A 576,716-nucleotide genomic window follows, 5' to 3' on the forward strand; every position below is an offset into this window, starting at 1 on the left:
TCTAAATGACGGTAAAGAAGTCAAATTGGCTAAACCTATCTTTGCATTTAGACGTAATGAAAATATTCGTCAAAACCTGGTTCACACCTACAGGGAGGAGACCCAAAATAATCAATTGACACTAAATGGCAGTAAAGCTGTGGGAAACCACAAATGCAGCAATTGCTCGATATGCGAAAATTGCATCGTAGGTAAATCACTGACCTATAACAACTATACCATAACTTCAAAAACCCTAAACAACTGTAGAAGTAGCAACCTTGTTTACATAATCCTGTGTCCCTGCAACCTAGCCTATGTAGGAGAGACTGGCAGGGAAATAAGATTGCGATTGCTGGAACACAGGTCCGCCCTGAAAACCAACAAAGAGAATGCCCCCATGGTTGATCATTTCAAACAACTACAACATAAACATACAGAGTTTTCATGGTTTGTCATTGAGAAAATAACTGTCTCTAAAAGAGGAGGCAATTTGGAGACAAAACGCAAAAACAGGGAGCAGTGGTATATCTCCACGTTAGACACGGTCAACCGGGGACTTAATACTAAAGAAGAATGGATGAGAATAGTGCCATAGATTTATTCGTCAACTACACCAATACCCAATAGAGAAACTTTAAGGTTATACCAGTATTGCAAATCATATAAACTTGACCCCCCATTAAAATTACAACATTAGAACTGCAAATAATGAAGCTTACAACACTATCCTTGTAACTATAAAGCCCTACATCCTCCACTCAAATGGCAATAAAAGCACTAAGATGAGGGCAATATGCAAATTATGCCCCCGTATTTATACCACCCGACTGGATGCATAGGAAATACATTCGCTCTAGAGAATTATATTCGCCTTCAGTTCGGAGCCTATTCCATACGTATATTTGAAGACAGAGAGAATTCCCGTCTAATAATCCAACAATACCTGTTGGGCTTTACAAAAAATATTCACATAATTCGGGAAACCCGGAAAATAATATTTAACAAGGGAATAATAAAGCTCTTTGAGCTTTTTAGCATAAAGTTTGCTCTCCGTGTTTTGGTATAAATTGAGCAACGGAATACGGAATAAATAACACGAGTATCGCTAGTCTCATAAGAGGGACAATAAAGCTTTCTCCGGACACTTTAAATATGAAAAAAACCCAGCAGGCCGTACTCGTTGCTAGGACGCTTCTATGAGTCTCGTGACTCTTTTAATAACCACGTGACCCTATGACGAGGCTTAAAAGCGACTACCGTAACGAGGGTAGTCGACATATTTACAAAAGAAGCGGTGATCGAGTAGACGCCACGCAGAGCAGCTCCGGGAAAACCAGCCGTGTGCCGACATTAGGTAAGATACCGACCACGGGAACTGCGTTTAGCACTACTATTGGAAGGCTTGGGTACTTTCTAACTAAGCCATTATCACGTAACTAATAGATTAACCAAATCCGGCAATATATATATAAAAAACCTAAGCCTCTGTGCTTTTGTATATTTCCTATGCAGCCACGTGTGTCAAATTACCCGGCTGCAATACAGAACCCCCTTCACGGAGACCGGATCCGTTTTTTTAGGTAAGAATCAACCACAAAACAAGGTTGAGGAACTATTGCCAGATTAGGTGTTTTTTCAACTAAGCTAAAACGCTGTTCTTCACAATATCTTTTGCAGTAACACAGAACTAAAAACAGAAGGGAAGCATTAAATCCAGCACGCCCACTGGTGCAAACAATAAGGTAATTCCCCTACGATATAAATTGAACAACATATCTAGGAGACCCCCGCTGCCATCGACCAACAATAATGCGATAGGCAAACAATTAATTGACTTTTTGTAATTTATGCAGGATTGTGTCAGGTCCGTTTTGGATTAATCTTCAAACAGACGAATTGGGAAATAAAAGCGCTTGACCAGATATTGAGGTAAATAAATATAGCGCGCAATAATAATAAAAATAATAAAATCTGAGCATACAATACCCAAATATTTAAGATTATACTCATCCTGATTACAGATAGGATGGTAGAAGCTTGATGACACTACAGGCGAAAACCAGTGGAATACTACATACTTGGTAGATCTCCACTAGCAACATAACCATCACGGTTAGTGCTCATATAGATTATATCGTATGAATGATATCTGTGTGGTGTGGATATATAAGATAAGAGAATGTGGACAACACTAACCAGAAGGCTATAATTTAGTAGAATGTTTTGAATAATTTAGTAAAATGTTTTGAATGTTTTGAATTATTAGAATGCAGTTTGAGAATACCTTGCAATGTATAGGTCCTTTTTTTAAACGCTGTAAGATTTATGTCAAGAACACTTGTGAAAATTATGTACTGTTTTTTTTAAAAAAGACACAATAACAAAAACATGCTATCTCTGTGTATTAGAACTTTTCCCAACGACTTATTAACAGAAAATGTGGGAAAACCAAATGACACCTAGAAAAAAGTTTGATCTCCTATGACTAGAAATAGACAGCCGTTGAGTTTTTACTAGCACAAACATGTGAGGAATACCAACAGATGACCTATGGGCACATAGAGTTGACTGTGTTGTTTGCATCCGCTTGGATGAATCTAGTACAATTTTTAGAAAGGAGGGCTAAACTGCTCAGGGTGAGGATAAGCAGCAGATAAAGAAATGCAAAATAATGTGTGATTCACATAAAACTACATGTCAATATAACAGTTGCATTGCATTGTATTTTTATGCATTAGGTTTAACACTTTTACGTGTGGAGAATAAAAATACAAATTGTCCTGAGGAAGGAAGCCTTTATCAGTTGATGCTTCCGAAACGCGTCGACGCCAATCCATAAGTCATATTTGGCGTTGCCAACAATGAATCCGGTCTAAAGGAATAATATTCCTCCTATTGTTGACAGACGAGGGTCCAAAATGAAATGATAAAGACAGATATGAGTGTCTTCTTAGATTAATTTCTCCACGTCCACATTAGGTGGTTCCAACTGTGTTTTTTATTTGTGTAGTTTTGTGCAATATATGTTTTTAACTGCTGATTCATTGATACCTTTTGTAACAGAAGTTTTTAATAAATTGTATACTTTTTTTAATTATAATTCGTTTGGGTATGTTCCTTCTTGGTAAGTGTTCTCCAGTTCCACAATATGAATGGTGTGATTGGTGTTTGTCAGTTTGAGTCCTGATCTAGGAGCAGGAAATAATACTCCCCATTGGGAAAATACTTTGTTTTACTTTACAGTATATTGGCGCTCCATTTCCCTTTGGGTTATTAAGAGCCCCTCTCTTTCCTTTATACTAATATACGATAAAAGACAACAATATCTCAAAAGGTATCACTAGGGGAGTCAGATATACTGGTATGTAGAATACATTACGAAGAGGGAAAAAACGGGAGACTCACGTAAAGTTTTTCAAAAGTGCACATGGCATCATATATTTAGAAAAAGGTTGGTACACTTGTAACAGCACTGTAAGCATGAAATGCATAGGCAGCCCAACTTGGGCTTGGTGAACAATTGTGCTCATGACATAAATACGTGGCGACGCAAGTGACAAGGTAAGAACAACGTAATGGCGCGTAGTGACAAGTGAGATAATATATACAAGTGACTGTGTGGTTCAGCAAGGTTTGATTCACAAAGCTTGCATAGGAATGGATGGGAGCGATTTAGCTGGAACCACACGAAGTAGAGGCACCGTCAATTGCGCTGTGGGGTCGACGACGATTCGATCCTATGAATTCAGGATCATCTTCAGGAAGGGGCTGCTGTTTACCAGTATATCTGACTCCCCTAGTGTTACCTTTTGAGATATTGTTGTCTTAAATATTAGGGGCCAGTGTCTCTGCCTCGTCATGGAGAGGTTGGATGTATGTCTAGAGGTCACGATAAAATGAGTATAGGGTGATACGCAAGCAGTGTGCACACATACATACCCATCTGAGAATGGGGGAACGCGAGATGTTACTTTTGACTGAAAAAACTAACAAGAATCTGATAAACTAAATCTAGTACCTTACATGTTTTTTGTTTTAAATATTGCACACTGGATAGATGTTTTACATGGCTGCTGAGTAAAAACGACTAATATACGTTTGTAATGTCCAGTGGTGTGAATCATTGTTCTGTTCCAGGTTCTTTCATCTGGAAGACAGGTCCTGGCCTGGACCCAGTTTTCTTGAGGCTTACTTCAATCCCCAACTATCTTGACCTGCTCCCAGGGCTGTTCATATTAATGTTTGTAAAAGAGCATAGGACAGGCTCTAACCACTGGTGCTCCCCGCGCCTGGACCTTAAACACAGGGATGAGGACTCCACATGGGTTGACAAGCGGGAGGCCTACCTAAGCCTGTTTGTTAAGTTTGTTTACTTCCATACCGCATCAGGGACCCCATTCCAGTGCCTGGAGCCACCGCCTTAGACAGCAGTGTTTGGCTGCAGGGCACGTGACTGCATTCAATGGAGATAGAAGTCTCGGGCCGCAGTGATGGGTGAGGGCATGAAGAAGGGTGAGAGTGGCTTGGTCTCTGCAGCCTCTTTGGGGCCCCTGGTCGAGTGTCCCCCATATCTGTAGAAATGACGTTACTGGGGCTGAGCAGCTAAGGTGGACGGGGGTGGTGTATGCCGGGGCACGCCTGCAGAAGTCGAACTCACAGATTTCAATATCACATTGTGGCAGAGTCCACTGTCCTAGTGTCAGAGTCCCCTCTTCTCCAGTTTGAGTCCCTCCTGTCCTTGTGTTAGAGTGCTACTGTCCCAGTGTCAGAGTCCCTTCTGTCCCAGTGTGCTGTCTTGCCCCCTTCTAGTGCTCTGTCCCAATGTCAGAGCCTCTCCTGTTCCAGTGTCTCTCCTGTCCCAGTGTCAGTTATCCTCCAGGGATGTTCTGTTTCTATATTTTATTATCCTCCAGGGATGTTCTGTTTCTATATTTTATTATCCTCCAGGTATGTTCTCTTTCTTTGTTTTATTATCCTCCAGGTATGTTCTCTTCCTATGTTTTATTATCCTCCAGGGATCTTCTCTCTCTATTTTATTATCCTCCATGTATGCTCCCTCTCTCTATTTTATTATCCTCCATGTATGCTCCCTCTCCATATTTTATTATCCTCCAGGGATCTTATCTTTCTATATATTTTTTATCCTCCTGGGATGTTCTCTTTCTATATTTTATTATCCTCCAGTAATTTTCCCTTTCTATATTTGATTATCCCCAGGTATGTTTTCTATATATATTTTATTACCCTCCAGGCATGCTCTCTCTATATATTTTATTATTCTTCAGGTATGTTCTCTTTCTCTGCTTTATTATCCTCCAGGTATGCTTTTTTTCTATATTTTATTATCCTCTTGGTATGTTCTCTTTCAAAGTTTTATTATCCTTCAGGTATGTTCTCTTTCTATATTTTATTATCCCCAGGTATGTTTTCTCTATATATTTTATTACCATCCAAGCATGCTCTCTCTATATGTTTTATTATTCTTCCGGTTTGTTCTCTTTCTATGCTTTATTATCCTCCAGGTATGTTTTTTTCAATATTTTATTAACCTCCTGGTATGTTCTCTTTCAATGTTTTATTATCCTTCAGGTATGTTCTCTTTCTATGTTTTATTATGCTTCAGGTATGTTATTTTTCTATGTTTTATTATCCTTCTGGTATGTTCTCTTTCAATGTTTTATTATCCTACGGGTATGTTCTCTTTCTATGTTTTATTATCCTACAGGCATGTTCTCTTTCTATATTTTATTATCCTTCAGGTATGTTCTCTTTCTATGTTTTATTATCCTCCAAGTATGTTCTCTTTCTATGTTTCATTATCCTCCAAGAAGGTTCTCTTTCTATATCTTATTATTCTTCAGGTACATTCTCTTTCTATGCATTATTATCTTCCAGGTATGTTTTTTTCTATATTTTATTATCCTCTTGATATGTTCTCTTTCAATGTTTTATTATCCTTCAGGTATGTTCTCTTTCTATATTTTATTATCCTTCGGGTATGTTCTCTTTCTATGTTTTATTATCCTTCTGGTATATTCTCTTTCAATGTTTTATTATCCTCCAGGTATGTTCTCTTTCTATGCTTTATTATCCTACAGGTATGTTCTCTGTCTATTTTTTATTATCCTTCAGGTATGTTCTCTTTCTATGTTTTATTATGCTTCAGGTATGTTATTTTTCTATGTTTTATTATCCTTCGGGTATGTTCTCTTTCAATGTTTTATTATCCTCCAGGTATGTTCTCTTTCTATGTTTCATTATCCTCCAAGAAGGTTCTCTTTTTATATCTTATTATTCTTCAGGTACATTCACTTTCTATGCATTATTATCCTCCAGGTATTTTTTTTCTATATTTTATTATCCTCTTGATATGTTCTCTTTCAATGTTTTATTATCCTTCAAGTATGTTCTCTTTCTATATTTTATTATCCTTCGGGTATGTTCTCTTTCTATGTTTTATTATCCTTCTGGTATATTCTCTTTCAATGTTTTATTATCCTCCAGGTATGTTCTCTTTCTATGTTTTATTATCCTACAGGTATGTTCTCTTTCTATTTTTTATTATCCTTCAGGTATGTTCTCTTTCTATATCTTATTATCCTTCAGGTATGTTCTCTTTCTATATCTTATTATCCTTCAGGTATGTTCTCTTTCTATATCTTATTATCCTTCAGGTATGTTCTCTTTCTATATCTTATTATCCTCCAGGTATGCTCTCTTTCAATATTTTATTATCCTCCAGGTATGTTCTCTTTCTATATTTTATTATCCTCCATGTATGTTCTCTATATATTTTTTACAAGCAGCCCGTCCCGACATTGTCCAGGTATGAATTGCTGCCGGCCAGTAGTATATTGTTTTGTAGGATTTCGTTTTGATAGCATTTCTTATCTGTGACAGACCTGTGAAACGCTCCGATTCACAGTGCACTGCTGATGCACTTAAGAGTGCGCGGTCAGTAGTGTGTGAACTCGAGTGTCCCTACTTTATTTTTCCTTGCAATATTATATAGCGCGAACTCGACAACATGGCATGAGCACAATTTACATTACAGAAGAACACATTCATTTATGTTAGGCATGGGGAGAAAAGCGATTTGCCTGGAATCACAGGATGTTGAGCTGATGCCGAGATTCACACGTAGCTCCCCAGCTCTAAAGTTCGCAATTCTAGAACTTCTTGCGGGAGGTGTGTCTAAAAGTGTATGTCGGTGCTGAGAGAGACCTGTGCATTTTTAAAATGGGTGGTGAGTATGTTGCTGGAGATGTTGGCCGCCATGCCACCAATCTACTTACCGGGGGAGGGATAGTCCCTTTCTTGCTATTTCCGTGGAGGCAGGCCTTGTGTCCGGATGTGCGTGGCACGAGGCCTATGCGCTACTGAAGTGGAAAATCTCCAGTATGCACTTCAGGCGTCACCGGAAGTTAAGGCGAGATTAGATATCCTGCACAATGGCCCCTGTTTGCGCTCCTTCCGGCCCTTGGGAATAGCACCATGCCTGACCTCCATACAGTAAAGCAGGTGCATGTCACTGGGAGCGCGGGGCAAGCACACCCGTAGCTGAAATGTACAGAACCTGGCCAGAAAAAACAATGAAATATTGGGCACAATGCTTGCTTTTTTTTTTTCGTAATCCCGCGGCCTGCACACGCCCATGCCCCCAGCACACGCCCACAGCACACACAGCACACCATATGAGACATGGCATGAAGGGCGGAACGTTCCACACGCCCCCAGCGCTTGTCACGCCCCTCAGCACATGCCCACAGCACAACGCAGACACGCCCACATGGGACTACTTTGCTGGCACGGTTCTTTTAACTTTTAAATGTATGTGGTTGACGTCTTCATAGCCTATGTCCTTCTGCTGCAACTGCCCTTTCCAACGCTGTATTGGGTGTTGTGATTGGTGCTGTGGTTCCTGAGATTACCCGCCTCAAAGGTTTCGGCTCTGTCTTTATTATATTAGTATAGAAGATTATTCTTCAGGTTTGTTCTCTTTCAATATTGTTTTATCCTTTAGGTATGTTCTCTTTTTATGTTTTATTATCCTCCAGGTATGTTCTCTTTCTATATTTTATTAACCTTCAGGTATGTTCTCTTTCTATATTTTATTATCCTCCAGATATGTTCTCTTTCTATAATTGATTATCCTTCTGGTATGTTCTCTTTCTATATTTTATTATCCTCCAGGTATGTTAGCTTTCTATGTTTTATTATCCTCCAAATATGTTCTCTTTCTATGTTTTATTATCCTTCAGTTATGTTCTCTCTATATATTTTATTATACTTCAGGTTTATTCTCTTTCTATATTTTTTTATCCTTTAGGTGTGTTCTCTTTCTATGTTTTATTATCCTCCAGGTATGTTCTCTCGATATATTTTATTAACCTTCAGGTATGGTCTATTTCTATATTTTATTATCCTCCAGATATGTTCTCTTTCTATATTTGATTATCCTTCGGGTATGTTCTCTTTCAATGTTTTATTATCCTACGGGTATGTTCTCTTTTTATGTTTTATTATGCTTCAGGTATGTTCTTTGTTTATGTTTTATTATCCTCCAGGTATGTTCTCTTTTTATATTTTACTGCAGCAGGTGGTTCTTAAAGACACAGAGCCTGATTACGAGTTTGGCAGTGTTGCAGAGGGATGCAACATCAGCGCCCCGCTGCAACACCACCAAACCCGTAGTCAGCCCACCCGCCGTAATCCGATTGCAATACTCTTAGGGTGGTCCTGCGGCGGCGGTCCCACGGCTCATAGGAGAACCTTAGAAATGCACTACTGTGGGAACGCTGCAGCCCGTTCCTGCATGGACCGAAATCACCATGGGCCCTCCTGCATGCACCCCCATGCACAGAGGCAATAGGGGGCTCAGTAGGGCCCGCTTACTTTCCTCACTGCCTCCATTTTCATGGCAAGCTCACCTCCGTGAAAAGGATCACAGTGAGGAGACTCGTAATATGCTTGGCAATGCCGCAGCGGCACATCCAGCAAATTACAGCCCCACACTGCTGCGACACCGCTTGCGGATCATGGATCCATGGCGGTTGCAGCAGTTCTGTGGCGGTCTCACCACCGTAGTTGTAATACGGCGGGTGTAGTGCATGTCTAGGGCCCGCCACCATGGGTTCAGCGGTCCCACGTCTGCCAAAATCGTAATTAGGCCACCAGTACTGTCCATAGAACGGTGTAGTGTACACGGTCGCTCTCTGAAGCCATATTTTACATACACAGTTAATGAGCTGTGGGGCACGTAATTAAGACAATACACTGCACATATCATTTTTTTTACACTGCATTGTTTAAACATTGCACATATTTTTAGTTTATGACACAAGGAGCTAGTTTTTGCTCATAATCCCTCAGTACATGGTCCCCGGATCCTATCTGCTTTCTGACACACACACAGTTTTTTTAAGATTATCGCAGCCGCACCCGAGTACTTCACAGGTCTTTAAAAGACCATTTACATATAAACGAGGCTTTGTTTATTCTTTCACCCTTCATCTCCACATGGCGAAATGCAACAAATCCTTTCTTTGACATGGGTAACCATTGCCTACTGCTCTGCTGTGCGGATATTTCTTTTTCTATGCAGCCAGGAGAAAAGAAGTTTGTTTATTCCTATTCACCTTTCCTGATCCCGCAGCTGCTTATCACACCAGGCTGCCTGTGACACAAAGTTTGACTAATGGAGTAGTAGTTAAGAGAATGTGTTACTATTTGTTTTTCTTTTAAAAATCTGCACAGGCCCAGCACCACACATACTTCATGTGTGCTTCATTTAAACAGTTTTTATCATTATCATGGCTGATGCAGGACAACAATTAGACAATACAAAATGCCCAGATAACGCTGGTGATTAATGATCCTGCTGGAGGGCAATCATTTCTCTGTTAGTAGTGTTTAAATGCAGATGAACTGTTTTTTATTTGGAAGCTCAGTGGGTTACTGCCTTTGTCACAGAGATCCTTGTGTTACTTGCAGTTCAGAAGTTACAATCCTAACATAGGACAGCGACCAATGAACTGTCACCAAAGAGCTGCATACAAACATGAATGGAATAGTTAGAACTTAGCTTTTTTGTTTTGTGATATACTTAGAACTTCCTCAGTCTTTCATTATTCTAATGTTGCTAAAATGAGTATGTTTGGGCACATATACATTTTTATCAGTAAAGCTGACCCCCATGGAATACTCTTTAAATCCTAAGGTAGTGTTTCCCAGAGCAAACCCTCTTAAAATATACTGCCCACCAGTATGAATGACGTGATTCCTACACCTTGCAATCCTCATTGGCTAATGTGACATTCCCTGTAGACTGATTTACATACTTGTATGATTCATTTTCTCTGTATAATGTGTGCGTGGTGTAAATATGCGTGGTGTAAATTACTGACACACACTACACTGATATGAGTAGCGCTGTACAACAAATGAAATGCATATGAGAGAGGGGGTACGTAAAGATGAGGGCACTGGAGGAGGGTTGCAGAGAGGGAATTAGAGGAGGAGGTCCACGGGGGGGGCTACGGAGAGATGAGGGGCGCTGGTGGAGGGTTGCAGTGAGGGAATCCGAGGAAGAGGTATTGGGAGGGGCTATGGAGCGATGAGGGACACTGTTGGAGGGTGGCAGTGAGGGAGTCTGAGGAGAAGGTCATGATGGGGAGGGGCTACAGAGAGATGAGGGGCACTGGTGGAGGGTGGTAGAGAGGGAGTCTGAGGGGGAGGGGCTAAAGAGAGATGAGGGCCACTGGTGGAGCGTGGCAGTGAGGGAATCCGAGGAGGAGGTCATAAGGAGAGGGGCTATGGGGAGGTGAGGGGCACTTGTGGCATGTGGCGTGGCAGTGAGGGAATCCGAGGGGGAGGTCAATAGGGGGATGAGTGGCATGTTGGAGGGTGGCAGTGAGGGAGTCTGAGGAGGAGATCATGAGGGGGAGGGGCTACAGAGAGATGAGGGGCACTGGCGGAGGGTGGCAGTGAGGGAATCCGAGGAGGAGGTCAATAGGGGGGCCATGGAGGGATGAGGGGCACTGTTGGAAGGTGGCAGTAAAGGTATTTATGGAGAAAGAGGTTATTGGTGCGGCACCAAAAAAGACTTTCGCATCAGCGCTGAAGCTGGCCCTGTCATGGCCTTTCTGTTTTTGTTTATTTAATTAGCAGTCAGGTCATAAGGGCTACTGTGAAACATACTTTAAAGTGCATGCTAATTATATTTACTGCTATATTCAATGTTTTAAGTTTGAAGGTGATTTTAATAATGTTTTTACCGGGAAAAATGAAAGTGGACCCAGATGGTGCCTGATATGGGGTTGGGGCCCAAGGTCAGCTGTGAGATAAGGTGCACTGGAGAGGGGTGGGTATAATCAAGCCTGTAAGGTAGTGCGTTGCAGAGTCCGTGGTCAGGTGGAGGTAGTAATGAGGAGGGATTCTCCCTGAAGGCTCCCACAGAGGAAGCTCGAGAAGTGTCACTTGCCTGATACTCCCACCTCAGAAACCTCCTCTTCCCATCAAAGGAACATTACCTGGAAAAAAACTTTTGAGAGTGATAATATTTAGACAGAGATTTGGAAAAGAGTGCGTTTTACTGGGCCTTGTAATACTAAGGAGCTAAAGGAGGGCCCTGAAGCAGGTCTGCCTAGAGATATATGCGACAAATCGAGCCCGCAGTGGCCCACCCAAATGCACCCTTGGCCCACCCAAACAAAAACTCCTGGAGCCGGGCCTGAGCCCCAGGGCAGGGTCGCTGTGCAGTGCTAGAGAGAGGTGGGTTTATAATGGTAAGATCTTTGGGAGCAAAGACTTCCTGCCCACCCAGGCTGCGGCACATGTCGGTCAGCTGTTCTTTTAAGCAGGTCCTTCATTGTCTCGGGCGTGCTTCAATGGGGGTTGGCAGAAAATGCTCCCTTTGCCTCAGGCATGGCATTGCTTTTCAGTGGAATGTGGGCTTGTTGCGGGCCGTTTGTTATTATTGGTTAGTTTTAGCAGGAGCTGCAGCAGGTTTCTTGCTGTGGTCAGATTAACTGAATGGGGGCTGCAGCAGGTTTCTTTCTATGGTCAGTTTAACTCCATGGGGTTGCAGCAGGCCTCTTGTTATTGTTGGTGCTTTTCAACGGGGGTTGCGCCAGGTCTTTAGTTATTGTTGGTGCTTTTCAACGGGGGTTGCGCCAGGTCTTTTGTTATTGTTGGTGCTTTTAAATGGGGGTTGCAGCAGGTCTTTTGTTATTGTTGGTGCTTTTCAACGGAGGTTGCGCCATGTCTTTTGTTATTGTTGGTGCTTTTCAACCGGGGTTGCGCCAGGTCTTTTGTTATTGTTGGTGCTTATCAAAGGGGGTTGCGCCAGGTCTTCTTTTATTGTTGGTGCTTTGCAACTGGGTTTGCGCCAGGTCTTTTGTTATTGTTGGTGCTTTTCAAACGGGGGTTGCGCCAGGTCTTTTGTTATTGTTGGTGCTTTTCAACAGTGGTTTCTCCAGGTCTTTTGTTATTGTTGGTGCTTTTCAACGGAGGTTGCGCCAGGTCTTTAGTTATTGTTGGTGCTTTTCAACGGGGGTTGCGCCAGGTCTTTTGTTATTGTTGGTGCTTTTCAACAGGGGTTGCGCCAGGTCTTTAGTTATTGTTGGTGCTTTTCAACGAGGGTTGCACCAGGTCTTTAGTTATTGTTGGTGCTTTTCAACGGGGGTTGCGCCAGGCCTCTTGTTATCGTTGGTGCTTTTCAACGGGGGTTGCGCCAGGTCTTTTTTTATTGTTGGTGCTTTTCAACGGAGGTTGCGCCATGTCTTTTGTTATTATTGGTGCTTTTCAACCGGGGTTGCACCAGGTCTTTTGTTATTGCTTTTCAAGGGGGTTGCGCCAGGTCTTTTGTTTTTGTTGGTGCTTTTCAACAGGGGTTGCGCCAGGTCTTTAGTTATTGTTGGTGCTTTTCAACAGGGGTTGCACCAGGTCTTTTGTTACTGTTGGTGCTTTTCAACGGGGGTTGCGCCAGATGTTTTGTTATTGTTGGTGCTTTTCAACCTGGGTTGCGCTAGGTCTTTTGTTATTGTTAGTGCTTCTCAACAGGGCTTGCTCCAGGCCTTTTGTTAATGTTGGTGCTTTTCAACGGTGGTTGTGCCAGCCCAGGTCTTTTGTTATTGTTGGTGCTTTTCAACGGAGGGTGCACCAGGTCTTTTGTTAATGTTGGTGCTTTTAAATGGGGGTTGCAGCAGGTCTTTTGTTATTGTTGGGGCTTTTCAACAGGGTTGCGCCAGGTCTTTTATTATGGTTGGTGCTTTTCAATGGAGGTTGCGCCACGTCTTTTGTTATTGTTGGTGCTTTTCAACCGGGGTTGTGCCAGGTCTTTTGTTATTGTTGGTGCTTTTCAAAGGGGGCTGCGCCAGGTCTTTTTTTATTGTTGGTGCTTTGCAACGGGGTTTGCGCCAGGTCTTTTGTTATTGTTGGTGCTTTTCAACGGGAGTTGCAGCAGGTCTTTTGTTATTGTTGGTGCTTTTCAAAAGGGGTTGCGCCAGGTCTTTTGTCATTGTTGGTGCTTTTCAACGGCGGTTGCGCCAGGTCTTTAGTTATTGTTGGTGCTTTTCAACGGGGGTTGCGCCAGGTCTTTTGTTATTGTTGGTACTTTTCAACAGGGGTTGCACCAGGTCTTTAGTTATTGTTGGTGCTTTTCAACGGGGGTTGCGCCAGGCCTCTTGTTATCGTTGGTGCTTTTCAACGGGGGTTGCGCCAGGTCTTTTTTTATTGTTGGTGCTTTTCAACGGAGGTTGCGCCATGTCTTTTGTTATTGTTGGTGCTTTTCAACCGGGGTTGCGCCAGGTCTTTTGTTATTTTGGTGCTTTTCAAAGGGGTTGCGCCAGGTCTTTTGTTATTGTTGGTGCTTTTCAACAGGGGTTGCACCAGGTCTTTTGTTATTGTTGGCGCTTTTCAACGGGGGTTGCGCCAGATGTTTTGTTATTGTTGGTGCTTTTCAACCTGGGTTGCGCTAGGTCTTTTGTTATTGTTAGTGCTTCTCAACAGGGCTTGCTCCAGGCCTTTTGTTATTGTTGGTGCTTTTCAACGGTGGTTGTGCCAGCCCAGGTCTTTTGTTATTGTTGGTGCTTTTCAATGGGGGTTGCGCCAGATCTTTTGTTATTGTTGGTGCTTTTCAACTGGGGTTGCGTTAGGTCTTTTGTTATTGTTGATGCTTTTCAACGGGGGTTGCACCAGGTCTTTTGTTATTGTTGATGCTTTCTTTTCATTGGGGGCTGCAGCAGGTCTCTAGCTATGGTCAGCCGATGGGAGTTTGCACAAGATCTCTTGCTATGGTCAGTTTAAACTGATGGGGGTCTACACCAGATCTCCTACACTGTCGCCTACCAGCTTACTCAATGCTGTCCAATGGGAAATGTGCTAAGTCCATTCCAGCTTCAAGGCTGCACATGCCCCTCTTTATAACCAGAGCGCTTCAGTTCTTTGCCTGCCTGGCCGGTCGGGATGGACTGTGGCTATGAGGGGCCGGGTCAGTGGTGATCTGCATAAGGCAGTCCTCGGTCTAGAGTTGAGCAGTGGGAGAAAAACGATGGATTGGAATGCTATCCTGGGCTACTGCCAATGATGTAGACTATTTGCAAGCATTCCTTCACCCGAGTTCCTTTTGTGAGTATTTAGTTTTACCCAAGACTACCTAGTTTTGATTCCACATCATACATTTTACTCCCACCACCTTCTCCTTTCTGTTTTTTTTATCTCAGTCATATAGATTATTTTTCATCCCCAGTTTGTGTCTTTGTTATTCTTTTCCTTCCTCCCTCTTGCTCAGACTGATACTGAAACAGAAGTCCCTGTACCCAACACGAGTGCCGGTTCTCAACACCTGCAACAATTAAGCACTGTCTATTTTAACCCAAAACCTGGGCAGTTTTTCCAAGAAGAGAGAGATGTTTTTGGCCGTCCTCAGCATCCTGATGTGAGCAGATGTGCCTGTAGATATGCAGTCCTTTAGGGGCAAGGTTAGGTGAGGGTAATAAGTGCTGTTCGCTCTGATCTGATTCTAACAGCGTTTGACTTAGAACATCTACATACAGCTAAAGATAACAAACTGGTTCCGGAGATGTAGCTGTCATTGGTGCAGCAAGTGCAGGTGCACCAGGGCTACAAGCCAGAAGGTGCCCACTGAACCCTGGTAATTCCTGTATTTTACTACCACAACAGCAGTCAAAGGGGCCATTTTCCTTGCTTGCACCAGGGTCAATGATATCTGTGCTAAGCAATTGGCATTTCTAAGTCTTGGGTTAGAATACATAAAAGGGGTAGATCTGGATTTAAAGAGCGCTGCCAGAGGAGGAACAGGTAATTTGGACTTTGCTTCTTCTGAAGATGGTCTGTTAGGGCCCGATTCACAGAACTAACTTAAGACAAAATCCTAAAGTTACTACTTTTGCTATTCACAGAAGTTAGGATTTTGTCTTAAATTTGTCTTAATACAGACTTAAGACAGACTTAAGACAAAATCCTAACTTCTGTGAATACCAAAAGTAGTAAGTTTAGGATTTTGTCTTAAGTTAGTTCTGTGAATCGGGCCCTTAGAGTACAAGAAAAACATCTGTAACACAAAAGTCAAGGATAGAGTTGTGTTGGGAGAAGATTCGTTTTTATGCTGGAATATGTGCAACTTCCTGGAAGCACAAGGATGTGACATACAGCTCCCAGGGGTTGTTTTAGTAGTGTGGGGTTCATGTGTCCTTCATGGAGATGCAGCCATATCCACTTAAGCTGTGGGCTCCCGGGCTAAAGGTTTGAAAGCAGGCTGGTGGGAGGGCCTGGGTAGACGGCCCCTTAGATGAGGGGGCACTGATAATTCCAAGTAGGGGAACCTTTATAAGACTACTCCCCACATTTACTGAAGCAGAAGTGGAGGACACTCCTTCTACCACATAGCAGAGAACACCTGTAGCAGCCTCTCCACGGACCTCCGGACCATCACCTCACTTCCGGACTTCCGAATAGCCCTCAAGACCTGGCTGTTTGAATAAGCCTCCGGGACCTGCAAGCCCCTGGATACCCTATTGCAGTGGTCTTCAAACGTTTTCATGGCGCCACCCCTCTCCTCCCGACCATGGTGAAAAAAAAGAATCATCTGGCCCCCCTCAAAATTTTTCACAATTATTTTATTAAATTGTATCTAATGAAAGTATCCACAGTGTGTGGTTGGGGGTTTTGAAGAATATTTGGAGTCCCGTCCTTTTGACACATACTCCCTGCCATGATATAAATGACAAGATATGTTAGCGATGGTCCATTGCAGAGCATAATGCTTCTTTTAGCCAGAGCCTGGAGCCCCCCACCAGGGACCACCTAAGGCCTCTCTCGGGGGGCCCGCCACCCAGGTTGAAGACCCCTGCCCTATTGGGTGATTAGCTGTGTTTTATAAATCCTGATTGGTTGATTGCAAAGGCAGGAGGGAGCATATGGTACAAAAAGGTGAAGTAATTGACTGATATATCCATAATGCCCATTTAGCTCGAATTACAAGTTTTAAACAAGAAAACTCTAGAGGCAGTTAGAATTAAAAGAGGAGACTGGCCGGCTCAGCAGGTGTTTCCATGACAATTGCTGCTCAGGAACAAAAAGTAAACACCTACAGGAAGGAATCGAGGCTGCTACCAGCACACAGCGAGGTGCTACATACGCGCAACAGCCAAGTAACTAAAATAGGTGCTTAATTTGAATAAATGTAAGATGCATAAGAAAGAGTTCAAGCATGTTCCCTGTTAGGGATGTCAAAGGAGCAGACAAGGCAAAACAAGCCAGCAATGTTGCGGAATGAGAAGTTAGGGACGGCTCCACCATTTACCAAAAGAAATTAGAAGGCGCTGATGACCGGCGAAAATTTCTCTTGAAAACCCAACTGAAAAAAAAAGAAAATCCAATGTTAAACATAAAAGTTTAATTAAAGTGGAACTCGCTTCCACCATACATCATAAAAATCTCCTCTACTCCTCTCTTCAAAAAGGAAGCAAAACTATTCTTGATTAACAAATTCCTTCCTTAAATCCGCACAATCACGGCACCAGCTCTACAACCTCCTAACTACCTCTACTTTCGGGTAACTAAGACCCGGACGAACTTGAACTTACTTTCTTATTCAGAACAATTCTCAATGCTGCTATTCTCTGTTAGTTTTATATTATGTTTTTTGTATGCAAAGTTCTCCATTAAATGTGTACACCCTGCACTTTATGTAAAGCGCTCTGATACCCTATCTTGGGTCTGGTTCGCACTATAGAAAACGCTAAAAATAAATAATAAATAAATAATTAAATCAAGTGAGAAGGATTCCATTAACAGGTTAATATGCAGAAATTATACATACATTAGGTCTTTCTCTAAATGAACCGCCTGATGTTTCTGCTCCTAGGACTTCAAACGTTGTTGTGAATGGACTATGAAAGTAGAGATGATTTTTAGCACTCCAGGCAAAGCTGCAGTTTACTTGCTGAAGTGCCCCCTATTACACTGAAACTATTCAATTTGTATGTTCCTTTGCAGTAAATTTACACTACCACTAGGTGGCGCACTGTGAATGTTGATTTATCTTTTATGGCTTTATATTAGTCCAGAGCAAATGTAGGGGGAGGGTGGACTGGATCCATGCCGGATTTTGAGGATGCCCACATTAGATACATTTATGTATAATGGAATTAAATGTAAATGGTTTAGCTGGCAATATTCTTGAAAATCGAACAAGTACTCAGACCTGGGCTGATAGTTGACACCTCTGATCTATGCGCATATTGTGGAAGTTTAACCCTTTAACTGCTGCTGCTTTCCTTGTGCTGATTTTTTATTAATGTTTGAGGCACTTTGCTCTTAAACCCTCATAACTTTTTGTCCACAAAATGGATCCAAGCCAAATTAGGGTCCTTTTTCCCCCATATATTGGAAAAATGAGCAAAAAGTGCTATACAAGTAAATGTATGATTTTTCTCCCTAAGATTATGTCAACAAAATACTTGCTGTGCTAAGATTGCCTCCTCAGCTTTCGGTAAAAAACAAAGATGTAACAAAAACACTTTTTTTACAACAGTGTTTGCATTTTTCTAAGTGACAGGCGATCTTTTCTACTTTTTGGGGTTCCTAGCTATTAGCACTTTGTGATGGAAATAAGTGTGAAACCCACGGTTAAACCTAGAAAGGTATGTATTTCTGAAAAGTAAACATTGGGAATTCAGCAACGGTTCAATTGTGTAGATCAGTTATGGTTTTCATAAAGATTTAAATCAAAATATAATTGAAATAAGTATGGAAAAATGGAAATAGATGACATTTTCATCTATAATGTTTTTACCTTGATGGTGATTTAAAAATATAATATACCATTATGTCCGTAGGACTTTTCTGGTTGCAGGCATGTATAGTGTTTATTGCATGTCTAAAAACACATGATAAATAGAGCTAACACGTTAACTTCAGCTTATTTATGATTTTTCATTGTGTTCCGACCGATTTTTAAATAGTAAAATCCAACTAATAAAAAATTGGTATAAAGGAAACCTTGCATTTTTTTAAATGTACCTTAGATACTGAATTTAGGAATAGTGGTTTTTATTGCAACTCTGAATTTGGGGTTAAACATACAATCATGTTCAGAGTGCATTTTGCAAAATGTGTTTTTTCTTGCACTCCGGCTGACATTTAAGCCACAAAATAGGAGAAAATTAATTGATAACTTCAAATGTTCTACTATTCTCTGTCCCCACACTGCTCGTGATAGAAATGGTACTCCAATTTTGTCATTGTGCCTGTTGCCCACGACAGGAACTGGTCAAAATTGGGGCTGTGTGAAGTAAATGTTCTTTCCATTAGCTATTCACATGCATGTAGCTTTGTTCTGTTCCAATGACATGCCTTAGGTCCACCCACATATGGGAGACAACATTTAATTGAAGTGTGGGAAAACAGGGTGATGAGAGTAAGACTTATGCCATTGTGCCTGAGATTTCTGTGACATGAATATAGGGAAACAAGTCTTTTTTGAGCCATGGTTTTGGCATCCTTGGTAAGTAAACCTGCTGGGATCCACGCAAGCTACACCACCATGGATTCCCCTGGTTCTCTAGGTTTCAGAAATGCCCAGGGTTAGTAAGGTTCCTGGGCTGCTGACTGACCCAGGGCCCAGATAGAACAGGTATTCACAGAAAATGCTGTGTTTGCAAGTAATGGCACAGAGTTGTGTGTGTATGTGTGGGTAAAAGAGGGCATAGCGAAGGGGAGTTGACTCAAATAAGTATGTGTGGAAAGACGGAAGGATGAAGTGGAAGATAACGTGAGATATATAGATGCAGGAATTCCGAAACATGTCGGGAGAAATAGTGTGTCCTGGTCTAATACAGTGTGAGGCTGCAGAGAAAAGTGGTGTGGAGAGGAGAATGGGGGGATTGAGAAAGTACAAAGACCGTTTATCTGATACAGCTTGCTAACAAGCACTGAGAAAGCCGATAGGTCTGGCTTTTTTTTAAGCATATTTTCTTTGTTGAGTGGTATGTCTTGATGCAATAACAGAAAACAGAGCGGCACTCAATTTCTGGTCAGGTAGCACACTGTTTGAAGAACAAGATTTGAGTTTGCATGTCTTCAGCCAGGTCCTTATCTACACAGGCCAGGCCTCTTAGAAAAGGTACCTAGTTACGCTTTTTCTCCCATGCCCCTTCCACACAATGTTTTACCCTTTTTATTCCACTTGGAGCAGTTTCATCAGTCACTCAGGTTGGTAGGCTGCCCAACACAGGTGGGCGAGTCACTGAAAACTGGAACCAAACTCGATCTAGACGCCAGGCTCTGGGGTAACTCAAGGTCCCCTTCATGCAGCTTCTGCCTGCCACCAATGCTCTCCACTCATTCATCAAGAAATAAAGAAAAACATATGCCTTTGAGATAAAAAAGGACAGAGATACCCACGGAGTAGCTGAATTGCACAATGTGAAACCAGAAAACCTGAGATCAATCCTGGCTTCCCTACTTGACAAAATTGTGTGATCCTAGGTCAATATTTCCTTCATTAGCGCATGAGCAAACCTTCAAGTACATGAACTCTGGATGTGTGCTGTACAAAAGCCTAGTGTTGGGTGTAATAGAGTATAATGTTGCTCTGTCCATCATAAGGGTGTAGGCCACATGTGGGATACACATGGCAACTGACTTGCATCTTAGTTCACTAATAGCATTGTTGTCGTGGTAGGGGCAGGGATGTTTCTAATGTCATGTTTAAACACTATGGGGCCGATTTACAGAACAATTCTGAGATAAAATCCTAAACTTACTACTTTTGGTATTCACAGAAGGCATTTAGTAGTAGTAAAGTTAGGACTCCTAACTTTACTACTACTACTAAACTGAGATAAAATCCTAAACTTACTACTTTTTGTATTCACAGAAGGCATTTAGTAGTAGTAAAGTTAGGACTCCTAACTTTACTACTACTACTAAACTGAGATAAAATCCTAAACTTACTACTTTTTGTATTCACAGAAAGCATTTAGTAGTAGTAAAGAAGTTAGGACTCCTAACTTTACTACGACTACTAAACTGAGATAAAATCCTAAACTTACTACTTTTTGTATTCACAGAAGGCATTTAGTAGTGGTAAAGTTAGGACTCCTAACTTTACTACTACTACTAAACTGAGATAAAATCCTAAACTTACTACTTTTTGTATTCACAGAAGGCATTTAGTAGTAGTAAAGTTAGGACTCCTAACTTTACTACTAATAAACTGAGATAAAATCCTAAACGTACTACTTTTGGTATTCACAGAAGGCATTTAGTAGTAGTAAAGTTAGGACTCCTAACTTTACTACTACTAAACTGAGATAAAATCCTAAACGTACTACTTTTGGTATTCACAGAAGGCATTTAGTAGTAGTAAAGTTAGGACTCCTAACTTTACTACTACTAAACTGAGATAAAATCCTAAACGTACTACTTTTGGTATTCACAGAAGGCATTTAGTAGTAGTAAAGTTAGGACTCTTAACTTTACTACTACTACTAAACTGAGATAAAATCCTAAACGTACTACTTTTTGTATTCACAGAAGGCATTTAGTAGTAGTAAAGTTAGGACTCCTAACTTTACTACTACTAAACTGAGATAAAATCCTAAACGTACTACTTTTGGTATTCACAGAAGGCATTTAGTAGTAGTAAAGTTAGGACTCCTACCTTTACTACTACTAAACTGAGATAAAATCCTAAACGTACTACTTTTGGTATTCACAGAAGGCATTTAGTAGTAGTAAAGTTAGGACTCCTAACTTTACTACTACTAAACTGAGATAAAATCCTAAACGTACTACTTTTGGTATTCACAGAAGGCATTTAGTAGTAGTAAAGTTAGGACTCTTAACTTTACTACTACTACTAAACTGAGATAAAATCCTAAACGTACTACTTTTTGTATTCACAGAAGGCATTTAGTAGTAGTAAAGTTAGGACTCCTAACTTTACTACTACTAAACTGAGATAAAATCCTAAACGTACTACTTTTGGTATTCACAGAAGGCATTTAGTAGTAGTAAAGTTAGGAGTCCTAACTTTACTACTGCTAAATGCCTTCTGTGAATACCAAAAGTAGTACGTTTAGGATTTTATCTCAGATTAGTTCTGTGAATCGGCCCCTATCAGTTTTAATAAATACCTCTCAATGCAGCGATACTTTCCGATGCACAATGCTGAAATGTGTCCTCATTTTGACATGATGTTTGTTGCATGATTTGCATGCCAAATATTTTCAAGGCTCATCTCGAGCACGTCAAATCGCCTCTGGCTCGACACTCCTTGTTAATTTGTTAGCTCACCTACCTCTACAGCTGTGACCTCTGACACTGAGTCAGTGAGCCATCACGGTGCTGCTCACCTAGGGACGTTCAGGGTAAAGCCAGCTGATACCGTCCCGCGGGGAGGGGCGGACGCGCGCGCGCATGCCTCCGCTTCTCCATCCACAGCTGAGCTCTGCCTTCACGCCTCACAGCCCACGCCCAACAATCAAGCTGCAGAAATGAAATCATATATGATACAAAAACAAGAGGCAAAAACAGAGGAGCAGTGGTACCTGCCTCTCTGAGAGGGGAGGGACAATTATCTCCAAAGGTGTAACGAAATGTGAGTGGCCCCCGTGCAAGGTACATGGAGGGGCCCCCCTCCGGACTCAATTAGGAGCTCTCAGGCCAGGTACTGTGCTGAGGCGGCTCCCTGCAGCTTGGGGGCCCCCCACCCTGCGGGGGCTGTGGGGGCCTGTGTTACACCACTGCTTATCTCCTGCTGGGGGTGGGGCCTTTGTTCCGAATAAACCAAAAACTTATAGCGGTGCCTTGGCCTTTCATGGGTTAACTCATCCAATGCATTTACAGACTGAAAAAGAGGTTTCAGGGAGTCTCTGGAGCAGGCATCCCATGGCCGATTCTCCAAAAGGATGACATGGAAAGATTTTGATTGAAGAATGCTTGGTCAAAGTAGAACATGATTCAGGCTGGACAGGCCTTTTATTCCACTGGGCATTTCCCCGGGGAGCCCGAGCCCTTAGAGGCTGGTTTTGAAAGCCCAGGACCATTCCTGCTGCCTATGTCACTTTGCACAGAGTGCTTCAAGAGAGAGAGAGAGAAAGAAAGGGAGGGAAGGGAAATGAAGAGAGAAAGTGATCAGAGAGGGAAACAAGAGAGACCGAGAGGAGAGAAGTAAAGAGAACGGGTGGATAGGATGAAACTGAGCGAGGAACATGAAGGGAAAGGGGCTGGTTTGAGCATTTTTGTCTGGGCTCCTTTCGTCCGGCCCTGAGATTGTCGGTGTGTACTATATTATGTGGTCATTTGTATGGCACTTTCAATACCCTTGCAATACCTAAGCACTTTTGGATCATTGAGTAAGTAGCAACTCAGTCTGCGTGATTTATAAAGTGTTTCCTTGCCCCGAGGAGCCACTGGAGCACTCAGACTTTTGTCGAGGTCCTGCATGGTTGAAAGGGTGTTGTTGCAATTAACCAGGTAGGGAAAGGGTATTACAGCGGAGGCGGTTTATAAGTAAGGTAGACATGATTGAGAGAGCATCATAGCACAGGAGCAGATGTGTTGCTAAACAGTGTAAGGACAGACTCAAATAATTATGTGGATACCTACTGCCTTTGGGCTCGATTCACGAATGCCACTTTAAAGTGCATAAAGTAATACTACTCACTTATGCAACATATGTATTCATAAACCTATGGCTGGACACCTCTGCATCCACCTCTTCTATCTTTTCTGTGCTGAGATCCCCGCCAATGCAGTGGAGATGTCAGCTTGCATAGGTATATGTTTTAGTAGTCATTGTGGGAGGAATAAGAGGGAGTATTGGGAAAATATGAAATAATTGCTACTAAATGGGAGGGATCTGGGACATTTTAAGCCAAAGTTAGGGAGGGATATGCTGATTTGCAAACACACACTCACAAAACCTTATGCCTTTTGTGTTGGAGTTGGCTAATTCTGCTGAGTCATTGCCTAACTTTTTGTCTTCACACTCCTGTTTTCTGAACTCATTTTTGTTGGCTTTTAGGACTAACTAGTGCTAAAGTGCTTGTGCTCTCTCCTTTCAACATCGTAAAAGTGGCTTACGCCTAATTGGCACATTTATTTTAGTTATATTCCCTAGTAAAGTGGTACTACAGGTACCCAGGGCCTGTAAATTAAATGCTACTAGAAGGCCTGCAACACTGATTGTGCCACCTACTTAAGTACATTGGGCCCGATTCACAGAACTGACTTAAGACAGAATCCTAAACTTACTACTAAGTTAGAATTTTGTCTTAAGTTTGTCTTAAGACAGACTTACGACAGACTTAAGTTAGGATGTTGTCTTAAGTCTGTCTTAAGTCTGTCTTAAGACAAACTTAAGACAAAATCCTAACTTCTGTGAATACCAAAAGTAGTAAGTTTAGGATTTTGTCTTAAGTTAGTTCTGTGAATCGGGCCCATTGTAGCCTGTGTGTGCAGTTTTAAAGTTCCATTTTGACCTGAACAAATACACCTTTTACCAGGCCTAAACTTTCCTTTTTAATACAACTAAGTCACCCCTCGACTGGGCACTAAACAACCCATAGGGCAGGCTGCAGGGTATTTGAAAAGTTGGACATGTTCTTTTATCTTTTACATGTCCTGGTAATGAAAACGTCTTACATTTGTTTTTTATTACTACAAGACCTACCTTGCCCATAGGATAACATTGGGTTACCTTCCTACATTTAATGAGTGATAACGTTTAATTGAAAGCAGGTTGGTATGTCGGTTTTGGTGTCTAAAGAATTGTAATTTAAAACCCTCTTTAATGGTAAAGCTGGATTTTCAGTCATAATTCAGAAATTGGCACTTTTAGAAAGTTGCCATTTTATTGTCTTTACCATAGAGGGGCCGATTCCTATCTGGGTCGGAAAGCACTCCGACCGAGCCGGATCCGGTGTGTTTTCCGACTGATCCGGACTCCTGCAGTCCGACCGAGTGAGTACGATGCGGCCATATGCTGTCGGACTCGTTTTGGTTGGACTCCCATGGAAGTCAATGGGAGCCGGTCGTACGACGCATACATGGGCTCCCATTGACTGAATGGGTACGTCATGGACAAGTGCGCCCTCTACAGTGGGTATGCATTGGTGCCATCTGCACCGTACATGCCTGTGTTGGGGAGACCCATGGGTCTCCCCCTGTGTCTGAGTCGTAAGGCTGCGGGTAACAGGGGGTCCGGAGCTGACCCCCGAAGTCCAACTCCGAGAGCTATTGCGAGCCGGATGCTCCGACTCCATCCGGCTGCCCAAATCGAGCATCATACTATCTCGGTCGTGAAACGTCTCCATTGCGCGCCACGTTTTGCTTGTGACTGAGTTGTACGGAGCGGTTCGGACCTGGAAATGATTCGGACGGAGATTTTGAGCTCATTCGCATCGTACTTTGACGTCCAGACTCTAGTACGACTCGGACGGAAATTCAGCTTCCGAATCTGATCGCGAATGCCGAATCCGATTCGGTGCCCTTCCGACCGAGATCGGAATCGGACCCTTAGGTCACAAGACTATCGTATAATACTCTTAGACAGTGTATCTCACTTGCACATCATAAAGACACTGTCTCAGCACACTCACAAATGGTTTCACACCAGTCTACTGTACCCACAAACAAGCTGGGGCCAGGACAGGGAGGCAGTTCATTCCAAACACTTCTAGGGATGAAGCCTCCAGAACCATCTCCTAACTGAAAGCTGGCACCAAGTATTAATATTGGACCCTCAGACCCAGGTGTTCTATACACTTCTGGACCTGTGCATACTACAGAAGGACCCCCTTCTGCTTGAGGCATGCCCTGCTTGCTGCGAAGGAAGACTAGACCTGCACCCTTCATCCCAAGAGTTAACTGACTTACCTCCTTTTCTGAGCTACAGTCACATACCAAGCTCCAGAAGCCTCTCTGTATCTGCCCAGATGACCTGCGGTCTGGACCTGCAACTGGGACTGCCTGAGTCCTGCTGGCCTCTGCTGGAGTGGGTTCCTGATCCCCAAGAGATTCCCCTCTGGTTCTGGACCCTTAGTGTAGCATCGGTTGAGCTCCGCCTTCAAGAAAAGAAGAAATCCTGAGGTTTTGGGCTCTCTGTGACCACAAATGGGCATGTTCATGCCAAAATGTTTTCTCCCATACCGCCCGCTAACGGGAGCTTTGGTGTATCTGACTCTTCGCGATAAAGGCAATGGCAAGTGACAACCAGCAACGTAAAATCTGCAGTGCACGCTACAGCATCGACAGCCTGGGGTGACTGCCAATTCAAATCTCCAACAATGACCCCCTGCGACACCAGTGAGGAACATCCGTGACATTATCCCTGCTCCTTGCGGCCCCTGCCACCAAGAACAGAACTCAACGCTGAACTTTAGAAAGAAACTTTTTCAGCAGGACTAACCTGGTCCCTGTATCTGGCCAGCACTCCACTGCAGCCGGTGTGAACTTGGGAATTTCAGCCGGTCTTGAGCGACTAGATAACCAGTGGAGCTTTGTGCTTTTTGGTGCTATGCTTATGTGAACTCTTTAAAATTGCATATCCCTAGTGCAACTGATTGCATGTTTGCTGTTTTGATCTCAAATAATTTACTGCATTTTCTAAACTTGTTTGATTTTTCTTGTGTTTTCACTTTATTACTGTTTATTACTGTTGAAATCAGGATCCCGACGGACCCCTGCCCTGCACGGGTGCTTGCTGGAGTTGCCGAAGTGGTGGGCCAAGAGATCTCGCATATCGTCAGCCTCTCATTTAGGTCAGCCACGGTGCCGGTTGAGTGGAAGCAGGCCAAGCTTCTGCCTCTGCTGAAAAAGGCCACCCCTGATCCAGCACGGCCTGCTAATTATCGGCAGATTTCACTACTCCCTGCTATGGCTAAAATTGGTGAAAAATGGCTTTTCGGCAATTGAACGCTTTTGTAGAATCATCGGGGGCTCTACACCCTGCCCAATCTGGTTTCCGTGCTGCGCATAGCACGGAATCTGCGTTGGTTGAAGTTTCCGAAGCCATCAGGGACTGTTTGGACAACTGCGGCAGAGCGGCTCTAATTTTATTGGACCTCTCTGCCTCATTCGATACGGTTCCCCATCAATGCCTTAGCTCCCGCCTTGCTGACATTGGCGTTACGGGCTTGGCCTTGGACTGGCTGGTTCCTTTCTTTCGGCTAGGTCCCAGCAGGTTTGGCTTCCCCCGTTTTCATCAACAGATAAACCACTCTTGACGGGGGTCCCTCAAGGATCAACGCTGAGCCGGCTGCTATTCAATGTGTATTTGACGCCCCTGATAAAGATGGCGGAACAACTGGGGGCCAAAATTATAGCCTACGCCGATGACACGCAATTGCTGTTTACGTGGCCCGGCGCTGACCTGGACACAGGCACGATTCGGTCCTGTCTATCCTCGGCCTTCAACTGGCTAGTTGCCGCCCAGCTGAAATGCAATGAGGATAAAACGGAAATCCTATTGTATGGTCAGTTTCCTCCTAGATTCAGAGAATCACTTTGGCCGGCTGGCTTCCCAATACCTTGCTCGGTTGATATCCCGTCTAAGAATTTGGGAGTCTGGTTCGGGGAAGATCTCTCGTTCGAGGCACATATTAAGAAACTGACGGGGGTTGCTTTGGCACCCTCAAAGCGATGCGGACGTTTTTTTCATATATCTTCCGTCTACAGCAAGAGAGACAGTTGCAAGAGCATTAATTCTTTCGCGTCTCGATTATGCCAACGCTTTGTTGGGTGGATCTCCGGCTTATCTGGTGGGGCGCCTCCAGATAATTCAAAATGCCACTGCCAGACTCTTAGGTAATATTTCCAGCCGCATGAGTGTCCGGAGCTATTTGCAGAGCTTACACTGGTTGCCAGTGCCGCAAAGGATCCTTTTCAAAATACTCACTCTGGCCCATAAGGCCATTAATGGCCATGGCCCTGCATACCTGATGAAACGGTTCTGTCGTTACTCTCCTAACAGGCCATTGCGCTCTGTTTCTCAACATATGCTGGAGGTCCCACGATTCCGGCGATCCCGGCTGGGTGGGCAGTCGATCGCGGTCAGAGCGGCGTCTGCTTGGAATGACCTTCCTCTGGTTCTCCGGTCTAATCCGAACTTTGGCTCATAAAAAAAGGCTCTGAAAACTCACTTGTTTAAAATGGCGTTTTAGGCTCCCCCCGTCGGCTCTATTTTCCTGTTTTCCTCTTTTTGGTCACTCCGCGCCAGGATACTCCGATAGTAGTTGAGCGTGTTATAAAACAGCATATAACATAAAAAACAGCATATATAACATAACATAGAGAGCTGCATACATACTTTACACATTGCCTATAAGTTAAGCCTGACTTCTTTTGTGCCAAGCTACCAGACGGTTAAGCACAGGTTAATTTGGGGTTGCTTATGATTCCATCCTGACAGGAGCTGTGGTTGCTGCTTGAGTAAGTTTTCTAGGCGGGGAATAAAAATATTACCAAAAGAAATTAATGTTAAATAAATAAATGTAGATAGTTGAATTACATTTAAAATGTAATTTATGTATATATATAGGTTTGCTCTGTGGGTTAATATGAACCTTGCACTTTGATGGTTATTGGCTTAAAATTTATGGAAGTAGTTGAAGCTTAATACATCGCTTCTGTAAGGATTCTTGTGTGTCGTCCTTTTGTTTGTCCTGGCTATGGAGTGTTGAAAGCAGGGTTGGTTTGAGAAGCTTTCTCACATAATTGAGATATATATATATATATATATATAATAAGCATTTGATTACGTAACATTGTTAATTTGAAATGTTATGTTATTATTTACTAAACATTTATTTTTTCTTTAAAAACCAAACAATGGGGAAAATGCATTAATTTAGATACTCATTGAGTTTCTGTTTGTGCTGAATCAAAGCGCTTTGCTTTTAAGAGATCTCCGTGTGATGTTTGTAAACACGGAGATCTTTCTTCCCTTTCCATGATAATGCAACAGTATATATACTGGAGTGAAAAAATGCAGGTCATGTGACCAAGAGCCTGTGAGCTCGAAACGCGTCGTTTATGCCCTAAATAAACAACCTTTGAAGTACCTGATGGTGTGGCTCGTCATCCTTGACCAATCGAGAGGATTTTGTGGATGTTCGTGAGCGGTGGCGCCCGCTCGAGTGACCAGCCCCGACCCGTTTGGAAGGGTGAGGAATAGCGCAAAACCTTCATTTTGACGTGAAGTCAATATCCTCGCCCGCCGACTGCACAGAGAACTGAAACCCGCTGGATGAAATCACAACGCGAGTATTTGCACTTTAGACGCCGGTGAGCCGCCGTGGTTAAGCGAAACCGCAGAGCCGTGGTGTCAATCACGCAGCGGATCGGATCGCACTGACTGCAGGAAGAGCGGAACGAGGCAAAGTGCAGAAAACACAGCGGAGAAGGCAGCCAGGGTAACGCGTGACAACGATTGTCGAACGCGCATTCAGGCACTGGAACGGTCAGAGGACCGAATTGCATTGTGGGCAATGGAGTACCTTAAGGGGCGGGAAGCCTCTGCTGAGAATGTTTTTAAAAAACAAAAGGGACCCGATGGAAATGCAACAGCCGGGTCAGCAGAAACCACTCCCCCTGGCGTGGTTACACTGAAACAGAAAGGATTTACTTTGGAACGTCTAAGAAAGAAGGAACTGAGCCGATGGTGGGAAGCCACATCCCTACAAAACTACATAGAAGTAGATCGTGTCCCCCGAGGCCTACGTATCTTTATTGTTCCTACCCTAAATAAACCCAAACCGGAAGTACTAAAAGCATGGCGAGAGAACACTAATGCCTGCTCGAAAACGATGATGCAGATCTTGGTGAAAAACGCTTGGGAGGAACATGAGGACTTGGTGAAAGAAATACAAGCACTCTTAGACGAGCTAGCCACTGAGAAGGAACAAACAGAGGTATCAAAGATTCTTAAAAATGTGGATGAAAAAATAAACAAATTTGAAAAGGATCTTATTGCAAGGAAGCAACGCAAATTTGAACGTGATGAGAGAGACTATAAGCTTGGAAGAATCTTAACATTCGCAAAGAAATTTGATAAAGCACGTTCCACCCTACTGAGGGACAAGGCATTGGGAATGGCGGATAAAGATCGATGGCAATCCGGGACCAGCCTTAGTTCCGAAGCAAGTTTAACTGATGTTAATACAGTGGAAAACCTAGGGGTAACGGTTTTTTCCGACGAACTGCTCCTGGTAACAGAGGCCAACGAACAATCGATACGGGGAAGAACCCGTTATCAAGGCCGAGGAGGCAAAGTAAAAGCAAAAAGCGGCGGCAACGACGCAACAACCTCAGGAACTACTGGAGTGGGAAACAAAGGCCAGACACAGAAGGGCAAATAATGGATGAACAAACTCCAGAACTTACGGTAATGAACCTGTCTAATAGACCTTTAACTGAAGACGAAGAAAAAGTTCTTAAACTTGGTTTAACATTTTGTCCTGATCTAAATTTTGATTATACCCAAACACGTATTGATATGTATATGTTTGTGAGAAAGCTCAAATTGCATAAAATACATACTCACAAAAATATCAATGCAGAATTGCCTAGCGTTACCACTGATTCTTCTTCTAATGTTACTAATTTGCATGATGCTTTAGTCTCCTTGCATGAAGAAGGTAGGGTTGATCTAACTCAGTCTCAGGTCCCGACCTCACAAGAGGCTGTAGATAGTATCCCCGTACCTATTGATACGTTCAGTGATATTGAACCTAATTCCTGCACTGTGACCACGCCCTTCAGACCCAAATCCAGATACAGACCCCAGCTACCGAGAGACAACATAGATGTATTCCATGATCTTGTAAACAACGACATGTTGAAACTATTGAATAGACCTCAGGAAAGACAGAACCTAACAGCGGGGATGAGGCTAGCACTCAATCAGCTTAAAGATGACGACTCGATCGTCATTAAACCCTCTGACAAGGGCGGGAACGTAGTTTTGTGGGACAAAAAACTGTATATCAGTGAAGCGATGAGACAATTGTCTGACACCACATGCTACACAAGGGTAGATCACTCCTATCTAGGCAAATTACTAAATAGGGTTCACCATAACATCCGTGAGTGGGAGAGAAGAAAGTTACTCAGCTGGGATGAGACCAAATTCCTCATTAATGAGAACCCCACCACCCCCACATTCTACCTACTCCCTAAAGTGCACAAAAATCAGACCCAACCCCCAGGAAGGCCGATTGTATCTTCTATAAACAGCCTTTTAGAAAACGTCTCGCACTATGTCGATCATTTCTTAAAAAACTATGTCAAAGACCTAACTTCACATCTAGAAGATACTAAAGACTTCTTGCAGAAAGTTGAAAACATAAATTGGGAGGCACATTTTTGGTTAGTATGCCTAGATGTTGAAAGTTTGTACACCTCTATCCGACACAGAGACGGTCTGAAGGCCTGTGAGTATTTTTTGAAGACTAGGAGCAGACATTTGGAAGATCATTCCAAAATGCTGCTTCAAATGATTGAACTGTGCCTAGATGAAAATGTCTTCCTGTTCAATGGATCTCTATATAAACAAACCCAGGGGACTTCTATGGGCACCTGCTTTGCCCCCAGCTACGCCAACCTCTTGGTGGGCTGGTGGGAGGAGCAGGTGCTCAGGAACGACGAACTGGAACATTGGACCAAATGCGTGAATGTCTGGCTCCGCTACATAGATGATGTCTTTTTTGTGTGGGAGGGGAGTGAGAAAGACTTAATTGACTTCGTAGGAGCACTGAATATGAACAACCTAAATCTAAGATTTACTATGCAGCACAGTCAACAGACGATCGATTTTCTTGATATTAGACTAGTGATCAAGAACAACAAGATCGAAACGGAGATCTTTAGAAAAACAACAGCAGGCAACTCTGTGCTCCACTCGAATAGCTGCCACCCTCCGAGCTTTAGGTGGGCAATTCCGTTTGGCGAGTTTTTACGCGCCAGGAGGAATTGCAGCACTGAAGAGAAATATCAGGAACACAAGAAAATAATGCATGACAGGTTCAAAGTGAGAGGTTACCACGCCAACATGTTGAAAAAAGGCGAAGACAGAGTAGCCCTCATCCAGAGAAACGAGGCATTATTTAAAGACTCCAGAGCCAGTCCCCAAAACCCAAAAGCCCCTATAAGACTAATAACAACCTACAACACCCAGTCCTCAGCCTTCAGCCAGATCATAAGGAAAAGATGGGATATCCTCTTACAAGACAAGGTACTGAAAGAAAGGCTAGATCCACATCCCTCTATCACCTATAGAAGAGGGAAGTCCATCAAAGATCTAATAGTACAAAGTCACCTAGAGAAGAAGAAGACCTGGCTGTCAGCTAGAGGCGGGTTCTTCAAGTGTGGGAAGTGCAAGGCCTGTAGCCACAGCTCTAATGTAAGGGAGGTCGAGCTTAAAAGAATAAAAAGGAAATGGAAAATAACTAAAAACATCCAGTGTACCACTGATCATGTCATTTATGTTGTGACTTGCCCTTGCGGCAAATGGTACATAGGCTCAACCACTTTCCCTGTAAAAAAGAGAATTTTGGAGCACTGGCGTGCTATTACAAACAAGGACTTTACATACAGTACGGCCAAGCACTTCCACCAATACCATGATGGAGATTGGACCAAGGCGAAATTTTTCGCACTGGATTCTATCCCCAAACATGTCAGAGGAGGGGATCGTCTTACAGCTTTACGCAGAGCAGAGTCCAAATTCATTTTACAAGCAGGGTGTATCTCTCCTTTTGGGATGAATATCGACGAAGAAATGTATGTACATTTATAAAAATACTTCTCGGGGGGCTTCCCAGCCTTCCTCTTAAGGTACTCTGATTTCATGACATATCTCTCCAAATATGTCTTTTTAACCGATATTATCTGTCTCTCAGTTTTGTTTGGTTCGTTGCTGAATATAAGTTTTATTGTCTGTATAATTCCAAACAGGTTGTAATTTCGGAAAGCTTTGACTTTGTGCAGTTAGCTATGTTTTCTCCTTTATGTAAATGTACAGTTGATAACAATGTACTAATATGTTCTGTTTTCACTTTTTCCTCTCCCTAGAGTATAAGACCTCGTCCAAAAATGAAGCGATAAACCACTAATAGAAAATATTGCTATGAGCACCACCGCCTCACTTGGATATATTATTACAACTATGAGCACGAGATCCGTCTCCTCTTTCTTTTTCTAGGGGAGGGCAGAGTTAAATCACCAATTTTTCACCAGCTGACAATGTTGACTAGACATAGAACATAGCTCCTTTCTTCACTTATGATAACATGTTTGAAATAAGATGGGTACACATGAGACATTGATACAGAGGGTACTACACCCGATTGATCTTGGTCAGTATAGATACGTTTATATCCCTTCTCTAAACTATATACTTCACCTCCTCTTGTGATAATCTCTCCTAGCTTTACAACCTGTTCTTCTTTCTAATCTTGGAAAATATACTATGGGTACTACACCCTGAATAAGCATTTGATTACGTAACATTGTTAATTTGAAATGTTATGTTATTATTTACTAAACATTTATTTTTTCTTTAAAAACCAAACAATGGGGAAAATGCATTAATTTAGATACTCATTGAGTTTCTGTTTGTGCTGAATCAAAGCGCTTTGCTTTTAAGAGATCTCCGTGTGATGTTTGTAAACACGGAGATCTTTCTTCCCTTTCCATGATAATGCAACAGTATATATACTGGAGTGAAAAAATGCAGGTCATGTGACCAAGAGCCTGTGAGCTCGAAACGCGTCGTTTATGCCCTAAATAAACAACCTTTGAAGTACCTGATGGTGTGGCTCGTCATCCTTGACCAATCGAGAGGATTTTGTGGATATATATATATATATATATATATATATATATATATTTCAATCAAACAAAGCACATGCACAACCCTCAGCAGCGTGAAACCGACCGCACGAGCGTACTTCCACATTTTTTATTCCAGGCAAAACAGCATGACGCGTTTCGAGATGAAACACCTCTTAATCATATGCACAGTTGCAAGGGTGGGTTCGTTAGCTATGTCAGACGTAACTTAAACATTGAAGAAGGACCAATATCCATTCACTTAAGGAGGCAGTCTGTTTTTTCGTTTTTAAATTATTATGTTCAGTTAAGGTTATGAGTACTCGCTTCATTCTTTTATTATGTTAATACGAAAGTCTCTTTTAATATGCTTTAAAGTTCACCTTAACTTCTGTGTTCTTACTTCTTTACTCCGTATTCGGACTCCAAGGCCCATAATGCCTCTTGTTGTTATTCCAACTTGAATTTTTTCTCCAATGTAGATCTTGGCAAACTTCCCAAATGTCACTCTCTACCAAATGCTTCCAAAGCCTTTACTCGGTCAAGTACTATACTACGGCTGTAATCGATGGCCGCGGTGACACTGGAGGATTTCACAACCACCCTGGTTTTAACTCGTTCTTACTTGCCTTTATGGAGCAAAGTTCATCTGAACGACGTGCTTCAGGGAAAACCCTTTTTGCAAACTTTGGCTAATTCAAAAGTTCACATCCTAGGTGAGGTGGGCCTCTCGACGTGGTCCTTCCATCCAGCCCTTTTCCTTGACAAGTGTTTCAGCCGGGTTGTTAGTCTGGACTTTTGTTGGCTGGATTAGGGATTAGGGAAGATTGCTAGTTCCTTTAGTGAAATTAGGGCCTCTGTTAATGCTTTACACTGAGGGAGTGATTGAAAAAGGATTTCAAAACCTTGCATTGAGAGGTTTAAGCAGCTCATTTGGAGTATGGCAGGTGATTTGACAAATTGCTGGAGTGTCAGAGACAGTGCAGTTTACTGTCCTGTGGTGAAACAGCACGCCACACTTGCTATTGCTGTTTTTTTTCATCAAAACGACTTCACCCCGAGTGGGCAGGGTATGCTCAGATGTGAGTCCCAGGCTCTCCACATCACTTGAGTCAAGCTATCCAGGCTGAAGAAGGCTGATAGCCAGAAACCGGTCCTTGGATGCTTGATTCCGGTCTAGGAAAGACATGGCTTGGTAGTTTGGGCTGGTCTGAAATTCACCCCCACCCAGAATGGCAGAGGCCTTGTTGGCAAAAATGCAATACCGGTTGGGCCGCCAGATCATCAATGTCTTGAATCATTGGGATTTGTCTCCAGCATGTGGCAGACATTTGTTAATGTATCTTCTTTGCAACCACCATGCCTTGCAATAGTAGTCACAGAAGGAAAGATCAGTGTCAGAATGCAAGTGTTAAGTAGGATGGGCTTTTTTAATGCTGAAGAAGCTGGTAGCCTTGTGGTGGATAAACAATCAGGTTTGGGATTCCCATGGTAGAGATGGCTTTTTGTGATTCTGTTGGAAACCCAGCTGTCCTAGCCGTCTGAATGGGCGGGGATCTACAGGTGTGGTGAAACGGAGAGCTGACAATTTAAATCAGTGTCCTGTTTCAGTGGCACACTAAATAAAGCCCTTTGGGTTCACTAAGTTGAGGCTTAAAGGGTTAGACAGTGGTCAGGCAGGGCCGCCATTTTTGAGTATGAGGTTTACACTCTCTTTGTAAGTAGCTCGATAGTCCTTCCGATACCTCTGCCCCATAGAGATACAGACACTGAGATTACCAACTACTCAAGGAGACAGAGTCGCTGGAGGATTACAAGAGGGTCCCCGAGGGTCTCATCTGAAATGATTACTTACCGGAGAATAGGTAATTTCAGGTCTTACTCCCTCAATGATTTCTCAGTTTTCCCTGAAGCTTCAACCAATGAGTTTGGTTGCTTTCAGCAGCTGAAATCTTTTGGCGAACAAAACAGATCCGAAGTGTTCCCATTGATCTCATAATTTGCAGTGAGGCTGGTAACTTTCCTTGCTATCTGTATCAGAATTAAGAGACCACTCATAATGAGAGCCTTATTCACTTGGTGATTGTGGGACCTGGCCCGCTCTGCAGGGTCACCCCCAAACCTTTTGCCATTACACTCCACTTTTTGCTGATTTTGTTTTTGTTGGCCTTCGGACTCTGTGCACTTTACCACTGCTAACCAGTGCTAAACATTGTGTGCTCTCTCCTTTAAACAGGGTAACTCTGGCTTACACCTGATTGGAATATTGGAATGTTCCCTTCTCAGAACATTTTCTTCAAAATTTCTACTAAGTCTGAAGGTAGGCGCTAACCGGGCCGAATCCACACCTTGTATCTGACCCATGCTCGTGGTAGGACTTATATTTGTTTACTTTGACCCAGTTTTCTGCAAATAGATGTCCATGGCTGGCACCTTGAGCTTTTAGTTACTATATATTTTGAAAAAATCATAAATTTGGTTCTACTGATTGGATTGTTGTCATTTTGGCACTTAACAATTTATTAAAATTCACTCTATTTTTCTAAATTGGTGTGGGATTTTTCTTGTGTTGTGTTTTCACATTATTACTGTTTACATGCTGCATAACTACTTTACACAGTGCCTCTAAGTTAAGCCTGACAGCTTTTGTGCTAAGCTACCAGAGAGGTAAGTACAGGTTAATTTAGTGAATTGTGTGGTTCAACCTGATGGGGTTTTTTGTTGTTGCTTGTACAGGGGTCAGTCTATTCAATCAACAACCCAATTTCTCGCAGAGATGTTGAATAGGAAGTAGATGCTTAGATGCCGATGGCAATTTTATTTAGCATAGTTGAGGAGGGAAACTGCTCTGATAATGCATCAAAGTAGCTTCTAATGTTAGTAACATTATAAGAGATGTAGGAGGCAGAGTCGGGGGCTGCGGGGGCTGTAAAGGGGAATTGAGTGAGTGAGAGGCAGAGTATGGAGAGAAGATTGCTAATTGCGCAAGCAAGGTGTTGAGGATGGGAACGTAAAGATGATATCAGGTTTTAAAAGTAGATGGCTTAATGCTATTGTAAACCGATTTAAGCTAGTTTCTGATCATCCAGATGTTGAATGAGAGGACCTCGAGGTAAAGGATTGATTGCGCTTGATTGTTTTGGTCAAGATCGAGGTAGCTTAGAATGATGCTCAAGGCATTCGGCGAAGATGCTAGCAAGGTCATCAAGAAAGAGACAACTCTCTAGGTGGATGATGTGAGAGTTGAAGGTAGTACTGGCTGTGATGGAGTAGTGTTTAAAAGTAGAAGGTGTAGGATCCACTGTGGGGTAGGTATGTTCATGATAGCCTTTTCCAGGAGGAGATCTACTCCTCCGCCTTTTCTGTGATCCTGGAGTGTTTGAGAAGGAGGTAAATTCCATATGTAGGGCTGATGGTGCGGCCTTGTCTATTGGCATCAATCCATGTCTCTGTAATCAATGCAGAGTGGGGAGGTTGATGGTGATCACTGAAGTGCTTGGTGATGTAAGTGCTTTTAGTGTATATGAAATGAGCATTTCATAGACAGGAGGAATACGTGAGAGGCATAACAGGGTGTTCTCTGAATGGAAGCATTTGAGGAACAAGGAGGGTCGATGAATTGAAGTTGACAACTTCAGACAGTCTTCGCATTTAAACCAATAATTTCTTGCATCCTCCGACTTGAAGTTTCTATTTCATCATACACAAAGGTTTATGAAGTCTACCATGCAAAGTGCTGTTGGCTGAAAGGCAATGATTTATCAGACATTCCTGATTCAAGGACACTGAGATTCTGGCCTGCTTCATTGTCTGCTGGCAGTGTTGTTCTGCCTTGTAGCCAGTGCCTGGGGCCCTTGCTTTTATTGACGGTGTAGTTCTGCCTTCTAGACGGTGCCTGGGGCCCTTGCTTTTATTGACGGTGTGGTTCTGCCTTCTAGCCAGTGCTTGGGGGCATTGCATTTAATTACTGTGTGGTTCTTCCCTGTAGCCAGTGCCTGGAGCCCTTGCTTTTAATGATGGTGCGGTTCCGCCCTGTGGCCAGTGCCTGGGGCCCTTTCTTTTAATGACGGTGTGGTTCTGCCCTGTGGCCAGTGCCTGGGGCCCTTTCTTTTAATGACGGTGTGGTTCTGCCCTGTGGCCAGTGCCTGGGGCCCTTTCTTTTAATGACGGTGTGGTTCTGCCTTCTAGACGGTGCCTGGGGCCATTGCTTTTAATGACTGTGTGGTACTTCCCTGTAGCCAGCGCCTGGGGCCCTTGCTTTTAATGAAGGTGTGGTTTTTCCCTGTAGCCAGTGCCCGGGGCTCTTGTTTTTAATGACGTTGTGGTTGTACCCTGCAGCCAGTGCCTGGGGCCCTTGCTTTTAATGACGGTGTGGTTCTTCCCTGTAGCCAGTGCCTGGGGCCCTTGCTTTTAATGACGATGTGGTTCTTCCCTGTATCCAGTGCCTGGGGCCCTTGCTTTTAATGATGGTGTGGTTCTGCCTTTTAGGCAGTGCCTAGGGCCCTTGCTTTTATTGAGAGTGTGTAACTGCACTGTAGCCAGTGTCTGGGGCCCTTGATTTTAATGACTGTGTGGTCCTGCCGGGCAGTCAGTGTCTTGGGACCTTGCTTTTAATGACGGTGTGGTTCTGCCCTGTGGCCAGTGCTTCAGGCCCTTGCTTTTAATTACGATGTGGTTCTGCCCTGTAGGCAGTGCCTTGGGCCCTTGCTTTTAATGACGGTGTGGTTCTGCCCTGTAGGCAGTGCCTGGGGCCCTTGCTTTTATTGACGGTGTGGTTCTGCCAGTTACCAGTGCCTGGGTCCCTTGCGTTTAATGACGGTGTGGTTCTGCCCTGTGGCCAGTGCCTGGGGCCCTTTCTTTTAATGACGGTGTGGTTCTGCCTTCTAGACGGTGCCTGGGGCCATTGCTTTTAATGACTGTGTGGTACTTCCCTGTAGCCAGCGCCTGGGGCCCTTGCTTTTAATGAAGGTGTGGTTTTTCCCTGTAGCCAGTGCCCGGGGCTCTTGTTTTTAATGACGTTGTGGTTGTACCCTGCAGCCAGTGCCTGGGGCCCTTGCTTTTAATGACGGTGTGGTTCTTCCCTGTAGCCAGTGCCTGGGGCCCTTGCTTTTAATGACGATGTGGTTCTTCCCTGTAGCCAGTGCCTGGGGCCCTTGCTTTTAATGATGGTGTGGTTCTGCCTTTTAGGCAGTGCCTAGTGCCCTTGCTTTTAATGAGAGTGTGTAACTGCACTGTAGCCAGTGTCTGGGGCCCTTGATTTTAATGACTGTGTGGTCCTGCCGGGCAGTCAGTGTCTTGGGACCTTGCTTTTAATGACGGTGTGGTTCTGCCCTGTGGCCAGTGCTCAGGCCCTTGCTTTTAATTACGATGTGGTTCTGCCCTGTAGGCAGTGCCTTGGGCCCTTGCTTTTAATGACGGTGTGGTTCTGCCCTGTAGGCAGTGCCTGGGGCCCTTGCTTTTATTGACGGTGTGGTTCTGCCAGTTACCAGTGCCTGGGTCCCTTGCGTTTAATGACGGTGTGGTTCTGCCCTGTGGCCAGTGCCTGTGGCCCTTGCTTTTAATGATGGTGTGGTCCTGCACTGTGGCCAGTGCCTGGGGCCCTTGCTTTTAATGATGGTGTGGTTCTGCCCTGTAACCAGTGCCTGGGGCCCTTGCTTTTAACGACGGTGTGGTTCTGCCCTGTAGTCAGTGCCTATGGCCCTTGCTTTTAATGATGGTGTGGTTCTGCCCTGTAACCAGTGCCTGGGGCCCTTGCTTTTAATGACGGTGTGGTTCTGCCCTGTAACCAGTGCCTGGGGCCCTTGCGTTTAATGACGGTGTGGTCCTGCACTGTGTCCAGTGCCTGGGGCCCTTGCTTTTAATGACGGTGTGGTTCTGCCCTGTGGCCAGTGCCTGGGGCCCTTGCTTTTAGAGATGGTGTGGTTCTGCCCTGTGGCCAGAGCCTGGGGTCCTTGCTTTTAATGATGGTGTGGTCCTGCCCTGTGGCCAGTGCCTGGGGCCCTTGCGTTTAATGACCGTGTGGTTCTGCCCTGTAGGCAGTGCCTGGGACCCTTGCTTTTAATGACGTTGTGGTTCTGCCCTGTAGGCAGTGCCTGGGGCCCTTGCTTTTAATGACAGTGTGGTTCTGCCCTGTAACCAGTGCCTGGGGCCCTTGCTTTTAATGATGGTGTGGTCCTGCCCTGTGGCCAGTGCCTGGGGCCCTTGCTTTTAATGATGGTGTGGTCCTGCCCTGTAACCAGTGCCTGGGGCCCTTGCTTTTAATGATGTTGTGGTTCTATCCTGTAACCAGTGCCTGGGGCCCTTGCGTTTAATGACGGTGTGGTTCTGCCCTGTAGCCAGTGCCTATGGCCCTTGCTTTTAATTACGGTGTGGTTCTGCCTTGTGGCAAGTGCCTGGGGCCCTTGCTTTTAATGACAGTGTGGTTCTGCCCTGTAGCCAGTGCCTGGAGCCCTTGCTTTTAATGACAGTGTGGTTCTGCCCTGTAGCCAGTGCCTGGAGCCCTTGCTTTTAATGATGGTGTGGTCCTGCACTGTGGCCAGTGCCTATGGCCCTTGCTTTTAATGACGGTGTGGTTCTGCCTTGTGGCAAGTGCCTGGGGCCCTTGCTTTTAATGACAGTGTGGTTCTGCACTGTGCCCAGTGCCTGGGGCCCTTGCTTTTAATGACGGTGTGGTTCTGCCCTGTAACAAGTGCCTGGGGCCCTTGCGTTTAATGACGGTGTGGTTCTGCCCTGTGGCCAGTGCCTGGGGCCCTTGCTTTTAATGACGGTGTGGTTCTGCCCTGTAACAAGTGCCTGGGGCCCTTGCGTTTAATGACGGTGTGGTTCTGCCCTGTGGCCAGTGCCTGGGGCCCTTGCTTTTAATGATGGTGTGGTCCTGCACTGTGGCCAGTGCCTGGGGCCCTTGCTTTTAATGACGGTGTGGTTCTGCCCTGTGGCCAGTGCCTGGGGCCCTTGCTTTTAATGATGGTGTGGTCCTGCACTGTGGCCAGTGCCTGGGGCCCTTGCTTTTAATGATGGTGTGGTTCTGCCCTGTGGCCAATGCCTGGGGACCTTGCATTTAATGACGATGTGGTTCTGCCCTGTAACCAGTGCCTGTGGCCCTTGCTTTTAATGACGGTGTGGTTCTGCCCTGTAACCAGTGCCTGGGGCCCTTGCTTTTATTGACTGTGTGGTTCTGCCCTGTAACCAGTGCCTGGGGCCCGTGCTTTTAATGATGGTGTGGTTCTGCCCTGTGGCCAGTGCCTGGGGCCCTTGCTTTTAATGATGGTGTGGTCCTGCCCTGTAACCAGTGCCTGGGGCCCTTGCTTTTAATGATGTTGTGGTCCTGCCCTGTGGCCAGTGCCTGGGGCCCTTGCTTTTAATGATGGTATGGTCCTGCCCTGTGGCCAGTGCCTGGGGCCCTTGCGTTTAATGACGATGTGGTTCTGCCCTGTAGCCAGTGCCTGGGGCCCTTGCTTTTAATGACAGTGTGGTTCTGCCCTGTAGCCAGTGCCTGGAGCCCTTGCTTTTAATGATGGTGCGGTTCCGCCCTGTGGCCAGTGCCTGGGGCCCTTGCTTTTAATGACGGTGTGGTTCTGCCCTGTGGCCAGTGCCTGGGGCCCTTGCTTTTAATGATGGTGTGGTTCTGCCCTGTAACCAGTGCCTGGGGCCCTTGCTTTTATTGACTGCGTGATTCTGCCCTGTAACCAGTGCCTGGGGCCCGTGCTTTTAATGATGGTGTGGTTCTTCCCTGTGGCCAGTGCCTGGGGACCTTGCGTTAAATGACGGCGTGGTTCTGCCCTGTAACCAGTGCCTGGGGCCCATGCTTTTAATGATGGTGTGGTTCTGCCCTGTAACCAGTGCCTGGGGCCCTTACTTTTATTGACTGCGTGGTTCTGCCCTGTAACCAGTGCCTGGGGCCCGTGCTTTTAATGATGGTGTGGTTCTGCCCTGTGGCCAGTGCCTGGGGCCCTTGTTTTTACTGATGGTGTGGTCCTGCACTGTGGCCAGTGCCTGGGGCCCTTGTTTTTACTGATGGTGTGGTCCTGCACTGTGGCCAGTGCCTGGGGCCCTTGCTTTTAATGGCGGTGTGGTTCTGCCCTGTAACCAGTGCCTGGGGCTCTTGTTTTTAATGACGGTGTGGTTCTGCCCTGTGACCAGTGCCTGGGGCTCTTGTTTTTAATGACAGTGTGGTTCTGCCCTGTGACCAGTGCCTGGGGCCCTTGCTTTTAATGACGGTGTGGTTCAGCCCTGTGGCCAGTGTCGGTTTGTGAGAGAAGCTCCTACACCAGACGGCCCCATAGTAGAAGCCCCCAGCCGCTTGCACCACAGGGAGGGGTCTAATGTCCCTGGCCACCAACCGGCATAAACACAGACCATTTCAACACTTTTCTTGTCTTTTCAATTTTGTATTAGCTCGTGCATTTTCAAAGTTTAATATGTTAAATTCATTTCTTCCTGGCAAATGTGTTAATGTATTCATTAATTCATGAACAATTACTCAAAGTTAATTTCTTCAAACTGTTCCACTTACCTGCAATCATAGATCACAAGCAATTACCTCCTGCCTGATGCATTTTCAGGGGTAAACCAAATACATTTGTAAATGTTGTTATGAACTTAGCGAACTGACAGCTAATTAATGAAAGCATTTGGCAATAAGAAGTTAATCTAAGGTATTATTTTCTACGTGTCATTTGATCACTGCTCCCATTGGCTGTCATTTTCTAGGTGTCCATCTGCTTAATTTTGAAACATGAATAAATCTGATATGAGGAAACAATACATGCACAATCTTAGCTGCAGCGAATACGCGTCTGCATCAGCTCCAGTTCAAGATGTTTGGAACTCCAGGAAACATGACATTTTGCCATTCAGCCACTCCCTTTTCCCTTAAGCAATAGGGTCTCCTTGAGGCCCTGTGTTGCAGTTTGGCACTCTCTTGGGATCATTAGTGAAGGTGTTATGAGGCAGATGCCAGCAGTGGCCCTAATGTACCACCTTTTTTATTTTTATTTTTTAGACAAAAAACAAGCAGAGGCGGACGAGTGCAGGTCTTCGTGCTATCGCCGGCGAGAATTTTTCGTCACCGATTTACTCTGAGCCCTTCATTGGACTTCTTGCAACAAATTAAATATCAGAATTCTCAAAGGAAATGGAGGAACCTTTAATGCAGTCTACTAAAGACCCCACGTATTGGTTCACGCCGCCAACTATTTACGCGACACTGCCTTCTGGACATGTATTACAACCACACCTTTGGAAATCACTGATTGTCAGCTACCTTCCCTCCATAGGGGCCCGATTCACAGAACTAACTTACAACAAAATCCTAAACTTACTACTTTTGGTATTCACAGAAGGCATTTAGTAGTCTTAATTTAGGATTTTGTCTTAAGTTCAACTTAAGTTTATCTAAAGTTTGTCTTAAGGTTCACTTAAGACAAAATGCTAGTTTAAGACAAAATCCTAATTTAAGACAAAATCCTAACTTAAGACAAAACCTTAAAACTACTAAATGCCTTCTGTGAATACCTAAAGTAGTAGGTTTAGGATTTTGTTGTAAGTTAGTTCTGTGAATCAGCTCATAGGTGCCTGGACGGGCCCTATGTGAGTATCCCTTGCTACCCTTCACTCCCACAGCTGATCCCCACACCACTGTCATTCACCCACAGGTACCCTACATTGATAGGTCCCGATGAGACCCCACATTGCTCGTTGGGGCGAAACACCATAGACAACTTGAAGTGAAGCAATTATCAGCCCGTACGAGGCTGCCAACATTGATTGTGTATCTACTGAATGGTCGTTTCTGTAAAAATATTGAAACCTTGTTTTTATGTCACTAAAAGTCACACTTCATACGTATAGGTTTCACTTTTCACTTGGGATTCTTCACACTGGGAATTTTTTGACAAATGTGAATTTATGATATAAAAGTACCTTGTTTCTCTACACACTCTGTGTTACATGTCATTTCTTTTTCTGACATCTATGTACCGCACTTTTACTGCGATTGCGCTGATATATATTGTAATATCAATCTTTGAGTGTCCACAGGAACCTCTGTTTTTTGTCTAAATTGTAAGTACCCTGGTTCCGTGTGAGTAGGGTGTCCCTTATTTCCTGATACACGACCTAATGTACCACCAGCCCTCAATTTCATACCTCATTTCCTGCCATGGGTAAGCACCTGTTTCTGGCTAAGAAGATCAGAGAAATAAAATCTAGATCAGAAGAAAAGGAGAAGACGTCATCAAAAATTGCCCTGATGTGGAAATCCTGACAGCCTAATAAGGCGAAATAACCCTGAAACTTGAAGATAAGCAGAATTGCCAAGAATGGGGCAACCTAAGGGACTTAACACGTAGAAATGTATTGTTGATGTGTTCACAAATATCTTGGGCAGGATGACGTTGCCAAGAAAGTTGCAGGGCCCATCAATAGTCTTTTTTTTGAGCCTTCTAGTGAAAGTCCAATATCTTCTGTATTCTGGCCTAATTTCCTCAATTTCTTTAGAAGCCACTCCTGGTAAGCACTGTTTTTTTGGTAAGACCCTATTTTTCTAACCCTACTGAAAATAGGTGCAGGAGACTGCATCAAATGCTTCAGCCTATCAAAAAGGGCAATGCAGCACTGTTCATTCAGGAGCCTATTCGTTAACTGAATTTCATCATCAATTGTGAGATAGTCAAAATAGAAAAAGAAATACAACTATGTGCAAGTATACTGGTATACTAGCATTATCACACAGTTCTTTTTTGAAGTATTAATGATAAACTTTTTAGAATTAGTCTTTGCCTAACTCGGCTGCACCATTATTGGTGGACATTATCTGGTGTTGAGATTATTATGCCGGGCGTCTAACTAGGTCTGAACATATTTAATAGTCCAGATAATGTTGGATGCTTGATTAATGTTTGCTCAAGCTTTTCACACTAATATTCATTCTGATATCAATGAGAGTTAGGTGGAAATGCTAGAAACATTTTTTTATTTTTTTTATTTTTTTTATTTTTAAATCAAAGGATATTCCAGCAGAGCCAGTTGGTAAATAATCCCTTTGCTCTAATTATTTTACAAACCTCGAAACATTCTGGATCTAAGGTCCTTATGTTTAATTGCTAAAAAGTATTTTTATTATATATTTAATTGTATTAATTTAAAATTTTAAATATTGCTAAACCTTTCCTCTACCTTTAACTTCAAAAATTAAACAGAAAGATTAAACACATTGCTAGAATTGAACGGCACTGAAAATGAACTCAGATGCCCCATGTTATAAGTAAATTGCTGTAATAACATCTGTTCACGGTGGCATCTGTTCACCAGATTGCATGGGCCGCTGCAGGAACACACACGCTATCCCTGCTAGAATTTCTCCTGACAATCAGCAAATCCTGAGTTACTGGACCGGCCTCTTGAATTTGTGCTAATGAACAGTTGGACAAACCAGCTTGCTCAAGGTATAAATTGGAACTGGATGAGAATGACCCCTGGGCTCCCAGTTTTCTGTTTTTATTGATTTTTACAGATAAATATAGACAAAATGCAATGTGTTTGCAGTCTGTATTTATTTTTAAAAGCGGAAAAATACTGAAAGTTTTGCTTTTTATGTAAGACTCTTCATGCTGTCTTTCTTGAATGCCAGGCAACTGCTGAGTGCATAGACAGACACGGAGTTTCAAAACAGGATCAGATTTCCTTAGATACAAGCATATATTAAATTGTATTAGTAGTATAAAGCTAATATGCACCTATGGGTGTAGTGTTTTGTTATATGTGCCTGCTTAATATGCTAAAACGCAGCAGTCTTCCACGTATGAGTACACGTCTAAGAGTTAAAGAAATGTGGAAATGTACCATTTTACAACTCCATTTTTTCTCCAAAAAAACCCCAAAATAGATAGATTCCAATAAGGTGGCCAAAAAATAAATATGGATAAATACAGATGGAAATAGTAAACAAATAAATACCATAAAACGGGGAGCCCAAACTGTCAAGCACACTTAAACGGCCTGTACTTGGCACCATTCCTATATTGTGCAGTCTCCAGAGACAACTATTAGAAGTTACCAATCCAAGATGGAGAATCTTACCACTTCCAGGTTCACAGATGATGTCAGCCTTTGCAGTGCATCAAGGAGAAAATGGGGGGGGGGGGGGGTTCATTATCTTGAAAACTTTCTGTAATTAAACTGGCAGCTCTGTTGCCTCATGCCTGTTTTCTTTCATTTTGCTGCTCCAGATATATTTTTTGTCTCTTTACTGGTTTATTCACAAGGTTTAAGTGCTTCAAGGTTAACTGTATGATAAAATAGGAGGGAAATTGTTAATAACCTGTTATTTTCTTACAGGGCTGTAGGTCTTTATTGGTTACCCTTTGTGTTCACATCCTCACTTGTGGTCGTGATGACTTTGCAGTCAGATTTGCCCGCAGCCTTTTCCCATTCAATATTTGGGTTACGCCATTGCATTGTGCTCTGCCCTTGGTGTCAGCCTTCCTGTGGGTCCTAAGTCTTTGACCACTATGGCATGGCGTGATGCTGGAAAGAGGGGTGGGCATCTGTGCATCAGGTCTTGGCACTGCCTGGTGCTATTACTGAGCTGCATTTAAAGGGCTAGCACATAACATAACATATAAATAAATATTAACATAACATGCCTTTACATCTGCATAGAAAACGTAACCTTTTTAGAGGATGTGGCCTAACGGCTAGAGGTTCGACCTCGAAGCTGGGGAACCGGGTTTGAGTCCCAGCAGGGATGGGGATTTTAGGCAAATCACTTAATCGCCCCGTGCCTACCAAAGAATGAATGTGTCCCTCTGTAATGCAAATGATGCTTGTGTAAAGCGCTCTGATACCGGCTTCGAGTCGACTTCGCCGTATATAAACTAAAAAAAATAGATTAAAAAAAAACTACAAGTATTTGGTTGAAATATCGAGACTTTCTCAAGGTCGCCATCTATTGGTATGGGTGTCTACTGAAAGTGTGTGGGATGCACTGTTAGTCCTCTATCACCCACATGCATCAATATCGGCATTTGCGAATTCTTATTTGCGAAAAATAGTGAATCGCAAATAAGAATTCGCAAAAGCCTACGCATCATTTTTCTCGCAAATTTTATGCGAATCGGTAAAAATTGCAATTTTTACCGATTCACATGAAATTTGCGATCTTTCAATTGCGAATTCGCAGTTCCCATTCATTCCTATGGGCTAAAAGGCCCATAGGAATCAATGGGAATTGCGAATTCGCAATTGAAAAATCGCAATTCATGAATGCATTTCAAGGGTGGAGAGGGGGGTCCAATGACCCCCCCCCTGCACCCATGAAATGTACTTTTCAGTACAAGTTACATACACACATGTCCTTAGGACATGTGTGTCTGTAATTGCACAGTTTAAAAAAGCATTTTAAGCATATTTAAACAATTTCGCAAATTACCACGAGGTTCAACCTCGTGGTAATTTGCACTTCCAGTTTCGAATATCGCAATTTTTAAAAAAATGATGCATTGCTTTTAAGGAATCGCAAATTTGCGATTCCTTAAGAGCAATCACATTTTTGGAATTCACTAAAAATAGCGAATTTTCCAAAAATGCATGATGCATACTAAAAAGGTATTTAGGAATCGCAAACGGACGATTTTAACGAATCGCACCGTTTGCGATTCCTAAATAGCTTGATGCATGTGCCTGTAAGTGAATGAATGGGAGTCCTCTCTCCTTCTGTTTCTCTTCTTCCTCCCATGTATATGTAATGCTCCATGTAAATATATATTTTTTTCAATAAAAAATTACTGAAATTAAAAAAGAAAAAAAAAAAAAGAAGAGACCATACATTTGTGTTTAAAATCAGTGCCGTTTTAGTGCAATTTTGTATGTAAATATATAATGCACCTGGATCTAACTCAATCAGTGATGCACTTAGAGAACAAATGATGTAAACGCCAACCAATTTCAAAACTATAAAAATAACTTTATTGCTGCTACACCTTGATCATTGTTAATCCAGCATACCCCCGAGAATACAATTGCTAGTTAAATAAGTAATTTTGTAAAAATGAGAGTGCTGAATTATATGCTATCTTTATTCAATAATTCAAAGAAATAAATTTCTTTTCGATGCTCGCTCTTCTATTTTCCTGATGCCATCACTTCTCAGACTAGTGCAAAGTGAACTAACTCCTTCATCCAATAACATTGATTAATCTAGCCTCTAGAAAACTATTTTATTCAATACTCCAACCCAGATACCAAAATCATAAGATTCAGCCCCCACTGAAATCCAATTTAGACTTATTGCTCTTAATAAGTTAAGAGTAAGAAGTCTGAATAGGACTTTGAACTAGTTAAGTTTCAAAGTAATTGTGCACCTGGAATAATGAATAACCTTTTGAAATTATTTATAATTGTACAAAGTACAGCTACCTCTGAAAGAGATTTCAAGGTCCTCTTCCTTGACTATGCATGCGTCGTCATTACCTTGAGTTATATTTCATCATATGGTTCCACCTCTTATAAACAGACTTGTAAGTTGCTACCTTCTTCCTATTATAATCCAGAAGTAGCTGTCTAATACAATTCTGTTTGATGCTACCACAAACGGTGCCTAATTTGTAACAAAAGAAGTGCCAGGGCTCTAGTCAGGAGGCCTCTGCAGCTTGCACTCCCCATTGCCCCTGCCAGAGCTGCCAATGACAGTACCAACACAATTACTAACCATCACACTCCTATACGTGTGACTTCAGACTATTCCAGGCACCCAGAGCTATAAGAATCGCTTGGGTATTTGCCATTTTTATTGCATATTGAATTAATAAACAACTGTTGTGCTTCCCTCTAAATTAGACAAACAGTGTCAGCATGCGGTAGACTTTCGTAAGTGCGACTGGAGATAATTAAGTGCTTGTGACAAGCCTGGAAACCACAGGCTCAAATTAAACACGAACCACAAGTTCCATTTTTAAATGATAGTTTGTGATCATTCAAACGAATCCAATAACATGTGCCTCATTTTATCATATACATCTTTATAGCATGCCAAGAGGATATTGTGGACTAACTTTCATCTGACAAAAATACTGTAGCCCAAATATCACTTCAAAGATAAGATTGGAGTTATAATATAAAAACCAATGGATGTATGTTATTACATCGTATACCAATACCAAGGCGTGCTATTACAACGTGGGCATTTCTACGCGATGTCAATGACAATGACATGCCTTACATCGCCAAATTTTACCATGACTATGCTTTTATCACGCATGCCATTACTATTAAGCATGGGCGGAATTCGCGAATTCGCGATATGCGAATTCGTGCAAATTCGTAATCGTGATTCGCAAAAATCCACCGAATTCCGCGAGCTTGCAAAATTGTTTTTTTGCGAGTTATGCGAGATTTATTTACCAGTTCGGGAACGAGAACTTGCGCTTGAAGTCGCAACGGTCGCGAACATGTTGTTTCCACCTAATCAGCCTGCTCGCGATGCCTTTTTCCTGTTTCGGGTCGCCATGACGTGTTCGCGTTTGCAATTTCATGTTTCGGGTAGAAGTGACGTGTTCGCGATCGCGGCGTCGCTCGGCCAGCTACCAAAATCTCGCATCGCACGTGAACAGGGAGGAAAACTCATCAGCGTACGCAGAATCATGGTAAGTCAATGCCGCGCGCGCGAGAATGTATTTTTACAGTGCGAACAAGAAAAAAGAAAAAAAAATCCGCCAACTCGCGAATTGCGGATTTTGGGGCAATTTCGCGCGATTCGCTGATCGCAAAATTGGCAAAAATTCACAAATTCCGCGAGCCAAACAAGTTTTCCGCCCATACTTAATTACAATGCAAAGGCAAAACTATGCACACTCCACGGGCGGTGCGGAGTTCTCCGCCCATGGTTAGTCATATCACGTTTGGTGGGCATGGGTGTCATACCTTCGAGGGGCCCATACACTCATTGAAGGTAAACATTCTACACCTCCAATCGCTAACAATTGGATAATTGCTTGGACTTGTCTTCTCGAGGTTTGGTAGCGCAGCATCTTTTTGGGTCCCTATCTTGATTTTATCATCATAAGTGAAGCAGATGACCCATTGTATCCCCTCCCCCCCCCCCCTATCCGCTCCTCCTCCTCTTCTACTCTTCCCCTCTCCCTTTTTTTCGTTTCCTCCCTCTTTGCTATAAACCTTATTTATCAAGGGATACCCACTCTACCACACATAATATTACTGTGTTATATGGTGGTCTTTGTTCTGACCCCATAACTTTGGGAGGATATTTATCATTTGGTGACTTTGAAACATTTGCTCTCAGTCAATATGTGCATGGTCATTTTCATATAATAGTTTTCTTTCATCATCCTAATACGAGTACTCTTTGTCATGTAACTTTTTTACCTTTTTCATGAATGCATCAATTTTGGTATTTATGTATCGCTGTTTACCTTGATTGTATTTCTTTTTCTCCAAACACAATAAAATATTTAAACACAAAAAAAGACTGTTGCATAATGTTGGATAAGTCCATGCCTCCTCTTGGGAAAGGTTATGACTCCTGTTCAGTTCTGTGAAGGATGAGATTCAGTTTGTCCTCTATGTACATTACTGACTTGTGACTGAGTTACCCTCTATCCAGGATTTCCAGGAGATGGATTTGTTGGGCACGCGTGTGAGGATTGCTTCTCAGAAGACCCTCAGATAAAGTAAATCAATTCACTGCAGTTCTTTTAACCCCTTCCAGGCTCATGACGAGCTGGGCTCGTCATGGTGTAGCCTCCTCGCACACTGATGACGAGCCCAGCTCGTCATGTAACATGGTTTTTTTTAAATCTCAGCATAGGTGCTGAATCCCACTAGCGCGCATGTGGTTAATTTCATATTGAAATAACTGTTTCATCTAAGCCAATGGTGATCATTTATAGGGTGATGAGTGACCCACCAGCCTACCAGGTCAGCAGAGGCTCTGGCCTCCTCTCCAGTGGCCGAAGACTGTATGTGACACTGACTGCATGGCAGGGGCTGTTGTTGAAATACAAAACACAAATGCCCCTGATGCATATGTCATTTTCTCTTGGTGCATCAGTGGTAGGTTTACATTTTATTTCCTGCATCACCGTGCATAGCTGTCTGGAAAGAAAACGGTATTCCAGGAAGTCAGTCGTAGTGTGTAGGCACATTTTTGGGTTGGGACTTTGTTTGCTTTCAGAAAATCCTGAACTGGTATTTTTAATATAGCTTGTTTTTCAAAGTCACCACCATTTGGTGTCTCACTAGTATTCATTTTGGATAAATATCTTACCTTGGGAATTGGGAATAGTCAACCACTCAAAAGTTGATGGGAGGAATGCTTGCAGTTTGTCTAACCACTGGCAATCCCTCAGGGAAGCATTCCATTCCATCGTTATTTTGTCTACCATACCTCCTCAAATCAGTGTTGACCCTGCTTCAATAAGAACAGTCCAACTTGAGTTACCAGGCCAGGCTCTCTGAACTAGAATGCAAGCCACCCAGGACCAGTTTTGCCCTGATTCTACCCCGGCTAGCCTGAAGGAGGCCGAAGTGTGCTGAGGTTGATGCCTCAAACCTCTTTTAGGCACCGGAAGGCTCTCAAAGGCGGACAAACACCTCTTGAGCGAGACCTAGTGAGGTCATAGCTCAGACCCCAGCTAGACGGGAACCCTGCGGGATGGTAAGAGATAAAGCACTTGGGAGGTTACTGCTCTGCCCGTGAAAGAATGATGAGTAGTGAATGATCTTTCAGGGTAAAAAAGAGTCAGGGGCATATTATCAAGGGGGTTTATCTCCGCTTTTTTGGCTTTAAAAGCCAAGAAAGCAGAGATAAAATTATCTCCCTATTACCTAGCTGTCGCTAACACCAGTTAGCGACAGCTAGTAGGAGATAGCGACCATCTTGGGCCCCACTTTGCATGTCAGAGAAATTTATCACTAATGAGATGCAAAGTGGGCGTGCCAAGATGTTTGCGACTGGAAACAGTCGCTAACATCGCTATCTCCTATTATCAACTTTTGGAGATATTTGCGCTAAGTGCGAATATCTCCAAAAGCTAACACCTGCCCTGAGCAGTTTTTAGCCATGTTATCCAATGGGAGGTGGATAACATGGCTAAGAGCATTTGCTCGGTAATGCATGAATATCGCGGACTTTTCAGCGATATTCATGCATTGCGGCCGAGTTTTATCGCATTTGCGATAAACCTTGGTAATACCAAGGTTTATCTGCGATAAAAATTGCCGCAGGTCAGCGATACATTTTTGTCTCTAACCAAGCAATAGCGATAATTATCACTATTGTTTGGTAATATGCCCCACAATGTGGTGAAAGGAGTCTTACTGAGCTTCCATTATTTTAGATGGGACAGTTTGGCACCATTTGGTAGTTCTCCATTTGTTCAATTTCGACCCAACTCTCCTCTGTCCAGTGACCCTTGTGAAAAACAGTTGATCTATATACCTTCAGGGCTTTAAGTGCGCCGGGTCTGGCTGGTGCTGAGCACCAGCAGATTTTTAAAGGGGGCCTCGAAATGGATCTCTATCGGGCTCTGTTTTGTGCCCTGGCACAGGTGGCCCATTTTTTTTCCGGACTGTAGTGACAACAGGCACATCATGTGCGCGTGAGCACACTGCTCACTTCTCACTAGTGAAGAAGTTACGGCATCATGTCAAGTGAGTGTTGTAGGGGAAGGGAAATCCTTTCAAGAGAGTCCTTTTCTCTCTGGACTTCTTTTCTCTTTTTGAAACCCAGGAGCAGCAACATTGTCGTGGTGTCACCAGGGCTTTCAGTGGAAGCTTTTCCAATATTATATACAGAGCACAGTTGCTGCTTATTTATCTTATGCAACTAACAACCATTGACAAAGCTAATAGTCCTGACTTGTTGTAGGTATGATGATACTTTTTGTATCATATATCTAGATGCAATGACAGGAACAGCAAAATACAAATCGGGCAACACACTATGTTAAGCACAGATTTTTAGCTGACGTGTTTTAAGCCACTCCCTTAATTACATTGGCCACGCCCCTTTGAGAGACCCCCTAGTTTTTTCATCCCACTTAAAGCCCTGTATACCTTCACAAGTAACCCTCCCTTCCGAGCTCCTTGGTCTGATCTGTTCCTGCTCTACCCCCCAAGCAAGAGGCATCTGAACTAAAACAATAGCAGCCAATTGATGTCATTTCCTGTTCTGCACAACTCTTAATTGAGACCCTCTGATTGGTGGCCTCAGACAGCAGAGCACGTTGATTGAGCCCATTGGATACTGCAGCTCTGGTCTGTTCTTGCAGAGCCTTTGCCTACCTTGTCCACTGAAGGACTTTGGTCTTGGGCCATATAGGCACGCTGCAGGGAATCCCAGACTACCCACTACTACTTTAAGGCTGGTGGCTATGTCTTGGGGTAGCCTCAATGATTCCTGGGCACTTGGCAACATCCTGCTGACCCCCCCGCATTGCATAGATATGACCCGCAATGTGCCTTTTCACTGGTAGAAGATACAAGTACGCTGGGCCCTGTCGCGAAAATCAAACTACCCCCTACTACACTAAGGTCGGTCGCAATGTCCCAGGCTTGGCTTGCTGTATCCCAGGCAATTGGTCCAATCCTGCTAACACGTCCCATTGCAAAGAAATGGCCTACAATCTGCCTTTATCGACACTAGAACATGAACGTATGCTGTGCCCTGCCTGCCAGGAAAAATCAAACCACCCCTACCGTATTAAGGTGGGTTGTGATGTCTCAGGCTAGCCTTGCTGATTCCTGGGCGCGTATGCCATGCTGTTCACCCTTCGCATTATGGGGATATGACCCTCAATCCGGTTTTATCAGCATTAGAAGATGCAAGTACGGATTGTAAAAAATAAAGAAGAAAACTTAGAAAAAAAACGATATTCAGTGCCTCTGTCGATCAAGGAAAGAGCCTCCCCAACGACGTGGCGTGTGCGTCATTATAGAAGTCCTATCTCTATTTTTCAAGACGTGTTTTGACGCTCGTTTCCGTGAAGGGCTGCTGGTGAAAGGCGTGGAGAAGTGAGATGAGAATCCAATGTTTATACTTAAAAAAAATAAAATTAAGCGAATTGTAAATTAAAAGAAAGTTAAAATGTAAGGTAATCTGTTGTATTTGTTTGTTATAAACATCGATATTTTGCTTTGTTCTGCAGTTTGGACAATTTTTTTTTAGCCTATCAGTATCATTATGTACGTTTCTAATGTACGTAAGGGTCGTAACGTAATTTTTGCGGAGTATAATCCAGCGTTATCAAATGCTGCGTGGTAAAGACACATGCGAAGTAAAATTCGCGTGGTAATGCCATGCGTGGTACTCGTTAGCATTGTATAATCATATAACCCCTTTTCACTGGTAGAAGATACAAGTACCCTGGGCCCTGTCGCGAAAATCAAACTACCCCCTACTACACTAAGGCGGGTCGCAATGTCCCAGGCTTGGCTTGCTGTATCCCAGGCAATTGGTCCAATCCTGCTAACACGTCCCATTGCGAAGAAATGGCCTGCAATCTGCCTTTATCGACACTAGAACATGAACGTATGCTGTGCCCTGCTTGCCAGGAAAAAGCAAACTACCCTTACCACATTAAGGTGGGTTGTGATGTCCCGGGCTAGCCTTGCTGATTCCTGGGCGCGTATGCCATGCTGTTCACCCTTCGCATTATGGGGATATGACCCTCAATCCGGTTTTATCAGCATTAGAAGATGCAAGTACAGTGAGCCTTGCAGGCACATCCTACCACAATATTGTGAAGATAACTGTGTACACAGGTAAGTATTGCTTCAATATTCTTAACGCCATCTTATATACTTTGAAGACATAAAAAGAGAAAAAGGAAAAACGGTGAGACAGAGGTTACCCCGATAGGGAAAAAATATAAAATAAAAATAAAATGGATGAAGGAGAGAGGGAACAACATGTGGGAAATTGAACTGTTCTAAAAGGAAGTTAAGATAAAAATGAGGGTAAAAAAATCGTAGTAAAGTAAAAAGGTGAAAACATATTTATGAGGTAAATTCCTTCAATAAATGAGAGACTATATGAATAAAGAACTAGAGACTGCCTATAAATACCGACTTAATATGGCCTCGCCGATCATTGGTGTACAATCACACATTCGTGATCTCATGTTTTTGAACACATTATGCCATACAATAATTCCTTTACAAATTGTTGCCTCTGCATTGCACGTTTCATAGCTGGGGCTGCCTGCACGGTTTCCGATCAGAGGGCTGGAAGGGGGAGGGGGTCGAGGGGAGAGGGTGGGCGAGGATGGGTGGGGGGCTCTCCTCAGAGACCCTTCTTTCTGCAGATGCTGCAAACATTTGAACCGTTTGAGCTAGAAAGAATTTTCTTTTTGTTAAAATCTGCAGATTATACCCCAGATGTTGGCTCATATGGCAAATGTAGCAAATCCATAACTAAGTGAAAAACACCATGGCCTCACAATCTCGTAAACCCAGTAGCCCTGAATGCGCGACCATCCTCATGTAGAAGAGCGCAACTGGTAAAGCTACTATCCAGTCGACGCCTTTCTCCCTACAGATCTTGGCAAGACGAATTTTCAGAGTCTGATTATGGCGTTCGACGAGACCTGCTGCCTCAGGGTGCCGGACACAGTGGAATTTCCACTGGTATCCTAACAGAAGTGTAACCTGTTTCACTAACTCGGATGAGAATGGCTGACCGTTATCTGAGTATATGATACGGGGCAAACCGTACCGTGGGAAAAATTCACGAACCAGCTGCTTGGCAGTGGTCGGAGCAGTATAATCTGGGACTGGATATGCTTCTGTCCAACGGGAAAGTGCACATACAATTACGAGGACATATTTGAATCCTCGACAACGTTCCATCTGGATATAATCCATCTGGAGGACTTCAAAAGGGTGATCGGGAGGATGAAATCCACCTTGCTCTACAGGAATGCTTTTACCTGGGTTGAACTGACAACAAATCATGCAAGTACGCACTTTCTGTTTGGCTGCTGTTCGTAAATGTTTATTAAACCAAAGGTTTTGAATACTGTCTAGCATAGCTTTTTCTCCTAGATGTGCTGGACTGTGTACTGTGTTGATGATGACTTGAACCATAGAGTCGGGGAGAAACCATGTAGATTTTCCCTTCGTCATCCATCCCTGATCCGTTTGGATCCCTCCTAGTTCAGTCCATTTCTTTATTTCATCTGGTGTAGCATGTGTCTGTATGTCAATTACATCTAAGGCGGGATCCTTCACTGTCATGCAGTGTGTCGGTGTCGGGACTATTGTCTTTGTCAAGTCAGTTGCATGAGTCTGATTCTGAGCTGTCTGCTTAGCTGTTCGGTCTGCCAGGTCGTTACCCTGGGAAATGATATCGGTGACCTTTGTATGTGCCTTGCACTTCATGATAGATATCGCAGTAGGCAGATGTATTGCATCTAACAGAGCTTGAATGAGGGGACCGTGTTGAATGTTGGCACCGTGAGAAGTCAAATAACCTCTCTCTCGCCATAGGACTCCGAAGTTGTGTACAACTCCGAATGCATAACGTGAATCTGTGTATATATTAACTCTCTTATCTTTGGCATGAATACAGGCTTGTGTCAGAGCGATGAGCTCTGCTGCTTGAGCTGACAGGGTGTCGATACAATTTGTTTCTATAACTTCGGTATCTGTCGTGACTGCGTAGGCGGCCACTAACTCTCCTGTACTTGTTCTCATGCATGAACCATCCACATAGAGTGTCAGGTCTGGATCTGGTAATGGAGTGTCTGTCAAGTCTTGTCTGGGTTTCGTCGTAATAGTAATGACTTCAATACAATCATGTGCTAATGGGTCTGTACCATTTAATGGCAAAAGTGTGGCAGGATTCAATGTGCTACAGCGTCTGATTTCTATGTGTGGCTGAAACAATGTCAATTCATAACCTGTCAGTCGTGCTATAGTCAAGTGCTGGGTCTGTGTTCGGTTTAAAAGAACTTCCACGGAATGTGGAACTTGCACTGTCAATTGATGTCCTAATACTATGGAATCGCTTTGTCGGATTGCTAGAGCTGTCGCTGCTACTGATTTCAAGCACGCAGGCAGGGCCTGTGCTACTGGATCTAATGTGCTAGAAAAGTAAGCACACGGTTTGTGTGAACCTGCTTGTTCCTGAGTGAGTACTGACAAGGCAGTACCTTCGCGTTCTGTGACAAAAAGTGTGAAAGGCTTACTGTAACATGGTGTTGCTAAAACAGGTGCTTGACATAAGGCTTTCTTTAAGTCTTCAAAAGCTTGTGTATGTTCCTGAGTCCAAGGGAGGACAGTCGATGTCGCTGCCTCCTGGGTTGTCAACTGAATGAGTGGCTTTGCTAGAAATGCGTATTGGGGAATCCATTGTCTGCAGTACGAAGTGAGGCCTATGAAGGCCCGCACCTCCTTCTGTGTCTTGGGGTGGTAACATGTTTACAATTAACTGGATGCGATCAGGTGTGAGCTGTCTCCCCCCTTTGGACAGCAAGTGCCCAAGGTACACAACTTGCTGAACACAGAATTGCAGCTTCGAAGGGGACACCTTGTGCCCCTTGTCGGCCAGAAAATGCAAAACCGTCAGTGATGCTTGTTCACATTCAGGTTCGCTTCGGGCGGTGATCAGAAGATCATCGACATACTGAAGCAGGGCAGTGTTAACAGGCATGTGAATACTGTCAAGTTGTCTTTTCAGTGCTTGGCTATAGATGCTGGGGCTTTCTGTGAATCCTTGAGGTGCACGTGCAAATTTGAAGCTTCGTCCATTTAAACAGAATCCGAACAAATATTGGCTTTCTGGATCGATTGGGACACTAAAGAAGGCGTTCTTGAGGTCAATTACGGTGAAGAACGTTGCTTCTGAATCAATAGCTGTCAATAATAAAGAGATATCTGGAACCACGGGATACTGTGGTACAATACATTTATTCAATTCTCGTAAATCGATAACTAATCGATAAACTGGAGGTGCATTTGGATCGGTGCGTTTAAGAATCGGAATGATAGGGGAATTACATACATTGGAGTCGGTTTCCACGACCACTCCTTGTGCAATGAGCTTGTCAATGATTTTCAGTAAAGCCACTACAGCATCTGGGGGTAACTTGTATTGTCGAATTCGTGGTAATACCACTCCTGGCTTGAGTGTGACTCGATATGGTGTAATGTGCATACAACCTACATCAGTGGGGCCTTGTGTCCATAAATGTGCAGGGACATTCTGTAACCGGTGATCCATATCTCTCAATACATAGTGACCTTTAAAGTCACGTAAAAACAATCATACTCCTTCCGGAGAACAGCATATTACAGCTCCGAGAGCTTTCAGTGTCTTTATACCTAACAAGATTTTGTAAGTAGTAGATCTGTGGTACGTGTCAACGGACCAATTGCAAGAGGAAGGGGTTGCGATACTTCATTAACAATAGGCTTTCCTGAAAATCCAAGGGAAACATTCTGTGAGCCTGAGAGGGGTGCCCCTGGAACCTCGTCGTGACTTATAGTTGTTCTGCTTGCCCCTGTATCAATTAGAAACTTTCTATCTTCCCCTAATACTTGACTAGGTACATAAGGACCCTCTTGATCTACAGGAACCTCAATAAGAGGCAAGCCAACCTCCCTCTCTAGGCTGTTTCATGTGTATCGTTGATAATCGCGATAATCATTTTGTGCATATTGGTACATCTGTTGTGTCGTGTTTTGTGTTGCGGCAATGGGCTGTGGCTGTGGTACTGCTACGGTCTGTTGTGAAGCTTGCATAGGCTGTGTATTCTGGGGTACTTGTTGTTGCACCTGGTCTTGTCTAGGGGGCCGCGGTCTCTCTTTAGTTTTACCCGTAGAAATATTGTGTTTCAGAACTGCACAATCATTTATATAGTGACCTGGCTGTTTACAGTAGTTGCATGTCCCTTTAACAGGAGCCGCTGAATTACTAGACTGTGTCATACCCTTCTTATGACCGTCAGCTGGAACTGACTGAGCAACTAGCATTTTCATTTTCGTGTCTTTCATACGTCTTTGTTCGTGTTCCTGTTCTTCTCTAATCCTATTCTGGTGGTACTGTAACATTTGTAACATTTGCGAAGGCGTATTAGCTTGCCATGTGCTCTCGACTTTCAGTACTCTGTTCTTAACCTGGGGCAGGGAATTCTCGACTAATTTTGTTACAAAAAGATGTGGATATGAATCGCTACTTGCTTTCAACCACTATTAATACCAAAACATTTCTCAAATCGGGAATAAAAATCACTAGTGTCTTCATCGGGTTTCTGTTTACAGGCTGAGATTGCACCCCAGTCTTCCTTTTTCGTTGTTAATAAACGTGGCAATACTTGTACTAACAATCCTGGTAAGGCCTTAGTTTTGTCCCCGAGCCCTAGGCCTGGGGTTCTAGTGTTTTCTTCATTTTCTAATACAGCCCAATCAATCTTTTGCTCTCCCACCTCCCATTCTTTTTCTTTGAGTTTCTCGTAAATACCGGCAGGCAGTAATACCTTTAATATTTTCATAATGTCAGGATATGTATAATCACCCATGAGTAACATGTCTTTTATTTCACGGTGAAAACCTGCTGGATCTTTGTCATGGCTAGGCACTAACTTCTTAATTTCCAATAGTTCTATTTTAGTTATGGGCGTGTACACAAACACGCGTCTAAAAGTATTATCTTCATTCCTAACTGGGTGCACTTCTCGTAAGGGATTCTGTCTGTCTATATAATACGATTTTCTTTCCATGGATGGAGCTGTATCAAACTGTGGACACAGGAAGGCACTATATCTGTGCCGATGTTCTAGAATTATTTTAATTAAATCAGTACCTAGGCCCCTCCATTTATTCATGAGTAGTTCTATTAATATATCAGGCAGGGGACCAGGATCGGAGGGTTGGCTTTTATACAATATAAGGAGGTGTTGTATCATGTACATACCAGCTAAACGCTGTTCGTCTGGGGAAAGATTCAAAAACGTTTGCGCTAACGCGTCATCACTATATTTATCAGAACTGTCAGCCCATTGTACTGCTGACCTGGCTAATTCTTGTTCATCCATAGAATCGAGTACATGGTACCCCATTCGTTCTCGAAGTATTTTGTCGGTAGCCTGAAATAAATGTTCAGGGGTCCTTGGGTTTGACATGGCTGCTTGAAAAATTCTCTTACTTTCTGGACGTACCGGACGCATTGAATTATTAAAGGATCTTCCCTTACCTACATAAGCTATCATTTCTCTAGCTGGTAACTGCAATGTTCCTGATGTCATTTCTGGTTGATCCTCATCCCCTGAGGATTCAAGTTTATCTGAATCTATTTCTCTTTCAGGCTGTCTTCTCTCATGTATTTTTATTACTGCGTTTCTGATCCTTCGATACATGTTTTCTATACAACTCTGTTTATCATGTTTTCCGTCTGCTATATTCTGACCCCATTTGTTAAGTGCTTTCATTTCTTCCTGGTCTACACCAGGCCTATCTTGGTTTCTTATCAAGCAGTTTATGAAAAAACGTAGTATCATCTTTTGAGTGTCAACTTTCTGGTATGCCATGGCGTTGCCTATACTTTCAGGACCTTCCCCTGTTTGGATGAAGTGGTATATTCTGTCTAGATGATCAATCATCTCTGGTAGTATCATTAAATAGTTTGCGACTCGTCTTAGTCGTACTGATGCTAGCATCATTCTGTCGTCTTTACCGGGTACTGGATCATATCTACAGTCTGTAAGAGGCTCATTGAGTATATCGTAATTCGCTGATTGGGGTGTATGTTGTTGCGCTAAATCCCTATAGGTCAATCGATGTGCTTGTGGTGGCGTTTGAAAACCTCCTGTCGCACCTCCTGAGGTGCCAGGTAAAAAAGGGTTTAGTGGGTTATAGCCAGGAAGAATAGGTGCCGGTAGAGTAGGTGCAGGAAGCAGTGGAGGAACAGGTGGAAGATGTGGAGCGGGAGGAGGAGTTTGATGTTGCAAAAGTGGTTGTTGATTGTCATGAGGTGGAGTGCCGTCAACGGGTGGTGTGCGGGCACGTGGATTTGTATATGTGGGGGCTACATCGTCTAAATAGGAAGAAAGGAAGATGTCTTCTGTGGTTTTGTGACGTACTTTAGTCGAGAGCAATGGGGGTGGCAAATCTTTCGGTACTTCCGGGGTCGCTTTGGGCAGGCCCTGGGCCAAAAGAGGATACATGCCATTCACAAGAGTGTTTCGTTGTCTGTCTACTTGTTCTGTTTTTACTCGTATACCTTCCTCAACTAATACATTTTCTCAGGCTTTGTCTGAATCCTCTCTACTTTTCTCTGCTTTTCTGAGTGCTTTCTCTGTGCGTCTATGCGATTCTTTACGCCATAATTCAATGGCATCTTTCTGTGACTGTCTGGCTTTCTTTTTCCATAGTGCTTCTTCTACTCTCATGATGCAATCTGCATCCCATGTCCCCGTAGCGGGCCATTTCTGATTCTCTTCTAAATCCTTAGTATAGTCCACCCACAAGTCAAGGAATAATACGGCATCTAGGCCATGTTTATGGTACATAAAATATCCGGGAGTGTCCCTAGGTGGGATGGGAACGGCTTCCTCGAGTATCCCTTTTCTAGTTCTTATCTGTCTTAATTTAGAGAATAAAGGCATCTTAAACCTTGCTACTTGATACTTACTCGAACTTGAACACAGTCAATACAATGAACACAGTAATGAAGATCGAACAATCACTCATACCACGACATTTAAAAACATACTAAAACATTTTAAAACGAACAACAATAATTAGAATAAAACTGGCTACTTGTATACTGGATATACTGCTAAACAGTACAGATACACCGCTAAAACAGTGCAGATCGGATATACTGCTAAACAGTACAGATACACCGCTAAAACAGTGCAGATCGGATCTGTGTACCCAAACCCGTCATGACCGGCACAATTTAATGCGCTCGTCTAGATGCATCCCCAGCAACGGTACTCACCGGGAAGCACGGAACGGAAGGCCTCGGAAACTCTGGACTGGACTGGACCGGACTGGACTGGACTCGACTTGTGACGTAGATACTTCGGAACTTCGGAACCTGGTGGGCCTCTGAATACCTCGGACCTTGCTCTCTCAGCTAGGCTCTGGTCGGGATCCTCCGCACTCCTCACCGCCTCGTCTGGGTGTCGATCGCAGCCTCAGTCACCTCCGTTGGCCTGAGGGAGGTACAGGAAATCCTGCGGGTACGCGTTGTTGTCCGTCACAGCTGTGGCAGGGGACCGGGCCTGCAACGCACCGCCGGCGCGTAAGGTGGGGGAGGGGTCCCTGTTCGGGCGCCAATTATGTGGTAAATTTAAATTACCTATACTTAATTTATGCGGTAAAGTTCAATAAGAATAACTCAGTCAAAATAAGAGACAAAGTCCGTGGTATCTGAGGTTTTAAAAGGGGTTTTATTCCTTAAAAAGGAATTGGTTCAAACCAGGCAAATCGTATTCCGTCACCACGAAGGTTCAGGAAGGGATAGACAATACTTTATTGACAGGTTATCATTTATATAGTCAATGCATTTTAGTGGTGATGAATTCAGAAGGCGTAACAGCTGAGAGGAGAGATAAGAACACACATACGTAATGAAAAAAGGCGTAACAGAAGGTGTGCACAAGGCGTATACTAGAAACGTCACATAATGGTGTCACAAGTAGGCGGATCTATAGGAGAATCCTGCAGTGTCAGCAGAAATACATGGCAGAGATGCGTGCGCAGCAGCATGACGTGTGATTGACGTGGAACTAGAGGGTGCAGGGGACTTGACATTTAGCCTCACATGAGGAGACAGAAGTCTGGGATGTCAGAACAACCTAATCCCAAATCGTATCTAATATCTTATGTTTGAGGAATTGTATTATCTGGAAGGAAAGGTCTCTCGGGCAGAGGCTATTCTATACTGGCTGCTAGTGCGTGTATATGCGTCTATGTGTCTAGGTGAGATGAGAGGGGGCATGGGCCTACCATGGTAACGGGAGCAATGAATTACTTGCATGGAGACAGAAAGGCCGGGCCCTTTGCTCTGCAGCTGGAAGGATGTTTACCTAAACTACTAGACAAGAATGTATTTTCGAGGAGCGGAGCAGATAACTTGAAGGCTGAATACAGTTTTTGGCAGGCAAGCAGGCCGAGCCAGGCAGCACCGCTAGCCACGCAGGAAGTAAGACAAAGTTCAGGGATACGGATGCAGGTCCAGGCTGTAGCATCCAGAGGCAGAAGGCAGGAAAAGGCTCGATGGCAGAAATCAGGGCCTAACTTGCCAGAGCTGAAAAACGTGAAAAGTGCATCATATAAAGACGGTGGCAAGGCATACTTAGGAACGGAATATTCGACCCATTCATGGTGGATCTGAAAGAGGACATGTTAACGTTGGACGCAAATGTATTTGCGTCTTTATAGCTAGTAGTGGAGGGAACATACATGTACTTGTAACACGTACATGGAGCCGTTGGGGTCTAAGATAGGGGACACAATTGATCATAAAAATTCATATTTCCTCACCACGACTGTCTTTACTATGCAACGCAAGTTTCATTCCTTCAAGTCTTTGTTCCATCGTCCTGCGTGTTCATCATTAAGTAAAAGGAAAAAATAAAAAAAGGGGGCTGGGGGGGATCTCCCCCCCAAAAGAAACAAGCGGATTGTAAAAAATAAAGAAGAAAACTTAGAAAAAAAACGATATTCAGTGCCTCTGTCGATCAAGGAAAGAGCCTCCCCAACGACGTGGCGTGTGTGTCATTATAGAAGTCCTATCTCTATTTTTCAAGACGTGTTTTGACGCTCGTTTCCGTGAAGGGCTGCTGGTGAAAGGCGTGGAGAAGTGAGATGAGAATCCAATGTTTATACTTAAAAAAAATAAAATTAAGCGAATTGTAAATTAAAAGAAAGTTAAAATGTAAGGTAATCTGTTGTATTTGTTTGTTATAAACATCGATATTTTGCTTTGTTCTGCAGTTTGGACAATTTTTTTTTAGCCTATCAGTATCATTATGTACGTTTCTAATGTACGTAAGGGTCGTAACGTAATTTTTGCGGAGTATAATCCAGCGTTATCAAATGCTGCGTGGTAAAGACACATGCGAAGTAAAATTCGCGTGGTAATGCCATGCGTGGTACTCGTTAGCATTGTATAATCATATAACCCCTTTTCACTGGTAGAAGATACAAGTACCCTGGGCCCTGTCGCGAAAATCAAACTACCCCCTACTACACTAAGGCGGGTCGCAATGTCCCAGGCTTGGCTTGCTGTATCCCAGGCAATTGGTCCAATCCTGCTAACACGTCCCATTGCGAAGAAATGGCCTGCAATCTGCCTTTATCGACACTAGAACATGAACGTATGCTGTGCCCTGCTTGCCAGGAAAAAGCAAACTACCCTTACCACATTAAGGTGGGTTGTGATGTCCCGGGCTAGCCTTGCTGATTCCTGGGCGCGTATGCCATGCTGTTCACCCTTCGCATTATGGGGATATGACCCTCAATCCGGTTTTATCAGCATTAGAAGATGCAAGTACAGTGAGCCTTGCAGGCACATCCTACCACAATATTGTGAAGATAACTGTGTACACAGGTAAGTATTGCTTCAATATTCTTAACGCCATCTTATATACTTTGAAGACATAAAAAGAGAAAAAGGAAAAATGGTGGTACAGAGGTTACCCCGATAAGGAAAAAACAAGGGAAATATAAAATTAAAATAAAATGGATGAAGGAGAGAGGGAACAACATGTGGGAAATTGAACTGTTTTAAAAGGAAGTAAAGATACAAATTAGGATAACAAATCGAAGTAAAGTAAAAAGGTGAAAAAATATTTATGAGGTAAATTCCTTCAATAAATGAGAGACTATGTGAATAAAGAACTAGAGACTGCATATAAATACAGACTTAATATGGCCTCGCCGATCATTGGTCTACAATCACACATTCGGGATCTTCTGTTTTTGAACACATTATGCCATACAATAATTCCTTTACAAATGGTATGCCTCTGCATTGCACGTTTCATAGCAGGGGCTGCCTGCAGGGATTCCGATCAGAGGGCTGGAAGGAGGGGGGGGGGGTCGAGGGGAGAGGGCGGGCGAGGGGGGCTCTCCTCGGAGACCCTTCTTTCTGCAGATGTTGCAGAAATCCAGAGTACCACATTTATGAATTCTGCACCGTATTCCTTAAAGCTCACATCCTGTTAGCACGTGCTATGGATTATGCATTGCACGTAAAACACTGACTACAATCCCTTTCCGGTGGCCTCGGCCTTTTCTGCACCCCCGCCCGCCCGCCCTTACCCTCCTCCCTCTGTGATGGACGCGGTCTGGACTGGACGGCATCGCTCTCCCTCATCATACTGTCCAAAGCATACAAATGCTGGCGGGATCGCTCAGTGAGCTGAATGTTCACCTTTATTGAATGTGCACTGGATTCCTGGCATTCACCTGATAGAGCGCGCAGTTCACCCGGGTCACCGTATTCACCAATTACCTACACGCACTGGGCCCTGGCGTGCATAAAGTTTTAATACACCATTGACATTTGGGTGAACTGAGTGATGGCTTCTGCTACACGCTTCTATGAGTAATTAGGGTTTGGGTTACACCTCTTCTTACCATGTACCTGACTTACCACAAGAACTACTTTCCGACGGACCTGGAGCTATAAGGGAAAATAGTAGACAGGGAACCTAAAAAGATATATTCTTTATACTTCAGTACATACTTATCCACAATTTCTGTAAAATGACCACAGACACCTGATGAAGTTAAACTTTATAAAACTTTATATAAAGGTTCAGAGAGAAGATGCCAAGACAATAAGCGATATGCAGAATAATATATCAAACATCAGAATCAACGCCAATAAGTAACTTTGTATTAAAATTATAACCATTAGAATATATGGGAAGACTAAAGGTAGGAATTTTAGAACAGGACTAGTCACTGCAACTTTATGCTAGGAACAATAGGACGGGGTTGGGACCTAGAACATGTATTTAACCTAAGCGCTTAAAATATTCTTACTAAATTCACTGCAATCAGCTAAAGGAAGGGGAAAATTGGAACATACTAATAAAATATAACAGTTTGGCAATTTTCTAAAGGTGGGGAGAGAAGTGGAACAATTCTACAACAATAGCATATAACTTGTTCTCAAGGTGATAGAGCAATATCAAAGGCAAGAGTACTTTTTTTTTAATCAGAGAGAGAGAGAGAGAGACGCAAAACCCACAGTTTAATATTTACCTAGGTCTGAGAGAAGACTAACCCTGGCCACGGGTCAGTTGGAAGGACGGGGACAAGGACCCTCAGAAAAGGAATACCAGAATGCGAACAGGTACAGCCGCGGACAGATCAGGACAGGATACCCCTCAGGTTCGGGTCAAAAGGACTGGGCCTCCCAGGGTACGACCAACACCCACAGCTTCGGACAGCAACGCCTGCGTTACCCCCTTCTGCAAGTAATCCGCCAGAAACCCCGATTGGATTTTCGAATTCCCCAGCAAAGTGCTTCGCCAGCACTTAGGATTTTCCACCCCTTAGGAGTTTGTGGAAAGTATGGACAGAGTGCTCCGCAGCACTTTCAGATTGAGCACCTATTGAGATCGTAGGGTCAGTGACAGGTCTGCTACTCGGACAAGTCGGACAATTTTCCTAAGCTAAACTAGGGTAGTTATACCATTTTGGGGTCCCTCAGACCACCCACTAATGTTGCAAGTGACAGTTTCCCACATTTTGATTGGTCAAGAGAGGTGGTGCGATCATTACCACCTCCTAGAATTCAACTTTTTCTTCTCAAATATTAAAATTTTCTACCCGCCCCTTGAGTTCACGTTCTCATGCATAGAATACATCAGTACAACAAGAGTTCACATTAGGTAGCAACAGAGTTGCATCGTCCAAGGTAAGACTCCGCTTTCCCAGGGAACTTCTCAGGCGCATTGTGCTTCAGGAGCCAGCTGGCTTGTTTCAGCTTCTGCGCAGTTAGGATTTTCCCCAGTCACATGACAAGGTTCAGAGGAGCCTCAGTATGGCGTTGCTCACGTATGCCCCATCCCACAAAGACGCGGTACATGAAAAGTAAGCGAGAACAAATTAAAATCACATATAAAATGATCACACTGTATACCATGATAAAATTTTAACCAACCCTTACTTCATAATGACTATAGCATTAATGTTTAGTGCGAAAAGACAGATAGGCTGAAGCAGCAGTAGCAAGCGGAGAGCGTGGTGAGAGTCAAGCGGCCATTTTTACAACAGTGCGCATGAGCACAAATTCCCTCCAGAATGCGAGTGCGTCACATCACATGGGTATGACCGACGCATGCGCAGACTGAATGGCATCAAAGCAGCCGATTCGTTAGTGCAAGCTTCGTTAATATAGAAAAGACATACGAGCAAGCATTCTGGGGACACCCGCGTGTATGGGAAAACGTATAATAAATGACAAACAATGATTTTAGTAGTATTATACATTGGGCGAGGTTCTTGCACTGGGCAAGGCGCTTTACGTGCGAATCCTTGCTCCATCAATCCCCTCTTTGATGATATTTACTATCATCACCACATAAAGGAAACAGATGCCAACTTTTCTCATTCATCCACATCACTCATTTCAATTTCAACAAATTTATTGTTGAGTTTCCTTTCAGCTTCTCTATGAGAGTGGTGATTTTTCGCCTTTTTGTAAATTGCACTCTTTAATTCTTCTAATTCTAGTTCATCAATGTTTCTTTTCACCCCCCTCTGATTCACTGTATATTTCTTTCTGCATTTCTGGCATTTGCAGCAGATAAAAATGATCAATACAATTATACCTATTACAACTATTGGCATCAGTATTTTCCACAAAATATTGCTACCTAGGTTAGTAAACCAACTACCTATAGAGGAGAGACCTCCCGTCAGTCTCGTCCAGGCACTGTCAACCTCCAATGGTTTGAGTTCTTTTTCCAAATTAGTTATGTTCTTCACATATTGTTTTAATTCGATACTTTTATATGGAATGTAAGTGCAACAATGTTGCGCTTTCAGCATTCTACAGACTCCGCCCTCTTTTGCTAATAGGATATCAAGGGCAAGACGGTTTTGTAAAACCATTGATCTGATCGCAACCATTTCGGTATTGACCATCAGGAATCCAGCAGCAGTGTCCGTTGATAACCGGTCCACTACTGTAGACAATTTGCAGATTCTATGGGTGTTCAGAACTACCCCCATTCCAGGTATCAGTGCACTAAAAATATCACCTATAATTTCACCTACACTTTCACGTTTACTACGCACTAAGCCATTAGTTTCTTCATCGCTTCCAGCTGCATTATTCACATGGTATATTTTCGGGAAAACAATGCCAAAGTAGCAGCTTCCATACCAATGATCCGGCAATTTGAAATAAGCCTTGTTCCCACATATATAATATATTCCGGGAAACACAGGTTCTGACCCATTTTTGAAACCCCAACCTCCAATTACCTTGTAATTATGTTCACACTCGCTGGAACCGATGAATACATTGTTATAGTACTCTGTCTTTTCCCTATGGATACAAAGTTTCCCCTTTCGTTCAAAATCCAGCAACAAGGCAGGACTAGCTTCGCTTTGCGAGGTGTTATCCATGTGCTCAGCCCACCTAGGGACTCTATCCTTTTCGTCATTTGCTTTCTTTTGAAACTTTTCTCTCCTTCTGTCTGCCATCTTAATGAACATCTTTTCCTGCTCATGTAGAGAACAGGTCAGATTAGATTGTCTAGCTTCATCTAAATCTATATTCCCTATAGTCAGAAAATATTCTCCCATATAACGGGTCACGTCACTAGTAGTATGTACACGGTTCAAATGTCCTCTAATGGGAAGTTCAGAAAATACTACGTCATCATTTGAATAATAGTACTGTAAAGTGCTTCTATAAAACAAGCTAGCTAAGATACTGCAGGAAATTCCATAGGTTAAAGGGAGATGATGATATGTCACGCCTTCAGCCACTGAGGTAGGTAGCTTCATGCAGACATAACAGTCTTCTATTTCCATAGCTTCTACGTAATGCACTAACAAGTTAGCAAAAACATTCAAATGTGTCCGGTTTTTCATTTTGTGGAAGTGTAGTCCATCCTCATCTGATGCTTCTAAATTAGATCGTGTGTGTGTCAAGCCTACTTGTTTGTCGCGTCTTTCTAAATTTCGTGGTGTTTCTACAGTCGGTACAACCCCTACGTCTACTGCTTCTGGTTCAGTAGGGGATAAATTTGGATTTTTGCTTATCATAAAAGGTAGAAAAACTGTTAGTGCTATCCACATTATTATTAGCATTGCTATACTACACAAGCATATTTTACAGCAAGTTTTAAGACACCCACATCGGGACCTCCCAGAGACACTCGGATCAGACATTTTTAGCTTACAGGTGGCTTTTGCTACCCCTCTTCGTTTCTTTGCACCAAAGGCTCACTTCAGGGCTCTCTCAAGGGGGGTCTTCGTCCGAACTCCGATCAGCAATGGATTCGTCGTCACTGTTGCCACTGTGGTGTGGTTCGTCTATTTCCTCCAACACAAAGTAAGTCCACTCAGGGCTCCGATACAGTCGGTTCTGTTTCTTTAGTCTGTCGCTTTTTCTCAGCGATTTTCCTTGGGCTGCCCTTCTTTCACTTTCAGCCCTTTTCCGGTCTTTCAGTTTCTCTTCAACTGTCTTTAGTCTGAGCCTTAGTCTTTTGACGTATCGGGGTGCACTTCTGCCTCCTTTCCTCCCAGTAGTTGAGGAAACTTGCCCTTCTTCGTGCACTCTCTTTACTTTTTGTTGTGGCACCTCTGTTTTCCTGCCTGTCTGACTAGTTCCAGGTCTTTCATCTACGTCTTCTGCCTGGTCCCTATTCTGACCCTGCTCAGATTCAAATCGCACTTGCTTTTTATTTCTGGTTACTGTCGTTTCCGTTGTCTGAGCACTTTGATCTAGTTCTATCTGTTCCTGTTCATGCTCTTCGATCTCTTCGCTTTCTTCTGCATGAACGTCAGCTCTAGTTTCTAACTGTCCCTCTCCACTTTCTGGAGTCTCAGGAGGAGTTTCGGTGTCCTTGTCTGACCCTACTTGGCCTAATTCCTGATCAGGTGTGATGTGATTCTCGTTGACCTGATCTGCTTCGTCTATTTCTAGCTCACCTGGACTATCCCACTCACTGTCTAAGTAGGAATATTTCCTGGTTCGTATTGGATCATGAACCTGGTCGTCGGCAGGGAACCACTCAATGTCTCGACTTGTGCTCGGCAGTTCGCTGTCAGCTAGTTCTGGACTCTCCTCCTCGGGAGCTTCCTCAGCTGTGCTGCCTTCAGCTTCAGTCGCGTTTTCTCCAGCTACCCGCTTGGTGTGGCTGGCGTGGATCCACTTCGGTACGCCCGCACACTTTACAGCAGTTGTAGTGACGAGGATCACTTGTCGTGGCTTTCCCCACCTGGGTTTCAGGCAACTGCTCCGGGTGTGTTTCTTTAACGCCACCCAATCTCCTGGTCGCAAGTTGTGTGCTGGAGTCTTTGGCCACTCGTCTTCTGTCTCTCCAATCTGCTGAGAGAGAGAACGCACTTGGTCACCCAGCTGCTGGCAGTATTCTAGTACCATATCATCAGAAATGCTTAGCAGTTTGTGTCCGGGTACCCATGCCTGTCGCATCACTCTTCCCATCAACACTTCATGGGGGCTCAGGCCAGTTTTTCTGTTCGGGATACTTCTCAAACTCATCAGCACAAGGGGTAAAGCCTCTATCCAGTTCATTTTTGTGGAATCACACATTTTTCCCAATCTGGATTTCAGGGTGCCGTTTATTTGTTCCACTACCCCAGAAGCCTCTGGACGGTAGGCACAATGCAGTCTTTGCTTCATTTTGAATGCTTTACAGAGTTCTTCTAGGACATCGTTGGCAAAATGCCCACCTTGGTCCGTTTCGATCGTCTCTGGGATTCCGAATCTAGGTATCAACTCCCTGAGCAATAATTTGGTAGTGGTTATGGCATCATTTTTCTTTGCGGGATAGGCCTCCACCCACCGGGAAAACAGACAGACTACGACCAGGATGTATCTATACCCTTTGCACCTAGGCATGGTTACAAAGTCTGCCTGCATTCTGACAAAGGGACCTATTGCCTTTCCAACCGTACTTTGTTCTACCACAGTCTTTTTCCCTGCATTGAACTGCTGACACACTAGGCACCTCTGGCAAAGCCTCTCCGCCTGGTTCCTGAATTTTGAATTACAGAACACCTTGTCAAACACTCGACACATCGCGTCTCTTCCCATATGTGTTTGTTCATGTATCATTCTGATCATGGGGTCGATCAAGCTATCAGGCAGTACAGGCACCCCAGTCGGATTTACCACCACACCATCATCTCTCAACTTGCACCCATTTGCGGCCCACCTTCCTTTCTCTTGTCTGTCTGTTGCCTGTTGCAAATCTTTTAATTCTTCCCACGTTGACACATTCTCAAACAACATAAGTTGGCAGCTGGTTCCACTCCACAACGCAATTTGGAGTGACATTTGGTGTCGGGCACAGAACTGGGCAATTTGGTCAGCGTACCTATTACCGGCAGTCACATCATCATTTCCAGATCTGTGAGCTGCGCACTTGACCACAGCCAATTCTTTGGGCAATTGGATAGCTTCCAGTAAGTTATGCACCACCTTTCCGTTTCTGATAGGGGTGCCTGAGGAAGTCATGAATTCTCTTTGCAACCACAATTGGCCGAAGTCATGAACAACCCCAAAACAATACTGGCTGTCTGTGTAAACAGTTATTCTCTTGTTCTTACCCCTCTTACATGCTCTAGTTAACGCGATGAGCTCTGCCACTTGTGCAGATTTCACCTCGCTCAGGTAAGATGCTTCTATGGTTTCTGTCAATGTAACCACAGCATAGGCAGCACTCAGGCCCCCACTCTCATGTCTTAAACACGAGCCATCCACGAACATTGTCTTATCCCCATCGAGTAGTGCTATTTCGCGAATGTCTGGACGGGGCTTTGTACTGAACTCAGTCAAATCGATGCAATTATGTTCCCCTTCCTCTTCTAGGTCTACATCCAGAGGGACAGGTAACAGTGTCGCTGGGTTTAGGACATTGCACCGAGAAATGGTTACATTTTCAGCACCAATCAAAATTCTTTCATACTTAGTCAGCCGACTAGGTGTGAGGTACTGGGTCTTGGTTCTAGTCAGCAGGATTACAACAGAATGAGGAACATATACAGTGACGTGATGTCCCATGACAATGTTCTCACTCTGTTCCAGACTGACGCACGTAGCAGCAACTGCTTTCAGACACCCCGGTAATCCAGCAGCCACCGGATCTAGGGTGGCTGAAAAATAGGCCACCGGTCTCCTAATTGATCCGTGCTCCTGGGTCAGGACTGAAAGAGCACAATTCTCTCTTGTGTCACAGAAAAGCTCAAAAGATTTAGAGTAATCAGGCATACCCAATGCAGGAGCAGTACATAGACAATTTCTCAATGTTACCCAAGCATTCATGCTTTCACTGTCCCAGCTGACGGGGTCTTCTACTCCTTTCTTGGTCATTTTTATCAGGGGTCTTGCTAGCGCGGCAAATCCTACAATCCATTGTCTGCAGTAACCCACAACTCCTAGGAACATTCTCACCTCTTTCTGAGTTCTGGGCAGTTCCATTGCTTTTATTATTTTGATTCTTTCTGTAGTAACTTTCCTGATTCCTTTTTCTATCTGATGCCCCAGATACTTCACTGAGTTTTTGCAAAATTGTAATTTGTCAGGTGACACTTTATGTCCTCCCTTTCCTAGGTGATTCAGTAACGCAATGGTGTCGGTGATACAGTCGGTCTGGGTTTTAGATGCCACCAATAGGTCATCTATGTACTGCACCAAAACAGACTCTCTCGGCAGCACTAGAGTTTCAAGGCACTTCTTTAGTATCTGGTTGAAAATCGATGGACTTTCAGTGTACCCCTGAGGGACACGATTCCAGACATAGATATGACTGTCAAATTCAAAACTGAAAAGAAACTTGCTTTCTGGATGCAATGGGATGGAAAAGAATGCATGACACAGGTCGATGACAGTGAACCATTCTGCATTCCAGGGAATCTGGTACAGTATTACAGCAGGGTTGGGCACAATAGGACAGCAAGGCACGACAATCTGGTTTACCTTACGCAAATCTTGCACTACCCGGTACTTTCCACTAGGCTTTTTGATCCCAATGATAGGCGAATTACAGGGGCTGCTCATCACTTCTTCTATTATTTCCGCTTCAAGCAGCCTGGTAATTTCAGTCGCTACTCCTGCTTTCACTTCTGCACTCATTTTGTACTGTCTGGTTTTGGGATATACAGCATTCGTTTTTATTGATATTTTAACTGGGTCTACATTCGCCATCAAGCCAACATCTTTTCCTGTGAAATCCCACACTTCTGGGACTACTCTTAACTGGAGTTCTTCAGGCAAATCCTCAACTGTTAACGGTTTGATATCAGCATCTTGTCTGACTAACATCAGCTTGTACAGGCCATCTTCATCGGGGGTCTGGATTTCGACGCCATTTGGTGTGCAGTAAATGGTACAACGCATCTTGCACAACAAATCTCGTCCTAGCAGATTCACAGGACTAGAATCACAGACCACAAATCTGTGCATTTCTTTGAAATTACCTATGGAAATTTCCATTGGTTCGGTTACGGGAGTACTTATTATTTTATTTGAGACGCCCACTACTTGGATCGCTTCTCCCGAGAGGGGTAGGTTAGGAACATCCACTGTCCTCACAGTAGATCTGGTAGCACCAGTGTCCAACAGAAAGGTGACGTCTTTTCCCTCAACCTTTCCTTCAATGTATGGTCCAGTCTGGTCTACCGGTAAGGAGGCGCCAAGCACGCACTCCTCATCCTCCCCTCTCAGGCCCCGTCAATCTTGATTTTCATAGAGGAAGGTGTCATTTAACAAGTACTGTGGAATGACTGCATCTCTTTCATTCTCGACTTCCCATACTTCCGCCCTCTCATTCTGCTGACCCTGATTCTTATAATTTTGTCTAGGAGCGCGAGGTACAGGAGGTAGCTTTACCTGTTGCTGGTTCTTCCTCGTCCCCTCTTTCTGCACCTGTGGGGTTAAACCATTTACAGGGGCATTACCGACCTGCAGGTGTGGACACTCGTCTCTCCAATGCCCTATCTGGCCACACCCGTGACAAGGGAATTTTTTCATAGCCTCTTCTCTACTCATTTTAGTTCGGGGCTTTCCTCCTCCTCCCCCACCAGTGGTATTCTGTGAGTTCTTATTAGAATTCAAGTTACTTAACTGCTGTTCTTGTTGTTCAGCCAACTTCACCTGTGCCCACATGACCTTTTCCTTGAGGGCCTTCCTTTTGTTTTCGATTTCATCTTCGCAGTATTTTGCATATTTCAGGACATCATCTATTGGTTTTCCCTGCCAACTGATTTTATTGTCTCTAATCCATTGGGAGATTTCGGGCCTTAATCCTAGCACAAATCTGTAACTGAAATGTGTCATGTCTTTCATGTCCACATTATCGATACCGCTGTATGTTTTAAACACTTGCAGTAGCCTTTCATAATAGGAGTGAACAGTTTCATCACGTTCTTGGGTGGTTCTATCTATTCGGGTCCAATCTGTTTCCTTCGCGGGAACCTTTTTCTTGAGATATTGTATGACTTGCTCATACTTCCTCATTACCTCAGGTGCAGGCGCTCCTGTTTTCTCATCCCTGGGGAATTCTTCACTGGGCCAATCAATTTCAATTTTACAGTCGGTCCACAGATCTACGGGGACCACAATGTCGAAAAACCCATCCAGGTCTTTCAGCAGACATTTCTGTACTTTTATGAAGCGTTCTACCTGCCTGTACCAATCAACAGGTTTTTCCCGTAATTTCGGGAAGTCATTTGTAAATGACACAATATCCTGTCTGGACCAAGGGACATGGACATATTTCCCTCCCGGGACCTCTCTCATGGGACACAATTTTTCTGCGGGAGTTACTTCTTTCAGCATATATTCTGACGCTTGTGATTTTGCTCTACTGTCTTCCTTTTTCTTTGCCCACCGGGTTCTCCATTTTCCCACCTCTCCCCATTTTTGCAAAAGCTTTAACAACTCCTTTACTTGGATCTGTTTTCCCATCACATTTAGGTTTTCTAAATCTTTGTCTGTAAAGTCTACTCTGTAGGGTTTCTGAAGAATTTTGGAGCAACTAACGTCAATTCCCATTTCTGTGGCTGTATCCATTATCCTTTCATGGAGCATTCTAGCATTTCGGGTAAGATTTTTGCTGATAAACAATAATTCTTCTTCATTGTAGGAGCTCAGGCGTTCCACCCCCACATTTCCAGCCATCATTTCTTCTATTTCTATTCTTAATTTATATATTTCTAATGCTTTGGGTTGGGGAGTGGTCTCTTTTTCCAGTTCCTTGGTCCATCTGTCTTAATCTTCTGGGGATACTACAGTAGCACTCCTAACCCCAGTTGCACCTTCAATCGACACCTCTTTGGATCTAGTCTGACTTTTTGCCCCCGCAGTACTAGCCCTAGGCTCTCTAATGGGCAAATCCATCAACACCACAGATTCACATTCACTTTCTTGATCTTCATCTATGAATACTTCTTTCCTCGGGGTAGGGACGCTAGGAGTAGGCAGCACTGGGGTGATAACAGGAGGACGGGGACTAGTCAGGTCATTTCTATACAGTGGAATAGCTGGGCCAATAGTTACTGGAATAGTCAGAGAATCAGGATGGGGATGTATCTGGGCAATAGTTCGAACCAAATCATCTCGCTGTCTAGCCAGAGCTTCCCTTTCTCTTTCTCTTAGAGCCTTTTCTGCCGAATTGTCGTGCAATACCTGAGGTACCAAGGAAGGGTAAATACTTGGAGCAGTCGGAGTGACCAATCGGGGTGGACCTTCTCCGAACGGCTGATAATTTGGGACCGCAGCTTTAGGTCTGCAAAACCCATCCCTGTCACTGGTTTTACTGTCTGTACCTGTTCCATCTGTATCACTATCCCTCCTACATCTGGGATATTTTGAAAAAGGGTTTGGAGAATGCACAGGTTCTGACTCTGCAACATAGGGAGGTGGATTTTTCATTAACAAATCTTCCAGGTGCTCATCCTCTGAGTCCCCTGCGGGCATTATGTGATGGGTCTTTTCTTTACATTTTCCTTTCTTTTCTTCTAATACCCCCATCATGGGAAATAATCCTTCAGTCAACATAGATTGCCTCCACTGTTTCATTTTCTGCTCTTTGGTTGGCGTTGGAAGCCTAGGATACCATTTACTCACTCCCTTATCCATTCGGGGTTTATCTCGCTCTGCAGCCTCAATTTCCCATTCCTCCAGAGCTTCGTACTGGGTCAGCCTAGGTCTAGGGTGTAATTTGTTCATGCGGGTCCTTAAGTTAAACAAAATCCGACCATTAAAGGTACCTTCAACAGGGAAGGCTAAGACTCCGTCCTCGGCAGTATACTTTGCCCAATTTTCTAACCAGACACAAGTGTGATACCCTTTATCAAACAACATGAAAGAAGCAGGGGTGTTTGGCGGGGGAATGAGAACGCCTTCCCTCGTTCTAATGGGCTTGTCGGTTTTGAAAAAATTCTTTACTTTGTCAGAAAATGACAATTTCCTCTTTACTCCATACATCATGTGCGGTCTACCTCGTATAAGCTGATCCTTATGAAATCCTAGGTACTTTGGGTTCGGTATGAAATCTGGATACCACATGCAACTTTCCAGACTCGCTTCTAGCTCGGCTTGATTAATTTTGTTTACTTTTGTGCTTCCAATGCTAGCGCGACTTATTTTTCGCACTACCCAATCAGGTCCGAGAATACAAAATCCTTAACCAATGGGTGCGCGGCCTTTTCGCGAGACAGAGTCTCACGCTTCGGCACTCACCCCTCCTTCACAAATTCAGCTCCGCTACACACCCGCTGTCTTGACCAATACCAGCGCGGCACGGAGTGACGTCAGAGCAGCTCTCCGACTGACTCCCTCCTTCACAAGGTAACGGAAACTTTTAACTTTTCCTAAAGTGCGAATATAAAACTTAGTTACTAACACACAACGTCTGCCACTATGTCTGAGCGTTCTAAAGAGATAGAAAAACTTTCTTTCACTGCAAGTAAACCACTTCTGTCTACTTCTCATTCACTCTGGATAGACTTCTTTGCCTAACCTCACACGCGAGTAATATAGAACCCGTTATTCTTCCGACTCATCCACTTTCGTCAGGGATATGTACTGAGCCGGGATTTCACCAGTGAACTATTTTACTTACCAGTCAAGCCTCGGAGACCCTACTACTCCTTCCGTATGCGACCCTTACTAGGTGATATCGCAATGAAAGTTTTATACCGGACTCGTAGCTATCATTTATTCAGATACAACAAAAGATCCTAATTAGTGCTTCCAGTTATTCCTAACCCTGCACTAATGACTCAAACCCTAGTGACTTCCACAGCTAACCGGATTCTGCTCACCGTTAGCCAAATACTTCCCCGGGGATTCGGACTACACTGAACACTTACAAACAGTTCTGGGTTAATTCAACATGTAATATCTATAGCAGCAATGCAAAATCATATACATTTACATATAAATCCTTAAACATCTCAAAACATTTAGACCAATATAGTAGAAAATCAGCAGCACACTTTTGTTTTCACGGTTTGTTTATCCTGTCTACCTAATCTAACTAGTCCAAACCATACTACTGCTACCAGAAAATTACTGATAGAGCGCGCAGTTCACCCGGGTCACCGTATTCACCAATTACCTACACGCACTGGGCCCTGGCGTGCATAAAGTTTTAATACACCATTGACATTTGGGTGAACTGAGTGATGGCTTCTGCTACACGCTTCTATGAGTAATTAGGGTTTGGGTTACACCTCTTCTTACCATGTACCTGACTTACCACAAGAACTACTTTCCGACGGACCTGGAGCTATAAGGGAAAATAGTAGACAGGGAACCTAAAAAGATATATTCTTTATACTTCAGTACATACTTATCCACAATTTCTGTAAAATGACCACAGACACCTGATGAAGTTAAACTTTATAAAACTTTATATAAAGGTTCAGAGAGAAGATGCCAAGACAATAAGCGATATGCAGAATAATATATCAAACATCAGAATCAACGCCAATAAGTAACTTTGTATTAAAATTATAACCATTAGAATATATGGGAAGACTAAAGGTAGGAATTTTAGAACAGGACTAGTCACTGCAACTTTATGCTAGGAACAATAGGACGGGGTTGGGACCTAGAACATGTATTTAACCTAAGCGCTTAAAATATTCTTACTAAATTCACTGCAATCAGCTAAAGGAAGGGGAAAATTGGAACATACTAATAAAATATAACAGTTTGGCAATTTTCTAAAGGTGGGGAGAGAAGTGGAACAATTCTACAACAATAGCATATAACTTGTTCTCAAGGTGATAGAGCAATATCAAAGGCAAGAGTACTTTTTTTTTAATCAGAGAGAGAGAGAGAGAGACGCAAAACCCACAGTTTAATATTTACCTAGGTCTGAGAGAAGACTAACCCTGGCCACGGGTCAGTTGGAAGGACGGGGACAAGGACCCTCAGAAAAGGAATACCAGAATGCGAACAGGTACAGCCCGCGGACAGATCAGGACAGGATACCCCTCAGGTTCGGGTCAAAAGGACTGGGCCTCCCAGGGTACGACCAACACCCACAGCTTCGGACAGCAACGCCTGCGTTACCCCCTTCTGCAAGTAATCCGCCAGAAACCCCGATTGGATTTTCGAATTCCCCAGCAAAGTGCTTCGCCAGCACTTAGGATTTTCCACCCCTTAGGAGTTTGTGGAAAGTATGGACAGAGTGCTCCGCAGCACTTTCAGATTGAGCACCTATTGAGATCGTAGGGTCAGTGACAGGTCTGCTACTCGGACAAGTCGGACAATTTTCCTAAGCTAAACTAGGGTAGTTATACCATTTTGGGGTCCCTCAGACCACCCACTAATGTTGCAAGTGACAGTTTCCCACATTTTGATTGGTCAAGAGAGGTGGTGCGATCATTACCACCTCCTAGAATTCAACTTTTTCTTCTCAAATATTAAAATTTTCTACCCGCCCCTTGAGTTCACGTTCTCATGCATAGAATACATCAGTACAACAAGAGTTCACATTAGGTAGCAACAGAGTTGCATCGTCCAAGGTAAGACTCCGCTTTCCCAGGGAACTTCTCAGGCGCATTGTGCTTCAGGAGCCAGCTGGCTTGTTTCAGCTTCTGCGCAGTTAGGATTTTCCCCAGTCACATGACAAGGTTCAGAGGAGCCTCAGTATGGCGTTGCTCACGTATGCCCCATCCCACAAAGACGCGGTACATGAAAAGTAAGCGAGAACAAATTAAAATCACATATAAAATGATCACACTGTATACCATGATAAAATTTTAACCAACCCTTACTTCATAATGACTATAGCATTAATGTTTAGTGCGAAAAGACAGATAGGCTGAAGCAGCAGTAGCAAGCGGAGAGCGTGGTGAGAGTCAAGCGGCCATTTTTACAACAGTGCGCATGAGCACAAATTCCCTCCAGAATGCGAGTGCGTCACATCACATGGGTATGACCGACGCATGCGCAGACTGAATGGCATCAAAGCAGCCGATTCGTTAGTGCAAGCTTCGTTAATATAGAAAAGACATACGAGCAAGCATCCTGGGGACACCCGCGTGTATGGGAAAACGTATAATAAATGACAAACAATGATTTTAGTAGTATTATACATTGGGCGAGGTTCTTGCACTGGGCAAGGCGCTTTACGTGCGAATCCTTGCTCCATCACACCCAGGTTAGTGAACTGGTACCATAAACTGGGCAGTAGTGACATCTGTTATTTATAGTGCTTAGAAATGCCAAGCATGTAGTAAGAAGAGCTATAAAAAGCAAGTTATTATTCGTTTTTTCTGTCTTCAACGGAGGGATTTATACCTGAGTGATGTGAATGGTGTCTGAGTAAATTCTCTCCCTGGTTCAGGTATTGGGGGCTACAGAGCAAGGATACCCAGGAAAGTTTAGGGACACGACTGCATCGTGTCCCCAACTTCTCGAAGAATCATTCCTGTTCCGGAAATGGTCAGATGTTCACTCATGCCCAGGGAAGGGCTGAATATTCGCCTCATGAGCAGGAGTCAATCCCTTTCCCGGGTGGCTATGGGGATGCAAACACCCCCAAAAATGGTTGGTGTGTAAGGGGAGGGGTTCCTCCAAAAGAAAAATATTTTCCTCATGGAGGAAAAAAAAAGGAAAAATTGCAATTACACCTGTGGAGGCATTTTTGCATGTGCAGGTCTACAGTCTGCAAATCTATATATGTGCAAAGCCCTGCTCTTGTACATATATAACAATTCCCAAACTCTTTTCAGGAGGTGCTCCTAGAAACCGTTGTGACTTCTAAAAATTCGTACATGTGGGTGTGGACTTTCAAATTGTATTTCGAAAAGGGCACAGTGTGCCAAATTTCCAATTAAGCATTGAACTGGAACTAATGATTTAATGTGTTAACTTTTGCATACAGGCAGAGCCACTGGAATTATGCGTCAGTGGAGGGCCACATTAGGTGGCAGTGTTGACTCAATTATGCGGCAAGAAAAAGCAAATTATGCGGCGTAATGCGGCACAATTTGTGATAGTATTACTTCATTATTTTATCATTTTATAATTGTTAACACTGTTTGGGCATTGGCTGCACCTCATTAGTACCAATTGAAAACTCAACTATAACAATAAGCAACAGAAAGGTGACCAGTCAGCCTCTGCAAAGGGCCTTTCACTGCGCAGCAACATGTGTCTCTGTGTTTTAATTAACCCTGGGCGTAATGTGCGCAGTCGCGCTATGTGTAGCTCCGCAAAGTGCACTTCGCACTACGCAAGCTACGCGAGCTCCGTAGTGCAGTAGGGAAAAGGCTGTTCGCACTGATTGCACAGTACTGGATGCTTGTCCGCACTGTGAAATCAATGCAAACGGCATCTTGCACAGTGCAAGCGGTCGTTTTCTGCCGCTCGAGTAGATTTGTACTTGAGCTGCAGTTTTCTCAACGCGGACTGGTAGTTTCTCATTGCGAGCGGTCGCAAGCATACGCGACCACTCGCAATGAGGAACCTGACCTCCCCGCGTTGAGAATCTCGCCGGGAGGTTTATTTTCCACGCTCGCAATTGGCAACTTGATTTTGCTGATCGCGAACGAGGAAAAAGTCTCGCCGGAATGTCATTTTGCTCGTTCGCGGTCGCCAACTTGACGTTGAGGACCGCGAGCAAGCAAAAAATGCCAGCTATGCTATGCATTTTTGCACTGTGCTATGTGCAATTCGCATAGCTCGTAGTTGCGCAAACTATGCGAGCATAGCGCAGTCCTACGCCCAGGGTTAGTTTTAATAACATTTGAACCGTTTGAGCTAGAATTTATTTTTTGTTAAAATCTGCAGATTATACCGCAGATGTTGGATTATGTGGCAAATGTAGCAAATCCATAACTAAGTGAAAAACGCCATGGCCTCACAATCTCATAAACCCAGTAGCCCTGAATATAGGACAACCTAGTTCGGTTTACCAGTGCTGTATACAGGCAGAAAAGGTACTGTTGGGACCTCGGAATGGTGGATGGTCCAGCACTACTTAAAACTGCATCCAGAGAAGACACATTTTAAATAAAACAGTTTATTGTACATTTGGTTGTCTGTCATGCAGGTACACTTGGAGGATCTCAGCCATGTGAGCTTGACCGAGTCCAGGCTAGTCATGCCAAATCTTTAGACATTAATCCAGACTTTGACTTTAACCTAAACTCACATGACCACTCAACATCCATCTAGAATTCAGAAAAGCAAAAACATCTGGCTTTCCCTAAAATCAAGGCCCATGTGGCTCTCAGGCTACAAATCTGGCGGGTTGTATACACTGCACGCCAAACTGAAGCTGCTTTTGGCTAAAAAGTCAAATGTGAGATGCCCCCAAATACCGTCATGCCGCATATGGAGCACACTCTCCTGGGTTCATCAAGGACTTATAAATACAATCAAATACCCTGCTCTCATCCATGCACTACAAAAGACAATGGGCCAGATGTATCAAGATACCCATTTGCGATTCTCAAATAGCGATTTTTAAGGAATTGCAAATGTGTATGCATGTACAAAATCGCATTTTTTTTTGCGATTCCTTAGAATGGCTTAATTGCGATTAGCAAATTGCGAATCGCAATTAAGGAATACTTTCCCATTCATTTCTATGGGCCAGGAGGCCCATAGGAATGAATGGGAAGTTATCCTCAATTTGCGATTCGCAATTTGCTAATCGCAAATTGAGAATAATTTCAAGGGTGCAGGGGTGTGCAAAGGACACCTTGTTGCACCCCTGAAACATGCATGGGTGCACATGTGGCGCACATACATGCCCTAAGGGCATGTATGTGCGTCACATGGCACTTTGAAAAATGCAAAAATTAGCATTTTTCAAGGAATTCGCAACTTACCACCAACTAGAAGTTGGTGGTAATTTGTGATTTCTTGAGGGCATTTTGCTATTTTTTTTGCTACATGCATTGCATTTAAGGAATCGCTAATTTGCGATTCCTTAAATGCAATTGCAAAATAAGGAATCGCAAATTTTGCGATTTCTTATTATGCACCAGTTGTGCATCATACATTCCATTTAGCAAATTCGCATTCGCAAACGACGAAATTCTGCGAATTTCGGCCTTTGCAATTGCAAATTTGCATGATACATATGGCCCTAACTACTTACACGATCATACTCAACAGTGCCCGGAAGCCTTAGGGTTAGACCAGGTATCCTTGGCTTGGCTTTCCCTTAACTTTTTGCTTTCAGATCTCCTGTTTTTGCTGACTTTGTTTTTGTTGGCCTTAGCACTCTGCACACTTTACCACTGCTAACCAGTGCTAAAGTGTGTGTACTCTCTTCTTAAAGCATATTGAATTGGCCTATACCCAATTGGCATATTTTATTTACTTGTAAGTCCTTAGTACAGTGGCACTACCTGTGCCAAGGGTCTGTAAATTAAATACTACTAATGGGCCTGCAGCACTGATGTTCCACACACTTAAGGAGCATTTTAAACATGTCTCAGGCCTGCCATAGCAGCCTGTGTATGTGCAGTTTTAAACTAACATTTCGCCTGGCAATTGACGCCATTGATTTGTTTTTTCTTTCCTTTTTTGGAACTATTTTCTTTTAACTTTTTCTAACTTTTGGGTTTTTCTTACTTTCTATCACCTTTGCCCTTCTCACTTTTGACCTACTAAGGGAACTAACACCACGCCCTCAATCTGGTCCGAGAACTTTTTTTTAAATAACTTCTATGCCATTTTAACCTCTTCCAATCCTAGAACTGAATATAAGCCGACCCTATTTAAACATTCATGGATGCTCTAAGTCCAGTGCCTTCATCATGCAAGTCTCCCTCTTCTCTACAAATGAGCTTTTATTCTATAAAACAAATCATTTCATTTTTAAAATTCTTAGATCCACTGCACCCCTTACATAAATCTAATATTCCATTACACAACTTCTGCAGTTCCATCTTGAACTGAAAATACTAAGCAGAGAAACAGGAGAGCTGAACAAGAGGGCAGAAAGGCCACTGTCCTCAGCAATCACCCACCACACTCACCCTATCTTGCACAGCATGGCCAGAATTCTAGGTACTAGAAGACACTAGTGGACCTCCATTACCAACAAAGCTAAAACAAAGTTCAGTTCTTGTTTGGGCTAGAAGCGTGTTCCTGCTCTTTGAACTTTTATCTTCATATTGTGCTCTCTTTCTCTCTCTCTCTATGATCATTTGAACACGTATTTAGGTAGAGAGTCTCTGTATTAAGGCAGGGCTCTCTCAAACTGCTAAGCAAGATCCCATGATAACGGTGGCCCAATCTGTTGTTTTTTTGCTCCCTGAACGAGTTACTGTTTTTTCTGTTTGGCCCCATTTGGACGAAAGCTGCCACTTAACACAATTAGACCAACTCAGACCCATACATCCTTTGGTTGAGCCCATCCCAGCTTGGTTGGTTAAGAGCGAGCTAGCGGATCTACCCTTTGATCCAGGCTCTTACCACCAAGTCTTTTATTGAAGGCCATGGAGTGGGGTCACTAAAAGAGACTATTGCCACCCAGTATTGAAAAGGGCTAGCTCGTATGCGTCGGTGCCCAGCGAAGCGAGACCCGTAACAGGGCGACCATGTCGGCTCAAAGAGGAAAATGCAAGCTGCGGGCTAATAGTGGTCAATCCTGGAGTCGCACTCTGCGTTCCCGGCATCAGTAGGGTTTAAGCCCAAAGCATGGGGCTGAGACGGCATTGGTGCTTTGTGTGGGCTCAGCCCTGATGACTGTTCTGGTCCATTCGATGGAGGGCGGGAAAAAAAATATATATATCCTCCAACCACACACCGATCCTCTTGCCTCTTTCAACAGCGAGACCTTGGCGGGGTGGCTAGTCCCTAATTTCTCCTCCACAGTCATTGAAACGCGTTGCGCCTTTTTTGCTGCTGGATTAAATTAATAAACACGCGGAAAAAATAAGAGCTCTGGGTGTCTCTCAAATCATTACGTGCACAACGTTGAAAGAGTGGCAGGAATATAAATATATATATATATATATATATATATATATATATATATATATATATATATATATATATATATATATATATATTTTTTTTTTTCCCGAAGGAGGTGGAGACGATCTAACTGCAAGAGCGGACACCACAGAGGACGATCCTTTTTTCGAGGAGTACGAAGTAATCAGAGGACTCAGACAGCGACCCGCAGCAACCACACACCCACCAAAAACACCAAAAGGAAAACGAGGAGGGGGAGGCGGGGGCGCCCAAGGAAGATCAACACCAGTAGTCACAAGGAGTACTCGAGGGAAGACCTGGATATAACCTTGATGGATCCGAAAGAAAATACAATAATCAATCTGTCAGACAGAGAACTAACCCCAAAGGAAGAAGAACTGCTAAAACTTGGTTTAACCTTCTGTCCAACTCCGGCATTTGATTACACGCAGACACGGATAGATCTCTTCCGATTTATTAGAAAGTTAAAACTACAGAAGATACATACTCTCAACCCCAAAGCTGAAGATGGAACCAATACTGAAGGAACTGATCCCTTAGCAGTAATAACAAGCAAAGATCTTCAGGCAATTGCGGTAGCACAAACAATGATTGGAACAAGCCACTCGCAAGATTGGGACATTCAACCCACACAGACTTTGGAAGATTGTGGAATTGCACAACAGGGCTGCAAAAGTGGAATGACCAGCAAATCGAAAACCAATCCAAGGACACCACATGATGGAATAGATACCTTCCAGGAAATAGTCATTGAAGAATTGAAACATCTCCAAATGGGAAGCTTTAATCGTAAGAGAAAAAATCTGAGTAAGGAGGAATGGGCTGTGATCCAAGACCTAAAAGAAGATGAGAATATCATCATAAAACCCAGTGACAAAGGGGGAAATATTGTCATCCTCAAACGCAGTCAGTATGAGGATGAGGCCCTGTCCCAACTGAACAATAAAGAACACTATATGGAGATCAAGAGGATTAAATATACAGAAAGTATTAAAGCCTTCAATGACCTGATTGAAAAATGGAAAGACAAAGGGATCCTTGATTTTAGAGATTGGAAAAACCTGAAGTGCGATTTCCCCCAAATTGCAACATTCTACCACCTACCAAAGGTGCACAAGAGTAAAATTTGGCCACCTGGGAGACCTATCGTGTCCGCTAAAGACAGCTTATTGGAGAAGACTTCAAGCTATATCGATAGCTTCATTGCCCCGTTCGTGAAGGACTTAAGTTCGTATCTTAAGGATACAAAGGACTTCTTGAGATTAATACAGGATGTGAAATGGGAAGAGGATATGATCCTAATAACATTGGACATAGCCAGCTTATACACATCTATTAAGCATGAAGACGGTCTCATGGCAATGAAAAGCTTCCTAGAACTTAGACCCATCAAGTACCAAAGCCATAATACAATGCTATTGGAACTCACAAACTTTTGTTTGAGAAATAACATTTTTCTATTTGCAGGTAAATTGTATTTACAACTGCAGGGGACTGCGATGGGCACGTGCTTCGCCCCCAGCTACGCAAATCTTTTCGTGGGCTGGTGGGAGAAGCACGTGGCCTGGGCGGGAACAAATGACCGGTGGATGGACAACATTGTACTGTGGACCCGCTACATCGATGATTTATTTCTGGTGTGGCGGGGACCACAGAAGGAGGCTGAGAAATACATCTCAGAATTAAATCAAAATAATTTGAATCTCAGCTTCACGAGCAATGTAAGTAGAAGTGAGGTATTCTACTTGGACCTTCGGGTCTATGTGGAAAATGGTAGAATCCAAACCGCTGTCTACAGAAAACCTACAGCGGGCAATACAATATTGCACTCACGCAGTTACCATCCCCGCAGTGCCATTAACAATATCCCCCTGGGAGAGTTTTTGCGAATAAAACGCAATTGCTCAACTCCACAGGAGTTTGAGAGAGCCAAGGAACAGTCCAAAAAGAGATTCTCTCAGAGAGGCTATGGAAGAGGAATTTTAAAACAAGCAGAATTGAGAAGTGATCGAGTAGAAAGGAAAGACCTGCTATTTGACAAACTCAGGCCCTCAGACACTAAGATTAGATTAATCACCGATTTTTCGGGAACATCTCCAGAAGTCTTCAACATAATGCGTAAGAACTGGAAGATTCTGAAATCAGATTCCGTAATCGGAAAGTCAATCTCTGATTATCCTTTAATCACCTATAGGAAGGGGAATTCTTTCAAAGATCACCTTGTAAATAGCCACTACGAAAAGAAGAGAAAGAGGAAGGCAACTGTTTCAGGCTTCTTCCCTTGCATGAAGTGCAAGGCCTGTAAAAATTCCCAAAAGGTCAAGGAATACTATATTCCAGGAAGGAAGAAGAAGGGCAAAATAACTAAGTTGGTAAATTGCAACTCGGACCACACTGTTTATTGTTTAACATGTCCCTGTGGGAAGAGATACATAGGGAGCACAGTGAAACCCACGAAACTTAGGGTCCTAGAACATATGAGGGCTATTTCCTCAAAGGATCCAAGTTACCCAGTAGCTCGTCATTTCGAGCAGGCACATGATAGCAACAGCAACTTACTGACTTACTTTATTTTGGATCAACTAGTCAGGACAGAAAGAGGGGGCAACTGGATAAAGAAACTAAGGACACTAGAATCAAGATTTATTATCCAGTTACAGACCAAGACCCCCGGAGGGATGAATAATGAAGAAGAGATGTGGACCCACATCTAACTAATCCCTTCCTGTCCCCCAATGCTCTTTCTGAACAACCTGGAATAATAGACATGTATATAGTTTCCCTTAAGTAGACAGAGAAGTCTGACCTGTCACCAGAAATGTAATTTCCATTACATATCATTATCCATGTTTTTTGTATTAATTAACCACAGTAATTATCTGAAACAATGATTTCTTTAGTAATTGAAAGCATATTACTTAGCCCATTCAGGGCTAGATTGTAAATACCTTATTTAACTGTGTTTTGGATTTTTGGTGACTTGCAATACTGTGAACACCCAGTGATTTTCACCAAGATTAAGTTGTGTAAATCACATACCAGGTACTTTCGGCATTGGTGTCATCTATACATATAGCAAAAGCATAGGACACTAGAAAAACTTAAGAAAATGAATTTTCATGTATGATTATGTTGAGAGGAGATAAAGGCTCTCCTAGAGTAACCTAGAATGTATATATTGAAATGAGCCGATTAGCCGTTCAAAGATGGCTGCCGTGAAAGTCATGAATGAGTTACCTCATGCACCGTTTTCTATGTCAATGTTTAATTCATTTTTGTTGAGGACACGTGACCTAAAAGTAATCATGGTTTCTGTTTTAAATGAAATTCAAAAACAGTGTCAATCTACACTGACGAAGGCGGCAACGCCGAAACGCGTTTGTGGATTGATTTGCTGAAGGTTTTGTTAATAAAAATCGTGACGAACCCACGCTGTATTGGTTTGGAGTGCTCTTATTGGGAAAACCCAGGATTTGGGGTTTTTGCGTTGTTTAATATATATATATATATATATATATATATATATATATATATATATATATATATATATATATATATATATATATATATATATATATATATATATATATATATATATGAGAAGTGTGGCTCAATGGTTAGAGTGGCAGACCCTGATGCAGAGGTCTAGCCCGGGACCAGGGTTCAATTCCCTGCCTTGGCGGGTCTTGGGCTCAAAATTCCACGGACCTGATGATTCTCGCCTCAGTGCCTATTCCAATCATGGAGTCCCACTCTGCAACTCTGGGCAATAGCTTGCTTAATCTCCACAACGGCCCCCACAACGCTAAGGATGCCTGGCCTCCACCTAGGGGGTGCCCAGGAGTCGACGCCTCACTAAGCATGAGCGGATTTTGCGGATTGGCAATCCGCGAATTTTGCGGATTTGCGGATTCGCAATCCGCAAAATCCGCGAATTCCCGCGAATTTGCGGATTTTTTTTTTTTTTGTGTTCGCCCGTGTTTCTGCCAGTTCGCGAGGGTTTTTACAATTTCGCAATTTGCGAACTTACCTGTCGGGTCGCAAGTTTTGCGAACTTGTTGTTTCTACGTGTCCAGCCTGTTTGGGACACTCTTCTTCATCACTGCCACTCTCTGTCACCACTGCCACTCTCTGACTACTCATGCCACCCTCTGGCCCACCCATGCCACCCTCTGTTTCATCACTACACCCTCTGGTTGTCCAGTGTACATTATTTTCGGCAAAGCAAAGCACACCTTCCCTGCCTCAAGTGACCTGAATTAATTTGGGGCTGATTAATGTGTCACAGAATATTTTTTTAGCTGGCACCTGCTTCCTTAGTGCGCCCTGATTAGTGATCTTTTGCACTTGCTAAGTGCTTTCATTGTTGCAAAATTAGTTACAACACCTGCCCTGCCCCAACTGACAATAATGAATTAGGGGCTGATTAATGGATTTTAACTTCCAGCCTGGCTCCTGCTTGTCTCCCTTAGCTGTAATTCAGGACCTTTGTGGCATATGTGTAACTATTCTGAGGTTCAGAGCAGGGTCACATAATAGTTTCAACTGGCAACTGAACTCTGGAGGGGCCCCTCAGGAAGCACTACAGGAAATGGCTACTAATGATGTGCCTGAACTTTTGAACCTGGTAAGTAGTTACTTTCAGTTTTGCCAAGATCGTATTTCTGCAATTTTGCACTTATTCGCGGGGCGCGAACTCACGCGAACAGTGCGAGCAGTGCGAGCAAAATCCGCTGCTCGCGGATTTGCGGATTTTGCGGGAAATTCGCAAATCTCGCGGATTGCGGATTTCCCGAAAATCCGCAAAATCCGCGAGCGGAACGGATTTTCCGCCCACGCCTACGCCTCACAGGGAAAGCCAGGATGGGTTCCACAGTGGTATTCGTACAAGCACCTTGAGACCCTTGCGGGTGAGTAGTGCGCTATACAAGAATCAATTTACATATTACATATAGTCAAAAGTCAATGGCTGTTCAAAATGGTGTATGACGATCTTTTTATACAATATTTTAATATTTTAATGTTAAATTAAAAAGAGTCAATACACACCTACAATAGAATAGCAAAACACATTCAAGATAACGGGATATATTTGTAACATATCATAGCAAGATAAAGTACTTAATCATCAATAACCTAACAACTGGTCTATGGCCCAAAGATTCTGATTTAGAGATTGGTGGACAGGTTACTCCGTCAAAAATTTGACGTCTCTGCCAAACCCTCAGTCTGCTCGCTCTATACCGTCTGCCAGTTTTTCAAGTGGTGGTGCCCCCACTGGCTATGCCATCAGGAAACGTACACTACCGGGCCTTCTGAGTAGGACATTCAACCACCGCCACTGTTTAGAGTGGAAGGCCTGATGTCACCCACAGGAGAAAAAAAAACTCCCCCCCCCCCCCCGCTACTCCTGCATACCGGCCACTCCTGCACGCTATAGTGTAATTACATGTTCATAACACACCATAGGGCAGAAAAAAAATGAATTCAGTAACTGCCTGGCTTCATTTTTATGGCCGCCTTGAAAATTGGCATTTCTAGGGTCATGACCTTGGAGAGAGTTGAAAGGAAAGCGTAGTGTCAGGAGCTGCTCTCTCTCTCCAGTGCCTGACACCTTAATGAAACTGCTCCCTGTGTTAGCTGTAAGCCATGGCAACGAGCCCTCCCTGGTGCCACTCCAGGCCTGTGTGTACGCCACCATGGTGTTGCATGTGGGGGCGACACGTCTTCCGCCCACTCTCAGCCTCCCCCAGAGATCAGCCCAGGGTCACACCCTTCCGCACTGAGGCTCGTTATCAGAACTTGCGAGATTTAGCTAAGAAAGACAGACATTTAGGTCTCACATTTCGACATTTTAACCTATGACTGTCGATCTCTCTATTTCTCTCTGCCCTTCTCTCGTCTCGCATTCTGAATTCTCACTGATTCTACTCCTCTTTCTGTAAGTGTACTGCGATTCTGATGAGAAGTGCTGGTACTCTTCCTTTAACACTATCAGACCTCCGATGTGATGTGCTGGTACTCCTCGTTTAAGAGTAGAACACCCCTGATGAGAAGCGCCAGCACTCTTTTATTAAGAGTCTCGCACCTCTGATGAGAAGTGTTGGTACTCTTTCTTTAATATTAGCGCATCTCTGATGAGAACTACTGGTACTCTTTCTTTAAGAGTATCGCCCCTCCGATGAGAACTGCTGGTACTCTTTCTTTAAGAGTATCAGAAGGTCCTGGTAATCTTTCTTTAAGAGTATCGCCCCTCCAATGAGAAGTGCTGGTACTCTTTCTTTAAGAGTATCGCCCCTCGATGTGAATTGCTGGTACGCTTTCCTTGAGAGTATTGCACCTCTGATGAGAAGTGCTGGTACTCTTCATTTAAGAGTATCAGAAGGTCCTGGTAATCTTTCTTTAAGAGTATCGCCCCTCCAAAGAGAAGTGCTGGTACTCTTTCTTTAAGAGTATCGCCCCTCGATGTGAATTGCTGGTACGCTTTCCTTGAGAGTATTGCACCTCTGATGAGAAGTGCTAGTACTCTTCATTTAAGAGTAGCACAACTCTAATGAGATTGCCAGCACTCTTTCTTTAAGAGTATCTCCCCTCCGATGAGAAGTGCTGGTACTCTTTCTATAAGAGTATCACCCCTCCAATGAGAAGTGCTGGTATTCTTTCATTAAGAGTATCGCACCTTCGATGAGAAGTGCTGTTCTCTTCCTTTAACACTATCACACCTCTGATGAGATGTACTGGTACTCTTTCTTTAAGAGTATTGCACCTTTGATGAGAAGTGCTGGTACTCATTCTTTAAAAGTACCGCCCCTCCGCTGAAAAGTGCTGGTACTTTTCCTTTAACACTATTCCATCTCTGAACAGAAGTGCTGACACTCTTTTTTTAAGAGGATTGCCCCTCCGATGAGAAGTGCTGGTACTCTTCCTTTAACACTATTGCATCTTCGATCACAAGTGCTGGTACTCTTTCTTTAAGAGTATCACCCCTCTGATGAGAAGTGCTGGTGCTCTTTTTTTAAGAGTATTGCACCTCTAATGAGAAGTGCTGGTACTATTCCTTTAACACTATCACTATCGCATCTCCGATGAGATGTGCTGGTACTCTTCCTTTAACACTATTGCATCTTCGATCACAAGTGCTGGTACTCTTTCTTTAAGAGTATCACCCCTCTGATGAGAAGTGCTGGTACTCTTTTTTTAAGAGTATTGCACCTCTAATGAGAAGTGCTGGTACTATTCCTTTAACACTATCGCATCTCCGATGAGATGTGCTGGTACTCTTTCTTTAAGAGTATCACCCCTCTGATGAGAAGTACAGCTACTCTTTCTTTAAGAATATCACACTTCCATTGAGAAGTGCTGTTACTCTGTCTTTAAGAGTATGACACCTCCGATGAGAAGTGCTGGTTACTATTCATTTGAGAGTAGCACACCTATGATGAGAAGTGCCTGCACACTTTCTTTAAGAGTATTGCACCTCCGATGAGAAGTGCTGGTACTCTTTCTTTAAGAGTATTGCCCCTCCAGTGAAAAGTGCTGGTACTCTTCTCTTCCTTTAAGTTTATCTCACTTCCAACGAGACGTAGTTGTATATGCAACTTCTCTCTGTTTAGGAGTACTGTATGTATCTCCAGTGAGAAACACTGTACTTTTCCTTTCAGAATGTCGCACCTCCAGTGGCGGTTCCTCCACTATGGCGGAGGAGCGTCGCCCCATTGCTTTTTAGCAGTGCAGAGTAAAGGAAACATTAAGTGACAATAAATTGGAGATATTATCATTTTATGTTTCAGTGCTGCTTTGAGGGCCTGCGGGTGGGCTGAGCTGTCCTGTTCTCGGAGCAGGGCAGGGGAGGAGTGCTTTGCCCACTCCTAAGTGCGCATGACTGTTTGGCCGGCCCTCTCAAGCCGCCCAAAACACTCATGCGCACTTTCCCTGTTCTCAATGCAGGGTGCATTACAGCCTGCGTGGAGAACATGCTCAGGCCCCCATTACCTGGATAAGCATCGAACCAGGAAACTCAGACCAATCACAGCGTTGCATTGCAGCATTGTGATTGGTCAGGGGAGCCCGGCTGTGTTTCCTGCTTTTCGAGTCTGACGAGGAGAGCAGGAGCAGAGACGCGGGACCCTGCGGCAAGGTAAGTGTTGTATAAAGCTGGTTCTCTCTCTTTAGGAGTACTGGACGCACCCAGTGCCCACCCCTGCCCTTCACCCCTGTGCCTTGCCGGCCGCCATTGCGTGCCTCCAATGACAAGTGCCAGTACTCTCCCTTTATGAGAATTGTACCTCCGATGAGAGGTGCTGGTACTCTTTCTTTAAGAGTATTGCACCTCTGAAGAGATGTGCACTGCTCTTTTCTTTTAGAGAACCACCCCTCCAGTGACAAGTGCTGATACTCTTCCTTTAAGGGTATTGCACCTACGATGAAAAGTGATGGCACATGCTGGTTCTTTCTTTTTAAGAGTACTGTACCCCCAGTGAGAAGGTCCGCTATTCTTCTTTTTAAGAGTATCGCACCTCCAATGAGAAGTGCCAGTGCTCTTCCTTTGAAACTATTGACCCTTCAATGAGAATTGCTGGTACTCTTCCTTTAAGGGTATCGCCTATAGTAAGAAGTCCCGGTATTCTTCCTTTAAGAGTATTGTCCCTCAAGTGAGAAGTGCTAATATTCTTCCTTTAAACGTATCCCCCTCCAGTGAGAAGTACTGATGCTCTTCGTTTGAAAATTTTAAGTGCTGACACTATTTCTTTAAGAGTATTTAAGAGTATTGCACCTGTGATGAAAACTGATGGTACATGCTGGTTCTCTCTCTTTAAGAGTACAGTACCTCCAATGAGAATGTCCGCTATTCTCCCTTTAAGAGCATTGCACTTTCGATGAGAACTGACAGTACTCTTCCTTTAAGAGCACCTCCAATGAGAAGGACTGGTACTCTTCCTTTGAAGAGTATTGCATCTCTGATGAGAAGTACTGGTAATCTTCCTTTAAGCGTACTGCGCTTCTGATGAGAAGCGCTGGTACTCTTCCTTTAAGAGAGTCACCCCACCAGTGAGAAGTGCTGATACTCCTCTTTTAAGTGTATAGTACCTCCAATGATGAGTGCTGATACTCCTTTTTTAAGTGTATAGTACCTCCAAAGAGGAGTGCTGATACTCCTTTTTTAAGTGCATAGTACCTCCAGTGAGAAGTGCTGATACTCCTATTTTAAGTGTATAGTACCTCCAATGAGAAGTGCTGATACTCCTCTTTCAAGTGTATAGTACCTCCAATGAGGAGTGCTGACACTCCTCTTTTAAGTGTATAGTACCTCCAATGAGAAGTGCTGATACTCCTCTTTTAGGTGTATAATACCTCCAATGAGGAGTGCTGGTACTCCTCTTTTAAGTGTATAGTACCTCCAATGAGAAGTGCTGGTACTCCTCTTTTAAGTGTATAGTACCTCCAATGAGAAGTGCTGATACTCCTCTTTTAAGTGTATAGTACCTCCAATGAGGAGCACTGATACTCCTCTTTTAAGTGTATCGTCCAATGAGGATTGTTGATACTCCTCTTTTAAGTGTATAGGACCTCCAATGAGGAGCGCTGATACTCCTCTTTTAAGTGTATAGTCCAATGAGGAGTGTTTATACTCCTCCTTTAAGTGTATAGTACCTCCAATGAGGAGTGGTGATACTCCTCTTTTAAGTGTATAGTACCTCCAATGAGAAGTGCTGGCACTACTCTTTTAAGTGTATAGTACCTCCAATGAGGAGTGCTGATACTCCTCTTTTAAGTGTATAGTACCTCCAATGAGGAGCGCTGATACTCCTCTTTTAAGTGTATAGTCCAATGAGGAGTGTTGATACTCCTCTTTTAAGTGTATAGGACCTCCAATGAGGAGCGCTGATACTCCTCTTTTAAGTGTATAGTCCAATGAGGAGTGTTGATACTCCTCTTTTAAGTGTATAGGACCTCCAATGAGGAGCGCTGATAATCCTCTTTTAAGTGTATAGTCCAATGAGGAGCGCTGATACTCCTCTTTTAAGTGTATAGTCCAATGAGGAGTGCTGATACTCCTCTTTTAAGTGTATAGTCCAATGAGGAGTGTTGATACTCCTCCTTTAAGTGTATAGTACCTCCAATGAGGAGTGTTGATACTCCTTTTTTAAGTGCATAGTACCTCCAGTGAGAAGTGCTGATACTCCTATTTTAAGTGTATAGTACCTCCAATGAGAAGTGCTGGTACTCCTCTTTTAAGTGTATAGTACCTCCAATGAGAAGTGCTGATACTCCTCTTTTAAGTGTATAGTACCTCCAATGAGGAGCGCTGATACTCCTCTTTTAAGTGTATAGTCCAATGAGGATTGTTGATACTCCTCTTTTAAGTGTATAGGCCCTCCAATGAGGAGCGCTGATACTCCTCTTTTAAGTGTATAGTCCAATGAGGAGTGTTTATACTCCTCCTTTAAGTGTATAGTACCTCCAATGAGGAGTGTTGATACTCCTCTTTTAAGTGTATAGTACCTCCAATGAGAAGTGCTGGCACTCCTCTTTTAAGTGTATAGTACCGCCAATGAGGAGTGCTGATACTCCTCTTTTAAGTGTATAGTACCTCCAATGAGGAGCGCTGATACTCCTCTTTTAAGTGTATAGTCCAATGAGGAGTGTTGATACTCCTCTTTTAAGTGTATAGGACCTCCAATGAGGAGCGCTGATACTCCTCTTTTAAGTGTATGGTCCAATGAGGAGTGTTGATACTCCTCTTTTAAGTGTATAGGACCTCCAATGAGGAGCGCTGATACTCCTCTTTTAAGTGTATAGTCAAATGAGGAGCGCTGATACTCCTCTTTTAAGTGTATAGTCCAATGAGGAGTGCTGATACTCCTCTTTTAAGTGTATAGTCCAATGAGGAGTGTTGATACTCCTCCTTTAAGTGTATAGTACCTCCAATGAGGAGTGTTGATACTCCTCTTTTAAGTGTATAGTACCTCCAATGAGAAGTGCTGGCACTCCTCTTTTAAGTGTATAGTACCTCCAATGAGGAGTGCTGATACTCCTCTTTTAAGTGTATAGTACCTCCAATGAGGAGTGCTGGCACTCCTGTTTTAAGTGTATAGTACCTCCAATGAGGAGCGCTGATACTCCTCTTTTAAGAGTATAGTACCTCCAATGAGGAGTGCTGATACTCCTCTTTTAAGTGTATAGTACCTCCAATGAGGAGTGCTGATACTCCTCTTTTAAGTGTATAGTACCTCCAATGAGAAGTGCTGGCACTCCTCTTTTAAGTGTATAGTACCTCCAATGAGGAGTGCTGATACTCCTCTTTTAAGTGTATAGTACCTCCAATGAGGAGTGCTGATACTCCTCTTTTAAGTGTATAGTACCTCCAATGAGGAGTGCTGGCACTCCTCTTTTAAGTGTATAGTACCTCCAATGAGGAGCGCTGATACTCCTCTTTTTAGAGTATAGTACCTCCAATGAGAAGCGCTGGTACTCCTCTTTTAAGAGTATAGGACCTCCAATGAGAAGTGCTGGTACTCCTCTTTTAAGAGTATCACCCGTTCAGTGAGAAGTGCTGATACTCGTTCTTTAAGATAAGAAGTGCTGGTACTCTCCTTTCAAATGAGACGTGTGCAGCCATTAGTACCTTCCGAATTTGCCTGTTTAAAGCAGCGTAGTAAGGGGTTTTTATCTGAGGTTTAGAGTTTTTGCGGGTGTCATGAGCTGGAGGGGGCGCCCTTCAAGGGGCTGAACTACAAAGAGTGTAAAGATTCGGCTCATTCCAAGTAAAGTCTCCAGCGTGGAGGATCTCCTCTTATCCGGGGCAGTGCATGAGGTGAGGAAGTGTATCTCGGTTTCTACATAGTCCAGGCTGCATCTCACTCACTCTGACTCTTTTATATCTCAGCCTTGTGTTTCTCCTCCCTGGTTTTCTTGCATTTCCTCTCTAACATTCCCCTGCCTGTTCCTCTTTCCCTCATGCTCTCTGAATGAGTCTTTACTTCCTGCTGCCTCCTTCCAGCTCTTGTTTCCTGTCTCTTGCTGCCTCGTCTTTCTCTCACTTTTACTTCATCAGTCTTTACTTCCGGCTGCCTCCTTCCCTTTCTTGTTTGCTCTACCCTGCCACCTCTCCTCTCTCTCTCTCCTTCTCTGCATCAGTCTTTACTCCATGTAGCTTCCTTCCTTCTCTTGTTTACTCTCCCCTGCTGCCTCCTCTCTCTCTCTCCTTCTCTGCATCAGTCTCTTTCCTTCTCATGTTTCCTCTCCTGCTGCCTCCTCTCTCTCTCCTTCTCTGCATCAGTCTCTTTCCTTCTCTTGTTTCCTCTCCTGCTGCCTCCTCTCTCTCTCCTTCTCTGCATCAGTCTTTTCTTCCTGGTGCCTCTTTCCTTCTCTTGTTTCCTCTCCTGCTGCCTCCTCTCTCTCTCCTTCTCTGCATCAGTCTTTACTTCCTGGTGCCTCCTTCCTGCTCGTTTCTTCTCCTGCTGCCTCCTCACTCCTTCTCTGCATCAGTCTCTTTCCTTCTCTTGTTTCCTCTCCTGCTGCCTCCTCTCTCTCTCCTTCTCTGCATCAGTCTTTACTTCCTGGTGCCTCTTTCCTTCTCTTGTTTCCTCTCCTGCTGCCTCCTCTCTCTCTCTCCTTCTCTGCATCAGTCTCCTTCCTGCTTGTTTCCTCTCCTGCTGCCTCCTCTCTCTCTCTCCTTCTCTGCATCAGTCTCCTTCCTGCTTGTTTCCTCTCCTGCTGCCTCCTCTCTCTCTCCTTCTCTGCATCAGTCTTTTCTTCCTGGTGCCTCTTTCCTTCTCTTGTTTCCTCTCCTGCTGCCTCCTCTCTCTCTCTCCTTCTCTGCATCAGTCTCTTTCCTTCTCATGTTTCCTCTCCTGCTGCCTCCTCTCTCTCTCCTTCTCTGCATCAGTCTTTTCTTCCTGGTGCCTCCTTCCTGCTCGTTTCTTCTCCTGCTGCCTCCTCACTCCTTCTCTGCATCAGTCTCTTTCCTTCTCTTGTTTCCTCTCCTGCTGCCTCCTCTCTCTCTCCTTCTCTGCCTCAGTCTTTTCTTCCTGGTGCCTCTTTCCTTCTCTTGTTTCCTCTCCTACTGCCTCCTCTCTCTCTCCTTCTCTGCATCAGTCTTTTCTTCCTGGTGCCTCTTTCCTTCTCTTGTTTCCTCTGCTGCTGCCTCCTCTCTCTCTCTCCTTCTCTGCATCAGTCTCTTTCCTTCTCTTATTTCCTCTCCTGCTGCCTCCTCTCTCTCTCCTTCTCTGCATCAGTCTTTTCTTCCTGGTGCCTCTTTCCTTCTCTTGTTTCCTCTGCTGCTGCCTCCTCTCTCTCTCTCCTTCTCTGCATCAGTCTCTTTCCTTCTCATGTTTCCTCTCCTGCTGCCTCCTCTCTCTCTCCTTCTCTGCATCAGTCTTTACTTCCTGGTGCCTCCTTCCTGCTCGTTTCTTCTCCTGCTGCCTCCTCACTCCTTCTCTGCATCAGTCTCTTTCCTTCTCTTATTTCCTCTCCTGCTGCCTCCTCTCTCTCTCCTTCTCTGCATCAGTCTTTTCTTCCTGGTGCCTCTTTCCTTCTCTTGTTTCCTCTGCTGCTGCCTCCTCTCTCTCTCTCCTTCTCTGCATCAGTCTCTTTCCTTCTCTTATTTCCTCTCCTGCTGCCTCCTCTCTCTCTCCTTCTCTGCATCAGTCTTTACTTCCTGGTGCCTCCTTCCTTCTCTTGTTTCCTCTCTTGCCTCCTCTCTCACTCCTTCTCTGCATCAGTCTTTTCTTCCTGGTGCCTCCTTCCTTCTCTTGTTTCCTCTCCTGCTGCCTCCTCTCTCTCTCTCCTTCTCTGCATCAGTCTCTTTCCTTCTCTTGTTTCCTCTCCTGCTGCCTCCTCTCTCTCTCCTTCTCTGCCTCAGTCTTTTCTTCCTGGTGCCTCTTTCCTTCTCTTGTTTCCTCTCCTGCTGCCTCCTCTCTCTCTCCTTCTCTGCATCAGTCTTTACTTCCTGGTGCCTCCTTCCTGCTCGTTTCTTCTCCTGCTGCCTCCTCACTCCTTCTCTGCATCAGTCTCTTTCCTTCTCTTGTTTCCTCTCCTGCTGCCTCCTCTCTCTCTCCTTCTCTGCATCAGTCTTTACTTCCTGGTGCCTCTTTCCTTCTCTTGTTTCCTCTCCTGCTGCCTCCCCTCTCTCTCTCCTTCTCTGCATCAGTCTCCTTCCTGCTTGTTTCCTCTCCTGCTGCCTCCTCTCTCTCTCCTTCTCTGCATCAGTCTTTACTTCCTGGTGCCTCTTTCCTTCTCATGTTTCCTCTCCTGCTGCCTCCTCTCTCTCTCCTTCTCTGCATCAGTCTTTTCTTCCTGGTGCCTCTTTCCTTCTCTTGTTTCCTCTCTTGCCTCCTCTCTCACTCCTTCTCTGCATCAGTCTTTACTTCCTCCTGGTGCCTCTTTCCTTCTCTTGTTTCCTCTCCTGCTGCCTCCTCTCTCTCTCCTTCTCTGCCTCAGTCTTTTCTTCCTGGTGCCTCTTTCCTTCTCATGTTTCCTCTCCTGCTGCCTCCTCTCTCTCTCCTTCTCTGCCTCAGTCTTTTCTTCCTGGTGCCTCTTTCCTTCTCTTGTTTCCTCTCCTGCTGCCTCCTCTCTCTCTCCTTCTCTGCCTCAGTCTTTTCTTCCTGGTGCCTCCTACCTTCTCTTGTTTCCTCTCCTGCTGCCTCCTCTCTCTCTCCTTCTCTGCATCAGTCTTTACTTCCTGGTGCCTCTTTCCTTCTCTTGTTTCCTCTCCTGCTGCCTCCTCTCTCTCTCCTTCTCTGCCTCAGTCTTTTCTTCCTGGTGCCTCCTACCTTCTCTTGTTTCCTCTCCTGCTGCCTCCTCTCTCTCTCCTTCTCTGCATCAGTCTTTACTTCCTGCTGCCTCCTTCCTGCTCGTTTCTTCTCCTGCTGCCTCCTCACTCCTTCTCTGCATCAGTCTTTTCTTCCTGGTGCCTCTTTCCTTCTCTTGTTTCCTCTCCTGCTGCCTCCTCTCTCTCTCCTTCTCTGCCTCAGTCTTTTCTTCCTGGTGCCTCTTTCCTTCTCTTGTTTCCTCTCCTGCTGCCTCCTCTCTCTCTCCTTCTCTGCCTCAGTCTTTTCTTCCTGGTGCCTCCTACCTTCTCTTGTTTCCTCTGCTGCTGCCTCCTCTCTCTCTCTCCTTCTCTGCATCAGTCTCTTTCCTTCTCTTGTTTCCTCTCCTGCTGCCTCCTCTCTCTCTCCTTCTCTGCATCAGTCTTTTCTTCCTGGTGCCTCCTTCCTGCTCGTTTCTTCTCCTGCTGCCTCCTCACTCCTTCTCTGCATCAGTCTCTTTCCTTCTCTTATTTCCTCTCCTGCTGCCTCCTCTCTCTCTCCTTCTCTGCATCAGTCTTTACTTCCTGGTGCCTCCTTCCTTCTCTTGTTTCCTCTCTTGCCTCCTCTCTCACTCCTTCTCTGCATCAGTCTTTACTTCCTCCTGGTGCCTCTTTCCTTCTCTTGTTTCCTCTCCTGCTGCCTCCTCTCTCTCTCCTTCTCTGCCTCAGTCTTTTCTTCCTGGTGCCTCTTTCCTTCTCTTGTTTCCTCTCCTGCTGCCTCCTCTCTCTCTCCTTCTCTGCCTCAGTCTTTTCTTCCTGGTGCCTCCTACCTTCTCTTGTTTCCTCTCCTGCTGCCTCCTCTCTCTCTCCTTCTCTGCATCAGTCTTTACTTCCTGGTGCCTCCTACCTTCTCTTGTTTCCTCTCCTGCTGCCTCCTCTCTCTCTCCTTCTCTGCCTCAGTCTTTTCTTCCTGGTGCCTCTTTCCTTCTCTTGTTTCCTCTCCTGCTGCCTCCTCTCTCTCTCTCCTTCTCTGCATCAGTCTCCTTCCTGCTTGTTTCCTCTCCTGCTGCCTCCTCTCTCTCTCCTTCTCTGCATCAGTCTTTACTTCCTGGTGCCTCTTTCCTTCTCATGTTTCCTCTCCTGCTGCCTCCTCTCTCTCTCCTTCTCTGCATCAGTCTTTTCTTCCTGGTGCCTCTTTCCTTCTCTTGTTTCCTCTCCTGCTGCCTCCTCTCTCTCTCCTTCTCTGCCTCAGTCTTTTCTTCCTGGTGCCTCTTTCCTTCTCTTGTTTCCTCTCCTGCTGCCTCCTCTCTCTCTCCTTCTCTGCCTCAGTCTTTTCTTCCTGGTGCCTCCTACCTTCTCTTGTTTCCTCTCCTGCTGCCTCCTCTCTCTCTCCTTCTCTGCATCAGTCTTTACTTCCTGGTGCCTCTTTCCTTCTCTTGTTTCCTCTCCTGCTGCCTCCTCTCTCTCTCCTTCTCTGCCTCAGTCTTTTCTTCCTGGTGCCTCTTTCCTTCTCTTGTTTCCTCTCCTGCTGCCTCCTCTCTCTCTCCTTCTCTGCCTCAGTCTTTTCTTCCTGGTGCCTCCTACCTTCTCTTGTTTCCTCTCCTGCTGCCTCCTCTCTCTCTCCTTCTCTGCATCAGTCTTTACTTCCTGGTGCCTCCTTCCTGCTCGTTTCTTCTCCTGCTGCCTCCTCACTCCTTCTCTGCATCAGTCTCTTTCCTTCTCTTGTTTCCTCTCCTACTGCCTCCTCTCTCTCTCCTTCTCTGCATCAGTCTCTTTCCTTCTCTTGTTTCCTCTCCTGCTGCCTCCTCTCTCTCTCCTTCTCTGCCTCAGTCTTTTCTTCCTGGTGCCTCCTACCTTCTCTTGTTTCCTCTCCTGCTGCCTCCTCTCTCTCTCTCCTTCTCTGCATCAGTCTCTTTCCTTCTCTTATTTCCTCTCCTGCTGCCTCCTCTCTCTCTCCTTCTCTGCATCAGTCTTTTCTTCCTGGTGCCTCCTTCCTGCTCGTTTCTTCTCCTGCTGCCTCCTCACTCCTTCTCTGCATCAGTCTCTTTCCTTCTCTTATTTCCTCTCCTGCTGCCTCCTCTCTCTCTCCTTCTCTGCATCAGTCTTTTCTTCCTGGTGCCTCTTTCCTTCTCTTGTTTCCTCTGCTGCTGCCTCCTCTCTCTCTCTCCTTCTCTGCATCAGTCTCTTTCCTTCTCTTATTTCCTCTCCTGCTGCCTCCTCTCTCTCTCCTTCTCTGCATCAGTCTTTACTTCCTGGTGCCTCCTTCCTTCTCTTGTTTCCTCTCTTGCCTCCTCTCTCTCTCCTTCTCTGCATCAGTCTTTACTTCCTGGTGCCTCCTTCCTTCTCTTGTTTCCTCTCTTGCCTCCTCTCTCTCTCTCCTTCTCTGCATCAGTCTCTTTCCTTCTCTTATTTCCTCTCCTGCTGCCTCCTCTCTCTCTCCTTCTCTGCCTCAGTCTTTTCTTCCTGGTGCCTCTTTCCTTCTCTTGTTTCCTCTCCTGCTGCCTCCTCTCTCTCTCCTTCTCTGCCTCAGTCTTTTCTTCCTGGTGCCTCTTTCCTTCTTGTAGTAAATCCAAATACACAGATGTAGGTTCCAAGAAGGTTTATTCCAGAGGAACAGCTTAACAACCACAGGTATGGAGATAGGTCTTAACAGCTTCAGCTCCACAGCAATCCAGTAGAAGTCAAGGCAAAACATTCTGAGAAACATAGAGTAGTTCCAAATGACATATGATAATTCCAAATGACATAGGTCATGGAATACCACACACCTCCCCCCTTTTAAAAAAAAAATGAAAAGAAAAACAAAAGGAAAAAAAAAAAACAATAAAAGTAACATATGAGCAATATTGGTTAATACTTAAGATCTAACATAATCCTTGAACTTGGAAGGAACACATTTGACACGCTCACTACGTCTTAAGGAAGTCTCCTCAAAGTCAGCATTCAGCGAAGAATTATCAATTTCTACAGAAGAACTAGGTAAAATGTCAGAATGAGTCCCTAGATTAGAACTATTTACAAATTTATTCTCTAAATTGTCATATACCTCATGTGTTCCAGGAAACCCATTTGAGCTATGGTCTAAGTGGAACTTCTCAGTAACAATAGATTTTTGAGTGGGAGGAACAAGTGTAGTACTGGTCTTGCATAAAGAGATTCGCCTCAAGTTCCATATTTTACCTCCTTCCACCCTGACAGCTTTGCTAAAAATCTCAATGACCTTGACAGGATCAGACCATTTACATACCCTCCTGTGTGGAAGTCCACCAGACTTTACTCGAACAAGGTCACCAATTTTGATACTACAAGAATTGTACTTTCTTTTTTCAGAATGTTGGATCATTCTTTCTTGGTACTTGCCAATTTTATCCTTCAATTCCTTAAAATCTACTTCGTAAGAAGAGTTACTTCTTAGCCACCAAGGTAAAAGCCTAGAACCTGGTTTCCTACCACGTAATAGTTCAAAAGGAGACAAACCAGTCACCGTATTGGGAGATAAGCGATAGGTCAACAAGGTCGCTTGAAGCGCTCTTCTCCACTTCAAGCCACTTTTCACAGCCAACTGGCAAGATTCCTTAATGACCCTGTTGAACCTTTCAACTTGGCCATTTGCCTGTGGAAAGTAATTTGAAGTTCTCTTGTGTTTGACACCACAATTACTTAGGAAATCTTCAAACTCCTTACTAATGAATTGTGGGCCATTGTCCGAAACAAGTTCTTCAGGTAGACCTTCTCTAGCAAAAATTTCATCAAGAAATTCAATGACATATTCTGAAGAAGTTCTCTCAACAATCTTCAATTCAGGCCATTTAGAGAAGTAATCAATAAGAACTAATGCAAACAACTCTTTTCCCGACTGGTAGCTAAAAGGTCCAATGATATCAATGGCTAATCTACGCCAAGGGCCATTGGCATATTCAATGGGAGTTGTGTCAACAGATACACTCTTAACAGACTTGTCGCTCAGAGAGCAGGGAGAACAATTCCTGACCCAATTATCCACCATGGCATCGACACCAGGCCACCAGTAATGTTCTCTGATCCTCCTTTTAGTAGTAGACATTCCCATGTGTCCCTCGTGTGCTAATTTGCAAATAGTCTCTCTTAGTTTCAAAGGAGGAACAATTTTATCAGATCTAACAATAATGTCTTGTGACAACATCAAATCATCCTTAACTTTGTAGAAGGATGCCAACTCACCAGAGAGTTTCCTCTCTTCAGGCCAACCTTTAATCAAGAAGTCCTTGACCTGAATTAAGACATGGTCATTCATCATAGCTTCAAACCAGTCTTTCTCAGAAAAACAGAAAGAACCTTCTTGATTCAAGATTACGTTGACATCAGCAAGTGAAAATGCAACATCGCAATCAACATTTTTACCAACAGTTACAGTTGCAGGAAAACGTGACATACAGTCTGCATGGACGTTCAGACGTCCTGGAACATACACGACCTCACAACGATATTCTTGTAGCTTGGCCGCTAACCTTGCTAAGCGAGCGGTAAGTACCCTACCACCACCAGCAGATAACATGGTGATCAGTGGTTTGTGATCAGTTCTTAGAGAGAATTTAGTTCCCCACAAGAATTGTCTAAAATGCTGGGATGCCCAAGTACAAGCTAGTAGTTCCCTCTCAATGGTTGAGTAATTTTTTTCAGCATCACGTAAAGCTCTAGAGGCATATGATACTACAAACTCACCAGATTTGTCTTTTTGCATTAATACAGCGCCTAAACCTACATTGCTAGCGTCAACATAGACGATACATTCCTTACCTACGGAATACGGTTTCAAAAATGGGGCCTCTACTATTTTGTGTTTCAGAATTTCAAAAGAATCTTGTTGTTCTTTTTTCCATTCAAACTTTGCATTCTTTTTCAGTAAAATCCTCAAAGGATGTACAATGTCTGAGTAGTTTTTTACAAACTTGCCATAGAATTCGGTGAGGCCCAAAAAGGAAAGGAGTTGCTCTTTAGATTGAGGTGCAGATGCATTCACAATACTCTGAACATGATTTACTTTTGGTTTGATGCCATTGCTCGAAATTTCATGGCCAAGGTACTCTACTTTATCCTGCCTAAACTTACATTTAGTGAACTTTAATGTGAGTCCCTTAGATTTGATTTTCTCCAAAACAGAAAATAAGTTCTTATCATGTTCAATGCAATCTTGCCCAAAAATCAAAATGTCGTCTTGGAAGGCTATGGCACCCTTGCATTCCATTAGTAATTCTTTCATTAGACGCTGAAATACAGAAGCTGCACTTGCCAAACCAAAAGGCATGCGAAGGTATTGGAACATACCTTCTGGAGTGACAAATGCAGTCAACTTCCTGGAGTCCTCATGTAACTCCACCTGATGGTAGGCACTGGCTAAATCAATGGAAGAAAACACAGTGGCACCAGAAAGCGCAGAAATAAGTTCATGTATGTTTGGTAAAGGGTGTTTATCTATCCATATTTCTTTGTTAAGACTGCGAAGATCCGCACATAAGCGCAATTCGCCTGTGCTTTTAAGAGAAATTACAATGGGCGAAACCCAAGGGGAGGATTCGATGGGTTCAATTATATTCCTTTTGACTAAGTCATCCAAAATTTCTTTCAATTTGGGTCTGTAGGCCAAAGGAACATTCCTCACTCTATGTCTTACAGGCAAAGCATTATCATTCAAGATGATTTTGTGTTTGAAGTCTGCATATTTTCCTAATTCATCACTAAAAATCTCAGGAAATTTCTCAAGTACTAATTTAGTGAAACTACTGTTGGATACATCTACTGTTAAGTTCACCATGGAATCAGTAATAGACTTTTGAAAACGAGGTTCATCAACATAGACTGGAGGATTAGCATTGGGATCTAATTTGATTCCTAGACAACGTTGATGAGGCCAACCAAGAATGGATACACCTTTAGTGGATACATAGACTTTTCCCATCATATCCCAATTCTTAAAGTATAGCTTAGCCCAGAAAAAACCTTCTAAGGAGATTCTTTGTCCCGTGTAACCACCAGGGTAAATGTCTGGACTTAATAATTCTCTATGACTCCACAATTGTTCAAAAATATTTTTGCCGATAATGGTGTACCAAGCACAAGAATCAGTAAAAATCTCTACAGGTTTACCATCCATAATAATAGTACAAGAGGGGAATTTTTGCTGAACACATTCATCGACAGAAAGTATACAGTTCAAACTGTTAAGAACCTCCTCTTCTTCAGGAGATATGTAGTTAATTCTCTGACCTGATCTGCATACATTACCAAAGTGCCCTTTTTTCTTACACTTTACACAAATTTTATCCCAGGCAGGACAGCCTTTGTAATTACCCACATGAGTGGAACTTCCACATCTGTAGCAGAGAATAGTATTCTTTTTGACAAAATTTCTATTGTCATAGGAATTTTTAACAAATTCTTTTTTAAAATTAGTTTTGTTACCAGAAAAACCTGAAATCGGCTGATTTTTGACAATGGCTACTTCAACATCAGGAATATTTGTTTTCTGATTTCTCCCTCTTATTTCGGATACGAATATTTCTGAATGTTCTATGCCTTTAGCTATGTTCACTACTGCAGATAATGTGGTTTCAGTCCCTAACCAAAGTCTCTCTTGGATCTTTTTGCTCTTAGTCTTCATCATTATTTGATCCCTAAGGACTTGTTCGTAAGATATAGTTTCGAATGCACAGGTGCAAGCAAGTGAACGTAATGCTGCCACGTAATCTTCAATTGTTTCATCAGGTTTCTGCTCTCGAGAATAGAATTTGAACCTTTCCATTACGGTGTTTATTCTTCTGCCGAATCGAATTTTCATTTGTTTGGCAGCTTTATCAAACACATCCATATCACCAGCATCATCTAAGGGTGGTAAGTTGTCGAATTCTTTAATTCCAGCACCCCCTAGACAATGTCTCAAGAGAGCGAGTTTTCTTTTAGCAGAACAACCATCTTTTTCTAATACTTCTACATATGCAATGAACATGGGATACCAAAGATCCCATTCTATTGAAGGATCACCTGCAACTTGAAGAAAATGAGGAGGAGCAGAAATATTAGACATTTGTAAATACAGATGAAAATAAACAATATAAGTAATTGAATTATCCTGAAACCTGAAAAATAAGAATATTAGTATAACTGGTGTGCAAATCACCGTAGTAATGGATTTGCTGAAAATGTCGTTTTTCTCTGTAAAATGAGGATTTGCTGAAAATGTCGTTTATTCTCTGTAAAATGACTGAAGTCTTTGCTGTTTATTCTATTGTAATTCAGAGTATATTTCCTTAAAGATCGCTTAAGAATGTGAGAAGAAGCAGGAATGAGTCTTGAGTAACTTTGAAATGTTACCGGTAATCGCGAGGAAATTACTTCAGCCCTTCACCAATATGGCCGCCAAGAGCGTCACGCATGCGCAATGACGTGCGCAATGACGCGTGTATCCCAGGATGCAACTGCGCGTCAATAACAATGGCAGGGCGAGGAGACTCGAAGAACGCCTCGTGAAAGAAACGAACTACGAGGTTCTCGAGGTGAGTCTCTTTAAAAATAAACAAGCAGGGAAACGCACTCCCGTGTAGGAAAATGAGAAAACGTGCAACAAGTATTTTCGGGTTTGTGATGCCTGGAACACACCGCTCGATAGGTGCGGTCGAAAAGGCAACAAATCGAAAGTTGGTAAAGTCAATGAAAAAAGAAAACTTACATTTGTTCACGTTTCTCGCGTTTTCATGAAACAGGTCTTCTGCACAATTGAAGTAAAAGTCTTGTCTCACGTTTCAAAATAAGCAGGTATCTCACACTGAGGATGTAGATTCTTTAGAGATTGAAAAGGATAAAAAAAAAAAATGACCAATCCAGGAGAAAAAGAAGTGAACGCTGTTTCCTTCTGAGAACTGGATCCCCAATCGTCGCCAGCAATTATGTAGTAAATCCAAATACACAGATGTAGGTTCCAAGAAGGTTTATTCCAGAGGAACAGCTTAACAACCACAGGTATGGAGATAGGTCTTAACAGCTTCAGCTCCACAGCAATCCAGTAGAAGTCAAGGTAAAACATTCTGAGAAACATAGAGTAGTTCCAAATGACATATGATAATTCCAAATGACATAGGTCATGGAATACCACACTTCTCTTGTTTCCTCTCCTGCTGCCTCCTCTCTCTCTCCTTCTCTGCATCAGTCTTTACTTCCTGGTGCCTCCTACCTTCTCTTGTTTCCTCTCCTGCTGCCTCCTCTCTCTCTCCTTCTCTGCCTCAGTCTTTTCTTCCTGGTGCCTCTTTCCTTCTCTTGTTTCCTCTCCTGCTGCCTTTCTTTCTCTCTCCTTCTCTGCATCAGTCTTTACTTCCTGCTGCCTCCTTCCTGCTCGTTTCTTCTCCTGCTGCCTCCTCACTCCTTCTCTGCATCAGTCTTTTCTTCCTGGTGCCTCTTTCCTTCTCTTGTTTCCTCTCCTGCTGCCTCCTCTCTCTCTCCTTCTCTGCCTCAGTCTTTTCTTCCTGGTGCCTCTTTCCTTCTCTTGTTTCCTCTCCTGCTGCCTCCTCTCTCTCTCCTTCTCTGCCTCAGTCTTTACTTCCTGGTGCCTCCTACCTTCTCTTGTTTCCTCTCCTGCTGCCTCCTCTCTCTCTCCTTCTCTGCCTCAGTCTTTACTTCCTGGTGCCTCCTACCTTCTCTTGTTTCCTCTCTTGCCACCTCCTCTCTCTCCTTCTCTGCATCCGTCTTTACTCCCTTCTCCTTCCTTCCAGCTGTGGTTTCCTCTCCCCTGCTGCCTGCTCTTTCTCTCTCTCTCCTTCCCTGCATCCGTCTTTACTCCCTTCTCCTTCCTTCCAGCTGTGGTTTCCTCTCCCCTGCTGCCTGCTCTTTCTCTCTCTCTCCTTCCCTGCATCCGTCTTTACTCCCTTCTCCTTCCTTCCAGCTGTGGTTTCCTCTCCCCTGCTGCCTGCTCTTTCTCTCTCTCTCCTTCCCTGCATCCGTCTTTACTCCCTTCTCCTTCCTTCCAGCTGTGGTTTCCTCTCCGCTGCTGCCTGCTCTTTCTCTCTCTCTCCTTCCCTGCATCCGTCTTTACTCCCTTCTCCTTCCTTCCTGCTCTTGTTTCCTCTCTTGCCACCTCCTCTCTCTCCTTCTCTGCATCCGTCTTTACTCCCTTCTTCTTCCTTCCTGCTCTTGTTTCCTCTCCACCGCCGCCTCCTCTTTCTCTGATGTCCTCCATTTCAATATTCATTTCCTGGCCGCCTCCACCTTCTCCTTGACATTTGCTCATTCAGTTTAACTCTGTAAAATTAAATCAAGCGTCATTGGGCATGAATGACAGAATACCAAGACCTCCCTTGCACTGATCGTTACAAAATTCCAGAGGGGACTTCAGGGCAGGCTCCCACCTTGTGCAGAATTAGTCCCAGCCATGAACGGTGATGGGTGTTTGCATCCTCGGTGTCTCCTGGTCTTTGGGTGTCCAATATTGTCCTTTGATCTTTGGGGGTTCTATTTGACGTGGTCCTTTCCTTACTCCTCTCGCTCCCCTCCATAGCACACCTCTCATTTATTCTGTCTGACTTCTTCATCTCTCTTGCTTCTTCTGGTAACCTGGTCCATTGTCTGTTTTCTGTTCCTTTTTCTCTTTTCCTTTATCTAGAACAATATTGCCTTCTTGTCTCCTACTCAGTGCCTCTTCACTGTCTTCCCTCTTTCACTTCCTCTTTCTCACTGTCAGTTCTTCAATGTCATCTAGCACTTCTGTTCTTGCGCACTTTGCACTTTAGGATAACCACGATTGCATTGCCAACAAAGAGAACCTGGAAGGCATTAGGTACACTTGTATTTGTGCCACATTTGTTTTTTTCACAATCTCTATGACTTTGATGATGTAACATTGATGGCAGCACCCCCACTCTGAAAATTGTTCCAGCACCTTTGAATAATCCTGGCCTTTTTAGGTCTCGCTGGAATAGCATCTGAAGGATGCGTCCAGCTGGAGACTTATAGCTGCCCGTCTCGGGGGAATTAGGGACAAGAGGGTGTTACGAGCTTTTCTGCCGGATTTGGGTGCGCGAAAGTGCACGTCGGCTCCGTCCACATTCTCAGCAACATGCGTGCGCATACACAGACAGACACTCGCTCGCTCACATGCGTGCGCAACACACACAGGCAGACACTCGCTCACACACCCCCCCCCCACAGTCATCGGCCTCTTTTAAACATACACACACGCATACACACAGACTTCAAGACACATACACACACGCACGCTCACACACATACAGAGCCCCCCGCCGCCGCACGCGCACACACACATGCCCCCCGCCCTCGCAGCTCAGCAACAAGGCGAAGCCCCACTCACCAGCTTCCTTGGTGCGGCGGCTCTCCTCTCATCGGCAGCTGCAGGGCTCCTCTATGCCGGTTACCACGGGCTCTCCCTCACTCCTGGGAGCCTCGTGGAAGGAGCCGGCAGCAGAACTCTTCCTCCCTCCATCTCAGGGCGAGTGCACCGGGGCGCAGGGTAGGCTCCTGCCTGCTCCGGTGCTCAAAACAGCCGCGGCTCTTCCGTGGGAGGCGGGGTAGGCTCCCGCCCTCCTACTTCCGGTTTCCGGTTGTCCCGCCCGGCCTGCCTGACTTCCTGGTCGCAGGCCGGCGGCGATGTTCGGTTTGTCCCGGGCTGCGGCGGTGATGCGGCAGGGCATTCCAAAATGCGGGTCCCTGTATTGAGAAACGCGACCCTCCAGTACGTTTACGTCTGAAATCCACAACCACCAATACATTCATGTGCATGGATCTTAATCATACAGCACACGTAGTGCCCTAATACACCAGAGGACGTGCAGAAGGGCAGAGTGTTCCCATCACATACAGCACACATGCTTCCCTGATACAGCAGAGGACGTGCAGGAAAGTTAGAGTGTTTCCATCACATGTAGCCCACGTAGTGCCCTGGTACACCAGAGGATGTGCCGAAGGGCAGAATACCCAATCACATACATGATGTACCCTGGTCGTCCTTTTATAGAGCAGGTTCTGCACTAGGGCAGCCGAGTGTTTCTGTAGCTACAGTGTAGGAAGGTGGCCCTTTTCGGTCACATAGGGGTTGCCCTGGTGTACCTGAGGTGCGCTCCCATCACATAGTGTGGACACCTTGGACCAGCGTAAGCTCTATAGAGGGTCTGAGTGGTCATGTCATAAGCAGTACAACCCCTGGACTAGTGTAGCGAGTGTCACCCTTACCTACAAGTGGGGTTTATGGAAAGGGGCGAGTGTCCACATGTCATATTTGAAATGCTAATATTAAGATGCTCTTCATGGAATTTAAATCACTGGCGTCAACATCAGTATATTAAAGTAAATAAATACACAGTAAAATCTAACAATAACAAAATGCAGCAATCACACATTTTGCGCAGAGTGCAGATTTCTAATTGGTTTCTAAACCCATAAAACATCCCAGGGAATGAAGAGGGGAGAAAAGACATGACGAGCCAAGCAACACTGGGATTTGAATACATTACAAGGCCAGGCTGCGGAAGTGTGTTTTCGACACTTTCTAAAGGTCATTTAGCTATGTGTGCACCTTAAGCTGCTCGAGGCTGCCATTACGCGGCCTGGCACACACAGGCATGGATGGCACGAGCGCGGTCTGCAGGAAGTGGCACCCAGGGACTGTAAAAGAAGAGCGTCTAACAGCAGCAGAAAGACTAGATTAAAACCCGGAGTTCATTAAAGCCACCCAACCCGAAGGGTGACCTTCAGGACAAAAATGTTTTGTGAAAAACCACTCAGCATTTACATCAGAATAGCGAAAAACACACGCCTTGCTTGCTGGCCTTATTAACTTTCCCTGGCTTTTTAAATGATGCCCTAAAGTCACAAAGGAATATTTTAGATTCCTCTCAGGTTTCAGAATAAATAGTGCTAAAGTGGGGCTCCCGATTCAGCACCACGGACAGCCAGGAACACTCTGCACCCAGGCCTTACGAGCCAGGTAAAAACACAACTGACTGCACAAACCTGGTCCTGAGACCCGTCTCAGCTTCACCCACAGCATATTCCACTGAACTTGACTTGAAAGTAACCGATTGTCCCCAATCCATTTCCCGTTGACTGCAAGGTTAAAGTTTCACAGGAGTAGAAGCAGCTGGCTGATGGCTTATGAGATAAGGTAGTCCGCCCCTTTGTGTTGCACTGCCCCCTGGTATCTGTAGTTCTTCATGAATCTTTAGTAGATCTCGTTGGGGTGAAAACAGTACAGTGGCAAACTTTGCTGGATGAAGCAACCCACTGTGGTTTACAAACTGTGTGAGGAGAACAAGCAGCGGCTTCTACTAAAGATTCACAAAGAACTACAGATACCAAAAAGAGAAATGCAAACTCCAAATGCAGAGCTGGTTTTCGGTGATTCCTTGCCAAGCACTAGGGGGCCAGACTAGAGACTTCAGAAGCCACTGAACTGACAATGTATAACATCGCACAATACAAAAATCAAAATGGTATCAAAGTAATGTGACAGTGACATCAGTCAATATGGTCATTTTGAAAGCCATTTCTGTGCCAATCCGCACAAAGTTGTAAACGTCTTCTTTCAGGTCACCGTTATTTATCTGACCTCTTATTTTTGTTAAAGCAAAGTTTCAATCAAATGAGGTGTTCTTATTAGTGCAGTCATCGATCTGTTCAATATTTCAGCTTTACTCTAGTGATTACTTGGCTATGGCTTGATTGATATGTTCAAGACAGTCCATCTTTAGCTTGGGTAAAATCAGTACTGGGTAAAATGTCTAATTCAATGTACTGAGTGAGTCTGAGCGGCATGAATACTTTTAGTGTGGCTAGAATTGTTTTACAATTGCTCGCACAACGCACTCTGTCTTTTCGCAGTGCCAGTTGAGGATGTGGGTGGAGCTAATAGAGGAAGTGGGTGGGCCAATTGAGGAAGTGGGTGGAGCCAGATAAAAGTAGGTGTGGCCTCTGACAAAGATTTGAGCACCTGCACTTAATATTTTACAAATTAAGCACTGGGCTCCCTCCAGAATTTAATTATAAAGCGAGGTGACACTCGCTACAAGTGGAAATATGCCGCAATTTGGGGCAAATGCCGGGTGGGCACCGGCTTGGGGCACCACGCGCTTCAACACAGCGCTCTCAAGCGCTAAGGAGGCAAATCCCGCGGCCAATGCCGGGTGGGCACCGGCCTCCTGCAACAAAGCGCTCCCAGGCGCTTCAGGGAAATGAAGCGCTCCCAAGCGCTAGGCAGGTGAATACAGCGCTCCCAAGCGCTATAAAACTTGTCGCTTCAGAGCCCCCCACATCCTAAAAATCTCACCACACACTGGAAGGGAGCAGGCTCTGGGGTCATCGGTCTAAAGCACTTTTCTAGTAAAAAGATTATTCCACACAAACTGTCATCCAAAGACCCAGTACCACTGGCACTCTCCTGCAGCACTCTCACCACAGTGAGACTCGTGTGAAACCAATGACGTGTCAGACGAAGAATGACACCAAAGGATGAAAGGCAGAGGCTGCCCAGCAGAGATGTGAACCTATAATCTGCAGAGAAACACACACACGCACACATACATCATCCATCATCCAGGAGATAAAGAACGGGGTGGCAATGGGGACTGCTATAACATCAGCACCTGAGATCGTGATTGACTGCTCCCTTGAAGTGTTCCCAGAGATGGATGCATTGATTCTGGAACAGCTGATGAGTAAAATTAAATCTGGTTCCCCAGCTGATCCATGCCCACCCGAAATCCTCCGTGTCGCGCGCCCCTTATTGGAGGAATGTATCATCTCCCTCCTCAATAGATCATTAGATACGGGGTACCTCCCGGTTGAGCTTAAGGAGGTGCGTGTAAGACCTCTACTGAAAAAATCTGGGTCGGATCCTGCGGTGCTAAAGAATTACAGACCCATTTCCCAGCTGCCTTTTCTCTCAAAAATTCTTGAGCAGCACGTATTAAAGTCCCTGTCCCTCTATCTGGAATCTCATCATCTACTCCATGAGCGACAGGCAGGTTTCCGAGCTCATCACAGCACCGAGTTGGTGATGCTCTCGGTGTTGGATGAACTAAGAGGCATGGCTGACTGCAAGAAACCGAGCGCCCTGATTTTGTTGGACCTATCAGCGGCGTTCGATACTGTCAGCCATGCCTTGCTTTTGGAAAGACTGAAGGACTTTGGGATTAAGGGCCTGGCCTTTCAATGGTTGCAATCATTCCTTATAGGAAGGACCCAAAAGATACAACTGGGGGACGAAACATCTGAGATGGGGATTTTAGAGTGCGGGGTGCCACAGGGGTCCACCCTGTCCCCGCTTCTATTTAATCTCTACTTGCAACCATTGATTGCTTCTCTGGCCACCATGGGCTGTAAAGTCTTTAACTACGTGGACGACACGCAATTGCTGTTAAGTGTCGATGACACTACGGCCGCACAACCCCAAGCTCAGAACATCTTGCGGTTTACAGTGCAATGGATGACGGATAACCTGTTAAAAATTAACCCAGACAAGACTGAGGCTTTAGTGATCTCATCCACTACCTCACCTTGGTGTGATCTCTATTGGCCCACAGAGTTAGGCCCTGCTCCAAAACCAAGCCCGTTTGTAAAGAGCTTGGGGATCAAGCTGGATGATGATCTGTCAATGGCCCCTCAGATCTCTGCGGTTGTGGGAAGTTGCACAAACATCATTCGGCAACTGCGGAAGTTAATTCCTGTCCTCTCACAGTCCATGATGCGATCAATAGTAGCGGCCACCATCATCTCCAGAATTGATTATGGTAATGTCCTTTACCTTGGCTTACCTAAAACTCTGACCAGTAGACTTCAGGTCACAATGAATGACGCTGCTCGGTTGATCTTCAGACTCCCGAGGAGATCTAAAGCCACTCCCCTACTACAAAGTTTGCATTGGCTCCCCATTAAAGAAAGAGTGGAATTTAAGAACTTATGCACGGCTCATAGGGCAATCTATGGCAAGGCTCCAGCCTACATCAAAGATCGTCTGCAGCTTTATTGCCCTATGAGAACACTCCGATCCTCAGACTCCCAACTACTGGTCTGCCCTCGCTACAGATTAGTGACTAAGGGAGGGAGAGCCTTTTCAGTGCTAGTTCCCCAGTTATGGAACAGGCTGCCTGAGGTGCTGCGCCGGGAAGGGAATCTATTACGATTCAGAAAGAGCCTAAAAACATTACTGTTCAGTAAAAGCATGAGCACAGTATAATCCAGCTATGACCTCAGTTTCCACCTAGCTAAGTTATTGTCTGTTACCATCTTTCCAAGCGCTTAGAGACCTGCAGGTGATTAGGCGCGATATAAAACCACACTAACAATAACAATAACAACAATAACATACATACACACACATACGCACACATACATACATACAAACACACACAAACAAACCCAAACACATAAACACACACGCACACACACATACATATATGCACATGCACGCATGCACACAAAGTCACTGAAAAAAAGGACAAATTAACACTAGGTATCAATTACATTAAACAATGTTCCATGTGTAGCGCTTAACACAAAAACAAATGAATAGCCCCTGACAACTATCCAACACTGCCAGCTCTTTCCTGTATACCCGACCATATTGTATAATGCTATTAAAACAGAGACTTTTTAGGTCTATCCTGAGCAGCGCATGTGCTGCTCTTCGAAGCACGCTGTATTCAGGTATGGACTTGCTAAGATAAGCTTGCAGTTTTGTCCTATCGCTAAAGGTTGGTAGGTTGGGGAAGAAGTGTCTGCAGCGTCCTTTAAACAAGCATTTGCAATGCAATAGGTCTCACTTTTGCGAGAGTTTAAGCTATTAGCATTGTAAATAACAATGCCTTTTATTTATGTTTTAAAAGCAAAAACATAAATAAAAGGCATTGCCATTTACAATGCCAATAGCTCTAACTTTAATAATGCAAGACCTATTGCATTGCAAATGCTTGTTTATACTAGTCTTTGGGGGAGAAGGAGGCATGGCATACTATGTATTGTCAGCAGAGAAGGCGATGGTGCTATTGTAGCAGAGACAAAGAAACCCCTCCACCTCCGTGAGATGGACTACGGCCAGGTTGTCTGATTCAGTGCTTAATTTGTAAAAGCATAAGTGCCGGGGCCCTTGTCAGGAGATCAGTGTAGCTTGGTAGTTTGTACCACCCATTGAGCCTGTCAGTGCTGCCAGTGACAATTGACAGTGACAATTCAGACTATTCCAGCCCCCAAAGCTGTAAGAATAGCAGGTATTAGTCATTTTTGCAGTATATTGAGTTAATAACAGCTGTTGTTTTCCTTATCTTCAAATTAGAGATTCAGCGCCACCATGTGGCAGACTGTCATGAGTGCCAGTGTTGACAATTAAATGCCGGTGCCAAGCACTGGAAACCACTGGCTTAAATTAAGTACTGGTCTTCTTTCTGACAGAACTAGAAAAGGTGCTCAAGAGAGAGATAGGCAAGCTCTAGGCTACAAGGGAGACACCTATATTGTTGCAGTTAAAAGTCATTATTCTCTCTCTTCTCAGTGTTAAAATGTGGGGGGGTGTGAAACGTTTTTGCCCCATGGAGCTTTTCTTCCATGCTCAACTTTTGGAAGGGAGTATATCTCAAGCAGATCCATTTTGTTAGCTGTAAAAAAAAGTTATGTGTAACACAAATTGTGGCAAAAGTCATGGTTTTGACGTTACTGTGTCAAAGCAAAAACTGTCCAAACTACATAATTGGGATTTTTTTCATTGATTTTAGCAAAGGCTGCTGAAAAACGTAGCAAATTAGCCACAATCAAATCTACAATCAAAGCATCAGCTCTATAATATGCACTCATTTGATAGACTGTACTACGGAATATCGAAACAAACAATATTGTGGCATACTAATATGGAAGACAGATTATGGAGGGACCAAATATCGAAAAGTAAGTGCATATGAGGACATATATATTTCCTATTCCTAACTCGTCATATACGTACCTTAAAGATATATCTACCATGTAGGTACATATATGTGGAGTAAAGTCTCTTACTTACCTGTTTATATTTTATTTTCGGCGTGTGTGTACACAGCGGTAATGCACTCACAAATATAATCTAGTCTCAATTATGCAAAAATACACTGATTGGTGTGCTGATTCTGAAGTGGATCTGCCTGGCCACAAATTCTAATAGAACAAAAAAACTAGGACTGGCTGTCCTAGACAGAATCTGCACTACCTTTGTTCACTCCTGCCAAGTGATAACTATTTAACCATGATCAGTTGAATCATCCAAACAAAATGTAACAAATTGCAAATCATGTAAAATACAAAACAATTTATATGAATAAACAATTCTTCCAATGTTTTGCGTAGCTTCTTTTATTCAAAAGCGCTGTTTTTTTATACGAAGAAATTCCCCAAATAGCATGAATAGACAGGCTTGTCAATGGCAAATCCCAATGCATTTCGGGTGCTGCTCGCACCCTTCTTCAGGGGAAATCTAAAGGAACAAGTGGCAAAATAAATAAGGATGCTCAATATCAATGAAAAGAGACTTAAGTATACATCCGGCAAGTTCATAGTGCATGCGAGGTCCATATCAGGTGTGGTTAAAGAGAATAAGAAAAACACACAAGATGATGGACGGAATGTTGCACAATGGCAAACATTCATCCCCAGTCACAGATCTGGGTTTAATCCATCGTTATTTTGCTCACCACACCACCACAGTTCAGACATGGCCATATGCAAATCAGTCTTGACCCTGTGCCTCATGGGAACAGTCCAGCCCGAACTGCCAAGCCAAGTCTTCCCTGGACCGGAACCAAGCATCCTAGGACCGGCAAGGATCATCAGGCTGGAAGATGGCTGTAAGTGAAGCAAAACGACAGAACAATTGTCTTTGCCAATGCTTATTTCTTTAGCCCATGCCTTATATATCTATCTCACTTCTACTAGTTCCATCCTTTTCTTACTACTTCCTCTTTCGTCTGCCTTCAGTCAGTGCTTCTTCTCTCACTCATGTCCCCTTTCTCTGCTCCTTTACCCCCTTACTTTCTTTCTCACTAGCCTGTCCCTCTGTTATCGACACTTAGGGCCCAATTACCTGCCTGGTGGTCTTAGGACCGCCAAACTCATAGTGACGCAGCAGTGGCAATCTGGTGACCACCACATTATGACGCTAGTGGTCGTGCCGCCCTGGGACCACCAACTCCGCAGGGAACCGCAGTTCCCTGGTGGTGGTGCGGCAGTCAAGAGGCATAAATCTGCCTGGTGGGATCGCCGTTGTCCCGCCCAGCATATTATGACTTTCATCACCACCACTCATTTCATGGAGGTGTTTCCCCCATGAAAACAGTGGCTGTGAGGAAAGAAAGGGGGCCATACAGGCCCCCCTTGTGCCTCAGCCTTGTGGATGCACACAGGGGGCACAACATGTGCTCCCCTTTGTGCATGCACAGAAGTTCCAGCATGGCATGGAATTTTCAGTTCATGAAGTCATGGAACTTCCTTCGACGTTCCCATTGTGGTGCCTATTTTATAGTCCTGCCGCTGCACCACCAAACTTGTAATTGGGTACTTAACCAGAACCATCTTCTCCCTATACACCCTATACACCTTATCTCAATCTTCACAGGGATGTTGATTCACCACAACGTTGTAAGTGGAAGTGACAGCTGTCACATGAGTGGCGGAAGAAACCGCACACACCTTGCGACCCTCAAATATATCGCGATACCCCCTCGTCCCAACTCGTTTGCTGCTCGAAAGCCTCCTACTTGCTGCGGAGGGACTAGTAAAAAGGCTAGGAGGTGAAAGGGCAGAAAGTAAGCCCTCGTGTTTTTTTGTTCCTGCTGCTAACTTCATAACTAATGAAAAGATCAGGGGTATGGAGGCAGTGCCAGTGTTATCAGAGGTAGCAGAACTCCCTTCCTCTCTCTCTCTTGCTCTCCCTCCACCTATCTCTCTCTCACCACTCTTTCCTCTCTCTCTCTCTTTTTCTCCCTCTCTCTTTCTCTCTCTCTCTCTCTCTCTGGTCCGGAGCAGTTTTCTTGCAGGAACATTACCACTTCGAAGGCCTCTTGCATTATTCATAGCTACAAATATTATATTTATGAAAATGCAGATAAAGTATTGCTGTATAATGCATGAATGCCTCACCCTCTCCTGCACTCTGATGCCTTACAAAGAGTATCCTGGGAGGGCGGGTTCTTCAATTCTGTCACCTGGTAGATTTACAGTGCCCAGCCCGACTGCACAGGTGTAAACTGCACCATTTTACTGGCATTTAGTACATGTACATCCAACATCAGTCAAGACAGTGAAGTGATGTTGGAGGGATGTTTGGACAAAACGTTGAGTTCAAAATATCGGAATAAATATTGGGAGTCAAAAATATCGTGGTATAGAATATCATTATCAAAAATATTGTTTTTTTTTCTAAATAGTGTTATTTGCAAGAATATCATTGTTTTTAATATAATTTTCAGTGATATAGTTGTGAAAAATCATTCTTTTTAAATATTTTAATTTGTTTTAGATAATATATTAATTTTATGTGTTAGTATTGTTGGTATAATTGTCATTTCCTAAAATATAGTTTGTAATTTTAAGTGATTTCATATTTTTTCTTCATTTTTATTAGTAATTTATAGTGTTGTAGCTGGTTGTTGGGTTTGTAGGGAAATAAGGTGGGATGTTATTTCAATGTGAAATATTTTATTTTAATATTAATTTGTTTTATATAGTTGATTATTTTGTATTGATTGTTAATTTCGCAATTTTCTTAAATGCTAGATTATATTTCGCATTTAAAATTGAACGTTTAATTTTTATTTTTGTTTTATTATTCGTAATAGTTATACTTTAGCAGCAGATTTTTGGGTTTGTAGGGGTATAAGGTGGGAAGTTAATGAAATAATAAATAAATAAAAAATATTGTTGATTAGTTTTCAATTGTTCATCAATCATTTCAATGAAAGTTAATTATACAAATTGTGTAATACTGAATTATTACGTTATATTTTATTGCAGGTTGCTGGATTTGTTGGGGAATAGGGTAGGAAAGGAAATAAAATTATATGTAATTTAATTTGATGCTATTATTTTAACACTTGATTATTATTTGATTACTAATTATGTAAATTACTTGATTTGTTGGGGAATAGGGTAGGAAATGAAATAAAAATGATATGCAATTTAATTTGATGCTATTATTTTAACACTTGATTATTATTTGATTGCTAATTATGTAAATTACTTAATTTATTAATGATTGTATGATTGTGTTACTGTTTTATTTATTTTCATATTCATTTTAATTTGTATAGGTTTATTTCACATGTATCTGTTAATGTTTTTTAGGTCAGTTTGTTGGCAAGAAAAAAAATCTATGATATGTTTTATATACATTAATATGCATATGTAATTTATTAATTGGCAATTAATTATGTACATTTTTGTATGTTAGTTATTTTGTTAACAGTTAATTTATTTAATAGTAAGTGCTTGTGAAATTTTGTTTGTGCAATTATATGTATTACTTAAATTGTATTTGTTTTTAATATTTTAATTGTAAATAAATAAATCTGTATTAATTTCGCAATTTTGTTATTTTTGGGAAGTTAGGGAAGTTTTGTATATATATCTTTATTTCTGTATACTGTAATTTAATAATATTTTATATTGTGTTTAAAACAATTACTAGATTAATAGGACTATTCATATATGTGATGCTTTTAAAGTCAAACACTTTCCCACTTTCCCTACTGCTGCTTAGACTTAAGCGGGATAGTTCATTTAACCTCTTCAAAGTCCAACACTTTCCATACTGTTACTGCTAGCCTTGAATGTGGGCAGAAGAAGGCTTTACGTGTGACCCTCCCAAAGCCTCCTAGACCCATTAACCTGAAAGCCTGCCTCATTAACTGCAGATCTCTGCCAAAACACGCCCTAGACATCAGTCTCTAGTAGATAACAACTAGGAACTTATGACACCTGGTGGCCCCCGGCCCTGGGCACCGCCCCCAAGCCAGCGACCATGCACGCAACCTGGGCTTCATCCTGGACTCCTCCCTCACGATGACCAAGCAAGTCAATGCCGTCTCGTCATCCTGCTTCAATACCCTGCGCATGCTCCGAAAGATATTCCGGTGGATCCCCACAGAAACCAGGAAGACGGTCACCCAGGCCCTCGTCACCAGCCGTCTGGACTACGGAAACACCCTCTACGCTGGAACCACAGCCAAACTCCAGAACAGACTCCAGTGCATACAGAACGCCTCGGCACGACTCATCCTGGACATCCCCAGTCACAGCCACATCTCCGCCCATCTAAAAGACCTGCACTGGCTCCCCGTCAGCAAGAGGATCACGTTCAGACTCCTCACCCACAGAAACACAAGGCTCTCCACGACATGGGCCCCAAATACCTCAACAACCGCCTCACATTCTACACACCCACCCGCCAGCTCCGCTCGGCCAGCCTCGCCCTCGCCTCCGTCCCACGAATTCGCAGAACCACCGCCGGAGGAAGATCCTTCTCCTACCTGGTGGCCAAGACATGGAACTCCCTCCCCACCCACCTACGGCTGACCCAGGACCACCTCTCCTTCAGGGAACAACTCAAGACCTGGATGTTCGATCAGTAGAGACTGCCCCCTCTCCCAGCGCCTTCAGACCCTGGCGGGTGAGTGGTGCACTTTACAAATTTGTATGATTGATTGATTGATATGTTCCTGACTGAGACATGGCTTCGGGAAGATTCAAACCCAACTTTAGCATTAGCTATTCCCCAGGGCTAATGCATAGTGTGCGCTGTTAGACAAAACAACAGACCAGGTGGGGGGTTAGCGATCATCCATAAAGTCACTTGGGAGATCGCTACTTCCAATTTTGAGCAGGTAGGCAGTATTGAAGGACTCCCCTTCTGTATTAAATTGTTCGCATCGGTCTCCTGCTCGGGACTCCTTCTCTATAGACCCCCAGATTGCTGTCATAGTTCTTCCCTCACCCTGGTGGATAAAATTGCCCAGGCTAGCATTCTCTATGCTAATTTTACGATTCTGGGCAATCTTAACCTTCATGGGCATGATTCGTCCTGCCACATAGCACAAATGATATTTCAGCACTTGCTGGTTACAATTTGATCCAACTAGTCTCTTCCCCAACCCATAAAGCTGGTCATATACTAGACTTGAGGCGGTCATTTGGTCGGACCATTTCTTGATCCCTTTCCAGGTACACCTGAAGGGTGGGCTAAGGATTACTTGCCTTCCGAAGGATTCAAGGAGGAATTGGAGTAGGGTATATTTTGAGTCCTTCACCCTACTCCTGAAGGAGTCTGAGCCTTCCCTCTCAAATAATCTCGATGACAGCATCATGAATCTTAATGCTTTGGTCAGTGACGCCCTTGATATAATTGCACCTCCCAGGCCTGTTACCTCTGCAAGAATTTCCCCCTCTGCCCCCTGGTTTTCAGCGAATATCAGAACCAAACAAAGTGAATGTAAGAGACTGGAGCACATATGGAGATTATCATATTCTCAGGAGGCCAAAATTGGTTATCGAGCAGCACTAAAAGAGTTTTGTAAACTTCTCATTGGGGCAAAAAGAGATTTCCTGGCTGAATGCACTGCCAGGACCAAGAACTCTTAAAGAGAGGTTTTTAAGATTGTGAAGTCCTTCACTAATCCTCCAGCACTCACACACTAGATTACCCTTGCACAGGAGTTTTGCAAGAGGATTTCGATTTTTTTTTTTAGGAATTCTTTTTACCCCCAGACATACGTGTCTTTCCCAGTAGTACCTTCACACTTAGAGGAGGACACATCTAGTAGCCCTTGTGACACCCAGTCAGTGTTTTCGGAATTGGCAACAATCTCTTTAGAGGCATCCTTGGCTGAACTTCAGATATGTAAATCCGGATCACCTGGTGGTCCTTGGCCAGCGAAACAATATTGCGCCCTGGCTCAGTGGCTCAATCCCCCTCTTAATGCTATCTGGAATTCCTTACTTAGACAGGGGATCCTTTCATCGGCCTGGAAACATGTGTTTCTTCTTCCTATACTGAAGAAAGTCAATGTTGACCCCCCAGTCACCAGTAATTACAGGCCCATTTCTCTGCTTCCTGCCCCGGCTAAAGTCATGGTTAAGCTAGCCCATCAGCAGCTGGCAGGTTTCATTGAGTATAATGGCATATTGCATGAGTCCCAATCCGGCTTCCACCCTGGCTTCAGTACCGAATCGGCACTGATTGAGATGGCAGATGCCATTCGCTGGGCGGTGGATGGCGGCTCTGCGCCTCGGTCATGTTGGTGCTTCTCGACCTGTCAGCGGCGTTTGATACGGTGTCCCATTCCATCTTACTGGATCGCCTTAAGCGGATTGGCATCCAGGGGACAGCGCTGGATTGGATCGTGTCTTACCTACATGGCTGAGAACAACAGGTCTCGACCCACCCTTTCACCTCCCCGTGAAACCATTAAAATGGGGGGTACCGCAGGGATCGGCCCTGAGCCCGCTACTTTTCAACATCTACTTGACACCGCCCACAGGGCTCATTGCCGATACTGGGATCAAGGTGATATCTAATGCCGATGACACTCAACTGATGTTTACCCTCAGTGGAGTGTTGGCATCCTCCTTTGACTCACTGAAAGACTGCCTTAAAAGCATTTCTGCCTGGAAGAGCACTAACTTCTTACAACTTTATGCTGACAAGACAGAGGTCCTGTTCATTCATCAAGCCGTACCAACTCCCTCAGCGTTATGGTGGCCAGCTGAATTAGGATCTCCCCCCACGCCTAAAGAGTCAATTAAGAATTTAGGAGTCAGGTGGGACAAAGACCTGTCCCTTGCTACCCATGTTCAACAGGTATAGGCGGCCTGCTTTGGCAAAATGAAAACCATTAGAAAATGTATTGACTTCTTGCCTGAGTCAGCTCGCAAAACCGTTGTCCATGCTTTAATCCCCTCCCATCTTGACTATGCTAATGGTGTCTACATGGGTCTGCCAATCAAATTGATCCGTAGGCTCCAGATAATACAGAATACAGTAGCTAGACTGGTCTGCAAGGTCCCTCTTCGTCTTCGCCAACGTATTTCTCCTCACCTGAGACATCTGCTTTTGCTACACGTAGCCAAGTGCATCGAATTCAAGGCCCTTACGTTTGCTTTTTGGGCATATCAAGGTAGAGGGCCCAGCTACTTCAGGAAGAGACTCCATCCTTACCAGCAGGACAGATCTCTTAGGTCTAACCACAAACGATACCTTACCACCCCCCGGTTCGCAAACGCCAGAATGGGGGGAAGGACATTCGAGGTGGGGACCACTAAATGCTGGAATAGCCTACCTGCTCACTTAAGCTCCTTGCAGTCCGAACAGGAATTTAGAAAGGCCTAGAAAACCTGGCATTTTAGTCACAATGACTAAGGGGGTCATTAGGATGGTGTGCGGACTTTGTCCGCCCGCCATCCTATCACGAAATGGGACCGCCCGCCATAAGGACAGGGGTCCAGTGGGGGCAATTGGGATGCGGGCACATCCTGCATTCCTGTCATTGTGGCGGGCGGTGCACTCAGCACTATTTAGGTATGGTATTTGGTAGGAGCTAGAGGTATTATTTAGGTAGGGTACTGTTAAGAGCTGGAGGTATTATTTCAGTGCAGATATTTTTAAAGGCTGAAGGTATTATTTAGGTGCAGGACCTCTGGTCTCTGTGCCACTCCCCCTGCCTGGCTCTTCAAGACTAGGACTCTGCTCCCAGTCTCGATTCTGTCATACACCCACTGCCCACTTACTGTAGTGGTAATTTAAGGTCTCTCCTGTCCTGGTGGGTTTAACTTTGTCATTTTATTTATTTTGAAATGTTACTTATTTTGGCATCTCTAAATGTAATTTAAGTCTTGTTTTAACTGCACCTGTGGTTGTACTAGTTGGATCCGGCTCGTCCAGACCAGCTGCCTTGCTGTTTTCCCCTGCTGTTTCCCATACTTCATGCCATTTTTGCCCTCCCCACCCACCTCCGGAACTACTTATGTAGAATGCTGCACGGCCACACCGCTGATGCGCCGAATATGTTCCAAAAGCAAGCCCACCTGCGTCTATCAGTGCCTGGACTGCACCCAGCACCGGGAACCCTACCCCTCCCACCATCCACCACTACACCGCAAAGGACTTCCTGGCGAGACCCTGGAACCTGGATGCAGCACCAACTGCTTCACGGCCTCAACCGTGATCCACCAAAGGACCCTTTACATGCCACCACAGCCGCTCCTCATGCTGCACAAGACCACCGGCCAGCACCAGAACTCATGCACACGAGGCTATGCACAACCCTGCATCACTCCAATGAACCCTGCTCAATGCCCGCTCCCTCTGCAAACAAGCCATAGAAATTGGGACACCATCACCACCATCTCCTCTGACGTCGCCTTCATCACCAAAACGTGGCTCAATTGCCCCTCGAACCCCGACATTGCCATCCCCACACCCATAGGCTATAAGATGATACACAGAGACCGCACAAACAGACACGGTTGAAGCATCGCCATAATCTTCAGGAAACCATCCGATGCACCATCACCATTGATGAACCCACATCTCTCTTGGAACACCGCAACTTCAGACTACAAATCGATGCCATGACCACGATAAGGGGCACCCTTGCTTACAACAACCAGGAACGTGACTAGCCATTTGCGACGCCATCTCTCACCTCATCGCCAATCTGGCCATTGACTTCCACCACTACGTCCTGCTTGGTGATCTCAATTTCCACATCAATAACACCAACAACACTAACACAGCCTCCCTCCTAGACAACCTCAACAACATCGGCATGACCCAACGAGTCACCATTTTCACCTCCAGTGACAGACTCAAATTCACCTGAATTACAGCGCTCACTTTGACCAACCAAGCCATTGTCCACTTTACGATTGCTGGCAGAGCTCAACATACAGCCACCAAGCACCACAGTGCCACCCACTGCAGTTGGGGAAAAGATACCAAGGGAAAAGATACCAATATGTTATGAACCCAATCCCCTAGCACCACACAACACGAAACCTCAGCAGATCTCAACCATGCCGTCCAGAATTTTGACACCGGAATCATCAAATGCTCTGACAAAGTCATCCCACCAAAACCAGTCAAAACCAACGAAGCTTCGAAACAAGCCAGCCGGTTCCCCCCAGACTCAGAACCACCAAGCGCCACTGCTATTGACTTGAGAACCGATGACAAGCTTCCAAGGACCCCTCCAACAGAGCGTCCCACAAAGCATTATTTAGTGAGTACCACCAGCATATCAAGGAAGCCAAGAGAGCAACCATCACCAACCGCACTGACACCAAGGCCAACCACACGAAGGAACTGTTTAAGATTGTTAAAGAATTCCCCAACACGCCAGCCATAGAGAAGACCATCCACCCCTCCCAAGAACTCTGTGACTGCCTCTTGGATTACTTCCACAGCAAGAAAGTCACAATCTACAACAACTTTGACTCCCCAACCCTCCACCCCCAGTCTTGACAACCTCAAGCCACCAGAAATTACCAGGGGAATGCTAACCACCAGGTCTCCACTCACTGCACAGACCACCTCTACTATCATATCATCCATCCACTCCTTGGTGTCCACCAACCCCTGTCCTCGCCATCTCTTCAACCTTGGAACCAACCCCATCAGCAAAGAGCTCACCAGCATCCTCCATCTCCACAGCAACCTTTCCTGATGGATGGAAACAAGTGGAGGTCAGACCCCACCTGAAAAAAGCCCTTGGCCGACCCCAGTGACCTCAAGAACTACTACTGATCATTAGATCCCATGTCTTCAACATAATCTCCTACACGGATGACATTCAACTCATCATCTTACTTACTGAGGACCCTTCCAATGCCAAAACCAACTTCCACAGCGCCATGATAAACGTAACCAAATGGATGAGAGACAACTGCTTGAAGCTCAACTCTGACAAAACAGAAGTATTGATCATTGGGAAGAACACCTCCGTATGAGATCACAGCTGGTCGCCAGCAGAACTTGGACAAATGCCCACACCGAGAAACCATGCATTCAACCTCAGCATCATCCTCAACAGTCAACTAACAATGAAATGACAAGTCAGCACAGTCGCCTCCTCGTGCTTCCACACCCTTCGCATGCTCCGCAGAAGCTTCAGATGGATCCCTATCAACCCCAGAAAGACCATCACGCAGGTCCTCATCACCAGCTGCCTAAACTATGGTAACGCTATCTATGCTAGAAGCTCCACCCAACTCTGCAAAAGACTCCAGACCATATGGAACACCGCAGCCAGACTCATACTTGGCCTCCCCAAACAGACCCATATCATCCCCCACCTTAGAGACCGCCACTGCCTCCTCATCCAGAAGAGATGCATGTTCGAAATCCTAACGCACAACTACAAAGCACTACACAATCAAGGACCACCCTACATCAAGCATCAAGACACCTGTGCTCCACCTCACTCACCACCCCAAACCCCCACCCCCCCATCTCCTGCAGCGGAGCTGCTCCTTCTCCTACATCTCCGCCAAAGCCTGGAACGCCCTACTCCTCCTCCGCCGAACAGCTCCCTCCCTGGTGGAGTTCAGAAAGAATCTCAAGATTAGGATTTTGGACAGAGTCGCAGCACCCCAGCACTCAGATAACTCTAGGGCTGACAGTGTGCGCTCCACAAATAATGACTGATTGATTGATTGATAAGAGCTAAAGGTATTATTTAGGTGGGGTTATTGGTAAGACCTGGATGTATTATTTGTGAGTATTGGTAGGGCCTGGAAGTATTATTTAGGTGGGATATTGGTAAGTTCTGGGGTATTATTTGTTTGTGAGTATTGATTAGAGCTGTAGGAACTATTTAGGTGGAGAATTGCTAAGAGCTGGAGGTATTATTTAGGTGGGACTATTGGTAAGAGTCAAAGGTATTATTTAGGTGTAAGTATTGATTAGAGCTGGAGGTACTATTTTGGCACAGATATTGATAAGTGCTGGAGGTATTATTTAGGTGGGGTATTGATAAGAGCTGGAGGTCTTATTTAGGTGGGGTATTGATAAGAGCTGGAGGTCTTATTTAGGTGGGGTATTGATAAGAGCTGGAGGTCTTATTTAGGTGGGGTATTGATAAGAGCTGGAGGTCTTATTTAGGTGGGGTAATTGGTAGAACCTGAAGGTATTATTTAGGTGTGAGTATTGATTAGTGCTGGAGGTACTATTTAGGTGGAGAATTGGTAATAGCTGGAGGTATTATTTAGGTGAGTTTATTGGTAGGAGCTGGAAGTATTATTTACGGGGGTATCGGTAAGATATGGGGGTATTATTTAGGTGTGAGTTGAAGATATTATTTATGTGCGGTTATTAGTAAGAGCTGGGGCTATTGTTTAGGTATGAGTATTGGTAGGAGCTTGAGGTATTATTTAGGTGGGGTTTTGGTAAGAACTGCGGTATTAGTTAGGTACGGAGATTAGAGCTGGTGGTACTATTTAGGTGTGAGTATGGATAAGAGCTTGGACATCCTTTCTTTCATTTTTCCTTCTTTCTTTTTTCTCACTTTCTTTTTCTCTTTCCTTCTCTTTCTCTCTCCTTTTTTCTCTTACCGTCTTTCATTCTTGCCTTCTTTTATTATTGTCATTATTTTTCCTTTCTCTTCACTTTTCTTTCTTTATTTCGTTTGTTATTGTCTGCATAAACCAAGCCCTTTTGATTTTATTAAACCTTTGCTTATAACATAGTAACTTATAGGGTTTTCATCCAGACGTCACCCAGTTTTGGGGTCATTCACTTTTTTTTTTCTTCCACCCACTCCAGCATGCATTAAGGAGCAATGTATCGGCCCACTTCAGCCATTGGCTGGCTTCATTACAACTCACAACATGCCGTCCTTTCACAACAAAACATCCACCTACAAAGCACAAAGTAGTTCCTCTTGTTTGGTGGTTTATTAGCACCAAACTAAAACATTTTTTGCCTATAGCAATTGTTTTTTTGTTTTAGATTGATGAGGGCCCAGCATAATCCCAAACAAAAACATTTTGCAAAACATATGACAAAACAAGAATGGCCCAAAGGCTGGAGGCCAATGCCAGGCCTATTGTTTTTGCCAATTATTGTTTATTTATGGGTATGAATAAGAGCTGGGATTATTATTCAGCTTTGGGTATGGATAAAAACTGGGGGTATTATTTAGGTGTGGGTATTAATAAAAGCTGGGCTGATTTTTGTCTGCGTGGGTATAGATAAGGCGCGACGGTAATGTGTAGGCGTGGATCTAGATAAGACGTGGGGGTAATATTTTGGTGTGGTGATTGATAACAGCTGTGGGAATATTTATAGGTGTATAGGTGGATAAGAGCTAGGGGAAGGCTAAAGAGACTATCATTCAAGTTTAGGCTCTTGAAATGTATATTTTGTAATCTCTATTATTTAGAAGGAATATTTTGCATATCACATGGGAAACTGATCAATCAGAACCGATAGCTCTGGAGACTAGCAATATTTAAAGTTCTAGGCTGGTAACTGTGAACAATGAGTCTTTTCCCCCTGAGATATCTATGTGACAGCACAGAAAACAAGAGCAGAACTGTCATTTTTTTTGTTACACTGACACATTAGGAAAGTAATCAGACAGAATGTTATTAATTTCTGGTGAAAATTGAATTACGCCAGGGTTATACTCGTTACGTAAAATTACTGAAGGGACGCCATGATGTAACTTCATGTAATTATGTGCCATTCGCTGTAAAAACGTACTACAAATGTGAACTATTGTTCACGGTGCTTTAGTTAAATGCGTCCTGGCTCCAAAAATTGATGTGAGGACACATTGGATTTCCCTTTAGTTTAGTTACACATAATTTGTTAACTTTTGGTGATATTTTGCATGAATATGGTAAACCAAATTACGTAAATTTTGCACACCACTATATTTCATACAGTTACTGCAGACTTCAAGGTAGTATGGGCCATATGTATCAGAAAAGAGTTTTGCGATTCTCAAATTGCGATTTTTAGCGAATCGCAGTTAGAGAATCGCTAAATGCACTGTATGTAGGATTTGGTAAAAAGTTTGCGAATCCTACATATTCCTTATTTGCGAATTGCAAATTGAGATTTGCAAATAAGGAATACCTTCCCATTCATTCCTATAGGCTAGGAGGCCTATAGGAATAAATAGAAAGACATTCTCAATTTACGATTACCAATTAGAGAATCGCAAATTGAGAATGCAATTTCAAGGTTGCAAGGGTGCAAAAGGACATCCTGTTGCACCCCTGAAATATGCATGTGTGTGCACATTGTGTGCACATACATGCCCTAAGGGCATGTATGTGCAACATATGGCACTTTTAAAAAATCAAAAAAGTGTTTTTTTTTAATGAAAATTGCAAATTACCACCAACTTGAAGTTGGTGGTAATTTGCAATTCCTTAAGGCCAAATAGCAAATTTCTGGTGCTTCCAGAATTTCATTTAAGGAATCACAACTTGCAATTCCTTAATTGCATTCGCAAAATAGAGAATCGCAAATGTTGCTATTCTCTATTTTGCGATGGCCTTTTGGGATGATACATCCCAAATGGCTTTTTCCAATTCGCATACGGGCCGATTCTGAGAATCTTCCTGTTTGCAAACGGGAAAAAGGCTTGATACATATGGCTCAAAATTCTTTCCCAGTCAATTGATAGAGTTTTATTTGAACTAATCCAATAGTAATTTACATAATCTGAAAGCACGCTATTTACCAAAAGGGGGCGGTGCAGTATAACTTGGAGTGTTAACTGATAGGTTCCAAGGTGTCTTTGGGTACCACTGCTCCTGAGACATACCACAGAGATTCATCTTGCAGTCTTTCCTATGCAGTGCTTGTCAGATAGAAGCCACGCCCAGACCTGCAGGATCACATTATCCTGTTAAGCCCTGATTTGATCTCCTTAACTGAGACCTCGATGCATCAAATCCCCAGGCACAGAAATTAATTAATTAATTTTCAGAAGGATGGAAAATAATCTTTGCAAATCTCTTGGCGAGGAAAGTTGCCGGCGTCGCTCAAACATATTGTTTGTTGAATGATGTACTGTCTACAACACCTTTCTGTATTTCCTTCAAGGAAGTCTACCATGGGTGGACATCGCTCTGCATTTTTGGTGCCAGCTTTGGAATGCCCCACTTGACCATTAATAAAAAAAAGTCATCCATGAGATATTTGAATTAATCTCAGCCACTTGTAACTACTCATTCCGGTCCATCATTTTCCCACTATTCCACTCCAGAGACCAGCCATTAACACTTCAGCATTGGTCATGCTCCAATTGGACCAGTAAGACCCACAATCCTAGGCCAGATCCAGTCTGAAGAAGAACACAGGCAACCCAGATAGGTTTTGAACAGTTTGGGCCTCACTTGTGAGGTGCGGCTTGACTCTAATGCCCTAGTGGTTGTGGGACCAATGCCTTGGCATACCTGCTGCACTAGGGCAGGTGATGACCCTGTGCTTGGGCACTGAGATCCCCCAATACAGGTTTGGGTATTCTGAAGTACACACTTGACTTTTGATGGTCCAGCCAGTAATATGGTACAATGTCAACCAATCAGGTGCCCAGCAGTGGCGGCTGCCAGGGAACGGGGGTGGCAGGAACAAAATATATAAAAATAAAACCACTTACCTCCTCACAGCCGCTGGCCGCTGACTCTCCTCCGTTGTTGCTTCGACCCGAAAGGAGGTAGCGCACAGGCTCCCCCAAGCCAATCACAATGCTCCAAAGCAACGTTGTGATTGGTCTGAGCGCAGTGCTTATTTTGTAAAATAATAAGTGCCAGGGATCTTACCAGGAGGCCACTGCAGCTTGCACCATCCATCGCCCATGTCATTGCTGCCAAAACAACTACTAACCATCTCAGTCGCATGTAAATGCACAGCGCTTAATTTGTTGAATATTAAGTGCCAGGGCTCTGACCAGGAGGCCACTGCAGCTTGCATCATCCATTGCCTATGTCATCGCTGCCAAAACAACTACTAACCATCTTTCTTGCATGTTAATGCGACAGTTCAGATTATTCCAGGTCCCCAAAGCTAAAGGAATGGCTGGGGCAGCAGGTATTAGCAATTTATTTTAATGTATATTGTTTTCCTAAACAATTGTTATACTGCTCATCTCTAAATTACAGGAGTAGTGCCACCATGTGGCAGACTGCCCTAAGTGTGGTGTTGACAATTTGGTGCCGGTGCCGAGCCCCGGAAAATAATTAATTGCGGGTGTGCAGCACAGGAAAGCACCGCCTCAACCCTGTTTCATACATTCCAGACCTGTGTGTTTGATATCCAGCTGCAGCTTTTTTGGCCAATTGTATCTGGAGTTCAGCCTTGATACTATTCAGTCGTTCTAAACTTAAACTGCCCTGACTCCCCTGACATACATCTTTCCTATGCTGTTCCTCTGCATCTGCCAGTTTACCCAATAGGCGTTCCCTCTCTATCTTAGCTCTCTTCCACATTTGACCAGTGTAGCTAATTGTCTCACCTCTCAAACCCGCTTTAAAACTATCCCAGACAACGTTGCGGGGAGCACTTTATCTATTAGCATCAAAAAATGACTGACACCAAGTTTTCAGATGTGAAATATAATTATTATCCATTAGGAGCTTCCTGTCGAAAGTCCAGGGTCTAACTTTTTTCCCTTGTTTACTAATAGCAATTGTTAACACAAGGGGATTATGATCCGATATTATCTTGGGTAACCTTACTATTTCCACATTAGGAAGATAATTAGCTGTTATCATAAAATAATCCAGTTTGGTATATTTATTAAAAGGATGTGAAAAATACGTGAACCCTGGATTGTCTCTCTTTAAACTTCCCCAAACATCTATCAAACCATGGGATTTAATAACAGAGGATAACGCTTTATATACCCGTGGCTTCCGACCTGTGTATACACTCCCATTTGTAAAATCTGCTGAGATGTTTAGATCTCCGCAGATTATTACAGGTGCTGACCAATTAGTTAACTCCTGCTCTAAATAATCCATCACTGCTGGATCATCGAGGTTAGACCCGTATATTGAGCATATAGTGAGACCTATATTCATTTCACATATAGCCCACCTTCCAGAAGTATCAGCCTAACATCTTTTAACCCCCCCCAGCCCTGTCCTTCCAATGATTGCTACCCCTTTTATCATAGATGTTTGTGAAGAACAGGATAAGATTTCATAGCCCCTTAGATTCAACCAATGTTTATTTTTCCACGGTAGATGAGTTTCTTGTAGGCAGAGAATATCGGCCCCTATTATTTTAATATACTCCTCCAACCTACCTCTTTTTTTCCAATTATTCAAACCACCTATGTTGAGACTTACTACATTTAACTTAGACATAATCCTGCAGAAGTCGTAACCATTGGTCTATCCGATCAATTATTCTCCTGAAAACTTCGAATGAATGAAGTAACATTAACATTAATGATCTTACATCTTCAACAATATACATCTTGACTGCGTGAACTTTCTTTTTTTTTGCTTTCACCCCCCCATGTCCCACCCCGTGACGCGACCCCCCCTGAACCCGCCCCTGACCCTGGCCCCCACCCTGAAGGAGCGCGCAGAATGAGTCTGTGCGTGTGATGGATACAGCGTGCAGTGGGCTCTTAATTCAAACATAGATACATATTATTTTGGAAACACCTTTCCCCTGAAATTTTCCCAAAGCAATCGAAGGTAGAAGCCAATTGATTACCTTATTTACCTTATTTTAACCCGTGAAAACAAACAAAAACACAAGCTCAAGCCTTTGAAAGTCATACATTGCCCTTAGTGACCCATATTAGCGCTATTATACCACCCTAGGACTAATCTAATTGAGGAATACTACTTAAGCATTAACCAAAACTATACTGAATTTAGAAAGTCCCGAGCTTTAATTTCTGAGGGAAAATAAATAGTCTTTCCCTGGTGAATAACTTTGAGTTGAGCAGGATTAATGAGATACACCTGTATCTTTTTGTCCTGAAAGGGCTTAATTAACTGTCTTAATCTCCATCGCCGTTCCACAGTTGTGTGGCAAAAATCTGGCCTTACGAAGAAAGAGCCTCCCTCGAAAGCCCTCTTAGAATCTGGTCTCGCTTTTTCTGCGATGGATTGGCGCAGCAGGAAGTTCCCTATGTATATCAAGATTGCTCTGGGCTTATCATCTGCTCTAGCATTCTGCCTTAGCCTGACTGGTGTTCGATGTGCTCTCTGGATTTCGGTAGTCCAATTCCACCCTGCAACATCTGGAAAAGCCTTCTCGAAAATTTTCACAATAAAGGCCTTAACATCTTGCCCTTCACATCCTTCCGGAATCCCTAGGACCCTAAGGTTGTTTCTTCTTAGCCTATTTTCCAAGTCCTCCAATTTCCACTGGACATCCTGTGCTTGTGTGTCTAGGGATTCCACTTTCCTTGTTGCAGTTGCCACCTCAGCTTCAGTAGTGACAATCCTCTCTTCCAGATTTAAAACCCTATCTCCCACGTTCTCACAAACTTTTGAAAGCTTCCTGACTACCCCTTTCATTTTCCTCATAGCAGCCTGGGCCTTGAGGCTATCAGATCTAGTTTCCTCGTGATGTGCTGTAATGCCTTGATGGATTGATTCCATCATTGACTTCATTGAGATCATTGAGAATTGTGTTGTGTCCTGTGTTACTGGTAAGGTAGCCTGATCCTGCACGAAATGTGCCGCCTGGTTTAAATTGCCCTGTAGCGAGGTAGTAGGGGAATGATCCCATGTTAAGTCATCTTGACCTTTTTGACTTTTATGAGAATGCACTGTTTTGACAGTCGACGGTGGTTCCCCTTCTGGGTCGCTTTCTGTTTCAACATTGCTACCGTCAATATCAGAGCTATGGAGCTCATCTTCCTCGTCGTCAGCTGACCAGTCGGCCTCCTCAGTCACTGAGAAAAAACACTCACTGGGGGTTTTCTCTTTCTCCTTCTCCTTATCCTTATCCCCCTCAGTTAACCCATTCTGCATATTGGTTTCACCTCTCTGAGCTTGATCTTGACCTGAGGTTTGACCTGAAGTTTGATCCCCCGGGGGCTAGCCACTGCATTCTCCGCCAGTGCGTCACCTGTGGCCAGAGGGGGATGCTCATCTGGACCCACTCGACACACACTCATGCTGATATCTGAGGGTTGTGAAGGGACTTCAGGCTCAAGCTCGAATGGCTGCTCCATATCCCCAACTGAAGCTATTATTGCCTTAGATGTATTGAGCGCTTTACCTGCTGCAGCACAAGTCAAGGGACTCTCTTCCCCTTGAGCCCTACTATCAACATCCGCTGCAACCAAGACAGCTACGTCCTGACAAGATTCTTCATCGACTCCCAAGTTCTCATCAATGGGTAGAGGTGTTAACCCTGCCGTGGTAGCCATCTCCATAGTTTTATTTTTCAGTTTTTTAACTTTCTTTTTCTCCTTGCGATTCATAAGTTCGACTACGCTAACCGTTGCTGTAGCGGCTGCTGTAGCAGCAGCCTGTCTTGTTCTAGCTGCTAGGGGCCTCATTCCCTTGGGAGTGCACACCACCGACGCCAGTTGTTTTTCCAGGGCTCTAAAAGATGACTCTGCTACGTTTTTTCAATATTTTCAGTATCTGTGTTTCTTTCTGCAGCGACAGCTATTATGGCACTTTTAGTCTCTGTGGAGCTTGTGGTCGTACTAACGTTAGCGTTTCTCCTCCTCTTGGACGCCGGCTTGCCTCCTGAATTCTCTGTGGCCATACGCGTTAGAGACTGCTGCTCCGCTCGTGCCTGCTGACAGCTCTGAAGACCCCGAAAGCTCTGCAGACTCTGTAAACCTTGTAGGCTGTCACCGCACCACCCGGCTTCCGCGCTGCTTTCCACACCTCTACCGCTGCTCCTACCACTGACGCTGCCCACCTCGCCGGTATTGGTGTTGGCACGCCCCCTGAGTCCGTGAGCTCTGCGAGCTCTACCGGCGTCTCTGCCAACGAGCCCGATCCTTAGGAGCAGTGCCGCGGCAGCCCTCAGCGTTCCGGGAGACAGTGCCTTGCGGTAAGACAAGATCAGAGACATCTAGTTTCTCCACTGTTTTGACTCTGTATGTAGCAGCGTAGAATAGTGTAGAGGGAAGCGGTATGGAATCTCGCTCATTCCTCTCCCCCTCCTTGACTCGTACACCTTTTTAGTTAACCGCTGATACTCGTACTCTCGAAGAAAGCCTCAGCTCGAGCAACATCGCTTTATCAAACTTGAGCGGGCTTGAGCACCTTAATTTCACGGGGTGTTTCCTAAGGTGAACCAGGTAGAGCCATCACTGCATCGCGCTGTAGCTCATCCGTAGGTCACGGCCGCCATCTTGCTGGGCTCCCTCTAAGCAAAGGAAAGTGCTGGTAAAGTTTTGGCACTGCGGATAAGGCAGGTTGCATCAAGGAACATCATAACTGAAATAAAGGAAGGAGATCAAATTTATAAAAAGTCAGATGAAATTCTCGATGTCTTCAGAAGATTTTACCAAGATGTATATAAGGAAGAGTCGGAAAATGATGATCCGGGTATAAATTGGCCGGAAATGGGTACCAAACTCACCCCTAGTCAGAGAGAAATATTGGAACGTAGTATAACCATAGATGAACTATCCGAGGCGTTACAGGATTTAGCAACTGGTAAGGCGGCAGGCCCTGACGCCATACCCTTGGAGGTATATAAATGTTTAAGGGAAGTAATAACACCCCTACTATTGGATCTATTTAATGGGGTTATTAATACCGGGGTTATCCCGGAATCCTGGACCGAAACAAATATTGTGGTCTTCCATAAGAAGGGGAAACCAAAAGAGAGCCCCGGTTCATACAGACCAATATCACTAATAAACAGTGATAATAAATTGTATGCTAAAATCATGGCGACACGGCTGGGCGGGATCATTGGGACCCTGGTCTCTCCCTGGCAGCACGGTTTTATTCCAGGCAGAGGCACGACCGACCATATAAGGAGAGCCATCACATTATTTGATATACATGCTGCTGATGGGGGGAGGTCCGTGATGACTTTACTTGACGCGGAAAAAGTTTTCGACCGCGTCAGGTGGAGCTTTCTGTGGAGGGTGATGAGAGACAGAGGTTTTGGCCCGAAATTCCTACAGGCAATTCGTGCTATGTATGCGAACCCAACGGCTAGTATTCATCTTATGGGCGAGCATTCGGGGAAGATCCATATATCAAGGGGCACGCGACAAGGGTGCCCGTGCTCACCCATTCTTTTTGCTCTGTATATAGATCCCCTAATAACTCTACTAATGAATAGTAAAATTAAGCCAGTTGTCACCAATGGATTCCAGACTAAAGTTCTCGCCTATGCGGACGATGTCGCTATTTTAACCACGGATCCTGATAGTGCCCTGAATGAAATAGTTAGAATTACTTCAGAATTTGGTAGATTATCTGGATATCGTCTTAATGTAGCTAAAACGCAGGTATTATGCACCAGTAATATAATTAAAACGGACAATAGATATCTGGACTCAGTAGTCTATTTAGGAATCGTAATCAATGCCCAGCCAAGGGACATCATCAAAGATAATTTTGAGTCACTACTGATCAAAATCAAACAGGATTTAAGGAGAATAGACAAACTTCATCTATCAGTTATAGGAAGGGTTAATGTCATTAAAATGTCTATCTTCCCTAAGATTTTATATAAATTTAGGTCCATCCCTTTCAGAATAGAAGATGCATTGATAAAGGAAATGGAGTCTATCTTCATGAACTTTGTATGGCAGTATGGCAAGGTTAGGAGATCTAATAGGCTTATGTCCCTTCCCCAAGAAAAGGGGGGGCTGGGAATACCCAATCTCAGGTTTTACAACTGGGCCTGCCTCCTTACAGGGATGTCTGTGCTATTCTTCCCAGAGGGTGCTAGATATAGCCAGGGAGACATCCCCACTATTTATCACCTGGCATTGGGGGGGGAAGTACACGGGATATTGTCGAGGAAACATGACAAACGTTTCTTTAAAGCATCTGGCTATAAGATACTTGGAGATATTTGGGGGATATGGTCCTCTATATGTAAAGATCAGGACATCCCAAGGTATAATCAGCATACCCTATTATGGAACTCAGATCTATTCCCGCATCTAAGTGACGATGGCCCATGGAAATATTGGGAAAGACAAGGGATTACCTCATTAGGCCAAGTAATGACTAAAGACGTTTGCAGGCCTCTTGAATTGTTGAGGACACGGTTTTCATTGCAAGGTGCACAAGAATTTAAGTATATGCAGCTGGTTAACATCATTAAGTCAAAAAGACTGGGTCTGAATATATCTAAAGGCTGTGCTCTATTAGATTATCTGAAAGGGGGAGGTCATAGAATCAAGGAATTGTACAGGATACTTATGGAGAGTCTCCCCGATGATTTGATCAAGGTGGAGGAGATCTGGGCCTCCAAATTGCAGGATCCAGACATTGATCTTGACAGAGCATTGGTAATGGACAAAAGGTTTCTGAGATCATCAAATTTAAGAGCACAGCACTTTAAGACTCTTTTTAACTTATACTATACACCAGCTAAATTGTTTAAATGGGGCAAGAGACTAGACCATAATTGTCCTAGGTGTGGTAATGGGCCAGCAGATGTATTGCATATGTACTGTAGCTGTGTAAACTTGGGACCGATTAAAAATGAAATTGAAAAGTTTTTGGAGGGGCTGCTAGCTGTTAAAATAGACCTATCCCCTACACTTTTAATATTTGGTTGTGATGCAAAGCTAGGTTTGAGCATAGAGACAGAGGCGCTGGTTTTTATATCGACAGCTGTTCTCAGGATATTAATTGCTGCTGCATGGAAGGATGTGGAGCCTCCAACTTTCCAAATGTGGATGTGTAGGTTGTTAAGGATCCACAATATTGAATCAGAACTTTATGCCCTCAAAGGAATTAAATCCAGAGAAATGAGGCTACGTGTATGGGCGCCAGTGGCTAGGTGGAGGAAGTCAAGGTGTGCGGTCCTATAGATTATATCGTGGGATGTCATGGTCAATGCTACGTATGATTGGTTTTACCTTGTTTTTTATCTTTGTCTCTCCTGTTAAATATTGCTCCTGGTTAATGCTGCTTCTATTGTATTTATATTACTGTATTTATTATATTATCAAGTGTATACATATATGTCTATATTTTACGTTGATATATCTATATATACTGATGATTTTAATGTACATTTTGCTGCTTTGTACTTTCAATAAAAATATTTAAAAAAAAAAAGGAAAGCACCGCCTCAAATTAAGCACTGTCTGAGCGGCATGGTTCGGCGCTCAGACGGAGACTGGGAGCATGTGCATGTTCCCCACCAGGCTGTGTATTACAGCCTGGTGGGGAACATGCAAAGTGTGCATGCCTGTTTGGCCAGCACAAGATGGTCGGCCATACCCTCATGAGACTTAGAGTGTGTAAACCACTCCTCCTAGGCTCTGGCACCAGCCCTGCCCTAACCCAGCCCTGTAGTTACTAAAAATGAAAGGATAATAACGATGATATAATTTTATTTTCCTGTTTTCCTGCTCTAAGAGCAGTAGGCCGACGCTCCTCTATCTTAGTGCAGGGGCCACCCCTGGTGCCCAGTACCTTTTGGAAGTGGCCCAGTATATTTTATGAGTTAGGAGGTGGGTTTGGAAAGGGATCAACCACAAAGAGGCATATTTTAAATTAAAAATCCAATGCCACTCAGCGAAGTTCATTTACTTTTTAAACCTCCCCAAACAAATTGATCCCACGAAGGGCAAATTTTTTTTGTCCCATGACTGTAACTCGTTACACTTACAAATACAGGTAACATAGTCTAGAGCATCATGGTTTGCAATGTAAATATATCTTTTGTGAGACAAAACTTCACTCTTTGACTGTTAGCCGCTGACTGCTTGATCACTCTCTTGTACTGACTAGTGGCTAATCTAAGTAATACTCTTTCAAGTTCTAGGGGTGGGCGGAATTTGCGTAGTCCCACTACGCAAAGCTCCACAAAACGGTAAGCATGCAGAGTACCGCAAACACGTGAAATTGCTTGTACAGCCCGTTCCCAATGCTTTTTTCCTGTTCACGAACGCTGTTTGGGTGCTCGGGGGGAAATATCTTGCGAACACACATTTTAAAAGTGCAAACAAGCAAAAAAATCCGCAAAGCTGCCTACTTTCAACTACTCTTCATTGTCGGCTTGCCATTCTATAGGGAAACCAAATTAGATACCCTTTTCAAATATAATGTCTACACTAAGGCAGTATTTTCAGTGTGATCTATCAAGCGATAAATACCTTTTCCATTTCTACTCTTCATTTTTAATTTCAAGGCAAAGTAAAACATTCCATCTTTTGAGAGCCTTGCGACGTGCCAAGAATAATAATATTGGGTGGGATTTTCATGAACTCCGACTGTTTTATTGAGACCCAGGGCGTGCATTGGTCACTTGATCTGTGGGGTCTGTGGCTCAGAGGAGGTTGGAAGAGCATGTGGTCCGACTGATCACTCTTTTTTCTCACACCCCTCTGAAACTCGGAACTTGGGACTTCTGTGACCTGGTGCCCTAGCTGTAGAGCCCTTTACCTAAGGACCTCTTAGAATACCGAGTTACTCAGGACTAAGGGCCAGATGTATGAAGACTATTACTAGTCGGTAACGGCCGAAATCGGCCGTTACCGACCGGTAATAGACTTTCCTATGTAGGAGGCACATTTACCGATTCGGCAAATAACGAATCGGTATTTACTGATTCGGTATTTACCGAATCATCATTTACCAATTAGATATTCACCGAATCGGTAAATGAAATGTAGGAAGCACTTCAAAGAGTGCTTCAGGGCTTTAAGGATTCGTTATTTACCACCAACTATTAGGTGGTGGTAAATAAGGAATTCCTATGTAAATGAAAATCTGTGCATTTACATCTGTGCCATGTGACAGACATACATGCCCTTAGGGCATGTATGTGTGCCACATGTGCACACAAGCACTAATCAGGGGTGCAACAGGGTGTCAAATAGACACCCTGCCACCTTTGACTTTTTCCCAATTTTACCGAATCGGTAATTACCGATTCGGTAATTGACATTCATTCCTATGGGCCTCCAGGCCCATAGGAATGAATGGCAAATACCGAATCGGTAACTACTGATTCGGTAAATACCGAATCTTAACAATTCGGTATTTTTTACCGAAAAATTATCTACATAGCATTTACCGATTCGAAAATACCTAATCGGTAAAATTCGTTATTTTCGAATCGGTAAATGTCAATTACCTACATCTAGCCCTAAATCCCTAAAATTGTGTTGGGGGTGGGAAAAGCTTCTGATTGTTACATCCTGCTGTGCTTTAAGGCACCTCTTCGTTCTGCTGAATGTTGATTTTGCTGTATTGTGTCATAACATGTAGCCGTACTATTTGAAAAGTGACTGGCCTATGGAGGAATCAGAAGGTGTATACACAGGAAGTGCCACCAAAAGGAAGATAGTTTGGTGGGAAAGTCACTCCAGTAGCATTATGAGCCACTGATTAGTGCAGCCCTGAAGCTTTTATTTTGCCTAAAAGTAGCTTGTGATGTAATGTGTATCCGGAAATTGCACATGAAATTGACCTCCTGATGAAGGGCATGGTTTATGCCCTAAAACACTCTGAGAAACATGTTGAATAATCATGTTGATTCTCACTGTCATAGTCATTTGAACATTCACTGCCGTGAATACCTGGATCTCAATGATGCTGAGTGGAAATGCTTCCAAGTGAGCGCCCTTATTGTGGATGGAGAAACAACCAGTTTTCCCCACATGTAGTAAGTCTCTCTGTGGTCCTGTTGTGTCCTAAAATGCTCTAAGGAAATATAGATGAACAGTGTGAAGAGCTATGCATTAATTGTGTGCATTCTCGCAGTCTGTTTACCTGGCTGGATAGCTGAGGCTTCCTTCTTTCAGTCACCCCTTAAAGATGACGAGTAAGAGACACAGGGAGACACGGACACTGGATACAAGATTAGAAGGAGGCAGGTCCGGATTAAAAATCTGGGAAAGACAGGGAAATGACAAGTAAGGGACACAGGAAGACGCAAGCATGGGGAAACACAGACATAGGAACAAAACTAGAAACTGGCTGGATGGTATCCGGAGCTCGCATGAGCATATTTGCCCGGCCAGCTTCAGCCCCCTGCCCACCACAGCCTGCCCCATGCACATGCTTCACTGGGTCTGTACCCCTAGTGTTCTTGTCTCTCTGGCTCTCTCACGTGTATTTCTTTCCTTGTCCTTGGAGTCCCCAGACGTTCCAACTCCCATGGTGCCACTGTGTGTCACAAGATACCTGCTCCTTTCATATGATCACCTGGTGAAGAGCCGATATGCCACCGTGAGTGAAAGGTGAGCTGGAAACCTCTGTTCAATCAATCTATCATACAATCAGGAAATGTGAAGAACGCACTACTCGCCAGCGAGGGTCTCAAGGCGCTGTGCTGCTGCACCTGCTCGAATAGCCAGGTCTTGAGTAGTCTCCTGAAGGTTAGTAGGTCTTGGGTCTGCCGTAGGAGGGTGGGATGGGTGTTCCAGGTCTTGGCGGCGAGGTCGGAGAACGATCTGCCGCCGGAGGTTTCAGAGTCGGTTTCCAGCTGGTGAATGGATGTCCCGTATGGATTTTGGAATGCTCTGAGGGCATCGATGCAGCCTCAGAAGCTCGGAATTGGCTGTTGGCGCCGTTTGTCAATCTCTTGCAGTGTCCGTGTCTCCCTTGGCCTCCATCTCCTTAAACCTCTTCTCTAAGCCTCTGTCTTCCTTCGTCCGTGCTTTCCTGCATTCATTTCTCTCCATATTTCCCCATATCAATGCCTCTTGTGCCTGAGCCTCCCTGCGCGCCTAGGCCATTATCTATCTGAATCCATACCCCTCGCTGTTAGTGTCTTCTGTGACATCACATCTATGCCCTCTCATTACGTTTGCTGGAGAGATCTGTGCTTTCTCTAGTCCCAGTTTTCAAGCAAAGTAGCATTGTGGGTTAATATGTCTCCAGCAAAGCACATCATCTAACATGCAGCTGACCGATTTTTCTATTTTATGTAGCTAGGTTAAGTGGATTACTGATTTTAACACAGAGATTATTTTGTTCCTTGCAGTTCATAAATTGCAATCCTTCTAATATAGCACAGTGAGCCATAAAGGACATGTAACTTCTACGCCTTGTAACCCTAACTGTCTTATGTAACACATCATGTACATTGATTTACAAATGTATACGATTTATTGTCAATATATAATGTGCATGTGTGATATAAAGTAATCTGACACTCTCCATTGGGATCATTAGTGTCTATAAAAAATAAAATAATGGTATTTAAAATGTTAATTGTGTAAATACTGGGACAGACCAGCACATTTGACATTCTTACAGCGCATGCATAGCTCTTATTTACAGGGATTAACAAGCATGTTTCTCTTAAGTAGTTGGGAAGAGGTAACAAGCTGTGTGCCTTTCTTTCCCCTCCTTTGCGTCTAGGCGTGACGGTCAGATCACCTCAAATTAGGATAGTGGACCAAAAGGAGTCCTGATGGCTACTTAAAATTGGCCTTTGTTATGGGCTCAACTGGAGTCTGAAATATTATAGCCCCTTCGCCGCCTGCATGTTACTGCTCTGAAAGAATTTTGTCCAAACAACGGTCCAGAGTGTCTCAAAAGTTACAAACCTATTTTACAATGAATAATCAAGTGCACACCAAAAAGAAAATACAAAGTTTGGCCCATATACAAAACATTGTTTAGAAAAACATACACAATTTATTCAGCATAAAATATATCACGAGGCTCAGACATATAAGCTGGTACATATAACAATTGATAAACATATACGACCAGACAAGTGGCATACAAAAAGAGGTTACATAAAGGAAGGAGTTCCAGAACGACACTGGAACTACAACAAACAAAACAATGTGTCCTCCATAAATTGCGCCCATAGTTGCTTCGACGACGTTTCGACCTTTGTGATTAGTACATGGTCATCTTCAGGACAGATATTTAACTGAGCATCCCACCTAACAATCTATAATGTACAAAAATATCATATAAATGATTCTTAAATGGGCCAAAGAATACTTTTTCTTATTATTAATAAAAAAATAATAGAAAGGAAATAAATCTGCCAAGATGAAATTAAAAGAAGAGAAGAAAGTACCTCACCTTACGAATGAGAACAGGCACAGTAATAATCAGTGCTTGTATGAATAAAATTCTAAAAGAGGGGGATGAATGAAAATGTATGAGTCCCCTACTCATGTAGAATATGAGAAAATAAGTGAAAATTAGTCCGCATAAAGGAACACAAACCCAACTACTTACATGTTTGTATAAAGACGAGGAGCACTTTACAACTCTGCTCCATTCATTTCATATCTTCTGTAACTGTAAAAAAGTTATGTATTTTGGTAAAAGGGTAGGTTTGTAACTTTTGAGACACTCTGAACCGTTGTTTGGACAAAACACTTATTGCCCCCGGTTCAGGTGGTTAGGGCTGCCCCTGTGGTGGTTTATCACTGCTCTGAAAGAAGGCAGGCAAGGTACTGGCATGCTGCTGAATGCGTCACCGTGCTTGAAAATGACATCGGGACAAGTTCAGCATATTTCAGTGGGGCCCACTTCTTGCAAGGTGGACGGCGTCCACCCTGTGAAAATAGTAGGTGGACGCCATCTACCCGCGTGTACCCCCGACTTGTGCCCTGCCCTTTATACTTAGACACACATGCAATGCCACAGTGTAAGCCATCACCTTGATCCCACTTCCCCCTATGCTGGTCAAACAATGGGCAAAATGATGGGTGTGGTGCAGAGAAGAGTGAAATAAATATATGGCAATTAAATCACATGACCTAATGAAAAGACTGACCTGATGCCAGCAGAGTTGCATCCTGGGAGGAGTACATAATGAGAATGATGCTGGTGTGACCTTTATTTTGGAATACTTACCAAAGTTGATGAATTCCACTTGAGGCCGGGGAGGTGCTGCTAGAGGGTCATTGTAACAAATAGTTTCAAAATTGGCCTTGTTATTATTAGAAAGAGAGCGCCCAAACGGCAAAATATCATTACAATGTAGCCAAGCTTGGGGCCAATGTGACTATTTTGTCTGCATTCTGCCTCAAGCCGCTAGTGGCGCCTATGCTCCATAGCGCCTTCAAGCTCTGTAAAGTTAACTGGCCTCAAAGCGCTAGCTTTCATAATGATATGAGTGGTTGTTCTTCTGATGGGTCCCAGGGATTTCTCTCTACCATGAGAAAGAATTTAGCGGCGTGACCTATTTCTTATTTGTGTGCCATCGCCAGGGGGCGCAGGCAGGGCTAGGCCCAGGCTGTGTGATTCAGATGAGAGGAGTCTCGGGGGTCCTCGTGTTCACTTTCATGTGCCCTGTGGATATGTCTGCCGCGCTCGCTGCGTCATGCGTCACTGCGTACACATTCACGCAGCTCTCTCTCACTGAGCCCCACCTGGAATTCACTCCAAATCAAAGCAGCCGCAGGCTAGACACGCCGCCGAGGGACGCCCGCGCGCCGGATCTTTCTGCTTTAATTACTTCTTGAAGTTGTTAATTGTGGCTGGAAGTGCAGACATTAAAAACAGGTCCTCTTTGCATTCTGGGAGCGCCCGAGCCTCTTGGCGCTGTACCAAACAAGGATTGAAGAGAGGAGAAACCCTGCGGCACTACAGACTGAGTGTCAGGATGAATGTATTGAACTCACTGTCAGAGCTGGGTCTTCCCGCCACTTTATTACATTGCCTTCTGAAGTATCTGGTTTTCACTGGCTGGTCCGTGACCCGGAGATCACACCGATTGGTTCAGGGCTACCACTTAGGCAGGTGCCACAGCATGCGGACATCCAGCAGGCCTTCCAAAAAGAAGTTGGATGAAGTTTGGCGTCCTTTTACCTCTGCTTGGGAATTCTCTCTGAGCATGAAAAGAAGGTCCAACAGGACTCTGGTCCAGCAGGATCCTGTCCCTTGCCCCTTTAGAGGCAAACTCTGCTTCACCAGATGATCACTGAGCTTCTCAAGCAGCTGAAGTCTGGAGCTGAGAGTCAAGTCTCTGAGGATGGGGCGTGGCTTTTGGATCTCCACGGCGAGGAGGTTTGCATCCTTGGTGGGCGAGCGCGTGCAGGGTAACCGCTGAGAGAGCATGAGCCTGGAACTGGAGGCTACCTGTTGCAAAGGGTAACTGGAGGGTAATCGTATCTGATTTTGAGTTGGTAGAACATAGTCACTACCGGAGAGGGGGTGGCACTGCCACCTTGGAGAATAAGTGAGGGTGTCTGGGCAATTCCCAAGAAAGGAGGAGATTTGAAAGTGGGGCCTCATGTTTGGGGCTTGAGGGGTTTACGGGAACACCCAGGCCACTTTTAGCCCAATAATAACTCAACATGGGATACCGGAGGCTTGTCTGGATAGAGGGAACTCTGAGCTCCCAATCTATTTTAAGAGTCACTGGGCACAGATAGAGGCCGGGGGACTTGTGTAGATTGCACTGCCTGATGAGGGGGACAAGCGCCATGCGTTGTTGGACAGTCATCATGAGTGCGTAAGCTGTGCTCTAAGTAGAACTGTTGGGCAGATTGAGATGAAAGTAACTTTTGTGGATTAGTCGGCGTGCCTGGAATGTCCGGAAAGGATGTGTACGGACCAACGGAGCAGCTCTTAACAGGTCCACTGCACCTACTGGGGTCCGCAACTGTTTAGAAAATTAAATGATATTAGCAGATTAATATGATGATGTCATCAGTGATGGCATCAGTGATGTCAAATGAGATGTCATCAGTGATGTCATTTGAGATGTCATCAGTGATGTCATCAGTGATGTCACTGACCATGGCATGAATGATGTTATATGTGACATCATCAGCAGTGGATTTCGGGTGCGCGAAATATAGTTAGTACAACTAACTATATAGAAGCAATTTCAATGGTTTTTAAAATGCTAATTCCTAACTATATATGGCCTGAAACCTATGGTTTTTTAAGTGAATTTGCAAGGTTTTTAAAATGCTAATTCCTAACTATATAAGGCCTGAAACCTATGGGTTTTTAAGTGAATTTGCAAGGTTTTTTAAATGCTAATTCCTAACTATAATACTATATAAGGCCTGAAACCTATGGTTTTTTTTAAGTGAATTTGCAAGGTTTTTTAAATGCTAATTCCTAACTATATAAGGCCTGAAACCTATGGTTTTTTCAGTGAATTTGCAAGGTTTTTTAAATGCTAATTCCTAACTATATCAGGCATGAAACCTATATTTTTTTTCAATAAATTTCAAAGGTTTTGTAAATGCTAATTCTATTAGCGGATAACGTTTATATATGTTATTATCCTTCTGGGACCACCTGAGCAGCCATCTTGTTTCTCAGGAGAAGTGAGGCACAAGAGAGCACAAAACAAGAGTGGAAAACGTGAAAAGGGGCAGGGTAGAGACCCCCTAACACCCTAGCCCTTCTCAGGGGGTCCCAGAAGGACCACCAAGTGCAAAAATTAATTTTTTTTTTTAAATTGTGGGTTACGCGCACGGTACGCATACCGTACGCGTACGGTGTGCGTACCCCTTGATTTTTTCGATTTTTTTCTTTTTTTTTGCCCTTGGGGGTCCTTTTGGGACCCCCTGAGAAGGGCTAGAGGGTTGGGGGGTCTCTACCCTGCCCCCTTTTCGTGTTTTCCACTCTTGTTTTGGGCTCTCTTGTGCCTCAGTTCTCCTGAAAAACAAGATGGTGGTCAACACTTCCTGGTTTGGACAGTTTGGAATGTTGACAGTCGACTGCCAGCCAATCAGAAACTTGCTCGCGCATGTAAGGGTACGCGCACATACGCATACGGTACGCGTACTGTACGCGTACGGTGCGCGTACGGTGAGCGCATATAGATATATAATTTGCTCAAATTCACTTTTCTCAACAACTACTGGAGGGATTTTCACCAAATATAGAAAAGGCACTACTGCATACCTGTACCTACCATTTTGCCAAGTTTGGTGTAATTCCGTTCAGCCGTTCGGGCTGTAGTCGTGTCTAAAGGTCCCTATGGAAATTAACATAGGGAAAACACGTTTTGGGACCCCCTTTCGGCCCCCGCTTGACGAATCCCCCCAAAACTTTTAGGGAAGGAGCTGAGCTGGCCAAAATTCTGGAAAATTACACGCAGATTCCTCAATCGGCGCCAAAGTTATTCCCAATAGAATGTTGAGCGCATATAGATATATAATTTGCTCAAATTCAATTTTCTCAACAACTACTGGAGGGATTTTCACCAAATAAAGAAAGGCACTACTGCATACCTGTCCCTACCATTTTGCCAAGTTTGGTGTAATTCCTTTCAGCCGTTCGGGCTGTAGCCGTGTCTAAAGGTCCCATAGAAAATGCCATTTGAAAAATTTCAAATTCAATTTTCTCAAGAACTACTGGAGGGATTTTCATCAAACATAGCAAAGGCACATCTGCATACCAGGCCCTAGCATTTTGCCAAGTTTGGTTTAATTCCATTCAGCCGTTCGGGCTGTAGCCCTATCTAAACGTCCCTATGGAAATTAACATGGGGAAAACACGTTTTGGGACCCCCCTTTTTTCTCGGATCCCGCTTGACGAATCCCCCCGAAACTTTCAGGGAAGGAGCGAAGCGTAGATGAGCAAATTTAAGGAAAATTACACGCAGATTCCTCAATCGGCGCCAACGTTATTCCTAATAGAATGTTGGGGATTTCCTATGGTAAGTAGGTCCTAACTATATATACCTACTGGCGATATATATATATATATATATATATATATATATATATATATATATATATATATATATATATATATAAGGCAAAACATAAAATTGAAAGTTAAAAATGATCCTGTAACTAGGAAAGAATCTGAACTTGCCGCCGGATGAAAGGGAAGTTGGTATCCTAGGCTTGATTGGTGGGAGCAGAAACGAATATAGTATAGACGATGGGTGGCCTCAATTGAAGTGCTGACAAAAGAGAGCATGAATTAGGAGCAAAAAAGACAAAGTGAAATGCCAGAGTCTACCATATCGCTTCGACTTTTGGAATTAAAAAATACATTAAGAAACCAAGTTTAGAAAAGCTCCAACCTTCCCATTAAAATTAAAAATGAGATTTTTCTGTATTTGTTTGTGAATTTAATGTTTAATAATGTATGCATGTGTTTAACGTATACTTCCTTCTACAGTTTTGTGTAGTATTTTGAGGTTCTGATTATAGAAATTCCTTTAGATGGGATCCCAGGCTTCCAGTAATGACTCAGTGTGGGCTCCCCAGGTTTCAGTAATGACTCACTGGGGGTCCCGGAAATCCAGTAATGATTCAGCAGTGGTCCACAGAAGTCAAAAGTTTCAAAACTAATGGATCGAAGATTTCAAAGAGAAAGCTGTTTGGAGCCACCTGTTTGGAGGATCGTATGGGCTGTATAGGAAGGCGGAATATAATGGACTGGGATGTTCTGGAGTTTGATGGTGTTTTTTATGCTCTAAGTATATTAGAATGGGGTAATTGGTTTTGGCCCAATGTGTGGATGGGAGGACTGTGTCCTGCTCATGTTTAAATAAGTGTGCCCCAAATAACACATATGGAATCTAGTAAACCAGGCCATAGAAGGATTTAATATAACATTGCAGCCTGCTACCAAGGCCTATCCTGGTGGTTAAAAGCATTTCTGGAGTTACAGACCTGAGCCTGAGTTGCAGACCATAGGAGCATTCCACCTACTGAGACTACAATGTTCTAAATTAACCCGTTTAACACAACGGGCATTCCGCTGCGGTGCGGGCGTTCCACGGAGTGGGCGGGGCTGCGTCGGCCAACGGTCGTGTGCCGCACCCGTAAGGTAGTGCTCACGACGGTCGTTGGCCGATGCGAGCAAGGAACGGGTTAGAGAGGGAGACACAGAAATAGAATCATAGGACATTTGGAGCAGAAGCTCTGTACGAGCCATTACGGGCCGAGTCGCTTCACTGTCTTCAATGGAGCTCTCTACATTCCAGTGTTCTAATTTATGTTACCGATGTTGAAATCCTTGCAGACGGGTCACCTGCAGACTTGGGTTCTGTTCCAAAGGCCACATCTCCACATTGATAACCCAGATGTGATGTGAGTTCATCTGTCACCACCAGGAGAGAACCAAGGTATGCTTCACACATTATGTGCGAGGTGCAAGATCTTTAAACTTTATAATCCTTTAGGGAGTGAGACGAGGGGTATTAGCAAGGTATTTAAGTACCTTAGGGGGAATAAGGACTGTGATAGAAGGGAGCATATCTACATGAAAACATGGGGTCGACTTTAGAGACATGGTTGGAAGAGGACCAGGGCAAGATAAGGTACTTTTTAATCGAAGGCAAAGTAGGTTCATTACATTTTGACTTAGCAGGAATTATGAGAGCCAAGACTAACAAAAAAAGTGAACTGGCTTTTGTATGAATGCTGGGGTAATTGTGTTTGTATTTATTCATTGACGAGCACTAGTATTTTTAAAAGAAACGCTGTGTCGAGGTTATGGTTTCTGTGTGTCTACTCAGGGGTCTCCAAACCGGTCCTGGAGGGCCGGATCCATGCCAGATTTTTTAAATAACTACATGTATCTCAGTGGGGATATCCAAAAAATCTGGCATGGATCCGGCCCTCCATGACCGGTTTGGAGACCCCTTGTCTACATAAACCCATGAGTCTTAGTGGATGGAGGATGATGAGGGGAGACTGGACAAAACAGGGCATACATTACTATGATGCAGGATTGCAGGGTGGGGAGGGGAAGGACAGACAGAGAACAGTTCTGTGATGAGGTGTCATGGTGGGCAAGCTACATTGTTTAGGGGGTTAGTGGGGAGCATGGATCTGAAGGGAGGTAGGGATGGTGGAGCGCGAAAGCATTCCAATGAAGTTGCACAAGAAGGTGGAAAGAGGGACAGAGGGATTGTGCACTGGGGATTTGAAACAGCAAGGAGGTAAGGGTTAGCAGATCACAGAGGTCAGGAGTTGAGTGGTGAGTGATCCAGACAGGTGTTGGTGGTATAGGACACAAATGGCAAAGGCCAGGATGAGGGGCTCATCTGGGCTTTTCCTCTTGCTGAAAGACAACCAATGGGTCCATGGTGGTGGAGGGCGAGACTGGCGGAGAAGGGAAGTGCACATGGATTGAAAAGTTCAGGATTTTGCCAAGTGGGTGTGATGCATACTTTGCAGCAGTTATGCCCAGGCTTGCAATCCACTAGTTTGCATTCAGCCTCGGCAGAACTTGTAGAATCTCACTCCGTGGAATCAGGCAAAGTTACATAAAAAGAGAAGATGTGGAATCAGCACCCATCAGAAAGTAGCATCCAAAATGTCTGTGATTCGTCAATCAGGATTAAAGTTGTTTCAAAATGAACAGGTCCGTACTTGAGTGTGGTTTGTTCTCAGTTCTTTATTCAATATTCAACAATAGATAAAATGTTGCAATATTACAGCCAATTTGTCTCTTTTTTTAGCCAACGCGTTTCGTCTCATAAAAACTCTGCAAGATTCCGTGGCGTTCCGTTATAGGGCAGAAAATGCATGTATCGCAACTCGCTCTCTTATTTTAGCGTTGGTATCACTATCTCTGCTGAAAGATCAGTGCGAATGGCACCATGCTATTTTACCGAATTGATTTTGGTGCTGCTCGAGTTGAAAGTCACCTGGCAGTGGCGGCTCGCACAGGTAACGCTGTGGGGCAGCGGGGCGGGGCTGGGTGGGGGGTAGTGGAGTGTGACATACGACGGGAAAGTGGAAAGTAAATAAATAAATATATACAAGCACTTACTTTGCGCTCGCAGAACTACTTCTGACCACAATCGCTCGCAACCACCTGTGTTCATAAAATCTCGCTGGAAGTCCTCCTAGTGACTGGAAATCATGCTAGGGGATGCCAAATCTCACGTGCCCTCGCCAGACTGCATTCCTGATCCTTGAGTTGTCCCCTTGCCATCCTGTTGCTCAAATGGGAAAATAATTCTGCAATATGGCCATGGGCAGAGTTTGGCAGAGAATCCACATTACTATAGTAAGATGGATTCTCCAATTACGCTCACAGAATTACAATTTCTCCTGTGCCTAGTTTGCATGTAAGAAGCGCGTTTAGGTGAAATTTATTATGTTTCTGTTTCAAGGTAGGGGCTCAGATTGTCAGCAGTAGGAATCTAGCTGCAACAGGATGTAATATGTTGAAATATCACATCACTATTTATGGCAAATGTGAAGGATGGAGGCAAGGACGGAAAAAGAGACAAGTCAAGGAAGAGAATGATGGGATAAACAAGGATATATTTGTGCGTAAACAAAAGTTGGAAAATTGTTTGATTCTATAGTACTGACAAAGTCAAAAAAATAACCAGTCTGATGGGTCTATAGGACCCGACCTGCTTTATTTGTTCGTCCTACTCTATAGCTTTACTTCCTTCCCCATCATCCAGCATCAGAACCACTATGTAGTGCCTCTTTTTTGTCCTGCTTCAAGATGCAGGAGTACCAATGTTGTATGCAAAGACCTTCTGCACACATGGAGAAACAATGTAAGGTAAGCATGTTCTTCTGTTTGAGCCTGTTGGGGCTAAGGAAGGGCCCGATTCACAGAACTAACTTAAGACAAGATCCTGAACTTACTACTTTTGGTATTCACAGAAGTTAGGATTGTGTTTTAAGACAGACTTAAGACAGACTTAAGACAGGCTTAAGTTAGGATTCTGTCTTAAGTCTGTTTTAAGTCTGTCTTAAGACAAAATCCTAACTTCTGTGAATACCAAAAGCAGTAAGTTTAGGATTTTGTCTTAAGTTAGTTCTGTGAATCAGCCCAGAAGTGTCTAGGTACCGAACAACTGTGCCAATCACCTCACAACTTAGCAGACATATTATGACTTCCAGTCCTATCACCCAGCACCATCACTATCATCTCACGCCCTTAAAAATGCCACACGCTCTACAGCATCCATACATGCCTAGTACCAGAGATCGCATATACATCCTTCTGACCACCATCAACAACAAAACCATCCCTGAGCAACTGAAGGCACTGTGACACATACATATGTCAGTTTGTGTGCTATACTAATTCCAAACAGCAATAAGGAAGATACCATCGAAAGCATCTCACACTTCGCAAAGATCAATGCTGGCCCTCCAGCACAAGGCACGGGGAACATCACTTACAACGCATTTTTTACAACGCACTACCATTACATCGCAACCATTACAACGCATACCATTACAACGCATTGCGCTGGGGGGCGCTCTAGGATAGGGAATATATTTAATTTACTATCCAACACCTTCCCTGCTTTCCACGGGGACTGGAGTTGGAATAGTAAATTAAATAATTCACTATCCAGCGCCTAAAAGCATTATGCGTTGTAATGGACTGCGTGGTAAAAACCGCGTTGTAAAGGCATGCGATGTAAAAGCATGCGTTGTAGTGACACCAATCCCAAGGCACAGATGACGTTTCTGGGGCTAATAAATCCATTTGGCCTTCATCACGAGTCCGGCGGATCGGAATTACCTCATGGAATTCTGCTCCACCTGATTCGAAGTGGGTCGGTTTTCCCACACCTGGTTTTTCTGGGTGTTGGAGAACCTGACCCAATTCTACCATGCGGTAGTTCTGCACTGTAGAATCACATGAGACTTTGGCAGCAGCAGCCAAGCCCCCTTCTCTTGTGTTTTGTCTGATGGGGGAGGGGGGCATACAATGCTCCCTTTGCCAGAAAACAACTTCACCTCCCCCCTCTCCCTCCCTCGCAGCCACCCACCCACCCAGAGGTCCCTTCGTACGTTTACCACCAGCTCAAATAAGCTGGTAAATGAATGTGATAAATGCCAAGGAACTGGGAATACCGCCGGGTTTCATGCAGTGACGTAATGAAACTTGAGGGGTCCCCCCTGCAAAGTACATGGAGGAGGCCCCCTTCGCGGCCAACCTCTACCACTTCTGCTGAGAAGTCCCCCCACACCGCGGGAGCTTTCATTATGCCACTTTTTTAGTTTATGCAGTAATTCCAATTCCATGGTGTTTCAATCAATCAATCAAGGCATTTGTATAGCGCGCTACTCACCCGGAGGGTCTCAAGGCGCTTGTTTAACTTGCAATTGCATGGTCCTGCGGCAGACTTATCACAAGGAAATGGTAAAATGACGTGCGATTTTACTGTGCCCCCGGCACAACGCATATCAGAATGAGGCGCTTAGTCAAGAGATGCTCTTCATCATGGAAGCATTGTCCTCCCCAACCTAAATGCACTTTCTTGTTGTCCTAGTCCATCCAGGGTACTCCATTGGTCACAGAGATGCTCCTCAGAATGGAGGGCTGACCTCACAGGCATTAATACCTAGACCTGGCTCTCCATGGCGCACACAACAGCCTGCATCAACTCTGTCACACTCTCCATCTGAGTGTTTTCATCATCAGTTGTACTGATTGTTACAGCCCAACTCATTTACAGAACTTCAGTAGCCAGTTCTACATTGCCCCCCAAAATCACCAATCGCATTTTCCTCCTCGCATTCAGCCTAGCGGAGGACAAAGCCACCAAAACCATAAAGGCAGCACTCAATGACCTGCCAGCCACTTCTGACATCACACAAAGCATCCCAGTGGCAGCTCAAAACAAGGACACCACTGTAGATCTGGTCTGCTCAAGCATGTTATCCTCCACCTGCTCCTGGACTGGCTGCCCCCTGTTGCTGTCCTGTGACCTTCAGCACCCAGACCCCACTACCACAGCCAGCATAAGCCTGCCAAGCAGCAACCCCGCCTGCTCAAAGACTTTACCACCAACACACTAGAGTAAGACCTGAAGACCCACACAGCACCCTTAGACCTGTCAATGAGGTCAACACCCAGGAAGAATGCTACACTTGCCTCTGTATCCCTCATCACACTCTGTACAACACACCCTAAACCTACATACATACATGCTTGCAAACCTAGCGGCTGAACCTCACACAAGGACACACCCACAACAACACTATAAGCAGCAATCAAACGTAGCCAACTCCCTTAAAACACAGAGGTCCCTAAAATTACTGCACTCCATAACTCTGCCAGTTATTGCTTTTTTTGTTTGTACTCTGCTGTTATGGTGTAAAAAAGGTTAATGCTACTTGGTACAGTAGTGCTATATAAAACTGTTTAAATAAAAACACTGCTTCGCATGAAGAACTTCTCCATGCAAACACTTACAATACATTTTACACAAATTCCAAACATACTTACTCAACCCCCACAAAAAATGCATAGGCAGAAATGACCAGCACTAAAATAGTGCGACACTCACACATAATCCTGCATGTAGAGATATGTACCACTACAAAAAAATCAGAACGCGCAATACCCAAAGACATACACCACACCACAAGAAACGTGCAAATCCTCGTGCATTCAATCCAAAAGCTTAACTCCTACTCATATGTACATAAGAGAACACAGGCACACCCCCACTACCATAACCTAATACACATCCCTTTAACATCCCATACACAATAACTGCTTACCTACACAATTTTAGAAGCACACACAAATGCAGATGCTCCCTACCCAACTGAATCAGTCAGATAGGCAACCTGCCATTCACACATGCAAGAACACACCGCTGTCCGCTTCTTCTTGGCTGAGTGTTGCATAGGCGTGTTACCTGTCCTATTCTGTCTCCTCCTCCTCTCGAGGCTCGAGCTAGCCTGGAGTTTCTTTGTGGCTCTTGCCTGTTATTAAAGACAGTGGTCCCTAGACAAATATATTTAAGGAACAACTAGTCAACATATGGTAGATAGGCACTATGGGCTAGATGTAGGTAAATAGTATTTACCGATTCTAAAATACCGAATTTTACCGATTCGGTATTTTAGAATCAATAAATGCTATGTAGCAAAAAATTTGGTAAAAATTACTGAACCGTTAAGATTTGGTAATTACCGAATCGGTATTTACCGATTCGTTAATTGCCATTCATTCCTATGGGCCTGGAGGCCCATAGGAATGAATGTCAATTACCGAATCAGTAAATACCGATTCGGTAAAAGGGGGGAAACAGTGAAGGGTGGCAGGGTGTCACTTTGACACCCTGTTGCACCCCTCAATTATGTATAGGTGCACATGTTGCAGACACACATTCCCTAAGGACATGTATGTCTGCAACATGGCACTGAGGCAATTTGCTTACAATTGCGTTTTGGGGTGTTTTCGTTATTTACCACCAACTTGTAGTTGGTGGTAAATAATGAATCCTAACATGGGATAAGCACTCATTTAGGGCTCCCTACATTAGGAATTCCGTAATTTACCGAATCGGTAAATTACTGAATCAGTAATTTACTGATTCGGTAAATTACTGATTCGGAAAATTCCGAATCCTTAATTTCGGCCCCCTACATCAGAAAAGCTTATTACCGGCGGGTAACGGCCGAAATTGTTAATTTCAGCCGTTACCGACCGGTAATAGCCTTCCTACATCTGGCCCTATGTTCTTTGTCCAGCCGGACAGTTTTTATTCAACAGTGGATATTTAAGCGAAACAATAAACAACACATGCAAGTGGGACGCAACCTGCATCCAACTCAAAAACAGACACGGGTGAGGGGGAAGAAAAAAGAAAGGGAGAGAAAAAATCCAGGCAAGAACATGAAGTCTGTGCTCAATATTGCTTTCCAGACTTAAATTACAAGAGAGTACCATTGCAAATTGAGATCCAAAATATTTAGAAACATATAGTACAAGTTGTGTCAAGGACGTTTTGATCCCTTAAGAGAGAATCATGGGATCATCCTCAGGACAATAAAAATAAACGTGCCTGTGTGCAAACATTTAATTACATGTTTGTCTATTACATGGAATCGGACGAGTGCAGGTTCTGTATTCATAGGCTCAATCTGCTAGCACGGGTGGAAGCTCCGTGGACTGGTTTAAGGATTTAGAAACCTCGATTCTACTGAATTAGCGGCTTCAGCAAGGCGTCCCTTCGGGCAATGAGCAGGACGTTCCCAATGCTGATCATTGTTGTCTGTGAGAAAATTTGTCACGATGGCGGACCGAGTGAATACTCGCTTGAGGTCCAGGTGCTGCAGATCCTTAAACCAGTCCACGGAGTTCCACCCGTGCTAGCAGATTGAGCCAACGATTGCAGAACCTGCACTCGTCCGATTTCATGTAATAGACAAACATGTAATTTAATGTTTGGACACAGGCACGTTTATTTTTACTGTCCTGAGGATGATCCCATGATTCTCTCTTGAGGGATCAAAACGTCGTCGACACCACTTGTACCATATGTTTCTAAATATTTTGGATCTCAATTTGCAATGGTACTCTCTTGTAATTTAAGTCTGGAAAGCAATATTGAACACAGACTTCATGTTCTTGCCTGAATTTTTTCCCTCCATTTCTTCTTTCTTCCCCCTCTCCCATGTATGTTTTTGAGTTGGATGCAGGTTGCGTCCCACTTGTATATGTTGTTTATTGCTTCGCTTAAATATCCAATGTTGAATAAATACTGTCCAGCTGGACAAATAAGATAGTGCTTATCTAGTATATGTTGACTAGTTGTTCCTTAAATTTATTTGTCTAGAGACCACTATCTTTAATACCATTCGATACACCCAAGGTCCCTACCATTTTGCCTTTGGGTTCACTTGTCTTCTTTCAATAAGTGGCTCTTGCCTTGGGCTCTGGCATGTCTCATTATCTGTGCTGAACCTCCATTTGCAGCCCTGCTAAGAACCACACATCAGGGGCTAGACTAACGCATTTTAGTGTGGGGGTCCGCATCACTGCACTCAAATGCATTGTCACGTAATTGGCATAACACACCGGCTGCCAAACTGTTAGCGCTTTTATGCTGACTAAACTATGCTGTAGTGGATGGCAGTATGCTGTGGCAGGCACACTGCTCCTGGCAGGCTTGGGGGCTGGCTGAGCTAGGAACTGCGGCTATCTCACTGGTTGCTACATTGTATCAGAAGGATAAGCCTCCCACCGTGGCCCGGATTCTGACTGACATCACGTTGAGGCAGTGCCCAATAGCTACTACCGAGACAGACATAAGCCAACTCTGGTTGAGAGACACAGGCAGACATAGGCACCGCTGAACGTTACGTCATGTTCTGCTGACGGTTGCAGTTAAGTTTGTGGGAGGCTGGAGGCTAGACTGCAGCAAATCACTGCTCCACGTACCGCCACATGGAGTAAACTAAAATTATTGATGGCAACCTCATGACCGCCGTACCCAACCCCATGGGACCGCGGTAGCCGCTGAAGCCCACTGCTGCAGCTGCACCTGCTGCGGTCGAGATTGAATGAGTCTGATGCCCGGCAGGGGCGGTGCACCATGTACGTTTGCGGAGGGAGTGAGTCGACGTGCAGTGGCTAGGAGCGTCTGAGGAGGCAGGCGACTGGCCGTAAATCGATGCTCACCTTGTAATTAAGTGTCACTGTGAGACAGTGCCAGCGGAGTGCAATATACCTTTGCTTTTTTGCTGCAGCACTGCGCGATCAGCAGCTGCGTGCCGAATGGTGTTACTGCAGTTCTGCCTGAAATACTTCACCCCCTCTGCCAGCCAACAGTAAAATGAATGATATCCAGCTCATGGCTGCCAAATGTGGTGTCATCTTCCTCATACTTCCACTCTAGACACAGTGAATAAGTAGAGAACAAATCACTTCATGAGAACCTCCACCCCGCAAGCTCCAACTGTTCTTTTAGGCAGCTCATCTGCGCCGTTGGCTGTGGGGCTGGGCAGGTAGTGGCACGCCGACCTGGGTAGACCGTTTTCGGGTCATTTGTATTAGGGTTGAGAGTCTAGTTTTTGAAAAATAACACTACAGCATCCTTACTGCCGGCTGAGACCTATGTGAGACTGTGTGCGCCTCAGCCCGAGGCTTGCCCAATGCCCAGTGCCTGTCAGCGAGTCAGCTGACTGTGTTGACTCTTAAATAATAGGCCTCTGACGATCCGTGTTGTTCAACTTGGGGCCTCACATTAGGTCATGTGCATTGTCCATACTGCTCAGTCTTTCCACCAGGGAGATCGAATGCTTCTTTCCCACTCATCATACCCCATCCCACCCCTTTACTTCATAAGTGCCCTTCCATTTCTGGTGCTTTGCAGCAGTTTTAAGACCTTCTTAGAGTTTCTCGTTGCTCAAATGGGTGCAATTCGTGATATTTATATGTTTCTCTCATCCTCGTTGCTTGATTTTGCTTGTGAGAAAGTGTCACTCATAGTCGTTGAAATGTCACACATAATTACACTGAAATTATGAAAATGTCACACATAAGCAATCTGAAACCTTGGCAGCTATGAGTTAGAATTACCACCACATCCCATATGGGCTCCTCAGAGCCCCACATCACCAGCTCAGTTATCATCACACACCTTTGGAGATATCTTCGTGGAGCGCTTCAGCCAGAAAGGCTGCTTCTGAAATCCCGCCCTTCCTGGAAACCCTCCAATCCGAGAGCAGTGTCTATTTTGGGACACAAAGCAACTCCGCCCAGTTCTTCGAAAGGAAACACTGAGGTCACTCGATCCCTTTGTGAAAGTAAACCACAGTCTGCTCGTGGGCAAGGAACTATTAACCTCTTCCGTGCTCATGACGAGCATGAGTCCCAGTGGAGCTGTGCTCATGACGAGCGGGTCTCGTCATAACTGCCTCGGTCCGCCCATGCGGGATTGTCTCCCCGCCTGTGCGGGTGAATTATTCAGTGGGCGGAGTCATGACGAGCCCAGCTCGTCATGATCACAGCTCCACTGTGACTCATGACGAGCTAGGCTTGTCACGAGCACCGCGGCACTGCGGTCCCCCCTTTCCCCCGCCACCGTGGGGGAATTACTCCCGCAGGGAAGGGGTTAAGGCCCCACCTTGCGCACTTCGAGCTGTGGGTCGCCACACTACTCCTGGACGCAGCAATGGTTGCTCACATTTCTACAGATGTAAAATGCCATTTCACCCAAATACGGTAATGAACATAGTGACCAGGGGAGTTTCGCCACCTACCATGGCGAGTGGGGTGCCATTTTGTGCCTTTTGTAGATTTGCACCTCGATCTTGGTGCTTTTTGTCCACCATGACCCCCCCAAACTACACACCCTTCGTCACATAAAATCACACGGATTGTTGTTGCTCAACTCATGTTTAATTTTCTTTTACTTTTGTACATTTTGGTTCACCTTTAGTTCCCAAGGCAGGCCTAGGGGGACATGAGATAAATGCATGGCAAAAAAAGGTTATAAACAAGTGTTCACATTTTTTTATACAAAACCAGAATTTTCGTGTATGACTGGGTTGAAGGTCTGTGTGTATCTGGAACAGTTTTCATGTTAGTTTTCTTTTCTCTAATTTGTCTCTTTCTCCTCTCATAATTGGTTGCTTTAGTATCTCCTCATTTCTTAAGGTCTTTGATTGACTCTGTAATTTTGCTTCTTCAATGCCCTCCAACCCCACCTCCACCCCTATTTCGATACCTCCTGAGACCGGTGGCTTCTCATTGTGTTGTCATCTTGTTCCTATTGTGATGTCACAACCTTATGCCAGCTTCCAATAGTGATGTCACAGTGCCATGCCAGCTTCTTACAGTGATGTCACAGCCCAAAGTCCTGGACTAATCTCATAGCACGCGCTCACACTGTCTGTACCAGATGGTGGATGCCCGTGGTGCACACCGCTACTTTCGCATGCCGCCGCCGCCTCATGTAGAGTGTGGTGAAAGGTGGTGTTATCAAGGGTGAGCCACCACTAGCTTTGCCACCAGGACATCAGTTTGCTGCTCCAGGTACAAATGAGTATTGGACAGGCCACCCAAATAAGCGTCACCCTTCCGACTTTGCTCATGGCGGTGACCCTTCTGTCCAGGATCACCATTGACAACGTGGCGGACCCAGACCGAATATCATTCAAAGGTGCCCAAGAGCAAATAAACCCCACTCCAATGTAATGGTGGGAGGGGCATTTGTTACTTGAATCTTGGAAATTGCCCATCATTTTGGGGGGTCTAGCCTCAGCAATCCACTAAGTGATGACAATACCACATGACACCATGCTAGCTTGGTATGGTGCACCTCCTACCACATTGTCCCCTCCAAGCAACACATCTGAGAGCTATTTTAGGTGAAAAACTCCACCCCGACAGTGGCCATCTCTACATTTATTTAACCTAGCGGTTGTCTGTGGGGGCTTATTCTATCTCTACCGCAACAGCAGTCTGGAAGCCAGATTACAAAAATACTAATGTCCCTCATAGTATTTTTATCTTCACTGTGTCTGTCGGGAGGTTGCTTCATGAACTCACTTGCCCTTCCAAGAAAATAAAAGCCTTCTGGAGTCTACACTTAAAATGCGCTATGTATTTATATAGCTCCTCCCCCTCTTAAACCCCGAGACCCCCCCTTTTCATTCTATTCTCCAAACTGTGGGGCCGAATCACAGAACTAACTTAAGACAAAATCCTAAACGTACTACTTTTGGTAATCACAGAAGTTAGGATTTTGTCTTAAGTTTGTCTTAAGACAGACTTAAGACAGACTTAAGTTAGGATTTTGTCTTGTCTGTCTTAAGTCTGACTTAAGACAAAATCCTAACTTCTGTGAATACCAAAAGTAGTACGTTTAGGATTTTGTCTTAATTTAGTACTGTGAATCGGGCCCTGAATGCCTGATTTAGATCTTGGCAGATGGGATATTCCGACACAAAGGTGATTGATATCTCGTCCTCTGTATTGCAAGTCCATTATATCCTATGACACTTGTAAACCGGCGTTCAAGGTCGCTCTCGAACGCTGATGGTCTGTTGTCGCATCAAAATAACCTCAGAAGTGCCTCCATTCTCCAACAGTTTCACCCACCTGGCACCCAGACCCCTCCTGGGTACCTTTCCTAATCCCTCTTGCCCCAGAACTTGCTTACAAGACTTAGAATTGCAGAAAAGAAAAGATTTAAAAACTATCTAATTAGACCACACCCATGCCTCTACCTTGATCTCACTCAAAAAAGAAAATAAGGTCTCCTAAGTAAAACATCCCCAAATGTATAAAATCTGATCATTTAAAAACTGAAGTGTGTGTATGAGTCCAGTCCAGGCATTATCATTCTTTGCGTGTTTGTATTGGTAACAGCGCCCTCCAAAGGCAAGGGTGCTGAACTGAGGGAGGATTCACAAACGTTTCACAGGCATAATTCACACATGCTTAATTTGTGCTAGATTCACAAAGGTAAGATTATGTAAATACGCACTTGTGAGAGTTACGGGTGCATTACGTAGGGCTAATTTCACCAGAAAACATCTGTAAGTAGGTGTGAGTAACCCTTGGCTTACATTTAAATTACTCATGATTTTCCAGCAGTATGTCATACCGAAGGAAAAGTTTCCGAAACGTATCGATAGTTTGGAAGCTAGATTTGACCAGTTGGCACCACCAACGAACGGACAAAGGGGTGTGCCCTCAAAAGGTCGAGGTAGGAATCTCAGTGGCACCAAATATTGCTGAAACAATGTCGAAGGAGAACATTTTAAAGGAAATTAAGTATAGATTTTCTATGGCTAACTCCACATATATGTAGATTGCGGGTGTATAATTCGCCAAGATGTATTGATGTGGAGTTAAGAATTGTAATTCTATACTGCCTCTGTACGCACTTATATTTTGATATCTTTGTCACTCGATCCTTTCTACTATATTAGTGTATATTGAGATTCCTAGCCTTGATGTTCTGTAATAAAATGGGAAGTCAAAAGACTCTGCATCAAGTTCGCTGAACAGAAACACCGCCAAAAACCTCCAAAACATGGAAGCAAATTTTAAATCTGTTGCGCATAAATTCCTGGATTTGTGAACCGCCCTCCCCGAAGAATTTAACACATATATTTACAGACCTAGACTTTGTGGGGTAAGGTCAGTTAGTAAACCCCTTACGCAAGGTGCAGTGGCGTGAAGGGTACCTTGTGCTAGCGTAAATGCACCGCTATCGACACCGTGGTCCATCACCAGTAGTTCGCTGATGAGGCAGGAAGAACTCGAGGACTGATCTGCAATAATATTGAGTGAAAGGGATTGACTACCACTGTGTCATAAAGGTATGTATATATAGATAAGTGTTTCCTATACTTAACTCCACATCTGATGATATATATACCTATACATATATGTGTGTGTGTGTGTGTATATATATATATATATATATATATATATATATATATATATATATATATATATATATATATATATATATAAAATCCACAGTTTGCTCGGAAACACCACGCGCACTCAGTAGTATGGATGCTTAAAATGTATTCTCAGAAAACGTTACACGTTTCGACACAGAATGAGTGCGCGTGGTGCTTCCAAGCAAACTGTGGATTTCATTAATCGTTCGGCATTTGGGTTCGCCGAAATACGAGCACCCTGACGAAGGGAGCAGGATCCCAGAAGGACCCTTCTTGCAGAAAACTTATATATATATATATAAATATTCTGGAATAAAAAAATCTAGTACACAACTGTGGAGTTATGAATAGTTAATCTAAGTTTATTTCTACCTACCTATATTTATGTACTTTGATGGTATAGTGGTAGTCGATATTCTAGACTAGATTTTGTTGCAATCAATATCCTGCATGTGATATTGAGGTAGAACACCTCAGGGTAGGCAGACAACACCAGGTCATACCATCCTCTTGAGTTAGGTAGAATGTGAATGGTGGGTGTAGTCTGTGGGCAGTTGGTGCATGAAGTATTGATGGCTGAGACTTATGTGTCCAACTTGAAGTTGATGTTGAACGTGACTCCTTGGAGTCTCACTGCACCTAGCGTGTTAGCGCATCGACTCCTGATAGTTGGTCAGTAGGAAGAGCACCGTAATTCAGTGCTGCTCCAGTAGGCCATGGTTCTCCGTGTCCAGTTAGTAAACCAAACGTCCCTCCTCTCCTCAAACCATGCATCGCCAGGGGACATAAGTGGTCCAGTTGTTCAGATATCTGTTGCCCTGGCAAAGTGTACATTAGGACTCATGATGTTTCTGTTCATTGGGGTGGACCCCGCTGCGTCCATTGTTAATTTCCGTGACTACTTAAAAATCTGCTACTTTTGTGCGTTCACGCTCGACTGTATGTAAGGTATGGTGGGTAGAGGGCGAGAGATAAGTCACTTGCGCACCCCCTTTTCCTCCCTTACAATTTGTAAAATGCCAGGGTAGTGTGAGGAGGAAGGTGATCTCTACCCTACAGGTGGCTCACACAGGCACTCAGTTTTGGGAATCCAAGGGTTAATTTTCCATCAGACTTCGACCGGGTCAAGGCCATGCCTCTCCAGTCACTTGCCTTTGGTGGGTGTCACACACCATGAGAGGCCTCCCACCCACCCCCCTGCCTCCCCCCCCCCCTGGCTAACTTGCTGCTAGGTGTTGCTGCTGGTGTCAAGGGTTCCTATACTGAATACAGAGCTCTGGCCACATTGCCACTTTTTTCCGAGTTGGATCAGTAACTAAAAAAACATACATTTTGTTTTAAAGCAAGCAGGTGGTGAATGAGGAAACAACATGGGGAGGGAGGGGATAGGCAAAGTAACACAGGTTGGTGAAAGACCAAGCAACCTAGAGTAAGATGGGGGTATCCAAAGCAACACAGGGGAGGGAGGAAGGGACAAGAAAGAAAGAGACGAGAACGAAACACAGAGAAAGTGGGTGGGGGAAGCGACATGGAGGGAATGGGGAAGCAACTGGGAAAAGCACCCAGGGGAGCTCAATAGGGTCAGGGCATGGAGAAGCTCTTACAAAGCAGAGAGCAACACCAAGTGCATGTGGGCAGAAGTACGCAAGGGAGAAGGCTAGAAAACACACACTTTCACTCAACACAAAAAAGTAGTGCTTAGAAAGCAAGCAGTCAAAGCAGAGATGCCAAACAGTCAAAGCATAGTAAAGAGTCAGTGCTTCAAGGGAGGAACAAGCACAAGATTGATAAGCTGGGACACAAATAAGAAGCAGGCAAATGAGAATGACAAAAAAAGCCAACCAATAGTAAGCAAAGGGTAGGCTCCAAGTTCCTCCATGTTCTCGGTAAGCCGCAATATGCCTCGCAATGGACCGCGCATGCACCCTCTAGTAGGTTCAACTTAAAAAGCAAGGGTGATAAGAAACTGCAAGAATGAGATGAAGAGACAGGAAGTATCGGATGGTAGAAAAAAGAAATATGAGGCAAAATCAATAATAGGCAGTCATGATATTTAGCAGCCTCCGGAATTTTCCAGGCGGGGCTCCTAAGTCAAATTTGGAGCTCCTGAATTTATTATTTATTTTTATTACAAATTAAACCCTGGTCATGGGGTTTGTAAGTGCAGTGTTTGTTTTGTAAAAGATAGGCGAGACAGTCACCTCAAACCCTGCAGCAAATGTCGGCTAATGGGGAGGACATCTTTGAAGGTGGTTTGCGGATGTGGGTCATCTGAATGGACATCAGCCACCAAGAGCCATTTGAAGCATCTGCCTTTGGTAGCCAGGCTCTGCTTTTGCCACCCTTGCCTTGGGTACCATTGAATCATAGGCAGGATAGGAAAGATACAGGGGTCTTGGAACCATGTTTTAATTGTTATGGTTTTCACTCACCTATCCCCCTTTCTCACCACTAGGTGGCAGGCGGTAGAGAAGGGCTCAACCCAGAGATGTCATTGAGGACTAAAGGTTGTGTGACATCACTTTCACCACCACTGGTATTTTCGTGGATTAATAATCGCGCCACCCCTAATAGCTATCCTCCAGACAATAGTCTGTGGGGTTGTTCTTTGCTTCTCTCATGAACACTCACACCAGGATACATTCCTGGATGCTGGCTTCAATTATGTATGCAAATAAAATAAAAAATGACCTTGTCTGTTGTATCCTCCAAGAGGAGGTCTCCACTCTCATAACATATCGGCGTGAGCCTCAATACTCCCTGATTTCACCCATGGCAGTTCTTGAAGGTAGAACACCCTACCTGTCAGAGGGAAACATGGCTGACAGACTGTCACACACCAGCTTATAGTAGTGAGACACTCTTTCCTGGGGCAGTTTCAACTTCTAGGCACACAAATGAAGATTTATCTCATTCCTTACCTGCTGTAAGATGTTTCTATTCCTAGGTTTGCAACATTTCAAAATGTACAAAATGACACTTAAGGGGACATTCACTTGCTTTAAAAGTATTTTGTTCACCTAGTTTTAACTTCTGTCAGATTTAAAGATGCAATACTATTCTCATCTATGTCAGTTTTTGACTTTTGCCAGCCATATTGCTCCACATAGGAAATGCCTTCGACTTTGGAAACCGGAAATGACGTCAGAGGAGACCGGAAATGCCGTCTGCTGCTTCCCAGGAGGTACAGAGCCTCTCAGTGGAGCGCCACACCTTAATGGCAGGCCACAAAATGAATGCAACAATAAGTACATTTATTTCAACAAAGTAACGAGTAAGATAGATGAATAGAGTTGCGAATTCTGGCAGAAGTTAAAACATCAGTAGTAAGGAACAACACATTTTATTTTTGTGAACAGTGTGTGTCTCCTTTAAAATATATTTTGCTTCACAACCCCTCACCCCACACCTTCCCAAATTGGAAAACCCCTGGCAGTGGAAGCTACATTGTGTAAACAATTGGGTCTGAAGCCCTCTTTGTATTTGTTCACGGACATTGTTGCCCTCCCACCCCCTAAAGGAAGCTCAAACACACAGCACCTGTTTTTTTTGTGTTCAGGTGGACTGAGACAGTTTTGCTTTGAAGACCGTAGAGGATTGTGGGAGCAGCGTCACGGGTCAGCCAAGGCGGGCCAGCATCAAGAGAATAGAGAGGCTTTCAGTGCAGGCTCACCTCAGCGGCTCCCCACCACCCTCCACGGCGCATGAAGCCCACCATTTGTAGGCACCACATTTGCTAGTGACCCATCAGAGGAAGATAGAAACACAAGGTTGGGCTTCCTCCTTTATGTAACAGTAGGGGTGTTGTTTGGTGCTTTGCCTCTTGGACAGGGCTCCATGCATGGGAAGACCATCTCTATATTATTTCTCACACCACAGACATTATACCAGTCACCACCGGCTTTCTTACACTACACATGCAAAATAACAGTTCTTTTTACAGACAGTCAAAGAATCTTGTGTCCGGCCCATAACCAGGCGTGTGCGTTGATGGGCCCCTCCTCTTTCAGGATAACGGGCACGTGTCTTTGAGCTTGGAGCCTCTTGAACCGCCAGGGTTTGCGCCGCTAGTACAAGGGCTGAGGAGGGCTCGGCTGACTGTTTTCCTCAGCAGAGCGTCCACCTTGGCGTATCAGCGTCCATTACGTTCTCCAAGCTTCTCTCGCCTCTCACAGTGACTGGTTGTTTGTTTTTTAACATTGTTATTGTTTGTTTTACGGGCGAGAAGAAGCTCGTTGGTGAATTTGACAGGAAATTAGAAAATGATGGCAGCTTTCGTGATGATTGTCATCACGGTTACTTATGGCCTGATGGCCTTGTCCAAGGAGGACCGGTTGAGTGTCAAGATAGAGGTTCTTTGAAGGGTACTTTGACAACGGCATCTTGTGTTCTTATTTCCAGGGAATACCTCTTCTTCGACCCTCTGTCCCAGTTCCTGCAAGAGCGAAACCAGGGCCGGGTTGAGAGGACTCAGGGTGAACGTTTTTTATCCCCGTAGCCTGATTTCCATTCTTCAAATAGTCTATTCTTTCAGCGCAGTCTCATTTGCAACCTGTGCCCTCGACCACTCCTCGGGTTTAGGACTACGTCCATGGAGTGCCCTGGTTTCAGCTTCAGGCAAAATGGCCTCCTACTCCTGTCCTGTTTCTTTATCTATTTGCTAATGGAAGAATCATGGTGGAATAAAAAAAACATTTACATTAGTTTGGGTGGAAGAGGAAGACACTGGATAGGGTGCCTAGTAGCCCCTCTCTGGATCTGCCCCATGCTGGGCCTGACTATATAACATTAACATGGATGCAGACAGCGGATTGTACCAAACTGCCACTGGGAAAGGGGTGTTTGAAAGAAAATAGGCCGGCTTCAAACCGGGGTTGTGCGTCTATTTACTGGGTTGTTCTGCAGCGACTCCTTGAGGTCTTTGGGCAGAGAATTGTGCACCTGGAGGAAGTTGTAGTCCCTCTCAGAGTTCAGCAGCATGCCCATGGTCACCTTCGAAGGATCTCTGGACAGGGTATACAAAGAGATGTCAGTGGAAGGTATGGCGCTAAAACCTTTGCTGACAGGGGACGCATCCCTGGAGCGGGGCTCTGTGGACCGGGAGCTGGAGCGCCGGCGGAAACGGTAGCGGTAGCTGGGGATGCGTGTGAAGGCTGACTTTTTGAAGAGGTCGGAGCTGGATTTGGCCCTTAGCTGCCGATGCTTCTCGATGAACATGTGGACAGCGATGACCCCCACCATCTCGGCAATGATGAACGAGAGGGCCCCAAAGTAGAACGACCAGCCGTAGGAGTAGTTGCTCTTTTTGGAGTCGCTCTGACTTGGATCGCCGGCGTTGGCTGAGATGTACACAATGATGCCTATGATGTTGCTTAACCCTGAAAGATAGAGGAGGAAAAGAACAGGTTAATTCCCCTTAGCCAGCTCTGATACAAATACAAATGATTTATCCAAGTTGAATCTCTGACAGGTGCGTGGGATAAAATATGTGATGACAAGTGCATTATGGTCACACATGAGACTCTTGTATGATTCAATGTTATAGCTTAAAGCAGTCACGGCAAGTGCAGGTAAGAGCATCGGGGCGAGGGAGCGGGCGGGAAGGGAGGAGTCGACAGATGAAGGAATAGATTTTAAAAAAATGTAATTTTACCTACTTCTCGTCTGTCAACTTCCATCCCTCCAACCCCAACCGCCCCGCACACCATGCTTACAAGTGCCGGCCGCCACTGGCTTAAAGTTATCAATATAACAATGGTCTTCTGGTAGATTTTAAATGTGTTTACATTACTACATCACAGAAGTTAATATTCTGAGCAAGGATAGGGTTCCATTCTTGGACTCTTGATGACGTGTGATACACCATGGAGACACCGGCTTTAAAAATATTCTATTGGAATGGGCTTTTCTTCGATAAAGATGGAAGAACATCTCAAATCAAGTATCGGGGAGGCATTTATCATCCAAAAGTAGAGAACTTTAACTACTAGGAGGCATCTTGCTTCACCACGAGAGGTCTTTTTTAATAGAAAAAGAACAGTTAATAATGAATGAATGAAACTTATATAGCGCACGACTTACCCTGGGGCATCTCCGCGCTTGCTTAGGGAACCCGTCCTGGTATTCCCCTGTGAGATAACCCTGGCAGGGTATCCACAAGGTGAAAGCCAGGCATCCCACCGCGAGGGGCCGTTGTGGAGATTAAGCAAGCTATTGCCCAGAGTCGCATAATAACATTTTTGGTCATATCCTGTGAACAAATATTGACCCTTTTTTCATATCTCTCACTCATCCTTACATGTCTGTGCTGGCATTGACATATGTGTCTCAATCGAAGGAGTGGATCAACCTGCCTGACTCTGATGTACAGCCGGGTTGGGTGCTTGTTTGAGGTAGCCGAAGCACAGCGTCGTAAACACGACAACAATCGACTTAAAGACATGTCAGTGCCTCCACCCAGTTCTTGCGATCCCTGGACAATGTATGAAGATATCCATGAAGATTCTCACACTGTAGAATTTGTTCCATAGTTGGGCTTTTATTGTGGAAGAAAATCCCTGGTGCAGATAGGCCAGAGTAAACTGCATCACTAGATGCAGGTAACAATCAATACATGTAGTCCGAGGGAAACGCTATAGCTATATGGATAGCCGGGCTAACCACATACATACAAAAGGAATCATACCTACTTCTCTCATCCTTTCTTTAGTGCCCCCTTTCCTCCACAATGAGAAGGCTGATCCTTTCATCCCTTTCCTTGGCACCTTGATCCTCATAACTGTACCGATGAGGCTCACTCGCCCTTCTCGGGCCGTGCTCAATACTCCATCTTAGCAATGATAGGTGCCACGAGTGGGTGCAGTTAACCCTCAAGTCCCTGTTGTAATCACCCCGGTTGATGCTTTCCAAGCAGTGAGCAATATATGATGAGGTCGTGCTCTCTGCAACATGGACAAGGTCTCATCTCCTACCTGCCTCACCCACATGGGCTAGTGGCCCTACCGTGGTCCTACCAAGGCGATCCGCTATATATCAACCAGACCAACTACTGCCTCAAATGAGTTGGCGGGATGTAGTCTGGATAAGGTAACTCTTCCTCCCTCCTGCTGAGAGTCACTGAGAGGGTCAAGAGACCCGACCGTCAAGTGCAAACTACCCTTTGCCATCCTGAGACTACTTACTACTGGCCCATCCTGACCTTCGGCCTACAAGGTTTTAGTCTAGTCTCTGTAAATGAGCCCTGTCTTGGACCGCAGAGGGGATCAGGATTCTCAGATCTGCTCACAAAAGGGTAGTGCTGAAGACAGGCCTAGAGTGCCCAACCTGCGATGACCCTTTTCTATTTTCGTTGACTCATCTCTATTTTTTTGCTGACATTATTTTTCTATAACATTCATTCTCCAGGGCCATATCATGGTCCTATAGGCACCCAACCAATCATCCTCCTGCATACATTGCCAGTCATACCAGGTTCTGCCCATGCAAACTGCATCGTTCAGCGAGTCAACAATGTGCCTCCCTCCTTCTGAGCGCATTGCTTGAGGGCCTGCAGGAACACCACACTCCTGGAGCCAGACACAAACACTCATACACTTTCTGGCAAGGGCGATATTCCTATACTTTCCATCTTTGAACCCATTTCTGGGCAAATCACTTAGGGCCAGATGTAGGAAGCCTAATACCGATCGGTAACGGACGAAATTACCGAATTTCGGCTGTTACCGACCGGTATTAGGCATTTGAGATGTAGATGGCTACATTTCAGATTCGGTAATTTACCGAATCAGCAATTTAAGGAATCGGTATATTACCGAATTCTTAAATACCGATTCGGTAAATTACCGAATCTGAAATGTAGGAAGCACTCAAGTGAGTGCTTTTCACCTATAAGGATTTGTTATTTACCACCACCTACAAGTTGGTGGTAAATAACAAAAACCGTTAAAAAAGCAATTTTGTGCTTTTTTAGCAGTGCCATGTGTTAGACATACATGCCCTAAGGGCATGCATGTGTGCCACATGTGCACCCATGCACTATTCAGGGGTGCAAGAGGGTGTCAATGTGACACCCTGCCACCCTTGTAGGTCTTCCCCCCTTACCGATTTGGTATTTACCGAATCGGTATTCCCCATTCATTCCTATGGGCCTGGAGGCCCATAGGAATGAATGTAGAATACCGAGTCGGTAAATACCGAATCGGTATTTACCGAATTTTACAGATTCGGTAAAAATTATCGAATGAATACCTACATACCATTTACCCATTCTAAAATACCGAATCGGTAAAGTTCGGTATTTTAGAATCGGTAAATGGTATTTACCTACATCTGGCCCTTAATCTCCCCGTGCCTAAAATGAATGTGTGTCCTCATGTAACGTAACTTGCGCTATGTAAAGCGCTCTGATACCCGATTCGGTTCCGGTCTAGTTTGCGCTATAAAAAACTCTGCAAAAAAAAAGGTTCTATCTGTCGCACATGCTGAATGACCAAAATATTGATGAAAAATATCACAGTGAAACAATATTGTGTCAAAGATATTCAGTCAAAAACATCAAGGGACAGATTATACAAGGTGAGAATATCGTTTTTATGTATATGATGATTTTTTTATAAATATTGTATATAATATTGTGTTCTTTAACATAGTTCTATTAAATATTTTTTGAAATTAATCTAATACATATTAGTTGCTATGTTGCTTTTAGGTAATACTATTATTATAGTAATTAAAATGTTTTACATGTATTTAGTAATTTATAGTTTAATAACAGGTTGCTGGGTTTGTAGGGGAGTAAAGTGGGAAGTTATTTAAAATGCAAATAGTTGTTTTTATTGTAAATTCTTTTTTGAGTTAATTAAAAATGCAATTTTAATTAATCGTACACATTATTTAATTGATTGTTCTTTTACTCATTTACCTGTGTTTTGTTATTTAATTTTTCTATAGTTTAATTATTAATCTAAAATGTAGTAGCAAATGTGTAGGAGTCTAGGACAGGAAGTTATTTAACTAAAATTATTGCTTTTATAAATTATTTTGTTAATGTTATGTTAATTAAATATTTAATTTGTAATTATTAAAGTGAATCATTTAAATGATTAACTGTTGTTTCAATTACTTGTAGTCTAATTAATGTTAATTCGTCCAACACTTCACTGCTGTGATTACATTACTGTCGGAATAGTAAACGTAACCCCTCCAAAGTACAATGCTGTCCCAAATATTGAATAGATTGCAGCAGGAATAGTAAATGAAGCCCCTGCAAACATCAACATTTTCCCCGCTATTGCATAGATTGGAGTGAGTATGGTAAAGCTGACCCCTCCATAGTCCAACACTTTTCCTACTGTTGCTTAGATGGGAGTGGGAATAGTAAATCTGACCCTTACAAAGTCCAGCTCTTTCTCTACTTTTGCTTAAAGGGTAGTTAGAATAGTAAATGTGACTCCTTTGGAGTCCAACACCTTTCTTAGTATTGTTTATTTTTGATTGTTGTTACTTTTTTTCAATATACTAAACCTTTTTTGGTCGATGTTTTGTTCCACAATATTTTTGACCCAATATTTTAGTAGTTTGCATACAAAGTATGTAAACTCAATATTTTTGAAGATGATATTTTTTACACAATAACTGTCCCTAAGTGATCCTACTAGCTACATATATAAGAGACCAGAGGTCAAACTACTGCCTTAAAGTGGAAGACGTAGCTGGCCATGAAGTTATGCATATACTCACCATCTATTACATTCATGCTATATATATCTGTATGCAATGTTTGGGCCAACTTACAGCCTTCTGGGATGTGCTAAGTCAATCCCATGCCAGTCATCGGACCTGAATCCCATGGCGACGCCTCAACCCATAACTTCTCAGCAGTATGCATCCAATCAAAGAAATCGGCTCTAGATACGAGCTCGATCTGGTACATTGGGGATAAAACGTCAATGTGAAACTATATCAGGATCGTCATAGAATTCCCAAAATAGGTTCACGGTTGAGTTAATAAAAGTAAATATATTACTTCCCTTCATGATATATTGGTCATTATGTTATTTCTGCAGGTCGATATTCAACCATGATATTGTGACTTATGACTGCGGTCACTCACCTTGCCGGACACATTAACAGACTCACATTGAAGCGAACACTCACAAGTCACCTCTTTTTTTAAGGTTCTCCAGCATGGCTCATCCAAACCCCACTACCTCTCCATAACTTCATAAATGTGTACTATATTTCACGTCATTGCTATCTAGCTGTTTGAGCTATATAAATACTAATACATATTTGCATGGATATGGCTGGCAGTCAAATTCAGTTTTTAAGCTCATTTTCAGTCCAGCTGCTGCCCAGCACTCTTGCCTTCTTTCCCTGCAGTATACCTACTACTGTGCCCACTTGGCTATTCACAAACTTTGTGGTACATACTGTTTGTCTGCAGTGAATGGTTTGAGTAGTCTACTGCTGTCTCAGATGAGGGATTTCTTCTCATTGTCCTCACAAGATGAATGCCATTGAGAACTCCTGCTTACCACTCCCAGGCATCTAGAAAAGTGCCTTGAGGTAGGCAGTGCATACTCACCCGCGGACACAAAGAAAATCCCAGCGCTTAGGATGACGTTGTGGCGGCTCTTGTAGAACTCACTGGCAGCAACACAAAGACCACCAAAGAAGAGGAGTCCCACACTCAGGATTGGAAAAATGCTGGAGGACCTCACAGCTCCTGCAGATGAAATGTGGAAAGATCAACAGTGAAATGACTTATCAGAGCCCCAGCAAAAGAAGTGTGGAAACACACATAGTGAAATGACATTGTAGCCTCAATGAAAGAAGTGTGGAAATGCTCGTAGTGAAATGGATTATAACAGCCCATGCAAATGAAGTGTATAATACACATAGCAAAATGACCTAAAATAGCCACTGTAAAAAGTGTGGAAATACACTTAGTGAAATTATGTATCAAGGTCCTAGCAAAGGAAGTGTGGAAAAACCCTCAGTAAAATTACTTGTAGCTCCCAATGTAAGAAGCATGGAAATAAATGTAGTGATATGATTTACCCTAGCACATGTAAATGACGTGCACATACACATAGTGAAATCATTCGTCTCATCCCCTGCAAATGCAGTATGTAAATACATATAGTGAAATGGCTTATCACAGCCACTGCAAAAAAAGTGTGTAAGTACACATATTGGAATGATGGATCAGGTGGCTTGCAAATGAGTGAAAGCACATGGTGGAATAACATATAACAGTCCTTGAGAATAAAGCTTGCAAAGGTACGCAGTAAACCATCTTATTAGCTTCACTCTCTCAGTTTTATCACAAGCCTCATATACATCTGTAGGGTGTGTGGCGTACATGGCAGGAGTAGGTAGTGAATACATGTAGTGGATGTTTATGGCACACGTTTAAGGTGGACGTGTATGGTGATTGTGAATTGTGGGTGTGCCTGAGGGTGATCATGATGCATGTAAGCAAAGTAGGTAAATATATAATTGTGGTGCCTGTCTCCATAAAGAGCTAGATTAGCATCCAGATTAGAATTGCCATTGGCATAAAGGCTTGTAGGGTGCCCTTCTCAAGCACTGCATAAAAAATGTTTGCTTGCGATGAAAAGTTAGATGTTCTTTGGGTGTCTGGGTCCTGCTGGTAGCACAGTTTGTGAACCCTGAACACGTCTATTTTATGTCTCTTGTCCACATGCCTATTACCTGTTGATCTGTGTGCAATCTGACTATCCACGTGCAGGTCCATTGCCCTCTGAACCTGTTCCGCCCTGAATATTACGCTCCTAGCACTCAGAAGTGACCAATAGAGGACATCATCGCTTTAAAAAAAACAATCACATATGTATATGAAAATACACTGCATTGTGATGTGCTCTTAAAAGTATAAGTTGCTGCCAGGGTGAGTCTCTGCCTCCTAGCCCCACCTGCAACAGTCTCTGATGTCACCACCTACAAAGGATGAGTCAGGTGGACGGCAGATGCCTACTACCGATTGTGATGAGATGGACATCAGGGCCACATTTTCCGCCTGCCCATCATTGTCTTCACCTTCTCTCTCCTGATGCTCACGCGACTGGCAGAGTAACTGCAGCTCACACGAACGCTCTGATCTTCGGCTTGCACCAATTCTCTCTGGTGGGTACTATTTACGTGTGATATTTGGCTTGTAGAATTAACATGAGAGTTTTTCATAATACTTGAGATACAAGTGGTGCTGCGGCAATGTCTGGTCCTAGAAGATCCATCTGAAGTGGCTTTTGCAATTTTTTCGGTGAGGGGTGGTCCCCTTAGATTAAAATTTTCGTTGATGTACATCCCATTTATTCTGGCTTGGGAGTCTTTCCAATGCGGATTAAGTATTTTTGGATTCCCATAAACCTTAGTTCCTGGTCCTCACCCTGCTCTTGCCACCTTGGGTGATGGATCTGATGCCAGCCATTCCTGCTGCCAGCCTTCATGCTCTTCATCATGGGGATCTGGAGGGGGGGGGAGGGGGTTGGCTGTACCTCCTGCACCAATTCTTTTTACTCTACTGAGACCCCCATGTTATTAGGAGAAGGGTCAATAATATCACCGCCATCATCCCTTGCAGGCAGATGAATGAGTTTGGCAGGGAGGGTTGGCTGCACAGATCTCCTGCTCATCCAGAGTACCCTCTGACCCCTAGTGATGTGATACGTCTGAGATGAACCTCAGCTGGGACAGCCTCTCCCTGCCCCCTAGCTGGCATGGGATGTGGTTTCTTGGACCACCTGGCACACTGGAGGAGAAGTGTGGCTCAATGGTTAGAGCGGCAGACCCTGATGCAGAGGTCTAACCCGGCACCAATGTTCAATTCCCCGCCTCGGCGGGTCTTGGGCTCAAAATTCCACGGACCTGATAATTCTCGCCTCGGTGCCTATTCCAATCATGGAGCCCCACTCTGCAACTCTGGGCAATAGCTTGCTTAATCTCCACAACGGCCCCCACAACGCTAAGGATGCCTGGCCTCCTCCTTGGGGGTGCCCAGGAGTGGACGCCTCACAGGGAAAGCCAGGATGGGTTCCACAGCGGTAGTCGTACAAGCACCTTGAGACCCTTGCGGGTGAGTAGTGCGCTATACAAGTATCAATGTATGTGTCCCTGGTATAGATACAAGCTCAAAGGACCTCACACACTTTCAGCCAGTGCCGTCATGTTGTACCTGCTCCATGAGGCATCATTGATGCTGATGCTGCGATCTCACTGGTAGCTAGTGATTCAGGTCGTGACCAGGACTGATGGCCGTAAACATTTTATGTGGTGCCTGCACCTACATCATCATATTGTTCAAAAAGTATTTCAAGAGCTGCAGCATCGAGCAGCTCTTCCATCATGGGCTCTGACCGGTGCTGGGCATATCAAGGTGCCAGCTATCCATCATGGGCATCACAGGAGAGTCTTCATGTGCAGTCAGCTGTCTTTTATCATAGGCAGTGCCAGGCGCTCTGCTTGGGTAGCGGCCATCTTTCCATCATAGGCACTACCAAAAGATCAGCATGTCCAGCTGGCAGCCTTCCACTTTGGGTACTGCCAGGGGCTCTGGTTGTTAAGCTACCAGCCTTCCATCATGGGATATACGGGAGACTTGTCACCTGCAGGCAGCTGCCCTACATCATGGGTATTGCCAGATGATCTGCCTGTCAAGCCATCCAACATACTCTACCCGGGGATCTACATGTCAAGCTACAAGTCATCCATCGCGGGCTCTACATGTCAAGCTACAAGTCATCCATCACGGGCTCTACATGTCAAGCTATAATAAGCCATCCATCATGGGCTCTACCGGATAATCTGCATATCAAGCTACAAGTCATCCATCATGGGCTCTACCCGGAGATCTACATGTCAAGCTACAAGTCATCCATCACGGGCTCTACATGTCAAGCTACAAGTCATTCATCATGGGCTCTACCCGGAGATTTACATGTCAAGCTACAAGTCATCCATCACGGGCTCTACATGTAAAGCTACAAGTCATCCATCATGGGCTCTACCCGGGGATCTACATGTCAAGCTACAAGCCATCCATCATGGGCTCTACCTGGGGATCTGCATGTCAAGCTACAAGTCATCCATCATGGGCTCTACCTGGGGATCTGCATGTCAAGCTACAAGCCATCCATCATGGGCTCTACCTGGGGATCTGCATGTCAAGCTACAAGTCATCCATCATGGGCTCTACCTGGGGATCTGCATGTCAGGCTACAAGCCATCCATCATGGGCTCTACCTGGGGATCTGCATGTCAAGCTACAAGCCATCCATCATGGGCTCTACCTGGGGATCTGCATGTCAAGCTACAAGTCATCCATCATGGGCTCTACCTGGGGATCTGCATGTCAAGCTACAAGCCATCCATCATGGGCTCTACCTGGGGATCTGCATGTCAAGCTACAAGTCATCCATCATGGGCTCTACATGTAAAGCTACAAGTCATCCATCATGGGCTCTACCCGGGGATCTACATGTCAAGCTACAAGCCATCCATCATGGGCTCTACCTGGGGATCTGCATGTCAAGCTACAAGTCATCCATCATGGGCTCTACCTGGGGATCTGCATGTCAAGCTACAAGCCATCCATCATGGGCTCTACCTGGGGATCTGCATGTCAAGCTACAAGTCATCCATCATGGGCTCTACCTGGGGATCTGCATGTCAAGCTACAAGCCATCCATCATGGGCTCTACCTGGGGATCTGCATGTCAAGCTACAAGTCATCCATCATGGGCTCTACCTGGGGATCTGCATGTCAAGCTACAAGCCATCCATCATGGGCTCTACCTGGGGATCTGCATGTCAAGCTACAAGTCATCCATCATGGGCTCTACCTGGGGATCTGCATGTCAAGCTACAAGCCATCCATCATGGGCTCTACCTGGGGATCTGCTTGTCAAGCTACAAGCCATCCATCATGGGCTCTACCTGGGGATCTGCATGTCAAGCTACAAGTCATCCATCATGGGCTCTACCTGGGGATCTGCATGTCAAGCTACAAACCATCCATCATGGGCTCTACCTGGGGATCTGCATGTCAAGCTACAAGTCATCCATCATGGGCTCTACCTGGGGATCTGCATGTCAAGCTACAAGCCATCCATCATGGGCTCTACCTGGGGATCTGCATGTCAAGCTACAAGTCATCCATCATGGGCTCTACCTGGGGATCTGCATGTCAAGCTACAATCCATCTATCATGGGCTCTACCAGATGACCTGCATGTCAAGCTACAAGCCATCCATCATGGGCTCTACCCGGGGATCTGCATGTCCACCTACCAACCGGTGACCTATGGGCATGCTGGAGTGAACATATGTAAATTGTCACTTGATACAGGTATCAGTGGTCACCCAGCCTCAGCACCAGGGAGTCTGCACAAAGATTTCCCTCCAGGGATGCAGGAAGACAACAGCATAGTTTAACTGAACATTAAATAGCTGATCCCGAGCAGCAGAAGTAAAATATGTGAGTGAGGTAAAGTCTCTGTGCACAAAGGTGCCTGTATTAACAATAGAGTGGTCGCTACAGGGGAAGCGCAGTCCTTGACTTCCCCGGCAATAGTATTACACCAGGGACAGAAGAGAAAACCTCTCAGATGAGCAAGTTTCAGTTACGCATTTAGTCATATACATCACTTTCATTGCGCCATCACCTTTTAGGAGCACCATGTGTCTAGAAAAGTATAAATACTGCGTTGCACTGTTAAAATTAATTGTTACATTTTGAAATGGTTTTTTTATAAATAAGTGCACTAAACACATAACTGAAACTTGCTCATCTGAGAGGATTTCTCTTCGATTCCTTATGTAATACTATTGCAGTGGAAGTCAAGGGCTACATTTCGCCTCTAGGGCCCACTTTATTCTTAATAATTGTCCAGCCCAGGTTCATGAGTTACTGGGTTGCCCCCATTAAAAAAAAAACACAAAGGTGCCTATAGGCATGTTAGAATAGACCCTGGAGAATAGGAAGAGACAAATCACCTCTGAGCCACAGCACAAGCACACAATAGTAGGTGCATAAGGAATTGATAGGAAAGACTAATTTCCTCCACCTTTGTTCTACTTCTTGTCTGTTGTCACTACATGCACCTAAGAGGTCAACTCTAGGTACACCTCACAGAACCTACACCGACACGAAGCACTTGTGGGTGGAAAAATCTTTTTTGTCTGTTGAAAGCAAGATGAGGGAACTACCACCTTCTTCCCAACGTAATAGAAACTTTACCAACCTGGTGGGGAGCTGTGAAGCCTCCACAGATTTCAAAAACCTATGCCTGTCGCATCCACCGTACTACATCTTCACCACTCCCATTGTAGATAGTTGGGATTATGCCAACACACGAGTCAGCTGTGGTACCGCTAAGACGATCTCTGTCTCTAGTGGCAAAGTGAGCAAAAGCAATGGACTGGAATGCATCCAGTGTGATCACTATTGGCTGAGATTAATTCAATCATTCGGTCTATTGCTTTTTTTTTTTACTCTTAAGTGGTGTGAGTGGGTCTGGACGTAGGTTGCATAGGCGGCTTAGCAGAAGGACTCACACTGCACCTCAATGATGCTGCCTTTCGAGGCTGAAACATGGCTGGGGTGCCTGCGTTTCCATAGAGCGAGAGGATGTGGTCAACGCGTTTCGGCTAAGTTGAGTCTTGGAGTTAGGGACCAAGGCTGATTGGCATATGGTTGGTTTCTGCCTCTAAAGACTGAGTGAGCAAGAAAGTGATGGACTTTATTGTGGTCCAGAGTAATTACTGGTGGCTGTTTCCACCCAGTACAATTGGTTCTTTGCAGTGAGCCTTCCTACGTGTGATTGGGTGCTCAGGCGTGGCTGGTAGGACCCAATCTGTACCTCAACCATGAAGCACACTAGATGACAACAGATCTGAGGGTGGTTTTGACTGGCATGTGGGCTATATTATCCCTTTTGGACTAAGGTCATGACTGCCCTACTAACACAAGGGTCTGGAATCCGGCCCGCGTGGTCACCTCACCCTTAGCTGAGATGAATTCAAGCTTTGCTTCCATCCATCATTTGTGCACTTCTCAAGCGGTGTCAGGTGAAACCACAGACAGGGCTGTCATTAGTGGCTGAGATCAATCTCAGCTTTGCACCCATCCCTTTTTAACCTTCTTGGGTGGTGCCAGATCAGCACACCTGGGCAGAGTGGCTTCAATGGCAGTGTTTTAGATTTAAAAATCTTTTCTTTGCTTTGAGATTTTTATATAGCTCCTCATACCGGTTCTGCAGCTTCCAAACACGTCCGCCTTTAGACAATCATCTTCTCTTGGCTGGCAGTATCTTTGTTTTCCCAAAATCTTCCCAAAATCTCTTCAGCATATCTCATAAGTGTGAGTGTGACAGAGTGTCTTCTCTCAAGCCTCTCACCCCTGAGGGTCTTAAGACTCCTTTGAGGGTCCCTGGACAGTGAGGGTCCTGAGGTGGTATTTTGAACGCCCACGGCCCATATGGTGATTTCTGACTGGGATGCAAGGTGTGTGTGAAATGAAAACACACATCCCTTGTCAGTGTGAAAGAGATTGATGTTGGTAGGGCTTCGAAAAGAGGTTAGGAGCTAAGGGGCACATGTATCAAAGCTTTTTGCGATCGCAAATGGTGCGATTAGCAAAAATCAGCAGTTTGCTATCGCAAATTGACCTTGGGAGATGCATGAAAGTGTTTCCTTTGCGCAATTTAAGAATTCGCAATTATTTGCGAATTCCTAAATTGCGATTGCATTTAAGGAATCAAACTTGTCTGTAAATTGCAAAAACTTTAAAAAATGCACTAAAATGCATTTTTTAAAGTTTTAGGTTACACACACACATGCCCTTGGAGGAGTCCCATTAAATCAACAAAGAATTGCTTAATAATTATTTTTGACACAGTAGAGCTAAAGGAAAAGAGTTACCTTTGCCTAAAGTGTTTATTTGGACTACCTCTGACTGTATCACCTGGAATTAATAGGTGAACACTAGTTGAAATACTTTTAGGGTATTGGCAACGGAAATTTCAGTTTATTGTTATCTGTGCATTTATAATTCTGTTTATTCATTTTGTGATATGTAATTGTGTATGTTTCTACATTGTTATTTTGTAATGTTTATAGATTGGTCACACTGTATATGTGTGTCATAAATTATCAGATTAGATTCTTCATAAGATTAAAAGATTGAAGGTAGGGTAATTAAACGTTCCCTATGCTGAAATAAAACGTAGATATTAATTCCTCCGTACCTATCCTTTTTGTACATGCTTGGGGCATGTGTGTGCGCAACATGGGTGCACATCACAATTTCAGAGGTGCAACAGGGTGTTATTTTGACACCCTTGCACCCTTGAAATTGCATGAGCAATGTGCAAATACCTACTGGTACTCGCAAATTGCGCATGCAATCTCCCATTCATTCCTATGGGCCTGTAGGCCCATAGGAATGAAGGGGAAGGCATTCCTTAATTGCAACTCGCAATTTGCGATTCCTACATGCATAGGCTTTTGCGATTCCTTAATTGCGATTCCTTAATAATCGCAATTAAGTAATCGTAAAAGCCTACCTTGATGCATGTGCCAGTAAACGTGCAAAATCAGTTTCTGCAGAGAGACTGCGTTGCTGTGTAAAGAACTTGCACGTGGAACCTGTGCAACCCACGAGGTTAGCTCTGCTGTCTAAAGCACGGCCCTGTGAAAGAAAGGTAATGTCGTGGTCCGTCTCCTGAGCATGTAAACTCGCTGAAACCAATAAGGTGGCGCGCTGCTGTGTAAAACATGATGCTATATGGCCCGTGTGACCTGAGGAAGGGTTCTCCTGTCCCGTACCTCATTTTGTAATAGCTGTGCACCTGAGGGATAGCTCTGCTGTCTCACCCACAACCTTGTGAAAGAAAGGTAACGTGATACTCTGAACCCTGAGCATGTAAACTCTTTGAAACCAATGAAGCACGTCTGCTGTCTGAAACATACCACTGTGTGATTCGTGTAACCATACATGTCAACAGGCCCGATTTAGGCGGAAGACTCTCGATTTTTGTAACCGAAATATTTTTTTTTTACCTGCCTTAGACCTAAAATTGCTCCTGTTTAATGTATATCAATGGGGGAAATGCAGTCCCACGATTTTTGTTTAAATCTTTCACTTTCCAGTTGTTGGCATGTATTGTAACCTGAGGGATAGCGCTGCTGTCTGGTCCCTAATCTTGTAATAGATGTGCACCTGTGGGATAGATCTGCCGTCTGTGGCCTGGCAGAGTAAGACCTGTGTGGCTGGGTAACGTGGGAGATAGCTCTGCTGTCCAAAACCTGACCCTTTTTGCATATAGTCAATTTTGGGATAGCTTGGCTTAGGTATGGTCTCAACCTGTAATTGCTGTGTAATCTGAGGGATAGCTGTGCTGTCTCACACATGACCCTGTTCACTATGTAGAACCGGAGAATAACTCTGACGTCTGAGTCTTTGCTTCCCAATAGCTGTGGTGCCCAAGCTGTGTTTTCCCTGTAGTAGCTATAAACTTGTGGGTCAGCTTTGTTGTTGCCTGTGTGCATGGGTCTGTGGGCTGTAAGTAAGGAGGGGCAGATCTCCAATGGAAAAATAAGCCCCCCCTCCCCATCTGAACCTTGGTTGAGGGCTCTGTGTGCCTTGTAACCTGGGGAGAGCCTCTCGCCGCCATGGCTCACACATGTAAGGTGTGCTTTACCTGTGGGGGGCTGGGCCAGTTGTAAGTGTGCCACTTTGGGATTAGATGTGCTGCTGAGGCTTGAGCCTGGAAGAGATAAGTGCTCCAAGGAAGGGCGCCACAGCCTAAAACATGGCTCAGTAAAATCCACGTAACTTGTGCAAGAGCTCTGCTGTCCAAAGCCACACCGCCTTTAGTAGCTGAGTAACAGGAGGGGTAGCTGTGCCGAGGCCTGGGCTTGTAATATGTCCTAAGTTCTCAACCTAACCTGAGGGATAGCTCTGCTTTTCTAAGGCTGGATTCTGTAATATTCGTGTACACTAGCATAACTTGAGAGATGGCCCTGCCGTCTGAGGCCTGTGACTGCACAGGGGGTGACACCTGGGGAGTAGCTCACGCCTGTGTTACTTGTGTACCATGCTGCCTAAGGTGTCAAGTTCTCACCAAAGAACCTCAGGGCCTGTGCGGCCCTGAATGCACACCTGTGCACACCTGTGCAGACACTAAGGGTAGGGTAGGTTCTTACGTAGTAAGTATTCCGCCGTGTCCTGTTCATAATCCGCATCTTCTGGGAAGTGATCAATTTTCTTGCAGACTCCTCGGAAATTTCCTGTAAGAGAGAAACAGATTTGTTTTTAAAGTTCAGGATTACACGAAGGGCTGTAGACCTGTTGTAAGAGGATGATAAAAGGTGTTCAATTGAAGTATTGTTGTGAGCAACAGGAGTACAACTACATGCCAAAGATCCGCGACCACCTCCTCAAGCTTTTCCAACCGCTCTTAGAGAAGCACGGCGACCCCCACACTTTAGCATTCAACCCCAACAACAATCCAACCCGGCACAGAGACAAATTGGTAAATACATAGAAGCCACACACTGTCATGCAACAAACCAGTACAGACCCCATTTAACTTGTGGACTCGTTACATGATGTATTTGTGGTAGTTAGCAGGTTACTTCTACACATTATCCCCGTCTATCAGTCGCCTACCAGTCTTACTTTCTTCCACAACCTTCTTCACCACCTTCACACCATCATTTACCGCAAGATTCAAACACAGCACCATCCTGCAGCATAACCTGTAACCCATCTACAGGTTTCGACCCTTCTACAGTTCACCCAGCATCGCTTAATCCATCAACCACCTCATCTTGTTCAACGGAACCTCAACACGTAGGTATTCTTCAAAAAGTCCAACACTTTCCACTCTTAGTCCACACAACATTTCTACCTACTGAATTCTCATTCACTGGGTCACCGAATCTTGACTTCAAATTTACACAAAATCAAGCCTCCCCTATCTTGATCACTTTTCCCACCACAAATGTCCTTTCCTTACCACAAGACGTGTGATGCTAAATCCCTTTGCGCTCATTTCACTCTTGTGATTCCTTCTTGAACATCCACACCTTCATCTGGTCTTCTTACCTCTCATAAACAGGCTTACACTAGTCACCAAACCATTTGAAATGTGATACAACCATCGTTCTTGCACACTACCTTGCTCAATTGCAACCTCGGCGCTATTGACAATGCAATACTTTCCTTCAACGAACGATTTAAACTCTCCACTTGTCCATTACTCTTTGGATTACACAGTGCTATTGTTATACCTATTGCAATGATGTCTCAGATACTGTTTTATTTTTTATATCAACATTCACACAGTGACCCATGTAGCTAAGTTGGTGGTGCTTAGTATGCCGAGAGATGCTATGCCATGCCAAAAGGAAAACAATTAAGTGATGGGTGGATACCTTGAATTAATTCCAGCTGCTGACAATTACTCTGGTCTGCAATCCATTCCATGGGTGGGAATGCTACTTAGGGCGATTGACAGTGGTTCAGACATTTTGCAAGCGTTACCTCGATCACCTTTTTGTGTTTGAAGTTACACCCTAAGTAGCCAAGAATCCCTTGCTCGTTCTGCCACAAGATCCAAGCTATACCTCACTGAGGAAGCCTAATAAGGCAAAAATCAAACTGGGGTTGCTCGAGCTCCCTTCCAAAGGAGACCTCACCTGGCGGTACAGGACGGATTATTCAGAGGGAGAAGCAGGGTCAGTAATGTGCATAAAGTGAGCTTCTGTCTAGCACAGAACAGTAGGTGAAAATTATGAGTTTGAGTGCTACCTAAAGAAACTGCCTGTTCTATAGACATTTTCAATCATTCCTCCCATCACATTTTGTGTGTTTGATGCTATGCCAAAAGGCATTATCTTGAATGGCTTAATCCTTCCAAGGCTATAGGAGCTGCAAAGTGGCTCAGCTAAGGATGATTTTATGCTGACCACAAACCAACTTAAAAAAATACCATTACCCCAAAAGCAAGGTAACTACTTTTGTTTGGTAAGCGACTTCCATTTCATTTACGGGCCCTGACATCCAGTTGAATCCATTTAGCAACTCTACTCAAGTATATCATATGCACACAATTTGCTCTACATCATCTTCACTCATCCCTCACTCTAATTGGAACCCTATCCTGCTTGATGGACCTGGCCATCTACCATAAGAAGCACAGGGTTCCCGGTATGTGAGTACTACTGTAACCTTCCAAACCGCCGGACACAGTACCACTACATCTTTATCATCACATTCCACCACACTTTATTCTAAATAGTCTGATCTTCCATCCTAATTCCTAGAGATATACAGCTTGATATTATTACATCTTCCTGCAACTTTGGCTTGCTGTTAACAATATCCTACCAACTATATTGCCTGGTACTCAACCCCCTAATAACCACATACAGTGATAATCGAACACTATCTTTTTCTCCAAGCATTGACTTGTGCACATTGTGTCTCATAAGTGTCACACCCACTACTGCCACTCTTTCCTCACTGTCTACACCACCCTTTTCATCTTAACTTTCTTTTTATCTCCTCCCACCCAAGTGAAATGCTGCTTACGTCCACACTTTGACCTCGCTTTACCTATTCCAGGGTATGTGGAGAAGTGTGGCTCACTGGTTAGAGCAGGCAGACCCTGAAGCAGAGTTCAGACCCGGGACCAGGGTTCAATTCCCGACGCGGCAGAGTCTTGAGCTCAAATGTCCATGGACTCGAAAATTCTCGCTTCGGTGCCTGACCTAATCATGGGTTCACACTCTGCAACTCTGGGCATTAAGCTTGCTTAATCTCCACAACGGCCCCCCCCCGCGGCGGGATGCCTGTCTTTCACCTTGGGGATGCCCTGTAGGGGCTATCTCACAGGTAAAGCCAGGACGGGTTCCCAAGGCAAGCGTGGAGATACCCCTTCGGGGGTTGATTCAGGCGCTATATAAGAAACATAATAATAATAATGTGTTGATTTAAAATGCATTAAAAGGCCACATCTGTAAAACCACAATCAATCTATCATTCATACAGTCCTCACCCAATCTATTGGAAAGAGTTCTGCAAACCTTACCCTTCCATTTAGCTTAACCTCTACCAACCACACCCACCCACTTGAAGGACTGCACACTTTACTGTTGGCAAGTATCTCATCCAGAGTGGCATATCCAATGACCTATAACCTTTTCAGTATCCTATGATTATTTATGTGTGCTATTATAGCATTAAAGCCCACTACTGAGGTCAACATCGATTGTTAAAAGCCCTGAACCTGAGTCATAGGACCGTGCTGCATGAAGGAAGGCTATAGGCTTTTAGGCTATCGGACCAACTGAGGGTAGCATGTTCTAAACTAAAAATGGAAAAAGAGAAAGACAAACATTGAAATGTGGGAGCAGAGGGCCTGTACCACCCATTATTCGCTCCGAGCCAGTCCAGTGTCTTCAGTGGATCAGTCGACATTCCATTGTTCTTATAACTTATAAAGTGTCATCTAGTAAGAATCTAAAATTCCACCCCAAATCTTAGCATTTTAATGACTCCACAAGTTTCCATCTCAATTTATGTCCCCCTGATCCAGTGTGTAATACTGTTGTCTCTCTAAAACCACACATATTTTAGGTTTAATACATACTTCCAACCTCCAAAGTTCTTCTTTAAATTCACCCAGCTCAGCCCCCTCTTTCTGCCATTATAACCAGAGAGGAACTAGGCTATTTGTGTTTGAACTCAGAATGGCAGACTGCAAGGTGGCCTACAAACATGTTGCAAACTCCTCTTTCCACCTCTCCCATGGCTCCGATGGATCACTCTTATACTGAACAAAATTATGCATGGATTGTGGGATTCTGGTTGCAAACACGGACAATCAAAGCTAGTAGTCATCAACAGATGGGCTCCGAATAATGTTGTTGTACACACAAATGGACATTAGGTTCTCATGACATGCTAGAGCAATTATTAAGCACGCGGGGGGCAAAGTATGTCATTCCCTAGTAAGACAACGTCTAAATACACTCTTTGGATATGGCCTTGCCCTCGTCTGAACATTTTCAGGTTATTATGTTAACTTTTTACATTAATTTTTAATCTACGGTATTGGCAGATCTTCCTTCTTTGACTGTGCATGTATTCAAAGAAAGTGTAAAGCAGTAGTACTTACCTTAGTCCACAAAAAATTAAAAAGATAAGATTCATTGTTTGAGTGGAATTTCAGAAATCAAGATTTTGATGAACGTTTTGGCCATGAGGTTCAGTTCAGGATCAAGTGTTTATTTCTGAAGATCATACTATATTTATCATGCCAAGACATAGGTAGATCATGGCCGAGCATCTTCTAGATGTCGTTCAGGATTTAACATCAATTGGCAGCTTCGAGATTCGGCCTAGTATTCTTGCGGAGAACACATTTGAAAAAACACTAAATTCACTTGCTCTGATATACAGAGGATCACAATTTGTATCTGTTAAACTTGAGAAATTTAAGTGCAGGCATAATTCAGGGCTATCCATTCTCCAATTGGTTGACCGACTTTGGAGCTGATTCCCATCACGATTAGAACTCATGCGCCTAAACCTGGGATTAGAATTGAGTGCACGCTTCTCCTCTTTGATGAGGACATGTTGATTCTGCTTATCCAGACACCAGCCAAATTGACTTCTCTGAAATAAATTGAGTATTTCAGATCCTTTGCAGGATACAGAAATAATTGTACTACGTGCGGGTTCATGGCTTTATTTGCGGGAACGTTAGGTGAAGATGGCCATCAATGTAAATTTGGAAAACTAGGTCTTGAATCAAGTAATTAGAAATGGTTTTTACAGGAATGCCTCTGCTTTAGGAAGGCTAATCTGGGGCCTGTCATGGATACGTCCAGTTGAATATTACCCATCAGACAAGCTAAATCTCCCTTAGCGCACAATTATAAATATTAACATGATTTTGCGTTCACAAATGAGACACAATTAGTTGCTAATGTGGAAGGATAATTTGGTCATTTAGTTAAATATCAATCAATCGGTTCTTGTATAGCGCAGCTTATCACGCGTGAGGGTATCCATGTGCCGGGCTGCGGGTCTCAGTCGAAGAGCCAGGTCTTGGGTCCCTTCCTGAAATCTGTCATTGATGGGGACGTTCAAAGGTAGAGAGGATGGGCGTTCCGGGATTTGGCGGCGTTTAAACAAATAAACAAGCATGATATCCTTCGCGGAGGGTCACCTTTTAGATAAATATATTACAGAGATAAAAAAAGAGCTGGGCATTTTAAAAAGAATATAACATACATTTACTGAAGTAGGATTATACAACAACTTTCTGAACATGAGATATGGTTTTTAATGAAAAGACTCTTCCAAAAGATTTAAAGCTGCCCTATTTATACCCCATGGATTTATCTCGATCCAATGATTTGCACAGAGGAGAAATACTACTGAGTGACAATGATTCTCTGGTACTTGCTAAATTGCTTAATAGCAGTAAATTTCCATTTTTGCAAATGAATAAACATCTCTGAATTACAGGATCTAATGCTGCTGTTAAGTAATACTGCAACTCGGTGTTAGAGTTGGCTTCTCAAACTCTTTGTAATGTCTTATTTACCGTGCAACCAATCAGAAGGGACCTGGTGTGATATACCACCCCTCTAGCTTCAGTCCTCATAATATGCTAGGCAGCCCAGGATATTGATAGCTCTTGATTACCTCTGTCACTTGATATCTTTCATTCACTATGGCCACAAAATAAAATGAGGTCTGGTGACCTCCATCATCACACTCTGCCTTAATTTTAAAATACATTTTCAAAAAGCTGCTCTTTCTAGCACATGTATTTGCTTTAAGAGCTTCTAATAAGCACACTCTGCACCATCCATTATTAACCGCTTCGCCGCGGCGGACATTCCACTGCGGTATGGGCGGATTTGACGCATGCGCCTGGCCGTCCGACGCACACCCCCACCGTGACGTCGGATGGCCGGGTGGGCATCCGACACATGAAAGGGGTTGAAGGCAAAATATTAACTTCATATACAGCCTTTGGGCAGGCAATATGTTGTTGCTCCAAACAGCATTACAATGCCCAAGGAAATTGAGAAAACTGAGGTTCAATGCTTCTTGGCATGCAGATTCCAATGTACAGTTTTGGTAAAGGTTTCACCTAGAGAATTATGTTTAATTTTTGCAGTTGCACTATTAAGAATAGAGGAGAAGTTTCAATGTTCCTCCTTCTGAGATCTGTAAGTGTTGTCTTGGGTGACTGTCCTTAAAGACCATGCAGAAGGGCGGGAGGTGTCTTTGCTGGAAATATCACAGAAGCTGACCGGAAGGCTTACCTCCGTGCCCATCGCTTGCTAGGGTTTCAAGTTTGATTTTCTCTTCTTCCCTATAGGATTTCCTTCTCTATTTTGTGGTCAGTAGCTAATATGTTTTCCTTTTACTTTGGAGCACACATTCCTAATTCTTTTAATTGTGTTGTATTGTATTGCAGCATTTATGTAGGGCTTTGTACCCTTATGTGGGGCGCTAAAGCGCTTGCCTCCACGGGTAGCACGCTACATTATGTATGATGGGTGGTTGGAAGTGTGTTGTCTTTGCTTTGATCCTATGTGGGAAGTGTTTCCATGTTGTGCGTAATGACCACAGAGGTGCAGTTTTCGTATTATGAGACACAGCGCTTAGCTGTGTGGTGGTTGATGATGCATGAGAGATAGACACGCAGTTTATGAATGAATGAATGAATGAGCTTATAGAGCTCTGGACGCACCCTCGAAGGGGCATCTCCACGCTGTGAACGGAGGTATGAAGGCTAGAAAAGGGAATCAATTGTTGAAGAGTTCAGCTTTCAAGAGTTTCTTGAACATAAGGAAATTAGAGCACTTACGTAAGCGGATAGGGAGTGAGTTCCAATATCGTGGCGCAAGGTAGGAGAAAGTTTTGCCACCAGAGCGGAGTTCGTCAACCCGAGGGACCATAAGAAGGGCATTCTCCCCAGAGCGCAGTCATCTGCTCAGTAGGTAGCGAGTGAGTTTTTTCGCCAGATAAATAGGACCTCTGTCATTGAGGGCCATATGTATCAAGATACCAATTAGCGATTCTGTAATAGCGATTTTGACAAAATCGCTATTTCAGAATCGCTAATTGGTATGTATCAAGAAAATCACAATTTTTTAGCAATTTCTTGATATTCCTTAATTGCGAATTCGCAAATTGTGAATTCGCAATTAAGGAATACTTTCCCATTCATTTCTATGGGCCTCCTGGCCCATAGGAAGGAATGGGAATTTATTCTCAATTTGCGATTCGCAATTTGCTAATCGCAAATTGAGAATAATTTCAAGGGTGCAGGGGTGTCTAGAGGACACCCTGTTGCACCCCTGAAATATGCATGGGTGCACATGTGGCGCACATTCATGCCCTAAGGGCATGTATGTGCGTCACATGGCACTTTGAAAAATGCTGAAATGTGCATTTTTCAAGGAAATCGCAACTTACCACCAACTACCACCAACTAGAAGTTGGTGGTTATTTGCGATTCCTTAAGGGCATTTTGGAATTTTTTTTTGCTTAATACATTGCATTTAAGGAATCGCAAAATTTGCGATTCCTTAAATGCAATCGTAAAATAAGGAATCGGAAATTTTGCGATTCCTTATTTTGCACCCAAATTCTTTCATACATACCATTTTGTGAAAATTAGTTCGCAAACGCCGAAATTCTGTGAATTTCGGCGTTTGCGAACCCATTTGGCCTTGATACATGTGGCCATAAGTGCTTTATAGACCAAGCAGCAGACTTTAAACGTAATTCTTTTACGAATGGGGAGTCAGTGGAGACGTCTCAACAACGGGAGAGAAGCTATTCTAGGGGGCATATTGAGGACCAGTCGCGCTGCCTTGTGCTGCACCACTTGCATCCTGTTCAGCACTGCTTCATTTGCTGCTGTTAGAAGGGCATTGCAGTAGTCAAGACGACTGATTACTATGGATTGAATCAGGGTCTTATGTACGGATTAAGGGAAGAGATGGAACACTCTCCGTAGGAGCCTCAGTGTGATATAGATGGACTCCCAAGTTCTTTGCCATCGTTGTAGGGATAGGGGCAAGGCCTAACTCTGACGTCCACCAATCAGGGGACCACAGTGTTTGTGAATTTCCGAACATTAAAATTTCGGTTTTATCGGCATTAAGCTGGAGACAATTTTTTATCAACCAGCCAGAAATTGCTTGCATACCTTCAGCAAATGATACTCACTGCGCTCTCCGCTTTGAGCAGCTCTGCATATGCTTTATGGAATTTCATATTGTCATAGTTCACGTACAGGCACATGCATCAAGGTAGGATTTTGCGAGTCCTTAATTGCGATAATTAAGGAATCGCAATTTAGGACTCGCAAAATCCTATGCATGTAGGAATCGCTGTAAAAATAGCGATTCCTACACATTCTTTTTTTGCGACTCGCAAATTGCGAGTCCCAAATAAGGAATGGCTTCCCATTCATTCCTATGGGCTTATAGGCCCATAGGAATGAATGGAAAATTGCATGCGCAATTTGCAAGTACCAATAGGTCCTCGCAAATTGCTCATTCAATTTTAGGGTGCAAGGGTGTCAAAAGGACACCCTGTTGCAACCCTAAAATTGATCTGTGCACATATGTTGCGCACCCTCATGCCCTAAAGGCATGTGTGTGCTCAACATGAAACTTTGAAAAATGCACAAAAGTGCATTTTTCTCAGTGTTTGCAAATTACCATGAAGTTCAACTTCACTGTAATTTGCTCCCCCTATTAGTGAAATCGCTATTTTTTTTACTTTAATGCATTGCATTTAAGGAATCTCAATTTGCGATTCCTTAAATGCAATCGCAATTTAAGTAATCACAATTTAGAGATTCCTTAAATTGCGATTTTTGCATTTGGGATGATGCATCCCAAATGCAAAAATACCGGTTGGAAAGGGGGCAGATTCTGAGAATCTGCCCGTTTGCGACCGGTTTTTCTTTTGATGCCTGTGCCTGTTACTTGGTTACTTCACTGGGGGTAACTGCTGGTTGATATTTGGTACCACCACACCACACCCTTCCCTCCAACCCAACTCTTCCTAAGATTAAACCTTGACACTGGCCAGATCCTGCAAAGAATGACAGAACGGTTCTTTAACCCCTCCCCTGCTGGTGACGGAACCACTCCGTCATCAGCCGCGGTCGCGCTTTGCTGATGACGGAGCGGTTCCGTCACGGCCCGCTCGGCACGCCTGCGGATTCCGCGCCTGCGCTGACATTCCATTGAGCGGTCGGGGCCGTGACGGAACCGCTCCGTCATGAGCACAGCGCGACCGCGGCTGTTGACTGAGCAGTTCCGTCAGCAGCATGGGCGTGCCGCGCAGCCCCCCGCCCCCTTAGCACTGCAGCGGAATAGCCGCCGCAGCGAAGGGGTTAAACAAATCTTTGGTTTGCCTTGAGGTGACTGATTGCCTTGACCAGCCTGTTGTGGGAGGTTAGCAGTAATAGCACATACAACTTCTCTTTCCATTCTCCCCGCTTCAGCCTGCCAGGTTGATTTTTTATACCCCCTCCTGCTACCTTTCTCCAAACCATTTCCTTTGCATCTCCTCCCACCAAAAACATGCATTGCAAGTTCTCCTCACAGCCTTGGGTAGCCTGTCATCCTTCCCGCATCGTTTGCTGCTGAAATACACACCTGCCACCGAATCCATCATTTGACAGAGATCTGCCCCTTTCAGCAAAATGCAAATGCGTTTCCATCACAAGTTGTTCAAAAGTTGAAAAATGCTCTTGATGAATCTCGCCTTTCAAAGTATCCATGTGAAAACTGAGATAAATGGGCCTGTCCTCGTGGGAAGCATCAGACAACACTCAGAGGCGTGGACAGTTTAAATCATCCCTGGAAGAAACACAAGACAGCAGCAGAGGGGGAGGGAATGTGATGTTATGTTGTTATTTTAGGCTGATTTGTAGTCCATACACGGCACATCCCATGGGCCTGGCTGGGCAGTGATACTGTTTCATTCTTCCATGCCCCTTTTAATTACCACACTAATCTGTTTTAAATAGTGTGCTACAACGCGCCTCTCGTGAATCTTTTCAAAGGGTTCCTGCGTAATTTGTTTGTTTAATAATTGATCCAGGTCACAAGCCTATCAGCCAGGACACAGTACAGCATTCCGGTCCTTGGTTTCATTTAAAACCTCATGCATTTTGGGGGATGTAGTCCTAGCTCACTTCTGTTTAACTAGCACTCCTGTCAGAATTGGACTAGAGCACTGCATCCAGTGGCGGCTGGCATCTATGCGAAGGGGGGCACACAAGTGAAAATAATATTAAAAAAACAATGTATCTGAAGACGATCACGACGTCCCCTGCTCCAGGCCTCTTCTTACAGGAACTGGGTGCTGCAACTCCCTTGACCAATCCTGGAGCAGCTCTCATGCAGCGTGAGAGCAGGGCCCTGATTGGATGGAGCTGCCTCACTCGTCACTCCACAGCGTCCTGGATGCCTACACTTGCCCTAGCCCAGCTGTCACAAGTGCAGATGTGTGGCTGGCTGTCGCAAAACAGCCGGCCAAAAAGACATGCAGGGCCCGATTCACAGAACTAACTTAAGACAAAATCCTAAACTTACTACTTTTGGTATTCACAGAAGTTAGGATTTTGTCTTAAGTTTGTCTTAAGACAGACTTAAGACAAACTTAAGTTAGGATTTTGTCTTAAGTCTGTCTTAAGACAAACTTAAGACAAAATCCTAATTTCTGTGAATACCAAAAGTAGTAAGTTTAGGATTTTGTCTTAAGTTAAGTTCTGTGATTCGGGTCCTCACACTTTAAACAGTGCATATACAGTTCACCTCCTCCCTGCTGCTGTAACTCAGCAGCTGGCTCAACCCCCGTCCTGATGATCTGTTTGGGACGGGAAATGAAAAACAAAATGGTAATAAATTACCTTTTTATTTATGAACCCTGCAGTTTTGGGGGGGTTTTAAGTGGTGCGACGCTCCTCCGCTTCAACGGAGGCACCACCCCTGACTGCATCATTGGTGACAAGGAGTCACGTGCCAACCATGTAAATGTTGCACCAATATTGATGATGCAAAAGGTGATCCATATAAAAGCCATCACCCAACGAGCCAATAGGCTGTCACCGAACTCAAGCATCTGTACTGGCACAGAATGATGCCAGGAGCTGCTTCGATCCCCAGAGGACTCGTCACTCAACTCAAACACTCTACTTGTGAATGACCTTGACTCAGCCCTACCAGACTTTCAGACACCAGCTAGACTTGAGGCTGATGCTGCCTCGGTCCTACGGGGCTTTGAGAGGTTTGTATGACTGCTCCTACCAGTGCTTAATTTGTGCTGGTGTTTTCAGGCACTCAGCACAGGCACTTATTTGTAAACACCAGCACATTTGTTTGAGAATACACCATATGGTGGCGCTGTGTGTGCACTTTTAAGGAAAGTTCATTAGGGGTGCATTTAACTTTTTAATATATCTAAAAAAAAGTGAAAGCACTCAGCCATAAACCTGAAGTTCGAAGTGACATTTGGGTTGTGTCATATGCAGTGGGCCTGTGTTAAATAATTTGGGCCCTGGAACTTACTGTTTTTTTTTTTTTTACAAATTAAGCACTGGGCCATCTACCCCTTTAATGCTTTTCATAGTTAAATATGACCTTTTATGGGTACAGAGGTGAGTCTAGCATGTAACTGATCCTGTCCAGCCATTACAAGGGCACTGGTTTGACATGTAACTGACTAAAAGCAAACCAGCCAACCTTCTGTAGGGATCCCAGCAGTGCCTCCATTAGCATCTCTTTCAGCTACCTCCCCTCACGCACTTCAGCGTGTGCCAGCCTACCGTTCAACTAAGAGGCTCATTATTGGAAGGGGTGTTTGCATGTTGTGATGGAAGCCACCCTGCTGGGTAGACATTGATGCGTTTTAGAAATTTAACACACACAGAATAAATGAAGCATTGCTTTGTGCTCCCTTCACAGGGGTTTCTTTTCAGAGGGGAGTGTTGAATAAACATTGGCTTTTCAGAGTGATGTTAACCCATGACTTGCCGGGAAGAACTTTCCTCTACAAATCATAGTAAGACAGAAAAAGACACAAAAACAAACAGGGACGTTGTAGGTAGGTGAAAATGTCAGTTAACCACATCCGTGCGGGTACGATTTACCGCCGGGTGCTGAGCCCTAACGAAAACGGGTGTGGTCATCACGGAACGGTTCCGTCATTAGCACAGCTCAACCGAAGCTCATGACGGAGCATCGAAAGGGCTAAAACATACCGTTGTAAACAACAACAAAAAACGGAAATTCACCAGTCATAGTTATCTGAATTAACTCCAACTCATATCCAGTATGTATGGTATGTGTAGCTGTACTAAATAAACATGAAAGAGAGCTTCCCCAAAGGATAAAGGACCAAGCAACGAAAATCAACCAAAAACACCCACAGAACAGCTGAAATATTTTAGAAAATGTATTTTCAGTCAATCGTTTTTGTTAAAATTATTTAGCCCAAGATTAATAAAGGTCAGCTTCTAATATACAAAAACTCATTGGATTATGAAATCATAAAGATAGCATCAGCCCAAGTACAATTAGAACAATAAAAACAAGACACACCGTTCATTCATCCTATCAATCATGCACACACTCTCTAACAGACAAACCATATATTCACACTCAATTAAAGCATCACAAACGGCATACAATAGGAGAAAAAGCGCTTTTTTCTCCTATTGTATGCCGTTTGTGATGTCAAAAACGATTGACTGAAAATACATTTTCTAAAATATTTCTGCTGTTCTGTGGGTGTTTTTGGTTGATTTTCATTGCATGGTCCTTTATCCTTTGGGGAAGCTCTCTTTCATGGGAGCTTCCTCATTTATAGTTATAGTTAGGATCTAGTTATCATAGGAAGACTGTTTTTTGGTTTGTTAACCCGTTTACAGCGACAGACATTCCGCCGCGGTGTGGGCATTTGACGCAATGCGTTGGCCGTTGGCCGTTGGTCGTGCGCAGCACCTGGGATGTAGTGTTCGCGTCGGCCAACGGCCAATGCAAGCACACAACGGGTTAATAACCTTGGTGCTGTTTGATGAATCCTAACGAAACTGTAGGTAGGTGAAAATGTCAGTTAACCACATCCGTGCGGGTACGATTTACCGCTGAGTGCTGAGCCCTAACGAAAACGGGTGTGGTCATCACGGAACGGTTCCGTCATTAGCACAGCTCAACCGATGCTCATGACGGAGCATCGAAAGGGCTAAAACATACCGTTGTAAACAACAACAGAAAACTGAAATTCACCAGTCATTGTATGTATGTATGGTATGTGTAGCTGTACTAAATAAACATGAAAGAGAGCTTCCCCAAAGGATAAAGGACCATGCAATGAAAATCAACCAAAAACACCCACAGAACAGCTGAAATATTTTAGAAAATGTATTTTCAGTCAATCGTTTTTGATAAAATTATTTAGACCAAGATTAATAAAGGTCAGCTTCTAATATACAAAAATTCATTGGATTATGAAATCATAAGATAGCATCAGCCCAAGTACAATTAGAACAATAAAAACAATACACACCGTTCATTCATTCTATCAATCATGCACACACTCTCTAACAGACAAACCATATATTCACACTCAATTAAAGCATCATAAACAGCATAAAATAGGAGAAAAAGCGCTTTTTTCTCCTATTGTAACACCGGGAGCCCTAGTTATGGTGTACTTGCGGGATCGGATTAGCTGAGGGTCTTTTTTACCCCATAGGCTGGATCATTCCTGAGGGAGAAAGAGGCTCCACGTAGTCCAACGGTAGGGCCTGCTGTGATTAGCTGGACGCCACATGAGGAGAAATATTGCTCCTGTCATTTCAGGACATGTGCACTCAGTCCCCAAGTCCAGAAAGTAACAAACAACAAAATATGGTATAAGGGGGCCAGGTAGGGCTAACTTTATCCTCTGGACTTTGTGTTGGGTCCCAGTGGGACCACCACCCGAGGGCCAAATACAAAAAATGGGTGTTCCGAAGATACTGCTGGACTTTTGCGAGAGCCAATGGGACACCCTTACTCCCATGGCAGTTTCACAGGAGCGCAGGGGGCACGCTGGCTCCAGTGAGAGTCCAGCGAGATCGGAAACCTTTAAGAAAGGGGGGAGGGGGCATTCGTGTCTGTTGTGGGTGAGCCACGTGAGGGCGGTTGGCCATGTCGTTAAGCCACCTCTCGCTCTGCGGGGGCTGTCTGAGTGTGAAGATTCATCCACCCTTCGGTCAACCCCTCACTGCTCACGTGGCAAGGCCATGCACGGCAGGGGGCTGCCAGCCGAAGGGGAGTTGGGCGCAGTGCCTGACCGGGTGGCAAACACCATGTTGGCATGAGCGAAATTCACTGGAAAAATAAAGTTAAAGCGAAGTTATAGTTTGGTGAAAATGTCAGTTCAGCCGTAACTTTGAAAAACTAAAAAAAAATTAAAAACTGAAATTCACCAGTTATAGTTATTTCAAATAATAAATAACTATCACTATATAATTCACGCCCTTGCCATTCTCTGCTTATGACCTCACATATGGCATGACTCATACTACTGTATTATTGATAACGTTAATACAACATCTAAAATCAGGCGCACAACACCCATTTGGCTCCAAGGGCTGCAGCCCCTCCGTCGTGTGTGTCAGCCCGGGCTGAGACAGTTTCCTGTGCTGACCCACAGATGGCTTCTGAGCTTATTGCAGCCACACCCGAGTACTTCACAGGTCTTTCAAAGACCCTTTACGTGTTAACGAGGCTTTGTTGTTTTTTTACCCCTTCGTCTGCACTCTGCCTATTGCTGGAAGAATTACCCCCGCCCCCTTGAAATTTTTAGTAGCCTCCCCGAAATTTGGCCCTAGTTGCGCCTCTGTCTGAAATTAAATGATTGGCAACGACACTGTACATGACTTGGCATGAGTCATAGTTACTTGAAATAACTATAACTGGTGAATTTCAGTGTTTTTTTATTCTAACATGTTATGTTTCAAGGGACATTTTCACCTAACTATAACGTCACTTTAACTGGGGTAGGGAAACTGTACAGGAACACACGTGCATGTTTCTCAATTCCAAATCCATTGTTTATTTTAGCAAGACGTGTTTCGGCTCGATTGCGTTTTATCATTGCTGCAAATCGCTTTTTCCAGTTTGACAACACTTGAAGTGTTCTTCTTTAAACATCATCCAGGTTGGTATTCCAAAAGGGTGGTAAACCAGCCATTTGATCGGGTTGTAGTGATTTACAAATTCCCTGTGTTAACCTGCCTCTCATTCCAGATGAGTCAACAGTGGTATCACGTATGACCATAACGTACTCTGTTTGGTCCCTCAAATCCTGTGTCAGTATTTTGATTGATGGCGACAGGATCCAAACAGCGGGGGATGGAGTATTTTGATAGGATGTTGACAGCATTCAAACTGCGGGGAGTGGAAATTACTAGATCTCCAGATCCAGGATCTTTGATCATGTGGCTTCCTCGCCAGTGTGACAACCTGGGTAAGACCCATGCAAGAGGAGGTGTAGACTGCCTGGAGAAATTAGGAACCACCAGTGAAGAGCGGGGATTCTTGTTCTGTATTCTCCAGAGTAGAAGCCTTCATTGTGGTGTCATCAGCCAAGATACCTGCTCACAAAGGAGATGAGAAAAGACTTGTGTTTCAATGCTGGAGAAGCTACATATGGCTTGAAGGAAGAGACCAAACTTAATGTGGAAATGGGGCTATATATGTGCATTATGGGAGAACACCATCTGAAAAACGAGGCCACCGCTGCCCAGGAATGACAAAGAACTGAGTTCACCAAGTGTAAGGGGAAGCCTGTAGACATGGTTCTCCAAAGTCCATCCTGGAGGGCTTGAACCATGTCAGATTCTTAAGATCGCTACATTTATCTAAACGGGGATATGCTAAAATTCAGGCATGGTTCCAACCCTCCAGGACCCTGGCCTAGTTAATAGTTGCTGATGGCCTGACCTCACCACCAGGAAGAGAACACATGTACCCAAGATTAGGAAGGTACCAGTTTAGAGCTTCCTGCTGGGATTGAACATCAGTAAGACCCTGGTATGCTTGACCTTGTCAAAGGATACAGAGTAGAAGGATTGCTAGGCAACCGAGGTACACCAGGATGAAGTCACAGACAACCTGCATCTCCTGGAGGGAACTATCTAGTCCAGCTGTGTTTTGCTTTTCTCTCGGGTGAGAGCCGTTTAGTAATGGTATTCTCTGGTCTGGCCAAATAATTGTCTGTCTCTCAAGTGGGGCACCATTTGTTAATGTTTAAATGCATTAAGTCTTTCAGAAGTTTATTTTGAAAGCAGAGGCCATTGGTTAACGTTTCAATTGTGTTAAAGCCTTTAGGTCTGGTTTAACAAATCTGAATACATTGTCTAAAGCAGTAATCCTATTGAATGTAATTATATTAACAAAGACGGTCGGCCTTACTGTGTTGATCATGCAGAGGTAATGTTAATGCAGTAGGCCTAGTTAGGGATAGTGTGGTCTTCTATGTCAGGGCCTGCAGGTGTGCAAGTTGCCACTAAGGGCCCGATGCACAAAGCATTTTTTCAGTTGCAAATGGCCCGATTCATACAATCAGGCCGTTTGTTATTGGAAAAATGCTTTTTCAAATATACAAAATGCAAAATGTAATTTGATATCTTAGTACTGAATTATATTTTGCATTTGCGATTTGGTATTTGGAAGGGGCGGTTTAGGGGGTCCCTTCCACATACTGAATTGGTATGGTATGTATTACTGTTTTGCGACCGAATTCCTGTTGCTAAACAGTAATACTTTACTACCAGTTTAAAACTGGTGGTAAACCATTCGTAAAGGGGAAGGGGTCCCAAAGGGACCCCTTCTCCTTTGAGAATGAAAATAACAATATTTTGGAAGAGTAGGCAGTGGTCACTGCCTGCTCTTAAAAAATGAAACTTCAAAGTTTCATTTTTTTTTTAAACCCCCCTTTTCCCTGTAAGGAACACAGGCTGCATTAAAAAAACAAATTTCTTTCTTAAAAAGCAATCCTAGACATGGTGGTCTGCTGACCTCAGTAGGATACCATCCCTGTGATGGCTGTGAATATTAATGGGTCACAAACTGAAATGAAATGAAAATTGTTCTTCTATAGCGCATGGCTACCCGGGAGCATCCAAGCGCTTGGAATCACGGAAAGGCAGAAAGTCTGAGATTGCTCTTGAGTGATCTTAATTATATAGTTTCCGGGAAAAGCCATGTTTTTAGTTTCTTGTGGAAAGTAAGGAGGTTGGGTTCCTGACGAAGGGGGAGAGGCAGAGAGTTCCACAGTTTTGATGCATTGTAAGAAAAGAGGCGACCTCCGGAGCGAGACTTACTAATTCTGGGAACTTCTGCCAGATTGAGGTCATTGGACCGCAAGTTTCTGGGCGTTTTATAGGGTCTGATGAGGTTGGCGAAAATTGGAGGACCTTTGCCGTGAAGATTTTTATGGGCGATACAGAGGGCCTTGAAATGTATCCGTTCTTTTATCGGTAGCCAGTGGAGAGATCTAGTCACATTAATATTCATTAGATAGGTCGATTTCAACCCGCAAGGAATCCCTAAATGAAATTCAATGAGCTTCATTCATTAGCAATACCGATTTCCTAATTGCGATTCTCTCCGAATCGCAATTTGAAAATTGGTATCCCTAATGTTTGTACATCTGGCTCTAGGTACCTTAGAGAAAACGTCGGCAGACTCGGTTTATGGGATTGATTCCTCCCCTGTGATACATCTTTAGGGCAGGTAAGTTGTAACCTGTTTATCCCTGAGTCACCTTCAGGAAGGGTTATAAAATGTTACTCCCACTGACTCCCACTGTATTTACTTCTTTGATATTCTGTTTTGCCAACTGTTGTTAGTAGTGTTTAGCTGTTTGGGCATTAAAGTACTTTTCTTTTTAAAACTGAAAACACTAACTGGCCATTGATTTATTGAGTGTTATTATGTGTGCTAATGAGTTCTGAGTTTCCATCCCTCGTTAGCTCCCTGGAGGAGCGTTGGGCTGTTCTGTTGTCACCACCTTGAGTGGCACGGGATAAGGGGTATTTTTGTTTTTCAATTTGCAGTAGTTCAGGAAATCTACACCTCGAAATGTTCAAAAGAAAAATAGTGTAAAGTTACACACAGTCGTATATATACACGTTAGTAGATATATATGCAAATATTTACCTTTGTCAATAGGACTGTTGCTGTTTTTTTTTTTTATCAAGCTGGCTACACTCTTGATGACTTCAGTAAGGCAGTGTCACTCGCTGCCCTGTTTAATTGGTGCATACTGCCTGTCACTCATCTAAACATGCCTCCTATTGGGTGAACAGCCATTAGTATGCAGCGGTTTGTACGCATGCCATTACTTCACAAGCGTTATTACACTTGCGATGTAACAACACATAATATTAGTACGCAGGCTGTTACATCGTGAGCGTTGTTACAACGCATGCGTAGTAATTGTATGTGCTATCGCCATCGTTATTTTTAAGGCGCATCTGTTTCCAGACGCATCCGTTTCCAGATGTGGCAGGAAGCCGGAGCAGCGAGGAACCACGCGAGATGAGAGGGACCACGAGGAGAGAGAGGTGAGTGGGGCTGTGTAGTTTTCAGGGTCGTGCAGTGTAGAGTACAGTAGTGTAATTGTGTTTAGGATAGTGTAGGGGGTTGTGAAGGGTAGTGTTTGTGAGTTCGTAGTGTACAGGAGTGGGGGTAGGGGCAGGGTCGTGCTTGGGGTATTGTTTTAGGGTAGTGTTGTAGTGTTGGTGTAGTGTAGGGTAGTGTTATAGGGTTTAGGGTAGTGTCAGGGGGTTGTGAAGGACAGTGGATCAGTGTAGGGGACAGACTGGGGGTAGGGTAGGGTCGTGCTGGGGGTAGTGTTTTAGGGTTTAGGGTAGTGTTGTAGTGTTTGTGTAGTGTAGGGTAGTGTTATAGGGTTTAGGGTAGTGTCAGGGGGTCATGCAGGGTAGAGTTTCAGTGTAGGGGACGGACAGGGGATAGGTGTAGGGTCATGCTGGGGGTAGTGTTTTAGGGTTTAGGGTAGTGTTGTAGTGTTTGTGTAGTGTAGGGTAGTGTTTTAGGGTTTAGGGTTGTTTTAGGGGGTCGTTTAGGGTGGTGTTTCAGTGTACGGGATGGACTTGAGGTAGGGGTAGGTCGTGTTGGGGGTAGTGTTTTAGGGTTTAGGGTAGTGTTGTAGTGTTTGTGTAGTGTAGTGTAGTGTTTTAGGGTTCAGGGAAGTGTCGGGGGTCATGCAGGGTAGTGTTCAGTGTAGGGGACGGACAGGGGGTAGGTGTAGGGTCATGCTGGGGTAGTGTTTTAGGGTTTATTTTAAAGTTGTAGTGTTTGTGTAGTGTAGGGTAGTGTTTTAGGGTTTAGGGTAGTGTTGGGGGGTTGTGCAGGGTAGTGGTTCAGTGTAGGGGACGGACAGGGGATAGGTGTAGGGTCATGCTGGGGGTAGTGTTTTAGGGTTTAGGGTAGTATTGTAGTGTTTGTGTAGTGTAGGGTAGTGTTTTAGGGTTTAGGGTTGTTTTAAGGGGTGAGAAGTGTGGCTCAATGGTTAGAGCGGCAGACCATGATGCAGAGGTCTAGCCCGGGACCAGGGTTCAATTCCCCGCCTCGGCGGGTCTTGGGATCAAAATTCCACGGACCTGATAATTCTCTTCTCAGTGCCTATTCAAATCATGGAGTCCTACTCTGCAACTCTGGGCAATAGCTTGCTTAATCTCCACAACGGCCCCCACAACGCTAAGGATGCCGGGCCTCCACCTTGAGGGTGCCCAGGAGTGGACACCTCACAGGGAAAGTCAGGATGGGTTCCACAGCGGTATTCGTTCAAGCGCCTTGAGACCCTTGCGGGTGAGTAGTGCGCTATACAAGTATCAATTTACAAGGGGTCGTTTAGGGTAGTGTTTCAGTGTATGGGATGGACAGGGGGTAGGGGTAGGGGTAGGGTCATGCTGGGGGTAGTGTTTGTGTAGTGTAGGGTAGTGTTTTAGGGTTTAGGGTAGTGCCAGGGGGTCGTGTAGGGAAGTGTTTGCATGTAGGGGAAGGACTGGGGTACAGGCTAGGGTCGTGCTGGGGTAGTGTTGAAGGGATTAGAGTAGTGTTATGAAGTTTGTCTTGTGTAGTGAAGTGTTTTAACATTTAGAATTTTGCGTAGTGTTGGGGTGTTTATTTATTTAATTTTATGTTTGTAAAATATTTTATTACGTTACAAAGTGTTGAGGTGTTTAAAAAAAGCAAAAAAGAGATGTTAAACTAGGTGGTGTATTTGATTCCATACACAAGTATTATTATTTAAAAAACATTTAAAATTACTACCACACCCAAAACCCCTATTTAAATTGAATCCCGTCCCAGGGAGTAGGTTACATAAAATTTTAAATACTAATAATTGAAAATGTTCACAAAGTAGTGGTTTGCGTAGAAAGGTTAGGCGAAGTGAAAGTAAATGATAAGCTTATCAATGCTTTTGCGAAGTAATTGAATGCGCATTAAAATTATGCAAAGTAAAGGCATTTGCGATGTAAAAACATCGCACTAAAAGCATGCGTAGTAATGGCATGCTAAGTATCGTCATATATTCCTCCTATTAGTTTGCAGCTGTGCTGCCTGCGATGGCTCAACAGGGGCAGGGCCTAAAATCAGTGAGAAAAACCAACTCAGACATAGCAGGTCTGACTCTTGGCCCCCAGACCCAACTACCAAGCCAAGAATGTATTTATTTGAGTGGGGCAACACCATCAAACACCCCCTGAAGCTACGCCCCTGGCTATAGCATTCCCCACAAGAATAAAGGCTCAATCATTTTCCAATCCAAAATATAACACTGGGACAATTGAGCACATCTATTCCAAATAATGTGTCCATATGTGGTAGTCTGTGAACTGCTTTGGGTAAAATCCTTTATGCGCCGCTAATGAATGTCAAACTCCTATATCTTCCACTACGTACGACTGCCAGACAAGCGCCAAGAAAGACAGCATCTAAAAGAAACAGACCTCTCCACTTGTTATATGAAGGAAAGTTTTACCTGTTTTGCAAGCTACTAATTTTTACAGAGGTACATTTTTGTGTGAAAAATAATATTAAGAATAATTTGTATTTGTAAAGCGCGAACATATCACCTCTCAAGGGTTTCAATGTGCTGTAGGCCGCCAGGGAGGTTAATTGGGCTATTGCTCACAGCCACATGATGTTGAGCTGAGCTGCCGCCAGCGGTCGAACCGCAGGCCCCACGTTCTAGTCAGCCACTCTGACTGCTGCGCCACACCTGTAAAGTTGCTCCCAGTAGTAGTTTTCACACCTCTCGTCCTCTCTTGCATGCAGCGGCTCCGGTGAATAGCGGAGTGTATCACGTGGTGAATAATGTTCCCTGCATCGGTCCTACATCATCCAATACTCATTTAGAATGAATGGACGTGACAACAGTGGCGGCCCGTACAGGTAAGCGCGGTGAGGCGGGGTGAGGGGATGAAAGTGACAAACGACAGAATTGGTAAAATAAAATAAATAAATAAAACCACTTACCGTTGTGCATGCGGCATCGCAGAGTTGGCAATGCCACCAGCTCAAGGTAAGTGGTTTTACTGATTGATTTATTTTATTTGACCTATTCCGTCGTTTGCCCTACCCTCGCCCCACCGCGCTTACCTGTACCGGCCACCACTGAGTGACAAACAGAATAGAAGGATTAATCCTTGTCAGTTGCTGTTAAAAATGTATGTGCCTTTCACACGCTGTAAAATGTAATCAGAATGAATGTAATAAACTTAGATTTATGTTTAGCTTTTTTATTGTTTTTACCGATCTTTAATTTCCCTTTCACACAATGTCAAATTCAGTTAGACTGCTCTTCCCTGAAAAAGAGCTCTTTCCATTACATTATGACTGATTGACGAAAGGACCAATCAGGTTTCTGAAAGCTGCGAAAGAGAGATTTGAGTAACTGTGTCATTGCACGTTTATTGTGTCTTTATTTGTAAAACAAAAACGGTGCTTTGTGTCCTGCTAACAAACCTGTTCCCCTAACTTGCTGAGAACCTTATAAAGACATAGGGTCCTTGCACTCAATGCATATAGAATAGTGAAGTAGTGTGGCTCACTGGTTAGAGGCGGCAGACCCGAGAGCAGAGGACGGCCCGGGACCAGGGTTCGATTCCCGACGCGGCAGGTTTCTGGACCAGGGTCAGCGGACTCGATAATTCTCTCGCCTCGGTGCCCACTCTGATCAGCAATCACACTCGGCAACTCTGGGCATTAGCTTGCCTCATCTTCACTAACGGCCCCACCAGACCGCCGGGGATGCCTGGTCTCACCCTGGAGGTACCCATTAAGGGACCATCTCTCAGGGAAGCCAGGAAGGGTTTCGCAGCGGTCGAAGCGCGGAGATACTCCTCCGGGAGTCGATCCTAGCGCTATATAAACTTGCAATTAATTAATTAATTAATTAATATGGTACCAATGAATAAAACCACAGTATGATATATCTGTTGAAATTCTACTTCCAAAATAATATTTTAAAGACAGAAATCAAGGTACATAAACATGTAAATCAAAAATGCTCAACCCTGCCTGGTGAATTCAAATTTCATGGTTTTAAACTTTCCATGCAAATCACGTAAATTGTGAGCACTGAATTCAAAAGTCGAGATTTATTATGCTAAAGACACCCCATTTTTAAAGAATTTTACTCATAAATACTGAAAGAAAACCTAAAAGTGAGTTAAGACCTTGTATTGGACTCCCAAAGGGAAGGCAGGATGCAGGCATGAACCATCTATGTGCCCAGCTGTTGGCTGATGTGTACAAAAGCTCCAGAAAGCCATAAGCAAATGTAAAGAAAATGTTTAACTGTTTTTTGCACAAAGACAGAAAGCAATCAATTTACCGGTCTGTATTAATTAACAAAAAAAGAGAAACAACACAAATTATGTCTTCCTTTGAGTGTCTCTAAACCGTGTTCATCTTTCCTAATGCATTGCTGCAGTACTACAACGGTAAGGCTTTTTTTTTTTAGATGAGTCTTTAAGTTAATTTCATTTTGGCTACATAGGGCCATATGTATGAAGGTACCCATTTGCGAATCTGAAATAGCGATTTTTAAGAAATCGCTATTTGAGATTCGCAAATTGGTGTGTATGTAGAAAATCAAATTTTTTTGCGATTTCTTAAATTTCCATAATTGCGATTAGCAAATTGCGAATCGCAATTATGGAATACTTTCCCATTCATTCCTATGGGCCGGGAGGCCCATAGGAAGGAATGGGAAGTTATTCTCAATTTGCGATTCGCCCTCTTGCACCCCTGAAATTAGCATGGGTGCACATGTGGTGCACATACATGCCCTAAGAGCATGTATGTGCTTCACAGTGCACTTTGAAAAATGAAAAAAAGTGCATTTTTAAAGGAATTCGCAAATTACCACCAACTTGAAGTTGGTGGTTATTTGTGATTCCTTAAGGTCAATTTGCAAATGTTTTTTGCTTAATACATTGCATTTAAGGAATCGCAAAATTTGCGATTCCTTAAATGCAATCATAAAATAAGGAATCACAAATTTTGCGATTCCTTATTTTGCACCCAAATTCTTTCATACATACCATTTAGCGAAAATGAGTCTGCAAACGCCGAAATTCTGTGAATTTCGGCATTTGCGAACCCATTTGAGCTTCATACATATGGCCATTAGCTCTTAATATACCGAAGTGGATCAATGTGCGAGTGAACATTCATCATTTAAATATTTTTGGGACTATTGTTGTTGGAACTTCATTTTTTCATCGGCCAAAAAACATAAATATGGCTAAATATTAGATGCGAAAAAAGGAAAAAATATAAATAGATATAGAAAAATCCTTAGAAAATACAATAAAATAGCGAACTCTAATTGTAAAATAATCAAACTGTATTTAAATGGATTCTTCCAGTTAACCCTGTCCATTTTCATCTTCCTCACACAGTTTACAAGTACTTTTATGAGGCAGTTCATTGCATATGCCCAAGAACAGAATGATTTCATTTATAATGATATATATTTACGCAAAGAGGTACCACAAGCATCGCCCCTAATGCTGCTAATGTACATGTAAATGGATTTCAAGAATCTGTTATCCAAGTGACAGGCAATCCATTCTTATCAAACAACACCAGCATAAAACCGTTCCATTGATGGTTTTGTAGAAGGAGTAAAAAAGAGAACATGTAATTACCTCTGAAGGAACCCATCAACATCTCTGCATTTTGAGCCTCATGACTCACAGTAACACGCCCTATAATATTCTGAATTTACATATCTTTGATGTCAGTGGTACACTGCATAGATATTTTCGCAGAAGTCACCCACTGCAAACCTCCCTTCCATTACTTGATGTAGCTTCTCCTAGATTTAAACTATAACCCCATTTGCTGGAGGTGTAATTGCATTTTGGAGAAGAAAATAAGAAACGCAGGCGATCAAAACAGACAATCAAAACAGGTTGTTACAAAGGAACGTCGAAGAATGGGGTATACATCTAGGATATCTTTATCTGTAACTAGAACTAAATTAATTTACATGTATGTTATATGTTGAAATGATTTTTATATATTTTTTGTATAAGATGATAAAGTTTAATAATTTTTCCTATATTTTCCAATAGTTAGACCTCTTTCACAATGGCGGAGACCACCACCTACATGTGCAAAGTTAGTATTAATAACTTTGCGCTCATAAATCCTGTTGCATGCGGCTCCGAGATCTGATTTGAGGGGGTGATGTAAATCTACATTTCAATGTAACTCTACACTCGGAAATGAGGAATGGCACAAAAAGAGCAGAGTTACAGCTATGTGTAGTAGTAAACATACACATGTGTAAATATACTCCTGTATATTTACCCAGGGTGGCTCCTCCACTAGGGCAGAGGAGCGTTGCCCCACTGCTTTCTCGCAATGAGCCTTTCCTCCCTTTGCGCGTTGCAGGACTGCTCCACTCTTTGAGCAGGGCAGGGGAGGAGTGGTTTGCCCACTCCTGAGTGCGACTCTGCCCTTCTCCATGCAGGCTGCATGGAGAACATGGCCACCCCATTAGCCCCTGGCTGAGAGGCGTCCCGACCAATCACAACACTTCTTGCAGCATTGTGATTGGCTTAGGGGTGGGAGCCTGTCTGCCTGTTTCCTGTTCCTGGCAGGAAAGTAGGAGCAGAAAATACGCAGAACCTGGCAGTAAGGTAAGTTTATTTTTTTGTTATTTCCCCGCGACACCCCGTAACACCCCTGTGACCCCTCACGCCCGCCCCAACCCGAGAGCAATGCTGGCTGCTACTGTATTTACCTTAGTGAATAGGCCCTAATGTGCTTTGAATTTTACAGATAAGCTTATTTTGGAGACGCGCATAAGAATGGACTTGGCCACTATTTCTTTGTATATAATTGTTAGAGAGAGTCTCTCAGTGCCTTACTAATCTGCAGATGGATAGGCCTTCACAGATGGACAGGCCTTCATAGGCTTCTGACCCACACACACTCACTTCTTAATGCATGGATGGGAGAGATCATGAACAGGCTTTACACATCCACATTTCACTTGGTAAGCAGCACAGGGTGGAGCCCATGGCCTTTGTCCCTGACTGTATTCCTTTATTTGCATGTGCAATAGACCGTGAGAAGTCTATTCAAAAGAGACACTTTATTACCAACTCTGCAGTATGAGAGAACATGATGACCTCGCAGGTTGCTACTGAAATTACTCAACACTGGTGACCAGTGGCAGCTCTTCCGCTGAGGCGGAGACACGTATCCCCACTGCTCTTTGAGCAGTGCAAAAATAAATAAATAATAATAACAAGACGTTATTATCATTTTATTTTTCTGTGCGGGAGTCGGAGCCAGGTCGAGGTGGGGTGGGATGGGCTGGCCATAGCAGAGGGAGGAGTGATTTGCACTCTCAAAGTGCGCATGACGGTTTAGCCGTCACTTAGCATGTTCTCCACCTTGCTGTGTTACACAGCTGGGTATAGAACATACCCAGGCTCCCAGGCACTGGCTGAGTGGCCAGACTGGCCGCTCAGATCAATCGCAATGCTGCTGGTGCACAATAGGCCCAAATATGCTTGGTGGTACCTCTGCGGCACCGCTAAGCATGTTACGAGTTGTCTGTCAGCCAACGTTTTCATGGCATTGAGACCATCATGATAAGGTTAGAGGAGAGTCCAACAAAGGTGGCTCTACAGGGCCCCTTGTTATCTCAGGCCCTTTTGGATGCATGCAGGGGGGCACAAGGTGTGGTCCCCATCTGCATGCACCCCCTGTTGAAGCACAGCATGGCTGTTCCACGGCGCTGCCTTTTTAAGGCTCTCCTATCAAAAAGGCTGCTCCGTGGGCCAACCGCTGCAGGACCGCTCGCCCAGATTACAACTTGCAATCCGACGGGTGGTCGGCAGTGGAGTTTGGTGGTGTGGGAGCAGGACAGTGGCGTGCCGCCTCGCTCCCACATGGCTAAACTCATAATCAGGCCCTATTTAGAGGAGTTGGCCTAACGGCTAGGGCGCTCGACCTCGGACCTGGGGATCTGGGTTCGAGTCTCGGTAACGACGCCAAAACCTCCTGTGATTCTGGGCAAATCACTTAGGGGCAGATGTATCAAGAAACCATTTTGCATTTCTCAAATAGCGATTGTTAAGGAATCGCTATTTGAGAAGTGCAAAATGGTATGTATGTAGAATTTCGCTATTTTTTAGCGATTCCTTAAAATTCCTTAATTGCGATTAGCAAATTGCTAATCGCAATTAAGGAATAATTTTCCCATTCATTTCTATGGGCCAGGAGGCCCATAGGAATGATTGTGCAGTAATTCTCAAATTGCGAATTCGCAATTTGCTAATCGCAATTCGAGAATTATTTCAAGGGTGCAGGGGTGTCTCATGGACACCCTGCTGCACCCCTGAAACTTACATGTGTGTGCATATGGCACACATACATGCCCTATGGGCATGTATGTGTGTCACATGCCACCTTCAAAATAGTCATATTTTGTTTTTTAAAAGGATTTCGCAAATTAACACGAACCTCAAATTGGTGTTAATTTGCGATTCCTTAACCAGAATTCGCAATTTAAAAAAGTTTCATACATGCCATTTAAGGAATCGCAATATTGCGATTCCTTAAATGCATAAGCAAAATAAGGAATCGCAATTTTTTGCGATTCCTTATTTTGCTAATGTGTGATACATCCCAAAAGATGCTAAATGTCCGTTTGCGATTCCTTAAGGCCGAAATTCGCGGAATTTCGGCCTTAAGGAATCGCAAAAGGCTTGATACATCTAGGCCCTAATCTCCCCGTGCCTAAAATGAATATGTTTCCTCATGTAACGTAACTGGTGATATGTAAAGCGCTCTGATACCTGATTCGGTTCGGGTCTAGCTCGCGCTATATAAAACTCTGCAAAAAAATAAATAAAAAAATTCCGGGTTGATTTCATATACAAAGGCAGACAACAAAATACAAGACTGAGCAAAGCACAGAAATGTGATCAGACCCAACATACTTTAACAGAGACACATATGCAGATTTTACACATACTTCCAATGCAATTAGATCTACAAACAGTTTAATGAAAGCTATTATTCTTTGAAAATAAAATAAATATATGAGGTTGAGAGTTGTATCATCTGTATTCTGCACATTCATTTTAATTACCATAAGCCAAAGTAAAAAAAAAAACTTGGAGGTTAAAAGTTGTTACAAGACAAGTAAAACAGAGGTAGAAAGTTCCCAAAGGAAAGAAAAACAAAATGCGGTGCCCAATGGAAGATGCACTCTACTGATGATATAATATCACGCGTATCAGAAAATTGTCAATTGTCCATGATCGCCTGCACAACTTATGCAAAATGTACCCATATAATGGTAATTACATCTCTGCCACCCAACCACAATTTTAGACACTCCCATCATGTACATTTTCAAAGAGCTAACTACATTAATTTTCACAGAAGCAGCTATATCCCTAGACAATGAAGACAGCTGAAGTTATACTGAAATCTCCTATCTTGGTAAATTAGGCTAATAACTCACTGACTGGGAGTTCCATCTTCAATTTCACAGAGTGGGAACTTTCCAAGCAACAATAACTACGAAGGCAGTGACAGTTGATAAAGGATCAGCTGTTTATAAGAAGCAGAATCACCACAAATATAGAATTTCCTAAGCTTTTGCACAATCTTAAGAAATTCAATATTTGTGGACAATGGCACAAGAAAATCACTTAATTTTATTTCATTGCTTCATGTCTTTAATATCATGGGATGAGATTGAGAGAATGAAAACTTAATCAAGGGCTACTTCACAAAGTATTGTTTATAGCAGGAAAACTGTCACGACATTATCAAAATAAGATAAGAGAAAATTCACATTGAAAAACTGTACATATCCTCCATAATATCTCCCATCATGTTTCAAAATATTACGAATTCCAATCTTAGTGAACCATTTTTCATCAAGCCATGGCAACAAGTACATTTAAAAGAAGAATTAAATTAACATTTACAAGATTTAACATATCCTTAAAAACTCCATTAAAACCACAGCAAGGAATAAAGAACATTTTTTATTATTTGAATTTTAAGAAAGGACAGAATGTGCCACAGACATCTGCCATTGATTATTTAATTTACACTTCTGTCCTGCAGTTTATTTTATTGTGTTTTATTCTAGTGAGATCATTAAAGGCAATGCCTGTAGGACACTTTGCGCAACACTTTGCACAAAACAGTCACTGTGGGCCATCACTACCAACAATGTGGTAGGTAGACAAATCTTTGTTACAATTCATTAGTTCACTCAAATTTGTTGAATTTATTGTAATTGTTACCTCTGCTTCCAGTCCCCCGATGTTACCGGAAAACACTATGGGGCCGATTAGGATGGCAGCCGGAAATCGTCCGGACCGCCATTCTCGCATGAAATGACCATCCGACCGCACTGTGGGGAAACGGGCGGTGCTATTAGGATTCCCCTCCAGCAAAACCCGACCGCAGTGGACAGATGTCTCCAAAGACCGCCGACCGTGGACGGAACCATAGAAATACCGTCCGCCGCGGACGGAATGGCAGCGGTAACAAGCCCAACCGCCGACAGCGCAGCGGAGTGACCGGCCGCACGATTAGGATAACACCGCCAGGGCAACGTAAAGAATCACCCTCCACGACCGTAGCAGAAAATATCATCGACAAATGTAAGTATCAGCGGAAGGGTCAAAGCTAATCCACTGCGGCGGTCAGACCGCAAAAAAAATGGCGGCCGCAAGGTACCATGCAATCCAGCAAATCAGGACCCAAACCTACCATGAACACACCCCTCCCCCAATAACCCACATCAAAAACTCACCCCCATGGTGGAAAACCTGACAGGCAAGGGTCCACACCCACTAGGGCTGGGTCCCTCTCTGTTGTGGTGCTTTCGCCGTCTATGAGATGGAGGTGTTTCCGCTGCGGTGTTCTGGTTTGTTTGCGACATCGTAATATTGCGGACGGTCGGGACGTCATTCGGCACGGCGGGGAGCCTGGATTGGCTCCGTCCGCTGTGGTGTCCTGTGAGTTCCTGCGGCGGTTCACGTTTTTACGCGGCGGACGGTAATTGTGCCCAGTTCCCCTTCCTAATATGGCGGACGGAAGGCCCGCTGCTGGCGGACGATGAGGTGCATTTTCCGCCGCCTCCAGCCCAGCGGTCATGCATCCGTCCGCCATCCTAATCGGCCCCATTGTTGTCCTATTCATTATCTCCCTTTTTCTATCTTACAAATCAAGAAAGTCTCCAGTTTGCCATCTAATTGAACATCTAACATACTTTGGTGTCCATATTTCTTTTACTACAAGTAGAAAGATACAGTCCTTTACTTGATGCTTTTAATAGATATTTCCAGTTTGACACAGGACACAGGGTGTGCCATCAGAAAATAATTGTAAACATGCAACAAAATAAAGATTTGGAGGTGATTAATGAAGTGTGTAATGGAATGTCAGTGTTCTAGTAATGCTCTTCAAACACTCTTCAGTTGATTTTCTCATTTCTGATGACACCAAATATACTTTGTTGGCATTATAGACCTGTGGTTCATGCCAAGCTGTAGATGTGGCTGCATTTAAAAGATGAAATACTTTGTCACAACGTTAAAAAAGGGTGTTGATTGTGGGACACATTTGTCTTTTTATTTCTATAGCACTTCCCTACTTCTTATGAGGCGCAAATTGCTTTTGCTTGGTTTTCTACACCAGTGTCACTGGTGTGACTGCAGTGTGTTTGAATTCCAGGAAGATTTATATTTAAAAAGATCTAGGATTCACTGGAGACCAGTGTTTAGTGTTTTAAGGTGAGTGTGAGAATAAGTGTTTTGTTGTTAGGAAGATTAATGATCATAGAGCACAGTAAATAAAACATTCGTGTGATCCTTTTCACATACATGGTCTTCAAAAATATTCTTTTCCAATAAATAACGTATGTTTATAGAAAAAGATGGATAGCTTTGTTTTTGAAGATTGTTGTAGAAAAGCACCCACATTTCACTATAAGGTTTATTTCTATTGTTAAGTAAGCAGTGGCCTGCCTTGTTTTTACTGTTATCTAAACTTCTTCTTTCTATTATCATTTGGGGTACACTTATTTTATTTAGTTGTTAGAGTGTGTGTTTGTATGGTAAATAATTGTAGTCGGGAATGTCGAATCCCAAATATCTACGGTACAATATATGGTTACCAAAATATCGAAAGGTAAGTGCACAGAAGTATGTAAGGATTCACTACTCTTAACACCATATCCAAGAACCTTCTTGAATATATATTTTTATATATTATATATATATATATATATATATATATATATATATATATATATATATATATATATATATATATATATATATATATATATATATTCACTGAAAAAACCATATGTTATAGACCATATATAGTTAGGGATTAGCATTTACAAAACCTTATTTTACTTGCACAAAACCATTGAAATTCGCATATATAGTTAGTTGCACTAACTATATATCGCGCACCAGCAATCCCCTGCTGATGATGTCACATATTACATCATTCATGACATGGTCAGTGACATCACTGATGACATCACTGTTGACAACTCAAATGACATCACTGACAATATCACAGATGACATCATTCATCTGTTAATACGATGAACCTCTACAGACTCTGATATAACCTTAGATACACTCAGTGAAAACAGACACTCACAGATTGTCACTCATCCATGGAGTTACTCATACACTTAGACAGTCATGCAAAGAATCAATCACACCTCCATTTCCTCAACTTTACAGTTATACACACCTTACCTATTCAAACATATTTTAACACATATTTACTCTCTTATACAATCACTGATACAAGTTCACAATGATCCATGCAGCCACTCACACATTCACTAGCTCTTATATACAGTAATTATTATATGTCAACTCTCGCATATACTGTGTTTTACATATGTACTTACTTTGACATGTAGCACTGAGAAACCAATCACTCACCAATACACTCATGAACACAGTCAACTACCCATAGAGCTGTTTCCACATGCAGTTTTGAACCCATACATCTAGTGAATCAACTGTTCACACATCTATGCACAGAGTCACACACCTCCCAGCCACCCATACACACACACTCAGTCTCCCATACAAATACTTGGGCAACCAATCAATAACCCATATAGTTACTCATATAGCTACTGATCAACACATGCAGCAGTTTACAGAACAACAGACATAATGATGTACAAATTAAGACAGTTTAGTTACTAACCCATGCACTCAGTGAGACACATCTAATCACTCACTCATACAATCAGTCATGCACCTACTAAATCCTTCATCCAGACACTTATACATCCACTCATTCCTCAATATGTAAGACATATTTTAACTCTACAGAAACATACAGTCACTGGATGTTGGCATCAGTGATGTCACTGACCATGTCATGAATGATGTAATATGTGACATCATCAGCAGTGGATTGCGGGTGCGCGATATATAGTTAGTGCAACTAACTATATATGCGAATTTCAATGGTTTTGTGCGAGTAAAATAAGGTTTTGTAAATGCTAATCCCTAACTATATATGGTCTATAACCTATGGTTTTTTCAGTGAATTTTTAAGGTTTTGTAAATGCTAATTCCTAACTATATATGGTCTATAACCTATTTTCAGTGAATTTCAATGGTTTTCTAATAGCAAATATCAAAAGCTGTAAAATGTATTCTTATTTTAATGCAAACATTTATTTTATATGTTTTTAATCAAAAAAATTTATGCATCTGCCAAACCCTGACCTCTTAATAGTGCACTGTGGTGGAAAGGATTTGGGCACTATGACTGGGGTTGGTCTGGAAAGGCTTTTAAAGAACACCTTTCATCAATTTATGACACTTTTCCCCCAAACTGCCTTGGTATATTCCAATATATGCCAAAGACAGAAATGGAAGTGGTCCAACCAATTTTTTCTACAATTTGAGAAAGCACGGAAACATGTGAATAAATCTGTTTCTGCTTACATGAGAGACTATGGAATGGGTTTAATATACAACAATAACTTGCGGCGTTACAACATTCAGGACATCTACAGAAGAGATGGTGTGCACTTCTCCGATGAAGGGAATAGAATATTCGTCCTTTATTTAAAACTGTGCATTGGAACCTACTTGTAGGTACCTAAATTAGCCACAGAACCCAATAGCTCTTTTCAGAGCAACCCTACCTCTGATCATTCAAAACGTTTATCTTTTTCAAACTTGTTTTTTTTTTTCCAACAAAGTACGCTCCCCGGTTCGCTTACCGGTGCGCGTACCGGGCGCTCCCCCTGCGAAATTTTCAAAATTTTTATTTTTTTATTTTTACATATATCAGCGTCCTAATCCCCCCTCAGAAAACCTAGAGGTTCACAAAGTGTCTACCGTGCCCCCTTCTACCCATTCCGAACATTGTTTGTCCTCCATCTTGTGTCTCAATTCTACCGATACTCAAAATGGAGGACTCCCGTAACGCTGCCGGTTCACGTACCGAGGAGCGCACCGGTAAGCGCTCAATAAAAAAAGGTGGGAAAGTAATTCACAGAAAAACCACTACAGACACTTTCATCAAATATAGAATAGGCTCTACTACATAGCAGTCCCTACCATTTCCCCAAATTTGATGGAATTCCATTGAGAAAATTATGCTGTAAGCCTAACTAAATATCCTGAGGTAAATTACCTAACAAAAACACTTATGAAGTGTTAGAATTGACAACCAATCAAAATGCTACTTTCAATATCTTCTATTATTTCATGACATTTGATTGGTTATGTACCTGAATATATATAAAGAAAGAGAGAGAAACACAGCCATTTTGACTACTACTTCTTGAAGTACATATCAAGTGCATTTCAACTGAGAGCTTAAACTTCTATTTGAAAGGTAAGATGTTATTTTAAAAACTGAAGTATGTTCTGTACTTTAAGTTAATTAGGAAAACATTTTCTGATAGTTATATACTATCCCTCTGTAATACTTATAGAATAAAATAGACTTATCTGTTTTAGTTATGGATGGAGTTAGGCTTGCTTGTATAATTAAGAATTGACTTAGACTTTTTCACATAAATTTTTTGATATTTCTATTTCCAGTCTGATACCATACACTGCCCAAAGAAAAAATCACTGTTTAAAAAACCAAACTACCTGTCTGTACTTAAACCCAACAGTGCCCTATCTGTACTGATATATTTTTTTAAAATTCATTTTACAGCACAGAAATGGAAGGAGAACAAAAAAATAACGTGGAAATTGTTGCAGAATGCAACCAAGATACAGATAATGAATCAGAATTCTTTGATGAATCAATGGACATAGAACTTCTGCAATGTGTTGAAGCTGTGGATTTCTTAATTGAAAATGAGACACAATCTGACCAAGAATTATTAGAAGTTCTTTTTAATTTTGAAAACAAATCAGAAAAATAAATTTATATTTAATCATTCAAAAATTGTTTGAGACATTATTCATTTTTATATGTATTTTTTAAACTAGTAGCAAATTGATTATAATGTTAAATTAGACTTTAAATATACTGTGCAACTTTAGGTTTGCTCATAGTTACTTCCTTTCTTCCACTATATCATCTCCAATGTGTATTTAACATCTCTTTATCATCTCCTGCCTCCATGGTGTTTCTGCTTTCCTGACAGACTACGCTATGAATTCCATATACCACAATAACTTCTGAAACAACCTGCAAGATATCTAAAAAGGAAACAATGTATTTTTTAATGCGACTCTGCAGTTGTACCTACATGTTGGTACTTAAATAAAAAAAAAATAATAATAATAACAATCAATAAACATAGAATATTTAATCATTCTTTCATCCTATTTTCCGAATATTACGCTTCCTGGACCGCTTCCCGGTGCGCGTACCGAGCGCTCCCCCCGCAAAAAAAACGATAATAATTTTATTTTTTTTGCCCCGCGGGCCCTTTTAAAGCCCCCTCATCAAACCTAGGGGGTCAGGGAGGATGTACTCTACCCCCTTATGCTCATTTCCCCCTTTGTTTTTGCCACATCTTGTGTCTCGATCCTACCGAGACACAAGATGACGGCCGCTCCGGACTGTTTCGAATGTTGACAGACACCTGACAACCAATCAGCTTCGCTTCGCAAAGTTCCGTTACGCGTCAGGTACGCGAACCGGAGCGCTAACCGGAGCGCTGTTACAGATATATCTGTTTTTTAAAACGGTAATTTCTCAAAATCCACTGGAGCACATATATTGAGACATAGCAAAGGCACGTCGGGCAAACCATATCTACAATTTTGCCAAGTTTCGTGTAAATCGATTCAGCCGTTCGAGCTAAAAGTGATTCCAACCGCCCTATGGAAAAATGAATGGGAAAAATGCGTTTTGGGACCCCCCTTGACAAAACCCCCCCAAATTTTCAGGGTCTGCTCAGAAACAAAATGTGCCATTTTCCTGAAAATTTCAGCCAATTCCGTCCACAAACGCCAAAGTTATTCGACATAGAATTTTCAGAAATCCCATAGGAAAAACATCCTAACTATATATACCTACTGGCGACCGCCAATAGGTTATAAATATATATATATATATCTATATATATATATATATATATATATATATATATATATATATATATATATATATATATATATATATATATATATATATATATATATATATATATATATTTGTTTCCTCCTTCTTCTACCGGCTGCCCTACCAGGTAGACATCAATGATAAATTAAATATCAATAATGTATGCTATAATGCTGCCTGATAACACAAGGTGCCATTGTTAACTTGTCTGCATTAAGTGATGGTTACTGTATACATTGCAAGACGCCCACCATGTGTCTGTATCGAGACAAATGTTTTATGTATACCCTTTTTAGTGTCGATACGTGTCTAACAACCAATGAATCGTACGTTTATTTAAACGCTGCAAGGTGCTTGGTCGCACTTACATTGAGAAAGGTGAATTTGCTGAAATGTGTCAGCTCATGTGTTACAGTGTTAGCAATAAATATATTGCAGTAACTGCCAAGAGTGCGCTTCAATCATTCCGACTGGGATTTGGTGTAGAATTCATACCACAAATCCAATCCCTGATGTCATGGCCCCGTGAGGCAAAAAAGAAGGAGAAGACAGGCCAACACTTACTACAGCATGCTCTTTAATTTATCTGCAATAAGGTAGTAAACCGCCCAATGTGTTTTGGGTCCATGACCAAGGAGCCATGGGCTCCAAAACGCATCAGGCTGGGTATTCCCTGATCCCGTAGACGATGTGGGGTCCCCACCGGGGACCAAAAATGTTTTGCTTTTTAATTGTTGTCACAAAATTACAGAGGATCAGTGACTCCAGGCAATTTAAAAAAAAAATCGGGCTTGATTTTTATTTGCCCCTCCCCCAGACGGGCCAGGTTTTGGGGGGAATTGTATTAATAAATTTGGGGGGAGGAGTGCATGTGGCCCCCTCCCCAGGCCACTTTCATCCCCAGGAACTACCACCCCCCAGTGCTCAGCCAATATATAGAAAGGAAGGGGTTCATGCAGCCTCCCTCCTAGGCCGATTTCAGCTGCGGGGACCACCAGCTCCCAGGGCCCGGGTGAACACAGAAAATGGGATGGGGGACGTGTGACCCACCTCCTGGACCGCAATCGGCTCCAGGGACCCCAGGGCCCAGCCCTACAATTGACTGGAAGGGGGGCCTCAGGGCCCCCTCCAGGAGCCATTACTGGCCCGGGGAATCCATCCCCCAAGGCCGGGCTCAGCTATGCCCAGGAATGATTTTGCTTGCTCACTTTGCCACTGGATTCAAGCAAGCCGGGCTGAAGACGGTTGGAATGCCAGAAACCGGTCCTCGGAAGCTTGTTTCCGGTCCAGGGAAGACATGGCTTGGCAGTTCGGGCTGGACTGTTCCCATGAGGCACAGGGTCAGAATGATTTGCATATAGCCATGTCTGAACTGGGGTGGCAGAGTGGGCTAAAGAACGCTAATGGATTGGACCCAGATCTTTTGACTGGGTGTGAGTGTTTGATTGATTCAGATGCTCCGTCCATCACCACCCCCTTTTGTGCCAGGAATGATTTTACAGCACGGGACAAACACCCAGCGCACAAAATCACTGTGAACGGCATGACCCTAATGCACTCTGCCGCTCGCAGAACTCCGCATTGCACGGCGGAATTTTTTTGTCACTTACTTCGCGAACTCTGCCCATGCTTAATTTTAAGGCAAAACAGAGTACATAAATTTGGAAACAAAAAATAAGTTGAAGACAGTGAAGTTATTGCAGGTTGAAGGACACAAAAGTAGGACGAAGAAGACAAAAATAGTTTATACAGAAGAATAAATTGGCTGAAAAAGTCACAATACATAGTTAGGTCTGGAGCCGAGCAAATGGAAAGGAACAGTGGATCAATAAAAAGAATAAATGAAAGAAAAGCAATTTCAGAAAAGATAAGAGAAAATTATCAATGGTGCTGTGTAATGGACGAGAGCGAATGGTAGAAGTGATTTGTTCAGAGTAAGTCAAGGATTATCAGGTTGTAGTGGCTGAAGAAATAAATGTAGTGGCAGAAACAGGAAGCGTCTGTGCTTGGAAAGAGATTGGGAAGAAAAGATTCCAGTTTCTTGGAAGATTATGGATGCAGAAAGCAGTGCTTAATTTGAACCAGTAGTTTCTGGTGCTCAGCACTGGCACTTAATTATCAATCAATCAATCAATCAATCAATCAATCAGAGTACTTGTAAAGTGCGCTACTTGCCCGTGAGGGTCTCAAAGCGCTGAGGGGAGGGGGTGCTGCTACTGCTCGAAGAGCCAGGTCTTGAGGAGTCTTCTGAAGGTGAGTAGGTCTTGGGTCTGCCCTAGGTGGGTAGGGATCGTGTTCAAGAATTGGCGGCGAGGTAGGGGAAAGATCTGCCACCGGAGGTTGTTCGTTAGATGCGGGGAACAGCGGAGAGGGCAAGGCTGGCGGAGCGGAGCTGGCGGGTGGGGGTGTAGAAGTTGAGTCTGCTGTTCAGGTAGGCTGGTCCGGCGTTGTGGAGTGCTTTGTGTACGTGGGTGAGGAGCTTGAAGGTGATCCTCTTGTCAACGGGGAGCCAGTGTAGGTCTCTCAGGTGGGGGTGATGTGGCTGCAGCAGGGGACGTTGACAATCAGTCGGGCCGAGGCGTTTTGGATGCGTTGTAGTCGTTGTAGATGTTTGGCTGGGATTCCTGCGTAGAGTGCGTTGCCGTAGTCCAGTCTGTTTCTGACGAGGGCCTGTGTCACTGTTCTTCTTTTTTCGGTCGGGATCCACTTGTAGATCCTGTGGAGCATGCGGAGGGTGTTGTAGCAGGAGGAGGAGGCGGCGTTGACCTGTTAAGACATGGAGAGGGTGGAGTCGAGGATGAATCTTAGGTTACGTGCATGGTCGGTGGGTGTTGGTGCTGTTCCCAGTGTGGTCGGCTACCAGGAGTCGTTCCAGGCTGAGGGGGTGGTTTTGAGGATGAATACCTCTGTCTTGTACTAGTTTAGCTTCAGACGGCTGTTGCTCATCCAGTCTGCGACGGCCTTCCTTCCCTTATGGAGATTGGTTTTGGTGGTGTGTGGGTCCTTGGTGAGGGAGAGTTTGAGCTGGGGGTCGTCGGCGTAGGAGATGATGTTGAGGTTGTGTTGGCGGGCCACTTTTGCGAGGGGGGCCATGTAGACGTTGAACAGAGGCGGGCTGAGGGATAAGCCCTGGGTTACACCTCAGATGATGTTGGTGACCTCACATCAGAAGCGGGAGGCAGACACTCTGGGTTCTGCTGGAGAGTAAGGACGTGGTCCAGTCGGCCTTCTCTTGGATTCCGGCTTCTCGGAGGCGTGTCTTTAGAGTGCGATGGCAGACCATGTTGAAGACGGCTGACAGGTCCAGGAGGATGAGGGCTGATGTTTCGCCGTTGTCTAGTTGTCGCCTGATGTCGTCTGTGGCGGCGATGATGGCTGTCTCGGTGCTGTGGTTTCGTCTGAACCCGGACTGTGAAGGGTCCAAGATGTTGTTGTCTTCCAGGTGGCAGGCCAGTTGCGTGTTGACAATTTTCTCGATGACCTTCGCCGGGAACGGGAGCAGGGAGATGGGCCGGAAGTTCTTAAGGTCCTTGGGATCCGCCTTGGGCCTCCTGAGGAGAGCGTTGATTTCGGCGTGTTTCCAGCTTTCCGGGAATGTCGCTGTTTCGGAGAAGATCAACACTGGCGCTTTTTATGGTAGGCATGAGGAGATTAAGGGCCAGATGTTCGACCCTTTTTTGCGGCCGTGAAAAATGGGTAACAGCGTGTACAAATTCTATTTTGCGAGTCATTTACTTGCAAAATAGCATTTGCGACTCTTGCAATTAGGAAGGGGCGTCCCTTCCTAATTGCGAGTCAACATGCTATGTATTAATATTTTGCGGCCGCAGTTGCAGCCACAAAACACTCGCAGTTTACCACCTACTTCAAGTAGGTGGTAAACCACTCGCAAAAGGGGCAAAAGGGGAAGGGGGCTCCAGGGGACCCTTCCCCTTAATGAGTATGTGGGGAAGTACTTTGGTACCAGAGGCCACTGCCTGACCCTAAAAAATGAAACTGAAAAGTTTCATTTTTCTATTTTTAAATGCATCCCGTTTTCCTTTAAGGAAATCAGGCTGTATTTTAAACAAAAACTGCTTCATTAAAAAAGCTGTCCCAGCTTGGTGGTCTGCTGACCCTAGCAGGCCACCATCCCTGGGAGTGCTGGCATTCCCTAATAGGCTCGCAAATTGCGAAAGGCTCATTAATACTAATGAGCCTCGCAATTTGCGACCCCATTGGGAATCGCAAAACAATGTAATAACACTGATGTACATTTCATTTAGCACCTCCCAATTTGCGACTCGCAATGAGTCGCAAATTGCGAGACGCCAAATGAAAGGGTCGTACATCTGGTCCTATGTGATTTGCTCAGAACCACAGGATGTTGAGCCAACGCTGAGAATCAAACCCGGTTCCCCAGCGCCGAAGTCAGCAGTTCTGGCCATTACACCACATCCTCTGCCCACTTTCATGATTATTAGTTAGTTCTGTTTTAGGCGGCACTAACACATGTGATGGGCTGGTGCAAGCTGCCTCCTGACGAGAGCCCCAGCACTTATTTGTTTACAAATTAACCACTGGTGTGAAGTCCAACACTGGTACAGGAGGGCCGCTCCAGGCCAGATTTTCAGGATAACACTTCACATATAAGTCAATTTATGTGGGCATCCTTCTGCCAATCATGCTTTTGGCCCCTTTGGCCATGTGTTGGACACATCCCCTGTCTCCCACCCGGAGTTCAAGGGCCCAGTGGCATGCTGGGAGGCAGGGGCGGGGCTCTCCAGGCATGTTCTATGTGCCTAGGTGATCCTACGTGCAACACACGGGGCTTCCAGTGAGCGCTCAGCCTCTTCATGATTGGATACAGCCTACGAGCTGCAATGTGGGCCACTGCACGGCCCGCGGCGGCGGCATGCCTGCTCATGTGTGATGCCATCAGCGGAAGGCAGCAGCTGAGCTCTGCCGCCGACTTTACATTTTAATTAAAACAACCTTATTCTCCTCCTAAAATCCGCCATTTCTATTATTTTAACTACTATTTATTTTACCTACTATTTTAGCCATAAATGTCATGGTTCTCACTTGTTTTCTTTACTAGTATATAATCCCCACGTCTGGAGCACCAGGGCCCAGATCACATTCTATTTTTGATGTTCCCAACACATAATGCACGTTACAAACACCTTTTACCACTCTCTATTTTGGAATCAGATTTGTGGAGGGGGTAAGGTGCCACCAGAATATTTGTGTATGTTCATTGTGTTGTCTTTTGCTGTGGGGCTGTAGTGTTGTTTTTTTGTACTAGTGTATTTTTGTGTTGCCTTGTTGCATTGTCTTGTTCTCTAGTACTGTGGTCCTTGTGTTACATTCTGTTTTGATTGCTGGTTTGTGTTGTGCCCTACGTTTGTATTGCGTTGTTATTTTGCTCGGCCTTATGTCACTTGAAAGATGTTATCACATGCAGCCAGGTTTTCAGGCGAAAATAACAGTTTTCTTTAAAGTCCCTGTGACAAACCACCACTCACATTACTTTCATATTTCACAATACCAACTCAACACTAATCCTTTATGAGTTCCGGAGTAGCGTGCTACTCGCCGAAAAAGTGCTTCGACGCCTCGTCAGGGGTAGTAAGCACTATATAAATGCAATTACAATACAATACAATACAAACAGCGACAGTTTAAGATGGTAAAATACAGCCCCTGAAACTTTTCAACTACTGAAGACACGTCACCCCAGACTGTTGTAGATGCACTGCCAATGCTCACTTAGGAATTAAGCAGTGGCGACTCTTCCACTCTGGCGGAGGAGCGTTGCCCCACCTGCCAGCAGCCAATAAAATGGAAAAATAAAACCTTGTTTCTTATACTTTTTTTTTCTCTCTGAATCAAGGCATGGGGGCGGGGTCAGGGTGATGACAGGCTGGTGGAGGAGTGTTTTGCTTTGCTATTCAGTGTGCATGACGGTCTGGCCAGCTGTCTCAAGGTGGTCAAACCGTCATGCGCACTGAAGCTCTCTCCAACCCGAGCTGCGTTGCCAGGCTGGAGAGAGCAGGTACAGGCTCCCAGTCTCAATGGGAGCACAAATCTTCGGCGCTCAGGCCAATCCTGACGTGGCTTTAAGCAGCATGAAAGCAGCATCAGGATTGGCTGTAGTGCACTCTGGAAGCCTGTGCCTGCAGAAGAGAAGGGAGCAATGCCGTGATGCGACAGGTAAGTGTTTTAATTTATTTTATGTGTGTCGGCCATCCATTCATGTGTCCCCCCATCCCAACCCTGCTTCCCCCCACCCCTTCACTCTATCCACGCACTGGCCGCTACTGGAATTATGCATCAACAAATTTTTTTCCCATAGACACAGAACAGGTAAAACCCTTTGACAGATCACACCAGTGGTTGAAGTGGGCGGGACCTTTTGGGAACAACGTTCCCAACCTTTTTTTAACTTTACACTAACAGTTCCAATATTAGCATGATCCCGCCCCAATCCTTCTCTAAAGAGCACAAGAGTACAAAGAAATGCAGCCTCAACATTATCCGGATAAGGGGGTGTTTCTGGACCAGTCAATATTTAGTTTATAAAAACATGCACCTACCATCTGAAAAGTGACAAGAGGATTCGGCCTGTGGGCTTTTGTTTCCAAAACTGGAATTCACACAATAGGAGCACATTTTTGCCCTGGTTGAAAAAAGGGACAATTACCTAGAGATATATTGGGTCCAAGCCAAAGACACTTTTTTATATTCTGAAGTAGAGGACATTTTGGGAAAGATGCATTTTTTTAATGCACATGTGAAAACTCACAAAATTAATTACTGCATGTGCAAAATGAGACATAGTTGTGCAAATTGCGCCGAAGATTTGTATCTGCTATCTTCTCCTCTAAATCTGCAGGTTTGGCTGGCGGGATGGTGGAAGGTAGGCTCTGAGATGCAAGCATCCGACACTTGCAGGGCACGTGCACACAGGGGAACTTTTAGACTTTTCCTGTGGGAGCCCTCACCTGACAAAAAAAGTCCTCCAGGAGAAGGTGCAAGGCAGGGAAGGGACATGCCTGTGCTGTGGTGCAGGCCGAAGGCACAAAGATAGGAACACTGAGGGGTAAACATCCTCACCGCCCCTTCCATCCCCACCCAGAGTTAGGGGTATGAATGCAACATGTTGTATACCCCTTTTAAGGCACTTACAAGTAAATGTTTGCCTTGACCAACATGGAATAAAGGGCTGCAAGCCTGCTGACTTCAGAAGATTTTGTCCCCCAGCCGAGGTGGCTCATGGGAGCCAATGAATAATGATTACTAGGTGTTTCACTGCAGCCTTTTAGGGGTGTGTGGAATTCATGTAAGTTACAAGGACATCCAGCATTTACCGCTATATTTTAGCATGAGATGGGTTCTGGCGTCCATTTTGGATGCAAGGGTGCATTTTTGCACTAAATAATAGTGCCAAAAACTCAAGTAACAATTTGAATGTAGCATGACTATGGAGTGTGACATACTGATGTAATTTTGGAAATTTCATGTAATGCAAAATTCCCAATATAATGTAAATTATTCCAGTGTAATTGACACTTCACCTGGTCCTGCATACTATTCACGAAGACGAGCCATGGAAAGGAACTTTAGCATATGCACTGTGGGCTTGAACAGGACTCGCCTTTATTAAATAATTATGACTTGAAGCTGGGCATGCTCATGTCATGATTTGGCCCCATAAACAAAGTTTGAGTTTGAATATGGGATATTTTTGATGCTCTGAATTTTACAGATTCTCAAAAAACAATGAAATGGCAAGGAAAATAACATATTCTCTAACAAAATGATGGTAATGTTTTGAATTCAATGAATAAATGGTCAGTTAGCTATATATTTCTATTTTGTTATTCACAAATTATATGAACATTAAGTGATTAAATAGAGTAAGTGAAATCGCCTTATAATAGGTCATAATTCAGTCAATCTCCTGGTGTCAATTACCTAAATTCTCAAATAGCCTCTAAAGTTAACTACATAACTTCTGACTTCTACGTTGATTACTAGAGAGTGTCTCATTATATTTAGTATTGGAATTATATTTTCTAAGAAGGTATTTTTATGGAATAACCTCATGTTTAAGATGAGAATTTCGATTTCGAGATGGGAAAAATGGATTGATGTTGGTATATTTTACGTTTCAAATATTTCCCACAGTAATATGTTTTTATCTTTTTCTGATTTACAAGCTAATTTCAGATTCCTGCTTTTGAATATCATTGATAGGTTACATTGTACAATGGGATTCTCAACGCGTATAACAATTCTATTCCAGTCCCTCGGTGTTTGGGTATGGAGTTGTTCTTTCGTTGTGCATAGATTATCTGGTGATATTGCTTCTAAAGCATATACATGGTTTATGTAAAATCAATCAATTTATCAAAATGTATTTTTAAAAAAAGTGAATTCTAGAATCCAATCTTAGATAATAACGAGTTTATACGAGTTTGGAAAAATCTGGTTGTCTAATATTTCAAATTAACTTCCATCCTCCATGTGTCAGACCAAATCATTTTATAGAATAATTGTTATTGGATGCCCATTAGGTTTTATAATGCAAAAGTAATTGATAAACCTGATTGTTGGAATTGTAAAGCTGAACTAGCCTCATTGAAACATATGATATTTCAGTGTCCAGTTATATGTAAATGTTGATATGGTGTATGCTGTAAAATCTCACACCTTTTTCATATCGATCATCCGCTTACATAAGAAATTATTAGTGGTACATCTTCACTCATTACAATTCAACTTTCGTATTCAGATGCTAAATTGCCTAATTTATTCATTTCTTCTGCTATCAAATCTATAACTATACATTGGAAATCTGCATATGGTATATCTTCAAATGTCTGGTGGTATTGGATATTATAGGTGAGAAATGGAATTGAATTCTCGTTTAATAGGAATAGGAAGCCACTCACTATCACATCATTAATTTGGAAGACTCTAACGTTTTTCTTAATGATAGCTAATTTATTAAATTAAATTCAACTGTGTTGGATAATATTATATAAGTAGCTGTATATATGTTTTCGTTAAGTATTATTTGATGTGTAAATGAATTCTACAATAGATAGACATGGTATTTACTATTGTTTCAGATATATTCGTAGATGGATGACTACTTTGTGGTTACTTTTTGTTTGTCCTCTTGTTATTGTATTATAAAACCCAATCAAATATTTCGAACAAAGACTGTTTCATTGCATATGAATTGGTTCTAATTCAAGTCACATTGACCTCCCATTGACAGAAAAGTTGATCCTTATCAATTATCATATTTACACTGAACATAAATTCGATCTTTTTAAAGCCGATGTCTACACCCTCCAGGTAAGGTGTTTAAACAGACAGTGACAGAGGACATTGTTGTCCAATATGATTATGCCCCATCATATCAGCTCTCTAGCTCATGTGATGTGGCACAGTTTTTAGAAAAGTGCTTGGCTTCAATGAACACAAAGTTAGTGGTGAGATGTTTCGGATCACTGCCACCCTTGCGCAGAGGGGCTTCAGTAGGATCTTTGCTTCAGTATTTGATGGGGCTGAGGAAGATTGCAGGGTAAGCCACACATCTCGTTTACATCACTAACTCCGCCCACTAACCCCTGGCATAGAATGGAGTTGGAGAAATGATGCCAGAGTGTTGTGTTTGCAAATTCCTTCAGTTCCATGATGGAAAACAAAAGACGCAAGTGGCAGCTGAGCGAAGGGAGCCCCAACATTATAAAAAAAAGTCTTGGGAAGATCTGTGTGGTAAGAAAGTTTCAGGGTGCAAAAAATGATCTAAGCTGAGGTCAATATATTGTTTGTGCCTTTCCTGGAGTCTCTATTTCTGTCTTTAGGTTGGGCATGTAAGACATCTGTGTGTATTTGCACACACTCATCTGTTGCTCTCTCTTGTCCTATTCCCCTTTCCCCAGATCTACCACAGACAAGCATAGATATTCTTTGCGTGATGGTCAGTGTGTTTTGGGAAGTGTGACCACCAGCATCACAACAACCTAGCAACCTTGACACAAGTTCCTTCCTTCTGGCTCTTTAGGAAGCACTGGAGCTGGTGCTCTCCTAGCAGCATCTCATGCCTCAGCAGCATCTTTCATTGATGCTGGGCACCTATTGAAGAACCTGCCCGCCCCCTCCTGTGAGTCCCAATCACTTGTATCCAAAACCCGCACAGCACTCGTAGCTTTACACCTCGGTTCACATTCGAGTCGCGTTCTTCTAAATGGTGATTGCGTATACAGCACTTCACATACTTGACACGGTGCGGGAGGGAATTAGTGGGTGGTGAGAATGCTACATCGTAGGCAGTGCTTGATTGGATGAGTGTTAGACATCAGTGTGGCCAATGAGGGAAGTGTTGTGCATGGTAACAAGAGAGATGCTTTTATACTGACATTGGTTGCTATTAGTGTGCAGTGGTGCAAAGATGAGTGAGGGATAGAACGCATGTGCTTTACATGAAGGTATGGATGTATCTAGATGGGAGGCTCTTTGGGTAATGAGCGACGCCTGTGAGGGTAGTGTTTTGGTATTGTATGTCAAGATTGGTCAGATGCAGCCTTGTCTTGCTGCAATGAAGCTTGGAAGGGGGATGAAATAAAGCGGGAGGTGCACATGGCCCTGCCTGTAATTCTAAGGAAGAGAGTGTGAGCGGCAGAGACGCAACCAACGACAATGCACTGGTTACAGGCAGCCGTTGAAAGGTTCTGTAATTCCACAGGAGAGTGACGTAGGTCCACCCTGTAGAGGCAGCGGGAACAGGGCTCTATGGAGTCCGTCGAGGAGCTATAGAAAGGCACCCGTGAGAAGCACAGGCAAAGGCAGGCAGTCTGCATTCTACTTTCCATCCAGAAGCAACAGAAGAACTACTAACAGGAGGGCCCTGGTTACAGGCAACTGTGTAAATGTTCTGTAATTCCACAGGAGAGTGACGTAGGAGCACTCTTTACAGGCAGCGGGAACAGGGCTCAATGGAGTCCATCGAGGAGCTATAGAAAGGCACCCTTGAGAAGCACAGGCTATAGCAGGCAGTGTGCACTCTACTGTCCATCTAGAAGCAACAGAGGGACTGCTAACAGGAGGGCCCTGGTTACAGGTACCCATGGTGCATGCCTTTTACAGTTCTTCCTGCAGTAACAGGGATAACCCTTAGGAATGCTCTTGTACAGACTTCAATTAAATAGTACTCTATAGAGCTCACCCAAGAGTGACAGAGGAGCAATCGACTGGAACACACTTGTTACCGACTGACTGAAGAAAGCTCTACTGATTGCACCCAAGAGTGACAGAGGAGCACCCCTGTATCCATCTGACAATCCCAACCCTGCCCCACTTTAGGTAAGAGCTGCAGTCACTCTCTTTAAAGGGATGTGTGTCGTTACAACGCATACTTTTACAACGCATACCTTTACAACGCATTTGTTACACCGCAACATCCATTACAACGCATTCCATTACAACTCATGCCATTACAACGAATTCATTGAAACTACCTTTACAACGCATTCCACTACAACACATACTACATTTACAACGCATACCATTACAGCGCATACCATTACATTGCATGTATGGTAAGTATTGGATAGCGTAGGGGTTAAAATTACTACTCTAACTCCAGGGGGTGCAACAGTAGGGTAAGTGTTGGATAGTGTAGGGGTTAAAATTACTATTCCAACTCCAGGGGGTGCAACAGTAGGGTAAGTGTTGGATAGTTTATGGGTAAAAATTACTATTCTAACTCCAAGGGGTGCAACAGTAGGGTAAGTATTGGATAGTGTAGGGGTTAAAATTACTATTCCAACTCCAGGGGGTGCAACAGTAGGATAAGTGTTGGATAGTGTAGGTATGCGTTGTAATGGTATGCGTTGTAATGACTGTGTTGTATTGACATGCGTTGTAGTGGTATGCGTTGTAGTGACATGCGTTGTAATGATTGCGTTGTAATGGCATGCGTTGCAATGGATGTTGCGTTGGTAAAGTTTCGTTGTAAAGGTAGTGCGTTGTAAAAGTTGCGTTATAAGTGTTGTTTCCCTCTTTAAAGAGCCCTAGACATGAGCCGACTCTCAACACCCAGGCACCCCTCCATTCACAGGGTGAATCTATCTTTACCTGTGACTCTACAGCAGTAAAAAGCCCAAATACATACATGCATATAAATACATTTTGGGTAGGGATGTACACAGTAAATAAATACAGTTTTTTTTCCTTAGGATTGACTCAGATGCTCAGTTATTTATTTAGGGAAACCTTTAAAGTATCAGTGGGACTTTCACATCAGCACCAAATGTTGCAATGTTTACTCGCTGGCTTCTGTAGACACTGCAAACACTGCTGTCCTCTCTGACCTTGGCTGTGAAATGTCACCAGCTGTTGCCATGGAAGGGAGTGAACTCCCAGCAGCTGGGAAGTTAAGCAGAGGGGCTCCTTCCTGCAAGCAATCACTTTTAGGGCACATTTTCAGCAGTGAATCTCCTGACACGAAAGGCTAGCTACACGGACTGAATTGTAAAAGCTGGGCTGAAATCTTATCTATATTCTGAGTCTGATTCAAAAATAGTAAGTAAAATCCTGTTCGGACAGATGGACGCCTAAGACCCGCATAGTCCTAAACATTGTTTCAGATTCCTAAAAATTGACAGCTCTAGGAAAGTTGAAACTAAGGCTGCCTTGTGACTTTCCCTAGATCCAGATGAACAGAGCAGCACCCTTGTTAATTAATGTACATTTTTAATTTTGTGTTCTTTTAATAAAATTGTAGGATGTTCTGCTCCAAAAAAAAAAAAAAAAATTAGCTTTTTGTGACAGTTTCTCACCAGCTTTTTAGACCACGTGCACTTGCTTGAAGTTGGCCTAACTTGAGAAGACAATCAACTGAGAAAATTCATTTGCTATTTTTATGATTATTCGCAAACTTACGACTTTGTCGATGTTCGCTATATTCGCAATGGCATCTTGTATTTTATTCGCAGGGGTCAACCACTTTTCTTTTCCCACACACACGTATGACAGATACAGCCATCATGGAGTCTTTGGTTAGCAGCGAGTGCAATCTGAAACCATAAAAATATCCAGCTCTTTATTGTTGGAACCATGATCTGTGATTTGCAGTCATATTTGCTTTCCGCACATAAGCTTGACGTACGCTCGCAAAATCTTTTGAGAATCTGCCCCTGTGTGTTTTTGTTTGCACTCCTTAATTTTCAGAAACCAGGTGATCACTGTAGTTTCTTTAATACCATTTTTAGAGGTTAGATGTCTTGCAGTGGTTAAGTCTCCAACCTCAAATCTAGGACTCCTGGGCTGTGATCATGGCTTCTCAGCTTGACAACACTGGGTGATCTGTGGCAAATTACTCCATTTCCTGTACTCAGGGCTGTTTAGATTGTGTGAGTTGGGCTCACGCCCAGGGTGCTGACCGCCAGAGATGTCCTGAAGCTCCCTGCAGCAGTCTCCATAGGGCTTACATCCGATGAAAAGGGTGTTTAAGCATTTTTTGAAGGCTGTGGGCATCCTTTTTTGCTTTTTGTGTTTTTGTGGCGTGGCCTATTATCTTCCTCCTACTTCTCCCACATGTTCAATACATGGACAATTAAATTGGACGTGTGGAAGGGGGAGCCAAATTTGGTTGCACCCGGTGTGCTTTCTGAGGAAAGACCACTCTGTTAGTATTTCAGATGCTGCATCTGTCAAAAGTAGACCTGGGCGGCGAACTCCGCTCTGTCCGCATGTTTGCCACACTCTGCTCTCTGCGGAGCACGCGGAGTTCTGAAAAACTCTGCCCTGCTTTCGCAGAGTGTGAGCGAGGAAAATCCAATGCTAGACAACCTCACAGTGAAATTTCTCAACTCAGGGGGTCACAGGTGGTCACTACGGCTCGCGTGAGAAAGCATCCGTTCGCGTTGAGAAAGCTGCAGCTCAAGTTGAAAGTATACACGGATGTATGACATTACAACGCAGGCTATTACAACGCCTGCCTTTACAACGCAGTTTTTACAGCGCATACCTTTACAACGCATAGCGCTTAGAGGTGCTGGATAGTGAAAAGTTTAATTTTCTATTCCAACTCCAGTCCCCGTGGACACTAGGGAAGGTGTTGGATAGAAAATTAAACTTATTCCCTATCCTAGAGCGCCCCCCAGCGCAATGCGTTGTAATGGTTTGCGTTGTAATGACCGCGTTGTAATGGTAGTGCGTTGTAAAAGTTTCGTTGTAAAGGTTGTTCACCGTATACACGAGCGGCAAAAAAAAGCACTGTCCTCTTCCGTTGCGCGTGGTACCGTTCACATTGATTTTCCAGCGCGGGACAAACGCTGAGAATCAACGCAAACTGGGCGAACTCCAAATAGCGCTGCAGAGTCCTTTGTGCGAACTGCTACCAGGCCTAGTCAAAAGTCAAAGTCTCAGAAAAAGCTAAATGCTGCCACAAGACATGAACTGCTGGACCAGGTACATATTAAATTAAAGCAACTACTTAATAAAATATGATTGTGCTTGCTTTCATGATGTATCAGGGAAGAACTCATTACCTTAGCTGCAAAACTAGACTTGTACAGTAAGTTGCAGGAAGCATAAGTTTCAAACCCAGCTTCTTGACTTAACCACAGTGTGTGATACTGAGAAAAGTGTGTCATGTATTTGTACCTCACTTTATACATCTGTCAAAATGTGTGCTTGGCAACTGGTGAAATACCAAAATGAAGCACTACACGAATGACTAGACCGAAGGGAATATTTAATATAGTTTATAGGATGAATGTATAAGTGAGTTTGGTCACACTGATCTGGCTTTGATGCATTCTTAGATTATCAAGATGGCAAATAAAAGGTGCAGGCGAAATAAGAGTTTTATCACTTTTTCAATAAAAACTATATCATTTTAAACTTACTTAAAGTAAATAACCTTTGGGATACATAGCCAAATAATTAGTGTACACACAAGCATAAGTCTAAATTCTGGATTCTATTATCTAGATGTGTAATTCGGCGTCTTTGTGAAGTGTGCTCTAAAAGTGTTATATCCAGTGCTTAGAAACCTCAAAACAGCAGTATTTACTTTCTATACAAAAACAAGTTATTATGTTAACTGCTATATTTTTTATTCTGTGTGTACATAAAAAAATATATATAGTGCATTTCTGCTCTACTGCTCTTACATTATACTGTTCTTTGCACACAAAAAACCATCACAATGCCTTAGACTAATGCATGGATGTAAAGGTGTTTGCAGAGCACAAACTTTGCTAGTGTGAAAGGGGGGCTGAGCGAGGCTGGACCCTTCATGCTACACTCAGGATCACTTACAACCAAGCGGAATATTTGTGGGAACTGATCAGTGGCGGCTCCTCCGCTAAGGGTGAGGTGCTTCGCCCCACAGAAAATATAAAATTGTAATAATACCATGTTATTAACATTAGATTTTTCCGTACTGCATCTGTTTAGGTGCGGGGTGGGGCAGGGCTGGGCTGCCCGCAGAGCAAGGGTAGGAGTGGTGGGTACTTTCTAAGTGTGCATGTCATGCGCAGTTAGCATGCTCTCCACCTGGCTGTTTTGCACATCTGGGTGGAGAACATGCACAACCTCCCATTCCCTGTGTGAGCGTTGAACCAGACCGCTCAGACCAAACACGAAACTCCCATGCTGGAGGTAGCAGCGTTGTGATTGTCTTAGGGGAGTCTGGGAGCTTGTGTGCTTCCTGTTGCCTGCGTCGACTGAAGTGGACGAACGAGAGGCAGTGGCCGGCAGGTAAGTGGATTTTTCTTTCTTTCCTTTTTTTTTTTCAGTTTAATAAAGTTTTTTTAAACCCCTCCTTCCCGCCCACCACTACTGCCCTATAGTAGCCACTACTGGTGCTGATTCCTAACAGGTACAGGCGTAATGTACTCTGACCAGAGATGTTCTCTAACACATAATCCAAAAAACACATCGCACACCTATCACTCTTTCCACACAAAATTTGACAAAAAAAGATATAAAGGTCCCGATCAAGAGTCCTAGTTAATTTCTGTGTTATTTTATAACCGGCTTACTGATGATATCCTCGAGATCTCCATTTATCGAATCTGAATAACGCGCTTCCTGTGAAAATGGGGCATAACAAAGAAAATGTTCTTTTTGCTGCACCAACATCTGCCTATACTGTTTTTTTTATCAAGCTCTTTTCATCAGGTAAATTTTTTCAGGTTTGACCTGCTGAAAAACACACCACTAACCATACTTGACAGAATAACTCCCAACAGGGGTTGGAATTTAACAAGACATACGCGCCTGAAAGCAACACACAAAGGTGATTGGTTATAAACACAAACCCAAAACACTCAGTGTTGTTGCTTGTATGGTTTGGCATCTTGTCCTTCTAAGGAACTGATGCCTTTTGATGGGGGGTGGGGCAGACAGTTTCTCAGTAGGGGAGGGGCTAATTGTGTCTAGTTCTATCCAGGCTGGATCCCACCTTGGGCGCTGAGTTTGTTCCTTGGGTATGATCTTGAAGACCGCCTCTGAAGACGATGCCAGGGCAAGAAAGGTTTCCTCAGCCTGGAAGGAAAATGGAGCCAGATCCTCATTAGTAAGGATTTCCCTTCCCCCGCTTGGTTTTTGATCTCAATCCCTGCCTCTCATAATGCTGTGGTACATCCATTGTGACAGCAGCGTGGAAGTACTCCGGTTTTCAACGTCTTCCTTGTCCCTTCGGGGGTGAGGAATAACCTCCCACCCTCATCCTCACGAAGATGACAAAGGAAGCCTCTCTCTCGCTCTAACTCTGTCTCTTGCGTTGTCTTTCTCTCTCTAACACACATGTCCTCCCCCACACCGGCGTCGACTCTATCCGCGCACACGCCCCACAGCTATTCTCCATGGCTTACGCATCTTATGCTTCACTTCCTCTTGAATCAGGAAGGAGAAACGCCTCCTCAGAGGGGTTGCCTGTGCTGACTGCTGACCGTGGTGGTCATGACGTTCTCAGAGTGACAGCCACGTCACAGCTCCGCTCGCACCCGCCAAGCATCATCTTTCAAAGCGAGGCTGTGTGTGGTCGCTGGAACGATTTGACAGTAAATCGACGCCCCTAGAAATATACATAAGCAAATCAGCTCTGAACAATGCAGATAGCATCTTACGCCTCAGCAGGGCATGGGCCCATGGATGCTAATTATGAATAGTCAAGTAGCAATGCACATAAACTGGAAACCGGCACGCATACAGTTAAAAAAACAATAATAAATATATAGAAAATACAGCTTGCTAAATAATATAAACCCCTTTCAATAGAGCCAAACAAGAATTATGACATTGAAAACACCTAGAGTTTTCCAGAGTGGGCGCCAAAGTCTTTACGTACTACAGAAATCTGTAAGATTACATGTAACAAAATACCTGTCTATAAGCTGTAACACAATGAGATAACAACCAACAACAACCATTGATTTCTATGGGAGGATATTGCAGTACCAGTGGTTGGCCATGCATGGTGCTGTAGTTACTTCAGCTTTGAGATGATGTCATTTACTGCTGTTTTAGGGCCCCTTTTGGCCGTGAAAACTTTAGAAGGGCAGTTTGTGAACAACAATGTGCTTACCCCGAGTAGCATTGACGTTCTATGACACTGTATCGTTTGCTTTCTAATGGGGATTGAGTTGTTATCCTTGCACTTGCCTTGTGTACCTTGTTGTGTATTTGCTGAGTCACCGAGCAAAGTTAATAAAAAGAATTTAAAAAAAACCCCAATGTGCCTACTCTTTTGTGGGTGTGTCCCTATCTAAATCCCTCGATTACCCTCTCCCAACCTAAACCACTCCATTACCCCCTTAACCCCGCCTTAATCCTACCTTATTCCCTCCACTCTTCCTCTCCCACATTTACTGATAAAATGTATACGTAGGTGTGCAGAGAAAACAATCGGGGAGGCAGAAACTCTGCACTTAGGTTTATGAATAGTATTTTGTAGAAGCTGCAGTACTACAAAAGATACTACAAAATGCAGTTTGTGAATAGGCCCCTGCTTTTGAAATGCTGTCACACCCGCAGATAATTTATTTATTTATTTATAAGGTTTTATATAGCGTGAAAGTGACCCACGAGGGTGTCAGAGCGCTTTACAGTAAATAGTTATAAAGACATAAGAAATTAGGTAGTATACACGCATTTGATATTCGTCATTACTTTTACGAGGTAAATAGTATAAGATAACATAGGTGACGAGTGGACAACACATGATGATGCCAGAGGGCAATAGAACATTACATCATATACAATTATTGAGCCTTAGGTCAGTATTGTGGAAATAAACAAACACATATTGTTCTCTTTCAATCCACAAGAGGTAGCCAGTGATATGAGGATTGTATCGCTGACTCTATGTCAGCACAGAATCAAGTCTTCGGACATGATTTTGTTCATTAAGAGTATTTTTACCTCTTTTTGAAGGTGGTAAAGGAAGAGATTCCCCGTACCACTCGAGGTAAGGAGTTCCAAATCTGTGAACAATTCCTGAAAAAGCTCTGCAACCAGTTCTCTTTTTATGAAAGGATTGTGGTTTCAGAAGTAAAGAACTCGTGCTTCGTAGATGTCTGGATCCTCCGGATTGTCCTAGCTTTAGAGCTAGGTAACTGGGTGAATTGTTATGTAGTGCTTTATGGGTCATGCAGGCAACGTTTAGTTATATTCTTGCCTCATAGGTAAGTATGGGCGAAATTTGCGAATTCGCGCTCCACGAATTCGCACAAAATCGAATTCGCAATCTGCAAAATCCGCGAATTCGTGCGAATTTGAGAATTTTTGGGTTTTTTGCGTGTTCGCTGGGTTTTTTGCATGTTCGCGGGTTTTTGTGTTTTGCGGGGCTTTTTGCGTGTTACCCATGCGGTCGTGTATTGGCACAGCACCCTCTGGTTCACCACTGCCACCCTCTGGTTCATCACTGCCACCCTCTGGTTCAGCACTGCCACTCTCTGGTTCACCCCTGCCACCTTCTGGATCAGCACTGTCACCCTCTGGTTCACCACTGCCACCCTCTGGTTCACGACTGCCACCCTCTGGTTCAACACAGCACCTCTGGTTCACCACTGCCACCCTCTGGTTAACCACTGTCACCCTCTGGTTCAGCACTGCCACCCTCTGGTTCACCACTGCCACCCTCTGGTTCACCCCTGCCACCCTCTGGTTCACCACTGCCATCCTCTGGTTCATCACAGCACCCTCTGGTTCACCCTTGCCACCCTGTGGTACAGCACTGTCACCCTCTGGTTCACCACTGCCACCCTGTGGTTCATGACTGCCACCCTCTGGTTCATCACAGCACCTCTGGTTCACCCCTGCCACCCTCAAGTACAACACTGTCACTCTCTGGTTCACCACTGCCACCCTCTGGTTCACGACTGCCACCCTCTGGTTCATCACTGCACCTCTGGTTCACCACTGCCACCCTCTGGTTAACCACTGTCACCCTCTGGTCCAGCACTGCCACCCTCTGGTTCACCACTGCCACTGCCACCCTGGAGAAGTGTGGCTCACTGGTTAGAACCAGCAGACCCTGAAGCAGAGGTCGGCTTGGGACCAGGGTTCAATTCCCGACGCGGCAGGGTCTTGGGTCAATGTCCGCGGACTCGATAATTCTCGCCTAGGTGCCTACGCTAACCATGGGTCCCACTCTGCAACTCTGGGCAATAGCTTGCTTAATCTCCACAACGGCCCTAGCTGCACTGGGGATGCCTGGCTTCACCTTGGGGGTGCCCTCTCACAGGGAAAGCCAGGACGGGTTCCCCAGCGGTATACACCGCCAGGATGCCACGTGATGGGGTAACAGTGCGCTTTACAAGTATACATACATTACATTACACCCTCTGGTTCACCCCTTCCACCCTCTGGTTCACCACTGCCACCCTCTGGTTCATCACAGCACCCTCTGGTTCACCCCTGCTACCCTCTGGTACAGCACTGTCACCCTCTGGTTCACCACTGCCACCCTCTGGTTCACGACTGCCACCCTCTGGTTCATCACAGCACCTCTGGTTCACCACTGCCACCCTCTGGTTAACCACTGTCACCCTCTGGTTCAGCACTGCCACCCTCTGGTTCACCACTGTGACTCTCTGGTTCACCACTGCCACCCTCTGGTTCACCCATGCCACCCTCTGGTTTACCCCTGCCACCCTCTGGTTCACCCCTGCCACCATCTGGTTCATCACTGCCACCCTCTGGTTCACCCCTGCCACCCTCTGGTTCAGCACTGCCACCCTCTGGTTCAGCACTGTCACCCTCTGGTTCACCCCTGCCACCCTCTGGTTCATCACTGTCACCCTCTGGTTCACCACTCCCACCCTCTACTGAGACCTTTTGTGACGCAGCGGCAGCACAAAAGATGCGCCATGGTGCTGGGTATTAACAACGTGACGCATCTGAGAGCACCACCACAGCACCACTCAGCATCACCACAGGACTACACAGCACCACCACAGCACCACTCAGCGCCACCCCAGCATCAACCTGCGCAACCATTCAACAACAACTGGTTCAAATATGTTCTCTCAATGTTTCAAACTTTATTACAAATGTCACAAAAAGATGTTAATATTTCACTTCTGTTCTTAGATTTTCGTCACAATAAAATACACTGAACATAATCTTCACAAAAGTTATTTACAAAAGTTTAAGCTATTGCCATTATAAATTAAAATCACTTTTATTTAAGTATTAATTATTTAAAAAAATTAAAAGCCATTGTAATTTGTAATATCAATACAGCTTATTCACGTAAATTCAAAACATGTTGCATTACAAATGCTATAGGTGTCACATTTGCGAAAGTTATAACTATTGGCATTGTAAATGACAAAGCTATTAATTTAGCTATTTTCAAAACCAACACATAAATTTAAAAAAATGTCATTTACAAGACCAATAGCTCAAACTTTCCTAATGCGAGACCTATTGCATCGCAAATGCTTGTTTTTATATCTGTCAGTGCTTCCTGTTGAGGTTTAATTTTCGTGACAGGCGCCTCATTGCCTACTTGTAACTATTCTCTGACCCTGCTTCAAGGGTCAGAGCAGGGTCAGAGAATAGTTGCAAGTAGGCAACGAGGCGCCAGGAAGCACTTACAGGCTTACAGCAGCAGGTGCCCAAGTTGAAGTTAATTTCTTTGTAACCCTTTTGTAAAAGGTTACAAAAAATTACCTTCAACTTTTGCACCTGCTGATGTAACCCTGTAAGTGCTTGGCTGAAAATTCGTCCCCGCTGATTCGCGGATTTTACCGCAATTTCGCAAGATTCGCTGATCGCGAAATCGCAGAAAATCCGCAAATTCCGCGAGCGGAACGAATTTTCAGCCCATGCTTACTCATAGGGCAGCCAGTTCAGTGCTTTCAAGGTTGGAGAAATGTGGCTATTTCTTTTAGATTCTGATACCAATCTTGCCGCAGCGTTAAGTGAAGCCCTCAGCGGAGTCAGCTTGTATTTGGGGAGACCACAAATAGTGGTGCTTCCATAATCTAATCTTGGTAGCCTTAAGGCTTGCACTGCCATTTTTAAGTCGGTCTGAAGGAGGAAGGGTTTACGTTTCCCTAGTAAACTCAGCTGGTGATTGGCTCGCTTGGTGGCATTAGTGATGTGTGACTGCATATTCAGGTGCTTGTCTATGGTGACTCCCAGGGATTTCGCAGAGTCAATGATGAGGGGGGCGCAGTCAAAGGAGGTTAGGTGTTTCGACCATTGCTCTACCTTTGGTGTGTGATTGGGTGGGGAGATGAGAATGAATTCCGTTTTTTTGTATTCATCATGAGGTGGTTGTTCGTGAGACAACTTTGCATGTTCTGTAAAATAGCTTTGCGGGAAAGTAAGTCTTCTGGAGTGGAGATTTTCAAATACAGTTGGGTGTCATCTGCATACAGGTGATATAGGATACTCGCTGATTTCAGTGCATTCGCCAGGGGTTCCATTAGTAGGTTGAAAAGAAAAGGTGATAGGGATGAGTCCTGGGGAACGCCTATGTTATCCACGGAAAGCTGAGAGAGTGAATTCTTCATCTTCATTCTTTGCGTTCTGTTATTAAGGAAGTAGGGGAACCATTGTAACACTGTGCCTGAGAGGCCCATCCTTCCTTCCAGTAGGGACAGCAGGCTGTCATGATTAGTTAATATTGTGTTTTTTCGCACAATAGAGATCTGGTCTTGCAAAGTATTTGAAGTCGTTTTCATTATTCGGGCCACCTTTTGCACAAAATAAATTCACCAGAAAAAAATCTGCAATAAAAAAGCTTTGCACATAGCTCAATGGACATCATATGACCAACTGCACATAGGACCAAAGCTCAGTAGATCAGTGGGAGGCGTTTCTAACCTCTCTAGCCCCTCACTCAAAGGTAATATTTCACCTTTTCTAAAAGTGTACAACGCTCAATGTATCCCCAGAGCAGTGTATGGGGCAGGGGTTTGGGGCTACCTGAGGTGGCTCCTCCACTAAGGTGGAAGAGCGTCCCCCCACTGCTTTAACGCAGTGTAAACGAAAAATAAAATAATAACGGAACGTTATCATTTTATGTTGAATATTGCAGTTGCACTGCAGCCAGGTTGTCAGGGTGGGACCGGGCCCCCTGACGTCGATGGAGGAGGTGTGGTGGCTGTCACTTTCAGTGCACAAGACGGTTTGGTCGGCTGTCTCGGGCCAGCCAAACCGTCATGCACACTTTGAGTGTTCTCTGAAAGCTGTATTGTACAACCTGGGTGGAGAACATGTCCAGCCTTCCAGTCCCTCTCTGAGCTACTGTGCACCGACTAATCACAATACTGCTGTAAGGCAGAGTTGTGATTCGTTAAGGGATTCTGGAAGGCTGAGTGCTTCTTGGTTCCTCCTGGAGAAGAGGCGGTGGCTGGCAATGGCGACCACCAGGTACGTTTTCTTTTTTGTTTTTCCTACCACCCCCTCACCTTCCCACACCCCCCCACCACCGTTCCCTACCAGCTGGCACTGGGGGCTACCACAATGCCTCTCTGCTTCAGCCGGAAGTAAATCAATTTTGTTGTTTGTTTTTCCATCTCCCTTCTCTACAGCATCAAGCTATATTGTTCATGCAGAGCTAGATCAGTACATTGAGGACACAGTCCACTTGGTACCCCTGCTACTTTGGATTAGTACCTGGGTGAATCCCTGTGCCAAGAGATGCAGGGATATTATTACGGATTGTCTCAGCCTTGACAGAGGATGTGTTATACCGTGGTTGAGTTGTATATCCCGCACCTCGAAGGTCCTGGGGTTGTCCTCTCTCTTTTCCTGACCTACAACTATGAAGAAAGAGGGTAAATCATTGGTTAAGCGCTTACTTCTTCAGATTCGTGAAGAAAGGAGATTTGCACTTGAGAGCACGAAAAGCACTGTGTCACTTTATGATAGACCGCTCACCTCTGCTGAGCCAGTTTTTTGTTGTGGTCTTGCAATAACTCATTGTGAACGCTGTTTGCTTTTTCGGTTCAGATCTAACACCATATGGCATCTTTTGTGCTTTTGTGCTTACCTTCATTTGGGGAACCCTGCAACTTTCTGCCCTAGTGATAACTTGCCTGAACAGTCTTTATTGCATTAGATTTCTTTGTGCTGATTATAAAAATTCACAAACACACTTTCTTAACTCCTTCGCTGCGGGGGTAATTCCCCCGCTCAGCTGGAGGGCGGGGGGGAGGGGTGCGCACAGCGCCCCCATGCTCATGAGGCACGGCACTCCGGTGCTCATGACGAGCTGAGCTAGTCACAGCTGCACCCGTTCCTGTGGAACGCTCAGCACAGCAGGGGAATTATCCCCGCGTGTGAGCGTTCCACAGCTCATGACGAGCTGAGCTCGTCATGAGCACTGGAGGACCGTGACTCATGACGAGCTCAGCTTGTCATGAGCATGGAAGGTGTTAAGTCTTTGTTAAGAAACTCTTGGTTGTCGCAGTTGCAATGAAGCGTTGTATCATTTGCAATTGCTAAACGCCCCAAATATTTAGGTCAGAATATGTTCCTTTTTAAAAGCTACTGTCAGAGCCTGGAGAACGATGGAGGGCTAACACATGCCTTAGGGTTGTGACAGACTTTTCCTATGACTGGCATATTTTTCGTGCATTAATTTCTTTTATTCTTTTTTACCTTTTATTGTTTTATGCTGTTTTTAGTGGCTTTAGTATCGATACTTCACACTTTTATATATTTGCTTTGATACATTGATATTACAGATTGAGATACCCTCTTGCTCTAACAAATTTTTCTCATTTGATGTTTGAAATGTGGAAACTCTTTTTAATGGTGCTGCATCGATATTTCGTGTGTTTCTGTTTTTTTCTTTTATGGCCTGTCCAACCGAATAAAGTATTATTGAACTTGAACTACATAGGGAAAGAATATACTTAAATATCTTAAAAATACCATGTCATTGTGTCACACATCCTGTTGGAGTTATGGAGATAGGAGCCTAGCCAATTGTTGACTTCAATCAAATGAACTATATTCCATGCCAAACATCATTCACTTAAAACACATACCCCCAGATACATCATGGTCATGTTTTGCGAGTCCTTAATAGCGAATTTTAAGGATTCGCTATTTAAGACTCGCAAAACGGGATGCATGTAGAAATCGCAATATTTTATGCAATTTCTACTTCTTCCTTATTTGCGATTCGCTAATTGCCAATCGCAAATGAGGAATGGCCTTCCTATTCATTCCTATGGGCCTAAAGGCCCATAGGAATGGATGGGGAGTCATTCCTTATTTGCAATTAGCAATTAGCGAATCGCAAATAAGGAAGCAATTTCAAGGGTGCCAGGGTGTCCAAAGGATACCCTGTAGCACCCCTGAAATGGTAATGTACACTGGTGTTGCGCACACACATGTCCAAAAGACATGTGTGTGTGTAACATGTAACTTAGAAAAATGCACTAAAGTGCATTTTTCTAAGTTTTTGCTATTTACCAGGTAGTTAGACTTCGCGGTAAATAGCGGCCCCAGATTGCGAATTCACAATTTTTAAATGGTTCATGAATTGCATTTAAGGAATCTCAAATTGAGCTTCCTTAAATGCAATTAATCGCAATTTAGCGATTTCTAGATTTGCGATTTTTGCATTTGGGATGATGAATCCCAAATGCAAAAATAGCGCTCGCAAAGGGCCAGATTCTCAGAATCTAGCCCTTTGCGAGCCGATTTCGGCTTGATGAATCTACCTGATAAGCATTTGACAATACTGCTAATTCGAATCTCATCTACAAGAGATGGCTCCTTAGGTCCCGAATACAGCTTTTATGTAAAGTGTCCAGTGGTTTGCTACAGAATAGCTCCCTGTAGCTAATCTAGTCTGTAATAGGCTATTGCATTCCCAAATGTATCTAGATACTAGTCTATGGGAGAAAGCACAAGCCTGGGCATCTCACGCTGCCATCTTTAATGTGGGAGGTGCTGTGCCTCTCTAAACGTTTTTACAGACAACAACTGTTCCTGTGGACAATCAACAAATGATACTTAGTATATAATCGCTCAATCACAATAATCGAAGGAAAAGAGGTGTCTGGAAGAGAAGAGGCATATAACACAGATTTTGTATGAAAATACATTGCTTTATATAATGTAACTACATTATTTTAAATCCAATGCATGGTGTCCCAAGTGATTGTGAAGCCTCTATTTCAAGGCTGTGACCTTTTGTGACATAAAAACAAGGTTTCATTAAAGATGTACAAGAGGGAGCATTAAATCCATGCCTAATATGTGCTTGCAGCCTCTCTAAACAACATGTGATGGTATATAATCCCTGCCCAACTGGGGCTAGGCCAGCACCATTAAACATGAAACAGATAAAAAGAGGTGCAATTCAATGTAGCTATTCGCAGAAAGGATATCTGTAAGTGCTGCATGGAAGGAATATTATGATATAAGAAGTTGCCTCACTCCCGACAAATGGTGAGTATTGTGGTTTTAAAATCACGCCAGCTGCTGCAGGTTTTATTAATTGCTGCATGAGCTGTCTCTGGTTTGCTGTAAGTGATGTGTATTTCGATATAAGCAGTCTTTTGAGTTGCTTTGGAGTTGAGTCCATGAAAGGTAGAAACATGTTGACCTCTGAGGGGGCATATTTGTTTTGACCCCCCCCCCCCACTCTGTTCTTTTAATCCTATCCAAGGACACTATCTAAATAAATTATTTGAGCCCTTGAGATAGTTTTTCCCTTTTCACTGCACTCTGTCCCTCACTCACTAGAATCACTTTGTGGCATCCCCTTGTCTTAAAACACCTCAGCTCCTCCCCACACCCCCACACTAGGTGGGGAGTTGTAGCCCACATCAGGGACCGTCTGGCCCCAATGTGAAGAGGGAGCCCAATGATGAAGCATGTCACCCTTGGGTGAGTGAGGATTCTTGTTAGGCCTGGGTGGTAAATTCTGTTACGCTGGCAGAATTTGCGGAATTTGGGTAATTTCGCATTCCGCGGAGAACGCGGAATTGCCAAAAATTCCGCGATCCACGGCTTCGCAGGATTTTCTGCTTGTTCATGCTTTCAAAATGCGTGTTCGCGAGATAGTTCCCCCCAAGCACACAAACAGCGTTCGCGAACAGGCAGAACAGCATCGCAAACGGGCAGAACAAGCAATTCTGCATGTTCGCGGACTCTGCATGCTTGCAGAGATTTTTTACTGTTTTCCGGGGCTTGGTGTAGCACAACTACGCAAATTTCGCCCATCCTTAGTTCTTGTCCATTAAGGACATCTCTTTTCCACTTACAAAGCATACCAACCCGTTTATTAGTAGAACATATCCTTAGTGAGTTTCAAGATTTAAAAATGGAGTGATATGTTTCTTGTTGATCTCCCGTTGGGTCCTACGTGTGTTATTATTGGTGCCAGGACCTGCCAAAAATATACAACCGCCCCATAGCCACCCTTCTTCTTTGCGGGAAAGGCAGCTTTAAATGCAAGGGTACATTTATTGGTAACAATATGGTGGAACCCACCAAGACCTTTCCCCACTTCAATATTTTATTCGACCACAAGAGGACATGGTATCAGGTGGTTAAAAACAGGAGCTTACTTTTTATGAAAACAACAGCAGGACTGGCCAACTTTGCAAGGACATTGGGCAGAAGGCCGCCAGTTGAGCTCCTGCGAATCTACCAGGCGAAATGCGTAAGCACGGCTGCTTACGGTGCTGGTGTGTGGGGTTTCCGAGATACTCAATGCATAAAGCAGGTTGAGAATGCTTTTTTAAAATTCCTTTTGGCGGTTCCTGGCAGTACTTCTACCCACATCTGCCACGCCGAATTAGGGATTCCATATATCTTGCACATAATAAAAACTCATCCTGTTCTTTTATGGCATAGGATCTGGACTTCCCCAAAAACTAGTTTTAACAGTGATATCCTAAATGATAGCTTCAAGTTGGACCGGGCAACCGAGATCCAGTGGTTAAAATATATTAAAAATGTTATGTACGATCTCGGCCACCCCAGTACTATAACACCCCTAGTTCCATAAAGTCTATCTCCAGAAAAGACTTTAAAAGAAAATGTATGACACTTCTGGAGACAATAGATTCACCTTTGAGGAATCCAAACTTTTGGTACAATCGTACCAACTGACACTGACCACTTACGGTATTCAGCCGTACATAAATATGCTTTAAGTGGTTATGATAGATTTGTACTGACCCGGTTTAGATTTGGAATTTTTCATCACCTGATAAGTTTCCCAGAAACAAACAATTGGTCATCAAAATAAACAGTCTAGCAATCGACAATTCATGTGGTTTTATTTTGTACATTTTATATATCGCAAAGAAGGAGATGGATTCTACCAATTTTAAGACTATGGGGATTACCACAATGTAGACCAGCATTTTTATCTTTGCAATTTTTTGAAAATGAATGTTTTACAAAATCAGTTGCCTCTTTTTTCGTTCAAAATTAATTGGGGTATCTTAAATGAAACTGTATTTAATGGTGAAACAAAACCCTGTGCTACCGAATATTTTGTCATTATCGTTATTCAATGCATTTTAAAATATGTAATGTAGATGGGTTTTACATTAATTGATTGCTTTTATGATTTTCTAACAAAAATCTAATAAAGCTTGTTTTGCTTGATTTAATAAGTAATCTCAGCAGCTGCAAGTGGTGTGTATTATAATATAAGAAGTCCTCTCAGCAGCTGCAAGTGGTGTGTATTATAATATAGGAAGTCATCTCAGCAGCTGCAAGTGGTGTGTATTATAATATATGAAGTCATCTCAGCAGCTGCAAGTTACATGCAATAGCATATACGAAGTCATTTCAGCAGCTGCAAGTGGTGTGCATTATAATATAAGAAGTCCTCTCAGCAGCTGCAAGTGGTGTGTATTATAATAGAAGAAGTCATCTCAGCAGCTGCAAGTGGTGTGTATTATAATATAAGAAGTCCTCTCAGCAGCTGCAAGTGGTGTGTATTATAATATAAGAAGTCCTCTCAGCAGCTGCAAGTGGTGTGTATTATAATATATGAAGTCATCTCAGCAACTGCAAGTTACAAGCAATAGCATATACAAAGTCATTTCCACAGCTGCAAGTGGTGTGTATTATAATATAAGAAGTCCTCTCAGCAGCTGCAAGTGGTGTGTAATATAATATAGGAAGTCATCTCAGCAGCTGCAAGTGGTGTGTATTATAATATATGAAGTCATCTCAGCAGCTGCAAGTTACATGCAATAGCATATACGAAGTCATTTCAGCAGCTGCAAGTGGTGTGCATTATAATATAAGAAGTCCTCTCAGCAGCTGCAAGTGGTGTGTATTATAATAGAAGAAGTCATCTCAGCAGCTGCAAGTGGTGTGTATTATAATATAAGAAGTCCTCTCAGCAGCTGCAAGTGGTGTGTATTATAATATAAGAAGTCCTCTCAGCAGCTGCAAGTGGTGTGTATTATAATATATGAAGTCATCTCAGCAACTGCAAGTTACAAGCAATAGCATATACAAAGTCATTTCCGCAGCTGCAAGTGGTGTGTATTATAATATAAGAAGACCTATCAGCAGCTGCAAGTGGTGTGTAATATAATATAGGAAGTCATCTCAGCAGCTGCAAGTGGTGTGTATTATAATATAAGAAGTCCTCTCAGCAGCTGCAAGTGGTGTGTATTATAATATAAGAAGTCCTCTCAGCAGCTGCAAGTGGTGTGTATTATAATATAAGAAGTCCTCTCAGCAGCTGCAAGTGGTGTGTATTATAATATATGAAGTCATCTCAGCAGCTGCAAGTGGTGTGTATTATAATATAATAAGTCCTCTCAGCAGCTGCAAGTGGTGTGTATTATAATATATGAAGTCCTCTCAGCAGCTGCAAGTTACATGCAATAGCATATACGAAGTCATTTCAGCAGCTGCAAGTGGTGTGTATTATAATATAAGAAGTCCTCTCAGCAGCTGCAAGTGGTGTGTATTATAATATAAGAAGTCCTCTCAGCAGCTGCAAGTTACATGCAATAGCATATACGAAGTCCTCTCAGCAGCTGCAAGTGGTGTGCATTATAATATATGAAGTCATCTTAGCAGCTGCAAGTTACATGCAGTAGCATATACGAAGTCCTCTCAGCAGCTGCAAGTGGTGTGCATTATAATATAAGAAGTCCTCTCAGCAGCTGCAAGTGGTGTGTATTATAATATAAGAAGTCCTCTCAGCAGCTGCAAGTGGTGTGTATTATAATATATGAAGTCATCTCAGCAGCTGCAAGTTACATGCAATAGCATATACGAAGTCCTCTCAGCAGCTGCAAGTGGTGTGCATTATAATATAAGAAGTCCTCTCAGCAGCTGCAAGTGGTGTGTATTATGATATAAGAAGTCATCTCAGCAGCTGTTACGTGTAATAGAATATAAGAAGTCATCTCAGCAGCTGCAAGTGGTGTGTATTATAATTAAAGAAGTCATCTCAGCAGCTGCAAGTGGTGTGTATTATAATTAAAGAAGTCATCTCAGCAGCTGCAAGTGGTGCCTATTATAATATAAGAAGTCATCTCAGCAGCTGTTACGTGTAATAGAATATAAGAAGTCATCTCAGCAGCTGCAAGTGGTGTGTATTATAATTAAAGAAGTCATCTCAGCAGCTGCAAGTGGTGTGTATTATAATATAAGAAGTCATCTGAGCAGCTGTTACGTGTAATAGAATATAAGAAGTCATCTCAGCAGCTGCAAGTGGTGTGCATTATAATATAAGAAGTCATCTCAGCAGCTGTTACGTGTAATAGAATATAAGAAGTCATCTCAGCAGCTGCAAGTGGTGTGTATTATAATTAAAGACGTCATCTCAGCAGCTGCAAGTTACGTGCACTAGAATATAAGAAATCATCTCAGGAGCTTCAAGTGGCATGTCTTATAATATAAGAAGTAATCTAAGCTGCTGCAAGTGGCATGCATCATGGTATAAGAAGTCATTCCAGCACCTGCAAGTGGTGTACATTAGAATATAAGAAGTCATCTCAGCAGCTGCAAGTGACGAGCATTAGAATGTAAGTCATCTCAGCAGCTGCAAGTGACGTGCATCATTGTATAAGAAGTCATATACTCTACTGCAAGTGGCATGTATCATTGTACAGGAAGTCATCTACGCTGCAAGTGCTGTGCATCGTTGGTTAAGAAGTCATCTCAGCTTCTGCAAGTTGAGTGTATTAAAATATTACAAGTAATCTACTCTGCTGGAAGTGGCACGTATCATTGAATAATAAGTAATCTACGTGGTGAACGACCAAAATGTAGAATCCAAAATATCGATAGGCCATAATATCGACTCCAAAATATAGATAGGCCAGAATATCGAATCACCAAAATATAGTTAGTCAGAATATCGAAATTGGGGTAGGACATATCGATTTCCATAATATCGAATTTAAAATATCGATTTCCATAATATCGATTTTTTTTGTGTTATGTATGGTAGTATATGTGTTAAAATTATGTATTATTTTTGTAATGTATGTTTAATTTTTTTAAAGTAATGAATGTTATGTAATTTAATTTTTGCGTAATTTAATTCTGCAGCGGGTTGTGGGTTTATTGGGGAATAGGGTGGGAAGTAATTTAATTATAGTAAATTGAATATTCATTTTATTTATATGTATTGATAATTAATTGCTTGCTAATTAATTATTAATTGGTAATTAATTTTTATTAATTGGTAATTAATGTTTATTAATTGATTAATTGATAATTATGTTAATTGTAATATTTATTATTTGGAGTCGGTTGTGGGTTTATAGGATGGGAAGTAATTTAAATGTAATAAAGTAAATATGTATTTTTATTTACATGTATTGATAAATAATTGCTTGATAATTAATTATTAACTGGTAATTAATTTTTATTAATTGGTAATTAATTGTTATTAATTGGTAATTACTTTTTTAATTGGTAATTAATTTGTATTAATTGTTCATTATTTCTAATTGATTTTTTATTGGTATTGTTAGTTAATTTAATCTTATTTTAATATTAAATCATTACTTTCTCTACTGTTGCACTCTCTGGAGTGGGAATAGTCATTTTTACCCCTAACCTATCCAACGCTTTCCCTACTGTTGCACTCAATGGAGTGGGAATAGTAATTCTTACCCTCCCGCTATCCAACGCTTTCCTACTGTTTACATTTGAAGCTTTTTTACATTTTTTAAGTATGTTTATTTAATTAGTTTTAATATTTAATTACTTTTATATTATTTTTAATACATTAAAAAAATTCGATATTTTTGTTACCTATATTTTAACTATCAATATTTTGGATTTAATATTTTAGTATATTCTGTACTTTGATATTTTGGAGTTGATATTTTGGGTATTCTATATTATGACCCTCGATATTTAGTCACTGAACCATCTACACTGATAGAAGTGGTGTGTATCATTGTATAATAAGTAATCTACACTGCTGCAAATGGTGTATCATTGTATAAAAAGTCATCTACGCTGCTGCAAGTGGTGTGTATCTATACTACTATTATAAAGGAAGAACTTTGAACCGTTGAGGCGGGTAAACTCGGGAACCACAGCGCCAATCCACACACCTGATACATCGTTGTAGTCATCAGGGTGTGCAGATGGACATAGGCTATATAAACGTAATAAATATACGTTATTTAAAAAATGTACCAAAAAAAAAAAAGTAGTTCCTTGGAAGAAGCGCCGGCCGCGACGTCCGTGCTGACGTGAGGAGCGCGGGGAGGAGCGGCGTCCATGAGCGCGAGGACGACCGGCGGACATGGCGCGGGGAGGAGCGGTGAGGAGCGGTGGACAGGCGGTGAGGAGCGGCGGGCAGGCGGTGAGGAGCGGCGGACAGGCGGGGAGGAGCGGTGAGCGGCGGATGAGGTAGGTTATTTATTTATTTAGGAGCGGTGAGTGGCTGAAAAATAAAGCAAAAATGACAATCGTGAGCAAGAGGAAGCAAACAGAGCATTACAAAAGTGAGCCAAACGTTGCATTACAGGATGAAAAAGTTACGTTTGCAGGTTACAAAAGCGTACATCGTGAGCAAGAGGAAGCAAACGGAGCATTACAAAAGTGAGCCAAACGGTGCATTACAGGAGGAAAAAGTTATGTGTGCAGGTTACAAAAGCATACAAAGTAAACATAGAGGTATAATACTGCAATATATGGAGGAAGGCTCCGGGGGACCCACGGACAACGTCGGGGAGGGCGGGGGCCCTAAAGCCTAATTGCTCCCGGACAACGTCGGGACGGGCTGCTAGTAATTGTATAAAATGTAATCTACTCTGCTGCAAGTGGCGTGTATCATTGTATAATAAGTAATCTACGCTGCTGCAAGTGGCTTGTATCATTGTATAAGAAGTACTCTACGCTGCTGCAAGTGGCGCGCATCATTGTATAAGAAGTCATCTACTCTGCTGCAAGTGGCGCATATCATTGTATAATAAGTAATCTACGCTGCTGCAAGTGGCGCGTATCATTGTAGAAGAAATAATCTACTTTGGTGCAAGTGGCGCGTATCATTGTCTACAAAGTAATCTATGCTGCTGCAAGTGGCGCATATCTTTGTATAAGAAGTAATCTACTCTGCAGTAAGTGGCGTGTATCTTTGTATAATAAGTAATCGACGCTGCTGCAAGTGGCGTGCATCATTGAATAAGAAGTAATCTACGCTGCTGCAAATGGCGTGTATCATTGTATAAGAAGTAATCTACTCTGCAGCAAGTGGCGTATATCATTGTATAATAAGTAATCTACGTTGCTGCAAGTGGCGTGCATCATTGAATAAGAAGTAATCTACGCTGCTGCAAATGGCGTGTATCATTGTATAAGAAGTAATCTACATTGCTGCAAGTGGCGTGTATCATTGTATAAGAAGTAATCTACTCTGCAGCAAGTGGCGTGTATCATTGAATAATATGTAATCTACGCTGCTGCAGGTGGCATGCATCATTGAATAAGAAGTATTCTACGCTGCTGCAAATGGCGTGTATCATTGTATAAGAAGTAATCGACATTGCTGCAAGTAACGGGTATCATTGTACAAGGAGTCATCTACCTGGCTGCAAGTGCATGTATTAAGACACAAAGTGACCTTCTGTGTGTATCACAGTATAAGTCACCTCAGCTGCAGGTGTGTATCGCGGAGTATCAAGTCCTGCCAAGCGCTGCAATTGGTGTGCATCATGCCATACGTAGTCCTATCAGCTAATGGTGAAGATGGAATGCTTATCCCAGCTTCAGATTATACTGAACGGGGGCCACTAGCCCCCCCTGTGCGACAAGGATTGACAGCTTTCCCTGAGACCTCAGCAGCCAGGCTCTACTGCAAGCTCACTGAATGCTGTAAGGCCACCTTGAGGCTTGGGCTCAGAGTAGGTAACAGTAGTGCCCAGACAATAATTACTTTTGGTGGGAGACGTAGCTAAAATACACTGGCATAAAATAGTACACAATACATAGATTGTCTAATGCCTTTTGTAAAGGAAATCAGGTTTCTTATTTTTAGTTCAAAGGCTTCTTACAAATGGAATAGGTCCACAGCTAAAAACAATTTTGCCAATACCAGCGACAGTCTGGCTTCAATTCTTCTAAAGGGCACAATACAAATAAAGCAACACTGGAAATAGAACAGTGTGTGTATATGACACAGTGGCGGCTCCTCTGCTATGGTGGAGGAGCATAGCCTCACTGCTTTCTCGCAGTGCGAAAAGCAAAAACACAAGATTTGTTATAACTTTTAGTTATTAACATTTTATGTTTTTCTTCCAGCGGGCAGGTGGGCGGGCTGCTCTGTTTACGGAGCAGGGCAGGGGAGGAGTGGTTTGCCCACTCCTGAGTGTGCAATGACTGTTTGGTCGGCCCTCTCGGGTCACCCAAACCAGTCATGCACACTTTTCCATTCTCCATGCTGGCTGCATTGCAGTCGGCTTGGAGAACATGCCCACCCCTCCAGCCACTGGCTGAGCACAATTTCCCAGCACTAAGACCAATCACAATGCTGCATTGCAGCATTGTGATTCACTTAGGGGGGGGAGCCTCACTACCTGCTTTCTGTTCCGACCTGGAGTCGGACACAGGCAAGCAGCAGAGAGGAAGCGGGACCAGGGCCGGACTGGAAACCAAAACCGGCCCTAGCAAAGTGTTCGACAGCCGGCCCCCACCACCCCCAGGGGGTTGGGTGTGCCGCCAAGCTCTTTGACAGGGCCGGTTTTCAGCCGATTTTGTTACACGGCCAATTTTGCAGCTATGCTGCAAAAACGGCCCTGGAACAAAAACGGCCTCCAGGGGCCCAAAACCGGCCCCCACCCGTGCGGCGCACCGGGGGATTGCCCGGTGCCCGTTACGGCCAGTCCGGGCCTGAGCGGGACCCGGAGGCGGCAAGGTACGTGGTATTTTTTTTTATGCAGCCCACGGCCGAATCCCCCCGGTGCACACGCCCCCCTCACCCACGAGCTCTGCCGGCCACCCCTGTTGTGTGTGTGCATACGTGCGCGCTTCCAAATGTGCTGTTTACAGCTTGTTTTGCAGCTTTTGCTGGAATAATGATGTGTCCAGGTCGGCACATGGTGACGTCACTATCGTTGGGATGCCATGCAGTCAAGTAAGGCTCCTTGCTGTTTACCAGTTATATGTGGTGGGTCAGGCTGCCTAAATGTAGGGGCATCATCAGGAAGTTTTTCTTGATTTTTGGAATCATGTGGATTAGTCCAGAGTTGGACGACGTGATGAGGCAATGACAGCTCTGAAGGTGGCCAACGTAGCCTTAAGACTGATGCCGCAATGAGGCAAGCATAGTGGGCAGCCATCAGCTAAACGTATTGGCAATCCAGCGGGTGTGTGCCAGCCACAGAAGCCACTATATAGCAGGATCCTCCAGGGAAGTAGCAAAGAACCCTGCCACCCCTGTGCCACAGCTCCCCCCCACAACCACACACTCTTCAGCAGGCCCTCAATCAGCCTATGACGTTCTGTAAGATATGGGAGCCTTTCGACCCTCTCACCTATTGCTGCAGTGGGACCCCATTCATTAGCGTTATATCACTGGTGTCCTTGACAGGCGCCTTCAGCTCTCCCTCACTATGCTGATGCTACTACACAGCGCCTTGAGCTCTCTCCTCACCATGTTGATGGAGCCACACAGCTCTGAGAGGGAAAGAATAGGACTGGGGTAAGGTAAACAGTGATCTTCACTTCTTTGTGATCTTGGAGAAGGGCTCAGGAGAGGAAGTCTGGACTTCAAGCTTCTCCTGTTAGGCAAAACTTTGCATCAGCTGCATGGATGCCAATTCACCAAAATCCCAGAGGTAGCAAAGTGACATCATATCTCCTTTGACCTTAATGATGTCACAGGAAGTGACATCATAAGACCTTCAACCCTGAATCATCCCAAGAAGTGATGTCACACGACTGTTATCCTGACGACATCACAATAATCAACACTGCATAAGTTGCATAACAATTGCACAATTAATATTCTATATTCTTCTAGGGAAGAACAACTATAGGCTCTGAAAAAACACTCACTAAATATTCAAGTACCTTCATGGCATGCCTAGCTAATGAAACCTGATAGTCAACATGCGTTCACCCAATTATGTTTTTAAAATGTCCTGTGGGTGCCCCCTTATGTCAAACATTACCTCCATTTTGCTATGGTGGACCCTTTTGCCCAAACTTTACATACTATCTGTAAGTGTCAGAATTTTCCATGTCCTCTTTCTCTTACACTATGGAGGTCCCTTATGTCTAAGGTTATGTCAAATATGTCAAGAGCCACATTTTGTCTTAGATGGCCCCATGCCCTTGCCATTGTTGTCTTCCCATATGCCAATAATTTCCTCCAATGTGCCATCACCAGCATTTTGCCACAAGTGCTACCTATGCCAAGCATTTCCTCCAGTAGGCTCATGCTGGCATTTTTTCATGGGTGTCCGTGCTAAAATGTACCTACAGTGTGCCAGCACTAGAATTTTGCCGCGGGTATCCCATATGCAAGCATCGCCTCTGGTATTCCAGTGCCAACATTTTGTCAAGGGTGCTTCTATAAGCCAAGAAGCATGCCAGGTCGAACAGCGGATTTGCAAGCCTCACAACACAGCTTCAATTACATTCACTTTCTCACACTCATTCTCTCATTAGCACTCAGTTGCACTCAGTTGCACTCCTTCATTTGTACCTAGTGTCTTGCACTCACTCCCACCATGAATAGCTCATTCGTACTCTCTCTGACTGACTTATACTTAATCACTTATTTTGGCACACACACCCCCACGATCTCACATGCAAACATACATGCTCACACACATACACACTCTCTCACACAAACGCACTCTCACTCACATGCATGCACACAATATGCGTTTAAAGCCATTTTATTTTTCTTCTGTGCGATGCCAGTGAAGGTCTAGATCTGCTGCTCACTTTTTATTACACTAATAGTGAATAATAAACCATTATTCACTATTAATGTAATAAAAAGTAGCAAAAAGCGAGGTTAGAGCCTGACTCCGATAATGCGAGACACCCCTGTGTTCTTGGTACTGATGTTGCCACCTCTGATACCGGGGGTTGCAAAGGCAGTGCCAGGGGTAGCATAGGGCAAGCGAGGGGTCGTAACTGCGACCCTTGGCAACCCAATAATGACGTCCACGATCAGCTAAGCCTTGCTGTTCTTTGGACGAGTCCTGAAAAAATCACAGCTCACAGGCCAGGCTATTTTTTATTTTTGTTGCAGAGTTATATAGAGCGAACTCGACCGGAAGGTATTGGAGCGCTTTACATGAGCACCGGTTACGTTACACAAGGACCCATTAATTTTTATTTGGTAGGCACGGGGAGATTAAGTGATTTGCCCAGAATCACAGGATGTGGACGTGACCCCGAGGCTCGAGCCTTGGTTTCCCAGCTCCATAGTTGGCAATCTAGCCGTCAGACCACATCCTCTCCCCTCATCTGGAGTATGGTCCGGACTCCTTCCATCGAAAAACCACTCTTGCTGTTGGAGGTACAGTCCTTTCCCCTATACCATATTGCTCTAAATGTCTCTGGGTCCATATAGGCCTTCATCAAACCCTTTTTTCCCAAATGATGGCGGTGGCCGCGCCCTTTGCTGCAGTCAGCGTTAAGGTGTTGACTATTCCAGGCCACAGGCTGACCTGTCCACACTGCTTAATACAGTGGAGTGAACGCAAGTCCTCTTTCCCTCTCCATTACAAGTTTGGTTGATCAGACAAATATGCAAATGAAACTGGTCATAATGAGCTGTGGGGGAGAGGGTGGGTGAAATAAGCAGTGGAAAGCGCGGGAGGAAAGGAAAGACAGTTGCCATACACGCCTAATTGTCTAATATGGAGACACATGTTTTTGGGCAAATGACATGCACTGGTGAGCCCCCGTCAGAAGCACTGCACATTTGAATGTACAGCACAGCAAGTAATCGCACCGTCGCCACGACCACCACCATCACCCGCCACACCACCACTGCACTGTGGAAGAGCTGTGGTACAGTGACCAGGGTACCTGACTCTGGACCACAGGGTTCATGGTTTGATCCCCGGCACCGGCGGCAGGTTAGCCCAGCACCATGTGATTCCGGGCAGTAACTTGCTTAATCTTCCCGATGGCCCCCAGTGCTGGGACACCTCAGTTGGAGGTAGCTGTGCGCTTTACAAATCCTGGCATTTACATTTACAGCCACCCTTTCTCATACTTTGGCAGGAGTGAGGGAGAAAGCTCCATTTACCTCAGGGCCATTGTTTTTTGTTTTTCAAAAACAAACTCATTTCAGCCTTTCTTTTTCAATAGGAGAAAGGCTTGCCACAGCCTGGCAGACTGGCGGGCCACCCAACAAGCTCTTAATGAGCTCTTGTTGTGAGAAATGTCTTATCTGAGCTATATATATGGATAGCTGGGACGAACAACGCGTGTACCCCGGGACTGCTTTGATACCATTGCGTTATAGCTGATGACTAATCTTTAAAAAGTACGAAGGACTTTAGTTTTTCCTCTTTATAAGTGCGGCTGGGAAGTGTCTATGCTCCAGTGTGGACCTTTGAAGTGTATTTTTTTAAAAATAGACACTATACTCTCTTACTCAGCTGAAGGTCCATGCTTGTCACTTCCTGTTGTGTATCAGATGTCCTTTGAAGTGGTATTACCACGTATGTGAGAGCTATTTGCTTTGTCGATATTTTTTGGGTGGCAGGAGTGGTGCGGGTGGGATCGGGCAAGCAACAATGGGTGGGAGGGGTTGGTGGTGGGTCTCACAGGGAAAGCAACAACGCGATGGGGACAGTTGTGGGAACAAGAAATGTGGGGGAAGCAACATAGGTTCAAGCAGCAACACAGGAGAGGGGAGGTGGCATGGGCCAAGGATAAACAAGCAATGAGGTGAGATGTCAGATTGGGAAGCGACAATGATGGGCAAGCACTGACGCCAGAGGAGGCTCGGCACAAGCAATCATGGGAGGGGGACGTGGAACAAACAACAACAATGAAGACAGGAAAAAGAAAAACAAGTACCTCAATCCCAGCGCGTGCAGCGGAAGGCCACTAATTTAAAAAAGCAATCAGTACTTGGTCCATGCTCCATAGAAGGGACAAACAAATTAAAAGAAAGCACAACTGCCAAAACATTGTCCCATTTGGAGCCAGAAATAAAAGTGGCAATGAAGTCAACGAATTGTAAGCGATGAGTGGGTTCCAAGCCCCTTCTAGTAAACAAAATGTCTAGCAAAGGGCTGCACGTTTGCGGTCTCAGGCAGGACTTAAATAATGAAGTATGGTGGCCCGCACATTTGCAGGTCAAGATAGGTTGCACAGCCGTATACACACTGGTATCTCAAATTAATTCACCTCCACTTCAGTAATCCATTTTTATCCAATTTATTTTCTTCATATTTCATCATAATTTCTCTCATTTTTTCCATCACGTCAAAATCCGTTATTAAACTTTAAGCATGTTGCTGGTTCCATGTATTGCCTATCCAGGCCTATGCATGAACATGTTGCGAATTTCCTCCATCACATTCTTTTCACATCCTACTCAATGCATTTCGGTTAAAGAACCTTCATCAGGAGTATCTACAAGTTGTAAAAGTATATGTAAGACACATTGCATTACCGTCCCACATGATATGAAATAATTTCACATTTTGCTTTGTTATCAACTAATTAAAAACAGTGCCAATGTCCTGATTCCGTCCCTCGTGCCGTGACTCCCACCTCATTACCCCGATCTAATCATTCCGTGTATGTGACGTATCTACCCCCTAACGTAAACGTGCATCCAAATTTAAGAAAATTATATACATCCCAGTTTTAAAAAAACTCCTAACTCCGTGCACTCTACCACAGCTGACTTCCTAATGTCCTAACAACCAACCCTTGTGAACCCAAAAACATCTCCACTTCACTAAAACAACTTCCCAAAGAACCCTCTGTTAGGTTTGTCATCCCATCAAACCCCGTGCATACTTCATGTAGATTTCGCAGTGTTTAAACCTCCTCTTACACACTCATCGTTTCTAAATGGCAACCCTGTTAGGTCTCCCAAATTTAAATGAGTGTGAACCACCACGCCTCTACACTCATTGGTGCAAACCACCACGATTTAAATATTGGCCTCTCTAAAGCCCTCCACTGGTCCTAGGTCCGCACAATATCAAAATGAAGTTGGCTACAGATGAACAGACGTTTCTGAGTGATGTCTCCTGAAGCATTAGGAATGTCATGCCATGCGATTTAAAAACAGTGCCAGCTTCTGTATGGTTTTCTTATTATGAAAGATGTAATCTTACACTGGTTATAAATTCATAGGCGCAGAGATTGAGGCTGCTGATGGTATGAAATATGCAATCTCCGTCTTGTTATAAATTATTAGGTGCTGTGAGCGATTTGTCTGACAGTGCACGGTTTTGCTCTTTCAATATGGCAAATCATAAATCGTTTTGTTGGAAACTTATTTTACTGCCCCTGGTAATGCATGGTGCCTGTGATGTGTGACATTTCCAAGCAAGGAATCAGTTCAGATTCACAGAATTTAGACTTGGGCAAACACAGCCAAGAGTGATTGGTCTGTGACATTAAAATCTGCAGCTGATAGATTCTCTTCTTCAAGGGTTTGTCATCTATAATAGGAACCATGCCTGATCCATGGATCAGTAAACTGTAACTAATTCCTTCTCTTGATCAAAGGACAAATAATGTAACTGATTTATTTTGTTATAAATGGACCAGAAACCTGTACTTTGGCCGTTTGTTGTTTTAATATAGCCTTAAAGCCCGCCATAGCGGGCTATACCGGCTATTAAAGGCCCGCTGAATCGCTAAAGGCCCGAGCCAAAGGCGAGGGACTTTAACAAGACAGCGGGACTTTAATAGCCGGTATAGCCCTGCTACGAAGGGCTATAAGGCTATTAGAACATTCTGCCACTAGAGGGCAGAATGTTCTAACAAATTAAACAAAGGGTTCTCGAAGCTCGAGGGGATATAAATCCCCTCGAGCTTCGAGAAGCCTTTGTAGAACATTGGAATGTTGCTCTGCGGGCCTTTACCGGCCCGTAGAAGCAGGGAGCACTCCATTGGCTGCAATGGAGCTCCCAACATTCCAATGTTCTAATAATCATAAAACTATAACTAGCTCTTCACTGGTCCATGGATTAGTAATCTCTTACTGATTCCTTCCTTGATTCAAGGATCAATAACCTGTAATGCATTCCTTCTTTCGTGCATGGATCAGATATCTGTAATTGTTTCCTTCTCCCATCCGGAGATCAGTAATAACTGCGTCTCTGTCTGATCCCATGGTTCAGGAATATGTACCTAAATGACTGAATGAGTGAGTGAGCGAGTGAGTGAGTGAGTGAGTGAATGAATAATAAATTGATGGAGCGCACTTTAACCGAGAGGCATCTTGGCTCTAGGATTGGATAATCGATACTGCTTATACAAAGAGAGCGTCTACTGAAACAAATATGTTTTCTGTGTTTTGCGGAAGGATAGACGGTCAGTAATAAGATGGAGTGAGGTGAGAAGGGGATTCCATAGTTTAGAGTCTAAGGGGGAGATTTACTAACATTTTGCACCACGTTTGCATCACTAAAGTGACTCCAATCGGCACAAAATCTTTTTTTTACTATTTACTTTCCAGCGCGAAACTTGCTTAGCTCGCTGGATCCCATTTCTTTGCGCTATGGCGGCGTAGCAAGGGTGGAGCATGGCCAGTCTCATGTAACCATCCAAGGTTTCTCATGCTAAACTCAATTGACTAAATACAGTAGATTAGGTTTAGCGTGAGACATTGTGCCCTTTTCAAGTAGGCGCATGTATGGAGAAATGCTTTCATTTCTCCTTCCTTTTCCAACTTTGCATGCGTGCTGCACTGTGCAGCACAAATAAAAAGTGGGAAAAACTTTGCATTGTGTTTGGGCACCGTATTTTGTACAGGAAGGGTAACCTTTTGGTACAAAACCTGTGCTGGACTAATGCACACACCCTAGCGCTATGGTGATAAGATGTGTGCTTGGCGTACGGCAGCTGTAATCATCGCCAGCGCAAAGGAAAGGTGTGGAGAGAGTCATACGACTGAAGATATGGCGCTTTCCTGCTCCCTTCCTTTCGCGCAACGCTGCTCAGCCTCGCGGGGGCTGCCCTGCTTGAGCTTTTTGTAAATCTCCCCCAATGACTGCTAAAGCTCTGCCTCCTAATCATGAACATCTAAAACAGGGGACCACAGTTGTGAGAGGCAAAGAAGATCGAACAGGGTGTGATGGTGGGTACCATGACATTTTATCCTGGATTGTGGAGGCGCCAGAGCCACGAAGAGCCCTATCAACCAGCAATAGAGAATTAAATCTCATTCTTTCTTCGAAAGACAACCGACACAATTTACGACAGGCTTCAGTTATGTGCTTGCATCTTCACTTAACATGATTTCGTCTCATCACCATATTTTGAAATATCTGGAGTTTGGAAACAGTTTTAGCAGGCAGTCCTATATAACAGGCCTAGTCTAGATAGAGGCTACCCCAACCTTGAATGCCTTCATTTTCAGCTGAATCTCTCTCAGAAGCTTTATTTGTAAAATGCAAGCAGCTGTAGATGAGCCAGTCTGCTTCTCTAAAAGAAATCGTTCTCAAGTCAGCAGCCCAAAGTTTTACCCAAGGAAAGAGAGGAGCTCCAAGACGACTTGATCGAACGCCTGCGTTCCATGGGTGGTCTGGAACGCATACTAACACCTCTCTCTTGCTGGCATTTAGGTTTAACTCGTAACAGCATAGTCGTGTTTGGGGGGGCTAAATGTAGGATTTAGGAGTACGCTGAAAGACTTCCTGAGGAGGGTCCAGTCTAAAAAGAAGCTGCGTGCCATCTGCACATGACATGGAGTCCAGGCCGAAAAATCTAATGATACTAATCTGGGGCCTCATAGAGATATTAACCCCTTGTGTGCTCATGATGAGGTCAGCTCGTCATGAGCCACGGCACTCGTGTGCTCATGACGAGCTGAGCTCGTCATGACCGCACCCGTTCCATGGAGCGCTCGCACACTGGGCTAATTCCCTTACTGTGCTGAGCGTTCCATGGGAATGGGTGTGGCCATGACGAGCTCAGCTCGTCATGAGCACATGAGTGGCGAGGCTCATGACGAGCTGACCTCGTCATGAGCACCGTGGCGCTGTACGCGCCCCAGCACAGCGGGGAATGTGCCTCGCCCGAAGGGGTTAAGAGAACAGGCAATAAAGATCATCCCTTGGAAACATCATAATTAACTGGAGGTGTATCAGAAAGTGGGAAGATCAAATGATTGACAATCACGGAGCCACCAACTCCAACCATGGCGAGCCTGTCCGAAAACATTGAAATGAACAAGTTATCAAATGCGGCCGACAGATCTAATAAAATACGTTGGGTGGCCAGTATAAATGTTCATTCTTAATTGAGACCCAGTAGCAGGACATTATCCCTACCCATACTAGAGCTGGAGATGATCTGAACTTCATCCAACAGTTTGTATTTTTGTAGATTGGAGAAACATTAGGACAAGTATTTGTCTCTCGGTTTAGCAACATTTGGATTGAGGTAGACAGGCTTTAGTTGCTATACACTGTAAGGTCAAGGGTTGGCTCTCTCAATACATGTTTACCACTCCTCTTCTAGCTACTAGGATCAACACCTGAAGAAAAGAGTCACTAAGAAGCAAGGTAAAGGCAGGAGTTATGGAGAGAGACAGGATACGCATGACCATAGCTGGACCGATGTCATCTGAAGATCTAGATTTTATGGTTCGCAGGAGTTGTTGCATTTTAGCATCTTGAATGAGAGGTATATTCTCCACTGATGTTTGATGTAACTGGCTCCTTATCTGATCAATTTATCAGAAATCTGTGGCCATACCCTTCTCGAATTCAAGGGTCATAAAACTCTAAAATAGTTTTTCTCTGATACACTGATCAATAATCCTTCTCTGTCAATGGCTCAGTAATCTGTAACTAACTCCTTCTGCTATCTATGGATTGGTTATCAGTAACTGATTCCTTTAGTGATCCGCGGATCAGTAATATGTTGCGAATTCCTATATGAAGGTCACTATTCTGTAGCTGAATCATTCTTCAATCCAAAAATCAGTCTGTAACTGATTCCCACCATGATCCAAAGGTCAATAATTTGCAACAGATTGTCAGAAACTTCATAATATTTGCAAATGTAGTTTTAAAACAATCAAAGGGCCAAAAATAGGGAACAAAAAGTTTTGATGAGAAATGTAAAACTGTATTTATTTTTTGCTGGATTTCTTGGCTGCAGTGAAGAAAGCAACATATATTATTTCACTTATTCTGCTGCAGGAACTCTGAAAATTAACCATTTCAGAAGCAGAAGCATTTCCCCTCAAAAATTGAAAAATTAGGCCATTTGTGTAACTGGATTGAAAAATTGTTTTGCAATTTTGTAAAGCTCAAATGTAAGTATTTCACTCATTTCTGTCATGGAATTATAACTGTGCATAGAACTAACTGTCTTTATTTTGATAAAGCCTTGATGAAATGAAATGTACATAGTGTTTTGAGTCAAACAACTAGAGAGAGTGATTGGACATGAGCCAGTTTGTGCAAAAGAATGAGGACTAGCAGTGGTAGCCGGCATGGCTCGCAGGTGGCGAGGTGGGTCACGAGGAAGGGGGCGCATGGTGGGGTCGCCCATATAAAAAAAACATTAAAAAAAAAAACTTACCATTGCGCCAGTTCCCATGTCTCTGCTTCTGCTCTCCTCGCGGAACTTAAGGAACAGGTATCAGGCCCCACTGACCAATCACAATGCTGCAATGTAGCGTTGTGATTGGTAAGCACCCAGGCTCGCCTAACCAATCATAAGGCTGCAGTGCAGCATTGTGATTGGTTTTGAGCATCCTGGTTCGACGCTCAACCAGGGAATGGGGGCTTGGGCATGTTCTCCATGCAGGCTGTAATGCATCCGGCGTGGAGAATGGGGAAAGTGCGCATGACTGTTTTGGGCGGCCAGAGAGGGCTGACCAAACAGTCACTGCGCACTTAGGAGTGGTCAAACCACTCCTCCCCTGCCCTGCTCTGAGAGCAGAGCAGCCTTGCCCACTCGCCTGCCCGCAAAGCAGCACAAAGCATAAAATGATAGTAACTTAAAGTTAATATAATTTTATGTTTCTTCTTCACACTGCTTAAAAGCAGTGGGGCAACGCTCCTCCGCCATACCAGAGGAGCTGCCACTGAGGACTAGGTAGTGCCAAGTACCAGCCCTGGCGCCATTGTAAATACTTGATTTTTTTTTTACGAAAACCTTCAAAAGATTTTAATATGAAAAGAGCGTGAAAGCACATTTCTTTTCGAATATTGATTTTGCCCCAAGATTGCACTGACCTGATTTCAGCAGCTTCAGTCAATCAGTCAATCAGGGTTCTTATAAAGCGCGACTACTCATGTGTGAGGCTTTCAAAGCAGCTTCAAAGCCAAATGACCAATATTATCTCCAAAGGCCAAATAAAAGAGTTAAATATTCATCTTATTCATAGCTGACTTTTATTAAATCCTTCCGCATAATTAAATTGCGCTATTATACATTTACCTGCATGGCTTAGGGAGCGGTTTAACTCAAGACTTAGAAAATTGTTGCAGATTGTAAAATGAAGTGATGTCTTGGTTCCAGGCCACTTGACATATTTTCAATTTACTTTTTTTTTTTTACATTTAGATGATTTTACGCATTTGATATGTTATGGGAGAATTTTCAAACATACAAAATAAATTTGTGATTGATTGCGAAAAAAGATTCAATATCAATCTAGATCTTCTCATCAGTTTTTAAAACGATTATTCTTTGCACAAGTGAAGTTTTTAAACTCTACCTACCACGTCAGTCATTTCTGATTACTAAAAACTGCATATCAGGTTGGACTACTGATGCCCTCTGGATCACCGTTGAGTCGACATGAAGAAGTAAGGGATGCAGTTTGCTCTGTTTGACCTAAGGGACTCTTTTGGTAGGACGCTCACTGAGACGGTACCTCCAAGGTCTCTAAAACAGTGTGTAATAGCGGATCCTGAGATGTAATACTGATAGGAAAGAGCGATACTGAATTTTAATGCGCATTACGCAGGGAAAAACCCAACACTGATAATATATGGAAAAAATATTTCTCCCAGGCTTTTTTGGGCCACAAATTTTCTCTATACCGGGTAAAAAGGCCATACCTGTTTTCTATATAGTATATTTTATTCTGGACCATTTTGTAAGCATTTAATAAGTGCATGTGTAACCTACATTGTTGCAATAGTCCCGAGTTCCGTGCGTTGCACAGGTATCGCTTTGTAATGAAAGCGGAACCTTCGCAACCTTAGAAGTTGCAATCTTTTCCATATTGCTTCGTGAAGGTTGTGACAAACAAAATCACAATTTGGCGAAGCACTTCTTACACAATCATTGCACTTTATGCCAAAAATGGTATATCATGGCTAGACCTCAACCCTTAGTACAATGTGGTACCTATCTGGTACCCATGCGTCGGATGAAATTTGGAGGAGGGATGCATGAGTTTTCACTCGCTGATGGAGAGCACCCTCTCCCTATGTCCACGGTCTGCGCTCAATGAGGCCGATTTACACAGGTACGTTTGGTCGTAAAAGTAAGTTTTCAACTAAATTTACCTTTCCTCTGCGGGCAAGGGGAGAGATTCACGGGTAAATGTGCTTACTAGTGTGGGTAAGAGGAGAAGGCACTGTAGTAAGTCCTACTCATGGAATGAGAAGTGGATGTTTCAATGCATTGTTTTCTTTGAGGGTTTGTGTATACCCACATACATACGTATGTAGGCTTTTACAATCCCCAAATTGACCCCTTTCCACCGCGGTGGGAAATTTGATCAAGGGCTAGCGTTACTCCCCTTCCAGGATGGAAAAGGGAATGGATCACCCTCAGACTTACTACAGGTTTAGGGCAAGGGCTTTCTCCACAAGAAAAATGGTTTGCGCCCAAAGAATTTTTTTTTTAATTTGCACTGGAGAGTCCACCCCCCCCCCCCCCGCCCACTTTGAGGAGTTATGAGCGATGAAGAACCAAGCACAGGGGGAAGAGGAGCCTTCGGGAGGATTCACATGACATTCCCAGAAATACACCTGAAAACCCTATGCCTTGTGCAGCTTTCCAGCTGTACTTCTTGGAAGATTTGTCCATAGGAAAAGTGTAAAAATACATCCAGGCAGGGATGTACTTTTTTCAGTCAATAGCTCCCTTGAACTTTTTTTAACCGGAGCCTACATACTGCAAATGAATGTGTAGGCACAGTCAAGGAGTCTATTACCTCCAATGACCTGGAGGATTGCAGATGCTTCTCTCTTGAGACTCCCAATGCATGGCCCATGCATTTCACTCATCACATATACACTGTTGCAGGATTGAGCCTTATCAGTAAGGCTGTTTCTCCAACTGGTAAGACACTTTTGTCCACTAGCACACGGCTTTGGGGCCTATGCACAAAAGTAAATTTAGTTGTAAATGTATGTTTAGGTGGAAAATGGACCTTCCTTCCAGCTTGGAGAAACAAGGAGGACCCCACACAGAGTTATACAGGACCGTGGGGAAAAACGGAATTAAAAGTTAACAAAGTCCCAAGTCGGTGGACAGAAAGGATTGTGTCCTATTTTAGTGTTGGTGATATGGGTACAATGGTATAAAAAATGGTATAAAAATTTTTATCAAATAGGCATGCCGAGGAATCCGCGGGAAAGGCAAAGGTACAGTGTTGTGTAATTAGTTATCAATACACAGCAGTTACGCACTATAGTATCTGGGATAAACACGGGTAATGACAGATTCTACACAGTTACTTAAAATACTTTCAACAAAGACTACATATTTAATTAAGACTTATCACCACATGTGTTTGGTAACATTATTTAAATTTTATTACACTTTATCAATTCACAATTTATGTTAAAAACATCATTTAAAAACATTGACCTTTTGATTCTTTTCTTTTACATGCATTTTATAAAAAATTATTGTGACTAACATGTCTATTGCAAAATGTTTTTAAATGATGTTTTTAACATAAATTGCCAGAAATTCGCAAAGGGATTCTTGGGAGGGATGTATGATGTTACAACGCAGGCTATTACAACGCCTGCCTTTACAACGCGGTTTTTACATCGCATACCTTTACAACGCATCGCGCTTAGAGGTGCTGGATAGTGAAAAGTTTAATTTTCTATTCCAACTCCAGTCCCCGTGGACACTAGGGAAGGTGTTGGATAGTAAATTAAACTATTACCTATCCTACAGCGCCCCCAGCGCAATGCGTTGTAATGGTTTGCGTTGTAATGACCACGTTGTAATGGTAGTGCGTTGTAAAAGTTTCGTTGTAAAGGTTGTTCACCTCTTGGGAGACATAAGCTAATGTACTTATCTGGGGATGTTTGTAATGACTGCAGAGTTCTTCACATCTGTATATCCTACTCACGGGTGGGAATGTCAGCCTTCCAAGGCGAGGTTAGCCCTGAAAATTTGTGAACACCCACAAACATGGACGTTTGCTGCCATTCACAAACTGCTCTCTCTCCCCTTTCCACAGTCGAAAGCTGAGCACCGGTAGAGATCCCTGTTCAGAGTGAGCAGAGGAATGAATCACCCCCAGATTTAGAGGAGGTGTGGGGGAAGGTGTTTCTCTACGTGGAAAGTATTTTTTCTGTTGAGGCAAAACAAATGTGTTTTCACAGGGAACCTTATTCCCTGTGCAGAGTTGTCTGTTATGAAGAAGCCTGCACAACAGGCATAAGATCCATCTGGGAATGTCGCATGACCTTCCCATCAATACTCATGGAAACCTGCCTCTGGTGGAGCTTTCCATGTATATTCCTTGAAATGCATGTGAACTCCAGAAAGTGACAAACCTACACTCCCATATAAGTGTGAATCTGCCAGTGCACAGTTATTACTTTCTTTGTGAACTGAGCCCACTGTGTGTAAAATGCTAAAACACTGCTCTCCGAGTTAATTCCTCCCACCCATGGAGATACACATCATCTCTGACAACTTCACGAGGAAGGAGTAGATGACTTTGTTTATCTACATTCACTAAATATCTAGACTAGGCCTGCGCGGAGTTCGCAACAAAGTGACAAAAAACTCTGCCAAGCTACACGAAGTTCCGCGACCTGCGGAGTGCGCTACGTCGTGCCGTTTGTGCTGATTTTTAGCGCTGGGTGTTTGTCCCGGCAACGCGCAGAGCCAGAGGGTGCAGCTTCTTTCCATCGTTCGAGTAGAAGTTCTACTCGAGCAGCAGCTTCCTCAACGCGAACAGAAGGTTTCCCAGCGTAAGCGTTAGCGACCACCCGCGACCGCCCGCATTGAGAAATCTCACTGGAAAGCAGTCGAGCGTTGCAGTTTCCTCACTCGAGCTCACCAACTTACCATTGGTGAGTGCGAGCATGGAATAAACTCCACTCTGAAGAGTTTTTCGGAACTCTGCAAGCTCCACGGAGTGCGGAGTGCGAAAAACTCTACAAACTGCGTGAATGGAGAAGAATTCACCGCCCAGGCCTAATCAAGACATCCATAATCAGCAACTGTTTCCTTCTCTTAACTGGAACCTACCACCTGAAATGAGTAACTTTCCTGATTGAAGTATAAGGTAACTGCAGCCGATACCTGCTTCCAATTAGCAATAAACCAATTTTTTTCTCTGATATTAAAACCTGTAAAATGTAAGTGGTTCCGTCCTTGATATGGGAACCTGCAATTGATAAAGTCTTTGATCTGGCGGTTGGTGATCTGTAAATGCTGCCCACTCAGATCATGGGATCAACAACCTAGAAACTATCCCCTCTCTGGTTGGGGAGGGTGCAATCAATTCCACCTCTATTTTGGGATTTGAATCGATAAGTGATCCAATCTCTGATCTTTAATCAGTGTACAATTTCATCTCTGATATGTAAATCTGAAATCTGTAAGTGAGCTGATTTCCGACTCGTCAATTTGCAATTTGGGAAATAAAGAATCTAGCAATCTGGAAATCTTTAATCAGAAACCAATAAATTCTCCTATAGGCAAATGTGAAATCTGTAAGAAAGTCCTTTCCTGACATGGGAATAGGAATTTTGTGATAAAACGAGCGGCCTTTGGCAATCTGGGAATCTAAGAAGCTGGAAATCCTTAATTGGTGACCAATTACTTCCCCAAATATGCAAATCTGTAATCTGTAAGTGCGTCAATTTCCGACAGCAGAATATGAAATTTGTACTCAATCAGGGAATTTACAATATAAATCTTGTCTGCCCTGCGCCTCTGTGATCTGTAAGGATTCCGTGTCTGTTCAGGGAATGTCTAATCAGTAACAGATCCCTTCTCGGAATGTAATATGCAATAAATGTAATTTCTGAACCTGGCGTCGTGGTCTCGCCGATTTGACTCCTTTTCAGGGACTGGATTACAGTGCTTAATTTGTAAAATATTAAGTGCCAGGGCTCTGACCAGGAGTCCACTGCATCTTGCATCATCCATCGCCCTTGTCATCACTGCCAAAACAACTATTAACCATCTCTCTCACATGTAAATGCGACAGTTTAGATTATTCCAGGTCCCCAAAGCTTAAAGAATGGCTGGGGAGGCAGGTATAAGCAATTTTAATGTATATATTGCATTCCTAAACTATAGTTGTTCTGCTCATCTCACAATTAGGTTCAGGTGCCAAGCACCAGAAACCAATTAAGTGCTGGTGCTTAGCACAGGAATGCCCCAGCTCAAATGAAGCACTGCTGGATTAACCCCTGGGATCACAAAGGTAGGAAGTGCCGGTGAGCCTAGCCTGGCAGCAGCGTCTGTGGTGTTATTGTCGCCGCCACCTGTTCTCCGGGGCCGCGGATTTCTAGGACAGCAGAGACATTGCTGCTAAGCTGGCGGGCTTCATCCCGACATCGCAGGACGGAGCCGGCTCTAATGAGAACCCCCCACGGCGCGCCGGAGAAGGCCAGGCGGGTCACGAGGGACGAGAACAAGGAATGCGGATCGCTCGGATGAAACTTTCCAATCTTTTAATCACCATATAAAGTCCACCGAGTTCGGAGGCAGCGTCGCCGGGGGAGGCTGGCTCGGCGAGCTGTGTTCTCTGTGTCAACGCAGAATCGAAGGAGCTTCTGGGGCAGAAGAGAGGGCCTCTAACCACTAGCCTGTGGCTTGTCGGTGTCCCAAAGCCCCCACCGAAGGGACACTGGAGCCCCGATTGACTGTGGGTTACAAACACTTACATGGAACAAATGTTTTTATTTTATGCAGGGCTTTTTGTGTGCTAAATTTCATAAAATGCAGCTGGCGTTATGGACAGAGCTGCCGACTTCGGAGCTGGGAAACCAGCTTCGAGTCCCAGCGTCGGTTTAACATCCTGTGATTCTTGGCAAATCACATAATCTCCCTGTGCTTAAAAACATTGGGGCATATTTACAAAAAAAGTCAGACATTTTTAAAACGCAGGGATGCGCCGTATTCACAAGAATAGCACTGGTGCTAAAAAAAGGTGCTTAGCTCCAGTGCAGGCACCCTGTTGCCATGTTGCAAGGGTACCTGCGCTGCAGGGGCGATTATGTGTAGCAAGAGACACCTTCCTGCACATAAACAATCATCCATGGCAATTTGCTCTTAAGAGCAAAAAAAATAGGAGAAATCAATAATTTCTCCTCGTATCACAATTCTGACGCCTGGTAATCCATGGCGTTAGAATGACACTATTTTTTGGCCCTGCCGCAGCCTTATAAATCTGGGGCAGCGTAAAAAAGCAATGGGTGCTGCGATGGAACAACCACAGCAACACCCATTGCACGCCCCTTTGCCCCGAAGGACTGCACCGGAAAGGGGCATATTTACAAGGTGGCGTTATGCCATGTTAAATGTCTTAGCACCACCTTGTAAATATGGGAAATGGCATTATCGGTGGTGATTGCGGCTTGTTACTATGCCCCAGAATCTGTCCTTGTGTAATGTAACTCGGGCTCATGCAAAGCACTCCAATATCTTCGGCTCTAGTTTGCGCTATACAACACTGCAAAACCAAAGAATTGAATAAGAGATGAGCGAGGAGTGTAGGTGCCTGAAAAGAGCAGATAGTGTCCGCAAGTAGTTCTTTGACACAAACATCAGAACCAGAAATGGCCAGAAGTGCGCATGCCGCATCGGATTGGGAAGGCGGGCCGTCGGGCAGTGGCCGATGGGCCGATGCCTAAGGGTCACCAGTGGGCTGGATTTTGTCAACCGGCCCACAGAGACTTATTGTCTTACCCACTAGGCCACTGTAAGGGTGGGGGGGGGATCACCAGGAGCAAGGGGGCTCTGAGGGCATTGCTTTCAGCAGCGTCGCTAAGTCAATTTTGTATGTTTGCTGCAGGCTTTATCTTAGCCACCCCTGGGGCCGGCGCAGATGCCCTAAAGCAGGGGTCTCCAAACCGGTCCTGGAGGGTCGGATCCATGCCAGATTTTTTGGATATCCCCATTGAGATACATGTAGTAATTTTAAAACTCTGTCACGGATCCGGCCCTCCAGGACCGGTTTGGAGACCCCTGCCCTAAAGCAATGTCCCACTCCCCTGTTGTGGGTCATTATCACCTCTGCTTCCCTGGAGCAGCAGCAGCTCTGTGCTTTCTTCACCCCTCCCCTGCCAGGCCATCACCCTGGGGCTACAGTTGACTGGGCTGGGTGAGTAAGTGAATGGCATTGCGGAGAGCCTGTTGTTGGCACATCGGCTAAAGTGTCTTTCATGCCTTGGTGGTGGGGGTGGGGTGTATGCTTGCATAAACCTCGCTGTGAAGCACCTTTCCCAGAGCGGAACATTTAGATAATGTAATGTTAGGGTCAGAGCTGCCAGATGTGGAGCTATGGAAATAGGTTTGAGTCCCAGCCTCACCTCAACAGCCTGTGATTCTGGACAAATGGCTTAATTGCGCAAGGCCCAAACTAAACATGAATTTGATCCTCTGTAATGTAATTGGTGCTCATATAATTGCACCCTTTGGCCACAATTATATGAGCTACAGTAAAAAAAAATAACCTTCGGTTTGCTCATTTTAAGAATCTGCAAAGGCTGGAACTAGATAATGAGAGAGGCTTCTTTATTAAATAATAAAAGTCTGGATTCCTTCTTAGCATGGCCTTTCTTCCTTTGTTTAGTTTTAACTATCAGTTATGGATCATTGAAGAAACTTTAGACCACATTTTAAACTGCTTTCACTTTACATTTACTGTTTAAACTTTAAAGTACATATCAATCAGGGGAGAAAACACCAGCTTTAGGTGTTTTGCTTCATTTTCGTACTGGCAAGGGCATTAAAATACTGGTAATGCTGGTTAAAAAAAGCAGCCAGGTGGCAACATAGCCATATCAGGAGTTGTGGCCTGTGGGCCACTTTATTTCACTTCACCTGCCCCGCCAAAATGTAGTTCTTCTAGTTTTCACCAATGTTTCTGGCTCTATGAGCTTTAAAATACATAATTTATCAAACATTACTCTAAAAATGAGCCCGATGAGACTAGCCAAATGCTGTTTAGTGAACAGGCCGTGATCCAGGAATGTGGGCTATTTTTTGGCAGTGCCCGGGGCGAATTGTTATCCCATTCCGGCCCTGTGCGCATGCTTACTATGCCCACATCCTTGCTTCCTCTTTAAAAGTCCAGGTACTTGAGACAGTACTATGGGAATCCTGGACTACACGTCCAGTTGACCCCAGTGTTCAGAATCAATCTGTTGATGAGACAGATCAAGGTGGTCATAAGCAGAGGAGAGCGAGAGACCTCTAAGATTACTGGAGAAAGTTGGGGGCACTAAAAGAGACATTTTAAAGGACAGGCATAGCAGATACAGCTTAAATTTACTGTGAAAATACATCTAACAAATGTATTTACTCTGTATGCTTATCGTTTTACATTTGGAAAATGTCTAAATAAAGTTCTAAAAAAAAAGTTCAGCTACACTCTTATCGGTAGTAATGTATCCCTCCTGAGAAGTGCTGGTCCACTCCAAGTGCCGGTATTCTGCGCCTGAAAGTGCATGCAGATATAATTCACCTGCCGACACAGAGTGTGCTTCTCATGAGCCAAAGCAGAGATGAGAAGGCTCTTGACTGGACCACCTCCTTCCTCTCCGGCAGAACCCAGAGCGTCCGCCTCCCACCCTTCCGATCCTAAGTCTCCGGCATCATCTGTGGCGTCCCCCAGGGCACATCCCTCAGCCCAACGCTGTTCAACGTCTACATGGCCCCCCTCGCACAAGTGGCCCGCCATCACAACCTCAACATCATCTCCTACGCTGACGACACCCAGCTCATCCTCTCCCTCACCAAGGACCAGCACGCCGCCAAAACCAACCTCCACAAGGGAATGAAGGCCGTCGCCGATTGGATGAGGAGCAGCCGTCTGAAGCTGAACTCGGACAAGACGGAGGTCCTCATCCTTGGACCCACCCCCTCAGCCTGGGACGACTCCTGGTGGCAGACCACACTGGGAACAGCACCAACACCCACCGACCATGCACGCAATCTAGGATTCATCCTCGACTCCTCCCTCTCCATGTCTAAGCAGGTCAACACCGTCTCCTCCTCCTGCTACAACACCCTCCGCATGCTCCGCAGGATCTACAAGTGGATCCCAACTGAAACAAGAAGAACGGTGAACCAGGCCCTCGTCAGCAGCAGACTGGACTACGGCAACGCACTCTACGCAGGAATCCCAGCCAAACCCCATACGATGACTACAACGCATCCAAAACGCCTCCAGCCGACTGATAGTCAACGTCCCCCGCCGCAGCCACATCACCCCCCACCTGAGAGACCTACACTGGCTCCCCATTGACAAGAGGATCACCTTCAAGCTCCTCACCCACGCACACAAAGCACTCCACAACGCCGGACCAGCCTACCTGAACAGCAGAGTCAGCTTCCACACCCCCTGCCGCCAGCTCCGCTCCGCCAGTATTGAGGGACAAAATATCGAAAGGTAAATGCAGAGAGGACGATAAAGATCTACTGTTCTTAGCTCCACATCTACATACCTTGAAGATATCAGCAAGGTATAATATATATATATATATATATATATATGGAGTTAGGTAGAGGAAATGTCTGGAAACGTATCTTTTGATATTTTGTCTCTCAATATTGCTTTAATGATATTCTTTTCCGTTGATATTCAGGATTCGATATTCCCAGTTTTCAGTTTCAAATAACCACAATTCCACCCCTCGTGGAGGGTGCCTCAGGGCTCAATGCTATGCCCCCCACGACTGAGAATATATTTGACACCATTGGAAAATATAATCCATTCCTTGGATCATATATTGATGACGCCCAGTTATTGCTTAAATTGGCGGTACCCTCACAAGAGATAAGCCTCTCATTCTGTGTTGGTCATGAAAGGATGGATGGATGGATGGATGAGTAAAAGTTTCCTGATGATGCATCCCACTAAAATGGAAATCAGGGTGGTGAGAGCAACGCCGTCCATCTGGCCCCACAGATGTTACTTGAGAGATGTGAATTTTCTCAAGCCACAGGTACCCAGAGAGAGCAATTCAGGGGTCAATAACATACTCAGAATTGTTTCTGGACAGACACCCAGATTTAGATTGTAGTGTAGGGGTGGTATGTGTGTTCAGGCCAAAAAGAATTCCCCTTTTAGAGCTGCCCAGTGTGAGTAGAAGTGGTGATGGTGTTACTGCCATCAAGGCTCAACCATGTGCCCTGCATTAAAGTAGGCCTACTGCAACAGGATATTCGGTGACTTCAGCCAAAGTGCTGTGGTGAAACCTCTCGGCTATCGCAGACTGAAGAACCATTAAGTTATGGTGTTTATGCCTTTCATGTATATTGCCTGGCAAGCTGTGGAAAAGAGTAGGCTCACTTCCACAGAAATATTGGGCCCGATTCACGGAGCTAACTTAAGACAAAATCCTAAACTTACTACTTTTGGTATTCACAGAAGTTAGGATTTTGTCTTAAGTTTGTCTTAAGACAGACTTAAGACAAAATCCTAACTTAAGTCTGTCTTAAGTCCGTCTTAAGACAAACTTAAGACAAAATCCTAACTTCTGTGAATACCAAAAGTAGTAAGTTTAGGATTTTGTCTTAAGTTAGTTCTGTGAATCGGGCCCGTAGCCTCTACCCGCCAAACCACCTTTTCAGCTCAGGACCACCTTTTCAGCTCAGAACCACCTTTTCAGCTCAGAACCACCTTTTCAGCTCAGAACCACCTTTTCAGCTCAGCACAAACCTAATGAGTACAATTCACAGAGTAGGAAAGGCAGGGGCAGGAGGCTGAGCCTTCTAGGTGCTGGAAGTGGTATGTACTGAAACTTTTTGCTGAATATTTGAGATATAGAATCTGGCTTTCAGAATTGCTCCAAACATACATATTTCTATCCAAATAATAGGATTATAAATTTCTTTGGATGTGTGCTTTAGACCTAAACTGACACAATACAAGCTTGCTTGGTTAACCCTGTATTTAAGAACACTGCAACATAACATAACATTAAGCGGCAAGACAGGAGGTAATGAATAGGAGAGCACTGTGTGAAGGTACCTACAAAAGATAACAGTACATCATTGTCTTCAGTCCAGATCAGGGGTCTCCAACCAGTAGCTCGTGAGCTACTGTAGCTCTTGAGCTAACTCTGAGTAGCTCACCTGTGTGCAGCCCAGCTTATTTAAATTAGAAAGATTGTGCTTGGTTGAATTCATATACATATAAAGAAATTGAAATTATAATGCAATAATAATATTAGTAGCTGTTATTGTGTTTTATTGAACATGAGTAGCTCTCAATACAGAAAAGGTTAGAGACCCCTGGTCCAGATGCACCCTAAGCTGGAGGAATTTTTTTCCATTTCAGCTCAGCACTGATGGAGCTGTGCACTTCCTTCAGGGTAAATATGGGGCCTGAAGGATCAAAGCCATGATTTCCAGAAAAAGTAAATAAAGAATCCTGCAGGAAAATACAGGCCTTATTGAGAATTTGGCAGATGTAGGACATCTGTAAAGAAGCAGCAGATGGGGGTCCACCCTATTTTGATTGTATAGGGTCTCCATGCACTCTAAATAGGCCAGACAGAAATTCTAAATAAGGCCTAAAGTCTCAAAATGGTCTGCAACAGCATTAGTGAATCAAATAGTATATCAAGCAAAGACAGTACCGGGAACCCATTACACAGGCTATGCCAATCCAAACAGAAGCTCAGTCAAGGAGCAACACACACATTTGTCTGAAATCAAGCAACAACAAAACAATAATATTACTAACAACTGCTTTACCTCACCCCATTTAGACTGACATACTATGAAAATCCACAGAAATGACATTTTGCCAACCAAAGTCATTGATTTATCATTAAAAAGTGAGCTCTCCTTCAAAAGGCTGAAATCCCTTCATCGGCCGGTGCAGGGGATTCCCTTCATAGAGGCCGTTCTGGACCCAATAGTGCTCATAGCCGTTCTGCTCCTCAGCGTAAAATAAATACATAAATCATAAATCCGGTATTTGGAAAGCGCAAACTACTCATCCTTACGGGTCTCAAGGCACTGGGGGCCGTCGTGGAAATTAAGTGAGCTCTTGCCCAGAGTCACATGGTGCTGAGCTGATCTGCCTCCAGAGCCGGGATCGAACCGTGAGCCCTGTCCTCCGAAGTCAGCTGCCCTGGCCACTGCACCACACCTCTCCACCCATGATCCCAATGTTTCAGGCTTGGTCCAGTATTTTGGCCCAGATTGCTCTGAGGCCTCTTGGCCTCCTTCTGCTGGTGCCTCATGCCTGCTGGCAGATGGACTCTGGAATAGAACCTCCCACTTCAATAGGCTCAACACTGGCGGTGCATTTTGGACATCATCCTCGTGCCAGACCCGGCGGATCAGCATCTCCAACAGCGGATCAAGGAATCCATCCGCACATGCAGAAGACCCTTCTCCACACCCCATCCTGAGCTCTACCCTCGACTGGTGTGTTGGGGAGTTCCTGGGGAAGGTGGACACCAGGAGCCTGGGTCTCTGCTGGAGCGGAGGGACTACATCAATTTTCTGGAGCTCTGTGCCACCGATTGGCTTTGAAGGCCTACCTACCTACCAACCACGGGCAGTCCCGGACAACTCCTGAACAAAAACACCAGCCATGTGGAGAGTCACTTGTGCTGTGCCAGGAACGTGACGTTGGATGGCCTTTCAGGGAATTTGTTTGTCTACCAGCCATCTGGTTATGTTACCTTATGTTATGTTAATGGGCATTTAGTATTGTGCAAATGACTCACCCCCGAAGGAGTATCTTGCCGCTGTGGCAGAGTCATTTCAAAATGGAAAATCAGCACAACCACATTTTAATTGTTTTTAAAAAACCTCTGCTGTCTCTGTGCGCTCCGGTAGACAAGCTCAGCAGGAACCATCTAGTTATCCACAAATTAGCTCCTGCATATAGAGGTGCTTAAAGGCATATTTGTCTGGGATAGATCTTTTCACCACCTCCAAGAGCAGTCATTATCCAGCCTTTTGCACTCTAGAGTTTCCTCCTCAAGGTTCTATGGGATACACACTTTACCTACCGAAGCACTGTAGCCTCTCAGATGCGTTCCTACCTCTGCTAAAGTCGAGAAGGACAGGGCTCAGCGCATCCTAATAGCTCCAGACTTTGCCTGAGGGTCTGGTACTCCAGCCTACTGTATCTGAGCATCTGTTCCTGCTCCATCTACCTCCTTGGGAAGATCTGCTCTTCCATCAACAGGGCAGGTTGTGCAATCAAACCTCCACAACCTACATCCCCATGCATGGAGCAGAGATAGCTTAGCAGATTAGATCTGCCTAGTGAAGTAATGTTTATCATCTTGGCTGCTCACCTCCCGTCCACAAAGTCGTTCTATTCTGGACTTTGGGCTAAATGTATGATCTGGTGTCAAAGCCATCTGGTTGATTCACTGCAGACTTAAGTTATGAAGTTCTTCTGCTTCTTCTTACTCTTGCCTGCCAAGGTCTTGCCATGGGCACCATTAAAGAAGGAGGAAATGCTTCGCCTGTTGAGTCCCAAGAGAGCATTCTTTTCTTTTATATCGATCAAACGAAGCCCTAGGTGGATGACGTACTCGTTGTAACTTTCTCAGGTGCGTAAAAGGGATGGATCTTTCTTTGCATAAAATGTGCTGCGCCTTGGCAAGAAAGAGCGTCCTGATGATCTTCAGGCTGCTTCTACCAAGCAAGGACTGCCACTATGGCCAACGACAGAGCATTCTGGTACCAGGCATCAGTCAGGTGGCCGCATGGGTGTCCATTCACACCTTCAGCAGGTATTACTGCCTTGGACTTTCAGGTCTCCACTGAGGGTCATTTTCCCCACTCAGTTCTGCAGGACATCTAATGGTGAAGTCCTCTTGTTAGACCGACCATTTGGCATTTGTACAAAAGGCAAGGCGGGGAATCTTCAGTTAGAAGGATCCATCAGAAGAGCCCTTTTTGGTGGGTACTCAATCTGACCACAGATTCCTCACTGACTCACTCTCCTCCCATTCTGAGATTTCATCGTCTGGATATTAATAAGCGTCTAAGTTGCATTTCGCAAACTTTTATGCTTGTCAGCCTGTTACTGATGCTCTGCCTCTAAAGGGGTTAAATGCTTGTTTGTAAATCAACATCAATGTGCAGAAGAGGCACCTACATACATCTCCACCCCGTTGCTTCCAGCAGCGGGATGAGACTGTTACAGAACCCGAAGGCACCACCTACCAGCATGTGGGATCAATTGCTGGGAAATGTTTCCGGATCTAGTCTAGAATTTGTTGGAATTTCAAAACATGAGGAATCTGTGGTTACCGTACCCAATAGAAAAGAGCATTTTCAGGAGTTAAGTAACCTCTTCCACTTCAATTTGTTACCAACTAGCTAACAAAGCCTTACTTGGCAAACCCAGAGCTCATTCCATGAGAGGAATGAAGCAACTACTGCTTGGTTAAGAAACGTCTCCACGGCGAACATTTGTTCCTCGGCGAACATTTGTTAAGCAGCTTCATAGACATCTATTCATATCTTTACCAGGCATTACTGCCTCGATTGGGTCTTGACGCTGAATACAATAGCATGACAGGCTGCTCTCAAATACCTCTTTGATTAAAGTGTCCTTAGCGGGTATTCAACAAATCTTTATTCTTTCGCCACTTAGGTCTAAAGACCGCTGTTTGTTTTGTGGATAAGCTTGTTATCCCGCAGCCTAGCAATATCTAATCTTCTCTAGCTCATCTATCGATCCCACCAACCATCTGCAGGCACTCCCATAACTCTTCAGCCCCCGACTAACGATCACAACTAAATCCTATTAATTTAATCTACCACAAAGAAACTGGAGTCAACTCATGGAATGCTTTCCTTCAGAGCACGCGACTAATCCAAGTAACAAACAATACCCATTACCCACTGGACTCGCCAACAACCTTGGGTTCCGGAGCAATGTGCTGCCTGGTGTAAATCACTTTAGTGCCGAGGACGGCCCGGGACCAGGGTTCGATTCCCGGCGCGGCAGGTTTCTGGACCAGGGTCAGCGTACTCGATAATTCTCTCGCCTCGGTGCCCACTCTGATCAGCGATCACACTCGGCAACTCTGGGCATTAGCTTGCCTCATCCTCACTAACGGCCCCACCAGACCGCCGGGGATGCCTGGTCTCACCCTGGAGATACCCATTAAGGGACCATCTCTCAGGGAAGCCAGGAAGGGTTTCGCAGCGGTCGAAGCGCCTTGGGACCCTCCGGGTAAGTAGTGCGCTATATAAATGCCTATACATTTACATATACATTTACATTTACATTGAATAAAGTTTGGTAAATAATAGACACAGAAAGGTGTGTGAATGAATGTGTTTATGCACCGCAAAACAAATACGAAAGGCAACACAACGGACAATACAACATTCACACAATCCAATGGAACTGTGGGTGCTGAAATGTGAAGATGGTGCAGTGAGCTAAAAAACGGTGATGGATCAAGCCCTGATCTGTTGACTGGGTACGAGTGTTCTGTTTAATTCAGATACTCTGTCCATCACCACCCCCTTTTCTGAATCGAAATGTGAAGAAAGTCAATATCAGAATCCTTGTTAAGGAATCTACAGCCTGACATGCACCCCTGCATGTATGAACATGTAAACTCTATAAACTCTATTAAACATAGATTCCAGCATCACTATGCTTCAATAAACGTCAGATATATGAAGAACGAAAATGCTGAGAGCTGGCGAGAAAGGCTGAAGAACATCGGCCTCCTATCCAGTTTGACACATACTCATGCGAGACATCAGCAGAAGGAGGAGAGCCCGCAGGCTTCTGCAGACTTCCTGCAAAGGGGACCAAACCATGACCACTCTGACTGGTAATGTCCCCGGAACCATCTGCGACTTCTACGAGGCCTTCATCATGTCGCTTGGGAGTACCCACATGACTTGTCAATCAAGACAAAGCTGCTTTTGGACCACAATTCGGTGCCAGTGGTTTACACCAAAGTCATCTGAGACACGGCGGGCATATAGGAACCATCTATCAGCAAGGCTTTACGGCAAGATATGGAACAACTCAAAACCCCGCACGTCATGGCACGCACGTTCTCCAGGTGACCAACGCAGGTGGACCTCTGAGAAATGAGGGGCTTCCAACTCACATAAAACCATTAAATTGCCCCATCTCAATAACAAGGATTCTCATAGATTTCTCTTCATTTTCTAGAATCCTAAATGTTACAGCAAAGTCAACATATATTTGCTGAGTCACAAATTCAATGCTTCTCCAAAGAGCTTCAACACTTCCAGGAATCGTGGCATGAGGCACCCACCCTGGATACCAGCCATGTTTTGGCACAAGTGCAGAGAGCCAGATACAGGAAGCCTGTCCATCCTGAGGCTGCCGCCAAGCAGAGCCCGACGTCTGGACCCCAGGGCTGAGCCGCCGACACACGCATAAGACCAAGAACCCTCCAAGATGTGGTACTGGAGAGCAGGAGTACAGGGGGCTCTCTGTGGTGGAGGAGAAGCAGCTTCGTGCCCCCTGGATAAGCCCAGAAGAATGGCACCCTGGTGCCCCAAGACTACGAATAAAAAGGCTGTGACCCTCAAAAGAGACTAGAAAGGCAACAGCCTGGTGCCCCCTCAAGTGACACAAGAAGGAAAACTCCTGGAGATCATGAAATGAGACGAGCAGAACACTGCCTTGACATTTAATTAGCAGAGAAGCTGCCTGATGAGCCCTGAAGGGCAATTACAAGAAAGGCAACCCGGTTCACCCTGCGCCCAAACTAGCAGGGCAGACTGCTGGCACCGCTCGGTTCAAGGCAGGAAAGTGACAGCATCATCCCAACAGATTCGACTGCAAACCTGGCCCAGAGGGGACGGGAAACTGCACGTGCACCGACCGGCTCCCGAGGAGCCCGGCTTACAACGAGTTAAAAAATAAACAAAGATGCCAATCTGGCAGAATAAATCCACAAATCCCTCAAAGTCCCACTGTAGAATCTTCCCCTGACATTTATGCAGGAGTTCGCTCTGCTGTTCATTAAGCACAGATCGTTCCCAAGGCAACTGGAGCATCACATGAAAGACACCGAGGCACCCACCACACACACAGAAACGCATCCATTAGCTCACAGGCACACATGCTGAAACAGACCGCAGGGCACAGGAAGCACACACACAGAATCTCACACACAGATCTGTCAATGCAGGCACACGGATACACACAGGTACAGACAAAACACACACACACATCAAGAGAAAAACATGCCAACACATACATAGGAACACACACAGAAAGGCAAACATACAGACATGCATACAGGTACACACAGACACGGAGCCCCAATAAAAATTCCCAGAAGGGGTAGGTGCGATTTCTCACACGCCTTAAAATATGTCATCTCGTGGTTCGGAATTTAACAGGCGCGATAAACAACAGTTATACCAACTAACACATAGTACATATGAAAAAAAAACACACATACATGTCTAAATAAAACCTGACGAACACACAGAAGCACACAAACAGAAACAGATTTACACATGCAGGCACAGGCACATGAAAAAAAACACACCCACATACTTACATTAATGCACGCACACACAGTCACACAAACGCACACAGATATACCAATATCCCTAAACACACACACACACACACACACGTGCACACAGGCAAAAAAAATAGGCACACATAAAAACTCTGGTGCACACACACACACACATACATGTAACAATATGTGTCTTGCATGCAAACTGGATCCCGAGTAAGCATTTTAAAACACCCCAATGTGTGATACCCTAATGTGTGATTTAGGGTATACTTTTGGGAGGTAAAATAGTCCTTAATGCATTCCAATAGGAGGTGGAATTAGACGCAAAACAGTCAAACTAAGAGACACATACACCCCCGGGTAGAACTAAAGCTCACTCTATGCATATTTTAAAGAGTGAGAAACAATAGGCAATGCAGACAGCTGCAATGCCAAGCCAGACCTAAAAACATATACACTTCTATTGTTGAATAGCTCCCAATCAAAAGCACCAGAGATAGTGGGAAATTTAGGGGTGATAGGCGGTGGTGGAAAAACAATCTTGCACTCCCAACAAAATTCACCAAAGGCAATCCACCCTCTTACAACAATAATTCCTCGTCTCCAGTTGTTGTTTCATGGAATGGCGGCTCAATCTGTTATTCTGCCTCTCCATTCTAGTGTTTCATTTGGATGATGATGGGTGAGCTGAATGATATTAAACTCATTCTCTGTGAACCACTGATCACTCAGATTTATTACGATGATCTGGTGACTCTTAGATGTGGGATTTTAGGATTAGGACTTCTGTGGTCTTAGCCGGTGTGGTCCTGATGATCGAACATCCCTCTCATATACTAAGGAATCTCTGGTGTTTCCTAGGATTTCCAAAGGATTCTAGGACTTTAGCACCACAATGTAAGAATTTATTTGGATTTGGATCGGTAGTTCCGATAATATCATGATTAATTTCTACGAACTCAAGTCATAAAGCTATTTTAGCAATTATTTTAATATTTAGCTAGTATTCTTTGGGTAAATTACCAAGTTGATCATGCTTCAACTAGGGGCAACCAATGTTAAAAACAATTTTCGAAGAAGATAATCACTTTTATTGTGAATTATGTATCCATTCACAACATTAATTGTCATTAAAAAATCAATTGAATAGATCAAATCACCAAATACTGCAAACTAAATAACACTGAATATCTGAAACAAGCAAATTATTTTATATTTATTACTCAGGAATGAAGTCTTAAAGTGTTCTAAAATGTTTAATTGTATTTTTCCGATCTTTGCACATCATCGTGTTTCAAGAGGTTATAAGCGTCTCTGCATCTGAACTTGGCAGCTAATGGTTAACGTTTTAAAATGGAATAAAAGGTGGAGATATCATTCATGCTGTAGTCCCCAGCCTATGCACACTTCTATCCCTGCTTTACTTGTAGTAGCTCTATTATTTATATTAACGCACCAGGCCTTTAAAACTACTGAATGCTCCAAAGTGGTAATTTGTTAAGACAGAAATTTCCTTCGGTGGCCAAATGTCAACTGGAAGATGTGTCAGTGAAAGGAATCAGTGTATAAAAAATATATGGTAAATTTCAAGAGAATCAAAAGATTTGGCAGTTTCAAAAACCTAGTCACTTACGCTTGGACTACCCTGGCTACTTGCATATTAATTGTACAGTAATGCCATCCACAATCTATATAAATATGTCTGAGGAGGGTTGAAGCAGTTCTACAACTATATTTGACTTCCTAAAATAAATTATGCCAATACAAGCAATTTCAGGAAGGCAGATTTATTTATTTGTTTTTGAATTATTATATAATGCACTAGCAGCTGGGGATATTCAGATACTGTACGATTAGCAGATAATAATTACAAATAATAAGATGCAGGAGTGCACAATCAGAAGCTACGCCACTGGAGTCCAGCTATCCTGGCTGATGAAGGATGATAGCCAGAAACCGGTCCTAGGATGCTTGATTCCGGTCCAGGGAAGACATGGCTTGAGAGTTCGGACTGGACTGTTCCCATGAGGCACAGGTTCAAGGCTGATTTGCATATGGCCATGTCTGAACTGGGGTGGCTTGGTGAGCAAAATAACGATGGATTAAACCCAGATCTGTGACTGGGGGTGAATGTTTTGCCATTGTGCAACATTCCGTCTATCATCTTGTGTGTTTTGCTGTTCACCCTATGTGGGAAGGGTATGCCCAGACGTGTTCCCATGCTCACTACGCCACTGGAGTCAAGCTATCCTGGCTGATGAAGGTTGATAGCCAGAAACTGGTCTTAGGATGCTTGAATCCGGTCCAGGGACGACATGGCTTGGCAGTTCGGTCTGGACTGTTCCCATGATGCACAGGTTCAGGAATGATTTGCATATGGCCGTGTCTGAACTGGGGTGGCTTGGTGAGCAAAATAACGATGGATTAAACCCAGATCTGTGACTGGGGTGAATGTTTTGCCATTGTGCAACATTCCATCCATCATCTTGTGTGTTTTGCTAGTCCCCAGCCTATGCACACTTCTATCCCTGCTTTACTTGTAGTAGCCCTATTATTTCTATTAACACACCAGGGCTTTAAAACTACTGAATGCTCCAAAGTGGTAATTTGTTAAGCCAGAAATGCCCTTCAGTGGCCAAATGTCACTGGAAGATGTGTCAGTGAAAGGAATCAGTGTATAAAAAATATATGGTAAATTTCAAGAGAATCAAAAGATTTGGCAGTTTCAAAAACCTAGTCACTCACAGGCCCGGACTGGCCATAGCGGGCACCGGGCAATCTCCCGGTGCGCCGCATGGGTGGGGGCTGGTTTTGGATCCCTGGGGGTCGTTTTAGTTACAGGGCCGTTTTTGCAGCATAGCTGCAAAATCGGCCCTGTAACAAAATCGGCCGAAAACCAGCCCCGGCAAAGAGCTCGGCGGCACCCCTAAACCCCCCCGGGGGGGCGGGGGGGAGGCGGCCGAGAACTTTGCCATGGCCGGTTGTGGTTCCCAGTCCAGCACGATTGGACTACCCTGGCTACTTGCATATCAATTGTACAGTAATTCCATCCACAATCTATATAAAAATGTCTGAGGAGGGTTGAAGCAGTTCTACAACTATATTTGACTTCCTAAACTAAGTTATGCCAATACATGCAATTTCAGGAAGGCAGATTTATTTATTTGTTTTTGAATTATTATTTAATGCACTAGCACCTGGGGATATTCAGGTGCTGTACGATTAGCAGATAATAATTACAAATAATAAGATGCAGGAGTGCACAATCAGAAGTCGCGCCATCCAGACTTCGAACTAGAGAATTACCCCCAAATTTGGGTAGTCTGAGATTGAGCAGATCGGTCCGTCCAGGCTCACAGCCGACGTTAGGAACTCACACTGTTCCGTGATGTGCATTTGTCACAAATTGAGACGGAAGAGAGCTTATTGCTTCTTCATTAAATGATTCCAGTTATCTCAAAGTTAGATGTTGTGACGTAATTAACAGACACTGTCACAGTAAATGCCATTACATGACAGTAGAATTGAATGACACTAAGTAGCTATTGTTCTGTTGCTTCCACAACTCATTGTCCCAGATTACACCATTAGCCTGTCAACCATTAGTCTATCAATCCAATGTGACATGGTTGTCTTAAGTTCCACCATAAAACAGTGCTCAGCAACTCACAGCCTGTTTGAGGCCAAGCTTAAGACTGTGTCCGGGGGCAGGGGTGAGAGAATACTATAGTTGATCCACCATGAGGATGTTAAAGCACCCTATCTGACCTCTGATATGGGTATTGATGAGATCTCTGGAGGTGTGCTAAGAAAGAGGACGTGCAATTTTTAGAATGTTCAATGGACAGATCTGCAAACTTTGCAGTTATGTTCACCGCTGAAAAAACATGCAATGGGCAACAATGCATGGGCTTCATTCACATACAAGATCAAAAAAGGTGTATATGTAAGATTTCCAGCTTACTTTACTGTTCACTGTGTGATATGTCTTCAGAAAGTGACTGTGTGAAGAGTGTCAATACAGTGTGCCCGACAGTGGTACCTGTGGCATCTCATGTAGCAGTGAAGGTCCCATCCAAACTCAACATCAATGCCTTGTGATCTCCCTGCTGTAAAGTAACCAGGCCCAAGTGAAATGTTACTTACACTCGGAAAGTTTGTGAAGGTCTTGAAATTTTGCATTACGCAATTTTGCATCATTTTTACCCATAAGAAATAGGTTAAAGAAAATCATGTCTTGATGGAAGGTATTTCCTTCTTGGACCTATCTCATGTGTGCATCTTGTGTGGCTTTCTTATGTGAGGTGTGCCTTCACCTGAATATTTCATGAGATTTCCTGGCAAAATAAATTGTTCAACATACCTATAATTTTTACAAACTGCCTCTAACGTTTTCATTAAAAATACGTATTTTCCCCAAACCTCTTAATATGACCCTCACCAAAATGGCTCCAAAGTTTTCTGCCCAAATCTGTAAGGAAGGCCTTGTTGAAGTAGAAATGACTACCCTTGTTCAGCCTGGTCCTACATCCATCATCAACCAGTTGAATCTCAGGTTAATGTTATGCAAGTTTAATGCATCCAGAAAAACTTCAGTAAATATTGTCTTCTTCAAGCGATCTCCGCGAAGACTCCGATAGCCCTCGACTCCTTTCTCCCACGCAGTATATATTGTGAGTCTAATATTTGAAAATTGATCTACCTGTTTGCTTCTGCACTCAGTTCATGCCGTTGATACCACTTTAACATATATCATTTCGTGTTTAATATACATATCACTATCACTCTTGTCCCCCACTTTGCCGGCGAGTGTACCATATCTCCCTTCTCTGAGCTGGAGAATTACGCTGCGCACCAACTTGGGGGGCATTCTCATGCAATGTTACTTATTTTATTGTATCATTAAAACAAGCTTTACCCTTGACCTAAACCCTAAAAGAAAAGAATACATAGCTTTACATTATAATTTTTTCAAGGCATTAGGTGAATACTGCAACTAATCAGCACACATGCAAATCAGCTTATTATGATAAAAACATGTTCATTTAAACAAATTTTGGTTAGTCATAAATAAATCTGCATGGTCCTTTTTGGATTTTCAAAGATTGGCTGTTGCGTTAATGTAGGTGGGCATCTGGAAGCACATCTGTAAGTCTACCCGCCTGAATCAAAAATGCTTCATTTCCTTGGATCTCCAGAGGCTTTCCTCAATTTCACTGATTTATAAAGAAAGTGGTAAATTGTCTACTGGAGCTTTTGCCCACAGTGAAATTCCACTGGTGAAAAATCCCCCTGCATAATGATGACTTAGAAGAGGTAATCCCTCCTACAGATTTTCCAAATGTATCATATCCTCCTAGCAAAAATATACCACTTCCTCCATAAATAAGCCCACTCAGTCTATATCTAGTCTTGCGGATGTTGGGTACATCTTGATCGGCAAGGTTATGGTTTATCCCTTGTGGGGCAGCATCATTTGCAGTGTGGCCACAGGGTGCCACCACGGGCCTCTAAATTACTACCCATGCTTGGACTACTCACTACTCAGTCGAGCTTCACCAGTAACCTCCGCTGTTCGAGGCAAATTCACAAATGAATTTACAAGTACTCTTTGACACACTCTTACATACCTTTGTGAATCTGCCCCAAAGTGTCAGACTCTCTATCAGTAAAAGTGCAAAGACAGCACAGCATTTACTCCTGGCACTAACTCTGTATGAATACTCCCATTTTAGATGTTTTAGGGCCAATTTACAAAGTCCTGTAATGAGCATGTAAAGAACACTACTGAAGTACTAATGTACCTACAACAAAATAGATGGGTGAACAGGCCTAAGTGTGCATATGTGCATCACAGGCACTCATGGATGCAAAGGCCTCCAAAGTGTAGTAGGGCCCTCTTCCGTCTAATAACCTTGGAAAAGCACCTACTCTTCTTGGGGACCCCACCTTTGTATGCGCTTCCCACAGCGCTGAATGCATCCGGTCATGGCCGGACTGGGAACCAAAACTGGCCCTGGCAAAGAGCTCGGCCACCCCCCCTGGGAGCGGCCGAGCTGTTTGCCAGGGCCAGTTTCGGCTGATTTTTTTTACAGGGGACGATAACGGCCCTGTAACAAAAACGACCCCCAGGGGCCCAAAGTCGGCTTCACCCTAGCGGCCCACCGTGTAAATGCCAGGTGACCGCTAATGCCAGTCCGGCCCTGCATCCGGTGTACCTGAGTCGCTTGGCTCAGTCTCTGGGAACAGATGGTTTTATGCTCATCTCAAGCTTCCTGATATGTCAGCTTCCTTGTACTTGTGGAGATATTTGACCTCTGAATTACAACTTGCGCAGAGAAAGCTGAAGGTCTGATACCAACTAGAAAATCTACTTAGACTAGCCTCCAGTAATCATTGCTAACGTTTATGATTAAATTACCACAAGCCAGTGTTCCTTTTTCCCTATTGCCTGGTTCGATTCAAGCACCCTCAGCTTCCCTTTGATTGCAAAATATATTCTTTGATTCAATCAGTTAATCAGTCGGTCCGCCTCTTCAGTATTGCACATTCATCGGATCTTTCCTCTCCCCCAATCAGCCAGGATTCAAGGTCTCAAGAAGAGCAAATACATAAGTAATGAGACTGCATTTTCCTGTTGGGATTTTTGTCAAAGTGATAAAGTCCACACCACAGATGCTAAGATTGGGGAGTGCCAGTAAATCTCCATAACTAAACTGGCGGAGGTTAGAAGTACCCTTGTTCAGCTACAATCTTACAGCGTAGATTTACCCCCTACACCACAGCCGCTGCCAACTTCATCTGCAGAGTACCCCCAAGGATCACGACTCAGCCCCACTCTGGACAACACTTACCTGGCACTGCTCGCCAACATCATCTGATCTCACGGAATCAACAACATCTCCTATGCTGAGGACACCCAGCTCATCGATTATCTCTCAAATGAAACATCCAACATGTGGACAAATTCCACCTCGTACATGTCCAAAGTTGTCTGATGGGTGAAGCCCAACTGTCTGAAACTCAACACAGACAAAAAAACACAGAAGTGGTACTCATCGGCAAGAACACTTCTCTCTGGATCTCTACCTGGTGGCCTGCGTATCTCTGGCCAATACCCTGCCCAGCAAATCAAGCCAAGAACCTGGGCCTAATTGTAGACAACTAACTATTGATGACCAGCCAAGTGAATGCAGTCCTGTTTCTAACCCTAAAGATCCACAGAAAAATGCTCAAATGCTCCCAATAAACACATACTGAACCTACACTAGGCCGTGGGCACCAGCACACTGGACAAAGGCAACACACTCTGTTGGCATCACTGCCTAACTAGAGGTGGGCAAGTCAACAAATTAACAGGGAGAGCTGAGCCAGAGTCAAGCCAATGGTCTGGCTCTTAAAGCCAATGCACGAGCCGAGCCCTGAAAAGCTTTGCTATGTCAATCATACAACAAACACCATGCAAAATATGATAAAGTCTCCTCAAAATTAAAAAAAACTGTATTTCTTTAACAAATGAACGCTCTGGCATTGTTACGTCACATTATAGCACTGCATTGATAAGTACTTATTAAAAGTGATAGTTTTTAACCATGAAAAATTAGTGAACTAAGAGGACAGACAGCTGTCAGTTAAACTATGCACGTGGTCCAGATTATTATAGAGCAACATTATAAGCTAATAAATAAAACAGAATATGTTTTTGTATAACAGGTATTCTGAGCTCACATATTTGTTTTCATTAACAAAATAAAAAAGAAAAGCTGCTTTGGTAAGATAAAATATGTGCTGAAGATCACAAAATTTAAGCGGGTAAGCCGTGATTTATCCAGGTTTTCTAGTTTCACTTTGTAAAATTCAACCACTAAGTAGGTATTTATTCATCTATCCTTTTAATGTTAATGCTTTGTTTTAATGTCGTTCTGCAGTTTTTATATGCGCAATCTTGACCCAAAGGTATTGGAGCACTTTATATGAGCACCAGTTACTTCACACAGGGTCACATTCATTATTCATAGGCACAGGGAGATAAAGGGATTATCCGAGAAACACAGGATGTTGAGTCAATGCAGAGACGCTAACCTAGTTCCCCAGGCTAAAGTCTGCAGCTCTGGGCCTACACCCTTGGTAGAGAGAGGGGGCAGGCAGTAGCCACTTGAAAGCTCGGCTCGTGATGGACTTACGGCTCTGACGGCTCTGACAGGACCTCAAGCTGAGCCGGAGCCAGTCTTCAGGTGTGAGCCTGGCTCGATCTTTCAGTGGTTCGTCCGCCTCCATGCCTGGCTGACCAGAAGACTTCAGGTCATACAAAACACAGCGGCCAGACTCACACTCAGGCTCCACCCTGCTCAAACATCACCTCGCACCATATAGAGCTTCAACGGCTCCCCGTCCATAAATGCTCACCCACACACACAAAGCTTTGCAGAATCTAGGTCTCTTTAACCTCAGCAGTCGCATCAAGTTCCACACCCTGACCAGAAACGTACGATGGACCTGCACCATGCTCGTCCACATGCCCTGGACCAGCAGAGCCGGCAGCCTCGCCTTCTTCCACCTTGCACCCAAGGCCTGGAATGGCAATGCCTGTACATCAGAGCTGCCTCCTCAATCCTTGAATTCTGCAAGAAACTGAAGCCATGGCTCTTTACTTAGACCTCGGACTAGGACAGCTCAGTCCTCTCCTTATGTAGCACCTGAATACCCTCCCTGGCGAGATGTTAGCTCTACAAATATTCATAACAACAAACATACCACAGCATTGAGGAAGAGCCAGTCACCTGCTTTTCTGCATCAATACCCTTGCTGTTTCCCAATTCTCAGCTCTATGTCGATGTTGCCAGCCTGCTTCAGCACGCAGGTTTAAAAGACAAGGGCGTGTGCTGCTTGCATCACACATATTGATAAATGATAATTGCACTTATATAGCGCACGACTACCCGGAGGCATCTCGGCGCTTGTACCAATACCACCGAGGAACCCTTCCTGGCCTTTCCCTGTGTAGAGCCCACTCCTGGGCACCCCCAATGTGGAGGCCAGGCATCCTCAGCGTTGTTGGGGCTGTTGTAGAGATTAAGCAAGCTATTGCCCAGAGGTGCAGAGTGGGGCTCATGATCAGAATAGGCACCGAGACGATAATTATCAGGTCCGAGGAAATTGAGCCCAAGACCCGCCGAGGCAGGAATTGAATCCTGGTCCCAGCTAGACCTCTGCATCAGGGTCTGCCGCTCTTACCATTGAGCCACACTTCTCTACATTTACCTGAAGATCATCATTCAATTATTTCTAGTCTTGCATTAGTAGCAGGACCAGTCGTTTGGCTTGCTCATTGTCTTAAAGGCATGTTTACCCCTTTAGGGACTTTTGCTCCCCCTCCATCCTCACTTCCGGTATGGGACGGCATCTGATGCTTGTTGCAGCTATCTTATGTGCACTCTGCTATTGACATTCTTTGGGCCTCCTAGTGTTATCCTTCCCTAGATCCAGCCCTGGGCTCATGCATGGTGGTACTTCCATATTTACTTGCTCTTATGGTCTCCCACCCAGGGTTTACATCCCTGGTAACAGCATCCGCATGCATTTGGACTTATAGTTGCTAATGCTCAGGTCAAGCATATTGGTCAAAAGGCATATGGATGCAGCTTCTGTTTGGACGTTACATATAACATGATTTTGACTCAGCAGGGGAGTGTCACCGGCATACATTAGGGACTGAGACGGCACACTACCAATCCTAAATGGAAAGATCGAGTAAGATATGAGGTGGCCTCAACATGTCTTCAGGGTTTGGTGATGACGCGCTTAAGCATCTAGTGAATTGTACCAATAAACTAAGTGTCTGCGCATTGTTTAAGGCTGAGAACTTGCAGGTTAGTCCCCACTTCACACTTGTGGTAACCACACTTTCCTGTTGGGTGAATATCAAATTTGTTCCCTTATTGGAGATGACGCTGTTGGAGAGAACACTATTAGGGACGACGCTGTTGGGGATGACGCTGTTGGGGGTGACGCTGTTGGAGTTAACACTATTAGGGACGACGCTGTTGGAGATTACGTTGTTGGGGATGACGTTGGGGATGCGTTGTTGAAGATGACATTGTTGGGGATGACGCTCTTGGCGATGACGTTTTTGGGGATGACGCTTTTGGGAATTACACTGTTGCGTATTAGGCTGTTGGAGATGAAGTTGTTGGGGATGCCAACTGAGAAGACTGTGCTACTGTCTCAGGGCTTCGTTCAGGTTTAAATTGCCCATGGATGGCGGCATTTGAAACTGTCTCCTTCAGTCATGTATGGGCAGTCCAGCCCAGTGGGAAGGATGACCCGTGTAGATAGGGCTATGGAGATAGGGAATGAAAGGCAGACCGGCAGGAAAGCCAAGAGGGAGTGAGTTCAGGACGGTAGTCATTGGATGCAGAAACCTCAGTCATGTTTAAGGGGAGTCTGAGCTGGGAAGGCCAAGATAGAAGGACCTTGGGATGCAGGATATAATGCAGTAGTTACCAACGCTTCCACAATGATACATGTCAGTGCCAGCGCGGCAGGATGCTGGTTCGATACGGGGCCGTGCCTCATTGAAGCATCTTTACATGTGGCAACTGAAGCAGACTAAGGTAGCCTGTATGAAAGAGAGTTTGATTCAGGATTAACTGGGCAGCTTCAGCGAGCAGCAGGGGAGGTACCATAAGTGGCCGATAAATGCCAAAGGGTGCAAGTGCTGCGGGTAACATCGAATGACGCTCATTGCAACACAAGAGCCTTGGGAGGAGGCGCTATGATCCGATGAGCCAGGGGCATAGCTACCAATAGTGCAGCATGTGCAGTGGTGCCTGGGTCTGAGGGGCCCTCTCCGCCTTAATTATCAATTTGTTTGCCACCAAAGTGTTGGGAGTGCAATCATTTGTTCTTGCGTTGGGGCCCATGGCGCCCTTCCTACGCTGCTGGATGACCGAGTCAGTGCGGAAGGGTGCAGGGGCGACGGACCCTTTTGGAAATGGAGAAGGCAGACTGGCTTATTTGGCGCCGCCCTCCGCGGCGAGTTATTCATTAGAAATCGCTGCACAGCTCTGAGTTTTAAACTGAAAGATGATCAGTGCTTGTCAGAGATCAGGAAGCTGACACCCCATATTTGATCGAATACAATACACGTTTCAAGTTGCTGGAAGCCGCTGCCCTTATCTTTTTTGGCGCAGTTTTCTTTAGCACGAACTCAGCCCAACGGTATTGAAGCGCTTTACATGAGCAGCAGCAGCACTACGCAAAGTCATTTTCTTTTTTTTCTTTAAGCACACGGAGATTAGGTGATTTGCCCAGAATCATGGGATGATGAGCAGGCGCCGAGACTCGAACCTTGTTCACCGTCCCTAAAACCCAGAACGTGGCCTTAGACCTTGTGGCGGAGGAAGGCTAGCCCCTAGGCCCGGTTCCTCACACGGAAGCACGTGGCGCCCGTGACCTTGGCGGCTGCGCAGGGTCACATGGCGACGCGGAGGAAGGGGCGGTGACCCAGTTCTGCGTGCATTAGGCGCACGCAGGCTTTCCTCCCACGTCAGCCACGCTTCGCTGCCTCTTCCACCGCACCGTGTGTGCGGCGTCCCCCCTTCTCGCTGAGCTATATCCCGCCTGTAAAGAGGAGCCCCCTGGTTAACAGAGCAAAGGGGGGAGGAGTAGGGAACTCAACCCCCCCAATGAGCGGGTAGAGCACACCCAAACTCACCTTGCGTGAGAGATGCGTGACACGAGCATACAGTCGACAGTGAGTGACTGAGGCTGCCTGTTCCTATAGCAGAGCCGAGGGAGGCAGGGAGCGCGTGTTTGCTGATGAGACATGGGGCAGTCTGCCCATAAGACCTCCCCTTGTGAGACCGCCATCATGAGACTGCATGCAGTTTATGCTCCGAGCACGGTCAAAAGAGGGGCCAGGCCTTTTTTGGGGAGACTGTCAGCATGGGACTACATCAGACTAACTGCTTGTAAGAGACAAGCTGTGGATGAGAGACGGTGTATGACTGTGAGAGACCCACACCTATGAAACTGACAGCTGATGAGTTCCTAATCTAGGACGATCCCTGTATGAGACAACTTCTCGTGGAGAGAACCTAAAGCGCTTCAATGCCTTGTCATGGGTGAGTAAGCGCTGCATAAATACAATTACATGATAACCAGTCCTATGGGACAGGGTTGTAAGAAGCTCTTTCCAGAGGGAGCCGCTGGTTTTAGGGGGCCTGTGAGGGGGACGTCATCTGGAGGGTGAGAGGCTTGAGTTCACCCGAGGCGCCGGTGTATGGGGGTCTGTCCTGATGGGGCTGACCATGTTGTAACATTGCATGGACTCACGGCCATTGGGGATACCCACAGACACAATGGACACGGCATTGTGTTTGTGATTGAGCTCCATGCGGCCACGCCCTCATTTATTTATCCTTTCTGCCACGCCTGGCCATCTGGGTGCGTGTGACGTAAGTGGTGGTCCCTGACGCAGGAACCGAGTGGCTCCTAACGACCCTCCGCACCTTGGTTGTGCACTATTTGTTGGTAGCCCCTTATCTTTGTTGTGTGCAGTCTCTTGGAGTGTGGTTAGGAGCCGGGTTGGGTCTCGGAGATATCTTCGCCTTCGAAGGGTCACAGGTACTTGCTCGGCTTATTCTCTCAAAAGGCCTGGGCCCCTGGGGGTCCTTGGTTCTATCCTGGTTTTCTAATGCCATTAGGTCGTGTCCTGAACGTTCAAGGGGTTCTTCACCAAGTGTTGATGAGGGACTGCCTCGGCTCTCTTGATGGTTGATATTTCAGGGACATTTGGTATCTCTTTCCAACAGTGATATATTCTTGAACCACAAGACATTGGCGGTCACCTTTTCTCTTCTACGGTATTCTGACACCCTAGTACCTTTTATGCCGTCCATCCATGGACCTTGCTCAAAAGATGCTGGTCACGTATCAACATTTGGTCTTTCTGGCCTATCGTGGAGTTCAATGTTCTTTTCTGTCAAGCAGCAGTCAGTTGTCTGCTGTTGCTGGTATTGGGTAGCCATAATAACTGGAGCAGCAGGCTTCCAGCTGGCCCCGCTGGAATGCTGTCCCAATCCGGCCTCCAGAACCTGAGAGCCACATGGGAGCATTTATTGGTGCAGTGTTTGGTGTTGGATAGAGCCTTAAAAAGTGATGTAGACTCCACTCCCGGTCTTGCCCTTGCTCCATTCCAAAGCAAAGGGTCTTGTTGAGAGTACGCATGAAGCATTCCCCATCGCCATTGGCCAAGGTTCTAGGCCCATTGTGGCATTATCTTAAGGTGTCTGATACCCAAGTGATAAAGGTATTCGCTGATTCCAGCCTCTTGAAATGGTGGCCCGTTGTTAGTTCAAATATCTGTGGGTAGCCCAAACATGGCATTTTTGTTTTTCTCCAGTAAGGACTATACTTTGTGGAAGACTCTGGACATGGGCAATTCGACTATCAGATACTTGGAATGCCCAGCAATAAGATCTAGCGTCAGACGGCCACCCCGAAAGCTGCCGAGGTCCATGCTGACCTGACCATGTTGGAGAAGGGAGTCCTGATCCTCCCGTCAGCTCACAGTCATGGCATGCTCTTATGTCTTCTTCAGCCTTTTTGAACCTAGGGAACCACAGTTCTCCCTCAACCACCACTTTGTCTTGACAACACCTTGCTGTGCTTGTTCCAGTACTCTTTTCCAGAATGTTTGTGGTACCACAATGTGGTGCCCTCACAGGGGGATTCCCTATCCTGTGGCACTAAGCTCTCCCCTATCTCTCTATATTTGGATTAACATTTACCTTTCTGTTTGGCCCCACATGGGAGAGTCCCCAAGGGAGGCCTTCCACTTGTGTTGTTGCATTGCTGTCATAGTTTCCTAAGTGCATTCATCTACTTGTGATGCTATTGCGTACCCTTCTGTGGCCACGGCACTGGGGCAGCTTCCTTGCGCTATCAGGTAGGTATACTCCTCGAAGCTCTGAATTCCCAACAAAGAATGGGAGTCAGTAGTTTTTTGGGAGGTGCTGGAAGCCACGAGTGGCACGAAGGAAAATATCTTGTGCAGCTTGTTGTGGCAATTGCAGCCACATAGGACTTCAGCCACCTGACCTTAGAAGTCAACTTTTTTTGTCCTGGGTGCATGGGGGAGCGCGTCAGTCCTTCACAGATTGTCTCATTTCAGAGACGCGAGGAACAGGATTCTTCTTTAATTCCTCAGGTCCAGAAAGTGTTATTGGGAGGTGCCATGGGGTGCCACATTTATGCCTGGCACTAGCTAGTGGGTGTAGGTGACCCCTGGGCACGCCCTAACCAATAGGATAAAAGTTCCAGAGGACAACCCTACCCACTTTCTCAGCAGTTACTGTTTGTACTACCAAAAACAGTCCAACAGTGTCCCTCACCTTTAAATTCCAAGATTGGGAGACCCCTCTTTCTTTGTGCAGAGCCTGTGTGCCTACCTGGAGGTGTGGCTGGGTTAATGAGCAGTCCCCAGTTCCCTTTTCTGTGGTCCCTCAAATCAATTTCTGAGGGGTAGCTTTACTCCCACTGCGTGTGATGCCTGCCTGATTTTAGGGGCACAAGCTGGGGCTTTCTACATCTTATAACATTCACTTGTCAATGGAAGGGCCCTTTGAAGTAAAGTAGGTTCCTGGGCCGACCCCATCTGGCCTCCCTTTCAGAGAAAGAAAACACCTCCCTATTCCCTGACCATTATCTCTGCTCTGGGAACAGTTCACACTTAAGTCAGCCCAAGTACAGGCTGGGCGGTTCCTCGAGATCGAATGCAAAGTAGCCTCCAGTAACTTCAAGAACCGTAAAAGTAACTCTCTAAAAGCTACATTTCCAATGTATTTAATAAAAATCTGACCATTTGCCATTAGACTGAATTTTTACTAATTCTAAAGCAAAGTCTTTGAATGGAGTCTGTAGCTGGTACAGTCAAAAGATATAGATTTAAGTATTTAATCTATACTTTAACTTTTCATATGTACAGGTTACAGCCTGACCAGTGAAAATGGCATTTTAAGCCAAATCACTTTGGGAACATTCTATATCTAGTGGCATTCATGTTCCACCCTTAAATTTTATACACCCTACATTGTAACCAGGAAGGTGTGCTAATATGTGATGTATTTAATATTTAAAATCTGTTTTGTTAAAAGTGTGATTTTGACAGGTGTAGGCAGTAGAGTTCCCATTGCTGCTGTCAGTCTACATAAGATAGGCCTGAAGTCATATTTTCACTGCCACAGAAGTGGATAGCACGATAGGTGCTGTAGTCCACAAGTGGCATTTAACTTTCCATGCCACGGGTGTATTTCTCCACCATATACTATGGCTTTATAGAAATGTTGAATGTGGCGATCAGGTTGTAAGCAAATTGTCAGCGACGGCTCGTGGAGGGAGTTACGGTGGGGCAGGAGGGCGGGGAGGGGGAGGGGCAGGGCGGAGGTTGCTAAAAACCGGCATATGGATAATTGCAGGTAAGTAAACAATTTAATTAATAAAACGAATTTCGTAGCTCGCACTGCATTGCATTTTGCGATGCAAGGCGCACTACGAAATTCGTTTTATTAATTAAATTGTTTACTTACCTGCAATTATCCATATGCCGGTTTTTAGCAACCTCCGCCCTGCCCCTCCCCCTCCCCGCCCTCCTGCCCCACCGTAACTCCCTCCACGAGCCGTCGCTGCAAATTGTAACATGGTTAGGAGTCAGAGCACATACACTTGGCACTGGATAGTAGTGTATTACCTGCCGGCCCCAAGTCTCAACAAAAAAATTGAAAAACTATGGGTGACCCCTTGAAAAGATTCAACAATATGTAAAATGATCAGATGTCAAGAGAGTCGTCTATCATTTCCATGACATACAAACTAAGGACTATAAGAAAGAGTCCCTTGCCACCCAAGGTTTCATTTTAGAGATACAAAAAGCGGATTATAATGAGGGCAAGGAAACCTTTAATATAAAAAGCCTTTTATTTCTTTGAAAAAAGGAAGATGGTATGGAAAGGAGACCAATAATAAAGGCTCTCTTGCCATCAACTTAAAAAAGAAGAAAGAGAGAAATACTCAGATCTGGTGGCACTAATGAGAAGCTTCCAGGAGGAAAGGGCAGGCGGAGAATGAGGGATGACATGCAAGGGAAAGAGGGACTGTTGGGAGAGAGGAACTAGAGGGACGGGAAAGAGAGAAGAGATAAAGAAAGTTGATTTTTTTTCTAATTGTGCATTAGAAATTTTAGTATTTTGCTCTGAATGTCCATGTCACCGGCTGCACAAGGCATTTATGCAGGCATCGTAGATGGATAGAGAGCGTCAGACGGAACACGAGTAATTTAGAGCGGGACCGGCGTGGATAATGTTTGATACAATTATGAATCGGATACAGCACTGTTGATATCAGAAGAAGTCTTCTAAACCACAGATTAATTGGAGTCACTTTACTTGGTTGACATAATTGGAAATTGCTTTCAAAAGAGGGGATTTAATTACCAATAGAGGACATTGTGACTCTTGTCTGATGTCCTTACAGCAGTGGGGGCATTGACTCAAATTGGCATTGTGGTTGTTACACTTCACATTAAACTCCTGAATGGTACTGAGCCAGACATCTTGGTCCTGAATAAGAGACCCTTTCACTCGCCAGGTGTTGAAAAGGCAACACCAATCTCCCTTGGTTCCCTGATTAGTTATAATCCACATTGTGCTATGTTGTACATGCATGTATGTTGAAACAACTTGGTTAAGAACCAGGGAGCATTGATGGTGTCTCTTGTATACATTTCATGTATTATGCACACTCTTGAGCATTGCTTTGTCTGCACTATGTTAACTCTTTCGCTGCAGCGGCTATTCCGCCGCAGCGCTAACGGTCGTGGGGGGGCGCGCGGGTGAGCTCCGCGGGTGACAGAACCGTTCCGTCACGGCTCGCGGGTGAGCTGTGCTCATGACGGAACGGTTCCGTCACGGCCCCGCCCGCTCAATTAAACGCGCCGCGCAGGCGCGGCGGCCGGGCCGTGACGGAAGCGTTCCGTCATGAGCACAGCTCACCCGCGAGCCGTGACGGAACGGTTCCGTCAATAGCCTCGAAGAGGTTAATATGAGTTACACTGTCATTTGCATATATATTGAAGGAGAATATATAACAGCAACAGAAACATTCTCAATCTGATTCAGTTTTTTGCATATGCAACAAAACAGACAACTTACTACTAGGCTGCCTTAGTAATACACTAGCTGTGGGTCTCCACAGACTTATACAGGAGGGAACCAACTTCATGACATGAAACCCACTGTATATATAGCTAACTTGAAATACATTGGTAAAATAATACAAGAAGGGTGTTGTTTCATTCTGCAACATCAATCAAGAATTCGATGCAGTGTCCAAAATGCACATTTATTGGAACATTTTAAAGTTCTAAATCACTTTGTAAATTACATTAAATGGTTAATGTGTTCAAGGGGGAGACTTGTTCAACAAGGAGTCACAATGTGGACCGGTCACCCACCCTCAAAGAAAATAGATGGTTGTGGCAAGATGATTCAGTGCAAAAAGTTGTCAATTCACTGGTTAAGTTGTATACACGAGCTAAATTACAAGAGACCTTTTACAGCCATTCTAATCGAAGTTTGCTTATCAGTTTTATCTGGAGTTTACAGATGCCATATAGCTGTTTTTTCGTGTGGAGTTTCCTCCCTCAAATGTAAATTTTGATTCCACTCTATTTGTTTCTCTGACTTCTCCTCCAACCTTGTATTTTACTAGTTGTCCTACTATTTTTAGACCAACCTATCTTGCATACTGGTTCTATATCGACGCCTGCCTTTGTTTCAGTTCCCGTACATCGTTATATTGTAAACCCTTATTTGATCTTATGAACAAGTGCTGATTTTTTTTTTTGATTTCACAATTTTTTATTAAACAGATGTTTATATATACATACAGTACAGTTTCTGTGTCTCATTTCGGTACATATGTGATCCACCACTCAACTGGGGTCCATGCCAGATGTCAATTGCAAAGGTTCGAGTATTGAGTCTGTATCAGTATCCCAATCTAAAATGGCGACTACCTTTTCACATGATACTTCTGTTTTGTTTCAGTGTTATGCTTCTCATACCGACTAAGCTTCAATACACTAATTACAGCATATGGACTGATTTGTGTGCTTACAGTCATAGCCTCATAACGGCTATGGAACATCCAGCTCTAGTGCTGGACGTTCCATTGCAGCTATGAGGTTCGAACGTTCAACGGCCGACGGCAGCACTCCTGAGGTAGTGGTGCCGTCGGCCGCCGAACGTTCGAAGCACTTAAGAGGTTAAGAGTGATCAGATGTTTTTGTTACCATTAACTATGCCTAGAAACAACTCTTTCAGAAACCTTTTTGTGTCTTGTTCTATATTTACCCAGTCTTCTAAGGCACTATTGGGTTGCCCTGGTGTTCATAAGCATTCCAAAAGTGGCGTTTATCTTTCCATGCCAAAGGAGTATTTCTTCACCATTTAGTACCATATAGGAAAGTTAAATGTGCCAAACAGGTTTTGAGCAAATATCAACATGTTTAGGAGTCAGAGTGTATACAGAGGCACTGGGTAGCGGTGTCTTACTAGCCGGTGAACCCCAAACTAAAATAAAGAACTAGGGGTGACCATCCAAAAAGGAAATATGAAAAATTCAGACATCAAGAGAACCTTCATTGTAGTCCATCTATCACGTATGTGACATAGAAAGAAACTTAGGACTATAATAAAAAGTCGCTTGCCAGCCAAGTTTCATTTCAAATGGATACAAAAAGAAGACTGTGAGGAAGGCAAGGAAACCTTCAATACAAATAGCCTTTTATTGGTATAAAAAATTAAGATAGGGTGGCAAGTGGACTGCCATTAATAAATGTTCCTTTGCATTCCAGTTAAAAACAAGAAAGCAAAAAATAATCAGCTCTGGCGGCGCTAATGAGAAGCTGCCAGGAGGAAAGGGCAGGTGGGGAATGAGGAATGACGCGCAGGTGGAATATGTAAATGTAAATGTGTTTGTATTTATATAGAGCCTTCTACCCAGAGGTCTTGTAGCGCTGTATTCATACCGCTGTGGAACCCTTCCTGGCTTTCCTGTGAGATGTCCACTCCTGGGAACCCCAAGGTGAAGCCAGGCATCCAAGCACTGCTGGGGCCGTTGTGGACATTAAGCAAGCTATTGCCCAGAGTCGCAGAGTGGAACCCATGATTAGAATAGGCACGAGGCAAGAATTATCTGGTCCAGGGGGATTGAGTCCAAGAGCCGCCGAGGCGGGAATTGAACCCTGGTCCCGGGCCAAATCTCTGCATCAGGGTCTGCCGCTCTAACCATTGAGCCCTAGGGAGGGTTGGGAGAGCGGAACGAGAAGGAGGTGCCAGGGGAGGGAACATTGAGCGACTCACAGGAAAGGGCAGATTGTAAGAACAAGAGGATGTGGCAGGTGTGAAAAACGAAGAGGGAGACACAGGAATGAGCGGACCTTGGGTGAAAGCAACATGAGGTAGGTGGAGGTGAGGGAACAAGGAGCAACACAGGGAAGTGGGAGTGCAGACGAGAGGAACAAGAGGTCTGGTGGGTGGGGGAAATGAAAAATGTGACACTCAGGAAGGAAGAAGTGCATGGGAGCTAGAAGTGAGGTATGGATGGGGGGACCTTAAGAGAGATACAGGAACGAGGGAGGGGTAGAAAGAAGAAACAAGACTAGAGTAGCTGGTGGGATAAACAAAGAGCGAGACACATGGAAAGAGGCAAAGGCAGGAGGGAGGCATGAGAAGAAGGTATGGGATGGAGGAGTGAGGTGTGAGATGCACAGGAAGAAAGGAGAAGCAGGAGGGATCAAACAGGATCAGACAAAAGATGGGAAAGCGAAGTTGCGCAATAGCCTCTCATGCACTGCAATGCAAACACTCAGTTGGAGGAGGAAAGACACACCCTTAAAGCCTGTAGCATTGATTGAGATTGACAAAGTTTCAAGCCAATGGCTGAGAGAGGCTGGCCTAAAATTGCCCATGGTTGAAGGGGGCAGTCCCAAAGACCACTCTTAAGTACAATGTTGCACAACGAGGGCAGAGGACGTTGGGGTGAGAGAGTGTAGTGGGATAGGGTGAGTATTCCCACAGGTAGGGCAATGTCCTAGGGCTGATCATCTGCACTTATCATCAAATGGCTAGTCAGGCTAGGTCTCACCTGTGGCACGGCTCTCTCCAATTCCTCATTCAGCTTTGTGTCCTTGGAAGGCAGTAGCCTGAACATTTCTGTTGGTGCTGGCCATATCTGGGAAGCTTCAAATATGCAAGAAATATTTCAGACAGGTAAGTAGGCACTTAAGGTCAGAGTTTAGTCATATCTTCTTCCTGGGCACAGCTGGATGGGATGCATAGCACAGAGCGCCAACATTCAGGGAGCGCTCTTCAGGTCCATACAGATCTGTAAGATGTATCTCTTCAAAGTACTTACTTCAGAGGCCCAGCACTTATTCAGGTGATAGAGCTGTTGCCAATCCACAGGAAGCCTTGTTGGATATTTTTGGCAGCTAGCTGCTCAAGAAGGGTTTTGATTTTCTTCAGAGGCTAACAGTTAGAAACTTGTGTAAGCTGACAGGTTTTGGCTTCGAGAGAAAAGAGAGTTGTGCCCACGTCCTGGTAGAATGGACGTTCAACGCTGTAAGCATGGTGCCTCAGTGAGGTCCAGCCTCCATGTGTTAACACATTTGTAGGGTGCACTGGGGTGAGGAGGAGTGTAGGTAGGCGTGCAGATAGGAAAGAGTGCACAGATTAGGCCCAAGAGTGACAACAGCCCTGACCTCCATGAAGACACTTAGGGGGCATGTGGATTCCTGGGTTGGGGGCCCGTAGTGGGCCCCCAGGATGGTGGGGGGCACATGGGGGGTACCTATGGTACCCCCCAGCATGTGCATGCACAACGTGGCAGGCACCGCACGGTGCTTGCCACATTGTGCCTGCAAATGCACACAGTACAGCCACAGCATTGTAGCGGGCGGTGCTGTGAGCACCGCCTGCCACAATGTTGTGCATGAGGCATGCCACCACCACCATGACAGTGACATCCTAATTGCTGGTGCGGGACCGCCGCACCACTGGCGGGCGGTCCCAGCACCGCTAGGGTGGTGGGCAGACGAAAGTCCGCCCGCCATCCTAATAGGCCCCTAAGAATGTATGCCATCTGCAATAGATTGACATGTTTTTATTAGTTTTATATAGCACAAACTCGACCCGAAAGTATCAGAGCGCTTAACATGAGCCCCAGTTGTGTTACACACGGACACATTCATATTTTTAGGTACTAGGAGATTAAGTGATTTGCCCAGAATCACAGGATGTTGAGCGTCCCTGCTGAAACTCGGACCCAGTTCCCCAGCTCCGAGCTCGACTCCTCTAGCCATTGGGCCACATCCTCTCCCCATTGTCAGTTGCTTCCTTGCCAAGCAGGAAAGGGAGAGTACTGCTTGACTTTATCTGGGTCACATTATCCACGTATTGAGCCAAAGCCTGCAGCTTACCTGGGAAGCAGGTATCTGGGCCCTGAGGGCTCTTTAAGATCAAGTGCACAGGGGAATTGTCCAAGCACAAGCTGGTTGTTGCAGTTGGTTGCAATGAGCCCAAGAAGCAGAACTAAAGACATAAACTACACTTTATTTTAATATATTACCCACTTAAAAGTCATCAATCACAAGACACATTTTTATATTTTTTGCTTATAGCCCCTTTTACCTTCCACTCCTTTTTCCAAGACACACCTGACTGTATTGAAGAGCAGCAGATGAAGAAGCAGTTCTTGTGGAACCCACAGATCAACACACGTTCCCAAGTATAGACTCCATCTACCTACCCTTTGTACCACCCTTCCACGCGCCAGAGTGTAACCCTTTTTCCAGCTTGGCTCCCACCTCAAGGGTGACCAGTCTGCTTATGACATCACCAAGCAGAGGCGTATGGAGCCTGGATGCCATTGGCTCTTCCTTAAGATATTGAACAATTGGGCCTGGGTTTGTGGGAGGTGGCAAGAGGTCATAGAAGGTGATTAAATGTGAGAAAAGTCTTATATCTTCGGTGTTGGACCAAAACATACATTTAGAATTATAAATCAATATGGTATTATATCAGCTGGATCTTCTTATGAAAATCAAAATTTTCTGAAAGGTTAGATTTGACTATTTAGTTAATATTCACTCTAAGGATTCCCAAATTGTGCAAATTAATAAAAAGAGATTTGTTCATAATCGCAGAGTTTGGTTAAGTGGGCGAGTCTTATCTCTATCCAGTATCTAACTCGCCCTGGTTAGTGTTGTGCAGAGGTTTGTTCACCAGCAGAATTTGGGGAACTTCTCGATTTCCAACCTTCGTCACCTTTGCAACTTTCCCAGTTTAACTAAGCCAGTGCAAGGCCTTTCTTCCAATAGCACAATTTATTTATGAAGCTTGTAGAGCGCACGGCTACCCCCAAAGGGGGTGTCCCGGCGCTAAAGACTGCAGGCTCAGAAAGGAAAACCAGTTGGAAATAATTTTAAGAAAAGGAAAACAGCCAAGTTTTCAATTTACTGCGAAAAAGAGATTCAGAGGAGATAAATCTCAGGTCAAGTGGAAGGCTATTCCAGAGTTTGGCGGTCATTATGCCAAACGCTCTACCGCCCATTCTGGAACGGCAAAAGCGAGGGACAATCAGGAGACGTAGCCTGTTCGATCTCAAGGATCTGACCGATTGAGACAGTACAAGTCGCTTTTTCAAGTATCCTGGGCCGGAGCCATTAAGGGCACGAAAAGCAAGGGTCAACATCTTGAATTGAATGCGACAAGCAATGGGAAGCCAATGTAGCTTCTTGCGGTAGGATACTACCGACTGGCGATAGGGGATATTGCCAATCAGTCTCGCCGCCGCGTTCTGCACGATCTGCAGTCGCTCAATTTGGTACAGAGGGGCACCGGCATAGAGACTGTTGGCATAATCCAAATGAGAAGTAATTAGAGCATGAATGATGGTTCTGCGGGCATCCAAAGGAAGGTATGGGAAGATCTTTCCGATCATACGTAGTTTCACGAAACAGGCTGATGTGACCTTGTTAATTTGGGTTTTACATGATAGAGCGTTATCAAATTGGAAGCCCAGTGATTTTGACCTTAATTGAACGTAGCCAACCTGAAAAAATATGTGATTTCTTTTCTGTGAGTAAGCCTTTTGGAGATCTTTCCTTTTCATAATACCATTGCTCAGGAGAGGAATACCAACTGCTTCCTGCAAAGTATCTTGTTTGCAGAACCATTTTGTTAGTATTAAAAATGGATATTTGCTAGGTATATTGATGCAAATGTGATGATTTTTACATGACCGGAAATGAAAAATTGTAGCAACATTTATAATATATTTCATTTTACCCAGAAGCCTAAGCAAAGTTTGCAACAAAATAAAATCTTTGACATTTTTCTCGTTGCTATGCCTGGTTCCAAACTCTGCAAAATTAGCCAATATATCACATCTTCTCCACATATGCAAAGTCTGAAGAGCGTATCATACACGGAAGCTAACACATTAGCTGGAGGTTGGGTAAATAAGGAAATCAAGTTTATTTAGACCATATTCTATTAAACCAGAGATATAAAAATACATCTTTAAGGATTAAACTTCCATATGATTTACATGATAAAAATATATTAATATGAATATTGAAATAGCATTATAAAAGTTGTGCATAAATCAACAACATCCAATAAAATCACAGGCTAAAATTTTAATTTCACAAAATCAATTCTTCACCCTATACTTTTTAAGCCTATTTTTCTGGTAAAAACGTACCTACTGCACAAGATTCATCTCAGAATTGAATATCATATACAAATCATTGCTTTCATCTCAGCTTTACTTCATACTTAATTAAAGCCGGTCTTATGAGTTTACGCCTAACTCCAGTAAAGTATAAGCAATCCATTAGAATGTGCACACTTCATGCTTTCAAGTTCAGACCGCAGCAACAATTTTGATCTTTATCCATCAGACATTCCCATTTGCTAAAATAGCAAATTCCAGGTCAAACCCTTCCTGAAATTTCAGGAGCTCTTTCCGCCAAAATGGAGTTCTCATCCCTGAAAGGTATGAAAAGGCTGTACAGTCCTGTCAAGAGTTTCTTAACAAGAGTGTATAACTCTTTGTATTGAGATAACTCAAATTTCTGGCCCTGAATTCTGTAGCACACTATTTCCTTTAATTTATTTTCTGTATAACGAATAGGGGTGTCAATTTTAAAGGCTTCTAGCCAAAGCAAGAGGGCCATATCGTTAAGACGGCCCTCACTTCCCTTGTCCAGCACAACTCACTCTGAAAGATTTCCTCCATGCATAGCATTGATACTTAAAAGACATTAGAATTCCATGCCAGAAGCGTAAGGTTACATTTGCTGGCATACTGTTCCAAAAACCAATTTCTGCATGGATTGCTTGTACCATGGTTGTTTGGGGAAAGCCTAGTAATTTTTTGAGGTAATTACTCTCCATTTTACCAAAATCTAAATCCCATATTTATGATTTCAGCACCTTATAATATTTCCGGTGGGACCATAGTATTATTGGTAGTGGCAGTGTTATTGTCTGCCCACCTTGATCTCTTTGAAAAAATTTAGGACTCCCATTGTTATAACTATCCTGGTTCTTAATGTGCATTTCCAGTTACATTTTTTATTAAACAGCATCCCACGGTACTTGTATGCCAATGTTAACATTTCCTATATGGTCCAAATGGAGGGTTTATTTCTTCCCTATGACCAGAATATTCGTTTTTTCTCTGTTTATTATTAAATCACTTGCCTTCCAACATGAATTAAAATTATGCAATTTATTTAGAAGTCCCACCTGAGTGACAATAAGAATATGTACTTTATTTATTTAAGGAGTTTTATATAGCACGAACATGACCCGTATGGGTATCAGAGCGATGTACAAATAGCAAACAAGTTAAACATGGAAAAATCAGGCTATAAACAAATAAGAATAAAGTTAGCAATATGTTGTACCAATAGCAAATAAGTAGTAAAAAAAGCAAAAAACTGAAAAGGCAAGAAACAAAATATATACAATGAGAACATGTGAACTTAGAATACACAGGATACAGAAATCATTATAGGAAGGATAGTCCGACTTAGTGAAATTAGGACTCATGGAACTAATTAGTAATTAATGCTGGAGGTATATATCTAGTTTCAGGAGGAATTGTGTTCCATATTCTGGGGGCAAACCCCCTTTTTTTGCACTTCTGTGGCTTCAACAATAGAGAGTTAGAGCTTCTTAGGGAGCAACTCCCACCTGATAGTTCAAGTTTTTTAGCCAGGTAGATTGTAGTGTTGTGATGAAGAGCCATATGGGTCATGCAGGCTATCCTAAACTGAATTCTAGCTTCACACAGGAGTCATTTGATGTGTTTCAGGTCAGCTATGATGTGGTCGCGTTTGCTAAATCCCATGATGAGCCTGGCAGCTGAGTTTAGTGCGGCCCTTACTGGATCCAGCCTGGCTTTGGGTAGTCCTACAAGAGTGGCACTACCGTAGTCTAGGCAAGAGAGAACTAGGGATTCGACTGCTAGCTGAAAGTCATCTGGGGGTAAGAAGGAATTGATTTGCCTTAGAGTGTTTACATGGAAATTGGCTCCTCTGGTACTTGCACTGATGTGATCTTGCATATGCAGGTATTTGTCCAATTAAAATGCCTAACGATCTAGTAGAATCAACAACATGTGGGGTGCAATTGAGCGCTGTAAGCTGTTTGAGCCATTCACCTGTGGAAGTAGAGAGATTTTGGGGAGCGACCAGGAGAAATTGTGTCTTGAGTGTGTTTAGTATAAGGTGGTTGCGGTTAACCATTGTTGGGTTTCAGTAGGGCGCAGTTAAGAGTTTTGATTTCTTTAGGTGAGGACATTTTCAAGTATAATTGTATGTCATCCTCGTAAAGGTGGTACTGTATACATGAGTGTGTAAGAATTTCGGAAAGTGGTTCCATGAACAAGTTGAATAGCGTGATTGAGAGTGTGGATCCTAGAGGTACTCCCGTCGTGCCCAGCGTAATGTCAGACAGGGTTTGATTGACTTTTATTCGTTGAGATGTATTACGAAGAAAAGAGGAAAACCAACTTAAGACGAGACCAGATAAACCCATACTTTTCCCCAAAAAGTCTATCATGTTGTCATGTTTGCCCGTATGAAACGAATAGGTGAGATCAAGGAGTATAAGTAGGCAAGGTTCGTTCTGATCAAGTAGTCCCTAGGCGTCATTAAGGTTCATTCTGATTGAGTAGTCCCTAGGCATCGTCTACAATGTATGTCAGAGCCGTTTCAGTGCTAGGACCAGTTCTGAAGCTAGATTGGAAATGGTCAAGGTGCTGAAACTGTTCGATGTGGTTGCAGAGTTGTAAATGAACTAATTTCTCTAGTAGTTTTGCTAGTGTCATAGAATTAGTTAAAGGACAGAAATTGTTGAGGTCAGAGAAGTCAGCATTTGGCTTTTTAGGGATTGGGGTAACCTGTAGTATCTTTGGGTAATCAGGAATCGTACCCTCGGCGAGAGATGCATTGACAATCCTAGACCAAAGTGGGAGTCGGGAGGATCTAAGCTCTTTGATGAGTTTGGCGGGTAGAGTATCTTTGAAGTGGTTTGAGGGAATAATTTATATTATTGTTTGATGTATCTTGGCTTCATCAGGAAGTTTGAAGTTAGCCGAAGCAGCATTATTTTTTGTATTAAAATCAGAGAGAGGGGACCGCACCCTAGGAGCATAGGGAGGAGATTGAATTGGGACTGGCGTGATGGATATGAGAGGAGAATAGTAGAGCTGATTCAATCCTCATTTTTTTCTGGAAAATGAGTGACGAAATCTCCGCCACTTGAGAGTGCCAAATTACCTTTACGATGTTGGTTAGATCTGCGGCTAGCTTGCTATTTGATGATTTCGAAAAGCTTTTTGAGTCTGTTTTTGGCATTGTCCAGTTGTGTTCTAAAGTAGTTTGCTATGAAACTACGTATGAGCTTGTGATAGTAGCTTCTTATTGACCTTAGGTGCTGATGGTGTTTTCTGGAAAGAGATAATCTCCATGCTCTCTCGGCAAGCTTTAATTTGACAAAGTAATCTGCATAAAATAGACATTGCATGTGATGACCCGATTTTAGGGGACAAGGAATTTGTATTTTTTAGTGTATCTGGTAAATCAGGCAGATGTAAAGCAAATAATGACGGGGCAAACACGCTTCCCTGTCGCAAACCATTGTTTAAAGGAGCTTTCCTTAAAAGGGCTCTATTTAAATCTAACTCAACCCTGCGCCAATTCCCTCAATGCAATTCTTTCAACACTGCCAATAATACAGTTTGAATCTTCATCCCTGACAACTTTTCCCATTAAATGCTCTGGCTGATCAGATCAAATGCTGAACGAACGTCAACAAAACAGCAGAACAAGTTCTCTTGCATTTCCATTGCTTTCCGCCCCAATGGCTACATTTTATAACAATAATCGCAGTAGAATGCTAGTCTTTGAAGCCATCTTGCTCAATAGGTTTTAACCTATTGGTATTGATCTATTCCTTTAACTCCTTAATCGCGGCGCAAATTTCACCGCGGTGGTAGAGTTCTAATGAGTGGGTGGGGCCAATACGGCCAACGGACATGCGCAGCACTAGCGAGCACGGAACAAGTTAAACAAAGGAGAATTTGTTTTGCGAATATTTTGGCCCCCACATCCATTAAAGTAATTTGGCGACGACGTTTTAGGGATAATTTTTTTAAGATTGGTTTAATTGTAGCTCCTTTCCAACTCTCTAGGAAGTTTTCAGTAATTAGGAAGTCAGTAAAGGATAAATGAAGGAAAGTCAGCCACCAATCAGGATCAATTTTGACAACTGAGTGAGTTTTATACCAACTATTGTCATTTTTATTGCTGCTAAAGAAGTATAGCATGCAAAATCCTCATCTGGGCCTGACCAATCCTCAACGAAGACATCTTTTTTTGAGGGGTTTGAATTGGAAATGGCATCTTCCTACCATAAACCGCAAAAGAATTGGCTTCTCCAATGGACTTACACATGAATATACGTGTCCTGGTGATCCAAGGACATCAACCAAAATCCTTCTACAAGTAAAGGGATTACTTACCCGAGAGGTCATGCTGAAGGAAATGTACCGTACAAATGTATTCAGTTATTTTAAATCCAGAACTTCTCAATATGTGCAGTTTGGCTTTCAATACTGTATATAGCCCTAGACTTCTTTGCAGATAGGAGACTTTGACTATTGATCCAAAATTCAAAATGGCCTTGATCATTTTCTTTAGATGATTCGCAGTAGCAGGCGCTTCTTGAGACAAGTGTTCAGAATGCTTCATTTGCTCTACAGAATAGTAATCTTTCCCTATTGTATGAGCCCAATTGTCTTTCATCTGAAGCTTCCATGTCTTGTAGAAGTTGGCCGGCCTTGCTCCCAACGTCTCCCCTTGATAGTCATGAATTAGGAGGCTGAGTCCCGGGTAGCTGTAGTCAGGATTTCTCTGCTAGGGCAGACTCACCTCCCAACCCCGGCTCGGTCCTGAAAGGGGCGACTTGATAGCTAAAATGACTGCTCCAACCTCCTTTGCTGACAATACTTTTGTAATGGAAAAGGTCAGCAAGGCTTGAGGCAGTCTCTGACTTGTAAAAGAGTTATTTGGATTTTTTATTTTGTATTCTCTGTGACAGGTTGTAAAATATAAAGTCCAATGTCACAGGGGCTATGAAAGGCATTAAATCTCCTGGCACAGTGTATGCCTCAGGAATTGTGGCCTAAAGTTGTAGCTGGAGCAGAAAGTGGGGGTAATGTGTGGAAGGGCTATGTTCAAGTCCACAAGACTCTTTCTTTGTTAATGCATCAATATGCATCAATATTTACTGCTAGGAAGGGCAGTCTGATGCCCCTGACTGTTGGCTTTGTAGGCAACGTCTTCATATTGCCTTCCCTTAGAAACCTCTGCTGACGATATGGCAAGTAAGAGTGATGGAGGGAGGCTTGTAGGACTGAGCTCCATTGCAAACAAGTGCAGCCTGCTCTGGGCATCACGGGTGGTTACGCTTATAAAGATGAGGATGAACTCAAGACCTGACTGTTCGAATGGACTCACGTCACTCTAGCGCCTGGATACCCCTCTGGGTGCTTAGTGCGCTATACAAGCTCTGATTGGCTGATTGATGTATGACCATGCTGACTGCAAAACCCTGAATGTTTCACAATTCTTTCAGAGAACAATGCAGGGGAGATGCATAAAGGCCATTACACTAATCAAGCCCGGAGAACAAACAAGAGGACATGAGGATATGAAATTATCTTGGGCCAAATGGTTTCCCTGCCAAGGATGTGCCAAAGATGCAGTGAAGTCCGCCTGGCCTTTTATTGACCCAGGCTGTTTTGCAACAGTTTGCACTGCCTCTGCCTGGGGTTGTCAGGAATAAAGGGCTTATGTGGAGACAGGGATTTGTTTCTACGAATGGCCGCCATGGAATTTGCATGGAAAAAGCCGGGACAGCTATGGAAGACCAGCCTACGATGGTTGGGAGCATCATGATCACCACAGGAGAAGGTCATAGGGAGGAACTTCCAGGTCATGAGTTGTTGACAGTCTTCATAAGGAGTCAATTTACCTTAGGAAGATGCCTGGAAGCTATCTGTGTTGTATCATCTTCTTCTCTATTGCTTCAGTCCAATCACTTTTATTGTGTCCCTCACATTTGCTCTTTTGTTTCCTTTCTTAGTTTCCTGACCTTTCACCTACATGCTGATTTGTCTCTGGCTTACGATTTGTTGCTAACTGGTTGGCTGAACCCTAATTTACCCCTGGATCACGATTTGGTGTTGTTTCCTAAATGGTTTCCTGAACAATGTCTTGCCAAGGATTATACTTAATAATAATCCATATTTGTGAAGTGTGAACATATCACCCTTTTAAGGATTCAAGGCACTGGCGGCCATCGGGGAGATTAAAAGGCTATTGCTCAGAGTCACATAATGCTGAGCTGAGCTGCTGCCGGCGCACCTGAGGCAGCCACTCTAGCCACCGTGCCACATATCTCTCACATTTTTGTATTACTTTCTTCTATTGTTTTCCTGCTTCCTTCCTGAATTCCAGGTTTGCTTTCCACCCAGAATTCCACATTTTATGTTACCGGCTTCCTTCTGTTGGGCTTAGGTTCACCCTCGCACCATCTATACAAAACCAGGAAGTATTAACATCAGTACTACTTATGCTAATATAAATCCTATGTTTTTATATCCCAGTAAAACTTGTTTCATTTTCATACCGTCAGTGTATGTTAGGCATTCATCCTTGGAAACACTATTGTTAATCCCCTGAAGAACTGAGACGTGTGGGGGAGGGAGCGGGCATCCATCCCCATAGATTGGTGGTTCCAGTAGAAAAGGGGACTTAGGTAAGTACCAAGCCATACACCCCAGGACCATTTTAGCAGCAGTATAGGCCCCCGGGCAAAGCAGTGCACTGGGCCCTGCCAACACAACCACTCACAGGAATAAAAATGTTTAACAGAAAATTAGTGTTAAATTCTGGTATGCATACTCGTGTGGCCCTTGGGTAACTGCCCAGCATGCCCATGCGTTAAGACGGCACTGTCTCACCCCCAGCCCCCCTCGCCTCCAGAGTTTAGTCCTGCTATTGGAGAGTGGGGTGGTCTGTCTTCAGACTCTGTTGATCAAGACCCACAGATCCTGGCAGTGTGCTGGGCGATGCACTGGCTGAGAACACAGACAGGGGAATTGCCAGGGAAAGGTCTGTGGGAAGTGGCACCAGACACATCTTTTATTTTGTAGCTGAGTGCAGTCACCTGGGGAAGCAGGGAATAAGCTGGCTAAAAGACATTTTGTTTTCATGCAGTGACCTTTAACCCCCAGTCATATCTGAAAAGGTCAGTGTCTGTGAGCCTGAGATTTACAGGTAGTGACACATTTCTTGAAGCTGGGCGAGTCAGGAGCAGGCACCGTGTCTTTGGCGGTTGTCACAGAGAAGGTTATTTATTATAAGTCGCTTTTGATCACAGTAGCAAACAGGCTCAGTCACAGGCAGAGACAGGGGCGCGCCTCTGTCACAGACAGGTAGAGGAATGGGGTGCTCCTCTGTCACAGACAGGTAGAGGAATGGGGTGCTCCTCAGTCACAGACAGAGAAGAGGTGCTCCTCTGTCACAGACAGGTAGAGGAATGGGGTGCTCCTCAGTCACAGACAGATAGAGAAGGGGTGCTCCTCGGTCACAGACAGAGAAGAGGGGCTCCTCTGACACAGACAGGTAGAGGAATGGGGCGCTCCTCTGTCACAGACAGATAGAGGAAGGGGTGCTCCTCTGTCACAGGCAGATAGAGGAAGGGGGCACTCCTCAGTCATAGACAGGTGGAGGAAGGGGGTGCTCAGGATCATAAAGGAAAGGGGTGCTCCTCTGTCACAGGCAGATAGAGAAGGGGCGCTCCTCTGTCACAGGCATATAGAGAAGGGGCGCTCCTCTGTCACAGACAGGTAGAGGAAGGGGGCACTCCTCGTTCATAGACAGGTGGAGGAAGGGGGTGCTCCAGGATCATAAAGGAAAGGGGTGCTCCTCTGTCACAGACAGGTAGAGGAAGGGGGCACTCCTCGTTCATAGACAGGTGGAGGAAGGGGGCACTCCTCGTTCATAGACAGGTGGAGGAAGGGGGTGCTCCAGGATCATAAAGGAAAGGGGTGCTCCTCTGTCACAGACAGGTAGAGGAAGGGGGCACTCCTCGGTCATAGACAGGTGGAGGAAGGGGGCACTCCTCGGTCACAGACAGGTAGAGGAAGGGGGCTCTTCAGTCACAGACAGGTAGAGGAAGGGGGCACTCCTCGGTCACAGACAGGTGGAGGAAGGGGGCACTCCTCGGTCACAGACAGGTAGAGGAAGGGGGCTCTTCAGTCACAGACAGGTAGAGGAAGGGGGCACTCCTCGGTCACAGACAGGTGGAGGAAGGGGGCACTCCTCGGTCACAGACAGGTAGAGGATGGGGGCTCTTCAGTCACAGACAGGTAGAGGAAGGGGGCACTCCTCGTTCATAGACAGGTGGAGGAAGGGGGCACTCCTCGGTCATAGACAGGTGGAGGAAGGGGGTGCTCCAGGATCATAAAGGAAAGGGGTGCTCCTCTGTCACAGGCAGATAGAGAAGGGGCGCTCCTCTGTCACAGGCAGATAGAGAAGGGGCGCTCCTCTGTCACAGACAGGTAGAGGAAGGGGGCACTCCTCGTTCATAGACAGGTGGAGGAAGGGGGTGCTCCAGGATCATAAAGGAAAGGGGTGCTCCTCTGTCACAGACAGGTAGAGGAAGGGGGCACTCCTCGTTCATAGACAGGTGGAGGAAGGGGGCACTCCTCGTTCATAGACAGGTGGAGGAAGGGGGCACTCCTCGGTCACAGACAGGTAGAGGAAGGGGGCACTCCTCGGTCATAGACAGGTGGAGGAAGGGGGCACTCCTCGGTCACAGACAGGTGGAGGAAGGGGGTGCTCCAGGATCATAAAGGAAAGGGGTGCTCCTCTGTCACAGACAGGTAGAGGAAGGGGGCACTCCTCGGTCATAGACAGGTGGAGGAAGGGGGCACTCCTCGGTCACAGACAGGTAGAGGAAGGGGGCTCTTCAGTCACAGACAGGTAGAGGAAGGGGGCACTCCTCGCTCATAGACAGGTGGAGGAAGGGGGCACTCCTCGGTCACAGACAGGTAGAGGAAGGGGGCTCTTCAGTCACAGACAGGTAGAGGAAGGGGGCACTCCTCGGTCACAGACAGGTGGAGGAAGGGGGCACTCCTCGGTCACAGACAGGTAGAGGAAGGGGGCTCTTCAGTCACAGACAGGTAGAGGAAGGGGGCACTCCTCGGTCACAGACAGGTAGAGGAAGGGGGCACTCCTCGGTCATAGACAGGTGGAGGAAGGGGGCACTCCTCGGTCACAGACAGGTGGAGGAAGGGGGTGCTCCAGGATCATAAAGGAAAGGGGTGCTCCTCTGTCACAGACAGGTAGAGGAAGGGGGCACTCCTCGGTCATAGACAGGTGGAGGAAGGGGGCACTCCTCGGTCACAGACAGGTAGAGGAAGGGGGCTCTTCAGTCACAGACAGGTAGAGGAAGGGGGCACTCCTCGGTCACAGACAGGTAGAGGAAGGGGGCTCTTCAGTCACAGACAGGTAGAGGAAGGGGGCACTCCTCGGTCACAGACAGGTAGAGGAAGGGGGCACTCCTCGGTCACAGACAGGTGGAGGAAGGGGGTGCTCCAGGATCATAAAGGAAAGGGGTGCTCCTCTGTCACAGGCAGATAGAGAAGGGGCACTCCTCTGGAACAGACAGGTAGAGGAAGGGGGCTCTTCAGTCACAGACAGGTGGTGGAAGGGGGTGCTATTCTCTCACAGACATATGAAGCGGGTGCTACTCTCTCACAGACCTCTAAAGGAAAGGGACCATCCTCAGTCACAGACAGTTATACGAGTTACAGGAAGGCGGGTGCTTCCCAGTCCTGGGCACAGGAATGCAGAGGCAGAGGGTGTAATGTATGCACACCTGCATTGGAAGGGATGCACCTCAGTCATAGGCAAAGGAAGGGGGTCTCATCAGGCAGAGGAAGGGGGTGTAACCGATGCACCTTTACTGGAAGAGAAGCATCTAAGTCACAGACAGCAGAAGAAGGGGTGCTCTCTTTCACAGGCAGAGGAAGTAAGGTGTGCTCTTAGTCACCCACCGAAGAACAGGGTGCATCTTTGCACCAAGACTGGAACTGATGCTCCTCTCTCACAGGCAGAGGAAGGGGTGTTCTTCAGCCACAGCCAGGCAGAAGAAAGGTACTCAGTCACAAACAGAGGAAGGGGGGCTCTTAAGTGACAGGCAGAAGAAGTGGATGATCCCCAGTCACAGGCAGAGAAAGGCGGTGTAACCCATGCACCTAGGCTGAAACTGATGCTCCTCAGTCACAGGCAGAAGAAGTGGGTGTAACAAATGTATGACGTTGCAACTCATACATTTACAACACATACCTTTACAACGCAGTTTGTACATCACAACACCCTTTACAACTCATACAATTACATCTCATACCACTACAAGGAATTTTTTTTTACTACATTTTTTTACGCATTCCATTACATCGCATTATACCTTTAAAACGCATACCATTACAACGCATACCATTACAACGCATACCATTACAACGCATACCATTACATTGCATTTAAGAAAAGTGTTGGATATTATAGGGGTAAAAAATACTATTCTAACTCCGGGGGGTGCAACAGTAGGGTAAGTGTTGGATAGTGTAGGGGTACTATGCTGTGTGTGGGCGGGAGAGGGTGTGTTTACAGTGTGACCTATGTGGGAAGCACTGTGCTTCTCCCCTGGTCTCCAGTGGGCTCAGTGTAAGCCCCGCATCACTGTGAGATTCACCGCCTGCTGCTGCCACTCCTAAGTGCCTGGATTCACGGCAGGGCTGCCCTGAAATACTAAATATTATTTTACGACGGAGCCAGTTGAGGGCCGTGCCAGCATCCGGCGTTTGCAAACAAGAACGGAACATTTGCAGTCAGGCTCCATCTGCCCCATGTCTGCGTCCAAGAGCCGCGTCTGACGTCTGCTCCTGCCGGGAAGGAGCGCTCCTCGCAGGAAACGGGCGCCTGGGAGTGCCTAGTGACAGCTTCCGCATAAAGCGCTTCACTGTAATAGTAATTGCAGGCGGTGCATTGGAAATGTTTGTGAAACTAATGAGTATACTCTAATATAATACAATATATCATAATATGAGATTACTCTAACATAACACAACATATTGTACCATAATATTTCTGAATCTTTACACAGTGTAACACAACGTAAAGTAACGCACTGTAAGATAACATAATACAACATCACATAGTACCGGATGTATGACATTAGAACGCATGCTTTTACCACGCATACCTTTACAACACGGTTTTTACAACGAAAACCTTTACAACGCATAGCGCTTTGGGGTGCTGGATAGTGAATAGTTTAATTTACTATTCCAACTCCAGTCCCCGTGGACACTAGGGAAGGTGTTGGATAGTAAATTAAACTTATTCCCTATCCTAGAGCGCCCCCCAGCGCAATGCGTTGGAATGGTTTGTGTTGTAAAAGTTGCGTGGTAAAGGCACTGCGTGGTAAAAGTTGCGTTGTAAAGGATGTTTCCCCATAGTACCCATCCGGAACTCCCAGGGTGCAGTTCGCAGACAAAAGTAAAGGTAATGGGCCTCATTAATGTGTGGACGAGATTGCACTTCGTCACAAGTGGGCGGAGTACCCTCTCCTCCAAGTTTGGTCCACCTGCCTGTAAATCAGGCAGGTGTACCTTAAGGATGTCAGCGACGGAGCCTACTGCGACTCCATCACTGACATACTCCTCCAACAGCCTAACGGAGTACGGGCTGTGGGTGATTTGACCATCTGACCACCTGCCCAATTTAGAGTGACCTGTGTTCACCCTCCCTTACCGCCGTGAAGAACCTGGAGGAAAGGGACCGTAATAACATTTAAATGACACCCACTCCATGGGAAACAGCTCCAAGGGTGTAGGGATCCTTAGTTTTTCTGTGTCCGAAAACAAAATCCTGATTCAAGAGTTTGGTTTTGAAAAAAAAAAAGTTCAAAGTTTGACGTGCAGCTATCCTGTTTGACAGAGCCGCAATCAAACATTTAACACATTGACTGGAACTGCTGCGATGGTGGTTCCCGACAATGGTAAAAGAGGTACGCTGGACCATTGGGAATTTCCAAATGTAGCGGACGAGTACTCCATCAGGAGATGGAGTATTGAACTCCAAGGCCTGATGGAGTAAAGCCCGTCCTCTGCTTGCAAATCTGGCCCGGTGTTCTCAGGAAGCATCCCACCCGGTATTGCCAGTGGGGCATGGAACCAAGAGTCAGGAATTCTGTAAGGAAGTCCTTCACCAAGATATTGCGGTCAAAATTAATTCCAACACTAAGCTACGGGCATCTTGCTTTCCAGGGACCGTTAGCCGAAAAATCGAAGAGTCTGCATATAACGGCTTTTAGAAAGATATTCAATCTTCCATAGTCAACACGGCAGACATTGATCCGGCTGGAATTCAATATCTCAACGATGGACATTGAATGCAAATGAGACATAGTCAAACTCCACCATCGCGTGACCTTGCGAGCCCGGCACAATCAGGGAAGCACTAATAAAAATTTTCCAGGAGTAAAAAAGTTGTTGGGCTAGGTACCTGGCAAGGGCCAACGGGTCACTGGTCCTGCCCCTAGCAATGATAACTGGTGCAACTTTAACAATGGCCAGCATAAAAAGACTGTTAAACACACCGGGCAAGCACATTTCAAGGGAACGGGATCTCAAACGGATTTGATATATCCCTGGTGCAGAGGGCCTTGCCCACTCACGCGAAGTCACAGCATGCCAACCATATCTGAAGGCAGGGCTGGGAAGGCAAGCCTTACAGAACATTCTGAGAACCAGGCCCCTAACCCTGCCAATATGGGGCTATTGCGGCCACTGGTAAAATACATTGCCAGGAAAAAAGGAATGCTGCTTGTGCCAATACCATACAGAATCAGCAGAGCACCTTATTTATTGCTGTCCAACCCTGTCGCGGCAGAGGCGATTATATCTAAGAACGATGTTTCTGCAAAATGGCACAAGAACATGCAAAGAGGCCCTAACGTTTATCTACAATACTGCGGTGCCAATGGATCTTGCACGAATTGGCAAGTTTTAAGCGGAAGCTGGAAGGATTCTACGAACATCCCAAGAATCGAAGACAAAAGACCGCAAAGCACACACCACTGATCGTCTATTGTTGTAGAAACACTTTCCTGTGGAGCACTTTACATGAATTGGCACTGAATGGTTCTACACATGCACCTCGCACTCCAGGACCTAGAGGAGCACATTGGTACGTATGAAGCTTGTACCTCTCGAGGGACCGGTGCATGGGTCTGATTCTACATTCTGTGCATCATTTACCTCTGGCACAATCTCTTGGTGGGGTCTTCTGCACGAATACGCGCCACACAGAATTATGCGCTTTTCTTGCACCTTAGGATTCAACACCTTAGTGTAATTGTTCTGAGAGGAACCTGGCATTTTGACTTGCACCACACACCTTTTTGCACCAATCTGGTACCCTAGGCTTGCGGCTCTAATTCTGCATTTACAGCACGTGGATGCTCCAGGGTTACTTGATTTTTTTATTAATGCATGCATGCGCACCCTAGAGCCGCTCGTATGATTGGCTATGACGCAAAACATTGAGGGCCACAATGTAACCCTGGAGTAATTCACTGCAACCTGTTGATGCACGCCCATGCACTCTATAATCTTATACATGCCTGTTCATGGTACAAAGTGTATGCCCACACACTCCATGGTTTTGGCATGCCCGGTGATGCCTCATTATGCTTGGCCACACAAAACAACCCTTTGAGCTATTTGTTGCTCCCATAACACTGGGCCCTAGCATTTCTTAACACTGTTAACCTTGTTTGAGCTTCAAATGTTGTGCCTGTTTATATTTTTTTTATAGTTGATTTTATATTCATAATCCATTTTTTACGTCTTATACATATAGATTGGCAACATGGCAGGGGCCTTAGATATAAAAAGAAGTTATGAGGTATTAATATAATCTTAACAAGATTGCTTAAATGATTTTTGCATAGGTCTCAATCACCTAGTTTTACATTTGATTCCTGTTTTTATGTCGCAATTTGCATCGCCTTTTGTAAATGATTTTAGGTAATCATACAATAAAGATTTTTAACTACTTACTACATCAAGATATTTGATCTTGGAGATATTGCTTTGAGAGCGCTTTGCAGGAGGCTACCTCCCAGCTTTGGTCTCAAGTCTAATTAAGCATCAATGAACCTCAGGAACACATTGCACCTGTCATTTCAAAGACGTTTATTTTTGGAATGAGCATTGTGTTATCAAGCTTTAGTGCTTTTTGGCCTTTTACAAGACTTTTCTTGCAAGAAAGGGACCATGCTCCCCCCAGTCTACTCCTTTATTTTCATATGTTGTCGCATACTTTCATCTGAACCAGGACATGTGCCTGCCTGTATTATTTCCAGAGTTTGTTGCAGTTCTGTGCCCGGACCCGGCGGCGTGGGTAGGTCTAGAGGAAGGACGCACAGCAGACTAACTCCATACTACATGGAAGCGTCAACCTGTTGTGCAGACTGCCGGACACTGTTGATGCCTAGGAATCAGACACAATAGGCTGATCCAGCGCAACACAGGTACATAGACACAGGAAGCACATTTTTTTCCTGTGTTATCTTGACAATCTCCCTGGAGACCATTGTAGATCCGCTTTAGTGTAGACAGATTTTTTGCAAAAGTAAATATCTTTTCTCCCTTAGGTCCTGAAGAATCGCGAGCTACTAGACATAAACACGAGAAACATGTTGACCATCACAATCACATACTAGCTTACACTCAGGGAGGAAGCATTGGATTCCATCGAGTACCAGCTAGCTCCTTTATTTTAACTAAAGCAGGAGACCCCCAGAATAAACTTGATACTGGTACTCCCAGCTTTATTTTAATTCACCTTCACGTCTACACCCCCTTGGCCCCATACCTGCACTCCACATAACGGCTGTTGGATAAAAGATCTCCGATAAAGTGCCCCTCTTAGAGGTGAGCCCGTTGGGTATTGCACCGCCGACCCAACGAGGAGCAGCCCAGATGATGAAGCATGACACCTGAAAGGGTGTGTGAGGGCATTACATCCAACAAAATGGATGCCCGATTGTAGGACTCTTTGAGACCAAGAGTTCTTGGGCATTAGGGCGACACAGACATTCTTACACTCAAGGAACGGCTCAGCTCTTTTTTGTATTCTTTAAAAAAATAAAGACAGCAACTGATGAGCGTAGATTGCTTCTCAGCAATTATATCAATCACAAGCACACCTTACTTTACGGTCTCCATGGTCGCCGTTACTAGAAGGATATCCAGTTTATCTGAGGACTGTGTCCCACTGTGTCCGGCAAGCATGATCCAATGCTGGCGTGTGGCGGACCCGTGGCAGTGTGCTGTGTGGGCTAAGAATAACAGCAGTCATGCTCTGGTGCTTCTCAAGGTGGTGGCTTCAGTGCAGACATATAAAGTGCCATGCCCAAGGGGAAGCATTACTGGAGGCTGAGGAAGACCTCAAGATTATGGATCCTGCAGGAAGAACTTAAATTCAAACTAAATGTCCACGGGGCACAATCCCGCTACTATTCCTGCAGATGACATGCACACTTATAATGCCTGGTGGAGTCCAGTGGTGGTAATCCGCTGCTGTTTCGGTGAAAGAAAAGAGTCTCCACCTGACTTTTCAGGCCACAATTTTCTTCAAATTTGTCGAGAAGGGTGTAAAAGGTAATATAAAACAAAAGAGCAAAATAAGCTTAGTTGCTCAAAACCAATTTTAAGTTTGGGCACATAGCTAGCAAAAAAGAGGGACTATGAATGGAAGATGTTTCACCATGGTAGGTTTAGGGAAAGAGGTGGTTTGATTATGAATATCTTTCACTTTTAAAGGCCATGCTAGGCCGTCAGTAGATGCAGAAGAGGGCCTTCTCTGATCACTGTAGCAGAGACACTCTCAGAATTGGTGAACTCTTGGGTAGAATCACTAACACTTGTATCCTCCCTGATGCTCTCAGGGTCCATTTACGTGATCTTCGTGAAAACAAAAAAGAGTGGTCATGATGGAGTGCTTTTGTGTCACTATTGAAGTGTTTTACAAGATCCTTTGCCTTACAGGATTTGGTATTAAATAAAATCAATTGTATTTTGTTGACAATGGATAGCGGATATGGTATTCTGATACATTGAGATCTAAAAGTCTGGCAGACCTACTAAGGAAGTTTAACATTCTGTCTTGTGGGGATGAATCCAGAGTAAGTTTCATGGCCAGGAAGAGATGAAGAATCACGTTATTTCTGGATCTCTCTTTTAGGCTTTCGGAGCTCATCATCCAGCTCTTGTTTCTTTTGGTTTGTAGGATTTCAGGAAATCAAAGCTGACGTGGATATTTCAAGGCCATTGCCTTAGATCAATAGACAATTTTGGACACTAATTACTTTGAACAATTTCAGGTTTGCATGGTGGTCCTTCTTTTCTGGGCTTCCAACACAACTTATCCCAATTCAACTCCAGCAAATCCAGCCTAGCTAACCCCTACGTAATAGTACCCAACTCCGTGCTATGCAGAACAATATAAGACAACCCAGCTCAACGCTATGCTATGCAGTGCAGTACAACCCAACCCAATGCTATGCAATACAATATAACCCAACTCAATCCAATGCTATACAGTGCAGTACAACCCAACCCAACTCAACCCAATGCTATGTATTGCAGTGCAACCCAACACAACTCAACCCAATGCTATACAGTGCCATACAACCCAACCCAACTCAACCCAATGCTATACAGTGCCATACAACCCAACCCATCTCAACCCAATGCTGTGCAGTACAACTCAACCCAATGCTATGCAGTGCAGTACAACCCAGCCAACCTCAACCCAATGCTACGCAGTGCAGTACAACCCAGCCAACCTCAACCCAATGCTATGCAGTGCAGTACAACCCAACCCAACTCAACCCAATGCTATGCATTGCCGTACAACCCAGCCCAACTCACCACAATGCTATTCAGGGCAGTACAACCCAATACAACTCAACCCAATGCTATGTATTACCGTACAACTCAACACAACTCAACCCAATGCTATGCAGTGCAGTACAACGCAACCCAACTCAACCCAATGCTATGTATTGCAGTACAACCCAACACAACTCAACCCAATGCTATGCATTGCTGTACAACCCAACCCAACTCAACCCAATGCTATGCAGTGCAGTACAACCCAACACAACTCAACCCAATGTGGTGCTGTGCAGTACAACTCACCCCAATGCTATGCAATACAGTATAACCCAACTCAACCCAATGCTATGCAGTGCAGTACAACCCGACCAAACTCAACCCAATGCTATGCAGTGCAGTACAACCCAACCCAACTAAACCCAATGCTATGCAGTGCAGTACAACCCAACCGACTGCTGTAAAGTGTAGTACAACCCAACTCAACCAAATGCCGTGCAGTGCAAAACAACCCAACCCAACCCAACTCAACCCAGTGCTATTGCGTGCAGTACAACCCAACCCAACCCATCCCAAGACAGTTCAGTCCTGTCTAGTCCAACATCATTTCAATAATTATTATGCCTGGAAAGGGCACAAGAGCACTGAATAACATCTCAGTTTTTTCCCAGTGGTTATGAAGTTTTCCAATTTCTCGACAATCAGGAACATTCATCCACAATTTATCTAGAAAAGATTCTTCAGCCCACTCTTTCTTGCTGAACCTTTGGAACAACCAAGAGCTTGATTACGAAAGTGGGAGGAGTGATTGCCTCTGCTTTTTGTGTGCCTGGCACCCTTCAGATTTACAGAAAGAGCTGCAAGTGCTTGTGCGGGCACTTCTGTAATACAACTGTGAGGGTGCACGTTCACATCAACGCACTGTGACCGGGACATTCCCGCATTTGCAAGAAAGCATTTAATAAAAATGTCGTTATTCACATGGCCTCAGACTACGCCAGTCACACCCAAGTAGAGTGCACATTGGCTTATACCCAAAGTATTCACCCCGTTATGTAATCTACCACATGGAACATTTTATTGGAATATGTTAGGAGCTTAAATGGCTTCTGAATCTTGTTTTTCTGCATTCCAGGGTGGAGCCATATAGAGCCATGTGAGCCTAAGAGAGCAGTTTAAAATAGAAATAGTATTCCACTGGTAACCAATACAAATGACACTGGACTGGTGTTACGTGGATCATTTTTTGAGAATTTGTGAAAATCCTGGGAGTATGATTTGGAACCTCCCTCAGCCTGTGATAAAGATCACGTGAGGAAAGTAGCACTAACAATGTAGGCTAAAACGACATCCAAATCCCAGTCAATCAAACTCTTTGACAGGGCGCCCAGGAAGTTAATGCAAATTTGAGCACTGCATTCCCTTGTTAGAGGTTTAGGATTATATATTAATTCCATAATGCAATGCAAAACAATAAAATATAATATCCTCCAGTATAGCCCGTCTATTGTCGCCAGGAATTGTTGGGTCAGAACTAGGCCTGGGAGGTAAATTCCGTTCTGCTCATGGAATTTGCGGAATTTAGGTAATTTAGCATTCCGCATAGAATGTGGAATTGCCAAAAATTCCGCGATCTGTGGCTTCGCTGAATTTTTTGTTTGTTCGCGCTTTCAAAATGCATGTTCGTGCGTCATTTCTCCCCGAGCACGCAAACAGAGTTCGCGAACAGGAAAAAAGCATTGCGAACGGGTGGAACAAGCAATTCTGCGTGTTCACGGAACTTTTGCGTGCTCACAGAGATTTTTTACAGTTTTGCTGAGCTTTGCGTAGTGCAACTAAGCAAATTCCGCCCACCCCTAGTCAGAACTTGTCCTATTCTGGAAAAAGCCTCCAGTGATATATTGGTGCACTGACCACAGTTTGGGATTAAATACCCTATCGGAAGCTGTGCCTAAACTGAAAACTCAGTCTGATCGGATTCATTTAGGTGGGTAATAGATTCAATATGATTCTCTTACATAAGTGATTCATATTAGTGGTACCAGAGGTGGTCAATGGATTTTCAATTTATTGGTTCACATAAAAGAAAATGAATGTGTCCTTGTGCAATGTGACTGATACTCATGTAAAGTGCTTCAATTCCTTTTGGTTATGTTTGCGCTATATAAAACTGCAAAAAATATATCAAGTTAAAGTGGCCTCTGACATTTATATTTCTTGAATGCAATTCCTTTGCACAGTTGTTATGCAGAAGAATCATTTCTTTATCATTTGAATCAGATTTCAAAGATGTTCACCACAATATTATGGCCTCTTTCCTTTAGGATGATCGCAGATACAAATTTCCTGGAGTAGATATAATAATTTACTCTCTGCTCTGTGCTTGCTTCTTCAGAAGGCCTGAGATGGCTTCAACCTCTTTTTTCATCCATGTTTTCAGAGGCATCGATAATTATCTATACTACTATTATAAAGAGAGAACAGAAACCTTTTGGCAAGTTAAACTCGGGAACCACAGCGCCAATCCACACACCCAATACATTGTTGTAATCCTCAGGGTGTGTAGATGGACATAGGCTGCATAAAATAGAAACAAAACGTAAATTAAAAAATTAAACTTTAAAAACAAAGTAGTCCCATAAAAGTAGCGCCGGCCGCGATGTAGCGCTGGCCGCGACCTAGCGATGTTCGCAACGTGCGTGATGACGACAGGCGGGGAGGAGCGGTGACGAGCAGCGAGGAGTGGCGGTGAAGTCCGGAGCGTGGGGAAGAGCGGCGGCTCAGGTAAGGCAAAGGCGGGAGGCGGGAGAGGCGGGAGGCGGTCTGGGCAATGTCGGGGCGGGCGGGGTAAGGCAAAGGCAAAGGCGAGGCGGGCGGCGGGAGGCGGGCGGGAGGCGGGAGGCGGTCTGGGCAATGTCAGGGTGGGCGGGGGCTTGGGCGGGAGTGCACCCAAGCATGAAATGTTGCCCCCATCCCCCTTCTGCCCCGGGTAACGCTGCTGCAATCCGGAAATGCTGCCCCCAGCCCCCTTTTGCCCGAGGCAACGCTGGGGCGGGCTGCTAGTATCTGAATAAATGCTTTCAATTTTCAGACAAGGGCTGTAGCATTTCTTGATTTCTATCACCAAAGTGTTTTTATCTCTTGCGTCTACTCCTGTGATTGGTTGGATTAAGTGGGTCACACAGAAGAAGACATTGATGTATCCTGATGTTCCAATTGAATCTTTGAACCTCAAAAAGTTCAGAGGGTAGGTGCAGGGTTTCTGAAGGTTGGGTTTCAACCTTATATGAAACCATTTGTAGTTGAAACTTTGGCTGTGCTTAATTGGGAAGTATTACTTCTTCAAACTTTGTGAATTAACTTTTAAAACTTTGCAAGGCTTGTGAAGTTCACCAAGGTGGCAAAGTGTTAAAAACATTTTCAAGAAAAGGAATCCTGCAGAAGTAGTTTTATGAACTCAAACAATACCAAAGTCTACTTTCAATGGTTGAATTCTTGTGTGAAATTTGTCAATTGAAGTTTGAAAATTCACAATCTTCACGGAGTGTTAACTTAGTCAACTTTGCAAAAGGGCGTGGGAATTAAATAGATTTCTTAGAAACCTGCTAAACCTGTTTCATTTCAATAACTTTTGTTTATAGACTTCAACCTAAAATCCCATATCATTTCACTCTAGTATTTACAGAAATTGTCAAGGGTTTTGAATTAAAGAGAAGGAGAGAGGCATTCACCTTGGGATGGTGCCTGTATTACTGATTCCAGTACTGGTTTCCCATCTCATAGAGATGAGGTGGCATTTACACCAGTGATGGATGGAAGTCATCAAAGGAAGCTGGGGCTCTTGCCAAGGTTATAGACAGTTTCCTCTTGTGGTGTACCCATTTTTTGATGCTCTTGAAGTAGGCTATGGCAGGTACGCTTGCGTCACATCAGGGCAAATCCCAGGGATGGACATCTTACATTCAAACATCTTGGTCACTGTCATTGGACCAGCTCCTGATTCTATTCCTTTGTAGTTCAATTGGGCAGCAGACCAATTGCTCACTGCCCAGGACATTAACAGTGGTTAATGCCCTCTATAAAGGCTATTACCTGCTATTAATTTTACACTCCCCAGTTATGAGCGCAGATCAATTGAAAAGGTGTACAATGAGATAAAGAGTAATTAGCAGCTGCGAGCACTAACAGGCATAAGGGTAATAAGCTGTTAGCACTCTCCATGCGTATCACGCCCAACGCAGACAAATAAACAAGCCAAGTGTGTCTTTCCTCTTCATGTCCACGCCACTGAATGGAGGCTAATAACAGGAGTTAATGTCTGCATCCTAAGCGCTCCTATTGGCTGAGCCAGTCTCATCATTCCACATTGGACTGCAATATAGTATTAATTGCTGTTGTGGGCGTCAGTAAAGAAGTTAATCCATACAGGCCACATCTGTTTCTGCTACAGACTCTCCCCCTTCCCTGATGACGTGTTGCTCACAGTCAAACCTCACTGAGGAATGGATACACTAAAGTACTGAAACCCCTTCAGAGGACAAGCATTTCCTCCATGCTGAAAAGATGAGCAGTAGAAACCCAGAGCAGGGCCTGTGGTGGCACCGGTAATTGAGGTAGGGTGCAGGTAACTCTTGGGTGGTCAGTGATAGAGTCCAGCCCATGGTCTCCAGCTCTGAGGGACAGTGGAGTGTCATAAGTCCCAGCTTACATGTCTATGCTCATCTTTTCCTACATTTGGACCATAGTTGGAGATCCATGGGATGCCATTTCCTTACTCCACATGTTTTCCTCCTTTCTTCGTATTTTTGAGACATGGCATCACCTCTGTCATACCCGGAACATTCATGATGTCCCCTCTGCCTGTGTGGGGGCAGGCAGCTTCAAGTGTGCCAGGCAATGCCACTGCACTGCAACCACCAACCAAGGATGTAAGTGTAGCTTTCTGTTTAACCTTTAACCCTCTAGACCTTATCCAGGTTCTTTAATCCGTGTATTTTGATGCATTTAACTTTATTACATTTGCCTTCTTTAAAACAACTTCCTGATTTAAATTTAGATTTTTGACTACATAAGCACACCTGAATAAAACTAAGACACCATTAAAAATTCAGGATCTGGCCAGTTTTCTGTTCCCCCATCATGTCCTGCCCATAATGTATTATTCTTTGCATTGGTCACATTTGTAGAGTGCAAGTCTTGATCAAGAGGCTGGTTAGTGGTGGACATTGCTATAAGGGCACCTACCCTGTATGGTCTGGGGAGATGCAGAAGGCATGGAGAGGCATCTACCTTTCAACGGGGAGTGCCCTATGTCGAAGCGAGAAATGGAGAGAAGGGTCGGTGGTGAGAGGCCGGTGGGTGGGTCAAAGTCCCCGATTGGTAAGAAGACGGAGAGCAGATGAATCATGAATCTTTCCTTCTTCACAGAACATAGGTGGCAAAGAAGTGCTAATGAAGGTTATTCCAATTATTGGAGCATGCGCCGAGAAGACCTGATTTTATCGGTGTTCTAGGTGGGATTTCTGGATTTGGGGTTTGGCAATGCAGGAACTGCGGGCAGTGTGGGCGTAGGCGGAGATGCTATACTTGCGGGGTAAGTAGTTAGCCTACCTGTGTAGGTAGCTTTGTAAGTCACTCAGCAACCTCTGAAGGGAAAGCCAAAGCAGCGAGGTCATGGTTGGTGGGGATTGTGTGTATTTTGTCTGGTTTTGATCAGACGCTGCAAGTAGTGCAGTCGTTAGGAAGTCCCAGTGAGGTATGGGAGGCCAGTAGACAGAGCCTGGCACCTGTTGATCTTCAACACATGAGGACCCGGACCATGGAGTCAACGCTGAAAAGAAGAGTTTGATTTTCCGTGTTTGACTCAGCGTGAACCAAGCACTTTGGGCTATCTTAGACGGTCGTTGATGGTTAGACAAGTCTCATTGAAAAGCCCTGTGGATTTATTGCACCCTTTGATGTGCATTAAAAGAGGGCTGGGCCACTGGAGTCGAAGTTTTTTTATGAAAGGAAGAAATGAAATTGTTCAGTAGACTGAACTTAAGCCGCACAAGTTGGGCTTTCCTCGTAGCCTGATCCTTGATAGTTAGACAAGTATCATTGTAAAGCCATATGGATTCATTACACCCTTTGAGGGGCAGGCGGATGAGGACGAAGAAAAAGGAGTCGAAGTTTTTGATGAAAGGAAGAGTCTACGGGAGACTGAACTCAGGCCACGCAGTTTGGCTTTTTCTTAGCTTGCCATTGAAAGTTAGATGGATGTGATTTAAATCCTTATGGATTCATTGCAAGCGCTTGAGGGTCTGGACCAAGGGGTTGAAGACTTTGATGAAAGAAAGAACTTGACTTATGAAGTAGGCTGAGCTTAAACCATACAGGTTGGGCTATCTTCAGAGAATGTCGTCGAAAGTTAAACAGGTGACTTTTTAAAGTTCTACTGATATCGTGCAAGTCGGGAGATGCAGTCATGGTTCATACAGTCAAGCCGTGCTTGGATCTGGGGATGAAGTATGCAGTGGTGAACAGAAACACTCTCACTTCTCGTTTAGTTTAGTCTGAGGTAATCAATGGCCATCAATTATTTTTGGGATGCCCAACCATGATCTGAGCTTATGGATATCACTGGCACTTTGTGGTATCTTTGCGTACCATTGGCATATTGGCGGTGCCTGGCTGTCTACATAATACTGACCCGGGTCTCAGTGTGGAGGTCGGCTAATATAGTGGCGAGTACCATGTCTTGTGGATTGCCAACGCTGGCAGCGAGAGAGATTTGGAAAAGCCATTTTCAGAAAATTATTTTCTTTGAGAGACGAAGGAGGTGAACCAGATAAACACAGCTTTGGAAGTTCATGTGTGTGAGGGTAGGGTCTCCACTAAGCCCAGACGCTCAATGGTACAGAGGCTTCTGATCGTTCGAGGGCACAGGAACATTAGGAGGCTGAGATTGGTATGCCAGTGAACACAGAGCACCATCCACCACCAGGAAAGTTAACACTGACCTCAATCCGTCTCCTAAAAACACAGTGATCCCACCAGACCTTGCCTAAAGGAGCAGATCAAGGCATAAGACAAATATATCGAACCAGTGCCAAGCTGTGGACACTAACGTAACAAGCACTGTTGAAACCTATTGATCTGGTATTGGCTGCGAATATTTTGGCTTTGTCAATGCCTGTTTTGTTTTGGCATGGTTTTTGCTAAACATTACTGCTGGAGAAGCTGCCGAGGCCCCATCAATCTAAAAGGAAAATCCTTCACTAAAAGCCAAAATATTTAATGGTCTCAAAAATTATATATTGCCACTGCAGTCTCTGACATTGAAGGGAAGTACTTTGTCTTTGGAAGTGCTCCTTGTGAAAAGGAAATGCTGTCACTCAGAGTTAAGTTAGCCAATGGCTAAAGTGGGTTGACCCATTTTCCTTCCTATGTGCTGCTGTGGAGAAAAATGTGAATGCCACAATAACAGACCAATTGATGAAGAGGGCTGGCTGAAACCCCTATGAGGAAATATATTATACATATAATTTTTGTAAAATCCAAACGCATTGTCTTATGTGTGACCTAAAAATAGACACAAATACTTTTTTTCACCCTTTTCTATAGTTCCACTGATTGCAAGTCCAACGCTAATTGCTCTTTCTTGCAAGAGTTGTTCATTCTGGTTTACCACCAGCTATAACCTTTTGGCCGAATGGAGTAAAAGACGGTGTAAACATGTTTGAAACAGGTGGAATACAAGTTCAAAAACTGATTCCATTGGTCAGGTTCAATTTATACTGCAAAAGGCTATCTAGGCCGAAGTGTTATGTTATGGTGTGTTAGGTTTGCTAATAGAGCGCTCGTGTAAACCCGGCTGGGGTCTCTCAGCGCTATAGCAACTATAGCGCCAAGAAACCGTCTGGTGAACGTGCGCTTAAGAAATACAGTTTAACATAACATAACAATGGTAAGAGAGGCCCAGAGTAGAAAAGTGTCAAACAGCTAGAAAAGCCAGCATTTCTTAAACTGTTTAAAGTCAGTACATGCAGGCAGATGCAATGGAAGCAAATTCCAGTGTTGGGGGGCTAAATGTGGAAACGAGGGCCCACCCTACCTGGTGGTATGAATACGCTGAGGATGTAACAGGGATTTACCACTGGACCTAAGACACAGGGTGGGGCCATACCGCTGCAGTTTACCCTGCAGATAGGGTGGCTAGCTTCCGTAGAGTGCTTTGTGGACCAAACAGAGACGTTTAAACACGGCCCATTGTTTTATGCGCAGCGCTAACTGTGCTGAGGAGAATTGTGGCTGGTTCACTGCTAATTTCTAAATGATGCTTAACCCCGTCACTGCACCTGTCGGCCAACAGCCGTCGCGAGCACTACCTCCGTAGTGCTGCGCAACGTCAGTTGGCCGATGCGGCCCCGCCCACTTAATCAAACTGCTGCACCGTGGTGGAATTTGCACCGCGGTCAAAGAGTGCAAACGCTGACAATGTGTGGAAGGAAATGACTGCACACATTGTACTATTTGTTGTCACTGTTTTACAGACCTTGTTGCAGTGATAAAGACAGTTCTTAAACTGTGCCTGTGGTTGCTAGTGATGGGCACCGGCACACATTTTTAGGGACCAGAATGTATTTTTCAAAATCAGACTTTGGCCCAAAGCATGAGAGAGAAAGGCAGAAAAAGGGAAATGAAGGAGGAAGAGAAAGAAGCAAAAACCGTGACAAAGGGAGAAGCAGGAATAGAAAAAAAACCTGCAAGAGAGAGAAAGAGACAGGAAGTGTATGTTGGTGAAAAAAGAGACTTGAGGTGGGACCAAAAATGTGCAACTTTGGTATTCAGCAGTACCAGCTTTCAGCAGTACCAGCAGCAGGCACCTGAGAAAAACTTTATGGGCCTTATTTATAAAAAGTGTTGCATCGCTGGACAGAAACAGCAATGCAACACTTTAAGTACGCCTTCCTTGCAACACCATGGATGCGCCGTATTTAAACTACATCGCTCTATGTTGCAAGGGTTGAACAGGTACGGCAGGGATCCTGACATATCTATTGGCGCAGTTATGACACACTGCTGGTGTGTGTTGCAAAACAGACGCATCTCCAGCAATGTGTCATTACACGTAGGCAAGTCCCATGCAAAAGGCCCTGCGTCACTCCTTACGCCTGCTGTGCAGCAGGCGCACGGATCTGTCGCAGTGAAGTCATAGAAGTGGCGCAATGAAATATCATAGATTTCACTGCGCCACTTCTACGTGCCTTTATTGCGTGGGAACGCCCACCCTGCATACATTATACCTGAAGCATTTATAATGTAGCGCAGGGCTTTACAAAGTGATGCATCTGCCTAGAAGCGTCACTTTGTAAATAAGTAGCAGTGTGGCACATTTTTTACGCCGCTGCAGCATCACAAAAAATTGACGCAACGCGGCGTAAGGCCTCATATGTTCCTGCACTTCATTTTTACAAATTAGGCACTGTCCTTCTTACTCTGCATCACAGATGAGAAGCTGTACCTAGAGACACTGCTCCTGTCATTCACCAATGGTATTTTAGAAGACTTTTTTTAAATAGGATGAAAGAAGTTCTCTGATAGCCAGAGTTTGGCTGAAAAGTATGTCCCTTCGCCCCTTGTGACCACAGTGGAAATGATGTCCCTAGCCAGGAATGCATTGTTTTTAAATGGCTGTATCACCGCTTCCTTTTAAGTATGGGTGACGACTAATAAAAAATATTATTTAAAACCATATACTTATTTACACACACCTGCAGGGCCTTTGGGTCACCAGTCTCATCCTCTGGCCATCCATGCTTCGCCCATCATTGCATTCAGCATGTGACAAAGGGTGATCCCACTTCAGCCATTGACTGCCGTGCACCCCATGCGCTTACATTTGGGAAGAGGTGTGGTGCAATGGCGGTTCGATCCCGGCGCCAGGTTAGCCCAGCACCATGTGACTCTGGGCAATAGCTCGCTTAATCTTCCCGACGGCCCCCAGAGGTAGCTGCGCACTTTACAAATGCTGGTATTATTATTAATTCATCTGATCACATGTACACACCCATTTAAAACGAAATGCACTGCAATATCAGGGCTGTCCATTCTTCATCTTTTTAAAATATTTTTCAGTCACACAAGTGTTTTTTAGGTAACAGTAATTCAAGGACTATAGTACCTTTATTTTTCACCAATAAAATCCTATTTTCCAGTGATATATGTCAACAAAAAAAGTGTTTCTTAGGTTTTTATAAGAAGTGCTGTTTTATAAGTGGATGTGGCATAACGACCAGAGATGCTGACTTTGGAGCTGGGGATCCACGCTCGACTCTTGGTGTCAGCTCCTCAACATCCTGTGATTCTGGGAACATCCCTTAATTTCCCCGAGCCTATGGGCAGCGACTGGATACCCTCACAGGTTTTTTTAGCCACACACTACAAAACTGATTATTTATTTAAAGCACCTATACAGTTCTGTATAAATAATGTGCACAATTTTTTCCGTTTGTTTAAAAGTTGTTATTGAAAGTAATCTGCTGCCACTTTTGAGCATATAGCCCTCCCGTGATGCACAATATGGAAGGAAGAACGGCGACAGAAGCCAGCTATGTCACCCCTCTCCACTATCATATACTTTAAGATGTAAGTGGTGTGTGGGGAAGAAAATAGGTGATGACGTTTTAGCAGCGCACGGCAGGCAGTGACACTCCTGTGCCGGCTGAAATGCTAGAGGTCTATGGCTGGTCGGAAAACTGAACACATGGTCCAACCAGGGTGGCATGGGTAGTGCTTAATTTGTGCTGGTGGTTGCTGGTGAGGGCAGCGGCGGCCGATGGTGGGGGCAGGGTGGGAGGGGGGAAGTCGACAAATGACGTAATAGGTCAAATTAAATAAATATATAAAACCTATTCCGTCGTCTGTCGACTTCCCCCTCACCCGGCCCCCACCACTGCCAACCGTGATTAACTGTGAGTGGGTAAGGGGCACGCCACTGAGGGTTTCAGACCAGGGGACTTACTTTTACCATCAGACTTTGACTCAGAGCGAGAAATTCAGAGAAGGAAGAAAGAAGGATCGAAAGATGGAAAAACAGTGACAGAGGGAATATCAGGGTTGAAAAAGAAACAGCAAGAGTGAGATAGAAAGACAGGAAGTGGAAAGCAGTGCTTAATTTAAGGCCAGTGATTTCAGGTGCTGGACACCAGCACTTAATTGTCATTACCGCACTCAGGACACTCTGCCACATGTTGGCGCTGCTCGTCTGATTTAGGGATGAGCGGAACAACGGTTGTTTATGAATATAATATACATTACAAAATACTAACACCTGCCGCCCCAGCCGTTCCTTCAGCTTTGGGGACCTGGAGTAATCTGGACTGTGGCACTTGCAGGAACGTGAGAGATGGTTAGTAGTTGTTATGGCAGCAATGGCAAAGCCGGACTGGCTATCGGGCGTTTTGGTGTGCTGCCAAGCTGGGGGCTGATTTCAATGCGGTGGGGCTGATTTCGTTGATGGGGACCTGCGCATTTGGTTTTCCATTGTTTACTTAGAAAGGCCTGGTAGCCAGTCCGGCCCTGGCGACGGGTGGTGCAAGCTGCAGTGGCCTCCTGGTCAGGGCTCTGGTACTAATTATTTTACAAATTAAGCACTGGGAAAGTGTTGGAAGAAAGAAGCATGAGAGGTGGAATCAAGACTAGCCAGCCTTGTGTTCGGCAACCCTTCCCCCTCCCCCCCACCGCCCCCCACTCACCCCTCCAGCAGTGGGCGCCTTAGGAATACTTTTTTTTTTACAAGTTAAGCATTTCAGAAAGGTGGAAGAAAGACAAGAGATAGAAAATCTGTCATGGGCATACCTAAAGACCCTGGTGGCCATCTTGAAATGAGTGATCCCTGAAGGACAGCATTATTTCCGCCCCGCGTACCGTCTTTGGCGCTCCACCGCCTCCCATTACAGACCAGTTTTATTTCACCTTGCCATTCCCTAACATTTCCGGAAATCCGGCTTATGGGAGCCTTAGGTATTCAAACGGCAAAGGCGGCTATTAATGTTTGATTTATACTACATTGCTGTCAGCAAAGGTTTTAATTATTCACACACTAATGAAATTGTAAAAGCAGGCTTCATTTAACACGAATGCTCAGAACATTGGCACTCTGCAATTACATTATATTCAAACTAGGTGATTTTTAATTATTTAACAAGAATTGAAAATGCCAGCTTTTCAAACGAAAGAGAAAGGAAGGTCACATTTTCACCCTTTTTACTGTTTTACATTTTTGATATGTTTGAAAGTGGGTGAAGAGTTCAAATAACCTGACCCTCGCAGCCATTAACTAACAGATTGAGAATCTTGAAATGGGTCCATTTTGAATTGAATTAAAAGATCCACATTTCAAGATGGCTGTCGACCTGGGGGCGGTTCCTTGCAGGGCCTGTCATTCAAGACGTCTTTCTGCCTCTATGAATAAGCTTTAGTGACATGGGCATTGTCTTCTTTCGCTTTTACCATTGGCTAGGCGTTGTTGTCTAATACAGAACGATAACTGCTGGCTTCTTTGTGGATTATGATGTTATGAGGTTTGGTTAAAAGTAACCCTGGGCGTAGTTTGCGTAGTAGCGCTACGCGTAGCTACGTGAAGTGCACTTCGCACTACGCAAGCTATGCGTAGCTGCGTGAACTGCGTAGTGCACTGTGCAAAATGCTGTTCGTATTGTTTGCACAGTGCTGGATGCTTGTCCGCACTGTGCAATCATTGCAAACCGCATCTTGCACAGTGCAGGCGGTCGTTTTCTACCGCTCGAGTAGATTTCTACTCGAGCTGCAGTTTTCTTTAACGCAGACTGGTAGTTTCTCATCGCGAGTGGTCGCAAGCATACGCGACCACTCGCAATGATAAACCTGACCTCCCCTCGTTGAGAATCTCGCCGGGAGGTTTTTTTTCCACGCTCGCGATGTGCGACTTGATGTGGCTGATCACAAACAAGGAAAAAGTCTCGCCGGGATGTAATTTTGCTCGTACGCGGACGCCAACTTGACGTTGAGGACCGCGAGCAAGCAAAAAAAAATGTTTGCACTGTGCTACGTGCAATTTCCGTAGCACGTAGTTGCGCAAATTACGCAAACTATGCGAGAGTAGCATAGTCCTACGCCCAGGGTTAGTTAAAAGCTGTGCCCCCATTGCATGATGGGTGCCATGCCAACCCCTACATAAAAATGCACTGAGTTACAAACTCGTTGAGTTGAATATATTAATTAATGATTGATTGCTATTGGTGGAGAGCTGCTTCCAAAGAAGTGTCCTGGCGCTTACCAGCAAGTGACTCATTCCTATCTAACTATTTTCTGGAAAGCAAAGTATTTCAGCCTTTTTTTTTAAAATGATCTTCAGATCTGGATTTCTCAATATTAGTGAAACCTTCTTTCAAAGCTTGTAGGCCAAAAAAGGAGAAAATGCCTCTTCTGGCCCTGCTAATTCTAGTGATGGATAAAAGGCTCTGATTGGCTAATCATAAAGATCTGGACGGCCCATTTGCATTGAACCGCTGAGATAAAAGGGGCAGAAACACGAGGCCGAGGGTCTGAGGGCCATATTTTTCACTTTAGTGGTGCTGGGCAGCACAACAAGTCACATTGCTGCACTGCCCTGCCTCACAGGGAAACTGCAGCAATGCACCGTATTTATCCAATATGGCACAGTCCAATACGCATCTTCCAGTCATTTTCACTTGGGCTGGTGTCATTTTGGCAGCCTAGCGCCAATGCAGGCTCCTGTGCTTGTGCTGTAGGCAGGATTGTTTGTTTGCAGGAAGGGTAACCTTCCTGCACAAAAACAATCCTGAGAGGCCTATTCCTCTTTCTATGTGTGCCTCGCCTGGGGAGGGGTATTATTTTGGCACATTCACAGGTTTACAAAGTCTTTTAAATCTGGGAATGTAGAAAGATCCACCCTCACGACGAAGGGAGAAGGGTGTCACCTGCCACACAATAATACCGTTAGTAGCAGAGCACATCCTGAGCCTGTGACGTCCTGGCGAGAGGCTTTTTGCATCGTCTTCTCCACTTTCAAGGAGAATTCCTCCGTTTCATTCAGGGCCGGAGGTTGTTATTTATCCGTCCCCTACTTATATGTGGTGCTTCGTGGCGTCAGAGAGCCGATTTGGTTCTTAATTCTATCCATCCAGGAAATCATTTCCGGTATATTAAAGTCGCTTTTTCAAATAATTCCCTGGTTGAGTCGTCATCGTCCACCTGCAACTTCAGTGTGAGGTGTTTTAATTTTATATATAGACCACGTATGGTACGGTCCTCCAATACTAGCGTGATTCTCACGGTTCAATCCTTTGAAATACCCCTACCCACAAGATTACATACTTCTGCGTGTATCCAGAGTCATGTAGAATCTTCATCGAAGTAGAGACACTGTTGAAGCCACAGTACATCATTGTCCATATCCAGAATAAGCTTTATGTGCAATGGACGGCTACCTGATGAAGGCATGTATGCCGAAACGCGCTTTGTAGACATCTGCCGCACTGCCAAAAATCAACGTTCCGTCTATCATATGGATTTGTATATATCTATGCTGGCTGTTGAAATAAATTCTTTGGAATGATCAATCTGAATCCTATTTGCACATTTGAATTTTTGTAATATTAAATGAAGTATGAACTATATATAAAAAAAAGTAAATAATTATATCATGTTTAATATTTTTTGTATGTGTACACCTTGTTCTCAATGGATGCTTTTTGAGTACATGTATATATCCCACACACAGAGGTATTCTTATTAATAGATTTGGTTGACATCGTTCTTTAACTATAATCTTCCTATACTAACACAATAATAATGGAGCATTCCCACGTCTCTGAAGGATTACAAACACACACTATGCTTAGATCAGGGGAGAATAGGGTACACAGCAAATTGCATATAAACAAAAATATCGTTCAGATACAATGTTTATTTAAAGATAGTGTACATACATATTATTAAATTTTCAAAAAATACATCATGCAGCAAGTAAAGAAGACAGTAAACACAGAAGCATATATACAATGGATAACAAAAAAATCTGAAAAGATTTTTCAGAAATATCTGGACCAATATGAATGATTGGATTAACAGATAAACTCTCTTATAACCCCAAAACAGAGCTCTACAAAGTGAAACGAACCTAAGACACATACACATATACTCCCATCCGTCTTACTAGACATACACTCCACATTCTCACACACATCCAATGGAACAATTTATATACACAGCCAAACCAAATATATAAAAAAGGAGGAAGCAGGAACCCAAGAGAAATATACTGGGCAATGGGACATATAATAAGTGCTCCCAATGGTTGTAGCCCAGTGGTTTCTGTCTTGCACAGTGCCTGGGAAATCTGGAAATGTGTAAAAAACTATGGGAGTTGCCAGCGATTTGTGCTGCATTACGTTATTCCATTTTTTGAGCCACTTAAAGCCACACAAAGTGGCTTTGTGCAGCTTCAAAAATATGATTTAAGGTTTGTGTGGCTCTTGCACCACATTGTGTGGTGCAAAAGCGACGCAAACCCGGTCATAAATATGTCCCTCAGTCTCATGGAGGGCCCCCTTTTCCTGGGCACAATTTTGTCAAGATACCAACCAATGGACTCACATACCAACTAATCAGATACTGGGGCATGGCTTGCCATATTGGTAAATTGACAATCAGCCGTGCAGCCGAATTTTGAAGTAAATCACCACTGAAACAACAACCAAATCACGGATGAAAGTGAGAATAAGAACATGTTTAATGGAATTATTATTATTATATTCTTATATAGCGCCAGAATCGACCCCCGAAGGGGTATCTCCACGCTTGCCTTGGGAACCCGTCCTGGTTTTTCCGTGTGAGATAGCCCCTACAGGGCATCCCCAAGGTGAAAGCCAGGCATCCCGCCGCAGGGGGGCCGTTGTGGAGATTAAGCAAGCTTAATGCCCAGAGTTGCAGAGTGTGAACCCATGATTAGGTCAGGCACCGAAGCGAGAATTATCAAGTCCATGGACATTTGAGCTCAAGACCCTGCCGCGTTGGGAATTGAACCTCGGTCCCGGGTCTGACCTCTGCTTCGTGGTCTGCCTGCTCTAACCAGTGAGCCACACTTCTCCACAAAATTAAAGGATTCCAGTGTTTATTCACTGAAGGAACACTTCATTAATCAGCGCTCCCTTCCTGCCCAGTTCCACTTTCTTTGCTCTTTGCCTATTTTTTTGCTGCTCTACCAGTGCACAGAACTTTCTTGCCCGTTGACTCTACCCTAGAAGTATTATCTCACACCTGTCATCTCTCTGGCGAATTTCCGATCTGTTATCTCATGTATACCTTGGTTTTGCAATGTTAAAATTCCCACTGGACCGAATGTACACCTGTAACATGCAACAGGGGCGGCCTTAGGCATGTGCAAGCTGTGCACCTGCACAGGGCCACCAAACCCCAGGGGCCTCCACGCCAATTTATATCCTTAATATAATAATCTTCTGAGGATGGATACATATTTGCTTGGCGGCCCCTGGCAGGGATTTGGCGGCCTCCGGCTCTGTTCTACTTCCAAACACCCTGACCCCAGACCCCCTCTTCCGGGGCCCCCTACCTACGCTCCCTGCCCAGGGCTGGAATGAGCTTAGAGCCGCCCCTGCATGCAATGTACACCTTGGTCTCAGTCTAAATGAATTCATAACGACTCATATACTTTCTAAGATCGAATAAAGTTAAATTGACTGACTGATATACCTTATGGTTAGATTTTATGTTCTATACAAAAAAGAACAAATAAATAAATATACATTTTTTATAGGCAATGTTTTATTTTGTAATTTGAAAACTCTAATGTGCAATCTCTAAGATGGTATCATTTTTATAAAATGTATTGATGGTAAGATGGCTTTGCCAGTTAGACTGTCTATGTGCATCAAGTTTCATTCTTACAGGGCCGACACATATGTTCATCCTTCTGAGGATGATATGCTATATTTCTTTTAAACGAATGGTAGTAATATCTCTTCTTTACAGCGCTTAGAAATGGCGTAGACTATGAGAAGAAGCGCTATTGTAAAACAAGCTATCCCATGAGTATAATTATTTCCATACGATATGCAAGCAATGCTTAGTATATGACTGCATTTTACAATTTTTAAAAAGCAGCACAAGTAACGGGCGTTTAAAAAATAAATCTATAACTAATTTTATGGAGTTTTTCAAATATAAAGCGAAGAGTAGTTTTATAGTTAATAATTAAAAAACGTCACAATGATTTCTAATTTTATTTGAAAATTAACTCATTAAAATATTTGAAAGATGTGACATCTTTAGTTTTTATTTAATTACAGGACATTGGGTCTATTTTAGTCCATAGCTTTCACTGGAAGGGAATGTAAGCTTCATGCTAAATGTGTTGCAGATAAGCCAGCAGTTGATGTCAATGACTTGGGGCCATATGTATCAACATTCCGTTTTGCAATTCCTAAATAGCGATTTTTAAGGAATCGCTATTTAGAAATCGCAAAATGGTATGTATGTAGAAATTCGCTTCTTTTTAGCGATTCCTTAAAATTCCTTAATTGCGATTAGCACATTGCTAATCGCAATTAAGGAATAATTTCCCATTCATTTCTATGGGCCAGGAGGCCCTTAGGAATGAAGGGGAAATTTGCGATTCGCAATTTGCTAATCGCAAATTGTGAATATTTTCAAGGGTGCAGGGGTGTCCAAAGGACACCCCGTTGCACCCCTGAAATCTGCATGGGTGCACATGTGGCGCACATACATGCCCTAAGGGCATGTATGTACGTCACATGGCACTTTGAAAAATGAAAAAATATGCATTTTGAAAGGAATTCGCAACTTACCACCAACTAGAAGTTGGTGGTAATTTGCGATTCCTTAAGGCCAATTTGCTATTTTTTTGGGCTTCTTACATAGCATTTAAGGAATCGCAAAATTTGGGATTCCTTAAATGCAATCGCAAGATAAGGAATCGCAAATTTTGCGATTCCTTATTTTTCAAGCAGATTTCTTTGATGCATACCATTAGTCCAAATTGCATTCGCAAACGCTGAAATTCTGCGAATTTCGGCGTTTGCGAAGTCAATTTGGCTTGATACATATGGCCCTTGATGACTTAAAGATCTGTCTTGTTTGCTCTGGGTCAAGATGATGATTCTCTGATGTGGCTGGAGGTTAGACAGACCCTCTATTCGTAAGGCCAGAAACTGTGAGCTGTGACAGGGGAGTGAATTTGTCCTATGATTGGCTCACTGTGATTGTGTCATACTGAAGGAGTAACCAATGAGGTTAAAGGGAAGTCTTCGGGGTGAATTATTCTGCTGATATGTACGTTGCAAGACTCCTACCTGGGATTGCTTGGATGGGGTGTCATTGGGCTCATCTCGTCTCTGCTACAATTATGGTTTTTCCTTCCCACGAGAAAAGTCGCAACTACCATTGGTTATGGGTGTAAATAGAGCCTTTCCATTGGTGCACCTACCGGTCTTATCACAAGTCCATTAAACTGGTTACACCATCTAGGAAAATAACCTTAATGACTACAATGAACTTATTAAAAAGTCCCTTTCTTTTGTGTAAGAGGATTGGACGCTGGGCTAGTTGTAATATGATTGTCAATAGATGGATGTACTAAAGCCCTGTTAGGAATGGCCACTACTCCCGAGCCACTCACCTGAACTTTAGCCGTTTGTAGTCATTGTTCTTCTTAAATGATTGGATCGACTTGTCGATGTTGCTTGCACTTTACTCATGCATTATACATGGTCTTTGGGCCAGTCCGCTGGAATTATGCGGCAGGGAATGACCAAATTACACTGCGTTGTTGGCTGAATTTGGTGGTAAGAGAAGGCAAATTATGCATCATATTGCAGCACATTTTGTGATAGTATTACCTCATTATTTTGTCATTTTTACACATGTAACACTATCTGGGCAAAGGTTTCACCTCATTACTTCCAGTTTGATAGCCGAATACAGCAATAAGCAACAGAAAGGTGACACGTGAACCTCAACAAGTGGTTATCTTCTGTGCTGCAACAGGTGCTGCCACATTTTTAGTAACTTTAGATTTTTTGAGCTAGAAACAATTTTTTTGTTAAAATCTGCAGATGATGCAGTAGTTGATGGATTACGTGGCAAATGCGGCAGATCCATAATTAGGAGGAAAACGCTGCAGCTGCACAATTGCATAATTCCAATGGCCTTGCCTACTGGCGTAGCAGCCATTCTCATGCCGAGGGTGCTTGCTTCCCTCTAGCCAGTTTTTCAGCAGGCACGCAGGCAGCTCTGCTTGGCAGAGCTTCATGCCAGCTTGGTCCAGTGTAGAGGGGAATGTGCTTCATGCAGGTTAACACCCTGGTGAGTAAATGCACACGTCTCAAGGATGGGAGAGTGGTCACACACCACTTGGGACCAGAAGTGGGAGGAAGCCTGCCAGGGATCCAGATAAGTCTGGGACTCTCCGCTTTTTGGAGGATGTGGCGGGAGCCTGGTATGAGATCTGGAATTGTGCCCATAAACTGGCACACCGACCAGATCCCATTCCAGCCCAGGCCTGGAGCCACATCTAATGTTGGTTCCAGGTCTGGGCTCATCAGTTGCACAACAGTTTCTTCCCGAGACAGGATGCAGGACAAGGGCACATATGCAAAGTACGCTCCCTGGAAACCAAGATCAGCCTTGGCAAAAATGTTCAAACCAGCTCCATACTGCAGGAGGGTGTGACTATAATGAGTCATGGGGACACAGCAAGTGATGGTGGCCCACCCTGCTCTAGAAGCAGGCCCGTCGCCTGTACCCTAGCAGGGAAATGCCAGAGCGGCAGAATGGCCAGTACGACTCTGGTGAAGAAGGCCAGGTACACCAATGACCCTCCTGGGGGTGAGCCGTGGCAAACAGGGGTACACACTCAGACGGGATGGGTGGTCTTGTATTGGGGGACCATGGCCACGTGCATCTCCATTACAGTAAAGATTCCAATCGCGCATCCTGTCATGTTGTGACACTCTTTAGGTTTGAGTAAAGGTCATACGCGGGGGGATAGATCCAATTTTAACCAGGATAGATCTAACCAAAAAGAGTAAAAAGAAAGACTCTCCCAGCTGTCCAAACTACACTGCTACTAATGGAGTCCACGTGTTCCCTGAAAAATGTCTCACTCGTGGGTGAAAGTGTAACTGACACATCCGAGCTGGAAGGTGGCCAGAGACCACTGGGTGAAACAGTAAACAGTAAACATTTCATTTGATCCAGACCTCAACTGAGATCAACAAATACAGAATTAAAATAATTTTAGATACTCATAAAAATGATTAGATAAAAGACTTTTGCTTTTTAGGCTCACTAGAAGTTGGTACCGTAGCAATATTCTACCATCTACTGGGTGTGACAGAAGGAGAAAAGGGTACAGGATACTCATCTCAGAGGGGTCTGCTTTGTCATTCTCACGGTACCCCCATTTCCCCCCACGGCACCCCTATGATTTAAGCCGCCGAGAATAATTTACAAAAGGGGTACGCCTTCCTCACGTGCTGGATTTAGAGACGGGCTGTTCTTGTATTTTCTCCCTCGCTATTCTCGACGGTTCGAGGTCATCTTTTTTTAGAAAAAGCAAAAAGTAATTGCGCCAAGTGTCATGGTGAAAAGGAAGTGACGTGACTCCACTCACAGGCATCCGGTTCACACTCACACATTCCACGGGGACTAAATAAAGTTCTATTCACTGCGTGAGCGATGCAAACAGAATGTCACCAGGCTCTGATCTAAGGTGTCTATCGCCCCCTGACTGACCTCTGGAACCTGGGAGATCTAGTTGATCACTGGCTTCAGATCGAAGTCCCCTAGATGCCACGCCGGAGCGTGGAGGCGCGGGAGCGCGCTGCACGCTCCCTAAATGTTGGCGGAAGCAGGAGAAAGGGATTTGGAGACAGGCACTTTTAATCTTCATGTGGGGGGAGGAGGGAAGTGGGGGGAGGGTGGAAGTCATTCGTTTCTTCCTTGTAGGAGATTAAGTGTGCCATGCCAGCCTTGTCTCTGGCGGGTGGAGGGCGAGGGGTGGGGGGCACTGGCGGCTTTCCAGCGTCCCTGGGGATTCGCGAACTCGCCAAGAGCCATGGCGGAGTCTGCGCTGAGGTTTCCTGCCTTTCTGGTGGTTTTACAAAAATCAAGTTCCTTGGAAGAATGCGAGCTTTTACTGTTCACTGTACTATCAAACCGGGAAAGGCCCATGATGTGCATAGATGCATGGGCGGTGTCCCCCAAGGTCAGGCCAAGGGCACATGAACGAGTAGATGCTCACAGATAGTTGTGTCTGGCTAATGGCTTCTTGCTTCGACAGGCTGAGGTGTAGACAATGTTAAAATGTGATCTGAATGGTTTCTCCCCTACCACATCTACTTTTTTGGTCAGTTGAGCTGCTTAAATGTTGTAACACATTTTATTTATTTAGGTATATATGTATATATTCTGTTGTTTTGAACACAGCACGGATTCGGACCAAGAGGTTGTGCGTCAGCGTGCTGTATGCACCAGTGGTAGGAAGCATACAACATACTTTGATTTGTGTCAATCGAAGCAATAACATTGTACATTTACACACAAAGGAATTGTTTCAGCGGCAGATTAAAGCTCGTATGAGCCCCTTGTTGCAGGCCGTATGGTGCACAATACACTGTTTCGGGTCATTGTTTGCCCAAGGGCCTTCAACAGGAACAGACTAATTTGCATATAGTCAGGTTCTGAACTGGGATGGTGAAGTGAGCTAAAAAACGGTGTTGGATCTAGCCCTGATCTCTTGACTGGGTGAGAGTATTCTGCTTAATTCAGAAACTCTGTCCATCACACCCCTTGTTGTTAAATATTTTGTCCACCCTAAGTGTGGAAGGGTATACTCAGATGTGAGTCCCTTGCTCATTGCACCATCAGGATTCAAGCAAGCCGGGCTGACGACGGCTGAAATGCCAGAAACTGGTCCCCGGAAGCTTGTTTCCTTCCCAGTGTAAGAATTGGCTTGGTAGTTTGGTTTGCCCTGTTCCCATCATGCACTGGGACAGGAACAGACTAATTTGCATATAGCCAGGTTCTGAACTGGGATGGCGCAGTGAGCTAAAAAACGGTGTTGGATCTAGCCCTGATCTCTTGACTGGGTGAGAGTATTCTGCTTAATTCAGAAATTCTGTCCATCACCACCCCTTGTTGTTAAATATTTTGTCCACCCTAAGCGTGGAAGGGTATACTCAGATGTGAGTCCCTTGCTCATTGCACCATCAGGATTCAAGCAAGCCGGGCCGACGACGGCTGAAATGCCAGAAACCGGTCCCCGGAAGCTTGTTTCCTTCCCAGTGTAAGAATTGGCTTGGTAGTTTGGTTTGCCCTGTTCCCATCATGCACTGGGACAGGAACAGACTAATTTGCATATAGCCAGGTTCTGAACTGGGATGGTGCAGTGAGCTAAAAAATGGTGTTGGATCTAGCCCTGATCTCTTGACTGGGTGAGAGTATTCTGCTTAATTCAGAAACTCTGTCCATCACCACCTCTTGTTGTTAAATATGTTGTTTTGAACACAGCACGGATTCGGACCAAGAGGTTGTGCGTCAGCGTGCTGTATGCACCAGTGGTAGGAAGCATACAACATACTTTGATTTGTGTCAATCGAAGCAATAACATTGTACATTTACACACAAAGGAATTGTTTCAGCGGCAGATTAAAGCTCATATGAGCCCCTTGTTGCAGGCCCTATGGTGCACAATACACTGTTTCGGGTCATTGTTTGCCCAAGGGCCTTCAACAGGGCACATACCCTGAGTCTAAAAACTTAACTACACCAGTGATGTTTCCTCCTCGTTGGATTTCAACAGATTGTTGTAACTTCAGACAGAATGCAAACACTGTTCACACAGTATGAGGGAACCACATTTGGACAATACTTTCTCCCACTGTCGGAGACTCGACAGATGTCAGGGTTTTTCATCAGATCCGGTGTATAGGTCACACCAGGACCTAGGAGTCAGACTTTCTCCCAGCTTGGTTCAAGGTGGAGGGGAGGCAGCAGGCGCTTTCTGTGCTCTGACACACTTTTCATGTCAGCACGTTTTCAGAGTGCCCCTTCCTCAAGGTACGTGCAGAACTCAGTCCAAGGGGGGCAGATCCCAATCAGAGAGAAGCTATGTTTAAAATTTCCGGGCACTCTGCTCACAGGAGGGGCAGCATTTTCACATACATTCGCCAGCAACCCGGGGATGTTAGCTTGGTGGAAAATAATGTGTCTTCCACCACAGAGCCAGACATCCCCAAAACAGCTCCTTCTAAGGAAGGTCCGCAATGAAAGACTTTCTGGGTTTTATAAATAGGGGAGAGGGCAGTATTCCTTGTCACAGTGGTACAGAAAGAAGGGTGTGCCCCTAATACTTCAGTATACTACCACCTGCATGCCAGTCACCACACAGCCAGAGGAGGGGCATGGCCCCCTCTTCATGTACAGAGTAGTGGGCGCGTTTGGTGACTCCCCAAACCAGCCGAAGGGTGGAGCTTTGTTGGGGAGCTCTGGGGGTGTCCTCTTGGCGCTCTCAAAAGTTCAGAGAGCACAGGAGGAACACTGAAACAGCAGAACTCTCATGAAAACTGCAAAAAATAAAAGCGCAAGATGGAACACCTCTCTCGGACAGAGCAAGATGGCCGCCCTAAACACAGACATTCCCAAACTGCGATGGGCGGGAGACCGAGGCCAGTGCTTCTTAAGTGCCAGGACTACTGCTCCCCGCTGTCGTTTTAGGTGCAGACCAGTGCATGTCTGTGGCCTCTCGAGGCGTTTTTACCTCTTGTCTCATGCACCGGGGCACAGGCCAGAAGCTCTTGTTGGACTGTGCCCTTTGAGCAGGGAACAAGTCCTATAAAAAGAAGTGGGGGGACTGACAATATGCAAATGACCTCATGACGTCATGTGCTGAACATGTCTCGGTTTCTGAAAATCACCCCCCTGGACAGTTCAGTATATTTCTGTGGGGCCCAGCTTCTTGGCAGGGGGGGGGGTCCACCCTGTGAAAAGAGTGGGGGACTCCATGTAGCTGCGTGTACCCCCGACTCGAGCCCTGCTTATGAGCATCCCTGGGCCGCTTGCGTTCTTTGCTTTTCTTCCCCGAGCCAGAGATGGCTCATTTTGAAGCACAGAGCACAAGCTCTCCCATCACACTGCTAAAGTCTGACATTCATACCGTGGAACAAATATTTGTTTTGGGAAAGCTTTTCTCTCTGTCGTGTGCGCGCTCCCTGCCGCTCGCTCTCTCTCCCCCTCTTTCCTTCTGTCTCTCTATCGCACTATCTCTCTGTACCTCTCTTTCTCTTTTTTTTTCTTTCTCTCTGGGTCTCCGTACTGGTCTCTCTTGGTCTCTCTCAGTCTTTCTCTCACTTTGTCTCCCTCTTTCTGTGTCTCTCTCCCTTTATGTCTCTCTCCACCTCTTCTCTCACTTTCTCCTTTTCAGTCTCTCAATCCTTTGCTCTTTCCCAAGCATTCTCCCCTTCTCCTGTGTCTCTCTTGCACTCTCTTGCACTCTGTATAACTCTCTTTCTATTTCACCCGCTCCCACTCTCTCTCCCAGTTTCTCTCTACTCTCTCCTTCTGTCTCAAACCTGATCTATCTATCTATCTATCTATCTATCTATCTATCTATCTATCTATCTATCTATCTATCTATCTATCTATCTATCTATCTATCTATCTATCTATCTATCTGTCTGTCTGTCTGTCTGTCTGTCTGTCTGTCTGTCTGTCTGTCTGTCTGTCTGTCTGTCTGTCTGTCTGTCTGTCTGTCTGTCTGTCTGTCTGTCTGTCTGTCTGTCTGTCTGTCTGTCTGTCTGTCTATCTATCTATCTATCTATCTATCTATCTATCTATCTATCTATCTATCTATCTATCTATCTATCTATCTACCTACCTACCTACCTACCTACCTACCTACCAACCTACCTACCTACCTACCTACCTACCTACCTACCTATCCATCTATCCGTCTGTCTGTCTGTCTCTCTGTCTGTCTGTCTGTCTGTCTGTCTGTCTGTCTATCTATCTATTTCGATCTGTCTCTGCCTCTGTCTCTGTCTCCCTGCACGTGCCCTCGACAGCAGCACTTGACTGGCGTTGGCTGCCGTGAATGCCATGTCTATTAACATGATCTGATTGCAGCATAGATGCCAGGGCCCGCGAGTTTCTTGATGCATTATTCACAACACTAACACATGCAGATTACTGGCAGAGTCATGGAGTGCAGGGCTGACTTCCCTCTGGCACTCTGCGTTATCAACTTTTCTGTGAGTGTGTCTCTCATTTACATCTCTGAGAGTTCCTTTCTGTCTGTGATCGTTCGTCTCCTCTCTCTCTTACTCCTAATTTCACTCTGTTTCGCTTCCTCTCATCCCTTCAAAGTACCCTCAATGACAGAAAAGAGACAGCCAGGTTACTACCCTGTCTGTCTCTTTTCTGTCATTGAAAGCCGGGCCCACTTCAGTGGTGGCTGCTACAGAACGGGGGTGGTTGGGGGAGGGCAGGATAAAAAAACACTTTCCTGATTACGGCTGCAGCTTCTCCTCCGTCCTCTTCTCTTCCTGGCTCCCGGCAGAAGACAGGTCTGATTTCCTCTCTCCTGTACGGCTCCTTTTTCTCTCAACATCTAAGCCAATCACAATGCTGCTGTCACCAGTATGACAGCAGTGTCCTTATTGGTCTCAGCTGCCCGTTTAGCCGCCCAGACCGTGCCTAGGAGCCTTGCAACTGTTGCTAATTGTTGCTAATAGTTGCTAAGTGCGCATGACTGTTTGGCGACCCAAGACGGACGGCCAAACTGTCATACGCACTTATAGTGCACAAACAATTCCTCCTCCCTGTGACCCCATCCCCACGCGCCCTAACATAGCTCTGTAGCCAGTACGAAAAAATAAAATGATAATAACATTATAACATAACATAACATAACATAACATAACATAACATAACATAACATAACATAACATAACATGGGTATTTGTAAAGCGGACCTTCACCCAGACTGGTCTCTTGGCGCTGAATAACAGATGTTCATTGTTACCCAACTCAACGGTACTCATTTTGTCGACCTCAGATGGATGTTGTCATCATCATTTTATTTTTCCTTTTTCCACTGGTCTGAGAGCAGTGGGGCGACGCTCCTCCGCCTTAGTGAAGGAGCCGCCACTGGCCTACTTATTTCTGACTCCTGTCTCTGAGGCCGCCGCATGCTTTCTCTTTCCTACTTGTCCGACTCTCTATCGATCTCCCCTATCAGTGTCCAGGGCCTTTGCCACCTTCTCCCTTCCTTTCCTATATTTCCACTGGTGACTATTGTTAAGTGCTGAATTTGTTAAAAAGAAAGTCCAGGGGCCACAAGTGTTTCTTAGGAGCCCCCTGTGGGTGCTACCAAATGCCATGGTGGCTGAATACCAGGGCTTCCTAGACGTGATTCCTTCCCATGCCTCTCTCTTCAACTAACAAGTACTTCCTAACTCGTTATCTCACTCTTGTTGGTTCTTTGCATCAATACGTTCTCCCTTTGTTACCGTTTTTCTTTCTCTTCCTCCTTTCTCCCATTTCTGCCTTTCTTTCTCTTTGATACTTTATTTTTTTTGTCAGTATGTTTTTCCTAAAATTTAAACTCAAGTAATTGTAATTCAATTTAATATATTTATAGGGAGACTGGAGTCGGGCTGGAGATCTCTTTATGGTAAGGTATAGAGAAAACGTAAAATAGTTTATTAAACTTGGAAAAGTGAAAAAAATAATGTTGTGCTAAATATTATTGTAAATACATTTTATATATTTATTTTACATGTAGACCAAAAGAAAACAGGATAGAACACTAGAAACTTCATTTTGAAATAATTCTTCAAATTCTTTAAATATGTTGAGTGAAAGTACATTTATTTTTATGGAAAAACAAATACAATGTTTTTATACATTGATAATTATTAAAAGCCATGTAAAGAATTAATTCAAATGTATTGAATGACATTCTATTACATTTAATCTTACATAAATTTTTTAATTCTCCAAACGTTGTTAAAAGATTTGTTGATTAAATGATGAATGTTTTATTTTGATATTTTTTTAAAATATATATATTTATATTTTTAACTATAATAATAATAATAATTCTTTATTCGGTTAATCACAAAGAGAAACCATAAAAGAAGCAAGTAACATAAGGAATTCATACATACATAGATTAAAAAGAAGACCATTTCATAAAAAACATTTGTGCCGTTAAGAAAAAGGAAAAAAGGTAATTTTGTTTCAGAGAGTCTTCGATCATTAAATCGTTTTCTTTTACTTTTTCCTTAGTGCAGTTTGCTAAAGGTTTTTTCTGTGGTTCAAAATGCATTTTAAAAAGTTTAAAACCAGGTAACAGACTTCTTCCGACTCTAAGGTTTGCAGTCTTAGAAAGGCTGGTCGACATTGTCTGAGGCCCCATCGCCTGCACAGCGGAAGAATCCAATATTTTCTGTGGGGATGATAAAATTTACAGAATAAAATGACGTGGATATTGGATTGGGTTGATTTCGCGTCGCAAGGGCATGGAGGCAGGTTTGGGTCCCAGGCTTTGTTTAACGGGAAGGCGACCAGTCTGTGAAAGAGGTTCAGTCTGAGCCTGGTAAGTAACATCCTCTCGTATGTTTTAGTGTCGAGAGTAAGATACGGTTGAATGCCAAACGTTTGCTGGACTGTGTTTGCGTGAACCACTGAAGGTTTTGCTGACTCGGATAACAGTCTTAGTGTTTCCAAGTGCCGTAGTGCAAGTTCCTTGAGTTCCTTTTTTGGGAGAGCTACCAGTGATTCTGGATGGAGGTAGTGTTTTTCACTATTGAAAAGAAGTACTTATTTTTCATGGCGTTTTATCTTAAATCCCTGTTACCTTTATTTTTATGGTAGAGTGTGTCAGTATGAGTGGTTGGTCCCATACAGTGCTGAACTTACTACTGTTTGTTTCGCAGTAGTGACATGCACTTGTAAATTGGGCTCCAACTCTTTTTTCAGGGGGTGGAGACGTGTAAGTCTACACTTTTGAGTAACTCTACACTCGGATGTTGTGAGTAGCCAAAATAAGTTATGCTGCTCAAAAGTGTAAGAGTAAAGTTACACCTGTAACTTACTCACAAGTGGAGAGAGGAGTTGGCCTAATGGCTAGGGCGGTCGACCTTGAATCTGGGTAACGGGGTTCGAGCCTCGGCAATGACGCTGAACATCCTGTGATTCTGGGAAAATCACTGAATCTCACGGTGCCTAACAAAAAAATGAATGTGTCCTCATGTAACGCAACTGGTTCGTGTAAAGCGCTCTGGTACCCGATACCTTTGGGTCAAGTTCGCGCTATATAAAACTAAGTTTAAAAAAATAGTTACTGTTGTGTATATCCCAATTGTATTTCCTGTTTCATGTGAAGCTCTTCATTGTCCATGTGACAAAGTTCATGTTATAAATAATATGCCAAATAATTGCTACCTTGATTATATAATGTCAACAACTATCAACAATTAATGCCTTAGATCTACCTTATGTTAGTGCCTATGAATAATTTAAAAACATATCGGCAAATAAACATCTTTAAAAATCTCCCCTTAAACCAATGCTTCTAATTAAGAGAAGGAAGAAAGGGGGAATGATACATCTTTCAGCTCTCGTGAAGAACTTGTAAGGTGATTGACATGTCTGACTTGGAAGACGCTTCAAAGGATATGTTTTGTGGTGATGTCTCTGGTGTTTTTTTCGCCTTCCAGTCAATATATCTGTTTTTCCTGAAATAATCACACAAGATGGTATTTCATGAGTTTGTTGAAGCAGTAAAAACAGTTGCTGTTCCTTAAACTTACAAGGTGTATGCTCAATATTAATAGATGAGATATTACGAATGATAGGGTAAATTAGAACTTGGTGACATGTAACGTAAGGTTAAAATTGTAGTTATTTCATTGACAGGTATGGTGTTCACTTATTCAATAGCGAGCATATTCGTGTGCTGTATACAAAGGATTGAGTTGGGTGTAGGCAGCAGCTGAGGAGCTGCAAAGTAGCATTTTTGTCTTCTTCTATTTTTTATTATCATTGTTATTGTTTTTATTTAACCCGTTCCGTGCTCTCGTCGGCCAACGGCTGACGGGAGCACTCCCTCCCTGGTGCTGCGAACAACTGTTGGCCGTCGCAGCCCGCCCACCCTTTAGAACACCCGCACCGCGGCTGAATTGCCACCGCGGTTAAGGCGTTAATGCCTGTACATTATTCAACGGGTGGGAAATGAATTGTAAGCTAATTAGGTACATTTGTTAATGGAAGTATGCTTGAAACATTAAAAAAGATGTAGTGCTCCATGTAAAGACTGTGCTGACATGGAGACAATGCTTGGTGTCCAGTAGGCAACATGGCCTTCTACTTTGCTATAAGTAAGCTCCTTCTTGTTCTATGACCTTCACACAGGTCACAGCCTCCATGGAATGAAAGTTTGAGTGCAGGGCTGGATAGGGATGGCTTCTGAGGATCCATGCGCACACTGGGAGGGATCACTAGCCACCATTCAAGAATTTGCAGAATGTGTAGATGATTTGTCCCATTTTGCTTGTGATGGTCAGCGGAATTCTTCAGGATAATCCTAGTGGCATGGCTTCCCCTCTCCTTCAGTGAGCAGAATGATATTTTACTCCCAGGTTCATCATCATCTTGCCAAGAAACTATTCGAGCTTCATACACAGATAATGTTCAACTAGTGCAGGAAAACCCCTTCGTGTGTCAACCAGATGGGAAAATCTTCCAGAGACCTCAGTATCCTCCCTCGTACTGAAGAAGTAATATGCCCAAAACCGAATCATGTGCACTTTTCTCCTACAGATTGAAAGATCGTGTTTACCACGGGAAACATGCTTTACATCGCGGTGATTACACTGCGATGCATTTAGAACGCAGCTGTTACAACGCAATTGTTACATCGACTTGCGCTGGATGGCGCTATAACCTATGGAATAGTAAGATTTACTATTCCAAAACCTTCCCTACTGCACGTAGACTGGTGTTGGAATAGTAAATCTTACTACTCCTACGTCTAGCGCCCTCCAGTGCAAGTCGTTGTAACGACTTGCGTTGTGAAAACTGAGATGTTACATCCTGTGTTCATTTTGATCGCGTTGTAACATCACATATTCATTTACCACTAACGCATTGTGCTTCATGTCTGGTTCTACTTTGTTGGTTACTTGGGCTAGAAAAGTGTTCCATGCACATATCCAATTTGTCGCTTGCTTTAGGCGAATGCAACATTTTCGAGATGACGTAGTCTTGCTGAATTCTTGGCCATGTATGGCCCAAGCCCCAGTGGAGTAGGTAAAGCCACTCTTCAATGAGAGCATCTGTTGACTTGGCTAATTGCACATCTAACACATGTCCTCCCCAGGTTTGGAATAGTGCATATGAAATTATTAGGATCCAATCTTGACGAATAGCAGATGGTGTTTGAGTCACTCCCTTCTGGAACCTCACTATTCGGAGTGCATACAAATGAACATCCAAGTACATAAAGATTGAGCTGGTGAGTAACTTTCAACTAAGAGCTCCTACTACTCAGAGTTTCTTTTCACTGAGGCCTGTTGCATAAGTTGTTTATGAGCCTGAAGTAGTCGCAATCATCAGCGAATCAATAGGGCAATCATGGCCCCTAAGGAACAGCTCAAGTGATGGTTCTGGGGTGAAGATTGTAGAGTGGACACAACCCAATCACAACATGACTAAGAATGCTACAAAGACAGCAATTACTCCACCCGGCACCCACCACAACATGAAACCTCCAGTGGGGGAAGCCTACCTTCCTTTTTATAAAACCTTCAGACACTCCTCCACCGAGGCATACTTTGCCAAGCCGCTGCAGCCTTTATGCGAAGTTTAGAACAGATACACTCTGATGAAATAGAAACATCCTGACACAATGCCTGGCCTCATGCAAGATCACAACAAACCATAAGTATGAGAAACTCGAGGTGCTTTTTGGTGCCAGGTTATTCCCGACCATACCAGTGCTCTCAGGTGCCCACTTTCATTTCCAAATAATGGCGACTCGCAAGCTGTACCGCTGGTTCATGGTGAAGGTGAATCTCCACCAATTCAAGACCCATTCTTGTATCTTCAGTCAGCTCCAGCATCTTCTGCATAGTACTTGGTGGTGGCATCTGTTCATCTAAGAGGGAACCATCACTTGGATGGATGGCCCATCACAGCTTTATTACTGTGTTTATGTTGGTTGGTCCTCAAGGCAACAGCCAACGTCTTTGCGTGTTTCTGGTTTATCGTCCAATTAGATATTTTGCATTGAGTGGTGAGAAATAAAGTAACTTTCCTTGGATAGTTTTGTACTCGTATCGAAGAAATGGTTTGCATTACAGGTCCTGGTTCAACCGATAAATGTGTTATTGTACTCGGTCTGTCACTGTTTGTGAGGATAATTGGGTGGTTTTTGGCCCAGTTGACCTCCTGCATCTATCTGGTCGTTTATATACCTGTTCACATGTGCGTGATACATCAATGGCCGCGATGCCTATGGGAATAGCTATCAGTTGTACAAAGATCCGGTTAGACCCTCTCTTTGTGCCATCTCCCCAGTGGTAAACATATCCAAAGAACAACATTCCCTTTGAGTGTCCAGTCCTGCATACATTAGGGAAGAGGGAGGCAATGCTCCAGGCAGGAGAGGCACCTATGGAGACCTTATTGGGTAACATCTTTTGGGTAGCCTCAGTGGCATATCATAAGCCCCCGCAGCCCCCATGGTTCAGGGGGGAAGGCTGAGCTCCAGGGGCCCCCTTCATAAAAAGTTTTAGATGGTGGGCTGGGGAAGGGGGGCTCCCTCCCTGTATTTTGCAGGTTTAAGTTTAAGTTTAATTTTATTATGCACAGTTTAGTAAAACCATTGCAATGCATGTTACAAAATTCTTAAAACATCATTATTTAAAACCATTAAAATAAAACATAACATTGGAAATTCATTACTATTACTATTTGCACCAAAGATAACTCAATACGGCTGATCAAAACACACTTTTTACATTGAGTGGTGAGCAGTTCTGATCCCCGTGTTGGATTGTTCCCGTCCTGTTCAGCCATGTGCTATTTTTGCCGCTAGCGTTTTGCTTTCCACAAGGGTGACCCTCTGGTGCTAGACGGACGTGTGGAGTGAATTTATCCATGCGTTCTATTGTCCGTCTGCTTATCGGCCTGAGTCTGTGGTGTTATCCCCCGATTTTGGCAGACTTGGCATTCTTTGCTCGGCCGTTGCGAGAAATTTCACAAATCTGCAGTTTAGTTTGGTGTTTAATGGATTCAGGCAGGCGAGCACCGCTTGCCTTCTGGTGCTGAGCCCTTTTTGCAGGGGGGGCATCACGTTTCGCGACACCACTGGGCTGCCTTCGATATGACATTGCATATCAACATAGCTGATGAACAGTCCTGCGCTTGCGCATGTGAGCCGACTGACCATTATGTACCGCAATCGGTGCAGATGCAGGGAATCTCTAACTTTCTGCCAAGAAACACAGAATTTTTGATTTTAGGCCATGCAAGAAAATTCTCTCCTGACAACAGACTCTCTTCTGGGTGTCAAAGTCATTAGAGTAGAAGCCAACGCGCTTCTGGGAAGCGCGTGAGTGGGAGCTGAATGCAGACACCATTGATTACATCTTCAGTTGCCAAGGAGCTCCTGATATAGATCTGTTTGTTATTGCACAACTTATTAAATGCCAAGTTTCAAGGTCCAAGCAACTAGAATCCACTTGGCAGGATAAAACCCCTTTGATCGATTGCTGGAGAGCATTGATATCCTTTGCACAGCAAACTGCACATAAATCAGCAATATCAACAAGCAAAGGATCAATAAATTCACAAAAGTAGACATGCCCTTAGCCCTGGGGACACCAGTCTGAGTTGGCAACAGCTCTTCATATCAAGCTTTCCAGTAGACCCACACAACCATCTATGATGCAAGTGGGAGCCATTCATAAAAACATAAATCACTGAACATTGCAGCCTAGTCGATGACGTCCTCCAGTGCAGGATTCCAAAGATGCTAGTGCACAATTTTATGTAAGAATATAATTTATACCAATGTCGTCCCATTGGATGTATATTTCTTATTATTTGGACACATTTTTGGAAATGAAATTTGGGACACATATTTATGCAAGACAATATGGTGACAAATATATTCTCTGGTCCCACATCTGGACTGCAGGGGCCTTCCTTGAGGAGGTCAAGAAGCTGTGAAAGACGATCTGCTAAGATTTCTCATAGAACTGGTTCTGTTTTCAAAGTCTCAAAAAACTTTTGACCTACCTTCATTTTCAGTTGAAGGCACTGGCTTTTGTAGCTACTATCAATTCTGCCAAAAGTGTGATGAAATTCATTCTCTGCAGGTTTCTTTCATGGTGATTCAGTTGTCTTTCTCAACATGTTGTTCTTTTAATAGGGGTCAATTTTCATGTTCTTACTATATGCCTGCTTCCTTTTCATACTCTTCCTCTTTAGCTGAACATTCCTGGCATACTCTTGATTCTAAATAATCTGTCACATTATCTCCCATTGTTTTATCTTTTTCCTTCCGCTCTCTTTTTTGACTTTGTGATTTTCTATTATATCTTTAAAGCAAGCTTGCATGATTCATGTCACTTCCTTGCTCTGACATTTGCTATGTATTTTTTTGTCTCTCCCTCATTATTTTTCCCTTTGTCTATTAATGTCTCTCTTCTGTGTTCTCTTCTCATTCTATCTTCATCCCTTTCCCTGTGTAGCATGCATTTTGCATTTCTATGGGTTAGAATGCTCTTGACACAAAGGACTAAGCAATAGTGTCCTCTTCATCTAGACACTCACTAGGACCCTTATATCCTTTACCAACCTTTGCTGGCATTGTTCGGGTATAGATGCCCACAGTTCGCGAGCGCGTCGTGGAACTCGGCGCGGGCGCCTGATGTGTCCTGGCCTTATTGAGTCATCACAAGGGTCTGTCAAAGCACATGAGCGAGGAGCAGGGATCACGGTAATCAGCCCAGTGCTGTCGCTCTTTATCACTGCAGGGGGCAGGCGTAATCAAAGCAATATCTTTGGATGCCTGATGGAATCCCGCGCCCCCACCACAGCCTGGATCCATGCTCAGCCAGAGCGCATTAAGGCGGGAATGGCCCTAAGGTCTAGCAGAGCAAGCGATGAGTCAGCCAGCCTAAACTGAGCAAGCCGCAGCTCGCGGGCGCTCCCTAACAGCGGGCTCCCAGGGGATAGCGCGTCCTAGACCCAGAGGCGCTTTCTTCTCGTGTTGTTCAATATTCCTTTTTGTACCGTGGTGTAGAATACTAGGAACAGATTCTCGAATTGTAAATGCACGCCGCAAATCGACAACGGGGAATCGAATCATGGCGCGTGCCATTGAGTTGGGCCACATTTACTCCTGTTCGCTGAAAGTGCAGCGGGATGCAGGACTATGGGAGCAGTTGTTATATTGAATCATTTATTCTTGTAATTATTATTATGGTTATTATTTTTTCATTTTTTTCTATTGTTTATACTAACATTATTCTCATTGAAAAATAAGACATTCAGAGAAATAAAATATTGAAATGACAGAGAGGAGCAAAGCTTTGAAAAGTAATATAATTCTACGTATCTATAGACAGGCAAAGGCGTATCTCTTGCTATCAGTACCTGTACCTGTATCTATATATACGAAGAGACACCCCAGTTGTCAAACACGCCACATGTGGCTGTATTATGGAAAATGCGTCTGTCTTACTGTCAATCTTAAGAAAAGGCACCTCCATTGTGGTCAATCTTAATATATGTTTCGATAATCTGGAAAAGGCGCCTCCATTGAGGTCAATCTTAAAATATGCCTCGATATTCTAGAAAAGGCGCCTCCATTGAGGTCAATCTTAATATATGTCTCGATATTCTGGAAAAGGCACCTCCATTGTGGTCAATCTCAGTATATGTCTTGATATTCTGGAAAAAGCGCCTCCATTGAGGCCAATCTCAGTATATGTCTTGATATTCTGGAAAAAGCGCCTCCATTGAGGTCAATCTTAATATATGTCTCGATATTCTGGAAAAGGTGCCTCAATTATGGTCAATTTTAATATATTACATTGTAATTGCATTTATATAGAGCTTACTACCCCAGACAAGGCGTCTAAGCCCTTTTTCGGTAAGTAGCACACTACTCCTGGACCCGAAACAAGATTAGAGGTTAATTAGTATAGTGAAATATGAAATTAATTTGAGTGGTCAATATATTAGTCTGTTATTCGGATTGAGAAGGAAAATGGAGGGATAAAAGAGGAAAAGTTTTGCATTTATGTGGTGCTCGCTACCCCTAATGATGTGTTGAAGTGCCTTTTGCCAGTAGCACGCTACTCTAGAACCAGAAAAGGATTAGTGGTGAATTAGTCTAGGAAAATATTAAAGTAATTTGACCAGTGGACATGTTAGTCTGATATTGGTATTGAAAAGGATAGTGGAGGGATGGAGGATGGAAGGGTTTGCATGTATATATATCTCTTGCTCCCCTGATGAAGTGCTGAAGAACTTTTCAGAGAGTAGCAGGCTACTCTGGAACCCAAAAAGGATTAGTGGTGAATAAGTTTAGGGAAATATGAAATTAATTTGATTTGGGTGGTGGGCATGTTAGTCTGTTATTTGGATAGCATAAGGAATAGTGGAGGGATAGAAGATGGAAGGGTCTAGAACGTTTTTTTTGAGGGGAGTTCATAGCAGTAGGAGGGGGATTGGGATGAATAAAGTGGTGGCGATGGGGAAGAGTCAGAGGGAAGGGTTTAGAAAGGCTTGTTTGGGAGATCTGAATAGTACAAGTGGTATGAGATAATGGAAGGTGGGGTAGAGGAGGGAAGAGTCTAGAAAGGGTTATATTTGACACGAAATTCTGGAAAAGGCGCTGCAATTGTTGTCAATCTTAATATATGTCTCAATATTCTGGAAAAGGCACCTAAATCATTGCCCATCTCAGCCTATGTATTTACATTAGGGAAAAGGAAGCACTCCTGTGTCAATATCAGTATTTGTATTGCACAACCTTTCCTGTCGATCTCTTATATGTATCTATATTCAGAAAAAGTTGACCATTAGCTGTCAATATCTGTATATGGGCTTATAATTAAAGAAAAGACACTTCCTGTGCTGTCAATATCCTCAAATATATATATACCAGGAAAAGGACTCTGTAAGACTATGTACATATAATCAGGAAAATCACACATATTCCTGTCAATATTAGTATATATATATCCACAATACTTGTTCGGCTAAACCCACGCCACTTTTCACGGTGGGCAACACAGCAGGGTAGCCACCCCACCAATATCCACAAACAATCCAGTGATAGACGTTCTTTTGGCAAGAAAAACACCGGAGCCGTGGCCTGTGTTTATTGCAACACTAGGTCCCGACGCATTTTAGAGTTGTGTCACTCCTTTCTCACAAGCAAGGTTCAGTGCCTTTTCGCTTTCTTTTAAAGAAACAGGTACTCATTACATGCATGATAATAAACATAAAAAACATACTTTTGCTGGTCGGCTTCAAGCGTGTCAATAAAGTTAAGGTATATACACATAAATTATAAGAAATGCATATAATACCTAATCGTATAAATTATACAGTTTTGTGGAGTGAAACAATATCAACAACGTTTCTTAATACACCGATATATAGTATGTGTGGTGCTTTGTTGACACATAACGTCTCCATATTTTCATTTTGCGAGCAACACAAGTTCTTTACACCGAGTTACAAAGTTATACCTTTAGAGGGATATACAGTACTAGTAAGCTTATCTAGTACTTTCTCTTCATTGTTGAGGACACCATGTGTATCAAAACAGTAAAGCCCCAGTGGGCTTACGTCTCAACGTGATAATAAAATAGATAACTAAGAAAAAACTTATCAAGCTGCCATATTGGGTCTAGATAAGTTTATTAGTACTGTACTGGAAGATTCTTCCCGTTCTGTTTTCTCTCGATCTGCTCATTAATAAGACTGCCGTTGTTTATGTTACCAGGTTTGTGCTAGCACGTCCAATGACATGAGGTGAGAGGAAATTCCTCAATAATCATTTAGGGGGATAGTGCTAGGATGGTAGTCTTATATGACGTTTTATAATGCTACTAGCAGCCCGTCCCGACGTTGTCCGGGTATGAATTGCTGCCGGCCAGTAGTATATTGTTTTGTAGGATTTTGTTTTGATAGCATTTCTTATCTGTGACAAACCTGTGAAACGCTCCGATTCACAGTGCACTGCTGATGCACTTAAGAGGGCGTGTACAGTAGTGTGTGAACTCAAGTTTCTCTACTTTATTTTTCCTTGCAATATTATATAGCGCGAACTCGACAACATGGCATGAGCACAATTTACATTACAGAAGAACACATTCATTTGTGGTAGGCACGGGGAGACAAAGCGATTTGCCGGGATTCACAGGATGTTGAGCTGATGCTGAGATTCAAACGTAACACCCCAGCTCTAAAGTTCGCAATTCTAGAACTTGTGGCAGGAGGTGTGTCTAAAAGTGTATGTCGTTGTAAATGCATGAATGGTAAAAGCTTGTTTTTTTTAATGTTTGGATAAGGTAAGTATGGGTATAGGTATATATGTTTTGGGGTACTGAGGTATATGTTTTGGGGTGTTTGGGTATTTTAAGGGTTCAGATATAGTTTTGGGTTATGGGGTATAGGGGTAGTTTTAGGGTTTAGGGATAGGTATGGGTTTTGGGGTACAGGGGTATTTTTAGGGTTCAGGGCTAGGTTTGGGTTTTGGGGTATATGGGTATTTGTAGGGTTCAGGGGTAGGTTTGGGTTTTGGGGTACAGGGGTATTTTAAGGGTTCAGGGCTAGCTTTGGGTTTTGGGGTACAGGGGTATTTTTAGGGTTCAGGGGTAGGTTTGGGTTTTGGGGTACAGGGGTATTTTAAGGGTTCAGGGCTAGGTTTGGGTTTTGGGGTACAGGGGTATTTTAGGGTTCAGAGGTAGGTTTGGATTTTGGGGTACAGTAATATATATATCTGCATAGCCTATGTCCTTCTGCTGCAACTGCCATTTCCAACCCTGTATTGGGTGTTGTGATTGGTGCTGTGGTTCCTGAGATTACCCACCTCAAAGGTTTGGGCTCTCTCTTTATTATATTAGTATAGATATAGATATATCTATACTAATATAATAAAGAGAGAGCCCAAACTGAAATATTGGGCACAACGCTTGCTTTTTTTTCCTTAATCCCGCGCCCCGCACACGCCCACGCCCCCAACACATGCCCCACAGCACACAATATGAGACATGGCATGAAGGACGGAACGTACCACACGCCCCCAGCATTTGTCACGCCCCCAGCACACGCCCACAGCACAACACAGACACGCCCACAAGGGACTACTTTGCTGGCACGGTTCTTTTACCTTTTGAATGTATATGGTGGGCGTCTGCATAGCCTATGTCCTTCTGCTGCAACTGCCCTTTCCAACGCTGTATTGGGTGTTGTGATTGGTGCTGTGGTTCCTGAGATTACCCTCCTCAAATGTTTGGGCTCTCTCTTTATTATATTAGTATAGATATAGATATTGTGATTTGATGATTTGTTGGTACACTTGCCCAGGACATGCTGACTCTGCGGTTTCCTGTGCTTCCTATGGTGAATTTTGTTATAAAAATATGTGTTTTGGGGGTGAGCCAAAAGATATTTTTATCTCTTCCCTGTGCCTTAGGGATGCTGCTCGATTTTCTATTAATTTGCTGTATAGTCTATTTTTCATATGATGTCCATGCTGCATTCATTTTACAATATTACTGAGCTTTATGCTTATGATTCACATATTATGCAACACAATTGACTTTGCTATATAGTTGCTTTCTATACTGCACTTTAATATTTTAATAACTCTTCATGGCTTCTGGATTGCAGATCTCAAGACTCTCTGAGTCAAGATTGTTTCTATTGACCGCTATTAAAGATGCTGTTTTGAACCTTATCTTTAGGGACATACTTCTTCAACGATTCCTGATGGCAACACCGTCCCCGATTCTGTTCAGGTTCTTTACTTCTATATTATCAGAGTATCTGAGATAGCGTTGACAGGTGCCATATCATAAACATAATCTCCACCATTCGTCCGCCTTTCCCAAAAATAAGGGAACCAGTCACTGATATAATGATATATAATGAAGGTAGCCGTTGACACATGGGTAAAGGAGGGATGTACGATGTTACAACGCGTACTTTTACAACGCGTGCCATTACTACGCAACTTTTACAATGCAAGTCGTTACAACAACTTGCGTTGGGGGGTGCTGGATAGTAAATATTTTAATTTACTATTCCAACTCCAGTCCCTGTGGATAATAGGGAAGGAGTTGGATAGTAAATTAAACTATTTACTATCCTGGAGCGCCCCCCAGTGCAAGTCGTTGTAACGACTTGCGTTGTAAAAGTTGCGTGGTTACAGTACCACGTTGTAAAACCTTCGTTGTAAAGGTTGTTCCCCGTAAAGGAGTTGTAGCCAATATCAAGAGAAATCAGTAAGGGAGGCAATGGTTAATATTGTGAGCCAAGATTAAGGGGCCAGTGGCTAATATCCTAGTATTGAACATGTCCATCAATGGTGTGTTCCTTACACAAGATTGATGAACCAGATAATCTCAATTTAGGAGAGCACAGACATGCACGCGATGAATAAGCCCAACACCAACATGTTGGTAACTCCTGAGAAATGGACATTCCCCCCGAAATGTTTGAAATCACAATCAAAATGTTGTTGAAAGGAAGAGAGCAATGAAGCAGAGAATGAAAGAAGATACTGACATGATGATAATAAGGATGAAAAGGAGACCAGTGAACCATTCAGAGTACAGTTTTGAATAATTTGCTAATAAGTGTTGGAGGATAATGAACCAGGTTCCAGTCTGGCTACCACCATGGACAGGTGGCAATGAATATGTAGGTTAATTGTACCATGGGATGTCCAAGATTGGCTAAGCTTACACTCTGCCAAACATTAGCACCATAGCAACTTCCTGCAGAACCTCTCTTAGTGGAAACTCAACCAGTAATTAAATGCAAACCTACAGCCCCCCCATTCTGTTGATCTGTTGCCATGCCTGGGTGCCGGTGTCTAGGTGTGTAGTATTGCCTGAACTCCCTCTGTGTCGCTCTAAGGAAAAGGTTCAAGCTTGATCCCTTTCATGGTGCGCAGCATAGCTCTTCAACCGCGTATTCCCCATTGGACCCTAGATAAGTGAGCTCTAGGATTGCTGATTGTCTTAGGTACATCCAACCTACTAGAGAGCATGCCCCTTTTACTAAGGTTTACAGTGTCAAGGTTTATGCTTCACTACTCCTTGTCCACACAGCCATATATTTTACATTATTAATTTCTTCCTGAGTAAGATAATCCCACAGTTGAGCAGGCCTATCCCAGGGAAGCCCACACAAATGGACAAGCTAATGCTCTTGCGAGAAGACATATGCAAAGTAGTGGTCTTGTACTAATGCGGGCTCAGCATAGTGCACTTGTGTCAAGCCATGTTCAGACTAGTCCTTATGTACCAAGGTACATTGAAGAAGATTATCTTGTAGCAAGCTGTGTTGAACCCAGTGTCCTGGTACCAAGATGCATGCAACCTAGTGCTCTTGTTCCAAGGTGTGTTCAACCTAGTGCTCTTGTTCCAAGGTGTGTTCAACCTAGTGCTCTTGTTCCAAGGTGTGTTCAACCTAGTGCTCATATGTTTGCTTTTATATGAAGGTGTACCCATTCGGTGGTTTTGTATCAAGGCATGTCAGATTAATTGTCTTTCTTTTGTAGCTTGCTCAACATTGTGCTCTTGTATCAGTGAATTCTGAAAATAGCTCGTTGTGGAAGCGATCTCTAAACCCTGTGGCAATCAGTGCTTTTGTTCCAAAGCACACTTAGTCTAATTGTCTTGTACAAAGGTGTGCTTAAACTAAACTTTTGGGATCAGTAGCATGCAGTTGAATGCTCTTATACCAATGCGTCAATGATCTTTTGCTCTTAAATATACTCAAGATAGAGCTCTTGTACCAAAGAATGCTCAGCTGTGTGTGATTTCACCAAGGCAAGCTCAAATTAGAGCTCTTTTACCAAGGAATGCTCAGCCTTCTGTGTTTTTACCAAGGGATGCTCAAATTAGAGCTCTTGTACCAAGGAATGCTCAGCCTTGTGTGTTTTTACCAAGGCATGCTCAAATTAGAGCTCTTGTACCAAGGAATGCTCAGCCTTGTGTGTTTTCACCAAGGCATGCTCAAATTAGAGCTCTTGTACCAAAGAATGCTCAGCCTTCTGTGTTTTTACCAAGGCATGCTCAAATGAATGCTCTTGTACCAAGGAATGCTCAGCCTTCTGTGTTTCTACCAAGGGATGCTCAAATTAGTGCTCTTGTACCAAGAAATGCTCAGCCGTCTGTGTTTTCACCAAGGCATGCTCAAATTAGAGCTCTTGTACCAAAGAATGCTCAGCCTTCTGTGTTTTTATCAAGGCATGTTAAAATTAGAGCTCTTGTACTAAGCAATGCTCAGCCTTCTGTGTTTTTATAAAGTCATGCTAAAATTAGAGCTCTTGCACCAAGGGATGCTCACCCTTGTGTGTTTTCGCCAAGGCATGCACAAATTAGTGCTCTTGTATCAAGGGATGCTCAGCCTTGTGTGTTTTCACCAAGGCATGCTCAAATGAATGCTCTTGTACCAAGGAATGCTCAGCCTTCTGTGTTTTACCAAAGAATGCTCAAATTACAGCACTTGTACAAAGGAATGCTCTGCCTTCTGCATTTTTACCAAGGCATGCTCAAATTAGAGCTCTTGTATCAAGGAATGCTCAGCCTTCTGTGTTTTTACCAAGGCATGCTCAAATTAGAGCTCTTGTACCAAGTTATGCTCAGCCTTCTGTGTTTTTACTAAGGCATGCTCAAATGAATGCTCTTGTACCAAGGAATGCTCAGCCTTGTGTGTTTTCACAAAGGCATGCTCAAATTAGAGCTCTTGTACCAAAGAATGCTCAGCCTTCTGTGTTTTTATCAAGGCATGTTAAAATTAGAGCTCTTGTACCAAGGAATGCTCAGCCTTCTGTGTTTTTATAAAGACATGCTAAAGTTAGAGCTCTTGTACCAAGGGATGCTCATCCTTGTGTGTTTTCGCCAAGGCATGTGCAAATTAGTGCTCTGTATCAAGGGATGCTCAGCCTTGTGTGTTTTCACCAAGGCATGCTCAAATTAGTGCTCTTGTACAAAGGGATGCTCAGCCTTCTGTGTTTTTACCAAGGCATGCTTAAATGAATGCTCTTGTACCAAGGAATGCTCAGCCTTCTGTGTTTTACCAAGGAATGCTCAAATTACAGCACTTGTACCAAGGAATGCTCATCCTTCTGCGTTTTTACCAAGGCATGCTCAAATTAGAGCTCTTGTATCAAGGAATGCTCAGCCTTCTGTGTTTTTACCAAGGCATGCTCAAATTAGAGCTCTTGTACCAAGTTATGCTCAGCCTTCTGTGTTTTTACCAAGGCATGCTCAAATGAATGCTCTTGTACCAAGGAATGCTCAGCCTTGTGTGTTTTCACCAAGACATGCTCAAATTAATGCTCGTTTACCAAGGAATGCTCAGTCTTGTTTGTTTTCACAATGGCATGATCAAATTAGAGCTCTTGTACCAAGGAATGCTCAGCCTTCTGTGTTTTCAACAATGCATGCTCAAATTAGTGCTCTTGTACCAAGGAATGCTTATCCTTTTGTGTTTTTACCAAGGAATGCTAAAAGTAGAGCTCTTGTACCAAGGGATGCTTAGCCTTCTGTGTTTTTACCAAGGAATGCTAAAAGTAGAGCTCTTGTACCAAGGAATGCTCAGCCTTGTGTGTTTTCACCAAGACATGCTCAAATTAATGCTCGTTTACCAAGGAATGCTCAGTCTTGTTTGTTTTCACAATGGCATGACCAAATTAGAGCTCTTGTACCAAGGAATGCTCAGCCTTCTGTGTTTTCAACAATGCATGCTCACATTAGTGCTCTTGTACCAAGGAATGCTTATCCTTTTGTGTTTTTACCAAGGAATGCTAAAAGTAGAGCTCTTGTACCAAGGGATGCTTAGCCTTCTGTGTTTTTACCAAGGAATGCTAAAAGTATTGCTCTTGTACCAAGGAATGCTCAGCTTTCTGTGTTTTTACCAAGGCATGCTCAAATTAGAGCTCTTGTACCAAGGAATGCTCAGCCTTGTATGTTTGCACCAAGGAATGCTCAAATTTGTGCTCTTGTATGAAAATGTGCTCTTCCATGTACTCTTGTACCGAGGTGCACTGAACAGGGTTATTTCATAGCATGGTGCACCTAACCTTGCTACCCTGAGCACTAGTAGCAAGAACTGTTTACTTCCATGACATGCTCAGCCTGATTTTCATACACTAAGGTGTGCACGACCTAATGGTCTTGGGCGAGGGAGTGCGCAACAGAATGTTCTTGTATCAATGACCCTCTTGTACATGTCAAGGTGCACTCAACCTGGCATTTCAGTGCCAATGTGTGCTCAGCCTAGTGCTTGTGTCTCATCATGTGTTCAACCTAGTGGTAGTGTATCAAGGCGTGCCTTGTCTAGTAGTCCTATGCGAAGGTGCTTCCACATCTTGCTGGCATCCTTCCCTGCCTGCAAGGAGCGAAAGCTCCTTCTGTGTTACAACCTCACCATTAACCTGACTCTGCTGGACGTAGAAATGAAGGACCCTGGGGGTCAAAGATAGGTAAGTCCCAATGGCGGCTAGTCAAAACCTTTGAGCTTCGCCTTACTATTCCCATCAAAGCCCTAAGTAACAAGCATGTTCTCTCCCCTGGGAACACATTATTCATTCCAGTCAAGCCAGGAAGTCCTGCCAATCACAGTCCCTTGACAAGAGACCATATCCACGTGGATCTATCTACCTGATTGGACAGTAACATTCAACAATGCAATCTCATTGGTCATCCTTTCATTCTCACCAAAGCAGCACAAGGCCTCGAGGAAAATCCATTAAGTGATGTAATGACGAGCGCGCTGACAGATCTCACGCGCTTCCATTTTAAGCGTCACCTGCCGCATCGCGCGCAAAGCGTGACAATATGATGTGAATGAAAGCAGCAATTTGAATGCTTTTAGCCTGCTCGAAGGCAACCTGCCTTTTAAGTGGGCCATACTAACTGCTCCAAAAGACACCGCCTCCCATACTTTATCCAGCTACAGCCTGCATATCATTTTCTTGCAGTGACAGCCAATCAGAAGCGTCTGAGCATGAGCAAAAGGTTCTGCCTTCTTCTTCAGTTAAGGACTGCCAGATGCGATCTCAGTAAAGAGCCTGATTGGACCAAAATTTAAGCAATAAACATTGCTCTGTCCGGCAACTGTCCCTTGTGCAGCTCACATGTGCAGCTTCTAGCAAGTTCCTACTGATGTTTCTGTTTGTAGAAGTCCAGTTTTCTACGTAGCGCATCCAATCAGCATTCAGTCTGTTTCTAAGTTCTCATATGAGGACTGAGGGACATGGAGGTAAAGCAATTTGCCCAGGATCACACATTACAGCGATGAGCCCTGTTTCACTTGAAACCCACAGCTGAGGGTTATTGATGCCTGTCAGTCATCTTTTGAGTGCATCCATATGGATGTTGTCGATACCTGCATCCCAGTTTCATGAATTAACCCCTTCACTGCGGCGGCTATTCCGACGCAGTGCTAAGGGGGTGGGGCGGCTGCGCGGCGGGCGCATGCTGGTGACGGAACCGCTCCGTCACCAGCCGCGGTTGCGCTGTGCTCATGACGGAGCGGTTCCATCAAGGCCCCGCCCGCTCAATAGAACGTTCAGCACAGGCGCGGAATCCGTGCCGCGCAGGCGTTCCGAGCGGGCCGTGACGGAACCGCTCCGTCATCAGCACAGCGCGACCGCGGCTGATGACAGAGTGGTTCCGTTACCAGCAGGGGAGGGGTTAAGTCAACTCCTTGTCTTGCTGCTCCTCTCCTTCAGGTACATCCAGCATGGCCCAAATACGTCACTTGGGTTCACCAAGGCACCTAACAGTTCTGACTAAACATCTCCTCTCTGGTGTAGGAAGGGAGCATCTGTGAAGTCCAATAACGTTTAAAACTTTGGAGATTATTTACAAAAAGTTAACGCCACCAGAACATCACTTTTCCTGACGTTCTGGTGGCGTTAAGTCATATGCCTTATTTCAAGATGGCGTTAAGCCATTTCATGTGTCTTAACTCCACCTTGCAAATAATGCCCCTATTCACAAAACACTTAGCGTGAAAGGGGCGTGCAATGGATTTTGCAATGGCCGTTCTGCCTCAAGACCCGTTGCTTTTTGACGCTACTTCCTATTTACAAGGCTGGGGCAGTGCCAATAATATCACCTGGGAATACCTGGTCTTAAGCAGGCGCTACAAGGAGAAATGTTTCATTTCTCGCGCATTTCGCTCTTTCCAGATGTGCAGCACACACAGCAACAGAAAACCCCCTGTAAAGATTGTTTATGAGCAGGAAGGTGCCCTTTCCTGCACATAAACAATCACCGCTGCAATGCAGGCACCCTTGCAACATGGCGCAGGTGTGCCTGCACTAGCGTTGGGCAGCTTCTTTAGTGCCAGCAGTAGGGAAAACGATGTGGTGCGCTGCATACTTGTAAATATGGCGCATCCCTGCATTTTAAAACTGACGGAGTGTGGCATTACCAATTTTGTTGTAACACAGCGCTCTGCTAGTTTCTAGAACATATGCCCCCTTGTGTCAGTGAAGCCGTAACCTTTTCTGCTTTCCCCCAGCTTTGCTGGCGGAGATCAGTTTCCCCTCCCGCGGGTCTGCAGGTCTTTGCTCATTTCCAGATCCTGAATGTCCCACCCAAAAAGGGGTCAGGGGGGGAAACAACCATTACAACGAAACTTTTACAACGCAACATCCATTACAACGCATGCATTTACAACGCAACATCCATTACAACGCATGCCACTACAACGCACACCACTACAATGCATGCCATTACAACGCAGTCATTAAAACGCATACCATTACAACGCATAGCATTACAACACATAGTACCCTTACACTATCCAACACTTACCCTACTGTGCACCCCCTGGAGTTAGAATAGTAATTTTTACCCCTACACTATCCAACACTTACCTTACATGCAATGTAATGTTATGCGTTGTAATGGTATGCGTTGTAAAGGTAGTATGCATTGTAGTGGATATGCGTTGTAAACGTAGTGTCAAAGAATTCGTTGTAATGCCATGCGTTGTAATGGTATGCGTTGTAATGGGTGTTGCAGTGTAAAAATTGCGTTGTAAAGGTAGGCGTTGTAAAAGTATGCGTTGTAACGTCATACATCCGTCAGGGGAGGAGGACACCCAGTTTCTATGCAACGGTTGAATGTGGACTCTGTGTGTCCTTGGGGTGTCTTTGGAGGGAGGTGTGGAGCTTGGAAGACGGAGTGTACGAAGCAGAAAATGATTCTCATGGTGGGCAGGGGGCTATGGTGGCAAGGAAGAGGCAGTGGGTGGGGCGTAGAGTTGGGAATGAGCCAAGTTGGGGGCTTGCATGTGGTTTTTTTTAAGCAGCGTCAATCCACCTGTTGCCACTTCCTGCCCGTCGAGGCAGCGGCTGCCGTGATTGGGTGCTGAACCTGAAACTTCGAAGCAAAGTCTGAAGTCCTGAGTAGCTCGACATTAGCACACAGCTAATCTCGACAAGACAAGTCACACTCCAGCCTGTGATGGACCCTTCCAATCGTTTAGAAAGTTACACCTGAAATGGGAAGTAGGGCTCAGGTCTGACATACTAGATGGAGAGGGAAGGTATGGACAGGGCCACCAGAATTATGCGTCAGGAGAGGGCAAAACTATGCAGCAGGGTTCATTAAAGTATGCGGGCAAAAAGTATAATTATGTAGCGAACTGCATATATATATATATATATATATATATATATATATATATATATATATATATATATATATCCCGAACACTCGATCCACTTCCAGTTAGCACACACTCGGCGGCTCCGGTGAGGAAGTAGACACAGACCTCGTAGCTTCTGGGTAGCAATGTTATTTTTTATTCAAGTGAGACCCACACACAACGCGTTTCGAGCTGGAAAGCCCTTGCTCACGTGTAATTTGGTAAAAACACCATCTAGAATTTAAAGAATCCTAAACCACACCTCTTGCAGGTCTTGATGGGTCACATGACAGTCTTAATGGAAAACAGACTCGGTAATTAAAAATTTTACACAGTGTCAAGGGATCCATTAGCACACATAGATAATAACTATGTACAAGATATATTGCTGCTGAATATAAGCATAAAAATGGATATTTCATAAAAGCAATTCATATCACGTTCTAAAAAACATAAATACAATTTTTAGATAAAAGTTACATATTATTGGATGAATCCAATTGTATCCCTTGACAATACTAGATCAGACCGTCTGTTACTAATGCTCTAACCGGATAAATCCATATTGCGGTCATGCGACAAGTACAAAATCCTATCTAGATTATAGTGCAAATAAGCAAAAACATTTTTTCTCAATTTTTTCTTTTATATAAAGTGCAAACTATGTGCCTAATGTCCAACAAGCTGGTGCATATATAAATATAAAGTGTAAAAGATGGATGATATAAAAACGTCGCGATCTGTCATGTCAATTACTATATCCACAGTGTTCACCCAAATTATTATATAGGTTTGAAAACAAACTCTATTACTGTTATGGACTGACAATGTACATCAAGGTTAATTTTTGATTCAATTGTATACCGTAGTAAATAATTTTTTACAGATCGTTAGAGGGAAGAAAATAATAGAGCTGGCTAAAATTACCACTGACTGGGAACCATAGCATTTAATCCTCGTCTATTTACAAATTTACAAATATGTAGTCATCAGACTGGAGACAGGATCTTGTTACAATAAATATCATCTTCTGGGAGCATAGTATTGCACCAGACTACAAGTTCTTATAAAAAATGGCGCATATCTTCCGTCGTATTTAACCCGTTGGGCCATTTACAGTCAAACTCCAAGACATATTTAGTTTCCAACTGCCGAAGTGAACGCTCCCTGTTTCCGCCACGTCTCTGTTTGGCTACAGAGTCCACAACGTAATACGAGAGGCAGTTAATATCATTGGCATGAGTTTCTTTAAAATGTCTCGCCACAGGATATGTCACATCACTGTGAAGAATGACCCTTATGTGCTGTAAGATCCTGATGTGCACCTGCAGCTTGGTACTACCAACGTAGTTGATCCCACAGGTGCACGTCAGGACATATACAGCACACTCGGTCTTGCAGCTGAATGTTACCTCAATTTTTTTAGGAATAACACTAAATGGGGTTATGTATGTGGACATGTTCTGACCAAATTTACAGGCCCGACAGGTGGAGCACTTCCTGAACTCATTCGCAGGTTGCAGCCAAATAGTGGCCTTCTTGATCTCTGGTGAGGCCTTATCTAAAACTGAACCCATTGTGCTACTGCGCCTGAACGTGATGATTGGTTTGTTCACCACCCTGTCATGGAGAGCCTTGTCTGTTAGCACAATAGGCCAATGTTTATTGATAATGGCCCTTACCTGCCGCTCCTCCCTATTGTAGGTGGTAATAAGTCTGGGAGTATTCATCACTTTGTAAGCAGAAATATTGTCAGGAACTGTAATTGTATCGGTTTCAGATTCAAAAAGACTGGCTCTAGATCTACCAGCCCTTTGCTTCCTGCAAAATTCTGTCTGTATAACCCCTGGCCTTAAGCCTATCTAATAGCTCTTCTTGGCAGATCTTAAATGTGTTCTCATTGCTGCAAATACGCTTCAACCTAAGGATTTCTCCATAGGGAATGCTAGCAATGAGATGCTTTGGGTGAGAGCTCATGGCATGAAGAGTGATATTTCCCGCGGTGGGTTTTCTGTATAGAGTACTTTCAATGTTGTTATTATTAGTGTACAGTCGTACATCTAAAAACTCTATTTCGTTTCTGTGTATATGGGAAGTGAATTTCAAGTTAAAGGTGTTCAAATTGATCTTTCTTATGAAGTTCAACGCTTCTTCTTCACTTCCTCTCCAGACGATAAAAACATTGTCAATGTATCTCAAATAGGATACAATGTTAGCTGCCCACTCCGCCTGATACGAGGACCTGCTCCTCCCACCAGCCCACATGTAAACATGCGTAACTGGGGGAGAAGCAGGCCCCCATCGCCACGCCTCTCACTTGTCTATACATGTCTTTGTCAAACAGGAAGTAATTGTGGTGTAAGCACCAGTGTATGAGTTCCAGAACCACCTTATTATGCTCATATAACCTGCTAGATCTTGTACCCAGAAAATGTTTGACTGAATTCATCCCTTGCCCATGGTCAATGCTCGTATAAAGAGCTTCTATGTTGAGTGTAATTAACATATATTCATTAGACCACTGAAGCTGTTCTACTTTCTGTATGAAATCGCCTGTATATATATATAATAGTATTACCAAATTATTTTGTTTTAACTCATTAACACTGTCCCTGCAAAGGTTTGACCAAAATAATACTAGTCTGACATCCATATTCTGCAATGATCATCAGAAAGATGCCCAGCCAGCCCATGTTCGTGCCCGTGCCCATGTTACTATGTTTTTATTAACTTTTGATCTGCAGAATTCTGTATCAAATGATAGATAATGTGACACTGTGAAAAATCCATGATTATGCACAAAATGCAGTGGGCGCAAAATTACATAGTTCCAGTGGCCCTGGGTAGGTGATTGTGACGTGTGGCGCAAGTCGAAATAACAGTATGAGATAGGGCACTGGATTGGATGGTAGAATTATGAGGCAGGTTGGCAGTTAGGTGGTAAAATTGTGAGGCAGGTTGGCAGCTAGGTGGTAGAATTGTGGGACAGGTTGGCAGCTGGGTGGTAGAATTGTGTGGTAAGGTGGCAGCTGGATTATGGAATTGTGTGGTAGGGTGGCAGCTGGATTATGGAATTGTGTGATAGGGTGGCAGCTGGATGGTAGAATTGTGAGGTAGCGTAGCACCTGGGTAGTAAAATTGTGGACTTGTGAAGCAGGGTGGCAGCCATATTGCAGAACTGTGAGATAAGGTGGAAAGTTGGTAGCTGGGTGGTAGAATTGTGTGGTTGGGTGGCAGCTGGATTATGGAATTGTGTGGTAGGGTGGCAGCTGGATGGTAGAATTGTGAAGTAGGGTAGCAGTTGGATAAAATAATTATGAACCCAGGTACCAACCGGGCCTAAATCCATCGTTTTTTTGCTCCCCATGCCATTCCAGTTTGAACCCAGCCATATGCAAATCAGTCTTGACCCTGTTCCCCATGGGAACAATTCAGCCCGAACTGCCAAGCCAGGTCCTCCCTGTACTGGAAACAAGCATCCTAGGACCGGTTTCGGGCCTTCAGCCCTCATCAGCCAGGATAGCTTGACTCTAGTGTCATGGAGAGCACGGGACCCACATCTGGGGGTGAGTGTCTGAAAAGTTTCAGCGCTCCGTCCATCATCTCCTTGTGTTTGCTTAGATTCCATAATAAGGTCTTAGCTGCAATTTTCAGTGATGTCAGAATTTAGCATTTCCAGTGTTTAAAAATCACCACTGGGTTGTACCACGGAAATGGTCTGTGGCATCAAAAATATGAACCATATTCTGTGCACTGGTCTAACTCGGACCTCATTGAAGGTTTGATGGCCTGGCCATCTACACTCTACTGGCCTCAGCCGTGCTGGTGTCAATCAGCTCACCAACTTTAGATGGAGCCACAGTTTTCACTGACTTTTCACCTCAAAATGGCTCCCAGGTACACATCGGAATCCGCTTTAGAGAAAGGAGAGATGTGGCAGCAGGTCTGCTATATATTCCACCATGTCATTACCTGTCGGCACATAGGGCCAGAAAACAGGGATCCATTTTCAGGCATAACATAACTAATGTTGCGCTTGTACTGAGAGTTTTCTCCCAGCAATTGGGGGTATTTCAGGACCATTACAGTCCTGGACCACAGTGATATTCATGGTTGTCCACAGTGTTTAATTTGTAATGAGTACAAAATAAGCGCCAGGGCCCAAAGTTCTGCTCATAAGCCCACAGCTGGCACTATCAAAGGTCGGGGTGCCGAATACCAAGGTTGCTTAGTCCTGCTTGCACCTCATGCCTCTTTCACCCACCACCCGACACTCCCTGCCCCCAGCCGCGGCCCGTGCAGGTCAGAGCGGTTGGGCCGGTTGGGGGGGGTGGGGGGGGGGGGGGATTTGACAGACGATCACGAGGGAAAAATAAATGAATAATTAATGTTCCCTCATCGTCGTCTGTCGAAACCCCCCCACCCTGCCCCACCGCTCACACATGTGTAGGCCGCGGCTGCCAGCTCCTTTATCTCACTCTTTCAGGTTCTTTTTCAACCTTGCTTTTTTTCTTTCTCACTGCTTTTCCATCGTCACCTTCCTACTTCTTTCCCCTTCTTGTGTTTTTCTTTGACTTGCTTTATAGATCAAAGTCTGTTGAGACAAAATAACTTCCAGTCCCCAAAAGTGAGTGCAGGTGGATTTCACCTGCAATTACAGGCTCAAATTGAGCACTGGTTGTCCTGATTATTAAAAAAAAGCTATGCCTTCAAGCATCAGGTCTGCTGTTTTCAGTTCTTGATTTGAGCCAGTGTTGAGAATTAGGGGCCCGATTCACAGAACTAACTTAAGACAAAATCCTAAACTTACTACTTTTGGTATTCACAGAAGTTAGGATTTTGTCTTAATTTTGTCTTAAAACAGACTTAAGACAGACTTAAGTTAGGATTTTGTCTTAAGTCTGTCTTAAGTCTGTTTTAAGACCAACTTAAGACAAAATCCTAACTTCTGTGAATACCAAAAGTAGTAAGTTTAGGATTTTGTCTTAAGTTAGTTCTGTGAATCGGGCCCTTTGTTGATACTGAGCACCCGAAACCACAGGCTCTTATAACAGTCTACCAGATGGTGGCACTGGTTGTCCAATTCTGAGACGAGCAAAACAACAGTTGTTTAATCATTCAATGTTCATTAAAAATTAATAACAGCTGCTGCCTACGTCATTTTAATACCTTTGGGTGGCCTGAAGTAGTCTCAAATGTCACACAAGTAGGAGTGTGGTGGCTAGCAGTTGTGTCTGTACTGTCATTGGCAGCACTGGCAGGGGCAACAGGCAACGGCGTCACGTGCAGGTAAGGGCGGAGGGGCCGGGCGTGGATGGGATTTTGAAAGACAATGACAAGGGAAAATTCCCTATTTATTTAATTTTCCCTCATTGTCATCTGTCGAAATACCCCCCCACCCGGCCCCATCGCCACACTGCTCTTAAGTTCACAAGCTGCAGAGGCCTCCTGAGAAGGGCCCTGGAACTTATGTTTTTTACAAGTTGACCACTGGCTGTCATAGGGTTCCCAGTGGTGGGGCTGGTAAGGGCTTCGCCATCTGGAATAGCAAGGAGACAAGGAAGAACTGTGTCCAATGTCCAGCTGGGTAGCTGACGGTTGAGGGGGAAACCAGCGCCAATCTCCTCATTAGTTGTCTAGCAACTCCACCGGGCATCAGCCATGTTGCTCAGGTCCCAAAGTTTGGGAAAAACAGTTTTGAATCGATCCATAGGCTACGAGGATAGAGGTAGAAGAAGGAGGTGTGGGGGAGGGAGGGAGTATAAAACAAGCCAGAGAGGGAGCTGAGGTTACCATATAGGCCGATGGGATCAAGGTCTGGTCAGAGTCCGGTGGTAGGGAAAATTGTGGGAGCCATCTTGAGGTCAGGCAAGGGATTCTGACCTTGTAGTTAGATCCGGAGTTAGAAACATCCGGTAACCATTTGCCATTAACTCTCCAAGTGCCGGGGCGCCCCCCCCCCACATCCATATGAATCCCCATGGGCCGATTTAAAGCCCCCCCCTGCTCACCGGTCGTTAGGAGGGTGACGTCCCGAATGGAGGGACTCTGCCGCAGTGCTCCATAGTTCTGTCACAGTACCCTCAGGCCGACGCGACTAGCCGCGCTCCAGTCACCAGTCCTGTACGCATGTAAGGGAGGGGGTGGCCTCCTCTGAACCACTAAGAGCAAGCGGAGTAGACCTTCGTTGCTTGATGGCCCCTCACCTCTAGTTGAAATGACGGCCGCCATTTTGCACTGCTCCTCCACTGTGCTCCCAGGCCTTCGCTCAGCCCACCTGGGTGTGCATTCCATACCGCGACAAACACCCGATCCCCGATCCGATCCGAGGCAGAGACACGACTACCCAGCCATATTGCTGAATTATGGGGCTGGTGAGGGCTGACGCTGGTTGTAGGCTGCGCGTTACCCCAGCACGAATCTGCCCGAAGACGGTGAGGCAAAAGAGATGAGATTCCCAGCAGGTCTCACTGCACGATCGGAAGTCAACCATCGATAGTCGCCGGAGTCCGCACGAAACAGGACAATATCCAGGGTGAAGAAACCACTGACCTCACCGGGGCTCTGTGAATCCGCTTGAAGGCGGCAAGCCAGAAGGGATGAGACTCCCAATATGTCCCAAAGCACGATCGGCAGAGCATCCGATCACTGGTCCACCGATGCCAGGCAAGTTCCCCTCAGGGGCGCCGAGCAGTGTCCGAGAGAGCGATCCTGATGGTGGGCGTTGAGGCGAACGGAGCGAGTTCCTCACGGATAGCCCCAATGCAGGTGGGTCAATCTTGAATCGTTGGCTGTAGCTCTGTGCGTTACAGTGGAGGGCGGATGGCTGGGCAAACACGGGGATAATACCAAAATTGGTGAAATTGGTGATCCCCACCCCGGGAGCTCTGAGGCAGAGCTCCTACCCGGCGGCCAACTTGCCTAGTAGCATGCCCGCTCACCCCACACTGTAAATGAGGCGGGAGAACAGAGAGGAAGGTGAAGGCGACAAGAAGCAGATTTTTGGATGTTCTGTGACTGGCCTAGTTTAAATGCAGTCCTAAGCCTTCAAAGTCACAAACTAATCCATTGATGCAGTGCTGCCTGGCAGGCACAGGGAGTGAATCCTCCATCTCTTCTGGTCTCGGCAGGCTCTTGCATAAGCCTCTTGTTAAATTTATGCAAATTGTGGCAATGGCCCTCCCACCGCTCAAAAAAGAACTCTGACTTTTCTATGGTCTGCCGAACTGACTTCAAGCAAGACAAAAACAGACTCACTCTTAATTGGGAGCAGGGGAGCATCCCCTTTCTAACCCTCCAAACAACAAACAAAAGAAGACAGATCTTCTGCTTCTTCAGCTCCTGGCTAGAAGCCTTTCTGAGACATTCTGAGAATGCACAAGTAATCATTAAGTCCCAAGGCTGCAATTTAAAACAAAGCCCCTGTTAGTGTAATAGTGACTGAGCTCTGCATGAAATCCAGCAGCGAGCCAGCCATTAATTTCTGGCTTTGTGCGGGGGTGTCACCCTGCGGATGGCCATGGCAGGGGCACCCATGTTTCGCTCTTCACCTCGCGCCACATGTGAGCGTCGCTGTGCGGACGGCCATGGCAACGGCACCCACATTTCACTCTTCACCTCTGGCCACGTATGACTTCTCTCTCTGGATGGCCATGGCAGGGGAACCCATGTTTCGCTCTTTACCTCGCGCCACGTGTGAGCGTCGCTGTGCGGACGGCCATGGCAACGGCACCAATGTTTCACTCTTCACCTCTGGCCACGCATGACTTCTCTCTGTGGATGGCCATAGCAGGAGCACCCATGTTTCGCTCTTCACCTCGCGCCACCTGTGAGCGTCGCTGTGCGGACGGCCATGGCAACGGCACCCATGTTTCACTCTTCACCTCTGGCCACGCATGACTGTCTCTCTGTGGATGGCCATGGCAGGGGCACCCATGTTTCGCTCTTCACCTTGTGCCACATGTGAGCGTCGCTGTGCGGACGGCCATGGCAACGGCACCCATGTTTCATTCTTCACCTCTGGCCACGCTTGACTGTCTCTCTGTGGAGGGCCATGGCAGGGGCACCCATGTTTCGCTCTTCACCTTGTGCCACATGTGAGCGTCGCTGTGCGGACGGCCATGGCAACGGCACCCATGTTTCACTCTTCACCTCTGGCCACGCATGACTGTCTCTCTGTGGATGGCCATGGCAGGGGCACCCATGTTTCGCTGTTCACCTCGCGCCATGTGTGAACGTCGCTGTGCGGACGGCCATGGCAACGGCACCCATGTTTCACTCTTCACCTCGCGCCACGTGTGAGCGTCGCTGTGCGGACGGCCATGGCAATGGCACCCATGTTTCACTCTTCACCTCTGGCCATGCATGACTGTCTCTCTGCGGATGGCCATGGTAACGGCGCCCATGCTTTACTCTTCACCTCTCGACACACATGAGCGTTACTCCGTGGATGGCAATGGCAACGGCAACCATGTTTCACTCTTCACCTCTGGCCATGCATTAGCGACACTCAGCAGATGGCCATGGCAAGGGCATCCATGCTTCACTCTTCACCTCTCGACACACATGAGCGTCACTCTGCGGATGGCCATGGCAAGGGCACCCATGCTTCACTCTTCACCTCTCGACACACATGAGCGTCACTCTGCGGATGGCCATTGCAAGGGTTCCCATGCTTCACTCTTCACCTCTCGCCTCACATGAGTGTCACTCTGCGGGTGGCCATGGCAAGGGCACCCATGCTTCACTCTTCACCTCTCGCCTCACATGAGCGTCACTCTGCGGGTGGCCATGGCAAGGGCACCCATGCTTCACTCTTCACCTCTCGCCTCACATGAGCGTCACTCTGCGGATGGCCATGGCAAGGGCACCCATGCTTCACTCTTCACCTCTCAACACACATGAGCGTCACTACAGATGGCCATGGCAAGGGCACCCATGCTTCACTCTTCACCTCTGGCTATGCATGAGCGTCACTGCAGATGGCCATGGCAAGGGCACCCATGCTTCACTCTTCACCTCTCGCCTCACATGAGCGTCACTCTGCGGATGGCCATGGCAAGGGCACCCATGCTTCACTCTTCACCTCTCGACACATATGAGCGTCACTCTGCGGATGGCCATGGCAACAGCGCCCATGCTTCACTCTTCACCTCTCGACACACATGAGCGTTACTCTGCGGATGGCCATGGCAACAGCGCCCATGCTTCACTCTTCACCTCTCGCCTCACATGAGCGTCACTCTGCGGATGGCCATGGCAAGGGCACCCATGCTTCACTCTTCACCTCTCGCCTCACATGAGCGTCACTCTGCGGATGGCCATGGCAAGGGCACCCATGCTTCACTCTTCACCTCTCGACACACATGAGCGTCACTCTGCGGATGGCCATGGCAAGGGCACCCATGCTTCACTCTTCACCTCTCGACACACATGAGCGTCACTGCAGATGGCCATGGCAAGGGCACCCATGCTTCACTCTTCACCTCTCGACACATATGAGCGTCACTCTGCGGATGGCCATGGCAAGTGCACCCATGCTTCACTCTTCACCTCTCGACACACATGAGCGTCACTCTGCGGATGGCCATGGCAAGGGCACCCATGCTTCACTCTTCACCTTTCGACACACATGAGCGTCACTCTGGGGATGGCCATGGCAAGGGCACCCATGCTTCACTCTTCACCTCTCGACACACATGAGCGTCACTCTGCGGATGGCCATGGCAAGGGCACCCATGCTTCACTCTTCACCTCTCGACACACATGAGCGTCACTCTGCGGATGGCCATGGCAAGGGCATCCATGCTTCACTCTTCACCTCTGGACACACATGAGCGTCACTCTGTGGATGGCCATGGCAAGGGCACCCATGCTTCACTCTTCACCTCTCGACACACATGAGCGTCACTCTGCGGATGGCCATGGCAAGGGCATCCATGCTTCACTCTTCACCTCTCGACACACATGAGCGTCACTCTGCGGATGGCCATGGCAGGGGCACCCATGCTTCACTCTTCACCTCTCGACACACATGAGCGTCACTCTGCGGATGGCCATGGCAGGGGCACCCATGCTTCACTCTTCACCTCTTGACACACATGAGCGTCACTCTGCGGATGGCCATGGCAAGGGCACCCATGCTTCACTCTTCACCTCTTGACACACATGAGCGTCACTCTGCGGATGGCCATGGCAAGGGCACCCATGCTTCACTCTTCACCTCTTGACACACATGAGCATCACTCTGCGGATGGCCATGGCAAGGGCACCCATGCTTCAATCTTCACCTCTCGACACACATGAGTGTCACTCTGCGGATGGCCATTGCAAGGGCACCCATGCTTCACTCTTCACTAAGTATGAGCGGAAAATCCGTTCCGCTCGCGGATTTTGCGAATTTTCTGTAAATTCGCGATCCGCGAACTCCCGCGAATTTACCGAGAATTCGCAAATCCGCGAGCGGCGGATTTTTCCGGGGGCAAAAGTTGAAGCCTGGCCTGTTGTAACTATTTTAGGATGGCGCCGGCAAGCTGCCAGTGCCATCCTAAAATAGTTACTAAGTTAGCTTCAACAGGAAGCTCTAATAGATAAAGTAAAGCAGGTGCTCGATTTTATCTATTAGAGCTTCCTGTTGAAGCTAACTTAGTAACTATTTTAGGATGGCGCTGGCAGCTTGCCGGCGCCATTCTAAAATATTTACCATGCCCTTCCTGTGACTTCTTCACAATCTACCATGGAAAATCAGCTGTGATGCTGGATAAAGGCTTTTGCATCCGTGATTTTCACGAGCGCAATACCCGTGCTGTTTCTGTGACCAGGAGCTTATTTATTTCTCTTCATCTGCTGAACTGATCTTTCTCTGACCTTTTATACACACTATGTGAACTCACATGGTAGCCCTGCCCGTTTGGCCCAGCCCACACACTCGCGGTTTGCACCGTCTTCCCGCCATTCACCCACTATGATGGACAGCACACTCAAGGGACCCCTGCGCCCTTCGGGGCGATTGCATAGTAACACACACATGGTCGCTCGAACTAGTTGATGCTCAAATTCAGTGACTCATTCATTAGCCCAAAAACAATCATGAGCGACTCCGAGGCTGGACAGGTGTGCCTCTTCCCAAATCTACCGTGGAAAGTCAGCTGTGATGCTGGGTAGAGGACGGCCTTTGCATGGTCGCTCGAACTAGTTGATGCTCAAAATCAGTGACTCATTCATTAGCCCAAAAACAATCATGAGCGTCTTCGAGGCGGGACAGGTGTGCCTCTTCCCAAATCTACTGTGGAAAATCAGCTGTGATGCTGGGTAGAGGCCTTTGCATCCTTGACTTTCATGAGCGCAATCCCCGTGCTGTTCCTGTGACCAGGAGCTTCTTTCTCTTCAAATTATTGTGTTTGCACGGGTTGCTGCAAGTTCGCACGCGTTTTGTACAATTTCGCAATTTGCGAAATTGTACAAAACCCTCGCGAACTTGCAGAAACCCGTGCGAACATAAAAAAAAAAAATCCGCAAATTCGCGAGAATTCGCGGATTTTGCGGATTGCGAGTTCGCAAATCCGCAAAATCCGCGAACGCGAGATCCGCAAAATTCGCCCATGCTTACTCTTCACCTCTCGACACACATGAGCGTCACTCTGCGGATGGCCATGGCAAGGGCACCCATGCTTCACTCTTCACCTCTCGACACACATGAGCGTCACTCTGCGGATGGCCATGGCAAGGGCACCCATGCTTCACTCTTCACCTCTCGACACACATGAGCGTCACTGCAGATGGCCATGGCAAGGGCACCCATGCTTCACTCTTCACCTCTCGACACATATGAGCGTCACTCTGCGGATGGCCATGGCAAGTGCACCCATGCTTCACTCTTCACCTCTCGACACACATGAGCGTCACTCTGCGGATGGCCATGGCAAGGGCACCCATGCTTCACTCTTCACCTCTCGACACACATGAGCGTCACTCTGCGGATGGCCATGGCAAGGGCACCCATGCTTCACTCTTCACCTCTCGACACACATGAGCGTCACTCTGCGGATGGCCATGGCAAGGGTACCCATGCTTCACTCTTCACCTCTCGCCTCACATGACTGTCACTCTGTGGGTGGCCATGGCAAGGGCACCCATGCTTCACTCTTCACCTCTCGCCTCACATGAGCGTCACTCTGCGGGTGGCCATGGCAAGGGCACCCATGCTTCACTCTTCACCTCTCGCCTCACATGAGCGTCACTCTGCGGATGGCCATGGCATGGGCACCCATGCTTCACTCTTCACCTCTCGCCTCACATGAGCGTCACTCTGCGGATGGCCATGGCAAGGGCACCCATGCTTCAGTCTTCACCTCTCGACACACATGAGTGTCACTCTGCGGATGGCCATGGCAAGGGCACCCATGCTTCACTCTTCACCTCTCGACACATATGAGCGTCACTCTGCGGATGGCCATGGCAAGGGCACCCATGCTTCACTCTTCACCTCTGGCTATGCATGAGCGTCACTACAGATGGCCATGGCAAGGGCACCCATGCTTCCCTCTTCACCTCTCGCCTCACATGAGCGTCACTCTGCGGATGGCCATGGCAAGGGCACCCATGCTTCACTCTTCACCTCTCGACACACATGAGCGTCACTCTGCGGATGGCCATGGAAAAGGGCACCCATGCTTCATTCTTCACCTCTGGCCACGCATGAATGTCTCTCTGCAGAAGGCCATGACAAGGGCACCCATGCTTCACTCTTCACCTCTCGACACACATGAGCGCCACTCTGCGGATGGCCATGGCAAGGGCACCCATGCTTCACTCTTCACCTCTCGACACACATGAGCGTCACTCTGCGGATGGCCATGGCAAGGGCACCCATGCTTCACTCTTCACCTCTCGACACACATGAGCGCCACTCTGCGGATGGCCATGGCAAGGGCACCCATGCTTCACTCTTCACCTCTCGACACACATGAGCGTCACTCTGCGGATGGCCATGGCAAGGGCACCCATGCTTCACTCTTCTACTTTCAATGCACATGAACGTCTCCGTATGGATGGCGAAGTGCCCCATGCTTCATTCTTCACCTCTCATCCCACCTTGGCCTCTATGTGAAAGGCCCCATGTTCCACTGTTCTTCTCTAGCTACGCATGAACTTCTCTCAGCGAATTGGCAAGAGCACTGATATTTCATTCTTCAACTTTTGCCACACATGGGCGTCTCTCTGCAGACAGCCAACTGCCAGATTCCTGCTTCAACCTTCCCAATGCATAGGCGTCTCTCGCGATAGCCAAGAGGGAACGTATTTCATGCTTCACCTCTCGCAATGCATGGGCGTCTCTCTGCGGATGGTCAGGGGTCCAAGCGATTCAGCCTTCACCCCTCACTGTGCATGGACAGAGGGCTTGTCCCCGCATATGGCCCTGCACAGTCATGCTTGAGGCGTTGCCTCTTGCAGTGTCTAGGTGTCTCTTTGCAGATAGTTAAGGGGGCTTATGCATCATTTTTCATCTCTAGTCACACATGGACATCTCTCTGCGTATGGTCATGGGTGCCTATGTTTTATTCTTCAATTCTGCCAAACACGCCCCCCCCCCCCACCTTGAGCTTCTGTGAGTCCCCAGAGACCCCATCCCCGAGGCTATTTTTCATAATTGGGTGAGGGAGGAGTGTGGCCCTCTTCTCCAATTCTTGTTGAGGCTCCGGAGGTCCCTTCCCTGGGGGCCATTTTGAAATATATGAGAAGGGTGAACCGCCCTCTCCGCAAACCTTGATTAGGCCCAAGGGCCATTTCAAAATATATGGGAGGGGCATGCAACTCCCCCCCTCTGATCTTCAGCGAGGCCCCAGGACCCAGCCCTCAGACCATATTTTGACACAGTAGAGAGATGTCGGTCCCCCTTTCGAGATTAGCCCCAGGGACCCCATCACCCAGAGCCCAATATGTTGCAGTGTCCCTAGGACCCCACGCCCCGGGACAATGTAGTTTCCTGTCCCAAGAGTGCTGGCATACTCTTCCTGCACCCTCCCAGACAGGGTATATCCCATTGTCACTCTCCTTTAATCCCTTGTGTGCGGTGCAAATGTTCGCGCTGCGCCGGGGTTTCACAAAGTGGGCGGGATTCGTACGGCGAGGGGCCGTCCTGCGCACACGCCCACTGTGACGCGTGACAGCTCCTGGCCGTCGCAAGCATGCAAGGGGTTGAATACTAAGTAACCATTTGTGTTATAAACAGCTTTGATATGAAGTATTGGGGTACAGAGAATGGGAAACCTCAGAGAGTGGCTGGTCTCAATGGTGTGACACAGAGCAGGGAAATAGTCCTCTTTGCTTTGATCAAGCGGTGGGGGCCCGGAAGAGCATGTATTGGTAGTTATATATCTGGCTGTACAAAACAATTTTCAGTTTCTTCTCACACTTAGCTTTTTTGTGTAATTTTCGCTCATGGTAGATTTGATTGGATTAGAAAACGATGACTTCCTGGAACTGCGAAAACAGATGTGTGAATAATACTGAAATGTGTGCATTATGACGAGCCTCTAAATGAAGAGCGGATTTACATCTCTGAAGTGCATAATTACATACCACCGATTTAAATTTTGAAGTGCAGGCAAAAGCATGTGGTTTTTCCCAATTCACAAGATTGCAGATAAGTCCTGGAGTCGGGATTCGAACCCAGGGCCTCAGGAGGATCAGAGCCGGCCTTTACTAGGATAGCACACTGGGTAGAAAGAAACTTGGCGCTCTTGCTACTGTGTCCATTGGCACTGCACTGTCCTAAGTGGGCGTGTCCACCTTCATTATTTTGCAAATACATTGGTTTCAAACTATCATCTGCAACCTCCCAAAATCTGTCGTCTTTCAAAATCATATCTTTTTTAACTAACACACACAGGGCATCAGTCTAAAATGTTTCCTATTTTATTTATCTAATTATCTTTTTTGTTGAGTGCCTGGCCGTTTCGATGCAATTTTAAACTGGAAATTCTGGCTTAAAGCACTGACTGAGCTCTGGGCACAAAGTAAGCTAGCGGGGGCGTCTGTTGCTGATGATGAATAAAATTAAGCAGCAGGGAGCCCCTTTTTGCATTCCAAGGCCAACTCCAAACCGATAACATCAAAGCAATGGCTGGTCTCTGAACACAAACATCTCTGCGCCTCCCCAAATTCTCTGGAATCACTCAAAGCCCAGGGCTGCCACACTGGTACCAAGTTATGTTTAGGTCGAGCATTCAAGACCTCTTGTATATACTTTAGTATATACTTATGTGTGTATGTACTTTCTGGGCTCTGGAGATCAGCCCTAGGACTTGTCTCCTTCCGCTAAGGGACTTTTTTCTGTTCAACTGCCTCTATTTAACTGTCTTGATAGAAAACGACCAGTAGAGGTCAGTAAAATACTAGAATTGCTTTCTGCTGAGGGACTTTCTTTTTTTAAAATTTCTGGCAATTGCCTCTATTTAACTTTCTTGATAGAAAATGACCAGCAGAGGTCAGTAAAATACCAGAACCCCTTTAGCATTTCCTAGATTCCAGTCCATAGAAATTGTCTTCCACAAGCACCAGTAGACAATACTTTTTTTTTCAAATCTTGTATTTTCAGTGACATGTCCACCGAAGGCCCAGATTTTATATTAAAAACAGAGCTTTGGACTATACCATTTCCCGCTCAAAGGCAATATTTCTCTCCATGTTATCCCATACCTGGCGTGTCACACAGTTTCGTGCTTACTTTCCTTCCATTTTTAACAGCCGTAGATGTTTCAGCACCCAGGCTAAGGGGCTGCATAGCCAAATACACATTGGGTCCCAAAAGCGAGCCAGATTGCATTGCAAATGCTTAGTTTTGGGTGAGGTTTGGCTTGTGGTGGCAAAGGGTGAGATGGAAAGACGAGGAAAAGGGTTGATGGGTGTTTAAAAAAAAGCATCCGCGAAACTTTAACAAGTGATTAAAAACACTTCAAATTGAACCTCTGAAGTTGCTGCAAACTGCTATTGGCATGATTTTAGTGCAGACAGCTCTGTGCGCCTCTAAGAAGATTGGCAACCTGGGCCTTAGCCCAGCTCGCCTATGCCAAATCGCAGCCCTGGTCAGGATGGACACTGTGTAGGGCTCTGTGCTGTGATATGACTGTGCAAGGGTGGGGCGGGGGTAGGTACTTAGCTCGCTGACTCTGGCGCACTCGGGGGAGGGCAATTGACCTCTGTGATGATGTGGCCAGATGATTAGACCTCTGCACTGTGACATAATGTGGGGGTGGGGGTAGGTGCGAGGTAGCTGAAGCTTAGGTGTCTATGCGCTGGTATTTATTTATTTAATGCATTTTTATATAGCGCAGACTTTACCCAAAGGTGTCAGAGCACTTCACAATAGAACCAAGTACGTTACATGAGGAGATTTATATACTTACACGGTACAGATACAAACGGGATAGTTGAAGAAGTAAAATCAATCACACGAAGAAAAAAAAACACAAGGATTAGGTTAGTCCAGGCATAGAATACATAGTTACAACACTGTATTAATTCTGGAAGTGTCTTTGGAAGAGAAGAGATTTGAGGTCAGTTTTGGATGTCTGGGTACAGGTCGTGGAAGCGAGTTCCAGATTTTAACTGCACCAAGAAGGGTTGAGCCATCGATCTTTCCTTTTGAAGGTAGTGGTCTCAAGCAGTACATTTTCAGCATCATGTGACGGTCTAGAGCCTCCAGAGATTTTAAGTTTATTCGCCAGGTTTCGAGGGGAGGAAGTTTGCAGGACTTTGTGAGTGATACAGGCAGTCTTGTAGATTGACCTTGCTTCGATGGGAAACCATCGAAGAGAGAACAGTACTCAGTACATTTGTGTGTGTGTGTGTTGGGGGGGGGGGGGCTCTGAAAAGCTATATTCCCCGTCCACGCAGTAGAATGTACTGAAAGAGGCCCCCGGAGAGCAGGGAGCCCTGTCTTGGTGGGGCGTGAAAGCTGCACTCCGTCGCAGCTCCGTGTGAGGGGCAGCTCACGATATAGACGTAGTCTGTGACAGGGGGCTGGCACGCGCTGGCAAGCTGTCACAAGTGATCACAGAGAGCATGCGCGCGCTCAGCAGCAGCAGCCAAGCACGTGCCGCCGCGCGCCTCCACTTCCAGCCAGCACCTGGGGACCCCAGCTGAGTCAGGCTGCCTGCCTGCCAGAGCTCCTCGGAGGCGTTCATGGCGCACTCGAGGGCAAGGCTGGGGCAGCCCGCGGTAGGACTGAGCTGTGGTAATATTCAACAATGTGGAAAATGTTGCCCGTGTAACTGGGCCAAGGGCCTCGCGCTTTTTAATGGAGGCCTTAATTCATACTTGCAGAGGTGCATCACAACTGCATGCGCCAAAAAGCCACTTTGTTGTGTTTAAACACTCAGGGGCTGCTACCTGACGGAGGAGGACGTTATAGTGCATGCTGCTCTAGGAACCAGGGGATGTTTTGGCTCACTTTATCAAGAGTGTCCAAGCAGGAGGATCAATAAACAATCCCTCTACAACAAGTTAACAATTATAGATAGTCAGACAGAATCCACATCCCATGCTTTTTTACCCTGGTTCCAGCTCTATTTTGGACTATCACCCATATTTTGATGAGAATTATATGTACAACATTGAAATCCCGCTATAAAAGAGCTGTTGCAGACCGCTACTACAAATAGATACATTTCTCCTAAGATCAAGAACAGAGTGGTCAGATCAGATTCCTCCACAGAAAACTATTTTGTTGAACAGGATGCCTATTTGAGCACAGTTTTGCGTCACAGACAATTCTACGAATCCAAATAACTGCGGGAGAAGATACAAGGACATTAACTCACCCTTTATTGTGCCCTGAAGAAGTCCCAAGAGGACGAAACGCGTCGGCTGTAGCTCCTGTGTGTGTTTTTTTACTCTCAACTGAACTCAATAAAGAACTCTAAAAGAACACAAGTAACAAACTAATGTGATTATTGCTGTTAACCTCATCAAAGTTATCAGTGTCTACAAATTCTAAAGTGGTGCACCTTGACCTTGTTTAAAGTATACTATAGTTCATGTCTTGAACCAACATTGTAACGGTGGGTGTTTTAGAAGTGTGCACACAGATTTTCCCATATATTATAGTGTGGGTTTAAACTAATACTGTGAGAATATTTGACCAGGTGCTGTTCTGTTGGGAATCCTCCACCGTTGTCTTTTTTCTGAAGCAGATTTACAAGCCCCTTGCGCCAATTTTGCGTCACTTTTCACATGTTAAAAGTGACGCAAAAGTGGCGCAAGGGGCTTGTAAATGTTCCCCTCAATGTCTCTGCAGAACATATTTTGATCACATGCTATTGATAGGAAAGAAAACTTCTTAAAAACATTTGGTTGAGAAACTGTTATAAAATGTTTAATAAAGACACTTTTAGTGAAATTATATTAAATCCAACATGGTAATAATTACTTAAACTATCATTTTGTTATGTACTTTAGGTGTTAAAATGTAGTATCAGAATTGTAATAGTAAGAGAAAAGACCCTATGGTAAGCTACACAGGGAATGACTAAACCTTGCTAAGAAAACATCCATTGGCTGGGTCGCTACCTGATGTATCGATGGGCCCTTAAAGGCATGGTTCCATAACTATGTGATGCATGCTGAGTCATCCAGACTATGACTCAGCAAGCTCACATCCAGGGACTGCCTGAAATTGCCTGCCTTTGTCTCATACCCTCCAGTGAAAGATTCTGTAAAGTTAACGTGTCTCATCTAGTCTTCTTCAACAATGACCGTTTCCAAGCCCTTGACCAATGCCTTGAGCCGTCCAGTGTGCGCCACGTCGTGTAATGTGCCTGTCTTTGCTCCAGCGTCATCTGAAGCCAGATCGGTAGTTGTGCAGGGGATGGTTGGTGTTGATGATGATCTTAGGGTTGGGCATAGCATGCTTCTTTAACCAGGTCTTAAACCTTGCACGTCTCAATGAACTTCTTTACTGACTGGTTGTTCAGCCTCCTATCATTACTATTAGCCACACATTGGATGGTTCATAAAGTGAGGCCAAACCACGAAGCCCCTCCGGCTCTGTGCCAGTCTCAGTCCTTTGAAGCTCCATCACAAACGTATGAGCCATTGGTGAGGAATATGTAATTTGCATACTGTGGAGAATTGACTTTGGATTCACAAAGTTTAGATGCCATGCAATAATGAGAATATTTACTGAAATACAAGGAGCTGGGGGACTTAGGAGCACCCCAAGTGTGGACTGAAGTGCCAATCCTGCCTTCACTCTTAAAACACATATTTGAACCAACCCAACGGTTTTCTATCACACCGTAGAGCTGATTAAACTCCCCCACTCTTGTTACTAAGCCAGTTCTCTGTCCACAGCCTAGTCCTTCCTCAGTTTTCTTATTCCCGGAAGTGAGGCGTTTGGCGAGGGAGTCATTCAGCCGGGACAGGGAGTTCTGCCCTTCTGCCAGATCTCATCTGTTGCAGCAGTGTCTAAAGGGGCTCCGCGTCTCACCCAGTCTGTCAACCCCCAACCCCTGCCGACCCTCATTCCTCGCAGCAGCAGGGCGCGTGACTCACCTCTGAGTCACTGCTGGCTGCCTCTACGCCGTGGCCGGCCGGCAGCGTGGCAGCCCTCGGCATATCTGCTCACCCACAACCGCATTCTAGCTGAAATCTCCTCTGCACGGTTCCGAATAACAACCACGCCTTCTCAGAGGTAGCTCTACTTTCATAGTGACAGAATTCAATGGTGTATCCTGTTAATCGGAAAAACAATCAACATTTGGGTAATGAAAGCTCAAACCGGATGTTCAATTAATGAGGCTGTAGTAGTGAATAGGTTTACTTTTCATGAGACTCAAGGGTGGCCATAATTTGCAAAACTTGGAAGATGGCCTCACCATGTTTCCAGGTTACACCACTCTGTGGAAGTCCCGCCCCGGAACAGAAAGAAACATCATCATTGATGGGTGAGGGTATATGAGGAGCTGAGGGTTCCCTATTATAGGTGAGTGAGGGTATATGACCCTACTATTGGTGAGCGAGGGTATATGAGGAATCAAGGGTTCCCTATTATTGGTGGGTGAGGGTATATGACCCTACTATTGGTGGGTGAGGGTATATGAGGAGCCGAGGGCTCCCTACTATTGGTGGGTGAGGGTATAAGAGGAACCGAGGGTTCTCTACTGTTGGTCGGTGAGGGTATATGAGGAGCTGAGAGTTCCCTACCATTGGTGGGTGAGGGTATATGAGGAGCTGAGAGTTCCCTACCATTGGTGGGTGAGGGTATATGAGGAGCTGAGGGTTCCCTACTATTGGTGGGTGAGGGTATATGAGGAGCTGAGGGTTCCCTTCTATTGGTAAGTAAGGGTATAAGAGGAGCAGAGGGTTCCCGATTATTGGTGGGTGAGGGTATATGAGGAGCAGAGGGTTCCCTATTATTGGTGGGTGAGGGTATAAGAGGAGCAGAGGGTTCCCTATTATTGGTGGGTGAGGGTATATGAGGAGCCGATAGTTCCCTACCATTGGTGGGTGAGGGTATATGAGGAGAAGAGGGTTCACTATTATTGGTGGGTGAGGGTATATGAGGAGCAGAGGGTTCCCGATTATTGGTGGGTGAGGGTATATGAGGAGCAGAGGGTTCCCTATTATTGGTGGGTGAGGGTATATGAGGAGCTGATGGTTCCCTATTATTGGTGGGTGAGGGTACATGAGGAGAAGAGGGTTCCCTATTATTGGTGGGTGAGGGTATATGAGGAGCTGATGGTTCCCGATTATTGGTGGGTGAGGGTATATGAGGAGCTGATGGTTCCCTATTATTGGTGGGTGAGGGTATATGAGGAGCTGAGGGTTCCCTATTATTGGTGGGTGAGGGTATATGAGGAGCTGATGGTTCCCTATTATTGGTGGGTGAGGGTATATGAGGAGCTGATGGTTCCCTATTATTGGTGGGTGAGGGTATATGAGGAGCTGAGGGTTCACTATTATTGGTGGGTGAGGGTATATGAGGAGCCGATAGTTCCCTACCATTGGTGGGTGAGGGTACATGAGGAGAAGAGGGTTCCCTATTATTGGTGGGTGAGGGTATTTGAGGAGCTGAGAGTTCCCTACTATTGGTGGGTGAGGGTATAAGAGGAGCCGAGGGTTCCCTACAATTGGTGGGTGAGGGTATAAGAGGAGCCAAGGGTTCCCTACTATTGGTGAGTGAGGGTATATGAGGTGCCAAAGGTTCCCTGCCATTGAAGGGTGAGGATATATGAGCAGCCTGGGGCTCCACATTATAATATATAAATGTATGTCTGTAAATGTAACACTGTCTGTCTGCAGCAGTAAAGTGATTGGGTTGTGATTTATCTGCTTAAGCTGTAATTGTGAAAGTGTCCGAGCTCGAATGATTGACGGCCTGGACTGTAGTAATAAAATTGCCTGTCGGTAACTGTAAAAGTGTCTGGCTGCGGCAGTAGAGCTGTTAGCTCGATAGTGTTTACCTCTCCACCCGGTGATGGTGGTGGTGTCAGATCTCTAGTGGTAGAAGCCCCCCCCCCCTGTAATATATAACGGGCCTGGAGTCTAACAGTAAAAGTGCCTGACTGCAGCACTAAAGTGCTTGGGTTGTTAGTGTACCTCCTTCATCTTTAGTGAAAATGGATCCCTGTGCACCATTTGCCTGAGTGCAAAGTGCTAGCCAGGAGCCGTTCCGGAGGACCCGTGGCCTTCTAAATGGAACTTAACATTTTCACAGTGATAAAATGATAAGGAATCAAATATTCGAACATGATTGTTGGACTTGCCCCTTTCTGCAGGGTCATCCTCAAACGTTTTGCCTTCACCCCCCTGTTTTCTTAACCTGTTTTTGTTGGCTTTTAGGACTAAGCACTTTACCACTTCTAACCAAGCTAAAGTGCTTCTTCTCCCTGCTTTAAACATAGAGAAACTGGCTTACATCCAATTAGCACATATAATTGACCTATAAGTCCCTAGTAAAGTGGTACTACTTGTACTAAGGACCCTTAAATTAAATGCTACTAGTGAGCCCACAGCACTGGTTGTGCCATCCACTGAAGTATCCTATTTAAACGGCTCAGTCCTGCTATTGCAGCCTATGTGTCAGTTTAAATTGCCATTTCGACCTTGCAAAATAAACCTTTTGCCACGTCTAAACCTTCCTTTTCGATACATATAGGTCACCCCTAGGGAATGCCCTAAACCACCCATAGGACAGGGTGCTGTGTATTTAAAAAGTTGGACATACACTTTTATCTTGGAATACTTTCTCCAATAGCTCAACCAAGTAGAGGCAGTCGGAGATAAACTGCGTTCCCTATTTAAGATGGACTCTGTAATGAAACACTTGGTGGTGGGGGACAGAGGAAAGCTATAATGACTCCTTCACCCTGTGAGAAAATTCCCAGCTTCGGATCATTTGTTTTTTTGTTTTTCAACTTTGGGAGTTTGTTTTGGAAAAACAAAAAAGTTTAAAAGCTTGGTGAACAGCATGTAACCGGTGTGATGGCATTTCAATTCAATGTACAGAGAAAACTATATAAAATTTGGCAGGTTGTCATCCGCCAAGGTGGTGGTATCCTCTGCCACCTGACGGACTGTACTCCACCCACCAAACTCTAAACCAGGTTCAGAGTTATTTGTAGAAGATTAAAAGATTTAAGCCTTCACCAAAAGACTGAATCTGTCACTGGAAGATCAAAGCTATTGAAGGGAGATCCGAAAACTCAATGCAAGATCAGAGCTGTGAATGAAAGACCAACATTTTCAAAGGGAGATCAAACCTATTGATGGACGATTAGGATATTCACGGAACCTTCTATAGAAGGACGAATCATCTTTGGGATATTGGGGTCATCACTGGAAGATGACTGCTTTCAACTGTTTAGAAGATGTATTTGGGTGATGTTAATTTTCAACGGGGCATCAAATCCATCACTTGGGATTAACCATGATGTGAACGGAAATCTCAGTCATTTACAGTGGAGATCGGGGTCTTTAGTGTTAACACAGAGCACCCAGTGAACAGCAAGAGTTTGAAATGCAAGTGCATATGTTGCAATGAATGGGCCCGATTCACAGAACTAACTTAAGACAAAATCCTAATCTTACTACTTTTGGTATTCACAGAAGTTAGGATTTTGTCTTAAGTTTGTCTTAAGACAGACTTAAGACAGACTTAAGTTAGGATTTTGTCTTAAGTCTGTCTTAAGACAAACTTAAGACAAAATCTTAACTTCTGTGAATACCAAAAGTAGTAAGTTTAGGATTTTGTCTTAAGTTATTTCAGTGAATCGGGCCCAATGATTGTAGCTTTTAACGTGGGATCATGGCTTTCAATTAAATAGCAACGTTTTTAGTGTCATTAATCCAGAGTCTGAATATACAATTGTAAGGGACTGGCAGGTTTTAACAGTCTGTACATACACTCCTCACTTGAACATGAAATTGTGATATGTGACGTTCCGGAGAGACCAGAGATAAACTTGTTAGTTCATCACTCCAAATGTATATAGTATGATCTATGGTGTGATCAGCCCCACAGGAAAGCAAAGAGGAAACTCTTCCTGAGACAACAGTGTTTAAGTAATAGAAGAGCCTCTTATGTATGTAGAAGATCTTTAGGGGAAAATGCGTCCTTTGGTAATAAAATAGGAGCTCCTACACCAGGAGCTCTGCTTTGGTGGCTGTGATCAGTAGACTCCCTACATGTTACAAAACTTGCAAGCATTGATGTCACACATGGTTGGCTAAACTCTTAACATTCCGATTCTCATTCGACACCTGGAGCTCGTATGACCATCAACTGTATCCTTACAAAAACACAATTTACGGTAAGTGTCCCAACCCACCAGATATCATCCACAGACGGCCTGGCAGCAGAACGGACAAACCTTAAACTCTTCCGACTGGCATTTCTTTTCACTAGTTTGCATGTTTCTTAGCACCCTAGTCAATTCAGAGCAGGCCAACAGTTCCACAGTTTAAGAGGCAGTGCCTGAGAAGGGCCTTTTCTTGGCCCCAACCCTCAAGGAGAGGCAATTGATTTCACAGTAGGAGCCGCTCTAATCACCCACCTTGAAGGCACAGGAGAGATGGATTCGAAGTCCAAGCAATTGTGCTGCCAGGGCAAATCAGCACTGGATCCATGAAATCGGAGATGGCAAAGAGACAATGCTCATGCATGAACCTCAGCACAAAGAGACTCTACCAGTCTAATCACCCAGTCACAGCGCACAGGAGAGGCAGCTGTGATTTCAAATCCTGAGTGCCGCCATGCAGCAGATCTATGAGATCTCAGGTGCTGAGGAGACTGCACTCATGTACGAACTCAAACTGCGAGAGGCCGCGCCAATATAACCATTCGAATGCTAGGCGCAAGATAGACAGCTCCAATATCAAGCCAATGTGCTGCCATGACAGCTCTGCAGCAAATCATGAGATCTCAGGAGCTGAAGAGACAGCTCTCGTGTACGAACTCCAAATCTAACAGAGAGCACCGGAATAACCATCCAACTGCTGGGTGCAAAAGAGACAGCTCAGATGTCTAATCCTCGGTGCTGCCTCGACAGGTCTGCAGCAGATCCATGAGGTCTCAGGTGCTGAGGAGACTGCACTCATGTACGAACTCCAACTTTTAGAGACAGCATCAGAATAGCAGTCTAACGCTAGTAGCTGAAACCAGCCCTCCTGGCTGCATGAGGCTGATTGGGCAGGGTCAGTGACTGACAGCATAGCTGTATGGGGTGGGAAACAGGGCTCCCGCCCAAAGCTCCTGAAATGTGGTCTGGACGGAGAGTCACTCGCGATGCCGCCCTGTGGTTGAAAGGGAGATCTGTTGTGCTGCTGCCCTGTGGTGTGGAAGGAACATCTTTCGTGCCCCTTCCCTGTGGTGACAAAGTGGCGTGTGTCGTGCCCCTGCCCTGTGGTGCTGACGGGACACCTCTAGTGCTCCTGCCCTGTGGTTGACGAGACAGCTCTGGTGCGTCTGCCCTGTGGTGCTGACGGGATATCTCTCGTGCCCCTGCCCTGTGGTACTGATGGCACACCTCAAGTGCTCCTGCACTGTGGTGTGGAAGTAGCATCTCTCCTGCTCCTGCACTGTGGTGTCGAAGTAGCATCTCTCCTGCTCCTGCCCTGTGGTGTCGAAGTAGCATCTCTCCTGCTCCTGCCCTGTGGTGCTGACGGGACACCTCAAGTGCTCCTGCACTGTGGTGTCGAAGTAGCGTCTCTCCTGCTCCTGCCCTGTGGTGCTGACGGGACACCTCTGGTGCTACTGCCCTGTTTCACAGTGGGCAGTGCTTCCCGCGCCTAGTTGCATCGATGACGTCTCTCGGGGCAGCTGTCCCAGGCCTGCGGTGCTGAAGTTGAAAGCCCGTGACCCCCGTCAGCTCTTCGAGGGGGGAGAGAACCTCCAATGCATAGTGGCTGAAAGGACACACCCCGCCCAAAACGGTGTATAATGCGGAAGAGACCGCTTTGCGCTTTCGTATCGTCTCTACGAAGGAAGGTTAGACAGGTCACGTCACGGCCAGGAAGGCACAGCTCCCCTGGAGCAGCGGACCCCAGCTCTCAGGAGGAAGCGGTCCGCCACGAGAGCTGTCACTCAGCACGCGCGTGTTCTTAAGAGCCCTGATCTATCACCACGGGCTGGTAACTAGCGCAGCACGTGCACGAGCATAACAAGTAATGCGCGGGTGTTCACAGCACTGATCCATTCTACCATTACAGTAGAGCTGCTATCACTATTAAAGTCTGTTCCTTTCACTTTTAGAAGCCAGGCACTCTCACCCGTAGAGTCCAGGCACTTTCACCATCAGAGCCCAAATGCTTTCACCTTTAAAGCACGGGTGCTTTCACCACTAAAGCCCCAGCACATTCACTAATTGAGACCTGGAATCCCCTCCATTAGAGCTCGGCACTTTCACCACAGAGCTCAGGACAGGTCACCGTCACAGCCCAGGTGCTTTCATTATTAGAGCCCTGGCACTTTCGCCTTTACCGCCCAGTACTTTCATTATCACACCCCAGTCACTTTCACGATTTGAGCCGTGGCACTTTCACTATTAGAAACCCATCACTTTCACCATTCGAAATCAGCACTTTCACCATTAGTACCAAAGGACATTCGTAATCCCTGCCCAGGCTTTCGCCGTTGCACCTCAAGTGTTTTAACCATTATAGCTTATGTTGTTTCCCCGTTAAATACGGGTGATTTCACTATTAGAGACCAGGCCCAGACCCCTTCACCATTACTCCTCGGTGCTTTTACCTTTCCAGCCTGGGTGCTTTCTCGACAAGAGCCTCAAGACGTTCACTAATAGAGAACTGGTCCTCTCCATGCCAAAGCCCCAGCACTTTTCCTTTTAGAGCCCAGGTCCTTTTGCCAGTACAGCTCAGGGTCATTTGCTATTAAAGCCCTGTCATTTTTACTGATAAAGTCTAAGCACACTCACCATTAGGCCCAGGCACTTTCACCACTAGAGCCCAGGCACTTTCACCCTTACACTTAAGGCTCTTTTAACGTCGGAGCCTGGACACATTCAACTCCACAGCTCGACCACTGTTACGGCCGAGGCACTCTCACTATAAGAGCCAGGCACTTTCACCATAAGAGCCCAGACACTTTCACCATAAGAGCCCAGACACTTTCACCATAAGAGCCAAGGCACGTTCACTATTCCTGCCATGCACAACTACTCTTAGAGCACGGGAATGTTCACCATTTGAAGCCGGTTACCTTTTATGTACAGTCTCTTTTCCTTAAGAGGTAAGGCTCCTTCAATATTTGAAAACAAAGCACTTTCACTATTGAAGACCAGGCATTATCACCATTACAGCCCGGGCTGGTTTATGATTAAACATTGAAAGCAGAAATATAATTCCGGGTGGCTTGAATGATTTCTTCTTCTTTTTCAAATTTTTTTTGCATTTCACTATTAACACAAGTTTTTGTTCACAATACAGACATTGCTCCCAAAGCTGCAGTTATGGCAAAACTCGTCCGAATTTTAGAAGAATCATAAATATGACGCATCACTTTTAAGAATCTTAAAGTACTCCTGACACACATCATAAACGTGGCATGTGCTGCACTGTTCTTTAGCGATATTTTAATGGAAAAAGGCGCCGTTTGCTGCATAGTTTCAATTCCTTGCTACATAATTTATTCAACCGTGTTGCATATCTTGTGGAGTGACCTCCACTGCAGTCTGTGCAGTGCCCTCAACTGCAGTCTGTAAAGTGCCTTCCACTGCAGTCTGTGGAGTGACCTCCACTGCAGTCTGTGCAGTGCCCTCCATTTCAGTGTGTGGCGTGCCCTCTGCTGCAGTCTGTACAGTACCCTCCACTTCAGTCTGTGGTGTGCCCTCCACTGCACTCTGTTGAGTGCCATCCACTGCAGTCTGTGCAGTGCCCTCCACTGCAGTCTGTAGCGTACCCTCCACTTCAGTCTGTGGAGTGCCCTCCACTGCTGTGTGATTCCAGAGCCCAAGTATTTGAGCCCATGCACGCAGGGCACTAGTACTGTATGAGTGAGTCAGTGTGAGTGAGTGAGTGAGTGGTGTGAAAGAGTGGGTGAATGAGTAAGAAACATAATGAGGGATTGAGTAAATGATTAAAATAATCAGTGAGTGATTGAGTGAGTGAGTGAAAGAGTGAGTGAAATAGCAAGTATGTAAGTGAACGAGTAAGTGAATGGCTGAGTGAATACGTGAGTGAATGAGCACGTGAGTGGAAGTGTGAATGTGTGAGTGATCAAATGAGTGAAAGTTATTACGTGAGTATGTGAATGAGGATGATTGAGTGAATGCACGAGTGAGGGGTTGAGGGAATGTGTGAGTGATTTAAAGCGTGAGTTTGTGGGTGAGTGGATGTGTGAGTGAGCAAGAGAATGAGCAGTGAGCGAGTGATAAAGTGATTCAGTGAGGAAAGGTTTAGTGTGTCAGTGAGGACGTGAATTAATGCATGAGTGTATGGGTGGGAGATTGAGTGTATAAATGAGTCAGTTTATGACTGAGTGAGTGGGTAAGTGAGTGAGAGCGAGTGAGTGCAGTTTCTGGGCCCGATTCACAGAACTAATTTTAGACAAAATCCTAAACTTACTACCATTTTGATATTCACAGAAGACACTTACTCATTTTGGTATTCACAGAAGGCACTTACTCATTTTGGTATTCACAGAAGGCACTTACTCATTTTGGTATTCACAGAAGGCACTTACTCATTGATGAGTAAGTGCCTTCTGTGAATACCAAAATGAGTAACTTACTCATTTTGAGTAACTTACTCATTTTGATATTCACAGAAGACACTTACTCATTGATGGCAAACCCGCTGAGCCCAGGCATGCACGTGATCACAGAGGCAAGTATACCATTACAGCCCAGGAACGCAGTGAATGGGCGCCTGTGAATGCATTGGGCGTGCACCATTCTAGTCAGTTCATTCATACATTACAACCGGTGTGATGCAGCCGTGCACGAGGCTTGTCGCAGCCCTGGCTGCCCTACAATTACACCCTGTAGATAGGCAGGAATGCCAGGATGCAGTATAGCCCAGGCAGGCATACATCAGACACTGCACATCATACACACAGGCAGGCACGCCATTTCTCATCAGACAGGAACAGTCCAGGTGCGTGCCCTCTGGCACTATGCTGCAGTGTGCCACGTAGCGACGGCCTATTACACTCCAGCCAGTGACGTCAGTACGCATTATCGCACCTGTACTCATGTCTGTAAACACTGAAGCCCAGTTAGATGTGCATTGAGGCAATATGGCCCAGGGCGACACACCATTACATGTTATAGTATAGCCAGTAATGCGATTACATATTACACCCTGAGCCCTGGCACTCATGCCCTAACACATTATACCCTGCATCCATGCCATCGCACATTAGAGCACAAACAATCATGGCATCACATATCATGTATCATGGTACATTATAATAACCCAAAGAGTCATATCACCATATAGTACACATGAGAACCCTGCCAGTCATGCCATCGCACATTAGAGCCCTGGCAATCATTAAATTATACATTATAGCCCTGGCAGTCATGCCATCACACATTGGAGCCCTGGCAAACATTAAATTATACATTATAGCCCTGACAGTCATGACATCACACATTACATCCCTGGAAGTCATGCCATCACACATCGGAGCCCTGGCAACCATCCCATTACATATTATAGCCCTGGCAGTCATGCCATCACACATTGGAGCCCTGGCAATCATCCCAATATACATCATAGCCCTGGAAGTCATGCAATACACTTTGGAGCCCTGGCAACCATACCATTATATATTATAGCCCTGGCAGTCATGTCATCACACATTTGAGCCCTGTCAGTCATGCCATCACTCATTAGAGGCCTGGCAGTCATGCCATCACACATTAGAGGCCTGACAAACATCCCATTATACATCATAGTCCTAGCAGGCATGTCATCACACATTTGAGCCCTGGCAGTCATGCCATCACACATTAGAGGCCTGACAGTCATGCCATCACACATTGGAGCCCTGGCAATCGTCCCATTATACATTTATCGCCCTGGCTGTCATGCCATCGCGCATTTGAGCCCTGACAATCATTCTATTATATCTTATATCACTGGCAGTCAAGCCATCACATATTCGAGCCCTGGCAGTCATGCTATATCACATTGGAGGCCTGGCAATCATCCCATTATATATTATAGCCCTAGCAGTCATGCCATCACAAATTGGAGCCCTGTCAATCATCCCATTATATATTATAGCCCTGGCAGTCATGTCATCACACATTTGAGCCCTGGCAGTCCTGCCATCATACATTAGAGGCCTGACAGTCATGCCATCACACATTAGAGGCCTGGCAAACATCCCATTATGCATTATAGTCCTGGCAGTCATGCCATCGTGCATTTGAGCCCTGACAATCATTCTATTATATTTTATATATTATATCACTGGCAGTCATGCCATCACACATTCGAGCCCTGGCAGTCATGCTATGCACATTGGAGCCCTGTCAAAAATTCCATTATACATGATAGTCCTGGTTGTCATGCCATCGCACATTGGAGCACTGACAGCGTTTCCATTACACATTATAACCCTGATAGCATTGCAATCACACATTAGAGCCCGGGTAGTCATGTCAACGCACATTACAGCCCTGACAGTCATGCCATTGCACATTATATATACACACCATGGTACGTTATAGTTCAGGCAGTCATGCCATCACAAATTGGAGCCCTGTCAATCATCCCATTGTATGTTATAGCCCTGGCAGTCATGCCATCACACATTTGAGCCCTGGCAGTCCTGCCATCACACATTAGAGGCCTGGCAAACATCCCATTATACATTATAGCCCTGGCAGTCATGCCATCGCGCATTTGAGCCCTGGCAGTCCTGCCATCACACATTAGAGGCCTGGCAAACATCCCATTATACATTATAGCCCTGGCAGTCATGCCATCGCGCATTTGAGCCCTGGCAGTCCTGCCATCACACATTAGAGGCCTGGCAAACATCCCATTATACATTATAGCCCTGGCAGTCATGCCATCGCGCATTTGAGCCCTGACAATCATTCCATTATATATAAAAGTCCTGGTTGTCATGCCATCGCACATTGGAGCACTGAAAGCGTTTCCATTACACATTATAACCCTGATAGCATTGCAATCACACATTAGAGCCCGGGTAGTCATGTCAACGCACATTACAGCCCTGACAGTCATGCCATTGCACATTATATATACACCATGGTAAGTTATAGTTCAGGCAGTCGTATCACTGCGTACTACACAGTATAGCCCAGATAGTCATATCAATAGATAGAACTCGTTAGAGCCCTGGCAGTCATGCCATTGCACATCATATTTGCACCATGTTACATTGTAACCAAGACAGTCATATCACTAAATAGTACACATTCGATGCCTGCTCTGGCAGTCATGCCATCGGAAATCGGAGCCCTGTCAGCCAAGCCATAGAACATCATATGCACCATGGCATGTTATTCCCTGGTCATGCGCCTACACATTATAGCCCTGAGAGCCATTCCATTGAATATTAGAGCACTGTCAGTCATGTCGTTGCACGCCATATGTTCGATGGTGCATTATAGTCTAGCCAGTCAAATTACTGCATAGTACACATTAGAGCCCTGGCAGTTTTGGCATTGCATATCTCATATATCATGGTACGTTATAGCACAGGCAGTCAAAGCACTACATAGTAGACAATATAGCCCAGTCATATCACGACATAGTGCACATTAGAGCCCTGGCAGTCATGCCACTGCACAGTGAAGCCCTGGCAGTCATGCCACGGCACATTAGAGCCCTGGCTGTCATGCAACTGCACATTAGAGCCCTGGCAGTCATGCATTCGCATATTAGAGCCCTGGCAGTCATGCCTTCGCACTTTAGAGCCCTGGCAGTCATGACACTGCACATTAGATCCCTGGCAGTCATGACACTACACATTAGAGCCCTGGCAGTTATGGCATTGCATATCACATATATCATGGTACGTTTTAGCACGGGCAGTCAAACCACTACATAGTAGACAATATAGCCCAGCCATATCGCTACACAGTGCACATTATAGGCCTGACAGTCATACCATCCAAAATTATAGCCCTGTCAGTCATGCACAATACATACAGCATGGTATGTTATAGCCCAGGCCGTCATATCACTACATACTGCCACCGCCAGCCATGACACCACACATAAGAGCCTTAGCAGAGATGCCAACACATATTAGAGTCCTGACAGCCATGCCACCGCACATTAGAGCCTTGGCAGTCATGACATGACACATTAGAGCCCTGGAAGTCATGACATGACACATTAGAGCCCTGGAAGTCATGCCACTACACATTAGAGTCCTGGCAGTCATGCCACCGCACATTAGAGCCCTGGCAGTCATGCCACTACACATTAGAGTCCTGGCAGTCATGCCACCGCACATTAGTGCCCTGGCAGCCATGCCACTACACTCTAGAGTCCTGGCAGTCATGCCATCAAACATTAGAGCACTGGCAGTCATGTTACACATTAGAACCATGGCAGTCATGCCACTACACGTTAGAATATTAGAGCCCTGGCAGTCATGCCACTGTACAGTGAAGCCCTGGCAGTCATGCCACCGCACATTAGAGCCCTGGCTGTCATGCCATCACACATTAGAGCCCTGGCAGTCATGCCATTGTACAGTGAAGCCCTGGCAGTCATGCCACCGCACATTAGAGCCCTGGCTGTCATGCCATCACACATTAGAGCCCTGGCTGTCATGTCACAACACATTAGAGTCCTGGCATTCATGCCACTGCACGTTGAAGTTCTGACAGTCATGCCATCACACATTAGAGCCCTGGCAGGCATGCCAACACACCTTATAGCCCTGGCAGCCATGCTAATGCACAGTCTATATACCACGGTGCGTTAAAGCTTAGGGTCGCGCCACGACACATGTCACGTTAAAGACAAGCCCCCCGGGGTCCGGTACCTTCCAGGCAGCACGTCCTCCAGAGCCCCGAGTGCGTCATCACCTCCTCGTTCTTGCGGCTCGTCTCGTTGTCGTTGTTGGACTTGGAGCGGCACACGCCCCGCGAGTAGAGCCAGTAGTCGGTGCCCACGGCGATGGTCATGAGGCTGAAGGCTGCGAAGGCACCCACGGTGGTGATCAGCATCTGGACGCCTCTGTCACACACCCTCATAGTGCTTCATGGTACGCGGGCCAGGCGCTAGGGGCGAAGATCCACCGGGGGCAGGTGACCCCGGAGAAGCAGCTGGCGGGCGCCGCTAGCACGTCTGCCCCCCGGGGGCCGGGGCTGGCACCCCAACACGCTGCCCTAGTCCTCTCGCGTGAAGGAAAGTCCATGTCTCCCCCAAAGTCCTCATGGGTGCTGGGAGCTCCAGAGGCAGCAGAGGCGCTGACCGTGATTAATGCCCCATCGCCCACTGATGCTGCTGACGGAGCGGGCACGTCTTCCGCGCCGGTGGTTGGTGACTCTGGCAGGGTGTGTGTTAAACACGCCTAAAGAGCGGCGCGGGAGGGGAGTGGCGGCAGCGCGGAGGCTGAAGGAGGGGCCGAGGGCTCCTTAGTATCGGGGCTGGTGGCATCTGTCCGCTTCCCCGGCCTCCGGTCTCTTCAGCGCCTCGAAGCCCTTCGGAGCTGAAAGGAAAGAGAAGAGAGTGCTTTCAGGGCCAGATGTAGCTCCAGGTGAAGTTGTTGCCGAAGTGACAGCTGCTGCAGCACGCACCTCCATCTGCCTGCGCGCGCCGGGGGCTCCTGCGCGCCTCACGCCCCTCCTAGGCGAGAGCCCCTCGCATGCACAGAGAGAGCTGCTGTCTCGGGAACCGCGTTGGCTGCAACGGTATCAACGGGTAGCTGGAAGTCCAGCCAGAGATTACTCCCTGTCTAGTCTCGAGTGCCAGTGGGTGCTGAAGAGACAGCTAATCTCTGGAGTCAGTGAGTGCTAACGGAATAGCTGCCGGCTGTGGCTGGTACCAACGGTGTTGAAGGGACAGCTTCCTGTCTAATATCTTGTACCGGCTGTGTTGAAGGGACAGTTCCCTATCTAATCCCTGGCGTCCGTGGGTTCTATAGGGACAGCTCCCTGTCTAATCCCTAGCGTCAGTGGGTGCTGGAGGGACAGTTTCCTGTCTAATACTTGGCGTCAGTGGATGCTGAAGACACAGCTCCCTGTCCAATCCCTGGTGTTAGTGGGTGCTGACGGGAAAACATCTTGTCTAATCCTTGGTGTCAGTTGGTACTGAACGTACAGCTCCCTGTCGAATCCTTGGCGTCAGTGGGTGCTGAATGGACAACTCCCTGTCTAATCCCTAGTGTCAGTGGGTGCTGAAAGGACAGCTCCCTGTCTAATCCCTAGAGTCAGTGGGTGCTGAAAGGACAGCTCCCTGTCTAATCCCTAGAGTCAGTGGCTGCTGAAAGGACAGCAATTTGTCTAATCCATGGAGCTAGTGGGTGCTGAAGGGACAGCTCCCTGTCTAATCTCTAGTACCGGCGGTGCTGAAGGGACAGTTCCCCGTCTATTCCCTGGAATGCGCAGGCGCTGAAGGGATAGCCCTCTGTCTAATCCCTTCCGTCAATGGGGGCTGAAGAGACAGATCCCTGTCTAATCCCTGGCGTCAGTGGGTGCTAAAGGGGCAATTTCCATTCTAATGTGTGGCGTTAGTGGGTGCTAACGGAAAAACTCCCTGTCTAATACTTGGCGTCAGTGGGTGCTGACGAGACAGTTTCCATTTTAATTCCTGGCATTCGTGAGTGCTGACGGAAATAGTCCCTGTCTAATACTTGGCAGTTCATGCCACCCAAAATTAGAGCCTTGGCAGTCATTCAAATCATATCAAACAGCATGGTATGTTAGAGCCCAGGCCGTTTTATCACTACATAATGCAAATTAGACACCACCTATCATGACATCGCACCTAAGTGTGAAGGGTGGGTGCTGAACGGACAGCTCCCTGTCTAATCCTTGGCATCAGTGGGTGATGAAGGGACAGCTCCCTGTCTAATCCTTGGCATCAGTGGGTGCTGAACGGACAGCTCCCTGTCTAATCCTTTGCATCAGTGGGTGATGAAGGGACAGCTCCCTGTCTAAATCTTGGAGTCCGTGGTACTGAAGGGACAGCTCCTTGTCTAATCCCTGGGGTCAGTGGGTTCTCAAGGGACAGTTCCCTGTCTAATCCTTGGCGTCAGTGGGTGATGAAGGGACAGCTCCCTGTCTAATTCTTGGAGTCCGTAGTACTGAAGGGACAGCTCCTTGTCTAATCCCTGGCGTCAGTGGGTTCTCAAGGGACAGTTCCCTGTCTAATCCTTGGCGTCAGTGGGTGCCGAAATGACAGCTCCCAGACTAGTGTCTGGCGTCAGTGGGTGCTCAAGGGACAACTCCCTGTCTAATCCCTGGCATCAGTGGGTGTTGAAGGGACGGCTCCCTGTGTAATCTCTGGCGTCAGTGCGTGCTGAAGGGACAGTACCCTGTCTAATCACTGGAGTTAGAGGGTGCTGCAGGGACAACTCTCTTTCTAATCCATGCGTTAATGGGTACTGAAGGGACAGCTCCCTGTCTAATTCCTGGTATCAGTGGGAGTTGAAGGGACAGATCCCAGTCTAATCTCTGGCGTCAGTGGGTGCTGACAGTACAGTTTACACTCTAATTCTTGGTGTCAGGGGGTGCTGATGGGAAAACTCACTGTCTAATCCTTGGCGTCAGTGGGTGCTGAACGGACAGCTCCCTGTCTACTCCTTGGCGTCAGTAGTGCTGAAAGGATAGTCCCTGTCTAATCCTTGGAGACAGGGTGTGCTGAAGGGACAGCTCCCTGTCTAATCCCTGGCGTCAGTGGGCTCTCAAGGGACAGCTCACTGTCTAATCCCTAGCATCAGTGGGAGATGAAGGGACAACTCCCTGCCTAGTGTCTGGCTCAGTCAGTGCTGAATGGACAGCTCCCGGTCTAATCCCTGGCTTTAGTGGGCGCAGAAATGACAGTTCCCTTTCTAATTCCTGGGGTCAGTGGATGCTGAAGTGATAGCTCCCTCACTAGTCCCTGCCGTGACGGGGTGCTGAAGGGACAGCTCCCTGTCTAGTGTCTTGAGTCAGTTGGCGCTGAACGGACAGCTCCCTGTCTAGTGTCAGTGGGTGCTGAACGGACAGCTCCCGGTCTAATCCCTGACTTCAATGGGTGCGGAAGCGACAGCTCCCTGTCTAATCCCTGGCGTCAGTGGGTGCTGAAGTGACATGTTCCTGTCTAATCCCAGGCGTCAGTGGGTGCAGAAGGGACAGCTCCCTGTCTAGAGTCTGGCGTCAGTGGCTGCTGAAGGGAGAGGTCCCTGTCTAATCCTTGGCGTCAGTGGGTGCTGAAGGGACAACTCTCTGTCTGATCCATGGCGTCAGTGGGTACTGAAGGGACAGCTCCCTGTCTAATTCCTGGTATCAGTGGGAGTTGAAGGGACAGCTCCCAGTCTAATCTCTGGCGTCAGTGGGTGCTGACAGTACAGTTTCCACTCTAATTCTTGGTGTCAGGGGGTGCTGATGGGAAAACTCACTGTATAATCCTTGGCGTCAGTGGGTGCTGAACGGACAGTTCCCTGTCTACTCCTTGGCGTCAGTAGTGCTGAAAGGATAGTCCCTGTCTAATCCTTGGAGGCAGGGTGTGCTGAAGGGACAGCTCCCTGTCTAATCCCTGGCGTCAGTGGGCTCTCAAGGGACAGCTCACTGTCTAATCCCTAGCATCAGTGGGGATGAAGGGACAACTCCCTGCCTAGTGTCTGGCTCAGTCAGTGCTGAATGGACAGCTCCCGGTCTAATCCCTGGCTTCAATGGGCGCAGAAATGACAGCTCCCTTTCTAATTCCTGGCGTCAGTGGGTGCTGAAGTGAAAGCTCCCTCACTAGTCCCTGGCGTGACGGGTGCTGAAGGGACAGCTCCCTGTCAAGTGTCTTGAGTCAGTTGGCGCAGAACGGACAGCTCCCTGTCTAGTGTCAGTGGGTGCTGAATGGACAGCTCCCTGTCTAATCCCTGACTTCAATGGGTGCGGAAGCGATAGCTCCCTGTCTAATCCCTGGCGTCAGTGGGTGCTGAAGTGATAGCTCCCTCACTAGTCCCTGGCGTCAGTGGGTGCTGAAGTGACATGTTCCTGTCTAATCCCAGGCGTCAGTGGGTGCAGAATGGACAGCTCCCTGTCTAGAGTCTGGCGTCAGTGGGTGCTGAAGCGATAGCTCCCTGTCTAATCCCTGGCGTCAGTGGGTGCTGAAGTGATAGCTCCCTCACTAGTCCCTGGCGTCAGTGGGTGCTGAAGTGACATGTTCCTGTCTAATCCCAGGCGTCAGTGGGTGCTGAATGGACAGCTCCCTGCCTAATCCCTGGCTGCAGTGGGTGCGGAAGCGACAGCTCCCTGTCTAATCCCAGGAGTCAGTGGGTGCAGAAGGGACAGCTCCCTGTCTAGAGTCCGGCGTCAGTGGGTGCTGAATGGAGAGGTCCCTGCCTAGTGTATGGCGCCAGTGGGTGCTGAAGAGACAGCTCCCTCTCTAATCCATGGAGTTCTTGATCGGTAAAAGGAAAGTTCCCTGTCTGTTGTTTGTTCCGGCAGGTGCAGAAGGAACAGCCTCATGTACAGTCTCTTACACCCTGGTGCTAAAGAGACAGCCTCTGTCTGATGCCAAGTGTGCTAAATGGACAGTTCCAAGTTTCCTCTCAGATTGCTTGTACAGACAGCTGTCTTGCCTACATCCAGCGACCGGCGCTGCTGCGCGGTAGCTCCCTGTCTCGCTCAGTGACCATTGACGCTCACGGGACAGCTCCCCGTGTAGTCTCGGTCCACAGTGGAGCTGAAAACACAGCTCCCTGTCCAGGCTCAGTTATTAGTGGCACTTAAAGGAACTGTCTCATGGCTTGTTCTAGTGGCGCCAAAGAGACAGGTCCCATACCGATGGTTGGTTTAGTGGAGCAGAAAAGACAGCTACCTGCCTAATAGCTTGTTCTTTTGATGTAGAAGAGACAGCTCCCTGCATGTTGGCTTGTTCTAGTGGTGCAGAAGAGACAGCTCCCTGTCTGATGGATGGTTCTAGTGGTGCAAAAGAGACATATCCCAGCTGGATGGCTGGTTTAGTGGTGTCGAAGAGACAGCTCCCAGTCTGATGGCTGGTTTAGTGGTGTAAAAGAGACAGCTCCCAGCCCGATGGCTGGTTTGGTGGTGCAGAAGAGACAGCTCCCTGCTTGATGCCTGGTTCTAGTGCTGCAGAAGAGAGAGCTCCCAGCCTGGTGGCTTGTTCTTGTAGTGCAGAAGAGACAGCTCCCTGCCTGATGACTGTTTATATCGTGGTTTATTAAAGCCATATGTTGTATCTCTTATTCAGTGGTGCTAAAGAGACAGTTCTGCGTCTAATCTCAGGGACAATAGCCCCGAAGAAACAGTCAACTGTCTAAACTCTTGTCACAGTGGAGCTGGAGCGGCTGAGTGATCACCTTGCAGTGCTGCTGAGTGAGCCCCTCTTTTTCGCCTTCCCTCCTCTTCCTTGTAGGTCCCCACTCACTCTTCTATTCTTCCCTCTCGGTGGCCCGGCTTTGCGTTGGGCAGTCTAAGAGACGCCCGGCTCCCCTGATGGAGCGTTCAGGCTCAGCTCCGTCTCAGACCCCGCGGCGCCTCTGCCTGAGCTGCCAGCTCTCACCCCTCCGCAGATGTCTCTCAGCCTCCTCTCCCCAGTGCCTGGAGCTCCGAGGAGACCTCTCCTGGTCTCAGCATTAAAGTCCCGAGCTCCTTAGCTCAGGTGTTGAGGTTTAGAGGGGAGCTCCTCTCTTCCCACTAATAATGAGGCTGAGCTCCAAAAGCTCCGGGGGTCGGAAAGTTCCTTTCACTTAACCATGGATGTACCATGGATGTACCATGGATGTCTGTCAGTTCCCAGTGTCTGGAGAATGGGGGAAGTTCCTTTCACCTATCCTTGGATGACTGCGAGTTCCTGGCTCTGGAGGAGGGGGGGTCCTCTCACCTAACCATGAATGTCCGTGAGTTCCTAGCTCTTGAGAAGGGGGAAAGTTCCTTTCACCTAACCATGGATGACTGTGAGTACCCATCTCTGGAGAAGGGAGAAAGTTCCTTTCACCTAACCATGGATGCCTGTGAGTTCCTAGCTCTTGAGAAGGGGGAAAGTTCCTTTCACCTAACCATGGATGATTGTGAGTTCCTAGCTCTTGAGAAGGGGGAAAGTTCCTTTCACCTAACCATGGATGATTGTGAGTTCCCAGCGCTGGAGGAGGGGGTTCTTTTCACCTATCCCTGAATGCCCTTGAGCTCCCCAGCTCTGGAGAAGGAGCTCCACTGTCTCCCCTGGATGAGGGGTGAGTAGAGGGGAGAACAGAGATGTCTCAAACGTGTGTGTAGGACGGGGACCCCCCACCCCCTGCATAGGGTGCTGCGGAGGAGTGGGTGGGCTGGTCTCCTGCTGGAGTTTGCCTGTCTTTGGAGGAGACGTTGCGTCCACACATGTCTCCTCTCACATTATCAGCAGGTGTCTCCACAGCGATTCCAGGAAGAGCCCCCGCATCACTCCCTCTTCCACCCCCTCCCCCCTCTCTCCCCTCGAGCGTGCATTAACGCGGGATTAAGAAAACCTCCGGGCACTCCAACTTACCGCTCAAGAGCCTCCTGCTCCCCTCTGCCTTCTTCCGTTACCTCTCCCGCTCCACAGCCTCAGCCCTCCCTCCCCCTCTCTTTACTCTTGCCCTCTCTTAGGCGGCTGTCTCACACCCCTGCTTCCTCTTCGCCACTGCCTCTGACCTCTGTCAGCCCAGACCCCTGTCACAGGTGTCTCTCGCCCTCCTCTGTCTCTCACCTCTGCCTCTCCCCACTCCGCTCCCCGCCTGTCAGCCCAGCCTCCGTCACTCCCTTTCCCCACGCTTTCCTATGCCCCCTCTCTCTGAACTCCTCTCCCTCTGTCTCTCTATCTCCGCTCGTGGTTCGCGACTCTCTCCCCCACCCTACTGTGCCTCTCTGCCCACAGGCGCTCACCCCTTTCCTCTCCCCATAAGCTTCGGTCCCTGTCCCCTCTCTCCACTGCGTGTCTCCCTCAACGCCTTCAACAATCTCGCCTTCCGCGCCTCTGCTCTCCCCTCACCCCCTGCTTCCACTCTGTCTCTTCCCTACCCTCCTGCCCCTCTCCATTCTCTCTGATCCTCTCCTTTCACTCTATCTCAACCTCTCTCTCTCAGCTCCTGTCTCTCCTCGCCCCTCCCCCTCTTTCGCACTCTCTCTCTGCGACTGTCTCTTCTCGCTCCTCCCCCCACTCGCACTCTCAGCGCCTGTCTCTCCTCGCCCCTCTCCCGCGCTCTCTCTCTCAGCGCCTGTCTCTCCTCTCCTCTCCTCTCCCCTCTCTCTCCCAGCGCCTGTCTCTCCTCGCTCCTCGCTCCTCCCGCACTCTCTTTCTTTCAGCGCCTGTCTCTCTTCGCTTCCCACTCTCTCTCCTGGAAGCGAGGCCCTCCACAGCTTCGCCTCGCGCTCCTTTCTATTCATTAGGCATGTCCGAGCCGCTGATGCGGAGCCTGAGAGACCCTCGGAAAGCAGCGCTCTTAAGGGGGCAGCGCTCGTTTAAATCACAGGCAAACGCAGGGACGGCCGCTGTGTGCCACTGCTCACAGTATTATCATCCTGTTTGCGCGCAAAAACAATTCATTTATGGTGAATCTGTATATGCTTATGTTTAACAGCCTTTATTTTTGTTTTTTTAAGATCTGCGCGCGGCCGAAGCCTGCGTCAGATCTGTTACTGTCAATTGACTCCCCGAAGGACCTCGTAAAACACTACAGTTCAGCACGTGGATAGAGGACACAGCTCTGTACCTTTTTAGGGTACTCAACCGCGTTGCTCTGGTGGGTCGATGGACTAATGCATTCGCTGCAGAAATGTGTTCGAGGCCATGGTTGCAGGTTGAAGTGCATGCACGTCCACTCTGCCTTTCATCCTTCCCAGGTCTCATATATGCTATAAGAATACTGAGTTCTAACTATTGTGATTCAAAAATACTACAGCTAGAACATTGACCACAAATGTATGTGAAGGCAGGCGTATATAGGCAAGTGTACGTTTGCTATACTTACCTTCACATATATGTACTTTGAATGTATATATATATACACACACAAGATACGTTGATGCGTGGTTAAGAATAGTAAATCTGTGCTTGCTTTACAATTTCTTGGTCATCGATGTTCCGTATACAATATTTTTTCGTGGTATATTTTCTGTGCTTGTTATCCTGACACACATCTCCATTGACATAGGTAACAGCAAGAAGCACAAGCTATTATGCAAGAGCGCCAAGATACCCCTTGTGGAGAATGTGTGCGCTACAAAGGCGCCTGTCAAGTTGGTTTTCTCTCGGCCTAGGCGCAGCTGTGACAGACAGCAGGTGCAATCTCACAACGCCTATAGAAACAATCCCCCGACTTGTGCTATGATTGTGCTGATGGCGGCTGTCTTCAAAGTTGTCATTATCCCCAAACTCGAGGCGCTCGGTGGGCGGCCCATCTGCCGCCTTTTGATCGCTGGAAGGGTTTGCTGTTCGATTCCTTTCTTTAGACACCAATGAGGGCTCCAGTTCTGTGCATTTTGCTAGAATCCCAAAGGGTGTTTCGCCATGAACTGCTTTGTACAGTCAGAAATTTGCTTCTGCAAGGCTGGTCCTCCGTTCAGACTTATGGAAACATATTTAATTGGGCTAAACTAGACTCTATATGTGTGAGAGAACAGATTAAATGCAGTGTACTCATGAAAGAAGTACATTAAACCATATTACAATACTAAGAATGTATACAGTACACTTTTAGCTGCTGGAAAGCAATTTTTCGTTCTTTTGAAAGCTTTTTATTGAATTGACAACTTTCTTAGGCCATGGTAGGCCCAGGAACCATTATGTCTCATGAAGTACATTGCACATTTTATCAAGCGTAACCTCGTTTTCAAAATTTGCAAAAGAAGCAGGTTTTGTGAAAATAATAGTGTCAATATTTGAGGATACTTAGTGCTTCTTGGGAGGAACAGTTCCAGATAACGGCATGCTAGATGCCTTTCAGTTGAAGCTGCTTAATTGTTGTCACTAGGGGTGGGCGGTGAACTTCGCTCCGCCTGCAGAGTTTTGCCCACACCGTGCTTGGCGTAATGCGCGGAGTTTCTAAAAACTTCACTGAGCAGCGTGGAGCAGAGTTTTTCCTCTTGCGGCTCGCCAACGTTAAGTTGGAGAGCACGACTAAGGAAAATCCTACGCTAGACCACCTCCCGGCGAGATTTCTCAACAAGGGAGGTTGAGGTAGGTCGCTAGTGCTTGCGTTGAGAAACCTGCTGCTCACGTTAAGAAAGCTCTACCCGGAACATCTACCCGATAAGTAGAAAGTTCAAGTTCAAGTTCAAGTTCAGGAATTTGTATTGCGCACTACTTACCCAGAGGGTCTCAAGGCGCTTGGGGGAGGGAGTGCATTATTTATCGAATAGCCAGGTTTTAAGTTCCTTTCTGAAAGAAATGTGGTTCTGTGTAAGGCGGAGGTGAGTGGGGAGAGAATTCCAGGTCTTGGCCGCCAAGTAGGAGAAGGATCTTCCTCCCATGGTGGCTCTGTGGATGCGCGGAACTGCGGCTAGGGCTTGATTGGAGGATCTTAGTTGGCGGGTGGGTGTGTAGAAGGACAGTCGTGTGTTGAGGCATTCGGGTCCTAGTTTGTAGAGGGCCTTGTGTGCGTGGGTGAGGAGACGGAACGTTATTCTCTTGTTGACGGGAAGCCAGTGGAGGTCTTTCAGGTGACCGGTAATGTGAGCTTGGCGAGGGATGTCCAATATGAGTCTGGCTGATGCGTTTTGGATGCGTTGGAGTTTTTTCTGTAATTTGGCTGTGATTCCGGCGTAGAGGGTGTTTCCATAGTCCAGTCGGCTAGTGACCAGTGCGTGGGTGACAGTCTTTCTTGTTTCGGTGGGGATCCAACGGAAGATTTTTTTGAGCATACGAAGTACGTTGAAGCAAGAAGATGAGACGGCGTTGACTTGTCTGGTCATCGAGAGGGAGGAGTCTAGAATGAAGCCTAGGTTACGTGCGTGGTCTGTGGGTATGGGTGCTGTGCCCAGGGTCGATGGCCACCATGAGTCGTCCCAGGCAGAGGGGGATGATCCTAGGATGAGGACTTCCGTTTTGTCTGAGTTGAGTTTTAGGCAGCTGTTTTTCATCCATTCGGCTACTTCTTTCATGCCTTCGTGGAGATTGGTTTTGGCGGTGTTTGGGTCTTTGGTGAGGGAAAGGATCAGCTGGGTGTCGTCAGCGTAAGAGATGATGTTAAGGTTGTGTTGTCGCGCGATGGATGCGAGGGGACTCATGTAAACGTTGAAGAGGGTGGGACTGAGTGATGATCCTTGTGGTACTCCGCAGATGACTTCGGTGGCAGAGTTTTTTTGGCACTTCGCGGAGTTCCTCGTATCAGAACTCCAAGAACACTGCCCAGGCCTCGTTGTAACATGACATCTTCACAATGACTTGCATTTGGCAAAAAATGTATATATTCTAGATCAAAATTCACGTTTTTAGTGCACTGCTCCAACTGATCCCTATCCTAGCATAAGCCAAGGTAAGATGTAATGTCTTAGATAGTTTTGCTCTGCTTCTTGCTATTTTGTATTAAACGCTGTGTGATCTTGGGCTTCCTGACGTGTTTTTTTTACAGACGAAATGTGCAACTTTCATCGGATTCAGAAAGAATCCTGAGTGCACTCAAGAATATCAATGATAGACACATATATCCTTGAATATTTAAATGCCCAACATTTACACAAGCAATTTTTCCACCAAGAGGGAAATTCAACATGCACAATTATAAGCCAAATGTGCATTTTCACATTAAAATTTATTTTATTTCCCCACCAGGAAACTATTTTCCCCATGTACCCTACTTGCCAATCCTCCCACACCCACCATTAAATATAGGGCTATTCCTTCTGTATTGCTTCTCTGGGTGCACCCTTACTCCTTCCCATGACAGAAGTGAATTTGTAGATATTTTAAGACTGGCAAAGCACTCGCAAAAGTTTCCTAAATACCCACAATCCACTTTTCAAGACCTAGAAAATGCCCACAACACACGCCCCTGACAGTAAATGTGTGAGATACACACACAGGAGGCCAGAGGAGATTTAACAACCAGCAGGGGGCGACTCCCCTATATAGAAAACTAGCAGCACAAAACAGCTACCCTGGGTCAGATCAAGAGAGGAGAAGAGGAGTGTGGGGGATTCCCCTTTAAAGGATGAATTCCCTCCCCATCCCTTGGGTGGCAGGCTTCATCATTGGGAATCTCTTCGCAATGCAACCTGGTTGCAGTGCGGGCTACAACCCCCTCACTGAGAGGGAGGAGCTCAGGGATGTTTTAATATGGATGACAGGAGGTATACTAAGACCTTCAGATGAGCTTGGTGGTGGGGGGATGGTGTGAGAAGAAGTGTCGATGATGTGAAAACTAACTACCTGGTATGTCAAAACTCAATTTTAATAGAACATCCAGGGGTCAGGGTTAAAAAAGTGGATGTACCATGCTGGGATAATTCAACCGGTTATAAGAGAAAAGGTTATGCAGTTTCTCGGGGTGGAGAGTGAGAGAGAGAGGGAGAGGGAGAGAACAGAGGAGGCACAAGAGGAAGGGGGTTCCTCTTATCGGAGCTAGGGTCCCCACTCAGGGTTCAGCTCAGCTGTGCTCATCTCTGAAGGCAGGCACGGGCCGTGCTGGGCGTTACACTGGGGCGGTGACGTCAGGCAGGGGAGGGTCGGGGTGGGGGGATGTAAAATACGGGATAAGGACCATTAGAGGTAAGTATCGAAAAAAAAATAACAAATTTCGTTGCTCACTCTGTATCACATTTGGCGATGCAGTGCACGCAACAAAATTCGTTTTATTTATTTATATATTTACTTACCTGTTAAACTCCGTGATCCATACATTACTACCCCCCACCCTGCCCCTCCCCCTCCCCAAGTCCCCGCCCGGCCGGTACTCCCACTACCGGCCGTGGCTGCAAATATCGACTAAAAATATTGAGATCCTTAAATTCTCAACCCTATACTTTTAAAAAAAACACAAATATTGAGAACAAAAATATTGCTGAAAAAATATCTAAAATACAAAAACATTGATAACACAAATAAAGATTTGCCAAATATCGCAGCTAGGCTCAAACAAATGAAACATAACAACAATGTTGACAACAAAGACATTGTTCGTACATATATCATTATAAAATAATAAAAATATTTAAAACACAGAATGCATATATATATATATATATATATATATATATATATATATATATATATATATATATATATATATATATATATATATATATATATATATAACCAAACAAGTAATCATATTAAACCTAAAGACAGTTAAGAAATAGAAACACTTTCCTAATTAAAATCCACCTCTTCAGGAAAGCATCAGTCTACCCAATGCAGAGATACAAATGAAGAAACCGACACTTTGAAATGTTAAAGTAAGTAATAACCAAAAACGAACTTTACCACAACTGAAACAATAACTAAACATGTTACTAAACTAATTAACTAATACAAATCTATATATGTATATTTTCAAATTACAGGCAGCAGGATCCAAACCAAAAAGAAGACAATAAATAAATAAAGCAACAAACCCCTCAAAACTACAAGCCCAAGAAATACAAAAAAGAATGTAATATAACAAAAGCAATAATTTAAGGTTTACATAACCAATAATTACATTTGTATTTTTAAAACAAACATAAAACTAACCATCAGATAAAAAAAATCAAAATTAAACAGACATTCTTTAATATAGTCTCTCTTAAAAGAGACAAGACAACATTCTGCAAACAAAACAATTTAATGAAAAGAAAGTCTGCAACAAACAATGCAATAAAAATATACAAAACATCTTATTTATTTATTTAGAAAGATTTATATTGTGCAAACATGACCTCTGTGGGTATCGAAGCACTTTACACATGTACAGATAAAGCATAAGTTAAAATGTGAAGCAATCTGTAAAAATATTTAAATAAATACATATATTTTAATAAATATATTATAAATTAATTAAATTATATAAAATTCTAAAACCCGCAGTTAAAATTTTGGAAGCTGCCAAATACATCAAATCGTAAAAGGAAAAATATTGCTAAGTCACATGGGTTATACTTATGACGAAGAGAGCACAACCTTGAAAAAATGAACTGGAAACATACCAAGTAATATTTAAATGTATGTTATGGTAGGGTTACAATGAAAAACAACATAGTGAAAAGAGTCAGAGAAACAATCATCTCCTAAAATCAAAGAAACAGACGCTAGGAGTGGACTACGTGACCGAAGGGAGGCCAGTATGAGCTCTCGGAAGCCAACAGGAACAATTAAAAAAAAACATCCCAAATGTTCCTGAACAGGCCACAGGTCAACTGAAATGTCTTCCTTCCAAAGAGCGATAGCCAACATATGTAGAGCAGCCAGGGATACACTTGTAGTATCCAGAAGCTTTGAAGCCATAGATATACCCCAGCACTTGCAAATAACAAAAGACCATTCAATCTTCTTATATGATAGGGGGAATGATGGCAGACTAGTTATATGTGCTACACCAACTTACTAGCTTTGACACAAATCAACACATGGATAACGGATGGCATGTTCAAACAGTGATAATACACAGACAATATCACAATTTAGGATGCAAATTATCACCTCAGAAACATATGCAACAGTTCACGAATTACTAACTGAAAAAAAACCCAGCTCTGACTTTGAACAAGGAATGATTTCAACTATATTTAAAATATACACACACTTAGCTATTAAGTGGTGCTTCTACCATTTTAAAAAGAGCAAATGGAGGCACTTGCAAAAATGTAAACTCTTGTAACTCTACACATGAAACGAAAAACTGATAACTTTGGCATACATTTCTTTACCTGAAGTCACTAAACATTGTGATATGATAACTGACCCACCCTACTATCAAATACTTTATAATAAACCATCCCAAATAATTGATAATTTTGAAGATACGTTAGTTGGCAGGCTGCACAAATTAGGTCAGGGACGCCAACACAAGTATCAGATACTATGGAGGAATTCTTACAACTGCACCACATCACAAGGAGCAAGAGCAAATAACACAGCGGGAGGGTGTTTCAATTCCTTCCAAGGTATACTAGGCTAGGTTATTTATTTTAGAAATAATAAATAAAGAACAAAGCTTTCTGGAATCAAAAATTGAACAACCACTAACTGACATAAAACCCAAGATATTTAAACAAACCAAACAACTGCATGCAAAGTTAGCAACCAAAGCATTATAATTTACTCCCAGAAAGGTCTACCTTACAATCAATTGCAGGAACCCTTCTTTAAAGAAACCACACTTTAGCAATAAAATACATACAAAATTGGCCAAGAGCATAAAATGAATTTTAAATATGTAGGTATAAATATATATTACTAAAACAATTTGTACTGTTCAATCAGATTTTTAAAATATAAATGTATTTAGAAGAAGTAAATATTGTTAATATTTTTTTAATAAATAACTATTTACTGAAGACAACTGTTACACATATTTTTTAATCCTGATGAAAAACACACCCAGTTTTTAAAAGTAACACACATATTAGGGCCATATAGACACATTAACAAACATATTAACTTATTTAAATTAAAACCACTTTGGGGCTTATTACGATGTCGGACGGGACACCATTGCGGAAAGGAACCGCCCGACTTCAAGTCGGCGGTCGTGGCTGCAGTATTTTGATGCAACAGTCCACTGGGCGGTCGCAAACCTCCATTTCTCAATGGAAGCTTGTGCGGCGATATTGAAGTTGGCACCAAAGGTGCCCGTGAAACCCCATTGAGGAGGTCATGGGTGGAATGGGGCCCTGCTAGTTTTCGACAGCCAAGCCAAGTCGTAAAGGCCGACATGGATTGGCTGTCGAAAACCAACATCGCAATTCTGAGGGCGAAGCTGAGCCTTGCTCCGCCCTCATTATTGGGATCAATATCCACTTCTGGTCTGACGGGCTCACAGACCTCGTTAGAAGAGGAGTGGAATCCCCCTGCTGGTTTCATTCTGACTGGCGTCATCGAAATATGGCGGTCGGAGGGAAACCCAGGATGTCAGGCGGAAAGCCTCCGACTATCCGCTCGACATCCTAATTGGGCCCTTTATATTTCCTATCCAAACACTAAAGAAAAGAAAACTTGGCTTTCAATTCGATAGCTGAAGTAGTTAAGATCCATAAAACAAAAAAAGAAATTACAATCCATACAAACTTTAAAAAAACTAAAAAAGAAAATTAAACCATCCCAAAAATATGAGTAATATGATAATAAAATTCCATTCACCACCACATAAAAAAATAAAGAAAGGCTCCATGAGCATCAGAACATTAGAAAATTAAAATAAATACTGATTAAAACATCAGCATAAAAAAAATATTCTTCGATATTTGAATGAAACACACGTAAAAATATATAGATAACACAAACAACTTCTGCAATCCATATAAATGACCCAATTAAATTACAAATTATTAAAAAAGGCCCAAACCTGATCAAAATAACGCAGCAAATAACTATATTTCATATAATTATCAATGAGTCCTACCCACACTCAGCAACTCAACTAATACATATATCTATATTAAATAACATCAAATAACTAGCATTTACCAACCAATTCTAACATAACTAACTCTAAACTACTCCCTTAGAAAGTAAGTTTAAATTACTAATAACCAAACAACAGATCAGGAATGGGCAACCACGACCACACACAACCTCAAACTGCTAAAAACAATAAAGACAGACTAAAAAATAAAGGAAACTGTGAAACAAACTGGTGGTAAAATTGGCATAAAAAAATAACCTATAGAAAACGATGCAATAAATATAGGTATATTTTTATTTAATTATCTTTACCTGTATAAAACATAAAAACATCTTATAAATAGTTTTATTTACAATAAAATGGTGCTCATAAATTTCAATGATACATCAAAAGTAGATTAAAAATATGTATTTACAATTCTTTATAGTATATAAAACTATATAGAAAAGGAAAATAAATGTGCTAACACTCATGCTAAAAATGTTAAATAATCATTCTTAAACAAATTGTCTAAAATGTATATAGAATAAATGTTATAACATTTTAGCAATAAAATGTCACATTTTTTAGAAAAAATAATTGTTATTTTCTACAAATAGTTAAAACATGTTTTTGTTCTCTAAAAATATATTTGTAAATAAACAAACGCTTATCAAAAGTATGTTTAAATAATTTCTACAGCTGATTAATACTAATAAAATGGCTGGGTCTAAAGAGAAAGCTATAAATGACGAATATTTTTATAACCTAGAAACTTGTGGTATGATGCTTACATTTTTGGGGGAATCCTGCTCTTGTAGGTTTATTTCCAGAGTTGAGAGTAGATTTACAAAGAGTTCAGTAATCATACATCACGCATAATTACACCAAGCAGAATGTTTTGCAGGAGTGTAGTTAGACAAAGAAATTATTTTCTCTCTATGGGGAAATATCTATTCTCACTTTTGCTTCTGTACACTTCCAATTTCCACTGTGAAATTCGATTAATATCTAATAATGTCCAGGATGGCAACACACTGAGAAAGGTTTGTGACTACCCAAAAGTTTAAAGATGCTCACAAACTTTCAGGTCTTTTATGCCCTAAAGACTCAAGGGCCCATTAGGATGACGGGCGGACTTTGTCCGCCCGTCATCCTGTCGTGTGGAGGGACTGTCCGCCAAAAAGGCGGGGGTCCCGTTGGGGGCATTAGGATGCACCCGCTACAGTGGCGGGTGCATCCTGTATCTTTAGAATTGCGGTGGGCGGTGCTGAATGCACCGCCCGCCACAATGCTAAAGATACATGTAGTGCATTACAAAGCACAACGTGACAGGCACCATGTGGTACCTTCCACGTTGTACTTTGCAATGCTGGGGTGTACCATAGGTACCCCCCATGTGCACCCCCCACCCCCCGGAGGTCCTAGGGGCCCGCAACGGGCCCCCCGCAGGGTGTCTCTGCATGCCTTTCCATGGCGGCATTGCCGCCATGGAAAGGCATTTGAAAATGCCCATGCATCAACATGTTGCTTCATGTCCTCCCTTACCACAAATGGCCTCTCGATGCATACCCATGTGTGTTATATTCAGTTTTAGGCAGGGTTACTTTAAGGGCTTTGTTATCTTTCCAATGCCATTGTTCTGTCAGTTGTATTGCTGATGTTCTTGCTCTAGAATTGTGGGGACTTGGGAGTTGACTGCCTTGACTGACGGCAGGGTCTGTGCTGTCCTCCCAATAAATCTTTTAAAACCCTTTCTGGGTCTGCAGGATCTCCTACACCTCTTCTAGAAGGAAGACACACAGTGATACCATCCCATCAGTCACTTCTTGTCCCATTGCCTTCAGGGTCTTGCCATAGACCACTCTGTTGCATACCACCTGATCACCTGTTCCACCACCACCTGCATGGCTCAGTTTCAGTTCTCAAACACACTTCAGCATGAGCTTCTCGGACAACCCCACCTCAGGCTCAATCTCACCCTTTTTGGGATTCATCTTCAAACTGCTGCCACTTGGTGTGCGGTACTCTTCCACTGCCCCTCCCAATGTCTTATTCTCTTGACTCAAAGTGATGCCACTCAATGTCACATTCAGCTTACAGCTGAAATTGATGTTAGGTTTCTGAAGCTGATGAAGGGCTTCACTCCGCATGTCGGACCAGCAGCTTATAGACGTTCTCAGACGATCGGACACCATATGGCACCAGTCTATCGAGGTCGTCTTTTTGTGTCCTAACTGAAGGATTGCCCTCTGTACTTTTTACGTGTAATTACCTTGTCCTTTTCTCACTGATTCCACCGAGAGTGGGCTTGCTGCTGTTAGTCATCAAGTGGGTGGTGAGATGTTCTTCATTGCAAGATTCACAATCATTCAAGCGAAATGATAACAACATAAGGACCGGGGACCAAAAACACCCAACACTGCAGTTTCTCATTGCGGAGGTCCCGCCACGAATGCAGGGCCCCCACCAGGAGTACTGCGACTACAAGGCCTTAGCCGCGAGTGTAGGGTCCCCACCACGAGTGCCTTGACTGCGAGGCTTCGGGCATGAGCGCCATGATTGCGAGGCCTCCATCACAAGTGCAGGGCCCCCACCAAGAGTGCCACAACAGCAAGGCCTCAGCCACAAGTGCAGGGGCCCCACCATGAGTGCTGCGACTGCGAGGCCTCAGCCACAAGGGCAAGGCCCCACCACGAGTGCCGCAACTGTGTGGCCTCAGCCACGAGTGCAGGGCCCCCATCACGAGTGCCACGACTTTGAGGCCTCCGAAAAGCTTGCTGTGATTGCGAGGCCTCTGCCATGAGTGCAGGGCCCTCACCACGAGTGCTGAGACTGCGAGGCCTCCGCCGCAAGTGCAGGGCCCCCACCACGAGTGCTGCGACTGTGAGGCCTCCGCCACAAGTGCAGGGCCCCCACCACGAGTGCCGTGACTGCGAGGCCTCAGCTACAAGTTCAGGGCCCCCACCACGAGCGTCACAACTGCGATGCATCAGCCACGAGTGCAGAGCTCCCACCATGAGTGCAGCAACTGTGAGGCCTCAGCCACGAGTGTAGTGCCCCCACCACAAGTGCCACGACTTCAAGCCCTCCGAAACGAGTGCCATGGTTGCAAGGCCTCTGCCACGAGTGCAGGGCCCCCACCACGAGTGCTGCAACTGCGAGGCCTCTGTCATGAGTGCAGGGCCCCCACCACGAGTGCCGCGGCTGAGAGGCCTCTGCGACGAGTGCGGAGGACCTGTGTGAGAAATGAATTTGCTGCATTTGCTACATAATTCATCATCTGCTGCATAATTTGCATATTCTAACAAAAAATTGTTTCTTGCTCGAACAGTTCAAAAGTTACTGAGATAGTGCTGGCGTTGCAGCACAGAGAAAGACCTCATGCAAAGGTTAACTGGGCCTCTTTTAGTTGTCTATTAATGTAATTAGGGGTTTGGTACTAATGAGGTCAAACCTGTACATAGTCAGTGAAAGCATGTCAAACAATTACAAAATGATTAAATAATAATATCGCAAAATGTGCTGCTTTGGATCACATAATTTGCCTTTCCTTGACGCACCATTTAGTGAACCCTGCCTCAAAATTCGGGCCTCCCCTCCATAATTCAAGTGGCCTGGTTATGGGTCTCAAAAATTCAGAAACTCCTTTTTTAAAACATATTTTAATGGCATTTGGAAGGCCCTGAGTTCATTTGTGAAATTATATTTCATGACAAAGTCCATTTCTGCTTCAGCAGAGGTGATAGAAATAAAAAGGGTGCACAAACAGCATGGCTTAAAGTTAGTTGGGTAAAGGAGAGCGGTGTGGAGTGGAGTATTGTAAAGTGGAGTGGTGTGGTGTGACATGGAGTTACGCTGAGTGGAGTGGTGTGAAGTGGAGTGTCATGGAGAGGCATGGAGTGTTGTTGAGTGTTGTGGAGGGAGTAGAGTGTTGTAGAGTGGAAGAGCATAGAGTCGATTGGAGAGGGGTAGAGTACAGTGGCATAAAGTGTTGTGGAGTCGTGTACAGCAGAGTTCACTGGCAAAGAGGGTGTTGCATAGAATGGAGCAGAGGGTTATAGAGTAGATTGGCATAGAGTGGAGTAGATTGTCGTAGAGTGGAGTGGCATAGAGTAGAGTGATTCAGGAGAGTGGAATGGCATACAGAGGAGTAGAGTGTTGTAAAGTTGAGTGGTGTAGAGTGGAGTGGAGTGGCATGGAGTGTCAGAGGGTAGAGTAGCATAGATTGATTGGAGTGGAGTGGTATAGAGTGAGTAGTGAAGTGCAATAGAGTGTGAAATAGAGTGGCGTACAGTGGCATGGAGTGGCATAGAAAGATTTGCATAGAGCGTTGTAGTGTGGAGTAGTGTTGTAGAGTGGCATAGGGTAAAGTAGAGTGTTGTAGAGTGGAGTGGCATAGAGTCCCTTATAGAGGAGTAGAGTTCCGTGGAGTGGAGGATCATACAGTGGAGTGCTGTAGACTGGAGTGTCATAGCGTGGAGTAGAGTGGCACAGAGTAAAGTGGCATAAAGTACAATGGTGTTGTGTAGATTGGTATAGAGTGCAGTGGTGTATAATGCATTGGTTTTAAGTAGAGTGGAGTAGAGTGGAGTGGCATAGAGTTGAATGGTGTAGAGTAGATTGTTGCAGAGAAGAGTGAAGTGGCTTAGAGTGGAGTGGTGCAGGGTAGAGTGCAGAGGTGTAGAGTGCAGTGGCATAGAGTACAGTGGTATAGAGTGCAGTGGTGTAGAAAGGAATTGAGTGGTGTGGAATAATGCAGAGTGCATTGGCGAAGAGTGCAGTAGAGTGGCATAAGCTTGAGTGGTGAAGTGACATAGAGTGCAGTGGCACAGAGTACAGTGGTGCAGAGTAGAGTTGTGCAAAGAGCAGTGGCCAAGAGTATACTTGTGCAGAATAGAATAGGGTGGTGTAGAGTGCAATGGTGTTGAGTGGCATAGCGTGAAGTGGCATTGAGTTCAGTGGTCGGAGGTGCAGCCATGCAGAGTAGAGTGTCGTAGAGTGCAGTGGCATAGAGTGCAGTGGCGCAGAGTAGAGTCAAGTGGGCCAGAGCAGAGCAGTGTAGAGAGCAGTGGTGTAGAGTACAGTGGTGTGGAGTAGAATACAGTGGCATAGAGTGCAGTGTCATAGAGCACAATGGTGTAGAGTGGTGCAGCATGCAGCGGTGTAAAGTGCAGTGGCGTTGAGTGTTGCAGAGTAGAGTAAAGTGGCATAGAGTGAGATGGTGCAGAGTAGTTGGCATAGAGTGTATTGGTTTTGAGTAAAGTGGTGTTGAGTGCATTGGTGTAGAGTGCAGTGGTTTAGAGTAGAGCACAGTGAAGTAGAGTAGAGCAGTGTAGAGTAGAGTGACAGAGTGGCACAGCATAGAGTGCAGTGGCGTAGAAGGAAGTGATGTAGAGTGCAGTGATGTAGAGCACAATCAAGTGGCACAGAGTAGTGCAGAAGAATACAGTAGTGTGGAGTAGAATAGAGTGGCGTAGAGTGCAGTGACATAGAGCGCATTGTTGTAGAGTGGTGCAGTATGCAGTGGCATAGAGTGGTGCAGAGTAAAGTGGCATAGAGTGCAGTGGAGCAGAGTAGTTGGTATAGGTGCAGTGGCATAGAGTGCATTGGTTTTGAGTAAAGTGGTGTTGAGTGCATTGGTGTTGAGTGTTCTGGTTTAGAGTAGAGCGAAGTACAGTAGAGTAGTGTAGATTAGAGTGACACAGCATAGAGTGCAGTGGTGTAGAGTGCTGTGACGTAGAGTGCAGTAGTATAAAGTGTAGTGGCGTAGAGTGCAGTGGCGTTGAGTAGATTGTTTCAGAGTAGAGGGAAATTGCGTAAAGTGGAGTGATGCAGGGTAGAGTGCAGTGGCATAGAGTAGAGTGGTGCAGAGAGGAGCATAGTGGCATAGAGTGGAGTGGCATATAGTGCAGTTGCATAGATTAGATTGTTTCAGAGTAGAATGAAGTGGCATAGAGTGCAGTGGCGCAGGGTAGAGTGGAGTGGTGCAGGGCAGTGCAGTAGCATATACTAGTGGCATAGAGTGCATTGGCATAGAGTGTAGTGGCATAGAGTGAAGTGCTGCAGAGTAGAGTGGCATAGAATGGAGTGGCGTAGAATGGAGTAGCTTATACTGGAGTGGTGTAGATTGCAGTAGCAAAGAGTGCAGTGGTGTATCGTAGAGTGAGGTCGATGGCACTGGCATAGCATGGTGCAGAGTAGAGAGGTAGAGTGCATTGGTGTAGAGTGCATTGTTGTAGAGTGCATTGGCTGCAGAAGAGTGGTATAGAGGAGAGGTGCAGAGTGGAGTGAAGTGGTGCAGAGTAGAGTGGCATAGAGTTCAGTGCTTGAGAGTGCAGTGTTGCATGGTCGAGTGTTGTAGAGTAAGGTGGTGTAGAGTACAGTGGCATAGAGTACATTGGTGCAGAGTGCAGTGGCGTAAAGTGTTTCTAGTAAAGTGACAGTGTGCAATGGTGTAAAATAGAGTGGTGTAGAGTGCAGCGGCATAGAACAGAGTGTTGCAGAGTAGAGTATAGTGGCATATGATGCAGTGGTGCAGAGTAGTTTGATTATAGAGTGCATCGGCATAGAATAGAGTGGCATGGAGTGGTACAGGGTAGATTGTACTGGCACATAGTGGAATAGAGTGGTGTAGAGTGCAGTGGCATAGAGTAGATTGTTTCAGAGTAGAGTGCAGTGGCATAGAGTGCTGTGGCATGGAGTGCAGTGCCGTAGGGTGCAGTGGTGAAGAGTGCAATAGTGTATTTCAGAGAAGTGGCATAGAGTAGAGTGGTGTGGAGTAGAGAGGCATAGACTGAAGCAGCGTAGAGTGGAGTGGTGCAGAATAGAGTGCAGTGACACAGTGTGGAGTGACGTGGAGAGGAGCGGCATAGCCTTGAGTGGTGCAGAGTAGACTGCAGTGGTGTGGAGTGGTGCAGAGTAGAATTTACCTCAGCGATGCAGCGAGTACAAGGTACATTGTTTTATTTATTTCATTACTTACCTTACTCCTATCCGTGGTATGTCAGACTCGACTACTCCCCGCCCTGCCCCTCCCCGCCTCACCACACCGCAGCACTCCCTTGGCGAGCCGCCACTGATTTCTAGGGCAGCTTTCCGAACGTCCCCACCAGACATGTGTCTAATGTTGGTCAGCCATTGCTTCATCTCTCCAATGTCTGTTGACTTGGGCTGGACGTGTTTGCTCTCTCTTCCTGCAGGGCTGTAATTAAGTCTCCCAGTTTTTCAGTTTTTACTGATTTTTACAGATAAATACAGACAGAAAACAATATGTTTCCTGTCTGTATTTATTTTTAAAAGCGGAAAAATACTGAAAATTGTGATTGACTCACCATGCTGTCTTTCCTGAATTCCAAGCCAACAGCTGAGCATGCAGACAGCATGGCCAGTTAAAAAACAGGATGAGATTTGCTTAAATACCAGCATATGTTAATGCCTATATGAAGTATAAAGATAATATTTACCTGTGGGTGTAGTTATATTATATTATATTTGGTTGCTTAATTTGCCAAAACGCAAAGGCATCAAAGTCTGAGGGAATATTCATCAGTGAAAAATCATCATTTTACAACTCCATTTATTCTAAAAAGAACAACAAAAATACCATAGTTGTAATCTATGAGTGTTTCAGGTTTTTTTTTTTTTTTTTTTTGCTTTTCGGTTTTCGCGCTTCTTGCAGCCGGAAGAATAGAGCCCACGGAACCCGCGGGGCCTGCAGCCATGCCCGGCTGGCGCACATCAGAGGCCCCTTCCTCGCCTCTTTCAAAGACAGCCAGCCTGTGGCTCCCTGCCTGACCCCGCGCGCCCCCGCAGCGGCCCGCGTCGTCGCAGCACGCGCAGGGCACGTCGTGCTGCACCGGTTGCTGCTTTAATGCAGACACACGAGGCGAGCGTGCGGCGTGACGCAGGGGGTGAGCCTACGAGCCCAGACTGCAGATGAGCTGCAGACAGACCCAGCCTCGCGGGGATCTGGGCAGCAGAGGGGGCCTTTCTGGGCTGTTAGGGAAATAGGCGCCCTAGGCCAGGACAATGCGCCGGGCTTTAAAAGAACCGGCTCCCTTTTATCTATTTTTTATCCTTTTCTACCTTGCTCACGGCCGCCGGTCGCCCTTCCTGCTTCTTAACGCAGGATTGCAGGATGCTTAGTTATAGCGCTTCAAAGAGGCCTGCTTCTATTGTTCCACTAAGGCCTGCTCTACCTTAAAGCGCATTCTCCCCGAAGACAGCACGGGTTGCACCGCGAGACAAGCCAGCACAAAGAAATGTGTGCATTGGCATCAGAGCGAGATGGAGAGAAGGAGGGGTGAAGGAGAGACGAGATGAGAGAAAAAGAGAGTGAAATTGTGAATGAGTTACAAAGAGGGATGGAGATAAGCAGGGCCACTGGAACTATAAGTTGAGTAAATTATGCTGCAAGAAAGGGCAAATTATGCGGAGAAATACCACATATTTTTTAATCGTACTACTTCATTATTTTGTACTTTTTACACTTGTTAATGGTGTCTAGGCATTGGGTGGACCTCCTTAGTACCAGTTTAATGCACAAGTATAGCAGTAAGCAACAGAAAGGTGACCAGTCAACCATTGCAAAAGGCCTCCCACTGCGCAGCAACATGGGCCTCTGTGTTTTTAGTGAATGTTTGAGTAAAAAATATTTATTCTTTTGTTAAGATCTGCAGATGATGGATTATGTGGCAAAAGAGACAAATCTATAACTATGTGAAAATTGCTGCGGCCGGAACAGTCGCATAATTCCAGTGGCCCTGGAGATAAGGAATGAATGGGAGGATGAGAGAGGAGAGAGTGAATTTGGGTGGCGGAGAGAAGGCGAGACAGACACGCAGAATTGGGGACCAATGTCATCTTAAGGATTTTTGGGGCTCAAGGGAAAGACATATTTTTTTTTGGGGGGTGGCCTGTTCGGTGCAACTTTGAATTTTATTACAGACCGTGGTCGGAATGGGCTTATATCTCCTTGGGCGACACATTAGAGTATACAAAAGGGTGGTGGGTAGGATTCTTGAATTAATCTCAGACACTGGTTATTAGTCACACCATGTCACCTCAGTTTGGACCCAGCTTTATGCAAATCCATCTTCACCCTGCTCCAATCGGAACAGTCCAGCCCGAACTGCCAAGCCAGGTCCTCCCTGAATTGGCCCACAGGCAACCCAAGACCGTTTTCTCCCTAGTTATGGGCCCATCAGCCGGGGGCAACTTGGATATAGTGTGCACGAGACCCATGTCTGAGCATACCCATCCCACTAAATTTAACATAACTGTTCCCTTTTTTTGTATGTTTAAGTGTGTCTCCCTAAGTCTTTTTTGTAGCAGCAACAGGCACAGTTGGAGGCATACGTTAAGCGAAAGAGAGAAGGGCTAGAGAGAGGATGAGTAGAGGTCACAGAGTGATGGAAGAGATACAAAGAGACAGAAAATAGATGAGTGGAAAGAGAAAGGAAGTAGTAAGTGGTGCTGGGTTGAGCATTTTTTGCCTGTGTCTCTCTTGGGAATCAGTTTGGCCCTGTATTTAAGCCCTGTGATGCCAAATAATATTGAAATTAGGGGTGGGCGGAATTTGCCTAATCGCGTTATGCAAATCTCCGCGAAATGGTAAAAAATCTCTGCGAACATGCAGAAATTCCGCAAACACGCGGAATTGCTTGTTCGCGATGCTTTTTTACTGTTCGCAATTGCTGTTTGCGTGCTCGGGGGAAATATCTCGCAAACACGCATTTAGAGAACATAAACAAGCAAAAAATTTGGCGAAGCCGCAGAACGCAGAATTTTGGGCATTTCCCGTTCTCCGCAGAACGCAAAATCGCCCAAATTCCGCGAGCGGAACGAAATTTACCACCCAGGCCTAATTGAAATGCACATTGAAAGTTAAGATAGTTAGGCAGAGAGAAAATCCCTTTTCCAAGGGGCCTCTTGGAAAGTGGGCCCGTGGCGAATGCCTCATTTGCCTATGCCTTGGCTTAAAACATCTCTGTTGGAGACAGAAATAAAGAAAATGTGAGAAGAATATCAAGAGAGAGAATAGAGAAGGAAACAGAACAGTAGTGAGAAAATGGAGCAAAGAGTGTGAGAGAAAGAGAGCAGGAGTGAAGGAAAAAGAAAAGAAATATAAAGTAGCAATGAAGCAGAAAGAGTGTGTGTGAGAAAATACATGTTGCGGACCTCATACACTGCCTACTTTTCTGTAGTATGGAACATTACAGCTTGCAATGTCCTAAAACAAAAATGCTACAACTCCCCTGTCTATTATCTTCGATGCTGCTGTCCGTGTCTTGTCTCAAGGTATAGTTCCTTGCACACAGATGCACAGACTCACATACAACGGAATTACCGAAATTAACACAATTAGGATTGCTCACGTAATTAAGAGTAATTTTGGGGGGGAACCTTAACATAAGAGCACATTTAGTAGTGCTGCGCCAAATGAGGGGTCCAACAGGTCAGGTCCGGAAGCTAGTCAGGCAGGGGCCCAGAGCCCGTCAGTTCCAAGCAGCCAAGGGAGGGGGGAATCCCCTGGTAATGAAGTGGCTCATGTCCCGCAGGCCGCAGACAGAAGAGGCAAGGTTGTAGCAGACGTGAGGGCGCCGCTCATACACCAGCCAGGGGACACGCAACGGTCCGTGGCCTCGCCAGCAGGGAGACGCGGGGGCTCACCGCTCCCGTCGCCCGGCCCAGGCGCATGCGGCCACTATGAGGTACGGAAAATGGCACCTCAGTCGCAGAGGCCCAGGCGGTACAGCCCGTGAGCCCCCACCAGAGAACACCGCCACAGCAGCGCCACTCACCAGGCCTCACGGCGCGAGGTCCCACACTGTCCGTCTGGCAGCAGGGGGACCAGAGAGCCACACTCTGAAGAAAAGTGGAGGAGGGCAAGGCCCGGTCGGCCCAGGCACCCAGTGCCAGCGCCAACGTCGGGGTAATGTTTCTCGGTCTCTCATCGCCTCAAGGAGACCAGAACAGGAGCAATCTGTTCCGCAAGAGCCCCCAATTCCGAAAATGCTGGTTGCAGCCCGGTTAGGGCAAATTGTCTGCAGGATGATGGCGGATTAAGAAACTTGGCCGGCAGAGCCCACTCAGAGTGTGGCCATCTTGAATTTAGCACTATTTTATTAGCACAAAAAATGTGCCTTTGTGCCCAAAATGAATGTGAGGATGCATTTTGCACTAAGAAAATAGCTATCATTACTATCATACGTGGACTACGGACCAATCAGGTAGTCCAACCTGAGCTAAAGCCAAAACGCATAAGGACTATGGCGTGTGATTCATTGCAAAATTGCCAGCTTGTCTCCAATGCTTTGGAATAAAGTGCTTGAAACGTTTTACACACATGAGTCGTCACCTTTTTGTAAAAGGAATGTGTGGTGATAAATAGCAGGATTATATATATATATATATTATATATAATATATATATATATATATATATATTGATGGTCACCACTAGGTAGTTATAGTTATGTTTTCCATAGAAAGAGGTTTTTTGGTTTGCTAATAACTTTGGCGCCATTTGATGAATTTTCACAAAACTTTCCCCAAAAAGTTCATTCACCTCATCTCCTTCCTGGAAAATTTTGGGGTGATCCATCAAGCGGAGGTCGAGAATAAAGGGGGTCCCAAAACACAAAATCCCCATGCATTATCCATAGATTTCTTTAGACAAGGCTACAGCAAAAACTGGTGAAGTGCTACACCAATTCTGGTAGTAAGCTAGATCTTGATACACAGATTGTGCTTTTTGCAATTTGGTGTAAATCCGTTCAGTAATTTTTCAGAAATTAAGGGTCAAACATAATTGTATATCTGGACGATTGGGTCTGGGAGAGTCTCGAGAGACTCTTGCGGGAGCACCAATTTAAAAAGGGAGCATTCTGATAGGCCTAGGGAGCCTTATTTCCCTTGGGCCATCTCACTCCTACGGGAGTCTGACTCCTGTTTCTGGCAGCCATTACTGGACTCTTGGATTTAGTCCCTTGTCCTTAAATAAAAAATAAAAAAGTAGTGTAAGGAGACAGGGTAGACACTCAAAGGAGATCTTCCCTCAAAAGAAGAAAACAAATCTACAAAAAATGCTGCGAACCCGCAAGCGTCTTGCGGAATCAGAAAAAAATGGCATCCGGGTCACATTTAAATAGGTTATGCCCCGGCAAGCCCACCCCGGGGCTGAATTAATAAAGGGGGGGGGGGCTGTGTGGCTGCCCACCCCAAGTCTCCAAAGACACGGGGGAGCACACTTCCAGGGCCAAAATATGTTTATATAGGGTGGGCGTCTGCGCAGAGCCCCCCCCCTGAACCTTCAAAGGCCCTTGGGAGCCCATCTGAGGGGCTTTAATGTGTTTGTATAGCAAGGGGGTCTTGTAATCCTCCTCCCTGAGCCTCCAAAGGCCTTGAAGAGCCCACATCCGGGGCCAAAATGAGGAGGTGGGCCACATGGCCCCCCTCTCTGAGTCATTAAAGGCCCCGGGTAGCCCAGCCCTAGGGCTGATTACTTTAAGGGAGGGGGGGCAGCTCAGTCCCCCTCCAGAGCCGTTAATGGCCTTGGGGACCCCATCACCCGGGGCCGACTAAGATGCTTTGCTCACCCACGGGACATATTGGTTTCCCTGCCCGCAGATGTACAGGCAGAGACCTGTGTTTGTGCTCCCTTAACTGGACCTTTTTCAGAACTCCCGCCAAGTGGGAGGAGACACCAAGTCCATCCACTCCAGCAGGCAAGAGCTTTGTAAGTGCTCCCACCCGCTAAGATCACAGACTTTTGATCTGTTTCCCTGCCTGTACTAAAGCAGGCAGGGAAACAGATCAAAATATTGCTCTAGCCCCGAGAGAGCAGCCGGCTTCTGCTGTATGTGGGGAGCAGACTGAGGCCACAGTACCTCAAGGCTCGCACCATGGCCCCCAACAAGAGTATGGTGGGTGCCCAGGGTGGGCACCATGGCACCAACCTTATCTGTGAGGGCTGCTGATACTTTATTTATAGGGATGCACGCAGCTTCTGTCCCCAGGCCGATATTTGCCCCACGGACCCCATCCCCTCAAGCGCCATGTGCTTTTAAAGGGAAGGGGGGGCACGCGACTTCCCCTCTTTAGGCCGATCCACCAGTCCAAAATCCGCTTAAGGGGGGGCCGCGTTCCCCCCTCTCCCATAAAGTATTGTGTAATTTCCTGGAAAAGCAGATGTATCTGCCAGTAATACTGAGATGTTTGCAAAAAGTGTGAAATAAAAGAAAATGTTGAGTTACCAGATAATTTTTCTGCTTTTTACATATACTGTCTACATTGTAGACAAAGACATAAAACTATTTTTTTCCATTTCTGTATTTATTTTTAATTACAGAAACTAAGAGAAAAATTGCCTTCTTTTGAGGGAATTTCACTGCTGCCTGCCTTGACTGACACACCAACAGCAGTACAGCTGGACAGGAAGGGGAATTAAAAAAAAGGGGACAGGATTTCCTAATAAACTTTAAAAAGCTAGAAATCTGCATGTGTTTTTACTAAAATGGTATTATTTTTGATTGCTATTTATGTCACTATAATCAGTCTGGTATCCAAGTGTAAATGTTTTTTTCTTAACTTAATTATGGAAAGGTACTAACTGCCACCTAATTTTTCCACAAAACACAAAATGAATATGGATAAATACAGATAAAATGGACAAAAATAAATATGAATAAATATAGAGAGAAATGTAAAAAAAATCATAAAACCATTAATGCTAGTTATAAGGTGTATGTGTGCTTTTATGGCTGCACAGGAGACGTTCTAACATACTCTGTTGAATGTTGGAAACTTCTATGGGGACAAAAGCAAAACATCAACCAATCAGGAGTTTGTAAAGCACAGCTACTCACCTGTGAGGGTCTCAAGACTTTGGGGAGGGGGAGGGGGCTTCTCCGTTGGTTGCTGGGGTCAACTGAAAGGCCAGGTCTTGAGGTCCTTCCTGAACTAGAGCAGTGTAGGGCTTTGCCGGAGGTCAAGGGGTGGGGTCATTCCAGGTTCTGGCTGCGAGGTAGGAGAAGGACTTTCCACCTGTTCTGGTCTTGTAGATGCGTGGGATGGTGGCCAGAGAGAGGTCGGCTGATCGTAGGTATTCTCTTGGGTGCGTGGAAGGAGAGGTGGTTGTTTAGGTATGCTGGCCTGATGTTGAGGAGGGCCTTGCATACGTGTGTGAGGAGCTTGAAGGTTATTCTTGTTTCGATCCCAGAGGTGTTGGGAGATGTGTTTGTGACGGGTGATGATCTGTGATCAGTCTGGCAGCGGCGTTCTGGACTGTTTGGTGCTTGTGAAGGAGTTTTTTGTTGCTTAAGGCGTAGAGGGGATTGTCGTTGTCCACTCTGCTAGGGATGAGGGTGTGCCTGACCGTTTTTCTGGATTCGGAGGGGATCCATCTGAACGTTTTTCGGAGTATATGCTGGGTGTTGAAGCAGGCCGAGGATACGGTGTTGATCTGGCGGTTCATGTAAGCCTTACATTCATATATGAGTCATTAAATTAAGACAAAATAGTGAATTTCTTTATTTACTTTATTGTACAGCTTACAGGAAAGGACAACAGTCCAACATTAGAAAGAGGAAGTGAACAATGACACAAATCAGTTTACATGATCAAGATTGGCCCACTAATTCAAGAAAAATATTGTTTTGCTGTTTTTTTAAGGATAGGTTTCATAAATAGACCAGGAACATCAAACAGAGAAAATAATGAAGAAAATGGGAAGGAACGCAAGGGTGTGGTGCAAAATAAATGAAACGTGATGCTGAGGAAAAGACCTGACTACATAACACGATACCACAGAGAAAAGGTAAGAAGACGCTAAACAAATTTCAGCACAAGGAAGCGAATCCGGAAACAGCTGATAAGCAACCCACAATTCTGAGTGAAATATGGAGAAATGTTTGATTGATACTGAAGGACAAATATAACATTTACACATCAGTTGTTACATACCCCGGCTAGCAATATACAAGGAGAATTAGTAACTTTATTGAATTTAAGTAAGAAAAGCCTACTGTTTGAAGCAAGAGTTTTAAAGAATATCTTGAGATTCTGGGCAAATCACATACTCCCACCCTGCCTAACAAATGACCGTGTCCTTCTGCAATGTAACTGCTGCTCATGTAACGGGCTCCAATAGCTATGGGTCGAGGTGGTCCTATGTAAAAATATAAAAATAAAGAACTTTTTTAATTCTTTTTCCTAATGTGTTTATTGTGTTGACCTCGGCCTTAACAAACCAGTGTGGTCACAATATAAGTCCCAGTTGTAAGCAACACCTGGCATACATGTGAAACAATGTATATACGGAGCGCCAGTTTATCCCAAAGTGTCTCATGGCGCTATTGACTGATAACAGAGGATTATTGTCAATCCACTAAATGGTACTCATTTTATTGACCTCAGAAGGATGAAGGGCTGCGTGGACATGCGAGGTTTGAATCCGTTGGCCATGTAAAGTCCATGTAGTTGATGCGTTGGTTTACTGAGTCACCAGAACAGCAGCGTTGGTCCAGAGGGCTGGTTCTAGCCACATTTTCAGGAGGACCACTGACTACGTAAATGAGTCTCATATAAATTCATTGTATCTAAATAGGATCCGACATGGGCATTCTAAAGCGGTGGACCTCGTGGACCAACGATGGATAATCCTGATGAAGCTAAGATAGCGCAAGCCACAGCCGCTGCCGTCATCTCTACCCCTAACGATGCCAGCAGTAATCACCCAGCAGCGAGTACCTACAGATGCATTAATGACCACTCAGCTGTAAATAATGCTGCACAGATACTCAATCTGAGAGGGAAATACCCTTTACAGTCCACAAATCAGCAAAGACAGGGCCTCCAGACATTACCAGTGTACTTTGATGAATGAAACCAATGTTACACAACTGGTAACCTACAAGAAGAGACGTCCACGAGAAACAAAACAACCCATGTGCACAGCCCCCAAGAGCCTTCCTGGGTTTATATCTTCAATGACCAAGGAACACACTGAGTCAATACTATAAAGAGAAAAGTTAAGATCTGTACAATGGAAGTAAAAGACAGTGTTGCAAATCTTTAATGTACCTGAACATGCAATAACCCATGTTTCATCTGAATTGTCATGTGTTGCAAATTGTTATTGTATCTGAGTGGTTAATTTACTAAATAAACTTTCATTCCCTCGGTATTATAGCTTACAATTTTGCATGAATGAAGCTAGGATAAGGAGATGCCAAGCAGAACAAATCTTAGTGCCTCTTTGAATTTATATTTCCCTCCTCAGGGAGCAGTGAGGAAGTTTCTACACACCCACACCACATCCCTTTGCTCTTTATGCCAGGCCTAGGCGAGGGTCCCATTAGTAGGACCTGAGGTCTGTGCCGGGGGCTCCATGGATCAGCACACACAAGAAGGAGCCGTTCTCACCAATATGATTTTAAGAACTCCGGAGCATATTTACAAACCCCTATTACCACAGGAATGTCACTTTTTACGAGGTTCCTGGGGCGATATGTATTGTATGTTGTATTGTATTGTATGTTGGATTTATATAGCGCTTATAACCCAGGGGTCTCTAAGCGCTTGCCTTGGGAACCCGTCCTGGCTTTTCCCTGTGAGATAGCCCCTACAGGGCATCCCCAAGGTGAAAGCCAGGCATCCTGCCGCGGGGGGCCGTTGTGGAGATTAAGCAAGCTTAATGCCCAGAGTTGCAGAGTGTGAACCCATGATTAGGTCAGGCACCGAAGCGAGAATTATCGAGTCCATGGACATTTGAACTCAAGACCCTGCCGCGTCGGGAATTGAACCCTGGTCCCGGGTCTGACCTCTGCTTCAGGGTCTGCCTGCTCTAACCAGTGAGCCACACTTCTCCACATATGTGCTTCACCTTATTCACAAGGCAGCGTTAAGCCAAGCTGCCTTGTAAATAAGGCACCCTTTCATGCTGTACTTAGCGTGAAAGGGAAGTGCAATGGGTGTTACAGTGGATGTTCCACTGCAACACCCTTTGATTTTGCTGCTGCCCCATATTCACAAGGGCGGCGTAAATAGGAGGCAGCGACAAAATTAAGACTGGGAAAACATGGTCTTAAACAGGAGAAACAAGGAAAAGTACTTTATTTTTCCTCGTTTTTGCTGTTTCCACGTGTGCTGCGTTGTGCAGCGAAAGGGCCATTGATTGTTTATGTGCATGGAGGTGGCCCTTCCTGCACATAAAGAATGTTCCCTAAATGCAGGCATCCTTGCACCATGGTTCAAAGGTGCCGGCATTGGCTCTAGGCTGCTAAATTTAGCACCAGCGCAGGGTGCAGCGTAAGGCTGCACCATACTGTTGTAAATACGGTGCAGACCTGCGTTTTAGTAGTGGGGGAGCCTGGCGTTAAGCCAAGGAGGCTAAAGCCACACTCCACCACTTTGTTGTAAACATGCCCCCCGTCCAAATAAAAGAGCCCATACGTTCAGATTTCAAGGCCATTGGGTGTGGTATGGGAGGCCAGAGTCTCAGAAAGTGAGGTCTGTAAAGGGTCGTCCTACATTCTTAGAGCTGATACCAGGACACACAATGAAAATCTTCTCTTATTATTCTCAAGGTAGGGACACACCCAGCCATACACCTGAACTGGTTTACCTGTTCATTATGGACGTCTTCCAAGAGAGGGGCTCAGCCCTGCTCACACAACACGGCACAAGTTAGACTAGAATGAGGGTTTAGAAGGGGGCAGAAATGAAGAGCCCCCAGGAACCGGAGGAGTCCCTGGACACATCCTGGCACAGTACCTTCTCGAGGGTCAGGGGCGGCCTTAGGCATGTGCAAGCTGTGCACCGGCACAGGGCCACCAAACCCCAGGGGCCGCCACGCCAATATATATCCTTAATATAATCATCCTCTGAGGATGGATACATATTTGTGTGGTGGCCCCTGGCAGGGATTTGGCGGCCTCTGGCTCTGTTCCGCTTCCAAACACCCTGACCCCCCCCTCTTCACTGGCCTCCGTGCTCCGCCCCGCCCGGACCCCCTCTTCCGGGGCCCCCTACCTACACTCCCTGCCCAGGGCCACCATGAGCCTAGAGCCGCCCCTGCGAGGGTGCCTGGGGCTCCTTGTTCTAGAGCTGTATATTGACTGTGTCGCCACCAGGGGGCTTTAAAGATTTCAGACATGGGACAGGTACATGCTAAAGCAGGTGGGTGAGAGAGGGGACCTCCGTGGCGCGTCACAGACAGGGAAAGCCTCTGTTGATTTACAACCACATAGGTGACCGGCTTGGGGACAGACCCACACGGTCCAGTGGCCACAGAAACAGCACTCAGCAGTGACTGACACTCGTGTATCTGCATGTGGGTATTGTATCGTATTTTAATTGCATTTATATAGCGCTTACTACCCTTGACGAGGCGTCAAAGCGCTTATTCGGCGAGTAGAACGCTACTCCGGGACCCAGAGAGGATTAGTGTTGAATTAGTATAGTGAAACATGCAAGTAAATTTTTAGTGGTGGATAGGTTAGTCAGGTATTTTGATTCGGAAAGATAACAGAAAGATAGAAGAGGGGAAAAAACAAAATGTTTGTATTTATATAACACTTGTTACCCCCAATCGAGTGTTGAAGCACGCTACTTTGGAAACCCATAAAGGATTAGTGGTGAATTAGTATGGTGAAATATGAAAGTAATTTCAGTGGTGGATATTAGTCAGTTGTTTGGAGTGAGGAGGGTAGAGGAGGGATAAAAGAGAAGAAAGGTGCACGTGCATCTTAGCTGTCCCCCCAGCGTCCCCCGCCGTCCCCTTCGCTGTCAAACACCGACACAGCCCCACGCCCAGGCTGGAAGCGCGGCTCCCTCGCCTCCTCTCCAGCCCTGTGATTTACTCTCAGAGGTAATCACATGAATTACATGTCTGGGAGCGCGGGGCCTCGGCAGAGCGCCTCTCAGGGCGTCCATTGTTTCCACTTGTGGCAGCCGAGAGAACCCTATTTAAAGCCTCTGCTGAGGGCGAGCGCTCGCGCCGAGCTGCTGCGTCAGGGTACGGCCCGGAAGGGGCTGGAGGCGTCTAAGGTTCGCGACTAGTCGAGGGGCAAAGGCTGGGCGCGTAAGGGCAAGAGGCATAACTAGATCAACGCGGAGCGAGGATGCCATGGACTCTGGCACAGGCAAGTAACCGTGCCCCTTTGACTACGGTCAAGGGAGTTAAATGGAGCATTTATCAGGATATGACTAGGCCCTGGTGCCACTGCACCTGCTGCACCAATGACATCCACGTACCTGAGGTAGAGACATCTAGTGCACAATGTCTGGGTGGAAGGAAACCAGCTGATGCAGCAGAGAAAGGCTGAGACAGGTTTAGCAGCTTCTATGTGTCTGCCATTAGGTGACGTTGAAAGGCTCAGATAAAGCTAGATGTCTCTAGGTTGATTACTTATGCAAACTGTGAGGCCTCAGAAGTAACTAAGGGGTCCATTCGGTTGGCGGGTTGACTTCAGTCCGCCCACCACCCTAGCGGTGCTGGGACCAGCCGCCAGTGGTGCGGCAGTCCCGCACTGCCAGGGCCGGGCTGAGAATAGAAACCGGACCTGGCAAACTGCTCAGCTGGCCCCCCCTGGGGTCAGGGGGAGTGCAGGTGAGCAATTTGCGACGGCCAGTTTAGGCCGATTTTGTTATTGGGGGGTGACTTTGCCAACCCCTGGTAACAAAAACGCCCCCCCCCACGGGGCCCAAAACCGGCCCCCACCCTAGCGGCCTACCGGGGAAACGCCCGGAGCCCGCTATGGCCAGTCCGGCCCTGCGCACTGCCAATTAGGATACGACCGCCACCGTGGCAGTCGCATCCCGCATATACAAGATTGTGGCGGGCGGTGCTGCGAGCAGCACCCGCCATAGTGTTGTAAATGCATGTTGTGCATTGCAATGCACAATGTGACAGGTACTGGCGGTGCCTGCCACCTTGTGTATGCCAATGTAGGGGGGTACCATGGGTACCCCTCAATGGCATGCCCCAACCCCTCCAGCCCCCCGAGGGCCCTCAACAGGCCCCCAAAGTAAACACTGCCCAAAACTCAGACTGAGGTCCGAGCGTTCCTCTGCCTCACTGGCTATTACCGCAGGTTCGTCAAGGGATATGGCACGATCGTGGCCCCCTTGACAGAGTTAACTTCCAAGAAGCAGCCACGCAAGGTCATCTGGACGGCTGCTTGCCAGGAGGCATTTGAAACACTGAAGCGCGCGATGTGCACCGCTCCGGTGCTGGCCACTCCGGACTTCCAAAAAGAATTAATCGTGCAGACAGGTGCCTCAGAGCATGGCGTAGGTGCCGTGCTATCGCAACTCAACGATGATGGCCAAGACCAAGCTGTGGCCTTCATCTCAAGAAGATTCCTCCCTCGGGAACAGCGATGGAGTACCATCGAGCGAGAAGCCTTTGCAGTGGTCTGGGCTTTGAAGAAGTTGAGGCCATACTTTTCTGGCTCTCACTTCCTAGTTCAAACCGGCCACCGTCCCCTTCGCTGGCTCATGCAGATGAGAGGCGAAAACCCTAAGTTGCTAAGGTGGTCCATTTCCCTACAGGGGATGGACTTTAGGGTGGAACATCGGCCCGGAGCTGACCACGCCAATGCTGACGGTCTCTCCCGGTTTTTCCGCCTTAGTGACGAGAACTCCCTAGAGGTTGGGTAGCTCTCCCCACTTTCAGCTGGTGGGGACGCATGTTAGACCTGTCAGCCCTAGGGTGGTCTTTCCCTGTGATTTTTTGCCCTTGCCTCATTTTTCCCACCTTCTTTTTGTTGGCCCATAGGTGTTTGGGCACCTTTTCATAGCTAATCTGTGTAAGGGTGCAGTGCTCTCCACTTCAAACATGGCTGCCACTGGCCCCTGCTACTGCAGCGTGGTCTTTTAGTGTAGCACCCTAGCTGCCAGGAGCAGGCTGGGTCCCCATACAATGTTGCAATACCAGCCACCCAGCCCCTGTCCATAGGTAGAGTGGGGAAGCTCCTGGAACCTTCCAGAACAAAGGCGGAGTTAGGTTTTCCCGCCTTAGAGAGTGGTCACCTGACCTGGGCATATATAAGCAAGGGAGGAACTTTTTCTAGTCAGTTGGGGCATCACTGACCTGGGGAACCCACGCAGGAGTTTTAGGCGGGAGGACCTAGTTAGGAACCTATGCTACTGGGAGTGACAGGATTTAGGTGCTGCCTCTTAAGCTGGGTGAGGTGTCCTATGCTAGCCCCCTGATCTGGCCCAGTGGTAGGGAACCCCAGGGTCCATCTGCAGTGACTGAGGAAAAACTCATCAAGCCTTCAACTCAACCCCCCCCCCCCCCTCTCAGCAACTTCAAGTAACCAAGTACTGAAAGTACTGGATGAAATGTTTTATCACTTTCTATGAAGGGCAATTCAGAAGGCGTCCATGAGAGGTTTAATGTGGTACTTTACTGCAATGCTATGGTCACTTCTTGTAGGATCCTCCAGGTTTATGAAAGTACCCTCTTTGCCTGCTGAAGAGTATGATGCGACAGGCTGTGTTATTTAATGTTTCACTGCTCAGATGAGCTGGTTATTACTTTAATGACAAGTCTTACTGAAACTGCCTAATGAAATGCTTAAATGAAATACTAATGATTAGCTAAATGCAATACTTGCCTGATCCAAAGTCTATATAAAAGAACTTGATTTACAAATACAACTACTGGTGTGGTCTCCATTATTGCGCCCATTTTGTGTCTCAGTGGATGAGTGTGTTAAGTAGCTGCTTTACACGCAAGCCCCTGGCTGCCTTCCTGCTCGAGCCATGCTACCCCTCGGAGAGCTGGTGGTCCAAGTTCTTACACTGGGCTTCTATGGGAATTCACAAGGGCATATTATCAAGCCCATTATCGCCGCTTTAGCGAGTTTCCTGCCGATAAAAGCGGAGATAATGTATCGCCCTTTCTTGATAATATGGCCCTGTGCTTTTTGACACTGCACTAGATTTAAAAGGATCTGTCAATCTGAGGCCACACCAAAAACTAACGCCTTTGAAAAGGAGGCATTCGATTGGTGCAACATAGAAGGAGCAAAACGCAAATAATTCTGGTTTTTGTGCAAAAAGGTGTCCCTTCCTGTACAAACACTATCATCCCTGTAGTGCAGGCACCCTTGCATCAGGGTGCAAGGGTGCCTCCACTGGTGCTGGGCTAGGCAGCTTTTTTAGCTCTGACGCAATGGCTAACTTAAGGGTGCGCCGTATTTTTGTAAATACAGCGCATTTGTGCGCTTTTTAAATGATGCAGCTAAATTTCTTGCAGTGATGCACTGCACCATTCCATTTCCTTTTAATTATGCCACTGTGTGTGCTGCAGAATGCAGCATACGTTGAAAGAGGAAAAAAACATGGAGAAATGTAAACATTCCTCCTCCTTGTGCCTGCTTTTGGAAGGTGTTAACTCCTTCCATGCTCATGACGAGCTGAGCTCGTCATGAGCCCCGGCGCTCCGGTGCTCATGACGAGCTCAGCTTGTCATGAGCCGTGGAACGCTCGCATGCGGGGATAATTCCCCTGCTGTGCTGAGCGTTCCATGGGAACGGGTGTGGTCATGACGAGCTGAGCTCGTCATGAGCACAGGAGCGCCGTGCGCCCCCCCTACCCCCCAGCACAGCGGAAAAAATGGAAACACCAACAGCAATACCCATAGAACGCCCCTTTCACGCAGAGTAAAGCATTACTCCATATTTACAAGGCCATGAAAAACACGCAGAGTGGTTTTACGTGGCCTTATAAATATAGGCCGGCACACGGCGCCTCGGGGGCGTCACAAAAGTGACACTCCGGCGGCGTAAAATTCCACAGGGGAATTGTAAATATGCCCTATAGACAGAAGAATTTTAAATTGTTTTAGCGCTCAATTAATTCTATAAATTGCAATGCAATTTTAGTGGTTACAAAATAGAGAATTATGGGATGCAACATTACCTTTAATGCCCAAAGAACATGGTAATTAGTTAGCATAAACACCGCTCAATGTTCTTTTATTTACTGTATTTTTTTTACTGTGTAATGGAGTTTCATGGGAGACTGAAAAGCGCAGGCACGATCCGAGCCATTTGGATGTTTTTACACATTTATGTTAATTTTACTTAATTAGATCAGATTATTATGTGAGAGCCTCCAAACATTATCCTGTTCCAGATTGCATAAAAAGAGGGAGCTGCAAGGCCTGGCAGTGAGATGAAAGAAGGCTGCACGCGATAACATCTTCCATGTGATCAGATTGAGTCCATGCTATTGTGAGACATTAAACATTTCAATCCCAACCCAGGAAAAGTAAATTGATTCTATGCTCTGGTGAGACTCAAGAAACATTCGGAAATGAAGAGTAATTCTATTCCAAGGCTAATTTTAGATATTGTATGCTCAAAGGCCTAAGTGCAAAATGTAATCATACATCGACTGTCCTCTCATCCCAACGTCAAATTCTGCTACAGCGCTGGCAGCCCCCGAGAGCATGTGTAATTGAAGCACTGGATGTAGCCCACAATGGAGCAAGGATATCATATGGATGGGCTACAAAAGAGAGAAAATTGATATCCCCCGTGGATTCTGGTGGCTGTACTACATAAACTACTCAATCTGATGTGCTCTTTTTTCTTTGGCAGCTGTCTGTCCATCAACATATTGATCACAAAAATATGTACCACAAAAATATCGATTTTCTGCTGATGGAATCCAAAATATCGACTTGCAAAGTATTGTCAAGGTAAATATATATAAAGGAGAATAGATGTACTATTTTAACTCTACGTTTGCTTACCTTGCCAATATTGTGCAAGTCCTTATCTTGGAATGGTTATTGTTGTAGGTCGAAATTTTAAAGTCAATATTTTGGTACACAGGACGTGATGACCCAGGGATATTCTGGCCCTGTGTTCACACTGTACTAAGAATAGCAAGAGATTTGCTGATACTAACTAGCACTGCACAACAGGACTTTTTAAATGTGACTGGTTTCACCAGATTAAGACTTTTTAGTGTTGATAATGTTTTCTGCTTATGTCAGTATTTGAAAATAAAAACACCCTATTTTTTGCAAGTCACAGCACCCATCCGCTCCCAGTCACAACAGCACCCATTTGCTCCCAGAACCAACAGCACCCATCTACTATCCAGTCCCAACAGCACCCATCGCTCCCAGAACCAACAGCACCTATCCGCTCCCAGAACCAACAGCACCCACCCGCTCCCAGTCCCAACAGCACCCGTCACTCCCAGAACCAACAGTACCCATCGCACCCAGCCCCAACAGCACCCATCCGCTCTCAGAACAAACAGCACCCATCCGCTCTCAGAACAAACAGCACCCATCCGCTCTCAGAACAAACAGCACCCATCCGCTCTCAGAACAAACAGCACCCATCTGCTCCCAGTCCAACAGCACCCATCGCTCCCAGAAACCAACAGCACCCATCCGCACCCAGAACCAACAGCACCCTTCCGCTCCCAGAACCAACAGCACCCATCCACTCCCAGAACCAGAAATCAGGTTGCAATGTGATATCAATTTCTTCGATAGTAGGGAAATTAATATTTCCTGAACCCACTGGAAATATTTTCCAACAAAGGACTGCTGATTGATGTCAGGCTACCTTTAATATCTTACCAACACTGATCTCAAAGTATTGACTCCAATCGCAGCCCCCAAGTCCGAAGAGAGACTGTTCCATGGTGTATTCAAAACTCCATAAGTTAGAGGATTATCTCTATTTCCGCAGCAGCCCTTCACCGATACCCGTAAGATCCTTCAAGCTTCGGTTTTACCACTTTTAATTGATGAGCGTGATAACATCACTCAATCCTGATAAGACATTTTATACAGCAACAGGAAACCCCTTACTCTATCATCAACAGTCCCAGCCACTCTACTAGGACCTCATCAATGGGGCTTATTTATAAGGGGATATCGACACCAGAATGTCCCTTTTAATGACGTTATGGTGGTGATCTGCCCTTCTCCATATTTACAAAGTGGCATTGAGGCACTTTTTGTGGCTTAACGCCACCGTGTAAATAACGCCCCTTCCTCACTCAGCCCCACCCTCTTCAACGTTTACATGAGCCCCCTGGCGGCCATCGCCCGCCAACACAACCTCAACATCATCTCTTACGCGGATGACACTCAACTAATCCTTTCTCTCACCAATGACCCCAGCACCGCCAAAACTAACCTACACGAAGGAATGAAAGAAGTTGCCGAATGGATGAAACAAAGCCGTCTGAAACTGAACTCAGACAAAACAGAAGTCCTCATCTTAGGTACATCCCCCTCTGCATGGGACGACTCCTGGTGGCCGGAAGCCCTTGGAAAAGCACCCATCCCGACAGACCACGCACGGAACCTAGGCGTCATCCTGGATTCTTCACTCTCAATGAACAGACAAGTCAGCGCCGTATCCTCATCCTGCTTCAACATTCTTCGCATGCTCAGAAAAACATTTCGCTGGATCCCCACCGAAACAAGGAAAACAGTCACCCATGCTCTAGTCACGAGCCGACTGGACTATGGAAACACCCTCTACGCAGGTACTACCGCTAAACTCCAGAAGAAACTCCAACGAATCCAAAACGCCTCAGCCAGGATCATATTAGACATCCCGCGCAACGAACACATCTCCAGTCACCTGAAAGACCTCCACTGGCTACCCGTCAATAAGAGAATCACTTTCCGACTGCTAACTCACGCACACAAATCACTCTACGACATCGGACCAGAATGCCTCAACTCACGACTGTCCTTCTACACCCCCTCCCGCCAACTACGTTCTTCCAACCAAGCCCTCGCCACTGTACCTCGCATCAACAGGACCACCATGGGAGGCAGATCCTTCTCATACCTGGCTGCTAAAACATGGAACTCACTCCCCGCTTACCTTCGCCTCACCCAGAACCACCTGGCATTCAGAAAACAACTTAAAACGTGGATATTTGACAAGTAATCCTCCTCCCCTTTCTAAGCGCCTTGAGACCCTTTGGGTATGTAGTGCGCTATATAAATTCTCTGACTTGACTTGACTTGACCTTAGATTTGCAAGGAGATGTAAGTCTGAGGCAGCGACAAAAACTAATGCAATGCAAGAGCAGAATGACGAAAAGAGGAGAAATACTTTTATTTCTCCTCGTTTTTTCAGAATGCAGCCCACATAGACAGAGCAAAATGATGATGATGAAGCGACTTGTAAGGTGCACAGCTACTCCGCAGAGTGTCCCAGCACCTAGTACAGGTCAGAAGAGAAAGTCGATTTGGTTGTTTCAAACCGGGACAAATAGTACACATAGAGGTAACACATCGCCATTAGTGATTGTCTATGGGAATGATTGTGCAGGAAGGGGCACAATCATTCCCTGCAATGCAGGCACCCTTACACCATTGTGAAAGGGTGCCTGCATTAGCACTAGGAAGCTAAATCTAGTATCAGCGCTAGGGAAAATGTCGAAGTGTGTCGCTGCCAAATATGGCACAGCTCGGCGTCCAACATTTTCTCGTATATATGCCCAAGTATCTTTCTGCAAGGATATCGTCCTTTCACCTCTGAATTCTGCCCCACTCCTAAAGAATCCCGGGGCCAGATTTCTCATAGGATTGCATTGCCTTGCATCACGCAGGGTGAAGCAACGGCCACTCAATTCTTGAATCAGATTTTCCAAACCACGCAAGGCCACCTTGCGCGGCTCTGTATGGCTTGGTAAATCTGGAGTAACACAAGGCAGTGCAGGTCTCTGCCTTGCATTTATCTGTGCCAGGAAGGAGGTCAATGGGTGGAGCATGGGTTTTCCCACACATCCACCCATGCACTTTGGCATATTCCCAGATTTATCAAGAGTGGTAAACCTGGGAATGAGTCAAAATTGTATGCGTTCCTGATTGAGGCTTAACGTGTAAAAATATCTTTATTTCTCCTAACTTTTCTTTTTTTTTTTTTTTTTTTTTTTTTTTTTTTTTAAACCTTTTTATTTATTAGTGGCATTCAACATAGAGGCGTGAAAGTCAAAGCATTTATAACACAATACAGTACTGATCATGGTACTTACAATGTAAATAGCTCTTACACTCAATGGCTGGCACAATGCATATATCGTGTATTTCATTTTAACCTGAGGGGTCTCATCACACAAGGGTCCCTCCTCTGCCCAATCAGAGGCGGGAGCATCGAGGATATTAGATCATACCATATCAGAAAGGCAACCTGGTACATAGCATGTGCTGTGATCCCGGCAGCCCTAGCCGAGTATGTGTAGGCACTAGTTAGCAACCATCCAGCCCCACCCTGTTTAAGACTGTACGGCACGTGCAGTGAGTGCGGGTTACATCGTCCCAGAGGGTGATGGCAGTCAGTGGGAGAGTATCTCGAACAGGGTGCACCCCAGAGCAGGGACCTACCCTCCTAAGTACAGCAGCCGTCCACAACGGCCGGCATCCACAGGGTGAGTGCGCCCAGCCACTTCCATTGGCCCACGTGCCGAATCAGCAGGAGATGAGGAAAGGCCATCCATGTGAGCAATGCTGTGTGTATCTTGTTCCCTCCGGATTTCCCAGTGTCGCCCCAACTGTATTCACCCCATCCCTCCCCGGGCTGGGCATCTCGTGCATATTTCTACGTGTGAAAAGTAGGGCAGTGAGTGTGGTGTAGGGCTGCAGCACCCGTTCATGGGCCCGGCTCTGACCCGTCGTCTCCAGAGGGGTCACTGTGGTTCGTCTGAGATAGCCAGTACACCTGTAAGGGGGACCAGAAGTCACAGGGTTTGCTACGAGTCGGCATCAGCTCTGCATAAACGTCATGCTGGTCCTGGCAGTACTTGAGGTCGTCTAACCACTCCTTAAATTTCGGCGCCCTTCCCCTCCCCCATCTGCAGGCAATCCTCCTCTTAGCGAGTAGCAAAGCGACATCCACATATCGGCGGTCGGTCTTGGGCACATTCCTGGTGTAGCCCAACAGCATTACCACTGGGTCCATGGGGAGAGGGCCCGCTATCATTACCTGGAGCGCAGCGTGTACCTGTTCCCAGTATGTCTGTACCGCCCCGCACTCCCAGGCCAGGTGGAGGAAATCCGCACCCTCCGCCCGGCATCTCGCACATCTATCATCCTCTGATAGTCGAAAGCGCAGCTTGCGAACTGGAGTATAATAGTATCTCTGCACGAACTTATAATGAATAATTTTCAATCGACAGCTGGGGGAGATTCTGGCAGTGACCGAGCAGCAATATGTCCATTGCTCATCAGTGAGGGCAGTAGGGAGTTCAGAGTCCCAGGCAGCTCGCGCCCTAGCTTGAACAGGGGGACGCTGCTCCCGAATGGCAGCGTATAGTTTCGATACCAAGTGTCTGCCGTCTGACACCAGCATTACGTGCAGAGGCAGAACAGTGCCCGGTTCCTCCGGGAAGTTCGGGAGTATGTCCCTCATACCCTGGCGAAGCCGGATATAATAGAACACTTCCATCGGCGTTGGCTGGGTGCCCTGAAATAACTGGTCCTTGGTGCGAAACTGACCATCCTGGAAGAGATCGCCCCAGACATTAACATGTAAGCGGGTGCACATGGCCCGGAATCCGCGTTCCGTCAAGAGCGACAACTTCGGGTGGTATGCAAGGGGCATGGCCGGCGAGTAAAGCATAGGCGCGTCCAGCAGTTTCGTCACCCTCCGCCATGTATCTATAGTGCAGGTGACGGTGGTAGCCGGCGTTTCGATATCTCCCGCCAACCCCATCAGCATGCCCCTGAGCGGCAGCGGGTGTACAACCCAGTCCTCCGCGGCGACCTGTGGCATGAAGGGAGCGGGGTTCACCCAATAGTAGGCATGTTGAGCCTGAGCGCTGAGGTAGTACACCTCCAGGTCAGGCACGTCGAACCCCCCCCTGCTGTACGGCTGTGTGAGGAGCTTCCAACTAAGGCGCGATTGCTTGCCGCCCCAAAACAGGCGCAGCAGTTCGGATCGGAGTCTTTTAAAGAAGTAGGCCCCCGGGTAGTAAGGTATATTCTGGAAGAGGTATAGAAACCGCGGGAGGACAACCATTTTGATCAGGGAGGCTCTGCCTGCCATCGATAGTGGCAGGGCCATCCATCGAGTCACATTGTCGGTCAATTGTGAGATGGCCACCCCATAGTTCATACGAATCGTGTCTTCTTTGTTGAGTGATACTCCAATGCCCAAGTACTTTAGGTCAGAATCGCACCACTCCAAGGGATAATCCAGCTGAAAGCGGGTCACTGAAGCCGTGAGGGGATAGAATTGCGATTTTTTCCAATTGATGTGCACACCAGAGATGCCACCAAATAAAACAAATTCTCTCAGCAGTGTATTGAGATGGAGCTGCGGGTGCCGTACATACAAGGTGACATCGTCCGCGTAGAGGGATATGCCAATCTGGCGTTGATTGCAATTAAAGGCGCTAGCCTTATGTAATTGCCTGATTCTGCAGGCCAGCGGTTCGATGGACAGGGCGAAAAGCAGAGGCGACAGGGGGCATCCCTGCCTAGTTCCCCTCGTGATCGGCATCTGTGCCGATAGCACGCCATTAACGATGACTCTGGCAACTGGAGAAGTGTACAGTAGCGTCACCCAGGCTATGAATATCCGGGGGAAGCCCATCCTGCCCAATATAGCCAAAAGATACCCCCACTCCACCGAATCGAAAGCCTTGGTGGCGTCCAGAAACACTGCCGCAACCGGGAGCTCGGGCGATATGGTGGGCACAAGGGAGAATAGCGTACGGAGGTTATGGGAAGTAGCCCTCCCCGGGATAAATCCCGACTGATCAGGCAACACCAAAGTGTTCATGAGGAGGGACAGCCTAGTCGCGAGCACTTTCGCCAATATCTTCGCATCGCAATTTAAAAGTGATAGGGGCCTATAAGAATCGGTATCCACTGGATCCTTCCCCGGTTTCAGTAACGAGGTGATCGCCACCTCCCTCATGGAGCCCGGTAGTATCCCTTCCTCTAATGACTCTTCGAATACCTCCTTCAGTACTGGTGCCATGATGTCTATATAGCACTTATAAAATTCAGCCGGTAGGCCGTCAAGCCCAGCAGCTTTACCATTACTGAGCGACATGATCGCCTCACGCACTTCATCCAGCTCGAAGGGACACCCTAAGAATGCTCGATCACTGTCGCTTAGCCAACAGAGTGCTATATCGTCCAGGAATGAGCCCAAATCCACCTCCCCAGTCTGTTGGGTAGTGTATAAACGCTGATAATGCCGAAGGAAGGTATCCTGTATCCCCTCAGTGTCTCTGTGACACCCGCCCTCTCCATCAGAGATTTCCAAAACGTGCGTGGCAAATCGTTGACGTCTGGTAAGGGCTGCCAGGACCTTCCCCGGCCTATCCCCCTCGCAATACCGTCTGGCTGTCCAGTATTTGCCCCGAAACTTCACTTCTCTGGCTGCTTCGTCCTCGTAGGCCGACAGTTTAGTTCTAAATGCCTTCTCCAGGTCAGGGCAGGGGCCGCGGACCATCTCCGCCTCTAGTGCCTTAAGTTCAGTTTCAAGGGTAGTCAGGGTACGCACTATCTCCCGCAGAATTCCACAGCTCTTGGATATCGTGACGCCCCTCACTGTGACCTTAAAGGCCTCCCATATCGTTTCGACCCGGTCTACAGACCCCTTGTTCCTAGGGAAGAAGGCCTCAATCTCCTCGCCGAGTTCCTGCTTAAAGACAGGATCAAGTAGGGCCGATGGGAAGAGCCTCCACGGAGGGCGCATCCTCGCATAGCCAGGCATCTCAATGACGGCCAGCACAGGGCAGTGGTCCGAGTATGTGCGAGGCAGGTGTTTCACCTGGACGAGACCTCCAGCTAGGCCTCGAGAGATAAGACAGTAGTCGATCCTTGCCCAGGAGCGTGCATATGTGGTAAAGTGTGTACCCTCTCTAGTGCCCGGGTGTAAGTGCCTCCAGCTGTCTAGTAGACCCGCCTCCGTGAGTATTCCCTGTACAGCATCCCTGGCTTTCGTGTTATATTGTCCACTCCCGTCCGACCTGTCCATCCCCGGATGCAGTGAGAGATTGAAATCCCCCCCCCAGACTATGTGTGTGGCCTCGACCTCTAGCATGTGACCCCAGAGGGTTAAGAAAAACCCCGGTGTGTCGATGTTAGGTGCGTAACAGTTCACAAGCATTATCACATCAGTACCTAGCCGTCCCCACAGAATCACATACCTCCCCTCTCCATCCACCCGAACTCCCATCTTTTGGAACATCAACCGTTTATTTATAAGGATAGCGACCCCCCTAGAATAGGTGGAATAGGAAGAAAATTCTCTCACGGCTGCCCACCTGCTTGCGAGGCGGGGAGCACAACTCGGGCTCAAATGTGTTTCCTGGAGCATCGCTATCTGCACCTGATGCCTATCCAAATATGCAGTTACATTCCTACATTTCCGGGGGTTATTAAGCCCTCGTACATTCCAGGATAACATGGATATAGTAGCTATTGCATTATCACCCGTCAGTATTATCACAATCTAAAAGCATGCAAGATGCCAGCGCCCCAGTCCTTTGCAGAAGCGTAAGCAGTACCAGTCTCAACATGTGCAGGGATCGACTTCGCAATTGATCATCCATGCTTTCACCCCCCGCATCCCCCGTAATAGCCCTACCGCCATGCAGTACAACCTCAACAATTCTGCCACTTTCAACAACCCCCATCCCAGCAATCAGACTCCCCCCTCCCCTCCACGCCCAGCATCTCAACTCCCTCAGTACCATCCCACCCCCCCCCCACTGAAGCAACCCAAACTTGCCAGTAACAGATTCCCACCCCCCACCCCAGTCCCCAAACTCAAGAACCGTAACCAGATCATGTGGGGCATTCCCTCCTGGGGGCACAAGAGGTACGCACCTATACACCCCTACACTCCCCTCCAATCCCACGCACGACATACGGGGAATACAGAGAAGAAGGGGTGGTGCCTGGCATATAGAACTCCTGTGGGCCGAAGCCGAGACCCCGCACCATCGTAACACCTACTCGCTCGTCCCCAAGCTTGGTCAATAATGAGAGCAGGGGGGCCAGCCATGGTCCCAACTGTATCCCCTCTCCCTTCTGCACCCCCTACAACTTGCGCAGATTTCTGATCTCATCAATAGCGCACATCGTGCAGCACAGCCATCCCACAGCAAAAAGTCTATACATCTCCCAAATGTCTATTCGTGGCACCGCTGGCAGGCGCGGCCGATCTATTGGGAGTGGGGCAAACGTTCCAACGCGAGTCTCCACAGTTCGCCAGTGGGCCAGTGATCAAACGTTCGTGAGGGCCCCTTCCCTCCAATGCCCCTCACGTTAGGCAGTGTGCAGTGTAAGATAGTCCGCCCCATGCCTACCTCCCATCTCCCACTTGTCGTTCCGCTGCGCCATACCTCTGCTCGAGTCCAGCATCACGCCAGCAGCGGGCCAAACGCTCAGGAGCCAACAATCGCTCAGCAGCACACCAAGGATGTGAGGTAGCCCTCATCAGGGACTCCGCAAGGTGGTCCTAGCCTCCAGGGCGTACAAGCTCCTAAGCAAGCAGCAGTAGGTCAACAAGGAGTCGACGGCCAGCCGCAGATCAACCCCCCATCGTTATTCATCCTGCTCCGCTTGATTGCCGCCTGCCTCATCCTCCTCATCGTTGCGCCTGTCCCTCCTGGCGGTGCGGATCTTTTTCACGTAGTCCTCAGCTTGCTGCGGGTTCGTAAAGAAGTACTGTTTGCCCTGATGGGTCACCCTGAGGCGTGCTGGGTATAGAAGAGCGTAGTCCACCTGCATGTCTCTTAGTTTCTTTTTCACATCTAGAAACTTTCTCCGCTGCTCCTGTACCATGGGCGTGAAATCTGGGTAGAGGGAGAACTGTACTCCATCGCATGCAAGGTTCCGGCTCGTGCGAGCTGCCCTAAGCGCTACGTCCCTGTCGCGGTAGTTAAGCAACCGAGCGATAATGGGACGCGGCTGCGCCCCCGGCTTAGGCACTGGGCCCAGAGAGCGGTGCGCCCGTTCAACAATGAATTGATTAGAGAAGGCCTCCTTGCCCACCGCAGTGAGTAGTATGCGTTCCACATAGTCCTCCATTCGACCGGTGTTGGTGGATTCCGGAACCCCCGTGACGCGGATGTTATTGCGTCTGCTCCTCGCCTCCAACTCCTCGTTCTTAGCTGCGATCACCCTGAGGATATTGTCCATACGGGTCAGACGCGTTTCGTGGGTGTTGGAGGTGTCTTCAGCAGTGGAGATACGCCGCTCCGCCTCCGTGAGGCGCTCCTCGTGGACCTCAATCTTCTGCGCAACTCCGTCCATCCTGGAGGACAAGCGGTCCACCTTGTCTACGATTGTCGCGAAGCCCTGTCGCATCTCATCGATGAGCAGCCTCAGCTCCGGAACCACCGGGGCAGGGGACGTCTCAGCGCTCGACGGTCCTGGGGCGCCACTGGGCCCCGCGGCGCCCCGCAGCGGTTTCCTGGCGGCGGGGGGTTCGAAGGATAGTTTGGGCTGTTTGGCGTCGTTTTTGCCCATTGCGCCCAATTAGTCGATTCCCAGCGGGTTGACCCCTGGCGAGCAGCAGAGTATGGGCCCCCCCGCAGGCCAAGGCTCCCGAGTCGACAGCCCTCCACGTGGCAGGTACACCGAAGTCTGAGTTGGTCGGGGCACGGGTCAGCAGATCACAGGGGCCCCCCCGCACCTCCCGGCGCCGTAATCGTGATGTCCAGGGCGCCGTTAGTGCACGCGTCCCTGCAGGTGGGGCTCGGATGTGCACAAGCAATGTTCAGGGGCAGGAGTATTTAGGAGGCGGCGGCCAGCATGGCGAGGCGAGGCCCCATCCACTCCCGTAGCGCCCGTACCTCAGGCACCAAATCCGGCTCGCCGTCTTCACAATCGCCGCATCGGTGTCCAGCCGCGTCCCTCCGGAGGTCCAGGGAAGCCAGCGGGTGCGTGTGCAGCGGGGGCGGGAGCACCACAGAGTCCGTCAGCGCTTCCAGGAGGGCCGCGCTGTTGATAACAAGGGCACCAGCTAAGCACAGGTGCTGCGTGTCTGTCCGCCTTACTCCGCGGCGCTGCAACAGGTGTCCAGACTCACCGCAGTGCGCCCCTGAAGTGTTGTCCGCCGGGCTCCCGCCTTTCAGGCCGTAGATGGTGATTCCGAGGCCCAGCTGCCTCGTGTGGAGCCGCGGCCTCGCGTAGGTCAGCGAGCCGCGCACCGCAGCAGCCCTTCGCAATGCCTCCTCCCGGCAGTCACTCCAAGCCCCGCAACTCGGGAGGCGGACCACGAATCGTCCCCAAACTCGGGTGGGCACTGCAGGATGGGTAGTCCCACACTCGGTGCGAGTCTCAGGCCTCTACCCCCAGGTCAAGCGGATGATTGCAGGATATTACTGGCCAGGCAGCCAGAGCCTCACAGAAGTGCGGCCATTAGCTCATGCGCCCTCTAGCGCCCCCCCAACTTTTCTTTTTTTTCTTAGTGTGCTGAATTCTGCAGCACACTTAGGGGCCGATTCCGATCCTGGAAAAACGCTGTACAAATCGTGGTATGGAGCGTTTTCCCCATACAACTCGTACTTGGCTGCCCGCCTGATTTTCGGCCAGCCAAAACACCAGCATGTCACCCCCCTCCTCCGCAGTCTGCATTGGCTCCCTGTTTCCAAACGCTGCATTTTTAAACTGGCATGCACTACCTTCAAGGCCTTATCGGACGCAGCTCCTAGGTTCATCTCTTCGGCCTTGTCCCGCCACATCCCTACCAGAACCCTGCGCTCAGCATCTTTAAACCTCCTTGAGGTCCCTAGATTCAAGAGGAAAAAGCATGGTGGCCAGAGCTTTTCTGTCCTGGCTCCCACCACCTGGAACTCCCTACCCCCTTCTCTCCGCCTCTGCCCAAAATACGACTGTTTCCGTACCCTCTTAAAAACACTGCTCTTCCAAGCGGCGTACGGCTAACTCCTCACCCTGGATCTACGCTATATATATCAATGAGCGCCAAGAAACCGATGGTGATAGTGCGCGTTACAAATAATTTTAATAGAATAATAGAATAGAATAGTACTTGTAAGGAGTCCCCTACAACCTAGGAAGTACGATCCGTACAAATAGACGCACTCCATGCAAATTGTAAAAAAGACCATACAACTCGTATATACAAGCGATTCCGATTCGGATTGCTCTGTACGCGACGTTCCCATGTATTCCCGGCAGCAGTTTACAACCCGGCAAGTACGATTCGTACAAACGGCACTCGGTACGGCTCTTTTTTTTACAAGAGCCAAAAAGTGCAGTGAAAACCTTGTACGCCCCGAAAACAGTACGAGACAGACCCCCCCATGTACGTGTCGTACACCCCATGAATATAGGGATGACAGTACGGATGACACGGAAAATCACGTATGTACGCACCGTACCCCAGAATCGCGTATGTACGGTGCGTATATGCATGATGTTGGGTTACGCACCATACACACGCCTCGCATATGGGGGGACCCCTGTACACCTCATACCCCTATACGACCCATACCCCGGTATGAGTCGTACCCCCAGAACGAGTCATACCAAGGTACAAGGCTTATAGGGGTTCGCTTCGTTGCCCGGTACGAGTCATTCCCCGTATGCAGGCCATTTTCCATACAAATCGTATGCTGACAACCCGGTACGAATCGTACTTGACGGGTTGGACAGCCTTTTTACAAATTGTATGGTCTTTTTTACAAGTCCGTGTCGTACAGCTTTTCCCGATCCGATTTGTAAGGATCGGGCCGATCTGTATGTATTATTCCCGTACGAATCGTACTACACGGGTTGGAAGGGACTTCTACAATTTGTATGGAAAAAATACAAATCCTATTTGTATGGAAAATAAAAATCCAGGATCAGAATCGGCCCCTTAGAAGGAGGAAAACGCCTCCTAGGATTGTTTTTGTGCAGTAAGGTGTTGACCCCTTCCATGCTTGTCATGAGCATGGAAGGGGTTAAAGGGGCCAACCATGGAGAAACCGCCTTAACACCGTGGGCTTAAGCACGCGTGCCGTTTACCCACAAGCAGAACACCACTTGCCTTACCCATGCATTTGCCTTAACAACGCATGTGTGTGGTCAAGGCAGTCTGTGTTCTAGCTGTCGAAGCAGATGGGCAGGAAGAGGAACCGGAAGGATCGCGGCAGGAAGAAGGACTGGGACGAAGCTTGGTAAATTGGGCTGGCAGTGGGCGGAGGTGGGAGGAGGTTTTCGGGGTGAGGGCTGCTTTTAGGGCTCAGGGCGGGGGCCTGGGTAGATTTTAGGGCAGGGTGGTGAATTTTAGGGTTCAAGGAAGGGGGAGGGGCAGTTTTCAGGGCTAGGGGTTGCTTTTAGGGCTCACAGTGGGGGTGCTGGGGTCGGGGTCGTTTTTAGGGCAGGGGATGAATTTTGGGGCTCAGGAGAGGTGAAAGGGGCAGTTTTCAGGACGTTGACAATTTTTAGGGCTCAGGGCGGGGGTGCTGGAGCCGGGGTAGTTTTTTGGGCTGAGTGGCGGGTTTTAGGGCCCAGAATACGGGTTTGGGGTAGTTAATAGGGCTGGGGCAGGTAGAATACTATGCAGGAGGGCCGAATTTTAGGGCTTGGGCGTTGAGGTGGGATCTTTACCACACATATATACCTTTACCAATCATGCCTTTACTAACGAAATTTGTTGTAAAGGCATGCGTGTGAAAGACAAGGCGTGGTTTAGGTATGTGTGGTTGTGTCATCAAACCCCATCCAGGGAATGAGGTCACAGGATGAGTCATAGCCGAAGCTGATATCAGTAAACAAAGGAATATTCTACAATTCCTGACATTGGCCATCGCACTGATTGAGGGCTGGGTAGAGAGAGCTCTTTCTAATCTACACTGGTGGCCCCTGTATTAATTCTTCACATAGGCCCCTAAGGAGTCCATTTAGCTGAATATACCTTTACCCCTAAAACAGTATTCAAATGTCACACACCTTTACTTAGATGTCTTATCCCTAACCATGATTGTGTGCCTAAGTCCCTGAATTCACATTGTTCAGTTATGGGTCTTGAAAACAATGGAAGCGCAGTGGTTACCCGTACGGGGGTCTTCGGGCTAAGAAAGCACAGAGCTAGGGGTGCAGAAAAGAAGATGTTGACAGCAGAGAATTGGAAGGGCCAAAAGATGCTTTTAAAAATAGTTGTCTGAAATGGGATGAGACATGGCGTGTTGCACATGTGATGGGAGAGCCGCTCATGCATTGGTTGGGAGGTTGTTAAAAGGGCGACCATCAAGTCTGTGGCTCTGCGGGAGGAAACTGTGGGGAGGAGTAGTGGCGGCTCCTTTGCTAAGGCGGAGGAGAGTCGCCCCACTGCTTTCAGCAGTGGAAATAAAGGAAAAATAACATGATGATAACTAATTGTTATTATCATTTGATTTGTTCCTGCTACGGGTGCCTTTGAATGGCGGGGCTGTTCTGCTCTCAGAGCAGGGGAGAGGATTGGTGGGCACTCTGGGAATGAGCAATCACTGATTGGCCAGCCTTCTCAGGCATGCGTACTTTGCATGTTCTCCACAATAGCAAGGTATGGAGAGAGTTGAGCACGTGCAGTGCCACGACTGGTACTTGGCAGTGTAGGTCCAGTGCTGACCCAGCATGCAGAGGTCCATGGCCTCCCACTGCAGGGTGTGGGTACAGTGAGGTGGGGGGCTCCTGGTCTGAACACAATATAGTTCCTTAACCCCTTCCATGCTGATGACAGCCCCCAGCCGTCATGCATCACAGTGGGCGTGTGCTGATGACAGCTGGGGGCCGTCATGAACCCGCCCACTCATTAAAACGGCCGCACAGGCGCAGAATCGCGGCCGCGCCCAAGGGGTTAAGGTGCTATCCACACGCTGCTGGCAGGGCAGACCCAGGTCCTTTTGGTCTGGAGAAGCTGCCAGTAGCCTCAGATCAATCCCTGTCATTGGATTTTAGAAGTAACCCCCATCTTCCGCTGGATTTGAAGGCGCAGGGCCTGCTTGGCATTCTTCTTACAAACACTTGTCAAGGGTCTGAGCCAGGGCTGGGTTGACTCAGACACCATGTAGGATGCTAGACAGCAATTCCAACTCTTAATATTGCAGTGTATGCTAAAAATAGGAGTTTCTCATCGCTTATAAGATTTGATTGCACATATTTAATTATGGAGGTGATCATTTTTAAACTAAAAAGCACTAACAGGTATGGTAAATTCATTGTATCTGTTCCTTCCCACACAGAGGTTTGCGGACTCTACAAGAATAAGCAGACCATAGCAAAAATGACCGGAAATCACGTTACACCATAGCAAAATATGACCAGAAATCAAGTAACCATAGCTACAATGACCGGAAGTCCAATTTACACCATAGCAAAAATGAGCGGAAATCAAGTTACACCATAGCAAAAATGACCAGGAATCAAGTTACACCATAGCAAAAATGACCGGAAATCAAGTTACACCATAGCAAAAAATGACCGGAAGTCAAGTTACACCATAGTAAAAAATGACCGGGAATCAAGTTACCATAGCTAAAATGACCGGAAGTCAAGTTACACCATAGCAAAAATGACCGGAAATCAAGTTACACCATAGCAAAAATGACCGGAAATCAAGTTACACCATAGCAAAAAATGACCGGAAGTCAAGTTACACCATAGCAAAAAATGACCGGGAATCAAGTTACCATAGCTAAAATGACCGGAAGTCAAGTTACACCATAGCAAAAATGACCGGAAATCAAGTTACACCATAGCAAAAATGACCGGAAATCAAGTTACACCATAGCAAAAAATGACCGGAAGTCAAGTTACACCATAGCAAAAAATGACCAGGAATCAAGTTACCATAGCTAAAATGACCGGAAGTCAAGTTACACCATAGCAAAAATGACCGGAAATTAAGTTACACCATAGCTAACGTGACCGGAAATCAAGTTACACCATAGCAAAAAGTGACCGGAAATCAAGTTACCATAGCTAAAATGACCGGAAGTCAAGTTACACCATAGCAAAAATGACCGGAAATTAAGTTACACCATAGTAAAAATGACCGGAAATCAAGTTGCATCATAGCTAAAATGACCGGAAATCAAGTTGCACCATAACAAAAAATTAACGGAAATCAAGTTACCATGGCTAAAATGACCGGAAGTCAAGTTACACCATAGCAAAAATGAGAGGAAATCAAGTCACACCATAGCAAAAAATGACCGGAAATCAAATTACACCATAGCTAAAATGACCGGGAATCAAGTTACACTATAGCAAAAAATGACCGGAAATCAAGTTACACCATAGCAAAAATGACCGGGAATCAAGTTACACTATAGCAAAAAATGACCGGAAATCATGTTACCATAGATAAAATGACCGGAAGTCAAGTTACACCATAGCAAAAAATGACCGGAACTCAACTTACCATAGCTAAAATGACCGGAAGTCAAGTTACACCATAGCAAAAATGACCGGAAATCAAGTTACACCATAGCTAAAATGACCGGAAGTCAAGTTACACCACAGCAAAAATTACCGGAAATCAAGTTACACCATAGCAAAAAATGACCAGAAATCAAGTTACCATAGCAAATATGACCGGAAGTCAAGTTACACCATGTCAAAAATGAGCGGAAATCAAGTTACACCATAGCAAAAAATGACCGGGAATCAAGTTACCATAGCAAAAATGACCAGAAGTCAAGTTACACCATAGCAAAAATGACCAGAAATCAAGTTACACCATAGCTAACGTGACCGGAAATCAAGTTACCATAGCAAAAAGTGACCGGAAATCATGTTACCATAGGTAAAATGACCGGAAGTCAAGTTACACCATAGCAAAAAATGACCGGAACTCAAGTTACCATAGCTAATATGACCGGAAGTCAAGTTACACCATGTCAAAAATGAGCGGAAATCAAGTTACACCATAGCAAAAAATGACCGGGAATCAAGTTACCATAGCTAAAATGACCGGAAATCATGTTACCATAGCTAAAATGACCGGAAATCATGTTACCATAGCTAAAATGACCGGAAGTCAAGTTACACTATAGCAAAAATGACCGGAAATTAAGTTACACCATAGTAAAAATGACCGGAAATCAAGTTGCACCATATCTAAAATGACCGGAAATCAAGTTGCACCATAGCAAAAAATGACCGGAAATCAAGTTACCATAGCTAAAATGACCGGAAGTCAAGTTACACCATAGCAAAAATGAGAGGAAATCAAGTAACACCATATCAAAAAATGACCGGAAATCAAATTACACCATAGCTAAAATGACCGGGAATCAAGTTACACTATAGCAAAAAATGACCGGAAATCAAGTTACACCATAGCAAAAATGACCGGGAATCAAGTTACACTATAGCAAAAAATGACCGGAAATCATGTTACCATAGGTAAAATGACCGGAAGTCAAGTTACACCATAGCAAAAAATGACCGGAACTCAAGTTACCATAGCTAAAATGACCGGAAGTCAAGTTACACCATAGCAAAAATGACCGGAAATCAAGTTACACCATAGCTAAAATGACCGGAAGTCAAGTTACACCACAGCAAAAATTACCGGAAATCAAGTAACACCATAGCAAAAAATGACCAGAAATCAAGTTACCATAGCAAATATGACCGGAAATCAAGTTACACCATGTCAAAAATGAGCGGAAATCAAGTTACACCATAGCAAAAAATGACCGGGAATCAAGTTACCATAGCTAAAATGACCGGAAGTCAAGTTACACCATAGCAAAAATGACCAGAAATCAAGTTACACCATAGCTAACGTGACCGGAAATCAAGTTACACCATAGCAAAAAGTGACCGGAAATCATGTTACCATAGGTAAAATGACCGGAAGTCAAGTTACACCATAGCAAAAAATGACCGGAACTCAAGTTACCATAGCTAATATGACCGGAAGTCAAGTTACACCATGTCAAAAATGAGCGGAAATCAAGTTACACCATAGCAAAAAATGACCGGGAATCAAGTTACCATAGCTAAAATGACCGGAAGTCAAGTTACACCATAGCAAGAATGACCAGAAATCAAGTTACACCATAGCTAACGTGACCGGAAATCAAGTTACACCATAGCAAAAAGTGACCGGAAATCATGTTACCATAGCTAAAATGACCGGAAGTCAAGTTACACCATAGCAAAAATGACCGGAAATTAAGTTACACCATAGTAAAAATGACCGGAAATCAAGTTGCACCATATCTAAAATGACCGGAAATCAAGTTGCACCATAGCAAAAAATGACCGGAAATCAAGTTACCATAGCTAAAATGACCGGAAGTCAAGTTACACCATAGCAAAAATGAGAGGAAATCAAGTAACACCATAGCAAAAAATGACCGGAAATCAAATTACACCATAGCTAAAATGACCGGGAATCAAGTTACACTATAGCAAAAAATGACCGGAAATCAAGTTACACCATAGCAAAAATGACCAGGAATCAAGTTACACTATAGCAAAAAATGACCGGAAATCATGTTACCATAGGTAAAATGACCGGAAGTCAAGTTACACCATAGCAAAAAATGACCGGAACTCAAGTTACCATAGCTAAAATGACCGGAAGTCAAGTTACACCATAGCAAAAATGACCGGAAATCAAGTTACACCATAGCTAAAATGACCGGAAGTCAAGTTACACCACAGCAAAAATTACCGGAAATCAAGTTACACCATAGCAAAAAATGACCAGAAATCAAGTTACCATAGCAAATATGACCGGAAGTCAAGTTACACCATGTCAAAAATGAGCGGAAATCAAGTTACACAATAGCAAAAAATGACCAGAAATCAAGTTACCATAGCAAATATGGCCGGAAGTCAAGTTACACCATAGCAAAAAATGACCAGAAATCAAGTTACCATAGCAAATATGGCCGGAAGTCAAGTTACACCATAGCAAAGATGAGCGGAAATCAAGTTACACCATAGCAAAAATGACCTGAAATCAAGTTGCATTAGCACAAATGACCGGAATTCAAGTTACACCATAGCAAAAATGACCGGAAATCAAGTTACCATAGCAAAAAATGACCGGAAATCAAGTCACACCATAGCAAAAAATGACCGGAAATCAAGTTGCATTAGCAAAAATGACTGGAAATCAAATTGCAACATGGCAAAAAATTGCCGGAAATCAAGTTACACCATAGCAAAAAATGACCAGAAATCAAGTTACCATAGAAAATATGACCGGAAGTCAAGTTACACCATAGCAAAGATGAGCGGAAATCAAGTTACACCATAGCAAAAATGACCAGGAATCAAGTTACACCATGTCAAAAATGAGCGGAAATCAAGTTACACAATAGCAAAAAATGACCAGAAATCAAGTTACCATAGCAAATATGGCCGGAAGTCAAGTTACACCATAGCAAAAAATGACCAGAAATCAAGTTACCATAGCAAATATGGCCGGAAGTCAAGTTACACCATAGCAAAGATGAGCGGAAATCAAGTTACACCATAGCAAAAATGACCAGGAATCAAGTTACACCATAGCAAAAATGACCGGAAATCAAGTTACACCATAGCAAAAATGACCGGAAATCAAGTTGCATTAGCAAAAATGACTGGAAATCAAATTGCAACATGGCAAAAAATTACCGGAAATCTAATTACACCTAGCAAAAAAAGCCCGGAAGTCAATTTGGAAGACTTCCACCTACCTTGATGAGCGTTGGTATGAGTGGAAATGAGGAGAGGCTGCATGATGGAGTGAGCAAGGTTCAGGGTGATGGCAGCTGGAGTTTCTTCTTGGTCAGTGAGATGTGATGGCCCACTGTAGCAGGAGAATGGTGCATATGGGGAACTTGACTCCCAGAAGCAGAGGTGCCAGCAGAGTCGCAGTTTCTGGGCTCAGTGGACCTTTCACAATGGCTGGTGTTTGCCCAGGTATGTCCTCCTCAGGGTTCATGGGGAGCAGGACTTGCAAGGTGCCACCCCACCCAAGGCAAAGAAAGCACCTCAGTTGGTTAGTGTGGATAAGGACCCTGGCTGTAGATCCTGGCGGGCTTCATTCCGGCAGTCAGATAAGGCGGCTTAGACCTGAGAACGGAAGCTATTGAGATAGCGAATAAGCTGCTTACACTACTGAGAATCATATCTTCATTTACATGTAAGTTTGGTAAGGCTGGTGACACTGGAGGGTTGGACTGGACTAGCGTGGGATAAACCATAACAATCTCATAAGGGCTAAGCTGAGGTGTTTTGAAGGAATAGCTGGGATTGATTGTGAAGATATATTTAGGAATAACAATTACAAATGGACCTAAACACAATAACACATAATGTAAACAATATGTATATTCTGTGGTAGTCAATTATCAAACAAAAATTTCAAGAACAGATTTCTAAAGAATTCTCAAAAATGTTTTCATATTTATTCATACATTTTGATGTATGAAAAATATATATCTTTTTAGAAGAAATCTGATATTTATGTTTGTTCAGTTAGACTCCACGAGTTCATATAATCACAAATACATACATTGATATAGAATATTCATATAGACACAAAACATTTTTACAAAACAGAAACAATAAACAATAATGTCATTTATTTATTTATTTATTTATTTACAGATTTGTAACGCGCTAGGAACTCGACTCCCTAAGGAGTATCTCCGCGCCTTTGGCAACATCTGTGAACAAAAGCCCTGACCAGTGTATAACAAATGCCCTAACAGAGCTAGTAATTGAACAAGAACGTTTTTAATTTTTTCCTAAAAGGAAAATGTTCCTTACACACTCTGATGTCATAGGGAAGATCATTCCAGAGCTTTGGCCCAGCTACTGACAGAGCCCTTCCCCCTTGTCTAGATTTCCTGAACCTGGGGACACATAGCAGTTGTTGCTCTCCAGATCTGAGAGACCTCAGGGGGGTATAGGGAATGAACTTTTTGGTCAGGTAGTCGGGACCTTTGCCAATGAGGCATTTGTGAATGGTGCAGCATGTTTTAAACAACACCCTCTGTTTTACAGTAAGACAGTGGAGTTTGTTAAGAAGTGGCATAGAGGGAGTACGGGCTGGGGCATTGAAAACAAGCCGTGCAGCTGTATTTTGCACGACTTGTAATCTGGTCATGACGTCCTCATTGGCGGCCAGCAACAGACCGTTACAATAATCCAGTCTGCTTAACACTAGCGACTGTACTAGTGTTTTCCTTGTTGTATCAGGTAACATGGGAAATACCCGTCGGAGAAGACCAATGACATGGAAGCAGGAGCTTACAACTTGATTGGCATGATGTTTAAGGGCAAGCTCCTGATCCAATTTAACTCCTAGATCTTTCACCACGACTCTAGGTACGGGGACTGGGCCTAGGTCTTGAGGCCACCAGTCAGGAGTCCAGAGTCGTTTGGCTTCCCCAAAGAGCATAACCTCAGTCTTGGCGACGTTACACTGAAGGAAATTTGCTGCCATCCAATGTGCCACCTCTTTCATTCCCTGTGCAAAGGAGTTACGCACCTCAGGGGTCAAGGTTTTAAAGGGGAAGAGGAGTTGGGTATCGTCTGCATACGATACAGGGATGAATCCATGAGATCTCATGATGTTGGCTAGGGGTGCCACATAGATGTTAAAAAGCGTTGGGCTCAAACAGGAGCCCTGTGGCACCCCCTTTGAGATCTCAACCTCCTCTGACTGGTATGGACCCAGTATGACTCTCTGAGTGCGGTTGGTAAAAAAGCTCCTTAGCCAGGCCAGCGCCTTGCCTTCCAGACCGATGTCAATTAGTCTGGAGGTCATGATCTCATGTGAGACAGTGTCAAACGCCGCTGACAGATCTAGGAGCACCAGGATAACGGAAAACCCTTTATCCTGTAGCATACGAAGATCGTCAGCGACGGACAGTAAGGCAGTCTCTGTGCTGTGCCTGGGTCTAAACCCCGACTGGGAAGGATCCAGCACCCCTGCGCTCTCGATGTATCTAGACAGATGCCCGTTCACAAACTTCTCAGTAAGCTTCCCTAAAAAATGGAGGAGAGAGATGGGTCTAAGGTTTGTCAGGTCTGTCCACGGAATGGAGTTATTTTTCCGTAGTGGTCTTACCAAGGCCTGCTTCCAACCAAGGGGGACTTCCCCTGTGCTCAGAGAAAGATTGATGACCTGTTGGATTCCAACCCCCAGCTCGTCACTCAAGAGTGCCATGACACGTGCTGGGATGATATCTGAAGGGCACCCACTCTTTGTCTGAGTGATTAAGGTGGTCATCTCCTCCATAGATACCGGTGGCTCAACAGATAAGTTAATCCTACACGCGTTTTGGCTATCAGCCTTCCTCAGGTAGCCATGATTAGAATTTCAACGAACAACCCAGATATAGTACAAGATAATCAAAGAAATACATATAAGTGTCATGTGTCAGTACTATATACATTAAAAACAGCCTCTTTGGCATGAGGTCAATAGTAATCAAAAAACGTCCATTAAAACATGCTACTAGTCCATGCACATTGGTTCTGAACAACCTCACCATATTAACTAAAATACTTTGTGCTATATTACCTTTGAAACCACCAAACCGTCACCAAAAGTGTGGTATATCTACAATCTCTATTTTAGTTTAGAGGATTCACTAAAAGTAAAAAATCGAGAAAACAAAATGAAAAAAACACAGAATGAAGAAGACCATAATGAATATTTAACAAGAGAGAAAGTGAGGGAATACAAAAGAATAAAGAAATAATCGGGAAGGATATCTTCTTTAATAGTTTCTTAGTCCTACTGTTGCCAATTGATGGCGAAACACTGCTCAGGAATTGGTGCACTGCACATTGGATTAGAGGCAAGGAACTGTCTTTATTTGGCTTATTAGAAAATTGTTTTAAACCTGAATAACGCCGTGATTATATAGCGTGATGGTAATGGGAGAGAGGCTAAGGTGGTGACTATCTTGGCATCTAAATCTATTAATGTATATTCAAAACTGTAAACCATATATATTTACCTTTCCTAATGTCAAAGGTATGAGCCTAGATAATCCACACGGATTTAATATGGAGTTCTTCAGTTTGAAATAAACTGACTACGCATCAGAATCTCTTCTATGACAAAAATGGCAGGTAGGAAAAGGATGGGATTAGAACAAGTGACACTTTCTTTTATTAACCCCTTCGATGCTGATGACGAGCTCAGCTCGTCATCACCCACGGGGGTCGTGTGCTGATGACGAGCTGAGCTCGTCATGAAGAGTGGGGATCAGAGTATTTCAGCACCCAGCGGGAAAACGCCTAGCATCCAAGTGGTTAAAAAATATAGATTGCAATAAGAAACAGCACCAGGACACTGCAAGACCCATATTAATATATATGTCTACTCCAACGTAAAATAGCTGGGATTGACCAGAGTTCCAATGGTAGGGCATCTGGTCGTTTGAGGCCAATTTTGGAGCATATGTTTGCTATTTTATTGTTCAGAGTGTAGTTAAAGCGTTCTACGTTCCATGATCACTAAGGGTGAAATGCCCAGTGGAGGTGCTGCTGCTTAATTTCAAGTCAGATGTAAGATAGTTTCATTTTGCGAGTCTCTAATTGAGCTTTTTTGCAACTCGCAAAATGAAATGTACTAATGTGTCTCAGACACATTTAGCAATTCCCAATGGGGTCGCCATTGACCTACCTCATCAATATTTATGAGGTAGGTTGCAATTTGCCACTCATTGGGAATGGCATGTAATCACAGGGATGGTGGTTTGCTGGGGTCAACAGACCACCATGTCTGTGACTGCTTTTTAAGTAAAGCATTTTTTTTAATAAACAGCCTGTTTTCCTTAAAGGAATACAGGCTGCATTAAAAAAAAGAATTAAAGTTTCCTTTTCATTTGTTAAGAGTAGGCAGTGGTCTGTGGGACCACTGCATGCACTTAAATTTTTTTAGCACCCCCATTCACAAAGGGTAAGGTGTCCCTTGGGGACCCCTTCCTGTTTGCGGGTGGCTTACCACCAATTTGAAATTGGTGGTAATCTGTGACTGTTGTGCAACTACATTCCCGGTCACAAAATATTCATAAATACCAGTGCAGTTCACTATTAGGAAGGGACACCCTTTACATGCTCTTTCCTAATAGTGGTTAGCAAACTCTATTTTGCGATTCAGTAATAGGTGACCAACACGCTAAATAGGGATGACACATAGGGAAATGGATTTTGCTGGTTGTTTGCGATCAGTAAAATGAGTCGTACATCTGGCCCTAAATGCCTTACAAAGTTCTTGAACCAGAGAGTGCACAAAGTGAGAGCCCTTGTCACTAGCTAGCCTAAAAGGGAGCTCGAACCTAGGAACAAACTGTCTTATTTTCTTTTTTGTAACTTCAAAAGCATCAGCATGAGAACAGGGATATGCTTCAATCCTGCCTAAGAACATACAGACTATTACCAGAACATGGCAACATGAACAACATTTTGGCATTTGGATGAAGTCCATCTGTAGGTGGGCAAAGGGCTACCAGGGAAGCAGGTGGATGGCAAGGGTGGTTGCGATCTCTTTCCCAATGTTGTAGGCTTGGCAAGTGGCACAGGAAGGGACAAACTGAGCTGACCATTGGGTACTTGCAGCATGCATCATGCCATCTCTGCTGACATGGGTGATGCCATGGTACACTCGAGCAAGGGTGGGGAGGACAACATTTGGGCCAACCACTCTCCCAGTGCTGTCCCTCAACACTTCATCACAGCTTCTTTTGCACTTCTGTTTCGCTCTTGCCAGCTTCTCAGCCTCAGGACCACAATGCTGCATTTCAGACAGATCTTTCAGTGTGGGTGCAAGGGCTTCAGTGGGATTAGCAATATAGAAGTTCAAATTTGAGTTAGAGGATAAAATGGTTTTCTCAGCAGCTTGACCTGCAAAGGCATTAGCCTTACACACTTCATTGGGAAACTACTGATGGGCAGCCATTTTGCAATTGCGGGTGTAAGAGTGAATATGAGAGCATCAAGCATTCCTTTGACACAAGGCACCATTTTTGATAGACACTCCTGCTGAAGTACAGCTCAAAGTCCTGAGCTACTCCGAAGGCATACTTCAAGTCAGTCAATATGGTCACAATCCGTCACGTTGCAATAAAACAAGCATAAGTAAGAGCAATCAATTTGCCAACTTCAGCAGAATGTACTTGGGAAAATATTGACATGCAGCACCTAAGTGTGTACGTGGCATAATGAGCCACCAAGGCACCACGGTCATTTCTGAGACAAGACCCATCAACATAGTAGACAAGGCCACAATTGGATCTTGGCTCATCAGAGAGGTCAATGTGTGCCTTAGTGGAATGGGCCATCATGATGACACAACTGTGTGGCTTACTCTCCTCAGGAATAAAGATGCAGGATGTACAACTAAGCCCCAGCTTCAGTTTCAAATTGAGTGTCTGCAAGTTTAAAGAAGATGTGACCTTTCCAAGATGCTGTGGAGGTGACATTATTATCCTGTCACTTCTCCATTAGTGCCTCATGAAGGCTTCAGAGGCACAAATGCCATCTTTGGTGACTGTACTGCAAATGCAGAACATGGTGATTAGTGCCAGAGAGGTTAATAACGGATCAAGGGTGCTTAATATCCAAGCAGAAGACATTTAACTCCTGTCAAGGGGACTATTAGTGGACCGTAATCTTCGACTCTGAATCCTTGTTCTAGACCGGGCCCCGCACCTGGAAATCCAAAGGAGCCCCTAACCCAACCACGGACCACAGAAGCTGAACAAACAAAAAAAAAAAAATATATATATATATATATATATATATATATATATATATATATATATATATATATATATATATATATATATATATATATATATATATATATATATATATATATATATATATATATATATAGAGAGAGAGAGAGAGAGAGAGAGAGAGAGAGAGAGACAGAGAGAGAGAGAGAGAGAGAGAGAGAGAGATAGACATACATATAGATATGTATAGATATATGTATAAATATGTTTATATGTGTATTATGGGTATATATATATATATGTGTGTGAGTGTAAATATATGTATGTATATATGATATGTTTGTGTGTATATATATTTAAAGTATTTTCTTGAGTCTGTGGACTCTTTTTGTCTTATCACTGTATGTTTAGGACAGTCAGCATTAAAAGTGTCAAATCTGGCAATGGGTGTGGCCTCAGAAGAGATGAAAACTGCTGTCAGAAACATCAGGGTACCATGAACACTCTCAGCTAAATGTAATAAACATTAGCAAAGTCAATTAGTCTTGCCCTTGGGATCTCTTGGCTTTGCCAGTATCTTTTGGCTATGCTGTTTAACATTGCAAAAAGAAGAAAAAAAAGGGTGCAATGACGTGGCCATATAAGCCGCATTATCTTGTAGGCACTTGCGTGCATCATTACGCATGTGCACCTACAAAAGGATGCAGAAGCTACTTTTCGTCCATTTACCAAACCTAAATGGATTGGTAAAAAAAAAGGAAAAATAAGTAATGTGAAACCACTCTTTTATAAGGAGGAATATTAGAAATTTGCTGCCCGTTCTTGCCCACTAAAAAGAAAGTTGAAAAAAAAGAGGGTGGGTAGTGAGCCCCAATAAATCCTCGGTAAACTCTCAATATGTCTTTTGCAACTAGGCAGTATACACTACTGTTGTAACCTAGCAACCTGCAGCATCTGGTTGCTGTCTCCACTGGATTTTATAGAGTGGATTCCAGGGGCAGAGAGCAGGCAGTTGCTGAAGGAGGAGGACTTTGGGGGCTGTTGTAAAGGGCAAATAATCCTATTATACTCTCCATCATGTGTCTTTGGATGATTTAAAAGTGGCGGCGAGGGTGGCATACTGTAAATAAGCTAGGGCAACTTCAACTTTATAAGGAGCTCAAAGTATGTTAAAAGATGCCAAATAAGAGATAATGACACTGTAGTTTAGAAAAAACTACAAAATCATTTATTAGTTATACATAGTGATAAGTATAAAAAATCTGATCATAATCAATCTATAGGGAAATTTGACTACAGTCATTCATCATGCATTCATGTTTCTAAATTGATTTTCTGATATGCAATTCATTGATCGGCTATATGCATTGTGATGATAAAATATCATCTGAACACAGAATTTTTCGGGTGGTTTCCAAGTTCTCTCATATATCTCTCATAGGGTGGCATACACACCGATCACAGAATGGTTTGGTCAGCATTGTCAGTTGTTGATGGTATTGTTAGGAGAGTAGATAGGTTGGTGGTACCTCCAGGGTTGCGCACCAGATTGTTGGAGTTGTTACACGAAGAGAGCAGTGGGTTGCCTAGAATGAAGAGGAAAGCCAGGTGTGATTTTTGGTGGCCAGGCATGGACAAAGAGATAAAGATATGTGAGGAATTGTTTAGCATGCATTTGCAGTGACAAATCTCATAAGTCAGAGGAATCTCCCATATCACCCACCAAAATGCAGACGAACCTTGGCAAAAGGTGGCGATGGACATTTGTGGACCATTTAATGCTGGGGGCATAGACAATAAATACACTATTGTCCTAGTGGACTATTTCAACAAGTGGCCTGAGGTTGCATGAGGGAGACAAAAGCATCCAATATCATAGACTTCTGCGTAAAGGTATTCCGCAGAGATGGGTATCCTGAGTGTCTGGTAACTGATAATGGGACACAACTCTTCGCGGTCGAGTTTGAAAAGTACATGGAAAAAACTGGTGTGCCACATCTTACCACTGCGGTTTATAACTCTGGAGAAAACGGTGTTGTTGAGAGGTTTAACCGTGTGGTAAAAGAATGTGTGCAATTGGCTGATGAGAGTGGTGAGAGTGCAAAAATGCTGTCAAGGAGATTTTGTGAAGGTATCGGAACACACCACACACAGCCACAAAAGAGACACCTTTCAGTCTACTTAAAGGACGGCAAGCTGGCACTAAGGTGACACCTTCCTGGATGGGCAAATCCAGTTCTAAATGTGTACAAAAAAGTGTGTTGGTTCGCAGGGTTAAAAAATATCAGAAGTATGTGCATAGTCATAACGATAAGTTGAAAAGTAATGCCCACAAGTTTGTGATTGGTGACTGGGTAAGGAGTTCGCTTATTGGAAGTCAAAGGGCAGGTTTGCCCAAATGGTCCAAGCCAAAACAAGTCAAAAAGGTAGTTAAAAGATGGAACATCAGGAGGGTTCCCTTATGTAATAAGTTGGAATGTGACATTTGGTTGAAGGGCAAAACTCCAGCAGACCCAAGTGCTGATCCTGTAACAAAGCAGGAAAGCAATGAAATGAAATGAATTTGTACTTGTAAAGCGCACTTATACCCCAACCGGGGTTTCCTGGCGCTGTACGCATACCGCTGTGGAACCCTTCCTGGTTTTTTCCCTGTGAAATGTCCACTCCTGGGCACCCCCAAGGTGAAGCCAGGCATCCCAGCGCTGTTGGGGCCATTGTGGAGATTAAGCAAGCTATTGCCCAGAGTTGCAGAGTGGGACCCATGATTAGAATAGGCACCGAGGCAAGAATTATCAGGTCCGAGGAAATTGAGCCCAAGAGCCGCCGAGGCGGGGAATTGAACCCTGGTCCCGGGCTAGACCTCTGCATCAGGGTCTGCCGCTCTAACCATTGAGCCACACTTCTCCAAGCAAGAAGATGGAACGCATCTGATCTAAACCAAAGAGGCAAAATGATTATGTGTGTGTTTGATGTTGTGTTACCTTGTGTCTGGACTTATCGGCACCGTCAGATTACATCACCCTGTGTATTTTCAAACTTTGCAGGGATGGGTACAGATCGTAGGGTATAGTGCATTGAGGTTCTTGTACTTGAATTTTGGTTTGCATTTTGTATCCATTTTTCTCGCATGTATTTTATAAGTTAATGCATTTTCTATGTTTGTTTATACATAGAAGTTTTGCTTCGTGCTAAGAAGGGAGATATGTTGTAACCTAGCAACCTGCAGCATCTGGTTGCTGTCTCTACTGGATTCCAGAGTGTGGTTCCAGGGGCAGAGAGCAGGCATTTGCTGAAAGAGGAGGACTTTGGGGTTTTTTGTACAGGGCTAATAAACCTGTTCTACTCTCCATCACGCGCCTTTGGATGATTTGAAAGCTACCTGGTAGGCTCCGTCGAAAAACAGACTTCAAGCTCCATTCATGATGTCATTATAAGGTAAACCAATGACAGAAACATTGGTTTTGAAAGACAGCTCTCTTCCCATGGAAAAGATAAAATAGTGTGTAGGAGTTAGAACATACACCTTTGCAGTGGTTTGTTTATTGTCTTAGCATTGGAAGGCTATTTATACCTTACAGTTCTGCATGAAAACTAAATCTAACATAAACTAAACAATATTTATGATGCATCCTGACACTGGACTAAATGAAGAATAGTATCTATCCCTTACACAAAGCACACCCTATGTATGTGTAGCTAGGGCCGGCATTGTGCCATCTACAGTGATCTATTTGTATGTAACCTACTTGGCTCAGCCTTTAATGCTAACAATGAAGTATGAGGTGAATAAAATGTGCAGCCCTTAGTTAACTTATAGGAATGCTTGATATATATATATACAGTGCAACAAAAATGGGAAAATATGCTGCAATAAATCACTGCATAAAAGCAAGTGATTATACGCTTGCCAATGCAAATGTAAAATTTCAAAGGCAACTAGATTAGGTGGCCCATTAGGATGGCGGGCGGATCGTCCCCGCCAGGCCGGCGGTAGCCACCCCCGGCCTGGCGGGGGCGATCCGCCCGCCATCCGTCCCGGAATGACCCCCCGCCATATTAGTATGGCTGGTGGGTCCGCGGCGGACGGAAAGACTGTCCGCCGCTTTTCCGCCCCGGTCGCCTTGCGACCAGGGCGGAAAAGGGTTTCTATGGTGGCGGTGTCTATCAGACACCGCCAGCCATATTAGGATGGGACTTTTTAAATGCCTTGCCACGGAAAGGCATGCAGAGTCTGCATTGTGGGCCCGATGCAGGCCCCCATGGACTCCAGGGGGGTGCGGGGTGCACATGGGGGTACCTATGGTACCCCCCAGCAGTTACGGCGCGGTGCCTGCCATGCTGTGCATGGAAGTGCAATGCATGCCTTCCTGCGATTGTGGCGGGCGGTGCTAAGTGCACCGCCCGCCACAATGGTAGGAATGCAGGATGCGCCCGCCTCTGTGGCGGGCGCATCCTAATGCCAGGTACAGGACCTCCGCCCTTATGGCGGGCGGTCCCTGGTACCGTGAGGATGGCGGGCGGGCAAAGTCCGCCCGCTATCCTAATGGGGGCCTAGGTGAGGTGCAGACTACAGTGCCTAGAATGGAAACATATAAAAAAAATAAACAAATACATCGGCCAAGGTGTTTCTTTTAATAAAAACATGCTAAAGCACTGCAGTTAATCTAAAATCACTATCAATAACAGAAAAATGATGTGAGCATATTTCTGAAACAACACTGAGCATTTCCTGATAATCTAGGAAAAGTGGGTGTAACATGGCGGAAACAGTGCAAACTCCCTTCAGGCCTTATTACAACATTGGTGGTCCCACACGTGGACGGTGCAATGCAACGTCTGCTGTGGGACCGCCAAACCCATTGTTGGACCACCCGCCAGATCAGGAGTTTTCACCTGGTCGGGCATGCGGTCCAGCAGCGGTCTGAGAGCAGCGGTCTGTCAGGCTCAATAAAGAGTCTAACAGGCAAACCACCACTCTCAGGGCATCACCTGCACCATCCGTGTGTCATACATGCCACACCATGAAGGAACTAGAGGTGCAGATTTAGAGGGGGGGCACTAGATGTGCACCCCTGCATGCAGTCCCTGGCACAGTTGCACAAGAGCGCCCTGTGGGGCCCCCTTTGCTGCCGACAGCCACCCTTTTGATGGCGGTACGACCACCATGAAAAGCGCGACGCTGAGGCAACTCAAATTATGCTTGTCGAGGCCGATGCAGCCCCGCCAGCATATTTTGGACTTGAACCGCTTTCAAAGGGCCACAGGATCCTTGATCCGCGGCGGTAGCAGTGGTTCAGTGGCGGTCTGACTGCTGCACTTATAATACTGCAAGTGGTCCCACAGTGTGGCAGTGGTCAGACCGCCACCGCTGCTACGGCAGTCCCATGGACGGCCATAAAAGTATTAAGGCCCTTGGGATTCTAAGCAAAGAAAATAATCAACTTAACCAGAGCGACCTGGCATTGTGTGAAATTCTATCACCAAATGAAACCAGGCATGATCAATGGGCAAACTGAAAGCAGCATAATATTTACATCTGCAACATATAATTTCTGAAAAATTAAACATTTTACGTATCATAGACCACCCATTTCTCTGGTGGTGTGGGTGGATCAAACCCCGCTTGATTTCCTGTGCCTCAGGGGCATAATGTGTGTCAGGACCAGAGTCTCTTCTCAATGACCAGTTAGGCTCATACAGATTCAGGGTGTTATGAGTCTGCCAGAGAAACTCAGATAGATATATATTTTACTATTATACAGCAGCAGTCACCTCTGTGTAGTTATGGTTCAGCTGCAGTTTCCATCTTTCCATTGAAAAGGCATTTTTTACTTTGCTTCTATGATGGAGTAACCCGCCTGCCAAACCATAAATCAGGTCTGATTCAACTAGGTTTCAGCATGCAAAGTTTTGTGACTTTCTGTTCATGGAAAAAAAGTTAAGGGAGTGGGGGGAAATCTGTATCATTTTCAATTTTCGCTCAAATTGAAAATGTTGCCGAAAGATATAGAAAGCACCTCTAAACTAAGCATGGGCGAATTTTGCGGATCTCGCGTTCGCGAATTTTGCGGATTTGCGGATTCGCAATCCGCAAAATCCGCGAATTCCCGCGAATTTGCGGATTTTTTTTTTTTTTTGTGTTCGCCCGTGTTTCTGCCAGTTCGCGAGGGTTTTTACAATTTCGCAATTTGCGAACTTACCTGTCGGGTCGCAAGTTTTGCGAACTTGTTGTTTCTACATGTCCAGCCTGTTTGGGACACTCTTCTTCATCACTGCCACTCTCTGTCACCACTGCCACTCTCTGACTACTCATGCCACCCTCTGGCCCACCCATGCCACCCTCTGTTTCATCACCACACCCTCTGGTTGTCCAGTGTACATTATTTTCGGCAAAGCAAAGCACACCTTCCCTGCCTCAAGTGACCTGAATTAATTTGGGGCTGATTAATGTGTCACAGAATATTTTTTTAGCTGGCACCTGCTTCCTTAGTGCGCCCTGATTAGTGATCTTTTGCACTTGCTAAGTGCTTTCATTGTTGCAAAATTAGTTACAACACCTGCCCTGCCCCAACTGACAATAATGAATTAGGGGCTAATTAATGTGTCACTGAAAGAATTTAAAGTTCCAGCCTGGCACCTGCTTGTCTGCTCCTTTAGCTGTAAATCAGGACCTTTGTGGCATACAGTTAAGGTCAGAGCAGGGTCACACAATAGTTGCAAGCAGGCAACCGAATTCTGGAGGGCCCCCTCAGGAAGCAATACAAAGAATCGTTACAAATCATGAGGTTGACCTTTTGCACCTGCTCATTGCTTTTGCTTTTGCTGAAATCGTTTTGCCGTTTTTTTCGCGCTATTCGCGGGGCGCGGCGTCGTGCGAAACCGACCGCGGAAGCCGCCAATTCGTGCGAATGAGCATTTTATTTTTTTGCGGCTTGTTGTTTCGCGAGTTTTTTTGCAGTATTCGCGAGCCGCTTGCAGCGCAACACGCGAATTTACCCCAAGGTCGAGTACGGGCGCGGCCATTTTGTTTGCGTGACGTATTTCCGTTTCCGCCCGCTATGTATAATCTCGCGCAGTAAGCGCATTGCGAGTAGAGGTTCGCACGAGATCGCGCGGGAAATCTAGAGGTTCGCACGAGATCGCGAGGAAAATCTCGCGCGAACTGACTTTCGCGCTCGGAAACGGGCGCCGGCCATCTTGTTTTTCATTCATTTCCTGTGTCTGGGCATGGTGTTTAATCCTCTTGATATCTTTCCCATCCTTTGCTTGTTTTCAGTTTTTTTTTTACGATTTTGCTTCTTATCTATCCCTCTCTTTTCCTAGCTGTATATTTTTGTCTTTTCTGCTATTTTTCTTTACTTTTAAACTACTTTTGTAAACTCTTTTCTTTTCTTCTTCCCTATCCTATTCTTTCTTAATTTTCTACTTCTTCCTACCTTACCTGCCCAGACCATGGTCAAGCCAGGCGCCGTGAAGCTGCCCAGGCACTTGAGGGCCGCAGCGGCGGCGGGGAGTAGTGCTGGACCCAGTGGCAGGACAGCAGGCGTGAGATCGAGGGGGGAGCAGGTGACGCGCCGGGAGATATTCAGCCCGGAGGAAGTGGGCGCGCTGGTCTACTTCGTCCAGCGCCGCCTGCCCAGGACCATCGCGGGAGGCGGCAGGATCGCGGCCGGCGGCTATAACATGCGGGAGCGCCGGAAGCGGTGGGAGAAGGTGTGCTGGGCCATATCCCACCTCTACGGGGTCCAGCGCACCTACAGCCAGGTCACCCATCGCTGGACGGACCTCCTGGACCGCGAGCGCGACCTGCTGGACCAGCTCGGCTTGGAGATCCCCGGGCTTGGTGAGTAGTAGTAGCCATTGGCATTTAATCACTCACTACTATGATGTTTTCTCCTGCTCTGTGTTGTTGTATTGCAAATATTTGTTTTTTACATGGAGCAAGCCAATAATGCCGCTGATGACGATTACATTGTAGTTAAATTATATTTCAAAATCTTCTGTGCATTTCAGGTGCACTGCTCTCCTTCTCAGTGGGGTTGCTACTATGCTTATTTGTTTTCTATTTCGTGGTCTCATTGGCCTGAGTAACTATTATGTATGAGTGTACTTAACAGAACTGCGTAATGCTAGACACTAGGGGGCAGATTACATTTACAAGCCCCTTGCGCCACGTTTACGTTGCCTTGCGTGACGCAACAGCGGCGTAAACGTGCCGCATCCCTGCAAGTCATTTACAGCATGACGCATCTAGGGAGATGCGTCACGTTATAAAGCCATGGGCCTGCACCACAATGGGTGCGTTCCTAGTACGCAGGGTGGGCGGTCCAGCGGCTGTGCGCCTCGCAAAATTGCCTGCGTGAAATCTACAAGATTTAACGCAGGCACTTCTGCGACGCTGCTACGTCAATTCAATTCCTTATGTCTGCTCGAAGCAGGCGAAAGGACTGACACAGCATGTAAAGTATTGGGTGGCCCTGAGCATTACTGGAGTTGCATTGCGTTGGCGACGTGACTCCAGCGATGCGCCGCTCTTACGTGACGAGATGCGTCACGCAAGTGCCTACCCTTGCGCCAGGGCGCGCCGCATTGTAAATGAGGCACATCTGCCGTGTCGCAAGGGTAGTTTTGCGTGACGCATTTGATCTGGCGCATCTCTGGAGATGCGCCAGAACGCGTAAGTAAGTATGCCCCTAAGGGGCAGAATTGCAATTACCGTCGCATCCCTGCAAAGTAGCAGGGATGCGCCATTAATTGTGCGGCCCGCTACCACCACCAAACATGGTGCGCCGTATTTGCAATGCGGCTCCCCATGGGCCCAAAACGTCACCGAAGCTTTACTGCTGGAGTTGCGTCGCAACGATGGCGCAGCTCCATCAATGCTCTGGGGTACCCTATCTCCCCAATGCTGGGTCAAGCCGTACGTCTGCTTCAAGCAGGTGCAGGGTTTGTGTGACGCATCATTGTCCTAAAGGTGACTGATTGATATTTTGTAGATTTCCCTCAGCCACTATTAGGATGTGTTCCAGCGCAGGAATGCCCTCCCTTGCGCCGGAACGCCCCCTGATGGCGCAGGGCTTTATAACGGGATGCATCTCCCAAATGCGTCACGTTGTTATAATATTATACGCCGCACCATGGCGCCCTTTTTTGTTTAGCTGCTGCGTCACAAAAGTCACGCAAGAACGGCGCAAAAGAGCCGCAAGGGCTTAAATCTGCCCCTTCCTTTGTAACCCTGACAATAAGAAAAATAGTGGCGGTGGATTGATAGTTTGACTATTTAAATGACTGGTAATGTAGCAGGCAACTGTTAGTGTTGTCACTGATCTGACTGAAATCACAATGGAGTTTGTCTGTCACTTTGCGTCTTGCCTGCGGACTGCTGCCTGCCAGTCCTAGGTGAACGTTTCAGTACTTTGTTTAGTGAGTTACGTGACTTTCGAAGTCACAGGTCCGCAAATAAATAAAAAGTAACCATAATCAATATAATTTCGCGGAAATATTTTGTTATTGTTCTTTTGAAATGTTTGATTTGGTTGACATTGACAAGCAACAATCATCCATGTTTTCTGTTCTTTCTTTCATGTTGTACGTCAGCTCCCCCCAGGGGCGAGAGGAGGACACAGGAGCAGCAGGCGGCGGATGCTGTTCATCAACAGGGCCAGGATCGGGCAGGCGAGGGCTCCTCTGCTGGCCCCAGTAAGTTTTCATTTTAGACTAGTACCTATTTTTCCTAGCGTTCCTCATTTGAATTTTTTCAAAATTGTCTTTGCTCTTCTTGTAGACTGTATCTAAATTCTTATCCTGCCTCTACTATGACTCCCTGTGGTATTACTAGATTATTCTTATTAGTCTGTCTGTGTAGCTAACTAAGATTGCACGGTTGGCGAAACTCCCATGATTCTAGTCAGCAATAGCTCTATCAACTTAGTGCAGTCCTCTGGGATTGTCCATAATGTCTTTTGAAGTGTTCTATCTGGACTCATGCTTGCAAAAATTGCAAAACCTTTCGTTCAGTCACTCTAGTCTGGAGGACCAAAAAACACAGATTGTATTTAAATTTAAAAGCTTTATTAAAAGTAAACACATTTATTAAAATGAAGTCATAATAAAACTAAACGTTTAACTGATAATGGAAAAGTGGTTAGTGCTGACGATTAATTGAAGACATTTCTTGTGGTCGAGCCGAGCTCTCACCTGGTTTCAACTTGATCTTGTTGTTAGAAGTCCATCTTCTGTCTGTGTGGAGAAAAATGGTGCGTGTTAAAAAATCAGCCTTCATCAGTTGTGCCAAAAAGTGCAGCAAGACAACCTTCCCTGGAAAAAGGGACATTTTTTTTAACTTTAACGTAGACAGTCACAAATTACATTGTTTTCACATGTCTTCATTCCTAGACCAAATACTAGTGACTAGTGAGTGCTTTATTCTAAGATTCTTAAATGTACTTTGTAGGTGGAACATCTGGTGGCGGGGCCAGTGTGGTGGTGGTGCTCGACACGGAGGCGGAGGGCAATTCATCATCAGGGGAGGAGGCGGCGGCGCCGGATGTGAGAGTTGAGACGGTGGTGGCGGCCAGAGGTAAGCTCTTATATATTCCTTACTTATTGAGATTGAAGACTAGCTGGGAAGGCAAGAATATGAGATGCATGGCTGGGTGAATGATGAAGCAATGATGGGTGGAAGGACAACAGCCTGGGTGGGTGACACAGAAACTGTATGTGTCCATATACCTGGATCATGCTACTATCTGACTCTTAGATAGCATATGTGTATCTAGAGCAGGGGTACTCCTAGTACGGCCCGCGGGCCGGTGGTGGCCCGGCAAGCCTTCGTTGGCGGTGCGCTGACCTTGCAGACAATCACTGCTCCCCCGGCCCCCACAGAGCAGAGGCTTTTTTGTATTTCACCTGTTAGCGCCCCTGCATCTCCACTCTGACAATCACTGCTCCCCCGGCCCCCACAGAGCAGAGTGGAGATGCAAGGCCACAAAGAGGTGAAATAGAACTAAGCCTCTGCTCTGTGGGGCCGGGCAAGCAGTGATTGTCAGGGTGGAGAAGCAGGGGCGCTAAAACAAACAAAGCCTCAATAATATGTTAATGGTCTTTTAAAGACCTGTTAAGTACTTTGGTGTTGTTGTCTGTGTGTGCGCGTTGAGGAAGCGGTCTCAACCCGGGCTGAAGGCTGACACAGATAGACACACACACAGTGAGATGACAGAGGGAGAGGGAGGGCAGGAGGGAGAGAGAGATGGAGGGAGGGCAGGAGGGACAGCAGGAGGGAGAGAGATGTATGTAAATGCTGGGTCTGGTGGCTCAGTGGATGAGGGCATCTGCTGCAGGGACCTGTGTGCAACCTCATGGTCACAAGTTATCGTTTTGCTTTAGCCCCGCCCCCTCTGACTCCGCCCCCACCAGTGCGGCCCTCGGCCCCAAACTACACTGTAAATGTAGCCCCTGAGAGAAAGTTTGTGAGTACCCATGATCTAGAGAGAGTAGACGGTCAGTGGATGAACTAAGTGTAACTTTGAAGAGCATGTAACACTAACACTGCACCCGCACGTCCGTTCCAGTGTAGGAAAGGCAAGGAAAAGAACTTTTAATTTTGTCCAAATACTACCATAAATAGTAGCAGTAGTTTGTATTGCAAGCACTGCATAGATCCGGTTATTATGGTGGCCACTCCCTACCTCTCTTAATAAGTTTAGTAGTACTCAGTCATTCATGTGTGGATGTATCACTGCCTGTCACTCAATAAAAAGCAAAGCACCTAAAGTCATCCCATATATAAGCAAAAACATCCCATGTGAAGTGATAGATAATCAGATTATTTATCTTCTTCAATTTTCCATTTCTAGTACTCATTTCCACTGTAGGGTGAAAGTTAAATTAATTAAGCAGTAGCCCTTGAGTTGTAACAGAGTATTCTCAGTGCCACCCGTAATAGAAAAGTAAGAGATTCACCACCTGCATGTACTGGACGGGTACAGTAACGCAACGGCAACGCAAGTCTAGGTCACTCCTCATGGCGTGCGTCTCTTTTTCTCGGGTGCAAGTTTACCGCGCTGGCATTATGCCGGCTTGCAGAAAATAACGTACCAATTTTCCAAAACAAGAGACAAGAAGAAGAATAAGACTGGTGTACTTTCATAGTCGACTCCAATGGAAGTCCACAGTGCTCATAGAATTTGTTCCTTAAACTCCCACTAATGTTAGAGCAAGGATGAAGAAGTGTGAGGTTAGATAGATACTGGCCTCAATAGTTATGTAATGCGCTTGCAAGTTGCTAGTTGTACTGCAGCACACATTTCTGCTGAATGATTGAGTTAATCTTAAAGAGCATTGGTTACAGACTATGTCTTTCTTTCTTCATATAGGTTCTCCTTCCAAACGAACAAGGAGGAAGGAGCTGGCTAGAGCGGCCCGGCAACGGAGAATCGAGGCCACTGTTGCGGAATATCGGCGGCTGGTGGCCCTGGAGGACGTGGAAAGTGTGCGGTCGACAACAACGACAACGTCGTCCTCCGTGGCCTCACCGGCTGCCACCGTGACCCAGCACAGTGGTCCACCGAGACTGAGCCGGGCTGCCAAAGGCAAACGCCACCGCCGAGCAGCAAGGCCAACAGCTGCTTCTCACAGGCCTTGCACCTGCAAGGCAGTGAAGGCACGCCTGCGCCGCACCACCCTGATGGTGTCCCGCCTTCAGCAGGAGCTCGCCTTGCTCCGCGAGGAGCATGATGCCCTGGCCCAAAAAGTGAACAGCATCCACCCATAGTGTCCCTTGCCCCTTTTTTAGAGACTTTTGGGGGGTGGGAATTGGGAGTTGGGTTTTTGGGGACTTTTGAAGGACAATCGTTGGGGTTAGGGAGGGTCTTGCGGGAGATTATTTTGTTAGGGATATAAATATACTTTTTCAAACTTTATCTGAGCATACCTGTTTTTTACTGCTTGCCTGGTGGGTGGGGGTTTAACGTTGACTGTTTTCCTGAAAGTTTAGTTCCATTTTCTTCCTTTAAGTGTAAATGCCCAAATGTTTTCAACACTAAGTGCCTCTCACAGACTAAGTGAAGTGAATCCAAGAGTCCTAGGACTTTAGTAGTACTACCTTCAGGCTCTCGTCTCTCGTACTAATACTCCATTATACCCCCAAACCACCAAACGCTTATCTTACCTGTAATTTGTGTTTGAAAGTAGGGCTAGGCCCAGGGCTGGCTCCACGGGAAACACCGAATAACGTTGGCAATCTTGGTCGGATAAAATTTCCTCATAGCGGTGGTAGTAGTGGTGTGACACAGTGGCAGTTGCATGCCTATGAAAAAAAAGAAAATGAAATCTGGTTTGTCCTCCTGAGCAATTCAACGGTACAACTGAGAATATAGCAGGTGACAGAAGTACAGTAGAGCAGTGCCACATTGTAGCCTAACAAATGGTAAAGTATAACTACTAATTCGGTTGAAGTTCTTTCACATTAGCAATGGTTCTTTGTCAAGCAGAGTAAGAATATATCATCGACAACTGTGGAAAGAAAGAATGCGACAGTACAGGGCCTGTGTGGAATTATTGATAACTATATTCAACATAAGGTCTCTGTAGCCAGATACCCGAGAGCCTTGCTGGTCACTATAAATCCATTCACAACAACACTCAATGGGGTTGGTCTGGAAGGTGTCACGTTTACTCCCCGTGATCCAGTCGATGCAAATATGGTTCCACCTCCAAATGTCACCAACACCCAGAAGTGTAAACACAGGGTGTTCGAGGCATTAGGCGAGGGAGAAAAATAACAAACTAAAATAAAAAATGTGGGATGGGTAAAGGTAGGGTCAGCAGGGAAAGGATACCTGTAAGAGAAGACAAGACAGGCATCAGTGAAGTGATGTCCTAACATACAAGGGTACTCTCATATAGTCTCACTAAATAGTCTGCAAGTCTCCCGCCTACTCATGGGAAATGTAGTTTCATAGTACGGTAGGCGCTTAGGGGCTGCGTAACCTGACAGAAGGTATAGTAGATAGAAAAGGAGAAATTGCTTTTTTTCTAGGTGTCCCCTCACTCACCAGGGTTGCCCCTTGGTGACATGCTTCATCATTGGGGCCATCCCAGTCCTCTACGGCCTGGGGCGTGCTGCGACTTGCGAATTACGTAGGAGCACTTACAAATGACTATGTGTGGTGCAGATAGTGGAGTGGACTAAGTGATGTGTTAAGGGATCAATGTAGAAGCCGAGAGAGAGCAAAGAAATGCAGTCACAGTCAGAGAAAAAGGCAAGGGATACTGTATCTATGTGGTTGTAGTGGTCCTGTTGGAAGTGGTAAGTAAGTTGCCCGCAGAAAAAAAATCCTCCTATTAGCGGCACTCCTCCATTGCAGCCGACGCTTCGTCCACCGATGTTGGTCACCAGAAGACACCCTGTCCACTGCCTGCCTGATGCTGAATTGTGGCTCGCTACTGTGAAGCCTGACTCCATCCTTTTTTCCCCATTGCAGAGACTGATGAGCGGATTTTGCGGATTGGCAATCCGCGAATTTTGCGGATTTGCGGATTCGCAATCCGCAAAATCCGCGAATTCCCGCGAATTTGCGGATTTTTTTTTTTTTTGTGTTCGCCCGTGTTTCTGCCAGTTCGCGAGGGTTTTTACAATTTCGCAATTTGCGAACTTACCTGTCGGGTCGCAAGTTTTGCGAACTTGTTGTTTCTACGTGTCCAGCCTGTTTGGGACACTCTTCTTCATCACTGCCACTCTCTGTCACCACTGCCACTCTCTGACTACTCATGCCACCCTCTGGCCCACCCATGCCACCCTCTGTTTCATCACTACACCCTCTGGTTGTCCAGTGTACATTATTTTCGGCAAAGCAAAGCACACCTTCCCTGCCTCAAGTGACCTGAATTAATTTGGGGCTGATTAATGTGTCACAGAATATTTTTTTAGCTGGCACCTGCTTCCTTAGTGCGCCCTGATTAGTGATCTTTTGCACTTGCTAAGTGCTTTCATTGTTGCAAAATTAGTTACAACACCTGCCCTGCCCCAACTGACAATAATGAATTAGGGGCTGATTAATGGATTTTAACTTCCAGCCTGGCTCCTGCTTGTCTCCCTTAGCTGTAATTCAGGACCTTTGTGGCATATGTGTAACTATTCTGAGGTTCAGAGCAGGGTCACATAATAGTTTCAACTGGCAACTGAACTCTGGAGGGGCCCCTCAGGAAGCCCTACAGGAAATGGCTACTAATGATGTGCCTGAACTTTTGAACCTGGTAAGTAGTTACTTTCAGTTTTGCCAAGATCGTATTTCTGCAATTTCGCACTTATTCGCGGGGCGCGAACTCACGCTAACAGTGCGAGCAGCGCGAGCAAAATCCGCTGCTCGCGGATTTGCGGATTTTGCGGGAAATTCGCAAATCTCGCGGATTGCGGATTTCCCGAAAATCCGCAAAATCCGCGAGCGGAACGGATTTTCCGCCCACACCTACCGGCCTGTAATTATTCAACGAAAAACAGGAAGTGATATAATATTACAACACCACTGATAAATAAATATAAGGTATGTAGGCTGTGGAGTGCAAAAAGTCACAATTTGTTTTTCCTAGTAGACAGACAGTACAATGTTTTTGAAAGTGCGTACTCTGAGTCACCTTTTGAAGGATAAGTAAGTATGGGCAAATTAATGTAGCGGATCTTGCCCCTCAAGCTAGGTGTACTGTAAACTGTGTTTTAGAACAAAAATAGATCTTCCTAGCAGTGCTCCCACCCAAAAAACGAGGCCTAGCAGAAAACTGGAGACAAAACTTACTTTGAAAGTAAAAGTAGGCCGAAGTACCCTAATTACCCATTACCCCCCGTGGATTGTATTCAAACCACTTGCAAGCAACCAAGCAAAAGTAGCCATAGCCAGCATCGCTCCAAGACTCGAAATCCCCCCCACTCAAACACATGCAATAGAAATACTGCTAACCCTAACGAACCCTAAGTTAAGAATAGTGGCAAAGGCTTTCTTTAACTATGCCAAATCCCCCCTTTCCCACCATGGATTTTCTTCAAATGACTTGCAACCAAAATTACACATTCTCACGAGTGCTCTAAGACCCCAGAACTCAGTTTGAAAAATCTAGAACACCCCGATACACATGCAATCCTGCTGCTAGGGCTAACCCTAACGAACCCTAAGTTACAAAAAGTGCCAAAACTAAAGGCTTTTCCGCGCGGATTTTGTCCCAACCACTTCTACCCGGTATTAGACCTTCCCAGGAATGCCCCAAGACCCGGCAACCCACCCGCCAAGAAGCATAACACCCCCAAACAGGCCAAAAGCAAAATCTCATACTTGCAATATTTCTGGGCCTTCGGTCCAAACGCGCTGCGTAGCTAGGCCATAAGTCGGGGTTGGCACGACGGATTTCCTGAAAAGCAAATGCAATCAAGATTAGAGTGTCCCAGCAGTGCTCCCAGACCACGAAACTCACCCGCAAACAGACGGAACCCCCCCTAAGAGCACCTCAAAGGCAAGCAAGTCATCAAAAACACAAAAAAAATTCCGCCTGGGATTTGGTCCAAAACACTTTTATCCGGTATTAGAGCTTCCCAGCAATGGCCCCAGAGCCGTCAACCCAGGAGAAAACGAGTAGAAGACCCCCAAACAGCCAAAGAGCAAAAGTACAAAAATGGGGACTTAGTCACTTTTTCACAAATTTCCCAAATCACTCCGCGCGCGCTCTGCAGCTAGGCCCTAAGTCCCCTCAGCCACCATGGATTTGCTTCAAACCTCTTGCAAAGTAAAGTATATATAGCCAGCAGTGCTCCCACACCACGAAACTCACCCGCAAACACCAGGAAGCCCCCCAAACAGGCCCCCGAAAACGCTACATAGAGCAAAATGTCAGAAATAGCCCAAAAAAAAATCGGCCTGGATTTTGTCCCAACCACTTCTACCCGGTATTAGACCTTCCCAGGAATGCCCCAAGACCCGGCAACCCACCCGCCAAGAAGCATAACACCCCAAACAGGCCAAAAGCAAAATCTCATACTTGCAATATTTCTGGGCCTTCGGTCCAAACGCGCTGCGTAGCTAGGCCATAAGTCGGGGTTGGCACGACGGATTTCCTGAAAAGCAAATGCAATCAAGATTAGAGTGTCCCAGCAGTGCTCCCAGACCACGAAACTCACCCGCAAACACCAGCAAGCCCCCCAAACAGGCCCCCGAAAACGCTACATAGAGCAAAATGTCTGAAATAGCCCAAAAAAAATCGGCCTGGATTTTGTCCCAACCACTTCTACCCGGTATTAGACCTTCCCAGGAATGCCCCAAGACCCGGCAACCCACCCGCCAAGAAGCATAACACCCCCAAACAGGCCAAAAGCAAAATCTCATACTTGCAATATTTCTGGGCCTTCGGTCCAAACGCGCTGCGTAGCTAGGCCATAAGTCGGGGTTGGCACGACGGATTTCCTGAAAAGCAAATGCAATCAAGATTAGAGTGTCCCAGCAGTGCTCCCAGACCACGAAACTCACCCGCAAACACCAGGAAGCCCCCCAAACAGGCCCCCGAAAACGCTACATAGAGCAAAATGTCTGAAATAGCCCAAAAAAAATCGGCCTGGATTTTGTCCCAACCACTTCTACCCGGTATTAGACCTTCCCAGGAATGCCCCAAGACCCGGCAACCCACCCGCCAAGAAGCATAACACCCCCAAACAGGCCAAAAGCAAAATCTCATACTTGCAATATTTCTGGGCCTTCGGTCCAAACGCGCTGCGTAGCTAGGCCATAAGTCGGGGTTGGCACGACGGATTTCCTGAAAAGCAAATGCAATCAAGATTAGAGTGTCCCAGCAGTGCTCCCAGACCACGAAACTCACCCGCAAACACCAGCAAGCCCCCCAAACAGGCCCCCGAAAACGCTACATAGAGCAAAATGTCTGAAATAGCCCAAAAAAAATCGGCCTGGATTTTGTCCCAACCACTTCTACCCGGTATTAGACCTTCCCAGGAATGCCCCAAGACCCGGCAACCCACCCGCCAAGAAGCATAACACCCCCAAACAGGCCAAAAGCAAAATCTCATACTTGCAATATTTCTGGGCCTTCGGTCCAAACGCGCTGCGTAGCTAGGCCATAAGTCGGGGTTGGCACGACGGATTTCCTGAAAAGCAAATGCAATCAAGATTAGAGTGTCCCAGCAGTGCTCCCAGACCACGAAACTCACCCGCAAACACCAGCAAGCCCCCCAAACAGGCCCCCGAAAACGCTACATAGAGCAAAATGTCTGAAATAGCCCAAAAAAAATCGGCCTGGATTTTGTCCCAACCACTTCTACCCGGTATTAGACCTTCCCAGGAATGCCCCAAGACCCGGCAACCCACCCGCCAAGAAGCATAACACCCCCAAACAGGCCAAAAGCAAAATCTCATACTTGCAATATTTCTGGGCCTTCGGTCCAAACGCGCTGCGTAGCTAGGCCATAAGTCGGGGTTGGCACGACGGATTTCCTGAAAAGCAAATGCAATCAAGATTAGAGTGTCCCAGCAGTGCTCCCAGACCACGAAACTCACCCGCAAACACCAGCAAGCCCCCCAAACAGGCCCCCGAAAACGCTACATAGAGCAAAATGTCTGAAATAGCCCAAAAAAAATCGGCCTGGATTTTGTCCCAACCACTTCTACCCGGTATTAGACCTTCCCAGGAATGCCCCAAGACCCGGCAACCCACCCGCCAAGAAGCATAACACCCCCAAACAGGCCAAAAGCAAAATCTCATACTTGCAATATTTCTGGGCCTTCGGTCCAAACGCGCTGCGTAGCTAGGCCATAAGTCGGGGTTGGCACGACGGATTTCCTGAAAAGCAAATGCAATCAAGATTAGAGTGTCCCAGCAATGCTCTCAGACCATGAAACTCACCCACAAACAGACGGAACCCCCCCTAAGAGCACCTCAAAGGCAAGCAAGTCATCAAAAACACAAAAAAATTTCCGCCTCGGATTTGGCACAAACCACTTTTAGTGCTTCCCAGCAATGGCCCCAGACCCGTCAACTCACCTGCAAAGAGGTAGAACAACACCCCCACAAGTGCTGAGTCTTTCTTCATTGGGCGTAAACCAGCCCTCTGCTTTGATGGAAATAGGAGTCTGGAGGAGGAGGATAGAGGAGCATGTTCTTCTGAACTTGTGAACCTGAGGAATGCAGACTGCGGCACCTTCAAATAAATTAGCAAACAAGTGAAGACAGTTCTGCTGATGGGCTTGTCTTTGTGATAATCTGATTAAAGTTTGAATTATATTAACTGTGCACAACAAAGAAAGACAGACACACAGGAATAAAAGTGAATAAGGATGAAAAAGAAAGTTATTGATTCGTTGTCTCATTTTCAGGGCTCGAAGTCGGAATCACGGTCCAGGAATAAGAATAAGGCTTCGTCATCATACTCTGCGAATTCAGCCCGGGTGAGGTCAGTGCCACCTGACAGAGTAGAAATTCCCTCATCTATGGTGCTGGCCACCTCCTCTTCATCCGGCACGCTCTCTCGTACTCTTATATCTGGTGGTATGAGGTGCTGATTCATCTTGATCATTGTTAACCTCTCCACATTTTTGGGCGAGAGGCGGCTCCGTTTGGGAGTTACAATCCCACCAGCCGCACTGAAAACCCGTTCAGAAGACACACTTGCGAGTGGGCAAGACAAGTAGTTTAAAGCCAGGTTGGTGAGCTGTGGCCACAATTCTTTTTTCCCATGCCAATACGCCAATGGGTCAGAATTAACATAGACCTCTGTGGAGTCATTCAGATAGTCCTTCACCATCGACTCAAGGTCCTCCTCCAAGGTTCCTCCACTTTGCGTAGCTCTTGCTGTGCCTCTGGCCTTTTGAGAACCAAACCCACGCAGAGCTAGCCAATCCTCTTCAGCCTCCAATGTTTCTGCTGTCTTTCGTGCAGATGATGCGGTTGCCGGTGTCTTTAACGGCTGAGAGGTCACTTGTGCCACAGCCACAGGTGCAGAAGTGGATTGTTTTGACTGGGGATGGCCTGCTGATGTACTGCCATTTCCTTCAATTTCCAGCCGTTCTGTTTCAAACTTCTTGGCTGACAAGGCTAGCCAACGTTTGTACTTTGTAACATCTTCATCAGCAAAAGAAAAGAATGCTCTGCCTGCCAGCGCCTTTTTGTAGCGTGGATCCAGAATAGTAGCACAAATGTAATGCTGTTCTGAGTGGATCTTTTGAAGACGTTCATCACCTTGTAGGAGCTCTAATAATTGCTCAGCCAGAAGCAAAGAAGAGCCTTTCTTTTTGTCATCTTTTCGAAACACAGAACACACCTCCTTCAGTTGGTCCTCCAGCATGTACAACAATGGGATAGCTTTTCCCAAATTAGAGTCCTCCTTGCTGACTGCACGCGTGAAGACCTCAAAAGGACGAAGCATGCGTGTTAGGCTTTCAACTATGTTCCATTGCGGCCCACCCATCCTCAGCTCCTCTATACCCTCTTTCAAGAAATATTGATCGAGTTGCGTATACTGCTCATACAGACGCTCAAGCATGTAGAAGGTTGAGTTCCAACGTGTTACCACCTCCTGGATGAGTGCTTTCACTGGCATTTGACATTGATATAGCATGCTCCTCAGCTGCTTGCGGGCCTTAAAAGAATGCCTGAAATGCTTGCAAATTTTTCGGCAGTTCTCCAATACACTGGACGCTGCACTGAGTTTATTACCCAAGAATTTTTGGACAACCAGGTTTATACAGTGCGCCAAACACGGCACTCTGAAATAGTAACCGTCCCTCATGGCCTTAACTATATTGGAGCCATTGTCCGTGGAAACATAACCAACCTTGCGTTTTAGTGGGGACAGACAGTTAAGGACCTTTGTGTTAAAGACATCCAAAATGTTTTCTGCTGTGTGACGTTTCTCCAAACCAAACATGGCTAGTGTTGCATGTTTCCGAGCACCTTTAAAAACAATGTTAGTGTCAACACCTGAGTTTAGCTTTGCTTTAGCCCCTGAAAAAGAGACCCAGTGTGCAGTGATGCACATGTAATCAGCGCCTGCGCCACTGCTCCACATGTCTGTTGTCAGATGTATAGTGTGAACAGCACTCTTCTGCAAAGCTGCCCCAATCGCCTTCAGAACATCTTCATGTAGTGCTGGAACCGCAACTCGGGCAAAATAGAACCGGCTAGGAACCTTCCATTTAGGGCAGAGCGCTGCCACTAATTCTAGAAAACCAACCCCTTCGACAAAAGAAAAAGGGAGAAGGTCCAGAGCTAGCATTTTAGCCAGCTTAGTGTTATACAGACGGGTCATTGGGTGGTTGCGTTCATATTGCGCTTCTGTAAACAACATCTTTTTAATGTTGCCCTGGACCAATGATTTACGGGATGATGATCTCTTCGACCCAGTTACGCTCGCTGATGAACTTTTCCGCATTGATGTCTCACTCTCTCCCACACTCTTAGTGTGGCTCCCATGGGGTGTGCTGCTGACATGGGAACTGGGTGTAAGTGAAGTGTTTGGATCGTCTTCTTCTACCTCCTCGTCATCAGCAGATGACAAATCAACGTTTTCATTACGTGCAATTCCGGCTTTCTTGACCGCCTCTAGGTGCGGAAACCATTCGACAGGGTGCCTTCTCTCAAGATGACCTCTCTGGCCTCCGGTACCATAGTTAGAACCAAGCTTACCACGACTATATCGAAGCTTACAAAGGCTACAAATGGCTACGTTTTCCTTTTTTGGGCAAACACTAAAGAAGTCCCAAACTGGAGACTTGAAATGTCTTCGGGGGCCGCCGCCGGAGGAGGCGTCGATACTGGTGGTGGTGGTCCTGCTGCTAATGACAGATGAAGTGGAGGATGTGGATTGCCGAACTTCAGTACGTTTTGCACTTTCACCACCACGAATTGAGGTCGAGGACGAGGTGGGTACCTTCTTGCGAGGAAGAAATATGGAAGCGGTAGGTTTTGGTGTACTACTTAACTCCAAATCTAATGATTCCATTTCCATTGCCTCCTCGCCGACATCATCATCACGCTCAGCAGCTTCTCGGGATAGGGTCAAAATGTCTCTTTGCTGCATGCCCGGTGGGGCTGCAGTGACCTTTGTGATGACTGCCTCGTCGTCATCGTGAGAGGCTTCATCACCAGCAGTATCTGTCACTTCTTGTTGAGCCTCATCACACTCCATAGGTTTGAGTTTTTGGACGACCTTCCTTTTACGCTTAGGTACCGGTGGCAGATCATGGTGTGCCTCTGCCTCACTGTCAGACCGCAGTTGTCGTGGTTCCCAAGACAGATCACTTGCACCAGAACGAGGTGGGCTTGAAGAAGATGTAGACACCCCCCTTGATCTTTTCCTTGCTAGGGATGTGGAAGACAATGAATGATCATCAGGAGGAGTGGCTTCCAATGATACCTCAGCTTCATTGTCGATTTCCAAATGTGCCCCTACTTCGGGAGGAACAACTATTGTGGGCACTTGTGAACGTCCATGCACCTTTGCTTGCGCATCTCCTTTTGCTGCCTCTCCTTCCACATGTACTTGGGCGTGTACTTGCACATGGTGTTGTTGTTGCGGCTGTGGTTGTTCAACACTTGTCAGATGAGTTACAACAACCTGTGTTGATTCAGGGACATTGCTGCTACTTTCTTGCGATGAGCCAACATCACTGGTCGATGGTGATTGGAGAAGTACACTGACTGCCTCTGAAGCACTCAAGGGCTTTGACTTAAGTTGGCGTGGTGGTGGAGGCACTGAACCCAATGGAGCAGGGGTGCTGCTCTCAGGTTGGTCCCCAGCAGATCCTGCTGCTGCAGGCGTACTTTTTCTTTTGCTCCCAAAAAAAGTGGCGGGTGACACACCAGCCTCCTTGGTAACTTGCTTCTTCTGCTCCTTACTAGCAACTTTCTTGCTAGAGGAGCTACGGAGAACTTTCTTTGGGGCCATCTTCTTCAGAGCAGGTCAGACAGCAGGCCGCAGTTGCACGAATTGTAGAGTTGTCTGAGGCCAGACGTGACGTCGCGTGACGTTATGCTGCACACACACACCGCTGCAGGACTTCTTCCTGGCACTGGTGGTTCTCTTGAGTCTTGTGCACCTAAAAAAAATGGAAGACAGAGGAACATCAGTTCAGTTATAGAGCACAAAAAAATCGAAAAACACTGCAAAATCAGCACAATCCCAATCCATCCATGCCCTCCATAATGTTTAAATTCAAGACAACCCACAGAAAGACTAGGCCCATGCAAGACTCACTACCCCTGGGCATAAATAAAGGTTGAAAAGTAGGCAAAATGGTTGGAGGCCTAACAACAAAGCCTGCATTCAAAATGGCCACTTGCCTGCCAAGCACATGGCCAGTGCCTGTAGCTGCACTCAAAATGGCCACCAGCCACATGGCATGTCCCTCCCCATGAACACCCCCAAAAATCGAAAAACACTGCAAAATCAGCACAATCCTATTCCATCCATGGCCTCCATGATGTTTAAATTCAAGACAGCCCACAGAAAGACTAGGCCCATGCTAGACTCAAATACCCCTGGTGAAAAGGCCCCAACAACAGGTCAAAAATCGAAAAACACAAAATTGTACAAAAAAAAATAATCGAAAAACACAGAAAAATCAGCACAATCCCAATTCATCTATGGCCTCCATGATGTTTAAATTCAAGACAACCCACAGAAATACTAGGCCCATGCAAGACTCACTACCCCTGGCATAAATAAAGGTTGAAAAGTAGGCAAAATGGTTGGAGGCCTAACAACAAAGCCTGCATTCAAAATGGCCACTTGCCTGCCAGCACATGGCCAGTGCCTGTAGCTGCACTCAAAATGGCCACCAGCCACATGGCATGTCCCTCCCCATGAACACCCCCAAAAATCGAAAAACACTGCAAAATCAGCACAATCCCATTCCATCCATGATGTTTAAATTCAAGACAGCCCACAGAAAGACTAGGCCCCATGCACCACTCACTACCCCTGGTCAAGGCCCCAACAACAGGTCAAAAATCGAAAAACACAAAATTTTACACAAAAAAAAATCGAAAAACACAGAAAAATCAGCACAATCCCAATTCATCTATGGCCTCCATGATGTTTAAATTCAAGACAACCCACAGAAATACTAGGCCCATGCAAGACTCACTACCCCTGGCATAAATAAAGGTTGAAAAGTAGGCAAAATGGTTGGAGGCCTAACAACAAAGCCTGCATTCAAAATGGCCACTTGCCTGCCAGCACATGGCCAGTGCCTGTAGCTGCACTCAAAATGGCCACCAGCCACATGGCATGTCCCTCCCCATGAACACCCCCAAAAATCGAAAAACACTGCAAAATCAGCACAATCCCATTCCATCCATGATGTTTAAATTCAAGACAGCCCACAGAAAGACTAGGCCCCATGCACCACTCACTACCCCTGGTCAAGGCCCCAACAACAGGTCAAAAATCGAAAAACACAAAATTTTACAAAAAAAAAAATCGAAAAACACAGAAAAATCAGCACAATCCCAATTCATCTATGGCCTCCATGATGTTTAAATTCAAGACAACCCACAGAAATACTAGGCCCATGCAAGACTCACTACCCCTGGCATAAATAAAGGTTGAAAAGTAGGCAAAATGGTTGGAGGCCTAACAACAAAGCCTGCATTCAAAATGGCCACTTGCCTGCCAGCACATGGCCAGTGCCTGTAGCTGCACTCAAAATGGCCACCAGCCACATGGCATGTCCCTCCCCATGAACACCCCCAAAAATCGAAAAACACTGCAAAATCAGCACAATCCCATTCCATCCATGATGTTTAAATTCAAGACAGCCCACAGAAAGACTAGGCCCCATGCACCACTCACTACCCCTGGTCAAGGCCCCAACAACAGGTCAAAAATCGAAAAACACAAAATTTTACAAAAAAAAAAAATCGAAAAACACAGAAAAATCAGCACAATCCCAATTCATCTATGGCCTCCATGATGTTTAAATTCAAGACAACCCACAGAAATACTAGGCCCATGCAAGACTCACTACCCCTGGCATAAATAAAGGTTGAAAAGTAGGCAAAATGGTTGGAGGCCTAACAACAAAGCCTGCATTCAAAATGGCCACTTGCCTGCCAGCACATGGCAAGTGCCTGTAGCTGCACTCAAAATGGCCACCAGCCACATGGCATGTCCCTCCCCATGAACACCCCCAAAAATCGAAAAACACTGCAAAATCAGCACAATCCCATTCCATCCATGATGTTTAAATTCAAGACAGCCCACAGAAAGACTAGGCCCCATGCACCACTCACTACCCCTGGTCAAGGCCCCAACAACAGGTCAAAAATCGAAAAACACAAAATTTTACAAAAAAAAAAAATCGAAAAACACAGAAAAATCAGCACAATCCCAATTCATCTATGGCCTCCATGATGTTTAAATTCAAGACAACCCACAGAAATACTAGGCCCATGCAAGACTCACTACCCCTGGCATAAATAAAGGTTGAAAAGTAGGCAAAATGGTTGGAGGCCTAACAACAAAGCCTGCATTCAAAATGGCCACTTGCCTGCCAGCACATGGCCAGTGCCTGTAGCTGCACTCAAAATGGCCACCAGCCACATGGCATGTCCCTCCCCATGAACACCCCCAAAAATCGAAAAACACTGCAAAATCTGCACAATCCCATTCCATCCATGATGTTTAAATTCAAGACAGCCCACAGAAAGACTAGGCCCCATGCACCACTCACTACCCCTGGTCAAGGCCCCAACAACAGGTCAAAAATCGAAAAACACAAAATTTTACAAAAAAAAAAAATCGAAAAACACAGAAAAATCAGCACAATCCCAATTCATCTATGGCCTCCATGATGTTTAAATTCAAGACAACCCACAGAAAGAATCAGTCCACCCACCACTGAGTACCCCTGGGAAAAGGCCCCAAAACAGCAAAAAAATCGAAAATCCCAAAATTTTAGTTGCAGCAACTGTAATGCCCCAAACAAACTTACTTGTAAAATTTCTAATCCAACAGTGATCCAAAGAAAGTCAAAAAGGCCTCAAATCCAAAGATCCAGCAGCATCCACAAAAGGTAATCCTTCCAGGTCCACATCCGAATGAAAAGTGACCAGGAGATGGACAAAGCACTGGGAGGAGCCTGCTGAACAGGAACAGGAAGTTGAAGACTATGGGGCACTTCCTTCCTCCCACCCCCCTGCCCCCCTCCCCAAAATGGACTCCTCGCTAAAAAAGTGCAGGCAAATGTCAAACTAAGGAGTTATTCACATAAAAATCATCATTTCTAGAAGGTTTATGCTGCTTGCTGGTGGATTTCTTGTGCAGAATTGCAAATTTATATTTTCGCGCGCCGCATCTCAAATCTCGCAATTTGCGAAGTACCGCGAGACGTGATCTCGCCGTACTCGCGTTGACAAACTCTCGCTGGCAAGCCGCGATGACGTAATCGCGCTCGCCAATTCCCGCGGGATCACACAGCAAGATCCAAAATGGCGCAGCACTCGCAAACTATCGAAAAAAACAACTCGGCAAACGATGATAAACGCCGCGCGCCGCAAAAATTGTATCACCAACGCCGCGCGCCGCCAAAAAAATCCGCTGCGTGCGAATTTGCGGATTTTGCGGGAAATCCGCAAATCTCGCGGATTGCGGATTTCCCGAAAATCCGCAAAATCCGCGAGCGGAACGGATTTTCCGCCCACGCTTACTCTAAACAGACTTAACCAAACCTGGCATCAACGTAGAACTTTACTCAGAAAGCAGGTTTGTTTTTGATTTGGTGTTAATCTGTTCAGTAGTTTTTGAGATGTTAGTTTGGCATTGTATTTCTATTGGTATGTCAAATTTTGTGCCAAACTCTTAAGGCATAGAAATATGAGCCAGGGGTCACTAAAATGTCATTGCATTAACACTTTGATCAATCTGTGTCAAGTGTGGCAATTAGATAACAAGTGCTACCTAGTGCAAGTACTAGATTTCATGAAGAGCCAATGGCGGGCGAAGTTAGAGGGGGCGTCAAAATAGTTTTGATTTGCCAATAACTTTAGCACCGAAATTTGATAGGGACTAAATATATTTAAGCTTTTTTTAGTATTTCATGCAGATACACAAAGAGCAGTTGATTTGAAAAAAAGAGGGGGGGGGGGCTCAAAAACTTTTTTATTTGCACTGCCACTGTGTTATAAAGCTGCACAAAATTTATCAAAAGCTTGGAGGGATTGGTTTTTGATTGGTATGTCAATTTTAGTGCCAATCCAACAAGGGTTCGTGAAATTAAAGGGAGGTAGCAATAACATTTTAATATCAATTGTTTATAATTTGAGCTTCTTGAATCTAAATGAAAGGAAGCTGGCAGTTAGCAAGTTACACCCAGTGCAAGTTCAGATTTTGTGTAGAGGAGTTAAAGAAGGTGTCAAATCATTTTTATTGTCACCATTAACTTTGGCACCGTCTGCTGGATCTGTAGGAAATTAGGCAGAAACCTAGCATGTTTACCCTGCTCAAGGTTTTCTCAATTTCATGCAGGCCAACCAAGGAGGGGTGGAGACTTTAAATCAATGTGACACTGTTTCATGAGTGCACACAAAATTTGGCATACATTTGGTGGGTTTGGCTTACAGTTGGTTATATCAAGTTTCATGCATATCCATCATGAAGGGGCACAGATTAATAGGAGGGAAATTAGAGTTTCATTATCTAATGACATTGGTGTTATGCAATTAATCTGTATGAAATTTGACAGCTGGCAAATTAAGCCCAGTGCAAGGCAAGGCAACCCCTGCAATCAACCCCTGCTGCATGCAGCCAAAGATAGGTGGCCACAGACCCTAACTGAAGGCTGTGCACAGAGCAGAATGGGTATACGTCAGACCGTGCACAGGGGGGTTCGGGTTGGGCACAAGGGCCTGGAAGTTTAGTCTGTTATATAACTTGTGGTCCGTCACGCTCTGCTTTGGACCTCACATATTACCTTGGGGAATGGGGTGCATATTCGTAATATAGGGCCCAATGTAGGTAAATTCGATTTACCGACTCTTAAATACCGAATCATACCGATTCGGTATTTAAGAGTCGGTAAATCGGAAGGGGGCAGATGTAGGTAATTCTCAATTTCGAATTACCGATTCAGTATTTACCGATTCGGTAAATACCGAATCGGTATTGCCCATTGATTCCTATGGGCCTTGAAGCCCATAGGAATCAATGGGCAATACCGATTCGGTATTTACCGAATCGGTAAATACCGAATCCTGCAAGGGTGCAGGGGGTGTCACTTTGACACCCTCTAGCACCCCAAGTACCGGCTTGTGTGCCATGTGGCACACATACATGCCCTAAGGGCATGTCTGTGTGTCACATGACACAGGTGTACATGCACAGATGTGCATGTACACCTGAATTCGGCATTGTACCACCCAATTGTATTGGGTGGTAAAATACCGAATTCTGAAGACCTGTAGCACTGGATACAGTGCTACCTACATCAGGAATTTTCCGATTCGGTAAAATTACCGATTCAGTATTTTACAGAATCGGTAAATTTACCTAATCGGTAAATTTACCGATTCCGTAAAATATAGCCCCCTACATCTCAATCACCAAATACCGGTCGGTAACGGCCGAATTCTGCCGTTACCGACCGGTATTTTGTGACCTACATCGGGCCCTTAATCATTTAAACACTTTATTAGTAATATAAACACTTTTATTCTTTCAAACTAAAGAGTAATGTAAATGATGAGTTCATTTAATATGTGATGAGTGGTGGTAAATTATTTCATTTAAAATTATTAGTACTGTAGCGTTTTGTATGTTCTACAATTGCTCCTAATTTAAAATAAATATATAAAATTAATTATCAACAATATTTAACACAAAAATATATATTTTTTTCAGTTTAATTTTGATTAATGTGGAACATGTTAGTTTCCAGCATTTGTTTGTTTTTTCTCATCTTCGACCATTGTAAAAGAATTGCACATCATCCCCGATTGGATGAAGCACCTAACTGCACTCAAAGGGCAACCTCTCATTGTCGAATCAGTGAAATTGCTGGGTGTGACACTGGACAAGGACCTAAAGATGCAGAAACATATCAGCGCCTCCATAAAAGGAGCACATTCCCACATAAACACCCCTGAGAAGACTGAAACCCTTCCTACCAGATAACAACTTCAAACAAGCAGTTCAAGCCCTAGTAATCCCAAGAGTGGAATATGGGGCTGTAGCTCTACGCAGCGTGCCCAGATCAAGGACAGCCCCACTTGAAGCCTCTATCAACTCAGCTGCAAGACTCATCACAGATTCAAAAAGAAACTCTCACAACTCTCCAGACCTTAGAGCCCTCGACTGGCTACGATTCGAGGCTAGAATTCATCTAAAAATCGCATGTTTGACGCACAAGGCCTTACGTCATAAAACGCCATGCCATCTAGCTCAGAAACTGGTACTCTCCTGTGGTAATAGAGGCCCCAGGAGCTCCGGTAATCTTCTACTCAGACCACAACAATTTGCCAAGAAGAAACCGGTCCTTCTCTGGAATAGCTCCCAGGATCTGGAATGCTTTGCCCTCCGAAACAAGACTGAACCCTTCCACGGCCTCATTCAAAAAAGAAGTAAAAGCAATTCTCATGGCTAAATTTACTTGATTGACTTACTTATTACTGCAATATAATTAATAGTCTGTATTATTGAGCACTTTGTATTGGAATCACCTATATTTAGATTTTTTATGCGTGTACCTGTTTCCGTCATTTCCCATGTAAAGCGCTCTGATGCCCGCAAGGGTCTTGTTCGCGCTATATAAAACCTTCAAATAAATAAATAAATACGGTCAATGTTTTAGGACTTTAAAAGAAATCATTAGACATTTTGTTATGGATGGTCCTTGTTACTTATCAGGTGCTACAAACGAATTTAAGCAGGAAAGCCTTAAGAAAACCTTTTGTTGGAATGAAGTGGTGGAGAGCACTAATCAGATTTAAGGATGGACCTTAGTACTGCAGCTCTTTTTCTTTATCCAGACAATAATAGGGAATGTAATATTGAGACTGAGCCTTCACCTAGAGCAAACGAGGCCATCTAATTGTAAGGTCCAGATGATTAAGGTCTGACGCTTCCTGTCTTTCCCCACTCTTATTCTTTCTGTAAAGATATTGTAAAGGCCACTTACTTTCAATGAAGGCATTTAGCTATATATTTTCTAGAAATTCTCTGGACAGATTACATAAATCTTTAAGTGTTTCACCAGAATTGGTGTCTTAATATGTACATTTAGTTTATATTTCAGCAATCTGAGATTTCTATTGAATACATTCTAGGAGCTGGTCCTGTTGTGGTATATATTGTATTATGATTTTATCCTCAGAAATTCAATTCCCTTGTTGAACAATGTTTGTTGTATGTTTCTCATGTTGTTGGGTTATTCCTATCAAATTTGTTGAGTTGAAGAAGATTTGGTAACTGCTCAATCAAAGAAATTTCATACGGCCTTTCAAAGCTAAGGGTTTTTATTCTTAAAAAAATATTCCAACAAAAAGTTGTAGCATAGCACCTTTACTTTGTGGTTTCTGGCAATAAAAGGTATTCATTTCGTAGGCCAAAGTATGTTTGACTGTAGGATCTTTTGCTCCAACCCATCCTGTGGGTGTATAAGGTAAGGCTTCTAGTGAAAGTCCGTTCGGTCTGTTTTAACCAATGCTTGTAGCCCGGGACACAGGGTAGACAATTTCTATTGATTTAATTATGAAGTTTCCATTTTCTGGAAGATGTAATATGAACCTGGTGACTCTCAATACTTACTATAACATAAACCACTTTTCCCTCATGCTGGCATGTACATATGTATGGATGTAGGTATGAGTGTAGTGTACCAGAATATCATAACCAAAATATTGTCTAACAAAAATATAATCTCCTAGATATTGTTTACAGAAATATCACCACATTAGAGTTGATAATATAATATCTAAGCAGTATGGGATCAAGTTTTTGTATTCAATATGTACTGCAAAATATTTCTGCCAGCTGATATTTTTGCTAAAGATATTCTGAATTACAACCAGGTATGAGTTTTATTTTATAGGGCAAATCTAGCTACAAAGCAAAGGGGCACTGTACTGGGTACAAGAAGAAATCGAAAAAGTGATAAACAGGTGCATCTTACATATGGGGTAAGGGGTTTCTCTTCATGTAGTATAGGAGGATGGAGTTCAGTAGATCTGTTTTCGCAAGGACATGATGATGCCTGAAGAATCAAGTCTTCCTTCTTTCAGGAAGTGGAGCATCAAAGGAACTGGCTAGATTTGCAATGGGATTGTATTCCAGATCCTGCGAAAACAAGAGGAGACATGTTCATCATCTGGTCTTCTGTTTGCACAACTTTATTTGTGGCATCTATGAGTATTGCATGGACCACTTGAGATACTGATCTTCTTCACCCACTGTGATGTCATCCTAGAGTGCAGTCTCAAAGTGTTTTATTTGACCTTCAAGGTGATGCTGGTGGGCAGTGGAAGCCTGGGTTGTCCTCTAGGCAAGGGATTGATCTGCCATAATTTCTCAGTCCCTTATTGAGTAATGCTGCTGTAAAGATTTCACTGTATAGGTTAGTCGCATGGATGTCTTGGATGCCGGTGATGGGGTGTTTCTTTCAATCAGTTATAAAAGGACTGGGATTCAGACAGTTGTTCTGAAGATCCAGCAGCTGCCCTTGATTCTGCTAAGAAGCCATAGTAAGCGCAACGGTGTCTGTGACTTCTTTGATGTGTATCTTGACTTTGACACAATTGTTGATAGTTGATCCATTGAGGCTCATTGCTGTTAAGCTTTTTTTCAAAATGGAATTGATGCAAGTATTAACTAAAACAAATTCCATCTTCAGAAGGGTACAGAAGGGAGTAGTCAGTAAATATATCATGGAAAAAAGTAGACTGAAAAAATGTATATAAATATTGTCTACCGGAAAAAATAGAATGAAAAAGTTATGGCCCCGAAAAAAATCGAAAATGTTGTGCCTTTTAAGGCAAAGGTAAGTTTAATGAGAGCCCAGGTGAGAGGCAACCTCCTGCTAAAGTAGAAAGAAGCATTTATAGTAAGGTGCTGAAGGTGGCTGGTGAATAATAGGTTGTTTTTTAAGGATTAAGGAAAGGGTAGCGTTAAGGGTCATTAAGGGGTTGGAAGGGTTCAAGGATAAGTAGGGTTGAGGTCTTTTTAAGGGATTTTAAGGCACAGGGAAGGGTATTGTTAAATGGTAGTACTTTAATTAGTTTTTTTAGTATGTTAGCATTAAGGGGCGATTTGGGTTTTTAGTAGGGGTGGGTGAAAATTCTGCTCGGCCGGCAGAGTTCGTGGAGTTTTGCCCAGTACGCATTCTACTTGGAAGGTGGAGTTCTTGTAAAAATCCGCCAACCGCCGTTTGGCAGAGTTTTTTTGTACAGGGTTTGCCGACGTTAAGTTGGCAAGGGTGAGCAAGAATTTGCATCCCCTAACGCAATTTTTGGATGCTAGAATGCCTCCATCGAGATTTCCCAACATGGGTGGTCCCTGCAGTTCATGACCGTTCACATTGAAAAAGCAGCCACTTGGGAGGAAAATGTACTTGAGTGGAAGAAAGAAGGTGCACACTCTGGTGCGCCAACTGTTGCTGTTCACACTGATTTTACTGCTTGAAACAAGCTCAAGGTGCAAAAAATCAGTGTGAGCAGCGCAACGTGGTGAATTCTGGTTGCTCGGCGAGTCTACGGAATCTCACTGCGATTTTATTTAACTCAGCAGAATTTCAGTGAGTTCTGTCCACTCTTAGTTTTTAGGGTTTAGGGAAGCATAGTGTAAAACATTAGTAAGGGGGTTTTAGGGTTCAGTAAAGAATAGGGTTAAAGGGTAGTAAGGATTTTTTAGGGTTCACGGACGGGTAGCAATTTGGGGTAGTAAAGGTTTTTTTGGCTCAGGAAATGGTAGTGTTAAGAGACAATGGGAGATTTTTAGGGTTCAGAAATCAATAGCATTGAAGGGTAGTTTGGGGATTTTTAGGGTTCAGGGGTGGGTGGCGGTAAAGGATAGAAAGGGTTTTGTATGTTCTGTGAAGGGTAGCTTTAAAGGGTAGTAAGGTTTTTTTAGGGTTCCGGAAGGGTAGCAATAAGGGTAAGAAAGGGGTTTTTAGGTTCGAGGAAGGCTAACTTTATAGGATAGTAAGCAGTTTTTAGGGCTTACACTCTGTTCACATTATGAATTAATGAGGTTTTAGGATTCTCAGAAGTTTAGCGTTAAGGTGTCATAAGGGATTTTTAGGGTTCAAAGGAGGTTAGCGTGAAAAGGTAGTGAGGGGTTTTAGGGGTTCAGTGAAGGGTAGTGTTAAGGGGTAGTAAGGGACTGGTAGGCTTCAGGGATGGATAGAGTTAAGGGATAGCTAGGGGTTTTTAGGATTCAGGGAAGGATAACATTAAGGAATAGTAAGCAATGTTTTGGGGATAGGGAAGAGTGGCATTAAGGGGAAGCTCAGGTTTTACGGATTGAGGGATGTGTTAATGGGCACCAAGTGGTTATGAGAGTACAGTTAAATATATTAAAGAATGCATGTAAAAAAAATTACTTTTCAAATTCAACATTTTTGCGAATTGTCAAAGGTAATAACCAGGGGCGGCCTTAGGCATGTGCAAGCTGTGCACCTGCACAGGGCCACCAACCCCCAGGGGCCGCCACGCCAATATATATCCTTAATATAATAATCCTCTGAGGAAGAATACAGATTTCCGTGGCGGCCCCTGGCAGGGATTTGGCAGCCTCCGGCTCTGTTCCACTTCCAAACAGCCTGACCCTGGTCCCCCCCTCTTCACTGGCCTCCGCGCCTGCGTTCCTCCTCTTCCGGAGCCCCTCTAGCTACGCTCCCTGCCCAGGACCGCCATGAGCCTAGAGCCGCCCCTGTAATAACAAAGAACACAACATTATTTCCTCAACAATTTCAACTCGACTGTAACAAAGTTGATGTTTTAAAAGTCGACTTTATTACATGTAACCCAGCTGGGCAACATCAGTGTGTTGAAGAATCATGTCTGTCTGGAGTATTTTAAGGCTTCAAGTCAAAGATGAGAGATTGCTGCACCAGCATGGAGCCTTGCGGCACACTGCAGGTCACCCCATCTTCACAGGTTTGTTAGTATGATCCGGAAATAGTTTTTCAAATAGACAGAAAATTATTGCTGGGTAATGCTGCTGAAGACCATTTTTGCATATATGGTTTTGAGCAGGGTCTCATAGTTGCTGTTGCCGAGTGCAGACGAGAAGGATGAGGAAACAAATGTCGTCAACGTCTGTGATCTGGACAAACACCTAGATGGTTGCTGACTCGATGGTACAGTGTGCCTGAAATTTGATCTGTAGCCCTTAATCTGGGTGGTGGTGTTGATTTTCTCTTATAAGAGGGTGGCAACAGTCTTCTCAATGGTCCTGACCAGTAATACAGGGTTAGTGATTGGGTCGCTCCAGACAAGATTGTTGAAGTTGTTCATCTTCAGATGTAGGAGACCCTGCAGGATTTTGAAGAGGTCATGGTGGATGCTTGAGTGAAGAAGGCACTGATGATGTTGAGATGCAGTCCAAGTGCTTCAAGTGTGATAGCTTTAGCTCTGGATAATGGGACAATGGCATCTTGATTTTATTTAGTCTTTTGAGGGTTGGGAAGTCTTGCGAGATTAAAGATAGTAGGGGTACTGAAGTGCATCTACTTGAGAACACTTTCAGGAGTGGTGGAGAAGAGCGTTGTTAACGGCTATCTCTCTGTCATCTGTCCGCTTCCTAAGCTTGACAATTTTGTCCTTCAAGAAGTTTTCAATTTTCAGTGCAGTGTGCACTCAGGGATGGCTTGAAGGGTAAACACAGTGTTTGACAGTTTTGAACAGAGCTCTACTTCTGCTGGAGGCTTTGCTGATGATGATGGGTTAACAAGACGCCTTGGGCCTGATCCACAAAGGTCCTCCGCACTTGTGGGTGAGGCCTCGCGGTCGTGGGGGAGTCTCTGCACTCGGGTCGGAATCTCCACAATGAGAAGTGAAAGTGTTCAGCTGACCATCAATGAGTGGATTTCTCAGTGGAGAAGTGTGGCTCAATGATTAGAGCAGTAGACCCTGATGCAGAGGTCTAGCCTGGGACCAGGGTTCCATTCCCCGCCTGGGCGGGTCTTGGGCTCAAAATTCCACGGACCTGATAATTCTCGCCTCGGTGCCTATTCCAATCATGGAGTCCCACTCTGCAACTCTGGGCAATAGCTTGCTTAATCTCCACAACGGCCCCCACAATGCTAAGGATGCCTGGCCTCCACCTTGGGGGTGCCCAGGAGTGGACGCCTCATAGGGAAAGCCAGGATGGGTTCCACAGCGGTATTCGTACAAGCGCCTTGAGACCCTTGCGGGTGAGTAGTGCGCTATACAAGTATTAATTTACATTTCCTGGCTTTGGCTACCCTGTAGGGAGTATCTCTTGAGAGGGCCTGCAGCATCATCAGTGTAGTCAAGGGACAGGGTATCCACGAAAGAGAGGCTTTTTCCAGGATGTCTCCTTGGATGTGTTCTGGCTTTGAGATATGTTCAGTGATCGTGGATTCCACTGTGCCAAGAAATGTTTGCTTCTAGGTCTTGATAGCAGTATCTGATGGGAAATTGAAGCTGTCAAGCAACATATTGCTGCAGTATCAGGTAGGCGCTGAGGGAATAAGGTCTGGGAATTAAAGGGCAAGGAAACAGCTGGTTCCTAAGTAAGGTACCAATCTGGGCTGTTGAGATAAAATAAATGTAAATAATGTGACTGAGCCCTGCTGCTGGCGAGCACAGGGCAATGAAGATCTGTAGAAGCTGTGATGCCACCTGGCTTACTGAAGTGATATCAATTTGCTTGATGCTGTGTGTGGAAGAGCCATGAAATTGAGGATGTAGATGGAGGTAGCTGGGAACCATGTCTCAGTATGAATGATAGCATCCGGATTAGGTGCGGTGATGGTGTCGCCGTACACTCTGCATGCAGAATGCAAAGTGAGTGTTAATATTCATGAAGTTAATATTTATTCAATTTCATTGTTGTCAGTGATAATAAGAGGGATTTGAATATGGTTAGGATTGACTGTGCATGGGTGATGTGCATTTACTAGGTTTTTTGGGTGACTTATAGTAGACAAATTGTGTTTGCAGAAGGGGTGGTATGGGGTCATGTACGAATGGAGCGGGTGGTTCTGCCAAGGCCCAGCCTGGCCCAAACTTCAGATGTCATTGCATTTGTGCTCCTCAAACAGCTCGTTCACTAGCATGTGTTTATTTTTTTCATCTTCTAGAGCTATCACACAAATTAAAATTAGCTGCCTGCCAATACATTTCTACTTTTTGATAAATCACAGTGTTGTGGATTGGAATTTGAGCTTGCTTAAACCTCTTGGTACAATCCTCCATCCTATGCCCAAACAAACCTAAGATTGAATCAAGATTTGGATCCATATTTGCCCAGTTTTGCAAATGTCACTCAGGTAAACTGGAACGTTTTGCCCATGGCTACATTTGCATAGAATTAAATGGGAGAGATAAAGGAAGCTTTGGACGTTTCTTGCTTTTTTTTGGCTCTAGGTTCTTAATCTGTGAGTCTTGCACGATAGACTTGCTCCTGAAAGTATAGTGTCAACTGCATTTTTTTCTTCCATCAATTCTCTGGATTGTTATACTATGATGAGCCATATTTTTCAAAGCAGAAAGACTGCAGCGGATTGACACTGAAGCCCTGCCCCTCCTCAAATGGTTGGTGAAAAGGTGTGGCTTTCACCTGCTGCAAGGGAATTTTGCCAAAGTAGATAAGATCAGTTCAGTAGCACACTGGTGATGTTATTGCATGATAATTACATGTAGATACTGCTCAATACTCCAGCACTGCAGGCTGGGAGCAGGCTGCTCCGGAAACCAAGGCTAGTGGTTAATCCAGTGCTTACCAGTTATTGGAATTAGTCTTGTGCTCTCCAAGAGACCATTCCATGCATCCACTCTAGTGCTTTTTGTGGTCGATCAAATTGCTGGGGTTGGATGTGATCATTGGTGGGGGTCATGTGAGTTTGTACAAATGATTTGAAGATAAACTGAGGAGCTAGAGAAGATTAGGTATTATTAGATGGTAAGGGTGCGGTTTCAAAGAAGGAGAGGTTCAGTTGTGATCTATGAAATGAGGTCTGTCCATTTTGGATAACAGAGATAAAGTTAATCATACATGTGAGTTAGAGTAGACTATATTCTGAGAGAAGAGGCATGGAGAGTAAGGAGAGGGTCCACACTGCTTCCCATGTCACTCAAGTTAAGGAGGTGGTTCATGTTACTTTTTGCTGTTTTAGCGCTAGATCTCTTTCCTCACTGGCTGTGAGTGGAAACTCCAAGGGCCCCATTAGGATGGCGGGCGGATTGCCCCCACTGGGCCAGCGATAGTCACCACGGGCCCGGTAGGGGCAATCCGCCCGCCATCCCCGCAGAGAAGACCCCCGCCATATCACAATGGCTGGGGTGTCCGCGGCAGACGGAAAGACCGTCCGCCGCTTTTCCGCCCGGTCGAAATGTCCACCAGGCGGAAAAGGGTTCAATATGATGGCGGTGTCTGACAGACACCGCCAGCCATATTACAATGTGGCCCTGAACATGCCTTTTCAAGGCATGCGGAGTCTATTTGGGGTGCCCGTTGCATGCCCCCAGGGACTCAGGGGAGGTGGGGGTGCACATGGGTGGTACCTATGGTACCCCCCTGCCTTTCAATGAACAACGTGGCAGGCACCTCACGGTGCCTGTCATGTTGTGCATTGAAACGCACAACCTGCCTCTATGGCATTGCAGCGGGCAGTGTTCTCTGCAGCGCCCGCCGCAATGTTGCAGATGCCCAATGCGTCCGCCAGTGTGGCAGGCGCATGCAAATCGGGAGTGCGGGACCCCCGCACCCTTAGCGGGCGGTCCCGGTTCCCGAGGGTATGGCGGGCAGACAAAATCCACCAGCCATACTAAGTTTGAGGTGGAGGAGATCCATGATTCTCTCAATTTTGTGGGCAACTCAGCTCTTTGGTTTCATGGAAGGGGCATCCTACCTGAGACCCTACTACCACATCCCATATATGTCCCTTCCAAGGTGACCTTCAATACCCTTTAAAAGTATGGGTTATTTTATTCCGTCTACTACATGGTGGTACTTCTTTGTCCTGGTAAGCCTCCATAAATCCATTTGTTTCATGCTCCTTCTATTGAGAGGCCTTCTGGCTGAAAGTGTGTAGATTAAATGTGAGATCTGCACTGATAAACTAAATACACCGATGTATGACTTGTAATTTGCCGCCAACGCGCTGCAGCATTGCGATGTAAGTCGGTATCAAAGCTTCTTTATGCTTCGGAATAAGATGTAAAACACCCGCAGGCTCCTGCCCTCCTGTAAGGATGTGTAACTCTCAAACAGAATCCTGTCCTCCTGTAGTGAACTCCAGCAGTGCAATAAATAAACATGCTGCCATGAATATCTCCTTAGCAGAGAATGACTGGATGTTCAGGGAGAGATAAAAGGAACTGAAAAGCTGCTTTTCCCTTTTATTGTTTAGCTGGAAATTGCAGTTAATGTTTGTCTGAGGTAGCTGCCTGTCACCTAGTCTGATCTCTCTTGCAGAGGCCGTGTGCAGTCACAGCTCAGCTCTAATCAACTATTACAGGAGAGCAGTGTTGTACTTTCTTATTACAACTGAGTAGTGATGTCACAAATTGGGGATAGATCTGTACAGATTAAGTGCACAAGTTCCAGGTTTACATTTCTGGAAGGCAAGTTCTAAAGGAGATGGGTTTAGCGTCCCTTCACCTTGGTAAAGAGAGACAGCCTAGGGCCTTGATCCTGTGATTCTATTACCACTATATGTCAAATTTTTGACCCCCAAAAACATTGACCATGAAAATATCAACCTGCAACAATATCGACTGCAAAATATTCTCTGGGTAAATGTACATAGGGAAGTAGTGGGCTACTATTCTCACTCCACATCTACTCACATTCATGAAATTGTGCAACTTACTGTACGTATCATTGCAGATCGATATTTTAGAGTCGACGTTTTGGTGGTACTCCCCTGCTGCACGCTTCGCTCCATTACCATGGTGCATTATTTTCATTACAGCCCCCACTCTTGCTGTTCGGAGTCACTTAAGAATCGAGGCTCATGGGTAGCCTGTGCTAATCTTCATTTCTAAATTTATGGAGTGATGTGCAGTTTCTCTTCAATAAATATATGTTTTTCTCCCTCATTGGTTTTTTTCTTCCTTGCCAGCTGTCACTGATTACACAGTCAACCCCCTCCTCTGTCCTCGCGAGGAATGGGTCATTATCTCTCCAATGTCAATATCAAGATGGCTTCTGGACAGTGATCCTTCTTGAGAGAAGGTACCTCAGGGCAACTCCAAACCAGAGGGAACACCCAGTGGAAAATGAGGAATCGATTATCTCATTTCTGGGAATTCCACAAAATAGCGTCGAAAATAATTATGATACTATAATATTGTGTCAAATATATCATCATCTTCATAATATTATGGGACAGAATGTAGAAGGTAAGAATATCTTTTTTAGGTGTGTAGTATTGTTTTTTAAAATAATGTATACAATGCCGTTTTCCTTAATATACTAGTATTTTTTTATACTAGTATAAAATATAATTTAATTAAATTTAATATGTATTAGTTATTGCCCTACTTTAAGGTATCAATATTATATTTGCATTTTTTAATAATGTTTGTCAATTTTAATGTGAACTTTAATTTTTTTAAAGAATTTAATTAGTACTTTCTAATTTAGTAGCGAGTTGTTGAGTTTGTAGGGGATTTTAGTGAGAGATTATTTAAAATATAAGCTATTGCTTTCAATTTCCAATTATTTTTTATGTTATTTAAATTGTTAATTGAAGATTAATTATGTACACTATTTAATTGATTATTATTTTAATTTCTGTTTTTTAAATAATTATTGATTGATCAGTTTATTTAAATATAACATTTCGTAAAATAATTGTATATGTATTGTTTTATTTTAATTGTTCTTTTTCATACTAAATCAATATTAATGTTTAATTTGTTTTATTAATTTCAATTGGTTGTTCTTTTTTGTAGTAATAAAATAAGTGTATTTTAAATGTTTTTAATGTTTTATATTTTTTCTATTTGCAACTTAAAATTTACTTTTTTCAGTTTAATTACGGTTCATTTATATTTAATGAATATACTTTTTATTTTCAAGATTGTTATTTTGTGTATTTACATTTCTTTTAAGTTAAGGAGTTTGAATAATAAATCGAACCCATCCAAAGTCAAACACTTTCACTACTGTTGTTTAGATTGGAGTGGGAATAGTAAATAGAACCTTTCCAAAATTTAACACTTTCCCTGCTGCTGCTTATATGGGAGTAGGCGTAATAAATCTAGCACCTTCAAAGTCCAACACGTTCCTGCTTTTGGTTATGGTAGAATGGGAATAGTAAATCGAGCCCCTCTAAAGTTTTACACTTTCCCTGCTGTTGCTCAGATTGAACTGGTAATAGTAAATGAAGTGCCTACATAGTACAACACTTTCCCTGCTTTTGCTTATGTTGGAATGTGAATAGTAAATGTAACCCCTTTAAAGTCTAACACTTTCCCTACTGTTGCTCAGATTGGAGAGATTGGAGTTGGAATAGTACATCTAAACTAGGCCTCAGCAGAACTCGCAGAGTTTCATTCTGTGAAATTCCGTGGAATTACAGAAAAACTCCTTGAGATTCCGTGGAATTCCGCGAACAGGCAGAAGTAGGCATGTCACACTGATCGTGCTGTAATTTAGTGCCGGCAGCTCTTCCACTCTGAAAAATCAGTGTGAATGGCATCATGCAGTGCTCCAGAGGGCGCAGCTTCTTGGGTTGATTTTGATGCCACTCGAGTAGATTTTCTTCTCAAGCAGCAGCATTTTGACCACAAACGGTCGTGACCACCTACGACCGCCCGCTTTAGGGAAATCTCGCCGGGTACCCTCCTAGTGAGCCCAAATTATTCTAGGGGATGCTAAATCTCACTCCTGCTCACCAACTTACTATTTTTGAGCCACATGCAAGAAAAAACTCTGCCACCCGGTGGTTGGTGAAATTTGGCGGAACTCCGCGTTACAAGCATAATTCGGAGTGACAAAAATTCAGCCAATTCTGCTGGTGGAGCAGCATATATTGCCCACCCCTAATCTAAACCCTCCAAAGCACAACACTTTCCCTGCTTATGATTACATTGGAGCGGCGTGGAATGTAAATCAGATCCCTCGAAGCCTCACTTTCACTACTTTTTAGGTCTCGCCTGAGCCAGCGCATGTGTTGCTCTGCGAGACATTTAGTAAGCAGTGTTTTCAAAGTGCTACCCCATGCTTTTGATGGCCTAGTGATTGCCTTGCGGTTACGCGTGCGTGCCCGCGCGCACCCGCCAGCTTTCACCGTCCGAGGCGCCATCTGGACCATGATCAGTTTCACTTTCGCGTTCCACTTTCTTGCGCGCGCGCACACAGCTCCCGTTGTTAGCGGCCGCACGTCTTGTTTAAACAATAGCGGTTAGGACAGACTGCATTCTCATCTCAGGTTACTTGTTTTAACTTGAGGCGCACGCACAATTTCATTTACGCTCCTGACTTCCTTCCTTTCCCTCACTTTCACTTCTGCTGCGCGTGCACCACCACTTTTGTTGTTGTCTCAGTTTTATATAGCGCAAACTCGATCCGAAGCTATCAGAGTGCTTTACATGAGCGCCAGTTGCAATACAGACGACAAAGGGACAATTTTTTTTTTTTTTTAGGGACGGTGAGATTAAGTGCCTTGCACTGCATTACAAGTTAAACTGTCTGCGGTAATCTGATTTAGATGCTACGTCACATCAGATGTATTGTATTGTGGTGTTACTTTTATAAAGCGTGTTTTACCTCATTGCATTATCAGATGACGTCACATCAGATGTAATGTATTATGGTGTTACTTTTATAAAGTGCGTTTTACCTCATTGCATTATCGGATGAATTTAGATGAACCCAGGCGTGTGTACATCAGTGGCATTGAAGGTGCGCCGTGATTCATTGGTATGGGGGAGCGCTCTTTGTCCAGTTCATAACGGTGGCATTCTACACAGTAAAAAGGTAGCTGGTTAAATTTACCTTGTTTGCATTGCTGCCCGTGCACACATGCTACGTCTCAGCCAGTTCACTCAATCCAGGCTGCCTCCTCCAAAGAGAATAACTGGCGTCGACAATAGGTGCTGAGACCTGAGAGAGGACAGTGACCTCAGTAGGCAGGTCCGTTCTTTCTACAGACAGTCCCCCAGCAAAAATAGATTTACACCATGATCCGTTCACTTCCCTCACTGTTTTTCCATCTGTCCCTCCCATTCTTTTTGTTGCTATCTCAGTTTTATATAGCGCAAACTCGATCCGAATCTATCAGAGTACTTTACATGAGCGCCAGTTGCAATACAGACAACAAAGGGACACATTTATTTTTTAGGCACGGTGAGATTAAGTGACTTGCACTGCATTACAAGTTAAACTGTCTGCGGTTATCTGATTTAGATGCTACGTCACATCAGATGTATTGTATTATGGTGTTACTTTTATAAAGTACGTTTTACCTCATTGCATTATCGGATGAATTTAGATGAACCCAGGCATGCGTACATCAGTGGCATTGAAGGTGCGCCGGGATTCATTGGTGTGGGGGAGCGCTCTTTGCCTGGTTCATAACGGTGGCGTTCTACACAGTAAAAGGGTAGGTGGTTAAGTTTACCTTGTTTGCACTGCAGACGACAAAGGGACACATTTTAATCTGATTCAAATGAATGAAAGCCGTTGTTTTCACAATTAAAGCATTTTTTAAAAACATAAACCCATTATTTTTAAAGCAAAATGGTCTAGATCACAGACACAACACCTTAACCCAACAAGCATTGGCATAGCCAATAGGTCTCGCCTTTGGGACATTATAAGTGTTTAGCCATGTAACAGTTGATGTTGTTGCACCAAGGATATTGGGCTTGAACTAAATACTTATAAGGTCCAAAAAGCGAGACCTATTGGCTATGCCAATGCTTGTTTTTTTAACTTTGCAGTGGGAATAGAAAACTTTACTCTTCATAGTCCATCGATTTCTATAATGTTGCTTATTTTGGGGTTAGAGTAGTAAATCATACTCTTTCAAAGTCCACACTTTCCCTACTATTGTTTAGTTTGAATTGTTAATATTTATTTCATTTTTCAATGTTTTCATACTTTTTAAAAAGAAATAATGTGTAATTGTTTACTTATATTTTAATGTTAGTTTTGTATTCATTTTTTGTTACTTAAATTTGATATACGTTTTTGTTCTATATATGTTTGTTAATGTAACAATATAATGTAGTACATTAAAAAAATATATATATATATTATTTTTAATTTACGGTAATTACTTAAAATATGTTTGTGCTTATTTTAAATCTTCTAATATTTTTAATTTTTCAAATTTTTTAATTATTATTCTACATATATATAAATTCACTGAAAAAATCATAGGTTTCACACCAGTTATAGTTAGGAATTAGCATTTAAAAAACCTATTAAATTCACTGAAAAAACCATAGGTTTCACACCAGTTATAGTTAGCTGGAAATTTTACTGACATAAAACCATTGTTCCCACGTTATAGTTAGTTGGACTCACTATAACTTGCGCGTGCAATGCACTGCTGATGACGTCACATATTACATCACTCATGACATGGTCAGTGACATCACTCATGACATCACTGATGACACCATCCAGTGAATGTGTGTCTTTCTGAAAAATAAATATTAGTGAGTAATGTTTAAATTTTTAAATATATGTATTAGTGTTTCACTTTGTGTATAAGTGGCTGCATGGGTTGGTGAGTAGCTACATGTGTATGTACATGGGTTATTAGATGTTTTTCTTAGTATCAGTATGAGTGTCTATATGGTTTGGTGGGGGTATTACTTAGCACATAGATGCACGATTGACTGACTCTCTGTATGTGTTTTGAAGACAGCATATGTGCAGGACTGTATGGGTGAATGAGTGTGTATATGTGTATGTTAGTGAGTGAATGACTGTCTCACTAGTGTCTTTATCAGTAACTACATATGTTTTAATCTAGTATATGTGAATATTGATGTATATAAGTGAGTATATGTGAGAGAAAGAGATTGTAAGAGTTCCTGTTTAAATAAGTATGTGTTTCTATAAGGGATTGTTTAAGATAATAAATATGTTTAAATTTCAATAGAAGTAAGGTGGTAGTGTGTGTATAGCTCTATATGCAAATAAATGGATGTTCAATTGTTTATTTGCATGTGTGAGTATGTGTGTGAGTAACTTTTGGATGACTGTCGGTGTGTAGCAGGTCGTATAGGTGTATCACTACATATGATGAGTGAGTATATGTATGAGTGAGTATATTGAACTGTTTGTGAATGAGTAGATGTGTATATAGATGGTGGAATTACTGAATTGGTTGTTGTAACTGATATGGTTATCTCCATTTTTAAAAAAAAAATTTAGTTTCTATTTTTGAATATGTGTTTCAAGGGTTACATTACAGTGAAAGGAGGTCTGTCACTCTGTCACAAGGATGGTGTCATCAGTGATGTCATGAGTGATGTCACTGACCATGTCATGAGTGATGTAATATGTGACGTCATCAGCAGTGCATTGCACGCGCAAGTTATAGTGAGTCCAACTAACTATAACGTGGGAATTGCAATGATTTTATGTCAGTAAAATTTCCAGCTAACTATAACTGGTGTGAAACCTATGGTTTTTTCAGTGAATTTAATAGGTTTTTTAAATGCTAATTCCTAACTATAACTGGTGTGAAACCTATGGTTTTTTCAGTGAATTTCAAAGGTTTTTTAAATGCTAATTCCTAACTATAAGTCTCAGTTTATAAGTAAGACTGTTAGCGCTCTAGTTGTTCTTTAGAACACTCTGGGACATTCTGTCATTGGGCTATATTTGGGCTACATCTGGCTGATATTTGGGCTACATTTGGTTTTTTTTGTCTCTGGTGGCCATCTTTGGGCTACATTGGGCTACATTGGGCTACATTTGGGCTCTAACATATATATAGCCCAATGTAGCCCAATATATATTTTTTCAAAGTTAATTTTCGTAAAAACCACTTGAGCATATATCTTGAGACATAGCAAAGGCACATCGGGCTACCAGTCCCTACAATTTTGCCAAACTTTTTTTTTGTATATTGGTTTTAAAAAAAAAAAAAATTTGCCTTGGAGTGCTCCCGGTGCGCGCCCCGGTGAGCGCCCAGGAAAGCGTAGTTTTATGAAGCGCCCCGGGGCGCGCACCGGGGAGCGTCCCGTAAGCGCCAATATCGCGAACGAAAACATGATCGTGACGTATCGCGTAGCCGCGTCCGCGTGATACGCACGGCGTAAGCGCACCCGGAAGCACTCGAGCGAATATGATCGCGCAACGTAGGCGTCCGACGCGCTTACGCGACGCGCCACTGGGCGCGCCCCGGGGCGCGTAGCGTGAGCGCGTCGGGTCATGTGACCTGAAAATAACACTTTTCATTGGTTCATAACAGTTTTGGTTTCATAATGATGAAGCCCCTGGTCATGTGACCTAAAAATAACACTTTTCATTGGTTCAATACATTTTTTTTTTCAAAAGGATGAAAGACCCCACCTTTTTTCCTTATTCTGACTTTGTCCTTTGACTTAGGAAGACCTGTTTGTACCTCTCTGTACCTTTTTGATCTTTATAATGGCTTCAGTAGCAGCAGCAGCTGGTGCATCTGCACCACCACCACCACCACAACCACCAAGAGGACCACCACAAGATATCATTGGTGGTCAACAAGAGGAGGAAGAGGAGGAGGAGGAGGAAGAGGGGAGGAGAAGATGGCTTGAAGAACAAAATACCCCATACCAGCCAAGACCACACATTATATGGGAGTTTTTTTCGATCCCAGAGGGGAAGAAAAAAGTAAATGCAGCCAAGGTGACTTGCCGAATCTGTGGCGTGGAACTTTCCAGGGGAAACCCTAATAAGAAATATTCATTTGGAAACAACACGATGATTCGCCACATGCAGCGCAAGCATCCAATAAACTATTCTGCTGCAGAGATGAGGGAACTGGCCAGTAACCCTCCCCAATCCACAAGCACCACCTCAAAAAGAAAGCAACCCACTCCGTCGGCACCAGAGGAAAGTGAGACGATGCCTTGCATTCAGCCACGATTTGCAGATTTCCGAATTATCTGTAAATATTGTGGGAAGACCATCTCCTACGGAGAACAGAGCGTAAAGCTCATCGTCCTTGCTGGGGACAACCACAAATGCCCCAATAAACCCTAATTATTTATTTTCTTTTTTTTTTTGCTCCAGTTGAGCCATTTTCAATTCCCTGTTTTTTAATTTCTCCCCATGAAAAATACAAAAAAATATAAAACTGTTCAGAAAACCCAAAAAAAGTTTAAAATGTTCAAAAAAACATTTAAAAAATATAAAACAACAAAAAGAAGAAAAAAAACAGTTCTTTTTAGAACTACCTCCAATTTATAAAAAAAGGCTTCATTTTTGGAAAAGTCTGTCATTCTTTTTTCCCCATGGTACGCTCCCCGGTCCCTCCCCGGTGCGCGTACTGGGCGCTCCCCCCGCGCAAATAAAAAAAAAATATATATATATTTTGCCCCGCGGGGCCCTTTTATGGCCCCCACATCAAACCTAGGGGGTCAGGGGGGGTCTATCCCTGCCCCCTTATGGTCATTTCCCCTTTGATTTTTCCACCTCTTATGTCTCGATTTTACCGAGACACAAGATGGCGGTCACTCCGGACTGTTTCGAATGTTTACAGACACCCGAGAGCCAATCAGCTTTCTGTGCGCAAGTCGCGTGGCGCGCCCGGAGCGCTCCCTGGTGCGCGTACCGGGGCACTGCCATAGATATATATATTTTTTTTAACCTAAATTACTCAAAAACCACTGGAGCACATATCTTGAGACATAGCAAAGGCACATCGGGCTACCAGTCCCTACAATTTTGCCAAGTTTGGTGCAAATCCATTCAGCCGTTCGGGCTAAAAGTGAGTTCGACCGCCCTATGGAAATTAACATGGGAAAAACACGTTTTGGGACCCCCCTTTTATCTCGGCCCCCGCTTGACGAATCCCCCCCAAACTTTCAAGGAAGGAGCGGAGCGGGCCATTTTCTTGGAGAAATTTGCAAAGATTCGTCCACCGGCGCCAAAGTTATTCCCAATAGAATGTTGGGGATTTCCTATGGAAAGTAGATCCTAACTATAACTACCTACTGGCGACCGCCAGTAGGTAATATATATATATATATATATATATATATATATATATATATATATATATATATATATATATATATATATATATATATATATATATATATATATATATATATCAAATCCAAAAGTTTTGCCCCAAAGGAAGAGCCGCCAGGTAAGTTGAATCTTGCACAAATTTTAATGAATGCTGCAAGCAGATTCAGCGACAACCAGCATTCAATCATAACTCAGCCAGACACGTTTTGGTATTCCCTTATTCATTGGCTTAAATTGAGTGAAAACCTCGGCAGTGAATGTGCGCTTTATCAGTCCCTGAAGCCCACCCAAATAGGCGTGGCCTTTTCCATGGCCTTCTGGGTTATGTATTCGCATCATTTAGTATTGCTTCAGTGAGCCTGCAAAAGGTGCACCACAAATGTTCAGAAATGCACCACAGTGGGCAGATGCGTGGTCACCCTGGAATCTGCTGCCTCTCTCTGCATTCATCAGGCCTTGCCTCCCGTTTCGGTGGCGACTTATCTCAAAGTCTCCACGGGCCCGCAGCAGCGGTGTGGCTTCCTCCGCGGCTGAGCAAGCCGCTAACATCAAATCCAAAAGTTTTGCCCCAAAGGAAGAGCCACCAGGTAAGTTGAATCTTGCACAAATGTTAATGAACACTGCAACACGACGTGCTAATAAACAAAGGGAAGCAATGGAGGAACTATTTAAACAATCACCAGATTCTATAGCCCATGGAAACAATGCCCAAGGGGCAGAAGCACTGTCAAAGAAACAGACTTGGGATAAGCTACTAAAACTATCCTAAAAGGAACAGTCGAAATGGTGGGAGGCAGAAACGTTACAAAAATATACGGAGGTAGATAAATTTCCAAGAGGATTGAGAATCTTTATTATTTCAACTCTCCAGGACCCAGCTCCAGAAATGCTGACTGAATGGACAGCCAATACCCAACAATGCTCGACAATAATGTTAAAAATTCTAATAAAATATGCTTTTAAAGAACGAAACAAACTGCTTGAGGAAATTGAACTGATTACAATGAGAGTTACTGAACAGTGCACTAAAGAAGGATTTGAGTTGGAGATGGCCAACATAGACAAAAAACTGGATAAATCAGAAGAAAAAATTAAAGCAAACAAACAAAGAAAATTCCATACAGACATTAAAGACTAACAGAGAGGAAAAATACTAACCTTTGATAGAAAATATGACAGAATCCGGGATAAACAAGATGACAAGTCTGAACTCACCAAAACCAACAAGAAAATTGCGTTTGATAAAATCAATCCACCTTCTGATGTAATATCTATCACAAAAGATGAAACTAACACGGAGAGTAAAACATCAGCAGCTTTTTAAAGGAATTTCAACTGCTTTCAAGGGAAAGAAGAGAAGCACAATCGTTCAGAGGAACACAAAGAAAACATGGGCAAGGAGGAAGAAGAGGAAAAGTCAAAGATATAGGGCCAAATGTATGAACACATTTTCCCATAGACACAGAATGGGTAAAACCCTTTGATACATCTGGCCCATAAAATCAACAAAAGACAATGGCGGCTCAATGGGAGTGAAAACAAGGGGCCAAATAATGAAGAAATGATGGGACAATAAAGAAATGTGGTAAACCTCTCAACTACTCCTTTGACTATTAATGAAATCGAAGTGTTATCTTTAGGATTATCCTTTTGTCCCACTACTAACTTGAATTACAAACAAAGCAGACTCGAGTTGTTTCATTTTACTAGGAAACTGAAACGAAAATATTGGTTTGAAATGAAGCAACAAATAAAAACAATATATCGACATTGCAACCAACAAACTTAGCCACTGAGGATGCAGATCTTTTACAAACTATGTGTGAATTAAATGAGATGGGAACTGACAGTGAAATTCCTATTTTGAATTGAGTTAGTTGCGATTTGGATTATGATTTAAACTTCCCTAATATATTTAAACTAAAGTCAATTTTCTTGCCCCCGATTGCTAGTGATGCCATAAATGAATTTGAAAAGGGCATTATTAAGGACCTACAAAAATGAGATTTAATGAATCAACTACGAAAAAAAATGTGAAACCATATCACTTTAAAGCTATTAAAGAACTTAGCTGTAGAAAAGGTATTGTAATAAAACCCTCTGACAAAGGGGGCAATATAGTGGTGATACCAACTGAGATGTATTTTACTGAGGGGTTTAGACAGTTAAATGATGGATTAAACTATAGGTTATCAGATAACGAATCAACATAATATACTATGGGCTTCTGACTAAATGGAGAGATGGTGAGCTACTAGAACAGGATGAAGTCAAAGTTTTGAAATGTGACCTTCCGAAGTTACCAGTTTTATATTTTCTACCTAAAATACGTAAAAATAGCAATAATCCACCAGGGAGATCTATTGTGTCCTCCATGGGCAGTACACTAGAGAATACCTCACGGAATGTTGATCATTTTAAAAGACCATTTGTGGAAGGACTAGCTTCATACATCCGTGACTCAGGAGACTTTTTGAGAATTATCAATGATATTGTTTGGGAAGAAAAATCTCTTTTAATGTCACTTGATATCAACAGGTTATACACATATATACCTCATGATCTAGGTCTGCAGACCTGGATATATTTTTTGAAGTCACAATCATTATCATACTTATTACACACAGAAATGATTTTGGATATGATGGCCTTTTGTTCATCCCATTTTTTTTTACATTTTTTACAACAAAATCTACTGTCAGACTCAGGGGATGGCAATGGACACCTGTTTCACCCCCAGTTATGTAGGTCTATACCTGGCTGGTGGGAGGAACAGGTGGTCAGACTTAACCATCTGTTTGACTCCCATGTCGTTCTCTGGTTGGATACATAGAATTCGTCTTTAGTATCTGGAATGGTTGAAAGGAAACTGCTGTCAATTTTGTGAAGGAGGTAACTGAGAACAACTTGAACCTATCCTTCAGATGTAGCCTAAGTGAACAAGAAATGCAATTTTCGTATTTGTATTTAGAGGTGAACAATAATAGATTGGAAACGAAACTATACCGTAAAAAGACAGCTGGCAATAGTTTATTACATGCTTCCAGCAGCCATCCCCACAATGTAATCTCCAGTAATCCCTACGGGGAATTATTAAGAGCCAAACTATGGTGCTGGATGGGTTGGTAGCCGTGCATGCTACAGCAACCACAAAGAGGGGGAGCCACTTAGAAACAGGCTGCAGGCTGCAGAGGGTGGCTTGCAGACAAGTCTGGGAGCTCCCAATGGGTTGCTCAGTTTATGAGGGTCTTAGGAGCACAGGGGCACAGTCGGTGTTCTTGGACCTGGGCCGGGGAGCTCTAATGTAGAGTGTTTTGGTTAGCTGGGCCTGTGCGTCAAAGGCACTCACGATTCTTAGTTGGGCCTGCAAAATTGAGACAAAACAGGAAAGCTGTGCCACTCTCGGTACTTACCTCTGTGAAGCTGACTCCCTTGTCGGTTGGCCGGTCTTTGCGTTATTTCAGTCTGTATTGGGCTTCACACAAGCACTGGTTGCGGCAAGGGGTCTAGTACCCTAGGTATTGGTACAGCGCAGCTCTGGGAGGTCCTGGCATCTCCAAACTTCGGGGAGAGATGGGTAGGACCTCTGGAAGCACAGTGACCTCCTCCTGGGTAACTGCTTTGTTGGTGGACCCAGTGAGCAGCAGTTCTGTGAACAGGATGTTACAGTTGGTGCCTGCATGTTGCAGGGAAGTGGCTCCTCCACTTCAAGGGCCATATTGATGGCTTGGCGAAGGGCTGGTGGCACTCCAAGGCTTTAGGAGGATGCACAGCTGCAGGACAAGTCGGGTTGTGGCAATTGTCGAGACAGGATCAGGCAGGCAGAGTTTGGTGCCAAAGTCCACTGGTAGTCCACAGTTCTCACATCTTCTTCAGCTCTTCTTTGTCCTTCTTCTCCTTTGTCAGGTGAATATGAGCTCTTGGTGTCAGGGGCCACCTAAATACTGAATTTCAGGGTCTTAGGAGGAGAGAAGGGTAGTAGCCGATGGATTACTACACCCCCTATTTAACCACTTACTGTGGGGAATGGGCATAATTCTGTCCCAGAGTTCCTAATTCGACCAATATCAAAATGGTGGGACCATTCTTTTGTGGAGCACATCAGGCAACCCACCTTAGCGGTGCAACACACCTACTTGAATAGCTAATTTCCCACCTGTCATATTGTAAAATGGGCCTCATGGCAGGGGGTTACGTCTCCCAGGTCTGGGAAGCCATGGTCGCATGGCCATGGTCGCATGTCAAAGGCGGCAGAAGCTTTGAAGCCTCTGGCCTTGGCATGCATATTCACTAGACATCCTCCTGGAGGAGCTGTAAACACCTCATGCCAGAGCAGGTATTGTTTCTGACCTCTGAGAGCATGGGCTCTCACCTCCAGGGGGTCAGAAACGTGTCTGTGGTGGCAGGCTGGAACATACCAGTCAGCCAGCAAACTAAGAGACTGGTAGGATTTCAGGGTGGGTGCACCTCTAATTAGGGGTGGGCGGAATTTGCGAAATTGCCTTTTGCTAAATATCGCGAAACGGCAAAAAATCTCTGCGAACACGCGGAATTTCACGCGCTCGCTGAGATTTCAGGGGTGGGGCTTCCATGCGAGTTCACATGCCTCTCTTGTGTTTATAAAAGGTCAGAGACCGATCAGAGCAGCAGATGAGGTAAAAGAAGCGCCTGGTCACAGGAACTGCACGGGGAAGGCGCTCGTGAAAGTCTAGGATGCAAAGGCCTCCATCAAGCATCACAGCTTATTATCGGGGGTAGATATGGGGAGAAAGTACACCTGCTCAGCCTCGACAAAGCTCACGATTTTTTGGGGCTAATTATTGTTTAATAATGATTGACTGAATTTTAGCTTACACTCGGGCACCTGCTTTATTTATATCTGTAAGTGCTTCCTGTTCAGGTTTAATTTTTGTGACAGGAGCATCGTGCCAGAATGAATCCTGCCCTGCATTTATCCAAGAATACGCCACCATTTTGTGCGATACCTCTACTCAACTGGAGTACTTTCTACTGGCTAATCAGTAAGTGCTACCTCGTTGGGTAAATGTATAGTGCTTTTCCTACACTACAGCTGCGTAAAGGGCCAAAGAGTTGTCTCCAGTGACAATGTGTGTGTAACTTTGCCATCGCGCCAGAGGGCGCCAGGGTCCCTTGAGTGAGCTGTCCATTCTAGTGGGTAAGGGCGGGAAGACGGTACACACTGCTAGTGTGTGCTGCGGGGCCAAAGGGCGGGCTTCTATCCGAGTTCACATTCCCCTTATGTTTATAAAAGGTCAGAGAGTAGAGACCGATCAGGAACTGCATGGGGATTGCGCTCGTGAAAGTCAAGGATGCAAAGGCCTCCATCAAGCATCACAGCTAATTTTCGAGGGTAGATATGGGGAGAAAGCACACCTGCCCAGCCTCGACAAAGCTCACGATTTTTTTGGGCTGATTAATGAGTTACTGAATTTGAGCTTAAACTCGGGCACCTGCTTTATTTATATCTGTAAGTGCTTCCTGTTGAGCTTTAATTTGTGTGACAGGAGCACTGTGCCAGAAAGAATCCTGCCCTGCCAATTATGAATGAAGATCCTTCCGTTCCGCAGCGGATCGCGGAAGTTTTGACATTTTCGCGTTCCGCGCGGAACGCCAAAATGCCGAAATTTCACACGTTCCGCGAGCGGAACGGAATTCGCCACCCACCCCTACCTCTAATAAATCCACTTCTGGCATCAGTACGGATTTATTAAGACAAGGTGTTTGATACCAAACACCATAAGTTTCAGCGAAGCCATCAAGTAACTAGGGAACTCATGCCCAGTAGATATACTTAAGTTGGCTTTCATGCTTACTTGTAGTATCTAGTAATTGAAGTAGCCAGCACATGAGCATATCTGCACACGCAGATATGTACTCATGAATAATATTATGCACCCAGCCTTAGGGATATAAGGCCTGCTCTAGGGGTAACTTGCATGCAGTGTCTGAGCATGGCACCATTTCACGTAACCTTGTTGTGTAGCTCATACCAGTCTGAAGGACATGCACAATGTTTGGACAACATAAACTAAGGGCTTGGTGGCAAGACTTATTCCGGACACCCCTGCAGGATATGTTCTCCTATAGACCAGCTAGCTCACAGTGCCACCGTAAGCCCCCCTAACCTCTCAGGGAGCAACCACTGAACATGACAACCCTGACTTCGCAGGGATCGTGGAAACAGAACAGAATGTTTCTCCTAGTCACTCATGCTCACTTATCCTCAGAGAAATATACAGAGAATACACAGTGGGATGTTTTCAATAATATTTATTGAATCAATGTTATTCTTGCATATCATTCTTGTACTGCAATGATTAGTAGACAGAAGCAGATAAACGTGATTACAAACACGAAGAGCGCAAATAGTAGATATAGCTCCAGCATGGTGCTAAACAATTGCATATATGCAGGCATATAAACAAGGCAGTAATCTGGTTTTCTACTACTGTGCAAACCCTACTCTAGGCGTACCTAGAGTCTGTGTAGGTGTAGAGCCAAGAATCCCCCCCAAGGGACGATCCAACCCCCTTACCGGATGGGATAGAGTGAAGGATCCCATCTTGGTCATGAATAGGACACCCCTCACGAGATGTCAGACTGCTGGGTGGTGAATTCTCAGCATGCAAAGACGCTCTGTGTCAGCGGAAGCACATCCCCTACTAATCTATCAGGATGCTCATCTTTTATAATAGAAACTAGCCTTGTGATGTACGCATAGATTAGTGATGTTATGGATATGTAGACAGCGCTGTTGCCCCGTGGATGAAGAAAGTAATGACATTTGTACATAGTGCAAAACAAGACCTTGTACATGATGTTCAGGGCGTTGTGATAAAGTTGTGCAGAGTTGTATGTGAAAACAAGTTTAGTTTTAGAGAAACATATCCAACATTTTCATGTGTGCAAATGTGTGCAAAAGGTCAAAGCAGAACATTTTATTTGTGAGGACAATGTATGAAATAAGCTGCTTCGCTACATGGGTCTAACTTGGGATTATAGCAGCTTTCGATGGCAATCTATGTGAGTTTGGTGGTGGGTCCCTTAGGGTGATACAATATATGAAGGACCCTCTTTAGTATGAATGCCCTAAGCACCAGAGGTACCATTTACTAGGGACTTACAGAGGTGCTACAGGTCTTATCAATTGTGGTACAATTGAACAGATACCTTGTTTTAGGGTACGAGCACTGGCACTGGGGACCTGGTTAGTATGGCCCAAGTGCACTTCAGTCAAAATTGCATCAAATACCAGGCAAAAAGTGCAGGTGACCATGTCAAAAGGGACACTTTCCTACACACACTACAATATCAGACCCAAACCACATACATTACACTGCACACATACACAAACACACACGCACTGCCAAACACACCTTGCACACCACACACGCACACCTCATATATACACCCACCCACAAACCCACCAACCATGCACACACACTACACAAACGTGCCACACAATCGCACACACACATCCAAAGAAACACATCATACACACACAGCCAAACTACACGCACGCAGATGCATGAACACGGATCTGTGATCTGGGCTGCTCTCATTATGAGACCCATGGCAGGTTCTGCAGCTGTGATGGTGCAAAGATAGAACACGCTGACCATGGACAAGCACAAACAAGCACCGCAGGGGGAGCATAAACAATCTCCCTCAGAGGGACATTTTGCATTTCCAAGGCTGCTAATTGAATGCAGTCGAAGACCACAGTAACAGTAGGATAGGATGCACACAAACCTGATACTTTATTTTATGAATATGCTTTCTGTCTGGGTTGTGTTTTCTTAATTTTCTGCTGTTTCAGAATTAGCCTCCCCGGGCAGTGCATATTGGAGAGTAATATTAACCAAAGTCAGACAGTAAAACATAATTATGGAAGAAATGCAGGGAAGGGGACCAAGAGCTTAACATTAGCTTGTGTTATGCTCTGAGAGGCCAAGCAGGACCTATGATGGACTCTCGGTGACATGGGTAGAAAGAGAGGGGCAGAACCCTTTCTGCCCACATGGACAAATGCTCATTGTGCTGTCCATATCGAGGAGCAGTACCCTTAATACCCGCACAGAGAACAGTACATTTAGTTGCTCTACTACTTCTGGCCGCACCTAGAACAGCACATTGGATCTATATACACTCAGGGGAGGACACTTTCTGACCCACTAAGGAGTCCATTCTGCCCTAACAAAGAATAGTGCAATGTGCTGGACTACCCTCAAGGGCAGGACAATTCCTGCCTGCTTGGAAAGCAATGCATACACTCAGGGCAGAACTCTTTCTGCCCAGATAGAGAATAGCACACTCTATTGTCCACAGTGACGGACTTAGAGAGGTGCTAAACGTCTTGTCCATCGGGGTACAATTGAACAGTTACCTTGTTTTAGGGAAAAAGCATTGGCACTGGGGACCCGGTTAGCAGGAACCCTGTGGACTTCAGTCAGAATTTCTTCAAATACAAGACAAAAAGTGAGGGTGACTAGTCAAAAAGGGACACTTTCCTACACCCCCCCCCCCCCAAATGAAAGAGAATGAGACTAACCTGTCCCAAGAGAGTCTTCATCTTCTAAGCGGAAAAACCTTGAAAGGTCCTTCTCCATTGGCACGGTCAGTCCCAGGTCTGTGCTCCACTGTACAGTCATTTCCCTTTAGGAGACGGACCACCTCAACAGTTTGGAGTTTCAGCTTTCTTTTGCAGCAGCCATCTGAGAGGCCTGTGGTCAGTTTGGACTAGGAGGTGAGTAACAAACAGGTATGGTCTCAGTTTCTTCAGGATGCAAACCACGGCAAAGCTTCCCTCTCAATGGCACTCCAACGGTGTTCTCTGGGGAGCAACCTCCTGCTAATGAAAGCAACAGGCTGGTCATGGCCGTCATCATCGGTCTGAGATAGGACCACTTCTGTCCCATGTTCAGAGGCATCAGCCTGCGCTATGAACTGCTTAGAATAATCTGGAGCTTTTAGAACCAATGCTGATCACATTGCTTCCTTCAGAGTGTCAAAGGCCTTTGGAGAACTCTCAGGCCAGTTTACTTTCTATGGTTGCTTCTTGAAGGTCAACTCAATGAAGGGTGCCACAATGGTACCAAAGCCCCGTCACAAACCTCCTATAATACCCAGCAAACCAAGGAATGGCCTGACTTGAGACTGGATTGTTGGAGCCACCAGTCCATAATTGTTTGGATCTTGGGCTGTAAGGGTTGAACTTGGCCTCCACATACAAGGTGACCCAAGTATATAACAAATCCCTGCCCTATCTGGCACTTGCTTGCCTCAATAGTGAGGCCTGCACTCTGAGGAGCCTCAAGGACCTTTCCAATGTGGTTCAGGTGATCCTACCAAGTGGACCTAGAGACAGAAGCATCATCAAGATATACTGCATTAAAAGACTCCAACCCAGCAAGGACTTTGTTCACCAACATTTGGAAGGTTGTAGGGGCATTCTTTAATCCAAATGACATTACAGTAAACTGGTAATGTCCATCTGAGTTCAAGAATGCTGATTTCTCTTTTGCTCCTGAGGTCAGACCAATCTGCCAGTAACTCTGATGTCAAATCAAAAGTACTGAGAAATTTGGCAGCCCCCAACCTGTCAATTAATTAATTGGCTCTTGTGATAGGGTGTGCATCTGTCTTGGTGACAGCATTGAGACCTCTATAATCCACAGAAAACCTCAGCTCTGGTTTACCACCCTTGGAATTAGGCTTGGGGACTGGGACCACTGAGCTAGCCCAGGGACTTTCAGAGAGTTTGATCACCCCCAACTGCAGCATCTTGCTGACTTTAGTTCTGATGATTTCCTTAACTTGGTCTGACTGTATGTATATTTTGTTTTTGACAGGTGTACTGTCTCCAGTGTCTACATCATGGGTACACCAGGTTGTCTGACTAGGGGTTAAGGAAAAGAGCACAGCATACTGCCTCAGAACTTGTCTGCAGTCAGCTTGCTGTTTGGCAGAAAGGGTGTTTAAGAAGACAACTCCTTTAACTGGCCCATCTTTAGGACTGTGTGAGAAGAAGTCAAGGAGAGGTTCACTCTTTTCTTCCTGATCCTCATCAGTGACCATCAGCATTGCCACATCAGCCCGGTCATAGAAAGGCTTCAGGCGCTTTACATGGATGACCCTGTAGGGGCTCCTGCAAGTGCCTAGGTCAACCAAGTGGGTGACCTCACCTTTCCTCTCAAGGATAAGGAGGCATCACTCCATTTGTCCTGGAGAGGCCTAGGAGCCACAGGCTCCAACACCCATACCTTCTGCCCTGGTGGGAACTCACCAGTGCAGCCTTTTGGTCATACCAGAGGTTCTGAAGCTCTTGGCTTGCCTCAAGGTTTTTGGATGCTTTACCCATGTACTCAACAATCCTTGTACGTAGGCCAAGCACATAGTCCACAATATCTAGCTTGGGCTCCTTGAGAGGTCACTCCCAACCTTCCTTCACTAAACATAGCAGTCCCCTCACAAGATGACCAAACGGAAACTCAAAGGGACTAAAGCCCGCTCCTTTCTGTGTCACTTCTCTGTAGGCGAAAAGCAGGCATGGCAAAAGGACATTCCATGTCCTTCTGAATTTTTCAGGGAGTCCCATGATCATATCTTTCATGGTCTTGTTGAATCTCTCAAGTAGACCATTGGTTTGTGGATGACATTCAGTGGTAAACTTGTATGTCACCCAACACTCAGCACACATGACTTTTAGGTAGCCAGACATGAAGTCATTACCTCTGTCTGACACCACCTCCTTAGGAAAGCCAACTCTAGTAAAGATACTGATGAGGGCCCTAGCAAATGCACGAGCAGTGACAGTCTTAAGTGGAATTGCTTCAGGATACCTGGTGACATGATCCACCCCAACTAGTATTAATCTGTTTCCTGATGCTGTTGGAGGGTCAAGGGGATGTGCTATGTCAATTCTTACCCTTTCAAAGGGAACCCCATCCATTGGAAGTGGGACTAAGGTGTCCTTTGGGTGGTTACCCATCTTGCCACTAGCTTGACAGGTAACACAGGAGTTATAAAACTCCTTCACCTTCTGGGACATCAGTAGAAGTGTGCAACTAACTTACTGCACGTCTTTGCCAAGATGCCCAGCTAGGAGGATATCATGGGCCAATGAGAGTAAGAACTCTCTGTATTGCTGAGGCACTACCACTCTCCTAATGGCACCGGGTTTGGGATCTCTGGCCTCAGTATACAGGAGCCCTTCCTCCCAATATGTCCTGTGGGAGCCACTGACATCTCTCCTGCCTGTGCAGCAGCTTGCTGTCTCAGGCTCTCAAGAGTGGGACACGTTTTCTGTCCCTGGCACAGCTCTTCCCTAGAGGGTCCTCCAGGGCCTAAGAGCTTTGCCATGTAAGGCAAAAGTTCCTGGGGCTCAGTTTCCTCAAGTGCTGACAAGTCTTCCCCTGAGGAGAGGGGACCTGAGCTTGTGGCTGTTCAGAAGTTGGTTCCCAGCCTTCTTGCCTTTTCTCTTAAAGCATTGGGCCATTATTCCAGGCTCCAATTCCTTGCATGGCTGCATGGGATCTTAGCTCTACCTCAGCCCATGGTGAGGTCTTAAGATCATTCTCTAGCAGAAATTCAATAGGAATTGCAGAGGACACGGCCATCTTCTTTTGGACAGTCACCCCTCCCCACTAAAAGGACACCATAGCCATGGAATGAACCTTAGAACGGTTATCAGCATTGGTGACTGGATATGTCTGTCCAGCTAAATACTTCTCTGGGGATATCAGTTTTTCAGTCGCATGGTGACACTTGCACCTGTTTCCCTGTGTTTCTACTCTAACCCCATTGATATGTGGCTGTTGTCTCTGTTCCTCCAGGTAACAGGGCCTGACAGAAAAGTTACATACACCCCACCCTCTTAGATTAAGGTAGCTTCATTGTGCTCTCTGACCTGGTCATAGCACACCAAAGATCCTTCCCCAGTGGTAACAGGGACAGGGGGTGCACAAGTGGAAGCCTTTTTTGGGACAGGAATAGTCCAATGTTCGGTGTCTATTGGCTTTACAATTGAATCACCAAGCCATTTTGGGTTCCCAGTGTCTCTAGGCCCACTCTCTTGAACAGGTTTTTGGGGCATGTAGAAGACTCTTTACCCATTTCTTTAGACTACCCCACATATTCCCCTTGGGGGATTAGCAACTCCTTTCTTTTGGTCACCCCCACAATGAGACTTTTTGGACACCCTAGTCTTGACACAATGGTCAGGCCTTCTTCCCTAACTCATGGGGAGAGACCAAACCTAGGTCTACCAAGTATTAATGCAACTTTTTAGGAGTACACCTACTTATTTATTTATTTTTTTTCTTTATTTTAGGTGTTTTATATAGCGCTAGCTGGACCAGAGGGTATCAGAGTGCTTCACAGCAAGTAACTTGTGTGCAAATAGGCAGTACAGAGAATATAGAAGAACATAGGGGTTCGCGCCGAAGCAGAGGGAGCATGGGGGTGAAGGTCAAAACAGCATTCTATGCACATACAAGCAACAAATGTTACATGAAAATATAAGCAACAAATACAATGACGTTCCTTTACAACAACATGAAACAATTGTCACACTATCAGTAAAAATGCTCCTATAGCGTCTGAGCATTTTACAGTTCTGTCATATTACACAGGAAAATATATGCAGAGTGTCATGGAAAGTGTCTTACTTAGGTAAAATAATACTCCACATTCCTTAAGTCGAGCATCCAAAGAGTTATCTTGTTTAAACAAGGCGAGTATCCAAAAAGTTTTCTTGATCAGAGTCAGTGTCACCGGTCACATAGTTGAAATTGGATGGAGTGCCGGCTAAGGTACATCCTTAACTCCTATCTCTTAGCACGAGAGCGGTCGAGGAAGAGGAATTTGAGCAGGTTTTTTAATTTTGGTAACGAGGGGATCATTCTGATGTGGTGGGGGGGTAGAATTCCAGATTTTGGGGGCGTTTCCAGCAAATGATCTGTTTTTTGTTTGCGAGTCTTCAGCGGGATGAGTAGCAGAGTGTTGGAGCTCCTGAGGTTCCTGGACTGGCAGGCCCTTTTGAGTTTGGTGGATAGGTATTCCGGTTTGCCTGTGTGCCTCGAGCAGCAGAAAACGACCGCTTGCACTGTGCAAGATGCGGTTTGCACTGATTGCACAGTGCGGACAAGCATACGGCACTGTGCAATCAGTGCGAACAGCATTTTGCACAGTGCACTACTCAGTTCGCGTAGCTCGCGTAGTGCAAAGTGCACTTTGCGTAGCTAATCGTAGCCCTACTACGCAAACTACGCCCACTGTTAATCTAGACACAGGCTGCAGAGGGAGACTTGTGATCTAGTCCGGGAGCTCCCAATGGGCAGGGGTGTCAGTTTGTGAGGGTCTTGGGAGTAAGGGGGCACAGTCAATGTTCAAGGACCCTGGCCCGGAAGGGTTCAGGTCGGCTGGGCCTTTACATCACATGCACTCACTGTTCTCGGTCAGACCTGCAAAAGGGGGTCAAAACAGGACAGCTGGGCCAATCTCGATGCTGGCCTCTGTGATGCTGATGTCCCTCATTGGTTGGTCAGTCTTTGCGGTGCTGGAGTCTGAATTAGACTTCAAACAAGCATTTGTTGCTGCAAGTTGTCTGGTACACCAGGTATTGGTACCGGGTGGCTCCTGAATCTCCAAACTTGGTGGGGAGATGGATCTGACCTCGGGGAGTGGGGTGACCTTCTCCTGGGTGGCTGATGTGTTGGTGGACCCAGTAGTCAGCAGTTCAATGAACCGGACATTGTGGTTGGTGCCTGCAATTTGCAGGGAAGTGGCTCCACCACTTCAAGTGAGATGCTGATGGCTTGGCAAAGTGTTGGTGACCCTCTGAGGTTTTTGGAGGATGCACAGCTGCAGGACGAGTTGAGGCGATTGTCGGGACAAGAGCAGGCAAGCAGGGTTTGGTGCCAAAGTCCACAAGTTGTCCACAATTCTCGCTTCTTCTTCGGCTCTTAGCTGTCCTTCTTCTTCTTTTGTCAGGTGAATCTGAGTTCCTGGTGGGCCTCCTAAATACTGAATTTTGGGGTGGTAAGGGGAGAGAAGGGTAGTAGCCAATGGGCTTCTTACCCTTGGGGTCACTACACTCCCTATATGACCTCTTCCTGTGGGGAGTGGGCATACCTCTGTCCCAGAGTTCTTAATTCCACCAAGTGGTGGGAAACTTCTTTCGTGGAGTACATCACGCAGCCCATCTTAGTGATGTGACTAGCCTGGTGGTTCAACACACCTACTTACATAGCTAGTGTTCCATCTGTACTGGTGCCAAATGGGCCTCAGGGCAGGAGGTGGCATCTTCCAGGTAAGGGGGAAGACAGGGGGGTGCATATTAAAGGTGACAAAGGCGGTGAAGCCTCTGGCCTTGGTTTGCAGATTCACTAGCCATCCTGCTAGAGGAGGCGTAAACACCTCCTGCCAGAGCAGGCATTGTTTCTGACCTCTGAGAGCGCAGGCTTTCACCTCCAAGGGGTCAGAAACTTGGATGTGGTGGCAGGCTGGAAAATACCAGTCAGACAGAAAACTAAGAGGTTGGTAGGTTTTCAGGGGACACACCTAACTTGCCCGCTGGATGCTTATCTTAATAATTTCACTACTAGCATCAGTATGGATTTATTAGGACAAGGTGTCTGCTACTAAGCACCATAGGCTTCAGTGAAGCCATTGTGTAGCTGGAGAACGTGGAATGGCCAGTGCCCAGTACATATACTTAAGATGGCTTCTCTGTTCACTTGTACTACCTGGAAATTAAACTAGACCGCACAGGGGCATATCTGCTCATGCAGATATGTCCTCACATGTACTATAAAGCACCCTGTCTTAGGGCTATAAGACCTGCTCTAGTGGTGACTTACATATATTGCATGCATTGTCTGTGGGCATAGCACACAGGGTGTGTGCCATGATGTGTTTTCACATTTGTTTGCACCATTTTATGCAGCCGGCAATGGCAGTGTGCATGTTCTTTGGTGGTGGGTCCCTTAGGATGGCACAATACATGCTGCAACTCCTAGGGACATTCTTAAGTACACGTGCCCTAGGTATTATTTACTACGGACTTACAGGGGTGCTGAAGGTCTTGCCAATTGGGTACAATTGCACTGTTACCTTGTTTTAGAGAAAGAGCACGGGCATTAGGGACGTGGTTAGCAGGAACCCAGTGCACTTCAGTCAAAATTGCATCAAATACTAGACAAAAAGTGGGGGCGACCATGTCGAAAAGGGGCCTTTTCCTACACACACCACAAGTTCACAGCCAAATCACATATATTATACCACACACACACTGCACAAACAAACCTCGCACACCACACACACATCACATATACACGCACCCACAAACCATGCACATACACTGCACAAATACACCACACAATTGCACACGCACACAGCATACATATATACCCACACACCACGCACTCAGAGGCACGAACACAAATGTGTGATGAGGGCTGCTCTCATTATGAAACCCCTGGCAGGTTCTGCAGCTGTGATGGTGCAAAGATGGAACACGCTGGCCACGGGCAAGCACAAACAAGCACCGCAGGGGGAGCATTAAACTGCCCCCTCCGAGGGACATCGTTCATTTGCAAGGCCGCTAATTGAATGCAGGAGAAGTCGCACAAACCTGATATTTTATTTTATGAATATACTTTCTGTTTGTGTCGTGTTTTCTCAATTTGCTGCTGTTTCAGAATTAGCCTCCCCGGGCAGTGCTGGTCTCCGGAGAGCAATATTTACCAAAGTGAGGCGGGAAAACATAATTATTGTGACTAAAAAATGGCGGGAAGGGAAGCAGGAGCAGAACATTAGCTTGTGTTATGCTCTGAGAGGCCAAACAGGACCTCTCTTTGATGGACTCTCAGCGATATTGGGTAGAAAGAGAGGGGCAGGACCCTTTCTGTTCATATAGACAACAGCTTATTGTGCTGGTCCATATTGAGGGGTACAAAAGGGGGTGGTGATGGACGGAGCATCTGAATCAATCAAACACTCACACCCAGTCAAAAGATCTGGGTTTTATCCATCACTGTTCTTTAGCCCACTCTGCCACCCCAGTTCAGACATGGCTATATGCAAATCGGTCTGACCCTGTGCCTCATGGGAACAGTCCAGCCGGAACTGCCAAGTCATGTCTTCCCTGGACCGGAAACAAGCTTCCGAGGACCAGTTTCTGGCATTACAGCCGTCTTCAGCCCGGCTTGCTTGAATCCAATGGCAAAGTGAGCAAGGGACTCACGTCTGAGCATACCCTGCCACACTTATGGCGGCCAAAAGCGGTACAAAAGGGGGTGGTGATGGACGGAGCATCTGAATCAATCAAACACTCACACCCAGTCAACAGATCTGGGTTTAATCCATCACCGTTCTTTAGCCCACTCTGCCACCCCAGTTCAGACATGGCTATATGCAAATCAGTCTGACCCTGTGCCTTGTCTTACCTGGACCGGAAACAAACTTCCGAGGACCGGGCGGAGATGTGGTTGGCTGGTCAGGCCTGGCAGCCAACCCCATGTCATGCACTGCCAAAGGTCATGTTCTGTGGGTAATTTTGGTTGCCCAGGGCTGGTTGCCAGGGTTCTACTCGACACAAAGCGCTGCAATGCCTCATCTGTAGCAAGCGCTATATAAATGCATCTTCAATACAATACAGTTGAATCACAGATCATATACAGCATGGCTAAGCAGACATGTTGTAAGTCATGGGCAAAGTGGGCTCTGGCCCAGGGCCCCCTCCTTTCAGGGCTCCCCTGAAAGGCTCTGTTCTGCAGGGAGTCTTGCACAGATGACCTTGAATAATGCCTACACAGATTGCTTTTAAAAGTTTTTCTTTAATTTAATCTTAATGCGGATGATGTCTGAGAGTCTGTTGCAGACATTTGGCAGATAAACCTTGCGTTTATGTTTCAAGCAACGTCCATCAAACAAGTTTCTTTTAGATCAAAACAGGACCTGACATATGAGAAATGGGAGGGGGTCACAGAGATTATATGTGGTAATATTAGTGGGTTGCTGTTGTGTTACAATATAGAACGTGTCACTATCCCTGAATATAAGTGGTAAACACTTATATTCAAATTTGGAAGAGTGTATCTGCACTGTCAGTGACTTGGCCAAAAAGGGCACGAAAGGGCTGAAACTGGATCATATATTCAAAGCTATTCTGAGCAGGGGGCCCCAAAATACGTTTGGCCCATGGCCCCCCAAGTCTTTAAGATGTGGTTAAGAGCAGGACATATGCTCTTTGCTGGGCTGAGGAAGGAAGCACCGCGCAGAATGCCCGCGACTCCCCCTCAGTGACGTAATCTAGGAGTGGGGGAGGGGGGGGGTTGACTGAGCCCCTCCGCTGTCAGCTGTGCTCAGCGAAGCACTTCTTTTGTGTTAAGTGCTCCTTCTAAGTGCCTCCTCGTTGGGAGAACGGTTTCCGTGTCAGCGGGTAGCGCACTTCACGAAAGCGAAATAATTACACGGCTCCATTCAAAGATTACAGGGCAAATACAGCGCGCGGAGGTAATGTGCCCGCGCTGCCGCTCTGCCCGCGGAGGGGACGCAAGCGGCGCTAATTTCGGTGTCGGCTCCCTTTTATGCGCACTGTAGTGAGGAAATAAGCGCCGGCTCCAAAATAATAATTTAGCCCCGCTGAGGCCTAGTGGGGTCGCTGGGATGAAATACCTCGTTTGGCCCACAGATGCTGTGTGCGGCGCTTGTTGTGTGCAGTGCTTGTTCGCTCTGTGCTTTCGAGCTGCAAGGGCGGGCTGGGCTTTCTCTTTCATAGGGAATCCTATATGAGTCACGTTAGAGCCCCGGAGCTTTCCTTTAAGGCGTCTATCCACTCCCTACAGGACAAGCCTATGCTAGGGTGCTTCCAGGACATCCCTATAAAAGCATCCGAAAGCAGGGGTTAGGAATAAGACCGTCGGCTGGTAGTGGGAGGCCCTACTGACCCACAGGAGTTTCCTGGGCAGTGCTTTAAGTGGAACGAAAAGACTGTGGGGCGGTGGGGGGTCTCTCCAAGTGGTGTGGCCGATGTAACTAAGGGCGTGGCTTAAAAACATATAAGATCAAAATCTGTGCTTAGCATAGTGTGCCACCTGATTGGTATTTTTCCGCTTCTGTCATTGCATCCAGATATGTGATACAAGTGACATTACACCTACAAAAAGTCAGAACGATTGGCTTTGCCAATGGTTGTTAGTTGCATAAGATAAATAAGCACCAACTAGGGCTTCGTTGTATATAACATAAACAATGCTTCAGTTCCGAAATGATGGGACTGAAAGAACATATATGTAACAAGTATCTTTGACCTTACATCAAAGGCAGTGAAGGGTGGCACTGCTGCAGAGTTAAGATTTTTTGTATCACCCTGATGGGGAGGGCAAAAAATGCAGAGCCTAATAGTGACCCGTCTCAGCACCTGCTTTTTAGAACTGCCGGTGCTGAGCTCCGGCAGGACCCGGCCCACTTAAAGGTGACCTGTTGAGTAGACCTGTGCCTCACAGGAACTCTAAATTAAACAGCAGTGTGCTTGTTTGACAGTTCAGCCCCTGACCTCTTCCTTTGAGAGCCTCCACTGAGGAAGAGGATGGGAGAGCCACTCTCCATCTCCAATCATTCACCTCTGTCTGTCTCTCTCTCTCTCTCACCTGCGCGCTCTTCCAGCCTCTCGGATATTTTCTCCGACCCATGCAATGAGTGTAACAGTGAAAAGACCTTCGAATTCATCTGCTCTCTGAAGAAATCATTTCTAAGGGTCCAAGCAAGGCAGTATCTTAATGACCATTCCATCCTTGGCCTCTCTCCAGGCAGATCGCCTTCTGCCATAAGGAATAATAGGTGCCATAATTACATCATCCCTGTCCTCTAAATGGATCATCTGCTACATTTGAGACGGTAGCTCGGCCACCCGTGTCTCTTTCTCCCAGGTCTTTATACTAATGGATCACTTCTAGACAAGATGGCGGTTCCTCCTCTGACGCCCCTCTCAAACCGGCCTCTCTGAAAATAGATCACTTCTAGACAAGATGGAGCAGCTTTGCCACTGAAGTCCCTGTCACAGCGCCCTCTCTCCAAATAGATCACCTCTAGACATGACAGGGGGTCCCACCATCCATGTCCCTTTGATCCTCGCCTCTATGCAAATGGATCAACTTGATATGAAGAAACCCACCAGGGCATCTCTCCAAAGGGGGTCACTTCTAGTAATGAGGAAGGGCATTCTCTAAATGTGCTGTCCATATGCGGTGTTTGGAGGGATCAACTCCAGAGATCAGGGGGCCTCAGTCCTCCATTCTCTTTCATCCTGAGGGAGCCTGTGTGAGAACTATAGGGCAGGATTTCCAGGACCCCAGGTATTATTTCATTTCAATTAGTAAACACAGTTACTCCTTCTGAACACCTGCCCACTCCAGGAGTAGATTGCTCAAGGAGTCACATGTTACACCAATAAGTGGCAGGAGGTTTGGAGCTCAGATATATGTTAATCAGGACCACTGGGATTATGTGGCAATGGGCGGCCAAATTCTGCAGCAGTATTGAGTGCGACAGCACATCGCTACACACATGCGTCACTACTCCTTTCTGCTAGAATATTTCAGCGCAGCGGGCATCCCACTGAGTAGCAAGCACCCCACAGAGTCCCCTGCTCGAACTCCATCTGTGATGAAGCAGGAGCTTCCAAAGACCAGTTCTCAAGCTCGCATCCCTTTCACCTGAAGCTGCGAAACTTCTCTCTGTGTCCAGACAATGTTCATGGAAGTGGGGTTATAGGCCAGTATTTAAGCAGTTCAGAGGTCACTGCTGGAAGCCAGGGTCTACCAAGAGGTGTACCATGTTGAGAACCATAACAAAGCTACCAGTGCTGGGCAGCTGGGGCTGGCATGGCGATGAATTTGAATCCTATAAAATTCTGGGACTGCTGGTCTGTACAACAGTGGCGACCCGTAAAGTTGAAAATCAAGAGCCGGGATTACTGTGGTAGCGGAACATCACTGGCAGAATATCGTCTGACATCGTTTACAAAAATATTGTCCCACTGGGCCGATATGTTTGGGAAGGATATTTGAGGCAACTTTTATGTTACATGATATTTCTGTATGCAATATTCTGACATATAACCCTAAGAATGGTGGGCTGTAAAGCAGGCACAAGGCCACAGATGCTTGCAGTGGGCACCACATCTAGAGATCTATAAAGCATGAGTCACATTTAAAGCTGTTCTCAGCTTGGGGCTTGTATCTCTGAATCGGTGACACTGGTGCAGGGCCGGACGGGCAACACCCGGCACTGGGCATTTTCTTGGTGGGCTGCCATGTTGGGGGCTGGTTTTAGAACCTGGGGGCAATTTTTGTACCCTGGGGCTGGTTTTGCAGCATAGCTGCAATATCGGCTTACCTGAAGCAAAAGTGGCACATAGCTTTCCACTAGAACTCTCCTCCCCATATCACTCCCCGGGGGATGGCTGAGTTCTTTGCCAGGGCCAGTGTCGGTTCCCAGTCCGGCCCTGCCCCGGTGCTACAAGTCTGCACTGCGGGAGCATCGCCTTGAGGGCTGTAAAGAATGATTCTGGGTTGCAGACCTATAAAGAGGGGTGACTTTCTCCCAATGCCAGTGCAGCCTGTCCACACCCTTTGCTGTGCAGGTCACGAGCTCCTCTGCTGCCTGCTTACCACCAAACATGCTTAGTATTGACAGTGCAGGCTGCAGAGCCTCTCCCCCCCCCCCCCCCCCACACTACTTAATTATTCGAGCCCGCTAACCTTGTTCCAGCAATGTTTAACCAACAAGCCAGCAAAAGGAAATCAATATTCCAAACTGCAATTGTTTTATAATTACAGGGACATAAAGAGAAATGGAGGGGGCGGTGGGGGCTTTCTGGTACCCCAGGGGATACATCTGACCAATTACAGGTCACAAGAGATGAGGGCCAATCCAGGCTTCAAACCCATCCCACGGTCAATGTGTCTATGTTTATTTCTGGTTTTGCTAATGGACCAGTTGGCGAGGAGTAAAAACACACATACAGGGAACAGATAAAGGCGGACTAACCTGCAGGGACACTAAGAGAGATTTGAAAGTCTGGTGGGTTCAAGGCTGAGACAGACTAAAATATTGTGTTAAAGCCCTCCTTGTCTCTCGTTGCCAGACTAAAACCCAGATTAGGAATGAGAAAGGCAGAAAAGCTGGAAGGAGAAAGAGAACCATAGGAAACACTGACCAAGGCAAAGACTGAGTAGGAGTGATAAAAAACGTTCAAGAGTGAGACAAAGAGACAGGAAGCACAGAGTGGTGGAAGAAAGAGGCATGAGTTGGAGCCAAGACCAAGCACCCTCCGAATTCAGCAACCTCGTCATTCGTCAATCGACAGGAAGACATTGAGCCCCGCTCACATGGTTTTTTACAACGTAACCACAGGCAGTGAAACATGAAAAGAAATGAAATGAAAATTACATTTATAAAGCGCCCTACTAGGTGCTAGCCTATTGCAGGAAGTAACCTGAAGAAGCTAGTCTGTTATGTAGACTAAGGAAGGCCTATGGATTGAAGAACCAAGGGGCAGATTTACAAGCCCCTTGTGACATCTTTACGACACCGTTGCGTCACTTGTGTGTTGCAGCGGCGTCGTAAAGGATGAGCCACTATGCGACATATTTACAACGTGACGCATCTAGAGAGATCCTTCACGTTGTAAAGCCCTGCACTACATTATACCTGTGTCAGGTATAATGTATGCAGGGTGGGGGTTCCATCTCCAGGAAGCCTTGCAAAAGTGACGCAGTGAAATCTACAAGATTTTACGGAGTCACTTTTACGACCCCGCTGTAGCAGGCATAAGGAGTGACACAGCACAGCAAAAATAGGCTGCCCCTGAGCAGTGCTGGAGTTGGGTCTCGCTTGCGTCACCTTTACGCTGACAGATGCGTCACGCATATGTCTATCCTTGCGCCACAGTGCGCTGCATTGTAAATGCGGTGCATCCAAGTTGGCACAGGGGTTTTTTTACGTCACGCAAAATAACTGGCGCACCCCTGTTAATATGCAGGGAGGCAACAGTTATTGTAAATCTGCCCCCATGTTTTCAGAGCTTTTCTAAAAAGAAGCAGTACAGTCATTTTCTTGAAGTCAGGGGGGAGTGTTCCAAAGTTTGGAAGTACAGGTGACAGACAGCCAGATCATGAAGCTTAATTGCGCTCACAAAGGGCCAGATTCTGAGAATCTGGCCCTTTGCGAGCGCAATTTTTGCTTTTGGGATTCATCATCCCAAATGCAAAAATCGGTAAATGCGATTTCGCTAAATTGCGAGGAATTACATTTAAGGAATCTCTATTTGAGATTCCTTAAATGCAATTCATTAACCATTTATAAATTGCGAATTTGCAATTTCGGGCTGCTATTTACCGCAAGGTCAAACCTCGTTTTAAATAGCGAAAACTTAGAAAAATGCTTTTAAATGCATTTTTCTAAGTTGCATGTTGCACACACACATGTCCTTTGGACATGTGTGTGCGCAACACCAATGTAGATTACCTTTCAGGGGTGCTACAGGGTGTCCTTTGGACACCCCTAGCACCCTTGAAATCGCATCCTTATTGGTGATTAGCAAATTGCTAATCGCAAATAAGGAATAACTCCCCATTCATTCCTATGGGCCTTTAGGCCCATAGGAATGAATGGGGAGTTATTCCTTATTTGCGATTAGCAATTTGCTAATCGCAAATAAGGAATGTGTAGGAATCGCATTTTATTTTGCGATTCCTACATGAATCCCATTTTGCGAGTCTGTAATAGCGATTCCTCATGAATCGCTATTAAAGACTCGCAAAACGGGTCTTTGATGAATCTGGCAGAAAGTGTCTACCTCCCCAGTTAGAACTTCTAACTTTGAGAAGAGATAAGTTAAGAGCTGAGGACGAGTGTAGAGACCTGGGAAGGATGTACCATCGGAAACTTTGTTCCAGGTAGTCGGGCCAGACTCATGCAGAGCCTAAAATGCAACGCAGAGTGCCTTAAAGTCAAGGCGCTTTCTCATGGGGAGCCAATGAAGTTTGATCAGGGCTTGAAAGGCAGATTGGTGCCTGGGGATCCCTTGTAATAGGCGAGCCGCTGCGTTCTGTACGATCTATAGCTTGTTTAGCAGTTTTTTTTCTGCAAATTGATGAATATAGCATTGCAGTAGTCCAGCTTGGACAATAAGAGGGCTGAAACCACAGTTTTCTGCAGTTTCTGTGGAATGAACAGGAAGACTTTTCTAAGTAATTTCAAGGTGAAAAAGAAGGAGGATGTGATGGCATTGATCTGACTTTTCGAATGAAAGTTTACTGTCGAATAACATCCCTACGTGTTTGACTTTCTTAACCGGAGTGGGTAGATTGCCTAGTTCCAGTGGACACATAGCATGGCCACTGGGCCCAAAGTGCAAATCCTTTAGAGACACTCTTTTTCCGTGGGGCATATTTCGTTAATCCCCCTCAAACAGGGCATAGAGAAAACTACTTTTAAATAAAGCTTCCTGGAATCCATTTATTGGATGGCCAATAAATATGGCTGACTCCCTTCTTGTAAATTGATCAATAGACTATCAATTGATTAATATGGGAAAAAGCGACGTACCGGCGGCGCAAGGGGCTTGGAATTAAGCCCCTGTGACTTAGATTATAGCTAATCTAAGTTTTGTAGAATCAAAGTCTTAGTACCAAATATTTGATATCTTTTAAAAATGAACAATTGTAAATCAGAGAAAAATACATCCATTGTGTTTCTTCAGTCGGAATGTAAATTTCATCCATTTTTTCTAGTAGGCCTTTTTATCTTCTGCATGTTATGAGCACCTCATGCCAACGTTTTTGTTCTTCGTTTTATACACTCATTTTACAAGCAAAATAATCCTGCAAATAGGATGCACTTTGGAGAAGGCCCATCTCTCATTCAAAAGCCTGCACAGGATTCACTGGAAAGAGCATAAGAGGTGGCTATGTTCTACCCTCCCCATATTTAATAATCAAACTAGTTTTCTAAGCCCAATAATTCAGCACCAAAAGTGACCTGGACACATTTCTATATGCAAATTAAATTTAAAAGTTAAGCCAATTAACACACCCATATATTTTGTCAAACCAATTTAAAACCATCATTGTGTTTGACTATGAACAGCGACAGACTTAAGATGGGTATGCCTTCTGCTGCATCCTGATATATGGTATCCCAAATATTTCAAAGATATATCCATTTCTTTTCATAGTCTCCTTCTGAGCAGTACAGCTTTGTAAGTGGTGAAAGCTATTAAACAGACACATTGCCTCTACTCAGGGCTCATAGGGCCCGATTCACAGAATGAACTTAAGACTCAATCCTAAACGTACTACTATTTTGGTATTCACAGAATGAACGTACTACTTTTGGTATTCACAGAATTTAGGATTTTGTCTTAAGTTTGTCTTAACTCAAACTTAAGACAGACTTAAGACAAACTTAAGACAGACTTAAGACAAAATCCTAACTTAAGTCTGTCTTAAATTTGTCTTAAGACAAACTTAAGACAAAATCCTAACTTCTGTGAATACCAAAAGTAGTAAGTTCATTCTGTGAATGCCAAAAGTAGTAAGTGCATTCTGTGAATACCAAAATAGTAGTAAATTTAGGATTGAGTTTTAAGTTTTTTCTGTGAATCAGGCCCTCAGGGACCAACCATTAGGTTAGGTGATGAATCCTAACGACTGCCTAATGAGTCCCAAAGATGTTTTTTATTCATACACAATCAACTCAGTTCATGTATAATAACTATTGAGTCCCAGCTCATGGCATTAACAAAAAAGGCTCTGAAGGGATTCTTGTACACATTAAAGAGGTCCAGTCTGCTGCCTGTGTCTGTGGTGGGTTGTTGTCAAGAGTATAGCACAGTTCTGCTACTATTATGTGCATTCTGTGCAGCTGTGTAAATGTAGGCACACTGACCCGCGTCTCTGCCCATATTTTTCCAGGTTCTTTAGACTTAGAAGTGAATTGCAAACATCCATCTCTTGGTCTACATTCAGGCATATCCTGAAATGTTGGTTATTAACCCCAGACCAGGAAGTCTTTGTCACCAAGTTCAGCAGGAAGAGGCGGGGATCTGGGTGGTCCATGGTTTCCAGTAAGAGTCCTCTGTGTGTTGTTTTGTAGATGCCAAACCTATGTTTTGAACTCTGCTCAACGAAGAACAAGCATTTGCAATGTAATAGGTCTTGCAGTTGCGACCCTTTGAGCCATTGGGACTGCAAATGGTAATGTTTTTTATAAAAACATTAAAAGGCATTGTCATTTACAATTCCAACAGTCCAAAGACCTGCAATTGCAATACCCATTGCAGAGCGCGGTGTCCCCGAAGCAGGCGTCGCGCTCAGTAGTAAAGTTAGAAAAAAAAATGAAACCGAGTGCGGTGTCCCTGAAGCGAACGCCGTGCTCAGTAGTAAAGTTTAAAAAATAATAATGATAAAACCGAGTGCGGTGTCCCTGAAGCGGGCGCCACTCTCAGTAGTAAAGCTAAATAAAAAATAAACATCAAACTTGAAAAAATAAAATGTAAACTGCAAAAAAACGATGGATTTAGGCCCAGATCTCTGTACTGGGGGGAATGTATGACATTGTTCTGCATTCTGTCCATCAACTGTTGTTTTTGCATTTGTCACCCTGAGTGGGACAGGTATGCTCAGACGTGAGTCCCGTACTCTCCACACCACTGGAGTCAAGCTATCCTGGCTGAAGACGGCTGATAGTCAGAAACCGGTCCTAGGATGCTTGATTCCGGTCCAGGGAAGATATGGCTTGACAGTTCGGGCTGGACTGTTCCCTTGAGGCACAGGATCAAGGTTGATTTGCATATGGCCATGTCTGAACTGGTTGGTGTGGTGAGCAAAAAAACAATGGATTTAGGCCCAGATCTCTGTACTGGGGTGAATGTATGACATTGTTCTGCATTCTGTCCATCAACTGTTGTTTTTGCATTTGTCACCCCGAGTGGGACGGGTATGCTCAGACGTGAGTCCCGTGCTCTCCACACCACTGGAGTCAAGTCATCCTGGCTGAAGACGGCTGATAGTAAGAAACCAGTCCTAGGATGCTTGATTCCGGTCCAGGGAAGACATGGCTTGGCAGTTCGGGCTGGACTGTTCCCATGAGGCACAGGGTCAAGGCTGATTTGCATATGGCCATGTCTGAACTGGTTGGTGTGGTGAGCAAAAAAACTATGGATTTAGGCCCAGATCTCTGTACAGGGGTGAATGTATGACATTGTTCTACATTCTGTCCATCAGCTGTTGTTTTTGCATTTGTCACCCCGAGTGGGATGGGTATGCTCAGACGTGAGTCCCGTGCTCTCCACACCACTGGAGTCAAGCTATCCTGGCTGAAGACGGCTTATAGCCAGAAACCGGTCCTAGGATGCTTGATTCCGGTCCAGGGAAGACATGGCTTGGAAGTTCGGGCTGGACTGTTCCCATGAGGCACAGGGTCAAGGCTGATTTGCATATGGCCATGTCTGAACTGGTTGGTGTGGTGAGCAAAAAAACAATGGATTTAGGCCCAGATCTCTGTACAGGGGTGAATGTATGACATTGTTCTGCATTCGGTCCATCAACTGTTGTTTTTGCAATTGTCATTTACAATGCCAACAGTCCAACGACCCGCAATTTCAATACCCATTGCAGAGCACGGTGTCCCTGAAGCGGGCGTCGCACTCAGTAGTAAAGTTAGAAAAAAAAATTAAGCCGAGTGAGGTGTCCCTGAAGCGGACGCCGTGCTCAGTAGTAAAGTTAAAAAAATAATATTAATAAAACCGAGCGAGGTGTCCCTGAACCGGGCGCCGCTCTCAGTGGTAAAGCTAAATAAAAAATAAACATCAAACTTGAAAAAATAAAATGTAAACTGAGTGCAGTGTCCCTAAAGCTGGCGCTACGCTCAGCATGCAAATACAACAAAGCAGCCCTTAGTGTCCCCATTAGTATCAATAAATGAAATATTGCTTACCTACTAGATAAAGCAGACCGTGTAATGAGCCAAGTAAAAGGTTCAGTCCATATGGGCGGTAACAAATGGCGACAAGGAGGTACCCAGGAGGGACTAACCAGCATCATAAGGAATCGGATGCCAGCGTTTACGAAAGACAATGACGCAAGCCAATTAAAAATATGGGCGGAGAGTAGGCAGAGCTTCCACTGCATACTCTATTACAGCATGCCTGGCAGTGAGAGCTGGGCATGTCGGGTGCTGCTAGCTCGACCTAAAAACGTTTGTTTCAAAGCTACTCTCAGATAGGACCAGACCAGACCAGGCCAAATGGATACAGATATTTTACTGGGAAATTTGACCCTTTGAGGTGCCATCTGCAAAAGTGACCTTACTCTTGTGTTCATGAGACAAATAAGTTGTTACACTGATAACAACTCAGGCATCTGCACAAGTGGCTAAAGAAGTGAGAAAGTTAGATCTAATATAGCCTTAGAGCCCGCTGTAGCGAGCTCTACTGGCTATTAAAGGCCGGCTCCAGCGTAAAAGGCCCAAGCGGAAGGGAGCGGGCCTTTACCGGCTGGTAGAGCCACCTACAGAGGGCTCAAAGGCTATTAGAACATTCCGCCACTACAGGGCAGAATGTTCCAATTTTTTAAACAAAGGCCTCACCGAGCCCGATGGGGTTGAAATACAACAGCTGTGAACAAACATTGGAATGTTGGAGCTCCAGGATTCTACCAGCCATTAGCAGCCCGCAGCACTCCATTGTCTTCAAGGGAGCGCTCAACATTCCAATGTACTTATACCTGATGGTCAGAGATGTGTTCCTTCACAGTGGGTCTGGTGGATGCTGCTATGAGTGGCAGTTCGCAGAGGTTTAGATAACATATAATGTGCTTTGCATGCATAAGCTGGTTCTGATTATCATCCCAGGTGTACTCCAGTCCGGATCCTCTGTGCATTTGCTCCCTTGTTGGGTGTGAGTAGCTCAGAGGGCAGTATACATTTTCAGAGCTGCCATAGGATTATTGTTGCACTGCATGATTCAGTATCAGCCAGTTGTAAGGCAGGGGGGCTCATATCCTTACTGCCTTGCCTGATTGTTGGATGTCATAGTTTGCATGTGCCATTGGAGGGTGAATGGGTGGAGTGTGTCTTATATGGGAAAAAGTGGGTGTTATGAAAGGCGGTCAGAGGTGTGTTCTCATGGTGTCATGGGAGACTTCATGCAGTGGCTAATTGAGCTGTTGTCACAGAAAGGTATTTTACACGGAAAAATGGCTACAAGTTAATATGTACTTAAGCGGGTGCCTAAGATGAACTCTAGTATTCCATCCAGGTCAAGGATAACAAGGATAAATTAAAAAGCAGGACAGGATAGTCTAAATCTTGTGTCACATTTAGGGCCAGATGTACAAAAAAGTCAGTTTGCGATTTCCTAATTGTGAATTTTTGCAATTCGCAAGTAGGAAAATTTCAAGCTGCTTTCTACAACAGTCTCAAACGCTGTTTGTGATTCCAAATGGGTAGTAAATGGACCTGTCCCATTAATATTCATGAAGCAGGCCGCAATTTGCTACCCATTGGAAATGGCTACAATCACAAGGATGGTGGCCTGCTGGGGTCAGCAGACCACCAAGTCTGTGTTTGCTTTTTAAATAAAGCAATATATTCTTTTGTAATGCAGCCTATTTTCCTCAAAGGAAAACGGGCTCATTACAAAAACAAAAATGAAAAGTTCGTTTCATTTTTTTAAGAGCAGGCAGTGGTCCATTGGACCACTGCCTGCTCTTAAAAAATGTTTTTACCCATATTCACAACGGGGAAGGGGCCCCTTGGGACCCCTACCCGTTTGTAAAGGAGTTACCATCTCATCTACGGAGTTGGTAAATTATGAATCCTTTGCGACCGCATAACATTCATACATACCAGTGCTATTCGGTATTAGGAAGGAACGCCCTAAACACGCCCCTTCCTAAAACCGTATCGCAAAAGCGAAATGCGTTTCGGTAACAAGTTACCAAGTAACATTTTGCTTTTTGTGCATGCCAAAATACACTGTACCAGTTGCAAATGGCCTGATGGGCTGTTTGCGACCGGTAAAATGCTTCGTACATCTGACCCTAAGTCTTCAAGGTGATGAAATACCTGGACCAAATGTGTGGGTCTTCGGTGAGCCTGGCATTAATAGTACATAGCAATGACATTCCAATGGGTGTGAAGGTTGAGATGGGAAGCCCTTTAATGGTGGTGACAAGCCATGCATGTGTAAATAGAAGTATTTATAAGTAATGTGGGTGTAGGTAGTTGAAAGCAGAATGCTACGGTTGCTAAGCGTAGGAAGCTGACTTCAGAGAAAGGTATTAGTAGGAAAGGAAAGGGCAGGACAAGTTGCACAGCAAATTTATTTCAATACCCTGGCTGCATTAGCCCTTGTTATCCTCTTCCAAAGCAATAAAACACATTCATCAGTCTTAAAATGTAATAGAAGGAATATTCAGAAACAGATGAATGAAGGAATATAAAAAAGAAATGGAAAGCAATAGAAGGAAGAAAAAGCATAAAATAACAGGTCTAGCACTTTCGGGTGCATTTAATTTCACATTAAAATAATCAAGGTGCTTTTGGGACCATGATGGGGGGAGAGGTGTTGACCACGCCCACTGAGGCGAGGCATCATTGCTTTGTAAAAGCCAAAAAACTGCTGTGCCTTTGATTTGAAGTCAGTGCCTCTGAGGAAGTGATATGCATTAAATTTGTAAGGCTGGACTGAACATGCTGTTGCTGTATTTGCATCCGTTTCGCAGCTGCACCCAATAAAGATTTGAAGCCAAAACTTACCTTGCTGTGGGTCCTCCATTGCAGGCAACTGTGCTTTGGATATATATATATATATATATATATATCCAAAACCAAAGTATACACCGCGCGTAGCAATCACAGCCGGCACAGATACACCAAGCACGGACCAAGTTTTTCGGCATTCAGATCTTTATTCGCCTGTCGATTTCATGACGTTTCGGCACCCCTGTGCCTTGCTCACATGACAGCGAAAGTGAGTGAAAGTAACTTATTTAAAGTGCAAGTGCTCAATATTGATTGGATGAAAAAACACACCAATGGGAATGAACAACATATTGTAAAGGGGGACAATAACTGTAAAATACAGTGGCAAAACAGAATAACACTTAAATGAAATGTGTTATTGTGTTGATATATATATAAAAACATAATACCTATAAAATATATACATACTATACATGCCTGTAAAGATGCCTGTAAAGGACGCTCCTCCCGCCTGTCCGCTGCTCACACTGCCGCTGGCCTGTCCGCTGCTCCTCACGTCACCGCTCCTCCCCTGTGCCATTTCCGCCGCTCCCTTACCTCAGGCGCCGCTCCTCCAGCCTGTCCGCTGCTCGCACCGCCGCTGGCCTGTCCACTGGTCCTCACGCCACCGCTCCTCCCCCGCGCTATGTCTGACGCTCCTCGTCGCGCTCCTGGACGCCGATCCTCCCCGCGCTCCTTACGTGAGCACGCACATCGCGGCGGGCGCTACTTCAGAGGGACTACTTTTTTTTCTGTACATTTTTTAAATAACGTTTTTTTTAAACATTTATATAGCCTATAACCATCTACACACCCTGACGATTCCAACGGTGTATCGGGTGTGTGGATTAGCGCTGTGGTTCCCGAATTTACCCGCCTCAAAGGCTGAAAGTTCTTCCTTTATTATAGTAGTATATATATATATATATATATATATATATATATATATATGGCGCCACGAACTTCGCCAAATCCCCCAAGTCAGACTCCAAAGGAAATAACGAAACCGGACCCAAGTGGATGTTTTGCAAGTTGGTTTATTTCATCCTTAGTGCACGGAACACGCCGCCATGACGCGTTTCGGGACCTCAGCCCCTTGATCACATGACATGGTCGGTTACACCCCCATCATCTTTAAAGTGCCAATACACAGTCAGCTGACCCCACAGCCTGTGGAAATAAAAAACATACTTCAGCCTGGTTCAGTAGCGCTTACGTTTGACAGTATGATTGTGCATTTGACACCTCAACCACACTTAAATGGTAGTTCACCATATTGAAAACAATATATAATAACAAACAAAACAGATTTTAAAAGAGAATGTCCCTCTCGGCTTGTCTGTTCAATTTGATGTTCCACGTAATTCATCGTGATTCATTCCCAATAAATATATTGATTAAAATCTGTAACCAACAATTTTGTATACAGCACATTAAAATCATGTACAAAAATATATTATTAATTTTATAAATTTTCTTATTTTTTGTGCAAATCCGCTATGTATTGTGCAAAATTCGCTAAACGGGACACCATCACTGGCTGAATGGGAACAAATGGTTTGGTGTCAAATTTACCACATTTCAAAATTGTGCCCAAGTGGGCATTTAACCGCTACACATGACCACTGCTTCCACACTGCTGTATCAAGGGTACAAAAGCTTGTGCACTTTAAAAAGAATATCGGAAACATAATTATGATACATCATAAAAATGGCTCTCTAACCAAGTGATAAAAATTGTTTTCGCTCCCTTCACCATAAATTGAAGTTAAAAACAGAAGGCAGACTGTTTACATGTTTGACTATGATACATATTGCCCCTCAATTACTCTGCAGTTAATGATAAATTTTGATCCAACTGGTCTAAATATTAGATCCCTAATAAAGACAAGAGTGTAAGTCTTCCGTTTGATTTAGACCATTGGGGGCCTTGGAATTGAGTTCTAGAATATATCGTGTTTCCAGAACTCTCAAACGGGCCTCCCTATCGCCACCTCTACGAAGTGGCGGGACCATGTCAATCGCATAATACTGCAAGCATCCTATGTCCCCCCCATGGCACATATTTACATGTCTGGCGACAGGGTATGCCTCGTCCTTGTTGGTCACTGCTCTAAGGTGCTGAAGAATGCGCCTGTGCACCTGCAGCTTGGTGCTGCCCACGTAGCGCAGGCCACAAGCACATTCCAATACATAGACCACGAAGTCAGATTTGCAGGTAATTTTCTTTTTAATCGAGACCACCTCTTTATTGAAAGCTGTCATATAGGTGGTCCTGTTCTTTCCTATCCTGCATGCCTTGCAGACTGCACACTTTAGGAAGCCCCTACTTTTACCCAGCCAGTTGTCATCGGCTACTTCCGGGCTACTCTTAACTATCATATCGCTCATAGACCTCGCTCTGCTGTAAGTAATAGCTGGTCTCTCGGCAAGGGTCCCACCAATGACCGGGTCTCCCTTGACCACCTGCCAATTTCTGCGAATGATGTTGAATATTTCTTTGTGCTGTCTGCTGTATGCTGTTATAAGTCTAGGTTGACCTGACTCCTTTCCTGCGGTCCGTATAGGCCCAACATCTGTTATTGGACTGTGCCCTGATGTTAAATTGGCACGTTTCATGGCACCCTCCACCATTTCTCGTGAGTAGCCTCTTTCAATAAATCTACTCCCGCTTGCTTTTTGTGCCTGTTCACAACTCTCCTTTGTGCTACAGATCCTCCTGATCCTCAGCATCTCCCCATAGGGAATGCTTCGAATCAGGTGCGCCGGGTGGTGGCTGGTGGCGTGCAACACCGTATTTCCAGCTGTTGCCTTGCGATGCAGGTCAGTCACTATCCTGCCCTCGCCAATGCTCACTTCCACATCTAAGAAGGTGACCTGTGTTCTGCTGGCTTGACCAGTGAAATGTAGATTAAGATCATTCTCATTAATGTTGGTTATGAACTTGTTAACCTCCTCTTCTGACCCCTTCCAAATAATGAAAAGGTCATCAATAAATCTGTACCAGGCTACGATGTTATTTGCCATGGTACCCTCATATGTTCTTGCTAGGACCTGCTCCTCCCAATGCCCCATATGCAGACAGGCATAGCTAGGGGAGAAGCAGGCCCCCATCGCAACTCCCCTTAGTTGTTGGAAAACCTGTTTTTGAAACAAGAAGAAGTTGCTTTTGAGGCAGATCTCAATCATCTCACTTATCATGCTGTTGTGCTGTGTCATACAGGCAGGTCTACGCTCCAGATAGTGTTTTACTGCCCTTAATCCATCGTTATGATTAATACTGGTGTATAAGGAAGTTACATCTAGTGTTAGTAAAAGGTAATCTTCCTGCCACTCTATGGTCCTGATTTTGTCCAAAAAATCACCCGTATCCCTGATATAGGAGGGAAGCGCCCTCACATGCTCCTGCAGGAAGTGATCAATATATTTAGAGGCATTCTCAAAAGGGCCCTGCCTGGCGGAAATTATAGGCCTCCCTGGGGGCTTGGTCAGATTTTTGTGGACTTTCGGGATCATATAAAACACCGGGATCACAGGATAATTGGATTTAAGGAATTTTTGTTCATCCCCACTGAGTAATCCCATGCCCTTCCACACATATAACCTGGTATTGAAAGCATCCCACGCCTGTCTAGCTGTACGCCAATCGCTCCTGCAGTAACAATTCCTGTCATTCAACTGCAGTAAAGCCTCCTCCATGTACAATTGTTTTGGCCACAGGACAATGTTGCCCCCCTTATCTGATTGTTTTACAATCACCGTATTCTCCCCCTGCAGTTTCTTCATTAGACTCCCATAGGCATTATTGCACCTATTGTTAGATCTAGTGTCTTTAGTTCTGGAGGCCTGGTGCAACTCTTTGAGATCAGATATAACCAGATTATTGAATACTTCTATGTTGTCATAGACCGATATGGGGTTGAATGTTGATTTGGGTCTAAAGCTCGTAGCCCCCGGGGCATCTGTTCTTATATGTTCCTCTATGTCCACATCCAATGAAGTTCCCCCTTCCCTGTTCAAATCAACCAGGTCCATATATAAATCAACCTCTCCCGCCAGGCATGGACCCGGATCAAGCTCAGTTCTATTATTATCCTGAGTTGGTATGCGCATTTTCAATTTGTTCTGCAAGAATAGCTTTCTTAATTTCAGTTTGCGTATATATTTAAAAAAGTCCATTCTAGTTTGCGCATAATTGAATGTACAAGGGGGACAATAAGTCAAGCCTAATGATAATGTTTTAGTCTCTTTAACAGTTAAATGAACATCTGAGAGGTTAATCACAGATAGTTGGTCGCTTACTTGATTGTTCACTAGCGGTTCCATCGTTTTCGTCCCCGGCCCCTCACTGGTGGTTTCGTTGCGCCGGTTTGTTGCCCGGCTCCTCCTCCGCCATTTGCGCTTGAGGTTGCGTTTCCACCTGATTTCTTGCCAGCGGTGTGAGATCTTAGGGTCTGCTTGCGGTCGCTGCATAGGCACTCCACTTCCTCTCCCAGCGACCGCTTGGTAAAACCCTCCGCTTCCTCATTATTGCGTTGATCATTTTCTGACTCACTTCCTGGGATTGAACTCAGGTTTGACTCCGAGGTAGAGGGGCTGGGGCCCCTGTTGCTTGTTTGCCCTGTACCCTTGGAGCGAGGTCCGGTCGTCCCCTTTGGAAGATCGTACTTTTTTGCGAAGGTGAAAATACGACCGTTCTGGTAATCTAGTTTGTCCCTCTGAAATTTGAAGGTCTTTCTTTTTTTGATTACCTCCTCCTCCTTGGTGAGTCGTTGTTTCATTGCATCGCGCAAACGGTGTATCGGGTGTGTGGATTAGCGCTGTGGTTCCCGAATTTACCCGCCTCAAAGGCTGAAAGTTCTTCCTTTATTATAGTAGTATATATATATATATATATATATATATATATATATATATATATATATTCTTGCTCCGCTTCAGAAATTATCTCTTCTAAAGAACTGCACTCGTGGGACCAAAGGTTTTTGCGGTGCTCACACCAGAGGTTTATTCACAGTTATTGACAAACGCGTTTCAGCATACGCCTTCCTCAGTGTCAATTGCATTGTGGAAACTGTCCCGGGATATAGCGGTAAACAATCATAGACATGGTTGACGGACTTTACTGTTTATGGGTCGCGCCATCTTTGAACATGTAAATACACTTCACAATAGGTGCATATTACCCCTGTTGGAAACAGAACAAAGCAAATACAGCCGTGTATCGGCATGGTTCCCCGTATTTATGCATCCGGGGAAGATGTCCATTTCGGTTTCCAGAGTCCATCGAGCCATGTATTGGCAAGACCCGTTTTTTGGCCAGCTTCAGTGCAATATATTTACAGTGTCCCAGCTTCCCATCACCATTTTAAGGATCAAAGATCCCAGTCATTACAATCATATGGTTAAACTTTACACGAACTCATTCTTGGATCTATGGGGTTTGATATTGTCTCTCTCATTCTTTCATTTCCCCAGATGTACTGCCAATTCTTCCCCATGGTTCAATCCCCTTGGTGCCTTGGTCATAAGGTCAATTATATACCTCGATTCCAGGCGTCTCAGTGTTTTTAATCTGTCGCCTCCTCTTGGGTTTTCGGGTACAAAGTCTAAGCCGAAGTACTGCAGTTTAGTTCTGTCTCGCTGGTGTACCATATCAAAATGTCTTGCAACAGGGTATGCTGGGTCGGCCTTCTCTATGGGGTCCCACGAGTGCAGTTCTTTAGAAGAGATAATTTCTGAAGCGGAGCAAGAGTGTTACTGCGGGTACCCATTACCGCAAACTGCACCCGCCCACGAGTGCCCCGATTTTCAGTGGGACAGGGAGCGTAATTTGAAGACGGGCACCGCTGCAGAAACCCGATCGCGCAACCGCTAACCAGCAACCCGGAGGAAACAGCCGAATTGGAAAGGACGAGACGGAATCTGCATACCTCACGGTGAGAGCGCGAGCCCGGATCTACACGAGCAAGGGCGCAGTGGCAGCAGGGCGACAGTGGTTGACCAAACGGGTGCTCACACCTTTTCACTAAGCTATCAGCGCAAATCCATGACAGGATATGTATTGTGAAGACACGCGCAGGGATGCAGCGAGGGGAATGTTTAAAAAACAGGAGGCTTTAACAGCAAGCTCCAGTGCAAGCGCAGCGCCCCAGCCACCAAAAACGAAACTTAACGAACTCTTGGTGAAACTTGAAAGGCTACACGAGAGAGAAATCCGTAAGTGGTGGGAGGCTACCAGCCTCCAGAGCTACATTGACGATAAGAGAGTACCAAGGGGCTTAAGAGTGTATACCATCCCCTCCTACGAGAATCCGGATCCCCAACTCCTAACAGACTGGGCTGAACATACCGCACACTACTGCGAAGGAACTCTGGCAATACTAGTAAAATACGCGTGGAGTGACCGCGAAAAAACCCTGGCCGAGATAGAGTCACTAGAACAGGAATTGCTAAAGGAGGAAAAACCTGAGAGATTAACGACTCTCAAGGATCAACTTAAGGCCCGCCTGAACAAATACGAGGAAAAGATCAAAAACCGTAAACAGGAGAAATATATAAGGGACGAAAACGACTACCTATCCGGCAGAATTTTAACGTATGCCAAGAAGTACGACGCACCGAGGAAGGAAGTTGACCGAAAAAGAGCACAAGGCAAAGCCTCCCCACTCAATACGTCGGAATCAGAGGTTACCGACAGCGAAACGGTAGACGAACAGAGAAGAAGACCCACAGCCGGGAAACAAAGAGGAGGACGGATACCTACCCTTCCTCCTTTTCACGACGAATGCACAGTAATCCGCCAGTCATGGCTACGAGGCGGCAAGAACAAGCCTCCGGAAAACGAAGCAGGAGAAGAACGAGAAGAGCAGGAGGAGGCAGGAAGAGGAAGGGCCCAAAGATGGAGGAGCAGGAGAAAGCCCAACAAGAGATAAATACCACCCACGGAGACGACCTCACTGTGGTTAACCTGTCGGAGAGACGGTTAACGGAAGTTGAACAGAATTTGCTGAGCAGGGGTTTAAGCTTCTGCCCCAACAACAAAAGCGAATATACACAGATGAGGATTGACCTACATGCATTCATAAGGAAACTCAAGTTACATAAATATCACCAACTGAGAATAAACACTAAAGGATCTAAAAGTGTGCGGAAAAGGCTAACTGCTACTGACATCCTATCCTGTGAAGACCTAAGAGGGATAGAGAACTTGGAAAACCTAAGATTTGAAAGAAAGACACAGCCATCACAGGAGAATTCTATGATCATGAGAGCTGCAGACAATGAAATTGAACAGGAGAGAGAGGAAAGCGATTTTAAACCAATGTCCACATTTTGTCCAGTAATGCCGTGGGACGCAATAGACGCATTTTCCGAAACGGTTCTGAACGATTTGGTATCTCTAAGAGGAAAACGAGAAACGTCACACACCAAAGACAACATTACCCCACAGGAAAGAGAAGCTTTACGCAACCTGGAAAAGGATGAAAACACAATAATAAAGCCCTCGGACAAAGGGGGGAATGTTGTATTACTAACAAGGGAATACTACCAAAAAGAGGCATTGAGACAACTATCGGACACACAATACTATCAAAAAACGGATGACAAACAATATAAAGAGGGCATAAGAAGGTATGATGAACTGGTTAACAAATGGTACAAGAAATCCATGCTGGGGAGTGAAGAAAACTTATATTTGAGAAGCAACAACCCCACCATTCCAACCTTCTACCACTTACCCAAGCTCCACAAAAACGCAAGGGAGCCCCCAGGGAGGCCCATAGTGTCATCAATAAATGGACTAACAGAAAACATGTCGAAGTTCATAGACAGTTTCCTATTCCCCCTGGTGACGCAGCTTAAATCACATGTAAAAGATACTAAAGATTTTTTAACAAAAATATCTGATATAACATGGGATTCTACTTATCTGATGGTCGTGTTAGACATAACCAGTCTTTACACTAACATCAGACACGACTTAGGCGTGACAGCAGTGGAGCACTTCCTAAACAAAAGGCCTGCCAGATTCGCTCTTCACAATCGCATGTTGCTGGAATTTACAGAGTTCTGTCTCACAAGCAACATTTTTCTGTTCAATGACCAACTCTACACACAGGTCTCTGGGACCGCGATGGGCACCTGCTTTGCCCCAAGCTACGCGAACTTGTTCGTTGGCTGGTGGGAGGAGCGGGTGCCCATGGTCCTTCAGACTGAGGAACAGGGAACACAAAGAGTGATAAAATGGCTTAGGTACATTGATGACCTCTTCATCGTGTGGCAAGGGACGATGGAGGGGGCACAGCAGTACATCAAAATGCTGAATGACAACAATTGTAACCTACACTTCTCAGGAACAATAAGTGCAACAACAACTGAGTACCTGGACCTGAGGGTAGTAGTAGACAATAATAGGTTACAAACAGCATTATACCGTAAGCCGACGGCAGGCAACTCCATTCTGCGAGCCGATAGCAACCACCCAAAAAGGCTGATACAAAGCATCCCGTATGGAGAACTGCTCAGGATGAAAAGAAACAGCAGCAGGGAGCAGGACTTTGAGACAGCCGCAGCTGGCTGCATAGAAAGGTTCAGCAGAAGAGGGTATGATCCAGTGTCTCTTGAAAAAACTTTGAAAAAAGTAAGAAAAATCAAAAGGGAAGAACTCCTAAAGCCTAATGTCCCCAAGAAACAATCCAAAAATGAAGGTAAATTTCGCTTGATTACGCCATATACCAGCAACTCCATGGGATTCAGAAAAATCCTGCAAAAAAACTGGCACATTCTGGGAACGGACCCCATACTGAAAGAGGACATTCCAACTAAGCCCTTGATCACGTATCGAAAAGCGAGGTCACTGAAAGACTCCCTGGTGAGAAGCCACTTCAAAAAGGCAACATCGAGAACTGGCAAAATTGCGGAGCTGGGGGGATTCTTCCCCTGCGGGAAATGCAAAGCCTGCACGGGATGTAAGAGGGTGCGCAAATATGACATCCCAGAGGCAGGAATCTCCAAATCCATCAAGAAATTCCTAACCTGCAGTACCAACTATGCAGTGTATTGCCTTATCTGCCCATGCGGGCTAAGATATATTGGAAGCACAATCCACCAACTCAAGATCAGGGTACTCGAACACCAAAGGGCCATAGAGAAGGCCGACCCAGCATACCCTGTTGCAAGACATTTTGATATGGTACACCAGCGAGACAGAACTAAACTGCAGTACTTCGGCTTAGACTTTGTACCCGAAAACCCAAGAGGAGGCGACAGATTAAAAACACTGAGACGCCTGGAATCGAGGTATATAATTGACCTTATGACCAAGGCACCAAGGGGATTGAACCATGGGGAAGAATTGGCAGTACATCTGGGGAAATGAAAGAATGAGAGAGACAATATCAAACCCCATAGATCCAAGAATGAGTTCGTGTAAAGTTTAACCATATGATTGTAATGACTGGGATCTTTGATCCTTAAAATGGTGATGGGAAGCTGGGACACTGTAAATATATTGCACTGAAGCTGGCCAAAAAACGGGTCTTGCCAATACATGGCTCGATGGACTCTGGAAACCGAAATGGACATCTTCCCCGGATGCATAAATACGGGGAACCATGCCGATACACGGCTGTATTTGCTTTGTTTTGTTTCCAACAGGGGTAATATGCACCTATTGTGAAGTGTATTTACATGTTCAAAGATGGCGCGACCCATAAACAGTAAAGTCCGTCAACCATGTCTATGATTGTTTACCGCTATATCCCGGGACAGTTTCCACAATGCAATTGACACTGAGGAAGGCGTATGCTGAAACGCGTTTGTCAATAACTGTGAATAAACCTCTGGTGTGAGCACCGCAAAAACCTTTGGTCCCACGAGTGCAGTTCTTTAGAAGAGATAATTTCTGAAGCGGAGCAAGAGTGTTACTGCGGGTACCCATTACCGCAAACTGCACCCGCCCACGAGTGCCCCGATTTTCAGTGGGACAGGGAGCGTAATATATATATATATATATATATATATATATATATATATATATATATATATATATATATATATATATATATATATATATATATATATATATATATATATATATATATAGCTGGGAGCGAGCGGCATCCGGGTAGCCCGGATGCCGCTCGCTCCTAGACGCACGTATCGCGTGCGCTCCTCCTTTGCTGCAGGCACCGTTTCGAAGACCAGGACGTCACTCGCCCTGTAACCCCTTACCTCTCGCCTGACAGTCCACCATCTCCCTGGCGTTCATCGCCTCCAGTACACACACGGACAGGGTTAGATGTCCACTGCTCCGTGCCTTACCGATCTCGCCACTTCGGTAGCCTTACACCCCTGATGAGTTACACCTCATACACGGTGTGACGAAACACGTGTCGGCTGGCTACTATCTTACCGTACTGTCCACTATATGACTTATAAACAACTTTATTCACACGAATTTCGATATCCTACGTTCTTTTTTGAAGCAACTACTTTCTCTCAGTGGAATCTTTAGTCCTCACACCCGGACTATTTACCACACGTGCGTTTGCACAGGATCTGTTCTCCTTCCATTTGGTCTAGGCCTCCCTACACCACTTCAGGGGTGTTTTTTCCCGAAGGGTTTGTGTTCTCCTGTCCTGCTTTGCACCGCGTGCCTACTGCACACCTATCTCTGCCACAAGATCACACTGCTCAGAGTGCCACTACTTCCTACTCTCCCAATGCAAACCCAGTCTCTCACCAAAACTGTGCAAGATGCCGTTTACATTGGTTGCACAGTGTGGACAAGCATCCGGCACTGTGCAATCAGTGCGAACAGCATTTCCATACCGCACTACACAGTTCGCGTAGCTACGCGTAGAATGCATTGTGCATAGTGCACTTCACGTAGCTATGTCTAGCACTACTACCCAAACTACAGCCAGGGTTAGTAATAATATAATTGAATATAGTGAGAGTGCAGCCCCAACTGAGGTCCATAAGCGCCAGCGGCCACTGTGTTCCTGGCACTGATTTTGCCACCCCTGAGACCAGGGGTCTCAAAGGCAATGCCAGGGGTCGCAGGTGAGACCCCTAATGATGTTCATAATGATACCGCAAAATAACTCAAGGATTTGCAGTAGGGTAAGTTTGAATTCAAAATTTGTTTGGAAACTGAGGAGTACATGGTGAACTGAGTTATTTATTCAAAAGCATCCTACCAGATGGATATAGGAGATGATTGGTGAGGCAGAGAAGGAGGGGCTGGGGGCCAGTCTGAGCTCTGCTCAACATGGGGGTCGCAACAGAAAGTCATCCTTTACTGGTTATTCCCTTCCCTTGACGACACACTGAGAACAGTCAAGAAAATGGCTACCATGATCATGCTACTGTCTCGAGGGAGCATTTCCCCATTCCCAGTTCAGGAGAGCAATAAGTTCACTGATTGGTTTCTAGGTTCATGTAATCCCATTGTCCAATTGGGAGCCTTGGAACCAGCCAAAAGGATTGTGGGAGTAAAGATAAAAGACAAAGTGGCCCTTCATCAGAGCAGATTAACAGGTATGTCACTTGGCTGGTTCTAGGGGAAAAGGAACAATATTTGGAAGCCTGAACAACAAAACTAGTTTATGGATGGACATGTTTATTGCCTACACCGGATCCTCTTCCAAAAGTAAGGCAGTTCCAAATCGAGGTCGACCCCGAGCACACAATAAGTAATATCAACAGTCCATATTATAGTGAAAGAGTCCAATAGTTTTGATCCAACGTCCATAAATGTATTCAGTCTTTCCAACTTCAGTGTGAAATCAGGTAAACTTTTCTAGACACAGCTAGGGTGACTTATAATGATAAATAATTTTTAAAGTTTTTTCTTTCTTCACTGGATCTTGTCTACACTTTGGTGACGGTTGTGCTGATCCTTTTCTATAACAATGGATTATAATCTTTAATCCACACTTTATTATTGATTTGGGACTCACACAATGATATACTCCACCAGGATATATAAGTGCAATTGTACAGAATGTATGGAGCAATCATGTTCTTCTTGGGTTTGCAGCCCAGAAGAAGTCATGTGTGCACCACACTGCACGACGAAACACGTGTTGGCTGTTTTTACTGTGAACTGAAGACCTAGCTGTGTCTAGAAAAGTTGACCTGAATTCACGCTGAGAATTGAAAAGACTGAATAAATGTATGGCGTTGGATCAAAAACAATCGGACTCTTTCAATATACTATGGACTGTTGATATTACTTTTTGTGTGCTCGGGGTCGACCTTGAATGCATTGTTACTCTCCAGTGTAGGGTATATATAAGATTGAATTGGTAACCAATCTTTCGTCCCTATTTGAGCACCGTTTAGATTGTAATTTACCAGTGTCCTTCAACCCGTGACTAGAGTATTGCACCCACTAGTGTTACCTGGTTACCAAGTGTAAAGTTGAGTTCCAAATCGAGTTCGCATGAGGCCAGTTGGAGCAATTTCCTAATGCCAAATCCCAAATACCTGCATTTTGTGATTTACACACCAATATCAATTTTATTTATTTATTTATTTCTGGTATTTGTAAAGCGCGACACTCATCCCATGGGATATCACGGCGCTGTAAAACAAAGGAGACTGCTGAGGACTGTGCTGGGGGATTAGTTTTTGGGGAAAAGGTGAGTTTTTAGTTTTTGGCGGAACTGAAGGTAGTTTATGGTATGTCTGAGGTCTACTGGTAACTCATTCCACCTTTTGGCTGCCAGGTATGAGAAGGCGCGTCCGCCTGTCCTTGCCTTGTGGATGCGCTTGGATTTGGCAAGAGCTGAGTGATTCGATCTTAGGTTCCTGTTGGGGACGTAGAATTCAATTTTCCCTTGGAGGATAGTGGGGCCAGTTTTATGAAGAGCTCTGTGCGCGTGGCAGAGTATTTTGAAAGTAGCCCTCTGGCGCATCGGAAGCCAGTGAAGTTTCATGAGGCATGCGGATGCTGAGTCTCGCTTGCCTTTATTACAGACCAGTTTAGCTGCCTGATTTTGTTGGACCTGTAGGCGGGAGAACAGTTGTTCGTTCATCCCTTCGAATAGGGCGTTGCCATAGTCTAGGCGGCTGACCAGTAGGGCTTGAGTGACTGTACGTCGACAGTCCAGGGGTATCCAGGGGAAGATTTTTGCCAGGAGTTTGAGTATTGCGAAGCCTTTGCCCCAGAGTGATCGTATGTGGTCCTTCATGGACAGGGCGTCGTCCATGATGATGCCTAGATTTCTGGCGTGCTGTTTTGGGGTGGGGGCTGGCCCCAGTGAGGGTGGCCACCATGTGGCGTCCCACAGCCAAGCTTCCCAAAAACAAAGCATCTTTAACGTAGCAACACACCCAGGATGACTGGATTAGGGTCCAAGGAGGGCTAGATACCTATGTGGTTGCACCTTCGAGAAGGTACACTCAGAGGCAATGTCACAGCCACCAGCATTGATGGTCACATATGGATATCCCCTCAGATGAACCAAGATTCTTCAGAACCAATTGCCCAGCTTGCACCTAGCCTATCATGTCTCTTCAATCGAGGAGGAAGAAAGGACCCTTTCCACAATATTATGTTGTGGTACACTAGGAACACTTGTACAACACACGTAAAGTCACTTGGCTAGGGTCAACAGCTATCTCCATATCTCTGATATGGCTGGCTCCAGTCGTAGGTGTTCAAGTAATAATTCTGTGGATTCTGGGAACTTTAGTTTCTGTTCAGTTTAATTGAACCAATTGGACTAAGTCACCTGAAAACCTGGTTTGTGAAAGGAAAACGCCAGATGAAGTTGCATTGTCCCGGTGATGTGAGCCACCAAGTAATCCAAGACTTGCGCTTATTCTGTAGGAGTTTCACTGCACCAGTCTGACACTTGATAAGGGAGAGTACACTTTAAGAAGAGTTGGTTTCCAGGCACATCAATAAAGGGATGTACCAGGTGAGGCAAGCAGAAACTAGGAAAGAGAAAAATGTTGGTTTTAGGGTGAAAATGTATAAATGCAGGCAGCCCACCCTGGATTAGGTGATTAAGGAAGTGAAAATCAAACATCTCTTAAAAATGTTAACCAGTCACAGATGCATTTCACAGAGATAGGGTGAAGATTTACAATAATGAAGGATGTATTCCTCGAACTACTTTAGTAGTGGTAGATGCAGTTGACTCCTGAATTTTGGTCTTCCTACCATTTAGATTATGTGACCTAAAATGCAATTTGTACAATTTAACATTAGATTATAACTGTAGTTTAAGTTGTTTTTGGATTCCCCAGGCTCAAAATAGTGCATACTTTGTTGACAATTGGCTATAGATGCCAGTGTCAATCGTACAGCATTAGGGGCTTTTTATAACTCATAGGAAAACAACTTGTGTTGCATTCCAAAAAACACAATTCTTGCACATCTTTTGGACTCAGTAAATGCATCCTGGTGTGTTCCAAATTCATAAATCAGAACTTTGAAGAAGGAAATTCGGGGTGTTGAAAGTGGGTTGCATTCCTCTGAAAAGGATAGCCAGAAATGCAGATGTCTTGACATCATCAAGTCCAGTGAGATATTTCTTCAGAGATTGAAGGATCTTCCTTTGAGATAAGATCTCCCACACTCTGCCTGAGTTCCCTTTCTGAGGATGCAAGAGTGAAGTTAGGTTGGTAGCTCTCTTGGAATTTAAGATCAATTTTTGGACTGGTTCCCGATGTTACGTTCGAGGCAGCCGCCGACAACTAAGGTTGGGTGACAAAGGTGGTGAAGTAGTGACAGGGAAAAATTGGTCCTTAAGAAAAAGACAATGGCACATTAATTGCTGAGAATTGTTTACAAGGTTCTAGGCACTAAATAGTCTAGTAATGGGCATGGCCAATTGTTGTAGGTTGGTCCGGATGGACAATGCATCATCGGTCAGCTATTTTACCAAACTAGGGGAAGCTTGTGAGAAAAGTCTTTCTCACACTCTGCCTGAGTTCCCTTTCTAAGGATGCAAGAGTGAAGTTAGGTTGGTAGCTCTCTTGGAATTTAAGATCAATTTTTGGACTGGTTCCTGATGTTACGTTCGAGGCAGCCGCCGACAACTAAGGTTGGGTGACAAAGGTGGTGAAGTAGTGACAGGGAAAAATTGGTCCTTAAGAAAAAGACAATGACACATTAATTGCTGAGAATTGTTTACCAGGTTCTAGGCACTAAATAGTCTAGTAATGGGCATGGCCAATTGTTGTAGGTTGGTCCGGATGGACAATGCATCATCGGTCAGCTATTTTACCAAACTAGGGGAAGCTTGTGAGAAAAGTCTTTCATAATATGTCAATTACTTATGGCACTTCTTGCTAGAAAACATTATTTCTGCTTAAGAAGAATTTCTTCCACATGTTTTCTATGAGGTACCAGGCTTGGTGTCCACGTTGTTTCAAGACCAAAGTGGGCTTTCCATCGATGGGATTTTGGTCTTATCCGAAACTATGGGGTCCTCTGTTGGTAGACCGGCTCACCTCACATCTCAGCCTTAGGCTTCCCAGGTTCTTCAAATGGTGTTTGGATTTGAGAGTGGAAGCTCAGGATCCTCCCTATAACCTTGAGGAGATTATCAAATGTATGTTTGTGTTTCTCACCTTTTTACATGAACCTCAGGTCCCTGGTTCAGGACACGAGTGCAAATCACGGTTGTTCCTGGTGACTCCGGTTAGCCAGCTGTGGTGTGGTACCCTCAACTTCTGTAATTGACACTACATTTTTCCTGATTAATCCGATACTTTGCAATCTGTTACGAATCCGATGGTTTCTCTGCACATTTATTTTCTGCAAGGGCATATCCAGTGGATGGTTTAGAAGATTTCCCAGGCTCCCAGAATGTCCCAGGCTGTTGGGAAAAATATTGTAAATCATTAGGGATTCTTGGGTTCTGTCAATTGAAGAAAATTACTCATATGTTGGGTCCCTCTGCAGTGGCTGGTGTATAGAACGGCACTTTGATCCCATGTTTGCAACCCGAGTAGATGTGGTGAACCTTTACCTCATTTTCATTCAAAAACATAAAAAAGGGCAATAATTAGGTTTATAGGATAGTAAGGTGGATATGTGACTCACATATGCCAGTTTGAATATTTTGTGATTGGGTTAGGAATACACTTGATTGAAAGAAAACAGTGCACACAATCAAAGGTCTAGTAAGAGAAAAAACTGAAACCTGCAACACACAAAGATATCCTTCCCATAATGTGCTCATTTGTATATTAACATATCCACATTGTGTGGCTGGTACTGAGCAATGCTTTTTAGGTCTCGCCTGTCGATGCGCATGCGCATCGAGCAAGCGAGAGTATTGGGACTTATCCACTCTTTATCCCCAACTTGCAAGGAATCGTGGCGATTCCTTGCAGTGCCCGTGACTTTTAAGCTCAATGCGCATGCGCATTGAGCTTAAAAGCGCGTGCACATGCCCCAGCCGCCTGCCTTTCCTACTCTCCCGCCCCCTCACTTCTTGATTGCACGGCCGCTAGGCCGTGCCTCCCCTACTCCTCCTCCTACTCTCCTCCCCTCCCGTCTGTTCCCGCACTCCTCCCACACCCCCGCTCCGCCCCCTCACTCTCTCTGCCCGCCCGCTCTCCACTCTAGATGGCCTTGAATCCAGAAATGGACCTCTTCATCCGTCGAATTGTGCCTGCACGCGTCCCCGTTCGGCGCCCTCCCCCAACCCCTTTGTGCACTCCAAGTGCCCTCTCCCCGCCCCCCTCCTCCCGTGCGTACAGGAAGAACTTTTAGCACCTCCTTGAACCCAGAAATGCATCTTTCTTAATCCCCCGAATCCTGGTTGCACGGGTCCCCCCTACAGAGCCATTACGCTGCCCCCCCTCCTGTGCAGCCTACGTGCCCCCCCCCCACCTGCACCCGTGCTACAGGCGCAACTTTCAGCACCTCCTTGAACCCAGACATGGGTCTTCTTCATCCCTCCACTCCTGGCTGCACGCGTTCCCGCAGAGCGCCCGAGCCCCGCCCTCCCCGTGCGTGCAGGCCTAACTTTCAGCATATTCTTGAACTCTAAGGAAGACCTCTTCCCACGAATCATCTCCCCCTCCAGCCCCCATCAATGGGACCTGAGCCCTCTGTCCAGCGCCGCCTTCCCTGCTCTCCACGTGCACGTGTGCCGCGTGAGTGCACGCCGGACTACTCTGGGCACGCTCTTGAACCAAGTGATCGGCCTTTCTCCATCCCTCGGTGCATGGCCACCCTTCCTGGGACACGAAGCTCGGTCTCCCTGCCCTCCACGTGCACCCGTGCCCGGTGAGATCAGGCGAAGTCTGAGTACCTTAACAGGTGAAGGGGTTTTGCCTCGAGCCCTGGGTGCACAAGCCCCGCCCCTTCCTGTCAGGAGAAGATCTCCTCCGCCCCTCCCGCCTCCGCAGCAGACACTTCCGCTGTGGTGCACGTGCACTTGGGCCCAGTAAGTGCTGGTGAAGCTTCGAGCACTTTCTTGAGCTCCGCCGATGACTATTGCTTCTCTGCCCCTCTAGCCAAGTGGTCCTAAAGTTTTAATGGTGCGGCGGCGGCCACTCGATTATTAGCCACCAGGGTAGCCAACATTTTTTCACATATACACTCTAAAATTGATATCTCTAAAGGTATTTAACAATTCAGTTATCCCTTTTAAAACTACAGTCCCATTCATGACTGTCTGAATGCTATGCGCAGCCTGGCCGTGTGAAATTATACACAGTGTGGTCTTTTCGCAGTAATAGGGGGGTCTTTAAGGGTTATTTAGAGCCCCAACCCCTTCGGGCGACAGAAGATCTCACCAATGGTTCATAATTACAGAGTAACTCAATGCCACCTTATTTTTTTCCTAAAACGACTGCAGTTTTTTTCTTTGCATGATCCACTTGGCCAGTGCCTGGTCCACCCTTCCTCCTGAAATCAACGTAGCCTCCTCCCTGCCGACAAAGTTGATGAACTCTACCCTACCTCTAGGTTTGAATACGTTTTACGTTCTATATTTTTGTGTTTCCCACCCCAGTGCATGGTTTTTATTGTCTAAGCTTCCAGATAACTTTGTCTCCGTGGACACAATGTTCCTATTGCAAACAGTACCTTAATAAGACAATGCATGCTGGGACTTGAAGTCCTGGTTCACTAAGCTTTACCTTAAAGCACTGCATGCTGGGACTTGTAGTCCAGTTTCACGAACTGGCCTAAAGTTGAGTTTACTGTGGTTTCTAGAAGTACAGAGTGTGCTAGCATGAGGGTTCACTCCTTCTGAAAAGGGCACCTGGTACGCTTCCTGCTGTGGGATGCCCGGGCTTCCGGTGTCACGGTTTCTGGATCTTCTTGGCTTTGGAGTCTTTGCATCAGCTTGTTTTTTAATGCCATCTTTTCTCCCCACGCTCTTTGGAGAGAATGCATTTGTGTTTTCTAATTGCTTCCCCTGACTGACGCCTTCCCGGATCATTGCAACCACAGTCACTTGGGGTTTGTTTGGTTAACAGCGGTGGGCTGTGGACACAGGCCTGTCACCGCAGCAGCTTGTGCTGCCCCTGCTGTCACCCAGTGCACTGGCCGTGCTGTGTCCCTGCTGCTTGTGGATGCTGGCTGCTGAATCCTATCATTGTCACCAAAGCGCTTCAACGCCTGCTGACGTAACTGAACCACCTGAAATACATGACTCCAAGTAGGGCCATCTTAACAGCATTATACGCCCCGGGCCGAGCACTGCACCGGGCTCTGCCTACACACTCACAGGAATAAAAATGTTTAACGGAAAATTGGTGTTACATTTTGGTCTGCGTGGGGCCCCTATGCTCGTGGGGCTCCCGGGCACTGCCCAGGGTGCACACGCGTTAAGACAGCACAGGCTTCAAGTGCATTTAGGTGGAGGTGTGAATTATGTTGCAGGTTTGCAAAACAGGCTGGGTAAACAAACAGATGACGTGGGCAGTTCAGTGCGATTGTCCAGCGAGTTGATATCGTCCGCAAGTTATTGTCCGCCCTCTGGTGCTTTGGACCACATCCTGACCCTATAGCCCTGAAAAATGATGGTACCACACAAGCCTATTGACCGCATACTGTCTGTGGTGTCTGCCCGCCCGCTCTCCACTCTATCAGGCAGCCAGCCGTACTCCTCCCACACCCCCGCTCCGCCCCCTCACTCTCTCTGCCCGCCCGCTCTCCACTCCATCAGGCAGCCAGCTTCAGGAGAGCAATCTGGAGAGCAATCTGCGGGGTGCCGCCATTTTAGCAGCACGGGCTTTCCCGATCACTGGACACTTACAAATTGGGCAGCAGCATTGAAGGCTTTGCTGCCTTACAAAACCGGCTCAGCGTGGCTGTCGCAACGCAAGTTTCCGTGTCTCCTGGAAGGCATCAAGTGCAATACTCTATTCCTCGTGGAACAGATCCAGCAGGACAGACGAGTACAAGAATAGTAGTTTGTATCAAAAGCATGACCTTCATTACCGCATGATAGCTGGGTGTTAATCAGCATGGCTAAGTCTAATTCCTTACGCACGGTGACATTTCTAATGTAGCTTCAGCGCCATCGGAAGTATAAAGCACTATATCCGTATCATACCATTATCGGCACTACAGGTCTTGTGTTGCGGATTGAGTTTCCTTTTAGAGGAAAGTTTGGTTCTGATTTGCATGTGTGCCAACTGGGGCCTCTGGTCAAGAATTGTAACTTCTGTCATTGCACAGAGCCCTAGAACTTTGGGTGGCTGATTATCTCACAAGAACATAAGAAACTTTACACGAAAAAAACACGTCCTTTTGGCAGGGCCACTGGAGCTTACTTGACTAACTATTTACAGCTGTTGGCTGGAGACTGTCATGTCTGGGTTCATTATGATATTCCGAGCGTTAAAACATACACTGCCAAACGCGCCTTCACATCCTCACCCCCTCATCCTCACACACCCTCACTCACCCTCACCCTCACTCACCCTCAACCCCTCACCCTCACTCACCCTCACTCACCCTCACCCTCACTCACCCTCACCCACACTCACCCTCACTCACCCTCACCCTCAACCCCTCACCCTCACTCATCCTCACTCACCCTCAACCCCTCACCCTCACTCACACTCACCCTCACTCACCCTCAACGCCTCACCCTCACTCACCCTCAAACCCTCACCCTCACTCACCCTCAACCCCCACCCTCACTCACCCTCACTCACCCTCACCCTCACTTACCCTCAACCCTTCACCCTCAACCCCTCACTCACCCTCACCCTCACTCTCACTCACCCTCACTCACCCTCAACCCCTCAGCATCACCCTCACTCACCCTCACCCTCACTCACCCTCAACCCCTCACCTACCCTCACCCTCAACCCCTCACCCTCACCCTCACTCACCCTCAACACCTCACTCGCCCTCACCCTCACTCACCCTCAACACCTCAACCTCAACCCCTCACCCTCACTCACCCTCACCCACCCTCACTCACCCTCACTCTCACTCACCCTCAACCCCTCACCCTCACCCACCCTCAACCCCTCACCCTAACTCACACTCACCCTCACTCACCCTCACCCTCACTCACCCTCACTCACCCTCACTCTCACTCACCCTCACTCACCCTCACTCTCACTCACCCTCAACCCCTCACTCACCCTCACTCACTCACCCTCACTCACCCTCACCCACCCTCACTCACCCTCACTCACCCTCACTCACTCTCACCCTCACTCACCCTCAACCCCTCACCCTCACACAGTGCAATAGGTCTCGGAGCATTTGAGTTAGAGCTTTTAGATTTGTTTATGGCTTTTTTTATTTGTAATTCTTTAGCATTGGCTACAGGAAACAAAAATGCTAAAGATTTACAAAAAAAACCCATAAACAATTCTAAAAGCACTAACTCTAATGCTGCGAGACCTATTGCATTTCCAATGCTTGTTATTCATTGCTTTTAAGTGGGAAGCAGTGATCTTCCCCAGCCCAGGCACTCACCAACAACTATGTCACACATGGAGTTTAGTTTTACATGTCTTTATTCATCAACGTGTAAATGCGAACTCATCATTCTAAACCTGCATTCACTTCCCTTTGGAAGAACATGGAAACCACGACACCTCCCAACTTATTGCTGATCTCCTCATTTTAGGACTTCAGCAACTGGTAAAGGGAATTACTCATTTGGCGGGACACACACTAGATGGTGTCTTTACCAATAACTCTCTCATCAAGATATCAGATATTCTACCCCTTACATGGACCGACCATAGGGCCATTATACTCTCTATCGACACTCCCCCAGTTAATCTTCCTGCTTCCAGACCACCTAGTAGGGCAGCAATCCGTGCCTGGAAGAATGCTGATATCCCTCAGATGGCAAATATTCTGTCACTATCTTCCCCTACCTCAGGATCTAATCCCGTCCTTTCAGCTTCGGTTTTCCATGACTGGATTAAGAACGCCGCTGATCAGGTTGCCCCAGAAAAATCCATCCAACCTAATAGAAGGTCGCCCTCAGCGGCATGGTATACAGAAGAGCTTAGACTCCACCGACAACACTGTCGGAATTTAGAAAGACGCTGGAGGAAATCTTACTGCCCCTTAGCTAAGCAATCTTACAAAGATGCTTTAACTATATATAAAAGGGCCATCATCACCCGGAAAACGACTTATTTCTCGACCCAAATCGACAATGCCAGGAATTCGGCCAGAGAACTCTTTTTAGTGGTCAATTCCTTATCCACACCTCCGTCGGGTCCTGGAGCAGAACCCTCCCAACTGTTCTGTAATGCATTGTCCAATTTCTTCACTACCAAAGTGGCAGACATCTATGCATCTTTTGGCGGAGATGTAGGGACCAGCTCCACTGTCAGAAGAAAGGAAATTCCCCATATTAACCATGACCCTTTCTCCTACTTCGCTGACACTTCAGAAGATCAAATCAGCAGACTCATCTCCATCACTAACTCAGGATCCCCTTTGGACCCTTGTCCCCCCCCAGTGATGGCCAATCTAAGTGAGGTGATTTCTCACCCACTTATGGAAATCTGCAACACTGCCTTTCATACCGGTTGTTACCCAGCCCCGTGGAAGAAGGCAGTGATTAAGCCCCTATTGAAGAAGCCCTCCCTGGATCCCTCTGCCTTGGTCAGTTATAGACCTATTGCCTGTCTCCCTTTTCCGGCCAAAATTTGCGAAACTCTGATGAACAAACAGCTCTCAGAGTACGTCGATACTTACCAACTCTTAGACGAAACGCAATTTGGCTTCAGGAAGGGACATGGGACGGAGACCGCGCTAATAAAAGCCTCTGACGAAATCAGAACCATCATGGATCAGGGAGGAGTGGCCATCCTAATTCTTCTGGATCTGTCCGCAGCATTTGACACGGTCGACCATGCTATTTTGGTCGACCGTGTCACAGCTCTGGGGATAGATGGTTTGGCCAGAGACCTTATTTCATCCTTCCTGGCCGACCGTACCCAGACAGTCAAGTTGGGCAACTTCTATTCTCCTGTCTCTGCACTACCATGTGGAGTACCCCAAGGCTCCTCGCTAAGTCCCACGCTATTTAACATCTATGTAGCGGACTTAGCGAGGGTAATAAAGGCCTATGGGGTACGATTAACCTCCTATGCAGACGATACCCAACTGGTGCTGGCGATCCACAAGAACGGCACAGCAGTGGCAGCTAATTTCCAGGAGGCCATGCTCGCTGTTAGTACATGGATGTCCTCCAACTGCCTAAGGCTTAACTCGGATAAAACCGAGGTTATGACCTTTGGCAACCTCGCTCCAGAATGGTCCCCCATCTGGTGGCCTAACCAACTGGGCACCCCACCCGTCCCTGTGGTAAAAGCGAGAAATTTGGGAGTCATCTTTGACAGCAAATTAACATTCAACCTTCATGTCAACAAGGTTGTCTCCTCTGCTTTCTTTGTTTTAAAGAAAATAAAGAAACTGCTGCCTTATCTCCCTACCTCTGCTGGGAAGACCTTAGTTACCACTCTGGTATTTTCTAAAATCGATTACGGAAATGCCCTCTTCCTTAACACCCAGAAACAGGTGCTGCTGAAGCTACAGTCAGTACAGAACGCGGCTGCCAGAATTCTTCTAAACATCCCTCGCCGCCAACCTACCACTCCTGCTATCCGCCAGCTCCATTGGCTTAGAGTAGAGAGCCGCATTAAGTTCAAGGCCCTCTGCATTGCCTATAAGGCAGTGCATGGCATAGGACCTAAATTCTTGACTGAGGCACTCCAGGTCTACACTCCCAAAAGACTGCTGAGATCTGCCAACACTTGCCTTCTACCTGTACCGCGTACCAGAACGGCAACCTGGGGAGACCGTCGCTTCTTAGTGGCTGTACCAAAACTTTGGAACCTTCTTCCACTAAATATCAAAAATGCACCCAACTTGATGAGCTTCCGCAGGCTCGTAAAGACATGGTTGTTTGACCAGTGAATCCTATTACTGTGGTCCTGCTAGTTCACACATGCGCCGAGACACCTCCGGGTATTTGTCGCGCAATAAAAATAGCAAAAATAAATAAATAAATAAATTCACTACGCTCTAACACTTGAAGCACAGAACTGTGGAGTCCATCAGGAGCCATAAGGATCCCGTCATTTCTAAGTCACACATCAATCCAGCCAGTATTGCTATACCTGTGTTTTAGGCTGATTCAGCCTTAACGACCGTGGCTTTAAACCCGTTTCTGCCTTCTAGTAGGCTGAAGGACATGATGAAAGATGCAGGCTGGTCTTATTAATCTACGTTTAGAACTTTCTTATTACAAGCTGTGGTTGATGTATCCCACAATGGGATTGACAGGTTTTAAATTTATCACAACAGAGCCTCCTGTCTTGTCATGTAACCCTAAATCTCCTACACCACTGTGACGTTAGCCTTTGATTCCGTGAAAGGCACTGAGGCAAAGAGCATCCCTCCCAAACTTCCCTTAAATTCTCTGTTAATTTAAGTTTAAATAATGCTTGGGCATCACATATTTCCAGAAAACTCAAGTTCTGGAAACTGTGGGCCCGATTTACAGAACTAACTTAAGACAAAATCCTAAACTTACTACTTTTGGTATTCACAGAAGTTAGGATTTTGTCTTAAGTTTGTCTTAAGTTTGTCTTAAGACAGACTTAAGACAGAATCCTAATTTAAGACTGTCTTAAGTTTGTCTTAAGACAAAATCCTAACTTCTGTGAATACCAAAAGTAGTAAGTTTAGGATTTTGTATTAAGTTAGTTCTGTGAATCTGGCCCTGTGCTCCTATTTGGATTAGAATTTCTTTTTTTTTTACTTGTGAAGAAATTGATCTGTGATTTGCTGTGTCATAGGAGGTAGGGCACCTGGCAAGATAGTATCCGGGGTGCCCCGCCTTGGGATTGATGGAGTAACTTCCATGTTATGGTACACATAGCACCAGAGTGCATTGAAAAAGTTTGCTGTGGATCACATTTTTTTTCTACATTTAAGGGTTTTGTTGGCTGGTTTTCCAGATAGACTTTTAAGTAAAGAAGACACCTTCATGTTTTAATAGACTCCAACACCATCACATTAGTGGGGCTAATTTTGAAATGGAATGTGTTTTCTCTGATCACATAAAGTCATCTAAAATGTTAACTATTCTCAATGAATAGCAGAGAAGTGTTGGATGGATACTGGCTTGGGCCTAGTCCACAAGGTCCTGCTCTAATGCACTCACTGCCAGGACCTCACCTAATGGTGGGAGTGTGACGACCTAGGACCTGATTTATAGTTTTGCAGGTGGCATATTATCCATCAGGGCGGAGGAAACTTCCGCCACCCTGGCTGGACTACCGCCCACCATATTTAAAGGTCTTCACTGGCCTTGGGGAGATCTATCAATTAGATGAGCTGCCACAACCAATGACATCGGGCCGTCGAAGTAGGTTTTCTGATGGTAGATCCATTGGAGGCACCATTGTCAGAGACATGACAGTCCACTCGACTCAAAATAGAGCAGCGAATTGTTAGGTTAGTGGACATATCTGTAGTTGAGTACCCTGTCCAACTCCAAATCAAGACCTTAATCTTGGTACAGGACCGGGCAATTCTCTGATGTAGACACTCCTAGGGAGGTGGTCTCAGTCCAGGGTTGCAGGAGGTGGTCTTAGGCCCTGGTTGCAAGGTGTGGTCTCAGGCCACGAATGCAGGAGGAGGCCTCAAGCCCGGATTGCAGGAGGTGGTCATTGGCCCGGAATGCAAGAGGTGGTCATTGGCTTGGACTGCAGGATGGGGTCTCAGGCCCGGGTTGCAGGAGGTGGTCTGAGGCCTGGTTTGCAGGACGTGGTCTAAGGCACGGTTTGCAGGAGGTGGTCTTAAGCCCGGGTTGCAGGAGGTGGTCTAAGGCCCGGGTTGCAGGAGGTGGACTAAGGCCCGGGTTGCCAGAGGTGGACTAAGGCACGGTTTGCAGGAGGTGGACTCAGTCTGGGGTTGCAGGAGGTGGACTCAGTCTGGGGTTGCAGGAGGTGGTCATCTGCCCGGCTTGCTGGAGGTGGTCTCATGCCAGGGTCGTGCTGGGTTGACGGCAGCACCTACGTTCACCAGTGGCCATGGTGGAGAAGTGGTCGTCTCTTGTAAGGCCAGGCTCTTCTCTGCTGTGGACCCCGCCAGGGCTTGGCATACACTGAGGTGGTGCGACGTGGTCTGGAGTCGAGCCTCGACCCTCCCCTGCCGCGGACACTGCCAGGGCTCGGCAGTGGTGAGGAAAGGTGGGGAGGGCTGAAGCCTCGACTCTCCCCTGCCGCAGACACTGCCAGGGCTCGGGCAGTGCTGGGGAAAGGTGGGGAGGGCTGAAGCCTCGACCCTCCCCTGCCGCAGACACTGCCAGGGCTCGGGCAGTGGTGGGGAAAGGTGGGGAGAGCTGAAGCCTCGACCCTCCCCTGCCGCAGACACTGCCAGGGCTCGGCAGTGGTGGGGAAGGGAGGGGAGGGCTGAAGCCTCGACCCTCCCCTGCCGCAGACACTGCCAGGGCTCGGCAGTGGTGGGGAAGGGAGGGGAGGGCTGAAGCCTCGACCCTCCCCTGCCGCGGACACTGCCAGGGCTCGGGCAGTGGTGGGGAAGGGAGGGGAGGGCTGAAGCCTCGACCCTCCCCTGCCGCGGACACTGCCAGGGCTCGGCAGTGGTGAGGAAAGGTGGGGAGGGCTGAAGCCTCGACCCTCCCCTGCCTCGGACACTGCCAGGGCTCGGCAGTGGTGGGGAAGGGAGGGGAGGGCTGAAGCCTCGACCCTCCCCTGCCGTGGACACTGCCAGGGCTCGGGCAGTGGTGGGGAAAGGTGGGGAGGGCTGAAGCCTCGACCCTCCCCTGCCGCGGACACTGCCAGGGCTCGGGCAGTGGTGGGGAAGGGAGGGGAGGGCTGAAGCCTCGACCCTCCCCTGCCGCGGACACTGCCAGGGCTCGGCAGTGGTGAGGAAAGGTGGGGAGGGCTGAAGCCTCGACCTTCCCCTGCCGCAGACACTGCCAGGGCTCGGGCAGTGATGGGGAAAGGTGGGGAGGGCTGAAGCCTCGATCCTCCCCTGCCGCAGACACTGCCAGGGCTCGGGCAGTGGTGGGGAAAGGTGGGGAGGGCTGAAGCCTCGACCCTCCCCTGCCGCAGACACTGCCAGGGCTCGGGCAGTGGTGGGGAAAGTTGGGGAGGGCTGAAGCCTCGACCCTCCCCTGCCGCAGACACTGCCAGGGCTCGGCAGTGGTGGGGAAGGGAGGGGAGGGCTGAAGCCTCGACCCTCCCCTGCCGCAGACACTGCCAGGGCTCGGCAGTGGTGGGGAAGGGAGGGGAGGGCTGAAGCCTCGACCCTCCCCTGCCGCAGACACTGCCAGGGCTCGGCAGTGGTGGGGAAGGGAGGGGAGGGCTGAAGCCTCGGCCCTCCCCTGCCGCAGACACTCCCAGGGCTCGGCAGTGGTGGGGAAGGGAGGGGAGGGCTGAAGCCTCGACACTCCCCTGCCGCGGACACTGCGAGGGCTCGGCAGTGGTGGGGAAGAGAGGAGAGGGCTGAAGCCTCGACCCTCCCCTGCCGCGGACACTGCCAGGGCTCGGCAGTGGTGGGAAAGGGAGGGGAGGGCTGAAGCCTCGACAGTGGTGGGGAAAGGTGGGGAGGGCTGAGGCCTCGACCCTTCCCTGCCGCGGACACTGCGAGGGCTCGGGCAGTGGTGGGGAAGGGAGGGGAGGGCTGAAGCCTCGACCCTACCCTGCCGTGGACACTGCCAGGGCTCGGGCAGTGGTGTGGAAGGGAGGGGAGGGCTTAAGCCTCGACCCTCCCCTGCCGCAGACACTGCCAGGGCTCGGGCATTTGTGGGGAATGGTGGGGAGGGCTGAAGCCTCGACCCTCCCCTGCCGCAGACACTGCCAGGGCTCGGCAGTGGTGGGGAAGGGAGGGGAGGGCTGAAGCCTCGACCCTCCCCTGCCGCAGACACTGCCAGGGCTCGGCAGTGGTGGGGAAGGGAGGGGAGGGCTGAAGCCTCAACAGTGGTGGGGAAAGGTGGGGAGGGCTGAGGCCTCGACCCTCCCCTGCCGCGGACACTGCGAGGGCTCGGGCAGTGGTGGGGAAGGGAGGGGAGGGCTGAAGCCTCGACCCTACCCTGCCACGGACACTGCCAGGGCTCGGGCCGTGGTGTGGAAGGGAGGGGAGGGCTGAAGCCTCGACCCTCCCCTGCCGCAAACACTGCCAGGGCTCGGCAGTGGTGGGGAAGGGAGGGGAGGGCTGAAGCCTCGACCCTCCCCTGCCGCGGACACTGCGAGGGCTCGGGCAGTGGTGGGGAAAGGTGGGGAGGGCTGAAGCCTCGACCCTCCCCTGCCGCGGATACTGCCAGGGCTCGGGCAGTGGTGGGGAAAGGTGGGGAGGGCTAAAGCCTCGACCCTCCTCTGCCGCGGACACTGCAAGGGCTCGGGCAGTGGTGGGGAAAGGTGGGGAGGGCTGAAGCCTCAACCCTCCCCTGCCGTAGACACTGCCAGGGCTCGGGCAGTGGTGAGGAAAGGTGTGGAGGGCTGAAGCCTCGACCCTCCCCTGCCGCAGACACTGCCAGGGCTCGGCAGTGGTGGGGAAACGTGGGGAGGGCTGAAGCCTCGACCCTCCCCTACCGCGGACACTGCCAGGGCTCGGCAGTGGTGGGGAAGGGAGGGGAGGGCTGAAGCCTCGACCCTCCCCTGCCGCGGACACTGCCAGGGCTCGGCAGTGGTGGGGAAGGAAGGGGAGGGCTGAAGCCTCGACTCTCCCTTGCCCCAGACACTGCAAGGGCTCGGCAGTGGTGGGGAAGGGAGGGGAGGGCTGAAGCCTCGACCCTCCCGTGGTGGGGAAGGGAGGGGAGGGCTGAAGCCTCGACCCTCCCCTGCCGCAGACACTGCCAGGGCTCGGCAGTGGTGGGGAAGGGAGGGGAGGGCTGAAGCCTCGACCCTCCCCTGCCGCAGACACTGCCAGGGCTCGGGCAGTGGTGTGGAAGGGAGGGGAGGGCTGAAGCCTCGACCCTCCCCTGCCGGGGACACTGCGAGGGCTCGATCAGTGGTGGGGAAAGGTGGGGAGGGCTGAAGCCTCAACCCTCCCCTGCCGCAGACACTGCCAGGGCTCGGGCAGTGGTGAGGAAAGGTGGGGAGGGCTGAAGCCTCGACCCTCCCCTGCCGCAGAAACTGCCAGGGCTCGGGCAGTGGTGAGGAAAGGTGGGGAGGGCTGAAGCCTCGACCCTCCCCTGCCGCGGACACTGCGAGGGCTCGGGCAGTGGTGGGGAAAGGTGGGGAGGGCTGAAGCCTCGACCCTCCCCTGCCGCGGACACTGCGAGGGCTCGGGCAGTGGTGGGGAAAGGTGGGGAGGGCTGAAGCCTCGACCCTCCCCTGCCGCGGACACTGCCAGGGCTCGGGCAGTGGTGGGGAAAGGTGGGGAGGGCTGAAGCCTCGACCCTCCCCTGCCGCAGACACTGCCAGGGCTCGGGCAGTGGTGGGGAAGGGAGGGGAGGGCTGAAGCCTCGACCCTCCCCTGCCGCGGACACTGCGAGGGCTCGGGCAGTGGTGGGGAAAGGTGGGGAGGGCTGAAGCCTCAACCCTCTCCTGCTGCGGACACTGCCAGGGCTCGGGCAGTGGTGGGGAAGGGGGGGGAGGGCTGAAGCCTCGACCCTCCCCTGCTGCAGACACTGCCAGGGCTCGGGCAGTGGTGGGGAAAGGTGGGGAGGGCTGAAGCCAGGCCCCTCCTCCGATGCAGACGCTGCCAGGGCTCGGGCAGTGGTGGGGAAGGGAGGGGAGGGCTGAAGCCTCGACCCTCCCCTGCCGCAGACACTGCCAGGGCTCGGCAGTGGTGGGGAAGGGAGGGGAGGGCTGAAGCCTCGACCCTCCCCTGCCGCGGACACTGCCAGGGCTCGGCAGTGGTGGGGAAGGGAGGGGAGGGCTGAAGCCTCGACCCTCCCCTGCCGCGGACACTGCCAGGGCTCGGGCAGTGGTGGGGAAGGGAGGGGAGGGCTGAAGCCTCGACCCTCCCCTGCCGCGGACACTGCCAGGGCTCGGCAGTGGTGGGGAAGGGAGGGGAGGGCTGAAGCCTCGACCCTCCCCTGCCGCGGACACTGCGAGGGCTCGGGCAGTGGTGGGGAAAGGTGGGGAGGGCTGAAGCCTCAACCCACCCCTGCTGCGGACACTGCCAGGGCTCGGGCAGTGGTGGGGAAGGGAGGGGAGGGCTGAAGCCTCGACCCTCCCCTGCTGCAGACACTGCCAGGGCTCGGGCAGTGGTGGGGAAAGGTGGGGAGGGCTGAAGCCAGGCCCCTCCTCCGATGCAGACGCTGCCAGGGCTCGGGCAGTGGTGGGGAAGGGAGGGGAGGGCTGAAGCCTCGACCGTCCCCTGCCGCAGACACTGCCAGGGCTCGGCAGTGGTGGGGAAGGGAGGGGAGGGCTGAAGCCTCGACCCTCCCCTGCCGCGGACACTGCCAGGGCTCGGCAGTGGTGGGGAAGGGAGTGGAGGGCTGAAGCCTCGACCCTCCCCTGCCGCGGACACTGCCAGGGCTCGGGCAGTGGTGGGGAAGGGAGGGGAGGGCTGAAGCCTCGACCCTCCCCTGCCGCGGACACTGCGAGGGCTCGGGCAGTGGTGGGGAAAGGTGGGGAGGGCTGAAGCCTCGACCCTCCCCTGCCGCGGACACTGCCAGGGCTCGGGCAGTGGTGGGGAAGGGAGGGGAGGGCTGAAGCCTCGATCCTCCCCTGCCGCGGAAACTGCCAGGGCTCGGGCAGTGGTGGGGAAGGGAGGGGAGGGCTGAAGCCTCGACCCTCCCCTGCTGCAGACACTGCCAGGGCTCGGGCAGTGGTGGGGAAAGGTGGGGAGGGCTGAAGCCTCAACCCTCCCCTGCCGCGGACACTGCCAGGGCTCGGGCAGTGGTGGGGAAGGGAGGGGAGGGCTGAAGCCTCGACCCTCCCCTGCTGCAGACACTGCCAGGGCTCGGGCAGTGGTGGGGAAAGGTGGGGAGGGCTGAAGCCAGGCCCCTCCTCTGATGCAGACGCTGCCAGGGCTCGGGCAGTGGTGGGGAAGGGAGGGGAGGGCTGAAGCCTCGACCCTCCCCTGCCGCGGACACTGCCAGGGCTCGGCAGTGGTGGGGAAGGGAGGGGAGGGCTGAAGCCTCGACCCTCCCCTGCCGCGGACACTGCCAGGGCTCGGCAGTGGTGGGGAAGGGAGGGGAGGGCTGAAGCCTCGACCCTCCCCTGCCGCGGACACTGCCAGGGCTCGGGCAGTGGTGGGGAAGGGAGGGGAGGGCTCAAGCCTCGACCCTCCCCTGCCGCAGACACTGCCAGGGCTCGGGCAGTGGTGGGGAAGGGAGGGGAGGGCTGAAGCCTCGACCTTCCCCTGCCGCGGACACTGCCAGGGCTCGGGCAGTGGTGGGAAAGGGAGGGGAGGGCTGAAGCCAAGCCCCTCCTCTGATGCCGACGCTGCCAGGACTCGATCAGCAGAGAACGCCTCAGGGTGAAAAATAACTGCCCGTCAAGGTCCGCTACAGAGGCGAAGTGGAACCGACATGTTTAGTCGAGCGTGAAAGTGGCTTATTGTGAACATACATTAATTGCAAGACAAGGACGGACTAATGAGCCGCCCGCCCCCCCCCCCCCCCCCGTGACTGCGCCTCCTCCCTGTTTTCTCTTTCGTCTCCCTCCATCCCACTCACTTTGACTTTCCTTATCCTCTCAGAGCGAGCAAGGGTTGCCCACTTGCTCTCTCTCACTTTACCTCTCTTTCCGCCTTCTGCTCCCCTGACAGCTGTCACCAACTTCCGACTTCTGCGCCTCTGCTTCCGGGCCCCTTCACATTTCTCTTTTCTTGTCCCTTTCTATTCCTTAGCTCTACTTCAATCCCTCACCCCTCCTCCTGGCTTCTTCCCCATCACCCTTCTCCCCTTGAGGACAACTTTCCTTCCCGCGTGCACAGTTCCCCGCCCTAGTGTCCACGTGGCATGGATCCTGCCACTGCGTGTGCCTACGACGGACCAATCAGTGACCACATCCTCAATGCAGGTTTCTCTGTCTCTGTGCTGCACCATGCAGTGCGGGATGGACTCAGAGGGTCCTAGGCGCCCTCTGTCTCTGTGCTGCACCGTGCATTGAGGGATGGACTCAGAGGGCCCTAGGCGCCTTCTGTCTCTGTGCTGCACCGTGCAGTGCGGGATGGACTCAGAGGCAGGGCCGGACTGGGAACTGAAAGCAGCCCTGGCAAATTTTGGCAGACCAGCCCCCACCCGGCGTGTAGCGAGCGAGCGCAGCGAGCGAGGCTGACAGCTACTAGGCGGGTTTGGGGGGGTTCTCCCCCCACGAAAATTTTGGAAAAATACAGACCAAAATGTTGAATTTTACAGCACATTTTTCATTACATATTCAAATTGTATCACCTTTCAAAGCACAGTAAATAGTAGATGATGGCCTTAAAGAACATCAGGTTACCCACCCAGTCATAGTCAGATGTACCCATAGACATTCTTTCAGAGTGTATCAAAAATAGACACAAGTAGGGAATCAGAGAGAACAAAGTAAAAGTGAGACCAGCCCCCACATGGTGTGTAGCGAGCAAGTGCAGTGAGCAGCCACTACTAGTGGGAGTGACCAGTCCAGCCCTGTCCACCACCACCACTGCGAGAGGCGCGTGACGTTTGCCCAGTGCCAAGTTACTGTGCCAGCCACCACTGTACAGCCAAAGGAATGAGTCAATCTATATGCCTATAATAGAGGCGGAGACACACTGAAGATGTCTAGCTCTTTGAGATAATACTTGCAGGAATGTCATACTTTTGGGAGGAGTCTTGCTACAAACATTCCACTATCTCTCTGATAGGTGCCTTAAACCCCCTCCAGCAAAACAATATTTAAAAAAAAGAAAAAGTCTCTAATGCCCTGTGGCAACCTGCCCCCCTCATGTGTGTGTGTGTGTGTATATATATATATATATATATATATATATATATATATATATATATATATATATATATATATATATATATATATATATATATATATATATATATATATATATTTAAAAACATTGTGACCTGGGGACTCTCCTCCACTGCAGACCTTAAAAGAATGTATCAAACTCAAGGTCTTAGAGGATTCTGAACTCTGACTCTAATCTGTAGAGTGATTCAGTAACCCTTGCTATGAGAACAATACAGTGATTTAAATAGACTATATGACATGCACAAAATCAAAAAGGTGAATGTTGCCTCTTAAATTGGTAGGCACTAAGACAAAAAGACAGAATGTGAGGGAAAACCATGCATAAAACACAGAGTAATGATTTTTTAAGTTAGAGATGTTAATGCTTAGCAGTCTAGAAGCATTTTACAATGCATAATTTGGAGGACTGCAATGCAGATACAGTACTGCCGGGCCCGGGCTCTGTAAGCTACTGGAGCAATGAGCCAGCCATGATCTGATGGAGAGACTGAAGAAAATCTAATTTAAACCAAGTGGGCAATTACAGTCACATAATTGGTATTCCCTGCTCAAGATTTGACTGTGGGGGTATTTAACTTTCCCTCTTTGCTTCCATCATAGAACCTAGGTAATTTTCTATGGGCTTGAAAACGTACAGATTGGGAAAACGTTTAAATTAGGTGTAAAAGAAATGAATCTATCCAGTGTTCTGTTGTTATGCGATAAAGATGATAACACAGCGTCTCCACATAAAAACAAATACTATGCCAATGGTCCTATATTTTACACTAAAATGATTCTAGCACCAGAGAGGTAATTCATAAATGTAACATGCAACCCGAGATCTAACACTTTTAAAAACAATTCATAAATGTAAAAAGCAACCTGCGGAAAGGACAAATTTAGAAAATAGAAAGCTTTATTTCTTGTTTGTTTTGAGGGATTGTGGAGCCTTGGTGGCGGCATTAACTTTTCTGTCTCCTGCTAATTTACAAGCACATTCATGTATTGTGCGTTGTCTCACTCCACTCGTGATGCTGCAGACAGCCAGTCACTGGCACTTTTAATTGCGCAAGGCCCAATGCGCATACGGCATGATGACATCAGCCGCACTCTAAGGCGTGCAGACGTGGCGGAGGAGACAGTGCATCATTCTGCGCACAGGCACCTCCTCCTCCTCCTGAAAATGGGGGGTAATCGGTACAAGGCCTTCTAGATAAATTGTCAGTGTCTTTCCTAATCCTTGCTGCTCCCTCCCCTAGTCTTGGTGTCACGTTACGTCACACATAATAGCAAGCAATGAATAAATGGGATACAGAACTGCAGGTTAGTCCGGGTCCCACCCTGACCCAATGTATTTGCATGCGCCTGAGAAGTGTCTGTACTGTACTCTCCCATTAAATGCATTTTCTTACACCCCTGCCGAGGATAGCCCTTGGTCTCACTTTAAATTAAAGTAGTGGGCCTACAAGGTAAGGTACCGGACTATACCTGCCAATTTAAAGCCCAGCTTTCTTTAGACCTTCGGTTCATGTGCCTTCAGGCTGCTTCGGTTAGCTGGTCTAGGCCTCCCATACCTGAGACTGACGCTGCCCTCCCGGCCCCAGGCCCAGGCCCAGGCAGTGCAGTGCTATGGTAACCTTCTCACAATGAACCGAAGATCGTTCAAATCAGCTCTCCTTGTCCCAACCACATTGAAAAGAAAAAGACACAAAGTAAGAACCACAAAGTGCCCTGGCCAAGACCTCTAGAATGGTCTTGACCTATTGATAGGCAATAAGGACACTGTTGTCTCTTCTGGAAAGATTGGAAACCCTTCCCCTCCGGAGATGCATTCGACCCACAGTCGTGTGGATAGAAAGTCTCAACCAAGTGCTCTGAAGTGGCTGCTGGCATACATGTTATCACTAGAAAACGGCTTCACTAAATAACTAAATAAACAACTATCAGAAACAACATGCACAAACAATAGATAGCAAGTAATAATCTAAAGCAAACTGGAGGGAAGAATTAAAGATTAAGATGTGAAACAGAGGCCCAGGCCAGATTAACAAAAAAGATCGGGCAGCGCTGCGCAGCATTGAATGCAGTTGTACACTGAGTTCAAGTTGTATCATGAAAATAAAAAAATTGTGCGGGCCCGCATGCCGAATATTTCATTGTCTGGATGCACTCCTGATAAAAATTTCTTTTTAGCACAGTAGTGCTGTGCCGGCAGAATTTGCCAAATTTTACTTTTATTTTTTTATTATATAATATACCTCTGACCCAACGGTAGACTAAACTGCCAAAAAGATTTTCACGACTAATCTGCCCATCATACAGTTAGCTGAAACACTCGGAGA

At 45.2% G+C, this 576,716-nt stretch overlaps 2 protein-coding genes across 3 annotated transcripts; one reads left to right on the forward strand and one right to left on the reverse strand.

The window, feature by feature from the left end:
* Positions 1–163,190: 163,190 nt before the first annotated feature.
* Positions 163,191–407,255, reverse strand: CACNG3 (calcium voltage-gated channel auxiliary subunit gamma 3). Its single transcript, XM_086940460.1, has 5 exons — positions 407,130–407,255; positions 400,486–401,154; positions 182,194–182,277; positions 172,551–172,691; positions 163,191–167,343 (listed from the first exon to the last, which is right to left on the reverse strand). Exons 2-5 carry the CDS (start codon positions 400,694–400,696, stop codon positions 166,829–166,831), a joined length of 951 nt encoding a protein of 316 aa, XP_086796586.1. The 5' UTR covers positions 400,697–401,154; positions 407,130–407,255; the 3' UTR covers positions 163,191–166,828.
* Positions 407,256–474,416: 67,161 nt separating this feature from the next.
* On the forward strand, positions 474,417–478,121 carry LOC147684621 (uncharacterized). 2 transcript variants are annotated; one of them, XR_015300740.1, is made up of 3 exons: positions 474,417–474,515; positions 475,270–475,395; positions 477,191–478,121. XR_015300740.1 is itself a non-coding variant. In XM_086942372.1 (2 exons), exons 1-2 carry the CDS (start codon positions 475,257–475,259, stop codon positions 477,586–477,588), a joined length of 537 nt encoding a protein of 178 aa, XP_086798498.1. In that variant the 5' UTR covers positions 475,241–475,256; the 3' UTR covers positions 477,589–478,121. The 2 variants fall into 2 exon arrangements, 1 of the variants encoding a protein (XP_086798498.1); XM_086942372.1 differs by lacking the exon at positions 474,417–474,515 and having other exon boundaries at positions 475,241–475,395.
* Positions 478,122–576,716: the final 98,595 nt, after the last annotated feature.

The sequence above is a fragment of the Lissotriton vulgaris genome, chromosome 10 (assembly GCF_964263255.1).
Source record: "Lissotriton vulgaris chromosome 10, aLisVul1.2, whole genome shotgun sequence".
Taxonomy (NCBI): domain Eukaryota; kingdom Metazoa; phylum Chordata; class Amphibia; order Caudata; family Salamandridae; genus Lissotriton; species Lissotriton vulgaris.

Excerpts from the sequence above, each read along its gene's own strand:
- LOC147684621 (XM_086942372.1), top strand. The coding sequence starts at position 475,257 with ATGTACTTTGTAGGTGGAACATCTGGTGGCGGGGCCAGTGTGGTGGTG. Across the intron at positions 475,396-477,190 it reads GACGGTGGTGGCGGCCAGAG|GTTCTCCTTCCAAACGAACA; the intron begins GTAAGCTCTTAT and ends TTCTTCATATAG.
- CACNG3 (XM_086940460.1), bottom strand. The coding sequence starts at position 400,696 with ATGAGGGTGTGTGACAGAGGCGTCCAGATGCTGATCACCACCGTGGGT. Across the intron at positions 172,692-182,193 it reads CACGGCGGAATACTTACTAC|GAGCTGTGAGGTCCTCCAGC; the intron begins GTAAGAACCTAC and ends TTTCATCTGCAG. Across the intron at positions 167,344-172,550 it reads GATTTTCTTTGTGTCCGCGG|GGTTAAGCAACATCATAGGC; the intron begins GTGAGTATGCAC and ends TCTATCTTTCAG.